Raw genomic sequence first — 481,331 nt, forward strand, 5'->3', positions numbered from 1 at the left:
AAGCTGCATACCAGCTCTGCAGTGCACTAGCAAGACGTCCATCAGACGTCTGCAGAAAGCCATGCCAGGTAAAGACGGATTCGAAACTGAGGTTCACTGCGTAACAAAGATCTAAAGCTGTTGTGATTTGGAAGTGAAGTTAGGAAGAAATCACAAAGGAACATACAAAGGAAATCAAGGATAGTGAGAACTGGTGAACACTTCATTTTCTTAATTTGCTGCCTAGAAGTCATCAATTTTTAGAAATAGCTGGCAACAATTTTTAAAAGGCTTCCAAACACACCTGGGCCTTGCTTTTTCTATGTAATTCCCCTTATCAATCTGCATGCTTTTCAACCAAATATGGCTTATAGTCTAAGAATGAGCACAGCCTCAGGGTATTCAGAAATACCAATATTTATTATGCTGAAAATAATGAACACTACAAAGGGTTTCTAAAAATACAAAAGAAAAATAATCATCTTATTCCATTCGCACTTTTCCTTTCTTTTAAAATTTCTAATTGTGGTTACAAACATAAAAGTTGGCACATTAACCATGGTGCACAGCTCGGGACCGTGGAGTCTGTTCAACTGGTGTGCAAACTATCCTGGTGAACACGCACGCCTCCTTTCCCCTACCCCCAGCCCTGGTGACCACTCCACCTTGGTCTGAGTTCTAGGCACCTCACAGGTAGACTCTTACGTGTCCCCCAGGACTGACTCATCTCACTCAGCACATCTCCAAGGTCCATCCAGGTTGTATCATGTGCTTTTCATTGCTTTTTGAGGCTAAATAATATTCCATGGTGTGCACATACATTTTGCTCATAATAAACCCCACCTACAGGGCTTGTGTTGCTTCCATATCCTGCTGTGTACCTTCCTAACACTGCTGTCAACCTGGGTGTGCACGCTGCTCTTCTAGATCCTTCTTTCAATACCCAGAAGTGGGACTGCTGGATCATGTGCTAATACTAATTCTTATGTACCTGAACACCATTTCCCACACTGGCTGCAATATTGTATACTGCCAACAACAGTGCCCAGGATTTCTCACATCTTTGCCAATACTTATTTTGATAGTACTCCCCTAGCGGGCGTGAGTGATGTTTCATTGTGGTGTTGATTAGCTTTTCTCGACTAGTGATTATATTTTCATGTGCTTGTTGGTCATTTTTTGTCTTGGGGAAAATGTCTACTCAAGTCCTTTGCCCATTTTTAAATTGGTTATTTCATTGTCCTTGAGTTAGTTGTAGGACTTCATATATTCCAGATGTTAACCCCTAATGATGTAGAAATAGATATTTCCTCTCATTCCATAGGTCCCATTTTCAGTGTCACTTGTGTCCTTTGAGGTGCATAAATCTTAAGCTTGATGTGGTTCCATTTGTCCACTTTTACTTTTGCTGCCTGTGCACTTGATATTATAACAAAGAGATCATTGCCAAGTCCAAAGTCATGGAGCTTTCCCTGTTCTAGAAATCATGTGGCTTTAGGTCTCTTTGGTCTTCAATATGCTTTGAGCTAATCTTCATAAACGGTGTAAGATAGAGCCTCCCTGTGGCTTTTCTTGAGGCCACACACTGGTTTATGAAGCAGTCAAAGTTCACAGCTCAGGAAATCGGGCCTTCCTGCGGTGATACTGCCACCCTACTGCTGCTATGCCTTTCCCTACACTCCGCTCAGTTGTGGCCTCACTAGCACTGACCCCCATCAGAGGACAAAGGAAATACACATGAAAAATTGAAACACTTTCTGGAGAGTAAGGAAAAGGCGGACAGAAGTTTGAAGGGCAGTCCAGGGAAGTAGATGGAACCCTTACGCAAGAGAGCTGGATCCTCTCTCCCTCAGAATATGTGCAATACCATGCGTTTCGCCATAGGCCCCAAATCCAAAGTTTTGGGAAGTTTTGTGCCACTGATTTGCAAAGTCAGAACTAACAGACGCTTGTGGTCTTTTCATTCCACACAGATTTTCCTGCACAAATACTGACTCATTTGATGAAGATGCTGCCCAGGTTCCATGTCCACATGACCGCTTTCCTAAGGTCTGAAAAACTCTGTGTAGACACCACCTGTTCTTTTAGGGTGAGGGCTGGGCTTCTGGCAACTTTCCGGGCGGTGGTTTGCTTTCTGCAGAGTAGCTGCCTTCCTCGGATAAGGCACGATGCTTTGTCTCAACCCCTACCTATTCCTTCCTGCCTCGTGACGCCGGGGGACACTGCATACAGGACCGGGGTGACCTTCCGCCGGGCCGGGCGGACAGGGGCTGGGCACTCGGTCTCGGCCTCCGCACTCGGCTGGCTGCTCGGAGCCGCCCGCTCCCGCCCACCGCGCACTGGCCGGGTCCGCGCGCGCCGCGGCAGCCTCCGTGCCCGGCCGCCCGGAGCTCCGGCCCGAGAGCGGCGCGGACCAGGCCCGGCGACGAGCCTGGGCCTGGGCCCGCGCTGCACGCCGGGAACCGCGGTCTCGCCACTCCGGGGCCTGAGAGGGCACGAGAGCCCGGGGACGGCGGCGCGCGGCACGCCGGGACTTGTAGTCTCGCGACGGCGGGACTCGGCGCACCGCGGGTCCTGCGACGGCGACCCGCGGTGCTCCAGGGACTCAGCGCGCGCCGGGGTCCTCCGACGGCGGCCGGCCCGGCACGCCCGGACCCCGTGACGCCGCCCCGCGCCCCGCCCCGCGGGTGTGGCCCCGCGTGGCCCCGGTGTTTACCCGCGGCCTGGGCGCACGCACGCGACGGCACGTCGCCCGCCGTGACGTCAGCTCGCCTCCCGGAAGTGGGCGCGCACGGAGCGGCGGGTGAAGCCGGTGCCTGAGCGGGAACCGCAGCGTCGCCGCCGCCCGCGGTGGGCGCCGCGCCCTGAGCGCCCCTGCTTTGCCGCCCCCCGCCCCGGTCGCGATGGAGGTGCCGCCTGCGGCCCGCCTTCCCGCCGCGGGCGCCCCGCCGGCGGCCGTGGCCGAGGTGCGCTGCCCTGGCACCGCGCCGCTGCGCCTGCTCGAGTGGAGGGTGGCGGCGGGCGCGACTGTGCGCATCGGCTCGGTGCTGGCCGTGTGCGAGGCCGCCGCCTCTGCGCAGCCCGCCGGGCCTGCCCCGGCCCGCGCCGCTTCGGGGGGCTGCGTGCGCGCGGCGCGGGCCGAGCGCAGGCTCAGGTCGGAGCGCGCCGGCGTGGTACGGGAGCTCTGCGCGCAGCCGGGCCAGGTGGTGGCCCCTGGGTGAGTGGGCCGGGTCGGGGAGTGGGGTCCCAGGGCCGGGTGCCGCGGGAGGAGTGGCGGGGTGGGCAGTGGCACCCGGAGGAGCTGCGCTGGGTGGGAGCTGGGAAAGGCCGACCCCAGCAGCTGCGCGCATTGGTAAACCTGGGGACCCACCACTTGTGACCCTACTACTGGAGGCATTTTGAGTTGGAAATGAAATTTTTAGTGACCCAAAGTTGCTCCCTTTGGGGAATCTGCACGCACTTCTACTTTTCTGTAGTAGATGGACTCCACCTTTTGTAAATGAAGACAACTTGGGGGTGGCCGTGAGTACAGGACTACTCAGGCAGGTTCCAGATTTGTTATTGAAATAGAAGCTGTGGGGCGTGTGCAGGTCTTTAAACACTTGTAAACTTTGTGAAACGCGGTTGTAAAACCCGGTGGTTCTGCCTCACAGCTGAGAAAGGGACACAGCTCAAGCTGGGTCCAGGTGACAGGATCGTCATGTATGGACTCCACGGCTTTCCAGGCTTCACAAAGGGACATGTGTCCTCTTCTAAGGTGCTTGACTGCTGAGTGTCCCGTTTATGCCTGAATTTGCCAGTGCCGTGTTCTTAGAGGGTGCTGACACACGGGCACGTGTGTGTACTTAGGCTGTTCCGATTCCAAGGAACAGAAACTGCCGGGAGTGCGAAGGCTGCTGGCCTCACTGGGTGTGAGAGCTTCCCTCTGGAAGGACACCACCCTTGTGTTTCTGCCCACCACCGTCCTCTATCTTGGGTTGGCACCACCCTGCCTGTGTTGAATACTTTCTACTTGCTGCTCTGCACAAACAAGGATCAGGACAGCACCACCTTTTGATCACAGACCCAGGCATTCTGTCTCACTGTCTTTCCCAACTTCACTTCCCAGGTAATGGCAGCCCCAGTGTGTCTTTGGAGATGGAGCCTGGGTAACGACTTTGGGTCACCACCCTCTCCTCCTATTGAATGCTCACAGGCAGGGATAGGAAGCCCCCAGGCAGAAACTATGCTGCTTCAAGGATGTGCCCCTAGAGTGCCGCCCGCCCGCATGGCTTCCTTCAGAGGTCAGGGCTGTGAGTTTGGTGGGCCCTGTGTTGGTATGTTAGGAAAGCTACCTAAAGTTCACTTGGTCCCTAATTAGCATTTAGCCTCAGTCCAAGTACCAAAGGGGTAAAGTTCACTGATCCAGAAGTGGAGAGCTGTACTCATTTCATTCCATTCCTCTGATGGTACAAAAGGGGCCACTGAGGCCCAGATAATGAATCAAGCCACCCAGCTAGTTGGCCTCAGCAATCAGCTGAGCAATTGGCCTGATGACACGTTCCAGCAGCAAGTGGCTGTTATCTTCTTTTTGACGTTTGAGACCTTGGGGTCCTTTATAGTGGTGGTTTGTCATGAGGCCTGAGAAACTGATGAGTGGCATCCCTTCTCAGATGATGTATCCAGGTGACACCAGAGGTGTTCCTGGACTCCTCTGAGAAGCCCACTTGGTCCTGTCCCCACCCATCCAGGAGCAGCAGGTGGATCCCTGCTTTTAGAAAATCAAGCAGTGTCACCTTGAATTTAAAATGCTTCCTTTCCTGTTGGAATTATTTATATGCATTTGTATGTGGGGTTTTGTGAGTCCAGGGAACATTATGATGATGTGATATTCACAGCTGCGGTGGCATTCCTGTGTGCCTGCGTGTGTGCGTCTGAAGTGTGGGTTCAGGAGGGAGCAGTTGACATAAGCATGAGTTTAAAGCCTCGTTGTGTTTCCTCTGGCAGTTGTAATTGCCTCTCTGGAATGGGTTCCACAGCTCCGGGTTGCCTGCCTTCTTGAATTCCACAGGTGTGTTTGAGCATGGACTCGGGGCTGACTGGGGCTGTCTGGCTTCATTAAAAAAAAGTCTGCTGTACTTCTGTGTGACACGATTTGAAAATCACTAAATTAAGTCACTTGTTGACAGGGGTTTTGTAAAAGACAGCTTGCCAGTGACTTCTTTAGTAGGATAGCACCCCTGACGTGAGCAGCCTTCCGCTGTGTGGACTGCAGAGGCTTGACTGGCATGTGTCTGAAGAGCTGTAGAGAGAACTCTCCATAGTAAAGCATACAGCCATCTATGGTGGGTTCCCACAGCTCATGAATTTCGGCTAAGTAGTCCTTTCCCCACAATTTAATTGTACAGATTAGGTGTCACTGATCCTAAAATCTAAAGTCCAAAATGCTGCAAGATACAAAACTTTTTGAATGCTGCCAAAATGCTCACGCAAAGTTTCAGATTTTGAATTTTCAGTTTAGGGCTGTTCATTGTGAAGTCTATTCAAATGTTCCAATCTCTGAAACACTTTTGGAGGCAGACATTTCAGGTGAAAGATGTCAGATGGATGTGTTTTTATGTGTAGCTAAGTAGAGAATGTGGTCAAATTCTATCCTAATGTTGGACGGTAATCACCTTCCTGGTCAGTAATGAGCTAGCTGTTTTGCTCCCTCTCAGGATCCTGAGCCCAGCACTTCATTTTGAAGGATTTCCTGTTTTTTTGTCTCTGGTTTTGTGACCCACAGCAGTTCCATAGTCCTAACTGATGGCTTCACACCAGGTATAGACAGAACAGTAGGGTCATCAGGGAAGAGGAGCTGGACCAAACCCATTGGTCTTTCTGTCTGATAGCCCCAGGTGTTTAACTTATACTAAGCAGGTCCCCAAATCATATGGACAGCTGTTTCATGACCGGTTTATATTGATAGCTTTCCGGAAGTGTTCTAGAAGTCTCAAGTTCTTAAGACCATGCAGGACAGAAAGCATCTGATTTGGTTTGCATTAAACGTTTGTACACAGATTTGGGTTGTTCACCTTAGAGAACCCCTCTGATGGCTTAAGTCACATACATTTGTTCAGACAGTGCCGAGTGGATTGAGGGGGTCTTGGCCTGCCCTTGTCATCTTGTATGCAGGGACAGGTCTGTCCTTGAGCTTGTCTTCTCTGCACAAGCCTCCCCACGCCAGTGGAACCTATGGCTCTTGTAGCAGCGGCTTCTAGCCCTGCTGACTAATCAGAAACATGGGTGTCAGCATGGCATTCTTGGAGGGCTGCCTGAGGAATATGTAGGTGTCCAGCTGGCCAAGACCACATGCAAACTTTGCTCTTGGGGGAAGCCTGGCCCCGAACCCTTGGTCTGTGCGATGGACCGTTTTGGTCCCTCATGGAGTTGCTGAGCCACTGCTTGCCCTGATCGCCGAGTTGCTCTCTGTGTGTGGTGTTGGGATGTCGCTCCTATAGAACTTCTGTGAAGGGCAGTGGTGTCTCTCCTGAGGCTTGAGTCCCTGGGCCCCTGCAGGCATCAAGAACGATTTCATCACAGAAGATTTTCTACTATCATCATTTTTTCCTCTTGATTTTCATTAGGCTTGTAAAAAGCTTATTTTTGAATAGTGAAGTGAGGTTTTGAAGAAAGTCACATTTGCTCAGCAGGAGCCTGGTAGCTGCCTGAATGATGTCTTGATACAGTTGAACACAGACTTTGCAACAGTTACTATAGCGGCCTGGCCCTTGACCCTTGAGCATAGGATACTTGACAGCCGCTTAGTTTTTTAACTGAGACTGTATGTGAGACTGAGAGGTGTGACTGGCTTGTGTAGCCTGTGGCCAGCACACTCTGAGGTGCCCAGGGACAGAGAAGCAGCTCTGGTCCTGTGTCTGTGGAGTTCAGCATAATAAATTCTTAAGTCTAATAAATTCTCAACAACACAAAAGGTTAAAGCAAGGAAGGATCCCAGGGAGGTGTGTGGGAGTGAGCCTCAGGTAGCTGTTGCAGTTCACTGAGGTGGAGCGCAGAGCAGACAGGTGGCTGGGCTCCACGTGGGCAGCAGGCACATGTGGCCATTGTCTCTCTCGCCTTCCTCCCAGAGTTCATCTGGGGTTGTTCTTAGGCACAGAACAGTTCTAAGAACTTAACACTTCTCTTGGGTGAAGTTGAAACAGTCGCTAGGTTGTCACCTTGATCTGTAGTAGGGTTACGTTTCCATAGCTCTTGGTCCATCAGGCAAGAGGAGGAGCCGTCCTCGGTGTACACAGGAAGGAAACCAAGGTTTCAGAATCGGGAGCCTCACTGTGCATGCCCTTCGTGTGTGTGTGTGTGTGTGTGTGTGTGTGTGTGTGTGTGTGTGCCGCTGGCTGGACCACGTTCACAGACATCCCCAGATGGGAAAGTAGGTGCAGTGATGGGGTACCTCTGCTTGTGCAATATTTATGTGAATTTAAAATATTTTGATTAAAAATACACTGATAAGGGCTGGGGTTGTGGCTCAGTGGTAGAGTGCTTGCCTAGCATGTGTGAGGCTTGAGTTCGGTCTTCAGCACCATATAAAAAATAAAGCTATCATTCATCTACAACTGAAAATAAAAAATAAATACACTGGTAAGTCACCCTCAGAAACTAAGTGTGAATTTGTTATTTCTGTCATCCATTCATGGAATGACACTGAAGTCCAAAGAGAGGGGAAATGGATGAAATGACCAGGTGATGTGAGGTAATTGGTGCGATGGACCGTCTCCAAGCAGAGGTGGAGATGGCGCTGTGTGTGACAGGTGCCTGAGTCTCAGCCAGGTTCGTGAGTTGGTGAAAAGCAGAGAACCCTTGGTGAAAGGAGAGTGCTCCAGCAGTATCAGCATTGCTGTCTTTGTTACTTTTAGGTGTTAGAATTAAAAATCTTGGAGAGGCTATAATAAAACAACTTAAACTGTAACCTCTTCTGTTCTAAGATTAGCTCGCCATTTCAGTGTTCTAAACTTAGAGAGGTGTTTAAAATTCCAAACACATTTCAGTCAGTGCACTTAAATAATACCTACAGAATGAAGTCTTGCTTTGGAAATAAGGAAATTTCTTGTTCATCGTGATATAGAGAATTTTGATGGGTTAGTAGATTTTTTTCAGTTAAATAATCATATTCTTTCTTGTTGGCAGCTGCATTATTTAAAAGATCACACAGTTTAAAAAGACATGTCCAAAACTAGGGAAATGGTCACTTTGTTTAATCAAACCTGTTAAACACAGTTGAACTGTACATCAGGTGGAATTCCACTTTGTGTTTCCGGTTTTTGCAGAACAGAACCCCAGCCTCCTTTCTGCCTCCCTAGCTGTGTGAGCACACTGCTGGCCCGGCTGCAGATTCTGGTGTCTCCAGCAGAGGCCTGTCTGCCTAGGATGGGTATCCCCATCCCTGTGTGTTCTTTAATTTTTAAATGTATTAAGTGAAGTAAAATGTTTGGGTATGGTGGAATGGATGAGTCAACTTTACATATACATTTTTAAATAATGATATCAAAGGTAAATATAAGAAATGATGCAGATCTGTTGTCTCAAGAAAAGTGCTTTTTAAGTTTCAGGGGAAGAACCTAGACAAAATGGAATCAGTCAGTATGTTTCCAAAAATATTCTAAAAGATACATATACTTCCTAAAGGTCATGACCAGATACCTTAGTGGTTTTTACATAATGTGGGTACAGGTCTTTGTTGTTTCACGAAGTTGAGAAAGGTTTGTTTGATATCTGTGTTTCAGAGTGGCTTTTTCTTTTCCTTTTTCAGCAGCACTGAGGAAAGGCACTCTACCACTGAGCTATAACCCCACCCTTTTATAAAATTTTGAGACAGGGTCTCACAAAATTGCAGAGGCTAACCTGGAACTTGTGGTGTTTCTCCTCGGCTTCCTGAGGATTACAGGCATGCGCTGTCGTATCCAGCTTAAAGTAGCTTTTAAAAGATTTTCCGTAGTTTTCACGTTGTGCTGTAAATTGTGACGAATGGGATTTCATGCCGTTTGATGTGTTCTGGATTGACTGAACGAGTGGGGTGGTGGACTTTGATGATCCGTTGGTCGTGTGCTGTTAGCGCACAGGCACAACCCCCAGCTCTGGCCCTATCTTGGGTGTGCCCCAGGGGTGGTCAGGCTCTGCAAGGCTGGCAGTGACTGGAGTGCTGCCTGTTAAATTCTGAGGTGGGGGCTGCTGCTTCATCCTGAAGCCTGTCCCCAGCAGAGGGCAGTAGAGCCTGTGGCGCGCCTCAGCCCTTGTGCTCTGAGAGGCAGCTGCGTTCTGAGTGGAGTGGAAGTCTGTAAGAATCCCTTCTGTGTCTCCATAGTGGCCCGTGGAGTTCTGGTGGTCGTGAGAAGGGAGCCAGCCCATCCTTATTGTAGCTTCTTCTCCACGTGCTTCAGACTGGTTCTTCAGAGCTACAGTTTGGTAGCCACTGCGGGGTCCCGGCCTCTCCGGGGCCCCAGGCTTTGTCGTGGCCCTGGTGCCTTCTGAGCAGGGTCCCCCGTCAGTGGCAGCCCAACTCTGACTGTAGGTTGGTGAAATGCTGGATGGGGACTGCCCACTCACATGCCAGCCTCCAGCCAGGCAAAACAAGAACTCTTTTTCCTTCCAGCCTTCTTGGCCATAGTTTTAGTCTTCAAGAAAAGTTGCGATAATACTACATATGGATTTTCATATGAGCTCACCCAGGTATCTGCTACCTTCCCATGAGTGATTCATTTCAAAAACAAACCAAAAAACCCCAAAATCCTCTCACACAACTGCTGTGCCGTCACCAGAGCCAGTAGTCAGTGTCTGTGCAGGGCCACCCTCTGTGCTGCAGAGCCCCTTCTTTTTCTGAGGAGGCCTCTGTAGCAAGAGCCACCTGTCCTGAGTCAGTGCCATCTGTCTTCCTCCTGGCCTTGTTGCCGGCTATCATATAGAACTCGCCTTGGTTAGACTGTGGTTTGTGGGTGAGTAGGACCTACACAGAGCAAGTGTCACTTGAGAAAGCCTATGAACTCCGTGCGTCCTGTATGGTGAGGTTAGACGTCGATCACTGGGTATGGTGGCGTCTGCCAAGGTCCTGTTGCAGAGTCACTAATTTTCCCACTGTAATTAAGTATCTTGACAAAGATACTTTATTAATCTGTAAATACCTTAAATTCTCACTGAACTTTGACCCAAAGACAAACAGCCCATTGACATGGCTACATGATTGAGGCTTTAAACTTGCACAGGTCACAGAGCACCCAGGACTCGTCCCTGTACTATCGTTTCGCAGCACCCAGCTGCTTTCCAGGGCATAGACCCCACCCAGAACTCACCTGCATCTCTCTAGTTCTAGAAGCTGGCACTTGACGGATGCTGAGTGAGTGGACACAGGCTTGTCCTTATGGCCACAGTACGCAGGCTCTGCTGTGTCTTCAGCAGATGCTGTCCCAGGCCTCTCCTCAGAGGCCTCTCTCTGGGCCGGCAGGGGTGCTGTGTCCAGTGGCACCTTTCTTCTCAGACTGGTCAGGCTGTGGTGTTGGCATTCCATGCTCATTCATCACAGCGCAGGTTTCTAAGTAGACTGTCACTTGGAGTTGAGATCCTGTGGGCTGCTTTTTGCTTCTTTCTGAGGGAGCCGGCTCCATTCTGCACTGAGATCCTCTTCATTCAGAGGAGAGTGGGCTTTCTGCCGGAGTGTGGGAAGCATTTGGGAACCTTTGGTACTGGTCTTGTGGAGCATCCTTCAAAATTCTAGTTGACAGGACAGGGATTCATAGAGTCACTTGGAGTTGGAGAGCTCGAGCTTAATTTTAGTATATATTTATTTTAACATTTTTGTGAGTATAAATTTTCATATTCTTAATCCCCATAGGTATAAGTAAGGTTAGATGTCAAAGTTTTATGGGGAATAAAGTTAGTGTGTGACTTCCTCTGCAGGTAGTCCTTAGATAGCCGTCCAGTGTCCCTGCAGAGGGGAGGCTTCTGCAGGCTGCATGACACTCACTTGCATGGTCTGCAGACTTCTTTGGTGATGGAAGTTGTCACATGAACCTGGAGCTGTCCCTGTGGGTGAGTGTGCTGGCTGGCTGCTGTGCCCACTGGGATGGGCTCCTGGAAGCTGAGTGCACTGGTGGACAAGCTAGCAGGCAGTATGTCTCCTCTCTCTACCACAGCCTCCAGCATGGGCACCCATGTACATTCTGGGATGGATGAGTGTGAAGCAGTGTCCTGTGCCCTGTGGGATGTTGAGCAGCAACCAAGATCCCCCCAGGTGCCCATTGCTGTCCCAGGTGTCTTGGTGTGCAGATCTGCACTGTAAAATAAGACCCTAGCGCAGAAAATTACATGACTTATGCACAGTAGAAATAAAATTGTAGAAATCAAGGAGCTGGTTCTGAAGTTTATATGGAAATTCAGGAACCTTAGAAGAGCAATTTCAAAAAAGGACAAAATTAAGGAGTGTATTGCCTGGTTTTAAAACATACTGTACAACTTCAGTAATCTAGGCAGTGTGATAACTGATGTAAAAATAGACGAGCATCATAAACGTGGGACTAGAGTCCAGAAGGCTCATAGATACAGACCAACAGGTTGTCCTCAGGGTACCCAGGAAGTTCCGTGAAGAAAAGTGCCAGCACTGGTGCCTTGGTCACATGGGCCAACAACTGTCTGTCCCTTTAGTGGACAGAATTGTCCTCCCACCCCCATGGTCAGAGGGAGATGTGACATTGGGGAAGAACCAGAGAGAGTGTGAGGGAACCCCCCCCCCCCCAGCAAGGATGGCTGCAGCTGACAGCTGCAGGTGCCTCTGAAGAGCAGAAGCCACGGAGCGCTTCTGGGGCCATGGAGGAGCCAGCTCTGCCCAGCTCTGGGCTGGAGCCCAGTGAGACTCCTTCAGACTTCATCTGCAGAACTGAGCTCCCAAGCGTGTGCTTTGGCACTGGGTGGGTGATTTGTTAAGAGCCACAAGGTCCGCAGGCAAGGTAAAATAGCCCAGCCTTTGCTTTACATCTTACTGAGAAGTGACTCAATGATTACACACCTGATGACATGATGTAAAACTGTAAACCTGTGGAAGGAAATCTAAGCAATCTTGCATAAGGCGAAGATTTCCTAATAAGGATGACCCCCAACATGCAATTAACAGCACTTCACCAAGTCTTGTAAAACTTGCTCTTTGAAAAATACTAATAAAAAATGAAAAGTGAACTGTAGGCTGGAGGGAAAAAAAATCTTTGCAAAAAAAGATGCTCCTTGGGCATTTGGAGGAAACACCAGGGTGGCAGGAGCAGCTAAGAGGAAATGATTGTGTTCGCTTGCCTGGTTTCAAAACATACTGTACAACTTCAGTAATCTAGGCAGTGTGATAACTGGTGTAAAAATAGACGAGCATCATAAACGTGGGACTAGAGTCCAGAAGGCTCATGACTGTGTATTCATTTCCTCTCCGCTGCTCCTGCCACCCTGGTCCTCCGTTCTCTTGCAGTCTTTGATCACAAACCCCACAGCCCATTGCATGGCCAGTTTACTCTGCTTCTTGTGACACCCACCCTAGCACCTCACAGGGCACAAGGCACACCCAGGCCTGACAGAGTCCTGATGGCCCAGGGCTCTTGTGGCCCTGTAGCTTTGGGAAGTAGCATTGAGTGCTGGTGGTGGCTCTGCCTGAACACCCAGAGGGCCACCCTGTGCACGCCTTAGCCACACGGAGGGTTGGTTTTGAATGGGGCAGGAGCAGTGCAAGTCTCCCTTTAGAGAGCTGGCTGCTCTGTGGTGTACAGGCATGGGCCAAGGAGAAGGGAGACCAGGCGCTCATTGAAGGGCTGGAGACCTGGAACTTGATAATGGTGCTCGGGTGAGAGACACCAGACTATTCAGAGGATAGGGTTTGAGGGTCGTGGTTGGGGTAGAGCAGTGCCAGACATGGAACAAAGCCCCAGAGGAGCCTGGGCACTGGGAGGAACAAGGCTGAGTCAGGCACTGTGGCCTCCCTTGTGTACCAGTGGACCCTAGGCTGTCAGTGCTGTGGATGTGAATGTTGTGGAACCTGGAGGTGTCCCAGAGGGAAGATGGTTTGGCAGGAAAGCCACGTGGATTGGTGCAGGTGGCCTGGTCCTTTTACTTTAAGCGTGGGAAGCAGGGCAGAGTTTGGATGGAGGTCAAAGTGTTGTTTCAGATGGTCAGAGGGTACCCTTGGGGGAGGGGAAATATTGGTGGGACAAGTTTCTGGAGGGACTGTCAGGACTGGAGGAGACACCCTCTGCCCAAGCCATGCTCTCTGAACCAACAGGAACTGTTAGGTTGCCGTGTGGGGCTCCAGCCCAGGGCTCACAGTCCCATGGGAGAGGGACTACGCTAGAGGCCCTGGTTGTGGATAGTAGGGAAAGAAGCCAGTACCTGTGGGATGCCCAGCGTGGCCGTGTGCTCTAATTTGAGACCCAGTAAGCTGATTCTTTGGGACTTGGAACTTGTCTCTATATTTTACGGCCGTGGTTGTGTGTCCTCGGGAAGCAGAGCAGAGCCACTGTGCCTCCCTTTGGCAGTGCTGGTGGTCCATGGCCTTGCCGTGATGGTGTGCTGTGCCAGCCACGCTGGGGAGTGTCCTCGGTGTGCCTTTGCTGTTTGCACACCTTTAGTGAAACGTCTGCGAGTGTCTTCCGCCTGTTTTCTAGCAGGGTGGTGGAATCAGAGGAGTTCTGTATACCAGATACCAGTCCTTTGTTGGGGCTGTGACCTGCAGACACCTCCCAGTGCATATCTCGTCTTTACACCCTCACAGGGTATTTCTAGAGCAGGAGCTTTAATTTTGATGAGCTGCAATGATCAGTTTTACTGTTTATGGCTCAGGCTTTTAGTGTCAAGTCTAACAATTCCGTCTAGACCATGATCTTAAAGATTTCTTCCTTTTTTTAAAGTGTAAGTTCATTTTGAGTTGGCTTTGTGTGAGGTCTGACGCTCAGGTCAAGGTTTTGTGCATTATGTTCCTGCACGTCTGTGGAAGGCTGTCCTTCTCAGCCACAGAACTGGCCAGAGCCGGTCACATGTCTGCACTGTTTGCAAGCATTCCTGTCTGCAGCCCCTCCCTCTGGCCCCCGCAGCTGTGCAGGGCAACTCCAAACCAGGTGGCGTTCTGTCATCTGACTGTCTTTTCAAGTTTGTTTCACCTACTTGAGGACCAGTGCCTTTCGCATAGTTCTTAGAGTAAGTTTGTGCCTACAGAAGCTGTGCTGGGATTTTGATAGGAGTTGGGAAAACCTGAAGGTCATTTTGAGAGAACTGACATCTTTGCTGTGTTGTCTTTCAATCCATGATGGTTATTTTGACTTTTGATTTCTCACATCAGTGTTTTTGACGTTCAGCATACAAATTCTATGCATTTTGTTAAGCATTCTGTAAGGGCTAAACCAGCAGTGGACTTAGGGAGAAAAATCATCTCTGCATCTGTATAAAACTAGGAATATTATAAAAGTTCTATCAGAAAAAATACTTCTCTGACAATGAGCCTTTCTGGAATGGGAACCACCCACGGGAGGAGCCACAGCTTGTTATCCTTAGAATCACCCAAGTGCTTCCCACTGCATTCAGGAATAAAGCTCGGTTTCCACAAGCTCATTGGAAATGCAGGGGGTCACAAGCACATATTTAATATATCTGATGTCTTTTGAGGCTATTTCTGTGTGGTCTCCTAAGTAGACATCCTTATTTTTTCAGCTCCTCCTCCTCCTTATTTTTTCTGCTATGTATAGCAGAATTTGTTCTGTTTTGTTTTCCATGAGAGAGATCCACAAGGGAAAAGTCCCTTCATTTTATTTAGTTAGTTAGTTAGTTGGTTTTCATGGACCTGGTACCTTTATTTTATTTATTTATTTATTTTTACGTGGTGCTGAGGATCAAACCCAGTGCCTTGTACATGGGAGGCAAGCGCTCTGCCACTGAGCCACAATTCCAGCCCAAAGTCCCTTCATTTTGTAGTCAAAGCAAACAACCCTGGTGTGGGGTGAGGCCCTCTGGAGCAAGTGAGAGCCAGGGTCAAGCTGGCATAAGGCTCATGCCCTTTCCTAGTACCCTTTCTCATACTCTGACATACCCATGGATTTTAAAGCGTTCTTTCCTTTATGATTAGTCATTGTTTCATCTCATATTTTGCAGGGCGCTTCTGGTGACACTGGAAGGATGCAGCCACCCGGTTGTCATGAAGGGCTTGTGTGCAGAGTGTGGCCAGGACCTGACCCAGTGAGCAGCATTGGAGGGAGGAGCAGCACTCTTGGGGTCTGAGGCTGGGCCTGTGGGCAGGGTTCAGAGAACAGACGCCTTCCCTTGGCCACACCCAAACCAGACTGGATCCTGTTTTCATTCTTGGTTTGTGGAAGCCCCAGATCACTCCGGGTGCTCTGCTCAGATGCAGTGGGAGCATGCTAGAGGGTTGGGGTTTGTTCTCCCTGTGGGGACCACAGGCTTGTCATGTCCCCGGTGCAGATGGCCAGGTTCCCGCCTGAGCCCTCTTTTCCCATGCTGTGGGCCAGCCATCTGCTGGTAACAAGTGGTTCTTTGTCAGTCTAGAGGGTGGCTGACACTTGGATTTTTTTTTTTTCCTGTTTCACTTATAGGCCTGTTCATGGGTCTCATGACTTCGTAGTTAATTAGAGGGTTTTGACCCTGAACGCAACTAACTCTTGACTGCAGGCGTGAGTGTGGCTGGGACAGCTGAGCTTTGTGGCCCAGAGAGTGGCGTACTGAGAGCTTGGGGTCTGGTGCTTTCCTGATGGTGCTCGGACAGTGGAGGGCATTCCCCAGCTGCCGCAGAGCAGGGTTCTGTGCAGGGGCAGCGGGCATGGTCCTGCCTGCAGCTTGGAGCCCGTCCCAGTTAACCCCAGCACAGCAGCTTCTAAGGTATCTTCTTGCATTCAAAGGCTGCAGAGCAAGAATGGCGAGCAGCAGGTGCCGCTGTCCACAGCAACCGTGTCCATGGTCCACAGCGTGCCAGAGCTGATGGTGAGCTCTGAGGTGAGTGTATACGGGGTCCTGTGAAGACATGGGACCCGTCTACAGTGTCATTTCTGAAGGGTAGCTGTGCAGTGGCTCAAACGTTTCAGACTGATGGCTTCTGTCCTCCGCTTTCTTTAACCAGCAAGTCTGCCCCACAGCTCCGTGGCAGGAACCTCCCTCATGCTGCCAGTGCAGGCACCGCTCTGTTTGGGTGCCCCTCGAGCCAGATTCCGGGCGAAAGGGATGTGGTGGATGCCTGGACACAGCTCCAGAGGCAGCATGCTTGCAAGGGTGTGCACAGGGAGGACAGCAGGGCCAGGCGGCTGTGAGGGACAAGGCTGGTGGAGCTAGGGATCAGCTGCCATAGAGAGTATTGGAAGTGAGGTGGCCAGGGCGGGATCCAGGTGACATCTGCTGTGTCGCTGGTTGAGAACACCGTGGCGGGTAGCAGGCCCTGTGCAGGACTGGGAGGCAGGCCCTCCAGATCGTCTCGAGTGTCTGTGCTGCTCTGGTACCCACGGGTCACCCTGAAGCTTGGGGCCATATGGGCCTCTGTCTGGTGTGCAGGCAAGTGTCCCGGGAGGGGCAGGAGCTAGCACCCTCCATTCCCCCACCCCAGCACCTGTAGAGAGTTCCACAAGCAGTGGGTATGTTGTCTGGAAGTGGGAAACGTTGCTCATTATGAGGATTTGGTCAGACTTACGCTCTCAAGTGACACACATCAACTTCAGTCTGCTTTTATGGGGAAGACAGAATGCCAGATGCACCGTTCTGGTTTTTCTGGATTACTGAACTTTAAACAGATGTGAATTCGTATGTGTGTGTAAAACAAAGTCAGGAACTTTGGGGATACAGGAGAAGGGCGTCTCCCATCTTCCCACCACAGCAGAACTGCTGGCCCTTTATGCCACATCCCTTTCAGGAACCGGTCTCCAGCTAACCTCTTCTGTGACTAGCCGAATGCAGTCAAAGCAAGAAACCTGGCATGAAGCACACCTGACATATTTACCTAGTGGATATGTTTGCCCTCTAGCAGGTTGGGCAGGGCCGTCTCAGAGGAGAGCCCGCACTGGGCCTGGAGTGTGGATGTGCTGTCGCACATCTCTGGGCCCAGCCGGGCCCCCCCGGGTGTTGCAGAGAAAGAAGCATGCCCGCACAGCCAAAGCTGCTGCAGGGTTCTCTGCCGCCGCTTGCTTGCAGTCTCACAGGGAGGGTTTCAGGTGAGTAGTACTGAGCTGCAGTAAACTCCCAACAGGAGACTCGGGAAGAGGAGAACCAGAGAGAGCATTCAGTGCAACACCAGGTGTCCTGTGCAGTCTCAGAGAATCGGGGTCTCGGGGATTTGCGTTCCATTGTCCTTGTTCTGCTCTCTTCTTCCCCCTCAGGGGATCTCCTCCTGATGACCTCATCACAGGGTGGGTGTGCCCTGGTGATGAGGGAGAGAATGTCTGGGAGACCTGGTCACAGGAGAGAGTGGTTCCCTTAAGGGGTCGCAGTTAACTTCCACCCAGGAGGCTCTGACTCACCAGGCCCCATTTTCCTGAAGCTCACCAGCTTCCATCAGGCCCCATGAGTGGGGAAATAGTCACCTTAGGGTGGTGATCACCTACAACCAGGGGAGGTTGGGCATTGGGGTTCCCATTCCCAGATGCCCTCTTCTCCAGGAAGACCCCCTGGGGTCTCAGTTGGATGACTTATGGATTTTCTTAGTGCACACGTCTGACGTCTGCCCCCTGCCTGTTCATGGCTGATGGACCTACCCCACAGTGATAAGGGGCAGCACTGGGCCAGGAGGACTGGACCTCCTCCCTGGCCTCTGGACCAGGCCAGTGGTTCGCACTGTCAGCCTCCTCTGTTATCGTTGCAGCTCACCCGAACTGAGGTGTTACAGACACCCACTTCCTTTCCCCTCTCCTTTTCATATCTAGTCAATTACGAAGTGCCACCATGACCCACATTCCCGTAAGCAGCTTTTGACCAGACAGACTGGATTTTGGTCAGTGTGCAGCACTGGCCAGTGGGGAGACCCTGAGTGTGCAGGCTGCTGTGGACTCTAGGTCCTGGACACGTGATGATGCTGATGAGGACCTACAGTGTCCTTTTACTTCTTTTAATGGAATTGGGGTTTACATTGGATCCAAATATAAGAACTCTTTTAATTTTTTCTTTTAATTTTAGCAAGCTGAAAAACTTGGAAGGGAAGATCAGCAAAGACTACATCGAAACAGAAAACTAGTCCTCATGGTTGATTTGGACCAGACCCTAATTCACACGACAGAGCAACACTGTCCACAGATGTCGAACAAAGTGAGTGTTGTCATCTGTTCCCAACGTGGCTCTCCTAGAAGCCACCGCTCACATGATTCAGTGTGAGAGTACGTTGTCTTGGGGCTGGGGTTGAGGCTCAGTGGAAGAGCGCTCGCCTAGCATGTGTGAGGCACTGGGTTCAATTCTCAGCACCACACACAAATAAATGAATTAAAGGTCCATCAACAGCTAAAAAATATTTTTAAAAAAGAGTACATAGTCTTGTTTTTAATACTTGTATAGGTCGCCCAGTGTTCGGGTTTCAGATTAGCCAGTGTAGACGTGATCCCGTGCTGCAGTTCACTGTGTCTGAGTTGTGCTCATCATCCTACGTGGTTGTTAGGTCCTAAGGGAAAATCACATCACTGTGGGTGGTCAGCAGTTACCAGTGGTAGTTAACTGTCACCATGTGTGGTCAGCAGAAGTAGTCACCATAGGTCATGGTTATGGTTACCAGGGGTAGTTACCCCGGGGAGCTGTGGTAGTTATTATGGGTAGTTAGTTGTTAGGTCCCAGGGGACTGTCACCATGTGTGATTCACATGGTTATAAGTGGCAGTTAATCGTCACAGTGGGTAGTTGGTAGTTACTATGGGTAGTCAGCAGAAGTGATCGCGTTAGGTAATTGGGGTGATCGCATGGTTGTGAGGGTAGGTACATCGGGAGCTGTGGTAGTTGCCATGGGTAGTTGTCAGGTCCTGGTGGTCAGTGCGCTTACAGGGCAGTTGGCTTCAGAGGGTGTCAGCCTGCACTTCCTCAGTCAGTGAGTGTGAAAGGTTTTCCCCTGGTGTGCATCAGAGCTGGCTACTGGCTCCTCCTGAGGTCCTGGTTGGCCCTGCAGTTTTTTGAGGTGACCAGCACCTCACCAGGGTAACTTTTCCTCTTCAGGAGACGATAAGCCCCCTGAGAAATAGTGAAGAAATAAGAGACAAAGTCAGAGAATCAGGTTTTTTTGTTTTGGGGTTTTTTTAGTATATTTTTTATTTTTAGGTGGACATAATATCTTTATTTTTACGTGGTGCTGAGAATCGAACCCAGTGCCTCATGCATGCTAGGCCAGCGTGCTACCACTTGAGCCACATCCCCAGCCCAGAGAATCAGTTTTGAAAGCAGAGTGCCTGGGCTGGGGCTGGGGCTCAGTGCTGGAGCACTTGACTAGCATGTGTGAAGCACTGGGGTCCACCCTCAGCCCCACATATGAGTTAACAAGCGTATAAAATAAAGGCACCGTGTCCATCTACAACTGAAACCAAATAAATAAAGGTATTGTATCCATCTACAACTAAAAAACATTTAAAATAGAATAAAGCAGAGGGCCTGACAGAGTCTTCTAGTCCTGGGAGGAGCTGGAACCCAACAGTTAAAAAATGGCTCCAGTTATTCAAGGAAGGGATACGGTTTCAGCAGGCGGAGTCTTTGTTTGTGGTGTCTTGCAGTCAAAGGTTGATGGCATCTTGACAAGCCACACTCATCTCTGAGAGGCTTGGGGACCTTTTGGCAGAGCTGAGTAGGAGCTCACATGTGTCTGGGCGTCTCACTAGCAGGATCTTTCCTATTCGACGGCTGTGATGCCGGTTTGGTCCATGCACCGTTCACGGATGGCTCCCGACACTGGAGCTCGTCTGCAGAACCCTGCCGAGCCCGTGCGCGCTCTCATGGCCCTGTGGTCCTTGCAGGGCATCTTCCACTTCCAGCTGGGTCGGGGTGAGCCGATGCTGCACACCCGGTTGCGCCCGCACTGCAAGGACTTCCTGGAGAAGATCGCCAAGCTGTACGAGCTGCATGTCTTCACCTTCGGCAGCCGGCTGTACGCACACACCATTGCAGGTCAGTTGGCTACTTCAGGACCAGCAGTGGGGTCAGGGCTGCCGATCTGTGGGCATCTTCAGGGACAGCATGTTAGCTTAACAGTGAGGGCAGGAGAACACAGGCTCAGTTCTTGTGTTAGCAGCAGGGCGTTGGTAGGTGAGAAATTCTGCTGTGGCAGCCAAGTGCTCTGGCCAGGAGCCACAAGTAGGCCAGTGTGCAGGACCATGGATGCGTGGGAACAATGGTGGGAATGTGCTTTCTGAAGCTCCGGAGTAGCTGAAGGAGGGCCTCTGGCGCCCGCCACTGGTCTTGGCTACACTTGAGCTGCTCTGCAGTGGCTTCCTGCACTGGGTCCTGTGCAGGAAGATCGTCTGACCCCCCCCCCCCCCCCCCCCGTGTGCTGCTGCCACACAGGGCCAGGGCAGTCCACAGAAGCCAGTGTGGGGAAGGAGGGGCTGGGCACTGCAGTCAGGACCTGTGTCACACTACAGAGCAGGTATCCATGTGCATCTGGGCACCCAGCAGAGGCAGTGGAGTGAGATGTGACCCAAAACACCAGTCTTCAAAGAGCAGGTCATATTGCAGTGTGGGTGTAAAAGTGCCTCCCGGACATCTGGCTCAGCATGCTCTTGCCCACGGCTGCAGCGAGGTCCAGGAGCCACACCCCCTCTGGACTGCTGTCCTCTCCATCAGGGTTCCCTGTGCTCTGAAGTCCACTCCGAGTCTCCTGCCTGGCAAGACTCTAGGCAGGGCAAGCCAGCGAGCGGCCCTGGGCAGGCTGCCCCACCTGCCGAGGGCCGGGTTCCTGTCTCCTGCACATGCTGGGTTTGTGCCCTTTCTTTGCGGGGCTGTATTATTGCCATGGGTTTCCCCAGGTGCCTTAAATGGCAAGTGACGTTAAGTTGCTCAGCTAGCATTGAACCTGGACCACCAGTGTCTTCACTCCAGGAGATGACGTGAGAAACCTGATTGTTTCCAGCTACTTCTCCTGCTTCCACAGACGGGAATACTTTTACTGTCCTGTTTTTCTGTGTTCTCTGTATTAAAACGGCATGTCTAATTATTAAATAACGTAAATGTGAACTTTGCAGCCTTACTAAATGTGATGTCTGGTACAGTGCAAGCAGGTAGTTTGATAGGAAATTGATCCTTTGCCGACTGTTAGTATGTAACGTAAAGCTTATTACCTTCTCAGTTCCCCAGGCCAGTTTCCGTGATGTTGCTTAAGTTTTCAGCACTGGGAAGTGGTGCATGCCAGTAGGAAGTAGTTGCAGTGACCCTGCTCTGTGTTTCTGCTTTGTAGTGTGTGTGTCAGTTCAGCAGCTCCCCCGGTCTGCAGTTCTGCGTCCACAGAGAAGGACAACTCTTGTATTACCTTGGGGTCTCAGGTACCCATGGCTGAAAGCAGTCAACAATTGATAGGCTTTAAATGTGCCATTCTGAGTGGGGAATGCGGCTCGGCCTCTTGACTGGTGTGTCCATGGTGATGCACTGCCCACTTGACGGCCACGTGGTAGCCATCGCAGTCATCAGATTGACTGTTGCGGTATCAGGGTGCTGTGTTCCAGTAACACTTTCCTTAGTACAGCCTCAAAGCCGAGGAGCAGTGGTGCTGGCAGTTCAGGTATGCCAGAGAAGCCAGAGGCGTGCTCTGCACCACCGGTGTGGTCACAGGCAGGAGTGCCAACGAGTGCCCCCAGGTGCTTGAGAGAGACCATGTCCACCTTGCTGTTGCAACATGTTGCTGTGGTGGCTTTGCTTTGTCATTGTTGTGAATCTCTCCCTGCCCAGTGTACAGGCTGAACTTTATCACATGTCTGTGTGTGTAGGGAAAACGACAGGCAAGGTCTCGGTGCCACTCAGGTTTCAGGCACTGCCGGTACCCCTGTTGGTGTTGGGGAAGATGGAGGGGCTCCCATCAGGCAGTCAGGCAGCTTAGCCCTCAGACCTCAGAGGCGAGGAGCCCCATCACCTGTGCCTGAGACGGGGACGTCGAGGTCAGTTAGCTTGGTTAGGCAGTGGTTTCAATCAGCAGCACTGCAGACACACACATGGTTCATTTTGGAGGAATTGAAGCCCGGGGTTTGAGCATAGGAGACCATGTAAGTGGGTCTCACCTGGGAAGAATGCGGCTTGCTGGCACCATCGCCGGGCATGTCCGCTGGGGTGGGGCGACGCTGGTGCGTGGTGCAGAGGGGCATGGCTGCCCCCAGGTGTGCAGTTCTGTCGGTTTTCTTTCACAGGCTTTCTAGACCCTGAGAAGAAGCTTTTTTCCCACCGGATCTTGTCGAGGGATGAGTGCATCGACCCGTTTTCTAAGACAGGAAATCTGCGGTATGTGCCAGGCAGGGCCCGTCACTGAGCAGGGCTCCATTTGGCTTCTACTTTCAAAGTTGCATTTTGAGAACCAGAGTGAGGGTTCTGGAGTTGCGTCTTCTGGGAGTTGGCCAATCTTCAGCAGTGGCTGTGGAGAGCCGCAGGCGCCTCCTCTTCCCCGAGCCCTGCCCTGTGTCCAGAGTCCCCCTGTGCTCTGCTGCTCTGCCCCAAGCGGCACAGTGGCCATCTCACCCTGCACTCGTGGCCACCACAGCCTGCTGTTGAGGCTCTGCGTGACTCTCACTTCACATAGGCCTGGGGACAGTGCTTCAGGTCCCACGCCTGTGCAGAGGGCCTCCTGGACCAGGCTTCAGGGGCAGACAGTGGCAGTGACTTCCCACCAAGGTCCCACTCTAAAGTCACCACCTCTTTTCTGCTGGGCTCCTGGGGAACTCGGGGACCTGACTGCACAGGGTTGAGCGTGGCCCCATGGCTGGACACCTGAACTGTGTACTGTCTGGCCCTTTAAGAAAAGGATTGCCTCCTGTTGTCAAGGAGAAGCGGAAATAGTGGTGCCGGTCTGATCCCTTTGATGTGACTCTGGAACCACCAGGAGTGGGAGCTGAGTAAACCTGCTCTGCTCCTCAGCAGGACAGAGCGCCGCGCCCGCTGGTCACTACTTGGTGCAAATGGCCTGTTTTCACTTGTAGAAACCTCTTTCCCTGCGGAGACTCCATGGTCTGCATCATCGATGACCGAGAAGACGTCTGGAAGTTCGCCCCCAACCTGATAACTGTGAAGAAGTATGTGTATTTCCCAGGCACAGGTGACGTGAACGCACCCCCCAGGCACCGGGAGTCTCAGGCGAGGAAGAAAGGTGGGCAGTCTCCTGGCGCGTTGCCCAGAAGCCAGCGCTTGGCTTCAGTGTCTGTCTCTCTTCTCGTCCTGTCTCTGTTTTGGCTGCTGTAAAGTCAAGATTCACTTTTTAAACTTATATTTCAATTTTATAGAATTTGTTTATATTTCAGTTTTATTTGGGGCTTATGTAATACTGAAAATCAGGGTGATTAAAATCGGTATCTTCTTGGTCACGTAAGATTCTAGATGCTCCTCAGCTGAGTGCTCCTGAGCACTGCAGCTCGTCCAGTTTTCCTTAAAGCCTCCCCATTCCTCAGAGGGTGTGAGAGGTGGGTACAGGGGCTCTCTCATGAGGATGCCCAGAGCTCAGGGCCTTGGCTGTGCCCTCCTGGAGCCTGTAGGGAACCATGTCCTCTCAGGCAAGCTTGAGGCAAAGCCTGTTGAGGAGACTTGCTTTGGTTCTTGGTTTTTGTTGTAATTTTTCAAGAATTTTTCTGTAGTTGTGGATGGACAGCATGCCTCTGTTTTGTTTGTTCTTTTTTTTTGTGGTGCTCACATATGCTAGGCAAGTGCCCTGTCACTGAGCTACAGCCCCAGCCCCTTGATTTGGTTTTCAGAGTTTCTGTTGATCTCTTTAGTTTCAAAGCAGGATATCTTGAGGCTCGCGATTACTGCTGTGGTCACTAAAGTAGAACTTAGAGGTCAAGGCCAGGGGAAGTGGTGCTCAAGGGCCCCTTGCGGGGTGTGTGGCAGGGGCCATCTCCTAGACACCTTCTCCTGTAAAGCCAGGGCCCATGTGGGTGGAAAGGCGCGAGGTCGGCGTGGCTACAACCTGGGCGTCGCTGCTGGGCTCCCGACAGGGGGGTGGTTGTGGTGTGGGGAGGCGCGTGCTCAGGTTTTCAGAACTGCCGGACAGCAGGTAATAGAAGCCTTTCCCTTTGTGTGCACGTTTTAGTGAACCATTCTTCTAAAGGTGCCGATGTCTTGGAACCAGCCCCGTCTGTGAAAGAGCCCGAGGAAGGCAGACCCGTTCCTGGGGCAGAGCGGAGCAATGGCCTCGGGAAGCCTCCCCGAGAGCTGAACGGCAGTGAGGCTGCACTGGGAGCATGTCCCAGCAAAGCGGATGAGAGGGACGCCTGGCCCTGTCCCCGGGCCCCTTGTAGCCGTGAGCTGGCCGAAGCTCCAGAGCCCCAAGCCCAAGCATCCTGTGAACAGGGAGGTCGGACCTCACCAGGGGCACAGCCCACACAGGGCGCCTCCAGCACGGAGTTAGATTTTGACTTGTCCAGTGACAGCGAGAGCAGTGAGTCCGAGGGCCCGAAGTCGTCCTCCTCGACCTCTGAGGGGGAGAGTGAGAGGAGAAGCCGAAAGAGACCTCCAGCTGCCCGCGGTGGAGTCAAAGCCCCACAGCAGGGAGGTCTGCCTGACACGGGCGGGGAGAGACTGTCAGGGGCAGGCCCCGGAGAGCCAGGGCCCAGAGTCCACACACAGGACAAAGGGCCAGACCTGGACGTGCAGGAGGAGGGTGAGCGAGATGGCCTCTGTGGCCTGGGTAATGGCTGTGTGGACAGGAAGGAGGCAGAGACGGAGTCCCAGAATAGCGAGCAGTCGGGCATCACCGCAGGCGAGTCCCTGGACCAGAGCATGGAGGAGGAGGAGGAGGACACGGACGAGGACGACCACCTGATCCACCTGGAGGAGATCCTGGTGCGGGTGCACAGGGACTACTACTCCAGGTACGACAGGTACCTCAACCAGGAGCTCGCGGAGGCTCCGGACATCCGCAAGATCGTGCCAGAGCTCAAGAGCAAGGTGTTGGCGGACGTCGCGGTGATATTCAGTGGGTTGCACCCAACCAACTTCCCTGTGGAGAAGACCCGTGAGCACTACCATGCCACGGCCTTGGGGGCCAGGGTCCTCACGCAGCTGGTGCTGAGCCCCGACGCCCCTGACAGGGCCACCCACCTGATCGCAGCACGGGCTGGTAAGTGCCCCCCACGTTCTGCGGGCACAGCAGGCCAGCCGCGCTCTTGGGGTGGTCGTGGCCTGCCTCCACCTGATGGTAGTCCCTGTCCTGGAGGCTGGCATTGCTATGCATGGCCCAGTGCGCTGTCAGGAACACTTTCTAGAACAGGGACCTTGGGAGAGCGGGTGGGTAATTCCCTTTGGCGGACTTCTTTGCCCAGGTACATTCTGTGGGCCTCTGCACTGGTGGCTTGCCGCTGTGGGTCCTTTGGGCAGTCACTTTGCTGCTCTGGGATGGTGGAGCTCTCTCCAGGAATAGTGGGAGGGAGCAAGCCAGAGGCTGCGAGCCTCGGGGAGCAGGTGAAAAGCCATGAGCCGTCTGAGAAAACCAGTTGGAGCAAAGAGAGCATTCGCTGTAGACAGGAAAGTGGAGGACCCCCTCGAACTGGGTGCACCTCCTCTGGCTTCTGAGACCTCACCCAAGGAGAACAGAACCCTGGGGTGATGGGCGAGCTGGCAGGAATGCTTACCCCAGATGCTTAAAGCCACAAACGCCTCATCACTTTTAAAATGCTTCTCACAAGCAGTTTGACTTCTCCCAGTGAAGACTGCCAGCTGCCTCAGCCTTGCCTGTCACGGCTGCGGTCAGCGAGTCAGGGCTGCAGACGCTTGGCTTCACCTCAGGGCAGCATAGCTCTTGCCTGTCTCCACGGAGGCCGGCGTGGTCCTGTTGGGTGCTGTGCCTCGGGTCCACGTCGGGCCGTGCAGAGCCTTGGGTCACCGTGTGGAGGGCTCCCACCACCGTGTGCCGTGCTCAGGGCCAGAGCAGGCTCTCCTCCCAGCCAGATCCCCTGCCAGGAGAAGGCGCTGGGGGGCGCCAGCCGCCACCTCCACCTGCAGGTAGAGTAGGTGTGGCTCAGGTCCCTTGCTTTTGTACCCGAGTGCTTCCACATGTGGCCGTTGTCCCGCAGCCACCCAGCACCTGACCCGCAGCTTCTCCTGCGCGCTCTGGGCTTGTTCCCTATGGGACACCCTCGTCCTCACGTGAGGTGGGCAGCACCTCGTCCTGCCTCACAGCACAGGGGTTGTGCCGCCAAGGGAAGTGACTGTCCTAAAGACATAGCTAACCAGAGCTGCAGCAGCCACCTCAAGTCACAGGGGTGGGACAGGCTCAGCAGGAGCTCAGGTGGAAGCCTCAGACTTGGGGACACTCAGGATGCACGAGGGGGAGGACAGGTCCTCAGGAGGCCACCCAGGTGCTGGAGTAGAGCTGAGAGCCCGTTGGGTCCCATAGAAGATGGTGGCATCTGGTGGGATGATGACGGCAGGGCTGGAAAGAAAGGGACAGGTGTTTGTCCCTGCAGACGGCTCTTTGGCAGGGGCTGGGTCCAGTTGCGAGGCCCTGGCAGTGTGTGGAGGGAGAGCTTGAGGTCCTGGTGGTGGTAAGATACACAGGTCCTGCCCCTGGAGGCCGAGTCTCGGGCAGAAGTAGGCGATGCTGCTGGGACCTGGCCTCTCAGGGTCCCTCCTCTCGGCTCCTCCTGGTCCCTTCCCCAGGGTGTCCTTGCCCTGGGTCTGTCCCAGATGCCCTCCCCCTGCTGCAGGGACAGCCTGACAGTGGTCTCCACAGGCACGGAGAAGGTGCGGCAGGCACAGGAGTGCAGGCACCTGCACGTGGTCAGCCCCGACTGGCTGTGGAGCTGCCTGGAGCGCTGGGACAGGGTGGAGGAGCAGCTCTTCCCACTCACGGAGGACGACGCCCGGACGCACAGGTGGGTGCTAGGCCATGCCCCGCCCCTGAGCTGTCCACCCATCCATAGGTACCTGACCACCACCGGCCTGTGGGTGTGGCTCTGCCTCGTCTCCCGGCAGGCCCGTTTCACCGAGGATCAGATGAGGTCTAAGTCGGTGAGGGGAGCTTGCTGCTGGGCAGTGTCCCCAGTCCGTGCCATCTGGCCCCCAAAGCTGCTCCTGAGCACTGGTGTGTCTTGCACGACCTTTGCCCCATCCCTCAAGAAAGTGACCCCTCCCCGCCCGTAAACTCGGACAGACTTAGGAAGCCTGTGTGCAGTCATCAGAATCAAGAAGCAGAACTGCTTTCTCCGTTTGAGTGAAGCACGACGTGGCTTTTAGTGGTGGATCTTAGCTGGCGTGTGTCCTGAGGGCCAGGGAGTGTTACGAGTTAGGTAAAAGCACTTTTCAGATGAACGGACCAAAGGAAGGCCGGGCAGGGCCGGGCAGAAAGGGTCGGTGCAGAGGCTGTCTTCGTGTCTCCCGGGGAGCCACTCGTGTGTGAGCGTGCCTGCTGCTGGCCACAGAGGCAGAGTGCCCTCGGCCCCGCGAGGGGCCACTCCCCAGGCAGCCCCACTGTGCTGGTGAGGAAAGCCTAGGTCTCCACAGCACACAGGGGCTGCTCTTGCACATCCTCCATCAAGGAACCCAACCGGGAGCCAGAGGCTTTGGGAACCATGTGCCTGGGCAGTGGACATTGGTGGTCCTGCATGCTGTCCCCCTGGTCTGTCCCTGCATCATGCCCATCGTGCCCTATGTCCCTGTGCCCCACGTGGGCCTGGCTATTCTAAGGGCCCTGCTCCTGCCCTCCACAGGGAGAACAGCCCTACAGCCTTTCCTGACAGGCACAGCATGCTTCCAGCAGCCTTGTTCCACCCCACGCCCGTTCACCCCAAGGCCCAGCCTGGCCCCGAGGTCCGGATCTATGACTCCAACACAGGGAAGCTGATCAGGACAGGTGCCCAGGGCCCGACACCAGCACCCGCCGGCTCCCTGCCTGTCCACGGGGAGTCGTCCTCCTTCAGGTAAGCGCGGCGCCTGAGGCTGTCTGGGTTGTAAGCGTCCACCCCGTTAGGTGATGGGTCAGCTACCTACCGTGTGGGCAGGGATGCTGAAGGTTGAGTTCAGTGTGTGGTGGCTCCTGGGCTGAGGGGAGCAACTCAGTTGGTGGGCACTGAGGCTCTTCTGTTCATTTCTGTGCCCCCTCTTGGGTTCCAAAACAGCAAGCAGAGAAACTTGTGATGGGTCCTCTAGAGCACCCTTCATAAGCCCTGCACCTCCTCGTGGTCCTTCACGTGTGTCAGGTGCACCCGGACAGCCCTGTGGGGTGGTGCTGGCTCTCTCTGATGCCCTCCAGGCCTAGCCTTGCAGGCCTGTTGTCCCCGGCCACCTGCCTGTTTTCACACACTCTGCGTGTGGGTCCTGGTGATCTGAAGCAGGCGGAACGTTTCCCAAAGTGGCCTCAGTGACCCTTCATTGCTAAGGTGTGCTGAGACAACACAGCCAGAAAGACGACCCAGCCAGGGTCTGGTGCAGGATGGCTGCAGGTGGCTCTCCTGCCTTCTGGATGTGGACAGGCCTAGCGCCACCTGGGGACACATTTTTATGCCTGAAAGCGTCAGCTGCTGCTTACATGCTGGTTCCTCCCAGTGACGGAGCGTGGTCACTTGTGGTCACTGACCGCAAGGGTCGTGGTCACACACTCTGCTTCCTGTGGCAAGGCTCTAGGCTCAGACTTGCTGCGTGAAGTGGGTTCCGCGTCGGGGACGCTCTGGCAGTGTTACTGCAGCAGGTGCCCTCTGAGCCATGCTCCCACCCCAGGAGCCATGCCCTAGCTGGAGCACTGGAGCCAGGCTTTCTCTGTGGGGAGCGTTTGGGGTTCTGGCCTGAGGAGCAGCTTTCACTCGGTGCCGCCGAAGGCGCTGGAGAGCAGCTCCCGGCCGCAGGGCTGCGCTCGTCCACGTGGTGTGGCCTCGCTGAGCCGGTGGCAGTGCCTTCCCGGGCTCAGGAGATTCATGGTAGGGGTTAGGCCGTGAAAGCAGTGAGGAGGGCACAGAGGAGGAGCCCAGTGAACCACAGACCTCCCGCCTGGTGGGACTGCCGCACAAGGAGTGGCTCCTTCAGTGACCAGGAGCCACACGTTCAGTCAGGCAGAAGGGTCCGTGAATAAGCCGCGAGGTAGGAAATTCACAAGGCAGCTCCTCAGGAGAGCCTGTGGAGAGGGCTGTGGACCCTGCCCCGTGGGTCGTGAGCACTGGGGATCGGCGTGCACCACCCCGATGTGCTCTGGGCCTGGGTTTTATGGAGGTTGTGCATCTGTGGCCGCGGAAGCACTGGCTCTTGGCGATTAGCTCCATCCACAGCCACCCCCTCCAGAGGTCGCAGGTCAGGCTGGATTAGCAGACCTGGTCTTTCTGGTGGCCAGCTCCATCCTGGAGCTGCCACTTACCCTCTGCGTACTCCAGCGTGGGTTCTGTGTCAACAGCCAGGACTGGCACATACCTGTGGCACTGTGGGACCTGGCCCCAGGTCCTGATGTCTCCGTGGTAGGTGGTGCAGGGCCCTGCTGGGGGCTGCTCTCCAGGGACCCTGCCCAAAGGGAAGTGCTTGGGCAGGGAAGAGCGGTGCCCTGAGTGGGTGCCTATGAAATTCAGGCCTCCACTCCAGTGTTAAGATGAAGTCACGGGTTTAAAGCAGCCACAGAACTCACACTTGCAGATGCAGACGGGAGCCTGCCTGTTCCGAATGGGCTCCTCATGCCACGGGAAAGAAGATCACAGCTTCGCACTTAGGGTTTCTTAAGCATAAAAGCCGTTGTTTAGTAACCACAGGGTATGTTTAAAGATCAGGTGCAATTGTTTCTCCTTCGTTCAGCCTTGCCTGAAGCGTGTGTCTCAGTAGACAGGGATTCTAAGGGAAGTGGGAAGAAGTCGTTGTGACTAAGAATAATTTGCGTATGGTAAGCTGAATAGAGCAGAGCATGTCTTTGTCCCTGGAATGGCTGGTAATGCTGCAGGAGCAGTGTCCTCCGTGCCTGTCCCCAGCAGGGCCCAGCCACAGCTCTACCTGGAGAAGGGAACTGACCCCAAGGTGCTCGTGCTGTTCGTCATCACCAGCCTTTTTAGGTGCAGGAGAGACAGTGATGTGGGCGGTCCCACTCACCACAGAGGAGCAGACAGCCTGTTGCTCAGTCAGTCACGCCGTCTGTCAACACCGAGACCTACAGGAAGCAGCCTTTGTGTGCAGGTGGCACACGTCAGCGTTGATTGTTGAGAGCTGTTTCCAGACGTGACCAAATGGCCCTTCGTCCCCTCCTGGTGCCTCACAGCACGGGGTACCACAGGAGCTGCGGCATGGGTACAGCCACCCTCTGGCCACGCCCCCCCATGACCCGGGTGGTTGGGCACAGCCACCCTCTGGCACGCCCCCCGTGACCCGGGTGGTTGGGCTGGGCCTTCTCTCTGTGGGTGAGGGTATCAGCATGTTGCCTCCTGGCAGCACCTGGCAGCGTCCCCTCAATCAAACTGGAGCCTCCCTGTTCTTTTGACACTGGACCTGCCGAGTCTCGCAGGCGGAGCAGATGTGTGTGCTGGCTACTCTCTGCACTGTGGGTCCCACACCTGCTGTGCTCCCTCTCCACAGTATAGTCGGACCCTCCACGGAGGCCCAGTAACTGCCCCCGCCCTTGGCAACGGGAGCCGTCACCCCACCCCAGCCACCCACTGCTGCTTATGCCCCCACAGCCTGCACCTTCCCCACCTCCCCAGAGGCACCTGTGTGCCTGCCGCAGTTCTGCAGGGGGCCACCCTCCCCCACCCTAGAATGACGGCCACTGTTGTTGGGTCTAGAACCCTGGGTGCGCCCATTGTGACAGGGCTCCGGTGGTACCCATGGTAGGCTGTCCTCTGAGCACGTTCTCACCCAAGGCTGGGGAACTGTGAGTTTTTCCTGATTCTTCGTGATGTTTGTGGCTCTGGGCTGGGTAACTGGCTCTCCTGGAGACTCAGATGGGTGGGTGTGAGGTGCAGGACCTCATCTGAATCAAAACCTTTCCTGCCAAAGACCCTGTGGAGAGGACGAGGCAGCGCAGGACAGACAGAGAAGACGACGGGCATGTGCAGAGCTCTGCAGGGAAGCAGCAAGAGCCGCCAGGGAAAGGGCAGGCCTCTGCGTCCCTGCAGCCAGCAGGTGGGCGGGAGTGCTGTGGTGGATGCAGTCAGCTCAGCCCACACCAGCTCCCTGGCTCCCTGGGCCCTGGGAGGAAGCCATGCTGCAGGACCTCTGGACCGCACACCAGAGGGGCTTCCTGCCAGACACACTGAGACTGCACAGCTGAGCACGTGTGTTTGTGTGGTCGCGCCTTTTATTTTGAAGGCTTTCACATTGCATGCAGTGGAAGAAATGTCATGCAGAGAGTCCTAATGCCCTTGGCCAGCTCCAGTGACAGCATCCTCCAGAACCCTGGAGCAGGCGGCACCCACAGGACATGGCAGGAACACAGTCCCCGACAGCACCTACACCTTCCTGCTGCCCTGCAGGGCCCCCAGCTCCCCAGCTGCCCCTGGCACTGCCCTGCCTCATCCAGCCCTGGAGTTCAGCCCCTTGAAGAAGGTTGTCAAAAACCGGGCCCGGAGCCATGTGCCCTGGGGTCTGGGCTTTCACTTGCCGGTTCCCCTGGAGGTCAGTGGGTGTGGCTACCTGGACAGTGCCTCCTGGTCAGTACCCAGTCACTGCCAGCCCTCTGGGGGTACCTGAGCTGTGCCCAGAATATCTGTTGTTCCCCGTGCAGCTAAGGTCTGGCGCTGCTCTGCCATGCAGGGGTGGGCTGTGTGGCACCTCACAAGTGTGCCCTGGGAGAGGCTGGGCACTCCTGCCCACCTGCTGGCTGCAGGGACGCCGAGGCCTGCCCTTTCCCTGGCGGCTCTTGCTGCTTCCCTGCAGAGCTGTGCACATGCCCGTCGTCTTCTCCGTCCTGCGCTGCCTGGTCCTCCCCACGGGGTCTTTGGGTTTTGATGGGGTCCTGCCTCTCCAGCTTTCCCCTCCTGAGTTACGCTTTCCCTGCTGTCTGTTGGCCTAGCCAAGCCCTAGGTCCCAACAGTGTCCTCTGCTGGCCGTTCTGAGCTGCTAGGACGACAGGCATGGCCGGCACCTGGCTACATCTATCCCGGTCAGACTTTGTTCAGGCGGGGAGCTGTTGCTCCACCTCACTCAGTGGCATGCAGCTCCCCTTCCTTGGCCTGCCTGATGCCGCCCTGGAGTTGGTGTGGACCTGCAGCGTGTCTCCAGTCTGTCTGTCCCCTTGTCCTGTGGAACCTGACCTTCCCCTCAGTCCAGGGCGGCGACTGGACTTAGAGTGGTGGAGCTGCGGGTGTTTGCAGGTGCTCTCCCTTGGGTTGGGCAAGGCCCCTCCTGTGAGTTCCGTCACTGGTGGGTTCTGGATTTTGTGACCGTGTGGTTTTGCAGTTCTGCAGTCTGTTACTGCATGGGGGAGTATATTGATTGGTTTTAAGGATGGACACAGCCCTGCTCCCTGGGTCGGGGTGGTGGTGTCCTTGGTGGGGAGCGTGACTCGCCCGGTGACAGGAGAAGACTGCCTGGGTGTACGTGGTGGCAGTCTCTAGGGAAACCACCTGGGTTCCTTGGGGGGACGCTCTGCAGGTCACCTGCTTCGCACTAGGCAGGGCTACGGCAGCTGTGTCTGGAAGGACACAGGTTGAGGGGCACCTGTTCCCTGCAGTGTTGTCCAGGTGTGTCCCCTCCTGCTTCCCAACACCTGTGTGTCGTCACTGCCCTGTTGTGCTGGTTCTCCTGGAGAGTGACGATGTCGTGTGTCACTCTGCCCTGTTCTGCTGGTTCTCCTGGAGAGTGTCGATGTCGTGTGTCACTCTGCCCTGTTGTGCTGGTTCTCCTGGAGAGTGTCGATGTCGTGTGTCACTCTGCCCTGTTGTGCTGGTTCTCCTGGAGAGTGTCAGTGTCGTGTGTCACTCTGCCCTGTTCTGCTTGTTCTCCTGGAGAGTCTGATGTCATGGGCCTTTGAGGGACCAGGTGTCGGCTCCGCCTCTTGTGTGGCTCTCTTCCGTTCCTTCCCTGTCTTCTTTCCCATTTTTCTTTTTTTAAAAATATAGTTTTATTTTATTTTTTTTAAAGAGAGAGAGAGAGGAGAGAGAGAGAGAGAGAGAATTTTTAATATTTATTTTTTAGTTCTCGGCAGACACAACATCTTTGTTGGTATGTGGTGCTGAGGATCGATCCCGGGCCGCACGCATGCCAGGCGAGCGCGCTACCGCTTGAGCCACATCCCCAGCCCTAAAATATAGTTTTCAATAATTGTTGGACCTTTGTTTTAATTATTTTATTCATGTGTGGTGCTGAGAACCAAACCCACGGCCTCACCCGCTAAGCAAGCGCTCTGCCATGGAGCCCCAGCCCAGCTCTGGGCTTGATCCGTCAGAAGTGACTCAGAACTTCCGTGAGGCAGTCTGTGCCCTTGCACCCTGCCACACAGAGGGTCCCATGAGGGTCTCCTCACCCTTCCTGTGCCCCTCAGGGCTCCCTCACACTCCCACGGCCAGGTCCACCATGGGGACCTGTCGCGACCCCCTTGCCCGCAAGGAAGACGCAACACCGGGAATCTTCTTACAGCTGTTTATTCAAGCTCTCGAGAGTTCTTCTAATCTCCGAGTCCTTCTAATCTCCCAGAAGTCCCTCCCAGCCTTAATAAAGTATCCAAACACCCAATGCGAAGCTGCCACGTGGAGCTTTCTCGTAGGGTGTCAAAGAACCATGTGCCAACTCTCCCAAAGAAGGAGTTGTTTATCACAGACCACCACAAGGCCAGCGCCATCTTGTAATGGCGACCACAGTCCGCAGAAGCGGCTCGCCACAGTTCCCCCTTTCGTTTACTAAAAACAAAACAGGCAAGAGTAGAGGTGAATCGCCATTACTCATACGAAGCCTTCAACCAGGAACCTCATCAGACCCAAGCAGGTCAGGACGTTCCCACATGACCGTTATTGGCTGAATATGAAAACAGACACCACAAAGCTGTTAAGGCCCTGTGAGCTGGCCTCCTTGACGTGTATACAAATCAGGGCTGGATCCAAGCCCTGGGGGCCGGGGGGAATCCACTGCCAGCAGTTTTTTCCTTCTGTTTATAGCACGTCAAAGGGAATCAAGTAGCCCCTGTCTTAGGTCGTTCACTGCCCTTACATTGCTTACCCGTCTTTGGGGAGGCCCCATTCCCCTGTCTTAGGTTGCAGTGCAAGCGTGAAAGTTGCCCGTCTCTGGGTACTACAAGATCAGCTCGTTGTTGCCAAGGCGTTTAATGGTATCTACTCAGCCAGTCATGATTAGGTCTCTGAGGCTGAACTGTGGCTGTATAGAAATACAACGACAAACAAGTTGGCAACACCCTAAAAGAAAGGCACGGGTCATAGAGCGATAGAAAAGTACTAGCGTGGAAACCCATCTGTGTGCAATGGCAGTAAAGCCGGCAGAGTGCAAGGGCTTTCCAACACTAGGAGAATAACAAGGAAGGACATGTCGTTCCCAGTGCAATGTCCGTAAAACTTGGGGTGCAACGACCATGTCAAAGGTTTACTGTTTAATTTGTGCAAGCCAAACTTGAGGTGAGTTGCCAGTTTCTAAAGCTGCAAGTGCTTGTATAATCATAGCTTTATCGCGAGCATTGCGGGCCTTAAGGCGGCAGAGAAACCACAAGCAGAGAACCATACCGAAGCAACACATTGCGCCAAAAATGTCTACCCCCACCCACTCTTTAAAAAAGGAAAAGGCAGAAGATATCCAATCAGTGAATTGACCCAACGTTATGGGATCAACGTGGGTACTATTCAAGACAGCTATCTGGGTTAGTTGAGACTGGATCATGTCTTCCGCTGCCATGGACCAATTTCCGGCCAAGTATTCTCCGATGATACGGGAGGCATTCCTGGAATCATTAAATCTGACAGAGGTTATGCATAAATGTGCACGTTGATCAACACAGCCCAAAAGCACCAAATCAGCCAATTCTTCTACCTGAGCTTGGAGTAAATCTATTCTTTGGTTGGCAGCTAAGATCCCTGACAAAATATGTTGATTAATTGCATTTTGGGACTCAAGTATCATAGAAGTTTGTTGAACAACTTGATTAACGGAGGCAGCAGTCTGCACTTGATTGGCCATGGCCACTCCGGCCGCGACCGCTGCAGCAGCAGATACCGCCACGGCTGTCACTATAGCAGCTGTGATTCCAAAATCCCTGCGGACTCTAAGTAGCTCAACAATGGGGAATTTATCAGGGTCCGCAATAACTGGGATTGGAACAAAGGTTGGAATTTTCATAACCACTGCTACAGCCGAAGAACCATCCCAACATTCAGATAAGAAACAATTAACATTAAAACAATCCAGCATTTCTGACGAGGTGTCATTAGCCAAAAGGAGTAAGAATGGAGATTGAACACAAACCGCTGCAGGGGGCAATGTGGCATTATCCAACAGAGAGTTGAACGAAACAGATGTGAGTCTACTACCTCGCTCACTCTCGTAAACAGTGCCAAAAACATTAGCCAACCAACTTGTGGCTCCCAGCAATTGAGCCAGTGCAGAAATATCAGCTGAAGCCCCCTTTGTGTTGGAAATCAGCCATTGAAACCAGGACCAACCCACTCCTGTAGAGGAGTTGGCACTGTTGCTAAAGTCATAAACATACCTCTTAAGAGAGGGGGAAAGGGAGAAACCTTTAGCAACTTGACGTTTCTCCCAAGAATAATCCTGACAAGGCGTGAATGTTGGGGGGAAACCAAGATTAGGGGTACAGTAAGGAGAAGCCTTAAAATGAGTGGCATAAGGAAGTCCACTAGAATATGGGGGCATTGGAATTAGTACCTCGGAGATACTAGCCAAGGTAGTTATGGTTAAAGCAGAGCTATTTACGGAGGTTCCTGAGCCTGATTGTTCCCCTGAGACTACTTGGCCCAATACAGTACTGAGAATGCTCCCTGAGACTTGACTGGACTGCAATGGATTGTCCCAGTTAGTCAAATTCTTGGTCTTAAGACGGATACAATGAGCGTTCCCAAGGCTAAGACAAAACACTCCTGTGAGATTAACTTGAGATTGATTGTAAATGCGTTCCACGTCCCCTCTAGGAGAGGCACAGGGCGCAGACATCTCACACGAGGTAGAGAAAAGAGTGGGAAGGACACTGGAATTACCGTGAACCGGCATCGGCATTGGCCAAGCCCGTGCCACCGCCCACCATTGCATTGGTGTCGTCTGTGTCATCGGCATCAGCACCAGAGCCAGAGCACTCAGCAGAATGAGGATCCTCATCACGGGATTGCTGTGGTAATTCTTGTTGCTGAGTAGCTGGCGTCAGGACTCTTCTTGTCAGGCGTTCAGGGACCCACAATGGTTCCGTGCGATCCTGGGGAAAAACACATACGGATCCTCGTGCCCATGTCAGCACGGGGTCGGGGCCGTTCCATTGGCCCGTAAGAACATCTTTCCACTTAACATAGCCAATCACAGAGGGCTGAGGGAACACATGTCTATCGGCCGCAGAGCGACCATGAATATCCAAATTCAAAAAATTAATAGTAAAGAGAGCTAAGGACAAGCATTCTTTAGGAGTATGTCCAGCTCCTATTCCCCCTTTTTGTTTTTGTAAAGTTTTTTTTAAGGTGCGATGAGCACGCTCAACAATGTCTTGTCCTTGAGGATTGTAAGGCAGACCATGAGTAAGTTGCACTCCCATAGTAGAACAAAAGGACGTGAATTGTCTGTCAGTATAAGTAGGTCCATTGTCAGTCTTAAGGGACGTGGGCGCACCCCACGCCGCCCAGGCTTCCAGGCAATGAGTGATGACATTACGTGTCTTTTCTCCTGATAACGCAGAAGCATGAATAACTCCAGAGTACGTATCAACAGAAACATGGACATACTTGAGGTTACCAAAGTCAGGTATATGTGTCACATCCATTTGTCAGACAACCAGTGGCTTCAACCCCCGTGGGTTCACTCCATAAGTAGGGGGATGAAGAAATGTGACACAATGGGGACAGTGCAATACTATCTGCCGAGCATCTGCTCTAGAAATGGAAAAACGCCTGCGCAGTGTTAAAGCATTAACATGGAAATTTTGGTGAAACAATTTAGCCTCTTCTAAGGAGGAAGCCAAACAGATCAACTGACCTCGAGTGGCTGAGTCCGCACAGGCATTACCCTGTGATAATGGACCAGGGAGAGAGGTGTGAGCCTGGATGTGCATTGGATAAAAGGGAGCAGTGCGGCTACAGATAAGCCGTCGAAGCTGATTAAAGTAAGCAGATACATTACGGGCATCACTAATAGCTCCCACAGCCTCTAGGATTTTTAGTGCTTGCACCACATAGATGGAGTCCGAAATGAGATTAAAAGGAAAAGAACACTGTTTAAACACCTCAATAACAATTTGCAGTTCTACCCATTGTGGATTTCCAGGAGCAAATTGATGTTGGACAGGGGGAGAATCATTAATGACATAAGCTCCCATTCCAGACTTGGAACCATCAGTAAAAATATTAATAGCCCCCGGAATTGGACTGGATGAAGTTACTTTAGGGAAAATAATAGGATGTTCCTTAACAAAATGGAGTAACGGATGAGAAGGGTAATGATTATCAATATCCCCTTGAAACGAACAACATAGAATAGCCCAGTTATCTAGAGTAGCACACAAAACATTAAGTTGAGCTTTAGTATAGGGTATAATAAGAGAAGAAGGTGATTGTCCGAAAAATTGAATGCTTTGTTGAATCCCTTTAAGTGCTAATGCTGCAACAGCATCAGGATAATATTCTAAGGATTTTCCTGGGGATACATGTGGGTGTATCCATAGCAAAGGTCCATCTTGTCATAGTACTCTAGTAGGTTGTCGCATAGTGGCAAGCACACATAATTGAAAAGGTTTATCACTCTGGAGCCTGTATAAAGTGGCATGTTGTATAGTTTTTTCTACTGTCATAAGGGCCGCTCTAGCCTCTTTGGTGAGGCTACGAGGGGAAGTAAGATCTGGATTACCTTTAAGAGTAGTATACAAAGGCTGTAGTACAACATTAGAAATATGTAAATATCTTCGTATCCAATTAATATCTCCCAGTAGTTTTTGAAAATCATTTAGAGTTTGAAGATCTTGAGTTTGTATGGTGATTTTTTGTGGTTGTAATTTGTCATACCCAATTGTTGTTCCCAAATACTTAATAGAATCTCCTGTTTGAACCTTTTTAGGTGTTATATGTAGTCCACATTGTGCTAACAACTTCACGAGGTCGTCATAGGCCTCATGAACTGTTTGTTCTGATTTAGCAGCCAATAATATATCATCCATATAATGAATGATCTTGATGGAGGAGTACTTTTGTCTGAGAGGCACAAGTGTCTTCCCTACATACATCTGACACATTGTGGGACTATTAGCCATTTCCTGCGGCAACACTATTCACTCAAACCTTTGATCTGGTTCCTCGTGGTTACACGAGGGAAGGGTAAAGGCAAAACGTTGTGAGTCTTTAGGATGTAAAGGAATAGAAAAGAAACAGTCTTTAATGTCAATAACAATAATGTGTCAGCCTTGAGGAACAGAAGAGAGTAGAGGCAGCCCTCTCTGAATGGGCCCCATAGGTTGTATTTGAGCATTAACCGCTCGTAGATCATGCAGTAGGCGTTACTTCCCTGATTTTTTCCTAATGACAAATATGGGAGTATTCCATGGAGAAGTAGAGGGTTGGATGTGACTTAAGTCAAGTTGTTTTTTAACTAGAGCATGGGCTGTTGCCAGTTTAACCGAGGGAAGAGGCCACTGAGGCACCCAAACAGGCTCCTCGGTGAGCCATGTTATGGGTATTTGAGCCTCAGCGGCCCCTAGGAAAAACCCAGACCAAATTTGTCAAGTTTTTGATGACCTTGTACAGGATGTTTACGTCCCTGTAAATGTTTTCCTGGTCCTAAACCTGGCCTATACCCCATATTGTGCATAATTTGTTGGGACACTGGGGAATAGTCATTACTAAGAGTGAACTCCATGTCTTTCATCAGGTCACGGCCCCATAAAGAGATAGGTAAATTAAGTACATAAGGCTGAAAAGTACCATGATGTCCTTCCGGGTCCTTCCAGGAAAGATGTCTACAGCTAACCTGAGGAGCCTGGGCATATCCAAGTCCTCTCAGAGATTGATCAGAAGTCTGCACTGGCCATCCCTTAGACCAGTCCTTAAGTGTAATGATGTTACGATCTGCACCTGTATCAAGTAAGCCCACAATTGATTTACCTTTTATGTTTAATTCCAAAGTAGGGCGATTACTCATATCTAGTGACAAATAAGCACAATTTCCTCCGGTGGTACCAATTTCATTCCCTGTCCGTGACTTTGAGTCTGCAGGGAAATGATCATGTAAACTAGGCAAAACCAGTAATTGAGCAATCCGATCTCCTGGGGAGATGGACACAATGCCTTTTGGAGCTTCCACCATAACCTTTACTATCCCTACAGTATCAGGACTTATGACTCCAGGGAAAACATGAAGACCTTGCAAAATGGAAGATGCACGTCCAATTAGCAAACCTACAGTGCCAGGTGGTAGAGGCCCTTTGAACTCAGTTTCCACCAATTGGACTCCCATCTTAGGTGTTAACACGAGTCTGGAGGTGGAACAGAGGTCCAATCCCGCGGCACCTGTAGTGGCTCTCCGCGTTTCATGGGATGGCGTAGAGATGGCCATGTCTCGGGTTCGGGTGTGACATTCTCCACTGCCCCATATATTTGCGGGCCCTGGGGTCGGGGGCCCCGTCGGCCGTTTTTTGGCCCAGCTGAAATAAGCTGTCCATGGATGTCCCTCACTGATGTACACTCTTTTGCCCAATGCTTCCCCCTTTTGCACCTTGGACACAATCCCGGTGATCGAAGGCCAGTGGAAGGGCCACCGTGAGGAGGTCCAGTAAAATTGACATTTTTGGGACACTCACGTCTGATATGACCGGGTTGACCACAATGGAAGCATGTTCTGGCGGCAGGATTGCCCCCTTTTGCAATCCGAAGGACAGCAGCTGCAAGACCTGCATTAGTTAAAGGCCCTCCAATCTCTCTACACACTTTCATCCATACTTCTATGCCTTTGTTCTTATAAGGAGCGATTGCTGCTTTACATTCCTTGGTGCATTGCTCAAAGACCAATTGTTTAACAAGGGGCATGGCTCTATCAGGATCCCCAAAAATCTTTCCAGCAGCATCCACCATCCTTGCTACGAAATCTGAAAAGGGTTCTGTAGGGCCTTGTAAAATCTTGGTCAAATTACCAGACATTTCTCCTTTATTTGGAAGTGACTTCCATGTCCGAATGTAAATGTTATTAATTTGATCATATACCTCAGGAGGGAATCCTGTCTGTTGATTAGCAAATCTACCTTGTCCCAAAAGCATGTCCTTATCCCAATGAGGATGTCCTGTTGTATGGTTTTGGGCGGCCTGCTCTATTGTGCCCTCTAGCATAAATGCTCTCCAGTCCAAATACTTGCCCGGAGAAACACAAGCCCGAACAAGGCTAGCCCAATCAGAGGGAGTCATACAGAATCTAGACAGACTCTCCACCTGAGTTAATGTGAAGGCGGCATCCACCCCATAAGTGCGTACAGACTCTGCCAGGGTCTTCACAATTTTGAAATCTAAAGGCTCCGAAAATCTTCCCCTATTCTCATCCTGAAAAACTGGATAAGCAAGACCCATCTCAGCGTTAACAGCCTTCCATGTTTGAGCATGGAAAGCCCTCCCCGAAACACCCCCACCATACGGCGGTGGGTCCGGAGGATCACATTTCTTGAGCCCCGGTCTATCTTCGTTCCCTTCTCCAGCAGCTAAACTCCCTAGCTGGCGAGACAGCCTCCCAAGCTCCTCCTCCTCATCCTCCTCTTCTTCTGACCCGCTTCCACATGGGGGTGTGCGCAGCGCACTGAGATCTGGATACAAGCGTTTCCTCCCCTGCTTCTCGCTCCGCACGCTCCCATCCTCCCGAGATACCTCACCTTTTGTCAGAGATAATCGTCTCCTCCCCTGTTTCACGCTCCGCACACTCCCATCCTCCTGAGATATCGCACTGCCTGCTGTCTCCGATTTCTCCTCATGTAACTTTTCTAAAACCTCCTGTCCTTCAGCAAGTGCGTCATGACATCTGCCATCTGTGAGGCAACTACGGACTATCTTCCAAAGGGGAATCACCCCACCCTCCAATATGCCCTGCTCACAAGCAAAGTCAAGATCCTTGCCCAATTTATCCCAACAAGGCATAGTAAGGCTGCCCGAATATGCAAACCACGGTGCAGCAACATCTACTTTCTGCAAAAATCTCTGTAAGATACTATGTTTCACTTTCAGGCCTTTGGAACGTAACAGGCCGTCTAGTGCCAGAAGAAGCGGGCTTGAAGATGTGACACCCATGACACAGCAACAGAACAGATACAGAGGACAAAACGAAAGTACACAGAAACAGAAGAAAAGTACACAGTGCAGCTGCAATAAAATATGAGGCTCTCTCTGTCTTTGTAGAGGAGCTGACTCCGCTTTGATTGCGGGTCCCACTAACCGGGACTATCAGGTCCCGCCCACCGGGACTGTCGTGTCCCACCCACGGGGACTGTCGGGTCCCACCCACGGGGACTGTGGGGTCCCACTTACCGGGACTGTTCAGTGCACCACCTCTGACGACTTGCAAGTTTTGATTTTCCCGGGTTTCGGCACCACTTGTCGCGACCCCCTTGCCCGCAAGGAAGACGCAACACCGGGAATCTTCTTACAGCTGTTTATTCAAGCTCTCGAGAGTTCTTCTAATCTCCGAGTCCTTCTAATCTCCCAGAAGTCCCTCCCAGCCTTAATAAAGTATCCAAACACCCAATGCGAAGCTGCCACGTGGAGCTTTCTCGTAGGGTGTCAAAGAACCATGTGCCAACTCTCCCAAAGAAGGAGTTGTTTATCACAGACCACCACAAGGCCAGCGCCATCTTGTAATGGCGACCACAGTCCGCAGAAGCGGCTCGCCACAGGGACCTTTGTCACGTTCCTCATGACTAAACCACTGGGTCACTGCAGGGGAACTGGGCTGCACAAAATTAACACACGAGAAACAGAGATACCTTTTCCTTTGTGTCCTGTGATGGCTCCTCGGACTTAAGGGTCTGCAGAAAGAGAGCCCGTGCTGAACCCTTTTATTGAGGAGAAGCCATTTAGACAAGGCAGGGGGTCAGGTTTCAGGGGCTTGAGTCTAGTTTTGTGATGCCTGCTATCAGCGGGTTGACTGACATGTAGGAAGGCCATACCCAAGGGCAGAGCAAGAGCGGGGGACACATACAGGGGTTTCCATGGAACATTCTACCCCAAACAGGGCACAGGGTAATATCACAGGAACAGGTGAGAGTAGCTCAGTTCACGGGCAACACACCTATGTCTGAAGATGCGTCCTCGAACTTCTGGGACCAGGGCAATGCCCAGGTCACTCCGAGATGTGGTGACAGTAAAATCCTCTCCGCTCCAGGATGCAAGATGCAGTCATTCGGAGTGGCTCCCCACAGACCCTCGGTTTCTCCTCATCAAAAGCTTCCCGAGCTTCTTTTCTCAGACATTTTCAAGTTAGGCTGTTCTTTGCAGTGCCCTGGAGCGTCTCATCCCTCCTTGCCTCTGTGGTGGAATGGGCAGCCGGTGCTCTTCACGTCTTTTGCTGTTCAGGTTTCTCTGTACCTGGAAGTTCAGTGGGATGTGTGTTGTGTTGTGTTTGGGGGTGGGTGCTCTCAGATGCTCTTCTTTTGCCAAATTAGGGCTATTTCCCACTTTTCTGTGGGTCAACTCTGCCTCCACCAGGACTCTGAGTCAGTGTTACCTCGTGTCATCTCAGAACTGCATTCCCTTTTCCTCTTTGGTCTGTTTGCTTTGTTTTTCAGAGAGGTGATTCTGTTAGAAGCTAAACCCCCTGACAGTTTTCTTCTGTCACCCCCATTTTGCTGTCATGCCCATCCTTTGCTTTTTGTTGTTGTTTTCATCACATTGTTTGGTTTGGGGATCTCTTTTCGTTCTATTTATTTACTTATTTTTGCTGAGGCTCTGCATTTTTCCATTTAGCTCAGGTGTATTTGTGATGACTTGAGGAAGCATGTTCATCATGGATGGTTAGAATCTTTGTCAGACAACTGTGTCATCCTGGAGTTGGCCTCTGTTGATTGTAGTTTCCATGAGTTGCACACTGTGCTGTTCTTGAAGGACAGATGACTCTGATTGGGTCCTGAGGCTTCCCGTCACGTCAGGGGATGAGGGTTATAGAATCCGCCATCTCACTGATGCCAACTCCGTGGTGGAAGTAGAAGTGGAGGCAGCACCTGTTCTTGCAGGGGTGGACGTCAGGCCCGCCTGCTGACGCCCAAGGTGGGGTGGGGTGCCTCTGTCACTGGGAGACAGCTGTGGGGGTCCCTGTTAACATGGGGGATGAGCCCTAACTTTCCCTGGGCTGCCTCTGACACTGCAGACGGAGTGGGAAGGGCCTTGCTTCCTCCCCCAGGTGGGGTGGACGCTGGGCTCCTGTGTCCCTGCTCTGCCTTCTCTGAGCCCCAACCCAGGGGTGTTGGGGTCCTTGCAGTATTTGGCTGTGGTGGAGTAGTTATTTTCTAAACAACTTTAAATACTGATTTTTAAAGTAACACCAAACCATCATGTTAACATAACGAAAACACCAAATATGCCGAAGTCAAGAAGAAATGTTATCAGAGTGACATGTTTTACCCTTTTGTGAATCACTTTGGCTTAGCATTTAGGTAGAAATACACAAATCTGTCCTGCCCCAGAGGTGCTGCTGGGGAGAGAGGGAGAATTGGGCAAGGGCCCCAGGAGGCCCAGGAGGCCGTGGTTTGGTAGCTGATCTGTGTTGTGTCTTCGGGTCAAGGAGGGGCATGGTTTTCCCGTCTTGCACACGCTGCAACTGCACCAGGACAGTTTACCTGGGTGGCCATGCGTCCACACGTGGCCTCAGCCCCTCTGACCTGAAGATCAGCACTCTTCCAACTGTCCCATAGACATTCTTGTTCTTACATTTCATTTTTAATTAAAACAACTTTTCTAAATGGCATCATGATACGTTTATTTTTAGTAAAAAGAAAGCCGCTGCTTCTGAGCTCTGTGCGTGTTCGTCTCTGGGGCAGTGGACAGTGGTGGTGTCCCTGCAGGTGAAGCCCAGTCACACGTCTTTCAGCACAGTGAGGAGGACAGCGACCTGGAGTCCAGCTTCTGTTGAGGCCGAGGTCGCACTCCTCAGACCTGCAGACAGAAGCCTGGTCCTCACACCCGTGTTTGGTGCTCCTAGCCTTGTGGCTGTGAGTGGGCCTCACTGCCTAGGCCCTGGTGTTGGTACTGACCAGCCTGGGGCGCATGGCCCAGCCTGGGAGAAGCGACGACTAGCAGGAGAGATGGTGCTGCCGTTTTTCCTGGGGTCTGCCTTACGTTCTGAGAGTCATGAGCGTGCCTAGAAAGGAGTTCGGGGGAGTGACACCTCCGGGCAGAAGTGCATCAGCCGGGAGAGCAGCAGCTTCCCGTGGGCGGATCTCAGCAGGAGAGCCTGGGGCTGGGGGGCTGAGCAGACGCACCCCTGAAGCAGGGGCCTGGTGATCTGGCGCCACTGTCTGTGACTCGGTGGTTCCACCCCTTGGCCCACTCGTGATTCACCATGGTACGGAGGTCTTTCCTCGCCTGGTGGGATGTAAATGCCCTTTTCTCCACCTGCTTTCTGCTGTGTCTTCGGGCTCTGGGGCTTCACTTGCACTCAGTGGCACCTCCTGGTGGTTGCTGGGAAGCTGTCCCTCCTCCCGTGAGCCGGGCCAGGCCGAGCCCTGTGGCAGGGCACTTTGCTGGTGCAAGGTAAACGTGAGCCACGGGGCCTAGCCCAGGAGCAGTGCCCAGTGTACTGAGCACGACACTGCGTGTGTGCCCCCTGGTGCCACCAGCTGCCTTCCTCACACAGCACTGTGACACTCCTTTCAGAGCCGTCCAGCCACAGCAGCCGCAGATGTTTGGTGAAGAGCTGCCTGACGTGCGGGACGGAGAGCGGCCCAGCCCTGCTAGGAGGAAGCGGCAGCCCAGCATGTCGGAGACCATGCCGCTGTACACGCTGTGCAGGGAGGACCTGGAGAGCATGGACAAGGAGGTGAGCGGCTGTGCGGGGGCTGCAGCCGGTGCTCTCCCAGGTGTGCACAGGTGTGCCTGTCATCATCCTGAGCTTCCTGGCACAACGGTGCCCCCCAGCTGCACCCCAGACAGCCAGGCCTGGGCGCTGGCCATGGTCCCAGCCCACTTCACCCCCACCCCAGACCTTGTGGCCTTGTCTGGAGAGACTTCCCATCACCAAGGTGAGGGGCAGGTGCCTCTGGCACCCGTGGGCAGAGCCGGGGTGACACTCAGCACCCTGAAACCCTGTGCCAGGACGCCCTGCTGGGCAAGCAGGGACCAGCTGCTGGAAGTTGAGGACCCCCTTGAGCCCCGGGTTGCCGTGGGCAGCACAGTGACTCTGAGGCAGTTTCTGGTTGTGTCCTGGACCCCGAGCAGGCCTCAGCAGCCTGCACAGAGTCAGTTCACCTGCTTCCTGGCAGGACTCCAGACCCACTGTGAGCTAGAGCCGAGGTACAGGGGGTTGCCTGGGTCGGAAGTAGAGCTGAACTAGAAAGAAGGCGTGGTCGGCCTTCACCTTCCCCTGGCTCCCCTTGAGACCAGCCCAGCATCATGCCAGCACGCCCCTCCTGGGGTCACAGGCCGGCCCCGTGGAAGCTGCCAGCCTGCCAAGTGTTGGGGTAGGCTGCGTGCTGGGCGCGTGCTGGTGAATGGCCCTGTCCTGGCCCCACTGTCCTGCCACGTGGTCTGGCTGAAGCATCCACCTGCGCCCCACGCTGCTGTCAGGAAGTACAAAGGGGCACTGAAGGAGGAAAATGGGTTGTGCTTACTTTCAACTGTAGCAGAAAGTGCAGGAGGTGAAGTCCAGGATGGAGCCTCACCAGTAACCCAGCTTTCTGTCACCGTAACGGCACTTGGTCCTCTGAGTGCTGAATTTCTCCATGTACACTGTTCACTCTTTCTGAAAAGTTAAAGAGTCAGCTCACCTGGCTCCTCTGCCCTCACCCAGGCAGCTCTCTCTGGGAACGGCGTCTGCATCCCTTTGGGCACAGATAGAGAGGGCCCATGGGGCCAGAAGGAAGTCACCATCTTACCCTCCACCTCCAGAAGGTCCTGAGTATCAGCCCGTCGATTGACCGGTGGATGACAGCCACCTACAGGCCTAACAGACCTCAGATCCAGTCCCTAGAGCCCAGGTCGGGGGTATCTGGAGCTCCCTGACTCCCAGGTTGCTTCGGTCTTTAGCCTTCAGATAACTCCCCAGAGCCTGGGGGAGCCGTGGAGAAGCAGGTCAGACCAGGCATGGCACCAGGGCCCAGGACCTACTGCCCTGGTGGCATCTAGGTGCTGCCCGGCCTGTGTTCGCCGGCTGCCCCTGCCAGCCTTCTCCTTCTTTCCCAGCCAAGCACACCCCAATTCCATGTTTGTCAGGTCTGAGGCTGCTGGGGAGTCTCTGTGTGGAGGAGCAGGCAGCAGCTCAGAACTGACCGCGGTCCACTTTGGCACATGACCATACAGCTGGCCATTCTGCATCATGTAAAATTCTCTAGTGGGGCCAGGTAACTGAGTGTTCACCCCACATGACCAAAGGTCAGCAGTGCCACCCCTAAAGCAGGCATTTGGTGATCACAGGAAAACACTAGAGCGGGGTGCTTCCTCGCTGGCCCGAGTCCCGAGGCAGATGGATGGAGGGGTCTGCTCAGGATCCCATTGGGATGTGGGTCTCCTGGCTTTTCCTCCTGTGTTTCCCAGCCCCACCCTGCACAGCAAATGCTCAAAGCTGCAGGGCCAACACTGGGAACCACTACAGGTGGGCTGGGGGCTCCTGTTTTCGGTTGGGGGTTGGTTCTGTCTCTCTTCCTGGCTCTGCCCCAAGGCCAGCCCCCAGTCACAGCTGTACAGCCAGCTACACGCCACACAGGAACCTGAAACTCAGGGAGCTTCTTTCTGGCCAGCAGAGCCCAAGGGGTATCCTGTGATCAGAGAAGAGTGGACACTTGGACAGCACCTGTAGTGCTCTGGGTCATCTTGGGAAACCTGGGCAGGGTCCCCTCGTGCTGGCTCTGAGGTACAATCCCAAGAGCATGGCAGAGAACTTGTGGCCCTGAGACTGACCCAGGCCACTGTGGCCTAGCCCTCCAAGAGACCACACTGGCATTCAGAGACCACGGAGCGGTGAAGCCTGTCCATTGGGCAGTCAGTGCTGTGCAAGGAATGCTGGGGAGTGTGCTGCCACGGCAGCTCTGAGATGACCCGGCCAAAACTGTGCAGAGCTCACAGGTCCACCCTTCCTGGGGGCAGACCCTCCTGAGGTGAAAGGTCAGACAGCAGGTCTCAACCCAGATGCAGGGGCCACAGAGGTGAAATATACCAGGCATAGCAGAGTTGCTGAAGGTCAGCAGTGGACTTCCCTCAACCACCTGAGTCGTCCGTCCTCAAGGAGCAAGGACAGGCTCGGCGGAAAGACTGACCACGGGGATCTCTGCGCAACGGTGGCAGCTGGCATTGTGTCCTGGAGTCCCCAGGGAGAGAAGGGAGGCGGCTAAGTGTCTCCTGAGGCCAGAAGATGTCAGAGCAGCTTGTCATCTTCCTGCTCAGGGTCCTCCCCGTGCCGTGGGCACTGTTGACACTGCAGGCGTCTCTAAGACTCTTGAGTCACTGGCAGGTCAGAATCTACCCAGTGACTGGAACCAGCCCCGCCCATGGCTCTGTGGTGTCCAGGTTGGAAGCTGAGGTTCAGAACCACGGGACACAGCCACGGGTGGTGTTCAAGAACCTGTTACTGACAAAGCGCTGTTTCCTACGCCACGGTCTGATTGATACTGCCCAGCCATAGTCCCCCAGAACAGTCTCCTGTCAGCCGTCCAGGCATAGAGGCTTTTAACCGCTTTGAATGCTGAGCCCCAAGGTGAATGGTTCCCTGGGCAGTCACGGCTTCCTTCTTAGATCAGGTGTTGACTCCGTTCTAAGTTTTCTTTTATTGATAAATATCTTACAAGAATGCTGTGATCACTCTTTGGGTTCTGAATATTTACGTTTTGAAAGTTTTAGTTTAAGATTTCTGAAATACGAAAATCCATATGCAAAAAAGAAATCAAGGTTCTATTTTGTTTTATAAAACATCTGGCCACACTCCTAAGTAGAGGGCTCTTCAGTGAGTCTCAGTGTGATTTACCCAAGCCATTTCTGGCCCGGACATGCTGCCTACGGCTAACTAGCGTTTGCATGGTCTTAAATCCTGCCGAAGGCACTTTCTCATGCCTCAAGTTTGGGGGTTTTTTTCCCCGTACATCATTAAAGTTCCTCTTTGGCCTTTGAAGTATTTTCTGTTGGTAAAAATGTCCACTTAAAAACCCATGCTGGCCCCATGTCAGGTGTCCATGTGGCACACAGGTGACCACAGATTCAGCAACTTAGCACAACCCCATTTTTTGAGTCACTGCTTCCAGGCTGGGAAGTGGAGCTCAGGGAGCACGTCCTCTGCACACAGTAGGTCACCCCTCGGGGCTGGCATTGCTGGCACACTGACAGCTTCCTGTGCACAGGACCCTCTGCCCCAGGGTCCATGCTGGAGGTAAACTCCCCTGGTAGGCAGCTGAACACCGGCCTCTCTGCCCTGTGCACCCACCTGTCTTTCCAGTCCTCTTTCCACCCTGAGGGTGCACGCCTCGACCCTGGGGCCCGCATGCCACGGCTAGGCCCGGTTCTGTGCTTACCTGCAGCAGGGCAGCCATACGGCCGCTCCAGGCATCAGACTGAGCAAGGGTCCTTGAATCACGGTCCCTCCCCATCTCTCCCTCCTCCGGCACCCCTCCTCTGCATTTCCTGCTGTTCCTCTTGGCCCTGTCAGAGTCGGCAGGGTCTGCCCCTCCTTGCCACTGCTCTGGCACATCCCAGACTTGGGGTGGGGGGGAGAAAGCAGGTGAGCAGAGCAGACGGCCAGGCGGCTGCACCCCAGGCCCCAGCTGAGCTGCCCTGGGAAGCCGGCTCAGGGTGCTGCACCTCTCTGACCCGGCATCCCTCACGAGCTACTCACATGCTCCCGGACTCCAGGACCTGCGGGAAGCCGTCATCCCCTGGTGTGTGGCCAGGGTCTCCCCTGCTCTCGCAGGCTGGATGTCCCTGCTCTGTCGGGGTAGCTCGCGCAGGTCCTGACTCCGAGCCATTGGCAGGTTGATGACATCCTCGGGGAAGGCAGTGACGACAGCGACAGTGAGAAGAGGAGGCCAGAGGAGCAGGGTGAGGAGCGTGAGGGTGCAGCACGGCCCCGGGAGCCCAAGGCCCCCAGCGCCCAGAGGGGCCCACCGCTGGGACCAGCCTCGTCCAGCGACCGGAGCACGGCGGGCACCCGCGGCCCCAGGTCAGTTGTGGGAGGTGGCTGCAGGCCAGCGAGGGCAGTGGAGCCGGCGGCAGCGGGGGGCCAGGAGTTGCATTCTGCTGTGGACAGTAGTGTTTGGAGCACCCTCACAGCTGCTGTTGGGAGAGGCCTGGTGTCCACAGAGGCTGTCCCTCCAATGGCGTTCCTCACACTGGCATTGAGAGCATGGCCTCTTGGGAACGTGGGTCTTTGCCACGTTTCTTGGTAGCCATGTCCCCTTCAGGATGTCCTGTGTGCAGAGGGTGTGGAGTGCCCACAGCCCTGCCCACAAAAGCCACACTGTCCTCTTCTGGGTGCTAAGTGGGGAAGGGGAGCACCGGGGGCCGTGAGATGCCAGCACCGTGGTCTGCTGTGCCACCTGTGGTGGCTCTGGCTGTGGCCCTCAACTGTCAGCAGAGGAACTCCACGTGCCTTCCACTGAGGCCCGCAGGAGGCAGTGACCCAGGCCGCGGGGAGACCAAGGCCTATAGAGTCCAGGGAGGGCTCCCCCATCCACCGTGTCCCTGCAGTGGACAGCAACAGGAAGGGCCTGGGCTTTACTGCAGTGAGTGCTCTCGGGAGGCCTCTGCAGGGGCGGAGTGGGCAAGCTCTGGTCCCAGCTCTGGTGCTTGCCACAGGGTCTTGGGCAGACTGCCCAGCCGCTCCGCCTGTGAAGCCAGGAGTGGCACAGTGGGCATTCAGGGACAGGTGGCTCAGCTATGCCAGCTGCACTTGGACTTCTCAGGCCAGCGGTGCAGGGACCTTCCCTGTCCACCCTCTGGCTCCTCAGACAGGTGGGGTTACACTGCAGTTGCTGTTTCACTTTGCACTGAGGATTCAGGATGGCTTTAGAACCTGAGACCAGAGGCAGGGAGTGCCCTGTGGGACTGGGCCACTGGCGGGCCCTCTGTGTGCAGGAGTGAGCTCGCTGTGCTGGGCCTGTTCCCCCATCAGCAGCAGGTTCTGTGCCTCCCAGATGCGGGGATCTCGCCCTTTCAGCCAGGAGTTGGAAAGGAGTGCTCTCTGGTTTCACTGATCCTGTTATGGGGCATGAAACCAAAAGCAGATGGCATCTCTGTTTGAAATGAAGTAAAACATTTTCCAGGTCTTGCAGGGGCTCCGCTGTATGTGCTGTGTGGCGCGTTCCTTGGCTGCAGCGCCTCTCAGGGAGGCCAGAGCACAGTGCCTGCAGGAGACCCCCTCATCATGGGGTGAAATCATGGTGCACGTAGCTGGGGCCCCAGAGCCTGCAGGACTGTGGTAAAAGGGTGTCTGTCCACGGCTCGGGCTGGCTCTTCAGGGACCACTGCCTAGGAAATATCTTGGGTGTCATCTGCAAGTTCTACTGAACAGGGTTGATCTGCAGTGCTCAGTTAAAATAAAACCACCCCCTGATGGCCCTGCTGTCCCCTGGTGCTGCTGATGCCTTAGGCACTCGTCGGGGGTGGTTTTAGCAGCTGCCCCAGGAGGTGAGACTTGGGGAAAGGCGCTGGGTATGGTGTCAGCCTCCTGTGCTGCTGGCCCAGAGCGGGCAGCTATGCTGCCCTGTGGTAGGGGGCTTTCCTCTGGTGGTGCCTGTGGACATGCCGCTCTCATTCATGCTGACCCCAGACTGCCAGCTGAGCTGTGGGCCGTGGGTAGGGGTTTGCATCCCTGTGTGGGTGGGGAATAGTCAGCCCTGCCTGGCGCAGCGTGCTGTGACGAGGGGCTCTTTTCTCTTGTTCACCCTGACAAGCAATGCCACCTAGCTCCTGCTCAGACACCTCCTCCCCCTGCAGCCTGGGAGCTGTCCCAGATCCCCTTGTCAGGGGCTGCCCTGCACAGCCAGGCCCAGGAGCCTATGGTCCTCTGCCCACTGCTGTCTAAAGTCCCTTTGGGGAGGTACAAAGTCCCAGCCTGAGAGTCAGCTGTCCTGACAGGTGTCTGAGGCTCGGGTCCTCTTCTCACACATATCTCCAGACGCAGGCCCAGCCCATGGCTGATCCCATGTGGATACCCAAGCGCCTCAGCCATGGAGTGGGTGCCTCGGTCTGTGGCTGTACGCGTTGCTGACCGTGGAGTTGGCTATCCCTCGCATGTGCAAGTGCAGACTGTAGACAGGCAGCACCGGCTGCATACCTGCCCATCGCCTGTGTCTCACCACAGTTCTGCTCCCCCTTCTCTTCAGAGGCCACAAGAGAAAGCTGAATGAGGAGGACGCTGCCAGTGAGTCCAGCAAGGAGTCCAGCAATGAGGACGAGGAGGGCAGCAGCTCCGAGGCAGACGAGATGGCAGCGGCACTCGAGGCAGAGCTGAATGAGCTGATGTGACCGGGGCCGCCCCGCCCCAGCCCAGCCCCACTCAGGTCCCTTCTCCAGAGAGACATATATTTTGCAGAGCTCTGCATACAGAAACACATTATTTTGCAGAAATAGGTGTTTTTAAGAAGTTTTACTATAGGAAAGTCTACTTTTTTATGTGACGGAGTGCTGCGGGGAGCTGGTGTGCTATGCCAAAGAGCTCAGCAGAGCCGCGTTGTTGTGCAACTGGAGTTGGTGGCTTCTGTCACACAGTAGGGTGGGTTTGGGGGACCCGAGGAGACTGGGTGACCGGGTATAGGAGCCTGGTGTCTAGTGCTTCACCACCGGAGCTGTCAGAACGCCAAAGGCCAAGCAGGACAGAGCAGCACGCTGCGTGCAGAACACCGCGGTCACCGGCCTGAGCCCCAGCCAGCCTCGGAGGCCCGGAGTTGGGGCTGCCCTGCTCCCGCCGAGGGCGTCGTGATGAGAGGACCCCCCTTTTCCTGGGTGGCCTTGTGCTTCTTTGAGAGATCTGATGTAGAGTTTTTGTATATCGATTTCATATTTGACCCACCAGACAGATTCTTTCATTTAATAAAAACCCTTTTTGTACGTCCTGTTCTCTCTCTGGTGCATTTGGGCAGAGAGCAGCTCCCTGCTCTGCCTCCTTTCTTGGCCGGGTCCCGGTTCTTAGGCTGGGCGCTCTGCTGGGGGCGGAGGCGTCTCTGAACGGCTTCTAGTGGGAGCCTGCTCAGCAGAAAGTACAGCACTGGAGATTTGTTCCAGGGTACCAGGGCCTCGGGAGTGTAGCCAGGAGGTAGACGATGTCCTCTGTGGCTCTTGCTCTTGCCGTTATTTGGGGAAATTTTTTAAAAGATTGCACCATGACATTAACAACCACGGAGTCCTTGTGGCTTGATCAGTAGCTTGACGGAAATGAGTTGTGGGCCATCTGAAGTGACTGGCCATCTGGCTCTCCAGGCCACGGGCCTTGTCCTCGGGGTCCCTGGACAGCGCGCTTGGTGCGGAGTTCAGGAAGGATCTGGCCCCCTTCAGCTGGCATCCCTAGAGCTTGGTGCCTCCAGTTTTAGGAGCCCAAGGTCTGCTCACCTTGGACAGAGCAGGAAGTAATCCCGAGCGGACGTCGGCTCCAGGATGCCACGGCTGGTGTTGGGGCCCAGACTCGGGCCGCGGGCTTTCCCTGATACGTGGTGTGGCAGTACTCTGTCACCAGCTTCAGGTCAGCAGCACCACTGACCTGTACCCTGTTTTCTGGGTTATTTGCCAAATTAAAAATGAAGCATTAGAGGGCTGGGCTGGGGCTCAGTGGCAGAGCGCTTGCCTTGCATGTGCAAGGCGCTGGATTTGGTCCTCAGCACCACGTAAAAAATAAATAAATAAAATAAAGGTATTGTGTCCAACTACAACTAAAAAAATATAAAAAAAAAAAAAAAAGTGAAGTGTTGGGCTAAGCTGTGTAGTCTTGACCTGCAGGTAGCTCCAGTAGGCTCATCTTCATTTCCGAGAGGTGAGGAGCACCTCAGGTACAGCTAGATCTAGGGGTTCCCAGAGGCTCGGCCACGGTTTGTAACTCATACGTTGTTGGATCTGATCCCGTCATGTTCTGTTGATCATTTTTTGCACCTGTGTGCCTGAGGATGTTAGTCTGTGGTTTTCCTGTAAAGTGGTCTGGGTGCTGGGGCGATGCTGGCCAGGTGAGTGTGTCAGGAAGTCGTCCATCAGCCCTGTCTTCTGGAGGAGACGCAGAGCATTGGTGTAAGTCCCTCCGCAGATGCCTGTCACCCACGAGCCCCTCCGGGACACTGCTTCTGTTTTGGACAGTCAGCTGCCGAGTATGTGTTTTGACCCTTGTGTCTCAGAGAACTGGGGCACACCATCGAGGTCTTGGTTGTCTGGGCAGAGCCATTCACAGGGTCCTCTGATGTCCGTGGGCTCTCTGGTGGTGTCCCCTCCATTTGTCATAGTGTGCCCCCTGGAAGCATCTCAGATTCATTTATGTTTTGGGAGAATCGGCTTTTGGTTTCATTCGTTTTCTTCTGCTCGTTTCCTGTTTTTAACTCCGTCGACTCTACTTTAATATTTATTATTTCTTCGGTTTACTTTGCGACGAATCGTTGTTCTGTTTCCTAAAGTGGAAGCTTAGACCCTTGGGCTTTCGTTTTTGTTCGTCTCTAACACGCACTTCCTGCTGCCAGCCACCCTCTAACGCTGCCTTTGCTGCATCCTACAGGTTTTGATAAAAGTCTTTCTTTTTCACCGAGCTCAAATGTTCTTAGTGTTTCTGAGAGTTCCCTGTGGTTGCGTCTGTTTTGGAACTCTCCGGCTGTTTCTGCTGTCCTCCCTGTGGCCTGGGCATCCTGCTCCTGGTGAGGCACCTGCCACTGTCCTTGCTGTCAGCTGTTAGCTGTGGGCTTCCTGCCCACCAGCGCCATGGCTGGGTCTCCGGCTGCACGGGGCTCCTCTCTTCCTCCTCGCAGTTCTTGACGCTGCCTCCTGGGAAGGGAGGGTCTCCACCCCACGGTGCAGGTTCTCTCCAGCACTCCTCTCTTCACGCAGATGTGACCCTCCGAACCGTATCCTCTTCTTTCTCTCTGAAAAATCTGAGTGAAATCTCTTGCAGGCAGTCTACGGGCCTCACGTTTCCTCAACAGCTGTTTGCCCCGGGAGACCAACTTGGACTCACTCTGAAGGGTGTTTCATAGACACAGAGCTCCAGTGAGTCGTGTTCCTCAGCAACACGTTTTACTCCACCCGCTCCCGGCTCCCGCGTTTCTGACGAGAAGCTGATGTTATTCCTGGTGTTGTCCTGACTTCCTTCCTTAGTCTTCATAAAAGAACCGATTTATGAAACGTGCTCTTTAAAGAATAAAAGCAAAATAGGTCAATTAGCAAAAAAAATAAGTAAAACGCATCCAGGTTGCAAGGGAAAAAATAAAACTATCTCCACAGACAACAGTGTCTGATATACAGAAACCCACCAAAAAGTTTTAATTAGTTAGATACTAAGTTCAGCATGGGTACAGGGTATGGAATCAGTCTACAAAAATCATTTCTACCCACTAGCAATAAACCCCAAAATCAAATTCATTAAAAAAAAAAAAAACTTTGCATCTACAATAGCATTTAAAAAGTAGACTAGGAATGTAGAACTACCTTGGACTCACACTTCTGACTTCACAGTTTACTACCATCATCAAGATAATGGGTGTTGGTCTAAGGGTACCATGGAGTAGAACCGAGAGCCCAGAGATAAAACTGCATCATGGCAAGTCTGCATTGTGTTGTGAAGGGTACCGGCCAAAATGAAAGGGAAGAACTGTCTCTTCAACAAATGCTGCTGGAACAACTGGATTCCACATGCAAAACTAAGGGAATCCACCTCCCACCATCTATCAAAACGTAGGGTTAAACTGTAGAATTCTTACAGGAAAACAAGTCTGTGTGCCCTGGATCAATCAGAGATTTCTTTAGTATGATAACAAGAGAACCAGCCAGAACACCAGTGGCTGAGTGCCAAGATCTTTGTCAAGATGACCAGCTCCTCTCCCTCAGGGCGCTGCCAGAGCCACGGGAACACAGCCCACAGAGTGGGAAACCTTCACGTGGCGTCTCTGTGAGAGTCCAGTGGCTACAGTACGACACACAGAGAAGTAAAAATAGTCAGGAGAGCTGGGCAGGTGCTAACAGGCATTTGTTAGTCCTCATGGAAATGCAAACTAAAATCACACCTTAATAAAATAGGCACTGTGAGTTTTATATTTAATATTGCAGTTTATAATACTACTTGTAATGTAATTTTATAATTAATTTTCTATATATTATGTAGTTGTATTTAAAGCATTTTAGTTATATTTTAATTATTAATACAATTATTAATAAATATGAATAAAATGAAGATGATAATGAAGATGGGTGAGATCACACCACGGTGAATATGTTGGCAAAGAGTACAGCACTTCATCAGAGTAAAAAAACATAATAATTGTCACCCTACGATACATCCAGGGGAACCACAGAGACCCTCCTGAGACCTCCACATCCAGGGGAACCAAGGAGACCCTCCTCAGACCTCCACATCCAGGGGAACCAAGGAGACCCTCCTCAGACCTCCACATCCAGGGGAACCAAGGAGACCCTCCTCAGACCTCCACACCCAGGGGAACCAAGGAGACCCTCCTCAGACCTCCACACCCAGGGGAACCTCAGGAAACCTGCACAGTTCCCATCAGCATCGGTTATTACAGAGGAAAGGCAGCAGCAGCCCAGAAGCCACTGGGGAGGCCCAGGTGGGGGAAGCCCCTGCCCCTGTTGCCAAGTCAATCTTTGTTCCATGCCAATCCAATTAAATATAGGGTTTTGATTTAAAAAAAATTGAGGTTGGTTCATTGCTTTGCTAGCAAAGGAGAAGCCCGGGGACTCCTGTCCCAGAGGCTGATTCTTTCTGTCAACTGGGCTGCTAAGAGGTGACTCAGAGGCTGCATCCACACCTCTCTGCTGGAGCTGTAATTCACTTGCTAATTTGGGAGGTAGTTTCTGAGAGCTTGTGGTGCAGTCCCCAAGGTCTGGATCACTTGGGTGAGTGCCCAGGACAGGTAACTCTGCCTAGGATGGGGAAGAAAAGTAATCCTGTTTCCCCGGAGGTCAGGGAGGAGCAAGGGAGAGAGGAGGAGAAACATGTTCATTTTCACAGTAAGTCACAGTGGCAGAGCTGCCAGGGCTGCATCCAAAGCATAAACTGGACACTGTTACACCCCGGGGCTGGGGCAGTGGGAGCACTGGCCCCTGCTCAGCTGGAACAGCTGCCAAGCTTCCTGGGGGCGAGGAGCCAGAGGCCATCGCCAGTTGCCTGATTCCATGGTCCTGGCTGGGGTCTGGCTGTGATTTTCGAATTCGGGACCCCCAAAGACCACCAGAGACCCAAGATCGATGCAAGCAGCAAAGAGGTGTTTATTGCGAGCTAGCTCGGTCCTCCGCACACACACACAGCAACTGGTGACGCTGAGAGGCCCCGAGCCCAGGGTTTGCAGCAGTTTTATACACTCTTTGGGGAAGGCAGGGACTTCACATACATCATAGCAAATCATCACACACGGCGGGAAAATCAAGTAACAACTCTAAAACATGATTAGCACATTCACTGGCGGGAGCAAGTTGGGGAGGGGTGATTGGTCAGTACAAAAGGGGTATTCGTTTGAACTGATTGGTTTGAGCCAAGAGGGGTGTACGTGCTGAACTACATGGTTTCCCAACCTGTTATCAACTACCATAAACTACTGGAGGGTCATCTGGCATCCCAGGTATTTCCCTGTCTCATGCTGATTGGTGGCTGCTAGGGGGCAGCTCTGGATCCCCACCTAGCCTGACTGAGTTAGGGACACCTGGCGCAGCAGATCTCTCCTGTTATTTGTAGATAAACAACTTAGCAGGGTGGGAATGTGCCTAGGAACACTATGTGGATCTCTCCAAGGACAAAGGTCATGTCCCTTCCTTGGACAGGCTTTGCTCTGAGGTAGAGGCTGGTTTTTCATGGCTCGTGGCAGATGAGTGTCTGCGGCCTCCCAGAGGTGCTCACACAGCCTGAGACTCTGCCTTCCTCTAATGTGCTGCTGGAGGGTCACTCTCACAGACGTGTGTCTTCCTCTTGAAGAGCCGGCAAGGCCACGCCTGGAGCCCAGAGATTGGATTGCTGGCACCTGGTTTGTGCCTCTCTTCTCTGTTGTTGGTTGAGTTGGAGTGGCTGCCGATGCGCCTCAGGTCCCATGTCTCACGGGGCCTGCGTGGCTGCTGCACACTAAGCTTTGGAAATCAGCTACCACGGCACCGAGCCTCTGTGTCCAGTCCTGCTCCCCTGGCCCAGCTGGCTTCCAACCCCAGGAAGCTCCTGCACCTGGGGATCCGTCCACTTGCTCCAGAGACAAGCCTTGGCTGGAGACCTCAGGGCTACCAGGTGGCTAGAGACCCACCCACAGTGTAGCCCAGGGCAGTGACTGACCTGAATCGAGTCCAGGGCTCTGCATGGAGCTGCCCAGATGGCAGGGCATTGCTTCTTTTGAAAAGCCAGGTACAATGATGGCTGAGAGCAGAAGCGCTTGAGCCTCTGGCCCCTGTTGGGCTCAGTGGCTCTCCCACCTCCTAGGCTGCCTCAGCCCCAGGGTCACTTCTGTTGTCCCAGTGGGGAAAGACAGAAGGGGAACCGGCTGCTCTGTCCTGCAGGCAAGCCCACAGGAGGGGCCTGGGAGTCCAGTGTTTGCTGGTCCACCTGCAGCCCTCCCTGGCCACCTGCCACTCAGGCCCGTGGCTGCTGCCTGCAGGTGGGGAGTTGACTCCTCACTGTGGAGAGGCTCTGGCCGGCCATTCCTGGGGACAGCAGTCCCCTTGTACCACTCACTTTCCCCCCTCCCCTCTTGCACCTGAGAGAGGTTTCTAGGGGGCTCTCTGCACGTCCACCATCCCAGGAGCAATGGTCTACAGGCACAGCCCTTGGCCAGTGTCCACCTTGCCTGGGATCCTGGGGTCAGAGCCACAGGCTCAACTGCCAATGCTGGACCACCCTCCCAGGTACACAGGCCCTGCAGTCAGTCTCCTCGAACACCCGAGTGGGCTGGAGGTGCACCCCTCCCAGGTGCAGTGTTCAGCTGTGGGCACCGCAGTGTGAGCTGACGAGGGACGTCCCCTGTCAGGAGAGTCACTGCAGAGGACTGGCGCGCATGCCAGACACTTTCCAGGACAGCAGCTTCCTGGCTCCAGTCCCCCTGGAGACAAGGGCATGTTCCAGAAAAGTCAGTCCAGATTTGAGGCTGGGACATGAGGAAACAGGGAGGTGTGGCTTCTGGCCTCTCAGGCCAGGCTGCCTGAGGCTCAAGGACAAGGCTGTCCTGGAGCTCCAGGTCAAGGGCCCAGGTGCTGTGAGGGGTCTCAGGGAAGCCCCTGCCCACCTCTATTCTGGGGGGTCAGCCTGAAGCCTGCAGCAGCCCTGAGACCTCTGGGTGCCCGGGACTCAGGTCTGGTCAGAACAGGAGGCTTTGAGCAGGCCTCTGCTTCCAGAGGCTGCTGGAGTTCTGGTGTGGCTGTGCAGTGCCCCCAGGCCTCAACCTGGTCTCTTCCTTCACCCGTGGCTCCAACCCAGGGAGGCCGAGCCTCCCTCTGGGGAACACCCTCCGGCAGGGGTAGGAACGGGGAGCGAGGAGCACATCTCTCAGGCACACCTGGGGACTCCCAGGACCCAAGTCCTGGCTGGGGGTTTATCTGGGGCATGGAACAGGCCTGCAGCAGCTGCCAGCTCCCCAGAGAGACGGGAGACGGAGACTCTGGCCAGTGCCCAGAGCACCAAACCTGCTCCTCTCAGCAACCATCTGGCCCTTGCCCAGCTGGCACTGCCCAGCCACGGATCTGCCCAGCCATGGATCTGCCCAGCCGGAGAGCAGAAAAGAAGGAGAGAGGGCCCTGCCTCTCCAGGCCCTGCAGGGGAGGTCTGCTGGCCCGCCAGGGCACTGGGCGCCTTCTCCAGCAGCAGTGCCCTTCCGCAGTGGTTTTGCAAGGCCCAGTAGCCGGCCCCTGACACCATGGAAGCTGCACATTTGCTGTGGTCCTGGGGTTTCCGTGGGTCATGTGGTGGGCAGGTGCTGACACCTGGCCACCCCCCCTGAGTTGGCCTACAGCCAGCCTGGGCTGAGTGTCCCCTGGGTCACCTCTGAACTGCCCTTGTGCATGCTAGATCCCATGCCATGCCCTGTCGCCACCGCATTGGCAACCAGCACCCGAGGCCGCCTGCCTCTGACCCTTCAGCATGGATGGCCCTGCAAACATCGGCTGTCCCAGCCAGCAACCCGCTGCCAGGAGCACTGAGCCAGCTGTGTCCCTCCCACAAGATCTGTGGCACATGCGTCACTGTCTGTCCCTCAGAAGGTCACCTTTACTGCAGGCCTGTGGCCCATGAAGGTGCAGCTTGGTGAGACCTTGAAGGAGCATGAACAGTGATGAAGAGGAAGAGGACACCAAGCCAGGGGCCGAGCAGCCGTCCACTTCCTCTGGGCAGCCAGTCAGAAGCCACAACCCTGTGGGCACCTGTAGCAGCATGGGGACCTTCAGGGGCCCCTCATCACCTTGGACTCTCTGCCACCTACACATCCAGCTGAGTTTCCTCTGAGAACAAAGCTGGCCGAGTCCTGTCCCTCCACCCGAGGTGTGGTGACCTCACCAGACAAGGCTGAGAAGCTGGCCGTGATGGGCAGGGCCCTGGCCGGGGAGCAGTGTCTCCCTGCTCTCTGGGGTCACGTCTGCAGGACCCAGGCAGCTCCCGAGCTCCACAGCCTCGGGGCAGGCAAAGCCCTGTCGGTGAGTGAGCCCAGGCCGCCTGCCATCCCACGTCTATGGAGAACAGCCCCACAGGAGCCTCAGACCCTGCCATGGTGACCCTGCCATGGTGACCCTGCCATGGTGACCCTGCAGCGGTGGCTGACTGATGACAGAAGTGACCCTGCTGTCCTTGAGCCCTGTCTCTGTAGGGGTGAGGGGCCCATGCTTGGCAAGGTCATGGAGCCATCAAGAGCCCCTGCTTCTGCAGGAGAAGGCCATCCGGACCTCAGGGGGTAGAAGGAAATACCGTCCAACATGGTGGCCCCAGAGCACATACTAGGCTCTGCCAGCGCAAGGGAAAACCAGCTCAACCCCACACAGCCCAGATACCACAAGATTGCACAGAAGGAAGGACAGCCGTTCCTCCCCCAGGGTCACCAAGAGGGGCCAGCCTTGGACGCAGTCTGTCATGCAGGCTCTGTGGCTGTGTGAGTGAGCACAGAAGGGACCGTTCCACTTGGCACGGCCGTGGTGACTGCCAGATTGTACCATGTGTCAGCTTTTGTCAGAGAACACAATGTGAATTTTGCTCCCCCTCCGCGGAGGCAGAAACCAGGGGGAGCACAATCGGAAGTCGCTTTGTTGGCTGTCCGTCCTTGCAACCAAGGTGCGATTCTTCTGGTGTCCAGTTACACATGTGGTGGACTCGGGTCTGCTGGGACCTAAGAAGGTAACTCAGGGAAGAAGGTAACTCAGCTGTCCGTGCGCAGGCCCGTGTGGGACCGTCCAGGCTCATAAAACATGGTGAACGGCTTTGAAGGGGCCCCGTCCAGGTTTCAGGGAGGCGGGTCTCTGGGAACTGCCCTGTCCAACTGTAAGCAGTTACAGATGCCTGGAGTCTTGGCCGACTGCGCAGCCTACCTTCCCTGGACCCCAGCTGGACTCTGGCTGGTCTGCCTCAGCTCCCAAACACCCTCCAGGGCCTCACTTGACCGTGAAGAGTGGCCAGGGCTGCCTGTCCTGGGATGAGCTCCCACTGCCTGGTGGCCTCAGACGCTGGGAGAACCCAAAGCTGACTGGGAACTGGCCAGTCCTCTTCCCCAGGTGTGGTGTGGATGTCTCTGAACCTGGGAGGAGGGGGCAGACCCCAACCCACCACTGGACCCCTTTCAGCCACAGCACAGGCCACGCAGCCACGGCATTCCTCAGGTGGCCGTCCTGGAGGGGCCCAGGGCCTGGGAACGGCCGGAGGCCTCCATGAGCCCAGGTGGCTGCCCCTCTGATGAGGCTGATGGCAGGGGTGGCCCCAGCTGCCCAGGCCAGGGTCCTGGCCCGGGGCCCAGGGAGAGCTGGCTTCCATCCCGAATCCAAGAGCCCCAGGCTAGGAAGCAAAGTTGCCCTGAAGCAGAGCCGGTTTCCTTCCCCACGGCCCCGGCCCTCCCGTCCCCCCATGGCCCCCGGCTCTCCTGCCCCATCCGCTCAGCCCTCCCATACATCTGACGTCCGGGCACTGAGGCTGGGCTCTGGGAGCGCCTCCCCCCACAGAGTGAGCCGGATGGGGTGTGGCCCCAGGCTCGGGAGGAGCCTCTGCCGGACCCTGGGGCTGCAGGGGGGCCAGGAGGAGTGTCCATGTCCCTCCTCAAGCGCATCCCCCTGGGCCCCCACTCCTGTCTGTCTGCATGTGGGTGCTCCAGCAGTGCCCCTGGTGAGGGGCTGTCCTGGGGAGCTGTTTGGGGCTCTGACTTCCCATCCTTGTCACATTCTCTCAGCGATGTCAGCCTCGACCACTCTTGCCTGCAACAATCAGGGCTGGCTTTTGCTGAATGGCAGGACTCCACCATGCTTCCTGTACCTGACTGAATCCCACTGGCTCATGTATTTGAGCATTTTACAGCAGCATAGGCTCATGGGTGGACTGATGTTGCCCAGCTGACCGCCGTAGGGCCGCCACAGGCTCCTCCTCCTGCTCTCTGCTCTCAGATGCCACATGCCCTTCTGATGGTCCTAGGGCCTTGCCTCCACCACCTTTCACCCAAGGACGACAGACTTGCCGAGGCCCCACTGGCGTGCTCTGTTCCTCCGCATGCCCTGCCCTGCCCCTCTGTGCTGTGCTGCAAGTGTGCTGGCAGACCTGGAGAAGGGACGCCAGCCATAGTGCAGGCAGAAGGGTTTGTTACCCAGTTAGGGCTGAAAACACAAACTAAAGAAATGGAAGGGATGCAGCTGTCAGGGTGAGCATCAGGAGTGGCTGCATCCAGGAGCTGAAGCTCTGTGTGTTCTGTCTCTGTCTCTCTCCTCCATCCCATTTCTCCAGGGTTGTACATGTTCACCACACCCACTGGCCACATCCCCGCCCACTGGGAAAACCAATTTGCTTTCTCAGCTGTGGAATTTTTTTTTGGTTTGGGTTTCGGAACTGGGATTTGAACCCAGAGGTGCTTTACCACTTGGGTACAGCCCCAGGGCTTTTTATTTTTAATGTTGAGACAGGGTCTCAAGTTGCTAAAGCATGCCTTGAGCTGGCAACCCTCCTGCCTCTGCCTCCCAAGTTTTTAAAAGCCCATTGTCTGGACATTGCCCAAGGCCCATCCACCTGTAAACCAGCGTCCTTCTGCCTCTGAAAACACGTGGTTTGATGGAGAAGTGATTCCCAAGGGTGTGCTGATTCTACAAGAAAAGTGATTTAAGGCAAGAAAAACAATCGCTCCCCCTCCTGGTATGCATGACCAGACTCAGAGGCCAGAGGAGTCCAGGGGAGAGGCAACCCTAGGGGAGTCTTCACCAGAGGGTCAGCCTGGGACAGAAGCAGGGGCCATCCCTGACCAGGCACCAGTCTGCAGCGAGAGGCCCTGGAGACGGGCAGCACCAAGGCCTGCAGCTCCAGGCTACCCAAGACGGGAGGGGAGACCGTGCAGGGGAGCCGGGTGCAACAGGAAGCAGGCCAGCTGCGGAGTCAGCAGTAAAGACAGTGGCCCAGGCTTGCGTCCTCCCTGTTCCAGAGGGAGTCCACACTTACCCACAGGCCCTGGGCACATCCCACGCTCCCATGGCATGAGCTTGCTGGCAGCTCTCAGAGGCACATGGAACATTCCATGGCCGCCCACCAGGGCCACTGGGCAGGAAGTATTCCCACAGGCAGCCGCTGCACAATTCATTGTGCCCAAGGCACACAGCAGGGTTCTGGGCCCCGGACTGCTTCATTCTGATGGGCACCTCTGGCCCCCAACTGAGCCAGGACTACTTCCTGTGCAGGCCCCTCCCCTGGGAACGCTGCAGGACCACTGGTGGCCAGTTCGTGTGCCAGATCTGGGGATCACTGGTGGTGTTCCTCAGGAGCAGGCTTGTCTGCACACCAGGGTGGCCGCGTGATGTCCACTCTCAGAGGTGAGGCCATGCCACACTGGTCACAGAGGTGGGCTGTGTGACATCTATCCTCTGAGGCAGGGCTCTGTGACACCGATATGCAGAAGTGGGGACACCTGGCACTGGGCACAGGGTGGCAGCTGACGCTGGCCCCTGGCTTGGGGCTCAGGTTGCACCTGCAGCTCCTCCCCAGCCTCTTGAACTGGTCTGGTTTAGCTTCAACTGCATCTTGTGCAATGCCTGGGAACGAGTTACATCTTCCAGAACCTTCCCCGCTATTCACGAGGCAGCTCACTCTGCACACCTGAGTGGGAAGAGAAGGGACAAGTCAGATAGCAGTCATCATGAAGAGGCCTCAGCGCAGCCTGCCTGACCTGGGTGTCCTCGTGCTAAGGGAAGAACGAGGGGTGGGACGGGCATCTGCAGTGAGGCTGCGTGGGAAGTCCTCCCTAAATATTGCCGGTGGCTCATTCATGGCCCTGCGGATCCCTGGTGGGCCTCCCACATACAACAGGTAACAAGAAAGTGCCAGGAAGTCATTAGGAGATGATGAGTTTTGCTTGTAATATAATGTCTTCCATTGACTCTTGTGAGTGTTAACTTGTAATGATGATTGCTATCTGACTGGCAGAAGCTCCCGGAATTCTAACAACAGCTCTCAGCCAGCCCGCACTGCCCTCCTGCCCTGGGCAGGCCAGCGAGTTCCTAACCCACGTGCAAGGCCTCACTACAGGAGCCTGGCTCGCCGCTCAGGTCCTTCTATGGCTGCAAAGAAGCTGTCCTCCTCTCAGCATCAAATAAAAATGCAGCGGGGGGCTGCAGGCATTCAGCCCAGCTCCTGGAGCCCTCGTTGCACAGCTCACCTGGAAGTCTGGTTGGAATGGAGAGTCCCATCTGTGGTCCAGTGGGCTGAGGTTCTGCATTCGAAAGGCTCCCTTGGGAGCCAGCATGGCTGGTCCTCAGACCACTCTGCAGGCAGTGGAACTCGGGCCACCAGAAAAGAAGGAACTGCATCCCAGACACGCTCCACGACCTCTCAGCCCACACTGGCCTGTGGGGACACCTCGCTGCCCCACGGTTGTCATCTGCTGTGCCAAGCTGCCCTCGGCCTTCCTTCTGGTGGAGCATATGAAAATAAGTATTTGGGTACTCCCTATATGCTCACACAGGCAGGCACCACAATCAAACCAAAAAATCACCAGGAGATCAGTATTCGGACAGAATCCCCAGAGTGTTGGCTAATGACACGACGGATAGCAAAACCAGGCAAGACAGCAATCCCTGTGCCTCCCAGCCACGAGGTGCCTCAGGGCTTGTCCGGTGGGGGGGTGGGCTTCCCTGCTGCCTGCCAGTCACCACAGCTGGGGCCTGGGTAGCCACCGGGGCTGGCCACCTTCCACACTCCCTTCCCACCACCCAGCCGACATTTCACCAGCCGGGGGCAGAGGGCAGAACAACAGCCCCTGAGGGCACAGCGCACCCTGCCACCCGAGCTGCTCCTGGGAAATGAAACAGCCCCATGGCTGGTGCCCACCTGTCTGACCTGCCCTGTGGGCTGACTTCCTGAGCTCTTCATTCTATCAAAAGTGCCTGTAGGGTGTCTGCCCCAGCTGTGCTCCCAAGGACCTGGCTGGCCGGGCCACCTGCACCCTCTGCTACGCAGACCTTGGATTCATCCTAAGGGAACCAGTAGCCTCTGGGAGCAGCATCCATGGCAGGCTTCCAGGCCTGGGGACGTGAGCCTCCTGGGAGCATCTTCTGCTGCAATGTGGGGCAGCGCTGGAAAGTTCCAAGGCTTTGTGCCAGTTACATATGGCAAGAACACAGCGTGCCACCTCCTGTTGGGACGTCTCAGCATCCACCTCCTGAAAGACCTGGTGTTGCTCCTGCACCGTGGGCTGTTGCTCTTCCTTCTAAAATCAAAATTCACACTTTTATAGCTTGGCCAGAGTTCAGTTTGACAAAAACATTTTAAAGCTAGCAGATTTGATATATTTTTTCTCACTATCAAGTGTTTCTCTAATTGCTCTGCTACCTTGGAGTTCCGTGGCACCCGGGAGGAGTCTTGGGGGCTTTCAATCAGTGCTCTGCCTGTTTGCAAAGCTGCGGGGCCTCTCTTTATTTTTGGTCCTGATAATTTCTGCCTGGTAGGAGTAGAGGGGAGAGGAATTTTCCAGTCATTCCATGCCAGCGACAGGGCCAAGGGACAGTCCATACTCCGACCTCGGCCTCCCTCTGGGCACTGCTCCTCTCACGTTGTTCCAGGATAGATGTTCCAGGATTGTGTGTTGCCTTGTGTTAGCTGAGCCTTGTCGACACACTGTGCACTGTCCCCAGGAACAGGGACACCCTGAAGGGTGCACCTGTCTTCTGGCCCCTGAGTCTCTCCCAGTGGCAGCACAGGTGGGAAGGGAATGTGGAAGCCAGGCTCCTGGGTGGGCCCGTCACATCCACTTGCTGAAGGGCTGAGTGAGCACAGACCAATCTCAGTCTGGACACATGCCCGCAGGGCATTTCTTCACCCGCCAAGCCAGCCCTGGACCAGCCCCGGAGGTCCTTCAGCTCTCCAAGGGCAGGAGTTCCTGCACCCAAGGGTCATTGTGGAGGGTGCTCTTTGGCGTCAGGCCCCTGCAGCAGTGACCACACTGCCCTTTCGTCACATGCTCTTGCAGGGGCTAGATGAGTTTGGAGCTGGCAGGGCCTGGGAGCTGCCAGCTGCAGAGGCTGCTGATGCTACCCATGGTCCTTCCCAGTCACACTGGTCATGCTGGGTTAGGAGAGCCAGCCCACAAGTCGGCTCCCTGGGCAGCACCCTGCCTGCTGAAGAGGTGTGCTCCCAGTGTGTCCCCGAGAAGCCCAGAGCCACAGCAATGGCCCTGCCATCCCTCACGTCCCTGTCCCTCGGAATGACCCACACTGAATGAGTTCACACGGATGCTGTCACTCACGGTGGTGTCACGAGATGGAGTCACGATGACGTGGCAGGAGGTCGGTCGTGTCTTGCTGGATGCTCTACTCACAGTTCCAGCAATCTCTCAGAGAGCTGTAGGGAACGATGTGACGCGGGCACCTGAGAGCCACTGTCCACCCTGTCCAGGAGGCTCCCAGAGGAACAGAGTGACTCTCAGCTGACCACATGGCAGGTGCACCAGGGGCCGTCCACACTGCCCCAGCACCTCCTAAGGTGACAAGTGACAGCTCTTCCTTCCAAGCACCCTGATGGGAAGGGGCAGAGGGAAACAAGATGGTGGGTGCCAGGGCCCAGCCAGCAGAGGGGCTTGACAGAGCCTTGTCCTGCTCCACTGGTGGGGAGGGTGGACGGGGCATGAACGGTTGACATGGAGGGATGCTCTGGACAGGTCCCAGGGAAGGTGTGCTGGGACACCCCGCATGGCAAAGGCCAGCCAGACTGCCCCTCCGACATCCTGCCCGTGGCACCTCACCACTCCCCTTACAGTGTGTAGGCATCCCATGCCTGGCACAGGACAAAGGGTCAGTTCTGCATCCTATTCCACATGCCTGTAGGCAGAGGATGGGCCTCACGCTCATGGAGAGCTAGGCCACCTGGGCAGCGTCGGAGCAAAACTACTGGGATCAGCCACGGATGCGCACTGGTTGGCGGTCTGTCTTTGTGCCGGTCTTGGTCTCTGGGCCTTCTTAAACCACCCCTGGGGCTTCCTGGTTGGCGAAGGCCCAGGCAGACAGCAGCCAAGCCATCAGACTAGACAGAACGTCCCCAAGAGCCGAGAACAGGCCACGTGCCACAGGCAAGAGCTTCCTGGCAGCCAGCATTCTTAGGGAGGGGCGTGCTGCACATAGGGCGCCCAGCTCAGAGAACTTCCTACCCTTCTGGGATCCAGCAGGCCTGGTTTGCAGCCCCAGCTGACAGGGAGCAGGTGGAGTCGGCCGGCCTGCCAGCCAGGAGCACTAGCAGCCCCTGGATGGGCTAGCCTGCTGAAAGCCATGACTGTTGCCATGGTTTGTCCCCAAACAGAAGAGTCTGTTGTAATGTAGACTGTGTTTTTGGGCCACATGCTGTGCGCAGGTGCACATTCATGCATACGTGCACACGCGTGCCCACACGCACACACGCACACGCACACACACACACGTGTGGCCTGGGGCAGGCCGGCCTGTTGACTCTGAGACATGCTGGGCTGGGGCTCTGCCAGGTCTGTGGTGTGGGCTGGCAGGGCGTTGGAGCAGGGAGGACACCCCTGGACATGTGCTCTGGAAATGCAGAAATGGCTCCACTAGTGCTGGCCACTGACCTCCACAGCAAGGGCCCCCAAGAAGCACCCACCTGCTCCCAGGCTGGGCCCGTGGCTGAGGCAGCACCTTTATTCACAGAGTGCTCCCAGGAAGCACCCACCCTGCTCCCAGGTGTCCCTGCCATCCCAGGTGTGAGGCTGAGAGCAGGCCCGGGGCACTGGATCCACGTGCACAGGATCTCAGACCCTCGCCTCCCCCGTCGCGTTCAGACTCTTCACCGCTTGAACGTGGACTGACCCAACATCAGGTCACCCAGCTCTCCAGTCAGCCAGAGAGCAGCCAGGCCAGGCCAAGCATGGATACTGGTGACCTGGTCTCCTGTCCTGGTGGGCAGGAAGCTGGAGAAGGAGCCTTCCGCTCATATTCCTTGTGAGCAGTCGCTTCAGATGGGCGCCAGCTAGAGAAGAGATGGCCACGAGTGGTGTCCCCAGTACTTGCTAAGACAGAAAGCAAAGCGACCACAGGAGCCCTGCCAAGTCAGGGCATCATGGCCCGATCCTCGAACACAGGCCAGAACCTCCGCAGTCCAGCAGGAGCAGGGCCAGGCCAGTGGAGGAGCTTGGGGAGGCCAGCCACAAGAGATGAGCTGAGTGGTGCTCCTTGAAGACGGCGTGACCGACAGCCCCAGATCCTCCCTCCCCTTCCACTGCTTCACCTGAAAGAGGGTCTAGAGAAGCCACTGCTCCTGGACCAGCATGTACCCTCATACCCACAGACCACTCACACAGCCCCATCTGGAGGAGGGGGGCCCTGGACCCAAGCATGACCTAGAGGGTCCGTCGGCACATGTCCACCTGCATGGTCGCACCTGGGCCCTGAACACGTGTGTCTCCGTGACAAGCAGCAGCACTGTGGGCAGCTATGGGAAGTTCCTGGGCCAGAAGTAAGTTCCTGGGGATCTGGCTGATGGCCCTCGGTCCATGTGTACAGACAGGTGCTTTGGCTGCTGCTTCTGCTGCTGCAACTTGACATGTCAGTCTGTCAGCAAGCAGGCGAAGCTCCGCAGAGCTGTTGACCAGATGAAGGACAGGGAAGGAGAAGCCAGCCCCCTGACCTGATGACTGGCTCTCCAAGAAGCTTGCTCCCAGTGTCAGGTGGCTGGCCACGTGTCTGACCCAGGCCAGGTCCTTCCAGATGGAGCTCACACAGTGCTGGGTCTAGCTCCGGGCCCCACAGCTCAAGGACCTGTTGGCAGCCATGTCTGGGGACAGCTGATGGAGAGCCCGGCTGAGAGGTGGAGCCTGGCTGTAGGACACTTCACGTCTCCACTCTTGGCTCCTGAGGTCGGGATTTGGAGGAGGATCAGAGCGGCCAGTGGGGCCATGTAGCTCCCGCACAAGCATGCTCTGGCCTCCTGCTCCCCGGCGCTGTCAGGCCCACGTTTCCTTCATCACAGCAAACAGACCTCAAACACTGACGCAGGTGGGGATGTTGTCTTCCCCTCCCGGTGTCTGGGAGACACTACCAAGCTCCGTCACCTGTGAAGCGAGGGCAGCACCAGAGGGTCCCAGCGCAGTCTCATCTCACCCTGAAGCAGAGTTCCACCTTCTCTACCAGAGACCTCAGGCTAGGGACCCTGCCGTGCCCTGGCTCCAGGTGTCAGAGAATGACCCGTTCCTGCCGTCCCTGGAGTGAGGCTGAGAACAGGCCCGGGGCACGGCATTGTCACCTGTGCCCTGCCGTCCTGGACCAAAGACGCTGCTCCAGGACAGCCTCGAGCCCCGTGGGTCCTCCCAGGACTCAGAGGCCACAGAGCGAAGCAGGGCACCCCCCCCTGCAGTCTCCTGAGTGGAGGCTGCAGTGGCGGGAGACCATGAGTGGGAATGGTGTGTCCCTCGAGCTCCTGTTGGTGTGGGAATGTTCAGAGGAAAGGGACTGGATGGCGAGGGCTGTAACTCACCAGCCCGTCCTGCTCCCAGGACTGACCGGGAGGGAACTGTGGGCTGGAGGAGCGGGTCCCTGCAGCTGTGTGGGGAAGGGGGCCTTTCTCTCTTCTCTGCTTCCTGGCTGTCATTAGTTAACACATTTCCTCTGCTGGTTCCTTCCCCCATGATCTGCTGCCTCCACTTGGACCCAAAGCAATGGAGTCAGCCATCTTGGACAGAAACCTCTGAAACCATGAACCTCAATCAAACTTTCCCCCTTCCAAGTTGTTCTTGCCAAGTGTTTTGGTCATGCTAATGGAAAAGCTAACTAAAACATAAATTACTACTGAGATGTGGGGTCCTGGTTGTAACCAACCTAACCTTGGGCTTCATAAACATTTGGAAATGGTTGGAGGAAGGAATTTGGGAAAGTTTAGAGATGCAAGCTGCAAAAGTTTTAGAATTTGTAAGCAGAGCTTAATGGGAAATTCTGGTAGGAACTTAGACCAGAATGCCAATAGAATTGTGGACCCTAAAGACTTATGTCAGGGGCTGGGACTGTAGTGTTATGCTTGAATTCAGGACCCCCAAAGACCACCAGAGACCCAAGATCGATGCAAGCAGCAAAGAGGTGTTTATTGCGAGCTAGCTCGGTCCTCCGAGCGCACACACAGCAACTGGTGACGCTGAGAGGCCCCGAGCCCAGGGTTTGCAGCAGTTTTATACATTCTTTGGGGAAGGCAGGGACCCCCACATACATCATAGCAAATCATCACACACGGCGGGAAAATCAAGTAACAACTCTAAAACATGATTAGCACATTCACTGGTGGGAACAAGTTGGGGAGGGGTGATTGGTCAGTACAAAAGGGGTATTCGTTTGAACTGATTGGTTTAAGCCAAGAGGGGTGTTCCTACTTAACTACAAGGTTTCCCAACCTGTTATCAACCACCATAAACTACTGGGAGGGTCATCTGGCATCCCAGGTATTTCCCTGTCTCATGCTGATTGGTGGATGCTAGGGGGCTGCTCTGGATCCCCACCTAGCCTGACTGAGTCAGGGACACCTGGCACAGCAGATCTCTCCTGTTATTTGTAGATAAACAACTTAGCAGGGTGGGAATGTGCCTAGGAGTGCTCTGTGGGTTTTTCCAAGGACAAAGGTGATGTCCCTTCCTTGGACAGGCTTTGCTTTGAGGTCGAGGCTGGTTTTTCAGTAGCTCAGTGGTAGAGTGCTTGCTTTGCACATGTGAGGCACTGAGTTCGATCCTCAGCACCACATAAAAATAAATAAAGATATTGTGTCCATCTACAACTTAAAAAAAAAAAGACATGTTAGGTGCAATGGCACATGCCTGTAATCCTAGTGGCTCAGGAGGCTGAGGCAGGAGAATTGCAAGTTCAAAGCCAGCCTCAGCAATTTAGCGAAGCCCCAAGCAACTTAGTAAGAACTTAATCTCAAAACAAAAAGTAAAAACAGGCTGGGAATGTGGCTCAGTGGTAAAGGGCCCTTGGCAGGGACAGGGACTCATGATGTTACCGCTATTGACCGGTGAGGAGTCCTGGCTTCCCCAATGTTGAAGAATAACACCAGAGAAGCACGCCGAGGCAAGTCAGAGTGGAAAATTAGAAGTTTATTAAAGGACAGCAGAAAAGACTTCTCCCGGAGGAAGAAGGGGACCCAAGAGGTGGAATCCGCGGAAGTGCGGTTGTCTCCCCTTTTTATAGTTCTTTCAGTGATGGAGTGTAGGTGGCCAAAGAAGTAATGTGGGCAGGAAGGACTTCTGAGTCAGCATCTTCAAGTTTGCTGGGGGCTGTTCATTAACACTTCTTTGGGATGGACTCTGGGCCTGGGGCTTTTCCCAGACTTCATTAACATTCCGAGAGTTGTCCTGCGTTCCGGAATTCATTCTCAACATGGCCTCCATTTTAGATTTTACTCCATATTAGACCCGATTTACCTAACTACACTGACTCCCTAACTTTAAATCTGGCTTCAATGAGGTTTCAGAGAGAAATGAAGACTTTGTTGGGAATGATCTCTATTGGGAATTGGACTAGTGATCATTCATGTTTCCTCTTGGCAAAGAACTTGTCTACATTTTCCCCATCCTATGAGAATTTGTGTGAGGCTGAATTTAAAGGTGATGAACTAATTAATCTAGCCAAGGAAATTTCTTTTTTTTTAAATATTTATTCTCAAGCTTTAGGTGGATACAATATCTTTATTTTACATTTATGTGGTGCTGAGGATTGAACCCGGTGCCTTGCGCTTGCTAGGTGAGCGCTCTACCACTGAGCCACAACCCCAGCCCCAGCCAAGGAAATTTCAAGGCAGCAAAGCATTCAGTTAATGATATGGATATTGCTGGCATTTTTAGCCAGGTTTACTGTGAGGATTTGGAATAGAAAGCAGAGCTAAATGATTTTTTTTTAAATTACAGTTTGCCCAGAAAAGTGCCTGTAAAGTTGGCCAAGGAAATTGTACTTTTTGAAGAGATTAGAACCCTTAAAAATATGCTAAGTACTTAGCACAGAGACAATCGGAAAGATGGCTTGAGGCATCTCAGGAATTTGCAAGACCACACCTACTACTAGTTCCAGAGCACAGAACAGAATATTTCATTGAGAAAAGACAGTAGATGCCCTGCTTACACAGGGGTGCCTAGGAAGTTGATTCACCACGCTGAGCCACGCAGGCACTCCAAGGCTGCTACACTGTGATTCTAGGGGGGCTAGGTACTGTGCTAGCTGGCTGCATTATCCACATGGTTCTGCAGGAATGCAGGATACTCAAGATTTCAAAGGCAGGCCTGGGAGGCCAGGCAAAGTGTAGCAGGGTTGGAGTCCCTGCAGGCTTCCCTGAGAGGAAGGTTCAGAGGTGAAATGATTGGCTCTGAGAGCTGTAACCTGATCAATCCATCCGAGTTTGGACAAAATGGGCAGTGACTGTGGGCAGATGGGGCTTGGCTGCAGGAGGTGGGCCACTGGGGGCTGCCCTGGAGGGGTGCACCTTCCCTGAGTTCCTTCCTCCCTCTCTCGCTCCCTCTCTGTCTCTCTGCTTCCTGACTTCACCCTATGCCGAGCAGCTCTTCCCCACTGGGTCCTTCCACCATCAAGTGCTGCCTCACCCTGGGCCCAGAGCTGTGGAGTCATGGTTTGTGGACTGAGACCTCTGAAACCCTGAGCCCCTAATAAACTTTCCTCCTAAGTTGCTCTTGTGGGATGTTTGGCCACCATGCAGAGGAGCCAAACAACACCCTTTGTGTGTGGTGCATTCCACCTTTTGTGGTTATGAATGTCCCACAATTCTTGGTGGAAAATGCAGAAAAATAATAGATTCTTACAATCAGCTGGCTACAGCGAGCTGGAGACCTGTCCCCACACTGCCCTGCATGTTCCGCTGGCTCCTTTCCCTTCGGTACATTGGAAGTACACGGTACATTGGAAGTACACGTAGTGACGGGGTTCCTAGTGCCCTGTTCACTTGCCCTTCCCCACACCCTTCCCATCCCTTCCTCCTCCTGCCCAGTCTGCATGCTCTGCCCTACTGGCCTCCCTCAGTCACCATCGTCATCAACTGAGATGTGTTAAATGTGAACCGAGGCACAAGCGAGTTGTGAAGAGTTCATTTGAACAAGCAGGGATTTGTGGATCAGTCAGCTCCCAGCCGGAAGGGGCTTGGGATCCCTGAGGGAAACGGGCAAGGCAAACACAAGCAGAGGTAAGCCAGCATTGGCCTGGCTCACCACCGGGCAGCTCCGTTGGCTTGTCTGGCTGCAGAGCCCCGGGCCTGGCGCCCTGAGCCTGCGGCTGCTTCTCTTTCTTGACCCCGGCCTGGAGCACCAGCAGTGAGGTACGCCCAAGTCTGCACACGGGACCACCTGGAGGCCTGGCTGGAGTGCTGGGGCCGCTGCAGGCCCGGCTCTGTCAGTGCCTGTTCCTGGAAGTCAGGGTGCTTCCTCTCCTGGTTCCCTTCAAATCAGCAATCTTCCTCCAGGTCTGAAATGTGATTTTCATTTCTTTTCAGAACAAGAGGGGTCCACCTTATTGTTGGCATCAGCTCTCTGGAGACCCCGCTGGACGCTATGTGTGCTACCATTTAAAGTGGACAGCTCAATGGCTCTTGCCAGTTCCCCGTGTCATGGACCACTTGGGAAGTCTGCCACCTGCACAGAAGCCACACCCAGCAGCCCAGACCTGGCTTTCTCCCTGGCGGGAGGCCGCATATCCACTGGACTTGGGCGCTGAGCTCTTCAGCAGGTCTGCCTAACTCTCCTAACTCTCCCTGGCTTTTTTTCTGGTGTTCTGTGTGAAAGACAGAGGCCCGTCTGACGATGGCGCCTCTCTGACGCTGAGGCAAGGGAGCTGGCTTTCCCAGGGTCTCAGCCTTCCCGTGGCCAGGCTTTCCTGGTTCCTTCCACTGCCTTCTGTGTTTCTTTCTCTAGTTTGTAGCATTTTACATCTTTGTGCCTTTGAGTGAACTGGTAGGTCTGCAGTGTGACACACGCATGTGGGGACAGCACCTGCCTTCTCCGCTGCTCCAGTACCTGGCTTCTTCAAATGAACTCTTCACAACTCGCTTGTGCCTCGGTTCACATTTAACACGTCTCAGTTGACGACGATGGTGACTGAGGGAGGCCAGGAGGGCAGAGCATGCAGACTGGGCAGGAGGAGGAGCCACTCCCCCAGATGCCCACAGGCCAGCCACCCTCCCTCCGGATCTACTCTGCCATCCCAGCCTTGATGGAGGGACGCTCCCACCACAGGGAATGGGCTCTCAAGACTCTCAAGTCCCTTCCTGAAGCCCCCCACTGCTGGTCTACCTCATTCCATCTCCTGGAACCTAAAGGCAGCAGTTCACCAACACATGGAGGCCTCCACACCCAGCGTCTTGCCCTGCTGAACAGGGTCTAGGCACAGTGGTGTGGAGAAGTGCAGCAGGTTAGGGTTAGGCGCAGCTCTAAAGTGGAATCCATGCTGGGCTCTCTGGGCGAGGGTGCCCTGCAGACTCGGCCTGAGAAGCCAGCTGTGCATAAAGCTGTGGGGTAGTGGAGTCTCACCTCCCGTTTTCCTATCCAGGGGTGTGGGGAGATGGACCTGTGCTCTGGGCACTGGGGCGGGCAAGCATCCCTATGTTGGTCCAGTCTGCCAACTTTGACGGTCAGTGTCTGAGTGGATGGGTCACATGACACCTCTGTCATCACTCCTCGGTCTGAAGTGTTGGTCCAGGAAGCACCGGTGCCTCTTCTGAAGGGTCTCGTCACTTGATAAGCATGGCAGGCCACAACCACATCAGCAGTTTCCCACTGATAACAAACCAGCTGGGATTCGGCCATAGCTGCTCCAAATGGCTGCCAAAGTGCTCACAACTGGAGGCAGGGCCGGATTCTATCGAGACACCTCTCCCAGGGACCCTGGAGCCGGGGAAACACTGACAACATTCAGTGAGGGGAGATCAGTGCGCTCATGATGCTGCCTTGCAGCTGAACAGAGCTCTGTAAGCAGAGGACCTGGGGAGCTGCAGACAGCGGGCCGGGGGCCTGCCCTCTGTGTTCCACAAGTTCACAAACTCCCACGAAGAGCATGTCTACAGGCAAAAGTGTTTGGAAGCTGCGCTCCCTCCTGAGACAGAAGCCACACAGAAGGCAAAGGGGTGGCCCAGACGCAGACTGACACCTAAGAAAGCCAAGGGGCACAGCCAGTGCTGGCAGACCCCCCTTTCCACCTCTCTGGTACCCTGACACCAAAGTCTGACAGAAGGGCCAGCCCCTGCTGGCTGGCCTCCTGTACCTGCTGCCCAACTCCAATCCCAGAGGCATTGGATACACAAGTCCAGAATCAAAGCAGCAAACACAACAGGGAACAGAGTGAATAGGAAAACAAGGGGCTGGAGAGGGGAAATACAGAGAGGGAGGGAGTGCTCGGGCTCACGCTGGCCAGCACCGAAGCAGGGATAGTCGGCCTGAACAGAGAGAGAGGGTGTGGTTTCAGGGGTCCTTGGGCTGGACGGATGACCTTCCCAGACACTGTCCTGGGCCTTGCGCTCCAAGACTCAGCGGCATCAGGCTTCAACACTCCCGAAACATCCCGATAGCTGTGTGCTCCCTAAGCACCTAACATGGTGACGATAATTGGGTCATTTACCACAGACCAGCCAGGCCCTCGAATCAACTCATTCAGTGATCAATCCAACAGCAGGGTGACCTGCCATTGTCCCCAGCCTCCAGACAAGGACCCTGAAACAGGAAGTGAGGCACTTGGTCAAGGGCATGGTCTCTGCCACCCCTGCCAACAAGCTCACCCGAAAAGAAAGTGGTGGACTTTCGACCTAGGCTGAAGAAGCCAGGTACTGGAGCAGCAGAGAAGGCAGGTGCTGTCCCCACATGCGTGTGTCACACTGCAGACCTACCAGTTCACATCGGAGGGACTTTATTTCAATTTCAGAAATACATTTAATACTGACAGCCTCCCAAACGTGATGGGAAATGTTGAGTGGGCAGAAAAGCACAGATGGGAGGCAGAGCCAAGCCTGGTTCTTAGACCAGAGACAGCCTGGTGGTGCCCCAGCAGGAGCCATGCACCCTGTGCAATGTGTCCCCCGGTGGTGCTGGATGGCCAGCTCAGGACCCCATATCCCAGCAGAGGAGGGGTGGGAGGAGCAGAGCATTAAGATTCTGGAATGACTGACAGGCTCCCTAAAGCGGTTAGTAAAAACTGACAAAATGAAATTAACAGGAACTAATTGTAACATACTCTATGTAGATTAAAAAAAATTAGATGCAGATGGGCACAATGCCTTTTTCTTATTTATTTATTTTTATGTGATGCCGAGGATCGAACTCAGTGCCTCATACATGCTGGGCAAACCCTCTACCACTGAGCCACAACCACAGCCCTGCATGTAGATATTAAAGAAACAGATAACAAAATTTGTGGGTTAGAGAAAAAAATCCTAAGAGCTGCACAAATAGAGACAGGTCTGGAGATCTGTCTACCCAAGCCAGGTCATTCACAAACGTACCTCAAGGCCAGGAAAGGACAGCAAACCCTCTAGTTGGATGAATAAGAGTTGCGGGGGTGGGGTGGACTGTGACAGGCCACTCCACAGGTCCACGGCCACTGGAGGCTTGGCACAGGTGAGGGTCTGAATGGGCAGCCATGTTAGCCAGGTTGGGATGGTCCTCCCAGGAAGAACAGGACAGGCCCAGGGAGCCTGTGGCCTCAGTGCATGGGGACCACCCTCTCTCTCACCACAAGGGTGCAGGCGCGGACCTCCCCAGGGCTCCTTTGTTCTCTGCTTACTTTCATGTCACAGTGACCACAGGGGCCAGGGACACAGCCCTGTGAGGCACATCTGCTGACCCAACAGCGCAGCTGCTGCCCAGAAATGGTCACATCCCCTGGAGACAGTGGTGTCTCAGGGACAGTGGCCCTGGCCTCCCGACAGCTACACCTGGCCTCCCGACAGAATGATTCCAGAGGGAATAGGCTCCCTTCCCAGGCCTGGTGCTGGGCAGAAAGTCTCCATTTCTGGACGCAAGAGTGACACACTGCACTGAAGACTTCTGTGTGCCCAGGATCCCTCCACAGGACACCTGGGGCTTGACAGCAGGCACATCCCGCAAAGCCAGACCTTCATAGTCCCATGTCCTCCCCAGGGCCTCAGGCTCTGTCCACTGCTCTGATGTGCTCTGCTCTGTCCACTGCTAGTGTCTCTGGAAAGGCCCCTGGGTGAAATGCAAGTGTGAGCACCTGGGTGTGTATGTGAGTGCCTGAGTGCATGCATGTGCCTGGGTGTATGTCCATGTGAGTACATGAGCATGAGTGCGCATGTGCATGTGTTGGGTTATGAGAGTGTGCACGTGGCTGTGTGCCCGGGTTTATGCGTATGGAAGTGTGAAAGCCTGAGTGTGTGTATACCTGTGTGTGATATTGCAGTTATGAGTGTGTGAGCGTGAGCACCGAGTGTGAGCCTGTATGTGTGGGTGTGAGAGCTGGCATGAATATGTATGTGTCCAAGTGCTTATGCGTGTGTAAGTCTCATGAGTTCGATGTTGTGAGCACATTAGCTTGGATCTGCGCGCGTGTATATGCACCTGTCCGTGTCCCAGGTTGGTCCTCCAAGTGGTGGGCACACCAGCCCGGTCTCATGCTCCCAGAGCTGCGGGGTTCCACGCTGCTCCGGGCGGCTCTGATCGCCGCAGGGTCTCCCCAGGACCCCGCTGGGCGCGAGAGGGCGCCGTGCCACCGCGGGCAGGACCCACCAACCGATGAGCAGGGCGGTGCCAGACTCTGGGCAGCCGGCCTGCGGACGCCGCGCTCCGCCCCGAGGAACCGCGGGCAGGCGCGCGCAGCCGGCAGCCAGCCCCGAGGTAAAGTTGCGCGCTCCGTGGAGCCGCGGTCTACCCCGCAGTTCCGGGGTCCAGGGCGGGGATGGGGGCGCTGGCGCCTTTCCGCGGGCTGCCACTGCCCGCTGTGCACACTTTGGCCTTAAGTGGAGGGACTCGGAGGGGGCGCGGAAGCTGCGGGGACAGACGCTTGAGGGGGCGGGGTGGACTGTTCGGGCGCCGCCCCCGCCCCACGCGCTGGATCCCCAGGGCGCGCGGGCCCGGCCGCGTTGTGCGCTTTCATGGAGGTCCAGGTGGCCGCTGGAGCCTGGATCCTGCAGCCGCCCCGTCTGCCAGCATCCGTCCTGCCAAAACCTGGGTGAGAGGAAGAGGGGACGGACAGAGGGCCCGCGACTGGGATAGGGGTCCCCAGGGTGAGACCAGGGCTCTTTCATGCTCTGTCCGGCTTGGAAGGTAGGTGCACCCGGATTCCGCGAAGGTGGGGGACATGGGCGAATGTGTGGCGCTCGTGCGCCTTCCTGGCCGGAGAAGCGGTGAGACGATGGACCCCACGGCCAGCTTACCAGCACAGGCGCGCGCACGCGCCTCACGCGCTCACGCGGCCGCCCTCCCACCCTACCTTCTACGACCCGCCGCGCGCGGGTCTGAGTCTGGCGAGGGTCCCCGCTCTGGCAGCGGTGATTTCTGCAAGCTCCCAGCCTGAGCGTGCGCCGCACCTTCCAGGCTGAGATGGGCTCTGCGGCTGGGGCGCGGGCAGCGCCTGTGGCTCCCACAGTGGCCCCAGGGGGCAAGGATTGTTGGGCGTTGAGGGGGTCCGGACCTCGGCGGGCAGGTGCGGGGTGTGAAGTGGCCTCCTGTGGCCTCCTCTTGCCTCCGCACCACCACCCGCCCCGCCCCGGTCCGAAAGTTCCCAGGGTCCGGGGAGGGAGACGTCCTCGCACCTGCGAGGGTTTGTGCTTCAGCTGTTGCGGGGTGGCCAGGGAGGTCCCTTCCCAGCCCGCCTGCCCGCTCAGCAGCGCAGCGGTGGCGGGTGGTTCTTGGGAAGCCTTGGCCCCGTGTGCGACTTGGCTTTCTCTGGCTCTTGTGCCCCCCCCCCCCAGACTTCCAGGAAGTCCTTCTCCCCCAGCCTCTTGGTCCTCCGCATTTGCCCTCCGCAGGTTGTAAATAATGGATCTTGACCTAGTTGGGAAGTCTCAGAGCAGTTCTGAGTGGCTCACTCAGCCCAGCCCTTGGGTCAAGATGGCAAACCCGGGGTCAGATGTAGGTGGGGGCGCTGGAATCGCCTTGAGCAGTGTTCTTGTCTGCTGAGAAATCTGGAGGAGTCCACCATCCCTTGGTGATGAAGGCAGAGAGGGCTCATCCCAGCCCCCTACCTCTCCCTCGGGCTGCCAGGCTGAGCTCTGGCTGGGGTTGACCTCACATCCTTCCAATCCTCGTCGGGTGGAATTGCCCTGTTCCCTTGAACTATGAACATGTAGCAAGTTAGGGGTCAAAATACACTTGCTGTAGGTCCTGGTTAGGTGCTAGCCACAAAGATGTGGGCTGTGATGTGTGGCCCAGAGGTGCCTTGTTGGTGTCTTACTAGGGAGGGGAACAACTTTCAGGTCTTTTTAAGGCCAGTGCCAATATATACATTCCACGTTGCAAACTTCTGATACCTTGAGATTTCCATACTTTAAGAAACAAATTATGTGTGTGTGCAACACAAGAAGGAAAGGAGGAAGCCTGCTCCCGGCTGACAGAGGGCCTGTATGGCTTTCCCTTTTCAGTGCCTAGGAGGCTCCTGCACAGAACGGATGCTCAGTAAATTGTGCTGGTTGATTAATTGTTTGAATCATAATTAAGAGTTTATGCCCAGGGTATGGCTGGGAGCGCATTATCATAATTACAGGTGAATATGCATAATCAATAGGTCTTTTAGAGCATAGGTTGGTGGGAAATGATAAAATGTGGGGGTTGCCCTGGTAAATGCCATCAGGGGCCCCTCAGCAGATCTGGTACAGTCAGTCTCCTGGTCCAGAGCTCGTCTTCCAGAGAAGTGCGTCTGCCAGGCGCCAGGAGGGCAGGATGAGCCAGGGGGCTGTTTGGAGTAGGAGGTGCTGCTGACTCGCCTGTGTGGATGTGTGGGGGCAGGTTGTGGGGAGCAGATGGGCAGCTTGGGGATGTGTCGATGCAGAAGAGGGGCAGACCTGAACAAGGAGACCAAGCCCAGGGCTCCAAATGGCCACCTGAATATCTGAGCACATGATTTCGTGAGAAGCAGAGACATCTAGGTTCTGGTCCGTCTAGGAGTATTCTTTGGTAATGGGGGGGCTCCCATTTGCTGGAGGTCAAGTGTCTGTCCTCAGGGGTCCTGACAGTCCGCTGTGAGGAGGGCTCAGAGTGGCACCTACAGTGCAAGGGCCGGACTCTGCCCCTGGGCCTGGTCCCCAAAAGAGGGCCTGTGCCTCACCTTGGGAGTTCTCAGCGTTCCTTCTGGCTCCAAGGAAGTGCAGTCGCTCTCACAGTCCAGTGATCTCCATGGAAGAACCCCAGCAGTTCCCTTTCATAGTGGAGCTAAGGTAGACCAGGCAGGTGAGCTGGCCCTTTACCTCCTGGGATCTCACCTGTGGTCCAAGCAGGTGTGTCTGTAGCATTCCCAGGATACCACTTGAGAAGCAGCATAAACTGTGTGCATCCTGACTCTGTGTCGGGCAAGAAACGAGCAGATGTCTTGGCACTCTTAGTCTGAGAGGAGAAGCTTTATCAGAACCAAGTAAAATCAGTAGTGCATTTTCTAAAAAGAAAGCCCCCAGTATTTACATTTGGTGGTGAGTTTAGAGAAAGACAATGGAGATGTCTTACAGACAGTCACAGAAGGCCTCATGTTGCTTGTGTTCCACAGAAGACGGCATATCTGCTGTGCAAGCAGAGGCCTGCCCAAGACCCTGGGCACAGCACAGTCGGCTCTCCCCTCCTCCTATTGGAATCCAGCTCTTAATTTAGTTCCCCTCTTCCTCCAAGGACCCTGTGAGCTGCACCTGCTGCTCCTGTGAGGAGGCACCAGGATGCAGCTGTGACCAGGAGCCCGGGCCACACTTTCCAGAACTTAATGACCTTCCTGGTTAGATAGTTAAATGGTGGAGTTTAAATGTGAGATTAGTCTTGGGTGGTGCTGGGCATGTGAAAGTAAAGGCTAGAATCCAGGGGCCACACAGAGCCTCATAAACTGATCTGATCTGAATATGGCAGAGTTTCTAACTAAATTGCAGTCTGGCAGACAAATTTGCTTTTGTAAAGGGTTAGTATGGTGACTAGTACTCTGACCGAGGTGTGCCTGACCCTCGGCTCCAAGCACCTTGTGGGCGTGGGTGTGGGTGCCCAGGCTGGCCCTATCTCCAGCTTGTGGGCATCAAGGGGCTCTGAGCCAATAGGGGTTGCCAGGTGTGGCAGACCCATGAGCGGCACTGAGCACAGGCTTCCCTCGTGGTCCCAGCTGGACGGTGGGAGCTGAGCCAGTGAACCAAGGTCCTGCCCTGGGCTCCACCTGTGAGGCTGAAGACAGGACCTGCAGTCAGCTGTGAACACAGAGCCTCACTGATTCCCCTAGTGGAAAGTTACACAGTTCTCAAAAAAAAGATTTTTTTTTTTTTTTTTTTTGTACCAGGGATTGAACTCAGGGGCACTCAACCACTGAACCACATCCCCAGCCCTATTTTTATTTAGAGACAGGGTCTCACTGAGTTGCTTAGTGCCTCACCATTGCTGAGGTTGGCTTCGAACTCTGAACTCTTTGAGCACTGGGATTACAGATGTCCACCACGGCACCTGCCCAGTTCTTAAATTTAAGCACCACCAAAGTGGACATCTTTAAAGACTAACCTGTGAAATTTTGAGTTTGATAAAAAGTTTGAGAACATGTAGGCTCCAGGGGGGGAAGCTGACTTCCCAGCAGGATGCCAGTGCCTTGAGCTCCTCACCATGTAGTGCACCCCACTTTACTGTCCAGGCCTTCCAGGTGAGTCCTTGCCACCAGGTGTGGTCCCTGTCCAAGAGGTGTGCACACAGGGAGGCCCCAGGCATGCTCCTCCAGGGACCCTTCCCTGCACTGGCGAGGCCTGTGCCCACCTCCCTTGCCTACTTTAGTGGGTTGCTGTCTGGCCCTCTCCTGGCATCCCAGCTCTCTCTCCATGCCTCCTGTTCGGTCTGTCTTCCTGTGATGATCCTGGGGCTGGTGCTATTGCCTGTGTTTGTCACATGGCCTGCGTAGGTGTCACAGTGACTGTACGCTTGCCTTCTGCCATGCAGCCTGCTGCAGGCCTGATGTCAGCTGCTGACGTCATCAGGCACTGCTGTGTATAAGGCTGCACAGCAAGAGGAAGTCAAGTTTGCAGACATTTCCAGTGACTTAATGCAGGCTGGATTCATTAGAATTAGAAAAATACCTCAACTGCTAAAATCTAGAGTCTTTGGGGGCTAACACACACCTTGTGTGCAGGGCAGGCACCTTTCCATCAGCCAGCAGATGGTGAAGAGACCGGAGTGAAGGCCCAGGAGGTCGGGTAGGTCTGAGGTGGGCAGGCAGTGTTGGTGTTTCTCCATGACCCCAATCCCAGTGTGACAGTGGAATGTAGGCGTATTAGCCTGTCTTTACTATAACAAAATACCTGGGACAGGCTGATTATAAAGAGAAGTTTATTGGGGCTCATGGTTTTGGAATCTGGGAGTCCAAACAGCAGGTTGGCGGCCCCGGCCCCGGGCTACATCCCCTCTGGCAAGAGCACATGTGTGTGTCTGTCAGTCTGGTTGCTCTCCCTTGGCTATAATCAATCCCACCAGGAGCCTCTCAGGGGACTCCACCCTGGCGAGGACTCTCTAACCTCATCACTTCCCACAGGCCCCAGCCCTCAGCACCAGTTTCCACCCTCTGAATGAGTGAAAGGGGACTTTGTCTGATCTAATCACTTTCTGGGGACCCAGCCCTAAACCCCAGAGTCGCAGGCACACATGACATTGGGGATTGAGCTGCTGAAGCTGCACATTCCAGCCTTGGCAGAGGCCAAGGGAGTGAGCCACGTGGGTGGAGAGCTGTGTCCCTCCCTGGACAAGTGCTGCCAGGTTAGGCCTCGACTCAGGTCAGGCTTGGCTGCTTGTGTTGGCTGGGAGGCTCACTGGGAAGTGCTGTGTGGTCCCAGGAGGTTCTGGCAGGGGGTAGATGGGCCTTGGTCACTGAACATTAGCAGTCCAGGATGTTGGGCCGCCTTGCTCATCGCTGGGCCGAGTGAGGGATGGCCTCCAGAGGAGCGCACTCCAGGGAGTCGGAGGCGACTTTCAGAGTCATGTGGGTGGAGCTGCACTCACGGGGGGTCTGGGATGTGCTCTGGCCACTGCTGTCCTTGAGCACTGCTTTCAGACTGCCCTCTGCTCGCCCGCACCCACCGCGGCAGAGTTTGTAAAGGGGGAAATGGCACACTCCTGGCAGTTAGGGGCTTTGAGAGAACTTCCTCTTTTTTGATGTGTAAGTGTAAGAACTGAGCTTGGAACCCTGGAGCCCAGATGGCTCAGGCCTGGGAGCTGAGAGCCTGGGGTGCAGGGCAGACCCGGACAAGGCTGCTGCTGACCGGGGCGTGGTTGTCCCTGCCTCTTGCTGGCTCTGGACCTGAGTCACGTGGGTCTCTGCACTCCTCCCTCTGAGATTCCTCTGTCCTCCAAGTGGTGGGTGTACACTCCCCTGTACCAAGTGGAGTGAGGCCCCATTTCTCCAGAGTGAGTTCCGTCCCCCGAATGGCCAGCCCGGTCCTGCATGCCCTGTGTCTTCCCACCACTGGAGGCACCTAGTGTCCCTCTAGGTAGCCAGGCTGGTTGTGACGTACCCAACCTTCTGAAATGAGCTCACTCAGGTCCCATCTGTGACATTTGTTTTGGACAGTGTGACATGGGTTCCACTGAGGAGAGGAGGTGATTCACCCCGGGCAACTGAGCAGCGGCCCTCGTGACTCCTCCTGCCCCCAGAGGCCCCAGCCTCTGGCTAATGGGGTCAGTCGGCTCCAGGCCCTGCAGTGGCGTCTGGGTTGTGCGCCTGGCTCTTGCTGAGCCAGCTCTTTACTCACCCCAGGGAGCTGAAGGACCAACAGATGACAGGAGCCGCCACTGTCTGGTCTGAATGGGGAGGAGAGATTCTGGGAGCCTTTGTCAGCTCACTGCAGGATGCTTCTCATGTGGAAAGCCTGCTCTCTCTTATGCAGAATGGGCTTTAAAAGACAGAAGGAACTTGAAATAATCTGAGAGAAAAGGGCTGAGGCGGAATTTACAGAAAGAGAAACTTTAAAAGGAAGACTTCAGGGACTGTGGCTGGGACTCAGTGGCAGAGCGCTTGCCTAGCACCTGTGAGGTCCTGGGTTCCGTTCTCAGCATCACATATAAATAAATGTATAAGATAAAGGTCAATCAACAGCTAAGATTAAATGGCTCAGGCCTGTAATCCCAGCAGCTGGGGAGGCTGAAGCAGGAAGAACATAAGTTTGAGACCAGCTTCAGCAACTTAGCAAGACCCTGTCTCCAAATTTTGAAAATAAATAAAAAGGTTTGCGGATGTGGTCAGTGGTTGAGCACCCCTGGGTTCGATCCCTGGTACCAAAAATAAATAAATAGATAGATAGCTAAAAGGAAGACTTGGAAAAGAGAGTGGAGGCCAGCAGAGTCCTGGCCAGGAGGGAGTGTGGGCAGTGTCCCTTCACACAGGGCAGTGCTGAGGGCAGGCAGACCACAGCTGATGTCAGGCACCAGGGCAAACCTAGCAAAGAGAAGCAGCAAAGGTAGAAAGCAAAATTAATAAGCAAACTTAAACCCGTGCTGGTGCACACTTCCAGTCACTGGATGAAGAGAACCCTCAGACCACAGAGACAGGCAACCAAGCCCTGCTCAAGCCAACCAGAACATAGAGTCCATACTCAGAAATCACGGATGTTTGTATAGACTAATGGTGAACAATCTGGAAGAAATTAAGCAATCCCACTTACAATGTTATAAAAAATAATAAAATCATCATCTTCATAATAAAATATGTAGAAATAAATTTAACCAAAGAGGCGTAAGACTTGTGTATTCAAAATTACAAAACATTATTAAAAGAAACTAAAGGAGATCTAAGTAAATGAAAAGATATGCTCTGTTCGTGGATTGGAGTATTTAACATTGTTAAGGTGGGCATACTCCCTAAACTGATGTATAGGTTCAATACAGTCCCTGTCAAAATCTCAGCTGTCTTCTTACAGAAATGGACAAGACAATTCTAAAATTCATGTATAATTGCAGAGGACCAACATTAGTCAAAAAGTATCCTGAAAAAGAAGAAAGTGGCAATGAACTCTGTATGTACTAAAACTAATTACAAATCTACGGTAATCAAATGTGTGTGGCATTATAAGGAGAGACATCATGGGCAGTGGTATAGAATTGCAAGTCAAAAAACCAACACATACATCAGTGGTCAGCTGACCTTTACTGTTAGGTTGTTCATTTGTGGTGGTGCTGTGGATTGAACCAAGGTCAGCTGAGTTTTGATAAGGGTATCAGGACCATTCAATGGGGAAAATTATTTTTTCAGTAATGGTGCTGGGACAACTGGATATTCACATGTGAAAGAATTTGTGTTCAAAACATCCACAATTTGGTAAAAAGTTCACTCATCATACCAAGAATCAGAAAAACCAAAACATGAATGAAAAAAAAAAAAGACAACAGACACCAACAGGGAGATGAATCTGATTAGGGATTACATGAGCAGCATTTTAAAGTAGATTTCCCCTCTCAGTTACAGGTTTTCCTGAAACAAATAAAAGAATAGAAAACCTTGGCAAAGAAATAGAAGATATAAAAAAGAAAAAAGTGAAATTATAGAACTTGAAAATAACAGTTTTTTAAAAACCTTGCTGCACGGGGGCAAATAGTAGAGGATGACAGAAAACAGAATCTGTGAACTGGAGAACAGATCAATAGAAATTGCCCAATATCAACCACAGAGGAAAAAAGACTGGAGAAAAGTGAACAGAGTCACAGGGATCTGTGTGACAGTAACAAACCTATCAGCATTTGTATCATCTGGTCCTAGGAAGAGGAGAAAAAGAGTGGGGCTGAAAAAGTATTTGAAGACAGATGCCGGAAAACCTCCTCAAATGGCAAAAGACACAAACAGATTAAAGAAGCAGACCATAAAGACATCTAAACTCTTGGGAATTAAATGATACAATTTTAGTTAATCTCTGGGCCAAAGTAGAAGCCTCAAAAGAAAATTTAAAATGCATGGGACTTAATGAAAATGAAAATACAACAGATCAAAATATGTAGGATATATGCAAATTGGTTGAGTGGGAAGTGGATCGCACCAAATGCTTACATGAGAAAGAGGAAAGGTCTAAAATCAGTAGTATAAGTTACAACATTGGATTAATTCTTTAAAAACTCTTGGAAAAGGGGCTGGGGATGTGGCTCAAGCGGTAGCGCGCTTGCCTGGCATGCGTGCAGCCCGGGTTCGATCGTCAGCACCACATACCAACAAAGATGTTGTGTCCGCCAAAAACTAAACAATAAATATTAAAAAATTCTCTATCTATCTCTGTCTATCTCTCTCTCTCTTAAAAAAAAAAAAACTCTTGGAAAAGAACTCCCAAGGATATTTTCACTGGAAAAGTCTATCCAACATTCAAAGAAGAGAGGAGTCAGCATTGCCTAATAACCATAGTAGACAAAGACAGTACAAAAAGAGAAAACAACAGGTCAAAGCTTTCATACATGCAGATTCAGAATCTTCAACACCATATTAGAAAATTGAATTCAGCAATGTGTAAAGTTACTGAACCAAGTGAAATTTAATACAGGTATGCAAGGCTGGTTCAATGTTCAAAAATCAACCAGTATCTCCCACCATATCACCATAAGATGTAATCACATCAATTGATGCAGAAAGGCATTTAACAAATTACAATACCTAGTCACAATAAAAACTCCCAGAAATCTAGAAACGAGTATTCAACTTGACAAAGAGCACCTACATAAAACCTACAGGTGAAAGACTGAAAGCTTTTCTTCCAGGATCTGGAGTAAGATAGGGTTGTTCACTCTCACCACTGCTGGTAGCATAATAATGGAATTTCTGAAAATGAAGAAAATGAAATAAAGGACATACAAACCATTAAAGAACAAATATAACTCTATTTGCAAATGATACAATTATCTATGTAAAAAAATCTAAGAAATGTTCCCCCAAAACTCCTAGAACCAATAAGTGAGTCTGGGAAGATGGCAGTGTAGATGACCAACACCCAGTGAGTTACAGATCTGTGTGCCAGCAATCAACGTGGAGAACCAAAAGGAAGATCACAGGCCAGGCTGAGGACGCAGCCTAAAGCTGGAGCACTTGCCCAGCATGCACAAGGCCCTAGGTTCAATCTCCAGCACCACAAAGAAACAAAAACAAGGCCATTTACAATCACACCAAAGAAAATAAAATACTTAGGCATAAATACACAAAATATCAAGTCTATATGCTACAAATTATAAATGTGAATAAGAGATAACAAAGAAGACCTAAATAAATTGAAGGACATACCATGTTCATGGATTAGAAGACTCTGTGTTAGTCCTCAAACCGATCTATATGTTAGTGCAACTTGTATCAAAATATAAATTTCTAGAAAAAAATTGGAGAAAATCATTGGGATCCAGCCTTGGGGCAAAGAATTCTTAGGCCTGATATACCAAGGGCAGGATCCAAAAACAAACTGGATCAATTGGACCTCATGGAAATTAAAAACCTCTCTGCAAAGACCCCCTCAAAAACATGAAAAGAGCTGGGCATGGTGGCACAGGCCTGTAAACCCAGCACCTCAGGAGGCGGAGGCAGGAGGGTCATGAGTTCAAAGCCAGCCTCAGCAATTTAGCGAAGTGCTAAGCAGCTCAGTGAGACCCTGTCTCTAAATAAAAAACAAAATAGAGCTGGGGATGTGGCTCAGTGGTTGAGTGTCCCTAAGTTCAATCCCTGGTACCCCTGCAAAAAAAGAAAATGAAAAGGCATTGGAGTGAGAGAAAATGTTACCAAAGTCTAGCCTACATGAGGAACCAGCAGCCAACCAGTTGAGGAACTCCAACCGAAAATGGGCAAAACATGAGAACAGACATTTCCCTAAAGAGCACGTGCAGATGATAAATGAGCACATGGAAAGGTACCATTGGCTTTGGGGACGTTCAGTCGATTAAAGCCATGGTGGGTAGCATGATGCACCCATTAAAATGACTGAAATAAAAAATACAAAGAAAACCAAATGCTGACCTAGATGCAGAAAAACGATCTCTCATAGTGTGTGAAATGTAAAATAGTGCAGCTACTCCACAAAATTGTGTCACAGTTTCTCATAAAACAGGACATGCCCCAGGCACATGGCCTAGTGTTGCAGCTTGGACGTTCGTCCTAGAGGAGTGGAGACGTCCGCAGGAAAACCCGGACACGGGTTTTCATAGCAGCTGTGTTAAGAGCCAAAGCTTGGAAACACCCAGGTGCCCTTCCACAAATGGATGGCTACACAAGCCAGGATCTTTGGTGCCACAGGAGTCTGTGCTGCAGAGAGGACCGGCCATTGATACGCACAGCCTGGGTGGACCCGCGAGAGCTTCGCCTATTCGAAAGCCAGCACCAAGGCTGCAGAGCGCAGCTCCATCTCTGAGCATCCCGAGGTGGCTGAACCTCAGGGCTGGAGGACAGGCTGGGGACTGTCGGGCAGGCAGGGGTGGGCTCTGCAGCAGGGTCCTGGTGGGGTGGTGCATGGGGCCTGTCTGCATCTGGGTCCTGCTGGTGTGGCTGTTTAGTTTTACAGGGTGCTACAGCAGGGGCAACCGAGTGGAGGGTCCCAGAGACCTCTCTGCATGGCTTCTGATGAGTGCATGTGAGTCTGCAGTTCTCTCCAAATAGGAAGCCTACTTTAAAAGGTGCATGTGCATGTTGGGGTCTGGATCTGGAACATGCCCATGTATCAGAGGCTGGGCACCCGGCTGAGGGCACTGTTGGAAGTGGCAGGAACTTGGCAGGAGGGACTAGCTCTGGACCCTCCTGCCCTCAGGGGCCTCCTGGCCTGGTTCAGGCTCCCAGGCACAGCTCTTCTTGTTGTCAGCCAAGGTTCCCAGCAGAGTGCGCTTCCAGTGCAGGCCTCCTCCTTGCCTGGCATGGTCTGGGGACTTGCCTGGGCCATTTGCTCTCATCAGTCAGTGAGCCCTGCAGGGTTGGCGTTCAGCCCGTGGGATGGAGAGGGTGTGGCATACCCTGCAGTTTGAGTCCCTTCCCACCTTCCTCCGAGAGGCCATCCTGAAGTGCCAGCTGCTCCCCATCCCTCTGTACAGGGGAGGAGTGCCCTCTTGTCCTTCAGGAAGTGTCACCGGCTCCATGTTCTTTGGCACTTAGATTCTCCCCAGTGCTGTGTCCTGGAGTCACTGTGCCAGCCAAGAGCCTTGGCCTTTCCACGCTGCAGCATGCCTTGGTTGCCTGTGTTCTGTTCCAACCTGCGCAGCTCCGTCCGTCTGAAGGGAGGTACCTGCACAGGTGCTCCGGCGTCTTCAGTGTCCACCATGTCCAGGGGCCTCAGTGCCTCAAGGTGACTGGCTGGGTGTTGCTGGATCCCAGCAAGGACTATCCTCACAGTGAGAGTCCCCCTCACAACTGGCCCACAGAGGCGTTCGGGCTTCCAGGTTCTGTGGGTCCCCAGGCGACGCAGCATGTCACCCAGCACTCTGACCGTGGTGTCTGGGCTCTTCCCCCTGTGAGGGCTGTTTTCTCCCTGCGTCGCTTGCCCGTGTCCCTCTAGGTTTTCGAGGACCCTGTCTAGGTTAGTTTTCCTCATGGGGTCTCAGTGCGCCCCTGCTGCTCTTCCACATTTGAATGTTACAGTAACGTGTCTGACTCCACAAAATAGGTGGCTCTGGTTTTCATGGGACAAGGGACTGAACTGAATGTATAGGTGAACTTGGAGGGGAAACATCTCCCTCACGCTGAGCTGTCCTGTCCAAGAATAGGGCACCGCGTTTGTACACCTGTTCTAGTCCAGGTCCGCGTTCCAGAGCCTTCTCCAGGAAACCTGTCGCGCCTGTGAAATGTACTCCCTCGCCCTCTCCGAGGCTTCCCGAATGGGCCCCTCCGATCGCTGTGGTTCGGCCAGCTGCTGGGTAAAGGAAGGTAGTGGGTTTCACAGCCCACGGCTTGGCTGACTCTGGCATTCAATGAGTGGGTCTCACCACCGATTCTCTGCGGCCCCGCTGTCCAGCGGTGTCCCTGCAAGTGGAGGTCAGTCCTCACCCTGCAGTGGCTGGTCTGGCCTGGTTTCTCCTTGGAGTAATGAGAAGCCAGTGGAGGCGGCGCCCTTCCCCATCTTCCCCACTGAGAGGTGGCTTCAGACATAGCTGCCTCCAGTCAGTGGCATCCTCATCTCCTCGGGGGCTGGCGGAGGAGGTGGCTGTGCGGCTTCCACCGATCGGAACCTAGCCGCCTGCCTGGTGGGGACGCTACTTGGCTCTGACATTCGTCATCTGAGAGGTAGCACTGCAGTTTTAAGAAGGAAAGGAAAGAAGCTTGGATGAGTGGAAATCCATCGTCTTAAAATTGACGTGATTTTCAAAGGCACATGTCACAGTCTGTTCACCTCGGAGGACGAATAAGCTGAGGGACAGTGAGTGGGTGCACACTCTCAGCCTGTCCCGAGGGTTGGATTGCTGCGTGGAAAGCAGCCCTGCGGGAGTCAAGGGAGCACATCAGGGAGGCCTGGCCACAGATGCATCTGATCCACAGGCACTCAGTGCTCAGGGTGGGGGTCAGCAAGGACACAGCAGGCAGGCTGTATCCCAGACTTCAGTCCCCGGTGAAAGATATCATTTTGCTCCTCTGAAATTACAATAGGTTCTAAATTACCTGTACCTTTTGAAAAAAAAATGAAAAAGTGCAGGAGAGGAAAACATGAAGAAAGTGGAAATCATGGAAACTTACATACCCACACCTAGCCACCCCTAGGGATGTTTCTATGTCACCTGCTGGTGGAGAGAGATGTGGCCTTGCCACAGCCACTGCCCTGGGCCAGGGCCATGTCAGGGCACCCCTCCTGGTTAGAATGCGTGGAGACTGCCTGGCAACCAGGGGCAGCCCGGAGGCAGCCCCCACATTGCCAGTCACTTGTCCTGGGTGGGCCTTGCCTGCTCCCGCCTGGATGGGGAGAGAGCTGCCCGCACAGCCCGTGATGTGGTGCTACTGGCCAGCCCACTGAGCAAGCACCCACAGGAGTTCCCTGGGCACAAAGTTCCCCTGCTGCCCTTCTCTTTGCCTGAGTGCTGTTCTGTTGTAAATAAACTGGTTTCTGTGTGGCACACTCCCCACCACTGCTGATGGGCATAGGTGGACAGGACCCCTGAGATAGCCGTGAGAATTTCAAACCCAATCTCCTTTGCTTTCCAGGCTCATGTCAGCATCTCTGCCTCTAAGTGATCTGCTCCCTCACTAGCATCCAGGATGCACAGTTTCCAGCCCAACCAGGGCTCTTTCTCCCAGTGGCAGGACCCGCACAGTCGCTCAGCACTGCAGCTCTCAGGCACCAGGCCTCAGGGCTGTCGAGAACCTCTGAGGGAGCTTTTATTTACAGGGGTGGCACCCCAGTCCAGAAAGGAGGGGCTCTTCAGTGGGATAGGGCCTGTGGGGAGAAGAGGGACTGTCCACCCCCTCCTGGGCTGTGTTCCTGGAAACACAGGGCCGTGCCACCTCCCACTACCATCAGCTCTTCAAATAGAGTGCCGTGGGCTGGACCTAAGCCTCTCTTCTCTGAGCTCTGGAGTGGAATGCTGGTGTAAATAACTCCTTCAGAGGAAAAATGGTCTTAACAGTATATTTGCACACAAATGTGCTAATTACAATCTCTTATGTACCAGATCAGAATTAGCAGCTAGAATCATACTAGAAATTTATGATCCTTAAAACCCTCAGGCATACCGGCCTGCAAAGGTACTTACACATGAGGAGATGCATGTGTGTAATACCATATTGTTGTCTGTGTCTCTGTCCATGTATGTACATGTGTCTGTGTGTGTACGAGTGTGTGCCTGTGCCTGTCTGCTCATTTCACTCCCGCTGCCAAGCTCGGTACCCATCCCTTCACCCTGTGTCACATGCAGCTGTGTTTCTCGGGATCGGCTATCTGCCAGGAGCTGGTAGCGACCTGGAGACACGTGTGTCTCTATGTAGTTCCCTGGAGTTTCATGCCTTCTTTGTGGGTCTTGTTCCTGTGTGTGACGGTGGCAGGGTTTTCTATTTCTGAGCTGGAACCATGACATCAGAGTCATAAGCCTTGGGCCTGCATTTGGGCTCCCCCCAGCTCATGGCTGCCCGCTGCCTCTGGCCCGGCTGCTGGGTTATGGTGGCTGCCTCCTGGGAGGCCAGGAGAGGGTGTGATGCTCTGATGGCCTCCACAGCCCCCAGACTTGCTGTGGAGAGTCGCCGCGATGAACACTTATGTGAACAGTGAGTGTTAGGTAAACACTTTGTGATTTTGAGTTTGTAAGAAAACAGGATTGTATTGAGGAAGAAAAAAGTTCTCCCATGAAAGTAAGAGTCTTGGAAACGGTAGAGAACTAGTGTGGCCAGCTTCATTTTAATCCTGGTGTGGTCTGTCTGCTCTGGCTGTAGGGAGCAGAACACCTTCCCGAGGCAGGGAGCTGGCCATCCTGGCTGGGGCAGCTGAAGGCCCAGGACTCAGCCCTGCTCACCTCTGGCAAGGAGAAGCCTGGTGGCCCCCTCACCTGTCAGGCATGGCAAGTGCAGACCTTGCTTTCAGGCTGCACCTGTCTGGAGGGTTCCTGGCTCCTGGCTCCACTGCGGCATGAGCCACTGTGGCACAGGTGGTTGGTGATTGAATCAAATGTGGCATGCTCCCCTGAGTTAGGAGTCCTTAACCCGCCCAGGTGGCTGTGAGCCATCAGAGGGTCCCACCGCCGGTGGAGCCCAGGCGTCATGTGGCCACATGTGTGCTGTGAGGAGACCCTCCAGAGGGGCAGCCCAGTCAGTCAAGGAGCCCAGCCCTAAGTGCAGGCCTTTCCCTGTCATTTCAGGGTTTTGAGAAGTGTTGGTAGAGATCTGAGATGGCAGCTTCTGAAGAGGACCCCCAGAAATGAGCCCCCAGTCAGGAAACCCCATTGAGGGTCTGCCTGAGTGAGGGCCTACACCCCAGAGAACTGCGGGGTGGCCTGGAGGTAAACCTTCCTGCTTGGAGTGTTATAGATGACGGGTACGTGCAAAAACACCTGCTCCTCAGGTCGGATGTGTTGTGGGAAGACGCTCGGAAAACACTCCAAGTCCAAATTTGAAATAATTTGAAGGATTTTCATTTTGCCAATTTTACCAATTATACCTGGTCAGGCGCTGAGTCTCACAGAATTCAAGTTGCTCTCTGAAAGAGCAGCAGTTTCCTGGCCTGTGTCTTGGGAATTTAAGGACAAAAACCGTAGCTCAAGGACTTTCCTTAGCGTCATGCAAGGAACAATCACAGACACTAAAACCGCATTAGCAGAGCAACTCCGACAGCACATCTAGGGTCCGAGCAGGGGTTGGCAGAGGTGAGAATCTACTTCACAGTCTTAGAGGTCACCAAGAGCACCGTGGCCTGGGTCGGGTGCATCCTTGTGGGGTACAAAGTACACAAGACAGTATGTTGTTTTTTAATTTAGCAGAAAATAGCTTTCATTTTTTTTAAGAGAGAGAATTTTTAATATTTATTTTTTAGTTCTCGGCGGACACAACATCTTTGTTCGTATGTGGTGCTGAGACTCGAACCCGGGCCGCACGCATGCCAGGCGAGCGCGCTACCGCTTGAGCCACATCCCCAGCCCTCATTTTGTTTTCTCAGAAATGAGTCTTGCTGCTGACTATGGCTTAAATCCTATGTCTTACAGTTGCTTATTTCTGTTGTCTTCCTTATCAGATCTTTATTCCTGTAGTCTATAACCGATACTTGTAACTTATTGATTGTGTTGATCAGTTCACACCACAACAGGGTGCAGAATAGGTCGTATTAAAATAGACACTGGGCTTGATTGCTAGGGAGGAAGGTAGGGACGGGCTTCCAACCCAGTCTCCCAAGAAGGAGTCCAGCCCCTCCTGATGGCCAGAGAGCCCAGAGTGAGGAGGGAGACATGCTTCGAAAGCTTGTGTGGCTGGTGGGACAGTGTTGAAAGATCCTCTGGGATCTTTCTCCTTTCCTCCCACTTTCTTCCCTTTCTCCTTTGCTGCTTTCTGGAACCCTTCACCCCCTCCCCCTAATCTTTCTTTGGTATCCATGGGGGTCCCACCTTTGGAAAGGTCTTAGTGGCCACGTGCCTTGGTTTACCTGCGTGGGCCCCAGAGGTCGACACTCAGGCCAGGCACAGGTGATGTGACCGAGCGGGTCCTGTTCCTCTGGCTCCATCCTGGGTCTCCCACTCGGTGGCTCAAGTCCTTTCAGCACAGCGGAGATGGGTGAGCTGCCGAGGGCCAGCTGAGCCTCGCCACCTTATCAGCTGACTCTTCAGGCACCTGCACTGGTGCTGTGGAACAAACGGAGACGTCCCACATTTCTGCTTCCCCACCCCAAGCAGGACTGCCCCATCGAAGGGGATTGGCAGTGAAGGCGGGTGTTCCAGCCTCCCTGCCACAGCACTGTGCTCTCAGGCGCACAGTCAGAACTTCTTCCTGCCTGACCGAGTCCCTCTGGTTGCAGTGTGATTTGCTGGAGACTCTTTGTTGCAGTCCTAATTGTTGTTTTTCTTTTGACACCCACACTGTTGGTGCTGTGTTTGGGAAGTGACAAACCAGAAACTGAGCTACAGGACAAAGCCCAGACCTGTTGGGCCATAATTGTCTAGAAGTGACAAATTTAAACCAGCCCCACGGGCAGGCCATCTGGCGCGTGTGCGTACATGAGGGAATCAACAAGCAGGTGTGCACCTGGAACTCCAGTGACCGCAGACCCTGCCCCCAGGAGGCCAGGGGGTGTGGGGATGTCACCACTACCCTGCAGTCCTGAGGCCACTCTGAGGAGCAGTGACGAGACTCCTCCCCCAGTGGGGAGCCCCTTGGGGTCAAAAGAGACCACATGAAGAACCTGTTTCCACCCTTGCCCAGCAAGGAGACCTCACCGTGCCCTGCAGAGCAGCCTGGGAAGCTGCCCGCACAGGGAAGGGTCTGAGCACCCAGGTGTCCAGGTGTCCTGAGAAAGCACTCATCATGCTGCACTCCAGGGAGAGCTCTGAGTGACTGAGGAGGAATAGCATGGACACCAAGCAGGATGGCGGGGGAGCGAGAGTCGTGGCGCAGAAGTGCAGAGCAGCTCAGTGAAATGCTCCAGTGAGCCGTGGAAACAGCAGGCATAGCCCAGCCAGGAGTGCCCGAGCAGAACCAGAAGGAAGTGCGAGGACTGAGTGCAGGTCGCGGTGATGGGCTTGTGGCAGATAGAGTGGACGGATGGAAGAAGAGAGCGGCCTCTCCAGGGCTCCTGGGCAGCCTGGGCAGAAACCCGTGGTATCCAGCACTGCCAGCGCCAGGGCCAGGAACTGCATCACTGGGACCCAGATCCCTCCGACCCCGTGGCCCGGGGCTGAGTAAAGCAGCCAGTGTGGAGTGCAAGCGCTGCGCGAGCAGGGCTTCCAAGGACCCAGGGAGCTTAGGGCCTGGTCCCCCAGTTCCACGGCCCTTCGCCTGCCTCCTCTGACTGGCTGTACTGACCAGCCCTTCAGCAGCCTCGCTGCTAGGGCAGCCCCAGCTGGGGTTGGCAGTGACAGTGCCGTTACCAGGGCCGAGTCCTGCTCCCTCACATGTTGAAGTGTGACGGTAGAGAAGCACGCCAAGGCAGGCATCTAGAGCAGGGTTTATTTAGAAAGAGGAACACGGACTTCTCCAGGGAGGGAGAGGGGCCACAGTGGTGTCCTGGGATCCCGAGAAGTGAGGCGTTCTGCCCTTTTTACATGTCCTAGGCCTGTCACGCTCTCCTCCCTCTTCCCCTTATCTCTCTCCTTCCTAGTACATGGCTAGGCCTGGGAAGTGCTCAGTGGGACGGCCTAAGGGGGGAACCAGGTGGGCTGAGGGGGAGGGCAGGATGGGGCAGCCCTGGACACAGTGACTATCTTAGGGTTCCCTGTAGGGACGGGCAATGCCTGGGACAGGTGACCTTGGCACAGGTTGGAGAAGGGGCTGGTTCCTGATAGGGTGGAGGAAGGGCTCTGAGGAATTCACATTTCAGTCCTTCGGGGGACAGTCTCCAACTTCCCAGACTCACTCAGAATTGGCCTTCTAATCCCACCTGACTGATTTCCTTTCTATGCTGATTGTCTAATTCTGGCTTCAAGCCAGAGGAAACAGAGACCTCTTCCCCGCAGGCAGTGGCAGAACCCAGGACCCCCCCACCCCCACCCCCGCCACAGAATTGTTCGTCCTGCTCCCTGGCCACCCGCAGTGCACTGGGCATGCACACACCCTACAGCAGCAGGGTGACCCGTGATTAAACCCCACCAGGCCACCGAGGGCCCTTTGCTCTTGGGCTGCGACCACACTGTCATCTCCCAACCCAGAGCAGATGGAGTTGTATAAAGTCGGGATGAACTGATCCTCCTTTCATTCCTTTATTTATTTGTTTGTTTGGTTTTTTTGGGGGGTGGGGGAGTATTGGGGATTGAACTCAGGGGCATTCGACCACTGAGCCACATCCCCAGCCCTGTTTTGTATTTTATTTAGAGACAGGGTCTCACTGAGTTGCTTAGCGCCTCACCATTGCTGAGCTAGCTTTGAACTTGGGATCCTATTGTCTCAGCCTCCTGAGCCACTAGGATTACAGGTGTGCACCACCGCACCTGACTCCTTTATTTATTTTTTTATTGGATTTCTTCCACATACATACAGGTGAAATTCTTTTGGTACACTGATATGACATGCAACATGCTGTTGTTAACTTCACTCCGTATGTCTACCTCGTTCCCTCCTTCCTCCCTCCCTCACCTTCTCCTACATCTACTCCACCATCTTCCCCGTATCTTTATGATATTCGTCTCCTCTCCTACCACCTTCTTTCCCTTGTTTGGCTCTAGCTTCCACATATGAGAAACATTCAGCTCTTGATTTTCTGAGCCTGGCTTATTTCACTTACCATGATGTTATGGTTTGGATGTGAGGTATCCTGCACAAACTCACGTGTGAGACAAAGCGAGAGGGTTCACAGGGGAAGTGACTAGGTTACAAAAGCCTTAACCCAATCAATGGATTAATGCCTGATGGGATTGACTGAGCGGTAATTGAAGGTAGGTGGCTGGAGGAGGTGGGCATTGGGGCTGTGGTTTGGGGTATAAATTTGTATCTGGCAGGTGGAGTCTTTCTGCTTCCTGGTCATCAGATGAGCTGCCTCCCTCCATCACACTCTTCTGCATGATATTCTGCCTCACCTCAAGCCCTGAGGAATGGAGCCTTTTGTCTATGGATTGAGACCTCTGAAACTGTGAGCCCCCACGTAAACTTTTCCTCCTCTACAGTTTGTTCTGGTCAAGTCTTTCATCTCAGCAGCGAAATAGCTGACTAAAACACACGATGTTCTGCATTTTCATCCACCCAATTATGGTAAACGCCATGACTTCTTTCTTCTTTCTGGCTGAGTACAGTCCACTGTGTGTGAATACATATAAATACATGTTCTTAATCTACTCCTCTGTTGATGGGCACGTGGGCTGGTTCCATAACTTTGCTTTTATGAACTGTGCTGCTATAAACATGGAGGTGGCTGTGTTGCTCTAGTATGCTGATTTTGGATCTTTGGGATAAATAAAGAGTGGGACAGCTGGTCAGAGGGTGACTCCATCGGTAGTTTTCTGAGGAGTCTCTGCGCTGCTTTCCAGAGGGGTTGTGCTAATTTGCAGTCCCACCAGAATATGTGAGTCTACCTTTTCCCCACGTCCTCACCAGAATTTATTATTTCTGTGCTCTGGATATTGAAGATCCTTTTTTTAATATTTATTTTTTGGTTGTAACTGGACACAATATCTTTATTTTATTTATTTAATTTTATATGGTGCTGAGGATTGAACCCAGGGCCTCCCATGTTCTAAGCAAGCGCTCTACTGCTGAGCCACAATCCCAGCCCCTGAAAATACTTTTTGATTAGTTTTCTTCTTTTTTTTAAATTTTTTTTAGCTTTCAGTGGACACAACGTCTTTATTTTATTTTTATATGGTGCTGAGGATCGAACCCAGTGCCTCGCGCATGCCAGGCCAGCGCATTACCGCTTGAGCCACATCCCAGCCCTAGTTTTCTTCTTTAAGTTATTAAGCTTAAAAACTTCATAATAGGGCTGGGGTTGTGGCTCAGTGGTAGAGCATTCGCCTCACATGTGCAAGACCCTGGGTTCGATCCTCAGCACCACATAAAAATAAATAAATGAAATAAAGGTGTTGTGTCCAACTTCAACTAAAATATTTTTAAAAGGCTTCATAATATAAACCTTTATTATTTTCCCTGTGAATTCTATGAAGCAAAGAGAGACCATGGCTCAGAAAGGACTATGTAGGCTTTGGATGGTACAGCCCCAGGGTGGCCATGCCATGTCCACCCATGAAGTGGACAGGCAGCTCCAATTCCAGCAGCTGCTCCAACGTCCAGGAGTGGGTTGTCCTGAGAGGGAGGATGTGTTGAGGGGACACTGAGAACAGGGGCCAGGAGGCCAGGAAGCAGTCCACGCCCATCAGAAAGTGTGTGCGTGCCTGTGTGCTCAATGCCTGGAGGACCCGTGCTCTGGACCTTCTGAGCATTTCCTTATCTGTGGTCCTCACCATGGTCTTGTACACTAGGGCCATAACGCACAAGTCCCCGTCTCTCGCTGGCCCACATCACAGTGGTGAGACAGCACGCTGACAAGCACCTTGGCCACAGTGCTGAGTGGTGGCCTGCTGAGTGCCCCGCTGCAGTAGCACCAGGTCTGCAGGTTAAGGCGGGCCCAGACTGAGGGGCCACGTGCAGTGGGCAGAGCTGCCCAGGCCCAGCCAGAGGCCCGGCTCTAGGGGCCCCAGTAAACCAGGTCTGGCCATTTGCCCAAGCCCCATACAGAAGAAGCCATGCTGAAGAGCAGGTGTGGCTGTGCTGGGAAGGCACCGTGGGGCAGCAACTTAGCCCTGTCTCTGGGGTGCTGAGTGAGCCTTGGGTTTCAGTGGAGGAAGAACTGGCACTTCCTCACACTGGTCTGATTGACTGTTGTCTAGCGCTGGTTCTGTGAGGTGGCTCTGGAGACCCTTATTGCTGGAGAGGGCCGTCACCCTTCGCCTCACAGGATGTCTGTCTGCCAGACCTGGAGTCCTGGAGGGGCACTTGGGTTCCCATGAGACAACTGCTCCTGTTTGGGGTCTGCCTCTTCAAGGGTGGTCTGCCTACCAGGCTCCGCTGTTCCTGGGAGGTGATGGGCCACGGCAGGAGACTTTTAGGGGCTGCTCCAGGAGTCTGTAAAGTGCTTGGCCAGAGCTGGGAGCTGTGATCCCTGAGAATCGTGAAAATACCTCGTTGCCCTCATCTTGATGTCTTCAGACCCCAAGGAGGTGGTTACTGAGTGGATGCACCCTGCTCAAATGATCACCCTGCCTGCACAGAATGCAGGGATCTAATCAGAGCTGAACGTCATCACAAAGACAAGACACAAAAGGCAGGCAGAGGCCAGGCTCCCCCTGCCTGGTCTGCCCTAGCATGCGCAGGCCCAGGCAAGAGTCCAGGCTGGCAGCACAGGCAGCTTCTGAGCTCTGTCTTCCTAGTGCACTGCGAGCTCTTCACTGTGCCACAGTCCTGCTGCAGCTTGCCGAGGTGGGTCAGGCTCCTCAAAACTAGCTCTATTTCCAAGGTCATGTGGGGAGTGCTCCAGGAGCAAGGGCTTTGCCTGGTTTTGACTGACTACAAGTGCTGTAGCCATAGGAGAACACACCCCCAGATATCCTCTGAAGACCTGGGCTGGAGCTGGGAACCCCAAGTCACTGCAGTGTTCACAAGTAGCATTTAATTACCACCAACAAGCTGTGTCCCCCCTCCCCATGGCCTCCCTTCAAGAAAGCTCTCTCCCAGGGCTGGGACTGTAACTCAGTGGCAGAGCACCTGCCTAGCATGTGTGAGGCACTGGGCTGGACCCCCAGCACCACATGTAAATAAATAAAAATAAGGTTTTATCAACAACTGAAAAAAAAAGAAAGCTCTCTCCTGTTTTCCTAAGTGTGGGGCCCCAGGGAGAGGGTGATGCTGGCCTTGTTACTCCAATGACATGCCTTTAATCTTCAGTAGCACACGAAGATGCTGGCTCTGGAGAGCTCAGCACTCTGAGGGACGTTTTGTACCCAGTTTAATGTCTGCTTTGTGTGACACCAAGTCCACCAGGAGCGTGCAGCAGCACCAGGAAGAGCTGGGCCTTAGTCCACTGTACGGGGGGCACGGCCAATGCTGGCCACACTCAGCCAGGCCTGGGCTTTCAGGGACACTGGGATCAGCGCCCTCTGGGCCTTGGCATTCCCGACTGTCCCTCCTGCCCCCCGAGTCTTGCCACAGAGGGCTATTCACACTCCTCAGAGGACTGCCGACATCTGTGCATGGTGATTTGCCTCCAGGGTCCCCAAGCCAAGAGCAGTGATACAGGAAGCCAGAGCGGGGCCTTCAGCCTGTCTACAAGGAAGCTAGGACAGAGGTCCAGGGCTTCACACCCAGTAGCTGTATAGTGACTCCAGGCCCAGCCCTGATGTGCTCCTGTGGTTCCGGGGGTTCTGGGACTTGGCTTGGGCTAGGCAGGAGTTTATAGCTCCTTCTAGGTGTGATGTGGGTCACCTTTCTGCACCCTTTCAATGCAGGCTGACTCAACCTGAAATTCTGCTATGAGGCAGGCTCAGGGCTAGACTGCCTCCTGGCCTTCTGGCCTCTGCCCACTAGGCGTGGGGTCATCCCCTCTTGACAATCAGAGCCACCTTCAGACCTTGCCTGTGCCCTATGGGCAGGGTCAGACCGAGAATCGCCACTCTGATGCTGTGTCTGGTTGTTAGGTGCCTGGGCATACCAACCTGCAGCTACTGTCCATCCACGTGCTTCACAGGCACAATCCCAGCCTCACGCCATCACCTCCTTTTTGACCCAGCCCTGGAGACTTTCCTTATGGGTAGGTGGTCTCTCAGGTCTCCCCTGGGCTATGGGTTAGCCTGTGAGGCCACTTTCAAATGGGCTGGGTCACACCTCCGCCTTGACCTTGAGGTCCAGCACCTGCCTCACTTCCCCACGGAGACAGCATCAGACTTGCCAGGCTACACCTGGTAACATAAGGTGTATCTGGTTTTGCTGTTATGAATTGAGCATCTTCTCACATATTTAAAAACTTCTTTCCATCTACTGTCAATCAAACTTTATGTCAATCTGCCCATTTTTCCTGTGGCACTTCAGATTTTCTTTGTGATCAAGAGCACATGTTTCATTCCACTCCAAGGATGGGAATGAACTTGAGTTTCCACAAGTCACTGCACAATTTTAAGTCAAATGGAAGTTGACATGAAGTGCTTTCAATGTAACATGACTTACGGGCAGGTGGTAAGTGTGTACTCTTGAGGAAGACAGTCCTCCACATCACTTCAGTTCTGTGGTTCTTCTGCATAATTATTCACCCCACCCACAGAAAGCTTAGAGCCCATCATGCCTTGGCCACAACAGGAGCCAGGTGGGTGGAAGAGGTGGGGTCAGGGCCAGGCGGTAGTTGGACACAGCAACACAGTGGGATGGGAGGTCCCCAAGAAACAGATCAGGTTCTTTCTGTTTCTGAGAGCAAAACCCAGTGTGTATGTTCCTGGTAGGAGCTGCCGTCTCTGCTTCCATTCCCACAGGTTTGCCCAGGGCAGCCAGAACACAGGTCCTCCCTAAGTGGGAGCTGGAGCAGGACCCCAGGCAGCCGCACTACCAGGGCATCATCGGGTAGTTCCTGCAGTCTCAGGCCTGCACGTGCTCCTGTTTTCCTGCCTCGAGCAAGTTCAGTCTCTGGAGATTTTGAATAAGATGAGACCCTCTTGGAGCTGTACCTCAGTGGAAAAGCGCTTGCCTAGCATGTCTGAGGCATTGGGTTCGATCCTCAGCACTGCATATAAATGAATACATAAAAAATAAAGGTACATCAACAACTAAAAAAAATAAAAAATAAAAATAAACAAAATAAAGACATGCTGTCCATCTACAATTACCAAAACAATAAAATAAAATAAAAAATGACTCTTTAAGAGAAGAAGGAAAAAAAACCCAAGATCCTCTTCTTCAGTAGCTTTTTCAAGTTCCCCTGATTTATGGCCTGGAGCCTAGGAAGCGACCGACTCCTGGCTGGTGGAGCTGTTGGGCACCCCTTCTCAGTGCATGCCATCCAAGAGAGCCTGGGATTTGCAGGTCCTTGGCCTCAGCTGGCCCTCGATGGACTGAGACTGGGTGTTTACTGGATGAAAAGGCAGTGGGGCTTGAACTCACACACAAGCTTGGCTCTTGGATGACCCAGTCATGCAGCCAGCAAGGCTTTGCAGCTATAGCACGGGTGCTGGCTGTTGGAGAGGCTCCTGGCCCTCGCAGGTACTGTCCCGGGCAGCCCTCCAGAGTTCAGGCTTCCTGCCCCCCAATGGTGAAGTCCCGCAGCCAGCGGGAAGGGACTGTGATTGTGGATGTTCTTTCCCCTCCCTCTGTTAACACCACCCCTTCCCCCAGCTGTAGGGGAAGCACACTGCAGGAGGGTGCCCTAGTGTCTGAGCTGCCCCGGGGCAGATAGCTCACTCTGGACCCCTTAACATGTGAGATGCATGTAACAAACGAGCAAGATATTCAGACTGTGTGGATTAGACACAATAATTTACCCAGCACCTACTTAAAAGCTGTTTTTAATTTTTAAAAATTGAGATTAAGCTGGGCAAAGTAGCATATGCCTGTAATTCTAGCAACTGCAGAGACTGAGTCAGGAGGATCACAAATTCAAAGCCAGCTTCTGCAACTTAGACCCTGTCTCAAAATAAAAAAATAAAAAGGGCTGAGATTGTGACTCAGCAGTAAATTGCCCCTGCATTCAGTCTCAGGTACTATATATATATATATATATATATATATATATATATAAATTAGATTAAGTCTCATAAGGTCACTCTACCATTTTAATCATCTCAACCCTCAGTTCAGTGGGTTTGGCATATTAACAGTATAACCATCACCACTAAAGCCCAGAACACTGTCACTTCCACAAAAGAAACTTGGTGCCCATGTCCGCTGCCAGCCTTGTCTTCCTGTGGGTGCATGTAGACTGGATGTGGCACATGAAGGGGCCCCTGGCATGCTAGCCCTTCCTATGGTTGTCCTCAGCGTCTCCTCCCAAGGTCAGCCACACTGCAGCAGCAGCAGCACCTCCTTCTTCTCCACAGCTGACCTGTCCCGGTGTATGAATGGACTGAGTCTGTTCGCCCCTGTGCCTGTTGGTGGGATCTGCGTCACTGTCACCTTGGGCTGCTGTGCATGAGCTGGTGCAGGCATCTGTGTCCAGGTTGACATGAGAAATGCTGTCATTCTCTGGTGTCTTCCAGGGCTGTGTTTGCAGGGCCGTGGCCCCTGGCTGGCCTTTCTGGGGAGCTGCCAGGCTGTTTCCCACTTCCTGCTGGCCACAAGCCAGTTCTGATTTGGCCAAGTCTTCTCCAGCACTTGCTTCTTTCCCGTGTGTGGTGAGGACGTTGACAGGTGTGAGGAGGCGTCTCCCTGTAGTTTTTAGGAAACACCAAACTTGACCCCAGGCTCCTCCAACGAGCACTTACTGGTTGCTCTCAGAGCCCCCTCACCTGCCTCTTGACAGCTCAACATTGGTGTCTTCATGTGACTCTCTTGAATTATCTGACACGAGGCTCCTAGAGCTGCTTAGATGTGTGGATTTATGTTTTCATCAAATTTGGGGATTTTTATCCATCGTTTCTTCAAATATTCTTTTGCTGCTTTCTCCTTGTGGGATATCATACATCCCACAAGTAGGTACCCTCCACAGGAGCCACAGATACCTCAGGATCCATTTGTTTTCTTCAGTCCCCCCCCCCACCCCACCCCGGGCAATGAACCCAGCCCTTTTTATTTTTACTTTAAGACAAGTCTCACTAAGTTGCCCAGGCTGGCCTGGACCTTGCAACTCCCACTCCTGAGTTGCTGGGACCACAGGTGGGTGCTGCTGCACCTGGCTTCAGCTTCCTTGGGCTCCTCAGACATGATGCCCTCCGTGGCCTGTCTCAAGTCAGGGTGCTTTCTGCAGCCTCCTGGATCTGCCCTGCAGCCCCTGGAGGACGTATTTCATTACTGCATGTTTCAGCCCCAGAGTTTCTGTCACTCCCTCTGTAACATCTATGTCCACTGGTCCTATGTGTGGCGAGACATTATTCTTGTAGTCTCCTCTGTTCACAGTCTCAGCGGGCTTGGGCAGTTTGTTGCAGTTTCTCTCTGTGGAGGCTACACATTTCATTCTTTGTACACCTCCTGAGTTTTCCATAGAACATTTTAAGAGGCAGGTCTGAAACCAGACCCCCTGGGATTTGTTGTAGCTACTGATGTTCGATAACTTTACTGGAATAATTTTTAACGGTCTGTATTTTTGTTCAAAATGTGGCTGCTAACATCTCTGTTCTATCAGCTTAGTGATCAATGAGTAAGTGGACACAGATTCTTAAATGCCCAGAATGGAAAGCAAAACAAGCTTTGCACACAGGCTTTGTGTGTGTGTTTATCTCACTCCAACCCATGCCAGGCAGTTCACACCACAGTCTTGCCCTCACCTCACCTTCTCCATGTCTGTCCTAATCTCTGCCTTGCCCCCACCTGCTGGCAGTGTGAAGATCAGCCCAGGAGAGATGCAAGGAACTCCTTTGGTCTTTCCTGAGCTTGTGCACCGTCCAGGCTTGAGCATGGTATTCTGGAGTCTCAGGAGTTAGCTGGAACAGATTTCTAAGTTCTTATTCCCCAAAGTGCCTCACTCCCCAGCCTGTCCTCACACACACTCTGCCTAGCCTGTGGTTCATCCCAGCTGTGACCCACCACCTCAGCAGCAATAGCTAAGGCACTGGCCAATAAATATTTTCCCTCCACACTGCCTGCTTTGGCACTGGGAGAGTTGCCAGTTATGAGAGAGAAAGCCAAGACCTTCAAGCTGGCTTCTGGGAACCACCAGATAGGTCCAGGTAATGACAGTTACTAGTGCAGGAGGTCCGACTGTAGGGGAGAGCGTTTGCAGGCTGTATTTCCAGGGCCACTGCTAAGCTGGGAGCAGAGCAGAAGAGGAGGGCACAGTCAAAACTGCAGACTGGGCTGTGCTATTTTGAGTGTTCCGAGGTTGCTGGTTAGTTCCCAGAGTTCAGAAAGAGTTGATTTTAGAATCATCTTACCAGGTTTTTTTCCCCATTGTTTTGGGCAACGCCTTGCCCAGATCTCTGGACCCAAATATGAATTTGTGCAAGCCTCTTTCCAGCACCTGTTCCAAAACACAAATCCCAGCATGTGTCACTGTTCTTCAGGCCACGAGTTAAGGTCAGGTCTCCACTTAACCAGCTCTGCTAGAAAGCTTGAAAGTTCTGCTGTTTGGATTTTGTGAGGTTGGGAATGCGAAAGGAGAAAGCAGCAGGTTCACTGGCGCCTGCCTCTTTTTTCTTGCAGACCCCGTCTCCTAAGAGCGCGGCTCCGTGACCTCTTTGGGCAGCACCTCTGAGCACCGGCCGGCACATGGGGCCATGGCCCTACTCCCGGGGCACGCGGAGCCCCCCAGTTGGCCGCCCGGTGGTGGACCCTCCCACGCTCGGCACGTCATCATCAACGTCGGCGGCTGCAGGGTTCGCCTGGCCTGGGCCGCGCTGGCGCGCTGTCCCCTCGCGCGCCTCGAGCGCCTGAGCGCATGCCGAGGCCGCGACGAGCTGCTGCGCGTGTGCGATGACTATGACGTGAGCCGTGACGAGTTCTTCTTCGACCGAAGCCCGTGCGCCTTCCGTGCCATAGTGGCCCTGCTGCACGCCGGCAAGCTGCGGTTGCTGCGTGGACCGTGCGCACTGGCCTTCCGCGACGAGCTGGCCTACTGGGGCATCGACGAGGCGCGCCTGGAGCGCTGCTGCCTGCGCCGCCTGCGCCGCCGCGAGGAGGAGGCCGCCGAGGCACGCGCTGTGCAGACTGGGCACGTGGCGCCAGGGAGCCCTGCGCGCGCCCTCGGGCCGGGGAGGCTAGAGCGCAGTCGGCAGCGCCTGCGCGATGTGGTGGACAACCCACATTCCGGGCTGGCAGGCAAGCTCTTCGCCTTTGTCTCCGTGGCCTTCGTGGCCGTCACGGCGGTTGGCCTTTGCCTGAGCACCATGCCGGACATCCGTGCGGAGGAGGAGCGGGTGAGCGTGGTGGGTCGGTGGGGCCACCCTTGGGCAGGGTGGGGCGGGAAGTGCTGGCTGGGGGCAAGCCTAGCATGTGGGAGGTGGCAACGCTGGCAGCCCTGCCAATCTCAGAACAACATGGGTGGGACACACGCGGGGGTCGGAACAGGACAGGACATAGAGGGGTAGAGGGCCCCAAGAGAGCCCTGGTCTTGTTTGTGTACAACCCTCCTGCAGTGGTGGGTGAGGCCACAGGCATCAGACCTTCCTGACCACTGGGCCGTGAGTGAAGGTCAGTGTGCAGAATCTGGGCTCTAGGTTAGAGTCAGTTTGGGCATCCATCCCCAGGCCTGATCCACTTTCTCTGGAGTCTTTCCAACAGCTCAGCCAGGTGGACTACCTGAAGCTAAAAATATGCAATACCTTAAGGGTCTAGAGAACTGTGTGGTTTGGCCCCAAATTTGGTCATTCCAGGGCAAAGGAATGAGACCTATGTTCTCCTGGGGCAGCAGGGCCAGAGCTTTGGGGGGGGGGGACGAGACTCCATCATATCAGAGTAGCTTTCTCCCCCCTTCTTTCTGGCTTGTTGACCAATGGGAGAATTCCAGTACAGAAGAGCTAGGCAGAAGTGTCACTTGTGGGTGAAGCTAAGTTCTCAAGACAAGGCAAGGGCAGATGAAAGACTGCCCTTGCAGTTAGCCTGCATTTGCACACATTGTGCATCATGAAATGTCCTGAAAACATTGTGTATACCAGGGCAGGTGTCAGGATTAGTAGAGAAGGGACGGTCACTCCTCCTCATGGTGCTTCATTCTTACAGAGGCTCCTAACCTTCCACCTCTGGTCAGCTGGCCAGAGCCCTTTGGGTGTCCAGGGACAAGAGCTGGAGCCCTCCAGGGGTTAGCTCATTCAGAGAAGCAGGAGAGCTGAATGGAGTAGGAGCGTGGCAGCCTAACTACAGGCTAGGTTTGCATGTAACTTTTGGACATTGGTCGGCCTGTTTCGTTGATGAGGGTCCCACAACTGAGCTGTCATGTCCAGTCATCTCAACCAAGCCTGAGTTGCTAATTCTGCTTCTAAAAAGATACTGATGTGTTTGTATTTCTAAGTAGCAATCACTCAGTGCAGTATTCAGAAGGGGAATCACTTACAGAAGACCAGGGAGCGGGAGCAGTCAGGGCTGCCTGGGCCAGCAAAGGATCTGGGCAGCCCCGACTGCAGACCCTGTCTGAGGCACCTCTGGTCCCCATCACGCCTCTCCACACTCCCAGACAGTCTTCCTAACTCAGTCTCACATTCAAGAGTGGAGCCTCCATGTGGGAGGACCTGGGGAGAGGCATCCATGCTGCCAGAGGTGCTGGCCAATGTGGGCTCTTGGAAAGCTGTTTGCCAATGGTCAAGAGCTTGTGACAAGACACTTCTGAGAACATCTGTCTCAGGGACATGGGGAGCTACAGGCACTGTGGCAGGGCTGCGGGACCCACACCCTTCTAGAATAAGGGTGATGTCAGTCCGCTGGACCTGGAAGGCAAGGACAGTGACGGATGCTGCTCACTGACAGCACCTGCTGGGAGCCCTTCTGGGATCACTGCCTTCCTTCCATGGCCCCGAAGCAAATGCCACAGCCTGTCTGACTTAAAACAAGATTCGTCCTGGTACAGTCCTGTGGGCAAAGTTCACAATGGGTGTGCCTGGGCCAGAAGCCCAGGTGCCACAGGGCGGTTCCTTCTGCAGGCTGTGTCCTTGCAGCCTCCTCCATCACCAGTACACATCCCTGGCCTCCGCTTCCACCTGTCTCCTGCTCTGACTGGCCCCAGCTGTCCCCTTAGCACTAACCCTTACCACACTGAGCCCAACTGGACACACTTCCATCCTGGGTCCCTTAACTTGGTTACACCCATAAGTCCCTTTTGTCTTGTGAGGTGATGTCTCCCTGGGCTCCAGAATGAGGATGGGGAGGCCTCTGGGGGCTACCCTGGCCTCTAGGTCGAGTGCTAGGGCTCAACCCACATCCTGTCCTGGAAGCCACTTGCCTGCCTACATCAGAGAAGTTCAGCATGCATCTGCCTCCTGGCACCTGGTCCAGGCACCCAGAGGAGGAGGGACATGTGTCACTGCTAGAGAGCAGCAGTGGCCTGGCTGCGGGGGTCGGAGGAAGACCTGTGAGTTGGACTTGCACTGTCTCCTGCGAACTCTCACAGTTCAGCTCTGTGCAGCTGTGTGGCAGTTCTCCTGGGGCCCTGCTTTTGTTCACACTAAGCAGCCTGAGGACTGTTATTCCTAAAGTCCTGTCTGCTTACGAGATCTGAGACCTAGAGCAGGGGCTCACCTGTGCCCAGCACCTGAGCCTGAGGACCAGCTCTCATGCTGCAGGTTAGATCCTTCACTCTGAGATGTCTGGGCAGGAGGGTCTGGAGGAGGGGCCATCTGCTGGGTCATCCCCATCCTGTGGGCTTGTCCCCTGCATCGTGTGCTCTGGAGCTGCACCTAGACCTGCCTGCTGTCCAAGCAGGGCTCAGGCTTGGGGTGACTGCCATGAGTTTTGGATGGAGGACACAGTGTGTCTCTGCCCCCACCTCATGCTGCCATCCAGTGCTGATGGTTGCTTAGGGACCACAACAAAGGTGTCACATGAACACACAGGTGCTGCACAGGCCCTGATTGCAACAACCCTGATGGCTATGGAATGACCTGGAAGGACTCTCTGTAGTGAGGCCAGGAGGTTGAGGATGCTGCAGGTCCAAGGCACTCCAGTGGTCCGCGCATGCCAGGGGCTGGCTTCTGGACAAGGTGGGGTCTCAGTGCCACTCGACCATGAAGAGGCATGGACAGGGCTTCTCACTCCAGCAGGGAGCTGGGAGAGCTCTCCTGTGCAGGGGTGGCTGTGTTGCCTGGGCCCGTGCATACCAGCCTCTGAGAAGAGCCTGTGGCTGCCTAGCTTGCAGTAAGGGGCATTTCTCAAGGTCCACCACTTCCTTTCATGTTCTGACCATCTGGCTGTGTAGGTCGATTTTCCTCTTTAAATTTGCATGATTAACTGAAGGCCAACGTGATTAGTTATGGATTTCACACCTGGGAGTCCAGCTCCTAGACCCCCCTGAGGATGTGTCTACAGCATTGAGAGCTGGTGCTGTTTCTGGTGCACACGGCACATGGTGTTTTGTCAGCTTCTGCCTAGAGCGAGATCAGTGCTGTCTGAGCTGGGCCACCATCCCCCATGCACAGTGCACCAACTCATGTGTCAGTCACCCTCATAGACAGATCCAGGGTAAAGTCTGACCAGCAGCTGGGCACCCTGTGGCCCAGTCCACACATTCCCCACCACTTGAGCACTGGTGCCCTCCACCCCACCAGTGTGGGGCTGTATGGTGGGGCCCTGGCTCACCAGCATCCATGAGGTGAGGAGGAATCACACTTCCCAGCTCCTCCCATCTGCCTTCCTGGGCCCTGCGTGGTCTGTGGGGCCCCTGACCAGCCTCCAGGGCTGTGCACTCCAGCTTGAAGCTTGGATAAAGCTTCTGAGGCTCACCCTGAGCCTTGTGGTAAGCTGCCCTGGACCCACACATGGGGGGCGCTCACACTGAGAACCATCTGCTGCCAGGCAGGTATTCTGCACAACTCAGGATGCTGAGGCAGGAGGATCGCAAGTTCAAGGCCAGCCTAGCAATTTAGTGAGACACTGTCTCAAAGTAAAGTGAAAAGGGCTGAGATACAACTCACTGGTGCAGCACCTCTAAGTTCATTCCCCCCCCACCAAAAAAAAAAAAAAAGAGAAAGGAAAAAATACTAACATGGTTCATTTGGAAAAGGCAGACCAAGGCACTCTCATGGGAACCACAGCCTGGGCTTTCCCATCCCAGGCCTGGTGACAGCCATGGTGCAGTGTGGGCCATGGATGACAGCTGTGGCATGGCCACAGCAGGGCCTAGTGATGGCCATGGTGCTGGGACAGCTGTGGGGTGACAGCTGTGGGGGTGAAGGCTGTGGTGTGGTGACAGCTGGATGATGGCCACTGCATGGTGGCACTTGTGCTAGGGCTGTGGTGTCAGACCTGCATTCAGGTCTCCACAGGATGAGGCTCCTTCTCTCTGTGAACGAAGAAGCAGAGCTGGACCCTCGACTCTAGCCTCTCAAGTTGGTTTTCCCAGCTGGTGTTGCCTGATGAATTTATGCTTGGGTGGATTCAGTTCCCTTCTGTCACCCAGAGTGAGTCCGGGTGGGCAGCATGGGTCAGCATGGTCTCTCTCAGAGGCTCCCAGCTGCCCTTCCTAGGCTTGGGGACAAAACCTAGTGGGGTGGGGAGCAACCCATGGCCACACATGGGTGCCTTGGGGGTCTGTTGACAAGACTGTGTGGCACTCCTGGGTGGAGCCATCTTCACAGGGGCCCAGGACACTGCAGGTGGCGTTTGCACAGAGGAGGGAGAGGCAGACAGTGCCCACACACTGCTGCCCTGCATGCTGGCCCCCTAGGGCCATGCTTGGACCACTGGAGCACAGAGGGCCGAGGGTACTGGCCAGAGCTCAGGGCACTGTGGGCCCTGCCTGGACAGCCCAGTCAGCCACAGACTCCCCATCCCGTATCATGGTAATGGGTTGGGTTGGCTTATCTTCATGTTTGCAGAGACCTGCTCCACGCATCAGGAAACCAGCAGCACGGCCATGAATGAATCTGTGCTGTGCATCCTGGAGGGCCTCGGGCCTGGGGTCAGATATGGTCACCCACCTTCCTGTTCTGTGAAGTGGGGACCATTCCTCAGGGTGCTGCAAAGTGGGGTGAACGCACTGCAGGGGCTCGGCCATCCTGCTCCTCTGCAGTCCTCCCCCATGCAGCTGGTCCCTCCCCTGCAGGAGTCCCCAGTGCTGTCACACCCCTGAGTGGCCAGTGTACCATGCTGCCCAGATGGATGTGGGAGGCACAGAAGGCCAGTGCCCACATCCGGGATCACTGCCTGCTTTTGTGGGAGGCCACGTGGGCTCTTGGAGGCAAGGAACAGCTGGAGCTGGTGAGGCTGCTCAGTGCAGGCAAAGAGGAAGCTCTAGGTTTGTTCTCTCTGCTCCCTGCCCAGATCTGGCAAGAGAAAGCTAGGAGATTTGTGTTTCTGGTTTTCGCTTTAGTCTGGTGGGAAACTGAATTCAAATGCCTAGAATAGAAGCACAGATTCTTTTTTCCATAACCTATCCAAGATTTTTGGTCTCTCCTCTGTCTCCAAAAGAGGCAGAATTGGGCATTGGTGTGTGTGTTCCCAGTGCTGCCAGACCCCAAGACAGTCACTTCTCCCTGGAGCTCGGGCTCCTCACCAGTCACTTGCAGGTTCTTCAAAGGGATTTGCTTGAATGGTGCATGAGAATTGGGGATTGAACCCAGGGTCACTGAGCCACATCCCCAGAGCTTTTTGTTGTTCATTTTGAGACAGGGTCTCACTAAGTGGCAGGATGGCCTTGAACTTTCACATCTCCTGCCTCCATTTCATCGCTTCACCCTTTCTCCACAGAGCGTGCAAACGCACCATGTGACTGGAGGAGCGTGCCAGGGCCTCTCGCCTCTGGGCCCACAGCTTCTCCATGCCAAGCAGATTTGCTGTCCACAGAAATATGTGAGAGCTAATCAGATGCAACAGCTGGTGGGAGAACGGGACGGGCTCCACGGTGTAGGTCCAGGCCCACCAGGATGGCCCCTCTGCCTCCCTGCAGGTGGACAAAGGCAGCACTGTGGGTGCAGGCAGCTGGTGAGAACCCTGAGGAAAGGGTGTCTGCCATCTCACCTTTTCCCAAGTCCTGGACCCAGGGTTGCTGCTCACACAGCATACATGGAAGGGCTCTTCTGACCAGTTCAGAAAGGCAGGGCCTGGGGCCTCTCCTGCTTCTTTGCCTGGAGTTCCTCATGTCAGTGTGGGTCTTCTCTGCCTCCCTGAGCAGCCCACTGTGAGCACGCCCTGGCTGAATCCTGCCGGCGCCCCACCAGCTCCTAGAGAGGAGGAGAGGCCGAGCTGTGAACTAAGAAGCAGAGCTGGACCCCTGACTGCAGCCTCTCAAGTCGGTCCTCCCGGCTGGTGTTGCCTGATGAATTTATGCTTGGATGGATTCAGTTCCCTTAAAAAATGCAGCTTCTCTGTCAAAATAATTCAGTCCTATTTAGGGAGATGATGGGAGGCAATGAAATCATAGACACTTGGAAAAATCCTTCATCTCCACTTATTCCCGTAAACTCTCAGTAGCTCTTCAGCTGCAAGAACCAAGCGGGACAGATGCCTGACCTGAGGGCTGACAAGAATGGGCCCTTCCTGGCCACCCACCATCCCCTTCTTCACAAAAGCCTTTCTTCTTCTTACTGCTGGTGGGGCCCAGGAGAGGGGCAGGTGGGGGAGGCAGCACAGCCATCTGCCCAGGAAGCCACCAGGGAAGGTCCCTGCTCTGTTCCTCTGACCTGGGAAGCCAGGGTGTCCTGAGGACCTCATTATAGTAATCTGCCTCTCATTAAACAAGTGTGTACTTAGTAAGGACCCACACTGGGGCCTGCTGTAGGCAAAGTGAAAAATGTATACTGAGTAACGGTGGACGCTGGAGCTGCTGTAGGCACATCCAAACAGCGTGGTTAGCAGGGACAGAAGCCGCTCACACTGGCATCCAAAGACACCAGGCAGCTGGGCACAGTGACATGGGCCTGTGCTCCCAGCTATATGGAGGCTGAGGCAGAAGGACCACTTGAGCCCAGGAGTTTGAGGCCAGTCTGGGCAACATAGACTCTGTCTTAAACAGAAATGACCAGACATCCAGATACAGTGTGTGGGGGCATTAAGCCTGCAGATGACAGCTTCACCAGTCAGACAGGAAAGGATGGCCGTCCCCTGGGTGGTGCTGGGGAGGATTCAGATAAATTCCAGGTCTCTGGGAAACTGAAAAAAACTAAGTACATACAGTTAATAAAAGAAAATGTAGGTGAATCTATTTTCCCTTTTGGGTGTGGAGGAAATCTTTTTAGGTTTGGTAAGAAAGCCAGAAACCACACAGGAAATATTTAACGACACAAAAATTAAAAGGTGGTGAAAGGTTTAAAAAAAAAGCTTTAAAAAGGTCTGTCCCTTCCCCCCCAGACTTGAGCAGTTAGCTGTGACCTAGGGGCAGACTTGCAGCACCCATGGCTCGTGGCTGATGTCTGGGGGGTCTGAGGAGTCGGGAAGCCCTGCCAGGAGGAGCCAGCTCCTGCCCACACCTGTGGGGCAGGGCTGGAGGCAGGTTCCTCATGGTTGTGCCCCTCCAGAGCCACGAGTCGCATCCAAGCAGGAGGTCCTGTGTGGGAGCTGAGCGGGAGAAATAGCTGCATCTCCTGTGTAGGGTGGGCCCTGACATGTTGTTTGACCAGGTGAAATTAGAACAGCATTTTTCCATCCAGCTGTAGTCTGTAGTGATAGTAGTCTATTCAGTTCAAACAGGCTCACCTCTGCAAACCAAGAGCTCAGTGCTCTAAGCCGGGCACAGAGCTGACATGGAGGGGAGCAGGCACATGGACTTGGTGAACAGCTGTGGTCAGCACTGGGTGGAGAACAGTGGCTCAGGATTCTGTGCCATTGTGGGACATGGAGGAAATCGATGGGTGACCTGGAGCCCTGGGGGGCGCCCTGTCCACACTCACAGGAGGCCTCACCAGCTGCACCTCCTGGGGGCCTCAGAGCAGATGAGTAGATGCAGAAGAGCTCCAGGAGGGACGGCTCACTCCTGTGGTACCTGGCAAGCCAGGGGTCACCAGACAGGCTCTGTGGGTTCAGTGCATCCCCACAGTAGGACCCACGGTTCATGGCAGAGCCTCCAGGGGCCGGCTCGGCTGGGCTGGGGAGGCCAGAAGCCAGGATTGGTCCTGATGAAGTTCATTTCCGTGTCACCAGCACAAAGCACTTGAGGAGGCGTTGGCAGGAGAGGGAGCTGACAAGCCCACTCAGCGCAGATAATCTGAAAGGGGGGGCTCTGTTATTTCCGAGTAAATGGCTGTTGTGCTATTTTTAAACAGTGGGTTCTCCTGGGTCGATTTTCTATTCCTCTGTTCCTTCTCTGTTTGCAACACCAGATCTGACAAGAGCAATAATTAAAAAAAATAAACCTCATTCAGTTCAAAGCTGAATTGTTATAAATTCATAGTAAAATGAGTTGAATATTTTCTTTTTGGTGCTTAGGGGAGCTAAAGAGGAATTGCACAGAGTCACTAAGAAAAGCGAGGTGCATCTGGTGTCCAGCATGGGAGTAGCATGGAGCTCAGAACCATAGTCCCAGCCAAAGGCAGACGGCAGGACTGGTGAAGCGACGGGAGGAAGTGTCCGGAGGACACACAGGCGCTCTTCAGAGGGCCGTGGGCAGTGTCAGGATTCAATCACACACCAAGCACACTCCACACCCACCAGGGAAGGCACTGGCCTCGGGGCTCTATGAAGCAGCTGCCCGCTAGTTTGGACCCTCGCCACGGGCCTTTCTGTCTCCTGTTCCCACACGTGTCTGTGGAGAGATGTGGAGCGTGGTGGTGTTCCTGGGCAGGCTGCTGCTGCTGAAGGCTTGACAGCATGGGACAAAGGCAGGGGTGCAGCACCTGGGTGCGTTGGCACTCTGAGTACTGGGGCGCGAGTGCAATCCAGGCGTCCTGCTGCTGAGCGCAGACCACCCCACCTCCAGGGAATCAGAAGCCTCTGTTCATTTTCATGAGAGAACACCCAGGGCCAATGTCCACACGCACCTCTGATGGGGCCAGCTCCTGACAGGTCAGCTTTCCAACAGTGGGGTGGCTGTGGTTCCTGGTGAGCCCACTGCTCCCTCTGCCCCCAGGCATCTCCTACCACCTGCTCTGCCAGCACCTAGCCCAGCAGCCTGGCAGAGAGCATAGCACAGGGCACCCTCCTGCAGTGCCTGTGAATTTTCAGCTCTGCTGGGCATCATGGATATGCTGGGCAATGTGTAAATGGCCTGAGAAAGAAAGCTAGAACCCCCTAGTCCCACTGCACACAGAGGACACTGCTAGGTGGCAAGGTGATCTTCCTGCTTTGTTTCTGCCCATATGGGCAGGAAATAGTTGAGCTGGGCACGGAACCCAGGGCCTTGCATGTGCCAGGCGAGTACTGTACCACTGAGCCACACCCCAGCCCTCATCACACTATCAACTGAGCTCTGCTGGCCATCCTGCTGGAAACCAGAGCTCGTTGACATGAGGGTGTCGGTGCCCTCTGTCTTCTCTGGTGGTCTTGGTCATGGCTACGTTATTTCGGTAAGACCATAATTTATTCAGCAAGCTTCCCTTTAGTACTGAACATTTAAGTTCCTGGGGTTTTTTTGTAAAAAGAAATAAAATGGTTGATACTTGGAATTCAGTTAGGAGACGGATTGCCACATCTTCTCTCTTGCTCCCTCAACCCTCTACGGAGACAGTGAGGGAGAGCTCAGTGTGCATGGTAAAGACCATGCAGGCAAAGGGAACAGGTGCACGTGTCCACACGTGGTGGAAAGGAAGGCAGTGGGACATGGCATGCAGAGGCAGCCGAGGGACCCTAAGACTGGGAAGTGAGACCATGAGGAGGTGGCCCAGCACTGCCCACACCCTGCAGATCTATTCGCCGGGCCCCTCATCGATGGCTGTGGGGTACAGGACCACAGTAGGCACTGGGCAAGGACCTGAGCCTACCCCACCAACCCCAGCAGGAGTCCAAAAGCCCTTGTCAGGAACCAGAAAGATCAGCTGTCACTTGGGCCTGTCAGAGGCCGAGCTGGCTGGTTGTCCCTGGTGAGACCCGGTGTCCAGCAAGCCCACCCACATCAGAACCTCATGCTTGAAATGGACCCAGAGCCTACAGGGCTCACTGCAGGGAACAGGAAGATGCAAGCCGGATGGAGGCCAGGGCTGTGGGCCGAGCTCTGGGAAGGACCTGCACCTGCAGCTCAAAGACCAGGAGGGAGGAAGGGAGCCTGGCAGGCTGGCCCTCCCCAACAGGCGGGTGCCACGTGCTCAGAGTGCCTCAGAGCCCTCAGTCCTAGACTCCTAGTGGCCCCACACTGAGTACTCAGCAGCCCTCGCCCCCAGCCTGCAGGGAAGCCTGAGACTTCTAAAGGCTTCCTGGGGAGAGGGAAGAAAGGTGGTCCCACCTGTGAACAGGCAGAACACCCTTCAGCCCCAGGATCATGGGGGACTGGGGTGGGGACGCTGGTCGTGTTCCCCTCTGATCTTCGTGTTGGTCACTGGTTGCTCCTCTTGTGGGGCACACACACAGCCACACACCAGCCTTCCGTGTTTTCTGTGTGAGGCTCACCTCAGCAGCACTGCTGAGAGCTGACCCAATAGACAATAGTGCCGACTGCCCTCCACCTGTAATTGTACACCAAGTTACACTTTCAGCCAACCTTGAAGGTAGAAGAAAAGCATTTCCAGATTTGCAAAGATGTCCATGCACCTGCTCTTGGAAGTGGCTGGAGGGTGTGCTTCAATAGCCAGTGGAGTGAAGCAGGGAGAGACGGTGCCTCAGAAGCAGGAACCGTGCCAGGCACAGGGGCCATGCCTTCATCCCGGCAACTCCGGAGGCAACCTAGTGAGACCCCATCTCAAAGTAAAAATAAAAAGGGCTGGGGGTGTAGTACACTAGTAAAGTGCCCCTGGGTTCAATCCCCAGTGCTGAAAAACACCAGCAGGAAGAAAAACACCCAAGTGGGCTATAGGGCTCCGTGGGGGAGCCCTTCCCTGCATGCTCCAGGGCCTGGGTCCATCTTTTGTACTCCATCGCAGCACAAAAAGAGTAACCCTCAGATCACCCTCAGTGGGAAGCCAGACCCAAGGCTGCAGCTGCATGAACATACAGAACCTTCTGGAACAGCAGGCGAGTGGTGTTGGTGAAACCACCCTCCAGGTGGAGACAGGCTCTGTACATGTCAGAGCCCACGAGGCTGTGTCCACAGTGCGCTCCCCTTTTAGTAAGTCTTTGGGTCCATTTCTGATAGCCCCTGAGCATCCACTTTCTGAAACAGTTCTCAGGTCAGAGGACACACTCTCTGAAGGCTTTTAAAATGTATTTGTGCCAAGTTTGTATGAATGCAATCTGGGTCCTACCTGTGCCACCCTGGGCCTAAGACCCAGTGGCCCCTGTCTGCTGTCGAGTCGGGAGCACCAGGCAATGGTAATGGCATGTGTCTTCCAGGTGCTCCAGGGGACTCCAGTGTGTGATCACTTGCTGTTCTCAGCAGGTTCCGTTTTGTGTTTGTAGGAAAGGCCACTGGAGAGGCTGAGATGTGTTCCACATCTGAACGTGGCTCAGGGATTCTCAGACATGCAGGACAGCAGGGGTACCCTGCCCCCCCCCAGCTCAGACACACAGACTCCCTGGGCAGCTGCAGCCTTCAGACTGATCCAAGGGTCAGTGCCATGTAAAGGCCAGACAACCACAGTCAGGGCAGGAGGGAAGCCCTGCCTGCCAGGCCAGGCTCAGACAGCCCTGTCGGGTCCTGAGGATCAGGGTCTGCTTTCAGGGAGGATGTTCCAGAAACCCCACCCCCCAGCTAATCACCTATGGAGATCCTGTGCCACCCGGCTCCCACCCACGGTCTCTCCAGCCTTACAGTTTAGGTGGCTGTGCCAGGTTGCCCAGACGCCTTCTCATGCACAGCTGAGGGTGACCAGTGGGGACTCATTGGACACACATTGGACCCAATGGGTAGGACATCCCAGATCTCCCAGGGACACAGGGTTTGTCCCTTCCCCACTGTCATGGAATCAGAGCGGGGGCAGCCATGTTTCCCAGGAAGGCTTTAGGGCAGTGTCCCTGGAGTGGGCTCAGATCCCGTGTGTACAGCCCAAGCAAGCTGCCCAGGAGGTGCAGGGGTAGGGATGCTCAAGAGTGGAGTGCACCCACACCTGTAGATGCCATGTCTTCACTAAAGTGTCTGGAGGGTTTCACACACACGGAGTCCAGATGCCTGGATGTGGGAACTCCAGAAGCCCACAGACTCGCCAGAAATCCATCCATGGTCATTGGACTGGGTCAGAGGGCCTTCTACAGGCAAGAGTACTGCCCCTCCCCTCCTCAGGAAGGCAAGGAACAGTTCTAGCCACGTGGAAGGACGAGATCAACTTGGAACCTGCCAGCGGTGTGTGGAAGACACTGACCAGCTTATACACATTGCCCTGAGCTGGCCCGCGCCTGGCTCAGAATGAGCTAATTGGAGCACAGAGAAGTCTGTGGGAGCTTGTGGTTTTCTCTGGGCCTCTTGCAGATTACATGATCCATCAGTGCCTGGGCCTGAATATGCAGGATGACTCCTCCCTGTCCTAGGGTCCACAACAGTTGAAACTCCTAGGACACATGCTTGTGGTCTGAAAGTGGAGCGGGGTGAGGTGGCATGTGCGGGGCTGGTGCTGCGGCTGTTGCGCACGCTGCTCGCTGGGGCTGCATTCGCTGGGGCTGCGCTCACTGGAGGCTGAGGAAGGAGGATCACTTGAGCCCAAGAATTATAAGCCACACAGATCCATCTCAAGACAAAAATACTGGGTTGCTGAGCCCAGACCTGGTGTGCACTAGGAGCATCTGAGCCATCCTGAGCTGAGGTCTTGCTAATGATGGAAGGCTCAGGGGCTTTACCACCCTCTGCTTAGGGTAACCCCACCACTAACAACAGCCTTAGAAGGTTGCTGTCTCCAGATGCTCACGGGACTGAGCCAAGCAGGGCAGGCTGCTATGGGGACTCCCTGCAGGACGGGCCCAGGACCCAGAGGTCACTGCCAAGCTTTCCTCCTTACAAGGTCACTGAGGGTATGAGGAGCCATGATTCCTCATTGTGGGTAGGACATCGGCCCTGGGTCAGATTCTGTCCAAAGCATTTTCCGTGTAACTGCATTAATGGACTCTCAGAGACTGTGCCAAGCTTGCTTTCCTGGGATGAGTCCTTCATGTCCAATTCTTACTTTCACCTGCTGCTGAGCTCAGTTTGCTGCTCTCCTTAAAGCATCTTGCACTGGTATGGACAAACAACTCCATCTGCAGTTTTCTTATGTGGGTTGGTAAACACAGGCCAGAATGGGGGCCTGTGCTCCCTCTGCCTGTAAAGATTTGGTATTGGCACTGAGTTGGTGGAGCTCAGCAGTGGAGCCCTCTGGGCCTGGGCTCCCCTGTGTTTGTCCACTCCCCTGAGTTTAGTCTCCTCACTTGCTTCCTTCTAGGCCCATTTCTGTGGTTTGCCTTTATAGAATTCACCCATTTCTAGAATTTACCCAACTTGTGGGTACCTCCTTCCCAGCGTTGTTCCGGTCCTTTTACTCCTGTCCATGTGGTAGCAATGTCCCCTCTTTCATTTCTGATTCCAGTAGTTTGAGTTTTCTCTCTCCCCTGGTCACACTAGCTAGAAATGTGTCCCTTTAGTTGATCTCTTTAAAGAATCAGGTTTTGGATTTTTGGTCTGTCTCCTATTCATTCATTCCAGCACTCATTTTTTCTTTTCTTTTTCTTTTTTTTTGGGGGGGGGATTTTTTCTTTTTAAATATGCATTTTGACCTATCTTACATACATGGAGTACAACTTCCCATTCCTGGGGTTGAGCATGATGTGGAGTGACACTGGTCATTTACTCATCCATGAACATAGGAAAATTTCCCATTCCCAGCCTCCCGCCCTTCCAGGCACGTGCCCTGTCCAATCTGGTGACACCCCACCCCATTGTGAGCCAGCATCCACATATCTGAGAGAACTTTTGGCTTTTGGTTTTTTGGGACTGGTTTATTTCACATAGCATGATAGTCTCCAGTTGCATCAGTTTACTGGCAAATTCCAGTGCTAGTCTTATGACCTCTTCACTTTTTGTGAATTTTATTTACTCTTCTTTACCTGGTTGCCTCTTTTTTTTTTTTTTTTTTTTTTTTTTGAGAGAGAGAGAGAGAGAGAGAGAGAATGGAACCCGGGCAGCACGCATACCAGGCGAGCGCGCTACCGCTTGAGCCACACCCCCAGCCCCTACCTGGTTGCTTTAAGTGGAACGTTGGGTTATTAATTTGAGACCTTTCTTTCTTGTAGGCACCGCTGGCCATCATTTCAGAGGCTTTAAGTGGTTCGGGTTTTAAGTGACTTTCCAGTTTGCTGGGTCAGGCCGCAGCGAGCTCCCCCAACCTCGTGTCCCCTCTCCTCCGCAGGGTGAGTGCTCCACCAAGTGCCGCAGCCTCTTTGTACTGGAGACGGTGTGCGTGGCCTGGTTCTCCTTCGAGTTCTTGCTGCGCTCCCTGCAGGCCGAGAGCAAGTGCGCCTTCCTGCGGAGGCCGCTCAACATCATCGACATCTTGGCCATCCTGCCCTTCTACGTGTCGCTGCTGGTGGGCCTGGCGGCGGGGCCCGCGGGCAGCAAGCTGCTGGAGCGAGCGGGGCTGGTGCTGCGGCTGCTGCGCGCGCTGCGCGTGCTCTACGTGATGCGCCTGGCGCGCCACTCGCTGGGGCTGCGCTCGCTGGGCCTCACGGTGCGCCGCTGCGCGCGCGAGTTCGGACTGCTGCTGCTCTTCCTTTGCGTGGCCATGGCGCTCTTCGCGCCGCTAGTGCACCTGGCTGAACGCGAACTGGGTGCGCGGCGCGACTTCTCTAGCGTGCCGGCCAGCTACTGGTGGGCAGTTATCTCCATGACCACCGTGGGCTACGGCGACATGGTGCCGCGCAGCCTGCCCGGGCAGGTGGTGGCACTGAGCAGCATCCTCAGCGGCATCTTGCTTATGGCCTTCCCAGTCACCTCCATCTTTCACACCTTCTCGCGCTCCTACTCGGAGCTCAAAGAGCAGCAGCAGCGCGCTGCCAGCCCCGAGCCCGCCCTGTGCGAGGACAGCACGCGCTCAGCCAGCGCCACCGAGGACAGCTCACAGGACCCCGAGGGCACCAGGGGTGCACAGGGCCCAGCAGGGCCGCTCTGAGCTGGCAGGAGGGTACTGCTCTGGAGCTTCAAGAAGTGCAGTCGCTGGAGGTCCACAAAGGGGCCTGCAGACCAGCCAGAGCTTAGTCTAGGGCACCGACTGGCCTCGGAAAGCTTCGGGCTCCCACTAAATCCTAGAGAGCTCACCAGCCTGGGTCCTCTTATTTTCCCTCGGGTTTTAAATTTTCTATGGCTAACTGAATAATCCACTGGATCCCAGAAATCCCACACCTGGAGCAAATGCCAAGCTACACTGGCCTGGGCTTGACCCTGACCTGTCAGCCAGGGCAGCCCTGGCAGGAGTGGGGCAGCTGGAGACAGAATCCCTTCTGCTGCCTGGTCACCCGCAGTGGCAGTGCACCATGGGAGGGAGACATCCAGCACTGCCAGTCCATGTCACTTGCAGAGTGACAGGGCAGAGTCTTGACATGGGCACTCACAGGCCCTGCTTCTCCCTAAGTAACCCTCCTTTGGTGGGGGGCCCAGACCTCTGACCTGCATTCCCTGACACTGGCTCCTCAGGTGACAGGGCCTCCCCTGGCAGGTGGCAAAGCAGGTTTGCATGTGGTGTTTTAACAGCCCTGCTCCACCCACCCACCATGGAGGGGCTGCATCCCCCCCCCCCCCCGGATCAGAGTTCTCAAGGCCTCACAAGTAGAAAACACTCCCCACTCTCAAGTCCGGTGCAGGATGTGGTGGTACAGGGGCAAGATGGGCAGGTGCTCCTTCAGTGTTTCCTGCAGGGACACGCGTGCCAAAGCAGCCTGTCCACAAAAGCAAAGGCAAGTCCATTCAGGACAGGACAGAATTCTTCAGATGCCACTTTGTACTTTTTCACTGATGAGCTTGGCCACCACACCTGAGATACTGCACCCAGAGGGTCTTGGACAGCAGGGTATCCTCCTCAGGACCCCTGGGGTGAGCAGAGGTCCTGTGGGTCCCTTGGATGTTTCCTAAGATTCCACTGAAAACCAATAAAAAGTGCAGCTTCCCCGGAAAGCTCCTGGCTGAGCTCCTTGGGTGAATGTCACCTGAGTCTGTGGGTCTGCCCAGAGTGGGGGCCTGGGGCCCAAGGATCTCCTGGGAATCGGCAGGTGCCACAGTGGGAACCACCAGAGACACTCTGACCTCACCAGTGTCCCTTCACTAAGCCCAGCTGTCTAAACTCCTAGGTCCACGGCAGAGCCCAGACACAGATGCGCCTGCTCTCCAGGGTCGGCTGGTTCATCTGAGGGTGCCAGAACCAAACCCAGAGCCAGAGAGGCCTGGGATAACCTGCTGCACCCAGGCTCTGAGGTTGGCATGGGGTGAGCCCAGCTCCCAGCCCCCATCTTCCCCCCTTGTGCCCAGCAACGTGTTGGCATGCACACAAACACCTGGGCTCCCCAGTCAAGGACAAGGGCCCTGGAAGCTGAAATAACTGTCTTTCCAGCAACCTAGCAGGTTTCCTGCAGACCAGATAGAGGCCAGCAAGCATGGGAGAGCCCTCGCTCCCACGACTACCTTCAGGGTCCCCCACTTCCTCCTGGATTCTTGCGCAAGCTTAGGGAAGAAAAGATGCCCTTATTTCATGAGGAAATGACTGTCCAAGATGGGCCCAGCCACATGTGGCATCCTGGCCTGAGACCTGCCCGCCTGGCCAGGCTGAATGATGAGGACATGGGGCTGCTGAGCCCCTCTTCCTGTACTCTGGGCAGGCTATTCTTCTCCTCCCCACTGGGCCACATGCTATGGGGAACAGGTGTGGTGAGGACAGGAAATGCAGGGAACAGGTAAGTCCACCTGAGAGCCAGAACCGCCTCCTTCTGTCTTGTGTCCCTCGACACTTGGGGAGCCCATGCAAGGTGAACTGCCCTCACGGCCACAGGATGAAAGGGGTAGAGGGTGGTACCTGCCAACACAGACCCAGGCAGCCTCACGCATCAGGCCTGTATTAAGCCCTCACCTCATCCTCCAGGAACCAGACAATTCCTACTGTGCAGGCACGCTGACCTTTACCATGAGGACCCCCGAAATAAACCCAGGTGGTTGTCCTTGGAGGCCAGGTAAGTAGCAGGAGACGACCAAAGGCATCTGTAGGAGACTCCAAGACCAGGCTGGGAGCACCAGAGGCCCAGGCTGGGAGCACCAGAGGCCCCCGGGTCACCAGAAAGGAGAGAACATTGGCCAGCTCTGTGAGAACAGTGGATGGGGAGGGACACAGCTGCCCCTGAGCTAGGGCCTGACCCTGGGCTCTGAAGCTGCCAGATGGCTGTCCTCTCACAGGAGGGCTCCGGGCTGGCTCGGCGGCCACGGCTCAGTTCCCTGCCTGTTTCCAGGGGGCGTGAATTCCCTAGATTCCCACCAGCCCCTTCCTCACATTCTGATGAACTCCACACGGGAAACACCTGCCTGGGCGTCTGGCCAGAGCAGTGGTGAATCACCACTTCATCAGCGCACTGCTGTTAAAGTGGTGGGAATCTTTCAGGGCAGCAGTGACTCGGCTGAGCTGAGAAATGTGGCTCTTCCACCACCTCAAGAGCCATGTTGAGACCTCTTCCCACCTCTGCATGTGCTGCTGAGGAGGGCAGCCGCCAGCCACAGGACAGAGGTGGCAGGGGCCCAGTTAGGCCATCTGAATGGAGGCCGGGCACTGTGCCCATGAGGCCAAGTGGGGCTGCCACACCTCAGCCTCCTCACTGCCAGAGTCAGAGCCACCAGGTGTTCTACCTTGTGCAGACAACTCCCTCACTGCACAGGCCTCAGCTCAAAAATCAGCAGAAAGGGGGTGACCATCCAGGTGTGGTGGGAACTCGGGCCTAACTGACAGGCACCTGCACAGTTCCCCAGCACCAGCACTGGGAGGACAGTGCTTCCTCCCAGGCCACCTACCCCCCACCCCCATGGCTGGCCCCACCTGAGGCACACAGAAGTTTGACTCAGAGCCAGCTGAGGTACATTCAATGAGCAGCCACCCAACCTGCGGTCGGTGACATTTTAATTTGGAAGCAATTACCACTACAGACATCTACCTTCATTTTTAAAAAATAAACATTTCAAAGCATCTTACAGCCACAGAGCTAAGCAAGAGCCTCACTCAGACACTGAATCTGAGGGAAGCCAGGTGGGGATTGTGCTGTGGCTTCCTGGCCAACCAGAGCGCCCCCTGCCACCACGAGCGTGGTGCTGACCACAGCCTGCCGCGACCTCTGCATGGGGGCGGCCCCTCTGCCCTGCAGAAGGCAGTCATTGCCTGTGGGAGTCCACAGAAGCATTCAGAACTCTCAGGGCTGGGAGTGACCAGATGGGCACAGGGCTGCCAAGCACACGTCACCGGTGTGGCGTGGAAAGGGGGAACATGGCGGTGGTGTCAGGCCAGCGACCCGTCAGGCAGGCACAGCAACAGTGGCAGCGGGTAGGTGGGGACAGCATGGGGATGGGCCGCCAGCAGCCAGGACCCTCACACTGGCCTGCTGTCCATCCTGGCAGCCACAGGTTCTGCCCGGGGTCTGCAGGGCCCTCTCCCCAGGCTTGCCCAGGGAAGCTGCTGAGCCCCACCGCCCTCCTTCCTGACTGAGCCTCTCAGGTCAGGCCAGTGCATCTGAGAAGACGCATGAGACACAGTTTCCTGTCAACTTGAACATGCCTGGGAGCTAGCCCTGGGTGCAAGATCCATGCCCTCTGTCCTCACGGGGAGTGCCAGACTGGCCTGTCCCCAGCCACCCCAAGCACCCACCCCTCACGCAGGCTGGTGGAGAACCGGGCACCAGGTCTTCACCTCCACCCACACCCAGCCTGCTCCTTGGGTGGCCTTGGGCCCACCCGCCCTGACGTGGGAGCACAGGATGACTAGGCCCACAGCCAGGATCACACAGTCTTGTCTCTGGTGCCTCAGAGAGCCTTGGCACTGGCAGGGTGTGCAGTGTGGGGGACTGGCTTCTGGGGGTGGCAGGCGAAGGCATAGGCCTGGCCCAGGATGGCCAGGTCCACCAGCACCTGCAGCAGGCCACAGACTGAGAACTGCAGGGGTGCACCATTGAGCAGGAAGTAGGCTGTCTTGAAGGTGTCCCCGCTGGTCCACATGAGCACCATCTTGAGGCTGTGGAGACACAAGAGGGAAGTCAGAGGACAGGGACACACAGGGAGGTCAGCAGTGTGATCCAGGGAAATGGAGGATGTGCTGTGGCCTACTGAGGTGGGACCCAGTGCAGCCTGGGGTGGGTTGGCACCATGTTGGGCAAACAGCCTGGACTGACACAGGCCCAGGGCAAAGGCCTGATCCTCATAATTGCACATATGGGTTGTGCGCCAGCCAGCCTCAAAACACCAAGAGGTGGCCTGTGTACCCCTCTAAGCAGAGAGGTTAAGTAACTGCTCCAATGTCACACAGTAAGTAGGATGAGGTCCAATGAGGCTAACTCCAAAGCCTGGGAAGGACTGGGTTTAGGCAGAAGGGCATGTAGCTGCAGCCTTGATCCCAGGATCACCTGTCCTGTCCCAACCAGCTGCCGGTACCCTCACTCTGAGTGGCCCCAAATGCACAGGTATGCTCCAGAGCTTGACACCATGGCTTCCTGGACCCCGTCACCCCCGCTCCCCAGGCGACAGCTCCTCCTGACCCACCATTGTGGGGGCAAGTGTTCAAGCCCAGCCTCCAGAGGCCCTGACACTAGCTACCCTGACACTAGGGGCTGGAGCAGGTCAGGCTCCCAAAGGACCTGCTCACTGGGAGCCACAGCCACCAAGCTTGGGACCCAGGGATTTTGATTTCAGTGCATGATTGATGGAAATGATGAATTCCACCTCTTTCTCCCACTGGATCTCTGTGATCCTTTACCCCAGCACCATCCGTGAGAACAAGGAGCAAGTCCACTAGTTCTGCCATCCAGGGGGTCCCCAGTGCACACCAAGCTTGGCCTCAGCATGGTGGTAAGCCCCACCCGAAGCAAGTCCCTCTGTCCCTAGACAGCAGACACTCAGCTGGCCCAGATCCCACCCAGGAGCCCCTAGACTGCAGGATGCCCACCGTCAGGCTCAGCCGCATAGGGGAACTGAAGCAGGTAGGGAGGGGACTGCCACCTCCAGGGACCAGGCTTTCTGTCTGCAGCTCCCTCTGGTGGCTGGTGGCCAGGGGCAGCTGCAGCTCCCCAGCTACACCTCCTGGTTTCCCATAGCCTCACTCTTGGCTCCAGCAGGCTTCCTCCAAACTGGCTGCCAGATCACCACTCCTGAAACACCCCTCACCTGATCCTGTCCCAGGTAGCCACTGGAAAGGCCCCCAGGTCTAGGAGATGAGGGCCAACTCCCAGACCTGCTCAGCTGCCTCCCTCCCACAGGCACGCAACCCATCCTGCCCCAGTGCACCAGGGACAGGCCCCACTTTCCACCAACCATTGAACCCCACCCAATGATACCCCCAAGAGGCAATCCCAGCCCTCCTGTCAGGTGATCCTGTGTTAGGCCAAGTTCTCTCAGATGAGATGAAAGAAAAGGCAGGCAGCAGGGGGCGGTGGCGCCTGCCTGTGATTGCAGCAGCTCTGGAGGCTGAGGTGGGAGGATTGCAAATTCAAAACCAGCCTCAGCAACTTGAGTCCCTCAGCAATTCCTTGAGACACTGTCTCTAAATGAAGTACAAAAAAAGGTCTTTGGATGTTGCTCAGTGGTTAAGCACCATTGGCTGCCAAAAAAAAAAAAAAAAATCCCCAGTATGAAAAGAAAGAAAGGAAGGAAGGAAAGAAGGAAGGAAGGAAGGAAGGAAGGAAGGAAGGGAGGGAGGGAGGGACGGACGGACGGCGGGCGGGCAGACACACTGCATTGCACTATATGGGTAAAATCTGCTGTGAAAGACAGCATAAAGAAAGCAAGAAGACCACCCACAGAATGGTGGGGGAAATATGTGTAAATCATACAGTTGATGAGGTTGACTATCTAGAATATATACTCTTACAATTCAGTAATAAAAACCACCACGTGACCAACTTACAAAACAGCAGAGAGCCAAGTAGACACTCTCCAAACAGGAAGCACCCATGCACTTGAAGAGATGTCAGGACCACCATGGAATTGCAAACTGAAGCTGCAGCGACACACCCCACATGCCTGCCACAGTGGCCAGAGGCACAGACAAGGCTGGAGGGGGCGCGAGGACATCACTTCACAGGGTGGCAGGAACATGAGGTGGTGCAGCCACCAGAGAGACAGGTTGGCAGTTCCCTCAGCCCTCAGTTGCCACGTGATCCCTCGCAGGCCCACCTGTCTGCCCCAGAGGGGAAAACATGAGTCCACATGAAAACCTGCACACGGATGTTCAGGACAACTTTGTTCCAAAGAGCCTGCGGTGGCTGAGCACCGGGTGCCCATGAACTGGAGTGTGCTTAAGCCACATGTGGTGTTTGCACAGAGATGTCACAGCATAGACAGCAATGGCACCGACACACCTAGGCCTCTGAGGACCTGAAGATTGCCGCCTGAGAGGAGCCGGCACTGGACCATGCTGGGCAACTGCACAGCGCCAGAGCCACCGTCAGGAGACCGGCATGGCTGGTGGGGCCAGCTGGGGCGGACAAACCAGCTGCCGCCTGAGGACGGTACCTAATCCTTGGACACAGTGCTCTGCTGAGGCCACTGAGGTGCACTGGATTATGGCACAGGCCAGCTCTAAAGTGTCCCAGCCCCTTGTCAGAGGGCGGCCATGGGCTTTGTGTGGGGGGGGTCATCATGGGCCCTGCAGAGCACCTTCCACTCACAGCTGTCACCAGAGCTAGGCGGAGGTCTGAGGATGTGGTCTAGGGGAAATGCTCTACTTCCCAAAAGGTTGCAGATCCAAGTGGCCTGCTCAGGAGACCAAGACGAGGCCCATGTGGGATCAGACACAGAATCCAGCTTCTGGGTGCATGCAGCTCCATGGCAAGAGCCCAGAGTCCTGCTGGATTCGGCAGAGTGGCCAGATGAACAGCATGGCCGTGGAGGGTGACCTGCACCTGCTGCCTCTGGTCTCCTCCTCCTCACATAGCCTCCATGGTCACTAACTGTGGCCCTGCAATGGGCACCTGCACCTCCCTCCAGCCCGCACCATCTCTACCTCCAGGCTCTGCGCTCGAATGCCTGGATGCCTTCCCCACACAGCGCTTTCCATTCTTCAATAATAACCCGTTCCTCTGTTGAAGGTCTTGGAATGCTCAGCCCCCTCTTATCTCTTACAAAATCCCACTCCCACTCCAATAATTACTTGTTAGGGAACAGTCTTCAAATCTCATAAAAACTGGAGGAAGACAAATGCAAATAATATCCCCACAGAATCTGCCTTTCAGGTTGCTGCACTAATTAGTAACGTCTTTTCAAAGGCTCATCATTTCCTATAATTGGCACTGAACCCACAACATCTTCATATTTTTCAAAAGGAAAAACATTATTCAAAAAAACTCCAGCAGTTGCTCCATGATATACAAAGTATGTACAAGTCTGTGTGTGCATGTGGGTAAGACCATGTCTCCAGACGCACTCCTGCATGTGCATTCCTCTCTGCACACATGTGGTATGGGTGCCTTTGTGCATGTATTCACATGAGGGTACATGTGTACACACACATCATAAACGTGTGAGTCTACGTGCACGCTGTGTGCCAGTGTGTGGCCATGTGTGCACACCCATGTGGACACATGCATTCCCACGAGGCAGGAACTTCTAGAAGACCTGCTGTGAAGCCACTTCTACAAGGCTGCTCACTTGAGGCTGCCCAAATTAGTCGGTTCAAACATGAATTCAAAGTCATCCTTAAGCATCCTGGTGATCTTTGTTTTTTGTTGTTGCTGTTTTTGTTGTAATGGTGGTGCTAGGGATTGAACCCAGGGACTTGCGCATGCAAGGCAAGCACTCTATCAACTGATAGAGTGCTCCCCAGCCCCATCCTGGTGAGGCAGAGGTTGTGATGTGGTCCCAGGGGCCTCCACGTTTCCCTAGGCCACAGCAGTGCTGCTAGGAGGCCCTCAGAAAAGGAGGCCAGGGCTGGGGCCGGGGCTCAGAGGCAGAGCGCTCGCCTAGCACACATGAGGCCCTGGGTTCCAACCTCAGCACCACATGAAAATGAAATAAAGAAATTGTGTCCACCCACAACTAAAAAACAAATATTAAAAAAGAAAGAAAGAAAAGTAGGCCAAAGTCTGCACTGCCACGCTGCTGGCCACCAAGCAGTCTGTGTGTCCAGAATTGATCACATGTGCACATTTAAACACATCTCGGTACACCCAAGGCTGGGAGTGTCTGCTCTCTAGCTCACATTCAGGAGTTCCTCCACATCGCCCCGTGTGGAGCAGGGCACGGTGCACAGGAACCTGAGGCTTCTGGGCAGGCAATCCAATGAGTGTCCGGGGTGCACAGAGAGGACATGTCTGAGTACATCCAGGAACCAACAGAACCCAGAATGGGCCACAGGGCATGGACGCCAGGCCCAACCTGGACTGGGTGTGGCCCACACAGAGACCCCAGGAGACCACACAGCAGGAGGGGTGTGAAGCTGAGGACCACAGGACGCTTCCACCACTGCTGCGACAGAGCCCAAGGGAGCTAGGGCCTGTGCAAGCAGAGGACTCATGTCCTGCCTCGTAGGAGTCTCTGCGCACTGCCCTCTAGAGTGCCACACCTGCCTCCCTCTGCCGAAATGGGGGGCTCCCTGGCACCCAACGCTGGGGCTCAGGACCATTTTGGATTCAGAGGAAAAGCCACCAGAATTTACTGTTGGGTGACATAAGACCTCAGCCACCAAGGTGGACAACACATCTGAGCAGCAGCAACCATGGTCTCAGTGTTCCTGGGTCAAGGAGAGAACATGCCCCCATCTGACCACAGGTCCTGTGTCCAGGTGCCACCCTCATCTGCTGAAGTGGCCCAGCACAGGCTGAGTATCTGTATCCCTTCAGTGCATGCTGAAGCTGGCCTAGGAGATGGACAGTGTAAGAACTGGGGACTCCCCTTCCAGGTCAGATGCACAGGAAGAGCTGACCTTAGGGGCCTGGGCTGTGATCCTGACAGCTGGTCTCTGCAAACTTGGACTTGGGGAGGGATTCCACCGTCTGCACTTGCTAAGGCAGCCCCAAGGCAGCCAACGTGGCCCACATAGGACAAAGACCTTCCTCCAGGGAGTCGAACACTGGCCCGGAGGAGCAGCCCTCTGAGTAAACCTCACTGGGCAGTGCCCAGATCCAGTCCAGCATGCTCCTGGCAGGGAGATCACTCCATGAGACCCTCCACAGGGTGCAGGGGGCAACCTGGGGCCTCCCACGCTCCACACATGGCTGCTATCATCCTACGCTGAGTGCTGCCAGGCCTTCACACGATCCCAGGAGGTGTAGTCCGGTACACACAGATGAGGTCCCCTGAGAAGTGAGCCCAGACCCAACTCCACAGCCACTTGCCATGAGCCCCATGTGTGTACCCAGAGTGGGCACACCCACTCTGCACACCTCCTTCCTCCCCTCTGGCTCCTGGGGGTGGCATCACCCCTGACCAGAGCCTTGGGTCCTCATGGTCCCAGCCCCACGGTGAGGAAGCCTCCCGGCCAACCTGTGGCTCCAGCTACCCCAGCAGTCTGGATTCGCGGTGGTCACATGGGCCAACCTGGCCCCTCCAAAGCTTTGCAGCAGGCCAGAGCCCAGATCTGCACTAACACCCCTCAGCCCTGAGCACACCTGCATCCCCCACCCAGGCCACACCTACATCTGTGCACCAAGCCCCACCTCCATCCCAGCCTGGGCCACTCCTTAAACCTGGAACTCCAGCTCTGAGAAGGGAACTTCCAAGAACCCTGAGACACACCCTGCACATCCAGGGAAAATCCACTTGGTTCCCCTTCCACCAATTCTGTTTTCTCAGAAATAAAATAGATCTGATGGTGGGAAATACCTGAGCAAGAGTGGGGACTGGGGCGTCTTCAGTAAGGAGTGGGCAGGGTCTTCAAAGAAGTCATGGGGCGGGGTCCTCCGGGAAGACCAGGTGCTGAGCTACTCAGCAAGCTGCGTCCTCGCCCCTCCCCACCAGGTGATGTGTTTCCGACAAACTGCTTTGTTCCAGAGTCTCCAGTGAACACGTAGGGATTGCCCGGAGCTCACCAGGTACCCATCCCCTGATACTACCATCACATGGGGTCTGTCGGTCACATGGGGCTTTGTCCTGCCAGGCGCAGGCAACACCCTCAGTCTAGCCCTGTCTGATAACAGATCCTTCACCTCCGCCTGGAGATCAGCAGCAGGAGGCAATGTGCCACTGAGGGTTATCTGCCCTGACTACCTGCTTGCTCTGTGGGCAGGGTCTGTCCTGCCCAGCCTGTGCCATTGGCACCTGCCACTCCAGCTCTCCACAGCCTAGGAGAGCTCTTCATCCCCTGACAGACGGTCACTTCCCCCAGCCCTGCCACCTGAAATACCTGCTCAGAAGAGCCAAGACCCCTGTGTTCAATGCCCCCCATGCCCATCTGCAGCTCACGGTGCCACAGACACTCCGCACGTGCCCCTACCTCATGCCCTCTGTGGAGCGGTGGCAGTAGTTGCGGTACAGCTGTGGCACGCCCAGCATGGCCTCGGTCAGCACTGCAAGGAAGCCCAGCGTCTCCACAAACAGGGCCGAATCGATGGACAGGTAGGTGACATAGCCCGCCACACCAGTGAAGGCCAGGACACACTGCACATAGTCCCCGAAGCTGCTCCAACGCCAGAAGTGGTGTGGGTCAAAATCTAGGGCAAGAGGGAAAGAGCTACTCAGCCAGGTGAGCAGGTCAGGGCAAGTAAAGAGGGAGACGGGAGCTGAGCCGGCCAGGTCCAAGTCAGCAGGGGAACAGGAACCAGGTGACAGGCTGGGGACAGGTACATGAGCAGGTCAGGGTTACTGTGGGGAAAGGCAGACTACAGGTGCTCCTGAGGAAGCTCCTCCTGGTGGAGCCTTGGCCATGTTCAGGATGCACCTGCACCTCCTGGGTGGCTCCTGGCACAGGAGGCTTGAGGAATCTGGGCTTTAGGCGGGCAGGTAGGTCCCCAGGCCCATCCTGGACACACAGGAGGAACACACCAACATGGGTGGGGGCTAGGGCCACTCCTACCTCCCCCAGCATTCCCACACTCCCCTGAACAGGGGCACCTGAACAGAGGCCAGCTAGGGTGGGCCTCCACCTCCACAGGGCACAGTCTTCCCAGTCTCAGGGTAGGGACCTATCCATTTTCTTAAATCATGAACCTCACAGTCTAAAGGGTCTGACCAGCTCTGACCAGCTACAGAGGGCCTTGGTGTCCCCCACACCTCCTGCCTCTGCACAGGGCGTCCTGTGGGACCCAGAGGGCTAGGGTGGGCAGTACTGCAGGTATCCCCACAACCCACAGCTCTGCAGGTCTGCTGCAGAGCAGCAACCAGAAGGCAACTGGCAGGCAGTTCTACAAATGGAAGACTGCATCTGCCCACTCAAAAGAAGAGAGTGGCAGAGACCCTGCCTCTCAACCGTGGGGAGCAGTCAGGACCCAGGTCCAGGCAGGAGTCCGGCCCTCACAAGTGGTCGCCTGCAGCTGGGCCCTGGGGCCAGGCACCAGCAGTGACACCTAACAGCGTGACAGCGCAATTTTCCAACCAGAGTCGGCGGCAGTCCTGCGGCGGTCGACGGGCGCCCTCGTGCGGCGGGTCCCGGCCATGTCGCGCAGAGGCCTTCTCATTGCCCTGGGAGCAGCTAGTGGAGGACAGGATGAGGGGTTCTCTCCTCAGCCCCTGCTGCAGGGCAGCGGCGCGGTGTTCAGAGGCCAAAAGCCACTGGAAAGAGTGGAGGGACCCGCGCGTACAGCCTGGCCTATCGCACCACTTGGGGCTGTGTGCGCAGTGGATCCCGCGCTCCAGGCATGGAGGCTCTGGAGAAGGGGTCCTGCTAGAGCTCCCAACCCCCATCCCACAAGCGCCCCGAAGCCGGGAGGCTGGTGCCGTCTAAGGGTCTATCTGGCACGAGGCGACCGGTACCAGGCCCCAGCATGAAGTGCACCCCCACACACACACACCCTGCAGGCAGGCTGCTGGGGAAGATGGAGCTGGCTCAGGGCAGGGCATCCTGCTGAACAGAATAACCACAGCAGCTTCACCTGGCCAGCAGTGTCCCTCTGAACAAGCACATGTTCCTTTCCATTTCCAAAGCACCCAAACCCTGCAGCACACAGGGGGCCCTGGCCAGACACAGTAACCCACATCCCTCCTAGCACTGCATGACCCTCTATCTATATGCAGTGGGTTTGAGACAGCAAGAGCCCCTCCACACACACTGCAACTCTCTCAGTCCCTGAATCCTGGGATGCATGGGGAGAGAAACTCCACTGAGCCACAGAGAGACCTGACAGCCAGTTCCATCCCGCTGAGCACAGCACTGAGCAAGACTACCTGGGGCAGCTGTGGGGACACTCCCTACACCTCACTGAGGAGGAGCTGCAGGACACTCTAAGGAGAGAACATCATGCAGCCACCAGGCTACATCCCAGTAACCCCGAAGCCACCTGCCACAGTGTCCCAGACCCTGCTGGCAATGGACCATAACAGCCTGCACTCTGGCTGGCAGCCTGGCGCAAGAGCATCCCCTCCTCCTTTAGTATCTTTAAACCAACCAGGAGCAATCAGGTGCGTGATTCTCCTAAGCCGCTAGCTGGTGACAGACTACAGAGCAAGAGGACAGAGCTCTGCAGAGGAGATCTCGCAGCCTCACTCCAGTCAGAGGCAGAACTGAATAGGGGCCAAGCAGGCTTCCTACCTAGACCCTGCCAGCCCCCAAATTGCTCTCCGAAGGGGCAGCAGAGAGGGCAAGGCAACCAGGAACCACAGGAACACTCCATGTTTCCAAACCCAAGGCCCTTTCCAGACAGCTCTGAAGGAGCAGTTCCCTCTGGTCCCAGGGTCCAACAGCACGTGGCACCTGGAGGCGGCACACCTGACTCCTGAGACCCAGTGGGGAAGGGGTAGGAGCTTGATCCTGTCAGAGCTGATCCCACACAGAAGCCACGCCTGCCACCACACCCTTCCCTGATCTCTTCTCACCTCCTTTCTTTCCTTTGCCACCCTGTCCCCGTCCCTTCTCACTGCTTCCCCAGCTGGCCTCAAACATCTAGGCTCAAGCTTCCTCCTGCCTCCCCCCTCCCCCCTCCATCTGGTTTCTTCTAACTTTTTTAATTTGCTGATAGAAACTCTTAAAGTCTGTGAGTGACCTCCATGACAGCTGGGTTGTTCCACGTTCCACAGGGAAGTGCTGCATTGCCTCTGCAGGTCATTTGAGGCCCCAGGCCAGAAGCCAGAGTCAACATAGCCCCGGGGGAAGCCAGCAGCCTGCCCAGATGGGCGGGCCACCACCCAGCCTGAGGACCAGATGTGAAGAGAGCTCCCCAACTAGGGAAGGCCCCATGAAGGACACCCTCCAGGGACCCACCACACAGCAGTCTTATCAAGCCCAATGAGCCAAAGTTAGAAAAGGTAGGAGCTGACCAGGGTCCTGGCCTGCCAGGAGACAAAAATACATGGTGCGGGCTGGGGTCGTGGCTCAGTGGCAGAGTGCTTGCCTTGCACATGTGAGGCACTGGTTTTCGATCCTCAGCACCACATAAAAATAAATAAACAAAACACAGACATTGCCTCCATCTATAACTAAAAATTATTTTTAAAAAATACAGGGTGCTCTGATGGGCCCTCTCCTGAGACACCAGGTCTCCTGACAGAGGTCAACAGGAATTTCCCTGTGCTTGGGAAATAATTATTTTCAAATAGTTAAAAAAAAATGGTATTACCATGTTAACCTATTTCAATATGTGGAGAAACCCATCAAAGAGCTCCCCTTGCTTCCCCACCTGGTCAGACAGGCACATGGCCTTGCTCCAGCTGCCCCACGGTGTCTCCCTTTGACTCCAGCTGAGCAGGGACAGAGCTGTAGGGTCAGCTCTGCCCACAGCCACCACTTAGCCCCCTGCGGCCACAGCCCAGTGAGAATGGTGGACTTGGCCCAAGTATGGGTGGTACAGGGCTCGGGCACAGAGGCCCCACCTGGAGGGACTTTGAGGGATGTGGGGCCTGAGCCTTGCACGGGGCAGTGCCAGGTCAAGTATAGCCAGAGAGTCCAATGCAGACAGCAGTAGGACCTGCTGCAAAAGGGGCAGAAATGGCCTGCTGGCCTCCTGTGTCCATGATCCCGAGCCAGCACCAGCCTCTCCTGCAGCAGACAGGGGAAGGACAGAGATGTAGACTTGCCATTCCCAGTGATGGACTCCAAGTGACCAGGGGCTGGCACTGCCCATGTTGAACCACCATGGCGGCTCCAGAGAAGACCCAGGACCAAGAGCTCTCAGGTCCCAGGTCAGACAGGACATGGCAACTGCCAAGCAGCGTGCTAGCCCCAATCTAACGCTGCACAAATGAGGGGGCCTCTGAAGACTGCCACTGAGGCTACACGTCATTGTGAGGAAGAGCCAGGGACAGAAAGAGGAGACCCCTCTCAGGCTGCAGTGATCTGGTGCCTTCTGTGGCCCCTCACTTTCCCTCTTTCTCCTCGTCCCCACCCTGTCCCGTCCTGGCACCTTTGCCCTGCAGAGCCAGCTGGTGCCACCCCAGCCGACGGGCCACAGTCTGAGCAGTGCTGCCTGAGCAGCATGCTGTCGTGCAGCAGAAATGACCCCAGGAGGCCAGCCAGGCCTTGGGGCTGCCCACTTCTACAGCAGAACTTGGAATGGCGCCCAAGCTGCCCAACACAAACCACCACAGAACCTCAAGCTGCTGAGATCATCCCTGCTGCCACAGTGGACCAGAAGGCTAGCATGTCTCTGACCTGGCTGAGACTCCTTCCTATGACCTGGCTGAGACTCCTTCCTAATTCTGGCTCCCAGGGTTTCAGGTTAAAGACAGCAGTCCAGTGGGCACTACCAGAACAGCGACTCAAGGGTCACACACACCACGGCTGCTAAGTGCGACAGGCAGCCACACAGGAGGTCTCTGGACGTCAGCACATGCAGGCGTTCCCCAGAGAACCTTCTAAATGGTGGTGGGATGCTGAGAGCCATAGCCAAGTAGGAATGATGCATGGCAATTTCCTTGTCAGCCTACCCAATGTTGCTTAGAGGGAGGACTCTCCATTGTGGACATGGGCTTGCCTTGGACCCAGTGAAAGGTTAAAGTTTCTAAGCTGCAAAGCCTGAGTTAAAATGTAAAGGACTAGGTATTGTAAAGTTTCTGAACTGCACACAGAACCTGAAATTCCTGAGGCAGTTAAGACAATGCCCGGTACTGACCATTTAGTTGTTAAATAACCTGGACCCTGTGCAGTTTGGCACGTAGGCATTCAGGGCCCAAACCAATCAGTTTGAATGTACCCCCTCCTTAGGACTGACCTATCACTCCCGCCCGACCTGTTACCGCCAATGAATGTACTAATCATGTTTGTGTACTTAAGCACTGCTCAACCCCTGCTTGGGGCTCTTGGCTGTTCTCCCTTCTCGAGTGGGCATGGAGCCCCAGCGCGCTGGATCTGCAATAAACCCCTTTTGCTGTTGCATGAGTCGGTCTCTTGGAGGTCTCTTCCTCCGACGTTCGCCGGACCCTTACACCAGGTCATTTGCAGTGACATTGCATGAATGTTTGAGAGTTTTATCTTGAAAAATGACCTTGCTCAGGGATTAGGGCAGATCCGGGTTTAGGGAGGATCCTGCTGGATTAGGGTGTATCCTGCTGCCTCAGGCGCCTGCTCCTTGAGTTCCCATTGAGTTCTAGCGGGATTCAGAGAGTATTTGGTATGCAGAGCCCGGTGGAGGGTGTATTTTCCCCAGAACGTGCGTGTAGAGTGCCGGTGAGAGTTCGGGAATAAAGAATTGCTGTTTGAATCTACAAGGCTTTTGTGGTGGCTCGGTTATTTTATGCCCAGCCAGACTGCAGCAGTGGGAAGAGCTGTGTGCCTTGGGCCATGACGTGCGCCCCACCCCATGCCCGTGTACCAAAGCACCACTCCAGGTGTCCAGCCAAGATAGCAGGCTCCCTCTACCCCATCACCTGCACAGGGCAGTGGCTGCCAAGAGCAGCAGCAGCCCTTCTGCTACTGCCTCTCAGCCCCACTCACAGGGCAGAAAAACTTAGCACCCATCCTGGCCTTGACTTGCTCATAGGGCTCATACCAGGATGTACAGGCCGAAAAGACCAGAGGGCCCCCAGGTGTTCTGAGGGTAGGGGTCATCTCAGGAACTCACCACTGCCCTGGCCAGCTCCACAGCAGGGGTGTAAGATTCTTCCCCATGAGCAGGGTAATAAATTGAAAGCTCCATGCTCTCGTTAAGGGTGGGGACTAGAATGAAGCGGGGCAGCCTGGGAACCATGAGGGTCTACATGGCAAGCAAGAGAAAGGAGGCTCTAGAACCAGCTCAGTTTACCACACAGACCAGGAGAGGCACAGCCAGAAAGAGCCCTCCCAGGACAGAGCAATCCTCAAAGACTAGCCTGAAGCACAGCAGCACCTGCCCAGTTACCACCAAAATCAACCTTGCAATGGCTGCAGTTGGAGGAGTGCAGCGCCCCTGGGGGCAGACCACCCAGGAGCCCATGCACACAGCAGACATACAGGAGGACTCAGAGGCCCATCCCCCAACCAGAGGACAGCCAGCAACCTCCCCGGCCCAGGTCAGTGTCCACAGCTGCCCCAATGTCTACCTAAAGTGTCCATCTGCAACAATCCAAAATAGAGATACACAAAGGAACAGGAAAAGGTAGCCTGCACAGAGGGCAGAGAGCAGCAGCAAAGCAGGACCCACAGCCTTGGGGGAGGCATTGGACTCTGCAGGAAAAAAAAAAAAAAGCCTTCAGGACAGTGGTCACGGTAGATGTGCACAGAGCCCAAGGAAACAGCAGCAACGTAAGGAATTAAAGGGCACTCGATGATGGCACCCAACAACAGCATCAATAAAGGGGTAGAAAGGATGAGGAGAACCAGAGGCTCTCGGCCAGCACCAGGCAGCAGACGGAGCTGGTGCAAGAGCATGACCTTAAAGACAGATCACTGGGGGCTGGAGATGTGGCTCAGTGGTAGAGCACTCGCCTAGCATGTGTGGGGCCCTGGGTTCGAACCACAGCACCACATAAAAAATAAATAAATAAAATAAAAATGATATTGTGGGGCTGGGGATGTGGCTCAAGCGGTAACGCGCTCGCCTGGCATGCACACGGTCCGGGTTCGATCCTCAGCACCACATACAAAACAAAGTTGTTGTGTCCGCCGAAAACTGAAAAATAAATATAAAAAAAAAAATTCTCTCTCTCTCTCTCTCTCTCTCTCTCTCTCTCTCTCAAAAAAAAAAAGATATTGTGTCCAACTAAAATATTAAAAAAAAAAAAAGACAGGTCACTGAAGATGACATAGCCCAAAGCATGAGACAGAGGAAGAGTGGCAGTCCTGTACATACGACAGGCATGCTGCTGGGAGGAGAGAGGAGCAGCCAAGGAGAGAACACTGGCCTGCACACCCCGACAGACCCAGACAGCCACACCCACACTTCGGTCTCAATGCTGACACTCAGTAAAAACCCAGGGTCCTGAAAACAGAACAGGGAAATGGAGTCCCTTGCGAGGGCACCAATGAGAGTCACCGCAGGCTTCTCAGCAGCAGCAGCAGCAGCAGTGCCCAGCACCTACAGTCCTGCCAGAAGGTAATTCCACAGGTTGCCCCAAAGACAAGCACAGGCTGCTGCTTTCCTCCCACGGCTCAAGAGCAGCTGTAGAAAAGAACCTGAACTTGTGTTTTGCAGACACATGAGGTCCTCGACACCAGCACCCAAGGTGGGCAGCTGGAGTGTTCTGGAAAGATGACTGAGGCAGTCACTCTAACAGTGAGGACAAGGAAGAGGCAGAGCAAGCAGGGCTGACACAGAAGACCAACAACTGCTCTCTCTCTTCCCTCATGCCTCCATGTCTGAGGACGTGTAGCCACATAAAGCAGCAGTCAGAACACTGCACCATTAGGTGTGTGACCTACCTGGACACAAGGTGTAGCCTCATCTCCCACAGAGGGAGTAAATGCACAGGAGCAAAGTTTCTGTATCTCATTAAAATTAGTCTGGGCTATGTTTGAAGTAGATTCTGGAGAGTTAAAATGCATACTGCAATCCTCAGAGCAACTACCAAGAAAGTAACTCTCACATGTAGCTAAAAATCACTAAAGGAATTAAAATGTTACATGAGAATTAAAATGTTACAAAAGAAACTGCAAAGGCGCAAGGGCTGGGGAACACCCAGGCACTTCAAAGGCAGAAGGAAAACTGCAGATATGAATTCAAACATCAACGGTATGTGTGAGTCAAATAAGCAATCAGAATGCCAAAATAAACTTCCTAAAGACCTATGTGCTGTCTACAGAGGATGCCCTTTAGATTCAGATACAAAAACGTGTAAAAGAACAGAAAAAGATACACGACTCAAATAGCAAACCCAGACCCATGGCTCCACTAATACCAGAGTAGGCTTGAAACAAAAGCACCACTAGAGACAGGGTCATTCTCCATGGAGACACAGCAACTACCAAGCACACCCCACCAGCACACCCCAGAACACACCAGGAAAACCACAAGGGAAAGGAAGGAAGACAACACAAACAGCTGGAGACTTTGTATCAGCTCTGTAACACTTAGGTGAAGAACCAGAAAGAGACCCGAGCCTGCACCTGGTCGGGCACACCCTCCCAAGCCAGCCTGGACTGCTCTCCAGAAGAGACCAGAGGGCGCCTGGTAGCACAGGATTGTCTACAAATGCCACAGAATGAAGGCAACGTCCAAAAGAAACTCAGGAAATTCACAAACAGGTGGAAGTTGCAGATGCTCATAAACACACAGGGTCACAGGAGAAATTTGTAAGGAAACGGGAATCACTGAAATCACTCGCTAAAATCACTCATATGAATCTCCACCAGGAGAAACCTGGGGAAACCGAGGGAATGGACAGATACTAGCCCAGACAAGCAACTGCCATTGCTGCAGGAAGAAACAAAGCAGGCCTGCATGTATCAGAGTGTGAGTTCATCATTCAGATCTTCCCGGGAGAAACCCCTATGCCCAGATGACTACTTGATGCAAATCCTTCTCAAACTCATGTAAGGAACAGAGTAGAAGGGAACTCCTCCCCACTCACGTCCTATAGTCATTATTACCCTGAGTCCCAAGTCGTAGCCACAAAACTGCACTCTCACATCTTTATGACATGGACACAAGATACCCTCCCACCTAGAGCAAACAGCACCTGGCAACACATAGAAGCATTTAACACACCACCAGGAATTTAAGAGTGGCTCAGCACACAAAGTCAGCCAATGGTCTCCACATCATCAGAGGAAAAGCCAAGGCCATGTGGCCACTCCACAGTTTCAGCCAAGCACCTGCAAACCTTTAACACCACTCTAGAAGAACGAAGGCCTCACAAGCCCCAGAGCAGGATGGGGTGTCCACTCGTACCAGGTCCAGCCAAGCAGTCCAGCAAGAAATGAAAAATAGCCAGATCAGGAAAAAAGATGCAGTTTGTGTTCACAGATGACAGGATCACAGTGAATCCTAAGCAATCCACTAAAGATCAGCTAGGGTGAGCAGACTTCAGCAAAGCCGCACAACACAAGGTTATGTAAGACTCAGTTCCACCAAGCAGCAGTGAAGGGTGCTGGATGGAAAGAAGGAGACACTGGCCTCTTCCTCCCTCTCTCCTTCCTTCCTTCCATCCTTCTCTCCTTCCTTCCTTTCCCTCATTCCCTCCTTCCTTACCTTCCTTCCTTCTTTCCACCTTCTTCCTCCCTCCCTCCATCTCCTCCTCCCCATTCAGAAAATGGATGGGCTTCTAAGGAAGAAGGGTTCATGCTTGGGGCAGCAGAGCCAGGGGTTGGTTAGCTCAGGAGACACAGCATGCACCGTGGGAGGAAGCACAGAGGAAGAACTGGCAGACAAGGCTGAGAAGTGACAGGGACGCACATGGGGGCATCCTCATGCAGCGTACATACCCAGATAGGACCGCCTGGGCGGGGCTTTGGGCTCTTCATCCCTGCTGTCTCCAGCTTCATTCAAAAAGAGGGAAGAACAAAGATGGAAGGAAGGGAGGAAAGAAGGAAGGAAGGAAAGAAAGAAAGAGAAAGACAAAAACAGACTGGTTTTAACACTGCAGACTGTGGTTCCCAGCCCTTTGTGTATTTCTTGAACACACACACACACACACACACACACACACACACACGAACAGAAGGACTGTAAGAATTCCATTTCTGTGCTTTGGAAATTCACTTTCTAAACCATTCTCCAAGCCTACCCTTTCCCATTATCCTAACGAAGTGAACAGAGGAAACAAGGCGAAGACTCCATCGCCCCCTTGTCACTGTCTCTAAAATCAGGCAGCATGGAGCTTCCATGGTGCCCCAGGGCCATCTCCACCCAGTCCCCGGCCAGCAGTGTACCAGCTGCACCCACAGGCTGCTTGATAGCATAGCTTTGGGACACATGCAGTGACCTGTCCACCACCAAAGGGCAGCTGACTCGACATAAAAGAGACAGGCCACAGTACAAAGATAGCCGGGGCTCCCAAGGTCAGTCATGGTCAATCCTCCTGCTGCACTGCCCTCCATGGCCAGGATGCCAGACAAGCTCAGCAAAGCCTCATGTGGTCCTGGAGGGAAGCAGCTGGACAGAGGGTGTTAGGAGCTGAGCTCCTGCCCCACCATGGTGGACGACACCTTAAAGTCAGCTGTCACAACAAACAGGCGAATGCAAACACAAAGGAGCCCCATGGCCTAGATGCAATGCCACTCTGCTCATAACCCAAGGGCAGCACACCCAGGCAGCTTTCTCACCTGTCACTACCCAGCACCATGGCCAATTCACTGCCCACAGGCACCTCTTCTAAAGATCAGATCCACTGAAAGGGGAAGGGAGAGAACATGCTGGGACATTCTGGCATAAAACGTACCCAGAGTAAGAGCCCAGGGGTGGAAGACAGCTCCAGTACATAGAAAAAACCCACACTGGATTCCCCTGGACACGCTGCACCACCCAACGTTTCCCACCTGGAAAGCCAGATGGTCAGAGCCACCACATTTGAGAACATCTGCAGGACAGATGGGAGGAGTGTCCAAGGCTGACACCAGGGAATGTTTCCAAGAACCCTGTACTCCATGCTGAGCAGGGCTCTAGTAGGCACCAGGACCCTGATGTGGCTGGCAGCATGTCTGCCCACAGCTTCCTCGGACCCTCAAGGTCCTTGCCAGGTGGAGAGGTACACTGGCTCCAGTCCATGGAAGTGGATTGTCGACTTCCAAGACTAGGTCCCAAGGAAGAAGCAGCTCACCCTGGGAACCTGAAGCCATGCTGTGAGGGAACCCAGGCCTGTGAGGAGTTGCAGTGGGTGTGCCAGCCAGGGCCCGGGTGACACCAGGCGAGAGGAAGAAGGGAATGAGGAGGGGCACCTGCAAGTCAGTGAGCCTCAGCTTCCAGCCTCAGCCTCCAGGCCTCCCTAGCTGATACTAAGGACAACGGGCACAAGCTGTAGGGGCAAGCTCCACCTTGACTGTCCCTTCGAGTCCTCAGTTTGGGGTAACAGACAGCAGGGCACCAGGTGATGAGGCTGAAGCTCAGGGTGGGCTGGAACAGGGCAACCTGCAGCACAGGCAGAAAGTCATCAGGAGAGAGTCATTGGGCTAGCACATGTACACAGGGAGGGGACAGTGGCAGCAGGTGGGACCAGGGAGGTGAGGACTGATGAGCCTTGTCCCAGGGAGCCCGAGCCAGACAGAGGGCACCGTCCCACACACCCCTTCAGTCCCAATACTGCTGCTCTGAGCACACGCACAGACGGAATGACCACCCAGAGGCCCCACCACAGACAGGTGCTCCTCCCCTCAACAACCAGCTCCTCCCTGGAGCTCTGAGTGCTAAGATCTGGGGAAATGTCAGATAATCGAATCACCTGACTTCAGGCCACAATTTTGTTATTCAAATAACTCCTATGACAAATTTAAAAGGAAAAAATACATTATAAACAAAGTTAATTTTTTAAAAAGCAGTCTCACATGATGGCCATGCCTGCAATCTCAGGGACTCAGGAGGCTGAGGCAGGAAGATTACAAGTTCAAGGCCAGCCTCAGCAACCTAGTGAGACCCTGAGCAACTTAGTGAGACCCTGTCTCAAAAAGGGTTGGAGATGTGGCTCAGTGGTTAAGTGTCCCTGGGTTCAAACCCTGGTTCAAATAAATAAATAAATAAAATGACTGAAGTCAGCTCAACTGTGTCAGCCAGCAGTATGCCCACAACGAGGCATCATTTTCACAACACCCATCTCTGGAGGTGGTACTCTAAGTAGGTGCAATTCTGAGCCTACAGCCCCTCCAGCCTATTCCAGCAAATGTCTTGCTGGAAGCAGCCTCAGATGATGGCAAGCAGTGGGCCAAAGATGGTGGTGATCTGTGCTGTCACTCCTATGGCTCCTAAGTCATGGGGGTGACGTGGGTGGGGGGCCAGGGCCATGACGGAAGAGACCCAGTCAACCCCAGGTCTGGGGCTGACAGGCAGAACCATGAGCAGCCAGGAAGCATTTCATCTCATGGGAAACAGCCCCACTTCCATCCCAAAACACCAAACAGCAATCAGACCCTACCACCAGCCCTGCAGACTGCCTGCAGATACCAGAGCTACTCAAAAATGTCGCACCCCAAATGTGCACTCTACATGTTCTTCACACTTAGACAACAAATACATAATCTTTAAATCGAACCCGCCCTTCGTTGTTTCCTTAATCTCACCTTGCAAATTGAATTTGCAAACTTCAAATTTAAAAATCCTATAAAAGATGGTGGGAAAATGTTTACCTTTTATTTTTAGGCCATCTGACTATTCTATTGAAATAAGGTCATTCTGAAGTTTCTCCTTAAATTACTCAGGCTCATGATCACTATGCCAGGACTTGAGTCTGCCGTGACACAAGGCATCACCCACCCGTTCCTGGGTAGCCCCAGCGTGCACGCCAACCCAAGGTCCTAGTGTGGGATGTACAGACGCTGGCAGGAAGAGGAACACTATGGTGAGCATGTCAGCACAGGTTTCCTGGTTTCCATACATCCATCTTTCCACTTCTTACACACAGTGGACATGACACCATAAACATGAACAGGATTCAAACCCTAAAAGGGCTTAGGATGAAAACCTCGGGAATTTTCAGGCATGGACTGCCGTCCCAGTACAGAGGATCTATGGCCTGTCAGGAGCCCCAGGGTCAGCAGGCAGAGGTCCCGCCTCCTCCCTCGGGCTGGATTAATACAGGACAACCTCCCCACAAGGGCCCCAACTTCCTCCACACCTGCAGAGCCCTTTGCCAGCGAGGGTCCCAGGACCCAGGCATCTCTGTGGCCAGTATTCTGCCCATCACAGGAGCACTGGTTCAAACTTCAGGCTCCAGCCTGTTATAGTTTGGATATGAGTTGTCCCCGAAAGCTCATGCTTGACAATGAAGGAGTGTTCAAGAGTAAGATGATTTGATTATGAGAGCTGTAATTAATCTACTTGATGGGTTAATAATCAAAACAGATTAATGTGGTAGCTATAGGAAAGTAGAGTGTGAGGCTGGGGGTGTGCCTTTGGGGTACATACTTGTCCCCAGTACTCCCAGCTCTCTCTCTGGCTGCTTCCTGGATGCCTTGAATGGATGCTATTCCTCCTCCATGCCCTCTGCCATGATGTCCTGCCTGGCCATGGGCCCAGAGCCATGGAGTTGCCCACCATGGACTGAACCTCTGGAACTGTGAGCCAAAACAAACCTTCCCTCCTCTAAGCTCTTCTTGTAGGGTATTTTGGCCACAGCAACAAAATCTGAGGAAAACTGAAATCTATCCCTGAAAACAGGGGCCACTATTTTAATTCAATCCCAGTTAGAACAGAAACAGTCCTTAGGAATAATTCACTGAACAACAGGAATCACTAACATGTAAAGGGAGGCTAGCCAGAGATCCATTCCCATGGCTTCCCTGTGAGACCTCCGTGGGGTCCCCAGGAGACGGGGCTCCTCTGCCCTCACCTGAACCAGAACCCGCTGGAAGCCTGAGGAAGTGGCTGTGGGACACAGGTTCTGGAGGCAGACAATGCTAAGCTCCGGGCCTGCCCTCCTCCTAGTGCACATTCTGCTGTATGCCACCTACCCTCAGTCCCCAGAACCCCTGAGGCTTCACATGTCACAAAACCTACTCTGATGCTCAGAGACGGGCAGCACAAACACAAGCTGTTGTTTGGTACCTTAGGTGCTACTGTGCGCCCTCAGCCTTTTGGCATTCCCCCATGAGAACATGACTGAGGGCACCCCCATCCCCCAGCCAGGCAGGGCACCTGCTCTGTCTTGAGCCAAGGCTCAGGGACATGGATCCTGCCACGGGAAGCTCAGGCCACACAGAGAGGGGGCAAAGCTGGCAGGAAGTAAGCCCAAGCCACCCCACAAGACCTGAAACCATGACTCTTTGCTCACACTGAAGCTGGCCCCTAGGAAGCCCAGCCTTCCAGGCAAGGTGGGCAGCACCCTCGGCACGAGCCCCAGCATACCTTACAGCCAATCACACAAGAGGGCAGAGAGTGGCTACTCAGGAGGGATGGCATTGATGGGGAGAAAGGACAGATACACACAGAAAACAGATGGCCTTGGTGGCCATCTCTAGTTACGGTAACACTCATTGGTCTAGGACCTCCCTCAGAGAAAGAAGGTGACCCGCTTTCTACCAAGACTGAAACTAGCACCATTCATCTCACTCTAAAACAGACATGCAGAGAAAGAGAAGGAAGGAGCTTGCCAACGAGAAGAAAATAATAATCAAAAATGAAAATACCTGGCAAGACTCCAACTTCCCAGCACCCCAAAACTAAATGACTCTGGGGAAAATCATCTTGTAAGCAACCACTGAGATTACGCACCTACACAACCTCAGACAAACCACAGCATGTGCTGTCTTCAGTTCAGTGATGGGAAAACGACATAAGGCACTGCCCCTCCTGCACACGAGAAGCCCACCAGCCTGCGATTGCAACGCAGAATGTCAGACTCAGGAACTTCTTCAGGAGGAGGCAAACGCAGGAAGAAGTGCATTCTATTTTCTAAGCTAAGCTGTGTGAGCTGGACGTGAACCGGCCCTGCCCCAGTTAACACAAGTGTGCACCAATCCAGGTGAAGGAGCCTCCTGGTGAGAGCCAAAGGCTGTGACCTCACACAGGCAGCTCCGAAGATCAGAAACCCTGCCTCCTCAGGCCCCATCTTCTGTGACAGGACACAGACATACTTCTGGCTCCCATACTGCACAGAACCTGAGGGCCACAGCAAAAAGGCCACCAAGATAAGTTAATGCCTCACCGACCTCTAGTGAGGAAACCTACCTGGAACCGTTTCCCTCTTACAGAGCAGTGCTGAGACACTGCTGTCCATCACAGATAGCAGCTATTTGGTGAAATGAAAGTTGCTTAGATAACACAGTGGCTTGTATTTCACCAAGTGAGCAGGAGATGATTTTTTTGTTGATTTAGTAAGAATTCATTTCCAGAGGCTGCCGAGCACCAACCTGCAAAGGAGCGGCGTTTCAGGTTCAGCTCGTTGGCCACCCGGACCTCGGTGCACAGCTTCAGCATCAGCAGCATGGTCAGGGTCATGACGATGCTCTGCCACAGCAGCGGGGACTCGAAGCGCCTTCCAAACCTGGGCAGCAGAGACTACAGGTCAGGGAGGAGCTGCAGGCCAGGCCTGCCTCTCTCAGCCAGCGCCAACAGGTAAGTGGGGACAAGAGAGCCCCAGGGCCTTAGACACCCATGGCCGCTATGGCACTCGCGGCCTGCTGCCTCCTCTTCCAGGCTCCATGTGAGATGGGCTGAGGTGGGGAGGGGCCTTGAGATCCAGGACAGACAGCCAGGGACCCTGAGCTCCATGCCCATGGGCCTTTCCACACACAATATTCTCCCCTCCAGGAAGTCTGGAGATCCCACCTGAACCTGGCACCATGAGGAAGGCCCTACCTCTCCATCCCAGTAAATCCCAGATGCCAAGGCCTGTCATGCAGAGACCCCTGCCTCTACCAGGCCACAGAAGCCCTGCTTTCTGCCTGGGAGGCAGGTCACCAGAGCACCCAGAGTGTGCATGGAAGAGAAGGGACTCTCTCCAAACTCTAGCCTCTCCCACTAGAAGAGAAGGCAGCTAAGGGCATGGCTCTCCACCCCGGGCCCCCCGCACCATGCCACCCTCGCTCCCAGACTACCAGCCCAGTGCCAGCTCAGGTTCCTGCTGGTTTTCCACCAACACAGCCCACAAGCCCACGCAGGGCAGCAGCACAATCCAAGGCTGGTGTGACTGGGGTCTCCCTACACCACCAGAACACTATGGAAAGTGACACGTGAGCCCCATCACCGTCGCCCTGGCTAGACCTGGGACTGTGGGCTTCAGAAGTCCCTACCCTCTCTGGGCACAGCTGCCACACCTGTAATCAAGTGACTGGGGAGGCTGAGGTAGGAGGATGGCAAGTCCAAGTCCTGCTTGGGCAACTCAGTAAGACCCTGTCTCAAAATAAAAAACAAAAAGGGCTGGGGATGTGGCTCAGTGCTACCACCCTGGGTTCAATCACCAGAGGAAGGAAGGAAGGAAAGAAAGCCTCCTCCCTCACCCTAACCTGACCACTCCAGCTAGAAATGGCCTCAGAGTTTGGCCTGAAAGGCATTTCCCCTGAACTTGGGGTCAACACACCACACTGGATGTCTTGCTAACTCCCAGCCTGTCCTCAACACTGAAGTTCACACACCACAGCCCCACCCCACAAGTCACCTCTGAGGCCAGCATGGGTACAGGCAGCTGGAGGGCCTGTTACTGCAGCTCCTGAGCAGCGCCCACAGGAAGTGGCCTGTCCTCAGCACAGGGCAAAATTGGCAGAGTGGCCACTACTCAGGCCCACACACCCAGAGCCTTGAGGATCTGGAGCCATGGCCAAACCTGCTCAGGAAATACCTGCTACTGTGACAAGGAACATGCCAAAGTCACTCCATAAATTAAAATCAAAAAAAGCATTTTATAAAACTTGGTGGTAACACTCCTCCCAGCAACTGGTAAAAGACAAAACTGGATGTGGCCTGGTCTTCTAGCCTTGAAGAGTATATATGAGAGCTCTACACAGTCCATGAGAAAAACAGTCCCCTTAACACAGAGAACAGATCCCCGATTCACCTGTGTGCTACCAGTCAGCTTCTACAAGCCCAAACCTGGGAGCACAGTTCACTGCCAACCTGAAACCTAACACAGTAGGCCTCTCCAAGGCTCTGAACCATGGCAATCTTGCCCCTGACCAGATCAGCAGGCCTAGCAGGTAATAAGTATGCCTGGGGGAGGAGGTGTGTGTAGGGGGACAGATTACAGGCAGGCCACTGGGAAAGTCTCAGAGAGTCTCCTGTGGGAGCGGGCGGGGGGGGGGGGGGGCAAGATGGAAATCCCAGAAAGTAGGAAGAGAGCAACCTAGGCACAGGGTACATAGGGGGCCAGGGCACAGACAGGCAGGCCAGTGCATCCCCAGGAAGTGTCATCAGAGCCCTCCCTGGGAGGCCACCAGGAAATACCAGGTGAGGAACTAAGAAGAGGCTGCAACAAGACAGGGTGGGAGCCAGACCCAGGTCAGGAGGTCCAGCTGGAAACAGACAGCTGCAACAGGGGTTTCTGAGTCACAGGCAAGGGCTGGTGCAGTGGACTTAGGCATGCTGCCCACGTGTGCCTGTAGTCGTGTGCTGCAACAGCTAATGTCCCTGGGACCCTCCATCCCCAAACCTGTCTCTTCACCGGTGAAGTGTAGGGCATATCTAAGGTTGTGGGGGATACAGAGCCAACCACAGTCGCTCTCAGGCTGGCTCTCCACCAGCACCTGGCTGTCCAACTTACCCCAAGGCAGTCAGGTGGGGGAGTGGGAAGCCTCTAGGGGTCACTATGTAAGCCTGCAGCACAATAAAATGAATTCCTGAATCAAGTTCTCAACAGGGGCCCTTCAACAAATGGCCACTGTGACCAAAAGACTACTTCCATTTTATAGATGTTCAACAGAAACACAGCAACTAGAAAAACTAGAGAAAAAGCAGTTGAAGTCTGCACCCCCCCCCCATACCATACCACCAATCAGATTTAACTGATGTTCACAGAGAAGATGGTCCAGCAGATCTCACCCAGGGCCAGAGAGAACAGAGCTGGACATACAGCTAGCTGACTACAGGTGAGTACAGACCAAGTAGGAGACAAAATATCAAAAAGCACACTTTCCACAAAAAAAATATACAAAGGACAAAAGAAAAAGAAACCAAAGCTCAATATCATTAATCTTTTAAAAAATATTTGTTTTTATTTGCAGATGGACATAATATCTTCATTTATTTATTTTTATGTATTGCTGAGGAATAAACCCAGAGCCCCACATGCACGAGGCAGGTGCTGTACCACTGAGCCACAGCCACAGCCCAACATCATTAATTTTTAAAAGATAACTTAAATAGATAGGTGCTGGTCTTTACTTTTCAGGATTCATGAGTCTGGCTGGCAAGGTGTTCAACAGCTCCTGTTCTCCTGCCTGAGGATGTGAGTGAGCACAGCATCTCTGAGGGCCAGCAGCCCTGTTCCTAGAACCACTCTGAACACCCCATCCAAGTGGGCTCTGGTGGGGTGCAGGTGCCCATGCTGCCCCCAGGGGCACACAAAGTCCTGCTATCAATTCTACAGACAGCTTCTCCACCTTCCACAGTAATAGAAAAACTCAAGTGGAAAAAAAGTTAATAGCTACTCCTCAGTGCTGAAGATATCACTCAGTAGCATAATGTTACTGCATCTCAGATACAGTGTTTCCATTCTTACAACTAACCCTGCAAGAGACAGCAGAGGCTGAGCTATGCGACCTGTGCCTCACAGATTCCATAATGAGATCACAAGGCTCTGGGAACCAGCCCACCTTGCCCATTCACGCCCCCCAGACCTATAAATGTGATCCAAATAATCACATGGCACTTCTGACTTCTGACACCACAAACACCAAATCCCACATTGACATTTCATGGAGTGTGATCTGCTGAATGCTAGTTTTGCAAAGTGACAAAAATTGTAAGAAATGAGGGCATGAGAGTTACATAAGTTTCAGAATCCTTGAGTTTACACTCAAATCAGCCCCTTCCTGCAGGACTGTAGAACAGCTCTCAATAGGGGTAGGACATATCACAGGGGATCGGAGGTCTGAGGTCTAAATCCCAGCCAGCACTGTGAAATCCATGGAGCCTCCAGCTGTACCACCATCCTGGTATGTAGCAGGCTCCAGTTTCATCTACTCTGCCCCACCTACAACCACTCTGAGTGTTCATGGGGGGTGGGGCACATATACACCTGCATGTGTGCATGGTGGTACATTTCAAGTATCACTCCTGCTACAGCAAAAGCCCTGTGGCCCTGGCCATGCCTGACATCAGGGAAATCCTCAAAATCTGTAGGATCAGAGGTTGCTGGCCTGGAGCCTGGAAGGAGACATGCACAGGGGTGTGAGGGGCTCCAGGGATATAAGGATCAGCACATTGCCTTGGCCAGCAGGGTTTCCAAGGTCCTTCAGCAGCACTGGGGACATGTGGCAGACTACCCTCAGGCCCACTGCGCAAGAAGCAGGGAAGGGGCAGGCTAGGCTGCAGACCAGAGAAGGGCCATCACCCTCTGGGTCCTCCTCCCAGTCTTCTGGAACATGCTGGGGATCCAGGGCCTATATGTGACCATAGAAGCCTGAGTAGCCCAGGACAGCTACAGAAAGGAACACCTGCAGACAAGCCTGGCACCCCCAGGAAGGTGGCCCTGTAACCCCTAGGAGAGCACTCAAGGCCTCAGAGGCCCCAGCGCCGAGGCAAGGACACCAGTTCCTGTGTACTTCTCCCCTGGGAGCACTAGGGGCAGCCTCCAGGCAACACCAGGAAACTGGCCTCACTTATGACTTCCCCACACCACATGCTCAAGTGTCCATTAAAACTTTATTTTCTTTTTTAAATTCTGAACAATAGCATCCTGATGGAAACACTCAAAGGGGCACTTTTTCCCATTCATCAATCAACTTCATGTGATTCTCCTCTATTCTGGAGAAAGACAAGCCTGCCCTCCTTCACAGTCTGGACACTGTGCCTGGGCTGCACTGAGAAGCCTGCCTGGGAGTGTGCCCCACTCTGTTCATGCTCAAGGTGAACGACATCATTGAACACAATTTTATCTCGGAAGCTATTTCCATTCAACCTGAGATAAGTCCACTTCCGGGCACCCAGTCCCATCACAGGGTAGCTAGGGACCTCCACCCTCAGCCAAGGGACAAGGAGGAGGAAGGGAAAAATCTTCAAAACGTGGTCTTACAACTTTCTTCAGACAACAGTGAGAGCCTCCTCAGAAGTCTCCTGGCCCAGAGACAAAGCTCAAGGTATCCAACATTGCTGCAGTGGTCAAACCTTCCCACTCCACCAAATTCTTACATGATTCAACTCACTAGTTCAACTTCTAAAAATCCCAGACAGGGGCAAAACCCACTCCCAGGGCTATTCAGCATCTGGCCCAGGGCAGAGCAGAAAGAGAGAATCTGCAGCTCATGAGTTCAGGGAGTCTCACATTGGAATCTACACTTCAAACAGGGACATTTTACTTAGTGTGAATCATACCTCACTAAGGTTGGCTTGGTGCTACTGGTTGGATGCTAATTAGCAAAAGGCAGATACATGATCACTCAAACTGCATCCAGAAAGTGGGGAACTGCCTGAGCCTTTCTTCTGGGCCCCTTCAGCTGACCACCCTCATGAAGACTTCCTATCAGCACAGAAGCCTTGGGACCAGTCAGAAGAAGGAAAAAGGCCAGACCTCTTTAACCTTAGGATGAGGCTATGATAGCTCTCTCTTCATTTCCTCTGAAAATTCACCCTCCAAATTATGTCTGCTTTAGCAACTGTTAAACTAACCTCAACTTCCTCGCAGAACACAAATGAGAGTAAGAGGAAGCTGGCTTGAGAGAAGCAAGAAGACAGTCTCCAACTGAGTACTATCCAAAAGGTTGGACTTCCTTTCTAAGGAAAATAAAACCACACCAGCTAAGAGTCTGCCAGGCAGAGGGCCCCTTCCCATCACTAGAATCAGTCCCAGGAAATGCTCACAAAGAGGAAGTATCAGATAGAGATAAGCCACTCATCAGATAAAAAGGCAGATCTGGAGACTGTATTTGAGAGTATTCCACCTTCTCCGGAGAAATATTCTAAGAAGTTCAGTGACTGCTGAGGTCCCACACTAGCCAGCTGTAAAATGGGCGCCTGAGCCACCCGAAGGTGTGAATGGGTCCCTCTGAGGAAGTAGACACCTCCACCCTCGCCTCTCATCTGGAACAAACCCCAAAAGAGAATGCCATCTCCCCAGGCACCCTCAGGTCAAAGCCCCAGCTTACCAGAAGAGTATCCGTAAAATATTGGCCACCAGTAGCACCAGACACACGTGGGTGGAAAAGCCGTCGGCGTTCTGAGTCCTCCTGATGTCCCGGTACTGCGGGATGTACGGCACCACGCCCCCAAAAACCATGGCTGCGGCGGCCCCCCAGGAAACCAGCCGATGGAGCGGGACCAGAAGCCAATCCAAACCTTCTGCCTCCATCCCGGGCACCCGGCAGCCCTGCCGTCCGGCCGACGTCCACCTGGCACAAGTCCCAGCGCTCTCACAGCTCCAGAATCCGCACAATGACGTCCACCTCTACATTGCAGCCGCTATCCTGCGCAATCCTCCACCATCGGGGTCTGGCAATGGAGGACGAGAGTAAAGAACTCCTGGTAGAAGCTTGGCTCCGGCGCACCACTTCCCGCTGCCCAGCTGTTGGGCCTGTGGGGCCAGTGAGGGCGGCGCTCCGGAGGCCGAAGCTGACGCTCGCACCAAGGGCACCTCAGGGCTTGCGGCAGGGGCAGGACCCCCTCCCGGGACTGGGGCGGCTCTGGGAGCTGGAGACGCGCGCCGGGCCTTCTCTCCAGCAGGCAGCTGGGAGGACGGAGAGCGCATGGCCTGAGCTGGGAAGGGCGCAAGGCCGGGAAGCGGGGTGAAATGGGAGGAGGGTGCATGGCGGTGGGAGGAGGGCGCACGGCCTTGGGGTAGAGTAAGAGGAGGGTGCATGTGGGTGGGGAGGGCGTACGGCGGAAGGAAGGAGGTGTACATCCCGGGTGCAGTCACCACTGGGGTGACAGGGCCTGGGGAGCAAGTCCGCCGTGGGGGAGGGGCGGGCGCGCGGCCCGGCGGGGGGTTCGGGGCGCGGCGGAGGCCGTGATCGCGTGGCCGACCCGGTGTCCTCGGCCTTCCTAGGGCGTCTCACAGCGCACCCCGAAGAGAACAGACGGCCGGGCGGCCCCGCGCCCAGATCCGCGCCTCGCGCCCCTTACCCGCGCTTGCCACGCCGGTCTGTCCGTCAGTCTATCCGCGAGGGCGGGGAGTGTGCCCCTGCGACGTCACAATGGAAGGCCCCGCCCACTCCGGGCCCGCAGGAAGGCGGCGCGGGTCCTAGCGCTCGCCAGCCAGGGCGTGACGACGCCGAGGACCCGACCCCTGGCTCCGTGGGGGCGGGAAGGGGTGGTGGGCGTTTGGCTCCACCCCTCTAGGCAGCCTGGGTTAGGAAATACCTGGCTGGCTGGGCAAGTCTTCGGGTGCCCGAGTGAACCTGTTTCCATCAGCCCCGGCTCGCGAATGGGGTCGGTGTAGACGCAGAGCGCTGCCACCTAGAGCCAAGGACGCAGTCCTGGGGAACCAGAGGGAGCCCTGGCCAGGGAAGTCCCGTCCTGGGGAATGTCGCCGGGTGCCCTGCGGGTAACAGAGGAGCCTGTGCGGGGCTGGCCACGCTGGTCCAGTTCGGAAGTTCACAGTCCTGGAGACCACTGAGCCCTGGAGGAGTCGCACAGGTCCCAGCGGGGTTGGGTTTCTCTCCAGGAAACGGAGCCCTGCCCCGTGCAGGGTCATAGACATTTCCTCCATTCCAGGGACAGCGGCCCAGGCGTCACCGTCACCGCGGCGGAAGCTTCCCGGCGCTCTTAGCTGCTGGGCGACTCCGGAGCTGGCATCAGCTGGCATAAGCACACCAGTGTGCCCAGTTTGTTGAGCCTCTCCTTCTGCCTTCGGTTGTATGTGGTCAATCCTCAGGATGCCCGTTGAAAGAAAAAGAACAAAGGAATTTCTGAGTGTGTCAGCTCGCCTGGGAGTGCTGGAGTCCATCCCAAGACCTGCTAGGGACCCTGGGAGGCCAGCCTCCAGGGCAGAGAAGAGGACCACAGTCCCTTAGGAAACACTCACACACACTGGCTTTGCTGGAGGCCCTTCCTACAAAGGGGAGCATCACAAAAGGGGCACTAAAATGGCAAGTGGGTGGGGGGCCATGGCTCCAAGTGTTGCCTGTCTCCTCACCAGTTCACCCCTCTCCCAGATCTAGTTAGCCTGGCCTCCTGTTTCCCACTCTGCTGGCATTGTGGAAAATTGTGAGAATACCGATCTAAGAGCAGGAACACTGACCAGCAGCCTGACCCCAAAGACCTAAGTGGGTACATCCCTCACCTCTGTTGTAGTTTGGAACTTAAGTGTCCCCTAAAGGCCACGTGTTGGTGGCTGGGTCCCCCGCTGATGGAACTCTTGGGATGTGGTGGAACCAGAAGAGATGGGCCTGGTGGAAAGAAGTGAGGTCTCTGGGGACATGCCATGAGGTGGGCAGCTTTGCTCTACCACACACTCCCTGCCATGCTCTGCCTGGACACAGGCCGGAATGTTGGGACCTCCAAAACCATGAGCCAAAATAAATCTTTCCTTCTTTTAAGTTTATACTCTCAGGTATTTTGTCACAGTGGCAGAAAGCTGATGAACACACCCTCCAACCTCCAAGGCTCAGAGACATTTTCTCTGAGCCAGCACTGTTCAGTGTTCAGCAGCAGAAACCCACACCGGAACAGACAAAAAAGATTGTGGCAGGGTCAAGAGCAAAACTATCCCACCCTCCCCCACATGCTAAATCATCTAGAATGTTCCCATTCCTGACTCACAGGGGCATCTAGGGAGTCACAGCTGCACACCTTGCTGGTCCTGCTCTCTAAGAGGTCATGGAGTCACTCAGGCAAGTTGGCTTTCTACTGCTCAATGTTGCTGGGGATCCCTCCAGGACAGCCTTGCATTCTGGTCCTGGGCCACCCCCACAGACAGAGGCAGACTGTTGTCTGCAGAGCTGGCTTCACATTTGCATGTCCCCTGCCTGGGATCCAAGCAGAGGGATGTCCAGCTCACCACAGATGCTGCACCTGTACCTAACTCCCACCTTCCCAAGGAAGCCAGCCACACTGTGTGGTGAAAAGTGACCTCAGAGATGTTCTGACTCCAACAGCCTGTGAGGGCTTCTGTACACAGAAAACACTAGTTTTTGTTTTTGTTTTGGGCAGATGCAATTAAAGATCTAGAGACAGGGAGATCATCCTGTGGCCCCAAATACAGTCTCATGTATCTCTGTAACAAGGAGGCAGGAAACTTGACCCAAGAAAAGAAGGCATGTAAAGATGGAGCAGATAGGTTTGAAACTGAGGCCTTGAAAGCTGAAGGGATGCAGCCACAGCCAGTGGACACCTGTGGCCAGCAGGTTTGGGATTCTCTCCAGGAGCCCATGGAGGTGCCTGGCCTGCCAACACTGTATTTCCACCCTGTTAAACGATTCAGACCTTCAGCCTCCAGAACTGGAAAGAATAAAGTTCTACTGTTAAAGTCTCCTGGGTTGTGGTCATTTGTTACAGGGGCCACTGCAACCTGATGCAGGACCCAGCAACAGGTAATGACCAGCCATTGGACCTGTGGGCTTGGAGAGGAAGCTGAGCTACTCCAAGCACTTCTGCCAGCTCTGTTGGGGAAAATCAAGTCACAAGGTTTGCCCTCCACCCCAGGAGACCCATTAAAGCCTGAATCCGACTGGCAGCCACTTCAGCAGGTGCCTAACAAACTATACTTCTATAGGAGCAAATCCAAATCACCCTATTCATGACAGCTGGGCCTTAGAGGAGACCTCCCTATTCCCTGCCCACCTTTCCCTCCAGGAAGATACAAAGGAGGGTGATTGGAGATGCCACCCCAGGACCAGGGTTAGGGCTCAGAAAAGGAATCCTGCTAGAGAGAATTTGTAGTGCAACATGTGCGTTTGCTTGCAGGTGTTCTTTGTTCTTGTTTATGACTTTCTTCTCATCCTCTGCCCACCCTGTTCCCTCACTGTCATTGGTGTGAGCACACTGGCCTCCCAGAGGACACGCACCCCACCCCTTCCCTGCATCTGCTGAGTGGGCCTCAGCTCTCAGCCCATGCAGGGCTCCTGCAGCTTCTCTGTAGGAGCCAGACATGGAAACTTTTCACCTAGAAAAGCAGCCTTTTCATTTTTTCTCAGAGTTGGTGTTTGATTCCCAAACGATTCTGGGGCATGGTAGTTGGCCTGGAAAACACTTGGAGAGGCCTGGGAGACAGCATCATCCTGATGGGGAGCACCTTCACGAATTCAGGCGGTGTGAAAAGCCAACCCAGCAGCTGCACATGGTAATTCTGTGTATATCACCTCTTTAAAGGGCCAAAACTTCAGAAATAGAGGAAAGATCAAGGATTTGCACTGGGGAAAGCATGGGGGGGTGGGTGGGCTGGATCCTGGGGGTGATGGAACAGCCCATCATGTACCTTGATGCACACAGGAACACCCAGGCAAAAGTGATCCAAATGCAGAAAGGGGGTGTGCTGTGCTGCTTACAACTGCATGTGGGTCTATAGTTGCCTCTATAGAACAGTCCAATGAGGCACTCAGTGAAAAGTGGCATAGTACTGAAATGTATCCAGTCAGACACCAGGTAGGTCCAGGTCAAGGCATGTGCCCTCTGCCCACGAGGGCTTTTGAGGAAACCCATACCTCTTTAAGGCTAAATTGACATCATTTCAAAATTCTTAATAATGTCCACCCACAAGAGCACCTGAGGATAAAACAGTGGCCACCTGGTGACCCTTGGGGTTACATGTGAGTATCATGGACCATGGCTTCAGCCAGAGCAGCAGAGGTGTGAGCTCCAATGCCCTGGCTTGCAGAATTTATAATGAATATCCTCAGTCTACTTAGCAAATGCTTGAAACCCTACAGATCTCACCAAGATATGTGTCAAGTACTCTATGTGCCCCCAGCTTCACACCAGTCACCCCACCCCCACATCACGGATGAAATCCAGGAGCCTCATTAGAGGGGCAGCACTGAGTCCTCTTCACAGGGAGGTTGACTGGCCAACTTCCACTCACTAATTCAGCAAATAAATTCCAGTATCTGCCATGTGTCAGCAGGCATTGTGCAAGGTGTATTTAGAGCTTTCCATATAAATTTTGAAGTCTGAGGCCCAAAACACCATGCTGAGTGACAGAACAGATGGAGGACAGTCCCAAGAAAATGTACACATGTCCATGTCCACTCTGAAACCCAGTGTCAGGGGCCACCCTGCACATGAGCTAGACACACCCTGATTCCATGGCACCTGCAGGACATGGGCAATAACCCAGAGCACGTAAACAATGGCCCCTTGGGCTGGGGTATGGTTAATGATAGAGATGTTCCTAGCACACTCCAGACCCTGGGTTCCATCCCCGGTGCTGAGAAAGGAAAAAGTGCTCCCAGGTCAGGCCAAAGTTAGGAAGGTGTGGGTTTTGCTCCCTGAGGGTTAATGGTCTGGCCTGGCACAAAGTCTCTCACAGAAGCAGCCGCCTACCATCTGCTGCTCATGTCACCAGCATCTCTGGGAAAGATCCCCAAAACAGGCCTCATGGCTCCCACTCTTCCCACAGAGCCTGCAGCCCTCCAAGAGAGCTAAAGCTTCATACATGCCAATGGGGGCCCCAGAGCCCAGGTCACCTCCACAGGTGGAGGACAGGCCCAGGTACCCTGGGAACAAGACTCCATTCCTAGGGGTAGGAGTTCCTAGGGCCTGAGGTTCAGAACCAGGAAGCACCCCAACAAATCCTGGGTCTTGGAAAATGGAAGAGAGTAAGCCCATGGTGAGCCTTGAGGGGGGTGAGCACTGTCCTCCAAAATCCATATCCCCATGGGGCCCCAGAATGTGAAACAGGACCTTATTTGGAAATAGGTCTTTGCAGATATGATTAGTTAAGATGAGGTCATGCCAGAGTAGGGTGGGCCCTGAGGCAATGACTGGTATCCTTACAGGAAGAGGAGATACCACATGAGGTTGCAGGTGGAGATCGGAGCAATGTGACCTCAAGCTAAGGGACACCGAAGTCCCCAGAGACTAGAAGCATCAGGAAAGACCCCCCCCGCCCCCCCCCCACACACACACACTAGAGCTGCAGAGGGACTGCAGCTCCATCGACATTTGGTCTTGGACTTCTGGCTCCCAGAACTGTAAGACAATGCTGAGAGCCATAGCCAAGTAGGAATGACGCATGGCACTTTGGGTTGAAAGGTGACCCTGCTCAGGGATTAGGGTGGATCCTGCTGGGAATAGGGCGTATCCTGCTGCCTCAGGCCCGCTCCTTTGGAGTTCCCGTTGAGTTCTCCCGGGGTTCTGAGAGAATCGGCACGCCCGGTAGAGGCAGGGTGTTTCCGGGAAGTGTGTGTAGAGTGTCGGTGAGAGTTCGGGAATAAAGAGTTGCTGTTTGAATCTACAAGGTTTTGTGGTGGCTCGGTGATTTTGTGCCCAGCCAGACTGCGGCAAGACAATACTTTTCCGTTGTTTTAATCACCACCTAGTTTGTGGTGATTTGTTACACCACCCCCAGGAAACTCCTTCAAGCCTCAAATAGCTTTTCCTTGTCCTTGAGGACAATCCTTACCCTGAACACAGCACCTCACTCCTGACAAGCACTTCCCCAGGAAAAGGTTTGCAGGTGCTGTGAGCAGTACCTGGTACTGCAAAGATTCAGGTCCCCAGGCCTACTGGTCCCCACCCACTCAGGACTTGGGAATCTGTTTTGCCAAGCCTCACAGGTGGTTCTCAGTTCCAAACAAATTTGAGAAACTCTGTCTCAGGGGAACTTAGGAGTCTGTCTTAGCCTGGAGGGACAAGGAAATTAACGGTAGATGGGCAATAAGTAATCAGAAGTGGGTGAGAGCAAGTGACCTGGGACACCTGTCAAAGCAGTTTGTGCCTGGGAGGCACCTATTCTCCAGAGCACCCCAACACTGCTGCAGACTGTCACCAGGTGTGATGGAGTGCCAACATGGACTCAGATGTTGAGCCAGCTGCTGACACCTTGCTGTGTGGTGCGTCCAGTGCCTCACTGCTGGGGGAAGGTCCCGTCCCTGGCACCCCAGCCATGGAGTCTGCTCCCAGAGCATTCACAGACTACTCAGGAATCATCACACAGCTCTGGAAGCACAGCTTTGTGCAGAATATACGTTCATGATTTTCCCAAACTGGGATGAAATAGGTATGCACACTGGACACTGGCCTATGTTCGTACCACAGTGACGGTGACCCAGTGAGGGTGTCTGCTTAGCGTCAGTAGTGAGGACATCCCATGACTTGGGCATCAGCCAATGTTGGTGCACATACAGGCTGCTTCTTACCTGCTGTTACTGTGAATGACAGACCACATCCTCATGCCTCTCACCTGCCCCTCAGGCCCTCGGCTGCCTGGTGTGGAGCTGCTGGGTGTGACAGAGTGACTGACAGGCATCTGCCCTCCATCGTTGTGGGATGCAGGCTTACAAAGGCACCCAGGTGTGCAGTGGCCCCGGCCTCCTACTCCTTGGGCCCACGTGGGCAGTGAGCTGCTATCAATAAAAGTAGTAAGTCTATTAAGTTAATCCTAAATAATTCACTTTAATTTTTACTATTGAATTTTATTGGGGCTGGGCTGTGGCTCAGTGGCAGAGTGCTTGCCTAGCATGTGTGAGGCACTGGGTTCGATTCTCAGCACCACGTAGAAATAAATAAAATAGAGGCATTCTCTCTATCTAGAACTACAAAAATAATAATAAATTTATTATAAAATTATAAAATAAAACCCTAAAATCATAGACTTAGTCTCTGGTGTTACCCTGTTCTTACAGTCAAATGTTCAGACTCCAAAGATATTTTTCCCTGAAAAGCAGGGAAGCAATCCTGTTGACGTTTCCCAGATAACAAACTGCTGCTCTCCATTTCTTCTCCATTTATTTCAACGCCACTTTTATTAACTTCAAAACAAATGCTACAGCCACAGATCTGAAATAAGCACTTCACATAGAACTTTTTACAGTTCTGTGTCATCTTGTGGCTTCTCAGATCCAGCAGCTGAGCCCTGGCCTGAGTCAGAGTGAGCCTCAGGCTGTGGACTATTAACAGTGCCCGCAACCTAGGGAGGCATACCCTTCTTTGTGTGTGTATTCAGGAGGCATACAGGACTCAAATATATCTTGTTTCTCATCCTAAATAAATCACAGTAGCACACTGGCACCCATCTAAAGTCAAGAACACAAGGTCCTTTCTGCCATGTCCCCCTCTCCTGCTTTCCTAGATTTCTGTGCATTCAGAGCTTTAAGCCACATGAACCCCCTGGGGTCTGTGTGTTGAAAGCTACGCAGAGGCTGACAGTGGCTGCTGCTGGGCAGCCAGGTTTGGGAGCTACTGCCTGTAGTCTCAGGAGACAGCTCCTTAAAGGGGCTGCTGATTCCTGCAAAGACCCAATGTCACAGCTGGGGCTTCAACTGCACAGTAAATAATTAGTGGGATTCAAAATGTAGTTGATGAAAGTCACATTAAAAAAGTTAAAAGTTTAGATCATGAAAATATTATGACTATTTTATAATAAATAAAAATATAATGTATACGCAAATCTTTTCCCCAATAGAATTTTACAGAAATTTCACAAATGCACAACAATGGAAGAGCAGCACAAAGAGCCCGTGGTAACCACAGCTCAGCTGGCAGCACCTCCTCCCGCAGCCCAGAGGCTGCCCTTGAAACTGGCGCCATGCTAGATGGGAGGCCTGAGGACTGGGCCTTCCTCAGGCACTCACTCTCAGGAAAGCTGCTTCCTGCCTTCCAAACTTACCTTCTGCTCAGTGCTCTGCTTCTTAGGCCCAGTAACAGGAGCTTCACCCTTTATTCCCAATTGTCCTCACACCAGGGAAGTGTGGCCTAATTTCTACATCCTCAGCACATTTTAATAACATTTAATATTTAGTGTTGTATGTTTCCAGGGTCAATCATCATCCCAGCCAGGGCTCAGCAATCAATTTCTTGTTTGTTGATTCCCAAGCAGTTCTATATGCTTGCCTTAGGGCTAACATGTGCAGGAAAGCAAACTCTGTAGAAACGATTATATCCGGCCCAAGGAAACAACTCTGGGCACAGCTGGCAATGAGTCTCCATTAGTTGTCAATCAAGAATGAGACCCAGGGGCTCCTCCTGTGTTCCAACTGGGGGATTCCAGTGACAGTCCAGTGGTCACTGGAGTGTGAGCAGAGGATGGACAGCTCTGGGCTCTGTCCTCAACTCAGGCCCCCTGGGCTTTCTGTTTCTTTTCTTTTTTTTTTTTTTAAGTGTAAAACCTTCTTTTTTTGTTGTTTTTTTTTTAAATATTTATTTTTTTAGTTATCGGCAGACACAACATCTTTGTTGGTATGTGGTGCTGAGGATCGAACCCGGGCCGCACGCATGCCAGGCGAGCGTGCTACCGCTTGAGCCACATCCCCAACCTGGGCTTTCTGTTTCTGAATAACAGAGAAAAGATCCATCAGTGAGTTTTAAATGTTATAACTGAGACTGTCATGCCAGTAGAATTTAGGCTTTACAGAAACAAAAAAAGTTAGGAAATAAATCTGGTCCCACAAGTTGTATTCTTCTTACTTATTAGTCACCATCAGAGGCGACTCCCCAAACATTTTGTTGTTTTTGTTTTGTACTTGGGATTGAACCCAGGGGTGCTCTACCTCTGAGCTACACCCCTAGATCTTTTTTTTTTTTTTTTTTAGATAGGGTCTCACTAGATTGCTCAGGCTGGCCTTAAACTTGTGATCCTCCTGCCTCAGTCTCCAGAATCGCTGGGATTAAGGGTGCACACCATGGTCCCTGGCTCTGAAAAAAGTCTTTTTAGCCCAGTGCCGTAGCACGTACCTATAATCCCAGCAGCTCAAGAGGTTAGACAGGAGTTCAAAGTTCAAAGCCAGCCTCAGCAAAAGCAAGGTGCTAAGCAACTCAATGAGACCCTGTCTCTAAATAAAATACAAAATAGGGCTGGGGATGTGGCTCAGTGGTTGAGTGCCCCTGAGTTCAATCCACAGTACCCACCACCTTGTCTTTTTAGTTAGAAATTTTTCTTAAACATAAGACAGCTGTATAAATATTGTCAATACCTTATAGATAGGTTTTACTTTGGTTTTTATCAAACTAGTATCTATACAATGAAAACAAAAATTGCCATTCAACCAGCAAACTGACATGATCTATTGATTAAAGCATTTTCCCCTGAACTTAGGTCCCGAATTTAACATCCTCAGTCTCCCAGGTCCCTTTTCTCTCCTCCAAAGGCAGGATTAAGAACTGATCCCTGGGCTGGGGATGTGGCTCAAGTGGTAGCGCGCTCGCCTGGCATGCGTGCAGCCCGGGTTCGATCCTCAGCACCACATACCAACAAAGATGTTGTGTCCGCTGGGAACTAAAAAATAAATATTAAAAAATTCTCTCTCTCTCTCTCTCTCTCTCTCTCTCTCTCTCTTAAAAAAAAATATTAAAAAAAAAAAAAGAACTGATCCCTAACCAGACAATGTGGGTGAAAAGCCATACCAGCCAGGGGCTAAAGCATGGGTGCTGTTTCCCTGAAGAGAGGCTCTCAGGGCTCTTGGAGTCTCCAGTTGGTTCTCACTGGGACTGAAGATTATGGTCAAGAAAGTAAAACATGCTTTAAAAAATTCACTGAGGGGGACTCACTCCTCAGGACCGCTGCATCTGAAACAGTTGAGTCCAGACTCAAGCTTGCAATAAAGACTCTTGTGTGGTTGCATAAAAAACAAAAAACAAACAAACAAAAAAAAACTTCATGGGGAAGGGGAAGAAAATCACGGTTTCCTAGGTCCCAGCCATCTTAGCATAAGGGTTCCAGCCTATGACAAGGACTTTGGGAAAACATACACATATAAAACCCACCACCGTGAGTACTCAATGTCCCTGAACTGTGGTCACAGTGTTCTGCAGCCATTGCACCGTTCACCTACAGAACTTCATCTTCCCCAGCCAGACCCCAGCTACCTGACCCCTCCCCAGGGCTGTGCCCATCCATTCCCCTGGCGCCTGTGAGTCAGACTTCTCTAGGATCACTCCTGAGTGAAATCTCACAGCACGTTCCTGCATGTCTGGCTGACCTTCCAGATATTCTGGAGGCCTGCCGACACAGCTCAGGGTCTAGGATGCTCCATTTGGAGTTCACGCTGAGTTCTGTGTGCAGGTGAACACTAGGGTTGCTTCCCTTTCACGACTGTGAATGGCACTGCTGTGAACACAGGTGTGCAAGTGTCTGTTCAAGACACTGCTTCCCACGGAGCACAGAGGTGCACACATGTAGCCCCAGCTACTCTTAGGCTGAGGCAGAAGGATTATGAATTTGAAACCAACCTTCACAATTTAAAGAAACCCTATCTCAAAATAAAATTTAGGGCTGGGGATGTGGTTCAAGTGGTAGTGTGCTTGCTTGGCATGCGCGAGGCACTGGGTTTGATCCTCAGCACCACATAAAAATAAAATAAAGATATTATGTCCACCTAAAACTAAAAAATAAATATTAGAAATAAAATAATGGGCTGGGGATGTGGCTCAATGGGGCTGGGGATATGGCTCAATCGGTAGCGCGCTCCCCTGGCAAGCGTGCGGTCCGGGTTTGATCCTCAGCACCACATACAAACAAAGATGTTTGTTGTGTCTGCTGAGAACTAAAAAATAAATATTAAAAACTCTCTCTCTCTCTCTCTTTAAAAAAGAAAATAAAATTTTAAAATAAAAGTACTGGGGAAGTATCTCAGTGTAGAATGCTTGCCTAGCTTGTGTGAGACCCTGATTCAATCCCCAGTACAAAAAAACAACCCAAATCCTACTTTTTGTCTCTTTTGGAGGTGTTCTAAAGGGTAATAGTGTCATTCTGGATTTTTAGGAGAGTTCCCCAGCCATGCTCCACAGTGCCTGTATCATTTGATGTCCCCCCAAGAGTGCACAAGGTCTCCAACTTCTCTGCATCCTCCCTAATATTTTTTGTCTGTTCGTTTTTTTTTTTATGATAGCTATCCCAATGAGTATGAAGTGGCATTTCATTGTGGTTTTGGTTTGCATTTTCCTAATGAGTAGTGATATTGAGGATCTTTTTTACGTTTATTGAACAATTTATATTTTCTTTGGAGAAATGTCTACTCAAGTACTTTCCCATTTTTTATTTGGGTTGCTTGGGATTTTTGTTGCTATTGTTGAGTAAGTCGAGCCCTTTATATGTTCTAGATGTAGACCCCTTGTCAGATGCATAATTTAAAAGTGCTTTCTCCCACTCTAGGTTGACTTTCCACTCTATTGATAAGAGTTCTTTAGTGCACAAAAAAGTTTTTAATCTTCAGTAAATCCAATTTTTGGACTTGCCTGTGCTTTTGTTGTCATATCTAGAAAATCAGGGGCTGGGGATGTGGCTCAAGCGGTAGCGCGCTCGCCTGGCATGCGTGAGGCCCGGGTTCGAGCCTCAGCACCATATACCAACAAAGATGTTGTGTCCGCCGAGAACTAAAAAATAAATATTAAAAATTCTCTCTCTCTCTCTCCTCTCTCACTCTCTCTTTAAAAAAAAAATAAAAATAAAAAAAAAATAGAAAATCATTGCCAAATCCAGTGTCACCAGCTTTCCCTAAGACTTAATTTTAGCTCTAAGACTTAAGTTTAGGTTTTTGACCCACTATGATCTGATTGTTTTCAAAGCCTAAGATAAGGGTCCAACTTCATTCTTTGCAAATAGAGATTCAGTTTTGGAAATATGTATTTTTTAAAATATGTTTTTAAGTTGTAGTTGGACACAATACCTTTATTTATTATTATTATTATTATTATTTTTATGTGGTGCTGAGCATCAAACCCAGCACCTCCTACTTGGTAGGCGAGCGTTCTACCTCTGAGACCCAGCCCCAGCCCCGGGAAAGATGTATTTTTATGCCCAAGAAAATCAAGCTTTGCTTTATAAGATAAACCACTCACCTGGATCTGCAGGCTGATTGCTGACAACTGTGACTCAGAGCTATCCATGATCTTAAAGGTCCCTGGTCCTCTTCACATAGGACAGGTCAGGAGAGGAAGACACCCAGGAAGAAATCTACAGTCTGCCTGTCTCTTCTGCTGGTCCACAGGGCAGACAGGGAAGGGAGGCAGTGGGAGCTCTGTGCTGTCTTGGGGGCCCTTCCTGGGCCCCTGCTTTTTTAATATTTATTTTTTAGTTTTAGGTGGACACAATAACTTTATTATATTTTTATGTGGTGCTGAGAATCGAACCCAGTGCCTCACGCATGCTAGGCGAGCACGCTACCACTTGAGCCACATCCCCAGCCCCTGGCCCGTGCTTTGATCTTATTCCCCATGTCATACAGTGAGTAACAATATTTGCTTCACATGGGCCATTCATTGTCCAGACTATGTGAACAGCAAGCCCTAGTTCCTCTTCCAGAGATGGCATTCCACATCTCTTCCAGGGAAGTCTTTCCTACCTACCCAAGAAAACTGAACACTCTTGTCTGTCTCGGACGAGTTGTGTCCTGATGATTGGAATTCAGCAGCACTTGAGGACACACACACACACACACACACACACACACACACACACACCAAGGCTGAGCCTCCTTTCTCTCCCACAAGCCCCCAGCCTCACACCACCATGCACCCTGGCCCAGAGTCTGAGGCCTGCTTGGTGTGCTCAGGTTCGGGTGAGTGGGCTCCAGCACACCCAGGAGCCTGGGTCTACAGGTGATTGAGCTGTACTACCATGCGCTATTTCAATCTCCTGGGTCTCAACTGGCCCTATGCACCCCCAGAGCCTGTCTGCCCAGCTCAGCCACCCATTGCCAAGGCCACATTGAAGACTTTTCCACCCCCTGCAACACTTCTAGAACCTCCCTTGAATCAATTCTGATCCAATGGCCTCCTAGCCTGCTGGGTTACTCTCATGACCCCAACCCACCCTCCTCCAGTCAGAACCCCGTTTTTCCTCTGTTCCCAGCTCAGAGAGGGATCCTGGACCCCAGGTTTCCACAGGGTGGTCCCAGTTAGGTCAACTTAGAGCCCACCTGCAGAGCCTCCCTTTTAGGTCTCTGCTTTCAGAGGCCGTGCACGATGTGCATGACAGAGGCCAGTTGACTCCGCCAGTCTGGTCTAAATGAAAGGCCACCAAAGAGGGCCACAGGGCCCTGGAACTGTGTGGCCCTGGAGCCCGGACAACTGGTTCCAGGCGAGAAGTACATGTAGGTGGAGCCAGAGGTCCGGTTTAACTGTCCATAATTCCAGAGGGATGGCCGCGTGAGGCACAAGCGCAGTTGCTGGCCTCCACGGCGTTTCGGGCTGTAGTTGCAGACTGGGTCTTACTGAATCCCGCTGGCCTGGGATTCCCACTAGGTGCGGGCCCTGTCCGCATAGGCGTGGGATGCCAGCAGCGAGTGAGCAGGAGTGTCCCAGGGAAACCAACGTCCCATGTCCAGCACCCTACAGAGAGGCTGGCTCTGCAATTGGCAGTGGCCCTGCCATAAGCACTAAGTTGGCTGTCCTTGCAGTGAGACTAAAGGAAAGGCATGGTCCCAGAACTTTCGGGAAGGAAGGCAGGCTGCCGGGCTGGTTTCGTGCCCGTGGGCTGATGACAGGCACGCTGCCCCACCAGCTGTGGGCGGCAACGCCCAGTACCTCCCATCTCTAGAGATGAGGACACTCTCCCAGGGGCCGTGAAGGGCTCCAGCCAGGAGTCCTCTCTCTCCCCGATGATTTCCCTCTCTTTGCTTAAGCTGGCCTGGGACAGTCCAGGTCCTTGAAACAGGGAAACAGGCTTGGCCTCCTGGCCACTCACCTGCGTCTTCTGTGGGCAGAGGCAACCTTTTCTCCCTAGACCTCCCCACTTGCTCACAGCCACCTTCAAAGAGAAACCAGACGCGGTGGGACAGGATGTTGGCCTGGAGCCTCCGCAGAGGGGGCTGGCCCACTGCCAGCACCCAAGAGCAGCTGCTGTCCCTCACCCTCCAGAACCAGCGTCCTCTTCACAGCCCTCACAGTAAAACATGCCCTGGGCGAGGGTGGGGGAGTGGGGTGGGGGTGGGTGTACATATAAAAAGGACCCTGCACGATGGAACTGCTTTTTTTTTCTTTTAACATTTTTTTAGTTGTCAACAGACCTTTTATTTATTTATATGCAGTGCTGAAAATCAAACCCAGGGCCTCACAGAGCTAGGCAAGCACTCTACCACTGGGCTGCAACTCCAGCCCATGGAGCTGATTTTAACAGCCTCCAGGAGATAATTCACAAGCGGAAGAATGGGAGGTTCATGCTAACCGCCATTACCACCATCTAATGTTGGATTACGTTCACCCAAATTAAGCAGCTTCTTTCCTAAAAAGCAGTCCCCCATTCTCCAAATGCTGAGTGACCGAGGTCCACTTCCTGCTTCCATCTCCAGGCCTCTTCCTATCTCCTTGTGGGTGAACTCACCAGTTCATGTCCTGGGTTGACCTCTGGTCACTTACCATCTCTACTGGTCCACTTTCTTATTTTTCTTTTTTTTAAAGAGAGAGTGAGAGAGGGGGACAGAGAGAGAGAGAATTTTAATATTTATTTATTTTTTCTTAGTTCTTGGCGGACACAACATCTTTGTTGGTATGTGGTGCTGAGGATCGAACCCGGGCCGCACGCATGCCAGGCGAGCGCGCTACCGCTTGAGCCACATCCCCAGCTCCTCTACTGGTCCACTTTCTGGGGTGACTGCCAGTCACTTCCAGTCTCCTCTGATCACTGGTCCAGTACCAAGGGTAATCAGGTCCACTTCCTATCTCCAAGGGTGACACCAGTTCATTTCCCATATCAATGTGGGGGAAACTGATCCACTTACTGTTTCCACAGGTGACCACTAGCCCACTTTCTGTCCCCATGGAGGAAGACTGGTTCACCCCAAAGGTGACCACTGGTCCACTTCTTATCCATACAGGTGACCTCTGGTCTCCTGGATTTCTTTCTCCATGGGTTTGCCATTCTGGACACACTAATGTTTCACTGGTATAGTGTTTTCTTCCTTTTTTACAAAAATATATTCAGTTGTCAATGAACCTTTATTTATTTATTTTTGTGGCGCTGGGAATCGAACCAGGTGCCTTACCCATTCCAAGAAAGCACTCTACCACTGAGCCACAAATCCAGCCCTCTTTCTTCCTTTGGTGCATTTTAATTACATAATAGTGGAATTGGTTGCTAAATATTCGTACCTGCATACATTATAACAGTAATTTGGTCAATTTTGTTCCCAGTTCCTCCCTGTGTTAGTCAACTTTTCATGTTCAAAGTATCCCACATGAACAACTTAGGAGGGAAAGTTTATTTTAGCTCATGGTTCCAGAGATTAAGTCTACGGTAGGTGGACTTCATTGCTCTGGGCCAAAGGTGAAGCAGGATCATGGTGGAAGGCACAGGGATGAGAAGCTGCTAAATTCATGTTAGCCAGAAAGGGACACACACACACACACACACGCACGGGGAGGGGGAATGCCATGGGGAAGTTGAACCCTTCCAGGACATGCCCCCAGGGACCCATCTCCTCCAGCCCTGCCCTACCTGCCTACAGTTACCACCTGTCAGTTCATTCAAACTAGGATGGACTGATTAGCTCTCACAACCAATCATTTCATCTCTTATTCCTGCATCAACACAGGAGCTTTTGAGGGATACTTCACATCCAAACCATAGCACTTCCCTTTCCCTCCCTCCTCCATTCCCCTACTTTATTGGTTTCCCTTCTATTATCACGAGTTCCTCCCCATCTCCCCCCCCCTTTTTTTTCTTTGTAGCTTCCAGGTGAAAGAAGACATATAACCCTTGACTCTCAGTTTGCCTTACTTCACTTAACAAAAACTAGCAAAAATGTTTTGGACATTCATTCACATTGCAGCATGCATCAGTAGTTTGTATGGATAAACCACGTTGTGTGTCCACTCATCTGCTGATGGACAGCTGGGTTGTTTCCACAGTCTGACTTGTTACTTGTTAATAATGTTGCTGTAACATTGGTGTGCAAGTTGCATAGACCCACCTGGCAGTTCTCTCAGGTACACACCTAGAGTGGAATGTTAAATTCTGTTCAACAGGGAGCACCCACTAGCCTGCTTTCCAAAGTGAAGGCATGGTTTGGTGTTCCCACCAGTAGCATGTAAGGACTGCAGTTCCTCCACAGCTCCCTATGCTTATTTCAGCCATAAAGGCATGTGAAATAGGACCTCTCTCATTGGATGTGGGATTGCATTTTCTTGGTGACTATTGAAGTCGACATCTTTGTGTAGCCATGTATTGTTTAAGCACACATTCTGCACCCTGGACATCTAGGGATTGTCACTGGGCTAGGCTTTGGGGCCACTGGGGTGAACCAGACAAACACAGCCCTGCTCCCTCATAGCTACAGCTCTGGAGGTACAGCCATGGGAACCAACAGGTAACTGCTGAGAACATAGCTCTGGGAGATGGCCCACCATTCAGAAGTCAGAGGTTCTGAATGAGAGCAGGGGTCATGGGACATCTTCCAGACTATCCGGGAAAGTAGTGTTGTACATGTGACTGCTGGAACAGGGTGATTGGTTATAACCATAATTAATTCTGAGATTGGCATCCACAGAAATGGTAGATTCCAGGGGCAACTGACTCCATGGCCCAGGGCTTTGTGCGTGTCCCTCATCAAGAGGCAGCTCGTCTTAGTGCATCTACACAGAAGGCAGAAGGGCAGGTGATATGAGTACCAGAAATATAGGTTTATTGACTGTCGGTTATGTTAATTATAATGTGTGTGTTGGATAAAAGATTATAAGCAATGTGCCCATGATGTAATGTGCAGAACTTCTAAGTTGGTGATGTATGAGTCTATACTCCAGACCTCACCCAGTTACTCATCCGCCCCGATCGAGTTCCAGCAACCCGGATTTAAGACACGTCACAGGTGAGCTTCTGGGACCCTTGGGTGTAGGATGTGTGTCTGAAGTGTGATGAGCATCAATAAAATAGGTTTGACTGAATCTAACTGCGCCTCAACTAAGTCCATAATAAGCGCTCTTGGCAGCAGGCGGGGTTGCAGTTTCCTGCCAGCCCGCGGGTTCTGCCACAGCCACACCCAACTGCGCGCCTTGCAAAGGCCGGCGCTTAGCCCTGTCTTGCGCCACTGCGAAGCTCTGGCTGCCAGCTCCTCCCCGGCCACTTCCGCCCCTGGCCGAGGAAGGCCCAAGCTGCGCCACAGGAGCTGGTCCGTCAGTCCGCCCCGCGCCCAGGCCTGGCAGCCCCTGCTCTGGTGGACCCCGGCGAACCCCGACGCGCACATGGACGCACGGACCTCCGAGGGTCCCCACGGGGACCCGCTGCGGGACGCGGTGAGTGGTCCCGGCGGCCCGGACTAAGCAGCCAGAACCTGTGCCTCTTGGAGGAACGCCCCCACCCCTTCCTGGAACCCGTGAAAGTCCTGCCCCACCGCTGGAGCCGGGCTGGTTTTTAGAGCCCCGCCCCAGGAGGGGTGACTTTGGACCCTCTGAGTCTTCCACGTCCCTCCTGCTCTCCTATTTGCCAAAACAGGTTCCAAGCCTGGAAGAGGCAGATAGGTCTACAAGAACAGACTGCATTTTCCTGACCAAGGTAGACGCCCCTGATTAAAGGAGCCAACTAGAGATAAGGATGGCAGATCCGCAGTGAGAAGGCAGACTAGGGGTGCTGGTCCAGTGCTTCCACAGCCAACAAATACAGGGGTGAGGTCTCAGGTCATAAATTATTTAACGTGCAAACTAGAAAGCAGCGCAGAAACGTGAAACGCTAGCTGTAACGATATTCTGCGCAACCTGGCTGATAATACCAACTACAACACCAACACCACCATAGTAAGGAGGATACATAAGCTGTGTATGGCTTCAGTTCCTTGGGGAGCTCTTGAGAGTGACTGAGGCTGCTCTCCGTGCTCCTCTCTAGACTTACATTTCAGCTCTCAGAGGGTAGGTGTGTGCTCATTGCGAGTTAACTGTGTCGTGTACAGATGCAGTTTTGCACAGCCATCTCTTTCTGGTGCTTGGCACCTTTGTCAAAAGCCACTGGAGCCCACGTATTCAGCATCTAAACATTTTGTATTTTCATTTCTCTAAACTGTAGAGCCAAACAAATGAAAAATAAAACTATTCAAAGATGCAGGGGAAAAAAAACTGGAGCATGTATGATGGATTACTTCATTAATAATAAATGTTGAGTACTTTGTGGTTCCATTTTCCAGGCAGAACATCTACTTCAGGAACTTCAAGAACATTTGCAAGCTCTCACTGCAGCATTAAACCTGAGAAATATCCTCTTCTTTCTTTGGTAAACACTAATGCTTTTGGACAGGCACATCTCCATTGTCTTCTGCTGTGGACAAATAGTTGTTTATTTGGATTCTCCAGTATTTACACTTGCCCTCCTAAGGGGCTTTTCCTATGCTGTCAATGCCAGAGGTCTGTGGCAAGTGTGAAGTTCAAGGGCACCACTCTGCTCCTGACCACCTGGTCTGCAACACTTAGAGGACGGTGCTGAAGTCCAATAGGAAGCTAGACACTGCTGTGCCTTTGCTTTGTTTTGACTTCCCCAGCTCACTTTTATTTCAGAAACACAAAATGTTACAAAATTAACACAGAATGTTTCCAATGAGTAAGTTCAGATAAGGGCAAAGAGTGCCTTAAAACTTGCCCAATTTGAGCTCACTTTATTCAATTAAGTGTATTCCTTAAACATTGTGCAAAGTATTTGCATTTGGAAGTGCTTACCTGAAGCTTTTGATTTTGAAGATGGGTTCCCAACAAGGTAAAACATGATAACATGATAAATTAAACCATAAAGTTGTTTTAAAAGTTAAATTTCCATTATATTATGCTCAGAGTTTGGCAGGTTTAAAAGCCAAGTTTCTCACTTCAAGGTTCAAGGTGCACACTAAAAGGGACTCAGGAGGCAGCAAATTTGCATTGACCCTTCATTTTACAAGTTCCTCTCTGTGGAGAAGGTATGGCCTTGAGGGCGTGTCTGTGGTCACTCTGCACCCCAGACCTACATGTGCAGTTTTCCTTGACGTGGCACTGGAAGACATGGGGAATCGCATAGAGGACTTACAGAAGAATGTGAATGTCCTAATGGAGCAGGCTGGGGTTGAAAATTCCACTGAAGAGCAAACAGTAAGTTCATCATTAGGCAACTGTTTGCCTTTTGCATATCTTTTAATTGCTTTCATCTTGAAAAATACAATCCCATATTTGTTCACTGTGAAAATACTGTTGCTGTATTACTGAAAAACCATTAGAAACAAGACATTTCCAAATGCTGTAATCCAATTATACCAACTGAAACACTCTTTTCTATAATTCCTTAAAAGTGCACATTTTAGATGAAAAATTCCTATTTCAAAGTTGGATTTTATTAGGGTACTTTTCATCCCTACTCCTTAAATTAGTCTTCAGCTAGAACACAAATCACAGTGAACTAGAGACTGGGATTATAACTAGTAGTTCCTGTTTAGATAACTTATCCATGTCACACACTGAAGTCCTATGCACAGAAAATCCTTAACACATTTCCTGAGTGGCCCACAGGGCGTGGGTCACCCCACAATGGGAACTTTCCCATGCTAATGCAGTCTTGAGGATGCAAACAAATTCCTAGCTCCAGGTAGCTTTATTAAGGTAAGTATGCATATTATCATGACAGTACTCCAACTATGACCATCTTTTCATTGAACAATTTAAAGGCCTTCGTTTACTCACAGTTGCTATCCTAAGTCAGATATCAAATTATGGCAAATTATCCCTTCTTGTCCTGCTAAATTATAGTTGCCTCTGTCAGTGACATTAATCGCAGTAAGTTATTCTAAGCAGAGTCCACACTGATGCCATTGGACTAAAAAGGCCCTTGTATCATTTGTTTTTCTGAGTGCTAAATTTTGCCTACATAACAATGTTGTAATAATTATAAGAAATTAGGATACTTTACTAAAAACTGTATTCGGATGTATTTACCTGTAAACTGGAATCCAGATCACCTAACTGCTTTCAAATTTTTTCTTACAGACCTGAAGATGTTATTGGACAAGTCCCGTGAAACTAATACAATGAACACTTTGAAGGAGTAATCATCTATGTAATATGGATTTTGATTCTCAGTTCTTAATTTTAAGATTATTTTTTTTGGGGGGGGGGGTCCTGGGAATGGAACTCAGGGCCTCAGCATGCTAGGCCCTGAGTTGCACCTCCAGTCTATCAGAATTCTTTTTTTTTCCCCTTTGAGTTTTAATTGGATGCAATACCTTTATTTTATTTATTTTTATGTGGTGCTGAGGATTAAACCCAGTGTCTCGCACATGCTAGGCAAGCGCTCTACCACTGAACCACAACATCAGAATTCATTTTAACAAATAAAAAGATTAAAAGAGGGCTGGGGATGTGGCTCAAGCGGTAGTGCACTCGCCTGGCATGCGTGCAGCCCGGGTTCGATCCTCAGCACCACATACAAAGATGTTGTGTCCACCGAAAAATAAAAAAATATTAAAAAATTTCTCTCTTTAAAAAAAATTAAAATAAGAAATAAGAATTCAAAAGGTGGTGAACTACTTACCACAGATAGCTGCAAACAATGGAGAAATATTTTTTCAGTGCATAATATTTACAAATTATGGAAGAAAAGCATATGCTGTATGAATACATGAATACTTTTTCCAAATTAAAATTCTACATGGATCTTTTAAGGATCTCCAGCAGTTTTCTATCGGGCTTTGCTTTTTTTTAAAAGTTAATTTATTTATTCTTGGGCTGGGGATGTGGCTCAAGCGGTAGCACATTCGCCTGGCATGCCTGCGGCCCGGGTTCGATCCTCAGTACCACATACAAACAAAGATGTTGTGTCCGCTGAAAACTAAAAAATAAAAATATTAAAATTCTCTCTAAAAAAATATTTATTCTAATTTCTTACATGTAACAGCAGAATGCATTTCAATTCATACTACACATATACAGCACAATTTTTCATGTCTCTGGTTGTACACGAAGTAGAGTCACACCACTCATGTCTTCATACATGTACTTGGGGTAATGATGTCTATCTCATTCCATCGTTTTTCTTACCCCCTCTCTTCCCCTCCCCTCTACCCTATCTAAAGTTCCTCCATTCCTCTCATGCCTCCCGCCATCCCTATTATGGACCAGCATACTGATAACAGAGAAAACATTCGGTATTTGGTTTTTTGGGATTGGCTTACTTCACTTAGCATAATATTCTCCAACTCCACCCAATTACCTGCAAATGCCATGATTTTATTCTCTTCTAATGCTGAGCAATATCCAACTGTGTAAATATACCATAGTTTCTTTACCCATTTATCTATTGAAGGGCATCTAGGTTGGTTCCACAATTCAGCCATTGTGAATTGTATTGCTATAAAGATTGATGTAGCTGTTTTTAAGTCGTTTGGGTATAAACTGAGGAGAATAGTTGGATCAAATGGTGGTTACATTTCAAGTTTTCCAAGGAATCTTCATACCACTTTCCATATTGGTTGCACCAATTTGCAGTCCCACCAGCAATATATGAGTGTCTTTCCCCCCACAACCTTGCCAACCTTACTGTTGTTTATATTAATAGCTGCCATTCTGACTGGAGTGAGTAGTTTTGATTTGAATTTCTCTAATTACTAGAGATATTGAATATTTTTAATGTATTTGTTGATTGATTGTATATCATCTTCTGAAGTGTCTGTTCAGTTCCTTGGCCCATTTATTGATTTGGTTTGTTTGTTTTGGTGTTTAGCTTTTTGAGTTCTTTATATACCCTAGAGATTAGTCCTTTATCTGATGTGCATGTGGTAAAAATTTGCTCCCATTCTGTAGGCTCTCTATTCACCTCACTGATTGTTTCTTGCTTAGATGATGATTTTTAGTTTGAATCCACCCCATTTGGATTCTTGATTTTTTTTCTTGCACAATAGGAGTCTTATTAAGGAAGGTGGGGCCTACTTTTTCTTCTATTAGGCACAGGGTCCCTTGTTTAGTTCCTAGGTCCTTGATCCAATTTGAGTTGTTTTTTGTATGGTGATAGGGGCTCAACTTCATTTTGTTGCATATGGATTTCCAGTTTTCCCAGCACCATTTGTTGAAGAAGATATTCTTTCTCTAATATATTTTTGGCGCTTTTGTCTAATATGACTGTATTTATGTGAGTTTGTTTCCGTGTCCTCTATTCTACACCATTGGTCTACAAGTCTATTTTGGTGCCAATACCACACCGTTTTGCTACTGTTGCTCTGTAGTAGAGTTTAAGGTTTGGTATAGTGATGCCACCTGCTTCACTCTTCTTGCTTTAGCTATTCTGGGTCTCTTTATTTTTCCAATGAATTTCATGACTACTTTTACTATGAGGAATGTCATTGGGGTGTTAATTGCAATTGCATTAAATCTATATAGTGCTTTTGGTAGTATGGCTATTTTGACAATATGAATTCTGCCTATCCAAGAACAAGGGAGATATTTCCATCTTCTAAGGTCTCCTTTAATTTCTTCCTTTAGCATTCTGTAATTTTTATTGTAGAGATCTTTCACCTCTTTCAATGATTCCCAAGGTTTTGGTTTCTTGGTTTTGTTTTGAGGCTATTGTAAATGGGGTAGATTTCCTAGTTTCTCTTTCAGACGATTTGTCACTGATGTACAGAAATGCCTTTGACTTATGGGTGTTGATTTTATATCTTGCTGAATTCATTATTAGTTCTATAAGTTGTCTGGTGGAATTTTCTGGATCTTCTAAGTATAGCATATAATCAGTATACAGTGATAATTTGAATTCTTTTCCTATCCGTATCTTTAGTTTCTTTTGTCTAATTGATTGGCTAGAGTTTCAAGAACTATGTTAAATAGTGGTGGTGAAAGAGGGCATCCCTGTCTTGTTCCATTTTTTTTTTTTTTAGAGGGAATGCTTTCAATTTTTCTTCATTTAGAATGATGTTGGCCTGGATCTTAGAATAACAGTTTTACAATGTTGAAATATGTTTCTGTGATTCCTCGTTTTTCTAGTGTTTTGAATGAAGGAGTCCTGTATCTTGTCAAATGCTTTTTCTGCATCTGAGATGATCATGTGATTCTTATCTTTAAGTCTATTAATGTGATGAATTACATTTGCTGATTTTCATATCGAACCAACCTTGCATCCCTAGGATGAACCCTACTTGATTGTGGTGCACTATCCTTTTGATGTTTTTGTATTTGCCAGAATTTTATTGAAAAAATTTGTATCTATGTTCATTAGAGTTATTGGTCTGAATATTTCTTTCTTTGATATTATCTTTGTCTGGTTTTAGAACCAGGGTGATAATGACTTCACAGAATGAGTTTGGAAGTGTTCCCTCTTTTTCTATTTCATGAAATAATTTGAGGAGTATTAGTTCTTCTTTGAAGGTCTTGTAGAACTCAGTTGTGTATCCATCTGGTCCTAGGCTTTTAGTGGTTGGTAGGCTTCTATTTCATTGCTTGAATTGACATGGTTTTTTTGGTATATATCATCCTGATTCAGTCTGAGCAAATCATGAGACTAGAAATTTGTCGATATTTTTTCTATTTTACTGGAGTACAAATTTTCAAAATATTTTCTAATTATATTCTATATTTCTGTAGTGTCCATCATGATATTTCCTTTTTCATCACAGATGTTAGTAATTTGAGTTTTCTCTGTCTTTCTCCTGTTATCATGGCTAAGATTTATCAATTTTATTTATTTCTCCAAAGAACCAACTTTTTGTTTTGTCAATTTTTTCAATTGTTTCTTTTGTCTCAATTTCATTGATTTTAGCTGATTTTAATTTTCTATCTTCTACTGCTTTTGGTGTCGATTTGTTTTCTTTCTAGGGCTTGGAGATGCAACATTAGATCATTTGTTTACTGTTTCTTCTTTTAAGGAATGAACTCCAAGGGGTTGGGGATGTGGCTCAAGCGATAGCGCGCTCGCCTGCCATGCGTGCGGCCTGGGTTTGATCCTCAACACCACATATAAAGATGTGTCCGCCGAAAACTAAGAAAAATAAATATTAAAATTCTCTAAAAAAAATAAAAATAAAAAAAAGGAATGAACTCCATGAAATGAACTTTCCTCTTAGTACTGCCTTCATAGTGTATCAGGGATTTCAATGTTGTATCAGTGTTCTCATTTACCTCTAAGAATTTCTTTAATCACCTCTTTGATGTCTTTTGCAACCATTGTTCATTCAATAGCATATTATTTAGTCTACAGGTGTTGAAATAGCGTCTATTTTTAATTTAATCATTGATTTCTAAATTTCATTCCATTATGATCTGATAGAATTCAGGGTATCTAATTTTTTTGTATTTGCTAAGTTGCTTTATGACATAATATATGGTCTATTTTAGAGAAGGATCCATGTGCTGAAAGTGATTTCAGTCATTGATGGATAAAAAATTCTATCTATGTAAGTTATTGATTGTATTATTGAATTCTATAATTTCTTTGTTTAGCTTTTGTTCAGAAGATCTATCTAGCAGTGAAAGAGGTGTGTTAAAATCACTCAAAATTATTGTGTTGTGGTCTACTTGACTCTTGAACTTGAAATGAGTTTGAGGACTGTAGATGCTACATGGTTTGGGGCATATATAATTGTTGTATCTTACTGATGTATGGTTCCCTTAAACAGTATGAAATATCCTTCTTTATCCCCTGTGATTAACTTTGGCTTGAAGTCTACTCTATTTGATATGAGGACCGAAACCTTGCTTATATCTGCAGTCCATGTGACTAGTATGTTTTTTTTTTCCCCCAACCTTTCACCTTCAGTCTGTGGATGTCTTTTCCTATGAGATGAACCTCTTAAAGACAGCATATTGTTAGGTTTTTTTTTTTAAACCCAATCTGCCAGTATAGCTTTTTGATTGGTCATCGTAGGCCATTAACATTCAGGGTTGTGCTCTATGTGTAATATGAAATGAATTGCCTTCTGCATGTGTAACAAATTAGAATAAATAATTTTTAAAAAACATTCAGGGTTATTATTGAGACATGATTTGTATTCCTAGTCATATTTACTTTTGGTATTTAACTTGGTTTCTACTTTGATTAGTATATCCTTTAGTGTAACACTTCCCTTTGCTGATTTTCATTGTTGTTTCCTCCTCATGGAATATTTTGCTGAAGACACTTTCTAGTCATAAATTCTTTTATCATGGAAGGTTTTTATTTTATCATCAAATCTAAAGCTTAATTTTGCTGGATATGATTCTTGGTTGGCATCCATTTTCTTTCAGAGCTTGGTATATTGTTCCAAGATCTTCCAGCTTTCAGGGTCTGAGTTGAAAAATCTGCAGAGATCCTAATTGGTTTTCCCCTATATGCAATCTGATTCCTTCTTCTTGTGGCTTCTAAAATTCTCTTCTTACTCTGTATGCTGGACATTTTCAATATAATGTGCCTTGGTGTGGATCTCTTTTGTGATTTTGTGTATTTGGTGTCCTATAAGCCTCTTGTATTTGATTTTCTAATTTATTCTTCATGCTTGGAAAATTTTCTGATATTTAATTGAAGAGATTATTCATTCCTTTGGTTTGGAATTCTATGCCTTCCTCTATCCCAGTAATTTTTTTTTTTGAGAGAGAAAATTTTAATATTTATTTTCTTAGTTATCGGCAGACACAACATCATTGTTTGTAGGTGGTACTGAGGATCAAACCCGGTCCGCACGCATGCTAGGCAAGCGCACCACCGCTTGAGCCACATCCCCAGCCCTATCCCAGTAATTCTTAAATTTGGTCTTTTTATGTTATCCCATAATCCTTCAATATTCTGCTTTTGGTTTCTTACCATCTTCACTGTGTGGCAACATTCTTTTCAAGATTATATATTTTGTCTTCATTGTATGAGGTCCTGTCTTCCAAGTGATCTAATGTATTGGTGATGCTTTTGATTTGGCTTATTATTTCTTTCATTTCAAGGATTTTTTTTCCCAGAACTTCTATCTCTTTATTGAAGCAATCTTTTGCTTTCTGTATTTGCTTATGTAGCTCTTTATCAAAATGATCTTTTGCAGCCTGTATTTGCTCTTATATCATCCTTTAAGTCACAGAACATTTTAATTTTGTGTATCCTGAACTCCTTTTCTTTCATTTCTTCTTTTGTGCTGGCCATGGATTCTAATAATGTAATACACTTGGTTTGTTGAGGGCACTTTCTTCCCTTGTTTTTTCATGTTGTTTGTGTCTTCCCTTCTAGCACTGAGGATCAGAGGAATTATCATTTTTTATTCTATAGCCTTACAGTGCCCCTGCAGGGGACCAATACCTCTCCTTTAAGAAGGAGAACAATGTAGACAGATCCCAATACAAACAATATACAACCTTAATATCTGCTATTAAGACATTTACAGTTGGTCACAATATACAGAAATGGTAAGTTCAATTATTATCTACAATATAAACGGTAGGTTTGCAAAAGGGACTACAGTTTCTGATGGTGAACAAAGAACCAGGGGTGAGGTGTAGGATGACATGTTGAGGGGTTAGGAGGTGAGGATATACAGTTTTTAGATTTTAGAAAGCGTGAAACAGGAATCTAAAGAAACTGGTTAGTAGCAGAAAAGATAATTATTTGGGGGAGAAAAGTAAGTGTAGACAGTAGAGTATAAAAAAAAATATTAAGTAAAAATAGGAGATAAAAGAATATACCACACCACTGTAATATACTATTCAGACATCTCATTCCTTAGTAGTCTAATTTGTGAAAAATAGTTGGTTTCACAAATGTTGGGGATGTAAGGACAAGAGGATGAAGTGTGTGTGTGTGTGTGTGGGGGGGTCTCCAGGAAGATACAAGGATTATTTTTGTTAGAGATCAGTATCTTTCCAGCTTCCCTTTTCATCCAATAGGTGGGGTTGTTGGGATCTCCACCCTCAGGATGGTGAAGAGTATTGGGGTGGGAGGGTTGGTCTTGGAGATGTGGCTCCTAGAGGTGGGGTATAGTATTTGCCAGTCCCAATGGGAGACTGCAACCCAAGGATCTCCTTTGGGGCCCACACATGTGATGTGGGCCCCTAGTCTTTCTTCTTATATCGCCTGTATACTCGCAAATTCTGGTCTCTTATTTAGTCTTTAAACTGTCTCTCACCCCCTCTCTCTCTACTTCCCAATCAGAAACCTTCCTCTCCACAGGTATTGTGGGCTGCACTCTGGGGGCTGAGGTCTGAAGGCTATGTACCTGGGGCAGAGAGCTGTTTTACACTGGGCAGTTCAGGACCTGGTTTTCCAAGCTACCTACTGGCCATGTAGCCACAGGCACTGATTGTGCCGGGTTAGAAGCTGCAGGGGAGAAGGGGGAGTTGGAGGACTTCAGGTACCTTGATATTGTTTCTAAGTCCCAGCTGGTATTCCAAGTCAGGGGTTGCCCCAAATAAATATGGCGACTAAGGTGTCCCAAGATGGAGGCGGGTGCTTTCAGCAATGGAGTGTCAGGTGGGGTAGAGCCACGCGGTGGCATTGAGTGGTATGTTCAGAGATACAGCTCTGTGGCATGCAGTATTGTGGCTAGCAGCTGTCACCAGATCCAGTGCAGTGGCCCCAGGTACAGGCTACCACATGTTGGGGACTGTGGCAGTGGTTGCAGTGCCCCAAGATGGAGGTGACTGTAGGACTCCCATACAGGAGTGGCAGCCTGAGTTCCTATGCGTGTGGGTGGCCAGGAGACCTATGTAGGTGCTAATGCCAGTGGTCCTATATTTGAATTGTAGTGAAACAGATCTGAATCAGTAACAGAAACAGTTCATACACTCAGCATTTGAAACAGATGAAGTAAAAAAGATGCAGGGTTGGGCTGTGGCTCAGTGGTAGAGTGCTTGCCCAGCATGTGTGAAGCACTGGGTTCAATCCTCAGCACAGCATATAACTAAATAAAGGTCCACTGACAACTAAATAATATTTATATTTAAAAAGATGGGGGACTGGGGTTATGGCTTGGCGGTATAGCACTTGCCTAGCATGGGTGAGGCACTGGGTTTGATCCTCAGCACCGCATGAAAATAAATAAATAAAGGTATTGTGTCCACCTACAACTAAAAAAGTAAAAAAAAAAATAAAAAAAAAAGACGGGGGCTGGGGATATAGCTCAGTTGGTAGAGTGCTTGCCTCGAATGCACAAGGCCCTGGGTTCAATCCCTAGTACCACCAAAACAAAACAAAAAAAGGGCTGCAATTAGTTATTACCTAAAATAAAAACTTTTAAAAGAGTGCCAAACATTTATTAATTCCTTTTTTTTTTTTGGTACCAGGGATTGAATCTAGAGGTGTTCAACCACTGAGCCATATCCCCAGCCCTTTTAATTCTCTTTTATTTTGAGACTGTCTTACTAAGTTGCCAAGGCTGGCCTTGAACTTGAGATTCTTCTGCCTTGGCCTCCTGAGCCGCTGGGATTACAGGCATGCACCATTACCCAGCTACTAATTCCTTTCTTAAGTAAACTTAAAAAACAGAGGGTTAAATCTGCAAGGAAGAAGTTCTGAGTGTATCCCTCAAAGTTTTAAATTCTCAAATTTTTAGTGAAAATGCACTTAACTTCCTTCCTATGTCAGAATTCTGTCCACCTGCCTACACCACACCAGGTTATATGAACAAACAGCATCTCCACTTCCAATCTGTCTCTTGCCTGATCTATACCAGTTTCCAACTCTCCTGAACCTCCTTTTAGCCTCATTATACACTGATCCACACTCCCCAGCAAGAGAGCTGAAACCCTGATGCCTCTCCCTCTAATAAGACCCTCTGGTGCTGAGACCACCCTGACCCCTCACCTACATCATCCAGCAAGATCCTTCAGGGCTGAGATAACCCTAATCCCTTGTTCCCAAGATCAAGGCTGTCAAGCCACTTGTACTGAGTCATGAATGGTGGTGCCCTGTGGCCCCACACTACCTCTCACAGCTCTCAGATAAGCTCATGGCTCCACCACAAGGTCTCTAATTTGGCGGACGCCCTGAAAAGGACTGTCCTCATACCCACCTCCTTAGGAGCCACTTTTGAATCTCACCTCAGCCTGAACAATTTCCATGGGACACCTCTGCATTCCTATCTAGGTCAGATCTCAGCATTCCCTGCATGTTAAAACTATAATGGCCAGAATTTGACTTGTGTGTTACCATACCTTCCATGGGGCAGCAGCATGTGTAACTGTGGTCCACCGTGCCCAATACTGTGCCCAATGCTGGGCACAACCCCTGTGTCCCAGGCACAGGAGACTGGAATGAACAGAGGAATGTTAAGAGTTTCAAAAGACCTATCTTTTCTGTGATACTTTTTGTTTGTGGAAGGCCAGAGATCCTGTAGATTTATAGCAGTGACCAGAGAGGTATCCAGAAGTTCAAGGCATACCCCAGGATGTCCACAGCATACATCTCAGGGGACTGTAGGCACCCTCTTCACAGCTTCTGATGAACATAAATTCAAAAGAATGCTAGGGCCAGGTACATTTTAGAAGGCTTTGAGTAGGAAAAAAAAAAAAAAAAAAAAAAACGAAACCAATACTTCTTTTCACTCTTACCCACCACCAACAGGCCACAGACTTCTGCAATCCCCAGAAGCATGGAATTTTTCCTCACAGAAAGCAAGCCATCCCGCAGCAGCAGACAACAGCAGTCCTCTACTCTAATTCAGCTCCAAAACTCCTCCCCGGAGGCAGTACCCTCAGGTTGAGGGTTCAGTCTTGGAAGTTGGCCCCCACTGCAGGCAAGGACCAAAGCAGGCCTCCTGCAGTACTGGCAGGCCTCACACACAGGAGAATAAGTGCATCCCCACAGCCCCTCCTCAGGCTGTTTGCCAAAACAGCTCACAGAACTCAGGGGAACACCCACACTTTCAAGAACACAAAGAGCCAAAAGATATCCTCAGGGTGCGGCCTGGAAGAGGCCCGAATGCAGGACCTTCCATTCAGTGGAGCTGGGGTAATCAGTTCTTGGTGGTCTTCCAGTAAGCCTCCACGAGCTCCCCTGTCCAGAGCTCCTGGAAGCCTGTTCTTTGGGGTTTTCTTAAATTTATTTCTTTTTGATACTGAAGATCAAACCCAGGCCCTCATGCATACTAGACAAGTGCTCTACCACTGAGCCCTTGATTTTAACAGACACATAAAAACATAGAATTGTACATATTAATGGGGTGCCACTTTATGTTTTGATACATGTGTACATTGTACCTTTAAATGAGGTCAAGGGGCTGGGATTTGTGGCTCAGCAGTAGAGCGCTCGCCTAGCATGAGCGGGACCCGGGTTTGATCTCAGCACCACATAAAAATAAAGGCATTGGGCTGTGTCCATCTACACCTAAAAAATATTTGAAGAAAAGAGTATATTTTAATCTCATTTATTTGAGGTTAAAATATACTCTTTTCTTCAAACAAAAAATTGTTAAATGCCTTCTAGCTTCTGAAAGCACAGGACTTTACTGTTTTAGTCACCCTACTGTGTAACTGCAGACTAGAGTGGGAGTTTTGTTTTGTTTTGATTTTCAGTACTGGGGATGGAACCCAGGGGTGCTTAACCCACTGAGAGACATCCCCCCAGCAATTTTTTAGAAACAGGGTATCACTAATTTGCTTAAGGCCATGCTAGGTTGCTAAGGCTAGCTTTGAACTCGTGATCCTCCTGCCTCAGCCTCCCAAGCCACTGTTATCACAGGGGCATGCCACTGTGCCTGGTACTGGAATTGTATGGAAACTTCATGACATAGGCACGACTGAAGCATGGACAGCACGTGAATGCAGCTGGCACAAGGGAGATCTACAGCTGGAGGGCCAGATGGGAGACCCGGATGGCCTATGGGCTTTCATCTCCAGCATTCCTCGTGGCAGGTCCGGGCAGGACCCTGTTGTGCCAAGATGCAGGAGGAACACAACTTAAAGGGGAAAGGTTTACTCTGGCTAACAGTTTCAGCCCAAGGTCACCTGGCTGTTGCTTCTGAGCCTGTGGGGAAGCAGAACATCATGGTGGGCCAGAGAGGGAAAGCAAAGCTGCTCACCACATGTCAGCCAGGCCACAGGGACAAAAGATGCCTCAGGGACACCTTTCCCCACTCACCAGGCCCACCTCCTAAAGGCTCCACCACCTCCCAACAATGCACCACCTGGGGACCCAGCCTCAGCACACACACAGGTCTTTGGAGGCATATTCCAGATCCAAAACACAGCACCTGCTACCAGACAAGGCAGGTCACAGAATTAAGACCACAGTTTCCATGGCCTGCCTTATAAAGAGAAAAGAGTAGGTGGAAAGTGGGAGAGACTGCAGAGAAATTCTGCTTTCTTGAGGCTGCTTCTGGGGCCTGACGTGCACCAGGATAATCACTTAGCCAACAAGGGCGATAAGAGTCATGAACCAGGGAACTGTGACAGAAACCAAAAAAACACCTGTTCCAGCCACTAACAGAAATGATGTAGAAAAGTCATTAGAAATGGCACCCACATGAAGCAGGTCAGCCACATGTTCCCAGTGAGCACCTGGATTTCCAGAGAAAAGCCCTGAAGACCAGAAACACATCTTGCATTTTGATTCTGGGTGTGGTTCTGTTTCTTTTCTGGGCCCATGGCCAAGGCTGCCCTGCCTATGGGATGCCTACAAAGTCCAGTGCCCACACACTGGTGTGATCATGTTTCTGGTCTTTCATGGATGTTCAATAGCTGTGTGGGAATGGCACCAGTCTGTAAGCTCTGCCCTACTTTTCTGTTCAGCAGCACAAGATGTGTGAAGTACTCGTTCAGCTACTAACTGCTATGCAAGTCCACTGAATGATCTGTTGTTTGACTTACACTGTTCTCAACGGTGCTACAATGAAGATTCCTGCCTCTCCTGTGTGTGCATGCCCATCTCTGGTGAATGGGATCACACACTCATTCTGTGCCTCCCGATTAGTCACGTGGAGTAATTCCCCGAGTTTGCCTAAAGACTACCACAGGAAGATGGGAGAAAAATTGCCAAGTGCTGAAAAGCACTAGCTAGTTCCAATTGGATCAGAGTAATGTGGGTAGCAGATAAGGCAATGCTTGGTAGCCATGCAGGCACAGGTTATGAATTCACATCCTTTGTTGCTATTATACCTCGGGTACCTGCGTTTGTTTCTTTTTCTGAATCACGGGGGACGGTATGTGCCTGTAGTCCCTGCTACTTAGGAGGCTGAGGCAGGAGGATAACCTGAGCCCTGGAGTTTGAGATCAGTTTGGGCAGCAAAGCAGGACCCTTTCTCAATAAAGTAAAATAAAATTTAAAAAAAAATCTACCTTGTAGGTGACTGTAGAGTTTGTGAAAATTGAGAAGAACCCAGCTCAGGTCAAGGTAAACAGTAGATTCATAAAAGACAAAATCATGGAATGCAAAACCAAGTCCTTATACATTTGACTATGCTGCAGTCACAAAGCACCAGTGGAGACAGTTATTAAAATCAAGCTTGAGCAGACATATTACAACTCTGTAACTGCTATGCACTGAATTTTCATGTGCCTGTTGTCCATTCACAGGTCGATGTCAAAGGGTGGACCTGGTCTAATGAGCCTGGCATTCTTATGAGAAGGAGCTCACCTGCTTTCTCTGTGGACCAGGGAAATAGATGACCCTTTTAGATACTTGTTTTTCAAGAGGCTAGACTTCTTTCTTAGGAATTCATACTTGCACCTTCCAGAGTAAACCTGTTTTGCACTTGCATGCCTTTTTCCTGGTTTGTTGAAGATGGATTTTTACTAGTATAATTTCTCATCATGATGTGCTTGTTCCTGCAAAGAGAGAAAGGCACCAGTGCACACAGCAGATTCCACCAGAGCCCCGCTTTCCTGCTGTCACAAATGCTTGCTGCATCACTGACAGATACATACAACCAAGAGGAGACCTTGGATCAAGAAAAGGCTGAGACACCCAAATGCTATTTCTAAAAACCACAATGCAGGGACATCAAACTCTTTCTAGCTGAAGGCTGCCATCTGCAAGCAGGAAGAGAGACCTGAAACTACTTGGCTTGGAACACTGACCTGCATTTTTCCAGATTCCAGAACTGTGAGAAATAAACCTGCCATTTAAGTACCGTTTGCAGTGTTTTGTTATGGCAGTCCAAGCAGAGTAATACAACACGCAACACATTTACAACAGGTGCACAATAGGCTCACAGATATGGGATGTAAACTTTTTGCTTATCTTTTTCTCATAATGGCTAATAAGGCTGTTATTGATGAGATGCAACTCACATACCACACAATTCACCCAATTACACAACTACATGATCTTACAGAGTTGTGCAACCACAATTTTAGAACATGTTCATCATCTAAAAGAGAAACCCAGCACCCATTTGCTCCTTCCCCTCACTCATTCCTCCCAGTTCCAAGCAACCACCAACTCCCTGCTGCCCACATGGATCTGCCTCTTCTGTACCTTTTGCAGGCTGGGTGACAGGTAGCCTCTCTCACCTGAAATTTTCAAGGTTCATCATGTTGTGGCATGTTAACAGTACCTCATTTCTTTCCTTTTTCTGGTACTTTTCCTTTTTTTTTTAATTATTTTTTTTTAGTTTTAGGTAGACACAATATCTTTATTTAATTTTTATATGGTGCTGAGAATCGAACCCAGTGCCCCACGGATGTTAGGTGAGCACTCTACCACTGAGCCACAACTCCAGCCCTACTTTTCCTTTTTTTCCTGTATCAATGAGCCACATCTCCAGCCCTTAAGATAGGGTCTTGCTAAGATGCCCAGGATGGCCTTGAACTTGTGATTCTCCTGACTCACCCCCCCCCCATCTCTGGGATTATAGATGTGTGCCACTGTGCTTGGCATTTCTTTCTTTTCTTTTTTTTTTTTTTTACAAACACAGAACACTGCCCTGTGCGGATAACAGCACATTCTGTTCATTCACCCACTGACTGACAGGTACAGGGGCTTCCCTGTTCTGGCCATCAAGAATAATGGTACTGAGCACAGGCTTCTGTGGAGCATGTGTTCAACTCTCTTGGGTACACACACCTGGGAATGATATGTTGGGCTGATTATGGGGCATTCACATTCAACTTTTTCAAGACCAGCCTGCCTATTTTCCAGAGTGGCTACATCATCTTATCCTGTCAGCAGTTCATGAGGACTCATCAACACTTGTCAGCCCGACTTTCTAACCTTGCATCCCAGTGGGCAGGGAGTGGTGGACCATGGCTAACTACAGCCTCTTCACAAGCAGTGATGATGAGTGATGAGCACTGCTGCATGTTGTCTGGCCATTTGTTCTCCTTCTTTGGAGAAATGCCAGGAGGGTGATATTCAATGTTTATTATATGCCAGATACTTGAGATTATATAGATTTTTTATTAATCCCTCATAACAATGCAAAATGGTTTTAAACTCCCTATTTTACAAATGGGAAAACTGACACCAGAGAGATTAAATTACAGATTTGCATTTGAAAAAAAAACATTTTTGCAGTGCCAGGAATTGAATCCAGGGCTTCATACATGCTAGACAAGTGCTCCATTACTAAGCTGCATCCCCAGGCCCACATTTGAATTTTAAATCCAATTAAGAAGCATTCTTACCTATATATGTAGATAAGAAATCTGTTTCACTCTTTCAGGTATTCCATGTGTTTTAACTACGGCAGTGAGCACTTCACTCACTCCCCCACATACCAACCAAGCACTCAGCACTTTAAGTGTGTAGAAAGCAACCTGCTCAAGGACACCTGGCCAACAGAGCCTCTCTAGATGTGCCCCCAGCTTTCACTAGAGTGAATGTGCACTGAGAGGTGACAGGGACTTCCAGCCATGGGAGCCTGGGAGTGCAATAAGGAGACTGTTCTCTGGATAGACCAGGAGCCACAGGAACAGGATGTGTGCGAGCACATCAAACCCAACCTCAGGAAGAAAAAGAAACAGCTCAACTGCCCACAGCCAAAGGGCATTACACTGTTTTTATAACCAGAATACGATCAAGACTTTGGATTCTGTTATAGATTAATATCACCACAGAATTCACTCACAGAAGTCCTAACCCCTAGCATCTCAGATTGTGACTTACCTGGAATGTGGTCATTGCAGATATGAGATGAAGTCACAATGAATGGCACCCCTATGAGAAGGAGACTTGGAGACAGACATATACATGCACTTGTGAAGACAGGCAGAGCTCAAGTACAGCAACTCCCAGCCAAAGGACACAAGAACTGTGGGTGCCTCCACGTTCCCCTCACCCTCAGTGGAACCCATTCCACTTGCAACTTCACCTCAGACTTCTGGCCTCCAGAAGTGAACCCTGCTTTCTGGGGTAGAGGCCACTAGGTCTACCATATTTGGCCATGGCACCCCTGGTAAACTATTCAAGACTGCAGAATCCAATCCAAAACACCTTGACCCCTCTGCAAAGGTGAGGTAGCAATTAACTGAGACCACCAACACCAGTCAGCTACACAGGTTCTTAAGAACAAACAGTGGTGGGTGCTCCTTCAGGTGTTTATTTGCTTCAGCTAGTGAAGGTGTGTGACCCTTAGCCCTCCAGTTCTCAACAGACCAGGGCAAGTCCAGGGAAGGGCCCCATGGCACCATGCAGGCCCTGGCACGCGCCTCAGTATCTGTACTTGGTGGAGTAGTCCTTGGGGGACACCACCAGGCCCCGGCCCTTACGGGCACCACGGTATACAGTCTCAATTATGTCAACCATCTCCTGCTTGTCTTCCATGGCCCAGTTGATCTTGTTGTTGTTGCCTGTGCCCAAGTCAATCATGATGTGTTTGTTCCTGCAAAGAGAGAAAGGCACCAGTGCACACAGCAGATTCCACCAGAGCCCCGCCTTCCTGCTGTCACAAATGCTTGCTGCATCACTGACAGATACATACAACCAAGAGGAGACCCTGGATCAAGAAAAGGCTGAGACACCCAAATGCTATTTCTAAAAACCACAATGCAGGGCTGGGATTGTGGCTCAGCGGTAGAGCGCACGCCTAGCATGGGCGGGACCCGGGTCCGATCCTCAACACCATATAAAAATAAAGGCATTGTGTTGTGTCCATCTACACCTAAAAAATAAATATTAAAAAATAATGCAATTTAAAAAAATCAAATAAATAAATAAATAAATAACACAATGCAGGGACATCAAACTCTTTCTAGACTTTTCTATATGTCCTTTGGACAAATATCCTAAAGGGATAGTCAGAGGTTTGTATTAATTTTCCTGAAAAACAGTAAGTTTTTCATGTTGCTCTTAAAAGTCCTTGGCACAAATTCTACAAAAATCCTACCCATGACATTTTGCATCTCCAGGACCAGGGAAGTAGATAACCCTTTTAGATACTTGTTTTTCAAGAAGCTAGACTTCTATCTTAGGAATTCATACTTGCACTGTCCAGAGTAAAGCTGCTAACCCTCTTTTGCACTTGCATGCATTTTTCCTGGTTTGTTGAAGACAGATTTTTACTAGTACAATTTTTCACATTTATAGGATCATATGTCCAGTTCAACCCTGTTCAATAAGCTTGCTTCTCACGAGGCCTCTCATTTGGTCTCCCCTCAACCAAAGCAGCTACCACTCATCTGATGTCACTCTTTGTATCAAATATCTGCTTTCAGGGTGACATTCCAGGTCCACACGCTGGCCCAGAAACCCGGGATAGGGACCTCAGCTGTTCCTGTGCTCAGGTGCTAGCTAGGTTAGTCCTGTCCTGTGGTTCACCTCGGGCCCATGTGTGGCTGTGAGGGAGCAGGCTCATCTAGAGTGAGAGTCCCTTGCACATTTCCACAGCCTAGTTTGATACCTACATCTCTGTACATACTGTCCTCTGGCACTTCTACTCCCATTTGAACTACCTATCTATCCCTACGTCCCAGCTCAAGACCATGAAACCTGGAGGCACTCAACATACATATCCAGTGTATAGAGTGACTAAAGTACTCACATTACTTATCCTAGGTAATAGAACAACAGCAGCAAGTTTCATCTCCTTTTCTAAGTAGACCATCAGTCCTAAAAACCACAAATACACAAAGTGTGTCCCTGCCACCACCCAAAGCTGCCTTCCTTGCCCACCAGACCATCTCCAGCCCCAAATGGCCTCCCTGTCTCATCTGAAGAGAAGAGTCAGCTGCTCAAAGGCAGGAAAGAGATCCTCCTACATGGTGGGAATAACAGGGTCACAGTGTCCTACAGTTGTGAGATGCAGGATTTATGAGCTCTGAGCTAAGATATCTAGCAGAGGAAATTTCCAAGCAAAGACTTGACAGTGCAAGCCTGGTTTCTTCTTGCAACTTATAGTAAACTGAAAGGAAATCAACAAACAAACTGGTATAAACAGCTAACAAGAATAATAAAATGTCAAGCGCGATGGTGTACGCCTGTAATCCCAGGCTGAGGCAGGAAGATAGCAAGTTTAGAGTCAGCCTCAGTAATGTGGAGAGGTCCTGAGTAACACAGTGAGAACCTGTCTCAAAACAAAACATAAAAAAGGTCTGGGGTGGCCAGGGCCTGTAATCCCAGCAGCTCAGGAGGCTAAGGCAGGAGGATCGCAAGTTCAAACCAGTCTCAGCAATTTAGCAAGGTGCTAAGCAACTCAGTGAGACCCTGTCTCTAATAAAATACAAAATAGGGCTAGGGACGGGGCTCAGTGGTAAGTGCCAATGAGTTCAATCCCTGGTAACAACAACAACAACAAAAAACAACCTAGGGAAGTGGCCCGAGTGCTTAAGAACTCTGGGTTCAATCCCTGGTTAAAAAAAAAAAAAAAAAAGGAAAAGGAGGAGAAAAAGAAAGAAAAAGGAAGGAGTGGGAGAGAGGGGGAGGGGGGTAGGGGGTAGGGTGAGAAAGAGAAGAAGGGACAGGAAGAAGAGGAGGAAGAAGAAATTCTTAGCTTTTGCAAGCAACAAGATGCTGAATTCAACAATGACTGCTGACTGTGTGGAACAAAGAAAAGGAAGAGCACATATGGTCTCTTGCTGAGAACCAGAAAAGATCACAGGTCAGTGCACCCAGGCCCAGGTGATGAGGGTATGCCTCACAGGTCTTCTCAGCCCATGGGAGGCATCTGGAAGCCTGGGCATCGCCATCAGAGCTTACAACGTGTCATATGGGGGAAGGTATCCCCCTCGACCTGAAACTGTGAGAGGCAGAGAGAAGTGTTGGAGGAGGTAATGGCCCCAATGCAGTGGCAAGATGCAGGATGGCAAACTACCCACCCACAAACCTCAACTGCAAAAAGGTACTTGGGCAGAAACAGTCCCAAAATGTGGAACATGGGGTCAGGAGGGCCAGCCCAGGGCCTCGCTGTCCAGCCCTGGAGGGAAGCCTCCCAGTTTTCTGCATTTCCCTAGGCCTAGTCCTTTGTTGTGGTGTAGCCTCACTTGTCTCAGCTTCACAAGTAAAGAAGAGGGTCCCCTGCAAAGCCTTATGTGCACCCAACATAGGTGATGTGGAAAATGTGATTCTGTCCTGAGATGGGGTCCTCAGTAACCCTGGTGAGGAATATTCTGCTTAAGGGAGAGATGCAAGGCAAGCACTTTACCACTGAGTTATATCCCCAGGCCATTGGGGATGCAAATCCTTGTAAACAGAGAGCAGACTGCAGGAGGCAAACTCCTAAAATGCTTCCCATAATTCTGTGAATACAAAAAGGCTTTATAGTGCTGGGGTTGTGGCTCAGTGGTATAGCATTTGACTAGAACATTAAGGCACTGGGTTTGACCCTCAACACTAATAATAATAATAATAATAATTTTTTAAAAAGTTTAAAAAGAGGATGGGGGGCCTTCAAGCCAGGCAAGGTGGCGCAAACCTGTAATCCCAGCAACTTGAGAGGCTGAGGCAGAAGGATCAGGAGTTCAAAGTCAGCCTCAACAATTTAGCAACGCCCTAAGCAACTTAGTGTGACCTTGTCTCTAAATAAAATACAAAAAACAGTTGGGAATGTGGCTCAGCAGTTAAGCACCCCCGGGTTCAATCCCCAGTATCCAAAAAAAAAAAAAAAAAAAGCTTCATTTCTGTGACTCTGTTACACTGAAAAGGAAATTTTACAGATTACGGTCCCTAATTAGTTGCTTTAAAATAAGAAGGTTACCCCAGGGCTGGGGATGTGGCTCAAGCGGTAGCGCGCTCGCCTGGCATGCGTGCGGCCCGGGTTCGATCCTCAGCACCACATACCAACAAAGATGTTGTGTCCGCCGAGAACTAAAAAATAAATATTAAAAATTCTCTATCTCTCTCACTCTCTCTTTAAAAAAAAAAAAAAAAAAGAAGGTTACCCTGGATTGTCTGGGTGATCTAACTAGAACTGGAAGTGAGAGGGTATGCAAAGGACTCCACACACCCAACACTGCCATGGAGGTACAGGGCTCTGAGCAGAATAGCCCAGATGACAGCAGCAAGGAAACAGGCCTCAGCCCCACTGTGAGACCTGCATCTGGTAACAACTCCTGCAAGCCAAGATGGACTCTCCCTAGGCCCTCCCCAAGCACCAAGGCCATGGTTCTGGTCTGTGAGACCCTCAGTAGAGAACTCAGTTGGCCCTGCCAGACATTGCACCTCCACAACTGTAAGCTCACAAACGGGTGCAAATGTACAGCACTATCATGCAGAACATAAACTAAAGCAGCCCCATGTAATCCCAGAGGTTAGGAATCGCATGTTCTGGAATACAGCCAACACTGACACTGCTTTTACCAACTTCTGTGGTAACTACCATAGAAATTTTGTCACCAATAGTATGAAATGGTGATTTCTTTCCAAATTAAATATCCACAACATAATTTTTGAGCTGAGAAGATAAACTTGTATTTGTGAGAGAGTAATGACATTCAGAGTTTGCTCTTACAACAGAACATTAAATATTAAAGTCACTGACATCACGCTTAACAAGTGAGTTATTTTAAAATACTTTTCATCCACAGATTGCATGTAAAGGCATCTAAAATGTCAATGAGGGTGTCTTCCATTTCATTCCACTTCACCCAAATTTCTGGGCAAAGTTACTTCAAAGGGTAACTGGTCACTGGGTAATGCTAAAATGGAAACTGTCACTTTGAAAACCATTCAGAGTCACTGATCAGCTTGTGTTATAACCTGCATTATGAAATGGCTCATTATTAACACACTCCTTCTAGGCTATAGAATCTGGTCCAAACCAACAATATGTCATGTAAATAACAACTTACCTGAAGAAAAACATGACAGTACATGGATCGTATAATTCATACATTTTGTTGAAGTCAGGTACTTCTGTAATATCCACGAGATAAATAACTGCAAAATTTTTTACCTAAAAAATAAAGAGATTAAAAATAACAGATTGATTTGACTTTCATTCCATAAAAATCACATTAAAAAAATCAAAAGCTAGAATTTATGTAAACTGGACAATTTTTTTCAAACCACTTATCCAAAATTTCCCCCACAGTGCCAACACTTAAGAAAACACCATGACACTGCCAGCATCCTGACCAGCTGGCTACTCCAAACTGCACTGTGACCTCGGCTGGCCAGGAGCTAGCCAAACTTGACTCAAGCAGCTAACTGCCAAAGCCCTGCAGAAAACAGCCCAGACGCATCACGGCACACAAACTTGGTGTAACCCCAGGGGGCCTTCCACAAGTACTCATGACAGCAACACTGCTGAGCAAGCCCATGCAGCCCCAGCTGCTCAGGCTTGAACCCTGGCAAATATGAAGAGCTAGGACCCCAGCTGACAATGTACAACTTTCTAGTAATTTTTTCTTTAATTACAAGCTCATCAGAAGTTTAGGGAAATTTTTTTTTTTTTTAGTTGTAGATGGACACAATACTTTTATTTTATTTATTTATTTTTATGTGGTGCTGAGAATCAAACCCAATGCCTTATACATGCAAAGCAAGCGCTCTACAAATAAGCTGCAACCCCAGCCCCACAGAAAAATTTTTAAGACTAAAAACACCTCCAATCCCACACTCAGAGAAAAACATTAGTATTTCTGAGAGATTCTGTCCCACCTTTTTTCCTGGCTATATTTGTAAAGTTTATTTATACTGTTTTAACAAAATGAGGTCGTATTTTGTATACTGCTCTAATATAAGCATTCTTATGCAAATTACCTACTTTCCAAAAACATAGTTCTCATCCCTGCATGCTATTCCACCAAGCAGCTATGCCATTATTTTACCAGTCTTCTCTTGTTTTCCACAAACACCTGTCATTCACCTGGGTATACTTTTGGCCTTAAGAACAAAGGCTAAAATACAATCTCAGGAACAGAGCATCTTGACATGTTAAAGGCTCCTTATAAACTGCCTCAATGCCCTCTAGGAAGCATAACCAACTTACCTGTAACATTACTGCTTGAACTGCAACTGCCCCAAAAGACAGGATGTCCTAACTCCCAAAACTGAGAATGTGACTTATTTGGAAAGAGGATCACTGAAGAAGAAATCAGGGTAAGAGGAGGTCACCCTGCAGGAGGAGAGCCCAGTAGATAGATGCAGTGGCCCACACCTGTAATCCTAGTGACTCTGGAAGCTGCGGCAAGAGATTGCATATTCAAGGCCAAAAAAGGCTGGAGTATAGCTCAGTGGTAAATCACATGAGTTCAACCCTCAGTTGCGGGGCGGGGAGGGAAGAAAAACATGGGAACACAGAGCCTCATGTGATGGGGTCCGTAAACCAAGGGAATCAGAGGGCTGGTAACCACCAGAGCCCAGAAGAGACCAAATGATTCCCTTTGAGGATCCAGAGAGCACAGCCCTGCCCACACCTTGACCGTGGACTCCTGGTCTCCAGAACTGTGAGAGAATTTCTATCATTTCGAGTCCTCTAGGTTGTGGTTTCTCACAGCAGCTACAGGAAACCAGTATGTACAATATGCCTTTCCATAAAAGCAACTCTAAAATCCTGACCATCACCTACAGATGATGACATGATCCCTGGGATCTGCTCTAAGTATCACAGCATGGCAAACAAGGTTTAGAAAACACAAGACTTGGGGCTGTGGCTGTGGCTCAGCGGTAGCACACATGCCTGACATGTGTGAGGTTCTGGGTACTATCTTCAGCACCACATATAAACAAATAAATAAAATAAAGATCTATCAACAATTTAAAAAAAAATTTTAAAAAACTAAGCTGTCTTAAAAAAAAAAAAAAGAAAACACAAGACTGGCAAATGCTGACACTTGTAGTGGTTGAGGGAGAAAAACCTCACTCACGACTGCATGCTTCACTTTTGGAATATTACCAAACAAAGCAACAAACCAGCCAAACACAAAACAAAACAAACCCCACTAAGGAAATTTAAACCGTCTCTGGAAAGACAGTGCTGACCTGTGGTGAGACCTCCACCTGTCTGCCTTCCAGCTGTGGTGCAGAGATTATTATGGAACTCTGGCATGAGGGGCACCTGGTGTGCCTCACTGCCCACACGTCACTTTGCAAAATCCTTCATGTGAGGCTTTCACACAGTGATAATGCACATCCTCCTCTTGGTCAGGCAACTCATGAACACACACTTCTCCAAGACTGGTTTCCCACACCACCTGCAGAGGGAATGTAAATGTCAGGTCCCTAGGACCAGCTTTATTTTCAAAGTAAACTGGTTAAGTTGTATTCTGGCTTTAAATAAAACCAAACAAACTCTCATCACAGGAGCCAAGACATGGAATGGTTGCAGGCATTGGGAAGGGGAGCCAAGCTGCACTTCCACCCCTGAAGGCTCGCTCAGGAGCAGACACAGTGAATACCAACCACACAACCCTGAAACCCAGGGAAGCCACATGTTCAAGACACAGCATGCACCTCCTGTGCTCTAGCTTATATCCATGTATCTCCCCCTGTTCATTCCAATAGACTATCATGTCCAGCTCTGGTACTGCAAGGACCCAACTGAACTTGTGGCACACTGAAGTCTGGCTCAGGGACACCCAGAATACACCCTGCACAAAGCACTCTTCACTCATAAATTCTAAGTCTATACCTCTAAATAAAGGCCTTGCTGATGTTTCTCATATAATGAAATCAAGACTCAGAAAGGTCATGACTTTGAGCCACATGGAAAGTGACCCGTGTCTGTCCAAAGCCCATGCTCTAGATGAGATCTCCGAGTTTTGAAGGAAGAGTCCTGCCCAAAGCAGGCAAAGGCTGAAGGAGGGTGGGAATCCGTCAAGCAAAGAGAACACCAGAATAAGAGAAAGAGGAGACAGCAGCCAAGTTCCAGACTCAGCACCTGGGATGAGGAAGTAGAACACAAGAAGGTGCAGCAGTGGTGCAGAAGGACCAGACAAGGGACCTACCTTCAGGAGGCTGGGGGGGCATCTAAGCAATCAGATTTGCACATACCAAGCTAGAGAAAGTTGAGGAATGTCCCTATAGGTGGTAACTACATTTCCCCAGGGGCAGCTGTAATCAGGACAAAACTCTTCAGAAAACAGAGGTAGTTGCTTTGTTCCCATGAGTCCTCACCTGGCCGAGCACTAACTTCCACTGGACCCACCACCTCTGTGATCCTTAATGGGATGATTAAGACAGGTTCTGAACATCATCCTTTAAAAGTTCATAGATGTATCTGCCTTGGAGACACATTAGACTGCACTATTGTATGTCAAGGATATCACTGAAGAGATTTGAAATTCTATCTGCCTGGGCTCTTGAACACATGAAAAGGTCCCATCTATTCCTACTCATCAAGGAATTTAGAGAACAGTGAATCCAAAGCACTGTGTGACAAACCATATTCCCACAAAATGCTAGAACAGTTCACAAGTACATGGAATACCCTCTTTGGCAGCTACACAGGAAACTCTAATACACTGTCCTATACTTATTAAGCTCCATGCATCTGTAAGACACACACATTTAAGTGTATCTGTTTTCAGACTAACTTTCTCCATTAAGTGTTCAGCATGAGGTGGGGGTGGGTGCTGCAGGAGCAGCCAGTCCACAACACAGTCTGAACTTGTGGAAATTGTACCCACTTTTAGGCAGCTGAAACAGTCAAACAGGGCTTTTGACAAAATGAGGAAGAGGCCCCACAATCTGCCGATGCTACAGAGGGAGATTTTTAGAATTATACTGTTCTTTATATCCAAACCTTAAGTTTCAAAAACTGCTGTTGAACATTGTCAAACGACTTTACTAAGAAAATAAATCATTTAATACTTTTTTTTTTTTTTTTGGTACCAGGGATTGAACCCAGGGGCGCTTAACCACTGAGCTTCATCCGCAGCCCTTTTTTGTATTTTATTTAGAGATGCGGTCTCACTGAGTTGCTTAGGACCTAAGCTGCTAAGGCTGGCTTTGAACTGGGATTGACCTCAGGGGCACTCAACCACTGAGCCACATCCCCAGCCCTGTTTTGTATTTTATTTAGAGACAAGGTCTCACTGAGTTGCTTAGCACCTCGCTATTGCTGAGCTAGCTTTGAACTCGTGATCCTCCTGCTTCAGCCTCCCGATCCGCTGGGATTACAGGAGTGTGCCACCATGCCCGGCTGTTAACATTCCTTTTTTTTTTTTTTTTGGTGCTGGGTATTGAACCCAGGGCTTTGTGCATGCAAGGCAAGCATTCTACCAACTGAGCTATATCCCCAGCCCAATAGTCTTTTAATACATTTTAAATTTGCATTTTTAGTAACTAAAACACAATATTTTTAAAAAAAAGCTTATTAAAGCCGGCACAGGGTGAATCTGCTCCCTCCTAAGAGCTTCCTGCTGAGCTCCACCTGGTTCTGCAGAGCCAAAGGCCCTCCCATCCCCAGTTATCCCCGTGGATCAGGGTTGGCATAGCCACCCCTGAAAGGTGAACAGCAAAAGATTCCAGAAGCTCTGCCCAAGTTATTTCAGAGTCAACAAAGCAATGACATGCTTTTTTGACTATTCTCTGAAGTGAAGCAGCATCTGCCCTTATCCATAGAGGCTTTCGCAATGCAGAAATGATCCCCTATAGGACCCTGGCTGGCAGGACCCCAACACATTCCCCATGCACCTCCAGTCCTCACTATCTTGGTGTCTGATAAGAAGTAGCTGGGAAATTGTTGATAATCAAAGTTCCCCTCTGACCCTGACCTGAAGGGTTCCTGAAAGTGAGACCCACAGTCAAGTCATGCCACAATTCCCTCAGAAGTTTCTTTAAAAACCGCCCCAGGGGCTGGGGATGTGGCTCAAGTGGTAGCATGCTCGCCTGGCATGCGTGCGGCCCGGGTTCGATCCTCAGCACCACATACAAACAAAGATGTTGTGTCCCCTGAGAACTAAGAAAAAATAAATAAATATTAAAATTCTCTCTCTCTCTCTCTCTCTCTCTCTGTCCCCCTCTCTCTCACTCTCTCTTAAAAAACAAAAAAACAAACAAACAAAAAAAAACGCCCCAGATGGGCTAGGGATGTGGCTCAAGCGATAGCGCACTCGCCTGGCATGCGTGTGGCCTGGGTTCGATCCTCAGCACCATATACAAACAAAGATGTTATGTCCGGCGAAAACAAAAAAATAAATATTAAAAAAAAAAACACCCCAGATCAACAGCATCCAAATCTCTGATGTGCACTTCTGAAGCACTGCAAGAGACATGTGTTTTGACTGAAATGTAGAAACAGTTCCCAACATTGCTTCTCCTAAATAGGATAGCAAAAATTAACCAAAGGGAAGATCAGTGTTTCCTTTCCTACCAAAAAAACACATCTTATATCTACTCCCATTTACTCAAAGGAATTACTTTAACCCAAATTACATTAACTATTATGAGAGCAAAAAACAGCTTTAGTGTTCCTGTAATTTTTACTCTTCATTATAATAATCTCAAATTATTTGTGGATCATCAGAATGTTAGATATTTCACTATCACTTTACTATCTTTATCTTCTACCCTATTGTTACAATTACAAAAACCCCAAATAAAATTCTTCCTAAAGCTATCAAAAGAAATTTACAGGAAAGGAATAAGACCTTTGGCCATACACGAATGCCCTACAAATGCACTTTTTCTGTCAGCAAACAAGTGCTGCAGACCACCCAGTGTATGAATGTGAAAAAAAATCAGGAAAACTCTAACCACACATGCTTCTGTTTCCTCTTAGTGAATTCTGTGCTTGAATAATTCCAGCTACAAATGAAATGATTTCATAAGAAGAAAGTAAGGATTAAAGCAAAAACCAACCAAAAGAAAAAATTATAAGCTGGGTGCTCTAGCACTCACCTGTAATCCCAGCAGCTGAGACAGGAGGATTTCAAGTTCAAAGCCAGCCTCAGCCAAAGCAAGGCGCTAAGCAACTCAGGCAGACCCTGACTCTAATAAAATACAAAAAGGGCTGGGGTTGTGGCTTAGTGGTCGAGTGCCCCTGAGTTCAAGCCCCAGAACAAAAAAAAAAAAAAAAAAAAAAGAAAAAAGAAAGAAAGAAAAAAGAAAATTATAGGATTTACCAAGGTGCAAACCCAAAGTTCTTTTTTTTTTTTTTTTTTGGTTGTACCTTTATTTATTTATTTATTTATTTATTTATTTATTTATTTAAAGAGAGGGAATTTTTTAATATTTATTTTTTAGTTTTCAGCGGACACAACATCTTTGTTTGTATGTGGTGCTGAGGCTGGAACCCGGCCAGCGCCCTACCGCTTGAGCCACATCCCCAGCCCTATTTATTTATTTTTAAGTGGTGCTGAAGATTGAACCCAGTGCCTCACACATGCGAGGCAAGGGCTCTGCGGCTGAGCCTCGATCCCAGGCCCTACAAGTTCTCTTTATAAACACAACCCAAGGACTGAACACCCACGGGGCTGGGGCTGCGGCTCAGTGGTAGAATAGAACGCTGGCCTAGCATGTGTGAGGCACTGGGTTCGAGTCTTAGCACCTCAAATAAATAAATGAATTTTAAAAAAGGTTCTTCAACATCTAAAAAGCATCCAACAGAGGCTGAGGTTGTGGCTCAGCGGTAGAGCGCTCGCCTAGCACGTCCAAGGCCCTGGGTTGGAGCCTCAGCATCACTAAAAACAAGTAAATAAAATAAAAGTATTGTGTCCAACTACACCTAAAAATTTTTTAAAGCATCCAACAAAGCCCGCAAACGTTTTTGTTCACTGAACCATAAATTTAAAAAAAAATGCTATCTATAAGAATCATGAACTTGTTTAGGGAGCAGTCTTCGTGAACCTCTTAAAAACTACGGGCGCTTCTGACAGAAACAGAGGCCATCTTCACAATGCAGGGAGCCACGCTCACTTCGCCGAGGCGCGCCGCCGCTACACGGGTCCCCGTGTGCTCGGGGCGAGAAGGGCCAGCACCGGTTCGCTACGGGCGAACGCGGCGGGGCGAGGAGCCTCGGCTGCCGGAGCAGGCAGGGCCGTTACCTTCTCCGCTATGCTGTACAGAACCTCGTCCATCTTCATGCAGGTGGGGTCCCAGTCGTGCCCGAAACGAATGACCACTACGCGGTCCTCCTCCGAGAGGATGGCCTGGTCCACCTGCCAGCCGTTGTGCAGGTGAGGGAGCATGTACGACATGCTGGCGTGGCCGGACTGTGCGGCAGGGCGCCGCGCGAGCTGTCTGCAGGCGACAAAGGAGCAGAAGTCGCGCGACTGCGGGACCCCCGCCCAGGCCTCTAGTCCATCCCGCGGGACCTCGGCGCCCCCCGCGGCCCGCCCCATGGGCCCCTAGCCCAGGCCCCCGTCCACCCCGTGGGACCTCGACCCACCACGTGGGACCCCGACCCACCACGTGGGAGCCCCGCTCAGGCCCCCGGCCCATCCGGGCCCCACCTTGCCCTCGGTCTCCGGGTCTCGTCCGGCCCGCACCTCCCGGCCGCACCAGCGCCTCCCGCGCAGGGGCACTTCCGGAATCACGCTCTGACGCATACGCAGGTGCCGGCGTACGTGGCGTCAGCCGCCCCCACGTGCCCTTGGTCGCGCCTGCGCGATGCAGGTTACAGGGGTGAAGGTCGTCTGGGCGCTTCTACGCCTGCGCGCTGGGCGGGCGCGGCTTCGCTGGGAGCCAGCGGTTTGTACTTTCTTTCGTCGGGTTGGAAAGTGTCAGCGGTGTTGTGCTTGGCCGCCTTTACCCGGCACCAGCCTCCCCGACCGAGAACCTCCCAGTGAAAGCCACCGCCCTGTTCCCCCGCGGCCAGACGTGGCCTGTCCCTACTCCCGTGCCACGGTAGCGAGGCGCCTCCCTACTGTTACAGGGCCTTCCCCGAAGCCGATAGCGCGAAGACCCCCCCGGAACCCCATATGGCTGTCGCGGCAGAAGGATCTCCGACCTGCCTCGGCGGGCATGAGTTTTTGAGAAGGGTAGGAAAGGCGAAAAGAGGGGACTGAAGGGAAAAAGTGGGTCCGATCGCAGAGGAAAGGGTCAGCGTGACTTTTCCGCATTTGGTTTTATTGAGATCCCACTAAAACTCAGAGGGAAGTTTCCAGAGAATTCCACCCACGTCCACCTCTTGACTAACATCATGCTAAGTGAAATAAGCCAGTCCCCCCCAAACAAAGGCCAAATGTTCTGACAAGCAGCTGACTCACAATGATGGGGGCGTTCACCGCATTGGACAGGGGGCATGGGAGGAAGGGAGGGGGAAGGGGAATGGGAAAGAGTAGAATGAATGGGGCATAACTTCCTTATGTTCATGTAGGAATACACGACCACTGTAACTCCACATCATGTTCAACCACAAGAATGGGAAGTTGTACTCCAAGTCGGTATGATATGTCAAAATGCAGTCTGCTGTCATGCATAAATAAAAAGAAGAAGAAGTCCTCATTGCGCACGTCAGCTCCAGGTCACTTTGGCCCTTGATGGTTTTAGTTGGATTCTTTTTTTCTTTTAATTTTTTAAATGTTATTGTATTTTTTTTATACCTTTACTTGTTTTTATGTGGTTCTCAGGATCAAACCCAGTGCTTCATGCATGCTAGGCAAGCACTCTACCATTGAGTTACAACCACAGCCTCTGGAATCTCTTAATAGATTTTATGGTTAGGAGGAATTATCCTTAATTCAGTTCTGGGCTCTGATCTGTGAAAGAGTCACACAAAGTTCCCCAATTCAGGGTAAGGTGTTCCTAAAAGCATTTCGGGGTTCATTTCCCTTGCAGATAATGGTTGCTGAGGAATGTAAATATCCTGTTGACTTTAGCCAGGCAGAGATGCAGGTAAATTGCTTTTTAAAAGAGAAAGCATGATAATTCACAATAGGTGGGGTGGGGTGGGTAGGAAAGATAGTAGAATGAATCAGACATCATTACCCTATGTGCACATATGATTACATGACCTGTGTAACTCTATGTGAGATCAGACAAGGCGGGCAGCGACCAAAGGAGGCAGATTTTAAAAGACCACAGAAGAGGCTTTATCCTAGATATCGCTCCCGGGCAGAACTCATGAGACCAACAGAGTGGACAGGAGAAGGGTCTGAGGAGAAACCGGGTGGAAGCTTGACCGGATTGGACATTTATGGGGCTTACAGCAGGAAGGGAAGGGCTTGGGACAGGAAAGGGGATTTTTAGGGTCCCATGTTCTGCTGGAGTTGATCAGTTCAGCTGGCTGAACTCCAGGATTGGCCAGGGATTCAGCTGATTGACAGGCCTTAGTCAGGAGATCCTGCTGATTGATAGGCGTTTGTTTCCATCAGCACCTGATTGATGTTTCTTTCCAGTTCTAAGTCTCTGCCACTGACCTGACATTCTACATCATGTACAACCAGAGGAATGAGAATTACTGGTAGGTGAGAAAAAAATGGGGCTTGAAAGGGGTGGAGAGAAGACAAGAGGAGCCAAGTGGAAAGGGGCTGGATGGAGGGGAGAAACAGGGAGCCTACTGGCCGCTGTTGGAAACAGAGTTTGGGAAGTGAGATGGGGCATTGCTCCTCCTAGTGTGCTAAGAGGAAGAGTCATGGGAAGTTGTGTTTTCCAGAAGGTCACTGCATGTTATGGATACAATCTCCCTCTGATGTGATCTTGAAAGGAAAGTGACCACAACACTCGGAGCGACCAAGAGATCATTATTGCAGCAGTGAGAAAGAGGAGAAGAGAGAAAGAGAGAGCAAGAGAGGGGAGCCTGGCAGGAGAGAGTTCAGACTTGATGCAAACTGCGATAAAGAACCAGACAGGTTGGAGTGCCCTGGTTATCTTGCAGCTAACATTTGTTCAGCCTGCCCTGCAGACAACTTAGTTCAGCCTGCCCTGCACTAACAGATCTTGCTGATTGTTAGAGACTTGGGCAAATTTCTTCTTTTTTTTGTTATTTATTTATTAGTGCATTATAATGATACATATTGAACTTATTGTTCTGTGATGCCGGGGATTGAACCCAGGGCCCTGGGTATGCTAGGCATAGCATCTCCCACTGAGCTATGCCCCAGTGCCCCAGCACCCTCCTCCCCGGCCTTTTTTTTTTTTTTTTTTTTAATTTTTATTTTGAGATAGGGTCTTTTTGAGTTACCAGGCTGGCCTTGAATTTGCCATTCCCTTGCCTTAGGTTTTCAAGTAGCTGAGATTACAGGCATGGGCCACCATGCCTAGCTACATTTCTTAGGTTTTTTCAGGGAGGGGGGGGGGCGGTACTGGGGATTGACTTCAGGGGCACTCAACCACTAAGCCATATCCCCAGCCCTATTTTGTATTATATTTAGAGACAGGGTCTCACTGAGTTGCTTAGCACCTTACCATTGCTGAGGCTGGCTTTGAACTTGTGATCCTCCTGTTTCAGCCTCCCAAGCCACTGGGATAACAGGCATGCACCACAGCACCCAGCACATTTCTTGTTTTCACTTGTTAAATTAAAAATGTGCTTGTTACTTCCCCTCTCCTTTGGTCCTCATCAGTTTTGTTTGTACTTTACTCCAGTGCTCTGGTGCCTTCAGCCAGAGAATGCTGGTGTGCACTGATTGGCTGCCCCAGCTCAGGGTCAGGGGTCCAGACCTCCTCCCACTGGCCAGGAGTCTCCTCCCAGCAGGCTGATCTTTGTCCCTGACTTTTTTCTGAGAGAAGCTGTCGAAGGTTCAGCCTACATTTTTCTTTTCTTTTTTCTTTTTTTTTTGGGGGGGGAGGGGTGCAATTTTCCAGGGTCTTTAAAAGAAGAAAATCTGAGTTTGGAGCCTTAAGTCTGTCAAAGGCAATGTCTACAAAGGTAAATGCTCTTTTTCTTTTTAACTAAGCTATCATCTTATGAGAAGAAATTAATGTTTAAACAATTTTAACAGTTCAAATTGAACAGCAATCAGGAATTATAAATATCTGAACTGTTACTGTTGGGCAAAAATAAAGCTAAGAAGTCTGATTTTTCCAAATGGATAGGTTTGTCCTCTCAGTCCTCACAACAGAAGTCCAATTTGATTGAGTTTTCCTAGTTGAGGACATTCCTACCCACCCATTCTGCTCCTACTATTCAGTCCCAACATTCCCCTCTCTTGATCTTGTGATGCAGCAATTAGGAAAGAGAAGAAAGCAGGGTCCCTAGTGGGCAGCCTGCACTATGAAAGGAGAGGACTCTGGAGGGCTGGCAGCTCCGGGGACAGAGCAGCAGACCACTGCAGCTAGTGCTGGTGGTGACCTCTCATGGCTGAGGGTCTGTGCCTGTCCCCGGCAGGCTCCTCAGCTGAACTCCAGCGTGAAGGAAATGTGCGGAATCTGGGCTTGAGGGAGGGAAATGTGAGCCTGTGCTCTCTGTTGCTTGTCTCTTCTGACTGGGGATGGACTCCTCTGAACCCGTAAAGAGTCTCAGTCTTTCCCATGTGCAGACACTGAGAATGACAGGGCAATAGTCCCGGTATGGCATGGACAGTGAAGTGGGGTGGGTGCAGTGTCACATTGCATGAAGGTGTGGCAGGGGCACAGTGTCACTCTGTGCCAAGGTAGCAGGAAACACAATTGCAGAGCCCTGGGCTGTCATGGCCAACCTGTGAAAGTCACAGAGATGTTCCTATCTGGACAAGGCTGTTTAAATCTTTTTCTGAAGGTCAGAAGTAATAAGCCCAAGCCTGTGGTGGTGGTGGTTTTTTTTTTTTTTTGGACTGGTCATAGTGTAAGCTTTGATCAGATTTTGAACATTCTTTGGTTTGTTTTCCCCACCAAGCCTCAGGGACCCCAAAACAAAAGACAGTTGTTAACCTCAGTGTTTGGAAAGTTGTTGATTTTCTTCATAGAAGAAGGATACTAATGTCTAAAAATCTCATATTTGGGCTGGGGTTGTGGCTCAGTGGTAGACTGCTTGCCTCACATGTGTGAGGCACTGGGTTCGATCCTCAGGACCACTTAAAAAACAAATAAACAACATAAAGATATTGTTCACCCACAACTAAAAAAATTTTTTAAATTCTTAAAAATCTCATATTTTACCAGAAACAAGGAACCTAAAACTATAATTCACTTTACAGACAAGACATATTTTTTTTTATTTTCACAGTAAAATGTGGTCAGTTTTGTTTGTACCAGGGATTGAACCCAGGGGTGCTTAACCATGAGCCATGTTCCCAACCCTTTTAAAAAAAAAATAAGTATTTTATTTAGAGACAGAGTCTTTTTGAGTTGCTTAGGGCCTTGGGGGTTGCTGAGGCTGGCTTTAAATTCTAGATCCTCCTGCCTCAGCCTCTGAACTGCTGGAATTACAGGTATGTGCCCAGCTGGTCAGTTTTACTACTTATTTATTGCTGTAAAAGAGTTAAAAATACCACATCCCAAGATATATAGCCCTGATGTATTATTGGCTATTTCAAATTAAAGGCACTTAAGAACATAGCAGGTGCAAAATATCACTGACTTTATTCTGTTCCTTAAGAGCAAGCAAAACTCCTGGGAACAGGTGGTGCATTCTCCTCCCCAGGGGAGATCCATGCTTGCAAACCCTACCACCTGCACTGTCACTTACCTATGGCAACTGCCTGGCCAAACCCCTAGCCTAGCTAATCTTCCGCCACCACTCTGTCCAGTTCACTGTGGAAGCAACTGGCTCAGTGACTCTGGCTCTCCCTTTCCCCTTGGGGCTTCATCTGTTTAACAGTGGACTGGGAGAGTTAGAAACTGTTTACCTGCTCACATGTCTCACCTGGTTTTAATTCTCTGGCCTAGATGGGGGGTGGAGTCTGCGTTTTTCTCCTCCACAGCTGCTTGCAAGCATTAGCCTGAAACTTAGGACTGAAGCACAGTGTTTATTGTATCCCAGACACTCACTGAGTAGTCTGCCTCAGTGTCTGACCACAGGCCAGGTGAGTGCTCCGGGCTTTGTTATGACTACTGCCTGTCTTCATAGGATCTGCTGCTAGCACCTCACCTGGCCTCGGCATGAGGCAGCGGTGAGGAGGTGGGGAGTTCAACCACAGCCCTCCTGGCCAGGAGGTTACTTCCCAAGGCAGGAATAAAAACCCAGGCAAAGCAGGAGGGAGCAGGCAGTCAGGTTCTGTCTGACTTTCAGGTGCCTGAGAATTTGTCCAGCCAACAGAAGAAGCCCAGCCTTGCCACCTGGATATGCTGGAGCAGGAGATGGGGCACTCTTCTGTGGTTCATGTCTTTCTGTTTGCAGGCTGCAAGAGACCCAGCACTGCCTGGAGTTCTAGTGTTTGGCTTTGAAGGACCCTATGGCATATGTGAGGCTCATGTGGAAGAGCTGCAGAGGCACTTTACTCTCATTACCATGAAGCAATTTTTGGAAAACAAAACAGAATTCAGTCAAAAGATCCAAGCTATATACCTCTGGGGTGGACGCCCGGTGATTGACCGGGAGCTGCTGCTGAGCTTGCCCTGCCTGAAAATCATTGGCAACTCGGGAGCAGGCCTGGATCACCTGGACCTGCCATTCATTGCCAGCTGTGGTGTGAAGGTGGCTCACACCCCACACGCAGTGTCCACACCCACAGCAGACCTGGGGATGGCCCTGCTGCTGGCCTCAGCTCGCAGGGTGGTGGAAGGTAAAAATGCTGTTGTTGGTTGTTCAAAGGTTCAGATAATAAATATTTAATAATATACATGTTAAAATAATTTCAAAACACACAAACAGGTCCTTCTCTGGTTCTGATATCTTTGGGTGACATGTAGACTTCATCTGCTGGGAATTGAGTCCCTTGTCGCAAGGGGGCAAAATTGCAACGCATACAGTTGAGGGGAGAAATAAAGAATGTCCATGCTCCTCTGCCCCTTTCAATGAATAAAGATTCACTCAAATTACTCAATACAATTTCACTCTATAGGTTCTTAATCAAGAAAATGACAATCCTTCTTAATCAAGAAAATGACGGGGCTGGGGCTGTAGCTCAGTGGTAGAGCATTTGCCTAGAATGTGTGAGGCACTGAGTTCAATCCTCAGCACCACATAAAAACAAATAAAATTAAAGGTCCATCTACAACTAAAAAAAAAGAAAGAAAATGAAAATGACAAGGCTAGGCACTGCAATAGAAATAATCAATTCACAGCAAACAATTCTAGATTAATTCACAGCAAGCAATTCTAGATTAATTCTAAGCACTGCAAAACACACTTAATCATGACAGGCTAATGACAGACATTTCCTCTGTGTGCTAAGTTCAAAAGTCTGAAGCCTTAGGCTTTAAGTCCAGCAGATGCACACTCACTCTGGTGACCAGGTCTGGAACCAAGGGGCTTTTCCTGGCCTTGAGTGAACGACTGGTTGAGGAGGGGGTTGTAAGGGAGGAGTTGCAGCTCTCACCAAGGTCCAGATGAGGTGGTAGAGTTTGAGAGCAGTGAGGATCACGCAGAGGCTCAGGAACAATGACAAGTGATGGGATGTCAGATCCTCATTAGGCTGGTCTCCAGCTCAAGTGCATCCTTGTTTTGGCTGGCTGAATCCCTGTTCATTTGCTCTATCATTTATACTAAGATTTGGGGCTTTTGACCCCCCTTTCAATCCTATCAGCTACCGTGGGATTTCTCAGTGACATCATTTACCCTGGGGTCAGAAACTTTGGGTCTGGTGGTCTCCACCCTGATCTTCTTGCCTTTCCCTCTGATCAGGTGAGGACAGCCTGCCAGGGGCTTTACTCTGTTTATCAGGGTGTGGGGAAGTAACTTCTCTGAGGCCACACTGGAGGGCTCTGTGGGAGTGCCTAGTGAGACTGCAGGTTTCAACTGGAATTTTTATAATGGAGTTGCTTAAGCTTAGGCCCAAGGCCATCCTAATAGTCCCTCCTGGGTGTGCACAGCTTCTGTCAGCATCCACGTCCACCTTGGCTTCTGAGAGCAGTAGCTCCTCTACCACCAGCTCTCACTCATGCATGTAACAGGGTAAAATATAAGGTAGCCTCACGACTACCACAGAAGTGGCAGTGGAAGTCATGTGATCTTCTCCCAATGGGAACTCTGCTGAGAAGCAGTTCTGAGAGAAGGAGCAAGAGCCTGGCTCCTCTTATTCTTGGCTACAGACTCTGAAACAAGTTCTGGCCAGAAATCCTTAATGTGAAATAAGCTGCCATTTCAGAACATCCTCTCCAGAGGGTCTGGTTTTGTTCTGAGGAAGCTACCTCTTACTTTTGCTGTCCTCTCTGCGGAAGCACAGAGGACCTGAGCACCAGCCTCCACATAGGCATTCTCTGCCTTGAGCTCTGTGGAAAGACCCCTTTGCTAGTGATGCCATTTAACAGCTCTGTGCCTGTATGTTTTAGGTTGTCAGTTGGCTGTCTCACCGGACACAAAGCACTTCTCTATAAACTGGTTGGGGCAGGAAGTGTCGGGGGCCACTCTGGGGATCATCGGCATGGGCACCATTGGCTATAAGATTGCTCAGAGGGCCAAAGCATTTGAAATGAAGATTCTGTATCACAATAGGAACCGCAGGTAAGGCTCAAAAAGTTGACCCTTGGTTGAGCTCAGTAGAGCTATGGCTGCCCAAGCATGGCCAGGAGATTCCCACTCTCACCAAGGAAAGCTCATGCCAAGAAGGGGTGGAAGTTTCCTGACAATTCCCTGGAAATGTGGCTCTGACTTCTCATGGAGAAAATACCACTGAAAAGAAAAGAAATTCACTACATAACACAAGTCCTTTATAATTTCCAAAGTGACTTTTCGGTCCCAGGAGATGCGTTCATACCCACCAAGCCCCAATTAATACTGAGGTGTGCTGGTGCCTCTTCCTGGCTCTTAGGCCTGTGTGGCTCTTCAGCACTGTAGATAATCTTCAGGGAGCTGGTGGTATGCCTGTCTCAACTGCTCCTGCTCAGCAAAGCCACAGGAACCCATGGTGGCCTGTGTGCCTCCTGGCTTTGGGGGTCTCACATCCCTCAAGGGTGAGTGTGCTGCCCTCTGTCCACCTAGTCTCCTCAGCTAACTCAGTGCACCCTCCACCTACAAGGTCTCCACTCATCACAGGCCAAGTCCAAAACTAACTCTGGACTTTTGTCCCTAATGTTGTGCCAAGCCCTTCAGTAGCACTCCCCATTTCCTTTCATTTATTTTTTTTTGAGGGGGCAGGTACTGGGGATTGAACCCAAGGATGCTTTACCACTGAACTACATCCCCTGCCCTTCTTATTGTTTATTTTATTTATTCATTTATTATGTGATGCTGGGAATTGAACCCAGGGCTTTGTGCATGCGAGGCAAGCACTCTATCAACTGAGCTAGATCCCCAGCCCCCTTTTTTTTTAATTTTGAGAAGGGGTCTCACCAAGTTGCCCAGGCTGGAGGATCACCCCTTGAATTTGTGATCCTCCTGCCCCAGCCTCCCAAGTTGCTAGGATGCAGGTGTGCCCTCCCCACCATAGTGCTCCCATTTCCATAGACAGCACCTACACTCACCCTTCTAGAGTTCTTACGAACCTCTACCACCAGTGCCTTTTTAAAAAATTATATTTTATAATTATTTTATTTTTATGTGGTGCTGAGAATCGAACCCAGTGCCTCATGCTTGCTAGGGGAGCACGCTACCACTTGAGCCACATCCCCAGCCCCAGTGCCTGTCTTAGTGATGGGCTGCAGAACTCTCACTTCTCTGACAAAACCTGCTCAGCTTGTCTCATGTCCCATCCAACCCAGGGGCAGCTCAAGTGCTTATACCACCTTGAATTCCTGTGGCCACTCTCTGCAGACCAGCCAGGCCTTGGCCATTGCTCACAACTGCTGAAAGGCTCCTATTGGCTGTGGGAAAAGATGGTTCCATAGAGCTGGGTGCCTCACATCGTGGCCATTGTCTCCCAGGGACTCCTGGGCCTCCCTTTCAGTCTCACAATATTGCAGGACCCATCTCAGGACAGTACTTCTTTTCTTTTCTTTTTTTTTTTTTTTGGTAGCAGGGATTGAACTCAGGGCTACTCGACCACTGCGCCACATCCCCAGCCCTGTTTTGTATTTTATTTAGAGACAGGGTCTCACTAAGTTGCTTAGCACTTCTCTTTTGCTGAGGCTGGCTTTGAACCCATGATGCTCCTGTCTCAGCCTCCCATGCTGCTGGGATTACAGACATGTACTTAACTAGCACTCTGGTGTGCTGTTCTAAGATGTTTGCAGCCCCAGGGGTGCCATGTCCTCATCAGGAGGAAGACATAGGAAGGCTATTACACCTCCAGAAGTGGAGCAAACACTGCACTTAGCTGGGCCTGGCCAAGAAGAATGTGATCATTTTCCACCAAAGGTCATTCATTCCCAAACTCAGGCCCTGAGGTTTCCACCTTGGAGGTTCTCACCTTGCCTCTCCCTGGTGGGTCTACCTAGAGGTTTCCTTCTACTTGGGTTCCCTCTTGCCCTTCCTTGGCAAGGCCCCTGAGATCATTCTTCCTGCATGCTCACCCTCTGGTGGCTTGAGTGTGGTCATGGGTGCGGGTGATGCAGAGGTGGAGCTTCTCCATGTCTTCACTGCTATCCCCATACCCAGCAGGACTGGCACCTAGGGCAGCTGCTCAACCAACTCTTTTTTAAAAATTTTTTATTCTAATTTGTTATATATGACAGCAGAATGCATTACAATCAACCAACTCTTCACATAAATGCATAGGTTTCTGACCTTAAAGAAAATTGGGGAAACTCTTTTCTGTAACAGACATTTGTGGAGCATGGTGAGCTGTTTTTTCAGGTACTGTTTTTTTTTTTTTTTATTAGTTGTTCAAAACATAACATAGCTCTTGACATATCATATTTCATGAGATACTGTGTTTGCACAAAGAAACATAATAGTCCCAGATCTCAGTGCCACCAGAGGGCAAATGCAGGGATGTCAGGGCCAAACAAGTGGAGGGGACAGGGTTTGGGGCACTGGGGAACTGGGCAAGCATCTCCCCTCAGGCTACACCTGCTTGTGTTAGAAAAGAATTGTGTCATTTCATATTCCACATCTGAAAGTCCATTGGTGGCTTCCAGGATGCTGTCAAGTCCTGGTGCTTATGATTTCTGTCAAATAATCAGTTGCCTTGGATGACCAGAATAAGGGTTAAAATTTGACCCAAATTAAAAAAAAAAAAAAAAAAGCCACAGTCCTGCCTGCATTGACTCTGTGGTCCTGGCTTTCCATTCAGCAGACAGTACCTCAAGGCCTTTCCTGTTCCTCTCCGGGCATGAGATGTGTTTGCCCAGCCTCTGCTGTTCCTGGAAGCAGGTCTGGGGATACAGGTTTGGGCCTGGCAACCCTGCAGGGGCTGGATAAGCAGAGTTTCCATAGGGGAGTCAGCCATCCTGAGGACTCCAGGGCTGACCACACTGCCAGGCCTTTGGGGCTCATGGGTCCAGCTGGGGGTTGGGCCTAGTGGACCCCGCCATTTCCCCTGAGAGACTTCTCCCTGGAAGTGTCACCCACCTGGGCATCTGGTTGAATTTCTGAGGAAGTGATTTCTCTGCAGGAGGTTGGAGGAGGAAGCTGCCGTGGGTGCTGCCTACTGTGCCAGGCTGGAAGACCTGCTGCAGCACTCGGACTTTGTGATGCTGGCTGCCAGCCTGACGCCCCAGACCCAGGGCCTGATCGGGAGGCGGGAGCTGCAGCTGATGAAGCGAAGTGCTGTGCTGGTCAATGTTGGCAGAGGTAGGCCCGTCTGTGATGACAGTGTGGCCAGGAGACATGGCTGGGAGTCTCTAGCTCTGCCCTTGGCTTTTCTTGTCCCCTTTATCCTGAGTGGATGCCCTGGTCCAGAAAATTCACAAAATCCATTTAGATTGGTGGCAGGTGAATTAAGAAAATTTACATTCTATTTAAAAACATTCCTGAGTTTTGTCTTTACATGACTTTGAACCTCAAGTAAGAATCAAGAAGGATAATAGCTACGATATGGAAGTTTTCATATCACAAGTCAATGTCTGTTGGGATGGAGTGGTGTTGCAATTTGATGCTCTGGGGGGATTTAACACAGTTCCTGGGGATGAGTTTCTGAGGGTCATTTTTGACATTTAGGTGCCAAGAAGCAGCATTGGACACCGATGGTATCCTTGTGATGCTGGTGTGGGGGTGCATGTGAGGGCTGGCTGTTGAGGCAGACATCTGGGCAGTGTGCCCTGTGGGGCTGGGGACATGGTTGAGAAACTCAGCACCCCCAGCAGCCCTGAGTATCGCTTAGCTCAGTGACCTTACCCAGAAAGCAAGAACCAGCACTTGCCATGAAACTGCACATGGCTGAGTTAATTATTTGAGAGTTGTCTGAAAATTCAGACCTTCAGTGAGACAGTTTAAAAGACCAGTGTGCAGCACGCTTTCAGTAGCATCAAGGCCAGTATGCAAACTTCTGGGGCCATCCTTGGCCTCAGTTTGGACTTTCTCCAACAGCCTCTGGGCAGGCATTGGTCGTGACCTAGGAGCAGTGGCTCACAGATGGACTGTCTGTGATGGGCAGCACTATCAGCCAGCGGGCTCCTCACAGGCCTCAGCCTCAGATGCTCACACACACTCTTGCTATTTTGTAAATGGAATCATGCATCACGTTCTGTTTGTTTCATAACTGCTTTTTTTTTTTTTTTTTGGTGCTGGGGATTGAACCGAGGGTCTCCCACTGACCTGCATCCTGGCCCTCATTTCATTTTTAAATGCAGGCATTTGGAGGCTGTTTTTCAATTGAGCCCCTTGGGTGATTTGGGGGAGATGGCATGAAAGTGAGACAGGACCAGGTTTTGGTAAGACCAGGGCTGGGGTACAGGATAATTGTGGGAAGATTTGTAACCTATGAGTCTGTTTAAGTCAGCTTTTCATTCCTGTAACCAAAATACCTGACAAGAACAACTGAGAGGAGGGGCCAGGATTTCAGAGGTCTTGGTCTACAAGCAGCTGACTTAAATGCTGTGGGCTCAAGAGGAGATAGCACATAATGGCTGGAGAGGGAGATAGAGGGAAGGAGGGAAGGATGGATGGAGGAAGGAACTCAAGAAAGATGCACCCCTCCCCCAGGGGCCTGCCTCCTCTAGCCACGCCCCATCTGCCCACAGTCACCAGCCAGTTTGTCCATTCAAACTAGGATGGACTGATCAGGTTACAGCTCTCAAGAGCCAATCATTTCACCTCTGAACATTCCTGCATCAACACAGGAGACTTGGGGGGAGACCTTTATATCCAAACTATAACATTCTACCCCTGGCCCCCCAAAACTCATGTCCATCTCACAATGCAACGTATATTCAATTCATCTCCAAGAGCCCACACAATCTTGATAGTTTCTGCTCTCCCTCAAATGTCTAAGTTCAAAGTCTCTTCTGAGACTCAAGGCAAACTCTTGGCCGTGAGCCCCTATAAAAATAAAAAGCAAGTTTCATGTATCCAATACACAGTGGCAGAGAGTAAATATTTTCATTCCAAAAGGGAGAAATAGGGGCATATACAGAGGGGCCAAAGCGAGACTGAAACCCTGCTGGCAAATGGCTCTCTTAACTCCACCTGCAACTTTGCATACAGCATGGAGGACCCTGGCTGCAAGGTGTTAGCCTCAAAGACCTTGGGCAGCCTCATCCCAGTGGTATTGCCATTTGCAGTGCATATGGGCTCTCTTTTAGCCTGGCTCTCTCCACAGCCAGCAGCTTTTCTTTTCTTTCTTTTTTTTTTTTTTTTAAGAGAGAGAGAGAGAGAGAGAGAGAGAGAGAGAGAGAGAGAGAGAATTTTTTAACATTTATTTTTTAGTTCTCGGCGGACACAACATCTTTGTATGTGGTGCTGAGGATCGAACCCGGGCCGCATGCATGCCAGGCAAGTGCGCTACCGCTTGAGCCGCATCCCCAGCCCTAGCCAGCAGCTTTTCTCAGAAGACAGTCCATGTCACTAGCATCTCTTAATTCCTGGAGTCTCCATTCCAACTTCATTTCACCTTCACAGTTTCATGCATTGCCCTCTCAGGGGAAGCCTGCAGGGACTCCAACCCTGCTACACTTTACCTGGCCTCCCAGGCCTTCCTTTGAAATCTTGGTGGAAGCTTCCATGACCCCTTAACTTTAGTATCCTGCATTCCTGCAGAACCATGTGGATAATGCTAAGATCTGTTGCCAGCTAGCACAGTACCTGGGTAACGGAGGCAATGGCCAGTGTCTCTTTGGGGCATTCTTTTTTCTGCCCAGGAAAATGTAAGCCACCCTAAAACTTAAAGTCTCAAATAATTAGTGAATAACAAAACATAAATATATTCAGAAATATATTTACAAAAGTGAAGCCCCTGATAGATCTAGTCCACATGGGCGCTGGAACTAGACAGAGAAAAGATGGCTCTGGTTATTTATTTAAGGGGATATATCAAAGGAAGGGATAAGGTTTCAAAGGCAGAGTCTTGCTTCCTCAGGTTTTGCACTCAGCAGGTTGACTGACATCTTGGTAAGTCATACCCATCTCAAGTGCTGTGTGGAACATAGAAGAACAGGACAGAAATTCACACTGTCCATGGGCAATTGGCCAGAGAAAATGTCCACTGGTCATTCCCAGACTCCAGATGTTTCTATCCACTAGGCTTCCATGTGCAGTGACCCACATGCAATCCATAGACAGCCTGTGACACTTGGGCCCCTGGAATCATAGCTGTGGCTCAGCATGGCGAATCAACTTCCTAGGCACCTCTGTGTATGCAGGACATCCATGATCTTTTCTCAATGAAATTTTTATTTTCTATACCCTGGAGCCAGTAGTGGAAATGGTCTTACAAATTCATAAGATGCTCTCAAGCCATTTTCTCTATTGTCTCTGTGCAAAGGACTTAGTTTCTCCTTACTGGCTGTAATCTCTTCAATAAGCACACCCTCCTGGGCCCCAACTTTACATTCACTTTTCTGGCCAGATTGTAAGTTTTAAAAATCCCTTATCTCTGATTTCTGTTCCCATTTTTCATGGAAAACCTGGTCTAAAGGTGCCAGCAATCTCCATGCCATTGACTGAATGCTTTGCTGCCTTGAAATTTTCTCCATCAGATTGATTAGTCCATCCCCTTTTAATTCAGCCTCACACAAAGTCTTGGCATATGGGCAAAATGTAGCCAAGTTGTTTGCCAGAATATAACACAAGTGGCCTCTAGACGAATTCCCGGCAGAGTCTTCATTTCTCTCTCAAACCTCATGAGCCCAGTCTTTACTGTCTATAATCCTATCAGCATTCTGGTCTGAGTTTTCACCGGAATCACCCATTCATCTCTGTTTACAATATTTTAAAGCTTTTGCTGTTCACATCTCTAAACTTTTCAGAATTCCTCCTACCAACCAGCTGCAAAGGTTTCTGAAACACATAGTCAGATAGTTACAATGATCACACTTCTTGATACCAATTTCTGTTTTAGTTAATTTTTTTCTGTTTCTGTGACCAAAATACCTGACAAGAAAAACTTAGAGGAAGCAATGTTTATTTTGGGCTCATGGTTTCAGAGGTCTCAGCTCATAGATGACTAATTCCATTGCTTTGGGCCCAGGGTGAGGGAAGAGCCCAGTGGAGGAAAGCTCCTCAGCTCATGGTGGGATCAGGAAGTGGGCGATGGGGAGGAGGAACTTGGGGACGATGTATCCTTCCAGACATGCCTCCAGTATTCCACCTTCTCCAGCCATGCCCCACCTTCCCACAATCACCACTAGTCAAATAATTCAAACTAACCTGGTTATAGCCCTCACAATCTAATCAATTTACCTCTGAACATTCCAGCATTAACATCGGAGCTTTTAGGGGACACCTTACATCCAAACCAAAACACAGCCTCACCTGCAACATGAATCAACTTTGCTGTGGCATTTGAGGGCTCACTGAGCAATGCACATAGTGGGCCTAGGCCTGGTTTTGTTCTAATGATTGGTTGGACATGATTTAGATGTAATTTTAGTGTGAAGTTTGCATGTTCTTTGTGAGGATTTGCATACATTTAAATATGTTTCTGGAACAAAATGAAGACACATTTGAAGCTATAGCTGTATGATGAAACTCTCTTCTCACATGTCAACACCCATGTGGTTGCTGAGGAGTTGTCTCATTCATCTAGGGCTTCTGGTTGATCAGGATGCACTGGTGGAAGCTCTGAAGAATGGGGTCATTAAGGCTGCAGCACTGGATGTGACATACCCAGAGCCCCTGCCAAGGTAACAAGACCAGACAAAATCCATATTTTTTTTTTGGATAGAAAATGGCAAAATGGCAGATGAGTGCTTCTGTTGGCCTTGCAGCCTCAGAGAGCCATGGAACTGTGGGGTGTGGCCTGTCCTACTGTATACAGCAGACTGTCCAGGCTCTGGGTCAGCTTCACCCTGGAAAGGGAGCTCAGAGTGCTCAGGATTGGGCCCCACATAGGACACTGCACAGAATCTCTGCCTTCTTGTTGGCCTTGGGTGCCTCTTTTACAAACCTTTGTATCTGTGCTGTGCTTCATCTTCATCTTAGTTCTAAGGCTGGAAGTACTTGCACCGTCTACTGTAGTCTGAGTCAGGGGTTCCAGATACATTGCCATCCTTGGGGTCCACAAGATTCTAGAAGGTGTGCCCTTGACTCTTAGCAGCTAGGGCCAAGAGGCCGTGGCCCTTCATGGCTACTTCAGCTGTATCCAAATGGTTAAGAGACCCTGTGGGTGAGGCCACATCCACTCCCAATGCTGGCATCTAGTGCTACCCATCAAATTGGAGTTAGCCTGATCCACTTCACTCTACCTCATCACCTTTCTAGGCTAACTGCCGTCCTGGGCCTTCCTCCTGGAAGTCAACTTCCTTTAATCTTCTAGTTCTGATAAATCTCCCCTCTGAACGCCACTCCTCATTAAAAGTGAATTCAGCTTCTCCCTTGATGGTAGAACAGCTCTGGCATCCCCTAAAGCCCTTAGCCCTTTTCCACCTTGTGGGCCAGTCTCTAATCAAGCAGGCACATGTGTAATTGTGAGCTCATGGCCTCTGTACAATTAGGATACATGCTTTGTACCCCAAAAGATAGGGTCTCCTGAGCTAGGGTTAGCTGAGTGGTGGGTACATGTGGGTGTAATTCTGGGTGTGCCTGAGGTGCCTGCAAACTTCTTATCTCGGGGTGGCAAAATTCTGGTTTCACAGGGGAGGTGAAGCCAGAATACAAAGTTAAAGAAACCAAACAACTCAATGTTTTTCCTAATTAATGTGTATTTCGGAGATCATCCCTTGTTGAAGCTGAAGAACATCATTGTCACACCTCACATTGGAAGTGCAACTCACCAAGCCAAATGGCAAATCATGCAAGATCTGGTTGAAAGCATCCTGGCAGCTCTCCATGGCCTTCCTGTTCCTAACGAAGTGTTGCTTAAGTGACTGTGAGGACTGAGAAAGATCGTAGACTAAATGGGGAAAGATGTATTTCTGGGTACTTCACATGTCACACCCATCTTGTGTCTGGCTTAAGGTTGTTTGGCTTAAAGTTGCTTAAGAGTAATAGGTGATGTCTATTGAAGGCTCGCTGCATGCTTTGCTTCCATTCTGTCACTTCCTCCTGAGGGAAATTGCATCCAGTTATCTAGTCTCAGATGAATTTAAAGGAAAATCCTAGGCTTAGTTTTGATTTGAATTTAGATTGTGTAATGCCAGATTCGTGGGACCCCAATAAACCTCCAGGAGCTGAATCCGATGCAATCACACAAGAATCTTTATTGCAAGCTCGAGCCTGGACTCACAACCGTTCCTGAGACAGTGGTCCCAGAGAGTAAGTCCTGATCCTTTGTTCAGTGAGATTTTATAGGTTTTGGGGGGATACTCTATGTGTCACAACACCTCACAGCAAATCATTCCATACCACGGGAAAATCAAACAACAACTCTAATCAATATTAGCACATTCACTGGCGGGAACAAGTTGGGTAGGGGTGATTGGTTAGTATAAGAGAGGTATTCCTTTGAACTCATTGGTTTAGGCCACGAGGGGCGTACGTGTTAAACTACATGGTTTCCCAACATGTTATCAACCACCATAAACTACTGGGGGGTCATCTGGCATCCAGATATTTTCCCTGTCTCATGCTGATTGGTGGTTGCTAGGGGGTTGCTATAGGTCCTCACCTAGCCTGAGTCAGGGACACCTGGCACCACAGACCTCTCCTGTTATTTGCAGACAAACAACTCATCAGGGTGGGTATGTGCTTAGGAATGCTCTGTGGGTTTTTCCAAGGACAAGGGTCACGTCCCCTTCCTTAGGACAGGCCTTGAGGTAGAAGCTACTGTTATTTATTTTCAAAAATGGAGTCACATCAGTTTCTCAATTAAAACCCTGCACTAGATCTGCAAATCTAGTGAGCTATGTTACCTTCTATTTTGTTATATTCTGATGACTTCTTATATTATGCATTCCCCCATACTCAAAAATCACTGTTCATTTCCTTCAATTTCCTTCTCAATAATTACTTCAATAGGTAATTATTGAGAACTCTCAGGCTGCGGTGTTCCCCCAGCTGGGGCTACTGCAGGAAACAAGGCAAGGCCTGCTCTCCGATATACTTTGCAGTGAGGAACACCAACGGGGGTCTGCAGCTGGTGGGAGTGGGGCATAAAGGATGAGGTAGGGACTGCAAAGATTATTGGAAATGGCCATGAGTCTGGGATCCAGATTAACACACTTCATTTTGGAAGCCTCTAGATAAATAGACAAATGTCTTTGTCTAGATAGATGAGTAAAGAAGTATTACAGGAAATAAGTTTTATGGCAGGAGCAAATAAATTAGCAGTAGAAACTGAAAGAAAAATGCGGGATCCGTCCAACCTGTTGGCTCAGTGTGGAAGGGCCTTCTTATCTACCCCACTGCAGGCTTTCTCCTGCGGGCCTCTGGTCCAGGTCTCTGCCTTCTCAATCACTTCAGCAGCTCGCCCTTCTGTCAGTTTTATGCTATTTTTAACCTTTCTTTAAAAGTTCATTTTTACTCGGATGCATAAAAACAGAAAATTCATATTAATGGTACCATGTGATGCTTCGATACATGTGTACACTGTATGGTGTTGAATAACATTAAGAATGTCTATCTTCTTATGTAATGTTTTGAACAACCAATAAAAAAAAAGAAAAAAAAAAGAATGTCAATCTTCGGGAGGGGAGGGGGGATAGTAGGGGATAGGAAAGGTAGCAGAATACAACAGTCACTAATATGACATTATGTAAAAATGTGAATATGTAACAGATGTGATTCTGCAATCTGTATTTGGGGTGAAAATGGGAGTTCAAAACACAATTTGAGTCAAATGTATGAAAGATGATATATCATGAGCTCTGTAATGCTTTAAATAGTCAATAAAAATAAATAAATAAATAAATAAAAATGTCAATCTTCTCAAACACGGTGAAAACCACTGAAATCTTTCCAGTTATTGGAAATTTCAGGGTCACTTGCTTTTCCTATAGCACCCAGCAGTCTCCTGAGCTCCCACTGCTTTCCAGCGCGCAAATGTGTAGGCGGGGCCGCCCTCTCTCTCCCCGCCCACCCACCTCCAGGCCAATCGACAACTGTACGTCATCGCCCCACCCACCATCCTGCCCCCGTCGCCCCGCCCCACGGCCCGTCGCCCCGCCCCACGGCCCGTCGCCCCACGCCCGCCTCACGTCGCTCCGCTCCAACGTTGCGCCGGCCTGCGTCTTATCGTCCAGCCTCTGTGTCGGCTCGGGCGCCCGCTGTGCTGGCAGAGTCCTCCCGGACATGTGGGCTGCCGCCCGCGGTCTGTGCTGCCCCGGCGCGGGGGTGCTGTTGCGGCGGGGCTGCGGTGAGGCTGCACTCCACCGCACGCGGAGCCTGCACGGCTCTGCCGTCTCCTGTGGCAGCAAGAACTTGCTCAAGAAATTTGCTTCGAAAACCAGGTATGCGCGGTGCTGAGGCTGCGGGGGCGAGGTCCACGGCGGGTGACGGGTTCATGGGGGACGAACGTGTGCCCTCCGGGGACCGCGGGTGCTACGGGGGCTAGAAGCCTTGTGGCCTTAATTTGTTGACCAAAGTTTGTCTTGTTAACTAGTTGTTTTTTTATGTGATGCTGGGGATTGAACCCATGGCCTTGTGCATGCGAGGCAAGCACCCTACCAACTGAGCTATATTCCCAGCCCTCAATTAGTTTTCTTAATGTTAAGATGAGTACAGTCAGACATTTTTAATTTTTTTTAGATGTTGATGGACCTTTATTTTATTCATTCACTTACATGTGGTGCTAAGAATTGAACCCCATGCCTCATACATGCTAGGCAAGCGCTCTGCCACTGAGCCAAAATCCCAGCCCCCATGTAAGACATTTTTATCTTCACCCCACTTTAGTTTTTACTGTTTGGTGGGTATGTTTTTTGGTTCTGTTTATTCTTCATTTTACACAGGGTTTTATTTAATATGCCCCGTCTGACCTCAAACGTGTGATCCTCCTGTCTCAGCTTTTGGCATGGCTGGGATCACAGGCCTGCATCACTTGTTTTGTTTAGTAAACTACTTTAAAGATAGTTTTACGTTTACAGAAAAATGGCAAAGTACTATTTGAGGAGTACTGTTAGACTAGTAGTAGTGTGCCCTCTATTGGGGTTTGTTTGGTGTTTCCTCATGGTTGTGTGTGGGCTGTGGAGTTTGGAGAGGAGCCTGCAGAGGCGATTTTGTCACATCAAGGGTGTGTGTGGTCCACACAGGTGCTGATCACCTGGCTGGGTGTTTGTCAGGTGTCTACCCTGAGCAGTGACTCTTCCTCCACTTTCCATACTGTCCTTTTTGGGAAGAAGTCAGTATGTGAAGTCCCTGCTTAAGGAGGAGAGAATTGTGCTCAGAAACTATTTGGGATTCTGTGTGGGAGATGCATATCTTCTCCTCCATTTGTTAATTCACTCACATCAGTGTGGATTTGTGGATTATAATCCACTATGACTTTACTTTGCTCTCATTATTCCAACTGTGGCCGTTAGGAGCCCTCTCAGTGTCTCTGTATCATTGACACCCCCATTATGTGTGCCTATTTAGCATATCCTTACTTTCCAATGCTACAAGGTGTGCCAGGTTCGTCTTACATATCCTGTTCTTGTGGCACAATCCTAGAATCAACCCTTTCTTTGAGGACTCCTGGTCCTTGTAAAGTGGCACCATGGGTTGGGTGCCTGGTGTACATGCTCCACTGGGGTGTCTGTTGTTGGGGCCTTTCCGTTTGTGAAGTAAAAAGTATGTGCTTACGGCTCCTTTACATAGATGCTTACCCATAAACGTTTTTGTGTATAATCATCTGCTTCCAGCTCCAGCTCACCACCACATAGATCATGTAGCCCCTGAGCCTCGCTCACCTGTAACTCCCTCTTTAAAAGTGAGCAGTGGGGTTTCCCTGGCCATTATGATTGTCTAGCCTTAGCATATTGCATAGCAGTACCAGTACCATCAACCTGGCCCTCCATGGGAACCACTGGGTCAATTGGGTGTGGTGTTTATGTACATCTTGGGAGATATTTTAAGGTCCTCTTTCTCTACCCTTAGGACTGTAGGCAAATTTAAAAGTCAAAATTATGAAGTTGAATTAAAACTGTCTTCTGCCTTGCCTCCACAACAATGCTGTTCATTAACTGCCTACATTTTGGGGCCCCATGCCATTGAAGTATGAACCCTCTTAAGGTAGGTTACGCAACTCTTGTAATTTGCTGGCACTATCCAATGTGGCTTTTGCTTTCTCCTTGCAGGAAGAAGTTCTGGTATGAAGGTCCTTCCCTGGGGTTTACTGGGTGAGTGTCAAGCAGCCCCCTCGTCGTCGTGGTGGGTGAGATTTACAGTTGGCACAGCTCTTGCCTGACTGGCTGTCCAAATCTGTCCTGGAGGGTAGTATCTGTGTGTGTGGGACTGCTAGGATGGATTTAACAGTTTCAGATAAAAATTGACTATTGCTGACGTTTTCTAGAATGTCCTGTTATTTAATTATTTAGTGTTCATCAAATTTTTAGTGTATGTGAACCACAAAAGTTCATATAATAAATGGTTCAAACTAGAAAAAATACATTGTGTATATTAAAAATATATTGTGTTTACATTTTAACAGTGAGTTTTTATGGTATGCAAATTATACCTCAAAAAAATTTTTTTAAATAAAACTGGCAGCAGTTTTAATCTTGGGAACAACAGACATACTTTACCTTAGAGCTAAGGTAACCAAGGTGACTATTGTCTGTCTTACGTTGATGGCACCCTTCCCCAACCCAAGTTGGTGATGGGTGACAGGTGTAACCTGCCCTTGGGCCGTGTTCTTCTTCTTAATGGAGACTTATAGGCCTTCCAAATTGGACTTGCTCCTGAAGAGAACCTCAAAGAGGACCAGGAAGGAAGACCATGTGCGCCTGCGGGCCCTGAACGGCCTCCTCTATAAAGCGCTGACAGACTTGTTAAGCACCCCTGAAGTGAGCCAGGAGGTCTACAACCTGAATGTGGAGCTCTCCAAGGTAGAGGGCAGGCCAGAGGAGAGAAGACGGAGTTCAGCTCTCCCAGCTGATCTCTGTACCCCCGTGGCCTTGGTTTGGGGCTGCAGAGTTGTGGGGAGTGCTAGAGACAAGGGGTTCCTATGCTGGGCACAGAGGCAGCCAGGCTGCCACCCAGGGGTGGGACCCATGACCCCGCAGCACCTGCATGCTGTCTGACCCTGGAAGAAGGCCTGAGGAGGCTCTGAGGTGTGGTTAAGACACCTGCCTTTGCTTGGCATAAAGAACGGAGGGTCCTCTGATCCCTCAGAGGATGTGAGCCATGAGGAGAAGGGGCAGTTCTGTGTTTCAAGTCTGCATCTTAGGAGAGGCTGTGAGGTCGGTGCAGGGCTCCAGCTGCGGACAGTCCTGGGGAAGGGGCGTTGGCTTCCTGCCTGCCAGGAGCATTCTGTAGCAGCAGTGCTGGCCTCTGTGAGGCACGGACACTGCTCTTGGGCAGGAGGCGAGAGGGAGCTGTGGTTTTCATCCTGGGAAGGTTGTCTGAGGAAGCCTGTGAACAGAGTGTGCCTGTGGTTGGTGTCTAGGTCTCGCTGACTCCAGACTTCTCAGCCTGCCGCGTCTACTGGAAGGTGAGCCTCTCGGCGGACCAGAACAAGCGCACAGAGGCCACCCTGCAGAGGAGTGCGGCGCACATGAGGTGATGCCCCTGTTTCTTGCTTTCTGCTGGCACCCAGGTCGCCAGGCTGTTCTACTTGTAGGTTTCACTCATGAAGGAGTTCTGCTTTGAAGGAAAATTCTGGGTTAATTTTCTTGAATTTAGAGTATAGTTCACATTTTTCCATAGGACGTGATGTTGTTGACTTTCAGCTCAGTTGTGTAGGGATCCTGGAGGTGTTTTCCTGGAGGTTAAAGTATGACTTTAAAAGTCTACCAAGAATCAGCAGATAACAGGTGTAGTATTTTTCAGGAAGGTGGTGAGGTTAAGATGGTTCTTGTGACACAGGGATGTTTCCACCTCTGTCCCTGGAGGCACCTTGTCAGCACTGTGGTGATGCTCACGGTGAGACATACCGCATGCCCTGAAACATTGCAAATGAATAAGCAGGACACGCTTCAAGTGCAGTCTATGACATCCCTGTGGTTGGGCCCCCTGTCCCAGCTGTTCGAGGTAGGTGTGTGGTGGATATTGTTTCAAAGAAGAGTGAGGCAAACCTGCTACTTGAGGGTAAATAGCTGGCCGTATCCACCACAGCAATAAGCCATGCAACCTTTCAATTGAAAATCAAACTTAGAAAAATCAGCATCTACCACCGAGCTCATGGCTTCCAGGTGCTCCAGTTGGTTCTGAAAGAATGCATCAGTGTTCTGAAACTCTGGGTCACTTGCTATGCAGGTGACCAGTGTACAAGGCTACAGACTATGTAGGCAGATCTCTCTGTTGTCATGCCAGAGACTGCTGTGTGGTCAGCTGCAGAGGCCCTTGCTGGTTGGTGTCTTGGATTCCGTGCTGCTGCTGAGTTGGATGTGTGTGCCACGCCTAGCTTGGCACATGTTTGTATCTCATGACAGAGCCATGCAGAGACCATTTTTCTCCAGCATCTAGGACATGAGGGTGGAGCCATGCCAGGGATTGTCCACTGAGTGCAGGACAGGCTGCCAGGGCCCAGACCCCCAGGGCCACAGAAGATTCTGTGTTCAGATTGGTGTTCATTGGCTCTCTGATGTGTTGGAGGAATTGGTTATAGTGCATTCTGCACCCTTTTATTATAGGCAGCTCAGTACAGAAACTTTTTCATCTGGGTTTTTTTCCCTTGAGATTGTCTTGCTACCCTGTCCAGGCTAGCCTCCAAGTCCTGGGCTCCCTGCCCTGCCCCATCTACCCTGTGTGCTGGTCTAATTTTCATATTTGGGATTCCCAAATAGCTTGTGTTGAGCACCTACCCTCTCCACTAGGTGTCCAGGTGGAGCCCAGAGTCTCACATCTCTCCTCTCCTTAGACACCTGTTGATGTCCCAGCAGACCCTGAGGAATGTGCCACCAATAGTGTTCATTCAAGACAGAAAAAACGCAGCTCTGGCAGAGGTGAGGCTTATAAATAATTGCCCTTTTATGATATAAACTTATATGAATAGGATTTTAAATGTGTTAATTTTTAAATACTCAATAGATAATGTTTTAAAAACCCTGCAAAGGAGTTTTTTAAGGAAGGCCTTTAACCCCGTTTGCAGTGGCAACCACAGTGTAACCCCTTTTCTGGTTCTAAGTCTTTGCTCATCAATGGAACTCTGACCAGTGACCCAGAGTGCTGTTTCTCAGTGTATGAACTTAAGGTGGCCAGAGCTGCCCTGTGTGCTTGCCTCGCCTCTCACCACCTCCCCACCTAACCTGAGGTTGTAGAATTCACTTTTTGACCTAAGTATTTAACCACCATTTTCTTTGCTTTAGAGGAGTTTTGTTACAAAGATTGAAACTGGAGGTTAAAGTATGTCATAACTTTTTAACAGTCTACCAAGAATCAGCAGATAGCAAGTTCAGTGTTTTTCCTGGATAACTGTCATCCACTGGACAAGCAGAGAGGGTTTAGCTTCACAGAAGGATCTAGTTTGACATGTGTGTCTTTTGTTACTCATGACACAGATAACATAGGAACATGGTGCAGGTAGTGACCCTGACAGTGGAGGGTTGTCCCCACTTAGAAGCAGCAGCAGGGACAGTAGTCCTTGTAAGGCACTGGGGCAGAGAGCTCAACTGTGCAAGTGCTGAGGCCACCAGGGCAACTGGCCCTGCAGCCCCAAGCTAAACTTCTCACCTGTAGCTCCTGTAGTCTCTGGGGAGGCAGGTTCCACAGGTGCCTTCCAACACATCTCTGGAGGAGGGAAGGCACAGCTGTGCCTGAAGTGGGCCACTGCCACTGGAGGAAGGAAGTGCAGATCCCAGATGGGCCACTGGGACAGCCAGGGCAGAGTCCAGCAAGGTGCGTGGGTGATGTCCTGTGTGGGTAGCAGTCTGCCTCCTGGTTGCTGCTGCTGTGTTCCTGCTCAGGTTCCTTGCCCTGCAGAGCTCCTGCCTCTGCAGCTTGACTGCAGCCTTCCTAGCACCTGCTGTCTTGCCTTGCCAGAGGCTTTTTCTCCCCTAAAGCACACAAATTATGTGGCCACAGGGAAGCATTTTATGAAACTACAGTAGAAACTAGTAAATATTAGTTCTTCAGTCGTTGTTTAATGGGTTTCGAACATTTGTAAGTTTCACATAAGCCTCAGTTCATTGTCAGAGAGAGGTGCCATGTTAGAATAATACCAAGGCAGCTGCAAGCTCAGGCTGTCGCACAACCCCAGAGCAGAGAGATCTACAAAAGGGCAGATGAAGTCCACCCAGGAGGCCCATGGTTGGCCTTATGCCTGAGGACAGCAGGTGTTTCTGCCCCCTTCCCAGTGTGGATGGGAAGTGTGGCCTATGACTGCTTATGAGGATGGGAGGTGTGGGCCAAGGCTGCCTGTGTGGACTTTAGGCTGGGCCCACAGCTCCAGTGCTTCCTGTGTGGGGGAGGGGGAGACGAGACGGTAAAGGGGTGGGGATGGGGGAGGGGGAAGGGTGGTCGTGACCTACCACTGTGGTGCTCCTTTTCAGATTGATGGCTTGCTGGCAGTGGCCGAGTTTGGACCTCCAGATGAAGGAGACCACCCCATAGGAGATGATCCCAGGTGAGGTGTGGGGATGTGTTTCCATTCCCTGGGGCAGATTACCAGGCCCAGGATGAGTGTTTTTGTAGTGGCTGTGTGATCTGTGTCCCACTAGCCCATGTTGCCCCTTGGTACTTGGCCCTGGGGCCCAGGCATCCACAGGCGATGGTCTGCAGGCACATGGTGAGGCCCTGAGGGTCTGTGAGGCTTCGTCCACTGGGAGATGGCCGCATTGTCTTGGCTTCCTTGTTGGCTCAGTGCACTTTTAAACAGTTTTTAAATATTGTGTGCATTTTTTTTTAACTTTTATCTGATTTATTTATTTAAATTGGGGTTTTTTTAGTTATCAATGGACCTTTATTTTATTTATTTATATGTGGTGCTGAAAATTGAGCCCAATGCCTCACACATGCTGGACAAGCGCTCTACCACTGAGTCACAATACCAGCCCCCCTTATTTATTTATTTTTATGTGGTGCTGAGGATCCAACCTGTGCCTCACATGTGCTAGGCAAGTGCTCTGCCACAGAGCTTCGACCTCAGCCCTGGCTTAGTGCACTTTAACTGGGTGCATGCAGTATGCCAGGCCTTGTCATAGCTCTCAGTTGCTACCCTGCTGTGCTGTGGGTGGGGCCAGCTGGGGGAGGCTGAGGATGCAGTGATCATTACTGATGAGCCTATCATCCTTAAAGGAAGGATGCAGGAAAGTGGATTTGCATGGCTAAGTGGATTTGCATGGCTGGTGGGGGTGTAGGTACACCTCTGAGGAACAACACAGTCTGGTCACAAGCCTGGGAACAGGGGTGTTTGTGGAGGGGCTGGCCTAGATAGGAGCAGCATCTGCATTTTTGGTGCTTCAGGGACTGCAGGGCCCAGCAGTAAGTCTGGGTTGAACCAGCCTGCAGGAGCTAGTGCCACAGCTCCATGTCACCACAGCCTGCACATCCTGACCATCAGGGAGCCAGCATGGGGAAGAGGCAGGCCAGAGAGCCTCCAGGGTTTAGTGTTGACGGGTAAGAGGGTGATGTGACTGCAGTTAGGTTTTGACGTTTGGTGTGTCACTGACCTGAGTTACTGCACCTGTAGGCCCACCTGTGATTCTGTTCCACTGCCTGCTGTTCCTGCCATGCTTAATGTACTCATGATGGTACCAAGTGGCATCAGGACTATGCTGGCCACTGGTTCTGAAATCCAGAAATTCCTTCCACATCCTTGTCCAGGAGGTGCATATGTGGGCAGGTGTAGGACATGCCCCCAGTGGCATTTTATACTGATGACTGTGGTCATGGCGTGGCTTATGCTTGGTGTGAAGGTTCCTCTTCTCCTTCAGGGACCCTGATGCCCTATCACCACATGATGCCCCAGGACCTGCTTCATGCTCAAGTCTGTGTGGGATCGATCATGAGGCACTCAGCAAGCAAATAATGGAGTACAAACGGAGGAAGGAGAGAGGACTCCTGAGCCTGGCGTTGCGGGTGCAAGAGCAGGGGGCTGAGCCCACACAGCTGGTGAGGAGGAGGAGGAGGAAGACCCTGTCCTGCCAGGACAAGGACAGCTCCCCCAGGAGTTTCCTGCTGGGTGAGGATGAGGATGAGGACAAGGACTACACTCTAGGGTGTGAATGTCAGACCCATGAAGCAGAGCAGGAGTGGGGGGCAGACCCTGCGGACGAAGGGGCAGAGCAGGGCCCCAGTGGCAGAACAGGGCAGGGGCAGGGTTAGGCTTTAGGCTGCCTCACCACGCCTGTGGGATAGGAGCCAGTGGCCTGAGAGGCACATGTTCTGCTCTTCAGACGGTCCATGGAGCTGAAGCTTTGGGTGGTGGTGTCCATTTCCTGCTGTTTGGCTTGTGATAACTTTTCCATGTATCTAAACACAGTGTCCTACACAAAAGTCAGTTGTTTTCTCCAATACCGTGTGATCAAAAAAATACATGATTATCTTACCAGTGAGTCCTGTACAAATGTGAAGACAAAGAGATTATATCTCAAACACTGGTGCAGGCACAGCCAACCACAGAGCTGGATGTAGCAGTGCAAAGGCTAGGGTCAGAGCCTGCAGGTCCACCTCTGCAGACCTGCCCAGCAAGCGCTGGTGCCCAGTGCCACATCCTCTGGCTGTGCTCTATTCTCTGGCTGTGCTTTAAACTATCATTTCCACCTGCTGGTTAAAGCCATGAGCAGGAAGCATGTGTAGGTGAGTTTGGAGGGCTCTTGGTGACTCCTGCCGTACCTGAATTCCAGCCAGCCCTGAGGTGCTGACGCTTTCCATCTCAGCACCTCTGTCCACCTGGTGTTCTTTCTTTCTTTCTTTGTTATTTTTTTTTTAATATTTGTTTTTTAGTTGTAGTTGGACACAATACCTTTATTTTGTTTGTTTATTTTTATGTGGTGCTGAGGATCAAACCCAGGGCCTCACAAGTGCTAGGTGAGCGCTCTACTGCCGAGCCACAGCCCCAGCCACCAGCTGATGCTCTTTCTATAACCTGAGTGTCCAGCAGGCCTGGTCTTTGCCTTCCAGGGAACCTGTGACTCTGGACAAGTTTCCAGACAGCTTATCTGTTGTGCTTAATTTCTTTCATCAGATGTAAGGTGAAGACTTGTTTTACTCTTTGTCAAAAGAGAAAACACATGTGTTCCACCTTGTAAATTATGTTTTGGTTCATTTTGAACAGCAAAATCACCAGCAGAAGATGCAAAAATGTGCTGAACGCGGTGCTTAGATTGTTGAAAATATGCTTTTTTTTGCAATATGAGCTAAAATGAGAATGCAGAGTTACCTTGCTGAGCCTCAGCTAGGAACACGTGTTGAACTGGCCCAAGTTGTTTGTGTGTGTGTTTCCTCCCCTGAATGAAGGAATGCATCACAGTGACAACCTGCAGCTCCCCACAGTAACTAGTAACAGTCATCAGTTACTAGTCATAACCAGTAGCAGCCAGCAGCTACCATTAGGAACTGCCTGTGACACTGGCAGATAGGAATTGAACCTGGTGTTCTCTAGTCTCAGCCCCTGAGGATTATCTCCTGCCCCGGTGATGCTCTTACCCTGTGCCCTTGCCCTCTCCCTGCTCTGAAACCTGTCCCTGCATCCTTAAGCTGACAGGACTCTGTTTGAGGGTATAGCCCCTTATCTTGTGGACAGCCCCTCAACTTGGTCTTCCTGATACTTCTCAGGTCAGAGTCAGGCTGCACTTGTGTCTTCTCATGCTCTTCCTCCCTGCTCCTTTTTTAGTTGCTCTCCTTATATCAAATAAGACATTTAGCATTTGTTTTTTAGGGATTGGCTAGCTTCACTTAGCATAATCTGCTCTAATGCCATCCATTTCCCTGCAAATTCCACAATTTTGCAGGACGATCTCATTTTGAAGTCTTTAAATACACCCATGAGGATCATATTTCCAAATGAAGTCAGTTCGAACACTGTATGGCTATACGTGGAGGTGAGCCACCGTACCAGGCATGAAATGTTATCTCATTGTTTCTTTAACGTCTTTCTTTCTTGTCCTTTCCACTATACATGTGGTAAATTTTGGTGTAAATAATTTTGCTGGCACGGTAGCCACACCTGTAACCCCAGCACTAGGGAGACTAAGGCAGGAGGATTACAAGTTCCAAGACAGCCTGAGCAACTTAGTGAGACCCTGTCTTAAAATAAAAAGGCCTGAGAGTGTAGCTCAGAAGTACAGCACCCAGTTCAATCACCAGTACCTCCACCAATTTGCTGTTTCCTTCATCTCTGATCAAATCTATTGTTTAGCACTTTTAGTAAATTTTTCACTTCAATTGTTGATCATTTGGCTGCAGTTTTTTTTTTAATATTTATTTTTTAGGTGTAGATGGACACAACAAAATACCTTTGTTTTTATGTGGTGTTGAGGATCGAACCCAGGCCCCGCCTGTGCTAGGCGAGCGCAATACCACTGAGCGATAATCCCAGCCCAAGGCTGCAGTTTTTTTAAAAAATATTTTTTATTTGTTGATGGATCTTTTATTTTATTTATTTATTTATATGCGGTGCTGAGGACCAAACCCAGGGCCTCATGCATCCAAGGCAAGCACTCTACCAACTGAACTGTATCCCTAGCCCCCAACAGAGCTTTTTATCTAAAGGGTATATGTTATTCCTCATACTGCATAATAAAAAGTAGGAAAACAAAATAACGTGCAAGACTTCATTTTTAAAAGACGGGCAATCAGGGCTGGGGATGTGGCTCAGGTGGTAGCGTGCTCGCCTGGCATGCGTGCGGCCCGGGTTCGATCCTCAGCACCACATACCAACAAAGATGTTGTGTCCGCCGAGAACTAAGAAATAAATATTTTTAAAAAAATTCTCTCTCTCTCTCTCTCTCTCTCTCTCCCCCCCCCCCCGTCTCTCCTCTCTCTCTCTCTCTCTCTTAAAAAAAAAAAAAGACGGGCAATCTTTAGTATGTATTAATAGTGCCTGTTTCAACTAAATCACACAAAAGAATTTACAAGATGCACAGTTTGGCACTTTTTTTTTTTAATGAAATTTTTAATGGCAGTGTTAGGTTCACAGCAGAATTGAGAGGAAGATAGAGATCTCCCGTAGATCCCCTGTTATTCCCCACTATTTTATGTCCTGCATCACAATCCATGAGCCCAAATTGACAAGTTAGTATCCCCAAAGTCCATAGTACATTAGATTTCACTGTGTTTTCTAGAATATTAAAACTGTAGTTTTAGAACTACACATACCAAGAAATGGATCACTTAGCTAATAATTATTAGAAAATTTGTGTCATGCCCCTATATTCCCAGTGATTCTGAGAGGCTGAGGCAGGAGAGTTGTTGCAAATTCAGGGCAGCCAGGGCAATTTAGCAAGATACTGTCTCAAAAATAAAAGAGGCTAGGGATGTAGCTCAGTTTTAGAGCATCTCTGGGTTCAATTTCCCCATACCAAAAAAAAAGAAAGAACAATTTAGATTCAGAGAAAATTAATCCCACTTAATTTACAGATGCATTGTGTCTTGGTACAATTATGATAACTCTTCAGAGATTCATAAATCTCTGGTAAGAAAGGCCCAGAGCAGGGGAGGGCGTAGGGAGAATGAAGGAACTTTGGGCGAAGGGGAGGGGGAATGAGGGCAGGAAAGATGGTGGAATGAGATGAACATCATTACCCCAGGTACATGTATGACTGCACATGTGGTGCAACTCTACATCGTGTACAAACAGAGAAATGAAAAGTTGTGTTGCATTTGTGTTCAATGAATTGAAATGCATGCTGCTATCATGTATAACTGATTAGAACCAAAAAAAAAAAAAAAAAAAATGCCCAGAACAGCCAGATGATGCACACTAACCAGGGGCTCAAGAGGCTGAGGCAGGAGGATTGGGAGTTCAAAGACAGCCTCAGCAACTTAGAGAGGCCCTAGATAACTAAGTGAGACCCTGTCTCTAAATAAAATACAAAAAAGGGTTGGGAATGTGGCTTAGTGGGTAAGTGTCCCTGGATTCACTCCCCAGTGCCGAAAAAGGGGGTCCAGAAATGCGAGGAAGACTGAAGAATGTCCCTAGCAATCTGCTTTGATTTTTTTTTTTCTGGCTTTCCGGGTTCAGAACCATCAGATTTCGAATTGGGCATTTGAATTGACCATTTGGGAAAAGACACCTGTTACGAATGGATCTGGAGTGCCTTCCAAAGACAAGTGTTGACGGCTTGGTCCCCAACACAGCAGTGTCCAGAGGTGGAGCTCTTGGATGTGATTGTAACATGGGGGCTCTAAATTCATAAAGTGGGTTAATCCATTTCATGGATTATAATTGGAATGGGGGCTAGGGTTGTGACTCAGAGGTAGAGCGCTTGCCTACCATGAGTGAGGCACTGGGTTCAATCCTCAGCACCACCTACAGATGAAATAAAGGTATTGTATCCACCTACAACTAAAAAAGTATACATATTTTTGAAAAAATAATTGGAATGGACTGTGGAAGGAGATGGAACCTGTAGGCAGGTGGGGACAGTAGTGGAAGAAGCAGGTTGCTGGAGTGTGCTCTTGGAAAGGATCTCTCCTCCCGTCTCCCCCTTCCCAGCCGCCGGTTTCCGAAGCAGCTTTCCTCCTCCACTGCCCTTCAGGGTCATGTTCTGCCTCACCACAGGCCTAGAGCAGTCTACCGTGGATTCTTTTCCTTCTTCAAGTTGTATATATCTGGTATTTGGGCATAATGAGGAAAGGCTGAGAAACACAAGGCCTCTTCCTTTTGCTGTTCCCTCCCAATACAACCCTGGTTTCCTGCTGGTCATTGTTCTCCAGAACACTGGAGAACAGTCATGCAAAATGTGCAGGTCCCAAGAGACCAAAGGCTGGAAACCTGGAGCTCTGAGGGTCAGAGAAAGGCGTCCCAGCTCCAAGGGTGCTGTGCATGGCAGGGGGAGACTTGCCTTCTCCTTTTTGTAATTGGGTGGACCCAGCACAGCTTTCCTCTCAGCCAACCTCTGGAGACACCTCACAGACACACCCAGAAGTAGGCTCTACCAGCCTCCAGGTATTCCCCAACCTAGTCAAACCCAGGCCCACAAAGAACCAAAGTCATCCCAGTTCCCAAAGTCAAAAATCTGCCAGCCATCCAAAGACGGTCAGACCTGACAGTTTTGAGCACATGTCTATGGGACTTCAGGTGCCATCCTGTTCCCCGACACTCAGGAAAGAGAACACCATCTGCCATATTGCTTTATTTTAAATAAGAAACTAATGTGTTTGCACAACCTTAGTTCCGTTCAGCTTTATGAGCTGTGGAAGTTTTTATACTTAGAGCCAGCCTCGAGTACGGTGTAGTTGGTGGTGCAGGTCCTGATGCAACTCAGAATGAGGGGCAGGACATTTTGGTATGGTCCCCTGGCTGCCCACTGTCTGCCAGATCTGAAGAGACTTATTCCTGCCCTGGCCATTCATTGCTGAGAGGAAGTATCTTAGTGGCTTTTGAGATCTCAGGAGATGCCCACCTGGGTCCTCGCCTGAGCACCAAGCTCCAGCTCCAGATGCCTATGGGAGCCAGGCTGGCGCCTGCCGAAGTCCAACCCTAGCAAGGGGAGTGAGCGTCCAGGGGATCCTGAAGGAGGAGTGGCATCGGTGAAAGAAGAAGAGGAGTCAAGATGACAGGTTGCAAGTTACGAGCAACCTCCAGAAGACATCTCTCTGCCCCTGGGACCTTTATTTTTATACCTTTTTTACAGGTGTTTTTTTTAGGTAGTTAATGGATAGCTTCAAAGCCCGAAACTTTTTTTATTTACATAATTTTCAAGAATTACAATCTTTTCTGACATACATTGATTACCTAAGATATTGAGTACATTGTTCAAAATATTTTTCTGTAACTTTAGTCAATCATAATTAAGCTTTTACGTTTTCTCCTCAATCACTAGGTGCTAGGCGACACAACTAGACTACATGACTCTTGACCTATTATTCACTTCTAACTTAAAAGCGTACCTATAATTATTTCATTAACCTTTAATTTTAAAGCATACTTATGATTATTGGTAAGTTATTAAAAAGCCTACTACTCTGAAGTGCCTCTAAAATATGTTAATTTTACATTTTTCTATTTTAATTTCCAAGGTAATTTCATTTTTTCATATGACCCATTCAACTGCTTTCTTAAAGAACTTCCTTGATCCTTGGTCAAATCACACCAATTCTTATGTCTTTGTAATCTTTAACTAAAGGGCAGGCTTTACACCTCAACTCATTTGTCATTTATATTAACTGTTTTTCCATTTTCATCATAAGTTTCTGCATAAAGCAAAGGAGGGTCTATTGGTTGGGGAATGTATTTTAATTAGCCTCTTGTCTTAGAGGGAATACCATAAGCTACATATGGTGATCCTTGTATTGTTGGCACAGCAATTGTTTTTCTGTAGTTAGGCAATTATACAGGTTATGGCTTTAGGATAGGATTGGGGGGCTAGTGTAAATTGTTAACCAGGGGATAAGTATTTCTTGTTTAAGCTTGAAGAATAACACCATTGTTTGTATCCTGAGAGATATTGAAACACACCTCATAGCATCTCTCAACTGTATCCTTAGTCTCCTTCTGGGAATTTTCCTGCAATCTTAGGCAATGGGTACTTTTATTATTGATTGACGTATGCCCTGTTATCCATATCATGAGTATCATAAACAAAACACTTAACATTCTTAATGGTTCCAGTTTCCAGATGGTGCTGCCCTGCCGCAGCATCCCCCACACTGTGATCCTGTCAGACAGCGGGGGCAGGAATGCCTTCACCAGGCGCCCACTCTCTGAGCACCCGAGGGGCAGCCTGGAGTGGTTCCACTCCGAATGCGTGTGGCCTCTGGACCAGCTGCAGCTGCTCAGGCTGGGCCTGGAAGGCCTCGCTCAGAGCCCCAACCTGCAAGTAAGCCCGCATGGGCACCCATCCTGACACCTACCATGTCCCGCACCTGTGTGAGCCTCAGGCCCGCGCGCAGGTGGAAATGGGCCAGGGTAAGGGTCGACTGTGCAGCAGCTGGAAGTGTTTTCTCTTAGGATCTTGGAAAAAGCGAGGCTTCTGGGTTGCTGTGGGTACTGGGCGACATCTGGCCCGTGGAGGGCTGAGGACCGGGGTGGGGAACGTAGGCTTTCCTACCCCAGCTGCGAGGCCGAAGGGAGACCAACCTTTGCAGAACCAGCAGAGACCCAGCAGGGCTGCAGGGCGTGGAAGCTCAGTCCGGGACTCAGCCTGGTGGCCTGGGCGCTGGTCTAGGGCTCTGGGACCCAACCCTCGTGCGGACCCGGGCACCAGAGGGGGGGTGAGAAGCGGTTGAGAGGTGTGGCTCCAACCCTTCCCAGGACCACTTTCAGCTGGGTGCGTGCGGAGAGAGGTTCGCCCAGGTGAGGAGCTACCCCGAGGACAGCAGGTCTGGGCTTGGTCAGGACGCAGTGACCTTTCCCGTGTGATTGCCGGGCCCTGCCCGCGACGTGCCCAGCCCCCACCGGTACTCCATGTAGACAATCTGGCTCCGGCTCCTCCTAGGGGCAACCTTAAAAGGCGAGCGGTGCTCTCCTGGCAGGTCCGCAGCCCCACACCCAGGCTGCAAGCTCCTGGAACCCAGCTATCACATTCCGCAGAGGCGCTGACCTGACCCTCTGGTACTGGGGAAAGAACTTAGAAAGCTAAGCCTTTTCCATATCCGGCCCTTTCCATCTCTTCAAATGGCCATTCACTGGGGTGAGAGGGTACTGGAAGGATTTTCAGTCCTGAACAGTGCGTTAAGAGATGGGTGCTTGGGGGCTGGGGGATGTGGCTCAGTGGTAGAGTGTAGGCCCTGGGTTCGATCCTCAGCACTACATAAAAATAAATAAATAGAACAAAGGTATTGTGTCCAAGTACAACTAAAAAACAAACATTAAAAAGAGAGAGGGGCTGGGATTGTGGCTCAGCTGTAGAGCGCTCCCTTAGCACAGGCGGGACCCAGGTTCGATCCTCAGCACCACATAAAAATAAAGGCATTGTGTTGTGTCCTTCTACACCAAAAAATAAATATTTAAAAAAGTAAGAGAGACAGAGAGAAGGGCACTTGCCCCTTCCTTTGTGGAACCTTTTTTCACGGTGGGACTTAAGAGTAAGGGGATAATTCTGTAAACTGAACCCACTGTGCTGACACATACTTTATTTTTAAATTTTTATTTATTTATTGGTATGTGGTGCTGAGAATCGAACCCAGTGCCTCACACATGCTAGGCAAGTGCTTTACCACTGAGCCACAATCCCTGCCCCACATACTTTATTTTAAAAGCAGTTTACCTGCAGCCCTGCCTGACTTAAGTTGGTAGGATACATTACATTTCTCAGTAAATAACCTCTTATCTGCAGGAGAAATTCAGGCTGATAAGAACAAAAGTTACCCTGAAAGCTTGGGTGTGCTTTTTTGACACTTACATACATAGACCAGATCCCAGGACTCAGGGAAATAAGGATAATTACCCCTAGCCATAAAATCTGTTAGAACCAGTTCCAATTAGAACCCATTAGCACTGGTCAAAGTGACCCAGAATTGCTTTGGATTTTTTAAATATATATTTTTAGTTGTAGATGGAACAGTACCTTTATTTTGTTTAGTTTTATGTGGTGCTGCAGATGGAACTCAGGGTCTCACACATGCTCGGCAAGCACTCTACCACTGAACTACAACCTGAGCCCATTGCTTTGGATTTTTACCATGCCCAGTGGGGACTTGGAAATCTGATATAATTTCCTGTCAGTCACATGTCAAGAGGTGGATCTGGGCAGGTTCTCTGGCAATATTCCTGGGCCCCCAATAGAATCTGAAGGCAGAAGGGGCACCCTATTGTCCTCCTCTCTGAGGACCCTCTCTTTTCCTATTCCTTTCCTCTTTCCTATTCCTTCTAATAAGTTATGTTGTTCCTTTACTAAGTCTTCTGACTTGCCTGGAATCCTCTCAAGCAAAAACACAAGAATCCCCTGGGGTGGGGGGACATCACTGTATTGCAGGCTCTGTGGGCAGGTCTCTTCTGCAAAAATAGCATTTGCCAAAACCACCCAGCCTGTACCCAGGTTTCCATCAGGAACACAGGAAAGAACTTTCCCTAATCCACAAAATCTTCGGTGCTCCTGGGTGTTCTGCCAACTAGCATCCTGCTTCTGTATTCCAAGGAAATTAATTTTAACCTCAGGCCCCTGTCCCTCCCCACACACAAAGTGTAGGTGTGTGACTCAGGGATTGTCCCCATGAAGGAACATGTCCCTGTGAGAGAATATGAGCAGAGTACTCTTCCAAACAAAACAAATAAATGTGTCTTGGGGCTCCAGATACCTAAGGGCTCAAGCAGGAATGGATTAGGGTTTTCTAGGATTTTAGGAACCTTAGATGCAGCCTAGTAGGGAGGGGAGAAATGAAACCACAGCTGACCTGTCTCTTCCAGCTCCCTGCTAAGGGATATTTTCAGTTTTCTTCACCTCTCAGTGTCTGGGAGAATGAGATAGTAGGAGACCAGCTGGGTTCCTGGTCTGAACACAAGTCTTCCAGTCTGCCTCAGCAATCCCTCGGAGAGAAGGTGGTTGACTGAGATGTACAGTTCAGTCCTGTCCATCTCTTATTGCCACTTCCGTGGAGGCTGGGACCACACTGCCTGTGACTGCAGCTCTCTTCTTCCTATTCATCAGCACATCGTTGATGTGTGTCTGCCATAAGAAAGATACTTACAGAATACATCAACACAAACTTTCTAAACTCTACCATTCATTTTTTAGTTTGGGCAAATTATAGGCATTTCTAAGGAGAGGAGGGAATAGTGATTAAGACTAGTGAATGATCAGCAATCAGACGTGATGGGTCCCACCAACAGGTCTTGTTCAAATTCTGGAACCTCACCCAGAGGCTAACCCACAGACATGCTGTGAGCACTATCATGGCCTATATATCAAGTGTAAAAGGCCTTGAGGCTCACCTTTGAGAACACCTCCAGCCAAATCTCTTGTCCCATTTGTTACGAAAATGGAAGGTGGGGGTTGTTAGTGCAAAAGGACCTGGCTGGATGCAAATCTTAAACATCAGCTCAGCACAGTTTTTATTTGGGAATGGAGTGATGCCTCTGATGGACCCATTTTCCTGGTGGAAATGGCCACTGGCCAAAGGGAGGCAGTAAAAGGCTTCTTATATGTTATACTAGCAGATGAACATGTCAGTTTGGGTTATCTTTACTGGGCCAGATGGAAGGTGTGGGGTCAATGATCAGTAGCTGGGATTTCTCTTTACTGGGCCAGATGGACAGTGTGGGATCAGTTTTAGGGTGGGATCAATGCCTTGGCCTCTTCCCAGAAACTGTCATTTCAGACTTAATGGATATCTCCTCCTCAAGGGCTTGTCTTGTCAATGGAAAAGAGAGTGTCTCATTCCTTCTCCCCAGGCAGTATTATTTTGAGTTTGTCTTTTTCCATATCCAACAGGGGTGAACCCAGATGGAGCATGAGAAGGTGCTGTCTTCAATGCCTGGGTAACAGATTCTGCTCCGTGCTCTGCCCAGAACCATTTATAAGCTCTCAAGCTGGCTCACCAAAATGGAGTTTTCTGCTATCAGGCTCCCTTTGGCATGGCGGGAGTTCTTGCTCTTCTCGCTTAATTAAGTCCTGTTTCATTTACTCTTCCCTTCCATGATTGCCTGTAGCTTTTATTCAAAATTTGTGAAACAAGAATCCAGAAGGAAACTGGAGAAGTGGGGGAATCTGGTCTCATCGCCAGACTTGGTTTCAATAGGATTCCTCCCTACTGGACATTACTGGCCTGTGAACACAGCATGAGGCCTCTAATGAAGTAAAGCCCGTGGATGTGCTTATTAGCCTCCCCTAAATGGTAATCATAGTTAACTTGACTTCTTCAATTCAACACCTCAGACATTAGGTAAACACCTGTTGCAGATAGAGAAAAGAGGTAAGGAGAGCAGATGTGCACATGGCCCTCCTGCCACTGACTGGTTCAGCTCCTTGGGCTCTTGGTGTCCAGTGCACAGATGTGATTCTTTCAAGTCTTGCTTTGTCTGAGAGACTTGTTAGTAAAGTGTTCTTGTTACTGAAAGCTCTGTCCCTGTCCCTTAGGCCAATTCAATAACGAAGACATGGTTTTGAGAAAAAGGAAAAAGAAGGTTTGTCACAGAGAGGAGCTGTCTCTGGACAAGGGTCCCAGGAGTTCCCAGAGAAGAGGAGAACTCGACTCAGGACCAGCCGGTTCTTGGCATGGTGATGTAGGAGAGTTTCAGTATGAGCAACAAAAAGGCACAGGCAGCTTTAGTTAGAAAGGCAGACACACATTCAAGGGCGAACGCAGGCTGTCTTCAGAGTGAGAGCCCACCTTGGGCTGAGAGTCCTGTATTTACAGAATGGCTGTAGGTGGATCCAGGGTGAAGCTGCACAATTTCATGCCAGTTTTCCTGGGCTTGCATATTTCCTTCATTTTACAAGGACATTTTACAAGGCATGTTTATAACTGTGTTTCTGCCTCTTAATGGCTTGAGGAGGGTTCCCTTAAGATTCCATATTTATCTCTCCTAAATTGCTGTCTCAGTGGATCTTTTAGCAGGTTTGGGTGAAACTGTGGAGTCAGCTCTCCTTCCAGGACCTTATATGCCTCCCCTATCTTGTATCTTTATCCTAAAAAGCACATCTGACTGAGCATGGTGGCACACACCTGTAATCCCAATGGCTCAGAAGACTGAGACAGGAGGATCCTGAGTTCAAAGCTAGCCTTAGCAACGGCGAGGCACTTAGCAACCAAGTGAGACCCTGTCTTTAATAAAATACAAAATAGGACTGGGGATATGGCTCGTGGTTGAGTGCCCCTGAGTTCAATCCCCAGTACGAAAAACAAAACAAAAACAAACAAACAAAACCCCACATCTGACCAGACCACTGGCACAGCCCCTGGGAACTGTGCATGGCTTACTCCCAGCCCCTCCCGTGCAGGACACTGCCCAGACTGAGCTGCTCACTTGCAGCCCTGTTCTGGCTCTGTCCAGGGAGCTCTGGTCACTTGCTTCCCTCTTTTCTCTCCTGCTTGCAGAGATCCCTGGAGTAGGCTCCTGGCACATCCACAAATAAGCTTTTCTGCACAACTCTGGGAACCTGTAGCCACTCCCTGCAGCCTGGGGCTCAGGGAGGACTTACAGCAGCACAGGGAACACGAGGCCATGGAGGCGGGCGGGAGGTGCCCCTTAACTCCCCAGAGAAGCAGCATGGACATTTCCCCCAGCTGGTGGCTGGAACAGGGTGCCCTTTAAGGATGCCCTCAAGGTAACATGCTCACCAGATCCCACAGTTGTGGGACATTGGGATGGAGGTGGGGCTGGGAGGCCAGCAAGAAGATGTGAATTTCAATTCTACAACCACCTGCTATGGACAGGCTGAATTGTATAATAAATAAAATCTTTTTGCCATTCTAAGATGGGAAAAGATCACTATTACTTTTGCTGTCTAAAGTCTTGAAATGCCTTTGCCTTGCTATCCTGATCATGGCTTTGCCAGTCCAGTCAGGCAGGGGCCTCTCTGATCACTCTCTGAGCAGGACTGGAAACTAACTGATGTACAGGAACACACCTGGCTGAAGCCTGGGGACACACAGAGGAAGCAAGAGACAAAGGACTGCTGCCGCTCCAGGTGGGCCTTGTGAGCCATGTTCCAGGGCCCCGTGGCCCCATTTTGGGGGCTGTGAGGGCAGGGAAGAGGACCACTATGGCTAGCAGGGCTCTCAGACCCACTCTTAGGCCAGAGCCCAGGTATGACCAGATTTGGCACCCTCACCTGTGAATCTGCATTAGAGCCCACCTGGGAAGCTGTGTGTGCAGGGCCCAGCAGGTCTGTGTGAAGGACTAGGCCTCAGCCTAGCCCTAGGGGCCACAGTCTTGGGTGGCAGCCTCGGTGACAGCAGGGGAAAATTCCTGGAGAAGGTCGTGTCTTGGCCAAGTGAAAAGGTTGTGTTTAGAAAACAGGCTCATGGACATTTCCCAAGGTCCTCCTGTGTGCGGTCAGTACAGACTTGAGTGTGGCATGCTCACCCAGGACACCTTGCCTTTGCACATCCAGAGTGTCCCCACCCTCTGCTGACTTCACAGTGTTTTTTATGGATGTGTAACTTCAGTCCTCAACTGGTGGAGAAAAAGTTGGCTACCTGTGCCCTGAAGTCTTCTCCTTCCTTTCTGACCTATGGTAGACAGTCCCCCTGCTGAGAGTAGGCCTTGAAACCTGTAGTGCAGAGTCCTCCCTCCTTCAGTGTTTGTTTCACAGGCTTTGGAGCTTCAGAGTCTAGTGCTTGCATGTTTTCCCTTATCACGTCTGCTGAATGAGTGTCAACGTGCTGTCGTTTTTCTCTCCTAACACTTTCCACTTAGATCTAATGTATAATGTTACTGTAACCATGCTGGCTCTTTTGGCTGCTATTTGATGGATTATCTTTTTCCATCATTTCACTTTCAACCTATTTGTGTTTTGGGTCTAAAGTGAGTAGCATATAGCTTGATCAAATTTTTAAAATCATCCAATCAGTCTTTATCCTTTAATTGATGAATTTGTTACATTCATATTTAATGTGATTACTAGTAAATAAGAACTTCTGCCATTTTGCTTTTGTTTTCTATATTTCCTTTGGTTTTGTTCCTTAATTTCCCCAATATTGCCTCCTTTTGGATTTGACAGGTTTTGGTTTCCTTTTCATATCCCTTTCTGTATATTTTATTTTCCTAATGGTTACTATGGGGACTAAAGTTAAATCCTAAATTTATATCAACCTAGTTTGAATTGATACAAACTTGGCTTCAACAGCATTCATTAAATCTGTTCCTTTATATTGTTGCAACTAATTTAATCTTTATAAGTGTGTCCCCAATTTTCACAGATTTATAATTACTGTTTTCTGCATCTACTTCTTAAATCACACACATCACTTATAACCCAACAGCATAACAAAGTAACACTAGCTTTTTAACCTTTACTGGAGATCTTTATTTCTTCGTATTGCTCTGATTTATTACACAGGTTCCTCTCATTTTACCCTGGATTCTCTTTAGCATTTCTTGTAGCCAATTTCTCCTGGTGATGAATTCCTTTATCCTTTGTTTATCTGGCAATGTTATAACTTCTCTTTTATTCTTACATGACAGGGTTTTTTTTTTTCCTTGCAATAATTTAAACATACCATTCTATTGCCTCTGACCTTCATGGTTTCTGACAAAGAAAAGGCTCTTAATCTTGTTGAGGATTGCGCGTATGTTGCAAGTTGCTTCTCTCTCTCTCACTGTTTTCAGCCTTCACTTTGGCTTTTTTGCATGTGTATGTAGTGCTGGGGTTAACCCAGAGCCACGTTCATGCTAGGTGAGAGCTCCACCACCGAGTTACATTCTCAGTCCTGTTTTATTTCAAGACAGGGTCTCCCAAAGTTGTTCAGGCTGGCCTTTACTTGTGATCTTCCTGCCTCAGGCTCCCAAGCAGCTGTGATTACAGATGTGTACCAACATGTCCAGCTTATTATTGGCTTTTGAAAGTTGGCTATAATGTATCTCATTGTGGGTTCTGAGTTTATCCTGATCAGAGTTTTTTTGAGTTTCTTTTATGTATAGATTCATGGGTTTTTTTTTTTTTTTGCATTTGTGAAGTTTTGGGTCATTATTTCTTCAAATACTTTCTCCTGCCTTTCTTTCTTCTTCTTCATAGTGTACACTGATGGTGTCATGTAAGTTCCTTAGACTCTGTTTATTTTTTTATGTATATTTTTTTAGATGTAGTTGGACCCAATACCTTTATTTTATTTATTTTTATGTGGTGCTAAGGATTGAACTCACCACCTCGCACGCGCTAGACAAACACTCTACTCTGAGCCACAACCCCAGCCCCATCTGTTTATTTTTATTTAGTTTTTTTTTTTTTAATTTCTGCTCTTCAGGCTGGGTCATTTCAATTGTGATGTAGTCAAATGTGTGGATCATTTTGTTTGTCTGCTCTAATCTGATGTTGGGCCTCTTAGTGAATATTTCATTTAGCTGTTGTAGGTTTCATCTTCAGAGTGCTTTTTAAAATCTCATTCCATTTAAAGTCTCTGTCTCTGTATCAATAGTCTTTTCAGTTCATTAATAATTCTCTTAGTTGCCATGGTTTCCTTCTGCACATTTAATACAAGTATTTTACAGTCTTGGTCTAATAAATTAGTCCAATGTCTTGGTTTTCTCAGAAATGTTTATTGTTAATTTATTATTTTCTTCTCTAAACGGACAATAATTTTCTGTTTCTTTATGTACTTTGTTAATTCTTATTAAGAAGTGGAAAATTTGGATGTTGTAATGTGGTAGCTCTGAGAATAATATGTACCCTTTCCCAGGGATTGGTGGAGTTGCTGGTCAAGAGGTATAGTTGATGGAGTTTCTTGTTGGTGGTCACATATCCAAGGACGGATCACATGGCAAGTTATAAAACAGTCTTCGGTGAGTGTTAAAAAATTGAAATCATATAAAATATTTCTTCCGATCACAATAGAATGAAACTAGAAGTGAATAAAACAAGAAAACAGGAAATTCATAAACAAATGGAAGTTAAACAACACACTTTTAAAGAAAACAGTGGTTCCAGAAGAAATCACTAAGCAACCTTGAATATATTTTGGAATAACTGAAGACAAAACTACAGCATGCCAAAACTTATGGGACATAGTGAAGGTAGTACTTGGAAGGAAACTTATATGGATAAGTGCTATATTAAAAAAAGAAGGAAGCTGTCATGAACAACTTAATTTTACATCTTATAAACCAGAAAGAAAAGAGCAAACTAATCCCCAGGCCAAAAGAAGCAAGGAGGTAATAAAGATTAAGAAAAAATAAGGGGTTAGGAAAGGTAGCAGAATACAACAGACACTAATATGGCATTATGTAAAAATGTGAATATGTAACAGATGTGATTCTGCAATCTATATTTGGGGTGAAAATGGGAGTTCAAAACACAATTTGAGTCTAATGTATGAAAGATGATATATCATGAGCTATGTAATGCTTTAAATAATCAATAAAAAATTAAAAAAAAAAAAGAAAAAAAAGAAAAAATAAATGGAATTGAGGGTAGGAAAACAATAGAATCCACAAAAACAAAATTGAGTTTTTTTTTTTTTTTTTTTTTTTAGAGAGAGAGGAGAGAGAGAGAGAGAGAGAATTTTTTAATATTTATTTTTTAGTTATCGGCAGACACAACATCTTTGTTGGTATGTGGTGCTGAGGATTGAACCCGGGCCGCACGCATCCCAGGCGAGCGCGCTACCGCTTGAGCCACATCCCCAGCCCAAAATTGAGTTTTTTGAAAAGATCAACACAATTGACAAGTCTTTACCTAGACCAACTAAGAAAAAAGAAAAGGAGGTGCACAAACTGAAATAAGAAATCAAAGAAGGGACACTACTACTGACCTGACAGAAGTCAAAAACATTTGAGGAGACTGTTATGAACAGTTGTATTCCAACACATTAGATGATTTAGAAATTCACAACTCTGGGAAACACACAAATTATCAATACTGATTTGAGAAAAAATCTCAATAGAATCCACAGCAAGTAGAGATTGAATCACTTATCAAAAACTTCCCCCAGAAGAAAAGCCCAGAACCAGATGGCTTCTCTGATGAAGTCTATAAAACAGTTTGAGAAGACACAGCATGAATCTCACCAAACTATTCCAACAACACCAGAGGGAGCCCTTGCTAATGCATTCTATGAGGCCAGCACCACCTGAGGAACAGCGTCACCACAGAGAAAGCCACAGACCCACACCACCCACCAAGTGGAGTGTCAGCTTCCTGGGGTTGCAGTAAGGGAGTGCTACAAACCGGGCATCTGGAGACAGCCTGAAGAGTTCTGGAGCCGGAATGTCAAGGTCAAAGTCCTTGCAGGGTTTTGGCTCTGCAGAGAATCAATCTGTCTTTCTAGCCTCTAATAGCTCCTTGGCTTGCTCTACATCACTCCTTCATCTTCACACCATGATCTTCTTGTGTATCTGTCTTCAAGGGACACCAGTTGTATTGGTATAGAGCTTCCCCAACTCCATTATTAAGCAAAATATAGAAATAAACAGCATCCGAATTGGAAATGAAGAAGCAAACTATCTCTGTTTTCAGTTGATTCTACATACAGAAAATCACAGAGAATTCACACAAATCTGTTAGAGCTAATAAACAAATTTAGCAAATTGAGAGTGCATGATTAATGTATAAAGAAATAAACAATTTTTTTTGAGTACTGGGGGTGGAGCCCAAGTTGTACAAATGAGTTACACCCTCAATACTTTCTATTCTGAGATACCATCACACTAAGTTGAAAAGTGCCCACTTGATGCTCCTGAATGGCAGGGACTACACGTGTGTGCCACCTCTTCTGGACACAATTCTATTTCTAATAATATTATATTTTGGAAGCTGCCACATAGGAATGAGCACGGGCCCTTAGCCTTGAACAACAGAGGTGTGAGACTGGTTCCCACTGCGCATGGAAACAGGTGGTTTCATCTCCTCTCGGCAGGGGAATGAAGGTCTGGGAGTGGGCGTCACCCAGTGAGACTGGGCTACAGCCCCCTAAACCCAATCCCTTGCCTCATTTGGGTGGAACTTTCTCAAGTGTCTTTCTCCTCAATAAAAAGGGTCTCAGGCATGTTCTCTCTCTCTCTCTCTCTCTCTCTCTCTCTCTCTCTCTCTCTCTCTCTCTCCCCCCCCTCCCTCCCTCCCTCTCTCTCCCCAACAGACCCTTAAGGCTGAGAGCCACCCCTGATTCCTTAAGGTATTTCTAGGTGTTACATGCTCCTTCTGCCGTTTTCTTAAGTTATTGGTGCAGCCAGCTCTGTGAACCCAGCTCAGGTCACCAGCCTGGCTAGTTGGTGATAATTATTGATGAAGAATACTTAGAAGGGCTGGGGATGTGGCTCAAGCGGTAATGTGATCACCTGGCATGTGAGGGGCGCTGGGTTCAATCCTCAGCACCACATAAAAATAAAATAAGGATGTTGTGTCCACCGAAAACTGAAAAATAAATTTTAAAAATTCTCTCTCTCTCTCTTAAAAAAAAAAAAAAAGAATACTTAGACGCAAACCCAAGGAGGTGAAATACTGAGAACTACAGACTACTGCTTAAGTAAATAGAGATTGCATGTTTATGGATTGGGAGACAATGTATTTAAGATGGCAAAGCCACCTGGATACCACCTCATAATCACCATGGTAGTAAAAACAATGACAGCCAGCTAAACACAGTGGGCAACACTGGAAGCAGAGAGCCAGACAGAGATGCCTAAGAAGAGAAGAGATGGGGGTGCATCACTCCGAAGGAGGGAGATTCTGAGCCCCACCCAGGAGGGGGAGCAGGGGAGCTCTCAGGCCCCGCCCAGCGGGAGGAGAAGGAGTTGGCCAGCTTCCTTCAGGGTGCTGGGAAATAGGAACTCTTTGCATTGCTAGTGGAACGTGACCAGTATAGCTACTGTGAAAAACACTTTGCCAGCTCCTCAAAAAGTGAAATATAATTTCTATATGATCCAGCGGTTTTACGCCCACCCCCACATAGACTTGACCTTCAACCCAGGCTTGGATTATGGTTTCCATTTATATACAGATTTATTTTTCATAGATTTGGCACAATTTTAAAAAAGATCACAAAGCCTTCAAATGTCAAAAAAAAAGTAGGTTTATTGTTTGTGCTTAGTATACATGTGGATGGAAGTCCATTTCATCTCTTACTACTATAGTAGTACAAACCTATTATAAAAATTAAAATTTATCAAAACTTGCAGAGACTGTTCTGCAGTGCCATTTGCAGCCTGTAGGGAGGTGAACAGATGTAAACCAGTAGTATTGATATGACTGCATGAAGTTAACTGTTGTACACGACACTACTGTGACTATTTTGTAGAGCCCTCTTTTGCTAGAGTCCCTGTAGTCACCAGTGTGTGTCACCATTGTGTCAGACAACAGCTGGTGGTCCCCAGCAAGGTGTACCTAGCAAAAAGGGATCTCATAGTTCTCGCTGAACATAACACATAAATATGAATACATGTTGACTGGCTATTCAAATATTTGTAGGAATATGCTCAACAGCTGGTTGGCAGTAGCTAAGCTTTGAGGAGTTAAAAGTTACATGTGGAGATCAAAGTAGACTGTGAGGGGAGAGAAGACCCCAAAGAGCCCCAAGCAGCCATGCCACCAGCCCAGTCACCATTGTCTCTGTTGCACTCTGCCAGTCACCATCACCCATGGCTATCACCGTTGTCCCCAACATACCCAACATCAGTACTGCACCCCATGTGACACCACCATGTCATTTGTCATCATCACCCATCATACACCCCCTGACAGACATCAGGACACCCTGCTTGTCAATGTTGAACCCCAGATGCACATCATCCATCATCATGCCTGCCACTGGTAGCATGGAGGCCCAGAGCCCACAACTGTGTGATTGACATGGCTCCACCCAGCCCCAGCACAGACAGCAGCACAGGAATTAAAACCGAACTGGGTTTCCTGGAGTCACCTCTTTTACTCCTTTACTGGCGTAAAGTTGTGGGGAAATAGCAAGTGCTGGGAGGGTGGCTGGGAGGCCTGATTTTGGCAGTACCTGCCAGAATATCAGATCATCAGAAGAAAACTTTAAGGAACAATAATATGGCTCAAAGTCAGAGATGGACATGGCTCCATTAATAGGCAGTCACCAAAGAAGGTGTATCTGCACATGGACGGACTTGAAAAAAAGCCCAGGCAGATTCTATAAAGCACAAGAGATAGAGAGGCTGGGCAATTGGTGGTGAAGGAGAAGAGAATGTGAGGAAGCACATGAGTCAACTGCAAGGAGTGAATACGCAGTGGACATTTCACCATATATGCTACCCATGATATAGGATCTCCCACAAAATCACTGCCAGGACCACAAGAACAGAGAGTAGGGGTAAATAGCAACTGGGAGTGTTCAGGGATAGGTCTAACCACACTGCCCTTGCTGGAGATCAACATTTCCACCACACTATGCACAAACCCCAGGGCTTAAACATAGCCTTCCAATACCACTGTATAGGAGCAATTAAGGTGCATTTACTAGAGTGAAGAAGGTACAGGCGACCGACCAAAATGGGGACTGGCAGGGTGGATAAGGAGAGGGAGAATTCCCATGAGAGCACTGTTAGGAGGTGTGAGGAGAAGGAGACCACCCATGTATATAGGGTGAGACTGACCACCCATGTATGTAGGGTGAGACAGACTCCCAGGTATGTAGGGTGAAACAGACTTCCCATGATGGGCTCTGACAGGGTATATAGGGCGAGGGAGACCTCCCATGATGGACACTGTCAGGGTATTTAGGGTGAGGGAGACCTCCCATGATGGACACTGGCAGGGTATATAGGGTGAGGGAGACCTCCCATGATGGAAACTGGCAGGGTATATAGGGTGAGGGAGACTTCCCATGATGGGCACTGGCAGGGTACATAGGGCGAGGGAGACCTCCCATGATGGACACTGGCAGGGTATATAGGGTGAGGGAGACCTCCCATGATGGACACTGTCAGGGTATTTAGGGTGAGGGAGACCTCCCATGATGGAAACTGGCAGGGTATATAGGGTGAGGGAGACCTCCCATGATGGACACTGGCAGGGTATATAGGGTGAGGGAGACCTCCCATGATGGACACTGGCAGGTTATATAGGGTGAGGGAGACGTCTCATGATGGACACTGGCAGGGAATATAGGGTGAGGGAGAATTCCCATGATGGACACTGGCAGGGTATATAGGGTGAGGGAGACCTCCCATGATGGACACTGGCAGGGTATATAGGGTGAGGGAGGCCTACCATGATGGCCTCTGGCAGGGTATATAGGGTGAGGGAGACCTCCCATGATGGGCTCTGGCAGGGTATATAGGATGAGGGAGACCTCCCATGATGGACACTGGCAGGGTATATAGGGTGAGGGAGACCTCACATGATGGACACTGACAGGGTATATAGGGTGAGGGAGACCTCCCATCATGGACACTGGCAGGGTATATAGGGTGAGGGAGACCTCCCATGATGGGCTCTGGCAGGGTATATAGGGTGAGGGAGACCTCCCATGATGGACACTGGCAGGGTATATAGGGTGAGGGAGACCTCCCATGATGGGCACTGGCAGGGTATATAGGGTGAGGGAGACCTCCCATGATGGACACTGGCAGGGTATATAGGGTGAGGGAGACCTCCCATGATGGACACTGTCAGGGTATATAGGGTGAGGGAGACCTCCCATGATGGGCACTGGCAGGGTATATAGTGTGAGGGAGACCTCCCATGATGGACACTGACAGGGTATATAGGGTGAGGGAGACCTCCCATGATGGACACTGGCAGGGTATATAGGGTGAGGGAGACCTCCCATGATGGGCACTGGCAGGGTATATAGTGTGAGGGAGACCTCCCATGATGGACACTGGCAGGGTATATAGGGTGAGGGAGACCTCACATGATGGACACTGACAGGGTATATAGGGTGAGGGAGACCTCCCATCATGGACACTGGCAGGGTATATAGGGTGAGGGAGACCTCCCATGATGGGCTCTGGCAGGGTATATAGGGTGAGGGAGACCTCCCATGATGGACACTGGCAGGGTATATAGGGTGAGGGAGACCTCCCATGATGGGCACTGGCAGGGTATATAGGGTGAGGGAGACCTCCCATGATGGACACTGGCAGGGTATATAGGGTGAGGGAGACCTCCCATGATGGACACTGTCAGGGTATATAGGGTGAGGGAGACCTCCCATGATGGGCACTGGCAGGGTATATAGTGTGAGGGAGACCTCCCATGATGGACACAGGCAGGGTATATAGGGTGAGGGAGACCTCCCATGATGGACACTGACAGGGTATATAGGGTGAGGGAGACCTCTCATGATGGGCTCTGGCAGGGTATATAGGGTGAGGGAGACCTCCCATGATGGGCACTGGCAGGGTATATAGAGTGAGGGAGACCTCCCATGATGGACACTGGCAGGGTATATAGGGTGAGGGAGACCTCTCATGATGGAAACTGACAGGGTATATAGGGTGAGGGAGACCTCCCATGATGGGCACTGGCAGGGTATATAGAGTGAGGGAGACCTCCCATGATGGGCACTGGCAGGGTATATAGAGTGAGGGAGACCTCTCATGATGGGCTCTGGCAGGGTATATAGGGTGAGGGAGACCTCCCATGATGGACACTGGCAGGGTATATAGAGTGAGGGAGACTTCCCATGATGGACACTGGCAGGGTATATAGGGTGAGGGAGACCTCTCATGATGGGCTCTGGCAGGGTATATAGGGTGAGGGAGACCTCCCATGATGGACACTGGCAGGGTATATAGAGTGAGGGACACCTCCCATGATGGACACTGGCAGGGTATATAGGGTGAGGGAGACCTCCCATGATGGACACAGGCAGGGTATATAGGGTGAGGGAGACCTCCCATGATGGACACTGGCAGGGTATATAGGGTGAGGGAGACCTCCCATGATGGACACTCTCAGGGTATATAGGGCGAGGGAGACCTCCCATGATGGACACTGTCAGGGTAAATAGGGTGAGGGAGACCTCCAATGATGGACACTGTCAGGGTATATAGGGTGAGAGAGACCTCTCATGATGGAAACTGACAGGGTATATAGGGTGAGGGAGACCTGTCATGATGGAGACTGGCAGGGTATATAGGGCAAGGGAGACCTCCCATGATGGACACTGTCAGGGTATATAGGGTGAGGGAGACCTCCCATGATGGACACTGGCAGGGTATATAGAGTGAGGGAGACCTCTCATGATGGAAACTGACAGGGTATATAGGGTGAGGGAGAACTCTCATGATGGAAACTGTCAGGGTATATAGGGTGAGGGAGACCTCCCATGATGGACACTCTCAGGGTATATAGGGTGAGGGAGACCTCCCATGATGGACACTGTCAGGGTATATAGGGTGAGGGAGACCTCTCATGATGGAAACTGACAGGGTATATAGGGTGAGGGAGACCTCTCATGATGGAAACTGTCAGGATATATAGGGTGAGGGAGACCTCCCATGATGGACACTGTCAGGATATATAGGGTGAGGGAGACCTCTCATGATGGACACTGGCAGGGTATATAGGGTGAGGGAGACCTCCCATGATGGGCACTGTCAGGGTATATAGGGTGAGGGAGACCTCTCATGATGGAAACTGACAGGGTATATAGGGTGAGGGAGACCTCCCATGATGGACACTCTCAGGGTATATAGGGTGAGGGAGACCTCTCATGATGGAAACTGACAGGGTATATAGGGTTAGGGAGACCTCCCATGATGGACACTGTCAGGGTATATAGGGTGAGGGAGAACTCCCATGATGGGCACTGTCAGGGTATATAGGGTGAGGGAGACCTCCCATGATGGGCACTGACAGGGTATATAGGGTGAGGGAGACCTCTCATGATGGAAACTGTCAGGGTATATAGGGTGAGGGAGACCTCCCATGATGGACACTGTCAGGGTATATAGGGTGAGGGAGACCTCTCATGATGGACACTGGCAGGGTATATAGGGTGAGGGAGACCTCTCATGATGGAAACTGACAGGGTATATAGGGTGAGGGAGACCTCCGATGATGGGCACTGGCAGGGTATATAGGGTGAGGGAGACCTCCCATGATGGACACTGGCAGGGTATATAGGGTGAGGGAGACCTCCCATGATGGACACTGGCAGGGTATATAGGGTGAGGGAGACCTCTCATGATGGAAACTGACAGGGTATATAGGGTGAGGGAGACCTCCCATGATGGACACTCTCAGGGTATATAGGGAGAGGGAGACCTCTCATGATGGAAACTGACAGGGTATATAGGGTGAGGGAGACCTCCCATGATGGACACTGTCAGGGTATATAGGGTGAGGGAGACCTCTCATGATGGACACTGGCAGGGTATATAGGGAGAGGGAGACCTCTCATGATGGAAACTGACAGGGTATATAGGGTGAGGGAGACCTCCCATGATGGACACTGTCAGGGTATATAGGGTGAGGGAGACCTCTCATGATGGACACTGGCAGGGTATATAGGGAGAGGGAGACCTCCCATGATGGACACTGCCAGGGTATATAGGGAGAGGGAGACCTCCCATGATGGAAACTGACAGGGTATATAGGGTGAGGGAGACCTCCCATGATGGACACTGTCAGGGTATATAGGCTGAGGGAGACCTCTCATGATGGACACTGGCAGGGTATATGGGGTGAGGGAGACCTCCCATGATGGACACTGGCAGGGTATATAGGGAGAGGGAGACCTCTCATGATGGAAACTGACAGGGTATATAGGGTGAGGGAGACCTCCGATGATGGGCACTGGCAGGGTATATAGCGTGACGGAGACCTCCCATGATGGGCACTGACAGGGTATATAGGGTGAGGGAGACCTCCCATGATGGGCACTGACAGGGTATATAGGGTGAGGAGACTTTCCATGATGGACACTGGCAGGGTATATAGGGTGAGGGAGACCTCCCATGATGGGCAGTGACAGGGTATATAGGGTGAGGGAGACCTCTCATGATGGGCACTGTCTGGGTATATAGGGTGAGGGAGACCTCTCATGATGGACACTGGCAGGGTATATAGGGTGAGGGAGAACTCCCATGATGGGCAGTGACAGGGTATATAGGGTGAGGGAGACCTCTCATGATGGGCACTGTCTGGGTATATAGGGTGAGGGAGACCTCCCATGATGGACACTGTCAGGGTATATAGGGTGAGGGAGACCTCTCATGATGGACACTGGCAGGGTATATAGGGTGAGGGAGAACTCCCATGATGGGCACTGACAGGGTATATAGGGTGAGGGAGACCTCCCATGATGGACACTGGCAGGGTATATAGGGTGAGGGAGACCTCCCATGATGGGCACTGACAGGGTATATAGGGTGAAACAGACCTCCCATGATGGGCACTGTCAGGGTATATAGGGTGAGGGAGACCTCTCATGATGGACACTGGCAGGGTATATAGGGTGAGGGAGAACTCCCATGATGGGCACTGACAGGGTATATAGGGTGAGGGAGACCTCCCATGATGGACACTGGCAGGGTATATAGGGTGAGGGAGACCTCCCATGATGGGCACTGGCAGGGTATATAGGGTGAGGGAGACCTCTCATGATGGACACTGTCAGGGTATATAGGGTGAGGGAGAACTCCCATGATGGGCACTGTCAGGTTATATAGGGTGAGGGAGAACTCCCATGATGGGCACTGACAGGGTATATAGGGTGAGGGAGACCTCTCATGATGGGCACTGGCAGGGTATATAGGGCGAGGAGACCTCCCATGATGGGCACTGTCAGGGTATATAGGGTGAGGGAGACCTCTCATGATGGGCACTGGCAGGGTATATAGGGCGAGGAGACCTCCCATGATGGGCACTGACAGGGTATATAGGGTGAGGGAGACCTCTCATGATGGGAACTGGCAGGGTATATAGGGCGAGGAGACCTCCCATGATGGGCACTGACAGGGTATATAGGGCGATGAGACCTCCCATGATGGACACTGGCAGGGTATATAGGGTGAGGGAGAACTCCCATGATGGGCACTGACAGGGTATATAGGGTGAGGGAGAAATCCCATGATGGGCACTGACAGGTTATATAGGGTGAGGGAGAACTCCCATGATGGGCACTGACAGGGTATATAGGGTGAGGGAGACCTCTCATGATGGGCACTGTCAGGTTATATAGGGTGAGGGAGAACTCCCATGATGGGCACTGACAGGGTATATAGGGTGAGGGAGACCTCTCATGATGGGCACTGGCAGGGTATATAGGGCGAGGAGACCTCCCAGGATGGGCACTCTCAGGTTATATAGGGTGAGGGAGACCTCTCATGATAGACACTGACAGGGTATATAGGGCGAGGAGACCTCGCATGATGGACACTGTCAGGGTATATAGGGTGAGGGAGACCTCCCATGATGGACACTGGCAGGGTATATAGGGTGAGGGAGAACTCCCATGATGGGCACTGACAGGGTATATAGGGTGAGGGAGACCTCCCATGATGGGCACTGACAGGGTATATAGGGTGAGGGAGACCTCTCATGATGGACACTGGCAGGGTGTATAGGGTGAGGGAGACCTCTCATGATGGACACTGTCAGGGTATATAGGGTGAGGGAGACCTCTCATGATGGACACTGGCAGGGTATATAGGGTGAGGGAGACCTCTCATGATGGACATTGGCAGGGTATATAGGGTGAGGGAGACCTCCCATGATGGACACTGGCAGGGTATATAGGGTGAGGGAGACCTCCCATGATGGGCACTGTCAGGGTATATAGGGTGAGGGAGACCTCCCATGATGGGCACTGACAGGGTATATAGGGTGAGGGAGACCTCCCATGATGGACACTGGCAGGGTATATAGGGTGAGGGAGACCTCCCATGATGGACACTGGCAGGGTATATAGGGTGAGGGAGACCTCCCATGATGGACACTGGCAGGGTATATAGGGTGAGGGAGACCTCCCATGATGGACACTGGCAGGGTATATAGGGTGAGGGAGACCTCCCATGATGGACACTGGCAGGGTATATAGGGTGAGGGAGACCTCCCATGATGGGCACTGACAGGGTATATAGGGTGAGGGAGACCTCCCATTATGGACACTGGCAGGGTATATAGGGTGAGGGAGACCTCCCATGATGGGCACTGTCAGGGTATATAGGGTGAGGGAGACCTCCCATGATGGGCACTGACAGGGTATATAGGGTGAGGGAGAACTCCCATGATGGGCACTGTCAGGGTATATAGGGTGAGGGAGACCTCCCATGATGGACACTGGCAGGGTATATAGGGTGAGGGAGACCTCCCATTATGGACACTGGCAGGGTATATAGGGTGAGGGAGACCTCCCATGACGGACACTGGCAGGGTATATAGGGTGAGGGAGACCTCCCATGATGGACACAGGCAGGGTATATAGGGTGAGGGAGACCACCCATGATGGACACTGGCAGGGTATATAGGGTGAGGGAGACCTCCCATGATGGGCACTGACAGGGTATATAGGGTGAGGGAGAATTCTCATGATGGACACTGACAGGGTATATACGGTGAGGGAGAATTCCCATGATGGACACTGGCAGGGTATATAGGGTGAGGGAGACCTCCCATGATGGACACTGGCAGGGTATATAGGGTGAGGGAGACCTCCCATTATGGACACTGGCAGGGTATATAGGGTGAGGGAGACCTCCCATGATGGACACTGACAGGGTATATAGGGTGAGGGAGATCTCCCATGATGGGCACTGACAGGGTATATACGGTGAGGGAGAATTCCCATGATGGGCTCTGGCAGGGTATATAGGGTGAGGGAGACCTCCCATGATGGGCTCTGGCAGGGTATATAGGGAGAGGGAGATCTCCCATAATGGGCTGTGACAGGGTATATATGGTGAGGGAGACCTCCCATGATGGACACTGGCAGGGTGTATAGGGTGAGGGAGACCTCCCATGATGGGCACTGGCAGGGTATATAGGGTGAGGGAGACCTCCCATGATGGGCTCTGGCAGGGTATATAAGGTGAGGGAGACCTCCCATGATGGACACTGGCAGGGTGTATAGGGTGAGGGAGACCTCCCATGATGGGTACTAGCAGGGTATATAGGGTGAGGGAGACCTCCCATGATGGGTACTGGCAGGGGATATAGGGTGAGGGAGACCTCTCATGATGGGCTCTGGCAGGGTATATAGGGTGAGGGAGACCTCCCATGATGGACACTGGCAGGGTGTATAGGGTGAGGGAGACCTCCATGATGGGTACTAGCAGGGTATATAGAGTGAGGGAGACCTCTCATGATGTGCTGTGGCAGAGTATATAGGGTGAGGGAGACCTCCCATGATGGACACTGGCAGGGTATATAGGGTGAAACAGACCTCCCATGATGGACACTGGCAGGGTATATAGGGTGAGGGTGACCTCCCATGATGGACACTGGCAGGGTATATAGGGTGAGGGAGACCTCCCATGATGGGCACTGGCAGGGTATATAGGGTGAAACAGACCTCCCATGATGGACACTGGCAGGGTATATAGGGTGAGGGTGACCTCCCATGATGGACACTCTCAGGGTATATAGGGCGAGGGAGACCTCACATGATGGACACTGTCAGGGTATATAGGGCGAGGGAGACCTCCCATGATGGGCACTGTCAGGGTATATAGGGTGAGGGAGACCTCCCATGATGGACACTGTCAGGGTATATAGGGCGAGGGAGACCTCCCATGATGGACACTGGCAGGGTATAAAGGGTGAGGGAGACCTCTTATGATGGACACTGTCAGGGTATATAGGGCGAGGGAGACCTCCCATGATGGACACTGTCAGGGTATATAGGGCGAGGGAGACCTCCCATGATGGACACTGGCAGGGTATATAGGGTGAGGGAGACCTCCCATGATGGACACTGTCAGGGTATATAGGGCGAGGGAGACCTCTCATGATGGGCACTGACAGGGTATATAGGGTGAGGGAGACCTCCCATGATGGACACTGACAGGGTATATAGGGTGAAACAGACCTCCCATGATGGACACTGGCAGGGTATATAGGGTGAGGGAGACCTCCCATGATGGACACTGGCAGGGTATATAGGGTGAGGGAGACCTCCCATGATGGACACTGGCAGGGTATATAGAGTGAGGGAGACCTCCCATGATGCACACTGGCAGGGTATATAGGGTGAGGGAGACCTCTCATGATGGGCACTGACAGGGTATTTAGGGTGAGGGAGACCTCCCATGATGGGCACTGACAGGGTATTTAGGGTGAGGGAGACCTCCCATGATAGACACTGGCAAGGTATATAGGGTGAGGGAGACCTCCCATGATGGACACTGGCAGGGTATATAGGGTAAGGGAGACCTCTCATGATGGGCACTGACAGGGTATATAGGGTGAGGGAGACCTCCCATGATGGGCACTGACAGGGTATATAGGGTGAGGGAGACCTCCCATGATGGGCACTGTCAGGGTATATAGGGTGAGGGAGACCTCCCATGATGGACACTGGCAGGGTATATAGGGTGAGGGAGACCTCCCATGATGGACACTGGCAGGGTATATAGGGCGAGGGAGACCTCCCATGATGGGCACTGACAGGGTATATAGGGTGAAACAGACCTCCCATGATGGACACTGGCAGGGTATATAGGGTGAGGGAGACCTCCCATGATGGACACTGGCAGGGTATATAGGGTGAGGGAGACCTCCCATTATGGGCACTGACAGGGTATATAGGGTGAGGGAGACCTCTCATGATGGGCACTGACAGGGTATATAGGGTGAGGGAGACCTCTCATGATGGGCACTGACAGGGTATATAGGGTGAGGGAGACCTCTCATGATGGGCACTGTCAGGGTATATAGGGTGAGGGAGACCTCCCATGATGGACACTGGCAGGGTATATAGGGTGAGGGAGACCTCCCATGATGGACACTGGCAGGGTATATAGGGCGAGGGAGACCTCCCATGATGGGCACTGACAGGGTATATAGGGTGAAACAGACCTCCCATGATGGGCACTGGCAGGGTATATAGGGTGAGGGAGACCTCCCATGATGGACACTGGCAGGGTATATAGGGTGAGGGAGACCTCCCATGATGGACACTGTCAGGGTATATAGAGTGCGGGAGACCTCCCATGATGGACACTGGCAGGGTATTTAGGGTGAGGGAGACCTCCCATGATGGGCACTGACAGGGTATTTAGGGTGAGGGAGACCTCCCATGATGGACACTGTCAGGGTACATAGGGTGAGGGAGACCTCCCATGATGGACACTGGCAGGGTATATAGAGTGAGGGAGACTTCCCATAATGGGCAGTGGCAGGTTATATAGGGTGAGGGAGACCTCCCATGATGGACACTGGCAGGGTATATAGGGTGAGGGAGACCTCCCATGATGGACACTGGCAGGGTATATAGGGTGAGGGAGACCTCCCATGATGGGCACTGGCAGGGTATATAGAGTGAGGGAGACCTCCCATGATGGACACTGGCAGGGTATTTAGGGTGAGGGAGACCTCCCATGATGGACACTGGCAGGGTATATAGGGTGAGGGAGACCTCCCATGATGGACACTGGCAGGGTATATAGAGTGAGGGAGACCTCCCTTGATGGACACTGGCAGGGTATATAGGGTGAGGGAGACCTCCCATGATGGACACTAGCAGGGTATATAGGGTGAGGGAGACCTCCCATGATGGACACTGGCAGGATATATAGAGTGAGGGAGACCTCCCATGATGGACACTGGCAGGATATTTAGGGTAAGGGAGACCTCCCATGATGGGCACTGACAGGGTATTTAGGGTGAGGGAGACCTCCCATGATGGACACTGGCAGGGTATATAGGGTAAGGGAGACCTCCCATGATGGACACTGGCAGGGTATATAGAGTGAGGGAGACTTCCCATGATGGGCAGTGGCAGGGTATATAGGGTGAGGGAGACCTCTCATGATGGGCTCTGGCAGGGTATATAGGGTGAGGGAGACCTCCCATGATCGACACTGGAAGGGTATTTAGGGTGAGGGAGACCTCCCATGATGGACACTGACAGGGTATATAGGGTGAGGGAGACTTTCCATGATGGACACTGGCAGGGTATATAGGGTGAAGGAGACCTCCCATGATGGCCTCTGGCAGGGTATATAGGGTGAGGGAGACCTCCCATGATGGACACTGTCAGGGTATATAGGGTGAGGGAGACCTCTCATGATGGGCACTGTCTGGGTATATAGGGTGAGGGAGACTTTCCATGATGCACACTGACAGGGTATATAGGGTGAGGGAGACCTCCCATGATGGACACTGTCAGGGTATATAGGGTGAGGGAGACCTCTCATGATGGACACTGTCAGGGTATAAAGGGTGAGGGAGACCTCCCATGATGGACACTGTCTGGGTATATAGGGTGAGGGAGACCTCCCATGATGGCCTCTGGCAGGGTATATAGGGTGAGGGAGACCTCTCATGATGGACACTGTCTGGGTATATAGGGTGAGGGAGACCTCCCATGATGGCCTCTGGCAGGGTATATAGGGTGAGGGAGACCTCTCATGATGGGCACTGACAGGGTATATAGGGTGAGGGAGACCTCCCATGATGGACACTCAGGGTATATAGGGTGAGGGAGACCTCCCATGATGGACACTGGCAGGGTATATAGGGTGAGGGAAACCTCCCATGATGGACACTGACAGGGTGTATAGGGTGAGGGAGACCTCCCATGATGGACACTGTCAGGGTATATAGGGCGAGGGAGACCTCCCATGATGGACACTGGCAGTTTATATAGGGTGAGGGAGACCTATCATGATGGACACTGCCAGGGTATATAGGGTGAGGGAGACCTCTCATGATGGACACTGGCAGGGTATATAGGGTGAGGGAGACCTCCCATGATGGACACTGTCTGGGTATATAGGGTGAGGGAGAACTCCCATGATGGACACTGGCAGGGTATATAGGGTGAGGGAGACCTCTCATGATGGACACTGGCAGGGTATATAGGGTGAGGGAGACCTCTCATGATGGACACTGACAGCGTATATAGGGTGAGGGAGACCTCTCATGATGGACACTGGCAGGGTATATAGGGTGAGGGAGACCTCTCATGATGGACACTGACAGGGTATATAGGGTGAGGGAGACCTCCCATGATGGACCCTGTCAGGGTATATTGGCTGAGGGAGACCTCTCATGATGGACACTGACAGGGTATATAGGGTGAGGGAGACCTCCCATGATGGACACTGACAGGGTATATAGGGTGAGGGAGACCTCTCATGATGGACACTGTCAGGGTATAAAGGGTGAGGGAGACCTCCCATGATGGACACTGTCTGGGTATATAGGGTGAGGGAGACCTCCCATGATGGCCTCTGGCAGGGTATATAGGGTGAGGGAGACCTCTCATGATGGACACTGTCTGGGTATATAGGGTGAGGGAGACCTCCCATGATGGCCTCTGGCAGGGTATATAGGGTGAGGGAGACCTCTCATGATGGGCACTGACAGGGTATATAGGGTGAGGGAGACCTCCCATGATGGACACTCAGGGTATATAGGGTGAGGGAGACCTCCCATGATGGACACTGGCAGGGTATATAGGGTGAGGGAAACCTCCCATGATGGACACTGACAGGGTGTATAGGGTGAGGGAGACCTCCCATGATGGACACTGTCAGGGTATATAGGGCGAGGGAGACCTCCCATGATGGACACTGGCAGTTTATATAGGGTGAGGGAGACCTATCATGATGGACACTGCCAGGGTATATAGGGTGAGGGAGACCTCTCATGATGGACACTGGCAGGGTATATAGGGTGAGGGAGACCTCCCATGATGGACACTGTCTGGGTATATAGGGTGAGGGAGAACTCCCATGATGGACACTGGCAGGGTATATAGGGTGAGGGAGACCTCTCATGATGGACACTGGCAGGGTATATAGGGTGAGGGAGACCTCTCATGATGGACACTGACAGCGTATATAGGGTGAGGGAGACCTCTCATGATGGACACTGGCAGGGTATATAGGGTGAGGGAGACCTCTCATGATGGACACTGACAGGGTATATAGGGTGAGGGAGACCTCCCATGATGGACCCTGTCAGGGTATATTGGCTGAGGGAGACCTCTCATGATGGACACTGTCAGGGTATATAGGGTGAGGGAGACCTCCCATGATGGACACTGGCAGGGTATATAGGGTGAGGGAGACCTCTCATGATGGACACTGACAGGGTATATAGGGTGAGGGAGACCTCCCATGATGGACCCTGTCAGGGTATATAGGCTGAGGGAGACCTCTCATGATGGACACTGGCAGGGTATATAGGGTGAGGGAGACCTCTCATGATGGACACTGGCAGGGTATATAGGGTGATGGAGACCTCTCATGATGGACACTGTCAGGGTATTTAGGGTGAGGGAGACCTCCCATGATGGGCACTGGCAGGTTATATAGGGTGAGGGAGACCTCTCATGATGGGCACTGGCAGGGTATATAGGCTGAGGGAGACCTCCCATGATGGGCACTGGCAGGGTATATAGGCTGAGGGAGACCTCTCATGATGGACACTGGCAGGGTATATAGGGTGAGGGAGACCTCCCATGATGGACACTGTCAGGGTATATAGGGTGAGGGAGACCTCTCATGATGGACACTGTCAGGGTATTTAGGGTGAGGGAGACCTCCCATGATGGGCACTGGCAGGGTATATAGGGTGAGGGAGACCTCCCATGATGGGCACTGGCAGGGTATATAGGGTGAGGGAGACCTCCCATGATGGGCACTGGCAGGGTATATAGGGTGAGGGAGACCTCTCATGATGGGCACTGGCAGGGTATATAGGCTGAGGGAGACCTCTCATGATGGACACTGGCAGGGTATATAGGGTGAGGGAGACCTCCCATGATGGACACTGTCAGGGTATATAGGGTGAGGGAGACCTCTCATGATGGACACTGGCAGGGTATATAGTGTGAGGGAGACCTCTCATGATGGACACTGTCAGGGTATTTAGGGTGAGGGACACCTCTCATGATGGACACTGGCAGGGTATATAGGGTGAGGGAGACCTCCCATGATGGACACTGTCAGGGTATATAGGGTGAGGGAGACCTCCCATGATGGACAATGGCAGGGTATATAGGGTGAGGGAGACCTCCCATGATGGGTACTGACAGGGTATATAGGGCGAGGGAGACCTCCCATGATGGGCACTGACAGGGTATATAGGGCGAGGGAGACCTCCCATGATGGACACTGGCAGGGTATATAGGGCGAGGGAGACCTCCCATGATGGACACTGTCAGGGTATATAGGGCGAGGGAGACCTCCCATGATGGGCACTGTCAGGATATATAGGGTGAGGGAGACCTCCCATGATGGACACTGTCAGGGTATATAGGGTGAAACAGACCTCCCATAATGGACACTGGCAGGGTATATAGGGTGAGGGAGACCTCCCATGATGGGCACTGGCAGGGTATATAGGGTGAAACAGACCTCCCATGATGGACACTGGCAGGGTATATAGGGTGAGGGAGACCTCCCATGATGGACACTGTCAGGGTATATAGGGTGAGGGAGACCTCTCATGATGGACACAGTCAGGGTATTTAGGGTGAGGGAGACCTCCCATAATGGGCACTGGCAGGGTATATAGGGTGAGGGAGACCTCCCATGATGGGCACTGGCAGGGTATATAGGCTGAGGGAGACCTCTCATGATGGACACTGGCAGGGTATATAGGGTGAGGGAGACCTCCCATGATGGACACTGTCAGGGTATATAGGGTGAGGGAGACCTCTCATGATGGACACTGGCAGGGTATATAGTGTGAGGGAGACCTCTCATGATGGACACTGTCAGGGTATTTAGGGTGAGGGACACCTCTCATGATGGACACTGGCAGGGTATATAGGGTGAGGGAGACCTCTCATGATGGACACTGACAGGGTATATAGGGTGAGGGAGACCTCCCATGATGGACCCTGTCAGGGTATATTGGCTGAGGGAGACCTCTCATGATGGACACTGTCAGGGTATATAGGGTGAGGGAGACCTCCGATGATGGACACTGGCAGGGTATATAGGGTGAGGGAGACCTCTCATGATGGACACTGACAGGGTATATAGGGTGAGGGAGACCTCCCATGATGGACCCTGTCAGGGTATATAGGCTTAGGGAGACCTCTCATGATGGACACTGGCAGGGTATATAGGGTGAGGGAGACCTCTCATGATGGACACTGGCAGGGTATATAGGGTGATGGAGACCTCTCATGATGGACACTGTCAGGGTATTTAGGGTGAGGGAGACCTCCCATGATGGGCACTGGCAGGTTATATAGGGTGAGGGAGACCTCTCATGATGGGCACTGGCAGGGTATATAGGCTGAGGGAGACTTCCCATGATGGGCACTGGCAGGGTATATAGGCTGAGGGAGACCTCTCATGATGGACACTGGCAGGGTATATAGGGTGAGGGAGACCTCCCATGATGGACACTGTCAGGGTATATAGGGTGAGGGAGACCTCTCATGATGGACACTGTCAGGGTATTTAGGGTGAGGGAGACCTCCCATGATGGGCACTGGCAGGGTATATAGGGTGAGGGAGACCTCCCATGATGGGCACTGGCAGGGTATATAGGGTGAGGGAGACCTCCCATGATGGGCACTGGCAGGGTATATAGGGTGAGGGAGACCTCTCATGATGGGCACTGGCAGGGTATATAGGCTGAGGGAGACCTCTCATGATGGACACTGGCAGGGTATATAGGGTGAGGGAGACCTCCCATGATGGACACTGTCAGGGTATATAGGGTGAGGGAGACCTCTCATGATGGACACTGGCAGGGTATATAGTGTGAGGGAGACCTCTCATGATGGACACTGTCAGGGTATTTAGGGTGAGGGACACCTCTCATGATGGACACTGGCAGGGTATATAGGGTGAGGGAGACCTCCCATGATGGACACTGTCAGGGTATATAGGGTGAGGGAGACCTCCAATGATGGACAATGGCAGGGTATATAGGGTGAGGGAGACCTCCCATGATGGACACTGTCAGGGTATATAGGGTGAAACAGACCTCCCATGATGGACACTGGCAGGGTATATAGGGTGAGGGAGACCTCCCATGATGGGCACTGGCAGGGTATATAGGGTGAAACAGACCTCCCATGATGGACACTGGCAGGGTATATAGGGTGAGGGAGACCTCCCATGATGGACACTGTCAGGGTATATAGGGTGAGGGAGACCTCTCATGATGGACACTGTCAGGGTATTTAGGGTGAGGGAGACCTCCCATAATGGGCACTGGCAGGGTATATAGGGTGAGGGAGACCTCCCATGATGGGCACTGGCAGGGTATATAGGCTGAGGGAGACCTCTCATGATGGACACTGGCAGGGTATATAGGGTGAGGGAGACCTCCCATGATGGACACTGTCAGGGTATATAGGGTGAGGGAGACCTCTCATGATGGACACTGGCAGGGTATATAGTGTGAGGGAGACCTCTCATGATGGACACTGTCAGGGTATTTAGGGTGAGGGACACCTCTCATGATGGACACTGGCAGGGTATATAGGGTGAGGGAGACCTCTCATGATGGACACTGGCAGGGTATATAGGGTGAGGGAGACCTCTCATGATGGACACTGGCAGGGTATATAGGGTGAGGGAGACCTCTCATGATGGGCACTGACAGGGTATATAGGGTGAGGGATACCTCCCATGATGGGCACTGTCAGGGTATATAGGGTGAGGGAGACCTCTCATGATGGGCACTGACAGGGTATATAGGGTGAGGGAGACCTCCCATGATGGACACTGTCAGGGTATATAGGGTGAGGGAGACCTCTCATGATGGACACTGGCAGGGTATATAGGGTGAGGGAGACCTCTCATGATGGACACTGTCAGGGTATATAGGGTGAGGGAGACCTCCCATGATGGACACTGTCAGGGTATATAGGGTGAGGGAGACCTCCCATGATGGACACTGACAGGGTATATAGGGCGAGGGAGACCTCCCATGATCGACACTGTCAGGGTATATAGGGTGAGGGAGACCTCTCATGATGGACACTGACAGGGTATATAGGGTGAGGGAGACCTCTCATGATGGGCACTGACAGGGTATATAGGGTGAGGGAGACCTCCCATGATGGACACTGACAGGGTATATAGGGTGAGGGAGACCTCTCATGATGGACACTGACAGGGTATATAGGGTGAGGGAGACCTCCCATGATGGACACTGACAGGGTATATAGGGTGAGGGAGACCTCTCATGATGGACACTGGCAGGGTATATAGGGTGAGGGAGACCTCCCATGATGGACACTGTCAGGGTATATAGGGTGAGGGAGACCTCTCATGATGGACACGGGCAGTTTATATAGGGTGAGGGAGACCTCTCATGATGGACACTGGCAGTTTATATAGGGTGAGGGAAACATCTCATGATGGACACTGGCAGTTTATTTAGGGTGAGGGAGACCTCTCATGATGGACACTGGCAGGGTATATAGGGTGAGGGAGACCTCTCATGATGGACACTGTCAGGGTATATAGGGTGAGGGAGACCTCCCATGATGGACACTGACAGGGTATATAGGGTGAGGGAGACCTCTCCTGATGGACACTGGCAGGGTATATAGGGTGAGGGAGACCTCCCATGATGGACACTGTCAGGGTATATAGTGTGAGGGAGACCTCCCATGATGGGCACTGTCAGGGTATATAGGGTGAGGGAGACCTCTCATGATGGACACTGTCAGGGTATATAGGGTGAGGGAGACCTCCCATGATGGACACTGTCAGGGTATATAGGGTGAGGGAGACCTCCCATGATGGGTACTGACAGGGTATATAGGGTGAGGGAGACCTCTCATGATGGACACTGACAGGGTATATAGGGTGAGGGAGACCTCTCATGATGGACACTGGCAGTGTATATAGGGTGAGGGAGACCTCCCATGATGGACACTGTCAGGGTATATAGGGTGAGGGAGACCTCTCATAATGGACACTGGCAGGGTATATAGGGTGAGGGAGACCTCTCATGATGGACACTGACACGGTATATAGGGTGAGGGAGACCTCTCCTGATGGACACTGGCAGGGTATATAGGGTGAGGGAGACCTCCCATGATGGGCACTGGCAGGGTATATAGGGTGAGGGAGACCTCTCATGATGGGCACTGGCAGGGTATATAGGCTGAGGGAGACCTCTCATGATGGACACTGGCAGGGTATATAGGGTGAGGGAGACCTCCCATGATGGACACTGTCAGGGTATATAGGGTGAGGGAGACCTCTCATGATGGACACTGGCAGGGTATATAGTGTGAGGGAGACCTCTCATGATGGACACTGTCAGGGTATTTAGGGTGAGGGACACCTCTCATGATGGACACTGGCAGGGTATATAGGGTGAGGGAGACCTCCCATGATGGACACTGTCAGGGTATATAGGGTGAGGGAGACCTCCCATGATGGACAAAGGCAGGGTATATAGGGTGAGGGAGACCTCCCATGATGGGTACTGACAGGGTATATAGGGCGAGGGAGACCTCCCATGATGGGCACTGACAGGGTATATAGGGCGAGGGAGACCTCAAATGATGGACACTGGCAGGGTATATAGGGCGAGGGAGACCTCCCATGATGGACACTGTCAGGGTATATAGGGCGAGGGAGACCTCCCATGATGGGCACTGTCAGGATATATAGGGTGAGGGAGACCTCCCATGATGGACACTGTCAGGGTATATAGGGTGAAACAGACCTCCCATAATGGACACTGGCAGGGTATATAGGGTGAGGGAGACCTCCCATGATGGGCACTGGCAGGGTATATAGGGTGAAACAGACCTCCCATGATGGACACTGGCAGGGTATATAGGGTGAGGGAGACCTCCCATGATGGACACTGTCAGGGTATATAGGGTGAGGGAGACCTCTCATGATGGACACAATCAGGGTATTTAGGGTGAGGGAGACCTCCCATAATGGGCACTGGCAGGGTATATAGGGTGAGGGAGACCTCCCATGATGGGCACTGGCAGGGTATATAGGCTGAGGGAGACCTCTCATGATGGACACTGGCAGGGTATATAGGGTGAGGGAGACCTCCCATGATGGACACTGTCAGGGTATATAGGGTGAGGGAGACCTCTCATGATGGACACTGGCAGGGTATATAGTGTGAGGGAGACCTCTCATGATGGACACTGTCAGGGTATTTAGGGTGAGGGACACCTCTCATGATGGACACTGGCAGGGTATATAGGGTGAGGGAGACCTCTCATGATGGACACTGACAGGGTATATAGGGTGAGGGAGACCTCCCATGATGGACCCTGTCAGGGTATATTGGCTGAGGGAGACCTCTCATGATGGACACTGTCAGGGTATATAGGGTGAGGGAGACCTCCCATGATGGACACTGGCAGGGTATATAGGGTGAGGGAGACCTCTCATGATGGACACTGACAGGGTATATAGGGTGAGGGAGACCTCCCATGATGGACCCTGTCAGGGTATATAGGCTGAGGGAGACCTCTCATGATGGACACTGGCAGGGTATATAGGGTGAGGGAGACCTCTCATGATGGACACTGGCAGGGTATATAGGGTGATGGAGACCTCTCATGATGGACACTGTCAGGGTATTTAGGGTGAGGGAGACCTCCCATGATGGGCACTGGCAGGTTATATAGGGTGAGGGAGACCTCTCATGATGGGCACTGGCAGGGTATATAGGCTGAGGGAGACCTCCCATGATGGGCACTGGCAGGGTATATAGGCTGAGGGAGACCTCTCATGATGGACACTGGCAGGGTATATAGGGTGAGGGAGACCTCCCATGATGGACACTGTCAGGGTATATAGGGTGAGGGAGACCTCTCATGATGGACACTGTCAGGGTATTTAGGGTGAGGGAGACCTCCCATGATGGGCACTGGCAGGGTATATAGGGTGAGGGAGACCTCCCATGATGGGCACTGGCAGGGTATATAGGGTGAGGGAGACCTCCCATGATGGGCACTGGCAGGGTATATAGGGTGAGGGAGACCTCTCATGATGGGCACTGGCAGGGTATATAGGCTGAGGGAGACCTCTCATGATGGACACTGGCAGGGTATATAGGGTGAGGGAGACCTCCCATGATGGACACTGTCAGGGTATATAGGGTGAGGGAGACCTCTCATGATGGACACTGGCAGGGTATATAGTGTGAGGGAGACCTCTCATGATGGACACTGTCAGGGTATTTAGGGTGAGGGACACCTCTCATGATGGACACTGGCAGGGTATATAGGGTGAGGGAGACCTCCCATGATGGACACTGTCAGGGTATATAGGGTGAGGGAGACCTCCCATGATGGACAATGGCAGGGTATATAGGGTGAGGGAGACCTCCCATGATGGACACTGTCAGGGTATATAGGGTGAAACAGACCTCCCATGATGGACACTGGCAGGGTATATAGGGTGAGGGAGACCTCCCATGATGGGCACTGGCAGGGTATATAGGGTGAAACAGACCTCCCATGATGGACACTGGCAGGGTATATAGGGTGAGGGAGACCTCCCATGATGGACACTGTCAGGGTATATAGGGTGAGGGAGACCTCTCATGATGGACACTGTCAGGGTATTTAGGGTGAGGGAGACCTCCCATAATGGGCACTGGCAGGGTATATAGGGTGAGGGAGACCTCCCATGATGGGCACTGGCAGGGTATATAGGCTGAGGGAGACCTCTCATGATGGACACTGGCAGGGTATATAGGGTGAGGGAGACCTCCCATGATGGACACTGTCAGGGTATATAGGGTGAGGGAGACCTCTCATGATGGACACTGGCAGGGTATATAGTGTGAGGGAGACCTCTCATGATGGACACTGTCAGGGTATTTAGGGTGAGGGACACCTCTCATGATGGACACTGGCAGGGTATATAGGGTGAGGGAGACCTCTCATGATGGACACTGGCAGGGTATATAGGGTGAGGGAGACCTCTCATGATGGACACTGGCAGGGTATATAGGGTGAGGGAGACCTCTCATGATGGGCACTGACAGGGTATATAGGGTGAGGGATACCTCCCATGATGGGCACTGTCAGGGTATATAGGGTGAGGGAGACCTCTCATGATGGGCACTGACAGGGTATATAGGGTGAGGGAGACCTCCCATGATGGACACTGTCAGGGTATATAGGGTGAGGGAGACCTCTCATGATGGACACTGGCAGGGTATATAGGGTGAGGGAGACCTCTCATGATGGACACTGTCAGGGTATATAGGGTGAGGGAGACCTCCCATGATGGACACTGTCAGGGTATATAGGGTGACGGAGACCTCCCATGATGGACACTGACAGGGTATATAGGGCGAGGGAGACCTCCCATGATCGACACTGTCAGGGTATATAGGGTGAGGGAGACCTCTCATGATGGACACTGACAGGGTATATAGGGTGAGGGAGACCTCTCATGGTGGGCACTGACAGGGTATATAGGGTGAGGGAGACCTCCCATGATGGACACTGACAGGGTATATAGGGTGAGGGAGACCTCTCATGATGGACACTGACAGGGTATATAGGGTGAGGGAGACCTCCCATGATGGACACTGACAGGGTATATAGGGTGAGGGAGACCTCTCATGATGGACACTGGCAGGGTACATAGGGTGAGGGAGACCTCCCATGATGGACACTGTCAGGGTATATAGGGTGAGGGAGACCTCTCATGATGGACACGGGCAGTTTATATAGGGTGAGGGAGACCTCTCATGATGGACACTGGCAGTTTATATAGGGTGAGGGAAACCTCTCATGATGGACACTGGCAGTTTATTTAGGGTGAGGGAGACCTCTCATGATGGACACTGGCAGGGTATATAGGGTGAGGGAGACCTCTCATGATGGACACTGTCAGGGTATATAGGGTGAGGGAGACCTCCCATGATGGACACTGACAGGGTATATAGGGTGAGGGAGACCTCTCCTGATGGACACTGGCAGGGTATATAGGGTGAGGGAGACCTCCCATGATGGACACTGTCAGGGTATATAGTGTGAGGGAGACCTCCCATGATGGGCACTGTCAGGGTATATAGGGTGAGGGAGACCTCTCATGATGGACACTGTCAGGGTATATAGGGTGAGGGAGACCTCCCATGATGGACACTGTCAGGGTATATAGGGTGAGGGAGACCTCCCATGATGGGTACTGACAGGGTATATAGGGTGAGGGAGACCACTCATGATGGACACTGACAGGGTATATAGGGTGAGGGAGACCTCTCATGATGGACACTGGCAGTGTATATAGGGTGAGGGAGACCTCCCATGATGGACACTGTCAGGGTATATAGGGTGAGGGAGACCTCTCATAATGGACACTGGCAGGGTATATAGGGTGAGGGAGACCTCTCATGATGGACACTGACACGGTATATAGGGTGAGGGAGACCTCTCCTGATGGACACTGGCAGGGTATATAGGGTGAGGGATACCTCCCATGATGGACACTGTCAGGGTATATAGGGTGAGGGAGACCTCCCATTATGGGTACTGACAGGGTATATAGGGTGAGGGAGACCTCTCATGATGGACACTGACAGGGTATATAGGGTGAGGGAGACCTCTCCTGATGGACACTGGCAGGGTATATAGGGTGAGGGATACCTCCCATGATGGACACTGTCAGGGTATATAGGGTGAGGGAGACCTCCCATGATGGACACTTGCAGGGTATATAGAGTGAGGGAGACCTCCCATGATGGACACTGGCAGGGTATATAGGGTGAGGGAGACCTCCCATGATGGACACTGACAGGGTATATAGGGTGAGGGAGACCTCCCATGATGGGTACTGACAGGGTATATAGGGTGAGGGAGACCTCCCATGATGGACACTGACAGGGTATATAGGGTGAGGGAGACCTCTCATGATGGACACTGGCAGGGTATATAGGGTGAGGGAGACCTCCCATGATGGACACTGTCAGGGTATATAGGGTGAGGGAGACCTCCCATGATGGACACTGGCAGGGTATATAGGGTGAGGGAGACCTCCCATGATGGGCTCTGGCAGGGTATATAGGGTGAGGGAGACCTCTCATGATGGACACTGGCAGGGTATATAGGGTGAGGGAGACCTCTCATGATGGGCACTGACAGGGTATATAGGGTGAGGGAGACCTCTCATGATGGACACTGTCAGGGTATATAGGGTGAGGGAGACCTCTCATGATGGACACAGGCAGGGTATATAGGGTGAGGGAGACCTCCCATGATGGGCACTGGCAGGGTATATAGGGTGAGGGAGACCTCTTATGATGGGCACTGTCAGGGTATATAGGATGAGGGAGACCTCCCATGATGGACACTGGCAGGGTATATAGGGTGAGGGAGACCTCCCATGATGGACACTGTCAGGGTATATAGGGTGAGGGCGATCTCTCATGATGGGCACTGTCAGGGTATATAGGGTGAGGGAGACCTCTCATGATGGACACTGGCAGGGTATATAGGGTGAGGGAGACCTCCCATGATGGACACTGTCAGGGTATATAGGGTGAGGGAGACCTCTCATGATGGAGACTGGCAGGGTATATAGGGTGAGGGAGACCTCCCATGATGGACACTGTCAGGGTATATAGGGTGAGGGAGACCTCTCATGATGGACACTGGCAGGGTATATAGGGTGAGGGAGACCTCTCATGATGGACACTGGCAGGGTATATAGGGTGAGGGAGACCTCTCATGATGGACACTGGCAGGGTATATAGGGTGAGGGAGACCTCCCATGATGGACACTGTCAGGGTATATAGGGTGAGGGAGACCTCTCATGATGGACACTGGCAGGGTATATAGGGTGAGGGAGACCTCCCATGATGGACACTGTCAGGGTATATAGGGTGAGGGAGACCTCTCATGATGGGCTCTGGCAGGGTATATAGGGTGAGGGAGACCTCTCATGATGGACACTGGCAGGGTATATAGGGTGAGGGAGACCTCTCATGATGGGCTCTGGCAGGGTATATAGGGTGAGGGAGACCTCTCATGATGGACACTGGCAGGGTATATAGGGTGAGGGAGACCTCCCATGATGGACACTGGCAGGGTATATAGGGTGAGGGAGACCTCCCATGATGGGCTCTGGCAGGGTATATAGGGTGAGGGAGACCTCTCATGATGGACACTGGCAGGGTATATAGGGTGAGGGAGACCTCTCATGATGGACACTGGCAGGGTATATAGGGTGAGGGAGACCTCTCATGATGGACACTGGCAGAGTATATAGGGTGAGGGAGACCTCTCATGATGGACACTGGCAGGGTATATAGGGTGAGGGAGACCTCTCATGATGGACACTGGCAGGGTATATAGGGTGAGGGAGACCTCCCATGATGGACACTGGCAGGGTATATAGGGTGAGGGAGACCTCTCATGATGGACACTGGCAGGGTATATAGGGTGAGGGAGACCTCTCATGATGGGCACTGTCAGGGTATATAGGGTGAGGGAGACCTCTCATGATGGACACTGGCATGGTATATAGGGTGAGGGAGACCTCCCATGATGGACACTGTCAGGGCATATAGGGTGAGGGAGACCTCTCATGATGGGCACTGACAGGGTATATAGGGTGAGGGAGACCTCCCATGATGGACACTGTCAGGGTATATAGGGTGAGGGAGACCTCTCATGATCTACACTGGCAGGGTATATAGGGTGAGGGAGACCTCCCATGATGGACACTGTCAGGGTATATAGGGTGAGGGAGACCTCTCATGATGGACACTGGCAGGGTATATAGGGTGAGGGAGACCTCCCATGATGGACACTGTCAGGGTATATAGTGTGAGGGAGACCTCCCATGATGGGCACTGTCAGGGTATATAGGGTGAGGGAGACCTCTCATGATGGACACTGGCAGGGTATATAGGGTGAGGGAGACCTCCCATGATGGACACTGTCGGGGTATATAGGGTGAGGGAGACCTCCCATGATGGGTACTGACAGGGTATATAGGGTGAGGGAGACCTCTCATGATGGACACTGACAGGGTATATAGGGTGAGGGAGACCTCTCCTGATGGACACTGGCAGGGTATATAGGGTGAGGGAGACCTCCCATGATGGACACTGTCAGGGTATATAGTGTGAGGGAGACCTCCCATGATGGGCACTGTCAGGGTATATAGGGTGAGGGAGACCTCTCATGATGGACACTGGCAGGGTATATAGGGTGAGGGAGACCTCCCATGATGGACACTGTCAGGGTATATAGGGTGAGGGAGACCTCCCATGATGGGTACTGACAGGGTATATAGGGTGAGGGAGACCTCTCATGATGGACACTGACAGGGTATATAGGGTGAGGGAGACCTCTCATGATGGACACTGGCAGTGTATATAGGGTGAGGGAGACCTCCCATGATGGACACTGTCAGGGTATATAGGGTGAGGGAGACCTCTCATAATGGACACTGGCAGGGTATATAGGGTGAGGGAGACCTCTCATGATGGACACTGACAGGGTATATAGGGTGAGGGAGACCTCTCCTGATGGACACTGGCAGGGTATATAGGGTGAGGGATACCTCCCATGATCGACACTGTCAGGGTATATAGGGTGAGGGAGACCTCCCATGATGGACACTTGCAGGGTATATAGGGTGAGGGAGACCTCTCATGATGGACACCGGCAGGGTATATAGGGTGAGGGAGACCTCTCATGATGGACACTGGCAGGGTATATAGTGTGTGGGAGACCTCTCATGATGGGCACTGTCAGGGTATATAGGGTGAGGGAGACCTCTCATGATGGGCACTGTCAGGGTATATAGAGTGAGGGAGACCTCTCATGATGGGCACTGACAGGGTATATAGGGTGAGGGAGACCTCTCATGATGGACACTGGCAGGGTATATAGGGTGAGGGAGACCTCTCATGATGGGCACTGACAGGGTATATAGGGTGAGGGAGACCTCTCATGATGGGCACTGTCAGGGTATATAGGGTGAGGGAGACCTCCCATGATGGACACTGGCAGGGTATATAGGGTGAGGGAGACCTCCCATGATGGGCTCTGGCAGGGTATATAGGGTGAGGGAGACCTCTCATGATGGACACTGGCAGGGTATATAGGGTGAGGGAGACCTCTCATGATGGGCACTGATAGGGTATATAGGGTGAGGGAGACCTCTCATGATGGGCACTGTCAGGGTATATAGGGTGAGGGAGACCTCCCATGATGGACACTGGCAGGGTATATAGGGTGAGGGAGACCTCCCATGATGGGCTCTGGCAGGGTATATAGGGTGAGGGAGACCTCTCATGATGGACACTGGCAGGGTATATAGGGTGAGGGAGACCTCTCATGATGGACACTGGCAGGGTATATAGGGTGAGGGAGACCTCCCATGATGGACACTGTCAGGGTATATAGGGTGAGGGAGACCTCTCATGATGGACACTGGCAGGGTATATAGAGTGAGGGAGACCTCTCATGATGGACACTGGCAGGGTATATAGGTTGAGTGAGACCTCCCATGATGGACACTGTCAGGGTATATAGGGTGAGGGAGACCTCCCATGATGGGCTCTGGCAGGGTATATAGGGTGAGGGAGACCTCCCATGATGGGCACTGGGAGGGTATATAGGGTGAGGGAGACCTCCCATGATGGGCTCTGGCAGGGTATATAGGGTGAGGGAGACCTCTCATGATGGACACTGGGAGGGTATATAGGGTGAGGGAGACCTCTCATGATGGACACTGGCAGGGTATATAGGGTGAGGGAGACCTCCCATGATGGACACTGTCGGGGTATATAGGGTGAGGGAGACCTCTCATGATGGACACTGTCAGGGTATATAGGGTGAGGGAGACCTCTCATGATGGACACTGGCAGGGTATATAGGGTGAGGGAGAGCTCTCATTATGGACACTGGCAGGGTATATAGGGTGAGGGAGACCTCCCATCATGGACACTGGCAGGGTATATAGGGTGAGGGAGACCTCTCATGATGGACACCGGCAGGGTATATAGGGTGAGGGAGACCTCTCATGATGGATACTGGCAGGGTATATAGGGTGAGGGAGACCTCTCATGATGGACACTGGCAGGGTATATAGGGTGAGGGAGACCTCCCATCATGGACACTGGCAGGGTATATAGGGTGAGGGAGACCTCCCATGATGGACACTGTCAGGGTATATAGGGTGAGGGAGACCTCTCATGATGGACACCGGCAGGGTATATAGGGTGAGGGAGACCTCCCATGATGGACACTGTCAGGGTATATAGGGTGAGGGAGACCTCCCATGATGGACACTGTCAGGGTATATAGGGTGAGGGAGACCTCTCATGATGGACCCTGGCAGGGTATATAGGGTGAGGGAGACCTCTCATGATGGACACTAGCAGGGTATATAGGGTGAGGGAGACCTCCCATGATGGACACTGTCAGGGTATATAGGGTGAGGGAGACCTCTCATGATGGACACTGTCAGGGTATATAGGGTGAGGGAGACCTCTCATGATGGACACTGGCAGGGTATATAGGGTGAGGGAGACCTCTCATGATGGACACTAGCAGGGTATATAGGGTGAGGGAGACCTCCCATGATGGGCTCTGGCAGGGTATATAGGGTGAGGGAGACCTCTCATGATGGACACTGTCAGGGTATATAGGGTGAGGGAGACCTCTCATGATGGACACTGGCAGGGTATATAGGGTGAGGGAGACCTCTCATGATGGGCTCTGGCAGGGTATATAGGGCGAGGGAGACCACCCATGATGGACACTGACAGGGTATATAGGGCGAGGGAGACCTCCCATGATGGGCACTGACAGGGTATATAGGGTGAGGGAGACCTCTCATGATGGACACTGTCAGGGTTATAGGGTGAGGGAGACCTCTCATGATGGGCACTGTCAGGATATATAGAGTGAGGGAGACCTCTCATGATGGACACTGGCAGGGTATATAGGGTGAGGGAGACCTCCCATGATGGACACTGTCGGGGTATATAGGGTGAGGGAGACCTCCCATGATGGGTACTGACAGGGTATATAGGGTGAGGGAGACCTCTCATGATGGACACTGACAGGGTATATAGGGTGAGGGAGACCTCTCCTGATGGACACTGGCAGGGTATATAGGGTGAGGGAGACCTCCCATGATGGACACTGTCAGGGTATATAGTGTGAGGGAGACCTCCCATGATGGGCACTGTCAGGGTATATAGGGTGAGGGAGACCTCTCATGATGGACACTGGCAGGGTATATAGGGTGAGGGAGACCTCCCATGATGGACACTGTCAGGGTATATAGGGTGAGGGAGACCTCCCATGATGGGTACTGAGAGGGTATATAGGGTGAGGGAGACCTCTCATGATGGACACTGACAGGGTATATAGGGTGAGGGAGACCTCTCATGATGGACACTGGCAGTGTATATAGGGTGAGGGAGACCTCCCATGATGGACACTGTCAGGGTATATAGGGTGAGGGAGACCTCTCATAATGGACACTGGCAGGGTATATAGGGTGAGGGAGACCTCTCATGATGGACACTGACAGGGTATATAGGGTGAGGGAGACCTCTCCTGATGGACACTGGCAGGGTATATAGGGTGAGGGATACCTCCCATGATCGACACTGTCAGGGTATATAGGGTGAGGGAGACCTCCCATGATGGACACTTGCAGGGTATATAGAGTGAGGGAGACCTCCCATGATGGACACTGGCAGGGTATATAGGGTGAGGGAGACCTCCCATGATGGACACTGACAGGGTATATAGGGTGAGGGAGACCTCCCATGATGGGTACTGACAGGGTATATAGGGTGAGGGAGACCTCCCATGATGGACACTGTCAGGGTATATAGGGTGAGGGAGACCTCTCATGATGGACACTGGCAGGGTATATAGAGTGAGGGAGACCTCTCATGATGGACACTGGCAGGGTATATAGGTTGAGGGAGACCTCCCATGATGGACACTGTCAGGGTATATAGGGTGAGGGAGACCTCCCATGATGGGCTCTGGCAGGGTATATAGGGTGAGGGAGACCTCCCATGATGGGCACTGGGAGGGTATATAGGGTGAGGGAGACCTCCCATGATGGGCTCTGGCAGGGTATATAGGGTGAGGGAGACCTCTCATGATGGACACTGGGAGGGTATATAGGGTGAGGGAGACCTCTCATGATGGACACTGGCAGGGTATATAGGGTGAGGGAGACCTCCCATGATGGACACTGTCGGGGTATATAGGGTGAGGGAGACCTCTCATGATGGACACTGTCAGGGTATATAGGGTGAGGGAGACCTCTCATGATGGACACTGGCAGGGTATATAGGGTGAGGGAGAGCTCTCATTATGGACACTGGCAGGGTATATAGGGTGAGGGAGACCTCCCATCATGGACACTGGCAGGGTATATAGGGTGAGGGAGACCTCTCATGATGGATACTGGCAGGGTATATAGGGTGAGGGAGACCTCTCATGATGGACACTGGCAGGGTATATAGGGTGAGGGAGACCTCCCATCATGGACACTGGCAGGGTATATAGGGTGAGGGAGACCTCCCATGATGGACACTGTCAGGGTATATAGGGTGAGGGAGACCTCTCATGATGGACACCGGCAGGGTATATAGGGTGAGGGAGACCTCCCATGATGGACACTGTCAGGGTATATAGGGTGAGGGAGACCTCCCATGATGGACACTGTCAGGGTATATAGGGTGAGGGAGACCTCTCATGATGGACCCTGGCAGGGTATATAGGGTGAGGGAGACCTCTCATGATGGACACTAGCAGGGTATATAGGGTGAGGGAGACCTCCCATGATGGGCTCTGGCAGGGTATATAGGGTGAGGGAGACCTCTCATGATGGACACTGTCAGGGTATATAGGGTGAGGGAGACCTCTCATGATGGACACTGGCAGGGTATATAGGGTGAGGGAGACCTCTCATGATGGACACTAGCAGGGTATATAGGGTGAGGGAGACCTCCCATGATGGGCTCTGGCAGGGTATATAGGGTGAGGGAGACCTCTCATGATGGACACTGTCAGGGTATATAGGGTGAGGGAGACCTCTCATGATGGACACTGGCAGGGTATATAGGGTGAGGGAGACCTCTCATGATGGGCTCTGGCAGGGTATATAGGGTGAGGGAGACCTCTCATGATGGACACTGTCAGGGTATATAGGGTGAGGGAGACCTCCCATGATGGGCACTGGCAGGGTATATAGGGCGAGGGAGACCACCCATGATGGACACTGACAGGGTATATAGGGCGAGGGAGACCTCCCATGATGGGCACTGACAGGGTATATAGGGTGAGGGAGACCTCTCATGATGGACACTGTCAGGGTTATAGGGTGAGGGAGACCTCTCATGATCTATACTGGCAGGGTATATAGGGTGAGGGAGACCTCCCATGATGGGCACTGTCAGGGTATATAGAGTGAGGGAGACCTCTCATGATGGACACTGGCAGGGTATATAGGGTGAGGGAGACCTCCCATGATGGACACTGTCGGGGTATATAGGGTGAGGGAGACCTCCCATGATGGGTACTGACAGGGTATATAGGGTGAGGGAGACCTCTCATGATGGACACTGACAGGGTATATAGGGTGAGGGAGACCTCTCCTGATGGACACTGGCAGGGTATATAGGGTGAGGGAGACCTCCCATGATGGACACTGTCAGGGTATATAGTGTGAGGGAGACCTCCCATGATGGGCACTGTCAGGGTATATAGGGTGAGGGAGACCTCTCATGATGGACACTGTCAGGGTATATAGGGTGAGGGAGACCTCCCATGATGGACACTGTCAGGGTATATAGGGTGAGGGAGACCTCCCATGATGGGTACTGACAGGGTATATAGGGTGAGGGAGACCTCTCATGATGGACACTGACAGGGTATATAGGGTGAGGGAGACCTCTCATGATGGACACTGGCAGTGTATATAGGGTGAGGGAGACCTCCCATGATGGACACTGTCAGGGTATATAGGGTGAGGGAGACCTCTCATAATGGACACTGGCAGGGTATATAGGGTGAGGGAGACCTCTCATGATGGACACTGACACGGTATATAGGGTGAGGGAGACCTCTCCTGATGGACACTGGCAGGGTATATAGGGTGAGGGATACCTCCCATGATGGACACTGTCAGGGTATATAGGGTGAGGGAGACCTCCTATTATGGGTACTGACACGGTATATAGGGTGAGGGAGACCTCTCATGATGGACACTGACAGGGTATATAGGGTGAGGGAGACCTCTCCTGATGGACACTGGCAGGGTATATAGGGTGAGGGATACCTCCCATGATGGACACTGTCAGGGTATATAGGGTGAGGGAGACCTCCCATGATGGACACTTGCAGGGTATATAGAGTGAGGGAGACCTCCCATGATGGACACTGGCAGGGTATATAGGGTGAGGGAGACCTCCCATGATGGACACTGACAGGGTATATAGGGTGAGGGAGACCTCCCATGATGGGTACTGACAGGGTTTATAGGGTGAGGGAGACCTCCCATGATGGACACTGACAGGGTATATAGGGTGAGGGAGACCTCTCATGATGGACACTGGCAGGGTATATAGGGTGAGGGAGACCTCCCATGATGGACACTGTCAGGGTATATAGGGTGAGGGAGACCTCCCATGATGGACACTGGCAGGGTATATAGGGTGAGGGAGACCTCCCATGATGGGCTCTGGCAGGGTATATAGGGTGAGGGAGACCTCTCATGATGGACACTGGCAGGGTATATAGGGTGAGGGAGACCTCTCATGATGGGCACTGACAGGGTATATAGGGTGAGGGAGACCTCTCATGATGGACACTGGCAGGGTATATAGGGTGAGGGAGACCTCCCTTGATGGACACTGTCAGGGTATATAGGGTGAGGGAGACCTCTCATGATGGACACAGGCAGGGTATATAGGGTGAGGGAGACCTCCCATGATGGGCACTGGCAGGGTATATAGGGTGAGGGAGACCTCCCATGATGGGCACTGTCAGGGTATATAGGATGAGGGAGACCTCCCATGATGGACACTGGCAGGGTATATAGGGTGAGGGAGACCTCCCATGATGGACACTGTCAGGGTATATAGGGTGAGGGCGATCTCTCATGATGGGCACTGGGAGGGTATATAGGGTGAGGGAGACCTCCCATGATGGGCTCTGGCAGGGTATATAGGGTGAGGGAGACCTCTCATGATGGACACTGGGAGGGTATATAGGGTGAGGGAGACCTCTCATGATGGACACTGGCAGGGTATATAGGTAGAGGGAGACCTCCCATGATGGACACTGTCGGGGTATATAGGGTGAGGGAGACCTCTCATGATGGACACTGTCAGGGTATATAGGGTGAGGGAGACCTCTCATGATGGACACTGGCAGGGTATATAGGGTGAGGGAGACCTCTCATGATGGACACTGGCAGGGTATATAGGGTGAGGGAGACCTCCCATGATGGACACTGTCAGGGTATATAGGGTGAGGGAGACCTCTCATGATGGACACTGGCAGGGTATATAGGGTGAGGGAGACCTCCCATGATGGACACTGTCAGGGTATATAGGGTGAGGGAGACCTCTCATGATGGGCTCTGGCAGGGTATATAGGGTGAGGGAGACCTCTCATGATGGACACTGGCAGGGTATATAGGGTGAGGGAGACCTCTCATGATGGGCTCTGGCAGGGTATATAGGGTGAGGGAGACCTCTCATGATGGACACTGGCAGGGTATATAGGGTGAGGGAGACCTCCCATGATGGACACTGGCAGGGTATATAGGGTGAGGGAGACCTCCCATGATGGGCTCTGGCAGGGTATATAGGGTGAGGGAGACCTCTCATGATGGACACTGGCAGGGTATATAGGGTGAGGGAGACCTCTCATGATGGACACTGGCAGAGTATATAGGGTGAGGGAGACCTCTCATGATGGACACTGGCAGGGTATATAGGGTGAGGGAGACCTCTCATGATGGACACTGGCAGGGTATATAGGGTGAGGGAGACCTCCCATGATGGACACTGGCAGGGTATATAGGGTGAGGGAGACCTCTCATGATGGACACTGGCAGGGTATATAGGGTGAGGGAGACCTCTCATGATGCGCACTGTCAGGGTATATAGGGTGAGGGAGACCTCTCATGATGGACACTGGCAGGGTATATAGGGTGAGGGAGACCTCCCATGATGGACACTGTCAGGGCATATAGGGTGAGGGAGACCTCTCATGATGGGCACTGACAGGGTATATAGGGTGAGGGAGACCTCCCATGATGGACACTGGCAGGGTATATAGGGTGAGGGAGACCTCTCATGATGGGTACTGGCAGGGTATATAGGGTGAGGGAGACCTCCCATGATGGGTACTGGCAGGGTATATAGGGTGAGGGAGACCTCTCATGGTCTACACTGGCAGGGTATATAGGGTGAGGGAGACCTCCCATGATGGACACTGTCAGGGTATATAGGGTGAGGGAGACCTCTCATGATGGACACTGGCAGGGTATATAGGGTGAGGGAGACCTCCCATGATGGACACTGTCAGGGTATATAGTGTGAGGGAGACCTCCCATGATGGGCACTGTCAGGGTATATAGGGTGAGGGAGACCTCTCATGATGGACACTGGCAGGGTATATAGGGTGAGGGACACCTCCCATGATGGACACTGTCGGGGTATATAGGGTGAGGGAGACCTCCCATGATGGGTACTGACAGGGTATATAGGGTGAGGGAGACCTCTCATGATGGACACTGACAGGGTATATAGGGTGAGGGAGACCTCTCCTGATGGACACTGGCAGGGTATATAGGGTGAGGGAGACCTCCCATGATGGACACTGTCAGGGTATATAGTGTGAGGGAGACCTCCCATGATGGGCACTGTCAGGGTATATAGGGTGAGGGAGACCTCTCATGATGGACACTGTCAGGGTATATAGGGTGAGGGAGACCTCCCATGATGGACACTGTCAGGGTATATAGGGTGAGGGAGACCTCCCATGATGGGTACTGACAGGGTATATAGGGTGAGGGAGACCTCTCATGATGGACACTGACAGGGTATATAGGGTGAGGGAGACCTCTCATGATGGACACTGGCAGTGTATATAGGGTGAGGGAGACCTCCCATGATGGACACTGTCAGGGTATATAGGGTGAGGGAGACCTCTCATAATGGACACTGGCAGGGTATATAGGGTGAGGGAGACCTCTCATGATGGACACTGACACGGTATATAGGGTGAGGGAGACCTCTCCTGATGGACACTGGCAGGGTATATAGGGTGAGGGATACCTCCCATGATGGACACTGTCAGGGTATATAGGGTGAGGGAGACCTCCTATTATGGGTACTGACACGGTATATAGGGTGAGGGAGACCTCTCATGATGGACACTGACAGGGTATATAGGGTGAGGGAGACCTCTCCTGATGGACACTGGCAGGGTATATAGGGTGAGGGAGACCTCTCATGATGGACACTGTCAGGGTATATAGGGTGAGGGAGACCTCCCATGATGGACACTTGCAGGGTATATAGAGTGAGGGAGACCTCCCATGATGGACACTGGCAGGGTATATAGGGTGAGGGAGACCTCCCATGATGGACACTGACAGGGTATATAGGGTGAGGGAGACCTCCCATGATGGGTACTGACAGGGTATATAGGGTGAGGGAGACCTCCCATGATGGACACTGACCGGATATATAGGGTGAGGGAGACCTCTCATGATGGACACTGGCAGGGTATATAGGGTGAGGGAGACCTCCCATGATGGACACTGTCAGGGTATATAGGGTGAGGGAGACCTCCCATGATGGACACTGGCAGGGTATATAGGGTGAGGGAGACCTCCCATGATGGGCTCTGGCAGGGTATATAGGGTGAGGGAGACCTCTCATGATGGACACTGGCAGGGTATATAGGGTGAGGGAGACCTCTCATGATGGGCACTGACAGGGTATATAGGGTGAGGGAGACCTCTCATGATGGACACTGGCAGGGTATATAGGGTGAGGGAGACCTCCCTTGATGGACACTGTCAGGGTATATAGGGTGAGGGAGACCTCTCATGATGGACACAGGCAGGGTATAGAGGGTGAGGGAGACCTCCCATGATGGGCACTGGCAGGGTATATAGGGTGAGGGAGACCTCCCATGATGGGCACTGTCAGGGTATATAGGATGAGGGAGACCTCCCATGATGGACACTGGCAGGGTATATAGGGTGAGGGAGACCTCCCATGATGGACACTGTCAGGGTATATAGGGTGAGGGCGATCTCTCATGATGGGCACTGTCAGGGTATATAGGGTGAGGGAGACCTCTCCTGATGGACACTGGCAGGGTATATAGGGTGAGGGAGACCTCCCATGATGGACACTGTCAGGGTATATAGGGTGAGGGAGACCTCTCATGATGGACACTGGCAGGGTATATAGGGTGAGGGAGACCTCCCATGATGGACACTGTCAGGGTATATAGGGTGAGGGAGACCTCTCATGATGGACACTGGCAGGGTATATAGGGTGAGGGAGACCTCTCATGATGGACACTGGCAGGGTATATAGGGTGAGGGAGACCTCTCATGATGGACACTGGCAGGGTATATAGGGTGAGGGAGACCTCCCATGATGGACACTGTCAGGGTATATAGGGTGAGGGAGACCTCTCATGATGGACACTGGCAGGGTATATAGGGTGAGGGAGACCTCCCATGATGGACACTGTCAGGGTATATAGGGTGAGGGAGACCTCTCATGATGGGCTCTGGCAGGGTATATAGGGTGAGGGAGACCTCTCATGATGGACACTGGCAGGGTATATAGGGTGAGGGAGACCTCTCATGATGGGCTCTGGCAGGGTATATAGGGTGAGGGAGACCTCTCATGATGGACACTGGCAGGGTATATAGGGTGAGGGAGACCTCCCATGATGGACACTGGCAGGGTATATAGGGTGAGGGAGACCTCCCATGATGGGCTCTGGCAGGGTATATAGGGTGAGGGAGACCTCTCATGATGGACACTGGCAGGGTATATAGGGTGAGGGAGACCTCTCATGATGGACACTGGCAGGGTATGTAGGGTGAGGGAGACCTCTCATGATGGACACTGGCAGAGTATATAGGGTGAGGGAGACCTCTCATGATGGACACTGGCAGGGTATATAGGGTGAGGGAGACCTCTCATGATGGACACTGGCAGGGTATATAGGGTGAGGGAGACCTCCCATGATGGACACTGGCAGGGTATATAGGGTGAGGGAGACCTCTCATGATGGACACTGGCAGGGTATATAGGGTGAGGGAGACCTCTCATGATGGGCACTGTCAGGGTATATAGGGTGAGGGAGACCTCTCATGATGGACACTGGCAGGGTATATAGGGTGAGGGAGACCTCCCATGATGGACACTGTCAGGGCATATAGGGTGAGGGAGACCTCTCATGATGGGCACTGACAGGGTATATAGGGTGAGGGAGACCTCCCATGATGGACACTGGCAGGGTATATAGGGTGAGGGAGACCTCTCATGATGGGTACTGGCAGGGTATATAGGGTGAGGGAGACCTCCCATGATGGGTACTGGCAGGGTATATAGGGTGAGGGAGACCTCTCATGATCTACACTGGCAGGGTATATAGGGTGAGGGAGACCTCCCATGATGGACACTGTCAGGGTATATAGGGTGAGGGAGACCTCTCATGATGGACACTGGCAGGGTATATAGGGTGAGGGAGACCTCCCATGATGGACACTGTCAGGGTATATAGTGTGAGGGAGACCTCCCATGATGGGCACTGTCAGGGTATATAGGGTGAGGGAGACCTCTCATGATGGACACTGGCAGGGTATATAGGGTGAGGGAGACCTCCCATGATGGACACTGTCGGGGTATATAGGGTGAGGGAGACCTCCCATGATGGGTACTGACAGGGTATATAGGGTGAGGGAGACCTCTCATGATGGACACTGACAGGGTATATAGGGTGAGGGAGACCTCTCCTGATGGACACTGGCAGGGTATATAGGGTGAGGGAGACCTCCCATGATGGACACTGTCAGGGTATATAGTGTGAGGGAGACCTCCCATGATGGGCACTGTCAGGGTATATAGGGTGAGGGAGACCTCTCATGATGGACACTGGCAGGGTATATAGGGTGAGGGAGACCTCCCATGATGGACACTATCAGGGTATATAGGGTGAGGGAGACCTCCCTTGATGGGTACTGACAGGGTATATAGGGTGAGGGAGACCTCTCATGATGGACACTGACAGGGTATATAGGGTGAGGGAGACCTCTCATGATGGACACTGGCAGTGTATATAGGGTGAGGGAGACCTCCCATGATGGACACTGTCAGGGTATATAGGGTGAGGGAGACCTCTCATAATGGACACTGGCAGGGTATATAGGGTGAGGGAGACCTCTCATGATGGACACTGACAGGGTATATAGGGTGAGGGAGACCTCTCCTGATGGACACTGGCAGGGTATATAGGGTGAGGGATACCTCCCATGATCGACACTGTCAGGGTATATAGGGTGAGGGAGACCTCCCATGATGGACACTTGCAGGGTATATAGAGTGAGGGAGACCTCCCATGATGGACACTGGCAGGGTATATAGGGTGAGGGAGACCTCCCATGATGGACACTGACAGGGTATATAGGGTGAGGGAGACCTCCCATGATGGGTACTGACAGGGTATATAGGGTGAGGGAGACCTCCCATGATGGACACTGACAGGGTATATAGGGTGAGGGAGACCTCTCATGATGGACACTGGCAGGGTATATAGGGTGAGGGAGACCTCCCATGATGGACACTGTCAGGGTATATAGGGTGAGGGAGACCTCTCATGATGGGCACTGACAGGGTATATAGAGTGAGGGAGACCTCTCATGATGGGCACTGACAGGGTATATAGGGTGAGGGAGACCTCCCATGATGGACACTTGCAGGGTAAATAGGGTGAGGGAGACCTCTCATGATGGGCACTGACAGGGTATATAGGGTGAGGGAGACCTCTCATGATGGACACTGGCAGGGTATATAGGGTGAGGGAGACCTCTCATGATGGACACTGGCAGGGTATATAGGGTGTGGGAGACCTCTCATGATGGGCACTGTCAGGGTATATAGGGTGAGGGAGACCTCTCATGATGGGCACTGTCAGGGTATATAGAGTGAGGGAGACCTCTCATGATGGGCACTGACAGGGTATATAGGGTGAGGGAGACCTCTCATGATGGACACTGGCAGGGTATATAGGGTGTGGGAGACCTCTCATGATGGGCACTGTCAGGGTATATAGGGTGAGGGAGACCTCTCATGATGGGCACTGTCAGGGTATATAGGGTGAGGGAGACCTCCCATGATGGACACTGGCAGGGTATATAGGGTGAGGGAGACCTCCCATGATGGGCACTGTCAGGGTATATAGGATGAGGGAGACCTCCCATGATGGACACTGGCAGGGTATATAGGGTGAGGGAGACCTCTCATGATGGACACTGGCAGGGTATATAGGGTGAGGGAGACCTCTCATGATGGGCACTGTCAGGGTATATAGGGTGAGGGAGACCTCCCATCATGGACACTGACAGGGTATATAGGGTGAGGGAGACCTCCCATGATGGGCTCTGGCAGGGTATATAGGGTGAGGGAGACCTCTCATGATGGACACTGGCAGGGTATATAGGGTGAGGGAGACCTCTCATGATGGGCACTGACAGGGTATATAGGGTGAGGGAGACCTCTCATGATGGGCACTGTCAGGGTATATAGGGTGAGGGAGACCTCCCATGATGGACACTGGCAGGGTATATAGGGTGAGGGAGACCTCCCATGATGGGCTCTGGCAGGGTATATAGGGTGAGGGAGACCTCTCATGATGGACACTGGCAGGGTATATAGGGTGAGGGAGACCTCTCATGATGGGCACTGATAGGGTATATAGGGTGAGGGAGACCTCTCATGATGGGCACTGTCAGGGTATATAGGGTGAGGGAGACCTCCCATGATGGACACTGGCAGGGTATATAGGGTGAGGGAGACCTCCCATGATGGGCTCTGGCAGGGTATATAGGGTGAGGGAGACCTCTCATGATGGACACTGGCAGGGTATATAGGGTGAGGGAGACCTCTCATGATGGACACTGGCAGGGTATATAGGGTGAGGGAGACCTCCCATGATGGACACTGTCAGGGTATATAGGGTGAGGGAGACCTCTCATGATGGACACTGGCAGGGTATATAGAGTGAGGGAGACCTCTCATGATGGACACTGGCAGGGTATATAGGTTGAGGGAGACCTCCCATGATGGACACTGTCAGGGTATATAGGGTGAGGGAGACCTCCCATGATGGGCTCTGGCAGGGTATATAGGGTGAGGGAGACCTCCCATGATGGGCACTGGGAGGGTATATAGGGTGAGGGAGACCTCCCATGATGGGCTCTGGCAGGGTATATAGGGTGAGGGAGACCTCTCATGATGGACACTGGGAGGGTATATAGGGTGAGGGAGACCTCTCATGATGGACACTGGCAGGGTATATAGGGTGAGGGAGACCTCCCATGATGGACACTGTCGGGGTATATAGGGTGAGGGAGACCTCCCATGATGGACACTGTCAGGGTATATAGGGTGAGGGAGACCTCTCATGATGGACACCGGCAGGGTATATAGGGTGAGGGAGACCTCCCATGATGGACACTGTCAGGGTATATAGGGTGAGGGAGACCTCCCATGATGGACACTGTCAGGGTATATAGGGTGAGGGAGACCTCTCATGATGGACCCTGGCAGGGTATATAGGGTGAGGGAGACCTCCCATGATGGACACAGGCAGGGTATATAGGGTGAGGGAGACCTCCCATGATGGACACTGGCAGGGTATATAGGGTGAGGGAGACCTCCCATGATGGGCTCTGGCAGGGTATATAGGGTGAGGGAGACCTCTCATGATGGACACTGTCAGGGTATATAGGGTGAGGGAGACCTCTCATGATGGACACTGGCAGGGTATATAGGGTGAGGGAGACCTCTCATGATGGACACTAGCAGGGTATATAGGGTGAGGGAGACCTCCCATGATGGGCTCTGGCAGGGTATATAGGGTGAGGGAGACCTCTCATGATGGACACTGTCAGGGTATATAGGGTGAGGGAGACCTCTCATGATGGACACTGGCAGGGTATATAGGGTGAGGGAGACCTCTCATGATGGGCTCTGGCAGGGTATATAGGGTGAGGGAGACCTCTCATGATGGACACTGTCAGGGTATATAGGGTGAGGGAGACCTCCCATGATGGGCACTGGCAGGGTATATAGGGCGAGGGAGACCACCCATGATGGACACTGACAGGGTATATAGGGCGAGGGAGACCTCCCATGATGGGCACTGACAGGGTATATAGGGTGAGGGAGACCTCTCATGATGGACACTGTCAGGGTATATAGGGTGAGGGAGACCTCCCATGATGGACACTGTCAGGGTATATAGGGTGAGGGAGACCTCTCATGATGGACACTGTCAGGGTATATAGGGTGAGGGAGACCTCTCATGATGGAAACTTACAGGGTATATAGGGTGAGGGAGACCTCCCATGATGGGCTCTGGCAGTGTATATAGGGTGAGGGAGACCTCCCATGATGGGCAGTGGCAGGGTATATAGGGCGAGGGAGACCTCCCATGATGGGCAGTGGCAGGTTATATAGGGTGAGGGAGACCTCCCATGATGGAAACTGACAGGGTATATAGGCTGAGGGAGACTTCCCATGATGGGCAGTGGCAGGGTATATAGGGTGAGGGAGACCTCCCATGATGGAAACTGACAGGGTATATAGGGTGAGGGAGACCTCCCATGATGGGCACTGTCGGGGTATATAGGGTGAGGGAGACCTCCCATGATGGACACTGTCAGGGTATATAGGGTGAGGGAGACCTCTCATGATGGAAACTGACAGGGTATATAGGGTGAGGGAGACTTCCCATGATGGACACTGGCAGGGTATATAGGGTGAGGGAGACTTCCCATGATGGGCAGTGGCAGGGTATATAGGGTGAGGGAGACCTCCCATGATGGAAACTGACAGGGTATATAGGGTGAGGGAGACCTCCCATGATGGGCACTGTCGGGGTATATAGGGTGAGGGAGACCTCCCATGATGGACACTGTCAGGGTATATAGGGTGAGGGAGACCTCTCATGATGGAAACTGACAGGGTATATAGGGTGAGGGAGACTTCCCATGATGGGCAGTGGCAGGGTATATAGGGTGAGGGAGACCTCCCATGATGGGCTCTGGCAGTGTATATAGGGTGAGGGAGACCTCTCATGATGGTCTCTGGCAGGGTATATAGGGTGAGGGAGACCTCCCATGATGGACACTGTCAGGGTATATAGTGTGAGGGAGACCTCCCATGATGGACACTGTCAGGGTATATAGTGTGAGGGAGACCTCGCATCATGGGCTCTGGAAGGGTATATAGGGTGAGGGAGACCTCGCCTCATGGCCTCTGGCAGGGTATATAGGGTGAGGGAGACCTCCCATGATGGGCTCTGGCAGGGTATATAGGGTGAGCGAGACCTCCCATGATGGGCTCTGGCAAGGGTATATGATGTTGAGAGTCACAGCAGTGTCAGAATGGCCCCTGGCATTTGCCAGAAGGAATGTTTGAGTGGTGATGCCAGGAGCCATTAAGATGATGATAATTAAGTTAAGTTGTATAATTGCTGTGACTGGATGGTGCTGGTTTGAAAAGGGGTGTGTATTCAGTTGTATATAGACCCCTGCTGTGTGGCAATAAGGAGGCTCCTGCTGCCTTGGGTGCCAGGCACTTTTGATTTCTCAGTGGAGTTCCAGTTGAGTTCTATTTGAGGTCTTGCAGGGATTCCTGGAGAGTTGGTTGGTGAAGTCCCAGTGGAGGGAGTTCTGGTTGGTGTGTGGTGTTCCTGGAAGGGCTGTGTGGTTGGCTTTCGCGGGAGTTCGGGCAATAAAGGATTTCCTGTTTGAACCTACAATTGCCTCGTGGCAGCTCGGTTATTTTGTGCCCAGCTAGACTGCGGCATTTGGTGGCCTGTATGGGGAAGGAACCCAGGACCTGGCGTTATCAGCACCACATGTTATCTCCTGAAGCAAGAAAGACATTAAAAATCATTGAAACATATATGGAAAATATGCATTTGGATAGAATTGATATAAGTTTGCCTTTAGTATTTATTGTACTACCAACATAAAATATTCCTACCGGAGTTTTTTGGCAAGAAGGTCCATTATTATGGATATATTTATCTTATTCTCCTAACACTATTCTTACTAGGTATCCTGAGGCTGTAGGACAATTAATACTCAAAGAATAAAAGTATCAAAGGGAGTGTTTGGTATTTCTCCCATTACAATTATTATTCCATATACTATGGATCAAATTGATGAGTTAGCTAATGAGTTAAATACTTGGGCAAAAATCATGTGGAAATCTAATATTTCATTTGATAACCACTTACCATCTAATCCTTTGTTGTCTTTTTGGTCTTCACCTCCTGTAGTTTTTCCAAAAATGACAAGAAAAATACCTATCATGAATGCTCCAAATATATTCACTGATGGGTCAAATAATGGTACAGCAGCAATAGTTACCCCTGATCAAACTTCTACATTTTTAGTACCCAAACAATCAGCTCAAAAGGTAGAACTTAATGCAGTATTACAAGCTTTTGTGATGTTCAAAGATTCTGTATTTAATTTATTGTCTGATAGTCAGTATATAGTTAATGCTGGTAGGATTTCCCCTTCCTCTACTGTTTTCTCTTTGTTTTCCACTATACAAAGTCTAATCTGGGACAGAAAAGATCCATTCTTTATAGGACATATCAGGGCACATACAGGATTGCCTGAGCCCTTAGTTTGGGCAATGATTTAGCAGATAAAACTACACATGACATACACATTTTTTTCTACGCTAGAAGAATCTACAAATTTTCATAAGTCCTTCCATGTCAAAGCAAATACTTTACAAAAGCGTTTTAAAATAACTAAGGAACAAGCTAGACAAATAATGAAACAGTCAAAATTGTGTGACCTTTTTACCACAAGTTAACCTTGGAGTCAATCTTAGAGGACTGATACCTAACCATATTTAGCAGATGGACATCACACACTTGCCAGAATTTGGAAAATTAAAATATTTGCATGTTACAGTTGATACTTCTTCCGGATTTTTGATGGGCTCCCTTCATGCCAGAGAAAAAAACTAAAGATATCATAGCTCATTGCTTACAAAATTTTGCCACTGTGGGCGTTCTAAAACAGTTAAAAACAGATAATGGCCTTGGCTATACTTCTACCTCTTTTAAACAATTTTTCTTGGGCTGGGGATGTGGCTCAAGTGGTAGCGCACTCGCGTGGCATGCGTGCAGTCCGGGTTCGATCCTCAGCACCACATACAAACAAAGATGTTGTGTCACCCAAAAACTAAAAATAAATATTAAAAATTCTCTCTCTCTCAAAATAAATAAATAAATATACATAAATATATTTAAAAAAAACAATTTTTCTCATCATTTGGCATTACTCATATAACAGGAATCCCATACAATCCACAGGGACAAGGCTTAGTTGAAAGAGCTCATCAAACAATTAAAATGTACTTATTAAAGCAAAAAGAGGGAATCGGGAAGGGGTATATATCCCCCAAAGGTAAACTTAAAATAACACTTTTTACTCTAAACTTTTAAAATTTGGATTCATCAGGGCTTAGTGCTGTGGAAAGGCACATGTGTCAAAAAAATGTACATAAGCCCAAGGTACTTTGGAAGGATATTCTAACAGGAAAATGGAAAGGTCCTGACCCAGTGATTGTCTGGGGTCTGTTTGTGTGTTTCCACAGAGAGAAAAGCAGCAAATTTGGATTCTAGAGAGATTAACTAAAGTGATTTCTACAGACCAAAAAGAAGATGACTTGGCTCAAATCTATAACAGCTGATATCCAGAACTTCAGTTTGGCTATCCTTACATCTTCGACAGTGGTTCTCCCACACCTGGAGGCTAATGAAACCAGGATGCTTTTTTCAATATCTATTTTATTATTGCCATTTCCCACATCATAAAGTTCTATTTTATTTTTGGAGCTCATACAGACCTAGGTTAATATTTTTCTGATTAGTTCTATTTTTTGACTGTGGAGTTTTTAAACATTGCAATGGAGATTTCACCTGTGAAAAGCTATAAGGCCTTTACTATTATGTTATGTGTTGTATGTATTGTATTATGTGTGCACACTTGTGTTTTGAGTTGTATGTCTGTATGTGCGTATGTCCATATATCATATATGAGGAGCGCTCATGAAAAAATGGATCCAAATTTTTTTTATTATTCACGTGATTTGAATGGTTTAATTTAAATTGGGTAAACAGCTGTTGAGGATTGTTTTAATATGTGAACAAAAAAGGAGGTTAACAGATCTTTTTGTTTACTTTCACCTTTCCTTTTCATTATATTTGATAATTCTGTTCAGGATAATGTAAATTATTCAGAAAATTTTGTTTTTAGTGCCTGCTGGAATGTTACATAATTTTTTTTTTAGCCATCATTTCCAGAATTCCTATCTTCATCCCAGTGCCGATGAAGACAAAGATAAAACCAAAGTACAGATTCTGCGATAGCTATCACAACAAACTGTATAAACTGATGCATCAATGAATAATGTAACTCAACAAGTAATGCTCAATCAAGGAGTCGATTTACTTTGGGAGGAAACAGACATATTAATAGATTCCTCTGCTTTGAACTGCTTGCAGAACTTGCCTGGACTATGTATCACTTGTATGCATTGTGAACTATCTGTTGGTGCAGCGAATTGTGGTAGTGCTGTGGTATCTTTGCTGATGGTGTCACCGGTGGTTCAATTTTTCCAAAAGGAGCCATTAATTGGCTTGGTGTCGTGGCATTTTTGTATCCTCCTCCATTCTGATTGTGATGGTCGTTCAGCTAAAATTTGGGGGCCAACAGAGGTGAGGCAAAGAACCTCACCCCTCCACTGGTGCAAAGGCCTTATTTGGGGGCCAACAGAGGTAAGGCAAAGAACCTCATCCCCCCACTGGTGCAAAGGCCTATCCACAGGTGTGGCTGTATGCTGGGCCGGTAGTCAATGACGGATAAGATCCAATTGCAATGGTACCAACCTAAGACAGGAGGCTGACGCCTTGAGGTCAGCTCGTCTGCTGACGGGTAAGGACTATATGTAGTATTGGACAACCTAAGACAGACAGGGTCCCTATTAAACAGAAGGGGGCTAGGGAGACTTCAGTGTGGATGTTGTGGGGATTGCAGAAGGGAGGACAGGAGGAATTCTTGTTTACTCTATATAGGATGTCTCTTGTGGAGATTGTTGAGGGAGTGGATGGAAACCAATCAGATTTTTAAATCAGTGGATAGAAGAACACCTTGTTCTCCACATCTGATGTCTTCTGATGTAAAGATTGGAAGAATACAGTTTGTTGAATGAGAGGACAGCAAGTTCACACGTTCTTGATTGAGCAGGAAGGAGAACACTTTGGTTCTTTCTACATTGTCACTACATGACTCTGTTCACTGTTTAAACAAAAGAGAATTCTCACTTATACTAGGACTTGCAACCACTGTGGACACTTGAAAATTCTGGCGCACTCCTGCCTTTTGGAAAAGTTTTATTCTAAAAATCTGAGGCACCCAGGGTGTTGAAGATCCTGTGCTGCCCAGTTTTATCAAAGTTTGCTATCCCAGCTAAAAACCCAGAGACCAACCTGTTGGTCTGGGAGTGTGTCTCAATATGTGCAGTGCTTGCCTGGCATGTGGCCCTGCACACACCACACCCACAGCACACCCACACACACACACTAACACTCACAGAGCACAGAGGTGAGTTGGCTCTGGTCTGGAGTGAGAAGATGGAAGCTCATGTGGTTCCCCTCACTTAGTCCAACTCTGGCACCTTCAGAAGACTTTTGGTGGACTCTAATGGACATCAGCTGCATCTCAGTGGAACTACTACTCATCATGCTACAGTGAACCTGATTGTATCTGAAGTGAATATTGGCAGGAAACCTACAAAAACTGCCAAGTTGGTTTTCAGGTCCACAATGCAATCAGGGAGAAGTCATAATAGTCAAACCTGATGGGGTGGAGCCCCAAGAGCCCTTGTGTATCTTTGGAGAATTTAATCCAGCTCTTTCTTTCCATGGGCAGACCCAGGGAAAGTGTGTGTGTACCTGTGTATCTGTTTGTCTGTCTCCAGGATTCATTGAAGCACCTCATTGTCCAGAGCTTCAGCCCTTACAGCTACTTCATGTTACCTTATGTTATAGTCACCTTATGAAATAGTGTAATGGGCTGAATGTTTCTCCCCAAAATTCATATCTAAATGCTTCCCCCTCCCCACATGATGGATGAGAGTAAGGCCTTTGGAGGCAATTTGGTTGGGAGGGTGGGGCCTCCATACTCGTGATCAGTGCTTTTGTCCCACAGGCCTGAGGGAGATCCATCAGCCCCTCTATCAAGTGGGGAGGTATAGCCCGAGGGCAGCTTTTCATGAGGAAGTGGGTTGTCACCACACACCCAATCTGCCTTGTGCCTTGGCCTTGGACTTTCACCCTCTAGAACTGCGGAAATAAATTTCTATCTTTTTATCAGCCACTTTTGTATATTTTGCATACAAAATAGTGTATACTATTTTGTTACCATGACCTGAAGGGACTGAGGCTACTTGTAATGGGATGGCCTGTGCACTTACGGATTTTACCTCTGATAACTAGATTCTGCCCTACTTCATGCAGACTGGCAAAGTTTTGCCAGGGACTTGTGTATTATATCAGGCGCTACACCAACAGAATCTTCCTCACACAGCACCTTCCTGAGCAGCCAAACCTGGAGACCTGTGTCTATTGGGAGAGACAGGAGGAAATCTCTTATGAAATCTGTTCCCACTGGAATAAATATGGTTAAAGAAGAATCTCCCAGGGAGGTTCTTCAGTAGAGCCTCTCATACTTCAGAGTCAGAAGTGCCTAACTTAGGAAGTGGGCAGCAGACCCAAGTCTCAGGAGCAAGCTCATGTAGAAGAGAGCTTCTGCTCAAGAGTTTGGGCCAAGACCTTTGAACTTCCCGTTTTGCTTGTGATCTGTTTCCTATAGTAATTATTCTGATTTTCTGTGGGCCCCTAGTTGTGGTCCACTCATAACAGCCCCCTTTGTCTCCTTTCCTCTTTGTGATACTTGTTAAGTCATCAAACTACCACATTTTGGCATGCTTTTTTGTGTGTGTATGGTCGTAAAGATTTTCCTAGAAGAGAGACCAGCAGAACTTAGCCTTGAGTGGGTGAACAGACACTAGGTCAGGTAATGGGGCAGGAGTCCCATGAACAGTGTGTGTAGTGTTTGGGGGAGCAGGAGAAAGCTGTGAGCTTGTCAGTTCTGAAAAATTTCCTGCCATGCTGACCAATGGGGCTTGATCCTGAGGGGATTTGGAATGAAGGCAAGAAGGGTTTGATGTGCTCAGAGCTACTTTCCAATAGATTACTAAGTGACCGGCTGGGGAATGTGCCTGGGTCAAGCTGGAGGTCGGGCAGGAGATGACCAGTCTGTATACAGTACAGATGAGGAAACAGACTTGAGGAACACTTAAGATGTGAACTGAGGAGCTGGAGCTGGGAAAGCACATTGTTTACTAGGAGAGCCTGCAGAGGAGGGCAACTTGGAGCATTTTGAATCTAAGGTGGCTGTGGGACACTCAAGTGGAGCTGCCTAATTGGCAGCCAGAAAAACTAAACTGAAACATAGGAAAGTGATGGAGATATTGGTTTGGTTCAAGGGATGATGTTTTTGATTGAGACTAGTAAGTGAGAATATGCAGAATAAAAATGAAAAGCATGGGATTTCCAATACCTAGTAACAGCCTGACAGCAGCAAGTGGGTAGTGAACATGTATTGAATGAAGAAGGAAAGCAGGCTGAATCTTGAGGACACCAACATTCAAGGATGGATGAGGAAGGCAAGAGAATGAGAGGTTGGAGGAGATTAAAGAGCAAGTTGGGGAGTTGAGGAGGAAGGGCTTAGAAAAGGGAGTGTGCACAGGTAGTCACAGAGGAAAGTCAGGGCCGCAAAGCTGGGGATAAATTTGTTCTTGTGTTCAACAGTTTGGAGGTCACTGCTGACCAAGCAGTTTCTGCAGAGTGGTGGTTCAAGAGATGAGGATGAGGAGTGAAGTTGCCTGAGATGAACCATCCTAGATTCAGAGGACTATCTGCCAAGGCTGGTGGCCAGTCCATTGCCCACCTGTGTCTGAATCTTGTTTGCCTTGCCTTCTGCTGAGAAGGGAAGGGAAGGAATGAGGTGAGGCATTTGAGAGCATCTAGGACCAGAGGCATGATTTACACTTTTCCTCTCACTCCCACTTTCTCAAGGAAAGTACACAGGAACAGCACACCTATTTACCACTGTAATTCACAATCAAATTAAGGCATAGTTTATAAACAAATAGGGCAAACTCTCCAACAGTTATGACTCATCTTCTTTAAGGAAATTAAAGCAAATTGTGGACAAGTGGAATCAGCCCAGCACTTAACACAAATTAAAAATTGATGTGGACATTTATTGAGAGCCTAGTATGTGTCTAGTCACTGGGCTAAATTGAGCAGATGACACCAGTAGAGAGAGAAAAGATACAATCTGGGGAGCACGGAGGATGCACAAGGAGGCTCTGGACAGGGCAGGAGAGATCCAGTCATGAGCAAGTGATGAACAACTTTGGGCTGGACATAGTCTGATAGTCCTCTGAACCTAGACAAAGCCTGATGGTTGTCAGTAGACAGGTGTGTATGTAGGGCCAGGAGGCAAGGGAGCCCAAATCTTGGTGTGGTTTTGTGTAAGGAGACTTCCAGAAAATGACCTCTGTGGGAAAGGAGAAGGGGCAGCACAGATGCTGTCCAGAGTTGCCAGACTTGGAGAGCTCTGGAATGGTCTTTGAGGCACCGGAATAGGACAGGAGCTCTGGTGGATGGATTGTCAAGCATTTTAAAAGTAGGTGTGTGGATTTGCCCTTCTTAACTCTTAAGCTTCGTGGAGGTCTGCTTCCCACCCTCATTGCCCTCTGGTGCAGAGCCATCAGAGGAGCAGTCCACGCGAGGGTCTTGGTAACTGAACGATGGAGACCAAGAACCACTTGTAGAGCTTGTACGCCACGTTTTTGCTCAATTTTATAAATATTCTATTATTATTACACCCCTTAAAAAATCTGGGAAAAAGAGTTTATACAAATGCATACAAGTAACCCTTTTCTTACACAACATGTAGTAAATGTATCTTAAAAATCATAATTCTCAAAAGGTGTGACATATTTTTCTTAGAGAGAGTATGATGAAGTTAGGAGGCCCTAATCCGATGTTCACCAAGATATGCCAATCAAGGACACACTTGTCCAAGTTCTGAGAGCCAAAGTCCTACTCTCCAATGGCAAGGCAGTATTCTCACAGCTGGTTTCCTATTGGCCGAGATGTGGGCGGGGCCACCCACTCTTGGGGCTGTCACTAGCCCCGCCCCCATTCCATGCAAATGAGGCCAAAGCCTTGGGTAGACCATGTGACTGGCCACGTGGTTGATGTCGCACTTTCCCCACCCCTCGATGACGCCATCACTAACCAAAACTCTCACGAGAGCTTGTCCAGTGGAGGTAGGAGGCTGGCTGGACCGTTCACTGGGCCAGGAGGTCTTAAAGTTGCGTTGGGGGGGGTCCCGGTAGGCCCCACCCCTCTCCAGAGCCTCGAGTGCTAAAAGACCCAGGGGCCCAAAGGGGCCTGTGGGAAGAGTCCAAGGGGCCCCAAGCACAGTCTGCGCCCATTGGCTGGCTGCGCTGACATGCAAATGAGGCGACGTCACTTCCTGAGGCAGCTGAGCGCCATCTTCCCTTTCTGGCGCGCGGGAGGAGGGACGGGGCGCGGGCGGGGGTCCCGCCGCGCGGGGCGGAGGACGCGGCGGCGCTGCGAGCGGCGGCGGGACGCGGCGCTCCTGGCGCCCGGCGGTAGGTATGGCCCGGTCCGCGCGGCTAAGTCCCCGGTCCGTTCCCCGCGGTCCGCCCCGCCGTCCACCCTGCCATCCACCTGGCGGTCCACCCGGCCGTCCCCACCGACGTCCGCCCCGCGTCCTCCCCGCCGCGACGCCTCAGGACCTCGGGACATTCGCTGTGCCCGACTCTCGGTCCCCGACGCGCCCTCCCGCCCCGCCCGCCGGTCACGTGGGAGCGGGGCCGCCCCGGGGGAGGGGGAGGGGCGGGGACAGGGATGTGGGGGGGGGACCGGAGGGCGACGGGGGAGGGCGAGGGTGGGTCAGAAGGGACGGGAGGACGAAGGCGAAGGGAGTGGGTGGACGGAGCCCAGAGGGCAGTGGGAAAGCGTTCTGGGGCGACGTGGGCAGGGTGCCCTCCGCAGCGACCCCGGGAACCACCCAGAAGCGCCGCCCTCTCCGCTGGTCAGCTGTGCCCGGCTCTCCCGCGGACCGGCGGGATGCGGGAGGATTGAGAGGCGGGAGGGCGGACTGGCCACGCCCGAAGCGCCTCGTTTTCCAGGTCGACCCCGTTCCTTCACCGTTGATTGGTGTCGAAGATTGATAAGCACAGGCCGACATTTAAAATTAAACTTTGTATCTGCCATTGTTGATTGCCTTGAAATAGATCCCCTTTACAAAATTTCTGCAAGCATTTGGCCTAGGAACATCAAAAATTGTAACTGCAATTCAAGTATGGCGTTGTTGCAGAGCAATACATAATTACATATTTTATATATCTTTGATTTGAATGGAAGACTTCTGAGTGCTATTAAAACTTCTAAAATGGGAATAAAAATGGTGATAACTGCCTCAGGAGTTGTTGAGGAGACTCAGGGGAAGCTGGTACCTGCAACCTGCTGGTGGAACTGATGGAATGGTGGTGAAGGTTGTTGGAGGTGCCCACGTTTTATCAGATGGGGTTTTGGGGTCCGGTGGGGTGTGTGGGGATGAGAAAAGAGGACCTGTGTGAAGAAGTAGGAGTTGTGAAAAGCTTGTTTGGCATTGGTTGGAAGTCGAATCATTTATGTGTGGCTTACCTAATGATATTACCTGGTAATGACCATTTATTAGTGTTTTAATATTTTGGGTAAAGGTGGTACACTGAATCAGTGAATCTTTGGCCAAGAAGTGATAGATCTGTATTTAGAAAGGTTGGGCAGGAGCTGGGAGCAAAGCTTAGTGCAGGCTTTAGTTGTGAGATGGGAGGAAGTGAAGGCTGGATCTTTGGTTATGGGGGATGATGACAGTTATGCAGGATTTTTAGTTGAAGAGAGCTTGGGATTTTTGGAATACCTTTGAAATTTTGAAGCCAAGCTTGCAGTATGAAAACATCAATGGTAGACTCTTTCTGTGGTTTGAACCCAGACCTTCTGGTTCTTGCTTCTCTGTATGGCACAAATATTTGTGTTTTTAAAGTTGGTTTAAAAGAAAGCCCTGTATCCTAATAGTTGGAACATTTTGATTAGTATTTTGGAGATAGCCAGGTATGTTCTACTCAGTCATCCTAACAGCTGCCCACAAAGTAGACCACCCTCACTCTGTTTTACAAGGACGCAACTGAGGCCCAGAGAGACTAAGTAATTTGCTAAGATCACACAGCTGATAAAGTGGTGGAGCTGACTTCACCTGGCAGATAGCCTCAGCTTGTGCTGGGATGTTGTGTTCCCTCCCCCAAACGAAGCCCTTTAAAGAGTAAGCTCTATCTTATGAAGTATTTCAACATTTTTATAGAGTTTGTATTTTCCATAATGAATGATCAGGAGACCAGAAACATCAAATGAATACCCTTTTGAGGAAAATGTTTATATACATCACTGGAATTCTGTGGTAATTCCATGTCTAATTGCAAACTGAGGCTGGAGGCGTTGTCCTGCAGGAGGCTGACAGGGAAGCTGGGCTAGCTGCAGGAGCTGCTGTAGTGCAGAGGTGAAGTGCAGGCAGGTTCCACAATGTGGAAACCACCCATTTCTCTCCTAGCTCATCAGTCCAATGGACATTTTATATGGAATCTTGTGTTAGAACAGATTTAAAAAATTATGGGTAAATGTCAGGAATCTTAAAAACCTTTCTTGAAGGTAGAACAACCTGTTATTATTTTTGTTTCCCAAAAGCAGACAGTGAATTGCTAAAAACAAAAACAAAAACAAAACAAAAACTTTCTCCTGTCCATTAAAATAAAAAAGGGATCTGTGTGCTTGTTTTTTTGGGGGGACCACAATATCAATGGTGAGGGAGTTAGGGACACTTACATTTAGGAGAAAGAGCAGACTGACAGTTCCCAAGCATGACAAATCACTACAGAACCTGTTTGAGATGTGCCAGGTCTGACACCTCATTTCAGTAGCCCCTCATGTGAGAACTGGACACTTGCTTCTGGGAGTGTACCTTCCTGGTGGCCTTGGCTTTCAGACCTTGTAATGAAGGTGGTTGTCTTGGCAGCAGTCCAGTAATTTCCTTGTTTGAGATGGGTGTATGAGGATCCTCCCTGTAGGTTTGGAGAAAGAACCCCAGAGAGGGCTGGGGATGTGGCTCAAGTGGTAGCACGATTGCCTGGCATGCGTGCGGCACGGGTTAGATCCTCAGCACCACATACCAACAAAGATGTTGTGTCTGCCAAAAAAACTGAAAAATAAATATTAAAAATTCTCTCTCTCTCTCTCTCCCTCCCTCCCTCCCTCTCTCCTCTCTCACTCTCTTTAAAAAAATTAAAAATAAAATAAAATTTTCTCTCTCTTCTCTCTCTCACCTCTCTCTTAAAAAAAAAAAAAAAGAACCCCAGAGGGTAGAGGTTAGAGGTGCTTGAGGGAGAAGGTCAAGCAAGTTTGATAGAGCTAGGCACATCTGATAGAGTGGCCAAATTTGTGTTGCATCTTGCTTTGGCCACAGTGGCTAGTTGGCTCGATAGGGACCTTGTGCATGGATTTTTGAAATACATCATGAGGTTCCTGACAGCTCTTCTGCTAGAGTGTGACCTTTGGAAGGCAAACAATTCCATGCATTTCATTTAAAAAATTTTCATTTCTATGAGTTATATCCCCCAGTTCTTCAATTAAAGCTCTACTTGTCTGAAACATTGTTACTGCCCAAAGTTCCTCCTCCCTCTGACAATAATCCTCAGTCTTCCTCTCCCCAGTTTGTCTCATTTGAATTTACTTAAGCAAAGTATACTACCTATATTCAGCGTTCCCTCTTTTATCTCAGTTTCTGATGTGATCTCTTGGCCTGCAGTGTGTTGGGCCCCAGCTACCCACAGCCTTCCCTCCTGTACTTCAATGGTGCATCCTTCAGACCTGCTTTTATTTGTCTGTTTAATGAGTATGTGCTGTGCTGTGCCCTGCCCTGAGGGGGTTCAGTCCAGTAGAGGGCAGAACTAAATGGGAAGTTGCAGCAGAAAGGGAGTGTGGAGGGGGTTGTGCTGGATCCAACATTGGGGCTCACAGCCTGGTGTTGGGGGGACTGCAAGAGGGATGTGGGAGGGAGATTACTTGCCTAGAAGTTGCCCTTTAAATTTATGGAAAGTGTAGAAATTGTGATTTTTTTTTTCCAGCTTGTTCTCACTATTGCCTGTTACTGATCTTAAATGTTATTTTGACAATAAAAATTTAGCATTTGTGGGGCTGGGATTGTAGCTCAGTGGTAGAGTGCTTGCCAAGCACATGTGAGGCACTGGGTTCTATCCTCAGCACCACATAAAAACAACAACAACAACAAAATAAAGGTAATATGTCCATCTGCAACTAAAAAGAAAAAATAACATTTTTTAATTTAACATGGCATTTCTTCAACTAATGAAGTTGAGTAACGAAAGTGTTTGCCACTTGAACTTGACTAGCAAATTTCTTTTTAGCTTTTAGAATGAATTTACACAATTTTTTTTGAAATAGTTGTAGATTTATGGAAACATTACAGTACAAAGAACTTTTCTCCTTGAATCCTTTTAGAGTCAGTTGCTAGCTGAGGTGCCACATTACCCCCGATACTGCCTCTTTCCTACAAAGAAGAACATTCTCCTACATAGCCATGACAAGACCATCAAAATCAGGAAATCAACACACATGGCGCCTAGTCTCAGATGCCTTGAAAATTTTGCAACTTTCTAATTATATCATATGTAGGAAAGGATCTAGTTTAGAATTGCTTGTGTTTAGTTATCGTAAGTCTCCTTCAATCTGGAATAGTTCCAGTTTTTCCTTCCATGATATGTTTACTAAAATGTGTAATTAGTGGATTTTTAGTAAATTTATAGAATTGTGTAGCCACCACAATCTAATATTAGGACATTTCTAGCATCCCCCTATTAACCCTGTCCATCTACTTACCTGTTTCTATCCTCCAACTACTGTTATGCCCTTCATCTCTAAATTTTTCTGGACATTTCATATAAATAGATGAAGATGATATGGGGGCTCTTGCATATCGTCTGTTGCTTAGCATGATTTTGGATTGATGTTGTAGCATATGCTAGTACCTTGTTACTTTATATTGCCAAGTAGTATTCCATTTTTTATTTGTTCACCATTTGATGGGCACACTGGTTTTCTGCTATAATGAACTGTGCTGCTTCATGTGATCTTGGCATTAAGGGTATTGTGGTTGGTTGGTTTGTGTACCGTAGGTGATCTTGGCGTTGTGGGTAAAGTGGCTGATTGACTTGTATGTGTTGGGTGGTCTGGGAGTCTGGGTTTTGAAGCTGATTGACTTGCCTACCTTTGGTAGTCTTGATGTTCAGGGTATTGTGGTGGTTTTACACCTTGGGTGGTTGTGGTGTTGCGGGTATTGTGGCTGGTTGACTTGCTTGCCTTGAGTATTCTTGGCAATCTGGGTATTATAGCCGGTTGACTGGCATGCCTTAGTTGGTCTTGGCATTAATTGGGTATTGTGGCTGTTGTTTACACCTTGGGTGGTTTTGGCATTGTGAGTATTATGGCTGATTTTTTCACCTTGAGTGGTCTTAGTGTTGTGAGTGGCTGCTTGACTTGCATGCCTTGGGTGGTCCTGGCGTTCTGGGTGTTGTAGCTAATTGTCTTGTGCAGTATCTCTGAACTGGGCTTGTGTGCCAGACTGATACTGATCAGTATTTTGTGGGGAGGAATGCATCCTGGTCTTCATCACACTTTCAAGTTATTTATGTCAGTGTGGACTTGAGCTTTAGTTTGTGGGCTCTATTCCACTTACTATTGCTGTTTACAGACATCTTCAAAACTAGAGTAAATCGTACTATTAAAATGGCTCACTAGTTCTGTGAGTCAGAATTCATACCACTTGCCTTTCTTCAGTGTGGACAGACTGCGGGGCAGCAGTAACTTGGCAGTGGGCCGGTGGTGGTGTCTGAGGTCTCCTCCCCTTACTCCCATGGGCTGTTGCATCTTTAGAAGCCTGGTGTCTGGATTTCAAGTGTTGTCTCCCTGAGAGAAATGTACTTTTTTTCTTTTTTTTTTTAGACAGTCCTGGGTATATAATCCAGAGTGTCACATGCAAGGTGAGAGCTCTACCACTGAGCTGTGTCCTCAGTCCTTGTTTTAAATTTGAGATGAGCTTTCTCAGTTGTCCTGACTGGCCTCCAGTTGTGATCCTCCTGCCTCAGCCTCCCAGGGAGCTGGGATTATAAGTGTGCACCGTGGTGTCTGGCTTGTGTGGCGTTTTTACCATCTAGCCTGGAGTCTTTGCTGGCATTGCTCCCTCCATACTTTATTGGTCAAGAGGGCTGGTATAGATGCTTCGCTCAGGGGAGGAGCTTCCAGGTCCTGTGTTAGGAGCTCATGTGATGGGAAGAGCTGTTGTGTGCTTCTTTGTTAGTGCCCTTAATTGGTGGGTGCTGAGGTTGTCGTGGCATTAGCGCTGTGGGCATCAGAGCTGGGTTCCTTTTGCATCATCCTTCTCTGAGAATTGCCTTATTTTCTGGCATAAGATGTTTTTGGCCCATCTTAGCCTTTACTGTAGCTCAGCCCTGGAATTGGCCATTTTACCAAGGAACTCTGGTTCTTTTTAATGAAAGTGGTGTTTAGAAGTTGAGATGGGTGTGCCCACTCCTGCTGGGATGTGTGACTGGGATCTCTACTGGACAGAGCATGGAATGTGTGTGTTTATATATACACATCTTTCTGCCTGTTGAAGACAGATCATATCATAGCTTCTACTATGGTCAGTTTCCACATGGTTTATATTGGTTTTATGCTTGTTTGGATGTTTAAATGATAGTTTTAATGAGATCATATGCCATGTAGTTCACTCATTTAAAATGTGCAGCTTAGTGGCTCTTGGCATATTCAGAGTTAGTGGCTGTTGTGCATGTGTTGGCTACATTGATTTTTGAACATTGTGGTTCCAAAAAGAAACCCCTTTCTCAGCCATCACCTCCCAGTTCTCCCTCCCCAGGCCACCATGTTGTGCTCCCTGTATGTATATAGGTCTTCTGTATGCTTCACACATGGACTCACCCTCTGCTCCTCAGAGTGCTTTTAGGATTTGTCCATGTGGGAACGGGTAGCAGGTGCCTTGTTTCTTCTGATGGCCCTAAATATGGACTCATCCATTATTTGTTCAGTGGCTCTTGTTGGACCTCTGAGTTGTTATGCTTTTGGGCTGCTGTGAGCAACCTGCCCTGAACGTCCTGGTCCACATTTTTGGGTGGATGTGTGCTGTTTCTTTCTCCTGGGTGGGCTTTTTAGTTCAACTGGTGCCGGTACTGTGGATCTTCAGGGGCACTGCCTGGCTGTTTTCCAAACTGGCTACCATTTTTTACCTTACCCTTAGCAAGAATTCCAGTTTCTCCATATCCTTGCCAATACATCTGACTTGGGCTTGTGTGCCAGACTGATACTAATCAGTATTTTTGGTTTTGATGTTTGAGGGCACTGTGTTGAGTTTGTTTTTATTTTTTGAATTGTTGACATTTGGTGGATGTGAAGTATTTTGTTGTAGTTCTGATTTCAATTCTGTAGTGACTAAAGATACTGAACATCTTTTTATGTCCTGTTTTTTTTAAATAAATTTTTTAGTTGTAGATAGACACAATACCTTTATTTATTTTTATGTGGTACTGAGGATCGAACTCAGTGCCTCACATGTGCTAGGCAAGCACTCTACCAGTAAGTCATAACCCCAGCCCTTTATGTCCTGTTTTTATCTGCTGTAGAAAAGTGTTCAGATCCTTTGCCCATTTGAAAATTGGATTATTGGTCTTTCAGTTATTGAGTTATAAGAGTTCTTTTCTGGATATAAGTTCCTTATCAGAAAAGAGATTTGAATTTTTTTTCCATTTTGTGTGATTTTTGCTGTTTTGATGGTGACATAGAAAGCATTAAAGTTTTTAATTTTTTTTAAAGAGAGAGAGAGAGAGAATTTTTAATATTTATTTTTTTTAGTTATAGGTGGACACAACATCTTTCGTCTGTATGTGGTGCTGAGGATTGAACCCGGGCCGCACGCATGCCAGGCGAGCGCGCTACCTCTTGAGCCACATCCCCAGCCCAAAGTTTTTAATTTTGATAAAATCTGTTTAACCTATTTTTTTCCCTTTGTTTCTAGTACTATTTTGTGTCATAACTAAGAATCTATTGCACATCCAAAGCCATGAAGATTTATGCCTCTGTCATCTTTCTTTTTGTGATGCTGGGGATTGAACTCGGGGCCTTTGTACATCCCTGACCCTCGCTTTTTAATTTTACTTTATTTTGAGGCAGTGTCTTGCTGAGGTACTCAGGCTGGCCTGGAACTAGCCGTCCTCTTCTTGCCTTGCTGTGCCTCCATTTTCTTGCAGTTTGTGGCTGCGCTTGTCCATGTGGCTGTATGACCCACTTGGCACTGCGGGTGGTATGGGGAAGGGAGCCTCCTCCTTCTGCATGTCACTTTCCAGTTTTTCCCAGCTCTGATTGTTGAAATTATACTTTATTCCTAGTGCTTAACCCAACCCTGTTAAAAAACGTATTTTTGTGTATTTATCTTCTTACAGTTTTGTTTTCTTTCCTTTTAAGGAAAATTTCAAAAATGTTTCAAATTCCTGTGGAAAATCTTGACAACATCAGAAAGGTGCGGAAAAGGGTGAAAGGAATTCTTGTGGATGTCGGGCTTGACAGCTGCAGGGAGTTGCTGAAGGTAAGAGGATGTCAACAGCAGGCTGAAAGATGTGGTGCTGGGTTGGCTTGCAGGGAGATTGGGAGCTTGTGGGAGAGTGGGTGTGCCTCCTCCAAGTGGCTGTGATGTCTTTCTAGGTGAGCAGTTTAAGCTGTTCAAGTTTTGAGCTACTTTTAGGAGGTGATTTTTATACTTATTAGTGATTAAAAAAAAATACTTGTTTTTGATGCTTGAGGGCACTGTGTTGAGTCACATTGTTTTAGTAAAAGAAGTTGCAAACACTGTCTCAGCTTTAGTGGGCATGCAATGCACATGTGGTGTGGTAGCTTCTTTCCTTTTTTTTTGTCCTGATTCATGAACTTAGTATGTGCAGTCTTACAAAGTTTCAAAATTCAGGCTTTATTGATGAATTTGATTTCTTTGAATTTTTCCTTATAATATTGAAACTAGATGGTGGGCATATATAGTTTAAAAATATTAAGTAAGGGTACATATCTATCCTTATAGTCACTGATAGTTTTTTACATGTGTTGTTCATTGCTGTAGAAATAGGAACAATGTCTGTTTTGAATTTTTAAAACTTGTAAAGAATTTGGTTCAGAATATGATGGCCTGGAAAGAGCTCAGTTTCTTAATCTTGAAATTTGAGACTTTCAACCAGATTTTTACTTATTAAAAGGCAATCTGATAGTGAAAAGCTAATAGTTATCAGGGTTCCTGTCAGTAGTCAGAGTTAATTTGGCTCTCAAGTAGATAAATTACTATTAATTTCTGAAGGGCCGCAGATAGGTCTCTGCTCAGACATTCTCTTCTCTGAGAAATGCTGGTCCTCACACACTGCCTTCTCCCCATGCTCTCTTCTCTCTCCTCCTCCTCTGTTTTCTTCAGAGCACTTCAACTACTTGGTGTTATTTGTTGGCACTCTGTCTTCCACTTGAACTCGAGGAGGCAAGGACCTCACTGTGGTGTTACCTATTTTTCTGCCTGTGATCAGAGTGGAGTCTGACACATGGATGCTTCACAGATATTTCTGGAATGAAGGAATAAAATTAAAACCCATATAGAGAAACATTTTTATTTAATTTTTTTGTTTGTTTGTTTGTTTGTTTTTGTGGTACTGGGGATGCATACTCTACTGCTGAGGTACATCCCCTTTTTGTTTTGAGACAGAGTCCTGCTAAGTTGTGGAGGCTGGCCTCAAACTTGGAACCCTTCTGCCTCAGCCTTCCAGCAGTTGGCATTACAGCTGTGTGCCACCGCATCCTGTGAGAAACATTTTAAAGAGTAGAGTATGAGATTCTCATGTGAAAATGTGAGAATGGGAGGGGTGCTGGAAGAGGACTTGCTCAGGCAGAACCTTTAGTTCAGGACAGTCGTAAGATGGAAGCCTTCTGGAGGTTTCTGCACCTCTGCCTGCAAGCCATACTTTATGCCCAAGGAAGGAAAGCAGGTGATTATTTGGAGATAGGATTGATAAGCTCTATTTGCTTGGTGGGTTGAGGGTAGATATGAGCCCTTCAAGGGCAGATAAGGAGTGGGGCTGGGTGATGCTTGTAGAGAACCAGACTTGAACACCTAGGAATGCAGTGTGTGTAGGCCGTGCAGGCTTCAAGTGGTGGCACACTAGGCACTCCCAGCACTGGTTCTGGTTTAGGGAGGGTGCTCCAGAAGGCACCCTGCAGGGTGGGAGTGTCATTTCACAAACACTGCATGTTGTTTTCTTTAAATTATTTAAAAATATTTTTAGTTGTATATGGACCTTTATTTTATTCATTTATTTATATGCGATACTGAGAATTGAACCCAGTGCTTCACACATGCTAGGCAAGTGCTCTACCACTGAGCCACAACCCCAGCCCTACATGTTTTCTTTTGATCACTAGGGAATTAACCAGAAACTTTTGTGTGTGTGTGTGTCCTGAGGATTGAACCCAAAGATGTACCACTGAGCCACATCCCGAGCCCTTTTTAGTTTTTATTTTGAGACAGGGTCTTGCTAAGTAAGTTGCCCAGGCTGACCTTGAAATTGTGATCTTCCTGCCTTAGTCTTTGGAGTTAACTGAGATGGAGGCCTGTGCCATCAAACCTGGCTAAAGCCTTTTATTTTAATCCTGATTCTTAACTAATGGTGTAACCTGGAACAAATGAGTTACTCCTTGGGCCTCAGTGTCCCTCATAATCCCAGGGAAGGGATGTGGAGAATTGAAGCCAGAATGCTTGCTCCTGTCAGGCAGTGACAGTCCAGCAGAAGCTGAGACAGTCTTGGGACAGTCATTGTGCAGAGGAGGCAGAAGCATAGTGTCCAGCGGGAGCCTATTGTGGCCTTTGTGGAGGAGTTGGGAGTGAATGTTGCTTGAGGTTTGTTTTGTGGGGTGGGATGTAGCTCACTAGCAGAGTGCTGTATAGCATGCAGGAGGCCCTGGGTTCAGTCACCAGCACTGCACAAAAAACAGTGAAGTTTGTTTTTGTAGAGCCTAGTTAGAGTTCTCCACTGGGAAGGACTAGAGGAGGCATTCAGGAACGTGAATTTAGGAGCCCCACCAGACCACAATGAGCGACTCCAGCTTTAAGAATGTTCTGTTTGGAAACAATAATTAAAAGTTACAGAAAAGATAAGAATTAAAATGGCACAAAGAACACTCCTGTTACCTTTGCATAAATTCACGTGTGAACACGTTTTCCCTCTTGGAGGTGACTTCTTGCCAGGTGCTCTCTCTGTGTGTATATTTTCTCTTGAGCCATTGCAGAGTAAGTTGTATACCTCAAGGCTCTTTTTACCTATACAGTGTAAATTTTCTTCTGCGGTGCCGAGATTAAACCAGGGTCTTGTGCATGTTAGGCAGGTGCTCTACCTTTGAGCCACATCCCAGCCCACTGTGTATAAATCTGAGAATATGGATAGTTTTCTCTATTATTGCAGGGTGCTTATCAGCTTGTGTGAATGCAGCACCGAGAGGGTATTTTTGTCTAATCTATTGTTGTCCAGTGTTATTTTCCCCTTAAGTACTAGATCCAGTCAGATGTTGAATTTCATTGTTATGTCACCTTAGTCTTCACTTAATGTAAATTCAGCTTTTAAAACTGGAATTCTATTTTGCGATTGTTTTCTTTGCACCCTCCAGCTTTTTTTTTTTTTTTTTTTTTTTGAGATTGGGGATTGCAGTCAGAAGCACTCGACCACTGAGCCACATCCCCAGCCCAATTTTGTATTTTATTTAGAGACAGGGACTCACTTTTTGCTGAGGCCGGCTTTGAACCTGCAATCCTGCTAGCTCAACCTCCCGAGCTGCTGGAATTACTGGCTTGTACCACCATGCCTGTCCCCTCCAGCTTTTTGTGGTGCTGGGGATCTGATCAGGACCTGGCTCAGGAATGCAAGAGCTCTGCCTCTGAGCTAAGGCATCAGCCTTCATTTTGTCTTCACAGATTAAATGTCAGTAACAACTACAGGTTTCATCCTCTATCCCTTAGGATAGAGGCACTTTTAGTGGCACTGAGTGTGCTCGTGAAGGTTTCCTTGGTGAGCCTGAGGAGCAAATTGAGCACCCAAATTTGTTCGAGACTATCACTGACAGAGCTATGGATGCACTTCAGGGGAAACTGAGGAATTTCAATTTGAAGCTATTCAGTTAGTGAAATTATTAACTATTGAATTGAATAGGACTAATTCTTTCTTTTGTGGTGCTAGGCAAGTACTCTACCACTGAGTTGCATCCTCAGCCCTGGGACTAATTCTTTTGGGGGAACATTTTTATTTTTATTAATTTGTAGTTGTGCCTGTGTCTTATGAAACTTTTAAAAATTTAAGCAGCATAAAATTTCATTATAATAATTAGACACAGAACATGAAAATAAGACTCACTTAGAAGCATTACCTCAAAATATCCATTGTTAACATTATGATGTATTTATTTTTAAAATAGATTTTAAAAAATGGAATATATTTTATTTCTTTTTCCTTGCGAAGACAGGAGTGAACTGTACAAGAAGACACTGCACTTGCTTTGACCTTGTATTTATTAAACGTTTTGCAGAGTAGAGCTCACTGACTTGATTTGCACCAGGGGGAACTCATGGGAAGCTTGTTAGCAGCTGGAAACAGGGTATTGTCCATGGTCCTTAGACTGCCTGCTCTGCTTTCTGGGGCACATGGTGGGATGTCACTCTGACTTCACATCTGATTTCCACAGTGCATGTGACTCCCCCTTTCTTAGCAAGATTTAGGACCTCAAATAGGAGGCTCTGTGGTTCCTGTCAACAGCCTGGCTTAGAAGTGAGCCTTAAGGTAGATCTAAACCTGCTGCAATATAGGGTCTTATGGAGTTTTAAGAAAATTTATACTTGCTCAGTTAAACTAAGGCTGGCTGCATAATGTGTAGGATACATGCACAATGAACATGTTGGACCTGGAGGGCTGTACCGCCTCACATTCCCAAATATCTGCTGGTGACTTCTCTCCAGGATATGTTTGGTGCCTGGGTCTAGGATGGGCCTGAGGCCTCTGTTGGGTTGTCTTGCAAACACATCTTGCACTGCCAATGCAGGTCAGTGATGGCTGCCACCATGCCCCACCCTAGGTGTCATGGCTTGTGTTCCTTTCCAGTGCCTGCTCCCCACAACATCTGTGCCAGGCTCCCATGTGAGGCAATGTGGAATCTGGATCCCCTGACAACTTGTTTATTGTCCCAAGTAAAAGACAGAATAGAGGAGTGGTGGCTGAAGGAGGTGGGACTTTGAGGGGAGGCAGAAAGCAGCCTCAGAATGGGTCCTGGAGAGATTGGAGGGGGACCATGTATGCTGAGACCTCAAGCCCCTGGTAGTTGCTTCATGCTTTTTAGGCTTTGGGCCACAGATGCAGAGCTTAAATTCTTAAAAATTTCAAGATGGTAACCACTGAGAATTCCCACCATAAGCCTAGGCCTGTCTACGTTGGTCCCCTTGCCTGTGGAGCCAAAATTTGCCAAAATTTTGATATTCATGGAATATATTTTATTTTTTTATTTTTTCTTTTTATTTTTTATTTATTTATTTATTTTTTTTTAGATGGGGTCTCGTATATTGCCAGGGTCAGTCTTGAACTTCTGGTCTCAAGCTATCCTTCCCAGTAAGATGGCTCAGCCTCCTAAGTAGTTGGATTTACAGGTGTGTACCACTGCACCTGGCTTTTACTTTAGCCATTCCTAAGTGTACAATTTACCAGCATTAATTATATTTACAATGTTTTGTAACCCTCCTCATTATCTATTTCCAGAATTTTTCAGTACCTAAAATAGAAACATAACCATTAAACAGTAACTCCCCACCCCCCATCCCCAGTCCTGGGTGATTTCTGATCTGTCTTCTGTTTCTGTGACTCTGCCTGCTAGAGATGCTTCATAGACTGGAGTTGGATGGTAGTGGTCCTTTTGTGTCAGGCATATGTCACTTGTGTTTTCAAATTCTCTCTGTAAAATATTGTTCTTTTTTATGTCTCAGTAATATTCTGTTGTACTACATTGTGCTTATCATGTCATCTGTTGAAGGATGTTTGAGTTAATTCTACCTTTTAGCTATTGTGAGTAGTGCTGCAGTGAATATTGGCCTTTAAGTATCAGTTTCAGTCCTGCTTTCAGTGGTTTTGGGTATATAAATAAGTAGGAGTGTAATGCCAGGCTACACAGCAGTTCTGTTCAGCATTTTTGGGAAATGCTGCACTTGTCTCTGTGGGAGTGCTCCGTTCACATTCCTCCCGCAGTGTACAGGTAGTCCATGCTGTTGCCAGCCCTGGCTGTTTTATGTCCTCGCTCCCGGCTTTCTCCACCTTCTTGCCTGTCCTCTCCTCTTTGCTTCTTTATCTTCAATTCTTTCTTCTCCCTCTCCCTTCCTCCCTCCTTCACCATCACAGTAGGTATGCAGTGGTATCTGATAGTGGTTTTGATTTGTGTCTCCGTGGAGACAAATGAAGTTGAGTGTCTTTTCATGTGCTTATTGGCTATTTGTACGTTTTGGAGAAATGTCTATTCAAGTCCTTTGCTTGTTTTTTAATTGTGTTGTTTATCATTTTGTTTTTGAGTTGTAGGAATTTCTTTATATATTCCAAGTATTAAACCCTTGTCAGATAAAAGATTTGTAGCTATTTTCTCCCATTCTGTAAGTTGTCTTTACTTTTTTTTTTCCTTTGCAGTACTGGGGATAGAATCCAGGGCTCTTGCTAGGCCAGAGCTCTGTCATTAAGTTACATAACCTCAGCATTCTTTTTTTTTTTTTTTCTTTCTTTTTTTTTTTTTTTTTTTTTGGTGAGATCAGAGAACATTTCTATGTAGGAAGATATTTTTGCTAGGTGTGGAATTCTAGTATTTTTCCCATTCAGTGTTTTAAAGACTTTCTGTCTCCTAGTTGACATCTTCTCCATTAGTGTCCATCATATTTGGTCTTCTGTGTTTGCAGCATTGTGATTATGATATGCCTTGGTTTGGTTTTCTTGGTGTTTCTCTCGCTGGATCTGCTGACCTTGCATTTGAGAGTTTACGGTTTTCACTGGGTTTGGAAAGCTTTGTGGCGCTGTGTCTTCTGTCTCTGAGAGCCCCGTCACAGGGATCATTTGCAGATGTAGAGATAATCCACTCTGGGAAACTCTGGGTTTCTCCTCTCTGCTGTGTCCAGACCCCAGGCTTCTCTTGAGCAGAGTCTGGCCTGTTCTTCATCCTGTCATTATAGATCATACATTTTCATTGAGCAAGTACAGTTTGATCTTTCATTTCTCTCCTTATTGTATTTGTTTCCTTTCTTTCTACTTCTTCTCCTTCTCCTTCTCCTTCTTCTTCTCCTTCTCCTCCTTCTCCTTCTCTTCTTCCTCCTCCTCCCAGTACTGAGGATTGAATGCAGGGCCTTGACTGTGCAGGGCAAGTGTTCTGTTACTGAGCCGCATTCAAGCATTTCACCCTTCACTTGTGTCTGCTGTCATCCCTTGTGTTCCTGGTTTGGGTTGAACTTTTCTGCTCCTTTATTTGACTGGCACTTTTTGACTGCATGCTGGATATTGTGATCCAGGATTTTGTGATTTCCTTTGGGTATATTTGAGCTTTGTCCTACTTGGCATTGCTCTTAAGCTTGTTGTTAGAATGGGTCCAGCCCAGCTCTTTGCCCACTGCAGAGGCAGTACCTCTGTGGTCCCAGGTTGGTGCCCGGGACTCCAGCAGCCCAGCACTGCGCCACCCTCTCCTTCCTGTTGCTCTTCACTGCTGATTTCTTTTTTTTTTTTTTCTTTTTTAAAGAGAGAGTGATGGAGAGAGAGAGAGAGAGAGAGAGAGAGAGAGAATTTTTTTTTTAATATTTATTTTTTAGTTATCAGTGGACACAACATCGTTGTTTGTATGTGGTGCTGAGGATCGAACCCGGGCCGCACGCACGCCAGACGAGCGCGCTACCGCTTGAGCCACATCCCCAGCCCGACTGCTGGTTTCTTCAGAGTCTCCAGGAGACCCTTTTCAGGCTTGTCACACATTAGTATTATTTGTCATCCAGTATTGCAGGATGTCCCTACATAGTAGTAGCTCATGTCTGTTGACTTTCTTGAAATGGTGATTTTTTTTTTTTTTTTGGTGGGGGGAGGGTGCTGGGGATTGAAACCAGGGCCTCATGAATGCCAAGCAAGCAAAAGCTCATGTGAGAAATGGCAAGAATTTTCAGAGGCAAATGATTAGATGATGAGAGGTCTTCTAACCAGTGTATTAACCCTCTGATATGGATTAACTAGGTAAATAGTTAGGCAGGGTGTGGCTGGAGGAAGTAGGTCATTGGGGGCATGCTTGAGGGGTTGATATTTTGACTCTGGTGGGTAGAACCCTCTCTCTGTTTTCTGGTAGCCATGTTCTGAGCTGCTTTCCTTCGCTGCACTGTTTGACTATGATGTTCTATTTCACCTCAGGCCAGAGCTGTGGAGTTGGCCAACCATGGACTGAACCTCTAAAACAGTGAGCGAAAATAAACTTTTCCTCTTCTAAATTGTTCCTGGGAGTTGTAGTGGGTATTTTGAAAAGTTTAGAGATGTGAGCTGGAAAAGCTTTAGAATTATAGGCAGAGCTTAGTGAAAGATTCTGGTGGGAGCTCAGACCAGAATGCTGATGGGATTGTGGACAGCCAAGACTGGGCTCATGTGGTTTCAGAGGAGGAGGGCTCTATTGGGGAATTGGACTAGAGGCCATTTGTGTTATGTTCAGGCCAAGAAGTTGTCTACATTTTGTCTGTGAGGCTGAATTTAAAATGTGATGTAGTAACTAATCTGGTGGAGGACATTTCAAGGCAGCACAGCATTGAGGAGGTGACTTTTCGCCAAGTGTACTGGGATAATCAGGAGTAGAAAGCAAAGTGGAAAGATTTGGAAAACTTGCAGTTTGACCAGAAAAGTGCAATAAAACTGGAGCTCAGAAAGTCGTAGTCCTTAAAGACATTACTGCCACTAAATGGACGCTAAATACTTTACTCAGAGACAATAGGAAAGATGACTTGAGGGCATCTCAGGAATTGGCAAGACCACACCCATCTCAGGCTTTAAGGTGTAAAGGTAAAAATTCCTTTGGGAAGAGAATGGTGGGGCATCCTGCATGCAACAAGGGCCTAGGAAGTTGTTTCACCATCCTCAGCTACCTAGTCCTGCAGAGGCTGCCGTAGCTGTGGTCTCAGGAGGCTTGGCTACTACTGGAGATGGAGACAAACCTTGGTGTTGAGCACTGGCATTAGCCGAGATTTCAAAGGAAGGCCTGGGAGGCCAGCACAGTGTTGCAGGGTTGAAGTCCCTGAGGGCTGCCCCTGAGAGGAGTGATGCATGAAGTGAGTAGGAAGCTGAAGCTGCAGGGGAGACTCCCAAGAATAAGAGATGCCAGTACCATGGGACATCTGTTTTTGAGGAAAGCTACAGGAACAAGCCAGGAGAGGCTGTGTGGGCTGTACCCAGCAAGGCTTTAGGAGTGGAGCTACACAAGCCCTTTGGAGAGAACTTCACAGTGCCTTGGACCCCAGATGCTAGACAGGGAGCTAGCAGGACTTGTTTGGATTTCAGTCTTACTTTGGTCCTATCTCTTTTTATTCCCCTGATTCTCCTTTGTGGAATGGAAATGTTTACTCTGTGCCATTTTATATTGGATGTATGTGACTTGCTTTTGATCTTTAGGGGAGAATGTCCATAAGTTTGCCTTGAGTTTCAGATGAGAATTTGGTCTTGGACTTTGGGCAATGCTAAAACTGTTGAGACTGGTTACTCTTGGAAATAGACTGTATTGTGAGATGGGCATGAGCTTTCGGGGCAAGGGGCAGAATGTTAGGGTTTCAATATGAGTATCTCCGTAAACTCATGTGAGACAAAGCTAGCATTCTCAAACATGAAATGATCATCAGTGGATTAATCCTCTGATATGGATTAACTAGGGGGTAACTGTAGGTGGGTGGGCTGTGGCTGGAGGAGTAGATCCCTGGGAGTGTGCCTGTGGGGTTTGTGTTTTTTGTCCCTGGTGGGCGGAGCCCTCTCTGCTTTCATGGTGGTCATGTCCTAAGCTGCTTTCCTTCTCTGCACCCTTCTGTCATGATGTTCTGTTTCACCTCAGGCCAGAGCTATGGAGTGGGCCAACCATGGACTGAACTCTAAAACCTTGAGCCAAAATAAACTTTTGCTCCTCAAAATTGTTCCTGTCAGGTCTTTTGGTCACAGCGATATAAAGCTGACAAAAACACAAGTCTTCCACCTCCAGGACACCATCACCACCCCAAAACAGTGAAACTCTGTTTTGTGTAAGGCCATGATGATTTCATGATGGCTCTGGGTGCCTCTGAATCCCTGGCTTGGCTATTGGTTTCTGGTGCTGTAGCAGTTTTTCATTTAATTCAGAGAATGCCTTCTATTTCTGGTTTAAACACTTGTCTTTTCCTTATTATTTCTGAGTTGACTTGATTTGTGTACCTCAGTGCAGTTGAAGCAGTTGTATTAATTATCATTCTCTGATTCAACTCCTTGTTTTAATATTTTTTAAAAGCAACCTTTGATTATAAAAACAGCACTATTGACTGACCACTATACAGCAGAGGCGGTCATTTCCCTAGAAAGAGAAACTAGGAATACCACATACATGCTCACGTAGGGGCTTGGCACGCTGACCATGTCCTAAGCTGATCGCTGGTCTCTGATGTAGAGAGCCTCCTGGAGAGGTAGCAAGGGCTCATCTTTTCTGAGGTCTTACTTTCTCATAGTGAGTAATTTGTAACTTTTCATATTCATGGAATTTCTTTTTTCAGGTTTTTTGAGCTTTGCTGTGGCTTTCCCATGATTGAGTGTGTTCTGGTTCTCCACAGCCATGGGTCTGTTTTTTAGCTGTGCTGGGGCTAGAGACCAGGGCCTCATACTGCTAGGCAAGCACTCCACCACTGAGATGCACCCTACTCCCATTGGGTATTGCCCCGACCACTGTAACATGCCTTAGGGTTGCACCCCGACACCCTTTCCTCTAAGTACCTGTCTCGGTGCCTTAGATCCTAATCTCTGCTCTCCTTGGACTACTCCTTGAAAGTTTGCATTTTTACATGTATGAACTGTTGCTCCAGAGGTGAAATGGGTGGGTGTGCGGGGTGTTCCGTACAGCACTGTTTTCACTTGCTCTGGGATGTGTCCAGGGCAAAAGGTTCTTCGTTTCAACTCACTGAAACAGAAAGTGTCATGAGCCTTGTGAACTGCTAGAGAGCTTGTGAAATGCGTCACATGTGCCTCCTCCCTTGGAGACTGGTGTTCTCTCTTGGAAACTCCCATTTGAAACCCTCTCTGTGCGCCAGCTGCCTGCCCTGCCGTCCTCATGCTGGTCCTGCTCAGGTCAGATCAGGCGCTGAGCTCCCCTTCCCTGCTCCCTGATTTCCCTGAACTCATCTAAATCAGCTTTGTCAGCAATGGAACTGAGGTTCAAGTCTCTCTTAGAGTCCAGCAGTGAACATGTGAGGGTTAGATTGATTCTGTGGGTTCCCAGCTCTTTTTTTTTATTGCTGTGCTAGGGATGGAACCCAGAACCTTGCACATACTAGGCAAGTGTTCTGCCACTGGGCTGCACTCCAGCCCTCCCAGCCTGTTGTACCCTGTCAGTCTCAGGTGTGTATGCCATCCTTCCCCACCTGGTTCACATGCCATTCCCGTCTCTTCTCCCTCTCCAGGTCCAGCCCCAGGTCCACCCTGCTCCTTGGAGGCCCTGTCAGTGTTTCTTAGGTAGCTGCCTCTTAGCTCGTTTTCCCAGCCAGCGGTGAGGTTTCTCTCCCTCACACCCTTATCTGCACTTTCTCACTAGAAAAAGTAGCTTTTTTTTTTTTTTTTTTTTTTTTTTTTTAGTTTTAGATTGAACCCAGGGATGCTCAACCACTGAGCCACATCCCTAGCCCGTTTTATATTTTTTTAAAAATTTGAGACAGAGTCTTACTAATTCGGGTAGGGCCTTGTTAGGTTGCTGAGGCTGGCCTCAAACTTATGAACCTCTTGCATTAGCCTCTTGAGTTACTGGGATTACAGGCAGGTACCACTGTGCCTGGCTGGGGCAAGTAACTTTTTGAGTGAAAAATAACTTGTTTCATCTGAGAAAAAAACTGCATGTCTTAGTTCTTGTTGAAATGTCCATCCTGAAAGGTGCTTGAAAGGTAAGATGAAAAAATGCTTGCTTTTGTTCTTTGTGACAGAGAGACTGGCCAGTACTGGCAGTGTGCAGTTTAAAGATGACTACTAGAGGCTGGGATTGAGGCTCAGTGGCAGAGCACTTGCCTAGCATTAGGAGGCACTGGGTTCAATCCTAGTGCCATGTAAAAAAGTTAACAAAGTAATCAAAAAAATAATGCAGGCTGGGGTTATAGCTTAGTGACAGAGGGCTTGCCTAGCATATGTTAGGTGTTGGGTTTGATCCTTAGAACCACATGAAATAAACAAATAAAAATAAAGGCATGCTGTCTATCTGCAACTACAAAAAAAAAAAAAAAAAAGAAAGAAAAGCAAGCTATAAATTAAAAAAAAAAAAAAAAAGATTAAGCATATAAAATCGTTCAGAGGGAATGAGCCAGCCAGGCTTAGTCTTATGGGGTTAATATACCAGAAAATTAGCCAGGACTCCAGGCTATGCAGTTAAGATAGCACACCTGAAGACAGAGGCTGGGAAGCCAGTACAGTTCAGAGACTCTGGTCAGCGGAGATACCAAGAAGTCCGAGCAAAGAGACAAGGTCACTAAAATCAAACCCTCAGACAGGGCAATAGTCTTTCCTGTTACAAAAATAACACTGGGAACTCTTGAGATGTCCCAGGTGGGAGGAGCAAAGGTGTCCACAGAACAGCCTCTGAGGAGACCTTCCTTTCTCTCTTGTTTTTTATATCAGGGATTGAACGCAGGGCGCTTTACCACTGAGCCACATCCAGCCCTTTTTGATTTTTTGAGACAAGGTCTAGCTAAATTGCTTAGGGCCTCTTTGCCAAGTTGCTGAGGCTGGCTGTGAACTTGGGATCCTCTTGCCTCAGCCTCCTGAGTTGCCGGGATCACAGGTGGCCGTGATGCCTTGCCTGCAGATACCTTTACTTCCTTAACAGAGTAAACATCACATCTTAGGTGGAAGCTTAGGATGGTGAAGAGGAGTGAGGAGGAGGTGAGGAGGCCCCACTAAACCTCACCTCTGCCTGTGATGGCATTAGGAGACTGGTCCTTGCCTGCCCCTCTGAGGCCATCAGAGCTGGGTGCCTTTGTCCTCTGAGCTGGCTAGGGTCTCTGTCCCCACGGACTGCGTCCCTCACACTCGAGCATGGGAATGGAGAGTCTCGTTCCTGTCCTCCTGGAGGAGGTTGTGGTGGTAAAGCGTGGGAGCTCTTCTTGGAAGTGCTGCTGTTTCTTTGTGCTACTCGCAGAGCTGCACTTGGTGTGGAGCCCTTTCCTGGGCTGGGCTCTATTGACACAAACATGGTGTTTTAGTCAGCGTTTTCACCTCCGTGACTGTAAGACCTACAAGAACAGCTTTGAGGAGGAAACGTTTCTGTGGTGCTTAGGGTTTCAGAGGTCTCAGTCCATAGATGGCCAGTTCCGTTGCTCTGTGCCCGAGGTGAGGGAGAAAGTCATGGTGGAAGGACATAGCAGTCAAAGCAGAGAGAGCTCCACTCACCAGGGACAAAATTAAACCCAGTGACTTTCCCCTAGGGACAGCCTCCTCCCACCACATCCCACTTGCCTAATCCCTGGGGGTGGACGAGTGCATTTGTTAGCCTGAGGCTCTCCCACCATGGCCCACCTGCCTAACCCCTGTGGGTGGACGAGGGTACTGGGGAGGCTGAGGCTCTCCCACCATGGCCCACCTGCCTAACCCCTGGGGGTGGACGAGGGTACTGGGTAGGATGAGGCTCTCCTACCATGGCCCACCTGCCTAACCCCTGGGGGTGGACGAGGGTACTGGGGAGGCTGAGGCTCTCCTACCATGGCCCACCTGCCTAACCCCTGTGGGTGGAGGAGGGTACTGGGTAGCCTGAGGCTCTCCCACCATGGCCCACCTGCCTAACCCCTGGGGGTGGACGAGGGTACTGGGTAGGATGAGGCTCTCCTACCATGGCCCACCTGCCTAACCCCTGGGGGTGGACGAGGGTACTGGGTAGGATGAGGCTCTCCTACCATGGCCCACCTGCCTAACCCCTGGGGGTGGACGAGGGTACTGGGGAGGCTGAGGCTCTCCTACCATGGCCCACCTGCCTAACCCCTGTGGGTGGAGGAGGGTACTGGGGAGGCTGAGGCTCTCCCACCATGGCCCACCTGCCTAACCCCTGGGGGTGGACGAGGGTACTGGGTAGGCTGAGGCTCTCCCACCATGGCCCACCTGCCTAACCCCTGTGGGTGGACGAGGGTACTGGGTAGGCTGAGGCTCTCCCACCATGGCCCACCTGCCTAACCCCTGTGGGTGGACGAGGGTACTGGGTAGGATGAGGCTCTCCTACCATGGCCCACCTGCCTAACCCCTGGGGGTGGACGAGGGTACTGGGGAGGCTGAGGCTCTCCTACCATGGCCCACCTGCCTAACCCCTGTGGGTGGAGGAGGGTACTGGGGAGGCTGAGGCTCTCCCACCATGGCCCACCTGCCTAACCCCTGGGGGTGGACGAGGGTACTGGGTAGGATGAGGCTCTCCTACCATGGCCCACCTGCCTAACCCCTGTGGGTGGACGAGGGTACTGGGTAGGATGAGGCTCTCCTACCATGGCCCACCTGCCTAACCCCTGTGGGTGGAGGAGGGTACTGGGGAGGCTGAGGCTCTCCCACCATGGCCCACCTGCCTAACCCCTGTGGGTGGACGAGGGTACTGGGTAGGCTGAGGCTCTCCCACCATGGCCCACCTGCCTAACCCCTGTGGGTGGACGAGGGTACTGGGGAGGCTGAGGCTCTCCCACCATGGCCCACCTGCCTAACCCCTGTGGGTGGACGAGGGTACTGGGTAGGATGAGGCTCTCCTACCATGGCCCACCTGCCTAACCCCTGTGGGTGGAGGAGGGTACTGGGGAGGCTGAGGCTCTCCCACCATGGCCCACCTGCCTAACCCCTGTGGGTGGACGAGGGTACTGGGTAGGCTGAGGCTCTCCCACCATGGACCACCTGCCTAACCCCTGTGGGTGGACGAGGGTACTGGGGAGGCTGAGGCTCTCCCACCATGGCCCACCTGCCTAACCCCTGTGGGTGGACGAGGGTACTGGGGAGGCTGAGGCTCTCCTACCATGGCCCACCTGCCTAACCCCTGGGGGTGGACGAGGGTACTGGGGAGGCTGAGGCTCTCCTACCATGGCCCACCTGCCTAACCCCTGTGGGTGGAGGAGGGTACTGGGTAGGATGAGGCTCTCCTACCATGGCCCACCTGCCTAACCCCTGTGGGTGGACGAGGGTACTGGGTAGGATGAGGCTCTCCCACCATGGCCCACCTGCCTAACCCCTGGGGGTGGACGAGGGTACTGGTTAGGCTAAGGCTCTCCCATCACATCCCACCTGCCTAACCCCTGTGGGTGGACGAGGGTACTGGTTAGGCTGAGGCTCTCCCACCATGGCCCACCTGCCTAACCCCTGGGGGTGGACGAGGGTACTGGGTAGGCTGAGGCTCTCCCACCATGGCCCACCTGCCTAACCCCTGGGGGTGGACGAGGGTACTGGTTAGGCTGAGGCTCTCCTAACCTACCCTTTCACCTCTAAGCTTCCTTGCACGGCCTCACACGTGAGCTTTGGGGACACCTCATACCTGAACATAGCACAAGGTGTAGATGCTTATTTGTCAGGAGGCCTCATCTGTTTCTTCTGTAATTCTGCTTGATCACTCCAGCCTTTTCAGCGATCGTCCTCAGTGGTGCCCAAAGAGACTTTTGTGTCTCTTTACCCAGGTAGATTTTAGGCACCAAGTAACCTCATCGGATCCTAATCAGTATTTCTTTATCTTCTGACTTTGTATAATGATCTTTTTTTCTACATTTTTTTGAAGGACCTTAAAGGCTTTGATCCAGGAGAGAAGTTCTTCTATAACACATCATGGGGAGATGTTTCTCTCTGGGAACCTTCTGGAAAGAAAGTGGTATGTATTTTTGTATTTAGTTTTCACTAGGGGTAAGTGTGGATTAATCTGAGGAACTCCTCAGGTGTCTGGAGCCTGGTGGGTGAGTGGGAGGGGGCGCAGGGATTCGGTTCAGTGTGATCCTGAAGAACTGCTGAAGCCACTGGACCTTTGACTTGATAACTGTCCTGCGTTAAACATGCTATTAGGTGTGAGCCTTGCAGAACTAGTGGCTTTTCAAGGCTGTGTGTGCATACTGGCTCATGCTGTTGTGGCAGAGTCGCAGTGTGGCTGTTGCCAGTGGTGTAACTGTTGTTAAGGCCTTAGCCTCGCACACCAGCCATGCTGGTATGACAGCCTGTGTGCAGCGGGTCATAGGAGAGTGTAGCACATAGAACTGTGCTGTGAATGGCCCTTAACAGAGATACTCACCACTGTGTGTGGCTTAATGATGGGGACCTATTCTGAGAGTGTGTGCTCAAGTGACTGGGAGGGGTGACTGTGGGAACACTCTAGGGTGTACTTACCAAGACTGAGCGGGGTGGCGCACTTCACAGCCAGGCCATAGACCTCACACAGATTACTCAACACCGTGGGCAGCTGCACATCTGAACATGCCTACACATAGGAAAGGAAGAGTAAAAACATAGCAGGTAAAGATCAGCAAGAGGAATCCTGTATGTGGATGGCACTTACTACACACACAGCTACAGGACTGGGAGCTGTGACAGCCCAGGCCTTTGTGAACGCTGAACCTACACATGTGAAGAAATGCTTTCTTTCCTCAGTGATAAATCAGCCTAGCTTATTGTAATGTTTCCGTGCATAGACCTATACATGTAGGCATGTTCAGATGTGCAGAGACAGCCTCTATGCATGCCTGCAGGTTGAGGTCTGTGGTCTGGGTGTGATGGGCTGCCCTCCACAGGCTTGGGTAAGTAAACCCGTGGATGCTCTCACATCCTGGTTCCAGAAACTAAAGTAAAAATGTAGACCACTGGATCAGGGAACAAGTCTAGTGGTTGGAAACCTCAGACCTTCACACTGAAATGTGCAGCATGTGGCTGATTCCTCTTGCTGAGGGGCTCTGTGAAAAGTGCACCCTTTGTTGACAGGTCTATCAGTGTCAAATGGAGCCTGACATGGTTCACTCGGCTGGTCCCTGTCCAGTTCCTGTCATGCTGGCCTTGGGGATTTTGGATGGAAAAACTCCTGTCATGATTTACTGTGTTATGAAAATTTCTTCAGGGATGTTTCTTTTGTCTACCCACGTTCAAGTCCCTCCTTGACAGGACACTCTACTCCCTAACCTTGTTTTGAAGGTCTTGACATCATGAATCTCAGGCCTCACTGATTTTTCTCATCTGAATTCTTAAAAATATCCCACAGTGTTACATGCGATGTGTGTAATTTCATGCTTTTCATCAGAAAACATCTTTGAATTCCTGCTGCAGAGCAGGTGACAAGCTTTGCAGTACCTGCTCCGAAGATGTAGAAGTTAGGGGTTCCTTTGCCCCAGGAGTGTATGTTTGTGGAGTGAACAGGGCCTTGGCGTTAACAGACACTGCTCTCAGGATGGAATGGCTTGGGGCCCCTGTGGCAGTGTGGTGCTTGCTGGTCTACCATTGCATCTGCAGGTGGCCTCCTTCAGTCAGGCTCAGGGGATAGGACTTAGGGACAGAGACCAGACAGTGTTACAGCAGGAGAGTGGTTTGTAAGGTGCACCATGTGGGCTTAGGTCAGAGCCCTGTGGTTCAGCTTAGGATTGTGGGCTCTTGAGGAGGCTTCCCTAGGTGTGGTGCAGTGGTGGCTCAGCACCACTTTCAGCAGCCTCCTTTGCGACCTAGTGTCCAGCTGTGTGTGTTTCCCCCTCCCGTGGGGAGGCTTCCGTGGACACATGCTTGCCTTTCCCAGGGTGGTGCCTTGGGGTGTGCTGGCTAGGCTGTGTGGCCATGCCATTCCTCCCCATGAGCAGTGCATGTTGCTGTGGTCTTCAAGTGGGTGTGTGGATGCCACCTTTGCTTGGGGTCTGCATCTTGCCCACTGCTGAGGACCTGGAGCTTCTTGCCTTACATCCTTTGGCATCACTAGCCCTCTTTGAAAAGGGTTCAGATCCATGGCCATTGTTAGAATATCAGGTCGCTTGTCTTCTTAGGAGGTTTGGCCTTGAGGCCTGTGTTCTCTGTTGGGTGGCTCCCAAGTCTGCATCTACCTGTGGCACTCCCTTGCAGTTCTCAACAGCAGCTTCTGAGAAGCAGAAGCTTGCTGTCTCCATGAAGCTCAGCTCTCCGCCCTTTTCTTTGGCAGTTCTTGTCTGTGGCATCACATTCTAGAAAGTTTCCTCCCCGGGCTCTGCTCGATTCCAGCAGATGCTGGTGTGCATGTACTGTCCACTTCCACTGGTTCCCTTGTTGAGCGTTGTTTTTCATTGAATGTATAGATTCTCAGTACTGCATTTTATTTAGTAGAAGTTGGGCCATTTTTAATGAACTACTAATAAATCTAGAATAATACTTACACAGTGTTGTACCTTGTACCAGCCTGAGCACCTTGGTGAGACCCTGTCTCTAAATTTTTAAAAAGGGATGTGTGCATTAGGCAGTTGGTCGCTCTTTACCATTCTCAGACTGTTATCAGGCACTTGCTTGTGCTGAGCAACGTCTGTTGGCTGTTACCATCTCGAGCAGTGGGGAAGTTAAAGACAGCAACGATGGGTCTCACAGGTTGGAAGCCAGGTCAGTTGTAGGTGAATTCCGTTTTAGAATCGGGAGTAAAAATGACATAACTAAGAGATGAGGAGGTAGGGAAGAAAACAACTTCCTCTTACAGAAAATTTTTATTGCAGTTCAATTCAAAATACAAGATTAAGTGCTGGGATTTGTGGTTTCAGGGCATGGCTTAGACGGGTCAGCAAGCTGTGGGTTTGGGGCCAGATTCTGGGTTTCTGTGTTTGACAGGCTAAAAATATTTGTTAGGCTCTTATGTGGTTTTTTTTTTTTTTTTTTTTTTTTTTTTTTTAAGGCATTTCACTATTTGGAATGTGTGAAAGTCATGTGAAATTGGAGTTGGTTCTATAAGAAAAGTTGCACAGCAGTTGTGCCTATCCCTTAGTGGGGCAGTGCAGCGTCACTGTTCTCTTGTGGAGAATCCCCCTACCCTGGTCCTGGAGCAAGCGTTGCTGCTCAGGGTGGGTGGAGTGGGTGATGGTGTCTGGGCACAGTGCACTGTGGGAGGACCCCCAGCAGCTTTCTTCATCTGCCTAAGACTGTTCTTTTATTTTGACAGAGATACCGAACAAAACCATACTGTTGTAGCCTTTGCCGATACTCGACAAAGGTGCTTGCTTCCCTCAAAAACCATTTACATCGTCACCACGAAGATGAGGCTGACCAGGAGCTGGTGATCCCGTGCCCCAACTGCACCTTTGCCTCTCAGCCCAAGGTGGTGGGCAAGCACTTCAGGATGTTCCACGCCCCTGTTCGCAAAGTGCAGAACTACACAGTGAACATCTTAGGCGAGACTAAGTCATCTAGAAGTGATGTGATTAGTTTCACATGTTTAAAATGTAACTTTTCGAACACCTTGTACTACAGCATGAAGAAGCACGTTCTGGTGGCTCATTTTCACTACTTAATCAACTCTTACTTTGGCCTGAGAACTGAGGAGGTGGGGGACCAACAGAAAGCAAGTGATACTGCTTCTGTGGACAGGACCCCGCCATCCGACCGGTACTACTGTAAGAAGTGCAGTGCCAATGCCAGCAGCCAGGACGCCCTGATGTACCACATCCTGACGTCTGATGTGCACAGGGACTTGGAGAACAAGCTGAGGTCAGTGATTTCAGAGCACATTAAGAGGACTGGGCTCTTGAAGCAGATGCACATTGCCCCAAAGCCAGCCGCCCGTTTGGCCATACCACCGAGCAGTGGCGCCCCTGGCATCCCGGCACCGCCATCTTGCTTTCGTCTCACCCTGCCACAGAATGGCCAAAGCCCGGCTGTGGTGCAGCCAGTGACTGTGGCCCCAGGCTCTGCTGGAAGTCTGACCCACTCCCCACCTGCGGTTGCCCAGCCCCACGTGACCCTGGTCTCCAGCCCTCTGCCTGTGTGCCAGAGCGGCCTCTCCCTGCAGCCCTCCACCCCCCAGCCTGTCCTTCTGTCTCACGGGGTACCGCTCAGCCAGCCTGTGAACCCCCCTGTGTTGCCCCTCACCCAGCCTGTGGGGCCCATAAGTAAGTCTGTTGGAAAGAGTGTCCTCCCTATGAGTCAGGCTGTCCGCCCTGGCGTCTTGCCCCTCTCCCAGCCTGTGGGGTCTGTAAGCCGACCTGTTGGGCCTGGTGTCCTGCCTGCCAGTCCCTCTGTCACCCCCGGGGTTCTGCAGGCTGTCTCACCAGGAGTGATTTCTGTGGGTCGAGCAGCCCCATCAGGGGTCCTTCCTGCAGGCCAGATGACCCCTGCAGGGGTAATCCCTGGACAGACAGCAACTTCTGGGGTTCTCCCCACTGGCCAGGTGGCCCAGTCAGGGGCTCTCCCCGTTGGGCAGACAGCTCCATCTCGGGTTCTTCCCCCTGGTCCGACAGTGCCCTTGAGGGTTCTCCCCGCAGGCCAGGTGGTCCCATCTGGGCTTCTCTCTGCCAACCAGCCTGTCTCCACAGGAGTCGTCCCTGTGAACCAGGGTGTGAGTTCTGGTGTGCTGCAGCTTAGCCAGCCGGTCACCACGGGGGTCCTTCCTGTGGGCCCACCTGCAAGGCCTGGAGTGCTGCAGCTCAGTCCCTCAGTCAGCACTGGCGTCCTGCCTGTGAGCCCCCCAGCCAGGGCAGGGGCTTCACAGAGCACTACCTTCCTCACATCAGGCTCTATTCTCAGGCAGCTCATCCCCACGGGGAAGCAGGTAAATGGGATCCCCACCTACACCCTGGCTCCAGTGTCTGTCACCCTGCCTGTGCCCGCCGGCGGAAGCATGGCAACTGTTACTCCACCGCAGGTGCCTGTCCAGCTTTTGCCCTCAGGCACAGGTGCGCACATGGCCAGTTCCCTTCCCAGCCTGCCCTCCCCACAAGTGCTGGTGAGCGCTGCCCCGAGCGTGTTTGTTCAGGCTACTCCTGCACCGGCAGATGCCAACCAGGTGCTGAGACAGGCCAAGCAGTGGAAAACCTGCCGGGTGTGCAACGAGCTCTTCCCGTCCAATGTCTACCAGGTGCACATGGAGGTGGCTCACAAGCACAGCGAATCCAAGCTCTGCCGGGTGTGCAATGAGCTCTTCCCATCCAACGTCTACCAGGTGCATGTGGAGGTGGCTCACAAGCATAGTGAGGCCAAGGTGGGCGAGAAACTGGAGCCCGAGAAGCTGGCCGCATGTGCACCCTTCCTGAAGTGGATGCGGGAGAGGGCTGTGCGGTGCCTGTCCTGCAAATGCGCCATCTCAGAGGAGGAGCTTATGCGCCACCTGCTCATGCACGGCCTGGGCTGCTTGTTCTGCCCCTGCACCTTCCACGACATCCGGGGCCTCCTGGAGCACAGCAGGACTAAGCACCTGGGCAAGAAGAAGCTGCCCCTGGACTATAGCAACAGGGGCTTCCAGCTGGACCTCGATGCCAGCGGCAATCTGCTGTTCCCTCATCTCGACTTCAGCACCATACTGCCGCGGGAGAAGCTGGGGGAGCGGGAAGTCTACCTGGCCATCCTTGCCGGGATACACTCCAAATCCCTGGTGCCTGTGTATGTTAAGGTGAGGCCTCAGCCTGAGGCTCTGCCCAGGGCCCCCAGCAGACAGAAGCTGACCTGTCCCTTTTGCTTTGGTACCTTCCTGACGGCTGAGGCCTATGAGCTCCACCTCAAGGAGAGGCACCACGTGATGCCGACGGTCCACACGATGCTCAGGTCTCCAGCTTTCAAGTGCATCCATTGCTGTGGGGTCTACACTGGAAACATGACCCTAGCGGCCATCGCCGTCCATTTGCTGCGCTGCAGAAGTGCTCCCAAGGACAGCAGCTCAGGCCTGCAGATCCAGCCAGGTTTTATTGAGAGCAGTGAGCTGCTGTTAGTCAATGGGGAAGTGATTCCTGATTCTACTTTTCCTGTGAAGAGGAAGTTACCAGATGGCCATGTAGGGGTAGAAGACCAGCGGGAGCTGGAGGAGCCATTGCTTGTCCTAAACACCGATGTAGCCCCAAGCCCAGAGAAAGGGACAAGTGTCGTGCCTTTGAAGAGACAGAGGAATGAAGGCAGGACAGAGGGGCCCACGGCTGGTGATGACATGCTCCAGGTCTTGGTGTTAGACCCTAAGAAATATGAAGGCCGTTCTTACGAGGACAAAAAGCAGTTTCTTAGAGATTATTTCCATAAGAGACCCTATCCTAGCAGAAAAGAAATAGAATTGCTGTCCTCACTCTTATGGGTGTGGAAAATCGACGTGGCTTCATTTTTTGGGAAAAGGAGATATATTTGCATGAAAGCAATAAAAAACCACAAGCCCTCTGTGCTTCTAGGTTTTGATATGTCTGAACTTAAAAATGTTAAGCACAGGTTGAACTTTGAATATGAACCACAGCATTCATAGGACAGTGAGCCTCAGTCCCAGGCTGTGGTTCCCACTGGGCCTAGACTGCCCTGCTGAGTCCCTGAGTCCTGCCTGCTGCTCTTCAGCTGTTCCAGGTGCTCTGAGAGACTTTGGCTGAGGAGGAGGATGGTTCTTAGACTGGTTGTTTCCTGCAGTTGGGTTCTAACACTTACTCTCAGTTTTCTTCTGTCATGTAAATTAAATCTTTTGGCATTCATGCACGTCTTGTTTTCCCAGTAGCTCAGTACTGAATGAACTGAAACCTGCAAGTACTTATTTTTTAATTTTAGGAAATGCCAGCTTGTTGAAGAGTACTTGATCAATTGGAGATGCCTATAGACCTGCAAAGTGACGGACACAGGGTTGTGTTGGAGGAGCGCACCCTATGATGTGCGTGGCTCCCTGCGGACACCCTGCCAGTTCTTCTTCGGAAGCTGCTTGCATATGAGATTATAATTTTGATTTGACACTTTTTCATGTTTGTCTTGATGGCTGTTTCTTTTTTAAGTTATAACTCATAGAAAACCAAATGTTTTCATTTATTAAAAATACCTGAGTCTAAGGTCTGGTGTGCAGCTCATCATGGAGCTTCTATTTGTAAAGTCATCGTGGGGCAGAAGTGCTTTCCAGCCTAGACTTTGCCTTTCCCTGTGGTGGCAGGCCGTTCCTCACTCAAAGGGGGGACAGCAGCTGCTTAGTGCCTTTAGAGTGACAGAACACCCAGTACGCCGCTCCAGCCTGAGCTGCTCCGGGCTGGAAGGGCCATGTGCCCGCCCAAGCCAGCAGACCAGAGCTTGTCTTTGTGGTTGGGGTAATGAGAGTTGGGCTCATCCGAGTGGGGAGCCTGGGCTATGCTCTGGCCTGATTTTGCAGGCAAGTGGGACAGGTGATTGCTAAAGTCTCCACGTGTCACGTGTTGGGGTGGGTAGCCCGTATTTCCATAGCGATGTGAAGTAGCACAGAGTCCAGGACGAATGCTGTACTCCCCACAGGGCCGTGAGTGGTGCTGTGGGGCATGCAGCAGAGGGTGAGATGGTCCCAGAGGCCAGCAGTGACTCACTTGCATGCAGGTGCTGTGATGTGTGCTTTCGAGGCAGTTGTGAAATTGGTCTGACTCTTGGTGTACTCTTGTAAATTCAGAGAGCTTGTCCGACTTTATAGTTTCCTTTTTTTTTTTTAACCTCTTGTTTCAGAGTGTCTATTTTGAATTAAAATTTGTTACACCACTGCAAATAGAACTGGTTAATTCTTTGATCTTTAAGACATGGTGTGAGCCAGGCTTGTTGGAGCCCAGGAGTTGGAGGCCAGCCTGGGCAATGTAGTGAGACCCTATCTCAAAAGAAATGAATGAAAAATTGCAGACTCATGGGAACAGTCAACATGGACATTGACACCACATTTATTGCTAAAGATCATTCATTGCTTGTTTGTGTGAAAATAAGCATAACTCAGAGGCTGATTAATTACCAGTCATCAAATTGATGTGTGTATGCATGTTTTTGTTACTTTGGCAAAGATTTCGTAACGAGGAGAGGGTTATTATAGCCCATGATTCTGGCGGCCTAAAATGGAGGGGCCTCTTACTGGGGAGGCCCTTGGAAGGGGAACTCATTTGGTGCATATTTGTGTTGAGAGCCACAGCCGACGGGGCCCCAGCAAACTTTCAGACTGCCAGCTGATGATTGGCTCACAGTGGAAGGGGAACTCATTTGGTGCATATTTGCTGGCAGAGACCTGAGGTGAGGGGATTCATCTGGTGTCTTCTTGCTGATGGAGGCCCGCTGGCGCAGGGCATCACAAGACAGACTGATCCTTTGGTTCACAGAACCACCAGGGCCCAGGCCGAGGGCCTCATCCCATTCCAGCCCTCCCAGTGGCCACCAACGTGCCAGGTGGAGGATGCAGTTCCTCCCTCGGGTGTGCATGGGAAACGCTCAGACAATAGTGTGGCTTGGGGTTCCCTGAGTTTCTATGACAGCCTCCAAAGTGCCAGAGAGGACGCAGCTGGGAGGGAGGTGGGTGCAGTGAGCTTTGCTCTTGCTGACCCTGTGCTTTGTGGCAGGTCTGTATGGCTTGGTCCTCCTGCCTGCGTGTGCACTGGGGCTCTGCAGCCTTCACACCTGTGGGCTTGCCAGGCGGCTCTCTACCTCCACCTAGAGAGCAGCAGCACACCATGCCCCTTCCCCACCTGAGTCGTGGCTGCCCAGAGTGTCACTGCCAGGCAGCCCCTGGTGAGCAGAAAGCCTTGGGAGCACCACTGCCAGGTGGCCTCCACGCTGCTGCTGCCACCACCATCACTGGCTGATTCTCCACCTCCCTGTTGGGTCCCGTCTGATGCTGGGGGACCAGGGTCTTGCCCTTGAGAGCTCCCAGCCCTGAAGCGAGACCCTGTGCCCCGTCCGCACTGCAGTGTGAAGGCAGGCTGACTGGGGAAGAGAGCTGAATTCTTGGTGGGGGCTGGGTACTGCCGATGTGCCCATTTCAGGCTGGCAGCAGCACCAGGCAGCTCTGGGCTGCTGCTTCTGGGCAGTGCCCCCCCACCCCATTCAGGAGTGCCAGGTAGTAGCAAAGATCAGGCCAATTAGCTGAGAGGTTCTTGAGAAATTTTGTTGAATAAGCAAATTTGATGAGAATCACCTTGGCAGTAAGTCTCTGGAGTGTCAAGAGCCTTCCTCCTGCTCTCTTCCTCTTTCCTTCTGCTCAGTCCTGTATTGAATAGAGCACAGCTGGCAGAAGGGCCGAGCTGAGAAGGACCACGAATGAAGTGTGGAGCTCCAGAGGGTTGCAGGGGCCCACGCAGGGCTGTTGGCCTGGAGACGGGGAGGAGAATGGTAGCATGCAGGGGGCTGATGGGCTAATATATCAGGGACAGCAGAAGCAGGTTTCTCGCTGTGTCAGTGGACTTTGCTTCACTATGACCCAAACACCTGACAAGACAACTTGGCTCACAGTTCCCATGGTGGGCGACTCCATGGCTCTGGGCCCATGGCCAGGCAGGACATCATGGCAGAAGGCGTGGCAGAGGAGCACTGCTCCATTTGTACCATCCAGGAAGGTAGAGGATGAAGCCTCCCAAGGCACACTCCACCTGCCTACAGTCACCACCCAGTCAGTCCACTCAAACTAGGACTAGTTAGGTTCCAGCTCTCAGTCCAATCACTTCACCTCTGGACATTCCTGCATTAACAGGAGCCTCTGGGGGACTCTTGTCAGAACCATGACACTTGTAGATAAGGAGAGGGAGAAGCCCTGCAGAATAGATGGGAATGAAGGCATCGGGATGCTGACGGTAGAGACAGGAATGGCAGAGGTGGGCACATGTACCTGTGTGAGGACAACAAGGCTTGTCGGAGCACCCAGGCTTGGGACAGCTGAAGGACTTGGAAGTGGCTTTCACTTGCAGCTGTGGTTTTTCCAGTAAGAGGCTACAGAGAGCATCCACCAGGGAGAAGGTGCCAGATGGGCAGCCTCTCCTGAGTGTGGCAGATGGTGTGGCTGAGTGAGGCATGGTCACCAGGGGCGCTTGCTGAGCCTGAGTCTGCATACTTACTGGGGTCATCCCGCATGTGCACATGAGACTTCAGAGCTCCAGAATAAAGTAGGGTTCACCATCAGTTACATCGTCTAGCAGACTATTGGGCCGAAGGGTGTGATGCTGGTCAGTGAGCGTGTTCCTGAGGGCAGCCCGGAGATGGCCAAGGGAACACAGGCCCTTCTGGGGTGCAGGAGGGTGAGCCACTCAAGCCTGGTACTGACTTCCTACGTGTGTGTGTGTGTGTGTGTGTGTGTGTGTGTGTGTGTGTCCGTCCCCAGGGCTGCCCCCTGGGAAGGCTTGGGGACCATTCTTCCTGTACATGCATGTACTTGTTGGTGTAGGCTGCAGGGCACTCTTGCTTGCAATGCCCAGGGCTGCCCCGGCACATCCCAGGAATGGGAAGCACATCTGGAGGCTCATCTTCTCTTCTGATGGCTTTTCTCCTTGGTGGCACCAGCACTCCCTGGAGAGGAGGTGAGTGCAAGATGGATCAGAATACACTCTGAGATCGGTGGGACTGAGTGTGAGCATACACAGAGGCCTGGAGACACCCATTAGTCAGTCTTTTTGACATAAAAATAAACAATGAAGGTAATAGATTGTAACCATTGAATAAAACAGGAGCCCGTGTGTTTATATTGATGTAAGTAAGTGAAGAATTCCTTACATTTACCAGAATTGTGAGGGACCCTCCAGGCATCTCCCTCAAAACATCCAACAGTTACCCAGGGAAGAGAACACACCCAGGGTGTGTCTGGTAGGTCCCTTCCTGAGGCGAAAAAGCCAGATCCTCGGTGGAGGACGTCTGGCAAGCCCCCTGAGCCCTCTCTGTCTCGAGAGGAGCGCAGAGCTGGAGAAACTACAACAGGTAGTTTAGGAGCACTGCTGAATACAGAGACGCTCCTCCTGGAACCCTGAGCACAGTCCGGGTTCTCATTTGCACAGTGGGAAGCATGGCTCTGCCTTGTGGAGGATGTGAGGACCCCAATGAAGAGGCCAGCAGGGCAGCACTCGACACCAGCAGTCCCCTCTCAGCACACAAGAGACATACTGGTTACACATTTTGTTAACTCAAAGGCAAAATATTTATTCTCTGATATATAAAACAAACAAAAAATCTTTAATATATAGTGACATGGTTTTGTTGCTTTTCTTTTAAGAAACAAATTGCAGAAGTATAGACCCGGGTAGAAAAATACACTCTCACAGCTCCTCCAAGCAGCCTGTGATCCCTGCAGTTACCAGCAACAGGCACAAAGCTTCCACACTGAGTAAGCCTTGTTCTCTTTAAAACATGGATTCACATTTGCGTAACAATTTAATGCATGGTTAGAAATACAGCTTCCCTTCTTGGTAGTGGGCCCAGTTATTCCACGACACTGATACCAGCAGAGACCCTGTGAAAACCTCATCTTGGTGATCCTCCTGGGCATTCCCGTGGCTCCACGGCTTGTCTCACTGGCCAGCACCTCCCCTGTGGCAGCTCCATGCGTCCTGGGGGCTGGATCCCCACCCAGTGGTGTCTCACTCTGTCGTGTACTCTGGAGATGTGCTGTGGCCCCTTGTACAAAATGAGAAACTCAGACACACGGAGGAAGCTACTCCGAAAAGGCTACTCTGCCCAAGAAATAGTTTCAAAGGGAAAATAAGTTTCTTTTCACTTAATTAATGCAGCTGGGCTGCACCAAATCCCTCTGACCTTAACAGATCAAGACAGTTCTGCTGATGGACAGCAGGTGGTGCTGGATCATGCAGAAAGCAGCAGTGGAATTCATGCTTAGAAAACCTGGAAAATACTCTTTGTTTGCAGGAGACTCATTTGGCCAAAGTTTGTTCTCAAAGCATAAATGTAATGTTTTCTCTCTGACATTGGATTTAAGCTGAAGACATACTTCATATAAAATTTAATTGACTCAAATGTGAATAAACTTCTAAAAGTTTAAAGGAAAGGGACAATGAATTTAATATTTGTTAAAACCATTATGTTCATATGACTCAAAAGCAAGAGAACCCCTGCCTCTGACCATGACGTTAGGAATGGAGGTCAGGATGTGCTCATCAACTGACAGGAAGAGCTGGCTGCTGTGGGGGCAGAGGTAACTCTGTCCCGGTGCCTGAGGCCCCTTGTCCACCACCTCTGCAGGAAACACTCGGAAACCTCCCCGAAGGACAAGCTGGGAGCACGCAGCTCGCAGTCGCCTCTGGCAGGGCCTGCCTCACCTTCACTCTGCTTCCTGAGACGGTGGTGCCTATTGCTGTAGGGACCCACATGCCCGTGGGGGTCTGGACTGGTGTGCATGCTGCTGCTGGACCTGGCACAGGCCTGGCCCCTCGGTCCTCTTGGGGAAGTCTTGTGCAGGTCAGCAGAAACCGCGCAGCATAAAGGGCATCTTCACGTGAGCCGAGTTAAAAAACGTGAACTTCAAAAGCTTACTTTAAAAAAATGAAGTACTTTTGAAATTTAAAAACTAATTATTCCTGTATTCAGATCTTTCAGAGGGCTGGAACCTGCATGGGGGCCTGGCCTGGGGTGTGCCTGTGTCTGTTAAGTTGTGGGGCAAAATTCTATAAAATAGTGCCGAGCTGACACAGAGAAGAGGGCTACGCCTGTGACCAAGGAGGAAGGGACACAAGCTGTCCTCATTTTAAGTTGGCATACATTTTTAGCGTATTCCTGCTAGGAATTTCACGTCTGAAATCACAGTGCCTCCCAGGGCCACCGGCTCCCACAGTCCCTGCATGGGACCGGCAGCACTTGCCTCACCCAGCCTCTGGGCCTATAGTGTGACGGCTGGCCCATGCTCCTCCACCCCGCCTTGCGGCAGGACCAGGCTGTGGCGGGGGTCCGCCTTCAGGGAGCAGAGAAGTCTGTGGATGCTGCCGTGGCTCTCCCGCCCCGGGCTGTGCAGCGCCAGGTCCCGCTGCAGCCTGTGGGCGAGGCTGCTGCCATTGGCCCGAGACAGGCTGCCTGAAGGTGTGCCCTGCATCTTGGAGACACTCTGAGGCTCTAAGGTGCCCTCAATGACGATGTCAGCTTCCTCGTCGCTCTCCATCTCATCAGGGTGGAAGTTCTGCAGCACGTGGGCCACTGGCAGGCTGTGGTGGCTGGCAGTGCTGTCCGTGGACTGGCCAGAGCTGCCGGACGTGCGGCTGCTGCGGACGACATTGTTCCTCTGGTTGGCGGGCTTGACAGTGACGATGAGGTTGTGGCTGTTGGCGATCATCATGTCTGTGACCTGGTCCAGCGTCTTCCCCGCCACCTCAATCCCGTTTACCTCCAGGACTTCGTCATTCACGGCCAGCAGTCCAGTGCTCTCTGCAAGGCCCCCCGGGACCATGCGGGAAATGAAGATGCCTGGAACCTTCTCCAGCCCATGGGGGGTGACCCGGACGCTGGTGCCGTCGCGGATGTAGAAGCCCAGAGGCTTTTCGCAGCCATGTCTGTACAGCCTCACGCGGCGGTGCGTCTCGGGGAGGATGTCCACGTCGATGATGGAGGACACAGGCCGAAAGTCATGGGGCAGGCTGATGTCAAGGTGGGCCCGACGGCGGAGACCCTCCTCCCTCAGGGTCACCAGCACCTTCTTCTTCCTGGATAGGGTGCCAGCCCCAAAGCTGTAGTGGTCTGCCTCTTCTGAAACAGCCCAGAGATAGAACAGTGAGAAGCATGGCACACAGCAGTTGGCAAAGCTCACCAGCACAGCCTGAACCGCAGGCTGCAGGCCCCGCCCCTACAGCAGACCAGCTGTTTCCAAGCGTATGCTAGGCAAGCGCTCTACCCCTGAGCCCCAGCCCCAGACCTCCCAGCTACCTTTACACACCCTGCTAGTTCCCAAGCCCTGGCAGAACTGCTACAAGGGTCCTCAAGCACAGACACATGGGCAAGACTGAGGGGTCACTTCACCACGCCTGCCCACCCAGGCTGAGGCCCAGGCACACCTGAGGTCAGCACAGGTGCAGTTGCCTCCCTGAAACAGAGGCACCTGGCCTGCCTGGCAACCAAACCCAGTGATGGGCGACGGGGGTGCTGTGGCCGGTTGAGGGCCTTAGCAGGGCCAGGGCCAGCAGGGCCTGGGACATGCGCTTCCAGGGCAGGACTGTGTGTCCTCCATGACACCCAGATGGGTCCCTGCAGATGATCCACCTTTTGTCACACTTCCAATTCCAACTGCAAGGCAGAGAACTGGCTGCTTCGCGGGTCCCAGGATAGCTCCACCCCCACACCATGGTCCCTCTCCTTGCACCTTGGCACCACAAGCAGCTCAGCCTGATGGAAATTGTCCTCAGGACTCAGTTCTGCCCATTCATGGCGCGTGGCCAGACAGGGCACTGCTGCTGCCCTGATGGAAGACCATGGCAGAGTAAGACAGCGGACTGACCTCACTGGGCAGAGAGGGTGCCAAGGGCTTAGTCTAAAGGTTCTGAAAGTTGGAAGAAGATGAAGGGGCAGCCAGGTGGTGGCTGGAGTCCTGAAGAGGGCCATCTCCCTATGTCGGAGAAAACACCCACGACACTTCACATTTATGTTAAGCCTCTTAGTTTTGACACAAGTTTCTGGGCCCAGATGGAGGGCTCCCTCCCATGGAACCCCTGATATACATGTTGTTCTCTGTACTGGCTCCCTGGGGTCTGCACCTCATGGTGGCCTACTCTGCATGGACTAGGGGCCTCTCTGTCCTTGCTGGTGAGAGGTCCTGGCCAGGACCTCTCCTCCTCACACCCCTCTCTTCAAAGCCGCCTGTTCCTCAGACCCAGCTCCAGTCACACCGGGCACTGAGGGGCAGCTAGTTCACAGTAGCCCAGGATGTCTGTCCACAGCTTCAGAGCTAATCTTGGCTCTTCTCACTCAGGGGGCTGCAAAGACAGAAGACTGAAGGAGTAAAAGGAAATAAGCCCTGGGCATCATGGGTAGAAAAGTCAGGCAAAACAAAAGAAGGAAGGAGAGCAGGGTGCAGAGAGGGTGGTGGGCAAGAGTTCTCTGATAGCCACCAGCAGAACTAGCTCATTGCCAGAGGGGGCCAGACTCCCAGAAACCAGAGCCTGCTGCAGCCAAACCCCATCCTTAGCTGCTCCCCACCTGCTAGAGGTTCCAGAAGGCCAGGTGCACAAAGAAGCACTCAGACATGCAACCCAGGGCTGAGAAGAGAGGCTCTCAGACCATGGGCACCAGATGGCAATGACAAGAGTGGTGGCCCTGGGTGGGCGCACTGTGAGACACCTGAGGCCATCCTGCTGAGGCTGTGCCTGGGGAGCAGTGCCCACTCCTTCGGCCAGTGTGCAGAGGTGTGAGGCACAGAGAGGGCGGGTTCCACAGCAGCCACCTGTGGCTGGCTGGGCCTTGTTCCCTTGGCCAGGCCCATCTTCCTGCAACACACAGTCTGCTGCTGCCACCTCCACAGGAGCTGAGCTATGCAAGGAGCTCAAGCCACCTCACAGCACTGCTTTCAGTGGCAGCGACTGTGGTCTCCTAGAAGCCAAGGAGCCAGGACCTGACCCACAGCATGCAGAAAGGGGAGCACTGTGCGCAGAGCAGCCAGGGCTGAGCAGAGGCTGTGGGCTTGAAGTTTCTGACAAAGACCAAAGCCAGTCCTCAAGGCTCCAGATTCTGATTTTGCTCTAATGAATGGAATTTATTCTCACAAATTGGTGCTCTCAATCTCTTATCAAGGGCCTAGTCAAATAATGGGTACATTTTGTTAGTGACTCAAAAAGTTCTTGTTGGGCTGGGAATATGGCTCACTTGGTAGCTTGCCTAGCATGCACAAGGCCCGGGGTTCAATCCCCAGCAACACACACACACACACACACACACACACAAGTACTTGTCTCCTCTGAGGCAGGGCTGCAGGGAGCAGTGTCTGCAGGGCTGCTGCTCCTCCACTTGGCCATGCGTCTGGGGCTCTGGCCTGCTCTTGGCTTCTAGCTTCTCAGTAGTCTCTCACCCTTCTCCAGTAATGCTGAGCTACTGAAGGAGCCTTGGCCCCTTAGACCATGCTTCTTGGTCACTGAGAATGTGTCAGTCTCTGCCTATCCCCATGATCTCTGTGGTCTGCCTTGGCATCAGTGTCTGAACTGGCAGGGCGAGTGAGAAGCACGGACTTCAGAACCCCCTCGTGGAGCTGCTAAGCAGTGATGATAGTCTGTTCTTCAGGCATGTGGGCTGCCTACACTGAGAAGCGAGTATCTGCAGGGCAAACTCCCAGGTTATTTTTTGCTATGTCAAAGGATTTATGCAGTTTAGTTTTAGTAGATGGTCTCCAAGCATCCTCTAGGTTTGGGGTCCATTTATGTTCCCTGGACATGGACAAGAAGAGTGTGTAGAGCTGGAACCTGGCTGATGGTGGCAAGGCTTACCTAGAGACCATGTGGAAGGAGCTGCACTCTTCAGGCTCCCTCAGGAGTGGGTGAGGCTGGAGGGAGGGGTCAGACTCCAGGTCCCTCCTCTATACCACAGCTGCCTCCTTCATCAGCTCTAAGACCCCATGAATCTGAGTCCCTAACCTTTGACCTTTATTGCTAACACCCACTGCTGACTCCTCTGGCCTTGACCAGAGACTTATTTAACTGCACAGGGAGTTTTAGCAAATCTCAAGGTGCAAAAGAGCCAGCCATGTTCTTTAGGGCCCAGATGTTAACTTTGTAGTGCAAAACACATCAATCAAAGCAATGAGAGCTAACAATGATGAGCAGACATGTCAATCAAAGCAATGCAAATGAACAATGACAGTGGGCCCACTGCAGTCCTCTGCATCACACAGACTTGTGGGCACTTGGGCCTGCAGGGGCTAGGAGCAGGGTGCAGCTCTGCAGGGCATCAGGGGGCAGCTGCTTGCCACTGGTTTCCTACAGATGCATATTGGGTGTGGGTGCGCATCCAGGGGCCCCATGTCCTGAGGGGAGGTGGGTGCTGCGTGGAGCCTGTAGCAAGGGCAAGAATAGTATGGGCATCAGAACTCTTCCCTGCCTTCGCAGAACTCAGGGGTCCTGGGAGAAGGCTCTGGGGGAGCTTGGGCAGAAGCCCCAAGACCTCCAGGCCTGCCCCACTTACCACCTCCAGCCCTGGCAGATGCCCCTCTAGGAGATGGTGGCTCAACTTTGATGCTGAGACTACACTGCTCCTCTGGGAGACATGAAGGGAGAAGCAGGACCCCTCAGGATGAATCCAGTAGCAGTGTGTGCAGCAGAGTTTCAAGGAACAGGATGTGCACTCTCACACTGGGTGCTTCTCACTGAGCATTGAGACAGGCAGGCTCTGGGCCAGGGCCTAAGGTGTGGGTTCTGAGCCCTGATCCAGGGTGTGCATTCTGAGCCCCAGTAAGGGATGCACTGAGCCCTGTCCTGGGATACAGGTTCTGAGCCCAAGTCTATGGGGCTATGCTGATGCTCTCAGAGGGGCTATGCTCTGAGTTCATGGACTTGTCCTGAGTAATAAGGTAATAGTGAACCAAGGAGTATGTCTATCACTGGCAGTCAGCTGTGTCAGTGGAAGGGAAAGTCTCTAAGCAGGAAGTGAAAGTGTGGGCTGCTTGGTGGGGAAATGTGCAGATGCCCCACAGGGAGGAAGGGGTGTGTATGACTCTGGTTCTTCCCAAGCTACTGAAGAACTCGGGGGTCCTGGGAGAAGGCTCTGGGGGAGCTTGGGCAGAAGCCCTGAGACCTGGCCTGGTTTCGCCTGGACCTCTTTCCCAGCAGCTAGGGCCAAGGGCATGTGTGGCTCCGACTGTGGCCAGGGAGCCCTGCCTATCTGCAGCAGGACAGCCCAGCCTGGGGCACCTGCCAGGGCCCGTGTGGGGTCTCAGAAGGTACTGTTCCCCTTGTTCTTTAAACATCACCCACCACATATGAACTTCCTTAGTCAAAAATCTCAAATTATCTTAGAATGTGTTCTGAAAAATGCCCCATTCCTGAAATTCCATCTTTGGTTCCTGAAATACTTTTTCATGAGAGCTAAATTGTCGCAGCTTCTCAGTCAAGAATGTGCTAAATCCGTATTTTCCACAAAGTGAGCAATGGGAACAGCTTCTTCCTTTAGGGACAGCTCTCCCCATGTCTGTTTCCACTCAGATTACATTTTATTTTCTCACTTCTATTTCAGGATATCCCCCAAAAAGTGGGGAAGAGAAGCCTGGGCTATAAATCTCCTATGGTTACAGGTCTTCTTTTACTTTTTTTTTTTTTGTAGTGAGGACTGAACCCAGAGGCGCTTAACCTCTGAGCCACATCCCCAGCCCTACCCCTTTTAATAAAATATTTTGTTTATTTTTCTATTTATTTATTTTTATATGGTGCTGAAGATTGAATCCAGTGCCTCACAAATACCACTGAATCACAACTCCAGGCCCCCCAGTCCTTTTTTATATTTTATTTTGAGACAGGGTCTCGCTGAGTTGCTTAGAGCCTCACTAAGTTGCTAAGGCTGGCTTTGAACTTGCAATCCTCCTGTCTCCGCCTCCTGAGCCGCTGGGATTACAGGTGTGTGCCATTATGCCCAGCTGGTTACAGGTTTTCAAACTAGATAATTTCTATGAAATATTTCCTCATTTCATGTTTGAGCCTGACATGGATGAAACCCACTCCTGATCCTGAGCTGGCCTGCTCTCCTGCAAGAAAGGCTGGGGAGCTTGTCAAACCTGGAGGTTTGGGGACAGAGCTAACTACCTGGCACAGGGAGGGAACCAGGACAGGTCCACCACAGGGACTGGCCCACTCTAGGAGGTCCTGCTCACTCCTGAGTACCTGCCTGAGTCATGCGCAGGGCAGGGCCTGGCCACTCTGGTTGAAAAGCCCTTTTTCATTTTCCCTTCAGGCATCCAGATGAGGATCAGAATGTGCATCAAGGTTCCATTTCAAATCATGCCACATCTGGATGGAAAACTGGAGGCTGGTTCCTTGGTGTCATTTATGATCTCTGGTATGGTAAGGGGAGCCACCCCATGGCTGCACCATGAAACCTGGCTAGCCAGGCCTTGGCAGCTCAGCAGAACCAGTAGCATCCTCTTTCCTCAAGCACTGGATGCACCCTCACCTGACAGCTGTGGCCTCTGCCGCCCTGGGCCCTCAGTTGTGTCAGTCAGAGAAACTGGACTCGCTGGAGTACCTCCTGTTTGGACAGGCCATTTCTCAGCAGATGGGAGGCTCCCAGCAGGATGCAGGCCCTGGGAGCTCTGCTCCTGCCCAGCCCGGCTGTGGGTGGAGCAAGGACTGCCATCTACCCCCTATACCTGTGTCTTTCTCTCCCCGCTCTGTTGAGCTCCCTGGTGTCCCCACCCCAGAGAAAAACATGCCAACCACACTGCCCATTAGGAGCAGTAGCCTAGCCAGGCAGACACTGCCCAGGCAGGTATGATGCGCCCTGTACTCCTGGGGACCTTTGCCCAAAATAGTGAATGAAATCAGCCCTGGCTGATTTTTGTTGTAGCTCATGCTACGAAACCAGGATGGCCAGCAGAGGATGCCCTGGATCGGGCACCTCCCTAGAAAGCTGGGTCTTGGCTGCTGCAGCCATGCCCCACATCTCTTGGGATCAAGGAACTGAACATCTGTGCTGAAGAAGTGCAAGGAAGGGCTCTGGTGTCGAGTCTGTCCTCGAGTGCAGAGGGCACCCGGGCGACACTGGCTGGAGGCAGAGCCGGCTACGAGGACTCCGGGCTCAAACGACCCTGCCTTGTCTGGGAGTCGCGTCACAGCCACCTTGCCCACGGAGGGGTGCAGGACTGTCCTCAGGCATACTGTGCGGCCCTCGGGGAGCAGTGTCTTCTCCTCAGCTGTCCCTGGAGGCAGGTTTTAAACAGAACAATTCTTTGTTTGGGAAATGACACATGCTTGTGCCATCTTGTCAACCCTGGTAGGTCTGTGTGTCCCTACAGCACGTCTGGGCTCCTCCTGTCCATAATGAAGGTTGGGAGTGTGGGCCCAGTAGTGTCCTGCTTGGAGATACTCTAGTCATCCCTTGTTGCTGGACATTGGTTCCATCTCACCTTGGATCTCACAGTGGTGACACAGGGGGTCCCTGGGGGCATCTCTGGTACTTCCTTGAGGTAAATGCCCAGGCCCGAAGGGACGCTTTCATCAGAACTCGGTGCATCTGGTCCACGGCACCTGCCCTCAGCAGTCTGGAAGTATGCTGGGGCCCTACTCATCCTCAACCACAAAAACAAAAGTGGGTTAGAGGACCTATGAGTATTAGCAGTTTCAGGAGCTGTCTTGCGTATGCCTCCAGGACAGCGACTCCAGTCCCTGAATAGTGCAGGACCTTTGTTCTTCATGAGCAATGTCCAGGCCAGGCTTTGTGCAAGGGAGTGCGAACCCTGGCGTCTCGGCACCAGGTGACCCTGTCAGAGTGGCCTCTTGTCAGGATGTGAGGGTGGCAAGTGGCTGCCTCCCTGCCAGCCTTGCTTGTTGCTGGGCCTGCCTGCCAACCATGCCAATAGCCTTTGCCGTAGCCACGGCAGTGAGAAGCAGGGCGGAGGAGAGCACCAGCCCCACTACCTCACCTTCCATTTCATTCTGTGGGTGCTGAACATGGAGGCACCAGACGGATGCAGAAACAGGCATGGAGATACTGTCTTGATCCCTTTGGTGGCAAGAGGCTAGAGAACGGCTCAGACCCTGGTGCCTGACCTGGTGCAGATGTGCAAGACAAGGCCCCTGACTCCGGACCTTTCTGACTCCTCTGACTTACCTGTCCTACAGTTGGATCCAGTTTTTCTCCACCTAGAGAGGGCACATCTCCCTCTTGGCATCAGGTCCTGACTTCAACACCATGAAGAGAAGTGGGCAATGGGACCTCGGTGTCTGGCACAGGGCATCCCACCTCATAGCCCCTGGACAGCACAAGCAGCAGCCTTCCCTGCTCAGGAGCAGGTGGCCATTGTTTAAGTGCAAGCCAAATTTTAAAAGAGGAAAGGAAGACAGGAGGAGAAAGCAAGAAGAGAATGTGCTTCTCATCTTCTTGGGGACATCAGATGGCATGCCACATGTGAGTGCAGCTGTGGGGTGCAGGCCCACATGCACATGCCCCAGCCCCAGCCCCAGGTACTGACCAGCCCTCCTCCCCACAGCTGGGTGCCAGCACAGGCAGGGCTGCAGTCTGAGAACAACAACACGGAGCAAAACAAGCTGGCACCAGATTCTGCTCTAAGAACAACAGAAACGTCAACATCTAAGTCTGCCACGGAAGCTGAAAAACAAGATGTGCACACAGGAAGGAGCCGCAGGACCCCCCAGTGTCAGCATCCTGACACTAGGACTCTTCTCCTCTCTCTGCCCCACCCCAACCCAGGGGTGCCGCTGGCAGTGTTTGGGGCTACTGAGCATTGAGCACACTGTCCCTGCGACAGGAGGGCTGCGTGCAGCATGCTGGGCGGAAGTTCACCAAGGAGACCCCCATGGCCCATGTTCCCCAGGTACATTCCCCTCAAGGGAGATTCCAGGGGGCTGAGAGCCGAGTGTGTTACAGGATTTCTGCCAACAGAAGAAAACCCTCCACACACCAAGTCCTCATTCTCATCCAAGTAGTCTTTTCTGTAACTTTTTTTATATTTTGTGTGTGTGGGTGTGTGGTGCTGGGGATTGAACCCAGGGCCTTGTGCATGCAAGGCAAGCACTCTACCAACTATATCTATATATCTCAGCCCTTTTCTGTAACTTTAAAGCAATGTTTTATTCCCACTAATACAGGAAAACAGAACCCAGGAGTGAACCGGCCTCAACTCCTCTGGGGTCCTGTGTCTGGGAACAGTGGTGCAGTATGTGCACTTGACCCAACAGGGTGCAGAGGCAGGAGAGGGGCTGGCAGGACAGCACAAGCCTTCCCTGGAAGCACTGGCCCTACCTCTTCATTATTTTCCTGTCTTGAAAATGTGTACCAAGTCCTGACCTGGTGCAGTTCAGCCCGAGTTCTGGCCTAGCAGGCGCGAGCCCTGGCTGCATCCCCAGCACCACAAAACCAAAACAAATACAAACAAAAACAGCCCAAACCATCTGCTTTCACTATGGAAAATGCTGCCCCAGCAGTCCCAGGCAACTGGCCTTCTGGTGTCTCCTCCAACAATTTCAGGCTACCTCTTCAAAGAAGCATCTCTGCAGAGAGGCTCCCAGGAAAGGTCACGCGGCAAGGAATGACCCAGGGCCCAGTGAGGAGCGGCAGCAGGTGTCTGCCCGGCCCCAGGCTGCGCAGGAGGCCATAACACCCACTGCTCCATCACTAGCCACACTGGCTCCATGTGCATTTGGTTTAAATTTCTTTTAGATAAAATTTACGTAAAATTCACCATTTTCTCTCTTTTTAAGGCCCACAGTTCAGTGGTTTTGGTATGCCGTGGAGCCTTCATCTAACTACAAGACCTTTTTAATCACCCCTCCAAATGGACCTGTGTCTCCCAATGCCCTTCTCCCCATCGCAGCTTCCTGTTGGCTGCGGTCTCCGGATTCCTGCTCTGGACACTGTGTTAACAGAACCATGGGGCATGGGAGTTTCCAACTGGTTTCTTCTAAGTCCCATGAGCTTCCACAGTCCAGGGTTTTCATGAGCTTCATTCGCATTCAAGTCCTTCCTCTTTTCATTTTTCCTGGTACTGGGGACTGAACTCAGGGCACTCTACCACTGAGCTATATCCCCAGTCCTTTTTATTTTTTATTGAGACAGGGCCTCATTAAGTTGCTGAGGCTGGTCTCTAATTTGCAATCTTCCTGCCTCAGCCTTCTGAGTTGCCTAATGATAGGTGTGGCCACTGCGCTTGTCTTCATTTCCTTTTATGGCTGAATAATATTTGTGCAGATAACCTTCATTTGCTCATTATCTCAGCCATTGGTGCTCATATGGGTTCTTTATGCCTTTTCCTATTGTGAATAATGCTGCTACAAACATATGTGTGCATCAGCTTTATGGTCATGTGGTAGCTCCGTGTTTAACTGTGTATGGTGTGGAAGACTGAGCCCAGGGCCGCATATACGCTACGCACATGCTTTTACCACTGAGCCACGCCTCAGCCCTGTTCAGCTTTTCAGGGACAGCTATGCTATTTCCCACAGTGGATGCAACACTTCACATCTCTCCAGCAGTGTGTGTGGGGCCTCCAAGTTCCTCTCCACGTTTTCAACTCTGGCTCTCCTTTGTCTGACTACAGCTGTCTGTGGGTTTGTTTCCATCAAGACCAGTGATGTCCAACATCTTTTCATGTGCTTGTTGGCTATTTGTTACCTTCTCTGGACAAATGTCTATTCGGGTTCTTCACCCATTTCCAACTGGATTTTCTGTCTTTTTATTGCTGACATGAGAATAGTTACACATTCTAGACCCAAGTCCCTGAGAAGGTACATACTTTGGAAATGTTTTCTTCCCATCTGTAAGATATCTGTTTACTTTCTTGATCATGTCCTTTGAAACACAGAAGTTTTAAATTGTGATTTTGATGCTGTTTTTTCTTTTGTTGCTTGAGCTTTTGGTGTTGTATTTAAGAAATCACTGCCTAATCCCAAGTGGTATTCCTAAGCAACAACAGCAATTGCTGCCTGGCTTATAAAAACAGAAACCAAGTACTCCTGTGCACCTGTCCATCATGGGGAGTGGTCCCACCTGAACGCCAGGCACCGACAGAAGTTGCCTGGAACCACATGATGCTTCCACTCACTACCAACACAGGAAGTCCCGCTCCGAGAAACCAGGCACTATCACGCCCAGCTCCCCGTCTCCCCAGCTTCCTGCAAGTGTCATACATACTGGGAACTGTGCTACTCTGGCCTGAAAACATCTATCATGCAGGAGTAGAAATGATGAAGGGCCATTGCGGCAGGGTTGTGGCCTCCTTGGAAAGGCCACAGTTACAGGAAGGGTGGTCAGACCCCAGGGACCCCACCTGGATGGCAAGAAGGCAGAAATAGATGCTGCTTTTCTGTTAAATGGGTCTCTTCAAACAATGGCTCTTTTCTGAATGGGGTGTCCCAACGTGGACACCCTCACTCTGCTAACCGAAGATCATGTGGAGGCGGCCACAGCTCCCTCCTTAGGCTTTCAAATTTTCCAGCTACTGATGCTTGGAAGCCATTATGCTCAGTCCTGGGGTGGTATCCAAATTGACAAAGGAGATTCAGTTCCCTGGTCAGGAGCAGGTACTGATGCCACATGTACTCAGTGGTATAGCGCTTGCCTGGCATCATGAGGCCCTGGGTTCAATCCCCAGAACTGCAAAAAAAAAAAAAAAAAAAAAAAAAAAAAAAAACCACCAAAAAACAAAACACCCACCACCAGCAACAACAGCAAAAAGACCTCAGAGTACAGGAAAAAACCCCTGGCTGGGTCAAGTCCAGAACCACTGCCTACTGTGTGGAGCCTGTCAGCTGTGGGGAACTGGTTGCCATTTCCGAGTCTGGCTGTGACACCTGTAACTTGGAGCCACACCACCCTGTGAAACTCCTGCAAAACTCTAGGCCTGTGCCTGGCACCCTCACCTCTCACACTCTGGCAGGTTCACAGCCAATCCTATTATCTCCAAGCTCTGCACCCACAATCCATGGGCAAGTGTTGATCGTGGGCAGAAGGACTGGTCTGTGGCTGGATGCCAGGGACTTTGGTTAGCAGAGTGAGGGTGTCCACGTTGGGACACCCCATTCAGAAAAGAGCCATTGTTTGAAGAAACTCATTTAACAGAAAAGCAGCATCTATTTCTGCCTTCTTGCCATCCAGAAGATCTCTGAGGCCTGTGAGAACTGCCCATCCACTTCTTCCTGGTCTTTACAACCCTTGAAGCCATCACCTTCCCCTGATGGGGGAACTGAGGCTGGAGGCTGCAAGATGATGGCAGGGACCAGGTCCTGACTCTTGCACTGAGGGACACAGCAGGAAGCCCTAGAGGTCCACCCTCTTCCCAAGGCAAACCGCTTTACAAAACACTTCCGCGAGCTTTCCAGCATTGGTCTCTTCAGGAACCTTAGGTGCTTGACACAGGCCAGGCTCTCTGCCCCGCACTGAGAGAGGACCGGTAGGCAGACTGGATCAAATAAAACAGAGGTGTGTGGTACCCTGCCAGTTCCCTACAGTCCAGGGTAGTGTTCCAGACTGCTGGGGGCCCGGAGAGCTCTTGCACATGGCCCCAGAGGCAGCAGCACCCAACAACTGTGCTGTGGCCAGTTGAGCTGCCAGCGTCGGGCAGCTTGGCCACCACCCCAGATCAGAGCAGCTGTGTGGCTCAGGCACGGGAGCTGGCATCGAGGCTGGTCTAGGCTCTCTTGCCCAGGACCTTCTAGCCTCCTTGCCGTGTCCTTGTGGGGCAGGGTGGGATGGGGCCAGCTCTGCTATCCTGTGGCATGAGCTTCCTGCAATGTCCTTCACTGCCTCCTGAACAGCCACTGGGGCTGGGGCTTTAATGCAGGAACCTGGGGACCCACGCCGTAGTGCCCCACGCACTGTCACCTCTGCCGACTTCCCGCTTCCTGTGGGCACAGCTGCCCTCCACTGTCCACAGCACTTCTGTGCTGCTTTGTTCCTGTGGGTGGGCACCTGGCCACTGCCAAACATCCACCCTCCGGCAGTGCAGGCCCTCACCAGGCCTCTGGGCAGCCCCTTCCTAGAAGGGTTGGTGTTTGAGAATCAGCCTGAGACACTCAGGCAGCCTCTGTGAGGTCTCTCAGGCAGCACCCCACGCTCAAGAACCTAGATGTGAGCCAACCACAGCCATGCTAGGCAAATGCCCTGCCATTTGTTGAATGATCTGAGGCTGGCGGTTCTGGAGGAGGTGGCCTTCAGAGGAGGACATCCTGGCTGGCTCCATGCTGAGGGCCTGTGGGGGCAGCAACACACAGCAGGCAAGCAAGGAGCCACAGAAGCCACCATGCGAGAGAAAGCCAGGCAGGCAGACAAGCAAGGCTCCTGGAGATACAGAGAGGCATGCTGACAAGGAGAGAGCACAGCACAAGGGATGGAAAGAGGAACTGGGCAGAGAACCTGCCCACTCTCAAAGCATGTGCATGTGCTTCTTTTTTTAAAAAAAAATATTTATTTTTTAGTTATAGGTGGATGCAATAGCTTCATTTTATTTTTATGTGTTGCTGGTCATCGAACCCAGTGCCTCATGCATGGTAGGTGAGCGCTCTACCTCTGAGCCACAACCCAGCCCAGCATGTGCTTCTTAATCAGGGGAGATGTGCACAGACTTCCTGCCTGGCCTTTTGGCCATCTTTGCTCCAGGGAAGCATCTGACCTCAGCACCTTGGGAAGACACATTCCAGCCCTGGTCTCCCAGTAATGGCCCAATGGAGCTGGCACTGGTGCTGAGGTCCACTCCCTGTGGGGCTGGGAGTGGACCCTCAAGGAGTTAGGAGGTGCATCCTCTGGCACAGCACCAGAAGGTTAGACAGCATCTCATCCATGGAGGATGGCAGCAGCGCAGAGTCTGGTGGTGCCAGCAGGGGCAGGTGTGGGGGTGGGTATCCCAGAGGGGCCGTGCTGAAGAGATGTGGACACAGCAAGTGTCTCTTCCAAGAATTGAAGGCAGATGTCAGGTGGGTCCCTTCTCCTTTCCCGCCCTCAGATTGCGCCAATACCAAGCAGCCTGGAGGGCTCATGTTGCGGCTCTTCTTCCCAGGAGGCAGAAGCAGGAGGTGCAGAGCCTAGCTGCAGGGAGAGAGCAAACCATGGAGGGCAAGTCCCTGTTTCATACATTTTTGCAGAGGTATGGAATGAGAGGGGAAGCCAGTCAGGAAGCACCCAGGGGAACTCGCTGCTCCCTCCCAAGTCTCCTCTGGGTAGTGCCAGGAGGTGGGCATGCTGCCTGGCCAGCCCAGGTGGCATGACCCACTGCATCTCCAAAGAAAGGACCTAAAGGTGGCTATGGTCATCTCTATCTCTCTCTTTTTATCTTAACTAGAAGGGAATGTTTTCTCTTGGTAATCTCAGGAGCTGAAGTCAGTCAGGTGAGTCACCCTGAGGCCAGCCTCAGTGCTTAGCAAGGCTGGGAAGGGAGGGGTCCACCTGGGCAGCTGAAGCACACACCCACACACTGCAACACTTGCCCTTGTGTCAGCCACATCAGCAGGTCATTGCCCTGAGCCAGCAGAAGGCTGAAGGGGTCCCCAAGACCCGCCACTGGCCCTCCCTTCAGACCACACATGGAGATCTGGCTTGAGATCCCCTCTGCCTCAGGGTAGACCTGCAGGAGCACAAGGCTCAGGTTGCCCAGCTCTAATCAGATCTTCACCTCCTCATGGGACAGGACAGTGCAGTGACAAGTTGGTCCACAGGTTGTTCATATTCTGGTTGGGAATGAAATGGTCCAAGAACTACTGTAGGTACGTGAAGGCTCAGGTGGTGTACTGTCTGGCCCCAAAATGGAGCTGCCTGCTGGTAGTAACTAGACGCTGGTTCCTGAGAGCTGCTGCAGCAGGGCCTGCCTCTGTCCAGGGAAACCAGGTCTGAGATGAGCACCTCACGGTGGCTCTGGCAGCAGTGAAGTTCAGTGTCTGCAGAGAGCAGCCCAGAAGTAAACATCCTACAGGAAGGTGGCAGGGGTGGGATGGGGACAGCTGAACAGAGGCCTGGCTTGTTGGTCTGGCCTGGTTGAGCTGGCTGGCTGTGGAATGCATGCACAGAGCCCTGCTCACCTGAGGTCCTGCTTGGGGAGTTCTTTTGCTGGCAGAGCAGGGCTGGCAAGGGCGGTGACCGCTGCTAACAGGCAGGGACATGCAGCAGGAGGAGCAAGTGCCGCCCACACAGGAATCCAAGCAGAGCAGCCTGGTCCATGCTCACACCCAGGTACTGCCGGAGGCCTCCCGGGCCAATCCCACCAGGCTCTGGAGTTCTCCTTCTTTGCCAGTGGCCCTGGATGGTTCTGGGAGGGCGATCTTATTTTCCAATGTTACTATCTCTGCCCATTTGTGAGCGATGGGGCTGCCTGGCGCCACAGGGACTCTCGTCTCTGTAGGAAGCAGGTGACCCAGCACTCTAGTGACCTTGGCACTACTGAGACCCAGCCTGGCCTTTCCTAGACTGTGCATCATTACATCACAATCACACCAGCTGAGGGGCAGGCCAGATCCTGCAGGCCCAGCCCCATCCTAACCCTAAGCCCAACCCTAAACATGACACAGGCAGCTACCACTTACCTGGGCTTTGCCCTCAGGGGACACCTAGCGACTGTTACAACTGGCTGGGCAGATGCTGCTGGCATCTGCCTGGTAGTGGCAAAGGGGCTGATTAACAGTCTACATTCCATATGACACTCCATAGTTATCCAACTAAGCGGTGCCAAAGGGGCACCCCGCCTCCTCCACACACTTCTAGCAAAGGAGGGCTCTTCATGACCCCAAAGTCTGCCTGAGAAAGTGGCTGAGAACCAGCCCTGGCAGGAAGGAGGCAAAGTTGCAAGGTTTAGTCCTTAGCCTGATCATCCTGCTGGGCACCCTGCAGGGGCCAGACCCTACTTGGTGCCCCTGCTGCCTGGGAGGGATCTGCTCTTGTCCCCTCTGCTTAACTCTGCAGCTGGGAAAGTGGGAAATGAGCACTTGACCAGTACAGACAGCATAGTCAGCTGGCAGGCCAGGCCTGTATCCACCAGGCTCCCACTGTACCTAGAGGAGTACAGACACCACAGTTCCACGGCATCTCCTGCTGCTGGAGGTAAACTGAGGCTGGAGGCAGGGAAGCAGATAGCTGGGAGGGCTGAGCTGTCCACAGCCACTGGCTCCTTCTGATGAGCATCTAACCCTCCTTCCCTGCTCAGGCAGGCGCAGGATGCACATGACGGGGCTGGCCCTACACCCAATGGAGATGCGGAGATCACCTGGAAGCAACAGTGCTGAAGGCTCCTTCCCCTCTGGGCTGGCTTGGTGGGGGGAGGTGTTTGGACCCTGAGGCCTGTGCCTCAGGAAACAGGGAGGTGCAGGCAGAGAAGACTTTCCATCTGAATTAGGCTTCTACAGGAAATCCAGGAAGAGGAGGAGAGCTTAGCAATGTGGGAGACAGAGGGAAGGAAGAGATGTCTGCAGAATGAGCCAGGCTTGTGCGTAGAGAGAACAGCCATGCACAGAGGGTGGGGAGTGCGCACGGCTCCTCTCTAGTGCACACAACTCTGCTTCCTGGACAGGGAGCACCCAGGCCCAGCTCCCTCAGTGGCCGAGGTCCTATCCTCCTGCGCATCTTCCTTGGCTTCAGCCCTGGTGGCTCCCAGATCACAGAAATGCTACGTCAGAACCAGCCGTAAAGGTCCTACACAACTTTCAACAGGCAAAGAAGAGCAGTCACTCAATAGATTCACCCTCTAAATGAAACCTCAGTTCCCTCCACCAAGGAGTCAGCGTGGACTGGTTCTGGGCTGGGCCCACTAGCAGTGTGTGGACATGGGCTGGCACAACCGCGACGTGCTGACTTGCTGTGTGAGGGGCTTCCCGCCAAGCGCTTCAGCTCCTGTGAGAGGCCTTTCCTTATACCATGTTAGTACCAAGCAGCCACTTTTCTGGGTCTTTTTGCCTTCATAGCAAATAACGCTAATAACCTGCCCCAGATGATTCCCTCCTGGCAGGAGGCAGCCCCAGTAGCAGTATCAAGGCAGGGGTCAGCCCTCTCTCCTCGGACAGGGCAGGAAACAAGAACAGGCACGTGAAGCGAAACTCAGAGCTGATCTGTGGGGTCTTGTGGGTCCCAAGCAGTTCAGTGCATAGCTCCCACAGGAGCTACCGAGCTGAGTGGCACACACGGAGGCCTGCATAGGAGCCCCCACAGTATGTGATTCACACAGGGCAAAGATGGGTGCGCAGCACATGGTCATCTGTAGAGAAACAGAGGCAGGGAGCCAGTGCAGGCCATGTGCCACAAGACTGGTCTTACATGAGGGTCCAGCAGGCAAGTGCAGCCAGTGGCCTGGGCAGGTGGGGAGGCATCTCCCCCTGGGATTCCAGGATGTTCTCTATGGTGGTAGCTATAAGGCTGGATGCACTGACAAAGGAAAGGTAGATGCCTGGGTCCTGCTGGCTTTAGAATGTGGCCTTCCCAATCAAGGGTGTCCCTGGTCGCTGTAGCCTTGGACTCCTGTGAGAGCTGTCTTTCCTCGGCCCACAGCCCAAGCTTTTCCTCAGCTCAGACTGAAGCCATCCTTAAGAAATCAGAGTCTGCAAGTTTCTGCCTCCACCATACCACTTGAGGGGTGCCAACATGCCTGCTCTGTCCTGGGACACCCCCTGAACTCCATCTTTAGCCCACTAAGACCCAGGTTTTCAACTCTGTGAGTTTTACAACAAATGTGACACAGGTGCATGAAAACAGGTTGGGTATCATAACCTGAGCTTATTATCTTCATGTTCCAGCATTCACCTATACTCATCTCAGAAGAATAGAACTCTTATTTCTTTCAAAAGTTACTGTAAGTGGTATATTTGTTGCTCAATTTAAGTGTTTAAACACGTCCAATATCTGGAACGTGGGGACTCAAGGGGGAAGCAGGTTCTTCTGCCTTCCCCAGGATGAGGGCCTTGCAGGTACATGGCCAGAGCTGCTCCAGGAGCCATACCAACTGCACTGTGGGCCAGCCTGAGCCCCAGGATGGACTCTGCTCAGGAGCCTGGCTCAGCTGTCCTGGCCAGTCATATACTGGTGCCACAAGTCTTACACAAACTGACCCTCGCTGCACATTTTGGCTTCAATTTTTGTTACCAACGTGGGTTTTCAGCCACTGGAGATTGTTGGACCTGGCCCTGCACAGCACCCTGTGGTTCTGCAGAGGGAGGCGCCGCTGCCAGGATGACCTGAAGCCCAGGGAAAGGGAAGGGTGCAAGAGGAACCTGCTCATCCTTTATTGTAGGTAGATGCAGACTCTCTCAGACCCTGTCAGTCATCTGCCAGTGCCACTTCACTGTGGCAAATGCACCTTTGCTTGATATGTAATGGACAAGTGAAATATCTTCTTTTCATATAAGGCAGAAAGAAGCCACAGGAGGAGGTGACAGAAATCTAGACTCTTTTATCAGGTAGAAAGCCATCAGTTCTTGGCCCCTGTCGCTGGGCAGACCTGAGAGAACAGCATCTGCCCAGCCATACAAGTTCACCTCCTTCCCGCAGTATCTATACACGAGGCTCTTGCTGAATGGGAGATGCAGCCCCAGGGCCTCAAAGCTGCATAGACTGGTGGTCAGCCTCCCTCTGAGATCCAGTCATATGACAGCCTGCTGGGGGAGCAGTAGATAGAGGCTCAGGCCTCTGGTGAGAACATGGCAGCTGAGAAGATGAGCTAGATTGTGCTGATGTGTCCCATGGGCTACTCTCAGGTGCTCTGATCTGGAGACAGGGCAGGCGGCTGTGGCAGGAACTGGGTGTGCGCTAAGGACTGGAGTCAGCACCCACATAGGGGCACTCGCGAGGTGTACACCTGTCTCCAGCTGCAGCTCCAGCTCTAGCTCCTGCTGCCATTCAAGGATGTCTGCTCCTTTTGTGTATTAGGAAAGCATGCAGTCCAGGACACCCATGTGCTGGGCCTGCTTGAGCCACAGCAAGGCACAAAATGCCAGAGCCTGGCTGAGGAGGATGTGGCATGCGGGAAACGGATGCCCAAGTGCAGCTTTCTCCATGAGCTCGCTGAGTGGCTGACTGTACACTCAGAAGGTGATTTAGCTTGTGATGTGCCAAGAAATGATCATAAAATTAATTTTAATTAAAGCAAATTAACTTTCATGATCTTTGTTTTCTATTTAAACTTAAAGTCTAAGCTACCTGAATGTGGCAATACCTTGAAGTGAACTTATTCCAGGCACAGGACCAAAGACCCTGGGCACAGTGGTACAGCTCACACACTGGCTCACACACGTGCACCCACACCACTGCATACACACATTCCAGGTGTGCATGCACACTGATCTGCTGCTGCTGTTTCTCACCACAGGCTGATGGCATTCTGGCTGCAGTTGCTATGCCTTCCCACTGTTTTATATGAAACTACAAATAGGGCTGGGGCTGGGGCTGGGGCTCAGTGGTAGAGTACTTGCCTAGCATGTGTGAAGTACTGGGTTCAATCCTCAGCACCACATATAAATAAATAAAATAAAGATATTATATCCCATCTACAACAACAACAAAAAATACGATTTTACTCAGACCTCCAAGCCTGCTTTTTGACCACGTCTTCTCACTTCTGGTGTTTAAAGTGTCTTAGGAAATTGTGGCGGCATAATGGATCTCCTCTGCAGGCCCTGAGGCTGGGGTCTTCTTCCCAAGCACATGGCTCTGCCTACTCCAAGCTCTCTGGCCTTCAAGGTGCATGTTCTGCTCCAGCCTGGTGAGCTGACAGCAGCCCAGGACAAGCTCCTTCCTGTGAGAATTGTACTATGGAACATTGGTTTTTACTGGTTTTAAAATTTTGCTTCCAAGTGGATGGACCCGGTGTCCTGCAAGGATGTTGTGTGATCTTGATGCACTGTGGACCTCACCTGAGGTACGCTTCTGTGAGGAGGACATGCAGCGTGCCGGAGGCGGCCTCAGTGGCTCGCTGATCACCCCCAGGAGTGGTAGAAGGGCTGCTTGGCCCCTTCATTGGTGCTAAGCAAGAATCCCCAGCCCCACCTTCTCCACTCCTTCCCGTATGGATATGCCTGCTGTGTTCCAGTGGTGCCTTTCTTCCTGAACACTGAGTCGCTGACACCCCTGAGATCTGTTCTGAGAGTCTGCCAGAGTTAACCCTCCCTGACCAATGTTCAACCTATTTGGGAAACCTAGGCCCAGGGAGCTGGGATGACTTGCCCAGGACCACGTGTCTTTAGAGCTACAGAGCAAGACTCACTCTCTGGGCTCCATGCTGGTGCTGTATGAGGGCCAGGCTGGTCCAGTGAGCAGGACCTGGTGGTTCTGAGGGCCAGAGGGTGGGGAAGCCCTCTCAGTCAGCTCAACCAAAAGTGCTTGTAGCAGGGGGATGCCCGGGGCAGCACGTTACTCTCTCTGCAGTTCCCCTCCCTCCCCGGCTCTGCTGCAGTCTGTGCTGCTTTGGCCTTGGCACATAGGGAGTGCAAATTGCAGGCCCCTGTGTGGGGTGTCATCGACTTGAGGTCACAGAGTGACCCCAGGGGGCCCTCAGGAACAGAGACCCGGCTTCCTCAACAAGCAAGTTTTGTAATGCAGATCTGAGTAGCCTGGTACCTCCTCTTGCCACCCCTTCCTCCCCAAATCCCTCTTCCAGGCACAAAACAGCACCGGTCATGAGTTCTACAGTCTGTGTCCCCTATACCTTTCCTGATGTGAACCCAGAAGAGGGGCCCTCAGCCTCTCCTGACTCCCACCTTGCTAGAGGAAGAATTGCTGTTTCCCACCCCTTACTCTTGAATGCAAAAGGAAACACACCCCAGAATTCCTGAGGAGGAGCAGGGCAGAGGTGGATGGGGCCTGGCCAGCCACTCTCTGGGCTGCAGGAGAGTTGGGGTGGCACGCATCTCACAGCTTCCCACTTCCAGTGGGTGGTGACCCCGCCATGCCCCAGCACACAGTGTCCTCAGGTGTGCTGGAGGAACAGGCTCTGGGCAGGACTCCTCCTGGGGCTGTCTATGTGTCCTCCCACCCCAGAGCTGACTCTGTGGGCCCGCTGTGATTCAGCCTGCATTTATGCACCACTGCAGTGGTTACCAGAGAGCACAACTGTAATTGAAACAACTGAAAATAACTGTTGGCAGAAAAGCCCATACTTAGGGGAGGCCGACTTCAGCATTTCTCATGACTGTGCTAAGCCACCAGCCAACGAGACTGTAGTACCCCGTGAAAGGCTGGGAGCATTAGCAAGGTTCTCAGCTGTGGGGCTCCACATGTAGGTGCAGGCTAAGACAATACAAGGGCCCTGTGTGTGAAGGTCACTGGCAGATGCTTCTGTGGCCCTTCGTGAGGTCAGTACAAAATGCCAAAGGCAGAACGTCCCTCTCCTGAATCCACCAAGAGGGCTGCTCACTTCAGCAGCATGGCAGAAGCCTAGGACCCGGCAGCTCCAGACTGAGGTCAACTGCCTGGCTCACAGCCCTGCGAGCAGTCTCCCAGCATATCCCCAGAGGCCTCTCAGTCCTGTCAGAGTGGACTCTCCCAGGAGCAGGGCTGGGGTGAGACCTCTCAGTACCACAGGAACACTCGATTGAAACTCCCTATAGAGCTGATTTACCTGCCAGAGGTCCTTGCTTTAATCGTGGTGCAATGACCTTCAGAGATGGGCAACACTCAGTACCTCAGATTGCAGAGTGCTTTCACCACCCAAGGGAGCCCCAAGCCATGGCATTCATGGACGCCACAGCTACCACCGAGGCTGGCTTTCCCTGCTTTTTGGATTGTTCCAGAGTCTATTTATGCAAATATTGCTGTGGACACAGATCTGTGTTCTCACTTAGTCACCAGGCCTCCCGCAGCTATCTGTCTTTCCTTCCCTCCTCGCACTTCTCTGGGCTCCACTAACCTATAGGAAAACCAGCAGAAGAAACCATTATAGGACACACCCGAGTCCTCACAGCAGCTTGCGGCTGCAGGCTCCACGTGAGCCTCTGGTGTTCTGACACGCAGACACAGATCTGCTGCAACCGAGGAACTTCAGGGAGCTCAGTTGCAGGGGCTCTCAAGTAACTTGCTTGACAGGCACTTACACCATTTATGTCTTGGTCTATAAACAAACCCAGTCTACCAAGTGGGGTGGTCACACTGTAGTAACCATGATTCGGGAGAATGATGCAGGAAGCTCCAAGTTCAAGGCCAGCATGGGTAACTTGGTGAGACCCTGTCTCAAAAAATAAAAAGGGCCTGAAGTGTAGCTCAGTGGTAAATACACCTGGGTTCAATCACCAGTACCACAAATAAAGAAAAAAGAAAAAGAAAACCAGGTCTACAAATGCTTATGAGAGATATGAACCCATCTGCCAGAGATCAGGGCTCAGACTTGGCCTGGCAAACGAGGCCTGCATGAGAGGACATTTCTGACTCTGACACAGCAGCAGACTTGGGTTGGTTAAGTACATGTCTAGGCACAGACACCTGAGGAGGGCCACAGAGCTGTCTGCTGGTGAAGCTGGGGGTCAGGAAGACCTGCTTCAGTCAAGTACCACCAACCTCCTGAGTCCGGGATCAAAGTGGTCATAGGTATCAGCTCCACCCTGAATGTCAAAAATATGGTTTTCATCATACAAGAAGATTATTGTGAACTCCAAGAAGAGTCCCATTGAATCCTTAAGGAATCACTGGAAATCCTGGAAGGTGGTGGGCTGGCAAGGCTGAGGCAGAAGAGATTCGCCCTGAGGGGACCCTCTGCTCATTCCAGAGAGCAAGAGTATCAACAAATGCTCTTTGGGTGTCTCTAAGCCTGATGTCCCCATGAGGCCATCAGGTTGGCCTCCAGCTTGGTGAGGCCTCGGTTCAGCTGTCATTTGGAAGCGGCTCTGTGTAGAATCCCCAAGGTGAGGCCTCAACAGGAGTTACTCTACCTGAAGCCCATCACCCAGATGGGACCAAGGTGGGGTGTTGAGAGCCACAGCCGAAGGGGCTCCAGCAAACTTCCAGCTGCCAGCAAACTTCCAGCTGCCAGCTGATGATTGGCTCACAGCGGCCCCAGCAAACTTCTAGCTGCCAACTGATTGGCTCCTCTGCGGTGATGCTCATTGGGCTGTTTCCCTGCCCTTTCAGACCGCGGAGCTGCTCATTGGGGGACTTTTTTTGGCTCCGCCCATGCGACCCAGCCAATGGCCTCAAGAGCAGGAGGAGTGGGGGAGGTGGAGAGGCTTGTGGGAAGCCGGTGGTGGCAGTTGGGCTCTGAAGGTTTTTCCTGAGGAGCTGTGTGGTTTGGTGTGTGTGTTCTAAAAATAAAGTTCATTTCTTTTGACAAGTGGCTCCTGAATTGTGCCCAGCCAGACTGCGGCAGTGGGGTGGGAAGGCAGATCCCTCGATGCCAGGAAAGACCACACAGCCCCACACATGAGGTGCAGAAAGCCAGAGAAGCTGGAAGGGTGGCCAAGAAGGAAGACCAGCACTCCAGCCTGGAGATGAGGGTCCCTGCTTGCAGCACCCTGCCCTCCACGCCCTGGGCAGGGCACTTCCTGCACCGTGCCTGGGCCTGGGCAGTCCTGCTTCACTTCACTTCCTGGGAGGCAGAGGAGAGGGCTTGGAGGGAAGGCCTAGTGGCTCCTTCTGGGCTGGAAGGACCAGCATTGCAGTTTTCCAGGGCCCTCCAAACAAACACTGCCCAGGCCTGGAACCCCAGAGAACCCACTGCCCAGGCAGTGTCCTCAGGGGCTCAGAAAGGGCAGGCAGGAGTGGATCAGGAAGCAGGCACCCTGTACACCCAGTCAGGAGCCTGCATGGCTCCCCAAGCACAATGCAGGCTGCAGACTAGTCACCTCCCAGGTGCTCGGCTTCCCATGAGTGCCCCTCACTCCACACAGCAGAAGCCACCAGTGAGCAGGAGGGGAGGAGCCACAGCAGCCAGGAAGCTTGGGGTCTCTTCAGGGGTCAGCGCTTCCTGAGCAAGAGACTGCTATTCCTCAAGTGATCTTTCTTTTGGAGGAGTGTGATTCCTCACTTTTGATTTAAAATGTCTGACAAGGCTGTGGATACCAGTAATAAAAAATGCCCCATGGATGTTTTATACAAATTGGTCCCTAAAGGCATCAAGCTACTTTCTGGAGTTTGGGAACACTGGGAAGACGGGAGGTGTGTGGTGGTGACAGCTGCAGGGTGAATGTGCTTAGCACCACTGAAAAGTACCTGAAGTGGCTAGCATGGTTCTTTTTGTGGTGTGCATATTTTGCCACTATAAAAAGTAACTAATTTTTTATTAGCAGTATGTTTTAACACTCTCCTCTGTGGCATGAAAAAGTCAGTGCATTCATCCCCACTTTTCTGGGGGTGGTGATGGGTGGACTCACTTAGCACATGGCCCTCCACACAAGGCAGGGGCACACACTCCACACCTCTGTGCTCACTAGTGCAACAGGATGGTACGGGTGGATGAGAACCAGGGACAGGTGCCACATGCTGCAGATGGTGACCTCCACAGTGGTCCCTTTCCAGCAGGGGAGGTGAAAGTACAGAGATAAGGGCAAAAACAGGAAAAGAAACTGCTGTGCAAGAGGAAATCCAAATCTTGCTTACGTTTTTGGAAACGAAGAGTTCACTGTGGAAATATTTATGCCTCTGGACTCCAAGCCAGTTGAGGTAAATCATTTCTGCAATGACCTTCTCTACACTCGTGCACGGTAAACAGTGGCTCTCCTGGGAATATTGGTTTCCTACAGAAATGATGTGGTCACGGGGGCTACTCCAGCTCCTAAGCTGACTGACTGTTCTGAGCTGCAGGGAAAGTCTCCTCTTGAGAAATGAAGCGCCAGCACACCTGAGCCATCATGAAGGCACTGTAGAAGCCGCGGAGAGTGGGGATGCCACAGAAATCCAAACTTTAGCTGAGAAGAGCTTTGCTGCTTGACTTCCTGAAGTCTCGGTTTCCTCATGTGCTAAATGTGAAGAATCATGCAATGTGGTTTGCCATGAGCGTCATGTAACTTGAAGAGAGCCCGTGGTTTACAGTTAGATGCATCTCCATGTTCTTGGGTAGCAGGTCATGACCCTCTGTGTGCCTGAGTCATGGAGAAGCTGAGCTACAACCTTCACCCCCAGGATGCTGGTTCAAGGGTGGGAGGGTCCAGACCGCAGGCCCAACCCGAGGCTCTGGTGTAGGGACTCACAGTAACCAGGAACCAATGCTTTGGTAACACAGGCCTCTGTGTGCCTGATGGGACTGATCAGAGGTTCTCCTGGGGCCAGCTATCAGGACCACATTGCTGCTTCCTAAACTGAGCATTAGGAGGAGGGTGGGCAGGAGACCAGCTCAGAGGCCTGGCCAGCCCAGCCTTGGTCCTGGGCCAGCCCAAGGAGTCCTAGAACCCACATAGCAGTGAGGCCAGGCGAAGTGTGGAGAAGCTGTGGTGGGTGCTGACGTCAGATGGAGCTTGGGAATTAAAGGAGAGAGACGGAAAGGAGAAGTACTCTACACCTTCCAGCCATGAGCTCAGTGTCCAGCAGGCTCCCACGAGGCAGCACCCAAGAGCAACAACAGGCCCTGGACACCTGGCAGAGGTAGGGTGGCACCACCCCCAGCAGCCTCTTGGGCTGACTGCCCTGCTCCTCCCTGGAGAGTCCTGCCCAGGCTAGATCACAGGGTGGGCTGTACTGAGAGCCCAGCTGAGCCTGTGTGGCCATGGGCATTCCAGAAGTCCTTCGGCCACCCCACAGCGATTATGCACAGGATCTGGCACACCTCCTCAAAAAGCCCCTGGACCTGTCTGATAGGGCTGCCTTCTTATCTACACCGCATGCCTTGCTCCCTGCTTCTCATCTACATGGCACGCACCTGCCACTAGGGGACACCCTGCAGTTGCAGGTCCCTTTAGGTCAGGAACCATAGCTTGGCTTTATGTCCCCAGGATGCAGCAGATGCCTAATAAATGAGGCAGGCCTGTAGCTGACTGCAACCTGGACACTTCTCCCAGCTTTGTGGTTGCAGGGCATAGCACAAGCCTGTCCAGGTACTGCTCATGAGCAGTCAGCACAAGAAGTCAGCTCTGGGACGATGGCCAGCAGTGCCTACAGCTGTACTTTCTGTGAAGGATGCTGCATAAGGTGCAGCCTGGGCTGAGGACACCCAGGTCAAGGGGGCGAGACAAGAACCTGGCCTCTGGAAAATCACCTCAGCAAACAACCTGGGCTGGCACTGTGCCTAGCAACCCCGACAAGGGCCTGGACAGCTCAGACCACCTGAGGGGCTGCTTGTCCCACTCTGCCAGCCCAACAGTGAGTGAGGCTGGATTTCCACCATCCATGCAGGATAAGAAGTCTCTTCACACCTCACCAACTGCACGCTTTCACCAGCCTTTCAGACATGAGGTCCCTGGCAGGCACATGGGTGACCAGGGGTTCAGCCACAAAGCCCGTGATGGAAACTCTTGACAGCAAGACTGTACCCTGAAGCCAGGCCCAGCACCCAGGGGTGTCAGCGGGGTCCCTCAAGAGTCCTTGCTCACGCACCTGCTCTGCAAGTGGCCCCCAGACTCTGTATCACAGCAGGGGTGGCCCTTCTCATTTGCTGATGTTGTGTTGTTCAGTTTCCATCTACTCAGTGGTTGGCTCAGTCAGCAGAGACCTGTGCTAGGAGAGCAGGAGTCGTGCCTGATCTGTGCATGTGGTCCTTGAGCATCCGTGTACTGCCACAGCTGATCCAATTGGGCAGTCCCGATCCATGTGCTAGCACACCTGAGGAGTGGCCAGTAGGCATGCAGGGAGTCAAGAATGAATGTCCAGTTTGTGCCTGAATAGTCCGCCCACCAGACTCCAGTGGGGCCAGAGACCTGGTGCTTTCCTGTGCTGTGCCACGGCTGGTGGTATGGTCTCGCAGGGTGGTGGCAGGTGTGGGTTTGCCTAAGTGGCCTCTTAGAGGGCTGAAGCTTTCCACCAGCACACAACCCTAACCACCCCAAAAACAATCCCTGTTACATTCTCTGAGAAGCATGTTGCTTTGGGTTTTAAAAGATTCACTTCAAAGACAAATCCTGCTACCACAGTGACCTGAAAGCCAATCACTTTGGCTCAGCTTATTATTGCCTAAACCTGAAAAAAAAAAGCCCCAAATTGACATAGATAATAAGCATGTTCATCCTCATACAACGAGCCACTCTGGGGTGGCAGAAAAAAATGACAATTTTAAGCCATTCAATACTTTGGCCAAGTTGACAGCAAATTATCCCAGACAATGGGTTTCCAAGCCACAGTGACAGTTTTCAAAGACATATCTTTTTCAAAGGAAGAAGAACCAATTCAAATGCTATTCTAATGCCCTGCCAAGGAGAGGAATCCCAGAAGTAAGTATCTCTGTTTAAAACACAAGCTTCTAACCCAGCAAGAACCATCTACCAGCTGACTCCAAGAGAGAAGTTGGTAAGTACATAAATGTGCTCACACAGCTGCTAATGAGGAGGAACTGGGGCAGTCTAAAGGGTGGTCAGCAAGAGACCCACGGCATTCCTGGCTTCTCACGACCAATGCCCACCACAGAAGGAGGGGTGAAGGGAGTCCACCACAGGTACAAAGGACAGAGCCCAGCCAGAGCAATCTCCATCGCATCCACGATAGCCCCTTCCACAAAACCACTTCCAGCTGCCTGTTACAGCAAGAGGCCAGGATAATGTCACCACCATGAGTGTCACAAATGTGACCTTGGGATTGGACTTCCATGTCACCTAGATTTCCTTTCACAAATATTTAAGAATGAATAGAGGGCTGGGATTGTGTCTCAGTGGCAGAGTGCTTGCCTCGCATGTGTGAGGCACGGGGTTCAATCCTTGGCACTACATAAAAAAAATTAATAAATAAAAGTATTGTGTCCATCTATAACTGAAAAAAATATTTTAAAAGAATGAACAGAAGGAATTTTTAAAAACAAAATAGTTTTACAAAGTGTTAATGGTAAGATACATTGGTGATACATTGAATTTAAAAAGCAAGAATCAGTTGGGTGTGGTGGCACATGCAGGTAATCTCAATGACTCAGGAGGCTGAGGCAGGAAGATTGCAAGTTCAAAGCCAGCCTGAGCAACTTAGAGAGACTCTGTCTCAGAAAATAAATAAATAAACAAGCAAATAAATAAATAAATAAGGGGCTGGGGATGTGGCTCAGTGATTAAGCACCTCTGGGTTCAATCTCCAGTATCAAAGAAAGAAAGAAAGGAAGGAAGGAAGGAAGGAAGGAAGGAAGGAAGGAAGGAAGGAAAGAGAACCAAGGCAGAGAACATGGCTGTCATCATGTCACAGCAGGTGCCACACCTGGGCTGCTGGAGAGTAGCCCCCAGGGGTTCAGCTAGAAGCAGGCGCAGCCTGCTGCATGTCTGCAGTGGGGGCTGAGAGGTGCCGAGCCCCTCATTCCTCCGTCACGAGGGCCTCTGGCCCTGCCACTCTGGCCTGCTGCATCAGCACATTCCTGGCCCACTGCAGGGAAACTGCAGGCACGCTGTGTTCCCCACCTTCCCACGGAGAGAACACAGAAGCAATGGGAAGAAGCCTCCCAAGAAGCAGTGGGAGGCTTTTTGCCCTTTTTTTTTTATTTGAAAAAAAAAAAGAAGAAGAAATCTTCCAAACATGCCAACTTCCAGGCATCTGTAGCAGCAGAGGCTCATGAGCCTTGTAGAGGGGCGACCACCTGGCTTCTGGCCTGTCCCCATGAGCTCAAGAACACGAGGCTAGGTCAGCACCAGCACGTTGAGACTCTAGGCAGCTCTTGAGAGCCATGTGGGAAGGGGTCCGAGACAATTCTGACAGCTTGCTGGGTGCCTCCTGCTGAGGAGGCAGCCCCCAGTGTAGATCCAGACACACAGGAATCCAAGAAAAATGTGAGCAGGGTTCATGTGCCTGAATTCAGACGCTCTGTCAGGTCTGTATCAAATTCCCAGCTGTCTACACATTTTAATCTGAAGATCATTCCTTATTACTCTTCCAAGCAACTCAAGAGAAATCACACACAAATTCACCTTCATGCAAATTCTGATAAATCTCAAGATTTACAAATGTGCTCTCCTTATTCTAGGAGCTCAGTAGAGTGCCCTGAATGCCCAGGCAGTCACAGATGCTGGCATGCCTGCAACATGCCCCTCTGGCTGGGCAGGGCATGGAGGTAAGTATGAAGACCATGGGTTTGCTGGTGCTTGAAGGGTTTATTTGAGTGGTGAATTGTTAGTGTCTGTACTTCCTGTTTATTCTATTTATTCTAAAAATAGAGACACTGAGTCTCTTCTGCTGGTCTTGGTCCTGTGCTCTCTGGCTGAGCCAGCTTTGCAAATGTCCCTGGGGAGGGCAGGGGGTGGCAGGGGCACAGAGAATGGGTCCCTAACACCTACCCAGCACTTGGCCTTGTATGTGCTACCCACCAGCCCTAGAGCAAACTGATGATGCTTAGGAATACTTTTTGAACTAATGTTTTAAAAGCATAAAGTAAAATATGGGGGATTACATGGGAAACAACCATCAGAATATCAACAGTGTGATACAATACTGTTGTGTGTTTTCTTATGAACACATTAAATAATAACAGGTACTGTGTTTTTAAAAAACTATTACTGTAAACGACATTTAAGATACAAGATGTGAAGATACCTGATCTCTCCTGGTGACAAAGTGACTTGGGCTGTGAATCCTACGGGGCTGTGCACGTTGCATCCCTACAGAGGACAGAAAGCCATGTGCACACCTGGGCAAAGCTCACATCTGGGCCTAGCAGGGGTTCCTGCAACCAGGAGAGCTCCCTGGGCACGTACCAGGGGTTCTAATTAGTAGGGGAAGAGATGATTTGTAAAGATTTTGAACAAACACGATGATTAGAGAACCAAAGTTCTTATGTGGCGAGGGTGGCTAAATTTGGGAGGTGAAGGCTGGAGGCAGGCCCTGAGCTGACCCAGCTAGGGCTTGGACCAGGCTGTGCTCTGAGCCACTGTCTTGGCCAGCCTGGCTCTCTTCTACCACTTTGCTGAGATGTAGCATGGAGTTCATGTGTCCGGAAGCCTCTAGGTCCAGAACATCTTGGTCACCCCAAGAAGTGGCCTGTCCCAGTTCTCCTCTCCTTTTATCCCTGTGGACAGGCCATCCTGGATTTTTCACATACAACTGACCCTTGTCCTTCAAGGTTCTTAGTGAACATGGAGCTGCGGGTCCTGAGGAATGACAGGTTGGTACCTGCAACCTCTGAGCACAGCACTGTTACCAACTCACCAATACATCACCTTGTTTTCTGTTTAAAGACACCTGGTTTAAGATGCACCGCAGCGTCACCAACGCAGAACTCAGGCAGCACAACTGATCTTAGCTTCTCCAGGCACACGACTTCCCCTTGAGCACCTGTGCTGAGGTGCTGGATGGTTCAGTCCTGTGCCTGGGCCTCCCTCAGCAGCAGGATCGTAAGGAGAAATGCAGGAATGTGGAAAGTGTGCTGTTGAATCGGCAGAGCGAGGTCTATGGCATGAGAAAATGAGGAGCAGAGACCCCTTGTCGGTCTCAGTTGGGAATGTGCAAATCGGCCACTTGAATTTCTTATCACTTTGTGCATGTGCTCACATGACTACAAAACCACAGTGAGTATTGATTTGGGGCTACAAATAAATTTTAGCAAGCAGGCAAATTTGCAAATACAGAGGCCTGAGCAAGGATTGACAGTAGGAGCCATCTCAAAGTAACCTACATCTGGTGCAGTGCCCTCAGCTGATTGGGAGTTTATTCATGGTCATGTTCCATTGCATGCATACAGTCTGTCTGTCCATTTACCATGATGGACACCAGGTTGTGTCCGCCCTTTGGCTGTTGTGAAATGAATGTGAGCACCATACTAGGGTCCTTGTGGGGTGGGTGTTGTCCTCATTCCACAGTTTGCTGGGCTTACACCGAGGTGGCCAGAGATGTCAGTCTGAAGTTATGTCTTTGTGTGGCTTGAGGGAAGAGATTAGTAAGTAGTGGTCTGATATTGTAAGCACGGCTGGGGGTTTATTTCAATAGGTGTTAGGAGGATGCTGCCTTTTCATTTGTGACTATAATACAGATTCCCCTTAAAATATATTTAATAAGATATATCGGTGTGGAAAGTGACAGCATGACACTCTGGTGTGGATGCTGTGTACGACGGTGAACAGAAGCTGGCCTCTCAAGGCTGATGCCCAGAAGGCTGTGAACTGTGAGCCCCAACCTCGGGGCTTCAGGACCCAACCACTTCAGTCACCAGTCTTCTGAGGGACAGATCAGCAAGTCTGTCCTGACACGAGGTTGTCCTGATGCCAGGTGTCTGGCTGTCCCTGGATGTCCAATGCCTAGCTCCTGCCCTGCCTGTCATCTCCAGTTGGAACCCACTGAGGAGAGTGAGAAGAAAGCTATGCACACCCCAGCAGGGACGATGGGCCAGGAGACAATCCTAGGCCCTTATTGCCTCAGCTTAGTGACCCAGCAGTGGTAGCCCTGGCTCAGGCCAGCCTCTGCCCAGCTTCAACCCCACCCTGCAGCCAGGGGCAACATGTATGATGCACAATGAAGCCCATGTCCACAGCTGTCTTCCCAGGGCTTCCACACATGTTCCCTACCCCTGGTGAGCAAGACTGCGACCTGGGGCTGCTGCGGCACAGCCAGTAGCAAGCTCCATGGGCGTGGGGTCTGGTGAAGATGGACAGCACCCTGATAGCTATCAATAAGTAACCAGAGAAAAAGAGAGCAAACTAAGAGGGCAAAGCAGGTGGAGAGCCGTGTGAGCTGATCAGAGCAGATGGAGACCAGCCTTCCTGAGAGATGTGAAGGGCAGAGAGTTCCAGGCAGGGGCAGTGGGGTGCAGGCACCCATCCCAGGATAGGCTGGGCAGGGGGTGGCCACCACAGAGAACAGAATAAGGGGATGCCAGAAGCTACATAGAGCCATTCAAGGAACACTGAGTGTCCTGCTCCCCAGCAGTAACCCTGGCCGCTGTCAGGAAGGCAGGCCTCTGTTGGAGCCCCAAACCATCAGAAGGGCCTGCAGGCTCAGCCAAGACTGCAGATGCAGAGGCTTTGATCTCATGGCTGTAGTCAGCCTGCTGTGAGGTCAGCAGTCTCCTGCTGTCCCCCCATTGCCATGAGTGGGAATAACAAGAAGAGCTGATATTTGCAGAGCACAGACTGTAAGCTAGCACACTGCTCAGCATGTTGTGACTGTGCCATTGACAACTCATTTTGCAAACAAGAACACTAAGGTGCAGGACACAGAGAGCCTCACCTGCAGATGCAAAGCCAGTGGCCAACTCCCACACCTTAGCACTCCCCTCTCACCCCCATGCAGCTTCCTCTGGTCTCTGCTCAGGTTCCCCTCCATGGAGCCCTTTCTAAGTTCTCAGAGAGACACCTACAAGTAAGTCTATAACTGCAGATGCAAAGTGCTATAGTGCCACTTTGCAAGGGTCCCAGGTCACTCTGCTCTGAGGCAGTCAGTGCTCACTGTGCACACAGAAGGTCTGTCCCAGGAGGGGACATGTCAACATGTCAACACAGGTCTACCCTGTCCATATAAGCTAAATCAATTGCAAACATGCCATTTTCCCAATTTCAAGCTTTGCTTGCAGTTCATTCCTTCCTCCAGCAGGTTATTTTGAAATGACAAGGTTCTCCCAGGCTTCTTGAGGAAGAAACAGTCTAGACTGCACTGTGAGATGCAAGCTGCATGTGGTCCCAGATGAGCAGGCATCCGGCCTCCACCCCCTTCAAAGCTAGTCATTTATGTTCTCATCAAATGACATCGTTTCAGCGAGGCCTTCAGTGCTAAACATTAATCAGTGTTATAAGTTAAAGCTAACATTTTGCTCCAATCCTGAAAGACATGGGGAACATACACTAGTGCCCTCAAATTTCATTTTTAGGCTACTGATGAATTCCACTTCATTATTGAATTTGCTTGCTTCCAGTTAAAATACTAAAACTATCAATATTACTTTTTCCTCAGTGCTTAAAAGACAGAAATCAACACTATTTAAGGTGGAAAATACAGTCTAGCTATTGTTAAGTTATTCTAATAAGTTAATGTTGACTTATTAAAAAATTTAAAAAGTTTAATTTCTTTAATCTCCTACAGGCTAGGAAATAGAATCTCATGATCCTACCATGGCAGACAAAACTAAAACCACAAGTTTTTAATAAGTGATGCTGACACATGGAGCAACTCGGCCTCCATACCTCGCTTCTGGATGAAGACCCTGAGCAGGGGGTTGGCGCTGGAGACTGCCTTGCAGAAGTTGTCATCGTTGTTGATGGGAAGCAGGTCGCCATGCACATCTGCATAGCCGATGGTCACCTCGGTATTGGAGATGTGGTGGGTGTGCACCACCAGCTGGTAGAAATCTTCAAACTTGCCAGGCTTGTGGCGGTTCAAGGAGAATCTTCGGAATTCAGCCCCAAACTACAATGCAAGAGATGGGGGTGAACCAGAGGAAGGACAGTGTGTTCATGAGCAAGAAACGCCTGAGCCTCCACCAGCCCCAGAGTCACAGTATAAGCCACGCCGTGGTCACATAACTGGCTGTGAGCAAATGAGAGACCACCAGGCAGCGAGGGGCATCAAGGAATGAAACAGCATGGAAGGAGGAGCTGTGCACCTGTTCACACCAAGCAGGTGCCCCACATCTCGAGGACAGGCCTGGAGAGTCCATTAGGCTCAGCTTGTCAGAAAAGCAAGGCCAAGTTCACACAGACCTAGAGGGTGAGACGCAGGAGTCCGTGCTGACTACAACCCCCCTCCTCAGAGGCACAGGCCCACAGGAGGACCAGGAGATTCAGAGGCAGAGAGAAAGTATCTTCCAGACATTTTTATAAGGGTGAGGTGAAGTCCTTATGAGTTTTAATCTTAAACTAGGGTGTTTTATTATTTATTTATTATTTATTTATTTATTTATTTTGTACTATGGATTGAACCCAGGGAGGCTTTACATGCCTAGTCCTATTTATTTTTGTTTTGAGACAGGGTCACTTTAGCAAGACCCTGTCTCAAAATAAAAATAAATAGGTGTTGCTGGCTGTATCCCTTGTGTCTTGAAGGTGTGCATTTCCTGTGGGCAGAGGCACCTGCAGGGTCTAGCACCCTCCTGAGAATCAGTCCCCATTCCACCTCCTCCAGGTCATCTAAAGCAAAGCCAGCCTCTTCCTAACCTGCACTATCCCTGGAACTCAGCTGTGGGATAACGCAGCATGCTGGTTTGGGAAAAACCACTTGCAATGACCAAAAGCCTAAGCCCCCTTCTACATAGTCAGCAGGGGAAAAACCCCACCCAAGAATGCAGTTTCTGGCCAGTTACAGCTCTGATGGCACCTGTATCCTGGAAGTGGCAGAGGAAAGGCCGTCATAGGGGTGCAGAGAATCCCCCAGACTCCCTCTTCCATTACTCAAAGATAAGCATTGTATTTCTTCTCAGCACTTAATGCCAGGGTGCACCACAGGTGGGTGTGCCCAGTGAATGTTGCAGGCCCCTCCGCACACCACACCGGGAGCGCCCTGGGCCCTGCAGGCGCCTCTGCCCTCAGGAGATGCACACCTTTAAGGCACAAGGGATACAACCAGCAACATAAGCTTTACATGATTCTTTCAGATTTGGTTGTCCTATCAAATCACAAAACATTTATTTCACTAGGGCAACCTCATGCCTAGTGTCTGGTATGGCCCATGTGCAACTCCCAGAGCAGTGTCCTCCTTGGTCAGCCAAACCTCTCTTCTCACTACACGTGAGAGGATGCCATCACGGGTGCACCATTTCTGGCCTTCACACATGGCTCTCAGAGTGTCCCAACAGGATGCATGCCAGCACACCCCTTTCCCTCGCCAGCACCCTCCCTGTGGCTCAGCGCTGAGGGCATCCTCAACGCCCACCTACAGTGTTTTGATCTCAACATAGTAACTAATCTAAGACACAGCTCAATTTATTCCTCAGTATTTTAATAATTTCCCTCTTGATATGTGTTCATGTTAATTTGAAAAGAAGAGTTAATTCAGGCCTTTCTTGAAGCAAAGCAAGTCACTAACAATAACGCTGGTCTTGCCCTGCAGCAGCAAGTCTGCCTCCTGTTTTCCAGGTGTCCAGAGTATCAAACAGAGATGTGGAATGTGATATATGGAGCATTTTATTTTAAAATATCACTACCATGGGACACTAGCATTTAAATTTATTTTTTGTAGTTGTAGATGGACAGAATGCCTTTATTTTATTTTTTAGTTTATTTTTTATGTAGTGCTAAGGATCAAATCCAGTGCCTCACACATGCCAAGCAAGTACTCTACTACTGAGCTACAGCCCTAGCCCAGGACACTAGTATTTTATTTCCTCAGTTATATCAGATTCAAACAGGGGCCTTCAAACGAAGGAATTAACAGGAGCAACCCACTGCCACATGGTGTCAGCACACTTACCCCAAACTGAAAAAGCACATGGACTTAATGAGCAAGGAATAAATCTTGCAAATCAAGTGGCTTCCCATTATTGGCTTTCAACAAAATTAAAAGTTGTCCTAGTTGAACTGTCAGTCAATAGATCATCCAAACAATTTTAATGACAGACCACTCCATTATCGCTTGTTTCTGGCACATGTCCTGGGAGAGTCTGCTGGTGAGCCAAGCAGAAGCCTCTCCTCCCCTGCTTCCACCTTCCTCTGTGTAAGCATTTGATTGATTTGTTTGTGTAAACAAAGCTATGCATTGGCAACACAGCAAAGAAGCTGCAGATTGGCTCATGTAACATGAACATCCTTGTTATACAAAGGATTTTAAATATTCACTTTGGATACAAATGATATTTCAACAGATTTTGCAACTATATTGCAATCATGATTTGATAAGAACTGCCATGACTCAATCTGGATTTTTTTTTGATATAGATACTTTGCTACTTAGCTATTATTTTATTTTTTTAAATTTTTTTTTAATATTTATTTTTTAGTTCTCGGTGGACACAACATCTTTGTTGGTATGTGGTGCTGAGGATCGAACCTGGGCCGCAGGCATGCGAGGCGAGTGCGCTACCGCTTGAGCCACATCCCCAGCCCATACTTAGCTATTATTCAGTGCACAATTCTAGAATGTCAATTGCAGTGCATCGGACCTCTAGAACTTTTGGTCTTGAGCACTAAAACTTCACAACAGTAGAAGTAACTCTAAAGCACAGAGCCTTACAGCCCCATCAGAGAACTTTTAATATCGACATTAAAAACAAATATTGTTTTTGCAGAGGAAAGCATATATTATTGTTTCAGATAATTAAGCATACATTTTTAAGGCAAAAAATAATAGAACAGAATCTCTTGGGAGAGTAATAGAAAGAAGGAATCAAGGAGAAAAAACTTTTTCACGTACAATTTCTGTTCATTGCAAAGAGCCTATCCATCCTATTTTAAAACATCTGCTGGTGGTATCAAATCACTACAGATTTCAGACGTCACTCACTATATTTAAAAGATCACATGCTAAAAAGCTTTATTTTTAAGTGAAATATTTACAGCATGGTGGAAATTATATCCTTTGTACTATTTATATTTCAAAAAATTTAGATGCTAGCATTAAAGTATATTATCCCCTGTGGAGTTAGACTCTAGACACACCCTCTGCCACTGAGCTGCAACCACCTCTTGGTAGTTTTACAAAATTCCTTAGTGGGCTCACAATGTTGGAAGACCATGACCCAAACCACCATGAAGTCTGGTGGGAGCCTGGCCACTCCCTTGCGCTCAGAGTCTTGGTTTGAATGTTGGTTTACACGGGGGCTTCGACAAGGTACCACTCCAACCTCTTCGGCCCCACAACATGCTGCTAAGGGATGCCTATCCTGGGAGATGGTCTCCCTCTAAACCAGTAACTGGATTTAATCCAAAACCAGTACTTATTAAGAGAGGTTTTAGGTAAGCTTGCCTTGCTGTGCCTGGCTGGGTCAGCAGGCAAATCAGTAGACAAAGAATCAAAATGCTCACCCTCACCCCCAGTACCTGATTCAGGCTCCATCATTTAGACCTAAAAGGATCCAGGGCTCCCAGGGCAAAGCGGCTAACCCCAGGCAGAGGCAAGAAGTGAACAGGAGCCTGAGCGCCTCCTTCTAGGAAGCATGGGGTCCTCAGAGACACTTGGGCTACATGGAAAGACATGCAGTTCCTCTTTTCTACAGCTTCCAGCCAAGGGAAGTGTTGTTCCCGTATTATTTTAATAATTACACTTATTATTATTCCTGAAATAGGATGATAAAAATGGGGGGTTCAGTTTTACAAATATGTGGAAATTAAACAACACACTCCTCCATAACATGTGGATTAAAGAAAGAATCACCAGGATGAATTTATAAAATAGAGATTAATTAAAATACAGTATATCAAAACTTTGGACTGCAGCTAACACAGGGCTTATAGGCAAATTTATAGCTGTAAACACCTATATTAAAAAAGAAACATTTACATCAGTCAGTTAAACTTCTGTCGTTAGAAACGAGGAGGAAGGTAGACGGGGGTGGGGGGGAGAGACAACCTAACCCACAGCAAGCAGAAAGTGGGAAATAATAAAGACCAGAACAGGGGCTGGGGGTGTGGCTCAAGCAGTATCACGCTGGCCTGGCAGGCGTGCAGCCTGGGTTCGATCCTCAGCACCACATACCAACAAAGATGTTGTGTCCGCCGAGAACTAAAAAAAATATAAATGAATATTAAAAAAAGTTCTCTCTCTCTCTAAAAAAAAAAAAATAAATAAATAAAATAAAGATCAGAACAGAAATAAATAGAATAAAAGCTAGAAAAGCTAGAGAAAATAACAAGCCAAAAGTTGGGTCTTTGAAAAGATCAACAAAATTAGCAAATCTTTAGCACTACATACATCACATCAGTAACATGTGATGAAAGTGGCACTATACCATTGTGGTCCTTCTCCCTAAAGTCCACAGTCTCATTCTAACACTGAAAAACCAACAGACAAATCCCAACTGAGAGATTCCACAAAATATCAGACCAGTCCTCCTCAATCAAAACTAACATGGTCATCCGAAGCAAGGTCAAAGGGAGCAGAAGAAGACTTCACAACCCAATAGAGTGTGGTTTTCAGGATAAGATTTTGGAACATCAGGTCAGAAAGGTCTTCAGGTAAAGGCCAGGGAAACCTGATGAACACCAACTCAGTTTCTGCCAGTGCAGTGGCCGGGGACCACCAATGATCAAAATGAGATGTTAAGAGCAGGAACTGAACATGGCGTGTCTGGAAACTCTCTGTATTATCTCTGCAATTTCCCCACAAATCTGAAACTGTTCTAAAATGAGATTTTATTTTTTAAAAAAGATTATTCTGAAATACTATGAGTAACTATATGCCAAAATTGGATAACCTAGATGACACGGACAGATTCTTATAAAGACACAAATACCAGATTAACTCAAAAAGAAATAGAAAATCTCAAAAAACTTACAACAAGTAAGGAGACTGAATTTACGAATTAAAAAATTCCCACAAAGAAAAGTCCAGGCCCAGATGGCTTGATTGGGAAATTATACTAAATGTCTACAAAATTAGTACCATTCCTTCATAAACTCTTTCAAAAAATAAGAGGAAAAAATGAGTCCCAATTTATTCTGTGACACCAGTTTTACCTTGATACCAAAACCAGAAAAAGAAACCTCAAGGAGAAAACCACACACCAACATCCATTATGAAGAATTGCAAAAGTCCTCAAAAAATATTAGTAAATCATATCCAAACATCTGAATAGGGGCCTGGGTTGTGGCTCAGCAGTAGAGCACTCGCCTTGCACGTGCGAGGCCCTGGGTTCGGTCCTTAGCACCACATAAAAAATAAATAAATAAACAAAATAAAGGTATTTTGTCCAACTACAACTAAAAAATAAATATTTAAAAACAAACAAACAAAAAAACCCCAAAACATCTAAATAGAACTACACGCCATGACCAGTGAGATTTATCACAGAAATGCAAGGTTGGTTTAACATTTGAAAAATCAATGTCATACTTGTGTATTAATGGACAAAAGCCATTCAATCACCACAACAGATAAAAAAAGTAAAACACATCGTTTTTAAAAAATATATTTATTTTTTAAGTTTTAGGTGGACACAATATCTTTATTTTACATTTATGTGGTGCTGAGGATCGAATCCAGTGCCTCGTGCATGCTAGGCGAGGGCTCTACCACTGAGCCACAACCCCAACCCTAAAACACATCTTTTTAAAAACATTTTTTTAGTTGTAGTTGGACACAATACCTTTATTTTATTTATTTTTTTTATGTGGTGCTGAGGATCAAACCCAGTACCTCACATGTGCTAGCAAGTGCTCTGCCGCTGAGCCACAACCACAGCTGCAAAGCACATCTTTTTATGATGAAAATACTCAACAAACTAGGAACAGAAGGGAAATTCCTCAGCCTCATAGAGGACTTCTATGAAGACTCACAGACAATGCCAGACTCAATGGTTAAAGAGACAATGCCCTGAGATCCAGAAACAAACAAGAACACCCACTGTCACGTCTTGTGATTAATGCTGTAAGAGAGGCTCTACAGAGGAAAGTTAGGGAAGAAACAAGGACACCAGACTGAAGGGAAGAAGAGGCAACGACTCTATTCACAGAAGGCACGCATTGTATACAGGAAGTCCTAGGAATCTAGAAAAACATTTGCCAGTGCTAACAAATCAATATGCAAAAATAAACCCTGCGCACAGTAGCAACGAGCAATCTGAAAATGAAATTAAGAAAACAAATCTGACAAATTAACAACAATATTAAAAGGATAAAATATTTAGGAATAAAATTAACAAGAGAAGTGAAAACTTGCACATGGAAAATTACAGAATGGTGTCAAAATATTAAAGAAGATCTAACTGGACAGGTCGACATTCTATTGTTCATCAATTACCAGTCTTAATGTTGTTCAAATGGCAATACTCCCCAAACTGATTGACAGGTTCAATGCAACCCCTATCAAAATTTTAGATGCCTTCAATTTGGAAAGCAGTATGGAGATTCCTGGGAAAGCTGGGAATGGAACCACCATTTGACCCAGCTATTCCCCTTCTTGGACTATTCCCTAAAGACCTTAAAAGAGCGTACTATAGCGATACTGCTACATCGATGTTCATAGAAGCACAATTCACAATAACTAGACTGTGGAACCAACCTAGATGCCCTTCAATAGATGAATGGATAAAAAAATGTGGCATTTATACATAATGGAGTATTACTCTGCACTTAAAAAATGACAAAATCATGGAATTTGCAGGGAAATGGACGGCATTAGAGCAGATTATGCTAAGTGAAGCTAGCCAATCCCTAAAAAGCAAATGCCAAATGTCTTCTTTGATATAAGGAGAACAACTAAGAACAGAGCAGGGAGGAAGAGCATGAGAAGATTAACATTAAACAGGGACAAGAGGTGGGAGGGAAAGGGAGAGAGAAGGGAAATTGCATGGAAATGGAAGGAGACCCTCATTATTATACAAAATTACATATAAGAGGAAGTGAGGGGAAAGGGAAAAAAACAAGGGGGAGAAATGAATTACAGTAGATGGGGTAGAGAGAGAAGATGGGAGGGGAGGGGAGGGGAGGGGGGATAGTGAAGGATAGGAAAGGCAGCAGAACACAACAGACACTAGTATGGCAGTATGTAAAACAGTGGATGTGTAACCGATGTGATTCTGCAATCTGTATAGGGGGTAAAGATGGGAGTTCATAATCCACTTGAATCAAATGTATGAAATATGATATGTCAAGAACTATGTAATGTTTTGAACAACTAATAATAAAAATTTAAAAAAAAGAATGACAAAAAAATTTTTAGATGCCTTTTTTGCAGTAATTGGCAACATGGCCCTAAACTTTTTGGAAATACAAAGAACCCAATATATCCAAAAAGATCTTGAAAAAGAGTGGAGTTGGAGGCTCACGCTTCCTGATTTCAAAACTTATGCTGTAATGCTGACATAAAGGTAGACATACAGATGATTGATGGGCTAGAAGTGAATCAGGGATACGTCAGTCGATGTCATAAGAATGTCAGGACAATTCAGTGGAGGAAAGAAAGTCTTTTCAGCAAATGTGCTGGGCGACTGCAGGTCCACATGCCCAGCAAGGAAGCTGGACTCCAGCTCATTCCACCCAGGGAAATGAGTTCAGACTGGATCACAAACTGAGGGTTACACCATGAAAGTTTTAGAACACACAGGATTCGATTTTCAGTACTTGGGTTAGGCACTGATTTCTTAGATGGGATACCAAAAGCATAAGCCACAAAAAAGTAGATAAACTGTATTTCATTAAAATCTAAAACTTTTTTGCTTCAAAGGGTACCCATCAAAGCAGAGGTTGGGGCTGTAGCTCAGCGGTGGGACACTTGCCTAGCATGTATGAGGCCCTGGATCCAACCATGAGCACCACATACGAATAAACAAATAAAACAAACAGCCATCAACAACTAAAGAATTTTTTAAAAAAGAAAGTGGAAAGATAATCTATGAAATGTGGATGATATTTTTAAAGCAGATATCTTATGTCTGATAAGGGATTTGTACCCGGAACATAAAAAAGAACCCTTAAAACTCAACAGTAAAAAGGCAAACTAACCTATTAAAAAAGGTGGGCCAAGAACCCGAATAGACACTGCCCCAAAGAAATGGACCCTAGATTCAGGATCTGAAGCTCAATATCGCCAGTCGCCAGGAAACACAAGCTAAAAACAGGAGTCACTAGGCACCATGAGTTGAAGATGTGGTCCCCAGGGTGGAAATAGTGGACCTTAAGATAAGAACATATGGGTGATGATGAAAAGGAATATGAACCCTCATCCGTTTTTGTAGGAATATAAATAGTACAACTGCTTTGGTAAAGAGCTAGCAGTTTCTTAAAAATTAAACAGAATTAGGACCGGGGTTGTGGCTCAGCAGTAGAGAGCTTGCCTAGCATGTTTGAGGCCCTGGGTGTGATCCTCAGCACCACATAAAAATAAACAAAATAAAAGTATTGTGTACAACCATTTAAAAAGAAAGCTGCTAAAAAAAAATCAAACAGAATTACCACATGACCCAATAACTTCACTCTCAGGCATATCCCCCCCTCAAAAAAAAAAAAATAATGAATGCACATGTCCACACGGAAACATGGGCATGAGTCATGATACCATCACCCAGAGTGAAGACAAGGCGATGTCCACTACTGAAGAATGGATGAACAAGACATGCGGAGGACTGCACCCAGACATGACCTAGTCACAATGAGGCCTGAAGCACTAGTCTGCACTACAGCAAAGAAGAACCTCAAGAGCATCTGGCCAGGTGAAGGTACCAGATACAAAAAACCAGGCAGCATGTGCATCCACTCACGTGAACCACCCAGAGCAGGCAATCAGCAGGCAGGAAGAGTGACAGCGCTGCCACAGGCTGGAGGAGGGAGCTGCCAAGGGGTCTGTGCCCCAAGGGCTTCTTTTTGGGTGAAGAAAATGTTCTAGAATCAAGCCCCTCTATGAACAGCTTCTCACGATCCCCAAGTCCCCAGCAGAGGAGCTTGGAAGGACACCTCCAACTGAGACATTAATGATTTAATTAAGGGCACAAAAACAGCAAGGCAGGGGCTGGGGATGTGGCTCAAGCGGTAGCGCGCTCGCCTGGCATGCATGTGGCCCGGGTTCGATCCTCAGCACCACATACCAACAAAGATGTTGTGTCCGCAGAGAACTAAAAAATAAATATTAAAAATTCTCTCTCTCTCTCTCTCACTCTCTCTCCTCTCTCACTCTCTCTTTAAAAAAAAAAAAAAAAGCGAGGCAGACTCATAGTACACTGAAGTGGGCCCAGGAGTACCCACAGCAAGAGACCCGCACCAGGAAGGTTTGCCAGCCAAGCCAGGACTGAGGGTATCTCAGGCATGCCAGAATTGGGGACAATGCTGAAGCTGTTCATAGAGGGGCTTGATTCTAGGCTGGAAAGAAGACCCTTATTGCTGCCTGCTCCAGAGCTCTCTGCATCACAAATGGAGCCACTTGCAGCCCAGCCACACATGCACTCTCTCACCCCTGAAAACATGGTCCCAGGTTTCATCCCCAACTTAGCTACTATTTACTTAAAACCTTCTTGCTGAGCCAGGTGCAGCTCCTGCTGGACATGGACCCCAACATGCTCCCTGAGTCTGTGAAGCAGCTGCCCCCTCATGCTGAGCCTGGCTGTGTCTTCTTCACCAGGGTTCAGAGGAGTAAGAACTATAAACAGTCCTGTCCTTGCAGGCTGCAGTCTTGTAATAGGGGGCATTTGGGGCCTGGGTCCTCTGCTGTCCTTCAATGCCTGGGGGAGCGGCCTCCCACTGACTCTACTGCTTGTGTGCAGGCATGAGGTGCACATGCGCAGCTGCTGATCTTTGGGCAGGCAGCCTGGCCCCTTTACAGAGGGCCCAGCAAGGAGGCCCAGTGGGAGGTTGGCCCTGGCTCTCTGCCCCTCTGCTGTGCTGACTTGTCCCTGCTTGCCTCCTTCTCGGGTGGGTTTTCATGGATAAGCAGGATTAAGATGAAGGCAGTTTCTGACTTTCTACTACCTTTGGTCATTTCCTCCAAGCGCTCTACTGTTTTTAAAGTGTTCTTTCCTCTTCTGCACCCAGACCAAGGTAGCGCTCACCTGAGGTGGTCAGAGAGCTAATCACATGTGCTCGTGCGAACTGGCAGAAAGCGTCACTCCAGAGTTCCCCATGGTGGGGACTCCAGGCATGGTGCCTCCCATAGACCCAATAAGACTCATGTGCCTGAGCCCTGGGCACCGTTGCTGGGTAGCTCAGTTCTCTGGGGCTGCTATTGAGGGCCCACAAAGATACCCACCAAGGCAACTGCACCCCCACCACACAGAAACCACCCAACATGCTCACAGAGCATCCTTGGGTTCCTGAACACACTTTAAGATGAAGATCACACACATGGGTTCTCTTTATGGTTTGGACAGGAATATAGCCACACAACTTGAAATTCAAGAGGCATTCTGGAGCCTCCCCAGGTCCCCACCTCACAGACAACCAGTGGTTGTAGCTTTTATGCACTCTGCAAAAGGTATTTTGTGCTTAAGATAGAAACAAACATGGGTTGCAAGCCTTTAAACAACAGCAGCCAACAGTCCCCAACGTGTGGGCCGCTGGACTGGTATACTGTGGAAACATTCCTTGCTGGATGCCATGGTGCTATGGGGCAGATGCCCCGGCTTTAGATGCCCCCAAACTTCAGAAAGGTTACATCACTTGGCTCCTGGCTTCTAAGTGCCACAGAGGTGGTCACCATCTGCGTCACACTGGCTAGCACAGGCCACAGAAACTGGGCAGTCTTTACCAGCCAAAAGACCAGGCCACCTCCCAAACCCCAAGCAGTTGCACATTTTAAAGTCTTAATCCCCCTTACAAGTGGCAGGACCTCCCCAACTCTGCAGTGATCTTCACTGAACTAATGAATTAAATCTGTCAACCAGCTTTAGACTAAAACTCTAGAACTTTTTAAAGTTGATGTTGGCTGAGAATGTCATGAACAGAAGGACAGGATGCTACTCTGCACAGTCACGAAAGGGCTGTGTTCTTCTAGCTAAGTCCCATCAGCCCTGCCCTGCACATGTGCACTGCCACAGCCTTGGCCCTGCTCGGCCACGCACCAGCTCATGTGCAGCAGTGTCTGCCCCATCGCCCTGGGCCCCAGACCCCTGCAGCACAAGGGCCACTCTGTCCTCTAGCCTCCTTAAGCTGTGGTGGGTCTCAGGCTCCCAGCTCTCCCCTGTTGCTCATACAAAGGGGCCTGTGCTCTCCACCTGCGGCCTGCTCTCCATCCCTCTTTTCCCAACAGCATGGAGCTAGCCTCATGGATGCCAGCCCAGGTTCTCTGGCCCACCTCTGGCCTGGCTCATGATGTCTTGTCTGCCAGGGTGCGCCAAGGCCAGTCACAGGCTCCTGAGGAAAGCCCTGAGTCCCTACAGGCGGAAGTGCTACCTTCCCTCCTGCACGTCCACATCCATCACCGTGCTCTGCCATGGGAACTTCCCCCCACTCCGTCATTCCAGCCTCAAAGAGGAACAGGAGGTAGGTTGCACTCATTGGAAAGGCATGTGTACCTGTGCATCAGGAAAGTGCACAGAGTTAGAAGGAGGAGGGCAGTGCAGAGGCAGGACTGGGGGGAGGCAGGTGGTAGGGGCAGAGAGCCTCTAATGTGATTCAAAGGATCCTCCTTCCATCCTCGCATTCGGTACCCTAGACTAACTCTGGTTCAACCTTCTTGGCTCTAAGGACTACAGGCCCCCACAGCAGGTCTCTGCACTGGGGAAGGCAGAGTAGCTAAGAGGAAGAAAAGGCCCCAAATGAATGGCCAGGGTAAAGCCCCTGCTCTGGACTGTTCTGGACCTGGGGAAAGTCACTAGGATGCTGCCTTCAGGCCTGCTCTGCAAAGCCCTCTCTTTAGATACCAAATTCATCTTGAACAAAAGGCACTCCCATCCTTCCACACATGAAGAACACTTTTCATTTTTGTAGTTCTATAGTCTTCTTCCCATATTTTTATTGGTGCATTATAATTATACATAATAATGAGATTAGTTTTTATAAATTTATACATGCACGTGATATAATAATATAATTCAGCCAATATGCTTCCTCAGCATTTCCCCTTTCCCTCTCCTCCTCCTTTCCCCTGGTGGTCTCTACAGACTTTAAACAATCTACAGTGCTGTTTCCAGGTCACTACCTTGGACCATGAGGATGCACCCCTAGATGGGACCCCACCTCACCTGTGCTGGGTGCCTCCAACTTTGTGAGACCCAGCCTCTCCCTGTGAGGCCCATCCCCTGTGCTAGGCCCCATCCAGGTGATAGGCCCTGCCCCAGACCCTTGGTGAGGATGATCTCAGGTCATCACAAGCTCCTACAGAAATTCCCACAGAAAACGCTCATCACAGTATTTACAATAGTGTAAAACGGAAACTGTACGAGGACATAAAAGAAATGGCAGGGGCTGGGGGTGTGGCTCAAGAGGTAGCTGCGCGAGCTTGGCAGGCGTGCGGCCCAGGTTCGATCCTCAGCACCACATACCAACAAAGATGTTGTGTCCGCCGAGAACTAAAAAATAAATATTAAAATTCTCTCTCTCTCTCTCTCTTTAAAAAAAGAAAAGAAAAGAAACGGCAGGTTCACAGAAATATGATGAAGTCAAGAGAAGTGATATTTAAAAGAGGGTTTAAGCCTGGGTGATGGCACATCCTCCTATCCTCAAGTTCCTGGCCTGGGCAGCTTTGCCAGATCCTGTCAAGAAAGAGAAAGAAAGAAAGATGAAAGAGACAAAGAATGAGAGTGAGAGACAGAGAAGAAAGAGGGTTTAAAGAACTCCAGGAATTCTTTACACTACGTGAGTGAGGAAAACAGAACACAATACTGAACTGGCTGTGTGATCTCAAATGGAAACTGACAGGATGGCACAAGGTGCAACACCCAAGCTGGGGATCCTGTCTGATCCAGGAGCCCCAAAAGACCAACAGAGTCTGGGCCTGCTGGGCCCCGGCAGGGATCAGCAGTTCCAGGGCTTGCTCCTGCAGGTATCCCTTGAGCCAGTAGCACCAGCATCCTCCGGAGCTCTGCAGGCACAAGACCTCAGCCCCCTTCTCCTAGAACAGTGCCTGTGCTCTGAGGACCAAGGACCCGGCTGTCAGCAGCTAGGGAGCATTTTTCATATGCATTCATTCAACAGGACTGTCTTGAATGCCAGCTAAGCCTGGCCTGAGCTGGGGTGGGTATGTGCTGCTGAACAACCACCACCTGCCTTCCGGGGCCTGGGGGTATGCTGGCCAGCAGGGTATTAAACAGTAGGCACACGGTTACAGACAGGGACTCCAGTGGAGCAGCCGTCCACCCAGGCTCTGATTTAAATTAGGCGTGTAAGGAGGGGAAAGAGTGGGTGCACACGGAGTGTCAACTGAGCCTGCACAGCCCAGACCAGAGCAGCAAGGACAGCACACAGGGCCCACCGTGGTGCGCAGAAAGGCAAGCACAGACAGGTGCTGAGACGGACAGTCACCTCTGGTGTTCCGTTCTCCTCGGAGGTGGTTCCTGGGACCACAAGAGCATCCCCCAGAGGAAGAAGGCTCTCCTTTCTCAGTGCCCAGCTCTAACTGCAGAGCCATCTTAGACTGTCAGAGACTTGGCCCAGAGCAGAATCTTCAGGAAGGGGGACAGAGGCTGGACATCCAGCCATACCCACACATCCGCGCTACGAATGCTCTTGTGTGTGTGTGTGTGTGTGTGTGTGTGTGTGTGTGTGTCTGGTGGGCAGGAGCTGCCCTAGAACTTCAAGGGGCAGAACCTATCAGTGTGTGTGCGTGCACACGCCCTATAGAGAACTGGAAAGAACTCTATGCAGGAAAAGAGGAGGCAGCAGGCTAACAAGAAACAAGCTGTCAACCAATGAGCTATCTGTCGGAGCGTGGGACCGGGCAGTGGTGTGCCGTGGGATGACTTCCTGGCTGACGCGTTGGGACACATTTGAAATCAGGCCACAGGCTGTGAGTCAGGCAGGGTGGGACCTGGCCCCTTCCTGTGCCTTGTCCACCCCCTACGGCCCAGGGTGATAGTGGTGCCACAGTCACACCTACAGAACTGTCTGGGCCATTACTGCATGGAGCATGAGATACCCAGGTGCCTGCTGATGCAAGAGCCCACCTGTGCCCCACCTGTGGCCCCTGTGAGGCCATGTACCCTGCCCACAGGCCTGCTGTTGGCCTTCCGTGTGCTTTGTATGCTCTGTAGCTTGGGGCCTACTGTTAATGTAGGCTTGGTTGGTGTCAGAAGAGGCCCAGAGACATGCGGGACCACAAAGTCAGTGCCAGGCCTCATGTGCGTGGCCTTCAGTCCTGACACCAAGCCTATTTGGAAAGGTGTCACTGTCCCCATTTCACAGAGCAGAAGAGAAGACCTAGCCTAGAAGTCACAAGGCTAGTAATGGGAAAGTGAAAGCCACATTTCAGGGAGCACTAAGACAAAACCTGGAGTGCTCCAGTGGTTGGGGGCGGTCAGGAGTAAGGGACCCCCCAGGTGGAAGAAGACAACTGGGTGTGGATGAGAGGGGCTGTCTACAAGGGAGCAATAAGCACAGAGGGGACTGCTCAGAAGCTGGGCACAGGAGGTCCCAGAGAGACCTGGGGGCTAGGGCCAGCCAAGGTCTGGGTGCCTGGGGCCTGCTCATCTGACCCACCTTTATGGGACTTTCCCGAGAAGTCATTCCATGGCTGGAACCTGGCCTGCAGAGGAAACTGGGCACATTCCAATGTGCGCTCATGATATGTGGAAGAGTCAGGTGGTTTCCGGGCAGAGAGCTGGAGAGGGGCTAAGAGGGTATGGGCTGGATCAGGCAACTTACAGATATAAACTCAGACATCAGGGCCAAGTTGGGTGGAGCCAGGCTACAGGTTCACATGCTGGCATTGCAACTCTGGACCAGGTGTTAAGCTCTGAGCCTGTGCCTACCTGGTAGAACAGGGATGAGGACACATTTCTTGAAAGGCCGCTGTGAGTGTGACAAGAATGCATTCTGGTGCTCACACTATGTGACATGGGAGAGTGAGACCTCTCCTGAGGTGCTTGTTCCCTGAGGCCTGGAGAAGTTCACTGTGCCTGCTCTCACAGGTGCTGCTCAACCTCAGGACCCAAACTTGAACATTTGTGTATGCATCTGTGACAAAGCTAGCTGTGTGGCTGGCTCGCACTGTGGGATATGACTGGTCTTCAGCTGAGCGTGGGTCCTGACAGACTTGCTCAGCCTGTCCCTTTCCTTGTGGAAAGGCAGCTATTTTTAAGGTAATTTTTCAAAATAAAAAGGGTTTATTGTAACTCCATGAGTGACTGGAGCCTGCAGTTCTGGGTGGAAGTGGTGCTCTCTGGTGAGCCTTTGTAAGTGACCTTCCGTGCCTGGATCTGAAGGGATCAGTAATGCTCCAGACCAGCCACAGAGAGCCACTGCAGCACAAAAGGAAGTGGGTGAGGTGGCCAGGCCTGTGCTCCTGGTCTGCACTCCCTGCATCCGCCAGACAGACTGCACAGGGCCAGACATACCCCATGCCAACACTCATGGAAGGATCAAAGGCCCAGACTGCTGAGGAGAGGGGATCTCACAGGATGCAGGAGGCATTTAGGAAGCAGCCCAGCCCCAAGTCGGTGTCCGGAGACACTGAGAAGGGAGGTGGGGGACACTGACCTCAGCGCAGCAGGTGTTGTCTGTTTCTCCTGAGGTGGAGGCAGGGTAATGGACTAGTCGCATGTAGAATGGTGTTGCAATTCAGAGCTGCGACTTAATGGCTCTGCCTTGCTGAGCCTCAGGGTCCTCATCTCTCCAGGTGGGGACTCTACCACATAAGGTGTCAAGAGCAGCAACAGAGACTCTGCCAAGCACACGGCAGGTACTTTAGAGAAAGGAGCCTAATATAAAACTTCACTCAAAAGTGCCACCCACACCTGGACCCTCCTGGGTGGCAGCTTCTCCCACAGGCCTGATCAGGCTTCTGGGGCAGGGAGGGGCCCATAGAAACAGGCTGCAGAAAGAACCTGGGGCAACCTCACAACGGCACATCTCAGCGACTAAGCACCCGGTGCTGATCCTCGGCCAGGCTGTGACCACTGCCTAAGCTGAGAGAGGTACCTTCAAGCCCCTTGCCCCTCCCATAGTGGTGAGGCCACATCCCTGAGAAAAAGCAGCAGGACCCTCGAGAGACAGACCTCACGTGTAGGGCCGCAGGGCTCGTTACCTCATGAGGTGGGAGTGGGGCTTTCTCAAGGCACTGCTTCTCACAACAGGCTACCTGACATCTGCAGCCGCCATTGTTCAGACATGGGGTCATCTTGCAGGCAAACAATGCCACCTCCAGCAAAAGAGGCATGTTCCTGCGAAGTTTTCAGACATAACCGAGCACCTGAATGACACGGTCCAACTCAGCAACTGCTCAGCTTCAGCACAGACTGGCTGCCACCATACTGGTGTTGGTAGGCCCCAGGGAGCTGCAGTCACAGGGTGGGGGTGAGGGGCCACCACCTCCACAGAAGGCAGAAAAGTATATTGTATCACATAGTGACACTCTGTCAGAACAGCGAGGAAGTGATGTTAGGAATGTGGGGGGTGGGCAGCCAGTAGTGCATGTCCCTTGCCCATGGAGAACAGGACACTAATATGGCTTTCATATCTAAATTCCTCTAGAATAGCTTACCACCCAAAGCAATCACATTAAGGGTCCTAGGTTCCCTCTCGGCCCTTTCACACCAGCATACGTCCCCAAAAGAAGTCACTGAGGGGAAGCATTCTGGGTCTGGGTGTCTTAGTCCATCCATCCTGTCTCAGTAAAGATCTGTGGCCATGGACTCACTGATTCATAGTCCAGCCTTTGACAGGAGTACCGATGATGTAAGGTAGAAAGCAGACACATTCACTCAGAAGGCAGGACTTTTAGAAGCAGAGAAGTTCCCCTGATAGGTAGCAGTGACATCCTGAAGCAAGAGTGTAAGAATGGAGCCTCGTGGGGTCCACGAGGGCAGAAAAAGCAGAACTCTCAGCTCTGCTCCCAACCCGCTTCCCCACAATGCCCCACTGCTGTGGACTCAGGGATGGCCAAGAGACCCACAAAAGTAACCACTCGACCTCAGCATTGAATGGAAGGCTATGGAAACTTCACACATAAGCAGGAGCCCTAAATTCTGGAGAGCAAACTTAATGATTTGCTTTAATTAATCCACAAGTACTTAATAAGTGTGATTGAGTCCTTCTGGGATTCCTGTGTCCTCAGACCTGCCACAGCCACAGCGCCACCCTAAATCCAGGCAGGGGGCACAGTCTATGTGCAAAGACAACTCAGTGCTGGGCTGCAGGTGGTGCTGAGGTCACTCCCACAGTGAAGACAGAACACAAATAGCATGGAAATGGAGAAGGCCCTGAGGTTTCAAGTGCTTAATGCTCTGGATGGACAGGCTGAGATGAAGCTCAGGGAGAGGTGGGGCAGGGCAGCCCGGCCCAGACCCCAGGAGCAGGGAATGACAGGGTAGAGCACTCCCAAATGTCTGCTGGAAGAAGCCAACAGTGCTGGATCTTGGAGACACAGAGCTGGCCGTGCAGAGCACTAGGAAGTCAGGAGGCCCAACAGCAGCAGAAACAGTGATGGAGTTTCAGCTTCCTAAGTTGCTATGCCTTGTCGAGCTCATCTTTTCCAGCCCTGCCTACCACTGACCCATGGCACTAGCTTAACCACCTTGACAAGCAGGGAGGGGGCGAGGCACTGGCCTTTCTCAGAGACGCTTTGACAATCAGCCAACTGTAACTAAGTATTCATCACTTTCTTTTAAAAGTAGGTATTTCCTAAAGTAGCCTAACAGACCATTTGTGAATTAGTAGCTAACAGGAATATCCAGTCATTTCTCATTTGAATCAACTGAACAGACATTTATTGGGTGCCTACTGCAGATTGAGCACCACTTTTCACATGTTAGATGCTGAATTTTCCCTTGGAGAATCTGAGGAATCCTGTTAACTTTCTGGCCTCCCAATGTGCTAAACCCAGAAAACACACGAGAGGAAGACTGAAAAGCCCCAGAGGAGGCAAGACCCATACAGGAACCTTGCACCCGCCAGAGGAGCCAACCCCAACCTGAGCCAGCCAGCCTGGCAGGCCTCTCTGTCATAGAGGCAGAGGGCAACCCCAGGGCTTCAACATGGAGGCTGGCCTTGTTAGACAGAGGGCCAACCAGGTGGCCCTGGGGTATCTGGCTTCACAAAGTCATGAAGTTAAGGATTTGAATGTTGTGATAAAGGACCCCCCCACTCTGCCACATCTGCCACTTGCTCTACGGAGGCAGGGATGGTGTCAACCCTGGCTGTCTTTGTATCCCAGCGAGGGCCCTGTGCCTGGCATGTAGCAGATGCTCAATAGAGAAGCAAGCAAATAAGCCAATGAATGGACAGAGGGTGGGACTGGACTTCAGAGAACAGACTCCAAACAGAGGCCCTCCTTTAAAGGCTTGCGGCAGGAACCTAAGGTGTGCAAGAACGATGGAGCTTCTTTCTCTAAGGCACAAGGCACACTCCCAGTGCTTCCATGGCTCTAGACCTGGACAACCAGGGCCTCCTACACTGCAGAGGGGCGGCTGGGACACCTGTATCTATACCTTGGTCCGGAATCCATGGTCTGCAGTTCCTTCCTAAGAGCTACAAGCCCTTCTCCACCAACAGCAGACAGTGGCCCAGCTGTGGATGCTGGAGTCAGGCTGTGGGTTCTGTGGGTTTTAGACCCTGTGCTGAGCTTTATGACCCGGGGTAGGTCAGAGGAGCCTGTGGCTCAGTGTCTTTTTATGCATGATGAGAGGGTGAGACAGCCTTTCTTACAGGTTGTAACAGGGATTGATGAACTGTTATTTACACTTGCAATACATTTGGAACCCATCTGGCACATATATGCACATATATATGGGGGACATTAAAAAACATTAAGAAATGTTCTAGAATGAGGGCTGGGGTTGTGGCTCAGTGGTAGAGCACTCGCTTAGCATGCACGAGGCACTGGGTTCAATCCTCAGCACCACATAAATGTAAAATAAAGATAGTGTCTACCTAAAATTTAAGAATAAATATTAAAAAAAAAGAATTGTTCTAGAACGTAACCTCTGAACTGTAGACAGTGTTCAGGGGCAACTGCAGAGAAGGGCCCTGGTGTGCGCTGGGAAGAGGCTGGCAGGGGTGGGGTGGGGTGATGAGCTGTAAAGGAGACAGCACTTCCTTGGACTCCCAGGTTCATGTACAACTAAAATTTTCCAAGAGGAACTGGGGAGCGAATAGACATGGATTTGACATGGAAACAGCCAACTGGACAAACCCAACCACCCAGCAGTTCTACCGCCATCACTCTCCCCTTCCATAAAATTGGGAGGACTCCGCCCTGTATCTGAAGTGCCCTTGGTCCTAGGAAAGGGCTTGACCCCCTGCCCAGGTGTGGTGCCCCAGGAAGGCTGTCAGAATGCTTTACCACTCCAGATCCTACCCACAAGAGGTGGGCAGCCTTCTGGGTACACTGATGCCACCATGCCCCCAGACTGAGGTGCTACCTGGGTTCCTGACAAGTCTCCTCTGGATGCCACTTCCCAGATCAAGTCCCTGAACCTGTTTGAACACATACATGCACAGTACAGCAAACCAGAGTCTTAAGAGGGTGTAACTGACACACAGATGAGTCAAACCGTGTCCAGGCAGTTCTCAACTGGCCCACGGAAGGCAAGTCCCCAGCCACTCAATAGGGAGGCTGGCCTGGGCTCCATCTCACCCCATGTCTCATCTCAGAAGGAAGGGTGTGCCCCTGAAGCACCATGGTGGCCAATGAGATCAGCTAGCGATAATATCTTGGGGATCAGAGGAGACATGCTAATATAAGGCACTGTGCCCAGATGTCCCCAGCAGACTGGCCAGCCAGCACAGGATCAGCTTGTGCCAGCTTATTCCCACCCTTTGGGAGTGCAGAGCTAGTGCCGAGGGCAAGGCCCCTCTAAAGATAGGACACCAGCTCCACTCAGCACCACCTGCACTAGCAGCTCTTATAACTGATAGGAAAAATGATACAGGACAAGAGCAGAAAATTAAAAATAGGTATACAAATAGCCAATACAGTGAAAACCTTCAAATCACTCAAGAAATGCAAATTCAAACAATGGGACATGGTTTTATTTATATAGTCTGGAAGGTATGAGAAAATGCCCAGCACTGGGAGAAGAAGAGGAGAGAGAGATGGATGGACAGATATCAAACAGCATAGAAACTGGCAGAAATGAGTGCCCAGAACATTCGGCAATATTTATTAGCCTTAGAAATGTGCATACCAAGTGCTTACCTAGCATGACAGAGGCCCCAGGTTTGATCCCAGCATCACACAAACACACACACACAGAAAGGCCCACAAATGTGCATACCTTTCTTCCAAGTAATTTTACTTCTAGGGGTTTGTCCTAAACAAACAATAAGAGCCCTGCACTGACTTAACAGAACCAAGAATCTTCACATCACACACACACACACACACACACACACACACACACACACTCCTTTATGTGAAGACTTAAAAACACTGTTTTACTATGGAAAAAAAAAACTGAAAGTAATCTGAGAGATTGGTTAAATTAATATATTTTAGACATGAGAGGGCCTGAAGAACTTTTCAGCCCAGATCTCGAAATGCCAGAGGATCCTGATCCACAGAAATGAGCTCTTGCCATGGTGGGCTCTGCTCAGTCTTAGATTGCGCTCAGATTCATTGACTCTCTCCATCTTGGAAAGTACGCAAATCAGATATGATGCTCACTTTACACAAGACAACTGAAGCTGGGAAAGGTTAAATGACTTGTCTGAAAGCCCCAAAGGTAGCAGGTGGCAGAACCCAGGTCCACTCAGCTCTCTGACTGTCATGCTCTGTGGTGCTCCGTCCAGGTTGCACTAAGTCCTAATCTCATGAAGTTCTGCCTCCTATATGGTGACAACAGTCACTCTCTGCAGAGAAGACTCCACAGTAAGTACCTGTGGGAGGGCATGTGCAGAAGGAAGAGCCATGTGGACCCTCTGACAAGCAGCAAGTCAGGCTGTGTGACAGGAGGAGATATGACAGCTACTTCAGGGGGCCCAGGTCCATGAGGCCTCCTGAGGACTCCCAAGTCCAAACTCCGGACATGACACTCACTGCTCTTGAACTTGAGTTTCCTGTGGGGCATGGGGCAGCACCTCTCTACTGAGCAGGGCTGGAAGAGGCAGGCAGACTAACACCCCTGGACAGGCAAAGGCAGATCCCTACTCTAGCCCCTGGCAGCCTGCACAGGCCCAGTTCCAGAACTGCAGGGTTAGGACCAGTGAGAGCACCTCCAGATCTGTCCTAGGGCCTTGCTATGTTTGAAAAGGCACCTCACACAGCTACTGACTACCAGAACAGTGTTCCACACTGACCAACTCACTTAAATTGAAGTAGGCACTGCACAACAGGCAGCAGGAGAGGTCCCTGTGATGAAAGGCCCTGTACCTGACTGAGCTGGTGGCTACACAAGTGAGCACTCAGCACTGTGCTGATATCCACAGTTGGCATAGGCCACATGGTGCCAGTCACATAAGACGTCAGCTTTGGGGGAGGCAGGATGAAGAGTCTTGGGGTCTATTTTCTCTCACAACTATTGGTGAACTACAATGATCTCAAAATAAGAAACCCCAAACACTAGGGGCTTAGTGGCTACTGTACAGAGCTCAGTAGGGCAGATTCTTCAAACTCCCTCTGCTACTGCGGGTCCTTCCTTCACAATCCATGGATAGCACACCGGATCTATGGGTTTGGACCAGAGAAGATGGGCATGGACAGGGATTACCGAATTAGCATTTGGGGAAAGGGCAGGAATTCCAAAAATGACTGTGTCTTCCCAAGAGGAAAGGAAATCCCGCAACTCCGGGATGTGGCCATGCCTCTTGCTAGGTCCCCCACGAACCCCTGTGAGGGCCTTGGAAATCCTACACCGATGGATCCTTTGGGCCACCTGTAGTCTAGGGTGGGACTCGCCTCCCCAGAGCCCAGGCGAGAAAACACTGGTCCTGTGCCCAAGATGAACACAGAGCTAGTGGCCCGGCCCCTTTCCCACCACTCTGGCAGCTTCCACCTCACTTTACCGAGAAAGGGTACGCAGCCAGAAAGGGTGAGCGGGCCACTCAGTTCTCAGGCAGCAGTCAGCAAAAGGATTAAGGGCCCCTCTCCCACAGGGCCATGAGTAACTGCAGCTCCTCCTCTGCCCCCTGTGTCCACCACAGAGACCCTCCCAGACAAAAGAGTCTGCTGAGAAGAAGCCGCCCCCGCAAAGGGCAGAAGCGCCAGATCCTATCAACCAATTACCTAGACACGCACACTGCGCCCGCAAGTTAGGGCACGCTCAGCCTGGCGCAGGCATCAGGAGCTGGGGCGCGCCCAGGGTGGGGGTCTGGGTCTGGCCCCGGGACGCGCGTCCTGTAGCGGGTCAAGGTCTGAGCGCCCACGGAGGTGAGGATGTATGGGCTAGGGGCCCGCCTCAGACTTGGGGTGTGAACTGAGTTGGGGGCACTCCCGGGCGAGGTGTCTGAGTGGGGGGCACGTTTGGGGGTGGGGGTGGCTGGATCTCGGCCAGGGGCGTGCCCCAGGGGTGGGGGCTAGGGGCACGACCAGGGCCAGGGAATCTGGTACACGGAGCCAGGTTGGGTGGCGGGCCCGGCCCTGCCCCTGTAGCCAGCGACCAGCCTCCTCGCTGGTAACGAGGCTTCTTCGTAGTCAAGGAGGCGGCACAGCAGGGTCCCTCCCCGGGCCCTCCACAGCCCGGAATCCGCACAGTCCCGTCCCCCAGTTCGCCCCGGAAACGCCGCCCTCCCTTAGCGTGTGGCGCGCCCGGGTCGCCTCTTACCGTGTAACAAAAGAGCAGCTCTCGCGGAGCGGGTCTGGAGCGTGCACTGACTGTCCGACAGCCCTCAGTCCCAACAAGACCCTCCTGAGGCTGCCAGGCTTTGTGTCTGTGCAGGGGGCGGGAAGAAGGGCCGGGGTCCCCCATGCACATCCCACGAACCCAGCGCACAGTGGCGCGCGGTGCCGGAGCTCGAAAGTTGGCGCCGGTCGCTTCCCACACCGCTCCGGTCCCCCTCCGCGGGGAGCCCGATCGTTTGCCAGGGGAGGGGTGCAGATCGTCGGGCAGCCCTCCTGGGCTTACCTTGCTCTTGACTTCCACCGCGCTGCAGTCGTAGAAGCGCAGGGTCTGAGACTTGTGAAAACTCCGGTTCATGGTTTCGGCCCCGATCAGTCTCGTTTCGCCCTCAAAGCTCAGGGGCCGCAGAAAGACTCTTGGGGGCGACGCCCCCAGACGTCGGCCCCGGCTCCGGCCCCGGCCCGCGCTCGCTGGGGCGACGGGTTGCCTGGTGTGCCGCGGGCCGGAGCTGGCCTGGCCGCGCGCCTCCGGGACTCCAGGGGCCGCGCGCGGGAGGAGCGCGGGGACGCTGGTGCGCGCCGCTCCGCCTCCCCACGCCCCGCCTCCTCACGCCCCGCCTCTTCGTCTTCCCACGCCCCACCTCTCTACCTCCCTGTCTCCCCAAGCCCTGTTTGCACCCTGCCTCCCTACCTCCCCGCCTTCCCTAGCCTGGGAGGACCCGGCTACGCCCCCACCCGACTGCTGTTCGCAGTAACGTCAAGTTTCTTTCTCTGCGTTCCCGGAGCCTGGGAATAGAAGCACCACCGACCTGCGGGGCGGGAGGCCGGTGGAGGAACTCGTTTGGTTTGCCTCCAAAGGAGGCCTGGGAAAGGAGCTCACTTGCCGTCGTCTTGGGTAATTATTCATAAGGGTGCTGGGGAGAACCTGCGGAGACCTGATCTCTTTGGGCATCACCTGCCCGCACTAACTGCCAGGCTGCAGGTGGGAGAAGGTCTTTCAGGGGGGCGAACTCCAAAGGCGCAGTCAAGCTCAGGCCAAATGAAAAGGGACAGGAACAGGTAAGAACGCCCCTCTGATGAGAGGGAGACTTGAAGGCAGCTAACATAAAAAAGGAAGAAATGTGGAGAAAGGTGGCACCGATTATTAGCGACGTCCCTAAGGACTTGTTAATAAGCATCGGAAAGAGTGAAAGAAACCAAGATATAGCCTGACTCTTGACTTCGTGAAGAAGTCAGAAAGATAAGTAACGGGGTTTTAAAAACACTATTGTAAACCGGACTCGACGGTGCAGGCCTGTACTCCCAGCTACCCAGAGACCTCAGGCGGGACCGCAAGTTCCAGGCCAGCCTGGACAATTTAGCAGACCCTACGTCAAAATAAGAAAAAGGGCTGGGGATGTGGCTCAGCCGTAAAGCCAAGCAAACAATAATAATAATAATAAAAAAGACTGTTGTGTTCTCCCAGTTTTTGTAATTTGCAAGTTACATAATTATAATGTTGCCATAACCTCATTGCACGAGAAACATGGTGTATCCAAGGAGGCGAAAGTAGAGTGAGATCCCTGACGTGGTGGGACTCCACTCACCTGAAACCTGGGTGCTGTAGGTGCCCTCCACCTCTCTGCATGTGTATTCATATGTCGTGAAATGTGAGCATGCTGTTTGTCCAGTTTTGCAACCTGCTTTTGTCACTGCTTGTTGCATGATTAACGTTTTCATTGTGTTTTTAGAAAACACATTTTAACTTGTAATTCCAGCCGGTCCGGAAGCTGAGACAGGAGGATTGTGAGTTCAAAACCACCCTCAGCAATATCAAGGTGCTAAACAACTCAGTGAGACCCTGTCTCTAAATAAAATACAAAATAGGGCTGAGGATGTGGCTAAGTGGTAGAGTGCCCCTGAGTTCAATCCCTGGTACCAAACCAAACCAAATCAAACAAAAAAACACAATTTAAAACTTCATGTCAGGGGCTGGGGATGTGGCTCAAGCGGTAGCGCGCTCGCCTGGCATGCGAACGGCCCGGGTTCGATCCTCAGCACCACATACAAACAAAGATGTTGTGTCCGCCAATAACTGAAAAATAAATATTTTTTAAAAAATTCTCTCTCTCTCTCACTCTCTCTTTAAAAAAAAACAAAAAAAAACTTCATGTCATAAGCTTGATTTATGATCATTCTATTTTTGCTGAATATTTAAGATGTTTCCAATGCTTAGTTTTTATATAATGCCCTGTTTCCCAAATTTGCTTAGTTTTGTATCATTTATTGAAAATCAACACCTAAAAATTGAATTATTAGGCCATTAAATACACGTATTTCTCATGCCTTTGGAACAAATCACCAAACTTCATTCCCCCAAATTTAATTTTCATTTACTTTTGTTACATATTTATCTTGTTACAGGCCAGGGGGCTAATGCTAGGCCATAAAGGCTCAGAGTCACAATCCCTACCCATGAGAGAGGCACCAGACTCGGCAGAGGGTCAGATTTGTAGATGGACTCCCAAATAGACACATGTGGGGTGAGCAAGCTGAGAACAGTGCCAGGGAGCCACACTCCACAGCAGCCTGGGCAGAGGAGTGGCTTTCTTTGAAGGGGAACTTCTGAAAACTGAATGCAGTCTTTGGACTTCTGAAGAGTCAGGCCTTCCATGATCACATGCTGCCCTATCTAGGGAAACCTTGTTTATGGGTGGGAGAGGCGGAGGAGCATCGTGAGGGGAGGAGCTCCAACCCCGACACTTCCGAAGTGGAGCAATGGACAGCATTCTGGGAGTGGGGAGGGGAGGAGGGAAATTGCAGGTTTGGGCTCTGGGTAACAAGCATCCCTTCCATGGGAAGGTGGGGTGTAAGTGCCCTCAGGCTGGCCTTGAGCACCAGATGGGGTGCAGCATTCTCTGGAATCCTGTGGGAACCCTGCGGCTCAGAGTGTGGTTCCAGGCTAACACTCTCCTAGGGCTCCTCATCAGGGCACCACCCAGACCTGCTGAATCAGAGCTCTGTGAAGGAGGTCCTAGGCCTATGAGCACAAGGACGCTCTAGAGGGGCTGTACCCAGCTCTTAACCACTGCTGCCCTCAGGACTTGGTTGGCATTAGAAACAGCAAGAGGACGAGGAAGCCACTGGATTTCTAGCTGGGCCTCAAGTCTGACATCGGGTTGGGTGTGGACGGGCACAACTCTCAGAGCCTTCAGCAGGAAACGTTTTCACATTCTGGTCTCAGAGATAAAGGCAAATGTCCCATGGGTCCTGGCCTGAGAGCCTGTCCTTCTGCACAGCTGTGGGGTCATGGAAGTCTCAGGAGGAATTGTTGGTGGGCTGGTCTCAGTCAGAAAGTGGGGAAGAAAATAGGGACAAGTCAGGCTTACTCTTCCTCAAGCCATTGTTTCAAAGGATCAGTCTTTGGAAGTGACCAAAGTCAGGTGTGTTGAATTATTAGGCCATTAAATACACATATTTCTCATGCCTTTGCAACAGTATATGCTTGTAGTCCCAGCCATCAGGGAGGCTGAGTCAGGAGGGTGGCTTGAGCCCAGGAGTTTGAGGCCAGCCTGGGCAACACAGTGAGACCCCAACTCAAAAACAAACTGCTGAGTCAGGTGCAGTGGCATATGCCTATAATCCCAGTGGCTAGGGAGGATGAGGCAGGAGGATGGTGAGTTTAAAGTCAATCTCAGCAAAAGCAAGGCACTAAGCAACTCAGTGAGACCCTGTCTCTAAATAAAATACAAAATAGGGCTGGGGATGTAGCTCAGTGGTTGAGTGCCCCTGGGTTCAATCCCTAATACCCAAACAAAACAAAACAAAAGTGCTGCCAACTGAGCACAGACCTGCAGAATGCATGCTTTGGGTTGTTAGTATCCAAAATGAAATTTGTAGGAGACTTCAAAATCCCAAACACATAGGTCAGAAAGAAAGGAGTTTGGCAATTCACTATGCTTTTCACTTTTCAGATAACAAAACACAAAGAGAAATTGTGTTTAAGATCCCTGGTAACAGAATTACCAGCCTAAGGGTTGGGCCCACCAGGCAGCAGAGCTCAGTGGACTACCTATGGTGAAGGATGGGTGTCAGGTCAGGAGGTCCGAGCAGGAGGCGGCCCTGTGAGGTGCAGCAGTGGTGGAAACTTCATGGGCATGCTGCATCTTAACAGGGGGGCATAGCCCCCAGGGGTTCAGGGGTGCTTGGGGATGGATGTGCCAGTGCTTTCCAAGCTTAGAGGTGCCCATGTTTCTGCTGCTACTGCACCATAGGATCAGATGTCACCTTTCATTGATCAGTGCCACACTCTCAAGCACTTCGGGCAAAGGTCTCCAGGACTGTTGGGTATGCTGAGGAGGTCAGGATATGGAGTTAACACAGGAGAAGGCGAGACAGGCCTGGCAGGACCAGGAGCAGGAGGTTTCAGGCCCAGTGGTTCCAGCTTGTGAGCATGGACAGAGCGGGAGGCACAAGGTCTCTGCTCTACCCAGCTGCTCCTCTGAGTCCCACATTTTCACCCCTAAGTAGGAGCCAGGGAAGCCACTCAAGTCCTTAACCCACTGCCCGACTCACAGGGAACATGCAAATTAACATGGTGCTGATGTGTAACGGGGAGCTCAGGATGGGAGCTGGTTCCACAGGTGCTCGGCAGGTACATCCCTGGCTGCACTGCTCCTGCTTTGCACAGAACTCCTTCTCTTGGAAGGGCATCTCAGATGTGGTGCTTCAGGGAACCTTTCCAAGTGTTGACATGTACTTTCTTTCTGGCTATTTGCTTCCCACTTCCACCTCCTGCCATCCATTAGTCACCCTGGCCTTTAGCTTCCTGTAAGGACCTGAGATTGAAGACTTTTATAGACATCTAAAGTGTGCAGACCTGCACTGCCTTCATTTTTGGTCCTTGACCCTGGAGACCCTATGCAGGAAAAGTCAACGTGCTGTGAAACCAACAATTAATAAATCGCAGGCTCTGCTGTGCCCTGGGGATCTTCCGCACTTCAAAGAAATATAAACAACACAAGACATATCTACGTATTTAAAATGAAATTGTGCTTAGAGAAATTTCATATTGAGCTTTCTCTTTGAAGATGATACTTTGGTGTAAAAGTCTCCTAAGAAAATGTGTTCTTTAAAGCAACAAAAGTGAGCTGAAATTATGAACATAAAGTATCCATTTCAGGGGTAGAGTCCTTTTCCCCTATGGTTTAAGATGGAGTGCCCAGAGAATTCAGTTCAGATCCCCTTGTGGCTGCACCTTGTCTCCATCAGAGTGAGCTGGGCACACCCTGGGGGTCACAGCTGGAAGGATGCTGTCATCCCTTATGTTCTGGCACTGGCAAGGCTTGAGGTGGGCAAGAGCACAGAGGGTGGGGTGGCAGGTGGCAAAGACTATGTGTGTGCCCCACAGTTGTGCCCCAAGTGGGTCCCAGCTCTGGTCCCTCACACAGGGAGGATGCAAGGTCAGGGGTGGCCTTCATGAGCCCCAGGTGCTGATGTGCTCCCTGATCCCCATCATGACTCATCCTGTCAGTATCCCTACCGTGGCCGTTCTCTTCTCATGCTCAACCCCCTGTCCAAAGGGCTTCCTGCCTCCCAGAGTTCACTGGGCAGCAGGTGTCCTGGACCTAAGTTATCCCAACAGCTCCACTGGTCACACTATGCTCATTTGTTTTCTGTCTCTGACCTCACACTAGGCTCACAGCCTGCTCTGCTGGTAGGTGCATGTGGATTCTGAGTTGTCCTACAACAGTGGGCTCAGGATCCACGCAGAGCTGAAGGGCAGGTGGTGTGTCTCTGCTTGTGCCCCCCAGCCTCAGTGAAGGACATGACCTGGAATGAGGGATTCTAGGATTCAGGGGTGTTTTCTTATGGAGGTTGTTCTGTGGAAGTGGTACAGTCTGACATTACTACCTAACCAGGTTAAGTGGGTGTCATACGGGTCAAAGGTCTAGGCAACAAAATTATTGGCTAATTCCCAGGAAAGAATCATTTCTCCTTTTTAGCCACAAGATGGTCCTAATGGTGATCATTTAAAATCAAAGGCAAGGAGCAGACACAGTGAGGTCATCTCAGGAGGGCAACATGGGACATGAGATGGGTGGCGCCTGCCCTGAGCCACGACCCTCCCAGCTCCTGCTCCAGGGTAGAGGCAAGGGACTGAGCTGTCTCTCTGAAAACCTCCTGCCACTGTGGAAAGTGTATAGTGTATTCCAGAGCCTCTTGATCTGCCCCAAGTAGATACAGTATATTTGTGGGTGGGTTGTATCTTCAGTGACAGGAATGTTTCAAAGAGCCACCTCTGCCAACCACTTATTAAATACATTGTCACCAAGACTCGCAGGTTGAAAATCTGTTGCTGACTGTATTTCCACCAAGGGTTCAAACATCGGAACTTCACTTGCTCCCAGGCCTCTCCTCTGAGATCACAGGAGCTCCATGATCATACCTCCAGGGCACAGGTATGGGATAATAGGAGAGCATCAGGAACCTGAGCCCATGCTGAGTGCTCCCTGGACGGGGCAGGAGACACTGGATCAGCCACCTGGAAAGACTGCCTTTACTAAAAGCACTGACTCTTCACTGGGCAGCAGGTGTCTAGAAGTCTCTCTCAGTCTGCATCTGTCCTCAGGTCCCTACTTGGCTCTGCAGGGAGACATGTTACACATTTAAGAGCTATTCCTCTAAAAATGAGCAGCACAAAAGTTTACTAACCTCCCTCATCCCCTCCAGAACAGAGGCGAGATTTACAGAGACTTGCAGCCTCCTGTTTCAGACAGGAGTGACATCTTCAGTCCTCGTCTTATACCTCCAGAAAGTAACCCCACAATGAGGTTGCATTCTACCCTCAGCAGGAGCAATCATCTCATAGGAACTGAATTGAGCCCTCAAAGAGAAAGAATTCTCTGGACCCAGCACTAGAGAACTATCCACAAGACCACAGTGTTACCAAGGCTCAGTTCTTCCTCCATTGAAACCTAAGGCTCGCCTCAGCACCCCAGAGACATGGCTGAGGCACCTGCCTTCACGGTGCCTTCCCAACACAGCCACATTGAAGTTTCCTTCCCTGGTCTTCAGCATTGCTTTTGGGGCCCTGGAGTCTACCCTCTGGTCCAGGAATTTATACCAAATGACACTATTTAAGTTGAAATTGGCACAGTGAGGCTTTCTCATCCCACTACCATGAGTCTCATCCAAAGGCACATTTCTTCTCTCCAGGTTTTCCTCTGCACCTGCTCAAAGTGGTCTTTCTGTCTTTTTGGTGAAGCCATGTTGGAGCCTCAGGAAACTTCCCAACCAAGGACTCTGCAGCATCTCCCTTGCAGATGCTCTCTCAGCCACAGCAGACTGCATTCCCCACATTCCAGAGCCATGTGGAAACCATTGTTTGCATCTGTGCATTTCCAACAGTGGGGCTCTCCTGGATGCCTCTGGACTAGTGTGAGACTCCATGGTTGCAGTGCAGAGCCTGCTTGCTGGTCAGTGGGAGCTACAAGGCTGTGGCCAGGTGGGGAGCTGACAGACAGGCAAGCATCACCCAGGTATCTCTGGTTTTGGTCTACAATCCCATAGCACACATGCAGAATATAAGCAAAAGCATCTGGGACATCCTCCTCCTCCAAAGATTCTCCCTCCACTTCTCTGGTTTCTTGCTCTAAGTGTAACATGCCTGAGAAGTGAGCAGCACAGACAGCTGCTCCTCACCCCAAAGGCCCCCTTCCTGGTCTTGTGCTCTGTGTTCCCCGCGGCCTAAACTCTCTGTCCTTCCCATGCATGTCTCACAGAAGGGCTCCTGGTTCCCTTTCCACTCCCCATTTCTCCTAAGCAGAGCCAACTGGCTTCTGCTCCCACATTACCAAAATGCCTCCAGCTAGAGCCAGGGCTTTGGTCAGCGACTCCTGCCCAATGGACCCACTAAGGTGGGGTCTCCTAGGGGCATCCAGGAGGCTCCTCCAGGCCTCCTTGTTTTCTCTGGCCCAGCCAGCTGCCACCTCCCACCTCTCCTCCTAGCCTGCTCTGTCTCCTGGCTCCATGTGCTCCCACCTCCTGGAGATGGATGTGACCTGGAATCCTATCAATGCACCATACCCTTCCTGCTCCTTACCCTGCCTTGGTGGCACCTGGTCACCAAGGGTTCAAACATGGGAACTTCACCTCCTCCCAGGCCTCTCCTCTGAGATCCCAGGAGCTCCATGATCAAACAGGGTCAGTACTTTACTTTGTCAAGGCCTGAGGTCAGGCCTCACTTTCCACATACACTTGCTGCCCTGGCCTGCCTCTGCAGAGACACACAGGGTCACACTCCTGCTCTCTTTCCCCACCCAGCCTCCCCTCCAGGCCCCTGATCTTCCTCCTCGATGGCTCTCAGGTCCGGTTCCACCTCATTTCCTCTCAGGAAGCTCTCACCTGGCTGGCTTACTCAGGTCCCCAGTGACTGGCCCTGTTGCTGCCCACCCTCCTGCTCCTCCCTCACAGGCCATCAGCATGGTCTGGTCACCCTCTTCTTATGTGCTCTGTGGCTTCTTGCTGCTTCTAGAGAAGCCCAAGTCTCTTGACCCAGCACCTAAGGACTACAGCCCAGCCTTCCACCTCCCTCCCTGTCGTCTCCAGAGTGAAAGATCCTAAGTGTCCCCAACATCCCCTCCACCCCAGCAGACGTCATGTGCCACACAGACACCTGCCAGAGATATGCAACACTCAGCATGAAGTGCTCTCCTAACACCCACCCAGGGCTCTGCCTGTGGACTGCTCTGTGTGCACTACGGCCTCGTTCTGTGATGTGGAGCACCCCCAGAGCTGCCTTGAAGAACTGGGATAGCTCTGCTCCTCAGTCAATGCCTCAACTCCTGCTCCTTCCTCAGGAACAGCACCGCCCAAGGTGTGGTCCGAGGACCCAGCCTGAGGACTGTGGGCGCCTTCTGCAGGCAGTGTTTCTGGGCCCATCGAATTGGAATCTTTGAGGACCAAGTGAAAAGGCGCGCAGAAAGCAGAAGTGATCTTCATGCTTGTGGGTGTTTAAAATCTCCACTTCTCATTTAATTATTCCATGTAGGAATGCATAAATTCTAAGGCCACTTTATAAATGAGAGACTGAAACTCTGAAAGGTTAGTTAACTTTCTTAAGGTCACACAGCTGGAACATCTGACCTCTAGCTGTGAACACCGTGAAACCCACTTGCCTGTACCCACCTTCCCCCTTCCTACCTCACCACCCATGATCCCACCCTGCAGGACTCTGCGGTTCCCTCCTCCTCTCCTTCACAGTTGGCTGGGGCCAGTGCTGCTCTGCTGCTCAAACTTTGCCACATGCTTGTTGTAGCCCCAGCCCCATGGTTCTAGGAAAAACTTCTCACTTCCAGACCCAAATCCTCCTGCTGTCTAACCCTAAACTCCTGTTAAAAAGGCCTGAGAGGAGGGCTGAGCCTCAAACTGGAAATGCTAAATGAAACCAAGAAGGCTAACATGGGGTTCTCGGCCACCCACCTGAAGGACATCACTGCCACACGGCTTTCTTTATGCCAGTGCTTCTTGCAACACAGTTTACTGCACAGTTTAAGTCTAAAATATTTATAAGAACATACACAGAGTTGGCCATTCTTTTATTCTCCCACTTTTGTTATTGGTGCATTATAGTTGTACATAATGGTGGTATTTGTTGTTATATATTTGCACATGTGCACAATATCACTATTGTCCAACATCATTCCCAGTATTTCCCCTTTCCCTCTCCTCCTCCTTACCTCTGTCCCTTTTTCTATTCTACTGATCTCCCTTTTATTTTCATGAGCTCTCCCACCTCTCTTTTCCTTTTTCATCATTAGCTTTCACATACCAGATAAACATACCACCTTTAATTTTCTGAGTTTGGCTTTATTTTGCTTGACATACTGGTCTCAAGTTCTATCCATTTTCCTGCAAATGGCATAATTTCATTTTTCTTTATGGCTGAATAAAACTCCACTGTAAACATGGGTGTGCAAATACTGCTCTAGTACGCTGACTTTAATTCTTTAGGCTAAATACTGAGGCGTGGTCCAGCTGGGTCGTGTGCTGGATTCACACCTACTCCTTTGAGGAGCCCCACACTGATTTCCACAGTGGTTGTACTAATTTAGTCTCACCAGCAGTGTAAAAGTGCTTTTGCTTCTCCCATCCTCTCCAGCATTTATTGTTATTTGTATTCTTGATGACTGCCATTCTGACTGGGGTGAGATGAAATCTCAGTGTGATTTTGATTTGAATTTCTCTAATTACTAATGAAGTTGAACACTTTCTTATGTATTTGTTGGCTATTTTTATTTCTTCTTTTAAGAAGTGTCTGTTTAATTCATTTACCCATTTATTTATTGGTTATGTTTTTTTGGTGGTTTGTAATGTCTTTATATAGTCTAGATATTAATCCTCTGTCTGAAGAGTAGCTAGCAAAGATTTTCTTCTATTCTGTATATTCTCTCTTCACATTTTTTTTTTTTTTTTTGCTGAGCAGGTTTTTAATTTGATACATCCCATTTATCAACACTTGGCATTACTTTTTGATCTTTAGGGATTTTATTGAGAAAGTTGATGCTTGTGCCTATATGCTGGAGTGTTGACCCTATACTTTCTTCTAGGAGATGGTTTATGGTCTAATTTCTTTAATCTTTCAGTTGATTTTTGTGCAGGGTGAGAGATAAGGGTCTAGTTTCATTCTTGTACATACAGATAGCCAGTTTTCCCAGCACTATTTATTTAAAGGCTCTTTTTTCCCATGTATGTTTTTGACACCTTTGTGAAGGATCAGATGAGTGTAGGTGTGGGTTTGTCTCTGTGTCTTCTACTCTGTACTGTAAGTATATGTGTCGTGTGTGGGGGGGGGTGGCAGGGTTGCTGGGGATTGAACCCAGGGCTTTGTGCATGCAAGGCAAGCACTCTACCAACTGGGTTATATCCCAGCCCTATGTGTCTGTTTGTATGCAAGTGCCATACTTCTAGGGGAAGGCATTTTTTTATGGTTTCTATATATCATTCCTAGTTATTGGTCTGTTTAGGTTTTCTATGTCCTCTTTTTTTTTTTAAAGAGAGAGTGAGAGAGAGAGAGAATTTTTAATATTTATTTTTTAGTTCTCGGCGGACACAACATCTTTGTTGGTATGTGGTGCTGAGGATCGAACCCGGGTCGCACGCATGCCAGGCGAGGGCGCTACCGCTTGAGCCACATCCCCAGCCCCATTTTCTATGTCCTCTTGATTCAGTTTTAGCAGGTTGTATGTGTCTATTTCTTCTAGTTTTTCCAATTTATTGAAATATAAGTTTTCAATATAGTCCCTAATGTTCTGCTGAATTTCTGTAATGTCTGTGATTTCTCCATTTTCATCTCTAATTTTATTAATGTAAGTCTTCTGTCTTTTAATTTTGGTTAGTTTGGCTAAATGCTTATCAATCTTGTTTATCTCAGAGTTAGCCACTTTATTGCACAAAGTGTGTCCACTGAAAGCCTATTTCACTGAAAGCCCATTTCTGTGCAAGGGCAAACCTGCATTTACTTCCCCTTGGCCAGCCTTTCACATCCCCCTTTTGCAGCTGCCTGCTCTTTGCAGTAGCATCCATTGGGCTTAGACACTGAACTTCTGCTGGAACCCAGAAGGCCTTGGTGGAAAACTCTTGTGTCCAAGATGAGGACAACCTGGTGTGTGTAGGACAGGGAACCTCCTGGCAGTAAGGAGGCGGGGCTTAGTGCCCCATGGGGAAGGGCCACAGGTCAGAGCAATGCCCAGAGCCCAGCCAAGTGTAGGATCCCTTCTGCAGTCTTCCTTTCTGCCTTTCTCCTCTGAATTGCTTTCATGTATGCTATGTAGAAGTAGCTCCCATTCCACCTGTTAATTGGTATAATTCAGACTCAAGATCAGAAAGGCAGGGCCTGGGAGTTTACTCAACAGCTCTCAAAACTCCTTACATTTTGGCCCAGGCTCGGTCACTATTCCTAGACATAACTTTGCTGCAGTCCCAGCCTCAACATCATGTGTAAACACCGCGTCCTGCTTATCAGCTTCCAGCCCCACCATATTGCAAGGCCCAGTCTTAGATGAGGGAAAAACCAAACCCACCTGCATGGGACCCTGAGAAATCTCAGATCCAAAGCTTGAAAGAAAGGTTTAAGTCTTGAAAGGGGGAATAGCAAATGAGGGCATTTAGTTTTTATTTTTAATTTTTATTTTCTTTTTATGTGGTGCTGAGGATCGAACCCAGGGCCTCACCTATATGAGGCAAGCGCTCAGTCACTGAGCCACATCCCAGCCCTGGAAATGAGGGCATTTACTGCATGGTTCTCCAAACAATGTGGGGTGTATTGAAGAATGGGCGAGTACCTATGTGGAATTACATCATGGCTGCAATGACAGGAAGCGTGATCACAAGCTGAATACAGAGCTATGGAGAGGGGAGCAGGATCCATGCCCAGAGGGTGGCAGTGCTGCAGCGCCCCAGAGCGCTTTCCAACCCTGAAAGCACCAGCTCCTCGCGCCCATCTGACGGGAACCAGGACAGCACTGCCACCGCCTGGCGCAGGTGGGAAACTACAGCTCAGAGGTGTTAAGTCACATGGCCTAACCACGCAGGCTTGGGCCAGGGTGCAGCCGAATTAGAACTCAGAAATCACGACCTGGAACGCAGCCCTTTCTCCCACTCCAGCATCCTGGATTAACTTTATGCAGCCTGGGAGGCCACTCGCCCTTCCCAGGTGCGGCTTCAGGGGTCCCAGGTCTTCACGCTCTGCTGCCAGAAAGGCCCCCTGTTTGTGTCGTCCATAGGAGATACCTGGCAGACAGGAGCCAGGTTGTGGGTTTCTGAAAGGTGCTTGGTTTATCCTGCAGTGGAAACTGTGGGCCCGGCAACCGCGCACCACGGCTCTGCTCTTTCTCCTCCAGGCTCCCCAGCCCGAGGAGGCGCTCACCTGTTCTGCTCCACTCTCACAGCACAGCCACCAGTCCCCGGGAGGCAGGAACAGTCTGCTCACCCAGAGGACACCTGCAGGATTTCGGTGGGTTGGAGCTACAGTTGCTAACCTCAGGGCCACTATGGTTCAATGAAAAATGAAGGGAAAAGTTAATTTGGAACAACAGATAACACCTCTGCAGCCTCTGGACACCGAGAAAGTCGCTCAGATGGCAGAGTGTGCAAACCCCAACAACTGCTAAAATCAGAGCAATATGTAAAGGAGCGACCTCATTTTCTAGGTCAACATCACGACCTCATTTTCTAGGTCAACATCACCATCTTCCTAGGAATTTAACACGGGTGTGAATTGACAGACTTGGGAACTATCTTCTTGACTTTGAATGATGCAGAGTAGAAGAGCATGTGTAGGTTGATGTGAGATCCCCCCAGCGTCCTAAGGAACAATCAGAGATGGTTGTGCATGATCCAAGCACTCAGCAGCCTGTTCCAGAGAGGACAGCTAGCCAGAAGGATTGGAGAACAGCTGCTGTAAAGCGCATTTGCACTGAGAAAGTAAGTTTACATCTCCATCCTTTGAGTACTAAGTGGAACTCCCCAGATGAGGCAACTGATGTGGTATGAATGCCACCCATGTGGAATCAGCTTTGTGGGGGAGCAGGATGCTCATTTCCTCCACATATCCTTTACTCAGGCCAGGGTGCAAACTGTGATCTGGTGACTTCCTTGTGGATGGGCACCCATGTGAACACACTACTGCAAAATTAAAAAGTCCAAGAAACTGTGTCAGGTTTGTTTTCTCAGCTTCCCCTATGTGCTGTACAGATGCAAAGATCAGACTGATTCCATAGCAAGGAACACTCCTCAGAGAGTGGAAGAAGAAATTTCATAATGGAATGGAAGAAGAAAATTCATAATGTATAGATCTGGTGTGGGTTTGATATCCAGCATATATAAGATACTCCAAAAGTTCATTAGCAAAAAACTAAGTAAACAGATCATAAATGTGCAGTAGAACTAAATAGACCCCCCCCCAAAAAAAAAAGCTCAGAAGAAGTTTGAGAGAACTTCATCTTAACTATATTAGTCTGCCAATCCTGAACAAGGAATGTCTGCATTCATTTAAATTTGTTTTCTTTCAATTGTGTTCAAGGTTTTCTGAAAGTATGTTTGTATTTTAAGATTTTAATTAAGGACTTTAATTTTGGGGGGTGCTATTGTAAATGGCAGTGCCTTATCTGGGCACAGTGGCACATGCCTATAATCCCAGCAGCTTGAGAGGCTGAGATGGGAGAATTGTGAGTTCAAAGCCAGACTCAGCAACAGCGAGACACCAAGCAACTCAGTGAGCCCTGCCTCTAAATAAAATACAAAATAGGGCTGGCAATGTGGCTCGGTGGTAGAGTGCCCCTGAGTTCAATCCACGGTACCCACTCTCCCAAATTTTTTTTTTCTTATTTTAGTTTTCAAACTTCAAAAACTGCTACACATTATTTATAATATATAGGAAATCAAAGGACTTTTCCCCAGTGGCTATTTACTTTGCTTTTTGTTATTTCCACCCATTTAGATCAAGACGTGGGATGGTATACTCTATTTCTGTTTGATGTCCTGGAGTAATTAGAACAAATTCAGAGTTTCACCAGTGTTGCCATGAGGGGGCGCTTAGCCATGGTTAAACAAGGAGCGCCCCAGGGTCCTATGCTGTCCACATCGACCAGCAGGGGGCGCACAGAGTCACTCTCTCCAATTCCTGTGAGGATCCCTCCTTCACGGAGTGGATGTCCTGTGTTTACAGTGAGCTTCCTTCTCCCTGGGACCCACCTGGGAAGACCCCACAGTTGGGGAAGCCTGTGGATGATTGTGGGGGGAGTGTTTCTTCTCCTCTGGACCCACTCTGGGAGATGCTGCTGCTGGGGACACTGAGAGGTTGTGTCTACAGTGAGAACCAGAGATTCCTAATCCTCAGGATCCACCTGAAGAGATGCCCCTGCTGGGGACACTTGGGGGCCATGGCTACAGTGAGGATCAGAACTTCCTTATCCTAGTGACTCACCTGGGATAGGCCATGGCCTGGGGACACCTGAAAAGCATGAGGATCCAGAGGGCCATAGCTTCCTTCTCCTGATGACCCTCCTAGGAAGACACCATGGCCTGAGATGCCCGGTGGCAGTGTCCATGGTGAGGACCAGAACTTCCTTCGCTGCTGCCCAGTGTGCTGAGGAAGCAGCCCTGTTACATTCTTTACTTTCCCTGGTAACATTTTAGTCGGACTTATTTTTACAAAAGTATCCTTTATTGAGGCTTTGGCCACTTGCCATCATTGCATGTCAAAATGTTTCGCTGGGATTGGGGGTATTTCGGGGGAGAAATCCTAGGACAGAAAGGGAAAATACAAATACAACCTCAGGATGGTGCAAGGAGGGCAAGGAGGGCCCCAGCATCTGAAGCCACACTAGGGCCTGAGGGAAGAGCTAATGCATGCCTCATTTCTTGCTTTTATTCATGTTATAATGGCTCATTATTTTTCTTTTGGTACCAGGGATTGAACTCAGGGGCACTCAACCACTGAGCCACATCTTCAACCCTGTTTTGTATTTTATTCAGAGATAGGGTCTCACTGAGTTGCTTAGCACCTCGCTTTTGCTGAGGCTGGCTTTGAACTTGAGATCCTCTTGTCTCAGCCTCCTGAGCCTTTGTGATTACAGGCATGCACCACTGTGCCTGGTTATGGCTCACTTTTGTTATAGTGTTAAAGTACTTGAAAAATACTGATTGAAAAGAGGATGCATTAAAACTCAAAATTACTTTAAGTGTAAATATTGTATTTGTGTCTGTTAAAATAATAATCTAATGGATGGAGTTCTAGCTCAGTGGGGGAGGGTTTATTGAAAAATGGGCCAAACAACAGAGTACATTGTACATCATTCTCGGTGCCTGCAGCTCCCAGAGGCCTCTGTGATGAAGACTGCAAGATCAGAAAGCCAGACTACATTGCCCAGAATTCCTGGGCATGCCCTTGTGAATGCATAGCATGCAGCTCCCATGGCCCTACAAAGTCATGACTGTGTGGGAAGAACACTGGGCTACACTACCCAGAATCCCTGAGGATTCCTGGATGAATGGGCAACCTGTAATTAGAGAGCTTTCTCTGTTGAGGGCTGCATTGATAGAGCATTGGATGACACTACCTAGAATCCTCAGATTACCGGAACAAGCATGTGGCCTGCAGCTTTCATGTCCTGTTGGTAGGGGTGTGCAGGAAAAACACTGCACTACATTACCCAGAATCCTCAGGTGTGGCAGCTCCCAGGATCCTCTGTGGTGTACAGGCAAAACACTGGACTACATTTCCCATAATTTTTAGGGAGCTGTAGCTTCCAGAATCCTCTATGGTCAGGACTGTTAGAGGAGAGAAATGAATTCCACTACCTAGAATCCCCTGGGGCAGGGGAGTGTCAAGGAGAATGTGCAGCCTACAACTCCCTGAGATGTCCACTGTGAGAACTGTGCAGGCCGAAGGCCAGACTGCAGTACTGCTCAGAATCCCCAGGTGAACATGCAGCTGCAGTTCCCAGAGGCCTGCATGGGGAGGGCTGCATTGGAGGAGCACCAGATTATACTAGCTAGAATCCTCAGAGTACCAGGGCAAGCTTGTGGCTTGCGGTTTCTGTAGTTCTCCTGGCAGGGGTATATCAGCAGCCCCTGAGAATTGTACACTCAATTCTCAGGGGCTGCAACTCCCAGGATCCTCCCTGATGAGAACTGGAGAGAGCTGAACTATACTACCCAGAATCTTTGGTAGGAGACATCCAGGCCAGTGTGCAGCCTGCAACTCCCAAAGACCTCCATGGCATGGGCTATGAATGCAGGTCAGACTACACCACCCAGAATTCTTGGGGGAATGGAAGCTCCCAGACATCTTCCTGTGAGGGCTGTATGGGCAGAGCTTTGGGTTGTGCTACCCAGAGTCCTCAGGAGTACCTGGGCAGGAATGTGGCAGGCAGCTATCAAGAGCCTTGATGAAGAGGTCCACTTAGGTAGGGTATACTGCACTACCTAGAACACCAAGTGGCCCACAGCTCCCAGAGGCCTCTGAAGTCAGGGCTGAAGAACTGACTACAGTGTCCAGAATTCTTGGGGACTTACAGCCACAGGAGCCACCTGGTGAGGCTATACCAACATAATATCAGACTATACTTTCCATGATCTTTGGGGGATCTGCAGCCTCCAGAGCAAGGGCTGCATTGTAGAATAATGGATTACACTATCCTGGGGCTGCCAGGCAAACACTTGGCTTGCAGCTTCCAGAGTGAGTGCTGCACCTGCAGAACACCAGACTGCACTGCCCAGAAAACTTGGGCCTGTGTCTTCCAAAGCCTTCACATTTTTGGATGGGTGGCAGAGTGCCAAAATACACTTCTGGTCCATATCTCCTAGAGGTCTCTTGGGGGAGGGCTGCATGTTAGAGCACGACTACTCTGCCCAGGTCCTCTATGGCAGAGTAGTCATGGCACTCAGCTCCCATGGTCCTCTATGGCAAGGCTTGTGTGGACAGGACACCTGATATGCTGACCCAAATCCCCGGGAATGCTGAGTGAATTTGCAGCCCATTGCTTCCAGGGGACTCTATGGTGAGAGATGGTTAGGTAGGACAGACTGAATTATCTAGATTGCCCTGAGTTAAGGGTGTGCAATGTGGCTGGCAGCTCCCAGAAGCCTCTGCTACTAGAGGAGGATTGGTAAGATGGAGTGAACTGTCTAGAATCGCCCTGGGGTTCTGGGAGTTTGCTTCTGAGCTCAGGTTCTCCTTGTCTTGACAGTGGCCATCCTGGGCTGGGACTTAACAGATTTTCTTAAAACCCCTGATTCTAAAACGGGACAGTCCCTGGCTAAGTCACTCTGTCTGGAAGACTACACATCCCAGAAGCCTCTGTGGTGGTCTGTTTCTGGCCTTCTGCCCTTGTGCGCCTGAGTGTTTGGACTCCCTGTGGCTGCCTCCCTCTGTGCATCTGCCCGCCTGGCTCAGGCTGCTGAAGCACTTGGCCTGGTGGAGTGTAGGGCTGGAGTGCAGGGAGGGGGGTCTCCTGGACTCCATTTCTCCTCTCCTGAGATTCCACTCCTCATGGCGCCACAGCTAGACCTAGTTACAGCAGTGGGAACAGATTTTATTCAGTAACTGCTGAGGGTGGAAGAAGGCGCTGACATTCACCAGGGAGCTGGGAGAGGCCCCACCTCTGAGCTAAGACCAGCTCCTGTGCTGGGCGTGGCCAGAGGGGTGTGGTCAACAAGGGGAGGGGCCTCACCACATCTTTAATGTTGCCTCCTTGAGAGTGAGGAGCTGGCTTCCCCCTAAGGACCAATCCCAGAGAGCCCCAGCTCACGGGAGTGTTGGGTCACTCCACAGAGAGGGGAAGAGCTCCCTTCTCAGAGCAGATTGAGAGAGACAGCCAGGTTGGGGACCCTCGTGGGTCATGCCTCCAGGGACTCCTGGAGCTCCCTTCTCCTCAGAGCAGCCTCAGTGAACTTTTGGCTTAGAGACTTTGTGAGTCATGGCTCTAGAAACACCTGGGGTTCCTTTCTCCTCAGAGCAGCCTGAGGGGGATGCCTGTCTTGGGGACCCTCAGGTGTCACATTTCTAAGGACACCCAGAGCTTCCTTCTCCTCAGAGAAGCCTGAAGGGGATGCATGGCTTGGGGACCCTCAAAGGTCTTTTCTCTAGAGGCGCCAGGAACTCCCTTCTCCTCAGAGCAGCCTGAGGGAGACACCAGGGTTGGGGACCCTTGTGAGTCATGTCTCGAGGGACACCAGGAACTCTCTTCTCCTTAGAGCAGCCTGAGAGGGATGCCTGACTTGGGAACCCTCGTGGGTCATGTTCCTAGGGACACCCAGAGCTTCCTTCTCTCAAAGCAACCTGAGGGTGATGTATGGTTTGGGGACTCTCCTGGGTCATGTCTCTAAGGACACCCAGAGTTTCCTTCTCATCAGGGCAGCCTGAGGGGGGATGTGTGGCTCGGGAACCCTCATGGTTCATGTCTTTAGGGATACCCAAGGTTTCATTCTCCTCAGAACAGCCTGAGGGGAACGTGTGGCTTGGGAACCCTCCTAGGTCATGTCTTTAGGGACAACCAGGGTTTTATTCTCCTCATAGCAGCTTGAAGGTGGCACCTGGCTTGGGGACCCCTGTGGGTCACATCTCTAAGGATGCCAGGACCCCTTCTCCTCAGTGCAGCCTGAGGGAGACATCTGGCTTGGGGACCCTCTTGGGTCATGTCTCTAGGAATGCCAGGAGCTCCCTTCTCCTCAGAGCAGCCTGAGGGGGATGCATGGCTTGGGAACTCCCCAGGTCATGTCTCTATGGACACCCAGGGTTTCATTCTCCTCAGAGCAGTCTAAGGGAGATGCCTGGTTTGGGGATCCTCATGGGTCACATCTCTAGGGATCCCTCCTCCTCAGGGAGCTTCCTTCTCTTCAGACTAGCCTCAGGGAAACGTTCTAGAAGTTACTGGATGAGCAGGTGGCAGGTGATTAAAAGGTGAGGAGAATGTGGAGAGAGCTCTGTGTTGGGCTTGAAAGCTGAGGGCACCCCTGTATGTGAATTCTGCTTTCTTCTTCACTATTTCATCCAGCTCACTTCACTGAAGGGCTCCTTCCCAACTGTGATCCTCATCATGTTAACACAGTGACCTAGGGTGGTTTCTCAGGATCCTGACAGGCAGGAAGGAAGAACACTGAGGGAGGGTCCTGAGCTTGAGAAGAGGCTCCAGCATACCACATTACTTAAAACATTTCTTAATGTTTTAATAGTTCATTTTCTCTTGCAGTGTTAAAGTAGAAGAAAAAATATTGAAAAATTTAAAAGTAAATATTTCAGCCACAAAGTTATTTAAGTAGATGAATTATTTCTAACACAGTCAGAATTTATTAAAACTATTTCAAGACTTTCATGGAATTAAATATCATATTTTCTTTGGTTGATAAAGTCAGTGTTTAATTGGCAGTACATGTAAAAATGTTTTTATTAGAAGATTTTAGTTATACATAATAGTGGTGTTCATTTTGATGGAATATAATTTAGTCCATTTCATCCCCAGTACTTCTACTTTCTTCCTTTCTCCCTCTCCTTTCCCCCTCCTCTACTGGTCTTCATTCTATATATTTATTGTTTTATTAAATTGGTGCTTAATAGATACACATGAAGGTGGAATTCACTGTGGTCTCTTTTATATGTACATACCATCATTTGATCAGTTTTATTCCTCAGTTCCTCCCTTTCTTATCCTTCCTTCCTTCTCATTCTCCTCCTCCTCCATCCCCTTTATTCCACTGATGGAATAGGATCATACCCTTTTTATATTTCCTTATTTCCCTCTAGTTTCTACATATGAGATAAAATATTTGACCCTGAAGGAGATGTCTGGCTTGGGGACCCTCTTGGGTCATGTCTCTAGGGATACCAGGAGCTCTCATTTGACTTTCTGAGTCTGACTTAATTCATTTGGCATGGTGTTCTCCAGATCCATTCATTTACCATCAAATGCTGTAATTTCATTCTTTATGGCTAAGTAACTGTCATTGTGTATATACAATCATATTTTCTTTATCCATTCCTGTGTTGATGAACACCTGGGTTGGTTCCATATTTTGCCTATTGTGAATTGTGCTGCTGTAAACAATGATGTGCCCATATCACCATAGTATCCTGATTTTAGTTCTTTTAGATAAATACTGAGGTGTGGGATAGTTGGGTCACATGGTGATTTCATCCTAATGTTTTGAGGAATCTCCACCCTGCTTTCCAGAGTGATTGTACTAGTCTGCAGTCCCATGAACAACATGTGAATGTACTTTCCCTCTACATCTTCACCAATTCTTGTTATTATTTGTATTCTTAATGTTTGCCATTCTAACTGGAATGAGATGAAATCTCAGTATAGTTTTGGTTTGCATTTCCCTGATCGCCAGGGATTTTTTTCATACATTAATTGGCTATTTCGATTTCTTCTTTTGAGAAGTGTCTGTTTAGTTATTTTGCCCACTTATTGAGTTATTAATTTTTTGTTATCAAGTGTTTTGGCTATGTTTTCATCAGCAATATTTTAAAAATATACTTTTAGCTTACTTTGTTTTTGATTGAGAGAATTGTCTGGTTTGAAATTTCTCATAATAATCATAAATGATTTTAATTAATTTCTACTTATTAAGATATCATTGAGGGCTGGATGTGCAGTTTGGTGGCAGAGCACTTGCCTAGCACATAAGAGGCCCTGGTTGGATCCCAACACCTACTCTCCCTTTCTCCTCACAAATAGAAGATGTCTTTGACAGGACCTAAGCATCAGAAGTATCCAGAGGTATCATTTTGAAAGATTATGTATTTACACATATGCATATACATCACAATATATGTCTTCCAAATTTGGATAAAATAATTCTGAGCAAAATGTTCAAATCAATTTTGGAAGATATAAACAGAGTTGTTATATTTTTAATGGCAACTATTGATATTGCATACTTAAAACCACTATAGATGAAATTTCCTCAGGATTCAAATCATTATAGTATGTAAGAGGCAAGTCATAGCTGCGTTTTGTAATTCAAGACATTTACTAAAAATAAACTTTTAACAGAAATTTTCTAATTTTTAAATTTAGAAAATATATTCATGTGTCTTATTAAAGTTGTACATTCATCAGAGAGTTTATCTTATTACTTGCAAGCAAGGGGAGTGGGCCTTCTGATGAGCATGATGCTTTATATATTGTCAGGAATTGTTGGAGAACTCTATTAAGTGTTTTGTCTTTGTTCAAAATATCATTTAAAAATGTACCAACGTATTTGATATCAGAAATTTAAATTTCTTCTTTTGAGATTATGTATTTATTAGCACTTGGGGTTATTTCAAGTGGGAATTGCCATGATTACATCTTATCCTAACATTGGTACTTCTATGTGTTTATAAGGTTGTTTCTAGAATAGAGTTGAGTATATCTTATATTTGTTGGATTTATTAGAAAAGTATATATACTTTTTACCATATTTCAAAGGATTATCATATTTAAATTAGAAGAAGCAGAGATTAGACATATTAATATTGTGAGCTAACAAAGTACAGGTTTAGTCATCATCTTGGGGAGGTTGACGTAATGGTTTCTGCCCTGTTCTACACCTGCCATGGTTGTCTATGATTGAATATCTGTCCTGGAGAATTTTAAAATTTTGTTTTGGTCAGAGTCTTGCAAAATTGCCCAGTAGGGCCTCAAATTTGTGATCCTCCTGCCTTAGTGTCCCAAATACCTGGGTTTGCAGGTGTGTGTCAAAGTGACTGGCTTGTCCTGGAGGATTTTAATGTTAGTATCATAAGTTTCCAATGTATGAATAATTTCCTAAGCTAAATTACAGTCATTTTTTCTTCTTCTCGATAATTGATAAAGCTTTTTTGTTGTTTTGATGGTTTGCTTAATACAAACATACTTGACAATGTGACACTGCTGTTCATGATAGTTTAGCTGTGCTAGCTGTGCTGGTTCATGATAGCAAGAAGAGTATTTTGATTCTGGTAGTCTGAACTGTGTTTCAGGTCAACATATTTCTTAGGAGTAGTGATTATTCATTTTCTATTTGATTACACAAATAAAGCAAAAATGCTTTTTTTTTTGTGGTTCTGGGGGTTGAACCCAGGGTCTTCTGCATGCTGGGCAAGCACTTTTCATTTAGCATCATAGATCCTTTAATTATCATTAGCTTCATGACAATCTATAGTGATAATAAAATAACTTAGAAATTCAGCTAAATTTAGAATGAGTCAACAGTTTGGGCATCCACTGTTTTGTGGTTTCTAGAAGGTATAGTGTTTTCCTACAACACAGCAGCCTCTAAGGTCACTCCTGAACTGAGCTGCCACCCGTGCTCCTCTTTTTGGTGCACTAATTCCTGCAGAACATCATAGAAGAGATGGATGCTGGTGTCTTTTTAAATTCTTCTACTTGGGAGGTATTACTCATGGTGGTTGCAATTTCCACTTACCTTTTTCTTTTCTTTAACTCTTTGTTCCAGTAGCAAATATTTGATTCTATTTCTGCTAAAGGGTATCCTTTTTTTTTTTAAACAAAGACACTCTTTTGAGAAAGTTTAGCCATATATTAAAATAATCACTGAAATGTTTTTTTTTTCTCTAAAGAGACTGGGTTTTTAGAAGGCACACCCAGGACCTAGTGACAGCATAAAAGTATAATAAGTTTACACGTGTTATTACATCAACATAAAGCATGTAAGTAAAAGGCACATATCTTTTTTTTAACTTTTTTTTTAGAGAGAGAGAGAGAGAGAGAGAGTTTTAATATTTATTTTTTATTTTTTGCCAGACACAACATCTTTTTTTGTATGTGGTGCTGAGGATCGAACCTGGGCTGCACGCATGCCAGGCTAGCGTGCTACCGCTTGAGCCACATCCCCAGCCCGAAAAGGCACATATCTTAAATTAAATATTTGAATTATTTAATTTTTTGTCATAAATGTTTATAAGAAATTATAGAACTGGCTGAGTGTCAGCTAACAGTAATTAACTATCACTGATTAAACAAGTAGATGTTTGAAAAATATAACCATGTCTTAAGGTTTTATTTTAGAGTAGTTTTATCTTTATGCAGAAATTGCAAAGAAAGTGCAGAGATTGCCCAGGTAGCCTTAACCCAGTTTTTCCCTTGTGATGTCTTACGTGCGCTATCTCAGATGTGTTAACATCTTAGACCATATGTATGAAGAACAAATACTGGTATGCTACTGATTACTGAAGCTGTGTTTCCTTTGGATTCTTAGTTCTGCCTCTTCCTGTTCCAAGGCCCAATCCAGGACCCCATGTGACATCCAGTTATCATATCTCCATAGACTCCTCTGGAGGTAACAGTGTCTATGATCTTCCTTGTGCTGATGACCATGACAGTGTTAAGAAGGACTTGTTAGGGCTGGAGATGTGGCTCAAGTGGTAGCGCGCTCACCTGGCATGCGTGTGGCCTGGGTTCGATCCTCAGCACCACATACAAACAAAGATGTTGTGTCTGCTGAAAACTAAAAAAATAAATATTAAAATATCCTCTCTCTCTCTCTCTCTCTCTCTCTCTCTCTCTCTTAAAAAAAAGGAAGGACTTGTTAGGTATTTTTTTTAGATTGTTCTTCATTGGGTTTTTTAGTTTTTCTCATGTTAAGACTGGGGTTGTAGGTCTGGAGAAGGCAGGTCACAGAGGTGGAGAGCTATTCTGTCATATCCTCAAGGTGAATGTCATGTTGGTACTTATCAGAGTCAATGGCCAGCATCTCAATGGGGGTTCTTCTTTCTGCCTAGGAGGGGGTAAACAACCCTAAAACTTAAAATCCCAAATAATTAGTGGATAACAAATCACAAATACTCAGAAATATATTTACAAAAGGTGAAGCCCCTTATAGCTCTAGTCCTTATGGATTCTGGAACTAGACAAAGAAAAAAATGGCTCTGGTGGTTATTTAAGGGAGTACCTCAAAGGCAGGGATAAGGTTTCAAGCATGGAATCTTACTTCATGATGTCTTACAGTCAGCAGGTTGATTGACATCTTGGTAGGTCACACCCATCTCAGGTGCTATGTGGGCCATGGCAGAACAGGATAGAGATTCACATTGTCCCTGGGCAATTGACCAGAGAAAATGTCCACTGGTCATTCTCAGACATCAGATGTCTCTACCCATGTGGCTTCTATGCAAGGTGACCCACATTGCAACCCTTGGGTATGTCTGCTTCGATTATCTGCAATTATTCTACACAAGAGGTTTCTTGGCAACCCCATTTGTTTATATGTTCAGTCCAGTGTGGACATCTGGATAGGTACTTTAAGCTGTGTTATGTAATTCTCTAGTATTTTGTTGCCCAGTTCATTTCTGCTTTAGCCATTGGGAGTTCTTTCCAATGGGGGTTCTTTCTATTTTCTCCTATTGTCCTTTAGCATAATTTCTGTTTTTTCCCCAAAGTTTTTTCTTTCTGATACTTGATGATTACCCTGACTCTTGAATTTACTGTCATCAGCCACTTCTTCAAAGAACCCTGGCTCCTTTTATTAGAAAGTGATATTAAAAGCTTTCGTTTGGCAGCTGAATGTGCTCATTGCATCCTCACAACTGACAGTGCAAAGAAGTGTATGTGCATTCTAATACACACCATCCCATTATAATTATGTTTATGTGGAACCATCAGTGTTTGTACTAAGCTAAACATGAGTTTATATTGATCTGCAGTGAGTGGGTTCAGATCCATTATGATATAGATCACTCTGCCTTCACTCCTTACTTATCTGTAACTTCTCACCTCAGCAGTGAGAAACCTGAGTGATAGATTCTGTCATGTAATTAATTTATTGTTTGGTTATGAGCAATTAATTCATTATTGTTTAGATTATAGGTTGTGACATAAGAAGCACACACTTGGTTTCAGTCCTCAGTTTCTGGTTCAAAGATCTTAAAACTCTCATATTCTCCAAGTAATAGGGTATTAGAATCATTTTTTGTCCTATTTGTTCCTGGGTGAAAGGAAGATCTTTTGCTCTCATAAGATTATTGACAGGCTCTAGGGAAGCTTCAGGTTGTAGGATGGTCAGGAGAAAGACCAAGTAAAAGCTTGGAACTTTCAGTCCCCTACTCTATCATCTGGAGGAAAAAAAAGCTAGAGATTGAGTTAATAACCCATGATACTTACATGAATTTTTCCATTTCTTTACCAAAGTCTCTAAAAACAAAGGTGAATTAGGGAGTTTTTGAGTTGCTGAATACCTCCATGCACAGAGAGGGTAGTGTGCCCCAACTCTAAGTGGACAAAGGCTGTTGCACTAGGGACCCTTCTGGGCTTCATCCTGTGCATCTCATCTGACTGCAATTTTGTCTTTTCTAGAATGTCATGAAAGATGGGCCATACAGTGTGCAGCCTCTTCAGTCTGGCTTATTTTACTTAGCGGCATATCAGGTAGGATTTTTTTATTAGTTGCTCAAGACAATACAATGATCTTGACATATCATACATTCGATTCAAATAGGATATGAATTCTCATTTTTCCATGTGTACAGATTGCAGGATCACATTGGTTATACCTCCATGTGTATGCATACAGCAATCCTAGTGTCAGTTGTACTCTGCTCCCCTCCCTATCCCCCCTCCCCTCCCCTCCCATCATCTCTCTCTACCCATTCTACTGTGACACTTATCTCTCTCTCTCTTTTTTTCTTCCCTTTCCCCCTTACACCATCATATATGTATTTTGTGAAACCATGAGGGTCTCCTTCCATCTTCTGTGCAATTCCCCTTCTCCCTTCCATTCCCTCCCACCTCTTTTCCTTGTTTTGTGGTAATCTTCTTCTTATGCTTTTCCTCCCTACTCTGTTTTGAGTCACCTCCCTTATATCAGAGAAGACATTTGGCATTTGTTTTTTAGGGATTGGCTAACTTTGCTTAGTCAGGTAGGATTCATCTGTGTCTCTGTATAGGTTGGTGGTTTATTCCTTTATGTTGTGTGTTGATTCAGCTATGGAAGGACATTGGACATTCTGATTTTTCATCTGACCAACATCAGCAGAACTGCTGCATGTAATTACATACTGGATTTTTGGATATGATTTTTCAAAATATTTGTTAACTGCAGATAATTGATAGGCACACAGTTGGGTCATAGATTAGACTTCTTTTGTTTTGAAAAGAACTGGCACACTGTCCTCCAAAGTGACCATGTCACATATTTTCCTAGCAATGCGTGAGAGTGCTGATGTCCCACATCCTGCAGCTGTTGATGCACTGCTATTTCTTTGAGTGTAGCAGTTCTAATAGTTGTGCTGTGCTACCTCACTATTGTTTTAATTCATGATTCCCTAATAATATGTAATGCTGAGCATCATTTTGTATAACTATTTGCCATGTTTGTATTTTCTTTGGTTATGTGTCTGTTCAGATATTTACCAGTTTTATTTGGGTTTTTAGTTATTGGCTTTTGACAATCCTTTGTGTATTTTGAATGAATTTTTTTCAGGAATGTGTTTTGTAGATAATTTATCTGTCTGTGACTTGTCTTTTTGTTTTTTTTCTCATTGAGTATATAATTTAATTTTTTTGTGTGTGTGGTGCTGGGGATTGAACCCAGGTCTTCCTGCTAGGCAAGTGTTCTACCACTGAACTACATTCCACCCCTTTTTAAATATCCCAGTCTGGCCTCCAATTTATAATCCTCCTGCCTCAGTCTTTTGAGCAATTGGGATTATAGGCATGCAACACTGGTAAAAATTTAATTTTGTAAAGTCCACATTATCAGTATTTTTCTTCTGCCCATTGACTTTTGTTATTGTAAGTTAAAATGCACCACTAAGTACTGGGGATATAGCTCAGTATTATAAAGCTTGTCTGGCATGTCTGTGGGCCTGCATTTGATCCCCAGTACCGGAACACACAGTTATACCCTCACCACTAAGTCTAAGATTATATAGATTTTCTTCTGTTTCCTTCTATAAAATTTTTAGTTTTCTCAAAGTTTGCTTATGGACTATTATGAGTCAATTTTTATAGGAATTTCAGTTTGTGGGTACATTGATTTGATTCAATATAGTTTTCAAAAACTTGTTTAATCACAACCATTTGAAAAATCGTGGAGAATGCGTTTCATTTCTGTTTGAGTTTCCAAAATCATGGCTTTGAATAAACTAAATACAGTGCTGAATATCACTCATTTCTTAGGAATTCCAGGAGGATGTGTGTGTGTGTACTGCTGAACTGCAGTATCCTATGCTGAGCTTCAATGGCTACCAGAGGTTGCACAGCACCTTACCAGAACTGGCTGTATAATAATACAGAGATGGTGGTGAGATAATGCCAATGTGTCAATCATCCATATGTAGCCTCTAGTGCTAATACATTCTCTAGTGACCTTTGATGCTAGTCCACATGTGGCCTCTGATACAGTGTCCATAATGACCTCAATTACTAATACAATAGCTGCCATATGATCTTTTTTTAATATTTTTTTTTAGTTGTAGTTGGACAAAATACCTTTGTTTTATTTATTTATTTATTTATTTATTTATTTATTGAGAGAGAGAGAGAGAGAGAGAGAGAGAGAGAGAGAGAGAGAATTTTTAATATTTATTTTTTAGTTCTCGGCAGACACAACATCTTTGTTGGTACGTGATGCTGAGGATTGAACCCGGGCCGCACGCATGCCAGGCGAGCGCGCTACCGCTTGAGCCACGATTTTATAATACCGAAAGCCTCCTAAAAATGTGGAGTCATGGAACTGGGTTTCTTTGATGACAAGACACCCAAAGCTACTTGGATCTCTGTGAAGAGTAAAAAATGATAAATTCTATAATGACAAAACTTATAGAAATGTTAGATTTTTCATGGATAGCCAGAGAACAGGAGAAATAAAATAGCAGGGATTCCAAGTCTTCATGATCATATTTGGAGAGTCAAGGAACTGGAGTACTAATGACGGGAATCTCCATGCTGCAGGACTCTGTGGAGTGCCAGGGATTTGAGGTTCTATCATGACATGACTTGAGATTTGACACCATAATGGTGAAACTCACAAAGTTGTTGAGATTTATGTGTCCTAGGGAAATGGGATTATATTATGATAGGATTCACATTTTTTTGGCCTCTTGGTGAAAATTGAGAGATTTGATTTTATGTTGACAGGACTCAAAGTGCTTCTGTGGTCCATGCAAAGAACAAAGGGATGAAATTCAAATGATGGTAGAATTTCTATCCTGTCTGAGCTGTACATGAAGAACCAAAACAACAACAAAACAGGTTTTCTGTTTATGGCACAATGCACAGGGCTCCTGGACTCTACAATGAGAGATGCAAAACTGGTGTTCTGTGACAGCAGGACAACTGAGCTTTATGTAAAGAAAAGAAACTCTTTTCTATGATAGCACAAACACCATAGCTGCTGAGATATGTGGAAAGCCAGGGAACACAGGTTGGATAAACTGGCCTCCAATGTTTTCTTGGCTTTCCTTGGAGACAGAGAAAAGGGGTTCTATCATGTCAGAACTCACAGTTCTGCAGGTCTGTATATAGAGAGCAAGGGAACTTGGTTTCTATGATTGCATGACTCTCAGGACTGCTGTTCTCCATGGATATAGCAAGTGAACTTTAAAAAAAATGTTTTCAGGAATTTCAAGTCTGGTGGAAGTCATGGAACTGGAAGCCACAAGGAACTGGGGTTATATGATGACAGGACTCTCAGTACTTTTGGGCTCTTGTTAAAAAAACAGGGAAATGGGTTGTATTGTTGGAGGGACTTCCAAAGCTTATGGGCTCTATGTGCAGAAACAGGAAACTATGTTTCTGTGGTTAAGCAAACCTGGAGCTGCTGGGCTTTATGTGGAGTAAAAGTAAAGTGGGATTCCATTGCTGACAGGATTTGTAATGTTACTGGACACCTCTATTTGGACATCCAGGGAACTAAGATTTTATAACAGAATTCACAATTCAACTGAGCTCTATGTAGACAGAGGGGAACTTGGTTCTATGATGGCAGGGGAGTGAAGTTCTATGAAGGTGGGTCTCACAGGGCTGCTGGGCTATATGTGGAGAGTCAGATCATGGGATTTCAATAATTTCATGTCTTCCATCACTACTACATTCTGTGTGGAGAACTGGGGAACTTGGGTTCTATGGTGGCAGCACCCACAGGCCAGCAGATCTACATACCAGGAGAAGAAAACTGGTTTCTATAATGACAGGATGGCAGGGCTTTGGGGATCTGTATGCAGAGCTGGAGTCTTGGATTACATGTTGGCAGGAATCACAGGGCTAATGGAATCTATCTAAAGAAAGAGGGACCTTTGTTTCTATGACGTTAGGGAATGTATGGCTGCTAAGCTGTACATGGAGAGGAGTAAAATGATGCTTATAATGACAAGATACATAGGTCTGCTGAAATCTACATTGCGAATGTAGAATCTTGGATTCTACACTCAGATTTTATTCACTGCTATACTTGCAGGCCTCTGAGAATTCACCTGGAGAGCCAGGAAACTGGGATTCCATGATGACAGGACTTGTAGTGATGTTTGTCTCTAGGTGTAAAGACAAGGAACTGGGTTTTTATCATGGCAAGACTCCACAGGCTACAGCACAATACTTTCGGAGGCAGGGACTTTGGGTTATATGATGGCAGGACTCTTAGGCCTGCTGAGGTCTATGTGGAGAGCCAGGGAAATTGGGTTCTGTGATGGCAGGGATGCTGGGTTCCAAGCAGAGAGCCCAAATTGGCTTTTATAATGAAAGTATATACAGTGCTTCTGGGTTTTTCTTCAAAATCCAGGGAACTTCCAGGTGCAGTAGAGCACATCTGTAATCCCAGTGGCTCAGGAGGCAGGAAGATCATGAGTTCAAAGCCAGCCTCAGCAACAATGAGGTACTAGGCAACTCAGTGAGACTCTGTCTCTAAATAAAACACAAAAATGGGCTGGGGATGTGGCTCAGTGGTCAAGTGACCCTGAGTTCAATCCCCAGTACCAAAACAACAACAACAACAACAACAACAACAACAACAACAAACCTACAGGAAACTGCAATTCTAGGATGGTGAGACTATCTTTATGTGGAAAGCATTGAAGCTGAGGCTCTATTTATGGAAGAGTTTTTGGTCTCCTGGGGTCTACAAGAGAGACAGGTAAGTGGGTTTCTCTGGTAGCAGTGAAGCCAGAATTAGACAGGCAACCAGTGTAGATGAGTAAATCAAGTCAGGTCATGTCTCAGAGGCCAATTTGAGTGAGTATGGGAAGTTGGAGACTGTCCCCTGTGGGATCTTATCAAGAACTTGCCCCTGCTCCAACCTGTTCCCAAAGTAACCTGTCCGAAGAATTTCCCCTCCCTATAGGGAGCTATAAAGTTGTTAATGTGTCCTTGGCTACTCAGTCCTGCCCTTCCCCCTTCAGCCCACCAGTTTCCCACCTTTTGGCTCTCCCACTGGGCATTCCTGGGCCTAGTCACTAGGCAGGAAGGAGAAAGATAAGGGGGAAAAGGGAGGAGAACAAAGGAATCCTAGGACATATTAAAAAGGGCAGAACACGGGGCTGGGGATGTGGCTCAAGCGGTAGCGTGCTCGCGGCTCGCGCTCCTCTGACGTGTGTGCAGCCCAGGTTCGATCCTCAGTACCATATACAAATAAAGATGTTGTGTCTGCCGAAAACTAAACAATAAATATTAAAAACTCTTAAAAAAAGGGCAGAACACCTCTTGGGATACCAGGATACCAGCTATGGCCCCCTTCTCCCTCACTGGAGAAGTCTATGTTACCCCTTTTAAAATAAACCCTGGTTAATATGCTTGCTTCAGTGTACTTCTCTAATGTTCAAATTTCAACATGTGGGGAAGCAGGACTCATCACTGATAATCAGTGGTGTTACCGCTGTTTACTGGTGATGAGTCCTTGCTTCCCTGAACATTGAAGTATAACACCAGAGAAGCATGCCGAGACAAGTGTAGAGTGGAAAGTGGAAAGCTTTATTAAAGGATAGCAGAAAAGACTTCCTCCCCAGGAAGAAGGGAACCCAAAAGGTGGAAGGGCGAGGTCTTCCCTTTTTTATAGCTAAGGTCTTGTTTTATTCCTCCCACATTTCTGTCCTTTTTTTCCCTTTATCCTGCAGTGATAGAATGTAGGTGGGAAGGCCAAAAGATGGGAGACAGATGACTGGAGGAGTAATTTGGCAGGAAGGGCCTGGGGTGGTTTTATTAGCACCTCCCTGTTTGCTGAGAGCTGTTTCATTAACAGTTCCTTAGAATGGATTCCCAGCATTGGGGACATTAACATTTCAATTTCCCCAAATGTTGCTCTGGTTTCCTGGACTGCATTCTCAATAATGGTCTTCATTTTCTCTTACTCCATATTAGACCCAATTTACCTAAGTACACCAACTATGATAGACCCAACCTAATCTTTTCTTAAAACTGGGAGCCATCTTGCCACAAAGCCATGAAAAGATAATTTCGGCTTTACTATAAATTACTGCAAATTCTGAACCTGCTTGGAATGTCTGCCCATGCCTTGAACTCACCCATGCCTGGCTCTCTGACCAGATAGCAGCCCTCTCTGAAACTTAGTGACACCTCATAAATATTGGCCTTCCCTGGCCAGACAACGACCCTCTCTGAGGCTCTAATGGTCCTCATAAATTCTGATGTTGGGGCCAGCAAAAAATGTAAACTATCATTAGTGTGATGCTTGTCAGAGTTCTGTTATCTGTAACCCCCCTTTGTGTAACTTTCTGGGCTATAAAGCTGGGCTGCAGGAAAGATGGGGTTGCTGTCTTGTTCCCGCCATTTTGGGAGGGAGAGGCAGCCCGGCCAGTCGAAATAATAAGCTTGCTTTAATTTGATTTTAATTGGAGTCAGTGGTCTTTTCTTGCATCCTGGTCTAATAACTACCTATCTTTAAATCTGGCTTCAGCTGTATCAGCAGAATACTCAGTTCCTCTGAACTCTATGTTTAGAAAAATGGAACTGGGATTCTCTTGCCGGTAGGACTCACAGTGATGCTGGGCTTTACATGATGAGCTAGTAAATTAGAGTCTATGATAGCAGTACTCACTGGGAATATTGGATTTTGTGGAACATCCAGAACCTGGGATTTTATCATGGCAGTATAGCTGGGGTCTATGTAGAGAGCCAGGGACCTTGAATTGTGGAGAGCAGGATTTGCAGAGATGGTTACCTCCTCATGGAATGTCAGAAAACAGGATTGGGGGAGCCTTCTGGCTGGAGTGATGATGAGGTACACAGTAAGATGGACCTTAAACAATGGTGAGGATTTTAATTAAGGCAAGGACATTCTAGGCACTCAGAGCAGCAAGAACCAAGATGAAAAGAGAGATAGCAAGTCATAAAGACACAGGATTTATTTAGAGGAGTGGTTCTTAAATTTTTTGTCTCAGAGGCTGAGGCAGGAGGATCACTTGAGAGGTCTTGAATTTGAGACAAATACTGGGCAACAGAGCACAATCCAATTTTTTTTAAATTGTTCATCACAAAGAGCTTTTATCATAAGGTAACATCAGTTCATTTTTATTGTTTTGGAAATTAAAATTGTGTAAAGTTTGAGTTACTGTGTCAATTCCCTATGGCTGCTCAAGGAAGTTGCCACAGATAGTGACTTAAATGACAAATATTTATTATCTAGGGTTCTGTAGTAAGAAGTCTAAGATGAGTTTCACAGGGCTAAAATGAAAGAATGCCAGATAGCAATCTCTTGATGTCTCACTCTCAAGATCAACCTCAGCTCCCTGGGATTACAGATGTGCACCACCAAGCCCAGCAAAGGATTCTTAATCATATCTACAAAATCTATTTTGTCATTTAAGATAACATACTAAAAGTTTCCACAGATGAAACATGTATATATCTTTGAAAGACCATTATTCTGCTTATCACAATTAGTAATTTACTAATTGCACATTGGCACACACTCATAAATCCTAGGGACTTGGGAAGTTGAGGCAAGTGGATCAAAAGTTTGAGGAGAGCCTGGGACACTTAGCCAGGCCCTGTTTCAAAATAAAACAGAGGGCTGGGGATGTAGCTCAGTGGCCCACATCCCTGGGCTCACACTTCAGTATCACAACACACACACACACACACACACACACATACACACACACACACAGAGTTATAAATGCATTACAAGTTAACATAAAATTGTTATAAATAATAATAAAAAAGTGAGAAGAGCAGTATTGTTTTACACTTTTGCAAATATTTTAAAGTCTAGCATGATAAAAAACCAGATTCTTGAAAATTGCTTCTGCAATCAGTTTCTTGGGTTAATGTCTATGTTACTATGGCCAAACAGAATGCTTCCCAATAAAATTGGGAAAAGATTAAGAATCTTCTGATAAGCATTGGCAAAATAATAATAATAACCTGGATCTTCCAAAGTTAATTAAATGACTTTAATCCTAAATATGTTGAAACATTCCACATGGTGTGTCATTGAGATAATATGTTTTCTACTAATTCCTTTTGTGTTTCAATAGTAGATCATGATGACCTCAGACCAAGAATCCAGTGACTAAAAGATATAATTCCCCAATGGTATTTTAATATTAAGAAAGGGGGAATATGTGGGGAGCCACATTGAGCTACCATGTCTTCCAGTCCTGATGTACCACAAGGATCTGAAAGATCACTGTAGTTGGCATGGTAGTGCCATGACTCATGACTTGGTCTTTTCCCCCATTCAGATAGCAAGGCCAGTCTTCTGAATAGGCATACCCCTGAGGTTGAGCTACACTCACCTATTCTTTTGTAACACTACCCCTTTGCCCTGTTTGGGATAGAATGTTCCATGGAAACTCCCTAAAAAAAGGCCATGCTTTTAAGCATGGCCTTTCTAGATGTCAGTTAACCTGCTGACAGCAGACATCATGAAGCCACACTCAACCCCCTGAAACCTGACCACTTACATCATTTGAATGGCTTCTCCCCCAATTAAAGGGTTCAGCACATGTTCTCTCTCTCTTTCCATGAACCCCTAAGGTCAGAGGAGCCTTCACAGGACCCAAAGAAAAAGGTTTCTCTGTCTCTTGTGTGATTACCTCATGCAACCCAGTTCAGTTTACGTGGAGTGACCCTAAGTGTTTTAGTCATGAGAAATGCAACAATTATGGGTAATGTTATTGTGAGTTTTGCCCTCTCACCTCTGTCAGGAATCCCATGGAAACTGAAAGCCATATACCCTGGTGCCCTGAGGATTCTGAGTATTGTTAGGGCCAGTATTAGGGCTATGGTAAGTTTAGGGTTTGTTTTGGTACTAGGGATTGAACCCAGGGGTGCTTAAGCACTGAGCCACATCTCCAAACTTTTTATTTTTTGAGACAGGGTCTTGTTAAGTTGCTTAGGACCTCACTAAATTGCTAAGGCCAGCTTTGAACTTGTAATCCTTCAACCTCAGCCTCCCAAACCTCTGGGATTAAATACAATGGTTAGCATTTTGCCGATTATCTTCTAGGGATCCTGGTGGTTTCTTCCAATTAGAATTGTGGGTAATGTATTCCTGTGTTTAGCCCACTCACTATAAAAGGATGGCTCTGACAACTTCTGCCCCTTGGCATCATGGTTGATATAATTCTGAGTTTTGACCACATACCTCTGCTAGTAGTCACATAAAGATGAATGCCTCATGCTTGCCCTGGTACCCTGAAAATTCTGAGCAGTTAGGGTTAGGGCTAGAATTAGGGCAAGGGCTAGGAGTTGGGTTAATATTTGCCCTTTGCTGATTTCTACATGGGATCCTGGAAGTATCTGCCACTTCAGATTTTGGGTAAGGTAATCTATGATGTACCTGCTTATAGTGGAGAATCCTTGGAGCATTGGGTGCTCCCTAGCATTTGGGGTATAAGAAGAGTAAAGGGTGAAAAATGACTGAGAGAACCTGGGGGCAGGTGCCCACTGTGTTTCTAGGAGAGATTGAGGGTGACATTGAAGTATAAAGAGAGTGAAGTGCTTATAATAAGGGTCAGGGTGAACCACAGGCAAGCTCAGTTCAAGTGATCAAGAGCCAGGGTGACAGAAGGGAGGTCACTGATCTGATGAGAAGTAGGGTCCTGGAGGCTCTTACTATGTGGTAAGTAGGGGTGATGCACCTCAGCCAATGTCTGTACAGGGGAAAACTGATCAATGACCCTCTTTCTTACTGTAAATTTGGATAAATGAGATAAAGCCTCTTTTCTGCAGAATCAAAATGAGGATGTCTGCTGTTGCCCTCAGATATGGTCATTGTCCTAAAACTCACCCATTGCTTAGCCATTAGGACCAACAAAACCTGTCCCATTCAACCACAGCCACTAATGCCAGATGACCCCAAATCATAATCTACAGAACCACAATCCCCAGGCATATAGCATTTCCAGCACAGTTCTCCTAGGACAAACACAATTTCAAGGCCACTGGCTGCCAGGTGCTGTCATCCCCTCAGGCAGTTGGGCCATCTCTCCTGCTCAGTTCCCCTCCTTCCTTAGTTGGAGACCAGGGTTTAGAGAGGGAGGCTGGGGCACAGCAGTGATGAACTTGGCTCAGGTGGCTTGGGATAGCTGGGCTGGATGCCATGTCTGCCTCCCTACTTGAGGTTGTGTTATATTGCATGTGGACTATGCTCCCTCCTCCCTCCAGTGGGTTGTGGAATTTCTTTCTTTACAGGATTTACCCACCCATGCAGCAGCCATCACCAGAGTGTTCCTGGAGAAGAGTCCAGGCCCAAGTGATGAGGTGGCAGAGGTGGGCAGCTTCCTGGTGACAGTGCTTCCACCATAGACTCCTGATTTATGGTCCCCAGAGGTAGGCCCCAAGAGCCTTCAGCTTAGATAAGCATTTCTGCAGGACATGAGGTTGGATACTGCCTGATTTATAGACTTGCCATCTCAGAATATGCAGATAAAGCCTTCCTCAAGGATTTCCGAAAACTCTAATAGTTCCTGCCTACATCTTTCAAAAATAGCAGTTTTGCCTTCTAATAAAAGAACAGGTGGGGAGGGTCTTTAACAGCCTAGGTAAGAAACTGCTCTTGATGACATCAAAGCTATGTACTATTGAAGATGCAGCAGAGATGACCAAGGTCTCTGGGGAACTGCAGAGATGAGGTTGAAAATGTGAAGGTGTCATCTGGGGTCCCCTTTGGAGAGATAGACCAAGTTCAAAGATGGGAAAACAAGTAGGAGACCACAGAGACAGGTTGGACATTGTGGTGGAATGGTCTGGGGTCCTCTGTGGAGAGATTAAGGCCTCCAGACTGGGAATACAGGTTATGGGTTGCAGAGAGAGGGGGTGGGATAGAGAAATGTGATGGGATGGTCTGAGGTTCTCCAGTGGAGAGAGGATCACCTCCACCACACTTGTCCTATCTCCATTAGTGGCCACCAGGACTAGGCAGGTGCTCAGTGAGGGAAGAATTAGGGAATATGAGGAAAGGGTAGTAGCCCCCACATCACATCCTCTGCTTGCTGAAATAATACAATTATTAGAACACAGATGAACTTGCTGTTGCCAGGGTAGGACAGATGCCTCAGAGCCACCTGTGTCCCTGTGGGTGGCTGACAGTTGCTTACCTGTTCTTCTGTGGATGACATTTGCATGTTGGTGGTTATGTTGTGGGGCAGGTCACTCAGAAAACACACCAAGTCCCAGTTTTGTCCAAATTGAAGAGTCTTTATTCTGACTGGCTGGGACTGCTTCCTACAGGACCAAGTTGTCTCTGCAAAAAACAGCCTTGAACTTCAACATTTTAGGGTATTTAAAGGCAAAAACCACATCCAGGTTGAAGTAGCTGCAAGCAAGCAGGGTACAGAAGCTGAATTGATCAGTTAATGAAACAATGCAATGGATGTTCCATGTTGCCATTGCAGCAAGCAAGCAAAAGGGAAGTATGTCAAAATGACCCCAGTTGAGTACAAGTTAGAGAATAATTACTAACGGTTACTACTAATGGTTACTAGACAATCTCTGTCAGGGTACATTGCCCAAGAAAAATGGGACCAAAAGAGAACAGTTTCACTTTGTATAAGAATTGACAGTTTGTGTTAAAGTATGCTATGCTAGGTAAATATTAATGAGTACAGAGGCAGGTCTTTCCCATAGGAGAAGTATTTCTTGCAGGATATGGAGTCTGAGGATAAAATGGAGTCTGTTGATCATTGCCCATATAGCCTGACCCATAACAGAGCATTACAAAATAGGCTGCTGTGAACATTCCTGTGCATGTGTGCTCTGCAAACACCTTCACTTTCCCTGGTGCACAACTGACCGCCAACATGGAGGCATGTGTTGACATGTTTAGGAATAACTGTTGTCCTGGGTGACTATGTTTGCCCATTCTCTGCTCTCCCTCCTCCTGATCCTTAACTTTGTCCTAATGGCCTCCCATCTCCTTCATAACTCAGGCCCATCCTTCACCATCTCCTCCTTCACATGCGTGCATTGGATCTATCTCCATAAACTTGCTCTGACACCCTATTTTCTCTTGCCCTGTGACTTGTGGAGCAACTCTATTCAGGATGTGTCACATTTCCTTCTTAACAGACACCCTTTACAGGGTTGAGCACTGACAGAAGAGAGTATTCAGTATTCACATTGAGCACCTAGGATGACTCCTAATGTGGAAACACATTGGTGGGATGATCTTGTTAGGGAGACAGAGCCCATCCTGATGCGTAAAAAAAGGAGGGCTGCAATATCTTGTCACATAGCACCCCTGACACAGGGCCCATCTCAACACTGTTCTTCTGCCAGGGCCCCAGAGCAGCTGCCAGCACCATCTGCCACCCCAGGCCCCATTGTGTGCCATAGAGCTGAGCCAACTCCTGCTCTCCAGCAAGATGAGGCCTTCCTATGAGCACCACATGTTTCCCTCTTCCTTCATGATTTAGAGCTCAAGGTTGAGGAAGGCTCAGCTAGTGTTGTTGATATGAATATATGAGGTTAACAAAGATCAGAGACAACTCACGGCTGGATGTTAGTGGACTGAGAGCTGGAGTGGGGTTGTTGCAGGGCATTGTCCCCTCCAGAGTCCAGAGTATGGCCTGCACAGGGCCAGGAGGTGCCATGGGGAAGAAAGACCTTGGGAGAGGTGCCTCTGCATGTAATGCTTTGTTGGCTTTCTCGGCACATTGGCCTAAAGCTGGGCCTTCTGTGGTGCTTTCTCGGAAGGCAGGAGGCTACTTGAACTTTCAGTGGCATCTGGGCAGAAATATGTATGGGGAGCCAGGTCAGCCCCCCATGAGGATCAGGTAAAGATTGTCACTTTTTCAACAAAAGTTATAGAACTTCATTTTGAGTAAAAAACAGAGGTCCCCAGAAATTTTTTTCTTTTTTTTTTTAAAGAGAGAGTGAGAGAGGAGAGAGAGAAAGAGAGAGAGAGAGAGAGAAAGAGAGAGAGAGAGAGAGAATTTTTAATATTTATTTTTTAGATCTCGGCGGACACAACATCTTTGTTGGTATGTGGTGCTGAGGATCGAACCCGGGCCGCACGCATGCCAGGTGAGCGCGCTACCGCTTGAGCCACATCCCTAGCCCCCCAGAAATTTCTTAAGGTTTCTGTGGAGACAAAAACACTGCCACCCTTCAGTAGTGTGTTTGGCAGCTCCTTGTGTTAGAGGGAGCATTTGAGAAATGTTCAGAAATTGAGCAGCAGCCACAAGTCAGAATTGAGCTCCCTGTGTCCTCTGTGCAGTGAAGTCTTACCTAGAGAGGGAAGTGTTCCCTTTCCCACCACCTGTGCACAAGATCACATTCCTGCACCCCATTAGCCTTCTAAATGGGGTGTGGGCTGCATTCTGAAATACTTGTGTCCATGGGGCATCTCCTTTGAGTACTGAGAGGGAAACCTGACTGAGGAAGGCCCAGGGAGGGTTGACAAGGGTGGATTTTGATTAAATTGTAATTCATTGGGTTTGAGAAGAGGGTTGTAGCCCCCAGTTTATTCTACCTTCACTGCCTTAAAAGGCTGGCTGGGCCCAGTGGACACAGGTGAGATACCATGACCAGGTGGAGCATCCTTTTCTGTGCCTTCCAGAGACACCCTTCCTGCTGAGATTAAAAGGGACACCTCGGCTGTTCCAAACTGTGGATAGCTAGGGGGGCATGAGAGATTGGTGGGCTTTCTGGATTCTGGGATTTTGGAGATTGAGTTTCTAACACAATACATTTTAAACACATGTGGAATGCAAACATTCAAGCCATAGTGGCATGTTTTTAGATTCAGGCATGGGATAATGGGTTCAATTTCAGCTTCAATGTGCAAACTTATATTGTGGAATAAAGGGAACACTGAATCTCTTTGGCCATTCTAAATAGAATTTCTCTGTATAAATGCATGTTGTATATACATATTTTCAAGACAAATTTTCTAAGCAATTGTCTAAATTCTTAAGTTTTTATTGGATCATATGGTGTTCTTATGTATTGCTCTGGAAAAAACTTTTAAAAGTGATGAACTATTATGCATTTCACCAGCAATGAATGAGAGTTCTGGTTCTACATCTTCCAATTGAAAAAGTTTGGAGCCATTGAATGCAGTTGAAGTTCCATACAGCATTGTGGGTCATTTCCCCTCATGTCAGGTGTAGCTGAGCAGCATTTCTATGCTTCTTTGCCATTTTCATATCTTCTTTGTTGAGTTGTCAGTTCAGATATTAACCCATTTTAATTCAATTGTTTCTTACCATATTTAGGATACAAGTCCACTTTAGATGGACTTCATGTATTTTCCAAATATTTTCACCAGTCTCTGGCTTAATTTTTTTGTTCCTTTAATATGAATTTTTCAGAGTAGATGTTTTTATTTAAAAAAATTGGGGGGGGGGAGCTGGAGCTGTGGCTCAGTGGTAGAGCACTTGCCTAGCATGCATGAGGCACTGGGTTTGATTCTCAGTGCCACATATAAGCAATTAAATAAATAAAGGTCCATCAATAACTAATAAAAATATTTTTTTAAAATTGATACTGAACATAAAACACAGGGGTGTTCTACCACTGAGCTATATTCCCAGCTCTTCTTAACTGTTTTACTTTGAGACAGGGTCTTGCTAAGTCACTTCAGGCTACTTAGTAGCTGGGACTACAGGCATGCACCACCATGCACAGCGACAATTTAAATTTAAATTAAGTCCACATAATCAATTCTTTCTTTCATGGATTTGTTTTTGCAGCTGTATTTTTTAATAAAAACTCAATATGAAACATGGTCATAGTAGTTTCTACTATAATTATTACAGTTTCACATTTTTGATGTACGCTGTGGACTATTTAGAGTGAGTTTTGTGAACCTTATAAGGGTTTTCCCTGTCCATTTCTCCTGTAGGGTTTCCAAACACTCCAACACCATCTGTGCAATAGATGCTGTTTTCTTCATGAAGGTCTTTTTCCTTTGACAAAATCAGCTGCCACTAGGCATGTGTGAGTTTTGGGCTCTCCACTCATCTCCATTTATATCTACCTGTGTATCCCTTCACAGCATCACATTTCCTCACTACTTCAGGTGTTGTGACACAGATGTGTGAGTTCTTTGTCCTTCTGTAGTCTGTGACATCTATTCTAGGTTCAGAAAAAAATTTCTGGAAATTTGAGTGTGATTGTGCTGAATCTGCAAATCAACTGTGGGAGAATTTCATCTTTACTATGTAGAGACCTGAACACCGAATATCTCTATTTATATTTTGTTTGATTTCTTTCAATTGTTTCAAGATTTTCTAAAAGTATAGTTGTAATTTGAAACATATAACTTTTCAATTTTGGGGGTGCTATTGTAAATGGAATAGTTCATTTTTTTTCTTATTCTAGTTTTTAAATTCCAATTTTTCCTATATAGTTTTGCTGATATATAAGAAATCAATTGATTTTTTCTTATTGACTATGTATTTTGCTTTTTTCTATGTTTATCCTTTATGAATATGGTATGGTGGATTCTATTGCTGTTTGATTTCCAAAATTATAGCCTCATAAAATCAAAACCATGAATTTCAGAGCTTCACAAGGACTGCCACAAGGGGGCGCAGGGCCAATGCTGAACAGTGAGCACCGATTATCCTCAACTGCCCACAATGGCCAGAAGAGGGTTCTCAGGGTGACTTTTTCTAATCCCCTTGAATCATATGATTGCCAGGGATGGATGTCCTATTCCCACAGCAAACTTTCTTCTCAGGACTCACCTGGCAAAATTCCATGGCTGGGGGTACCTGGGGTCTATGTCCACAGTGAGGTAACCCAAACCTTCAAGACTTGCTGTAACCCTCACCCTTGTGGTCCACCAGGGGAGATCATTGCTGTGGACACCTTGGGCTATGAGTGTGGTGACAAAAGCTTCCTTCTCCTTGGGACCCACACAGGGAAATGCTGTAGCTGAGGACACCTGTTGCCCATGTCCACAGTGAAGTAACTCTAACCCAAAACTGGGAACCCACCCAGGAAGAGACCATGGGTGCAGGCTAAAGGCACTTTGGACCAATGACTGTTGTGACAGAGCTTCCTTGATACCCTCACAGGGAGATATCTTGGCTGGGGACACCTAGGGACTGTGTATACCATGAGATTTCTTCCCCTAGGAATCTACATGTGGATGGCACAGTGATTTGGGGATAACTGAAGTCTATCAGAGGAAAAGGTGGGGGAAGAATGAGGAAAAGCCTCTTTGTCCACTATCCCAGGTGCAGAGGAAGAAGCTCTGTTGTGTTTTTACTTTTGTAGGTAATATTTTGGTGGGACTCAATTTTATGAAAGTATTCCTTGTGAGGATTTGAATGCTCACTGTCATAGTATATTTTATGGGGAGAAGGTATATTTTATGGGGAGAAAACCCAGCACACTAAAGGGAGAAATTGAGGCATAAACTCAGGGTAATGCAGGGGAGGCCTGGGGTTCCCAGCACAGGGGACTCACTATTGCCTGAGGGCTGAGGCTAATGTAGCTTCATTGTTTATATTTAGTCTGGGTAAGTCTGCACACAGTTGAGTGATTTGTCTGATAATTCCCAGAAGCCACTGTGGTGATAACTGTGTTTACATAGACATCTGACAGAGGTGTATGTGGGAAAAACACTGGACTACATTACCCACAATTCTCAGGGGGCAGTAGAAGCTTACAGGAGTGCTCCCCACTGTGAGCTAGCAAAGTGTGGGACTACATTACCCACAGTCCTAAGGGGGAAGAAGCTCTCAGGATCCCCCACAGAGAACCAGCAAAACACTAGACTACATTACCCACAATGCTTGGGGTGGAGGTGGTAATGGGAGGTTCGTAGGAATTCCTTCACCATGAGCTGTAACGTGGGACTACATTACCCACAATTCTGGGGGACAGAAGTCACAGGATTCCCGTGCCTCAGTGAGCTGGTAAAAACATGTGACTAAATTATTCACAATCCTGAGGTTGCAGAGGCTCCCAGATTCCCCCACAGGAGCCAGCAAAATGTTGCACTACAGTGCCTTCAGCCCTCTGTTGTGGAAGTTCTCAAGAGCCCCCTTTCTCCACCCCCCAGGCAGGCAAAATGCTGAACTACATTATTTATAATCCACGGAGGGGGAGGTAGAAGTGCACAGAATCAACCCCTCTGAACCAGAAAATACAGGGACTTCATTACAATCCAAATGGGGCAGAAGTTCCCTGGGTTCTGCAAAGAGAACCAATACTGGACTACATTACCCACAATCTATGGGGGGGGGGTCACCTCACAGGAGCAAACTGACAAAATGCTGGACTACATTACCCACAATCTATGGGGGGGGCACCTCACAGGAGCAAACTGACAAAATGCTGGACTACATTACCCACAGTCCTCAGGATCAGAAACTTTTAGGAGAATTATTTCCAGTTCTTCCCGTGAGTGGGAAAAAGTCTGGACTAAATGACCTACAATCCTAAGGAAGATGAAGCCCCAGGATCCCCCATGAAGAGCTAGCAAAATGCTGAACTACATTACAACAAGAATAGAGTTAGGGTTTTTCTGACTCTCCTTGGGAGATTCTGGGCGCTTCCTCACCCTAAGAATTATGGGTGATGTAGTCCTTGATCTTACCCACACACCTCTGCCAGGAGACCCATGAAAGCTGAATGCACATGCTTGCCCTTATACCCTGAGGACTCTGAGTAATTTTAGGGGTAGGGATAGGGCTAGGCAAAAATTAACCACAGGGCAAAGGTTAGTGAGATTTACAAAACCAAGAGGTACTCTTGAATTCCTGCCACTAAAGACCATGGGTAATATAGGACCAGGTTTAACCACTGACACTGGAGATCCTGGGAACTTCTTCCCCTTAGGATTATGGATAATGTAGTCCCAATATTTCCTGCTCTTAGCTTGATATTGTGGGAGGCTCTCCCCAAATATTGTGGGTAAGTATTAACAGGTGTATGGCTTAGGTTGAGGAATTCTGGGTAATTCCTCCTACTAATTCACATGGAATTGCGGGTAATATAATCCTATGTTTTATTCAAACTGTGGAGACTTGTGGGAGATTCCTCCCCTGTTAGAGTTGTGGGTAATGTAGTTTCATGATTTATTGGCTCTGTGCAGAGGATCTTGGGAACTTCCTCCCTCCTAGGATTATGGGTAATATAGTACAAATTGCCTGCCCATTGCTGGGTATTCTGGGAGCCTCCTCCCTGAGGATTTTGGGTAATGTAGTCCCATGATTTGCCCTCTCCATGTAAAGAATTCTGGGAATTTCCTGAGCCATAGAATTGTGGGTCATGTAGTCCCACGTATTACACAGTGGGTGACTTGCGGAAGCTTCCTTTCCTGTGGACTTGTGGGTATTGTAGTCCCATGATTTAGCCTCTCTGAGCAAAGAATTCTGGGAACTTCCCCTCCTTAGAATCATGAATGACATAGTATCAACATTTGCTGTTCACCACTGGGTATTCTGTGAGCCTTTTTCCATAAGGACTGTGGGTGAAGTTGTAAAGAGCATACCACTTACTTTGGGCAGCTCTGGGAATTCCACCCAATAGAATTGTGGGTAAGGTAGTCCCATGATTTGTCCTCTTTGTGCAAAGGATCTTGGAAACTTCTTCCCGTTTAGTATTATGGGTAACATAGACCCAGTATTTCTCCACTCACCATTTGGTATTTTGGGTGCCTCCTTCCCTGAGGATGATGGGTGAAGTAGTCGGGAGCGTACCACTCACTTTGGTGAATTCTGGGAAATTTCACCCCTCAGAATTGTGGGTAATGTAGTCATATAATTTATACTATCAGTGGGGAATTGTGGGAGCTTTCTCTCTATTTGAATTGTGGGTAATGTAGTCTCATAATTTGTTTTCTTCATGCAGAAATCCTGAGAACTTTCTCTGCTGAGGATTATGGGTAGTGTAGTTCCAACATTTGCTTGCTCACTGCTGGGTATTCTGGAAGCCATCTTACCCCTTAGTTTTATGGGATATGTAATCCCAAGTTTTGCCTGCTCACTGTAAGAGATCCTGGAAAATGCGTCTTCATAGAATTCTGGAAATTAAAGTTCCATTATTTGCTTGCTCACTCTTGGCTGTCCTGGGAGACTCTTAAGAATTATTAGACCCCTAAGAATTATTAGTAATGTAATTTCAGATTTATTGCTCACTTTGGGGAATCTTGGGTGCTTTGAGCCCATGTAATTATGGGTATTATAGTTCTAGACATAACCACTTCGGAGGGGGAGGGCGACACCATTACCCATAATCCTAAAATGGAGGAAGTTCCCAGTATCCCACTTCTTGCATTTTAGTATTATTGGTAATGTCCCAGGTTTTCCCCTGATAGCAGCAGGGTCTCAAATGAGGATTATGGGTAATGTAGTCCAAATTGCCTGCCCACTGCTGGGTATTCTGGGAGCCTCCTCCCTGAGGATTTTGGATAATGTAGTCCCTTGATTTGCCCTCTCCATTCAAAGAATTCTGGGAACTTCCTGTGCCATAGAATTGTTGGTCATGTAGTCCCACGTATTACACAGTGGGGACTTGTGGAAGCTTTCTTTCCTGTGGACTTGTTACTCTCCCAATGAGGATTGTGGGTAATGCAGTCTTGGGTTTATCACTCACTGGGGGAATTCTGGGAGATTCCTCCCCCCATAAAGATTTAAATACAGTGTCAGGTTTACCACAGGCCAAGGGGTTCCTGGAACATCTTTGCCTTAGGTAATACAGTTCCAAGATTTATGAATAACATGCCCCCATTTTTCCTTGATAAGCATTGGCAATACTCGGAGCTTCCCTTTTTTCTTGGGATTGTGGATAGTGTAATCCCTGGTTTAGCTGGCCCACAGTAGGGAATTAGGAGTTCCTAAACCTTAGTCTGTACATGATACATTCCTGGGTTTACCACTTATGTCAGAGGATCTTGGAAACTTTCTCCCATTAGGATTGTAGGTAATGTAGTCCCACGTTTTACCTGATCACTTAGGGAATCTTAAGAATTTCTGCCCATAGTAGGATTGTGGGTAAAGTGGCCTCACCATGAGGAATTTTGGAGTCTTTCTTTTTAGAAAATTATAGATAATTATGGATAACTAAATTATGGTTAATTTAGTCCTGTGTTTAACCACTCAACATGGGGTATTCTGGGACCTTCCTACCTCAGAGAAGGGCACCGTTTGCAGCAAGCAGCACCACCCAAAGGAGTCGACTCCATGGTCTACCAACTCACTCAAGTCAATTCCTTTCTATGGAACCTCCCGCTGCAAGGACACCAGGCAGCCTTGGCTTTAGCTTTCCTGGGAGTCCACTTGGGTGAGCAACAGAGGCCTGGGGCCGCTCACCCTGGAATCCCAGCTCCAGCTGGTGACTGCCCAGATCGAAACTTGGAAAGAGACCCCGCCCTTGAGGCTCAGGGGGCTAGACGGAGCCCAAGCGCAATGGCAGGCAGCCCAGTGGGGCAGGCTTCCTTCTCTCTTCCGCTGGTCCTCCCGGTCTGCGGTCTGTCTGATTGCCTCTGCCCAGGTGAGCGCAGGCTCCCGACTTGCGGTGGCTTCCCAGAGCGAGAGGGCGGGAGCAGCAGGCGGGGCACGGAGGCTCCTGACCTGCTATGTGGCGCTGCGGATATAGCGGCGCGGGGGAGAGGGGCGCCCTGGAACGCGCGGCCATGGCCGCCTTCGGAACTCTGACTGCGTCAAGATCCTAAGGTGAAGGTCAGGTGGAGATCGACAGCTCCCTCTGACCGGGCAGGTGGTGGTCGCATCCTTAATGCAGAGGGGTCTGCGCTGCTCCGGAGCCTGTGTCTTAGAGGTCAGGGCTGTAATTAGCTGGAGGGACTCATTGTGTAGCAAAGGGATCTGCAGCCTGTGATGGCAGGATGTTCAGAATTGGTGGCTTTGAGTGGTAAGCAATGGAATAGTGAGTCAATGATGTCTGGACTCCCAGAGCTGCTGCTTTTTTATATGGCGAACAAGGAAGCTGATGTTCTGTTGATAAGACTTGAAGTGCTCCAAGATTTATGAGAAACATCAGGGAAGTGTGGTTCTGTGATGGTAGGACTCACAGTACTACTGGACTCTGGTAGTAAGGGAACTGGGATTCTATTGATGACTGGACAACCAAGACTACTGTCTTCTAGATAGAAAGACATGGAACTGTTGTCTATGACAGCAGTACACACAGGGCTGCTGCAATCATCATGGAGACACAGAAAGTTGTGTTTCCATGATATCAGAAATCCAAGGGCTGCTGGTGTCCACATGGAGAGGCAGGTAACTGGTGTTGTAAGATGGCAGAATTCACTGGGTTACTGGGCTGTATGATGGCAGGATTGACAGAGCTGCTGAACTCCATGTGTAAGCAAGGGGAATTTATGGTATGCCTCACAGTACTGCTGGGATCTTCTTGTAGAGCAAGTTAACTTGGTTGTATGATGGCAGGAATTGCCAGGCTGTTGGTTTTAATGTGGAGAGCAGAGATGGGTTTCTCTAATGCCAGGATTCCTGGGGCTGCTGGTGTGTATGTTCAAGGGGAGACAATTGGGTTTCTATGATGGCAGAAATTGCAGGACTTCTTGAATTTATATGGAATTCACAGAAAATTGGGGTTCTGTGATGTCAGGACTTACAAACTTGCTCTGCTCTTTGTGGACAGCTAGGGAAATGGGTTCTTATGATGGCAGGATGTGAAGGACTGATGGACTGCTGTAGAAAAGCCAGGAAACTTGGTTTCCATGATGGGTGGACACACAGTACTGATGGGCTGTACATCAGGAACAGGAGAATGGGATTCTATGTGGTCAGGAAATCATACTGTCCATAATTTCCATTGCTAGTGGTCTATAATGCTCATGGTCTCAGAATTACCATGGCTGGTGGAATCTATTTGGAGATCCACAATGCCAGGGCTACTTCTGTCCATATTCAAAGCCAGGCAACTGGGATAATGATAGCAGGAAATGCAGGGCTTCTGGGCACCAATTGTACAGACAGATGACTGGGGTTCTATTGATGGATAGATGTGCAATACTGTTGAATTCTATATCCAGAAAACTGGAGTTTTCTGATGGAAGGATTCTTAAGGTTGATCATGTCTACTGGCAGATCCAAGAAACTTGATATCTAAAATGTGAACAATTGCAGAGTTGCACATGTCCACGTGGAGAGACAGGAACATACAGGATTGCTGTGCTGTATATGGAGACCCACCTAACTGGTGTTGTATGAGAGCAAGAATCACTGGGCTGCTGTGCTCCATGAAAAGAGCTGACAGTTTCTTTTATTTTAATGGGGGATGAAACACCATAACTATTATAATTTTTTACTCAGATCCACATTTTTCTTCCTGGAACTCTTTATGAGCCTGTCCCTCATTTTCATGACTTAAACAGATGGAAAGAACACATACACATTTTGCTTTGAATATCTTCTTCCAGTTCTTTGGTGTAAAAACCTAGGAACAGACTTGAGTACTATGATAATTCTAATAATTCTAATTTTAACTTTTTGATGAAACTGCAATTATTTCACACACAGGTTACACATTTGTCTTCATTCTTACCAATGCTTCTTATTGTAAATTATTTTAACAGGAGTGAGGAAATTTCACTGTGACTTTAACTTACATGACCATAATTAATGAGACCTTAAGCATCTTTTCATATTTGCTAGTGCAGTGTGTATTTAAGTTCTTTTTCAAGTTGAAAAGCATATATATATATATATATATATATATATATATATATATGCCTTTTATTTCTTTATGTGTGTTGGTGAGTCATAATAAGAAATCTGGACAAGGCACAGTGTTGGATGCCTGTTAATCTAGAGCCTTGGGGAGGGTGAGGCAGGGGGAATACAAAATCAAAGCCATCCTGAACAACTTATTGATACCCTAAAGCAACTTAGGAAGACCTTATCTAAAAATAAAATAGTTGAATAAATAAATAAATAAAGGTATGGGGATGGAGCTCAGTAGTTAAGTGTCCCTGGGTTCAATCTCTGGTATCAAAAAAAAAAAAAAAAAGGTCTTTGACCCAGTTTCCTGGCACTAACCTCCTGATCCTTCAATCTATGAAGCAGTGAAGCAGTGTGTCTATTTGCAGCCAGGGAGGTGAACCATGATCTATGATTTCTGGGTGGCCCTGGATGGCTGGGTGCAGTGGAACCAACTCTGTGATTAGCTCATTGGAACTTGTGCCCTCCCACAAGTTTGGGGAGGATTGAGGATTTGGGAGGATTAGTTCCAATGAGCTAATCACAGAAGTTGATTAAACTTGTGGGAGGGTACAAGTTCCAATGAGCTAATCACAGAAGTTTCAGGTGATCACCATGAGCAATTCTTTAATAAATCATTAAATGAAAAGCAAAAGGACAGGGGTTAAAGACCTTCCATGTTGCTGAAGGTGCTGGGAGGTGGGACCTGGAGAGGGCATCAAGGGACATGCTCTTTATGACTTCTTTTACCTGATTTTTGTCACCTGCCTGTTCAAGTTTATTATTTAAGATATGTTTGAAAGATAGGCTTTGGGGTGAATTGGCAGTACTAAGTACACTCCTTTCTGACTCCTGTGAGCCACATTAGAAAAAAAAGGGGCCTTGAAAGCTCACATTTTTTTAATATTTATTTTTTAGTTATCGGCAGACACAATATCTTTGTTTGTATGTGGTGCTGAGGAGAGAACTGGGGCCGCACACATGCCAGGCGAGTGCACTACCGCTTGAGCCACATCCCCAGCCCTGAAAGCTCACATTTGTGTCCATGAACATGGGAGGTATTTACATCTTCTTGAGTCATCTTCAATTTCTTTATTCTATCTTCTATAGATTTCATTGTAGAGATCTTTCACCTCCTTGGTTAGATTTATTCCCAGGTATTTTATTTTCTTTGAGACTATTGAGAATGGAATAGTTTTCTTGATTACTTTCTCTGCAGATTAATTATTGATGTATAGGAAAGCTACTGATTTTTTATGTTGATTCTGTAACTTGCTACTTTGGCAAACTTGCTTATTAGCCCTGATAGTATTTTGGTGGTGTTTTTTTGATATTCTAAGTATAGGACCAAATCATCTGCCAACAGTGATAATCTGACTCCTTTCTTTCCTACTTTTAATCCCTTTATTTCCTTCTCTTGCCTAATTGTTCTGCCTGGAATTATATTAAACAGGAGTGGTGAGAGTGGACATCTTTGTCTTGTTATTGATTTTAAAGGAAATGCTTTCAGTTTTCTCCTGTTTACTGTGGGGTTGGCTTTAGGTTTTTTCATATACACCCTTTAGGGTATTGAGGTAGGTTCCTTCTATCCCTAGTTTCTTCATTGCTTTTATTTTGTCAAATTTTGTGCTGAATTTTATCAAAGGCTTTCTCTGTACCTATCAAGATGACTAAATGATATTTGCCCTTAATTGTACTTATGTGATGAATTACATTTATTGATCTGTGTATATTAAACCATCCTTGCATCTCTGGTATAAAACCAAGTTGATCATGATGTACAATCTTCTTAGTATGTTGTTGAACATGATTTGCTAATATTTTATTAGGTATATTTTTTTAAAAAATCTAAGTTCATCAATGATAGTGGTCTGCAGTGTTCTTTACTTGATGTGTCCTTATCTGGTTTTGATATGAGAGTGATACTAGCTTCATAGAATGCATTTGGAAGTGCTCCATTCTTTTCTATTTCATGGATTAATTTGAGGAGTATTGGCTTTAGTTCTTCTTTAAAGGTCTAATAGAATTCAGCTGAGAATCCATCTGGTCCCAGAGTTTTATTTTTTGGAAGGCATTTTTTATGGTTTCTATATATCATTCCTAGTTATTGGTCTGTTTAGGTTTTCTATGTCCTCTTGATTCAGTTTTAGCAGGTTGTATGTGTCTATTTCTTCTAGGTTTTCCAATTTATTGGAATATAAGTTTTCAATATAGTCCCTAATGTTCTGCTGAATTTCTGTAATGTCTATGATTTCCCCTTTTTCATCTCTAATTTTATTTATGTAAGTCTTCTGTCTTTTAATTTTGGTTAGTTTGGCTAAATTCTTATCAATCTTGTTTATCTCAGAGTTAGCGACTTTATTGCACAAAGTGTGTCCACTGAAAGCCTATTTCACTGAAAGCCCATTTCTGTGCAAGGGCAAACCTGCATTTACTTCCCCTTGGCCAGTCTTTCACATCCCCCTTTTGCAGCTGCCTGCTCTTTGCAGTAGCATCCATTGGGCTTAGACACTGAACTTCTGCTGAAATCCAGAAGGCCTTGGTGGAAAACTCTTGTGTCCAAGATGAGGACAAACTGGTGTGTGTAGGACAGGGACCCTCCTGGCAGTAAGGAGGCGGGGCTTATTGCCCCATGAGGAAGTGCCACAGGTCAGAGCAGTGCCCAGAGCCCAGCCAAGTGTAAGATCCCTTCTGCAGTCTTCCTTTCTGCCTTTCTCCTCTGAATTGCTTTCATGTATGCTATGTAGAAGTAGCTCCCATTCCACCTGTTAATTGGTATAATTCAGACTCAAGATCAGAAAGGCAGGGCCTGGGTGTTTACTCAGCAGTTCTCAAAACTCCTTACATAGGCTCAGTCACTATTCCTAGACATAACTTTGTCCCAGCCTCAATATCATGTGTAAACACCACATCATGCCTATCAGCTTCTGGCCCCACCATATTGCAGGGCCCAGTCTTAGATGAGGGAAAAACCAAACCCACTTGCATCGGACACTGAGAAATCTCAGATCCAAAGCTTAAAAGAAAGGTTTAAGTCTTGAAAGGGGGAATAGCAAATGAGGGCATTTAGTTTTAATTTTTAATTTTAATTTTCTTTTTATGTGGTGCTGAGGATTAAACCCAGGGCCTCACATATATGAAGCAAGCGTTCAGTCACTGAGCCACACTGCAGCCCCTCAAGTGAGGGCATTTACTGCATGGTTCTCCAAACAATGTGGGGTACATTGAAATATGGGCAAGTACCTATGTGGAATTACGTTATGGATGCAGTGACTTGAAGCGTGAGTACAAGCTGAATACAGAGCTATGGAGAGGGGAGCAGGATCCATGCACAGAGGGTGGCGGTGCTACAGCCCCAGAGTGCTTTCCAACCCTGAAAGCACCAGCTCCTCGCTGCCCATCTGGTGGGAACCAGGACAGCACTGCCACCGCCTGGCGCAGGTGGGAAACTACAGCTCAGAGTTGTTAAGTCACATAGCCAAACCATGCAGGGTGCAGCGGAATTAGAACTCAGAAATCATGACCTGAAGTGCAGGCCTTTCTCCCACTCCAGCGCCCTGGATTGACTTTATGGAGCCCAGAGGGTACTAGCCCTTCCCAGGTGTGGCTTCAGGGGTTCTGGGTCTCCACGCTCTGCTGCCAAAAAGGTCCTCTGTTTGTGTCACCCATAGGAGGTACCTGCAGACAGAAGCCAGGTTGTAGGTTTCTGAAAGGTGCTTGGTTTATCCTGCAGTGGAAACTGTGGGCCTAGCATCAGCGCACCACGGCTCTGCCCTTTCTCCTCCAGGCTCCCCAGCCCGAGGAGGTGATCACCTGTTCTGCTCCACTCCCACAGAGCTGCCACCAGTCCCCGGGAGGCAGGGACACTCTGCTCACCCAGAGGATACCTGCAGGATTCCGGTGGGTTGGAGCTACAGTTGCTAACCTCAGGGCCACTATGGCTCAATGAAAAATGAAGGGAAAACTTAATTGGAACAACAGATGACATCTCTGCAGCCTCTGGACACAGAGAAAGTTGCTCAGATGGCAGAGTGTGCAAACCCCAACAACTGCTAAACCATCCTTTTAGATCAAAACATGGGATGATGGGCTCTATTTTAGCTAAAATATGCAAATGTATGTTGAATAACCAGAACAGTGAATTTCAGAGGTTGTGCATCAGGACTAGGTAGTGGAATAGCTCTCTTTGCAACATTAAACAAGCTAATCAATCAACAGAATCCAAGCTCAGGATGCATTTGCAACCTGGGAAAGAGATAAAATTAAAAGTTGGGATGGAGGTATGAAGCTGTAGCATAATGTCCTCTAAGCTAATCAGAGGTGAGACATAGGGGCCCTAATGACAGCCACCTCCAGGTTCTCCCCTAGATGTGGTTCTGTGGGGATCCTGGAGTTGCCTCCATGTTTGTCTGTTGTTCCCCAGGAAGCTCCTATCAACAAAGATGCAGGCCTGGGTTGTTGTGCTTGCATTTTTCTGAGTTTACCACCCACATCCAGAACTTTTTAATCTCTTTCCATAGGCAGCAACTGTATACTGAGCCTGAGTTTATCAGCTGCATATACAGGTGTTTCTATTCAGAATTCACTTTTCCCTCTGTGAGGTATGCAAAGGTAAAGGCAGTCCAGAGTAGAGATCTGGGGGAGCTCAGAGACACCAGGGCCTCCATGGCATGGATTCATAGCAGTTATGCTATTTGTTCACCCATTGAAGCACATCCTGATTGCTTAAGGTATTGGGGCATTGTGAACAGAACTACTATATGTAACGGTGTGCTGTTATCTCGGTATACATTTTTGAGGCAGTTTTCTATATTTTTAGGACCATATGGTGACACCATGTCTAACTTTGGGGAAAATGCCCAGGTTTTTGATAGTGTTGAACTGTTTTGTGCTCTTCCAGCAACACACAAGTGTGCCTGTGGCTGTTCATCATCCTCATGGTTGATACTACACTTACTAAAGACCTTAGCAGCTCGGTAGGTGTGCAGTGCACTTGGGGTCTTAGTTTGTGCTTTCCTCATGACAGGTGATACTAAGAATCATTTCTATGCTTCTTTACCATCTCGTATCTTTCTTGTGAGTTGTCTGTTCATATCTTTACCCATTATGTTGTCTTATTGTTGAGTCTTACTATATTTTGTACACAAGTTTGTTTTAGATATATACTTTCCAAAGATTCCCCCAGTCTTTGATTTGTCTTTTTATTTCCTTAATATGATTTTTTTACAGAGGAATTTAATACAGTCCACATTATAAGGTTTTTCTTTCATGGATTTCTTGTTGTTATTGTTTGTTTGATAGCAGGGATTGAACCCAGGGTGCTTAACCACTGAGCCACATCCATAGCTTTCGTGGATTTTGGGGGTGGGTTGTATTTAGAACCTCATCGTGAAACATGTGATCATGCACATCTTCTAGAGTTTTACAGTTTCCCATTTTAAATGCAAATCTAGAGAGTATTTTGATAGGTTCTGGCATCCATATGTGTGGCTTCTTGAAATGTGTGTCCTTTTGAAGTCAGTGATGTCTAGTCTAAGTTTAAAAAGAGCGTGTTGGGAATTTCTGGAATGCACTGAATCTTCAGATCAGGTTTGAGGTAGTTTCATCTTAATTATATTGAGACCTGAGCAAAGACTATCTCTGTATTTATTTATATTTCATTTGATTTCTTTATAAACATTTCAAGATTTTGTGAAATGATTGTACTTTAATACTTACATGTAAGTACTTCAAATTTGGGGTCTCTATTTTAAATATTAATGCTTTAAAATGTTTCCTATTCCAGTTTATAAATTTCACTGTTTCCCCTACATGATGGCTGAAATATAGGAAATCAATGAAATTTTGTCTATGGGCCGTGTACTTTGCTGCTTGCTATCTCCATCCATTCTGATCAAGACATAGGAGGTAGGCTCTATTTCTTTTCAATCCAAAATCATGACCTGGAATAGTCAGAACTATGAATTTAAGAGCTTCATTGTGCCTAGCACAAGGGGGTGCAGCTCTGAACAGTGAACATCCAGCATCCTTCACTGCCCACAGTGGCCAGCAGGGGGCACTCAGAACAACTTTCTCTGATCAACTGCTTTTGGGGGCTGTGTTCTGTGCCCTAATCAAACTTCCTTCTCCTGGGGATCCACCTGAGAGATGCCACATCTAGGGACTCCTAGAGGCTCTATCTAAGATGTAGACCAGAGGTTTTTTTTTCTTTTTTTTTTTAAATTCTGGGGAGACACCTGGAAAGATACCATGGACTGGGGATGCCTGGTGGATATGTCTACGGTGAGGGCCAGAGCTTCCTTCTCCTTGGCACCTACCCATGGAGGCTCCACTGTGGATTCAGGATGACTGAGGTCCATGTGAGGAAAACATGAGGAAGAAGCTTCCTGTGCATTGCCTGGTGGGCTGAGAAGTAAGTTCTGCCATGTTCTTTACTTTCTCAGGTAATATTTTAGGAGAACTTATTTTACAACAGTATTTCTTACTGAGGCTTTGGATGCTCATTATCATGGTATGTCAATGTATTTTGTGTGGCTTGAGTGTCTGAGGACACAAATGCCCCCTCAAGATGGTGCAGGGAGGGCCCAGTGCCTGGAGTCTCATTGGGGCCTGAGGGTAAGGGCTCTTGAAAATGCAGCAAGAAGCTCTCAGGAGCCTCTAGGGTGAGAGATGCAAAAATTATGATGGATTGCACTACCCAGAATCCTGGGTAACTGTAGAATCATCACTGCAGTTACCAGAGCCTTCTGCAGGGAGGGCAGCATGGTCAAATGACAGACTGTGCTACCCATAATTCTTGGGGACCTGCAACTTGCAGAGACCTCTGCAGAGAGGGCTGTACTGACAAAAAATCAAACTATGCTGCCAATTACTTTTGGGTGCCTGCTCTGCCCAGGAGCCTCTGGGGGTGAGAATTGTAAGGGCAGAATACCAGACTTCAATGCTCAGAACTTCTGGGGATGCCTACATACTCTGTAACCCTGTAAGTCCCAGAGGATTTGGTGGTGATGGTTTTGTTGGTAGAGCTCACTTCCTAGAATCTCCAGGGTCCCAGGGAAAGCATGGGGTCTTCAGCTCCTGTGATCCTCAGCAGGACTGTGCAGGGCAAACACTAGACTGCATTACCCAGAACCCTCAGGGACTGCAGCTTCCAGAATCCTCTGTGGTGAGTGGGCAAACCACTGAACTGCATTACCCACAATCCTAAGGGGGAACTTTAGTTTCAGAATTTTCTGCAGTGAGTAGGAAAAACACAGAACTAAATTACCCACAAATCTCGGTGCCAGTAGCTCTCAGGATCCTCTGTTGTGAGGACTGTTGGGCTGAGAGCTTAACTACAGTATCCAGAATCTTTGGTGGGGTGTGTTGCCCAATAGTATGCAGCCTGCAACTCCCTGAGGCCTCCCAAGTGAGAGCTGTGCATTATGCAGGTCAGACTACACTACCTACAATTCCTGGGGACACACTGGTGAATGTGCTGCCTATAATTCCAGGAGGCTTCCACAGTGAGGTCTTCAGTACCAAGACAAGCATGTGGCCTTCAGTTCTCATGGCCCTTGCAGTAGGGGCATGTAGGCAAAACACTGGACTACCTTATCCAGAATCCTCAGTGGGGATCACAGTTCCCAGGACCTGCAATAGTGAGGACTGCAGGGTAGGGAGCTGAACTACACTACCTAGAATTCTTGGAGGTGCCCCGTGTCCATGTGGCCTGGAACTCTCAGAGGCTTCCACATTGAGGGCTATGGAGGTAGAGGGCAATACTATACTACCCAGAATCCCTGGGGGCCTGCAGCTCCCAGACACCTACCTTTTGAGTACCGCAGGGGCAAGCTTTGTATTGCACTACACAGACTCCTCAGGGGTGTCTAGGTAGGCTTGTGCTACACAGATCCCAGAGCCGTGATGGGGGTGAAGTCCACTTAGGTAGGATGGATTGCACTACCCAGAATAATCATGGCCCACAGCTCTCAGAGACCTCTGCGGTCAGAGCTGACTGAGTAGAACTGACTACAATACTCAGAATTCCTGGAGGCTCCGAGCTCTAAGTAGTCACTGTACAGTTGAACATAGCACCAGGCTATAATACCCAGGATCCTTGGGGGATTGCAGCTCCCAGAATCCACTGTAGTAATGCTGCATGGGCAGAACACCAGACTACAGTGTCTAGAATCCCTAGGGATGCCTGAGTGACTGTGTAGCCTGCAATTTCTAGAGACCTCTGCAATGGGGGCTGCATTGTAGAAGACTGGATTACACTACCCAGAATCCTGGGTGGGGGTATGAGTTTGAATGTGCTACTTGAAGCCCCCATAGACCTCTGAAGTGAGGGCTGAGTGGGCAGAATGCCAGGCTACACTGTTCAGAATCACTAGGGGTGCCTGAGTAGCCTGCAGCTGGCCTCTGCAGCTGGCCTCTGCAGCTGGCCTGCAATGTGGAATACAAGACTGCACTACCCAGAATCCTAATGGTATGAGGGTGAATGTGCTACTTGCAACCCCTAGGCTTCTGGGGTGAGGGCTGCACGGGTAGAACACCAGAGTCCACTGCCAGGGTTCTCCAGGGTGTCTGGGCCAGCACATGGCACACAGCTTCCATGGTCCCGAAGGGCAAAGACTGTGTGAGTAGAGCACCAGACTACACTGTCCAGAAAGCCTGAGAACCCTGAATCTGTGTAGCCTGAAGCTCCCAGAGGCATCCATGGTGAGAGCTGGGCAGGCAAGACAGACTGAATGATCTAGAATGCTCATAGGCTACTGGGAATTTGGTCTGAGCTCAGGTTCTTCTACCCTCCTACAGTGGTCACCCTGGGCTGGGAATTAACAGATTTTCTTAAAACCCCTGATTCTGAATTGGAGCAGTCCCTGCCTAAGTCACTCTGTCTCAAAGACTACACGTCCCAGAAGCCTCTGAGGTGGTCTGTTTCTGGCCTCTGCCCTTGGGCTGAGGGTCTAGACTCCCTGTAGCTGCCTCCCTTTGTGCCTCTGCCTGCCTGTCTCAGGCTGCTGCAGCACTTGGCCTGGTGGAGTGCAGCGAGGGGGTCTCCTGGACTCCATTTCTCCTCTTCTGAGATTCCACTCCTCAGGTGCCACAGCCAGACCTAATTAGAGCAGTGGGAACATATTTTATTCATTAACTGCTGAGGGTGGAAGAAGGTGCTGACATTCACCAGGGAGCCAGGAGAGGCCCCGCCTCTGAGCTGGGAGGAGCTCCTGCACAGCGCATGGCCAAAGGGGTGTGGTCAATAAGGGGCAGGGCCTTGCCACCATCTTTAATGCTGCCTCCTTGAGAGTGAGGAGCTGACTTCCCCCTCAGGACCAACCTGGGAGAGCACCAGTCCTCAGAGTGTTGGGTCACTCCACAGGGAGTGGCAGAGCTCCCTTCTCAGAGCAGATTGAGAGAGACACCCAGGTTGCGGACTCTCGTGGGTCATGCCTCCAGGGGCTCACGGAGCTCCCTTCTCCTCAGAGCAGCCTCAGTGTTGATTCTTGGCTTAGGGACTTTCGTGAGTCGTGTCTCTAGGGATGCCTGGGGTTCCCTTCTCCTCAGCAGCCTGAGAGAGACACTTGGTGTGGGGACCCTCGTGGGCCATGTCTCTAGGGGTGCCTGGGGTTCCCTTTAACTCAGAGTGGCCTGAGGGAGATGCCTGGTGCGGGCACCCTCTTGGGTCATGTCTCTAGGGACGCCCGGGGTTCTGTTCTCAGAGCAGCCTGAGGTAGGTGCCTGGTGTGGGGACCATTTTGGGTCACATTCTAGGGACACTGGGGGGCTCCCTCATCCTTACAGCAGCCTGAGGGAGATGCCAGGCCTGGGGAGCCTCGTGGGTCATGTCTCTAATTAGGCTGGGGGTTCCCTTCTCCTCAGAGCGGCCTGGGGCAGACGCCAGGGTTGCTGTGTGCAGCGGAAGGGGGCGTGGCCAACCTGGGGCGGGGCCTCAGCGCCATCTTTAAGGCCGCCTCCTTGAGAGTGAGGGGCTGGCTTCCCCCTCAGGACCAATCCAGGAGAGCCCCAGTCCTTGGAGTGTTGGGTCACTCCACAGGGAGGGCCAGACCTCCCTTCTCAGAGCGGATTGAGTTCCCAGGTTGGGGACTCTCATGGGTCATGCCTCCAGGGACTCACGGAACTCCCTTCTCTTCAGAGCAGTCTCAGTGGACTCTTGGCTTAGGTACTTTTGTGAGTCGTGTCTCTAGGGATGCCTGGGGTTCCATTCTCCTCAGAGCAGCCTGAAGGAGACGCCTGGTTTGGGGACCCTCGTGGGTCACATTCTAGGGACACTGCGGGACAACCTCATCCTTACTGCAGCCTGAGGGATATGCCAGGCCTGGGGAGCCTCGTGGGTCAAGTCTCTAAGTAGCCCTGGGTTCCCGTCTCCTCAGAGCTGCCTGGGGCGGTTGCCAGGGTTGCTGTGCTTGGCCAAAGGAGGCATAGTCAATCAGGGGTGGGGCCTCGCCGCCATCTTTAATGCCGCCTTTTTGAAAGTGAGGAGACTGCTTCCCCCTCAGGACCAACCCGGGAGAGCCCCATTCCTGGGAGTGTTGGGTCACTCCACATGGAGGGACAGAGCTCCCTTCTCAGAGCAGATTGAGAGAGACCCAGGTTGGGGACTCTCGTGGGTCATGCCTCCAGGGGCTCACGGAGCTCCCTTCTCCTCAGAGCAGCCTCAGCAAGGACTCTTGGCTTAGGGACTTTTGTGAGTCATGTCTTAGGGATGCCTGGGGCTTCCTTCTCCTCACATTGGCCTGAGGCAGATGCCAGATGTGGGGAGCCTTGTGGGTCGCAACTCTATGTAGGCCCTGGGTTTTCTTCTCAGAGTGGCCTGAGGGAGATGCCTGGTGTGTGGACCCTCTGGTTTATGTCTCTTTGGATGCCTGGGGTTCCCTTCTCCTCTGAGTAGCCTGGGGGAGATGGCCTGGCTTGGGGCCCTCATGGGTTATATTTTTAGAGAAGCCTGGTGTTTTCTGCTCAGAGCAGCCTGAGGAGATGTATAGCATGGGGACCCTCATGGTCATGTCTCTAGGGACACCTGTGATTCCCTTTTCCTCAGAGCAGCCTCAGAGAGATGGCTCAGAAGCTTCTGGCAGCTCTGGCAGCCAGTGTGGAGATGGTGGGAAGCATGAGGAGCAAACCCTGTCCTGGACCTGAGAGCTGAGGGCAGCCTTGGCTGTCAGCCCCACTCTGTCCTTCACAATTTCATCCCGGCTCCCTGTGCAGCAGTGACCCTTCCTTAGGCTGTGACCCTCATCATCTTAACATAGTGACCCAGGGTGGTTTCTAGGGAACCTGGCAGGGAGGAAGGAGGAATGTACAGCTTAAGGGAAGGGGACCCCAGTCCACTTCCTTGTTTTCCTTAGTGTTTAAATGGTTTGCTTTTTCTTGTAGTGTTAAAATAGTAGAAAAAAATATTGAAAAGTACATATGTTAACAACCCACTATGTTATTTTTAAAAAAAATTTAATTTTTATTTTTGAGTACTGAGGATTGAACTTAGTACTTATCTTTTTTTTTTTTTTTTTTTTTTTTTTGTTGTTGTTGCATGTGACCACTGAGCAATATCTCCAGCCCTATTTTGTATTATAGAGACAGGGTTTTACTGAGGTGCTTCATGCCTTGCTTTTGCTGAGGCTGGTTTTGAAGTTGAGATCCTTCTGCCTCAGCCTTTTGAGCTGCTTAAGTTTAAATATATTACTTCTAACCAAGCCAGAATTTATTAAAAATACATCTCATGTTTTTTGTGGAATCAAACTCATAAACCACATTTTTCTTTTTCTTTAATCTCTGCTTAGTTTTTTTTTTCATTTTTTTTTAGTTGTAGAAGGGCACAATATATTTATTTATTTCTTTTTATGTGGTGGTGAGGATCAAAACTAGTGCCTCACACATCTAGGCAAGCGCTCTACCACTGAGCTACCACAGCCACACGTTTTTCTTTTGGTGGAGAGTTTAATTAGTAAGAAGCCACCCCTCCAGGACCCTCTTGCTAAGGCCTTCCCCTCCAGACCCTGCCTCTCCTCTAGACCCCACCTATATTCTATGGCCCTGCTTGTCCTCCTGATCCACCCTTCCCCCTCCTTCCTACCCTGCCTCTCCTCTAGGTCCTACTCATGTTCCAGGGCCTGTCCCTTCCTCAGGTTCCACCCCTCTGTGAAGCCCTGCCCCCTTGTGACTCATTCTCCCCCTCCTTCAGACCCTGTCTCTCCTCCAGATCTTTCCCTTCTTCCTGTCCTGCCCCTCCTCCAGACCTCACCCCTCCTCTTTTAAATTTTTTTTAATTGCACATGGACACAATGCCTTTATTTTGTTTATTTATTTGTATGTGGTGCTTAGGTTTGAACCCAGTGCCTCACACATGCTAGGCAAGTGCTCTACCACTGAGCCATAACCCCAGCCCAACCCTCCTCTTTAAGACCCTGCCTCTTCTCCAGACCCCACTTATCTTCCAGTCCCCCCTCCTGACTCTGCCCCTGTTAGTCTAGGATGAGCAGCTCCCTGGCTGCTGTGCTAATTGGCAATATATTTGTAATGGTGCACAAATAACATCTGTTGTATAAACACTGACATCCTGCATTGGATGAATTATCTTGACTATTATCAAAATTTGACATACCATAAAATAAATTTAGAAAACTCACCTTTCTCTCTCTTTTATTCTCTATAGATCATGAACATTTGAAATAAAATCAGAATTTGTTAAAGGGCAGATGACAGCCAGCTTTGAGCCCTGATGATCCCAGGATCCCATCCAGTGGGAGAACTCTAAGTATCAGTCCAAGCTTTTGTATGCTAATTGATTCATTATTTTTTCTTATTTTAGAGTTATTTTGCTATGTAATTCCCCATGACCTTCAGTTCTGTGTAATAGGTTTTTCCTATTCAATTTTTAATTAATATTCTTTCAATTTTCTACAGAATTTTTAAAATATTTTTTTAGTTTAGTGGATCTTTTTATTTTATTTATTTATTTTGTTTATTTATATGTGGTGCTGAGGATTGAACCCAGGGCCTAACACATTCCAGGCAAATGCTCTGCCTTTGTGCCACAACTCTAGTCCTGTATAGGATTTTTAATTCTGTGAACTTCTATTTTTTTATTCATTTTCTATTTGATTACACCAATAAGGAATATTTTAAAAATTTAGTTTACTTTGTTTTTGATTGAGACAATTGTTTTGTTTGAGAGAATTGTCTTGTTTGGAAATGCTCATAATCAAATGATTTTAATTAATTTCCATTTATTAAGACATGTTTGAGACTGGGTGTGCAGCTCAGTGGCAGAGCACTTGCCTGGCATGTGAGAGGCCATGGAGTCCATATAGCCAAGATGACAGGCATGAGTCAAAGTGCCTGGCTTGTCCTGGAGTATTTTGATATCAGTATCATATGTTTCCAATGTGTTAATAATTTCCTAAGCTAGATTATGTTCATTTTTCTTATCAACAGTCAATAAAGCCTTTTTGTTGTTTTTTGATGGTATGCTTAATGTGAATATGGTTTATGATGTGACACCACTGTTTATGGTGATCTAGCTATGCAATTCACTGTAAGGAGAGTATTTTGATTCTGAGAGTCTCTCAAGTGTTTTAGGTCCAACATGTTTCCTTAAGAGGAGTGATTATTCATTTTCTATTTGATTATAAAAAGAAGACACAAATTCTTTTTTTTTTTTTTTGTGGTTCTGGGGGTTGGTCCTAGGGCTTCCTGCATGCTAGGAAATCTTTCTACATCCCCAGCCCCATAGATCCTTTAGTTGTCATTAGCTTCATGATGAGCTAGTGACAATAAAATTACTTAGAAGTTCAACTAGATTTAGACTCATACAAGAGTGTGGGCATCCATAGCTCCTTGTGATTTCTAAAAGGTAGAGTGTTTTCTCACAGCACAGCAGCATCTAATATAATTTCTGGACCAAGCTGACACCTCTGCTTCTCTTGGCTCACCACTTCCTGCAGAGTTCTTGGAGGAGATGACTATTTCTTTGACTATTTGTCCCAGTCACAAATATTTGATTATATTGCTGCTAAAAAGGTATGCATAGAAATAAAATAGAGACAAGGATTCTTTGGGATAAATGATTCAGACACAGTGAGTCAATTTGCATTAGTACTTTTTTTTTTATATAAAGTCAGTCTTTCAGGAAAGTTAAACCAGGAGTTGAAATAGAATCTCTAAAATGTCATTTTTTTCTCCTCTATTGATCAAGTTTTAAGAAGGCAAACCTAGAACCTAGTGACAGCATAAAAATATAAGGAGTTTACTTATGTTATTACTTCAACATGAAATATGTAAAAGAAGCACATACTTTGAATTTTATATTAATTTGAACTATTTGATTTTTGTGTTATGAATGTTCATAATAAAATACAGAACTAGCTAAGAGTGTCAGTTAGGGGCTGGGGATGTGGCTCAAGCGGTAGCGCGCTCGCCTGGCATGCGTGCGGCCCGGGTTCGATCCTCAGCACCACATACCAACAAAGATGTTGTGTCCGCCGAGAACTAAAAAATAAATATTAAAAAATTCTCTCTCTCTCTCTCACTCTCCTCTCTCACTCTCTCTTTAAAAAAAAAAAAAAAAAAAAAAAAAAAAAAAAAAAAAAGAGTGTCAGTTACCAGTAATTAACTGTATGAATAATTAAACAAGTAAGTGTTTATTTAGAGGCAGGTTCTCACAGAGTTACTTAAGGCCTCACTAAGTTGCTGAGGCTGGCTTTGAACTCGAAATCCTCCTGCCTCAGCCTCCTAGGATGCTGAGATTACAGGCATGTGCCACCATGCCAGGATTAGTTTTATCTTTATACAGAGATTGAAAAGAAAGTGTAGAGATTTCCCAGGTAGCCTCAATCTGGTTTCTTCCCTTGTTATGACTTAGGTAGCTGTCTCTAAAGTGTTAACATCTTAGACCATTTGTCATGAAGAAAAAATAATGGTATGTTAACATTAACTGAAGTCACATATCCTTTGGATTCTCAGTTCTGTGTCTTCCTGTTCTAGGATCCCATCTAGGAGCCAACATGACATCCAGTCATCATGTCTCCATAGACTTCTCTTGGGGTGACAGTTTCTATGACCTTGAGAGCATTGAGGATGACTTGTCAGGTATTTTTATAATTTTTTTTTGGAATTTTCCTTTTTTCATATTTAAACTGGGGCTGTGGGTCTGGGGGAGGCAGGTAACAGAGGTGAAGAGCTGCTCTGTCATCTCTTGTCCTTATTGTCATATTAGTATTGACTGTGCCCACCTGGCTGAGGCAGTGTCTTTCAGGTTTCCTTGTGTTTCTCATATTTAGCCTGGGGCTATTGGACTGGGGGAAGCTGGTCACTGAGATGAAAAGCAGCTCTATCATCTCCTGCCCTCAAGGTGAAATGGTAGTATTGATTGTGCTCACCTGCTTGAGGAAGGGACTTTCAGGTTTCTTACTATGAAGTTACTCTTTTTTTGAATGTCCACATTGTCTGTTCTTCTGGAGGAAGTTGTAATGCAGAGCCCACGCTTAGGGATCAGAGAGTTAGCTCTACCTCCTTGATGACTGTGTCTCTCTCAATTATATGGAATTCTTCTGCACAAGAGGTTTCTACTCAGCCTCATTTGTTTGTGTATTCAGTCATTTATATATATCAGTCATCTGGATAGTTTGATTAAGCTGTTTTTTGTTCTCCCCCCCCTTTTTAAATACTACTTTGTGGCTCAATTCATCCCTACTTTAACCATTGGGAATTCTTTCCATTGGAGATCTTTCCATTATCTCCTGTTGTCCTTTAACATATTTTCTGGTTTTGTCCCAAAGTTTTTTCTTTCTGATATTTAAATTATCCTGACTTATATATTTACTGTGTTACTCTTAGTATCAGCCATTTCTTCAAAGAGTCATGGCTCCTTTGATTGGAGAGTGATATTAAAATCTTTCATCTGGCAGGGGCTGGGGTTGTGGCTCAGTGGCAGTGTACTCATCTGGCATGTGTGAGGCACTGGGTTCGATCCTCAGCACCACATAAAAATAAACAAATAAAATAAAGGTCTTTAAACAGTGTATAAAAAAATATTTCATCTTGCATCTTGATCCACACAACTGACAATGCAAAGAAGTTTATGTGTATTCTAATCTTTTCATACCCCCTAGTTATAACTATGTTTATGTGGAACCATCTGTGAATGTATTAAGCAAAATGTGAGTTTATACTGATCTGCAGTCAATGGATTCTGACCCATTATGACGTAGATCCCTCTGCCTTCATCCCTCGTTTATCATAACTTCTCACCCCATCAGTGGGAAATCTAGCTCCCAGTTTCTGCCATATAATTAATTCATTGTTCCATTATGAGCAATGAATTCATTATTGCTCCAGATTATGGGCTGTGACATAATAAGAAATACACATTCAGCCTCTGCACCCAGTTCCTGGTGCAGCACTCCTAAAATCTTTATATTTCCTGAGTGACAGAGGTGTTAGGAGCATTTTTTTGTCCTAATATTGATTCTTTTACCTTGGTTATTTGCACAGAGCTCCTAAATCCTGCAGAATCTCCTGGGGGCCTAGGAGGGGCTTGTGCTTTAATAAGGACTTTTGGTGGGCTCTAGGGAAGCTTCAGGATGGAGGATGGTCATGAGAAAAACCACAGGAAGGGTAGTGCACCACAACTCCATGTAGATGGAGACTCCTGTGCTGGGAGGCACCTGGGCCTCATCCTGCACAACTCTTCCTCTGTAATTTTGTCTTTTCTAGAATGTCATAAAAGGTAAACCATACAACATGTAGCCTCTTCAGCCTGGCTTATTTCACTTAGTGTACCAGGTAGAATTTATCTATTTCTCTGTGTAGGGTGGTAGTTCATTCCTTTATATTCTGTGTTGGTTATGCATTCAGGTATCAGAGGACATTCTTTTTTTTTTTTGAATTTTAATATTTATTTTTTAGTTTTCAGTGGACACAACATCTTTGTATGTGGTGCTGAGGATTGAACCCAGGCCGCATGTATGCCAGGCGAGCATGCTACCACTTGAGCCACATCCCCAGCCCTGGGAGGACATTCTTATTTGTGATCTGATCAGCATCATAGAGCTGCTATTCATAATTATATGCTAGTTTTGTTTTGACATACTTTTTCAAAGAATTTCTCTAAAAGAAGGTGATTTATAGGGACACTGTTGGGTTATAGATTGGACTTTTTTGCTTTGGGAAGAACTGGCACATCATCTTCCAAAATGGCCATGCCACATGTTCTCCTAGTAATGCCTGAGACTGCTGGTATCTCACATCCTGCAGCTGTTGGTGCACTGCTGTTTCTTAGAGATCAGCAGTTCTAATAGCTGTGCCATACTACCTCACTATTGTTTTAATTTATGATTCCCTGATGATATGGGATGCTGAGCATCATTTTGTATAACTATGTGCCATCTTTTACAGAGTAGGAAAAAAGTGTGTGTGTGTGTGTGTGTGTGTGTGTGTGTGTGTGTGTGTGTTTGTATGCATGTGTGCATATGTGAGTTGTGTGTGTGTGGTGCTGGAGATTGTACCACAGGGCTCACATAAACTAGGCAAGTGCTCTACCACTGAGCTAATCCCTCCTTTAAAAAATTTCCTAGGCTGGGCTCAAGTTTGCAATCTTCTTGCCTCAACCTTTTCAGTAATTGGGGTTGTTGGCATGCAACAGTGCACTTCGTAAAAAAATGAACTTTATAAAGTCCATGTTATTGGTATTTTTTTTCAGTCAGTTGGTATTTGGTATTGTGAGTTAAAACTCATCAGCAAGGACTGGCGAAGTAGCTCAGTATTAGAAAGTTTGTACAGCATGTGTGAGGTCCTACATTCAAAACCCCCCAAAACAAATATACACTACCATTACTAAATCTAAGATTACATAGATTTTCTTATTTCTTTCCAGATTTTTTTTTTAGTTTTATCACATTTTAGTTGTGGACTATTATGAGTTAATTTTTGTAGGAGTTTCTGTTTGTGTCTACATTCATTTCACTTAATAAGCTTTGAATAATTTGTTCAATCACCATTTCTTTTTTTTCTTTTTTCTTTTTTTTTTTAAAGAGAGTGAGAGAGGAGTGAGTTAGGAGAGAGAGAGAGAATTTTTAATATTTATTGTTTTTAGTTCTCGGCGGACACAACATCTTTGTTGGTATGTGGTGCTGAGGATTGAACCCGGGCCGCACGCATGCCAGGCGAGCGCACTACAGCTTGAGCCACATCCCCAGCCCTCAATCACCATTTCTTAAAAAACAAGGATACTGGGTTTCATTTTAGTTTGAATTTCCAAAATCATGGCCTTGAGTAATCTAGATACAGTACTGAATTTCATCCATTTCTCAGGAATGTCATGGGGTGCCCATACACCACTGAATTGAAGCATTCTGTGCTGGGTCCTAATGACCACCAGAGGGTATGTGCCACTTTCATGGATATGGCAGTGTCATAATACTGTTACGGTGGAGTGATAATGCTAACATGTTGTCTGTGTGCAGCCTATAATGCTAATGTATTATCCATAGTAGCCTTTGATGCTGTTGTGACCATATGTGGCCTCTAATACAAATATAGTGTCCACAGAGTAGCCTTGAACACTAATATAACAGCTTCCATATTAATACAATGTCCACATCATGGCCTCTAATACTAGAATAATATTCATAACATGACATCAAAAACTAATATAATAGCTACCCTGTGGTCTCTAATCTAAATATAATATACATACTATAACATCTAAAGCAAAATAGTATCTCCCTGTGATCTTTAATACTAATATGATATCCATAGTGCAGCACCTAAGGCTAATATAATAGCTGCCCTGTGTCCTTTCATGTTTTTATGGTATCCATAGCCATTATGGTTTAGATATGAGTTATCCTTTAAAAAACTCATGTGAGTCAATGAGATAAAATTTAAATGTGTAATGACTGGATCCTGAGAGTATTAACCTACATCAGTACACCAACTTAATGAAAGCATTAACCTAATTATCCACTGATAGGGATTAACTGGGTGGTAACTGGACAAGGTGGGTAAATGGTGGCATTCCCTTGAGGTTAATATTTTGTCCCTGGGGAGAAGAGCGCTCATGCCCCCCCTCCCTCTCCTTCTTGTTTGCCAGCTTTTCTTCTCTACAGTTTTGGCAATGATGTTCTGCTTCAATTTGGACCAAGAGCTCAGAGGTAGAGTGCTTGCCTAGCATGTGTGAGGCACTGGGCTCAATTCTCAGCACTGCATATAAATAAATGAAAGTCCATTGATTACTATATTTTTTTTTTTAATGAGCAATTGAATTGTGTGTCTTTGGAGTGAGACCTCTGAAACCACGAGCAGCAAATAAGCTTTTCCTTTTTAAATTTTTTCTTGTCAGATCTTTTGGTCACAGTGGTGAAAAAGCTGACTAAATCAGTGAGTGGGTTTTTGCTATGAATAATCTATAAGATTCAGTAGTCTTTAGAGATGGTTTGTTGGGGGAGAAAGTTTGAAATATTTAGAGATAAAGCTGGGAAAGGTTTAGTAAGTTGCAGGTGGAGCTTAATGAGGGATTCTGGTGGGTTCTCAGAAGTCTAAAATGCCAATAGGATTGTAAAAAACAAAGAATGGAGTTGTAAGGTTTCAGAGGAAGAGGACTGTATTGAAATACAACTAGAGGGCATTCATATTACACTCTTGCTAGGAAGTTGTCTACATTTTGCCTGTGTCCTGAGACATTCTATGAGGTTGAATTAAAAGCTGATGAACTAATTAATCTGGCAAAGGAAATTTCAAGGCAACACAGCAGTCAGGTAGTGAGATGGATATTGCTGGTGACCTTTAGTCAAATTTACTGTGGATCAGATCAGAAAGCAGAGCAGAAAGATTTTAACAATTTCCAGTTTGCCCAGAAAAATGTAAAACTGGGATGAAGGAAGTTGTTATTGTTCAGGACATTACCACCACTGCAGAGATGCTAAATTACTTTACCCAGAGACAATATAAAAGATGGCTTGTGGGCATCTTAGGAATTGAAAAGATCTCACCTATCTCTGGCTCAAGGTTATAAAAGTAAAAATTCTTTGAGACCATTTGTGCACCTGCTTGAACAAGAGGGTTGGGAAGTTGTTTCACCATGCCAGGCACTCAGAGGATACTACAGCCATAGTCATAGAAATCTTGCCTACTGGTTGAGATGGTAAAAGAACTTGGCATCAACCACATGGTGCTTTTTCTATTATCTTCTTTTTTTTTTTTGATTGGGGGACATTGGAGTTAGGGAGTTATGGAGGCTTTCACTGAGATTTCAAAGGAAAACCTGGGAGGCCAGGAAAATGGTTAGTTGCTGTGGGTAGCCTCTGAGAGTGTGATGTATGAAGTGAGAAGGCAGCTGGAACTGTAGTGGAGACCCCCAAGATTAAGAGATTTCAGTACCATGGAGAGTCTGCCAAGGAAAGCTGTGGGAATCAAACAGATGTATAAGCTGAGAGAGTCTTGTGGGTTGCAACCAGCAAAGCCATAGGGCAGAGCTGCACAAGCCCTTTTGGAGAGAACATCACCATGCCATGTGCCTCAGATGCTGGTTGTGGAACTATAGGTTTTGTGTGCCCAATTGAGTGTTAGTGTTTGTTTGGTCCCACTGATACCAGTCTTGGAGATCAAGAACAGGTCCTTATTTCCCTGATGTTGAAGATTAAACACCAATGAAATGCTTAGGTAAGCATAGAAACCAAGTTTTATTTAAGAAAGAAATGAAGATAGACTTCTCCAAAGAGAAGGGAGCTCAGAGTTGAATGTCTGTGGGGATGGGTGTGTCTTGCTCTTTTATATACCCCAGACCCCCCACATATGTGCCTAAGGGCAGGAAGAAGCAGGAATGTGACATATCCGGTCCCCCCAGGCTAGGCAGTGTTGCATGCAGATTGCTTTTTTGTCAAAGAAAGCATGTGGGGAGTCAGTACAGTGGGCTTATTTTATATAATTATTCTCTTAACCTTATGTTTCCACCATCCTCATCTATCTCTCCTTGACACCACCCGTTCTTTAAAAGACCCTCTGCTGTTATTTGTTGATTTTTATGTAATTTGCTTTTGATTTTTATGGGAGCTCATTGCAGAGAATTTTCCTTGAATCTCAGAAGAGACTTTGGACTTGTCCTTTTGAGTATGTTGTTAAGAATATATGGACTCTTGGGCTGGGATGTAGCTCAGTGGCAAAGCATCTGCCTTGCATCCACAAAGCCCTGGGTTTGACCCCTGGTAATAAAAGGAGAGAGAGGGAGGGAGGGAGGGAGGGAGGGAGGGGGAGAGAGAGAGAGAGAGAAGGGAGAAGGGAGGAGGGAGGGAGAGAATGAGAATATGAGAATATTTTGTTTCTTGGAAATGGACTCAAAATATTTTGCCTTGTGAGTGGTGGACCTGAGCTTTTCTGGGCCAGGGTCAGAATAATATGGTTTAGATATGAAAACTCATGTGAGAGAAAATGCAAGAAAGTTTGCAGGTGAAATGATTGGATAGTGACAGCCTTAAACTGATCAACATGTTAATTCACCCATAAGGAAAACTTAATAATTGTAGGTAGGTAAAGTGTGGTTGGAGGAGCACTGGAGGCATTCCTTTGGGAATATATTTTTTTCCCTGGTCTCTCCTTCCTGTTTGGCATGTTCTGACCCACTCTCCTCCTCCACACCCTTGGGTGAGGTGATGGTGTTCTGTCTCACTTCAGGCCCAGAGACATGAATCCACTTTCTGTGAATGGAGACTTTGGAAACTGTGAGTGCCAAATCAAAATTTTTATTCTCTAAAATTGTTTTTGTCACAAATTTTAGACACAGTGGAAAAAAAAGCTTACTAAAACAATACTGCCTAGAAATAATATAATAGTGGCCATTTGACTTTTTATGCTAATGTAATATCCATAAATAGCATCTAGAATTAATTTAATAGCTACCATATAACCTTTGATAGCATTATGATATCAATACTATAGTATCCAAAACTAATATAAGCTTGCACTCTGGTCTTTAATACTGTTTCCACAACTCAGTTCTTATCCTCAATGTCAATCCTATAATGAGTGCACAGTTTTGAGAAAAAGGAAAAAGAAGGTTTATTGCTTTGATAGCAAAGGAGAAACACAGGGGACTCCTGTCCCAAAGTCTATGATTCTGCCCATCAGGAACAGAGGCCTTTTAAAGAGATTATTCAAAAGCTACATTGCATGTGTTCTCTGTCTGGAATTGTAATCTACTTGTTAATTTCAGAGATAGTAATTTCTGAGATCTTCTTGTACCATCCCCAAATTCTGTATGACTTAATTCCTAAGGTGGATGTGTACTTAAGGACAGAGAAATCTTCCTAAATGGGAAAGGTAATCCTGTTTCCCCTGAGATTAGGGAGGGGAGAGATTAGGGAGGAGCATAGAGAGAAATAAAGAAATGTATATATATCAAGTGCTCTACCATTGAGCCACAACCTCAGCCCCAAGAAATATGTCCTTTTAAAAAATAAGTTGGTGGGGGAGGTGGTAGTTTTGGCTCAGTGGTAGAATACTTTCCTAACACATAAATTAAATAAGATAACAGGTATTGTATCCATCTACAACCCAAACCAAAAAATTTTTTAAAAAGACAACTGCTTTCAATTTCAATATTCTTCTATATTAGTCATTTATTTTTAAAAAATCAATAAAAATATTCTACAATATTAAAAGATAGTTACAGCGGATGAAGGGAAAGCAAGGAACAAGAGATGGGTAATCGAGAAATGAAAGACGGAGACCAGGCAGAGATACACCCCAGAGTTTGTCAGAGCTGACAAATAATGGCCATCTCTCTGTAGGAAAGAGAGGCAAAACAGGCTTGAATTCTGGGATTTTTATAGGGCAGGTACAGGATTCAGAGCCCGGAGGATTCTAATACTAAAGGTTAAGGTTTGGGTTGGTATGAGGGAGTGATGAGCCTTTCTCAGAAAGGGCCTTGGGTGGGAAAGTGAAACTTTTTCCTTAAAATGGCAGCTGTCATTTAAGATGGCCATCCAGATGCTAAGCAAGGACCTTATAGTGGCAGAGCAGAAAGGGCTATATTCAAAGTATAAAGTGGACCACTGTAATAATACTACTATAATATCCATAATACAGCAACTAAAACTAATATAGTAGCATGTAAAACTGATATAATAGCTGCCTGTTGCCTTTAACATTAATAGCTATACAATGTGTATAAAACTAATAGTTTCCCATGACCTTTAATACTTACATATTATCCATATAATAGCATCAAAAATTGATATTACTTGCCCTGGAATTTAATATTATAGCCTCAATGTAGCATCTCTAACTAATGTAATAGCTTCCCTATGGCCTTATATAATCATTCTCCTGTGGCTTTTAATATTAATACAATATTCATATTATATCATCTAATACTAATATAATAGCTGGCAATGTGCCTAAGGTATTAATATGATATCCACATATAGCATCTAAAACTAATAAAATAGCTGAATTTTTTGTCCCTAATACTTATAAGAGATCCATAGTATAGAATCTAAAATTAATAGAGTAGCTGCTCTGTGGCCTTAAACACCAATATGACATCTATTTGTAGCATCCAAAAGTGACATAATAGCTTACCTGTGGCTTTATTGTTAATAAGATAACCATACTATAGCATTAAAAACTAAAATAATATCTTACATTGCAGCCTTAATATTAATATGATATGCATACTATGGCATTAAAAATTAATGTATAGGTACCATGTGGCTTTTAATATTAAAATGCTGTGTATTTTACAGCATCTAAAATGAATACTATACACACATACACACACATACACATACACAAACTATAGCTTCTAAAACTGACAAGGTGGTTGCTCTGTGGCCTTTAATATTAATATGATACCCATAAAGTAGCATCTAAAACTATTATGATAGCTTCCCTGTAGGGTTTAATATTAATATTATATCAATAATAATAATATAATATTCATAGTATAGCATCTAAAATCAATATACACACTGTAGCATCTACAACAGATATATTAGCTGCACTGTAGCTTCTAACATTAAAATAATTTCTGTAGTATAGCATCCAACACTAATATAATAGCTGTATGATGGACTTTCTTACACCCTCTCCAAAAAACAAAAACCAAAAATTAATAAAATAGCTGCCACCTGACTCTTAATGTTTTATCCTTACTATAACACAGTAAACTAATAAAATAGCTGTAGATAGTAAAGACTGAGCTCATGAGGTTTCAGAGAAAAAGGCCTCTGTTGGAAATTGGATGAGAGGCCATTCTTGTTATATTCTAAAAAGTTGTCTACAGTTTGCCTATGTTCTGAGATGTTCTGTGAGGCTAAATTTAAAGGTGATAGAGTAATTAATCTGGCAGAAGAAATTTCAAGGCAACACAGAATTCAGGCAGTGACATGAATATTGCTGGCAGCTTTTAGCCAAATTTGGTATAATAATCAAAGATCATAAAGCAGAGCAGAAAGAACACCTTTTAATTTGGTCAGAGTTAAACTAAATGTGTGAGTCAAACTGGAGCTTAGGAAGTTGTAATTGTTAAAACATTCTGACCACTAAAGAGATGCTAAATACTTTGCCCAGAGACAATAGGAAATAAGCCTTGAGTGCATCTCAGGAATTGGCAAAACCACGCCAGTTTCAGGCTCAAAGTTTTAATTTATCTTTTTTTTTTGTACCAGGAATTGAACCCAGATGTACTTAACCACTGAGTCACATCCTCAGCCTTTTTAAATATTTTATTTAGAGACATGATGTCACAGAGTTGCTTAGGGCCTTGCTAAATTGCTGAGGCTGACTTTGAACTTGCAATCTTCTTGCCTCAGCCTCCTAAACTGCTGGGATTAGAGTCAGGCACCAACCTGCAGCTGACCCTTGACTAGGACAGGACCTCCTGGGAAGGGGTACCTGTGCAGTGTCCAGAGGTCATCTGGATGGAGGCAGGAAGCCCCTCCTTATTTTCTGTGCTCAGCCCCTATGGGGAAAGTTGTCTACTCTCAGTATACTGACTGCCAGCCCCCCTTCCCTTCCACCTATCTGACTTTGTCTTGGATTACTCCAAGCTTGTTGTATGCTCACTCTGTCAAAGGGCCAGCTGGGCCCAGTGGGCATAGGTGAGACACCATGACCAAGTGGAGTATCATCTTCTGTACATTCCTGAGGGACTCTCCCTGCTGAGATTAAAAGAGATATTTTGGCTGTTCCAAGGTGTGGATGGCAAGAGGGGAGCTGAAAGAGAATATGAGGGGTGTTTTTTTCATCCCTGGACTTTCTGGGATCCAGGGCTTTGGGGACATAAAATATGGGTGGAAAATATTCAAACCATAGCACCATCCTTTTATATCAAAACATGGGATGATGGGCTCTATTTTAGCTAAAATATGCAAATGTATGTTGAATAACCAGAACAGTGAATTTCAGAGGTTGTGCATCAGGACTAGGTAGTGGCACAGCTCTCTCTATAACACTAAACAAGCTAATCAATCAACAGAATCCAAGCTCGGGATGCATTTGCTACCTGTGGAAAAGAGATGAAATTAAAAGTTGGCATGGGGGTATGAAGCTGTATCATAATGTCCTCTAAGCTAATCAGAAGTGGGTCATAGGGACCCTAATGGCAGTCACCTCCAGGTTCTCCCCTAGATGTAGTTCTTTGGGGATCCTGGAGTTGCCTCCATGTTTGTCTGTTGTATCCTTGGAAGCTCCTATGGATGGACAAAGATGCAGGCCTGGGTTGTTGTGCTTGCATTTTTCTGAGTTTACCACCCACATCCATAACTTTGAAATCTCTTTCCATAGGCAGCAACTGCACACTGAGCCTGAGTTTATCAGCTGCATATACAGGTTTTTCTATTCAGAATTCACTTTTCCCTCTGTGAGGTATGCAAAGGTAAGGGCAGTCCAGTTTCCAGACCAGAGTAGAGACCTGGGGGAGCTCAGAGACACCAGGGCCTCCATGGCATAGATTCATAGCAGTTATGCTGTTTGTTTACCCATTGAAGCACATCCTGATTGCTTAAGCTATTGGGGCATTGTGAATAGAACTACTATATGTAATCGCATGCTGTTATCTAGATATACATTTTTTTATACATTAATACATTAATATTAAAGGCAACATGACAGCATCCTGCACTGCCCACAGTGGCCATATTATAGCATGTAAAACTGATATAATAGCTGCACCCAGCATCCTGCACTGCCCACAGTGGCCAGTGGGGACACTCAGAACAACCTTCTCTGATCAACTGCTTTTGGGGGCTGTGTTCTGTGCCCTAATCAAACTTCCTTCTCCTGGGGACCCATATAAGAGATGCCACATCTAGGGACTCCTAGGGGCTTTATATAAGGTGTAGACCAGAATTTTTTTTTTTTTTTTTATCCTGGGAACACACCTAGAAAGATACCATGGCCTGGGGATGCCTGGTGGATATGTCTGTGGTGAGGACTAGAGCTTCCTTCTCCCTGACACCTACCCATGGAGACTCCGCTGTGGAATCAGGATGACTGAGATCCACGTGAGGAAAACATGAGGAAGAAGCTTCTTGTGTACTGCCTGGTGTGCTGAGAAGGAGGTTCTGCCATGTTCTTTACTTTCTCAGGTAATATTTTAGCAGAACTTATTTTACAACAGTATTTCTTACTGAGGCTTTTGCTGCTCATTTTCATGGTATGTCAATGTATTTTGTGTGGCTTGAGTGTCTGAGGACACAAATGCCCCCTCAAGATGGTGCAGGGAGGGCCCAGTGCCTGGAGTCTCATTGGGGCCTGAGGGTAAGGGTTCATGAAAATGCAGTAAGAAGCTCTCAGGAGCCTCTAGGGTGAGAGATGCAAAAATTATGATGGATCGCACTACCCAGAATCCTGGATAACTGCAGAATCCTCATTGCAGTTACCAGAGCCTTCTGCAGTGAAGGCAGCATGGGTCAAATGACAGACTGTGCTACCCATAATTCTTGGGAACCTGCAACTTGCAGAGACCTCTGCAGAGAGGGCTGTATTGACAAAAAATCAAACTATGCTGCCAATTACTTTTGGGTGCCTGCTCTGCCCAGGAGCCTCTGGGGGTGAGAATTCTAAGGGCAGAATACCAGACTTCAATGCTCAGAACTTCTGGGGATGCATACATATCCTGTAACCCTGTAAGTCCCAGAGGATTTGGTGGTGATGGTTTTGTTGGTAGAGCTCACTTCCTAGAATCTCCAGGGTCCCAGGGAAAGCATGGGGTCTTCAGCTCCTGTGATCCTCAGCAGGAATGTGCAGGCCAAACACTAGACTGCATTTTCCAGAACCCTCAGGGACTGCAGCTCCAAGAATCCTCTGTGATGAGTGGGCAAACCATTGAACTGCATTGCCCACAATCCTAAGGGGGAATTTTAGTTTCAGAATTTTCTGCAGTGAGTAGGAAAAACACAGGACAATAATACCCACAAATCTTGGTGCCAGCAGCTCTCAGGATCCTCTGTTGTGAGTACTGTTGGACTGAGAGCTTAACTACAGTATCCAGAATCCTTGGTGGGGTGTGTTGCCCAGGTGAGTATGCAGCCTGCAACTCCCATAGGCCTCCCAAGTGAGAGCTGTGCACTATGCATGTCAGACTACACTACCTACAATTCCTGGGGATACATTTGTGAATGTGCTGCCTGCAATTCCAGGAGGCTTCCACAGTGAGGTCTATCAGTACCAAGGCAAGCATGTGGCCTTCAGTTCTCATGGCACTTGCAGTAGGGAAATGCAGGCAAAACACTAGACTACCTTATCCAGAATCCTCAGGGGGAATTGCAGTTCCCAGGATCTGCTATAGTGAGGGCTGCAGGGTAGGGAGGTAAACTACACTACCTAGAATTCTTGGAGGTGCCCCGTGTCCATGTGGCCTGGAACTCTCAGAGGCTTCCACAGTGAGGGCTATGGAGGCAGAGGGCAAGACTATGCTACCCAGAATCCCTGGAGGCCTGCAGTTCCCAGACACCTACCTATTGAGCACTGCTGGGGCAAGCTTTGTATTGCACTACACAAACTCCCAGGGGTGTCTAGAGAGGCTTGTGCTACACAGATCCCAGAGTTTTGATGGTGAAGTCCACTTAGGTAGGATGGACTGCACAACCCAGAATAATCAATGGCCCACAGCTCTCAGAGACCTCTGTGGTCAGGGCTGACTGAGTAGAACTGACTACAATACTCAGAATTCCTGGGGGCTCTGAGCTCTAAGTAGTCACTTTACAATTGAACATAGCACCAGGCTATAATACCCATGATCCTTGGGGGCTTGCAGCTCCCAGAATCCACTGTAGTGATGGCTGCATGGGCAGAACACCAGACTACTCTGTCCAGAATCCCTAGGGATGCCTGAGTGACTGTGTAGCCTGCAATTTCTAGAGACCTCTGGAGGGGGGGCGGCATTGTAGAGGACTAGATTACACTGCCCAGAATCCTGGGTTGGTGTATGAGGTTGAATGTGCTACTTGAAGCCCCCATAGGCTTCTGGAGTGAGGGATGAATGGTCAGAATGCCAGACTACACTGTTCAGAATCACTAGGGGTTCCTGAGTAGTCTGCAGCTCACAGAGGCCTCTGCAGCTGGGCTGCATTGTAGAATACAAGACTGCACTACCCAGAATCCTGGGGTTATGAGGGTAAATGTGCTACTTGTAGCCTCTGGCTTCTGGGGTGAGGGCTGCATGGGTAGAACAGCAGAGTCCACTGCCAGGGTCCTCCAGGTTGCCTGGGCCCGCACATGGCACACAGCTTCCATGGTCCTGAAGGGCAAAGATGGTGTGGGCAGAGCACAGGACAGACTGAATGACCTAGAATGCTCTCAGGGGCTACTGGGAATTTGGTCTGAGCTCAGGTTCTTCTACCCTCCTACAGTGGTCACCCTGGGCTGGGAATTAACAGATTTTCTTAAAATTCCTGATTCTAAAATGGGGCAGACCCTGGCTAAGTCACTCTGTCTCAAAGACTACATGTCCCAGAAGCCTTTGAAGTGGTCTCTGCCCTTGGGCGCCTGAGTGAGGGTCTAGACTCCCTGTGGAAGCCTCCCTCTGTGCCTCTGCCCACCTGGCTCAGACTTCTGCAGCCCTTGGCCTGGTGGAGTGCAGGGAGGGGGTCTCCTGGACTCCATTTCTCCTCTCCTGAGATTCCACTACTCATGGTGCCACAGCCAGACCTAGTTACAGAAGTGGGAACAGATTTTATTCAATAACTGCTGAGGGTGGAAGAAGGCACTGACATTCACCAGGTAGCTGGGAGAGGCCCCGTCTCTGAGCCATGAGCAGCTCCCTGCACGTGCACGTGGCCAAAGGGGCGTGGTCAAGAAGGGGCAGGGCCTCACCGCCATCTTTAATGCTGCCTCCCTGAGAGTGAGGAGAGCTGGTTTCCCACTCAGGACCAGCTCGGGAGAACCCCAGTTCACTGGAGTGTTGGGTCACTCCACAGAGAGGGGCAGAGCTCCCTTCTCAGAGCAGATTGAGAGAGACACCCAGGTTGGGGACCCTCGTGGGCCATGCCTCCAGGGACTCCTGGAGGTCCCTTCTCCTCAGAGCAGCCTCGGCAGACTCTTCGCTTAGAGACTTCGTGAGTCATGGCTCTAGGAATGCCTGGAGTTTCTTTGTCCTCAGAGCAGTCTGAGGGGGATGCCTGTCTTGGGGAACCTCATGTGGCATGTTTCTGGGGTTTCCATGGTTTCCTGAGGGAGATGCCAGGGTTGGGGACCCTCACAGGTCATGACTCTATGTAGGCCTGGGGTTCCCTTCTCCTCACAGTGGTCTGGAGGAGATGCCAGTGTGGGGACTCTCTTGGGTCACCTCTCTAGTGATGCCTGGGGTTTCCTTCTCTTCAGAGTTGTCTGAGGAAGACTCCTGGTGTGGGGAGCCTTGTGGGTCGTGTCTCTAGGGACACCCAGGGTTCAGTTCTCCTCAGAGCAGCCTGAGGGAGATGCCTGGTGTGGGGCAGCCCTATTTTGTATTATAGAGACAGGGTTTCACTGAGTTGCTTGGTGCCTTGCTTTTGTTGACACTGGTTTTGAACTCAAGATCCTTCTGCTTCAGCCTTCTGAGCCGCTTAGGTTTAAATATATTACTTCTAACAAAGCCAGGATTTATTAAAAATACATCCCCTGTATTTTGAATAATGAACCACCTTTTTTCTTTAATATTTGCTTAGTTTTGTTCAAAAAAATTTATTTTTAGTTGTAGAAGGGCACAATACATTTACTTTATTTATTTTTATGTGGTGCTGAGGATCAAACCCAGTGCCTCACACATGCTAGTCAAGCACTCTACCACTGAGCTACCACTGCCACACATTTTTCTTTTGGTGGAGAGTTTAATTAGCAAGAAGCCACCCCTCCAGGACTCTCTTGCTAAGGCCTCCCCCTCCAGACCCTGCCTCTTCTCCAGACCCCACCCATATTCTTTGGCCCTGCCTGTCCTCCTGAATCACCTTCCCCCTCCTTCCTACCCTGCTTCTCTATGTCCTACTCATGTTCTAGGGCCTGTCTCTCCCTCAGGTCTCACCCCTCTGCCAGGCCCTGCCCCCTTGTGGCTCATTATCCCTCTCCTTCAGACCCTGTTTCTCCTCCAGATCTTTCCCTTCTTCCTGTCCTGCCCCTCCTCCAGACCTCACCCTCCTCTTTTTATTTTTTTTAATTGCACATGGACACAATGCCTTTATTTTGTTTATTTATTTTCATGTGGTGCTAAGGTTTGAACCCAGTGCCTCACACATGCTAGGCAAGCCTTCTACCAGGGAGCCATAACTCCAGCCCAATCCTCCTCCTCTTTAAGACCCTGCCTCTTCTCCAGACCCCACCCATCTTCCAGGCCCCCTCCTCCTCCTGACATTCCCTCCACCTCCTCCAGAATCTGTCCCTGCTAGTCTAGGATGAGCAGCTCCCTGGCTGCTGTGCTAATTGGCAGTATATTTGTAATGGTGCACAAATAACGTCCATTGTATAAACACTGACATCCTGCATTGGATGAATTATCTTGACTGTATCAGAATTTTATATACCATAAAATAACTTTAGAAAAGTCACCTTTCTCTCTTTTTATTTTCTCTATAGATCATGAACATTTGAAATAAAATCAGAATTTGTTAAAGGGCAGATGATAGTCAGCCTTGAGCCCTGATGATCCCAGCATCCCACCCAGTGGGGGAACTCTAAGTACCAGCCCAAGGTTTTTGTTTCTAATTGATTCATTTTCTTATTTTAGAGTTATTTTGTATTGTAATTCCCCATGGCCTCCAGGTCTCCAGTTCTGTGCAGTAGGTTTTTCCAATTCAATTTTTGATTAATATTCTTTCAGTTTTCTACAGAATTTTTAAAATATATTTTTTTAGTTGTCAGTGCATCTTTTTATTTTATTTATTTATTTTGTTTATTTATATGTGGTGCTGAGGATTGAACCCAGGGCCTGACACATGCCAGGCAAATGCTCTGCCTTTGCACCACATTCTAGCCCTTTATAGAATTTTTAATTCTGTGGACTTCTATTTTTTTTATAAGGAATATTTTAAAAATTACTTTTAGCTTACTTTGTTTTTGATTGAGAGAATTGGCTTGTTTGAGAGAATTGTATTGTTTTGAAATGCTCATAATCAAATGATTTTAATTAATTTCCACTTATTAAGGTATCTTTGGAGAGTGGATGTGCAGCTCAGTAGCAGAGCACTTGCCTGGCTTGTGAGAGGCCATAGAGTCCATCCCAGCACCACACACACACAGAAGATGTCTTTGACAGGACTCAAGCATGAGAGGTATGCTTTAAAAAGATCATGTATTGGGGCTGGGGTTGTGGCTCAGTAGTAGAGCACTCATCTAGCACATGCAAGGACCTGGGTTCGATCCTCAGCACCACATAAAAATAAGTAAACAAAACAAAGGTATTGTGTCCAACTACAACTAAAATAAAGATTTTTTTTAAAAAAGGTCATGTATTCCCACATACATACATATACCACAGTGCCTCTTCCAAATTCATATGAAATTATTCTAAGAAAATTTCAAATCAGTTTTAAAAGAGAAGAGGGATGATATTTTTAATGTTAACTATTGATATTTCATATTTAAAACCACTATAGATGAAATCTCCTGACATGCAAATCATTACCAAATGTAAGAGACAAGTCAGTAGCTGCTTTTTTGCAATTCAGATACATTTACTCAAAATAAGCTTTTTTTTTAAAAAAAAAGATATTTTTTCTTCTTTAAAATTTAGAAAGCATGTCCATATGTCCTATTAAAGTTCTATATTCATCAGAAAGTTCTCTTATTCCTTGCATACAAAGGGATGGGCCTTCTAATGAGCATGATACTTTATATTGTCAGGAATTCTTGTGGGAGAACTCTTTGTTTTGCCTCTGTTCAAAATATTATTTAAAAATGTATCAGTTTGCTTTTGATTTTAGAAATTTGACTTTCTTTTGAAATTATGTATTTATTAGTATTTAGAGTTATTACATGTGGGAAATGCCATGATTACATTTTATCCGAATGTTATCCTAATGTTGTGTTAATAATTTCCTAAGCTAGATTATGTTCATTTTTCTTATCAACAGTCAATAAAGCCTTTTTTGTTGTTTTGATGGTATGCTTAATGTGAACATGCTTTATGATGTGACACCACTGTTCATGATGGTCTAGGTATGCAATACACTATAAGGAGAGTGTTTTGATTCTGAGAGTCTCAAGTGTTTTAGGTCCAACATGTTTCCTTAAGAGGAATGATTATTCATTTTCTATTTGATTACACAAATAAGACACAAATTCTTTTTTTTTTTCCTTTTGTGGTTCTGGGGGTTGGTCCTAGGGCTTCTTGCATGCTAGGACATCTTTCTAACACTGAGCTACATCCACAGCCCCATAGATCCTTTAGTTGTCATTAGCTTCAAGCTGAGCTAGTGACAATAAAATTACTTAGAATTTCAACTAGATTTAGACTCATGCAAGAGTTTGGGCATCCATAGCTCCTTGTGATTTCTAAAAGGTAGAGTTTCCTACAACACAGCAGCATCTAATATCACTCCTGGACTGATCTGACACCTCTGCTTCTCTTGGCTCACCACTTCCTGTAGAGGTCTTGGAGGAAATGGATGTTCTTTGACTATTTGTCCCAGTGCAAATATTTGATTATATTGCTGCTAAAATGTATTCATAGAAATAAAATAGAGACAAGGATTTTTTGGGATAAGTGATTCAGTCACAGTGAGTCAGTTTGCCATTAGAACATTTTTTTTATAAAGTCACTCTTTCAGGAAAGTTAAACCAGGAGTTAAAATAAAATCTCCAAAATGTCATATTTTTCCTTTGTAGTGATCACGTTTTAAGAAGGAAAACCTAGAACCTAGTGACAACATAAAAATATAATAAGTTAACATATGTTATTATTTCAACATGAAATATGTAAAAGAGGCATATACTTTGAATTTTTTAAAAAAATTTTAGTTGTAGTTGGACACAATGCCTTCATTTTCATTTATTTCTTTTTATGTGGTGCTGAGGCTCAAACCTAGCACCTCATACATGCTAGGTGAGTTCTGTATCACTGAGCTACAACCCCAGCTCAGATACTTTGAAATTTATATTAGTTTGAACTATTTGATTTTTGTTTTATAAATGTTCATAATAAAATACAGAACTAGCTAAGAGTGTCAGTTACTAGTAATTAACTGTATGAATAATTAAACAAGTAGGTGTTTGAGAAAATATAACCATGTCGTAAGGTTTTACTTTAGAGTAGTTTAATCTTTTTGGGGGGAGGGTACTGGGCATTGAATCCATGGGTGCTAACCCTAATCCTTTGGCCTTTAATATTAATATTTACCCATATTATTGCATCAAAAAGTGATATAATAACTGCCCTGTGGACTTTAATACTAGTATAAAATCAATACTATAAAATGTAAGTGATATAAATGCTACCTTGTGACTTTAAGTACTTACACTATATCCAACTATTATAAAATTGATAAAATAGCTTCCCTGTGTCAATTAATACTAATGTAATATCCTAATTCTAGAATCTAAAGCTAATATTGTAGCAGGAAAGTGACATTTAACATCAATGTGGTATCAATACTATAGCATGACAAACTAATGTAATAGATTCCCTGTGGAATTTAATACTAATATAATATCCTAATACACCATGTAAAATAAATATGATAGCTCTACTGTAGCCTTTAATACTGATGTTATATCCATTCTAAAGTATTTTATACTAATATATTAGCTGTCCTGTGAACTTCATGCCAACATGATATCCATATTGTAGCATCTAATGCTAATATAATAATATCTTCCCTGTAACCTTTAATATTTACCCATACTATTGATACTATAATGTAATATCCAGATTATAGCATCTAAGACTAATATACTATCTTCCCAGTGAATTCCAGTAATAATAAAATCTCCACAGAGAAGCACATAAACTTAATATAAGAGCTGTTTTGTGTCTTTTCATGATCATATGATATCTATAATATGCAATCTAAAAGTAACAGTAGTTGACTTTGGTTTTTAATATTAATGTAATATGCATACTATAGCATCCTAAAGTACTATAGCAGCTTTGATATGGATATGGTATATCCATACCAAAGCTTCTAAAACTAGAATAATAGTGCCCTGTGGCCTTTAATGCTAATAGGTATTCATACTACAGTATTTAAAGCTGATATAATAGCTGAATTGTGGTCTTCCATATCAATGCAATGTCAATATTATAGCATATTGAACTAATGTAGTAGCTTCCCTATGACATTTATATGCCAATATAGTATCTAACCTGTTCACTTTAATACTAACATGATATTTGTACTGTAGCCTCTGAAACTGATATAATAGCTAATTTATCATCTAAAAGTAATATAGTAGCTGCCCTGTAACTTTAAAACTATTACAATTTTTATAGTATAGCATCAAAATTAATATAATAGCTTCCCAGTGGCTTTTATATTAATATGGTATCTGTGCTACAGTATATCCAATACTAATAAAATAGTGTCACTGTGGCTTTAAATACTAATATGATATCCATGCTACTGCAACTCAAGCTAACATAATAGATGATTTGTGTCCTTTAATCTTACTATAATATCTATATAATAGCATATATTACATAATAGATGATTTCTGGCTTTAAATATTAATATTATATCCATAATATAGCATCTAAAATTAATATTACATATGTCCTGTCTCTTTAGGACAAATATTATATCCATACTGTTGGATTTAAAACTAGCATAATAGATACCTTGTGGACTTTAATACTAATATGCTACCCATACTGTAGCTCCTAAACTTAATATAGTAGCTGCCTGGGCCCTTTAATATGATATGTAATATGATAAACATATTGTGCTCTTTAAAACTAAAGTAATAACTGCTCTGTGGCCTTTAGTGCTAATATAATATTTATAATATACCATGTAAAACTAATGTAATAACTTCCTTGTGTCCTTTAATATTGATAGTGTAGCATCCAAAACTAATATGATAGCTGCCCTCTAGACTTTAATATCATAATATTCATACTGTGATCTCTAAATTTAATACAATAGCTGTCTTGTGGCCTTTATTATTGGTATGTTATTCATACTATAGCATGGAAAACTGATTAATAACTGTTCTGTGGCCTTTAATATTAATATGATTTCCATATTATAGCAAAAAAACTGATATCAGAGGTCTTTATTACTAATAGATGCAAACTATAATATCTAAAACAAGTAAGTAGCTGTGCAATAGAATTTAATACTAAGTGACATCCATGCTAAAGCATGTTAAACTAATAGCTACCCTGTAGCTTTTGATACTAATATTATAGTCTCCAAAACTGATGTAACAGATGTCCTGTGGCCTTTAATATTAATGTTACATCATTCCTATAACCTGTGAAACCAATTTAATAAGTATCTTATGAAATTTAATATTCATTTAATATCCATAATATAAATCTAAAACTGATAAACAGGTGCTCCATATAAAACTGGTAAATAGGTCCTATAGTATTAATATGATATTGTATCACCTTAAACTAATATAATGTCAGCTTTGTGGCCATTAAACTAATATGATATTTATAGGATAGTATTAAAACCAATAAGCTTCCATGTTGACTTTAATGCTAACATGATATCCATACTTGAGAATCTAATAGTACATAATTATTGACCTGGAGTGTTTAATTCTAATATGATATTCATATTGGAACATCTGAAACTGATGCAATAGTTGCCCTGTGGCCTTTGATATTTATATGATATCCATCCTATAGTATCCAAAGCTAATAAAATATATTAGCTACCCTGTGGCCTTTAATATTAACATAATATCCATACTGCAGCATTTAAAATAATAGATGGGGCTGGGGATGTGGCTCAAGCGGTAGCGCGCTCGCCTGGCATGCGTGCGGCCCGGGTTCGATCCTCAGCACCACATACCAACAAAGATGTTGTGTTCGCCGAGAACTAGAAAATAAATATTAAAAATTCTCTCTCTCTCTCTCTCTCTCTCTCTCTCTCTCTCTCTCTCTCTCTCCTCTCTCACTCTCTTTAAAAAAAATAAAAAATATAAAATAAATAAAATAAAATAATAGATGCACTGTGGCCTTAATATCATATAATTGGTTTGGATATGCTCATGTGTGAGACAATGTAAGAAAGTTTAAAGGTGAAATGATGGGTTATGAGAGCCTTAACCCAAATTAGTAATCCTCTGACAGGAATTAACTGAGTGGAAACTGCAGGCTAATAGTGTGTAGCTGGAGGAGGTGGGTCATTGAGGCTGTGCCTTTGGGGTACTTATTTGGTGAGCTATGCCTAGGTTCTCTGCTTCCTGATCACCACTTTCCTTCACCACACTCTTCTGACCCACCTTAAGCCCCAAGGAATGGAGTTGGCCATCTATTGGCTGAGTTCTCTGAAACTGTGAGCCCCTAAATGAACTTTTCCTCCTTTAAAATTGTTCTTGTCAGGTCCTTTGGTTAAAGCAGTGAAAAAGATGACTGAAACAATAACATACATGACATAGATCTAAAACAAATACAATAGTTGCCCTGATGCCTTTAATACTAATATGCTATTAAGAGTGTAACATCTAAAACTGATATATAATAGTTTCCCTGTGACATTTAATGTTAATATAATATTCATGCCATAACATCCCAAACTAACATTATAGGCTCCCTATAGCCTTTTATACTAAAGTAATATCCATACTATAGCATTTCAAGCTAATATAATATCTTCCCTGTGGCCCATAAAGCTAATGTAATACATACTATTGCATCTAAAATTGATATAATAGCTGCTCTGTATCCTTTAATATCAATAGACATCCTTTTTTTAAAAAATATTTATTTTTTAGTTCTCGGTGGACACAACATCTTTGTTGGTATGTGGTGCTGAGGATCGAACCCGGGCCGCACGCATGCCAGACGAGCGTGCTACCGCCTGAGCCACATTCCCAGCCCAATAGACATCCTTATTATAGCATCTTAACTTGATATAATAGTTGCTCTTTGGCCTTAATATTTATATGATACCCATAATAGCATCTAAAACTGATAAAATATTAGCCCTGTGGCACTTATAGGTAATATGATACCCAAACTATATCTCCTAGAACTAATATAATAGCTAGACTGTGGCATTTAATATTAATATTTTATCCATATTATGCCCTCTGAAACTAATAAAATAGCCCCCTTGTCATTTTAAGTAAAATATCCATATGATAGCAATAAACCCTATAATATAGCATATCCATATGATAGCATATAAAGTTATCATAATAGCTGACCTCTGACATTTAATAGTAATCTGTTGGGCTGGTGATGTGGCTCAAGCAGTAATGCACTTGCCTGGCATGCTTGATATGGAACTACAGATCTTGTTTTCCCAGCTGGATTTTGGTCTTGTTTTGGTCCCATCTCTTCTTTTTATGCCCCTATTTATCACTTGTAGAATGGAAATGTTTAATCTATGCCATTATATATTGGATTATGTAGCTTGCTGTGATTTTTATGGGATCTCATGCTGACTTTTCCTTAAGTTTCAGAAGAGGTTTTGGACTTTGACTTTTGGGGAATACTGGAACTGTTAAGAACATGTGGACTCCTGGATATGAACTCAATGTATTTTGCATCATGAGATGGACATGAACTTTTGGGGGGCCAAGGGCACAATGTTATGGTTTAGATATGAAGTGTTACTCTAAAGCTCATGTATGAGAAAAGGTAAGAAAGATTTAAAGTTGAAATTATTTGGTTATGAGAGCCTTAACCTAGTGAGTGCATTAATCCACTGATAGTGTTTAACTGGATGGTAACTGTAGGAAGGTAGTGTGTAGCTGGAGAAGGTGGGTCACTGCTGGCATTTCTTTGGAGTGTATATTTGTCTCTGGTGAGCAGAACTCTCTATCTGCTTCCTCTTTGCCATGTCTTGATTTGCTTCCTACCTCTGTACCATTTGGGCAAGAGCCATGGAGTTGGTCTTCTATGGACTGAGATCTGGAAAATATAAGTGTCAAATAAAATTTTCATTCTCTAAAAATTGTTCTTGTCAGGAATTTTAGACACAATGACAAAAAAGCTTACTAAAACAATACTGTACTATCTAATAATAGTGGCCCTTTGGCCTCTTATATCAATAATATAGCATCTAAAATTAATAGTTACCCTGCAGTGTTTAATCAAATTATGATATAAATATTATAGCATCCAAAACTAAGATAATACCTTCAATGGCTTTTAATACTACTATGATATCCATGATATTACAACTAAAACTAATATTATAGCTTCCCTGTGGCCTTTAATATTAATGTAATATCAATAATGTGGTCACAGGGTAGCTATTATATTAGCTTTATAGATAACTGTATGGATATTAATATTAAATGTAAGGAAAATAAAAAGAGACAGAGAAGATGCAGAGTCAGAATGACAGAATGGCAGAATGGTCAAGCTGCCAGCTCTATTTATATCAATAGGTTGCATTTGGTCATTGGCATCAGTAATATACTATTGTTTCTTGTGTCATTTGGAAGGTTATAGAGTTAGCAACGTTATATTCTACAGTTATATTCTACAGTTACAATATGCAATGCTAGAAGCTTTGTGTAGCTATCAAGAAAGTTTATTGTTTACAGTTACTGTTAGGTGGACAGGTCCATGAGCATGGGAGCTTGGTGAAACATTTTTATTGTATAACAAGAGTGTTTCTTTATTCCCAGGAGCTGTGTGCCTGCAATCAAGGTCAAAGCTGATAAGACTCTAGCAGAAAGCCTTCTAATGCAGGGCATTGCTACAGCAGGTAGGCATCCTGTGTCTTTGCACAGAAGTTTTCCTAGCATCCAGGCATTCCTCGTCTTGGCACAGAAACTTCCTAGCCACCAAGCATGCCACATTCATGAAGCCATCAGAGACCCCATTCCCAAACACAGAACCCTTGTGGGCCAAAGGGAAGCTTTAAGGCCAAAGGAAAGCTGTTATATCAGTTTTACATGCTATAATGTGGATATAATATTAGTTTTAAAACTGAAGAGCTGCCTGTGACCTTTTAATACAAACATATCATCCATACTATGAAATTGTAATGGATATAATAGCTCCCCTGTGAACTTTATAACTAATATGGTATCCATATTATGGCATCAAAAACTGACATAGTAGCTGAAATGTGTAATTTAGTATTATATCCATACTGTGGAACTAAAACTAATAACATACCTTTCCTGTGGCCTTTCATATTAATGCAATGTCCATATTATAGCATCTAAAACTAATATAATAGCTGTCCTATGGCTATTAGTACTAATATGATATCCATATTATAACATTTGCCAAGGTCCCTTAATATTAATATGATATTGATAAACTAGCCCCTAAAACTAATAAAATATTTTCCTGTGGGCTTTAATACTTTTTAAAATTTAATATATTTAAATATATTAAATATATATATTCATAGATACCATCTAAAAACAATATATTAGCTTCCCTATGGTCTTAAATATTAATATAATATACTGTGACATATAAAACTAATATAATAGCTACACTGAATTTTTTTAAAATATTGTTTTAGTTGTATATGGAAACAATACCTTTTTTTTTTTTTTAATGTGGTGCTGAGGATTGAACTCAGTGCCTCACATGTGCTAGGCAGGCACTCTACAAATGAGCCACAACCCCAGCCCAACTACCCTGTGACTTTTAATAATAATATAACATCCATAGAGTAACCCATAAAACTAATATTGTAAATTCATGTATATTATATTAATATAATCATTATATTATTATTATATTATTATTAATTATTAATATGACATCCTTGTTATAGTATCTAAAACTGAAGATCTCTTCTATGGCCTTTACTATAGCTATTAAAAGTGGAATAATAGTTTTCTTGCAGCCTTTAATACTATACTAACATGATATCCATACTCTACCATCTAAATATAACAAAATACCTTCCCTGGAGTCTTTAATAATAATGTAATATAGTACTACAGCATCTAAAACAAATAGAATAGCTGCCATGTGGCCTTAAATACTATCATATTCATATTATTAGATAATGCTGACAAAATGGTTGCACAGAATAGATGCTATAACAGAAACATGATAGCCTCATTATGGCATGTAAAACTGATACAACAGCTGCCCTGTGACCTTTAATACTAACATTATTCATATGATAGCTTTGAAAATTGATAAATTATCTGCCTGTGGTAGGTGATTTATCCTTACTATAGCATCCTTATTATAGCATCTAAAACCAATATAATAGGTTCCCTGTGGATTTTAGTACTAATATAATATTCATATTATAGAACCTTAATCTAATATAATATCTGCCTTGTGATCTTTAATACTAATAAGATATCCATACAATAGAACCTAAAATTAATATTATAGCTGTCCTGTGGGCTTAAATACTGACATGATATTCACATTATAGCTTCAAAATTGAATATAGTAACTGTCTGTGTTTTTTAATTCTAATATGATATGCATATTATTGTATCAAAACCTAAGATAATGTATGCCATGAAGCTTTTAATAATAAGATATTCATATTATAGTATGTAAAATGAATAGCTGCACTGCCTCATTTATTACTAATATAATACTCATCCCATAGCATCTAAATCTGATATAATAATTGTCTTGTGGCCTTTACTCCTAATATAATATATAATAATATCTAATTACTACTAATATAATATCCATAAAATAGTGTATAACTGTAATGTAAGAGCTGCAAAGTGGCTTTTATTATTAACTCAAACTCCATTCTATAACTCCTTAAACTTAGCTTGTAACTCCTTAAAAATAGCTTGTTGTGGCATTAATATTAATAAAATAAGTATCCTGTGGCTTCTAGTATGAATATAATAGGTAGCCTTCAATATTAATATAACATCCATATTATGAACTATAAAACAAATATACTAGCTGCCCTGTGACCTTCAATATTAATATATAATCTGTACTATAGCATATAAAACGAATATAATAGCTGCTTTGTGGTCTTTAACTAAGAAGATATCCAAACGATAGCATTTGAAGCTTACATAATTGTTGCCCTGTGCCATTTAATATTAATAGGATATCCATACCAGAACATCTAGAACTAATATATGCCCTCTTACCTTTAATACTAATACAATATTCCATTGGTATTAAAGATCACATTATGTGTGTTATAGTAATATTGAAGGCCACAGTTCAGCTATTCCATTGGTATTAAATGTGACTGGGTGGGTATGTATATACTAATATTTATGACCTGTATTACTAACTTAAAATCCAAAATATAGCATCTGAAATGGACATAATAGTTTCCCTATCGCCTTTAATACTAATATAATGTACATATCAGAATATGTGAAACTGATATAATAACTACCCTATGCCTTTACTATTAATATGATATTTACACTATATCATTTAAAGATAATGTAATAGCTGCTCTGTGTTTTCTAATACTAACATTATATTCAC

At 49.3% G+C, this 481,331-nt stretch overlaps 9 protein-coding genes and 1 long non-coding RNA gene across 46 annotated transcripts; 6 read left to right on the forward strand and 4 right to left on the reverse strand.

Moving 5' to 3' along the window:
* The first annotated feature begins 384 nt into the window (after nt 1-384).
* CTDP1 (CTD phosphatase subunit 1) lies at nt 385-51,895 on the forward strand. 2 transcript variants are annotated; one of them, XM_081262656.1, is made up of 13 exons: nt 385-3,196; nt 15,115-15,198; nt 15,876-15,969; nt 18,130-18,258; nt 19,934-20,084; nt 22,310-22,400; nt 23,093-23,259; nt 24,196-25,224; nt 26,836-26,977; nt 27,812-28,021; nt 45,044-45,206; nt 49,339-49,526; nt 51,691-51,895. In XM_081262656.1, the coding sequence occupies exons 1-13, from the start codon at nt 2,883-2,885 to the stop codon at nt 51,830-51,832; spliced, it is 2,904 nt and encodes a 967-aa protein (XP_081118782.1). In that variant the 5' UTR covers nt 385-2,882; the 3' UTR covers nt 51,833-51,895. The 2 variants fall into 2 exon arrangements, with proteins under 2 accessions (XP_081118782.1, XP_081118783.1); XM_081262657.1 differs by having other exon boundaries at nt 385-2,945.
* A 53,852-nt stretch (nt 51,896-105,747) lies between these two features.
* KCNG2 (potassium voltage-gated channel modifier subfamily G member 2) lies at nt 105,748-124,103 on the forward strand (the record flags this gene model as incomplete). Its single annotated transcript, XM_081263108.1, has 2 exons — nt 105,748-106,386; nt 120,505-124,103. The coding sequence occupies 2 exons, from the start codon at nt 105,748-105,750 to the stop codon at nt 121,261-121,263; spliced, it is 1,398 nt and encodes a 465-aa protein (XP_081119234.1). The 3' UTR covers nt 121,264-124,103.
* Nucleotides 124,104-124,196: 93 nt separating this feature from the next.
* Nucleotides 124,197-154,370, reverse strand: SLC66A2 (solute carrier family 66 member 2). 5 transcript variants are annotated; one of them, XM_081263136.1, is made up of 6 exons: nt 153,668-153,815; nt 152,695-153,037; nt 146,809-146,942; nt 141,238-141,291; nt 131,749-131,965; nt 124,989-125,340 (listed from the first exon to the last, which is right to left on the reverse strand). In XM_081263136.1, the coding sequence occupies exons 2-6, from the start codon at nt 152,895-152,897 to the stop codon at nt 125,133-125,135; spliced, it is 816 nt and encodes a 271-aa protein (XP_081119262.1). In that variant the 5' UTR covers nt 152,898-153,037; nt 153,668-153,815; the 3' UTR covers nt 124,989-125,132. The 5 variants fall into 5 exon arrangements, with proteins under 5 accessions (XP_081119261.1, XP_081119260.1, XP_081119263.1 ...); XM_081263135.1 differs by lacking the exons at nt 131,749-131,965; nt 153,668-153,815 and adding an exon at nt 153,905-154,370 and having other exon boundaries at nt 124,197-125,340; XM_081263134.1 differs by lacking the exon at nt 131,749-131,965 and having other exon boundaries at nt 124,197-125,340; nt 153,668-153,843.
* Nucleotides 154,371-161,646: 7,276 nt separating this feature from the next.
* On the reverse strand, nt 161,647-168,002 carry LOC308631700. The gene is made up of 3 exons (XR_014018309.1): nt 167,322-168,002; nt 165,476-165,610; nt 161,647-161,970 (listed from the first exon to the last, which is right to left on the reverse strand). It is a non-coding gene; the product is annotated as an uncharacterized lncRNA (long non-coding RNA).
* A 2,668-nt stretch (nt 168,003-170,670) lies between these two features.
* Nucleotides 170,671-174,107, forward strand: HSBP1L1 (heat shock factor binding protein 1 like 1). Its single transcript, XM_081263143.1, has 4 exons — nt 170,671-170,863; nt 171,745-171,811; nt 172,560-172,672; nt 173,561-174,107. Exons 1-4 carry the CDS (start codon nt 170,813-170,815, stop codon nt 173,564-173,566), a joined length of 237 nt encoding a protein of 78 aa, XP_081119269.1. The 5' UTR covers nt 170,671-170,812; the 3' UTR covers nt 173,567-174,107.
* A 140-nt stretch (nt 174,108-174,247) lies between these two features.
* On the reverse strand, nt 174,248-201,373 carry TXNL4A (thioredoxin like 4A). 6 transcript variants are annotated; one of them, XR_014018307.1, is made up of 6 exons: nt 201,218-201,373; nt 200,810-201,005; nt 193,670-193,773; nt 186,081-186,271; nt 180,727-180,827; nt 174,248-174,401 (listed from the first exon to the last, which is right to left on the reverse strand). XR_014018307.1 is itself a non-coding variant. In XM_081263141.1 (4 exons), the coding sequence occupies exons 2-4, from the start codon at nt 200,960-200,962 to the stop codon at nt 174,284-174,286; spliced, it is 375 nt and encodes a 124-aa protein (XP_081119267.1). In that variant the 5' UTR covers nt 200,963-201,005; nt 201,218-201,373; the 3' UTR covers nt 174,248-174,283. The 6 variants fall into 6 exon arrangements, 4 of the variants coding, with proteins under 4 accessions (XP_081119267.1, XP_081119265.1, XP_081119266.1 ...); XR_014018306.1 differs by lacking the exon at nt 180,727-180,827; XM_081263141.1 differs by lacking the exons at nt 180,727-180,827; nt 186,081-186,271.
* A 139-nt stretch (nt 201,374-201,512) lies between these two features.
* On the forward strand, nt 201,513-420,006 carry LOC308631694 (glyoxylate/hydroxypyruvate reductase B-like). 24 transcript variants are annotated; one of them, XM_081263112.1, is made up of 11 exons: nt 201,513-201,745; nt 202,084-202,150; nt 203,105-203,173; nt 203,365-203,557; nt 204,513-204,576; nt 206,857-207,349; nt 209,058-209,229; nt 212,219-212,397; nt 216,788-216,883; nt 217,909-219,575; nt 419,989-420,006. In XM_081263112.1, the coding sequence occupies exons 5-10, from the start codon at nt 204,565-204,567 to the stop codon at nt 218,064-218,066; spliced, it is 1,110 nt and encodes a 369-aa protein (XP_081119238.1). In that variant the 5' UTR covers nt 201,513-201,745; nt 202,084-202,150; nt 203,105-203,173; nt 203,365-203,557; nt 204,513-204,564; the 3' UTR covers nt 218,067-219,575; nt 419,989-420,006. The 24 variants fall into 24 exon arrangements, with proteins under 24 accessions (XP_081119238.1, XP_081119252.1, XP_081119236.1 ...); XM_081263126.1 differs by having other exon boundaries at nt 203,105-203,169; nt 203,362-203,557; XM_081263110.1 differs by having other exon boundaries at nt 203,105-203,169.
* On the forward strand, nt 220,306-240,354 carry RBFA (ribosome binding factor A). Of its 2 annotated transcripts, XM_081263464.1 has the most exons (8): nt 220,306-220,586; nt 222,414-222,455; nt 222,995-223,163; nt 223,724-223,836; nt 225,137-225,221; nt 226,767-226,840; nt 228,150-228,397; nt 239,397-240,354. In XM_081263464.1, the coding sequence occupies exons 1-8, from the start codon at nt 220,429-220,431 to the stop codon at nt 239,591-239,593; spliced, it is 1,086 nt and encodes a 361-aa protein (XP_081119590.1). In that variant the 5' UTR covers nt 220,306-220,428; the 3' UTR covers nt 239,594-240,354. The 2 variants fall into 2 exon arrangements, with proteins under 2 accessions (XP_081119590.1, XP_081119591.1); XM_081263465.1 differs by lacking the exon at nt 239,397-240,354 and having other exon boundaries at nt 220,309-220,586; nt 228,150-230,013.
* ADNP2 (ADNP homeobox 2) lies at nt 297,464-328,756 on the forward strand. 3 transcript variants are annotated; one of them, XM_081263203.1, is made up of 5 exons: nt 298,014-298,089; nt 303,554-303,591; nt 306,086-306,206; nt 321,656-321,745; nt 325,010-328,756. In XM_081263203.1, exons 3-5 carry the CDS (start codon nt 306,099-306,101, stop codon nt 328,280-328,282), a joined length of 3,471 nt encoding a protein of 1,156 aa, XP_081119329.1. In that variant the 5' UTR covers nt 298,014-298,089; nt 303,554-303,591; nt 306,086-306,098; the 3' UTR covers nt 328,283-328,756. The 3 variants fall into 3 exon arrangements, with proteins under 3 accessions (XP_081119328.1, XP_081119330.1, XP_081119329.1); XM_081263202.1 differs by lacking the exon at nt 303,554-303,591 and having other exon boundaries at nt 297,464-298,093; XM_081263204.1 differs by lacking the exon at nt 303,554-303,591 and having other exon boundaries at nt 297,946-298,089.
* On the reverse strand, nt 334,180-391,344 carry PARD6G (par-6 family cell polarity regulator gamma). The gene is made up of 3 exons (XM_081262961.1): nt 391,052-391,344; nt 367,509-367,731; nt 334,180-335,451 (listed from the first exon to the last, which is right to left on the reverse strand). Exons 1-3 carry the CDS (start codon nt 391,121-391,123, stop codon nt 334,595-334,597), a joined length of 1,152 nt encoding a protein of 383 aa, XP_081119087.1. The 5' UTR covers nt 391,124-391,344; the 3' UTR covers nt 334,180-334,594.
* Nucleotides 420,007-481,331: the final 61,325 nt, after the last annotated feature.

This window comes from Spermophilus citellus (assembly GCF_964194105.1).
Source record: "Spermophilus citellus genome assembly, chromosome: 12".
NCBI lineage: Eukaryota > Metazoa > Chordata > Mammalia > Rodentia > Sciuridae > Spermophilus > Spermophilus citellus.

What these genes read in the sequence shown, in the direction of transcription:
- ADNP2 (XM_081263202.1), top strand. Translation starts at nt 297,927, where the DNA reads ATGCAAATGAGGCGACGTCACTTCCTGAGGCAGCTGAGCGCCATCTTC. An exon ending in GCTGCAGGGAGTTGCTGAAG is followed by an intron (nt 306,207 to 321,655) that starts GTAAGAGGATGT and finishes ATTTTTTTGAAG; the next exon opens with GACCTTAAAGGCTTTGATCC. An exon ending in AACCTTCTGGAAAGAAAGTG is followed by an intron (nt 321,746 to 325,009) that starts GTATGTATTTTT and finishes TTATTTTGACAG; the next exon opens with AGATACCGAACAAAACCATA.
- RBFA (XM_081263464.1), top strand. Translation starts at nt 220,429, where the DNA reads ATGTGGGCTGCCGCCCGCGGTCTGTGCTGCCCCGGCGCGGGGGTGCTG. An exon ending in AGGAGTGCGGCGCACATGAG is followed by an intron (nt 223,837 to 225,136) that starts GTGATGCCCCTG and finishes TCCTCTCCTTAG; the next exon opens with ACACCTGTTGATGTCCCAGC. An exon ending in CCCCAGGAGTTTCCTGCTGG is followed by an intron (nt 228,398 to 239,396) that starts GTGAGGATGAGG and finishes CCTGTCCCTTAG; the next exon opens with GCCAATTCAATAACGAAGAC.
- SLC66A2 (XM_081263135.1), bottom strand. Translation starts at nt 152,897, where the DNA reads ATGGAGGCAGAAGGTTTGGATTGGCTTCTGGTCCCGCTCCATCGGCTG. An exon ending in GAAACGCCGCTCCTTTGCAG is followed by an intron (nt 141,292 to 146,808) that starts GTTGGTGCTCGG and finishes TTTTGAATGAAG; the next exon opens with CTGGAGACAGCAGGGATGAA. An exon ending in GCCCAGGCGGTCCTATCTGG is followed by an intron (nt 125,341 to 141,237) that starts GTATGTACGCTG and finishes GTGTCTCCACAG; the next exon opens with CCTCAAGATGGTGCTCATGT.
- HSBP1L1 (XM_081263143.1), top strand. Translation starts at nt 170,813, where the DNA reads ATGGACGCACGGACCTCCGAGGGTCCCCACGGGGACCCGCTGCGGGAC. An exon ending in GGGACCCGCTGCGGGACGCG is followed by an intron (nt 170,864 to 171,744) that starts GTGAGTGGTCCC and finishes TCCATTTTCCAG; the next exon opens with GCAGAACATCTACTTCAGGA. An exon ending in TGCAGCATTAAACCTGAGAA is followed by an intron (nt 171,812 to 172,559) that starts ATATCCTCTTCT and finishes CTACATGTGCAG; the next exon opens with TTTTCCTTGACGTGGCACTG.
- PARD6G (XM_081262961.1), bottom strand. Translation starts at nt 391,123, where the DNA reads ATGAACCGGAGTTTTCACAAGTCTCAGACCCTGCGCTTCTACGACTGC. An exon ending in CGGTGGAAGTCAAGAGCAAG is followed by an intron (nt 367,732 to 391,051) that starts GTAAGCCCAGGA and finishes CTTGCATTGTAG; the next exon opens with TTTGGGGCTGAATTCCGAAG. An exon ending in GGTCTTCATCCAGAAGCGAG is followed by an intron (nt 335,452 to 367,508) that starts GTATGGAGGCCG and finishes GGGCTGTTTCAG; the next exon opens with AAGAGGCAGACCACTACAGC.
- TXNL4A (XM_081263139.1), bottom strand. Translation starts at nt 200,962, where the DNA reads ATGTCGTACATGCTCCCTCACCTGCACAACGGCTGGCAGGTGGACCAG. An exon ending in TGTACAGCATAGCGGAGAAG is followed by an intron (nt 193,774 to 200,809) that starts GTAACGGCCCTG and finishes TTTATTTTTTAG; the next exon opens with GTAAAAAATTTTGCAGTTAT. An exon ending in ACTGTCATGTTTTTCTTCAG is followed by an intron (nt 189,268 to 193,669) that starts GTAAGTTGTTAT and finishes CTCTCTTTGCAG; the next exon opens with GAACAAACACATCATGATTG.
- LOC308631694 (XM_081263112.1), top strand. An exon ending in GCTGGTCAATGTTGGCAGAG is followed by an intron (nt 212,398 to 216,787) that starts GTAGGCCCGTCT and finishes TCATTCATCTAG; the next exon opens with GGCTTCTGGTTGATCAGGAT. An exon ending in ATACCCAGAGCCCCTGCCAA is followed by an intron (nt 216,884 to 217,908) that starts GGTAACAAGACC and finishes ATGTGTATTTCG; the next exon opens with GAGATCATCCCTTGTTGAAG.
- CTDP1 (XM_081262656.1), top strand. Translation starts at nt 2,883, where the DNA reads ATGGAGGTGCCGCCTGCGGCCCGCCTTCCCGCCGCGGGCGCCCCGCCG. An exon ending in AGCTGATGGTGAGCTCTGAG is followed by an intron (nt 15,970 to 18,129) that starts GTGAGTGTATAC and finishes TTTTAATTTTAG; the next exon opens with CAAGCTGAAAAACTTGGAAG. An exon ending in GTACGCACACACCATTGCAG is followed by an intron (nt 20,085 to 22,309) that starts GTCAGTTGGCTA and finishes TTTCTTTCACAG; the next exon opens with GCTTTCTAGACCCTGAGAAG.